This window comes from Symphalangus syndactylus, chromosome 3 (genome assembly GCF_028878055.3).
Source record: "Symphalangus syndactylus isolate Jambi chromosome 3, NHGRI_mSymSyn1-v2.1_pri, whole genome shotgun sequence".
Taxonomy (NCBI): Eukaryota; Metazoa; Chordata; class Mammalia; order Primates; family Hylobatidae; genus Symphalangus; species Symphalangus syndactylus.
The window spans coordinates 23650415-24201739 of NC_072425.2; the positions used below are offsets into that span (position 1 = coordinate 23650415).

Consider the following 551325-nt stretch of genomic DNA (forward strand, 5'->3'; position numbering starts at 1 on the left):
ATGGGGGGGGCAAGCGAGCAATGCTCAACTAGCACCAGCGAAGGCAGATTTCAGCCCTGGAGAGAACGGACTTCAGGAGGCAAAGCCCTCGAAGAGTGACATAGGCTGCACGCAAAGCAGGGGAGATTCCCTCCCACCGAAGGGAATAAGGAGGAAGAGCGATTCCCAGCTCATTCCGAATGAAGTAACGAAAATGCCAAGTGCATCCCTGGTCCTTAAAGTGGACCATTAAGCAGGCGCCTCGGAGTCAGAAGGCCTGGTTTGGAACTCCAGACATCGACTAGTCCTGTAACTTTGGGCAAGCGAGCTCACATATCTAAGTCTCCGTTTCCTCGTTTGTCAAATGGGCATCCTGAATTGCTCTTCATGGGGCGGTTGAGAAGACTCAGTGAGAAAGACTCTCAGCACAATGACAGAGACTGTGGCTTCTGCATAAACGGAAGGGACGTTCTTATTAGTGTCATGGCAGATATTGTTTTAGGAGATTGAGGAAATCCACATTGGGTAGAAAGATGAGTGCAAGGTCACTTTTAAACAAATGTAATACTTTGTTGATCTCAACAGCATCTCATATGCATTAGACACAATAGCCGTTTATAATGCAGCAAGGCATAAGACGGCTTCCCAACAGTCCTGGTGCACACATGAGTTCCCAGGGATTTTGGAGTTGCCGCGTGACTCCAATTTGGAAGGATTCACACACTCCACAGGAGACTGCACCACATGACAGAGATGTCCATTCCCAGCCTGGGTGCTGGCAGCAGCCCCATGTTCAGCCAGGGTAAAGCTCCCTCTTAACACAAGGTAAAATGTACTAGAGTCGGTAATTGCCGGGTGCTGGGGATCAGAGCAGAAAAGGCTGTTGCTTAAGGAGCACAGAATCCAAGAGCACAGCGCTCACTCCCTGGTTTTTCCATTGAATAGCAGCCAGGGAAGCTACAGGACCGGGGAAATCTCGCCCTGGCTCTTCCTCCTGCCACTCTCTCTTTGCTCAACACCAGTAAATACAAGAACCATTTCTTGAATGCCTCATGCCATGCTCTGGGCTTGCCACGTATTACCAACTTTCATTCTCACCTCCCTACCTGGCCTCCCTCCCACAGGAGGCATTACCATGTGTATTTTTCAGATGAGCAGGCCAAGCCCACAGAAAGGGTTAAGTACTCTCTGGAGGTCACACTACTGACGCTGTGCAGTCTGCTCTTCTATGCCTGAGTCCTTAGCCCTCGCTTCTTTGCTCAATGTCTTATGTCGAACTCTGCTACCTTTCCTGGCTTGGGAAATTCTGCCCGGTTCCACTTTCTCTGAGAATAGAAGCAAGGTATCCACCCCGCAGGGAGGCTCACACTGTCTCTGCTACTCTCTGCTTTCTCCAGAGGCTGCCTGGGGCCCAATGCAAGGCTGCTGGGGAGAAAAGCAAAAACACAGGCTTATTTGGCTCTGGACTCTTTGATTACAAGCCCCGGTATATACATGCCTTGGAATTATCTAACATATCATTTCCAGCCCCAGCAACTGCTCTCAGACAGAGGGAGGTGGAACTCTGAATCTGTGTCCCCATAGAACTGGAGAATACCACATCACAATGGAGGAAACATTAGAGAACATCTGGTCCAACTTCTCCCTTTAGAGATGGGGAAACTGAGGCCAGGAGAGCAAAACGGTTCACATTCTAAGCTAGCTCTAAGGTTCCACATTCTAAGCTGGATCAGATGCCTACCCATAACCCTGTAATTGCTCCATTTGGTGGCTGGAGAGGAACATGGGAACAGGGTATCACCAGGAATCATTAAAAATGATAATGAAGATAATAATGATGCTGATTGATTGATGATGATAACCAATACTTACATGGGAGTGCTCCTCTAGAAACACTTCTAGAAATCTCCTGGTGCTTTGCTTTATGGCTCAACATGTGTATTTTATAGCTGGCAGGATATATCAAGTCTGCCTTTCATGGATGCCTAGAAGTCTTCTTGGTATCCTGTCTTCATTCCTTTCTAGATACCTCTTTGTACTTCTCCCCCCATTGGATCTAGGCACCGGTAAGGCCTGTTTGTGCTGGATCCTCACCTCAGAGTGAATGTCTTGCTGATAAGGATCTCCTCTGATGGAAGAACTTTGATATCTTCTTTTGCCAGAAGACCACCTCCTTCCCAGAGTGAGGCTGGGGAGAAATGAAGGACACACACAGGCCAAGCACTAGACAATTTGGGGGTACCTGCTCTCTCCTCTGAGAATGCCTCTTCCCACCCAACGGGATGGCCCTCAGTTGTACCCAGGTTTGTACTGTAACCTTCCCCCAAAACACAGTTGACAGCATGAGGAGTGGACGGCAGAACAAAGCTGGACTATTAGAATTTGGAGCTGGAAATTGAGACATGACAATCATGGTTAATTAACTGGGCCTGTGAGGACTGATGATCTCTGAAGGCCAAGGCCGCCATTTTGAGGTGGCCATCTTCCATCGTATTCACAGAGAAAGCCAGTGAGACTCGTTAAATGATTAGAAGGGTGTGGAGAAACTCACAGAGGAGATGCCTGGGCTGGCCAGCCCAGGAGGCTTCACGGTTCAGGGGCTCTTCTGATTACAGACCTCTCCTGGAGCTGGCTTCAGAAAGAGAAGTTATCAGCCCAAGTATTTGTTGAGCATCGAATGCCTTGTAGTAGGTCCCTAGAAGCAGAGGATGAGACAGGGATTTTGTACAAGGGATTACTTGAGAGAGCACTCTCAGGAGATCCTGAAATATCCCATGGAACACTAGGGCAGGGGTGCAGCTGGGCCTCAGGATCAGACCACAAGCAGGACCTGAGTACTAAAGGGAACCCATAAAGTACTCTCTCCCCCATCTTTCACCTCTGCCTCTCTGCTCACATCACACAAGCATTTCTGCTTTCCATAAAATGGCTTTTACCAGCAGCAAGCTGGAATCTTTGTTTGTGGTCCACATTCTAAGTTGGATCAGATGCCTACCTTTTATCTAATTAACTCTGGCCTGAGTGACAGGGTCCCACAGCACAAACCTGGCTGCTCCCACTGTAACCTGTGGGTGGAGGGGGTGCACTTCCCAGAGAAAAGGGGAGGGGAAGCCTAGCAAAGACAATGGCTTGGATTCAGTCAGCCTTGAAAGGATGGAAAGAATAAGAGTGGAGGTGAGGAAGGGAACAGCATCTTCTGCTAAGAGCACAGAATAAGCAAAGGTGTGGAGGTCAGAGAAAGACAGAGCTGGAAGAAGGAAAGGAGACTGTTACTTTCTTCAGCCTCGGTCCCCTTTAGTGTTATGCTAGTGTTGTGTTCTTAAGAACTGATTTAGTGTGTTTAGTGTTGTTTTCTTACGAACTGATTGCTCTATTTCCATGAATTTTTGTGGATTTTTTTGAGACAAGATTTCACGGTCACCCAGGCTGAGTCAGTGGCACAAACATGGCTTCCTGCAGCCTTGACCTCTGGGCTCAAGCAATCCTCCTGCCTCAGCCTCCCAAGTAGGTGGGACCACAGGTACATCCCACCAGGCCTGGATAATTTTTATATTATTTGTAGAGATGAAGTCTCTCTATGTTACCAGGCTGGTCTTAAACTTTTGGGCTCAAGAGATCCTCCCACCTCAGCCTTCGAAAGTGCTGGGATTATAGGAGTAAGCCATCACACCTGGCCAAATTTCCATGAATTCTTACAGCCAGCTGTATTAAGGCTGTATTAAGCACAGCCTTCAATAACAATCTACATAAACTTATAATTAAGTAAATCATAAATTGATATGGTCTAGCTCTGTGTCCCCACCCAAATCTCATCTCGAATTGTAATCCCCATAATCCCCATGTGTCAAGGAAGGGACCTGGTGGAAGGGAGGTGATTGGATCATGGGGGCAGTTTCCCCCATGCCGTTTTCATGATGGTGAGTTCTCACGAGACCTGATTTTTTTTTTTTTTTTTTTTGAAATGGAGTTTCCCTCTTGTTCCTAGGCTGAAGTGCAATGGTACAATGTCGGTTCACTGCAACCTCCACCTCCCAGGTTCAAGCGATTCTCCTGCTTCAGCCTCCCGATTAGCTGGGATTACAGGCACCCGCAACAACGCCCAGCTAATTTTGTATTTTTAGTAGAGATAGGGTTTCTCTATGTTGGTCAGGCTGGTCTCAAACTCCCGACCTCAGGTGATCCACCGGCCTCGGCCTCCCAAAGTGCTGGGATTACAGGCGTGAGCCACCTTGCCTAGCCGAGACCTGATTCTTTTGGGAGTGTGTGACAGTTCCTCCTTCACACACTCTCTCTCCTGCCACCACGTAAGGCTTGCCTGCTTCCCTTTCTACCATGATTTTAAGTTTCCTGAGGCCTCCCAGCCATGCAGGACTGTGAATCAATTAAACCTCTTTCCTTTATAAATTACCCAGTCTCAGGTATGTCTTTATAGCAGTGTGAAAATGACTAATACATAAATAGAGGTAATAAATTCTCAAAACTTAGTACTTCATAATTATTTTACTATATTTCACTATTATCTGTGTTCTTAAAGTTATTTTCACCATTTATCTATATGGTAGAAATACTGTATAATTGTGCAATTGCATTTCTATTCTCAACTCCACACTCAGTGACATCATGCTGGTAGCCCAGTCCCTATGGTGGGAATATTTACACCATGGAGATCAGGAAAGGCTATAAATCAGGGTTTTTCTCCTCCCTCCCACCAAGAGCCTGTTGTTTAACATTTACCAGCATACCACTGCTCAAAACCCTGGGCTTCCCCCATTCGACTCACTGCATTCAGATTGTCCATTTATGTGTATATTTCATTAGACTGGCAGCTCAGTGGAAGGAGAAAATGTGTTTGCTGGGTTTTCCGACATCATCCCAGTGTCAAATAGTGCTTGGCACAGAGCAGACGTTTAGCATGTTTTTATTGGATTAATGAACTGGTGAATGAGGAAAGTGACCACAGATGAGTTTGGTCAGATAGAGTGATTGGGGAAACTACGGCAGGACTCAAGAGAGGGCTGCTCTCTGAATTTCAAGAGCCATTAATCTAGACATGTTCTGAATGCCCCAGGCAGGAATATGTTTGTCCCACTATTTTAATGAGAACTTAAAACTGTGTGTTCCATATAAGCACTGCCAGCTCAGCCCTAAGACTTGGAATCCTAGCAGCTATGATTCTGTAATTATGCCCAATAAATGCCAGTAAGATGCTAAACAGCATAAGCATCAGTGACTTCACTGTTACACAGCAGAGGATTTCCCAGCTAGCCAGCCTCCCAGGTTAGATTTTTCAGGAAAGAGCAAAACTGCCTGGAGGTTCTTCCTCCACAGCTTAACAGAGCTGGCCCTATGACAGTGGCATGCATAATAATAACTAAAAGCATAATTATAACTGCCACATTCTGAGTGCTTACTCTATGCTGGTCACTTTATTATTTCAATTAAGCTTGACAATTACCCTCTAAGTTAGGTATTCTTATCTCCAATTTTACAAATAAAATAAATAGGCTCAAAAAGGATAAGTAATCTGCTTAAGCTTCCACAGCTAGGTGAGTGGTAGAGCTGGGATTTGAATCCAGGTCTGTCTCCAAAGCCCAGATTCTTTCTACAGCCAGAGTGAAAGGTGGCCAAGGGAAAAGTAAGGTCTTTTCCATGCTCCCTACTCAGGATCAAGAATTATTTAATTTCATCTCGACAATGTTAGGGTCTGATGTTAGGCCCCTCTCTGTACACTTCATATAATGGTTGACTACAACTCGTTGTTTCTTTGTATGGAAGGTATTTGGAGCTGTTCAAGAAATGTGGAACTACTTTCAGAAAGATTGTGAACTGCTGTGATTTAGAAACAAAAAGTAATTCATAAAATCTCTTAAACACACCCACACCAAAAAAATCTTGGCGATGGTGCTATTTTTGTACTCAGAGGCCTTGAAGGACAGGACACCCTGAGTTACTCAACCTCTCTGAGCCTTGGTTTCTTCCTCTGGTAATAATATCCACTCAAAGAATTACGGGGAAATTAAATCAATTCTCTATGTCAAGGCCTGAGGCATAGAAAGGGCTCTGTCAACAGTGGCTGGTGTCATCATGGGAACCCCCTCGGTACGGGTGTGGAGGTGTTTAAGGTGAATGAGCTTGAGCCAGTGTGTCAGGGATACAGGGTACATCCACTGAGTTATGGGAGACCAAGCCAGATGGCAAGATGGATGGGTCTTATAAAAAACGGGAGGAAACCGTATCCATGGGTGCCTGCTCTGGGCATTATCTCCTCCAAAGCTGACAACAAATTTCTCAGATTGGAACTACTCTCACTCCCAGTTCATAGATCGAGAAACTGAGGCACAGCATGGTGAAATCTCTTATTTACATTTCACAACTAGGGAATGGCAGAGCTGGGACTGGAACCCAGGTTTTTCTCCAAAGCCACTGCCTTTCATGTGGGGCTGGGAGCATGCCGGGCTGAATGAAGGCACTGGGCAGGAGGAAGCTGTCGCAGGCTCACACAGGAGACTGACACTATTGGAGCAAAATCAAGACGTTTCCTGTGGAGGGGCACAGGGGCCCACAGCCCTAACAGCCCATGCCTGCCAGGGATTTAGCAGGAAGAGCTGGCTTTTGTTCTAGATGAATCAGCCCAGCTGTTTCTGAAAGCCCAGCCCCACTCTTCTGGGCTCAGCGGACCAGAAGGCATTCAGCTGTCCCTGCAGGTCACCAGTGGGATGGGAGGGGGCAGTACTTTGTACAGTGGACTGCACCATTTACAGAGAGTTATATTATCACAACACCAAACAATGGGCTTTTCAAATGTTGTGCTGTTTCTTGGAGTTGAAACACAATCGGGCCAGCAATGCATTACCTTCTTAGGAATTTAGAGAAACTTAAAACAAACAAACAAAAAAAAAACTGATGATTGGATTAAAGTTTTAGTCCAAAGTTGATCTCCCTCCTTTCTCCTCCTCCCCTTCCACTTTCTCCTTCCTAAATTCCCTTCTCCCTGTTCTTTTGTGCTTCTGTTTCTTTTTCCTGGTTTTTCTCCTCTCTCATCACTGTTGTCAGCAGTAGTAGACTTTGCTGTGAAGTTCTAATAGCTTTGCCCAGGGAAGTAGAACATCTGAGTTCCACCCCGTGTCTCCTCTACCTTGCAAATGACCCTGGGCAAGTCATCCACTCCTCTGAGTCTCCCTTGTGTCATCGACAAACTGGGACAATAGAACAAAGTACCTCCAAGAGAGATTATACCTGGCTTATAAAACCAGGAGATTTTCCAGCCCCTGGTTGTGCTGCACTAGCCCCAGCACAGGTTTCCTGTCCCAGGGAGAACCAGACAGCATTTGTCTCATAAGATCCATTCAACTGCCTTTCAAAACGTTAGCTCTTAGATCAAGTCACTCTAGGTTGTCTTACTTTACATCTGCAATTTATAAGAATGTCTTCAAAAATGCACAGTGCAAATGCAATCACTTCATTTCATTTTTTCTCAAACCAAAACCTCCAACTTGAGCAACCAATACCTAATGAGCAAGAAGCACATTTCCCCGATGGAGATTTCCTCTCCTCCTGAATGCTCCCCAAATTCTGAGACTGAGGCAGTCCCAGCGCGAAGGGGTTCAGCCCGTCACACCAAGCAGGCAGTCTAGAGTTTTGCTTTCTCCCTGGAGCAGTCTTGCTGCTTTGACTTTGACCTTAGCCAGATGACCCTGCAGATCCAGGTCCCTAGGTGAGCCCCCCGGGTCTCAGGGAGCTGTCCAGCTTCCTCTGTGCTTAGTCCAGACTCATGCTCAGCTTCTCACACAGCCATTCTCCAAAGTCTTAGCTGGCTAGAAATCTTATATCAAATTTGTTTGTATACCTGTCCCTCTTTCTTGTCTCCAGATGCCCTACATGTCCCCCTGTAGGGATGGGGGAGGAGCCTTTAAACAGTTTAAGGTGAAGTACCCCAGAAAGACTTTCAAGCCTGTTTTTCCCTAGAGCTGAAAAAGAAAAGCAGTTAAATCTTCAGCAGCAAGCTGTGATCTCTCTTTTAAAGTATACTACTTGATCATGGCATAAAATATTAATACGGCAGATGCAGTCTGGCTTTATGAGACCCATGAAAGGCTCTGGGAATCCCCAGTGCCAACAGTCATGGGCTGGTAAGCTCTACGTTTTATCACTAATCCAGACAAGCTCTGAGCTGCTTTAGCCTGGCATCGGTGGCCACACATGATCTGGCCTTGCATTATCCCTCCAGCCTCATCTCATCCCCTTCCCACCTGAACCCCATGCCCCTATGCCACAGAATCCTGCTGGTTCCTGGCAGCTCATGCTTTGTATCACCCCAAAACCTTCAAACCTTGGCAACCCAGCTCTCTTTCTTGGGACTGCCTGTCCTGACACTTTCCCCCTGTTTAACTCCCCTTTATTTTTTCAGGCTCAGTTTTAGAGGACCCTCCTTGCAAAGCCTTCCCTGTCTCCTCTAGGGTGTATTACATTAGCAGCCCCTCCATGGTTCCATAGTTCCTTGCACATGCCTCCATCATAGTACTTCCTGGACCATTGTGCTGAAATAGCCTCCCCCGTCTTGTTATTCTCCACTCCAGAACTCTGCTTAATTCCCTTGTAAGTGATGGTTATTTGTAATATTTCATTACTGGGTTGTTTACTGTCTCCCACACTAGACTTCAAGCTCCCCGAGGGCAGGGCCAGATATCTCAATCTCTGCTTCCTGTGAAAATTCCCAGCACAGCACCCTGGACAGATCAGACCCTCAATACACACTGAATTGAATGAATTGCAATGACACTTATCACACTGTGTTATACTTACCTGTTTATGTTTCTAGCTCTATCAGTGAATCCCTCATGGGCAGGGACCAAGTCTTGTTCACCATTATGCTCCCAGTGCCCAACACAGAAGTTGGTATACATTAAGAAACTAGTAAATGTTGAATGAATGAATGGATGAATGAAATGAATAAAGAGATGAATTAACATGAAGGCAGGATGAACAGATGATCAAATAAAGACATTCCAAGTAATCTTTCTGAAGAAACTAATTGATATTTTTTATTTTTACTATTTGAAATAAATATCAGTCTCTTCTCTTGATTCTGCTCACTTATGCTGCTGGGAAAAAAAAAAAGAATTGGTCAAGGCTAACCTTTAAAAAACAATCACCACAGAAATCCAATAACTGGAGTAGCCTTTTAATGAGTAGGCAAGGTGTTGATAACAATTTATAACACTAATTAGTAACGTTAATTAGTAAGGCTAAGATACCTTCTCAAAATGTCTGCTTCTGCAATCTTCTAGATTTGTATCAGATACCACCCCTTAGTCTTTCCAAGTTTCATATTTAAAAAAAATCAGTAACTACTTAAATATCTCCAATATAGTCTTTTTTTTTTTTTTTTTTTTGATAAGGAGTCTTACTCTGTAGCCCAGGCTGGAGTGCAGTAGTGCAATCCCAGCTCACTGCAACCTCCTCCTCCTGGGTTCAAGCAATTCTCATGCCTCAGCCTCCCGAGTAGCTGGGGTTACAGGCACACGCCACCATGCCCAGCTAATATTTGTATTTTTAGTAGAGACAGGGTTTCACCATGTTGGCCAGGATGGCCTCGGCCTTGAACTCCTGGCCTCAAGTAATCCGCCTGCCTCAGCCTCTCATTCAAGATGGTCTTTATCTTTAAGTAAAGTAGCCATATTTCCCCAAGTTCCCTGAAATCAGAGCATAGCACCAGATATAGGATTGACAACAGTCTGACACTGTAAACTGAGGACTGCCCTAGAATACTCCGGATGGGTAGTCAGCACACCCACAGATGTTTCTATTTTTACATAGTTGTGATCATCACATTTAAGCAATTATAGACAATCATTTTTTCCTCCTTACATGATCAAGCAAACATTTTTCCATGTTGCAATATGTTCTTTATACTTTTTCTGAACAAGTCATTTAACCTCCTGAGCCTCTGGGTTTTTGTTTAGTTTCATTTTTTTGTTTTGTTTTAAGACAGGGTCTCACTCTGTTACCCAGGCTAGAGTGCAGTGATGCAATCCTGGCTCACTGTAACTTCTACCTCCCAGGTTCAAGTGATTCTCCTGCCTCAGCCTCCTGAGTAGCTGAGATTACAGGTGCACACCAACATCCCCACCTAATTTTTCTATCTTTAGTAGACATGGGGTTTCGCCATGTTGGCTAGGCTGGCCTCGAACTCCTGACCTCAAGTGATCTGCCTGCCTTGGCTTCTCAAAGTGCTGGGATTACAGACGGGAGCCACCACATCTGGCTGAGCCTCAGTTTTCTCACCTGCAATCACTTCATCTCCAGGGAACCTCCCCAAGAATTCTTGAGAGTTCAATGAGCTAATGGAAGGGGTTATTCTAGCAAGTGAGAGTACAGGCTTTCAGGTGTCACATACCTTTTTGGAAGCTTGGCTCTGAAAATTCCTTGTTAGGTTAACTTTGGGAAGTTATCATCTTTGATTCCCGATTTTCTCATTTGCAAACTGGAAATTATAGTGCCTTATGCAGTGAATTGGTATGTGGATTAAATGGGCTTTTTAAAATGTATGTGTAATATTTAACCTAATGCCTGACACATAGTAGCTCTTAATAAATTATAGCTACTATTATTATAGTTACTATTAATTATCATACTTTTCTTTTCCATAGAGTATATATATAATGATTACTTGACCTTTATCAAATGATTTCCTGTTTCTTACTCTTTTTTTTAATTGAGAAATAATAGTTGTACATATTTTGGGGTACATATGATATTTTGACACGTGCGTATACAACGTGTAATGATTGAATCAGGGTAATTTGGATCTCTATTGCCTCAAACATTTATCTTTTTTGTGTTGGGAACATTACAAATCTTCTGTTCTAGCTATTTTGAAATATGCAATAAATTATTGTTAATTATAATTTACTGTACTATCAAATTCTAGAACTTATTCCTTTTTTTTTTCTTTTTTTGAGATGGAGTCTTGTTCTGTTTTGCCCAGGCTGGAGTGCAGTGGCACGATCTCGGCTCACTGCAGCCTCTACCTTCTGGGTTCAAGCAATTCTCCTGCCTCAGCCTCCTGAGTAGCTGGGACTACAGACATCCGCCACCACGGCCAGCTAATTTTTTTGTTGTTGTTGTATTTTTAGTAGAGATGGGGTTTCACCATGTTGGCCAGGCTGGTCTCGAACTCCTGACCTCAGGTGATCCACCTGCCTCAGCCTCCCAAAGTGCTGGGATTACAGGCATGAGCCACCGAGCCCAGCCTAGAACTTATTTCTTTTATCTGACTGCATTTTTGGAGACTTCAGCCAACTTCTCTTCATCCTCTCTTCCTCCTTACCCTGCCCAGCCACAATTCTACTTTCTACATCCTCGAGACCCATGGTTTTCACTCTCACAGATGAGTGGGAACATGTAATATTTGTCTTTCTGTGCCTGGCTTATTTCACTTAACATGACTTTCAGTTCCACCCATGTTGCTGCAAATGACAAAATTTCATTCTTTTTAATGGCTAAATAATATTCAAGTGCATATATACATCACGTTTTCTTTTGGCTCCTTACTCCTATAGGTAATTTCTGCAAGGTATATCCTCAGGCACACAATGTTTTTCTTCTCAAAAAAAGAAAATCTCTTCAGATTAAACAGATTAAACTCCCAAGAAGAGCCAGCACAGGCACATAGCCTTCCCCTCCCGCTTTTGCTTAGTGAGTTCTTGATTTCTTAAGACCTAATTCAAAATATCTTCCTCTAAAAAGGCTCCTTTGACCCCTGAAGAGAGTAGATCTCCCCCAGCCCCACTTTACCGAGAACTCACCATCTCTCTCATAGGTATCTCTAAGTTCCTCCCCCTCCAAACAATTCCCTCATGACCCCAGAAGGATTTTTCTAGAAATCATGTAAAGCACTGTGTGGGAAAACAGAATTTCTTGATATCTAGTTAGAGTGTAAATTGATGCAAGATGAAAAAGACAATTGGAACAGCTATTCTGTATGATCCAGCAGTTCCACCCCCAGGAATTTTTCCTACAGATGTACTCAAATGGGCTAAATGGCATATTTACAAGTTATTAAGCATTGCTTGCAATAGCAAAATAACAGAAATCACCTAAAGGTTCACCAAAAGAGGATTATTTAAATAAATAAATGTATTTAAATAAATCATAATACATGCATACAGTAGAATGCTATTCCATTATAAACAAAGAATGGGGAAGTCCTTATATAGTAAAATGGGGGCATTCTCAAGCTATATCTATATTTTTGTGCGTATGGAATATCAGCATATGTGTTAAAAATAAAGGGAAAGAATAGATACATGAGATAGCATGGTGTCTTATGCCCGTAATCTCAGCACTTTGGGAGACTGAGGCGGGAGGACCACTTGAGGCCAGGAGTTTGAGACCAGCCTGGGAAACACAGTGATATCCCGTCTCTATAAAAATTACAAAAATTAGCCAGGCATGGTGGCACACGCCTACTCCCAGATACCCAGGGACTAGGTGGAAGGATCACTCGAGCCCAGGAAGTTGAGGATGCAGTGACTGTTGTGCCACTGCACTCTAGACTGGGTGACATAGCGAGACCCTGTCTCAAAAACAAATAAATGGCCGGGCATGGTGACTCACGCCTGTAATCCCAGCACTTTGGGAGGCTGAGGCAGGCAGATCACAAAGTCCGGAGATGGAGACCATCCTGGCTAATACGGTGAAACCCTGTCTCTACTAAAAATACAAAAAATTAGCCGGGCATGGTGGCGGGTGCCTGAGTCCCAGCTACTCAGGAAGCTGAGGCAGGAGAATGGTGTGAACCCAGGAGGCGGAGCTTGCAGTGAGCCGAGATCAGGCCACTGCACTCCAGCCTGGGCGACAGAGAGACTCTATCTCAAAATAAATAAATAAACAAACAAACAAACAAATAAATAAATAAAGATATATGTATTTGCTTGTACTTACATAAAATACTTTTGTAAAGGTATATAAGAAACTGGTAACACTGGTCACCCCTGGGGAGAATACTAGGTAGCTGGTAGGCGGGGCAAAAGGAGATTTTTCTGTGTATATCCTTTTGTTGCTTTTGAATTTTAAACTAGATATATGTATTAGCTATTCAAAATAATAATAATAATATTAGAAATAAAACAGTGGTGGAGACACAAATATATTGCTATGTGTGCTCATTGCTAAAAGGGCTAGCAGAAGAATTCATCTTTGGGAGAAAATTGCTCTTTTAGGGGAGAGAAAAATCTTTCTAAAGGTCTTTTGTTTGTACAAAGCCAAAGACCAGAGCCTGGTCTGGAGAAGAAAGGTTAAAATCATCCTAAAGAGAAGTATGACCTCTTTAGATAAAGAGGCTCTGCTTTTAAATAATTCCTCCTGTGTGGTAGACCCCGGAGACAGGAGTTTGAGGGAGCAGGAACTTGGGAGAGAGAAAAGGGAAGAGAAAGAACTTACATCTAAATAAGAATGAAACCCAGGACCGGGAGACTCTGTAAATGGTATAAAGCCGAAGGAATTTAGAGCAGGTGATCTTGTTTCACCGGAAGCCAAGTCTTGCTATTACGCACGTAGCAGGCTGTGGAGGCTAAAACTCTTAGGATCAAAGCTGAGCTGTTTTGTAGTTGCTTCCCTTTCTTTGCCTACCTGCCACAATTTTTGCCCCAACTGTATTATGCAGTTTGAAGGCTGAGCACTCCTGACCACTTAAGGAAAAGGAAATTATCTTTTTTCTTTTTTGGCTTGTTTTAATTGCTGATGATCCAGACTCTAGATTTAATAGGTCATCAAGTCTTCTGCTAAAGAACAAGAGAACAGAGGAACTGGTAGAGAGAAAGAAGGAAGTACTATTGAGGAAGCCAAAAAAGGAGAAAGAAGGATTTTCTCAAAACAGTAGGAGACCAGAGGAAAGGAGAAGAAGAAGAAAGTGAAGGGAGGGTCACCCCAAGAGCCCTGCCAGCCTGGGAGCTGATGTAGGGTAGTTTACCAAAAAGGAAGAGGACTTGAAGCTCAGTGGAGACAGGTGAATGGAAGCAGCAAAGAAGGGCTTCAAGGGACATTGTTTGAGCAACAAGGAGCAGGATGAGACTTGAGTCATTGTCACAGATCTCTTAGCCATAACCAGAGAGAGAACCGCCAGTTCCTGCACCAAATAGAGAGAGAACTGCCTGTTCCTGCACCAAATTCATCTACGCACTTTGTTCCACTGTGGGCAGCTGGTAAATATGTCACTCCATTAGCAGTGAACACACTGATGCCTGCCAAGCTGGAGAGATGCCCACTCATACCATGTAACTTCAAGATGAACCTGTCCCACGACTCCAGGTTGCTGATACCTACATAATACTGCAGGACAAAACCTATAAGCTCATAGCAGGGGAATGGGGCTCTGGGCCCAGAGCAGTGGTGACAACAAAGCTCTGGGCCTCTGAACTTGGTAAGGGAAAGATAACAAGAAATATGGGAGCTGAACTGAACAAGCTCAAACCTTCCTGAAAGGAGACAATGGCTAATGTCACCACTGTTACAAATGGATAGGGACAATCTGGATGGCAGTTGTCTGGCAAATCTGACAACGTTACTCACCTGCTTAAAACCTGTCAAGGGTTATGCAATGGACTGGAAGCTTGTGACCACCAAAATTTGTAGGCTGACATTCTAACCCCAATGTGATGCTATTTGGAAGTGGGGCCCTTGGGAGGTAATTCAGTTATGAGAGTGGAGCCCTCATGAATGGGATTAGTGCCCTTATAAGAAGAGGCTAAAGACCCAGCTAGCTCTCTTCCCACTGCGTGAGGCACAATGAGAAGCTGGTAGTCTGCAACCCAGAAGAGGGCTCTCACCAGAGCCCAACTATGCTGGCACCCTGATCTTAGACTTCCAGCCTCTAGAACTGTGAGAAATAAATGTATTTTGTTTATAAGCCATTCAATTCATGGTATTTTCCTATAGCCCCCCAAACTGACTAAGACAAGCTACTCTCCACCTCCAGGGTAAATTCTGAATTTCTTACCCTGGTGTATCAGTCAGGAAAAGTTAGGTTATATTATAGTAACAAATTGGCCCCCCAACATCCTAGTGTCTTAATACAGCAAAAGTTTATTTCTTGCTCATGACACATATCCAATGCATGTGCTCCACATAATCACTCATGGACCCCAGACTGATGCAGGGGCCACCATATTGAAGTTGCACTTGGAAGACGTGGCTGCCGTGTTCATTACAGCAAGGCAGGAAAGCTAAGGGAGAGCTCACACTCACTCTTTTATGCTTTAGCCCAGAACTAACGTGTGGCTTTTGCCAATAGCCCACTGGTGAAACTAGTCATGTGGTTCCTCCAACTGCAAAAAGACTAGGAAATGTGGAAAGTAGGTAGATAGATACTTAGCGAACAGTAAATGTCTCCATCATATGTGGCATTCAAGTTCTTTTGAAATCTGCCTCCTGGAGCCCCTCCAGCTTCATTTCCTGCCACTGTCCACCTTCCCAAACTCATAATCCACCACTGGCCACAGGAGTCTTCTCCCAGCTCCCCAAGCGTGTCCTTGAACCATCACTCCCCTATACCTTAGCTCACGCTGGTTTCTGAACATATAATGCCCTTTTTCTACCTACTCCAACTGTCAAAATTCTACTTCTCCTTTTAAGCCCAGCTCAAATGCTACCTTCCCCATTTCTTATCCCTGGGGTAAAATGAATTGACCCTTCCTGGTTTGGCCACATCTCTTTTTATATACCCCCATCAACACTTTAGTTCCATGGGACTGACTTCCTGGCATTTTCTTTTACAGTGCCTGGTACATAGTGGGCTCTGAATAAGCATTTGTTGAATAAATGCTTCTAATTTTTCAAATTATACTTGAATTATTTGTATGTCTTTTGTTTGTTTGTTTGTTTTGGAGACAGAGTTTTGCTCTTGTTGCCCAGGCTGGAGTGCAATGGCATGATCTCGGCTCACTGCAACCTCTGCCTCCCGGATTCAAGTGGTTCTCCTGCCTCAGCCTCCTGAGTAGCTGGGATTACAGGTGTCTGCCACCATGACCGGCTAATTTTTTTGTATTTTTAATAAAGACAGGGTTTCACCACTTTGGCCAGGCTGGTCTGGAACTCCTGACCTCAGATGATCTTCCTGCCTCGGCCTCCCAAAATGCTGGGATTACAGGTGTGAGACATCGCACCCGGCCATTTGTATGTCTTTCTCCACACCCATTCACCTACCCTCAACACCTCCATTTGTCCATTACCTACCAGCATCAGCACATTTTTCAGTCAATGTTTAGAGGCGATATAACAATATTATTTCTTATATTTAATTTAGAATGATGATTTTAAAAATAATTGCAAATGAGTTGTTTAAAAATAAACATCAGGCTGGGCACAGTAGCTCACACCTATAATCCTAGCATTTTGGGAGGCCGAGTTGGGTGGATCACTTGAGGCCAGGAGTTCGAAACCAGCCTGGCCAACACGGTGAAACTCTGTCTCACCTAAAAATAAAAAATATTAAAAATTAAAAATTAGCCAAGTGTGGTGGCAGGTGCCTATAATCTCAGCTAATTGGGAGGCTAAGGCAGGAGAACCACTTGAACCCAGGAGACAGAGGTTGCAGTGAACTGAGATTGTGCCACTGCACTTCAGCCTGGGTGAAGAGTGAGAATCCATCTCAAAAAAAAAAAAAAAAAAAGAACATCAGCTGTATGTATGTTATACTTCAATTACAAAATTTACTTAAAAAAACAAACAGGGCCGGGTGCAGTGGCTCATGCCTGTAATCTCAGCATGCTGGGATGCTGAGGCAGCAGGATAGCTAGAGCTCAGGAGTTTAAGACCAGTCTGGACAACGTGGCGAAACCCCAACTCTACAAAAAAAATACAAAAAATTAGTCAGGCATGGTGGCAAGTGCCTGTAGTCCCAGCTACTTGAGAGGCTAAGGTAGGAGTCAGACCTGTCTCAAAGCACACACACAGACCCCAAACAGGCATGATAAGCAAAAAGGGGAAGGATCGGAGGAGCATGGTGGCTCACACCTGTACCCCAGCATTTTGGGAGGCCGAGGCAGGTGAATCATGAGGTCAGGAGTTCGAGACCAGCCTGGCCAACATGGTGAAACCCTGTCTCTACTAAAAATACAAAAAATTAGCCAGGCGTGGTGGCACATGTCTGTAGTCTCAGCTACTTGGGAGGCTAAGGTAGGAGGATGGCTTGAGCCTGGGAAGCAGAGGTTGCAGTGAGCCAAGATCGCACAGCTGCACTATAGCTTGGGTGACAGAGCCAGACCGTATCTCAAAGCGCACACACACACACACACACACACACACACACACACCAAACAGGCATGATAAGCCAAAGAGGGAAGGATCGGCTGGGCGCCGTGGCTCACGCCTGTAATCTCAGCATTTTGAGAGGCCGAGGCGGGCAAATCACGAGGTCAGGAGTTCGAAACCAGCCTGGCCAACATGGTGAAACCCCGCCTCTACTAAAAATACAAAAAATTAGCTGGGCGTAGTGGTGGGCGCCTGTAATCCCAGCTACTCAGGAGGCTGAGGCAGGAGATTCACTTGAACCCAGGAGGTGGAGGTTGCAGTGAGCCAAGATTGCGCCACTGCACTCCGGCCTGGGCGACAGAGTGAGACTCCATCTCAAAAAAAAAAAAAAAAAAAAAGGGAAGGATCTAGAGAGTAAACTGCACAAATGCAAAGGTACTTCCAGAAGATACAGTCATTGGTGTGTGAGTTTTGTAACAGCATCTGTAGACAAATGTATGAAAGTACAACCAGAGCTAGCTCAAGCAACAGGGAGCCAAAGGCTAGACTTACATCCTGGCTTCAGGATAAGGTAGCATCATCTCCAAGTTCTATGGGAACCACACAGCCCTCTTTCCTCTCTCATCTGTTTCTCCCTGAGCATAGACGTCATTATTCTCACTTACTAAAAACCAGCTTTTTTACTTCTCAGGAAACAGCCACTTGAATCATCAGCCAAAGCCACCTAGTTTCCATTTCTTTCAAGAAAGCAGCAGCCATTTTCTTTCCCTAATTTCAAGAACACAGAGAAGGACTCTGATTGGCCCAGCTTGCTCAGGTGCCCACCTGGTCCAATCACTGGTGACCAGGGCAGAAAGTCCCCAGGTATACACGTGGCTATTTCTCACCATGACCTTGTTTATTGAGGAATCAGACACCAGAAAACAGGAAGTGGAAAAAAATATTGCTGCCCAAACCAGAAAGAAGGAGAACAAGTCTTGAGAAAGTCATGTCAGAGAGAAAGAATAGATAAATAGAAATATATCCTCTGAAAAGAAGGGATAAGAACATGTTATTTGGGAAGGAATTAAATGGCATGAACCATTTCATGGTTACTTTCTTGCATCTTATTTTTTTATTTTTTATTTTTGAGACAGGGTCTCAGGCTGTCACCCAGGCTGGAATGCAGTGGCATGATCATGGCTCACTACAGCCTCCACTTCCCAGGCTCAGATGATCCTCCTGCTTCAGCCTCCCAAGTAGCTTGGACCACAGGCAAATGCCACCATGCCTGGCTAAATTTTTGTATTTAAAAAAAAATTTTTTTTTTATAGACAGGGTTTCACCACGTTGCTCAGGCTGGTCTCAAACTCCTGGAGTCAGGTGATCCACTCGCCTCAGCCTCCCAGACTGCTGGAATTACAGGTGTGAGCCACCACGCCCGGTCTCTTGCATCTCCTTAGACATCATCCTGCCTGCACCTCTGTTGCCAAGTCCTATCAAGTCTATCTCCTCAATCTTTTGAAATAAGCCCCTCCTCACCATCTCCCATTGCCTCAGCTCCTATGTTATCATCTTACATCTAGATTGTCACAAGAGTCTCCTAATTGGCCTCAGTGCCCCCAATCTCATCTCGTGCTAATCATCCACTACATCATGGCCTCTAAATGATCTTTCTTGAAAACATAACCCTGTCATTTCCCTGCCTAAAAATCTTCAACAGCCCCCATCACCTTCCAAACCCTTAGCACAGCCTCCAAGGCCTTCCTTGATCTAGCACCAGCCTCACCTACTCGCCTTCTTTCCCAGACACCAGGGTTTCTCTCCTGCCCACCCCACCAACAATCTATGCTTGTGTCTTCTAAGGCATTTGCTCTCTCTGTTCCCTCTGCCTAGGATGCCTTTCCCATTTCCCTTATCTCTACCTGGTCGTGTTACTTATCCTTCATTGCCCAGTTCAATGTCCTCCTTGCCTCTGAATGCCTCCATATTGTATCCATTTTTAGCTTTGGATACACCTGTTCCCCTGCTGTGTTCTTTCAGAGCAGTAACCAGATCTCATGTATTTTCAAACCTCCAGTTTCAAGCTTAGGTCTTGACCCATAGTAAGACTCAATAAATTTACGGAAAGAAGGAGGGACGAGATGGGGAAGGGAGAGGGGGAGAGAAAAAGGAAAGAAGGAAGGCAAGAGAAGGGAAGTGAAGGAAGGGAAGGGAAGAAGGGAGAAGGAGGGAGACGAAAGAGAGGGAGGGAAGATTAAGGAAAGAGACAAGGGCTTGGGTGTGGTGGTGCACACCTGTAATCCCAGCTACTCAGGAGGCTGAGGCAGGAGAATCGCTTCAACCTGGGAGGTGGAAGTTGCAGTGAGTAGAGATCACGTCACTGCACTCCAGCCTGGGCAACAGAGTGAGACACTGTCCCCTCCCCGCCCCCCGCCAAAAAAAAAAAAGTCAAGCGCTAGAAGTTATAACAATTGTTTTCTTTATCACTGGCTAACAAGGATACTTTACAGCATTTCTCTGAGACTCAGTCTCCTCCTTTATAACATCTGTCCTATCTAACTCCCTTTGTTGGGATCAAATAAAGGGGAGAATGTGGAAGCACCTTATTCTTTTCTATGCAAATACATAGCATAGCATATACATATTCTCCTAATGAACTGAAGACTGCCCCTCTTCATGGATGGCCTTCATTGGTCAGACTCCTTTGCAGTGGCGGGGTGTGGTGGGCACTGGGGGTGGTCGGGGGGGTGAGGTTGCTTTACCTGGGCTTTATCAGTGACCCATTACCAGAATCTTGTGAGTCAGGTAGGGCTAACATTGGGGTTCATTAGGATCCCAGTGTAACAACTAAGTCAATTTGATTATTTGATTTGGTGATTTGATTATTCTATTTTGGCTGCTTTTTGCACTTATTTTAAATCTTAGATGCTCTTTTCCTCCTGATTCAAATGAATACTACAGAATACCCACAGCTATGCCTAGATTAGTGATTTCAACTCAAATAAAACATTTTCTACTCACTCCTCTCGCAAGCTTCTGGATCAGTTTAATTGAAAAGTAGCTTAAAAGCCTGACTGACGTTGCAATGGAAGATGAAGAAAAATGATTTCAGTTTGCAACTACTTATGGGTGTGAGTCAGGATGTTCTCAATATTATGTCACTAGAATGGAAGGTGGAAGTCAGAGGCTGCACAGTTGGAAGGCTACAGTTGTTGCGTTGTATTTTCAAGCCTGATGGTGTTGTAAGAAGTGGAACAATGTGGGACAAATGCCAGACAGCAGTGTGGCGTGGGCTCCCTTGCATGGGAGTAGATGGGCCCTTGAGCACTGATATAGCCTTTCTTTCCCTGAGCACCAAGGCCTGAGCACCTCTGGTCTGGCTGGTTCCTGACTACCCATGGGCTGCAATGACCATTGAACTTGAGCAGAGCAAGCCCCTGTGAGCACCCTGGGGGCAGCCAGGAGCTGAGTCTTCTCCCTTGTACCCTTGGCCTTCTGGCTAGCTTTCCCCAGTCAACCAAAACTCAGCCTGCCCAAGGCATCATTCTCAGCAATTTTTGCACCCATTCATGATCGCATGATCTGGCCTGACTCAACCATATAGATACCTATTTCTCCGTCTGCCTCACCACTTCCCACCTACATGTCTCTGGGAATTGCTCTTCTCCCTAAAGGAACACCACAGGAACCACAGGTGCAGCCATGTCACACACGCCTTAAACTCTGGCCATGACTCACTTAGGAGTGGGCCCTCCCCACTGGACAGGACAATCTCAGCTTCCAGACCAATCAAGCTCTTCTTCCAGAAGTTTTGGAACTGAGTCTGGAGAAAAAAATCTGTCTCTATCTGAATGGCTGAACTTGGACTTGTGCAAGTTTTCCATGATGTGGGCTGGAAAATGAAGGAAGCTGGTCTACATGAGAGGGTGGTGATAGACAGTCATGGTAATGCTGAAGAGCGGCGATGAGAGCTGGAGAAAGGATATGGAGGGACCTGACATTGTGAACTATGTTCTTCATGAGTCTTGGTGGCACTTCTGTCCTAGAATTCTGAATCTCCATAATAAATCTCCAAATTTTGCATAAACTATGCTAAGGTTTCTATTAGTTGCAACCAAAAAAGTCTCATGAATATACATGGATAAAGCCTAGTTTCAATATTTGTGTCCATCATAATTGCCTCATTTTCGCATTAACTAGCTTTATAATTAAGTTAAATTTGAATTTATAGAAATGGAATATCTATCAAATTGGATGCTTTAGGCCTCAAGCTTGCCCTTTCATTCTCACAAACTGACTGCAGCAGCTCTGAGCATAGCATCCTCAGACAACTATCTTCACATCTCCTTTCTTCACATCTCCTTTTTCTAAAAAAAAAAAAAATTCTTTTTTATTATGGAAAGTTTTAAAACCACTGAAATGTAGAAAGAGTAGTATAATGATCCTAATGTGCCCACCACTCAGCTTTTACAGTTGCCACTACATACTCATCCTGAATCATCTACGTGTTCACATACCTTTCCTCTCCCTGCTCTCAGATAATTTTTTTTTTTTTTTTTTTGAGACGGAGTCTTGTTCTGTCACCCAGGCTGGACTGCAGTGGCGCTATCTTGGCTGACTGCAAGCTCCACTTCCTGGGTTCATGCCATTCTCCTGCCTCAGCCTCCTGACCTCAGATAATTTTTAGGCAAATTTTAGAAATCATAGCATTTCTTCTATAAATATTTCAGAACATATCTCTAAAAGGTACAAGTTCTTTTTAAAAAATACAATATCATTATCACAGTTTAACATATTGACAATCATTTCTGAGTTTCACTAAATATACTACAACATTTATATTTCTCTGGTTGTCTTTAAAATGTGTTTTTCGAGCTGGGCATAGTGGCACACATCTGTAGTCCTAGCTACTCAAGAGGCTGAGGCAAGGGGGTCACTTGAGCCCAAGAGTTCAAGGCTATAGACAGCCATGACTGCACCTGTGAATAGCCACTGCACTCCAGCCTGGGCAACATAGCAAGACCTTGTCTCTTTTTTAAAAAGTGTTTTTCTTTTCACAGTTTACTTGAATTTCAATTATTTTTAGTGGGCATAACTAGGAGATGTATATTGTTTTCTAAAGATAAAAGGGACCAAGCTCAAGCTCAGTGGTTCATGCCTATAATCCCAACTCTTTTTTTTTTTTTTTTTTTGAGACAGAGTCTCGCTGTCGCCCAGGCTGGAGTGCAGTGGCGTGATCTCGGCTCACTGCAGGCTCCGCCCCCAGGGGTTCATGCCATTCTCCTGCCTCAGCCTCCCGAGTAGCTGGGACTACAGGCGCCCGCCATGTCGCCCGGCTAATTTTTTGTATCTTTAGTAGAGACGGGGTTTCACTGTGTTAGCCAGGATGGTCTCGATCTCCTGCCCTCGTGATCCGCCCGCCTCGGCCTCCCAAAGTGCTGGGATTACAGGCGTGAGCCACTGCGCCCGGCCAGTAATCCCAACTCTTTGGGAGGCTGAGGCAGGAGCATCGCTTGAGCTCAGGAGTTCGAGACCAGCCTGGGCAACAAAGTGAGACCTTGTCTCTAATAATATGTTTTTAAAAACTTAACTGGGCATGGTGTTGCACACCTGTAGTTCCAGCTACTAGAGGGACTGAGGCATGAGGATTGCTTGAGCCCAGGAGGTCAAGGCTGCAGTGAGTTCTGATCATGCCACTGCACTCCTGCATGGGTGACAGAGCGAGACCCTGACTCAAAAAAAAAAAGAAAAGGTATAATGCATCCATACTGATACTTCCAGTTGAAGTGGAGGACTATAGAATTTTTACTCAATCTTATCAATCTTAGATTTATATGTCCTATCAACTATGCCAAATATCTTAATTTTCAAGGACATCAACATAATTATTCTTTTAATCCCATAATACACAGCTCTTTTTGCCAGATATAGTCTTCTAGGAGTATAGAATCGAATGACAGTGATTTAAGGTCACTAAAGTCTTCTTTGTGTGGTTATGTCATCAACTGGACACACAGGGTCATTTTAATTTAACATTATTTTTACTTTCTAGGAATTTGATTTTTTCTTAATTTTGTGTGTAATTATATAAAATGTTTACATTGTTCCAAAGTTAAATCTACAACGCAAGCTATATTTTTAGAAGCCTAGCTTCCATCCCTGTAGCTTCCTTTCTATTCCTTCCCTTTTGCTATGGTAATATTTTATTAAATTTTTATAGTTTTTCTCTCATTTGTAGATAAATGATTGCATACTATACATATTTTTCTCTTTTTACTTAAAAACATATCCTGGAGATCACACATAGTAGTGGAATAATTTCTTGTTCCTTGTAGTAGCTGCATAATACTTCATTTGGGGGATGTACCGTCATTTATTCAATTCATTTTCCATTGATTAAAATTTGGGTTTCCATTTTCTTGCTATTACAAATAGAGCTGCAGTGGCTAGCCTTGTACATGCACCTTTTTATATTTTTGCTACTGCATATCTGTGATAGCTGTCTAGAAGTCAGATTACTATACCACTGCCTACCTCTCAGAATGGCTAAAATTAAGAGAAAGAAAACTGACAATGCTAAATGCTGATGAGGATGTGGAGCAACTGGAACTCTTATACATTACTAGTGGGAATGCAAAATGGTACAGCCACTTTGGAAAACATTTTGCCAGTCCCTTATAAAATGTAACATGCAATATATTTATAATATGGTCAACAATCCTTTTCCTACATATTTACTCAAGAGACATGAAAACATATTTTCACATTTGTCTGTACCTGAACATTTATAGAAGCTTTATTCATAATCACCAAAAACTAGAAGCAATTCAAGTTTCTTTCATCTGATGAATATATTGTGATACATCTATTTAATCTAACTGCTACCCAGTGATTAAAAGGAACAAACTTCTGACCCACTACAACATGGATGAATTTCAAATGCACTGTGCTAAGGGAAAGAAGCCAGATTTAAAAAGCTACATATGCTATGATTCCATTTATATGACATTCTCAAAAAGGCAATATTACAGGGACAAAGAACAGACCAGTGGTTGCCAGGGGCTAAGACAAGGGGGTGGTTTGACTACTAAGGGGCAACATAAATTAATTTCTTGGGGTGATGAAACTGGTCTACATTTTGATTGTGATATAATTACACAACAATATGTGCTGGTCAAAACTCATACAGTTGTGCACTAAAAATATGGCTAGGTGCAGTGGCTCACACCTGTAATCCCCGCACTTTGGGAGGCCAAGATGGGTGGATCACCTGAGGTCAGGAGTTCGAGACCAGCCTGGCCAACCTGGTGAAACCCTGCTTCTACTAAAAATACAACAATTAGCTGGGCGTGGTGGTGTGCACCTGTAATCCCAGCTACTCGGGAGGCCGAGGCAGGAGAATCTCTTGAACCCAGGAGGCAGAGGTTGCAGTGAGCCAAGATCACGCCATTGCACTCCAGCCTGGGCAACAAGAGCAAAACGCTGCTCCCACTCCCCTCAGAAAATGAATTTTACTATATGTAAATTATACCTCAATAACCCCAACCTTGAAAAAAATAAATGTACAAGTAATTTTGCTAGTTAGTACCAAAATCCCCTCTGTGGTAGGCTAATTAATGGCCCCCACAGATAACCAGATCCTAATTCCTGGAACCTTGGGATGTTAGCTTATATGGCAAAAGGGACTTTGCAGATGTGATTAAGAATCTTAAGATGGGGAGAGTGTCCTGAATTATCGAAGTGATCTCTAAATGTTAATCGTAAGTTTCCTTATAAAGGAGGGGCAGAAGGAGATTTTACCATGGAGGAGAAGGCAGTATGAAGACAGAACAGAGATCTGAAGATGCTATGTGGCTGGCCTTGAAGATGAAGGAAGGAGCCATGTGCCAAGGAATGCAAGGAACAAAACTCTAGAAGCCAGAAAAGGCAGGGAAGTGGATTCTCCCCGGAGCCTTCAGAGGGAGCACAGCCCTGCCAACACCTTCATTCTAGCCCAGGGAGACTGCTAAACTCCAGAACTTTAAGAGAATAAATTGTGTTGTGTTAAGTCACCAAGTTTGTGGTAATTTGTTACAGCAGTGATAGGAAACTAATGTACCCTCCGTAGGGGTTGTGCTGTTTTATGTTCCTGCCAGAGATGTAGGTACGTCACCCTTTCCTTAAGGATGAGGAAAATTTACGCAGAAGCCCAGGAGCAGGCAGGTTTCTAGGAAAATTTTCCTCTTTCTTAAGGAAAAGATGACATGCGTTACATCCCCTGATATCTCACAGGCCAGAATTGCATCACATGCCCATTTCTAAACCAATCACTGGCCAAAGTAATCAGGCTTCCTCCTGCCCCTTGTCCTGTGGCTGCACCATTCTCTCCTGAGCCACTCAGCTGTCTGATCCTGAATAATTATCAGAGTTGCGCTGTCGAGGAATGAGAAGGGCATAGCTTTGGTTTGGCAACCAACAGTGCCTACCTCAAAACTTATTTGCAGAAAAAGAAATTCCTCGGTTTAACATATATTTTATAAAAGTTAAAAACCTTGGACTAGACTCTCTAAGGAACCATTCACTGTGGTCCCCAGGCCATGGCTTTCCCCTGTCTAGCCCCCTTTGGTTCCTTACTCCTCTATCCCCCTTTTTCTAGAGGACAGCAGGCCCAGCCGAACTCTGTGAGTCACCAAGGTTAAATGAGGCCTTATGATGAATACACAAGCCATCTTCCAGAAAAATCTCTCCCTTGCAAGTACTGATTCGAGCCCTATTAAGGGAATCTTTTCTGTTTCCTCCCTGTTTTAGCTTTTTTTCTGACATATTATCCTAGATTTTAAAGCTGCAAAGGTCCTTAGAGTAATAATAATGATGGTAATTATGACAGTTAATTATTTATAATGCTCATTTATTGAGCTTTTACTAGGTTCCAGGCACTTAGTATTTATTATCCCATTTAACTCTCAAGTCTTCTTGGAGATTGATGAGGTAAATATTATCATCTCTTTGAGAAATCTAATAGATATAATAATAGAGATTATTATCATGCCTGTCTGATGGATTTTGAAACCCAAGAAAAGAAATAATAAGTTGTCCAAAGTAATTGCTGGCACTACATTTTGAACCAAGATCTGTAGAGACTCCAAAGTTCATGCTGTCAAACACCCTGAAGTCCAAAACCTTTCACCCTACAGATGACAACACAGGGGTTTGGGGTTGGAGACAGCGGGGAGGCCATAAGCATTTTGCTCAGTTCCATAACCAGAGAGTGAGCCCTCATTTACTGAGCAGCAAACAGCTTGCATTAGCTTTTTTCTCTCCTTCACAGGAATCAAATATTTACAAATCATCATGTATCCGAGTTTAATAAGAGGTGTTTATCTTCTTGCAGAGCAATGGACACCTTTTGCATTGTGATTTTTTCCTATTTATCTGGCATCATGGAAGAATAAAAATAGCAAATATAGCATGAAAGGTGCTTTACGGTTTATGACACACTTCCAAATACTTTCTCTCACATGATCATTGCTACAGCTCTGTGAAGCAGAAAGATAGGATTATCCCTCTTCACAGGAGAAAAAACTAAGGCCCAAAGAGGTTACATTACCTGCCCCAAGGTCTCACAGATCATTAAATGACAGAACCAAAAATCAAAACCTGGGGGGAAGCTTTTTGGCTATGAGGATCTGACATGCACAGACAGGGACTCTTCCTATGAGTTTTAGACTCATATTTTCAAGTTAAAAAACCTAATTAGGATTTTGATTGGCTCAGATTTGATTTTGTTTGTTTGCTCACCTGAAATCTTTCAGTGAATTAATCCATTTATCTAGGGAGAAAAGACATCTTTATTATCCCAACTCTTTCTACCCTTTGTCTTTTACGCCTCCAAAGAGAATCTGATGTTTTCTCTTAATAGAGGCCCTTTGCACTTCTTTCCGAGTTTATTCTTTTACAAGCTGCCTTTGTAGCTAAGTTGAATAACATCTTTGGTTCTTTTATGCTTTCTTTCTAATTGATCTGTATGGCATAATTTTTATTTCCAGTTAGTAACTTGATACTTGGTTGAATTTCTTGTTTCCAAGAGCTTTTCAGTTGATTCCCTTCAGTTTTCAGGATAGAATTATACCATCTGCAAATATTTAAAAAAGCCAAACAAAACCTGCTCTCCTGATTTCACCAAGAGTGCTCTTTTTACCACATGACACTGCATTTCCCCACAACTCTGCGTTTTCCAGATGACTAAATGGCTCCTTTAAGTGTCATAATGTTTAGAAACACAGCTGCCTGAGCTGGAAGTCTTTCTTAAACAAAGTACAATGTGTAGCAAACACCTGCGGTTTTACCTGCACAACACATGCCTCCCCCATCTTTAGTAGCCGCCCCTGACTTTCTTTTGGAGAACTGCCCCTCCTCTACCCCATGAGGCCCTAGCAAGACTGTCCGTCACTTGATCCCACTCACATGCCCCAAAGAGGTCCTGGTTCCACCACAGGCTAACCCAGCTGACTCTTCCAAGAATTTGTATCTTGAGAAAAAGAGTATTTGGCCAGAAGGATATTGACATAGAATCATCTGGAAGGCAGGCCCTAAGGAGATGTACAGGAATTTTTGCCTCTCCCAAGGCCTGATTGTTGAAGTTTTCTTTTGATTCCAGGAGCCACCCAATATACTTCCAGTACATTCTATTTCTTTGCTTAGGTTTGCTTCTGTTACAGAGCATACAGATATCAGCACCCAAGAGCTGATTGCAGACAACAGACTTTGTTATGAGTTGAATTGTTATGAGTTGAATCCCCAACCCCCACACAAAACAGTGTTGAAGTCCTGACCTCTAGGATGTCTGAATGCAACCTTAATTGGAAATAGGGTCTTTACAGAAATAATCAAGTTAAAATGAGGTAATCAGGCTGGACCCTAATAGTAATATAATGTGACTGATGTCATTTAAAAGGGGGAATTTGGACAGAGAAACAGACAAATACAGAGGGAAGACAATGTGGAGACACACAGAGAAAATGCTATGTCAAGATGATGGCGCTGCAGGCGGTGTGTGGGGTTATGAATGGGCCACACCCAAACTACCCAAGCCCGCTGGTGGTGGGAACTCAGGAGCAGGTGCTGACACTTAGTCGGAACTACCTCTCCCAGCCTTGCCTTACATACATCACAGTATCAATACTCCATGGTCCACTAGTGATCTTAGATCATGTTGTTTCCCATAGATGCTGAGATTGTCCACTGGACATTACTAGATGGCACAAAGAGACATGGGCAAGTTCTAGAAGTTGGTGGCTCCAAGGCAGTGGTTCAGGTATTTCAAGGGACTGGGGATATTTTCCAAACATCAGTGTCTGAGGATATGCTTGGTTGGGTATTCACTGAATCGGGAAAACCCACTGACAAAGGTCCTCTTGTACTGGCTGAAGATTTCTTTGATATCATGGGATGGCCAACCAATCCTCAATGTCAAATCTACCCACAGGAGATGATTCGGACCAGCATTTCAGCCATAGTTGGTATGAACAGTATTGCCGGGGCAGAAAATTTTTATCTTCTCTGCTGCTGGGTTATTACACAAAGATTGCAGCTCAAATCTGCCACCAGACTGGTTTGCTAAATAAATCCAAAGATGTAGACTACACTGAGGAAAATTTTTCAATTGTATTTGCTGCTAGGGATGTAAACAAGGAAACTGCCTGGTTCTTCAAATCTGGTGTTGAAGAAAATGGCTCAATGGACAACATCTGCCTGTTTTTGAACTTGGCTAATGACCCAACTATTGGGTGGATTATCATCCCTCACCCGGTTCTAACCACAGCCGAATTTCTGGCATACCAATGTGAGAAACATGTATTGGTTATCCTAACAGACATGAGTTCATCTACTGAAGCACTTCAAGAGGTTTCTACAGCCAGAGAAGAGGTTCCTGGCTGATGAGGCTTCCCAGGTTACACTTATACAGACTTAGCCACTATATATGAACATACAGGTCGAGGAGAAGGTAGAAATGGCTCGATTACTCAAATTCCTACTCTTACCATGCCTACCAACGATATCATTCACCCATCTCTGACCTGACTGGGACAGATCTATGTGGACAGACAGAGAGACGCAAGAGAGAGATTTATCCACCTATCAATGTGCTGCCTGAACTATCACTGTTCATGAAGTCTGCTATTGGAGAAGGGATGACCAGGAAGAATCATGCAGATATATGTAACTAGCTGTATGCAAGCTATTGGGAAGGATGTACAAGCCATGATTGCTGTAGTTGGAGAAGAAGCCCTTAGCTCAGATGATCTTCTTGACTTGGAATTTCTGCAGAAGTTTGAGAGGAACTTTATTTTTCAGGGTCCTCATGAAAATCACACTGTCTATGAGACTTTGGATACTGGTTGGCAACTGTTCCTAATCTTCCCCAAAGATATGCTGAAGAGAACCCCTCGGAGCACCTGTATTGGTCAGGGTTCTCCAGAGGGACAGAATTAATAGGATAGATATCTACATAAAGGGGAATTTATTAAGGAGTATTGATTCACACGCTCACAAGGTATAGTCCCACAATAAGCCATCTGCAAGCTGAGGAGCAAGGGAGCCAGTCCAAGTCCCAAAACCTCAAAAGTAAGGAAGCTGACAGTGCAGCCTTTCATCTGTGGTCGAAGGACCAGGAGTCTCAAAGCTGAAGAACTTGGAGTCTGATGTTGAAGGCCAGGAAGCATCCAGAATGAGAGAAAAATGCAGGCTGGAAGACTAAGCCAGTCTAGTCCTTCTACGTTCCTCTGCCTGCTTTTATCCCAGCCATGTTGGCAGCTGATTAGATGGTGCCCACCCAGATTAAGGGTGGGTCTCCCCTCCCAGTCCAACTCAAATGTTAATATCCTTTGGCAACAACCTCACACACACACCCAGGAACAACACCTTGCATCCTTCAATCCAATCAAGTTGACACTAAGTATTAACCATCACAGCACCTAAGCAAATTTTACCCTTGAGACTCTGCAAAGCATTGGCTGCTGTTTCATCACTGCTTAATGTAGTTGTGAAATGCTGGTTCTGTTTTCTTTATTCCTTTAGCACTCCCCTAGCCTCACCTTTGTGTTGGAGTTTACTGTGTTAACCTATAATTAAAAACAAAGAATAGGTAACATATTGTTCCAGTGTTGAATGCTTTAAACTGCTAACAGACTTCAAACTATTCCCTATTCAGAAAACCTGGGTCTTCAGTGCTTTGCTTAAAGTAGCTGCAGGGATGGAGTGATGTTTTCTTATTGATGTTTGCATTGTACACAGTGGCATAGTTAGTTACCTAATAATGTCCTCATTATCTGGGTCTCTTGGACCTTACCTCTCAACCTCCTCAAGAGTATCAGCCTCTGAGTTATAATGCTTTGGTCTCTAAATTAGGGGCAAGATCAGGTCTAAAAGATGACTCTTTTCAAAATAGCCAAGATGCTCTTTCTTGAGCATTTTCTTTTGGGTTGTTGATGTCCCTGTGGGTCTGTGCTGCTGCTCTAAGCAAATAGTTTCTTTGGTTGGTTGGTTGGTTTTGTTTGTTTGTTTGTTTGTTTGTTTTTGAGACAGAGTCTTGCTCTGTCGCCCAGGCTGGAGTGCAGTGGTGTGAGCACAGCTCACTGCAGCCTCAAACTCTCAGGCTCAAGCAATCCTCCTACCTCAGTCTCCCAAGTAGCTGGGACTACAGGCATGTGCTACCATATGCAGCTAATTTTTTAATTCTTTTTGTAGAGACAGGGTCTCACTATGTTGCCTAAGCTGGTCTTGAACCCCTGGGCTCAAGTGATCCTCCCTCCTTGGCCTCCCAAAGTGTTGGGATTACAGGCATGAGCCATCACCCCCAGCCTAGCAGATGATTTTGACTGCCTACTTGCTCTTTCTTATACAATAAATCGATGAGTAAAATAAATTTCCTTTTCCTGTTTATTACATATGCATTGAGATTCCTGTGTTTTACAGCTCTCCCTCTCTGAGCAACACACAGAATCCTGCAACTTTTGCACAGCCAATATTTATCTGATAGCAGTGAAAAGCCTTGTCTTTGGTGAACTTTGCTGAGTTTCCATGCAGAAGTATCACATGACTAAAATCATTAATAGAGTGGTTGCCTGGGGTACAACAAAAGAAGAAAGAAAAACCTATAGCCATTCTACATTCTGACATGTCAACAGTGGTTTAAGTTTCTAAAGTATTTACCAGATGCTGAAGGCAAGGTGAGAAGCAAAGTCGCTTACGTTTGTGGATATTTTAAACTCTGTTAGGAAGCAGCCTTTGGAAAATCCCTGATTTGGTTCTGCTTTCTGACCTACCTCTTCCTTTTGAGGGTAATCTTGTGGCACAGGTGGTGGCATTTAGAAGTTTTGGAGTTTTATTCCTGCTCTTTCCTGATGCAAGCCCTGAGCTCTCTCCTATGCAGTTGTGCCTTATTGACTGTTTGGTCTCTCTGTTCTTTGTTACTTGGGTGCAATAGCAACTTCCCTACTCCATGCATTCTACCTTTCAAATTGTGTAAATTTCTTCTCTTATTTTCTCTGAGGGTGTAGGGTACGGGGGAAGTCAGTATAATTATATTTTAATGTAGAAAATGTGATAATTTGGATATAAAATGAAAATACATGTTGGCCAGGCATGGTGGCTCATGCCTGTAATCCAGGCACTTTGGGAGGCTGAGGTGGGCAGATCATGAGGTCAGGAGATCGAGACCAGCCTGGCCAACATGGTGAAACCCTGTCTCTATTAAAAATACAAAAATTTGCCGGCCGTGGTAGCGTGTGCCTGTAGTCTCAGCTACTTGGGAGGCTGAGGCAGGAGAATTGCTTGAACCGGGGAGGTGAAGGCTGCAGTAAGCTGAGATCGCACCACTGCACTCCAGCCTGGGCAACAGAGCAAGACTCTGTCTTGGGGGGGAAAAACAACTTGTTAAATAATGGAAAAAGAAAAAAAGAGAGAATTAGAGTGAGGCAGCCACAAACCAAGAAACAACTGTGGCTTCCAGGAGCTAGGAGTGAGGTCTGGAGAACAGTTCCTTCTATTGCCTCTTCAGAGGGCAATGTGGACACCTTGATTTCAGATTTCAGGCATCCAGAGTGTGAGACAATATATTTCTGTTGTTTTAAGCCACCCAGTTCATGATACTTTGTTATGGCAGTCCTAGAAAACTCATTCAGACCCTCAAGGAAATAAGAGCTATTTGGAATGTGTGGCCAAGACTGGTAGGTGTTCACCAAAAGGCTCTCCATTCTACTTTTTTGCCTAAGTAGAATGGGAGCCACGCACATGGCTGTCTCCCTAGACTGTCTTTGCCAGCCTTGCTTGTGTTTAGGGTGGCCAGGTGCCTGAATTCTCACCGGGGAATGAAGTGGGAGTGACGTGTCATTTCTGGGCCTGGGTTCTAAGATAACCAGCAAGACTCCTCCACTGTTTTCTCCTTTCCCACCAGCTAGAACCCAGCTGCACCGATGCAGAAGAGAACACTGCCCTGGGGAAGAATGAGTGACAAAGAACCAAAGCTGCCCTGCTGCCCTGGGCCACTCATCTCAAGGGAAAATAGGCTACTCTAGTTTGCCTTTTTATTACTGGAGGTTAGCTTTTCCTCCAACTGATCCATGATTCTTGAGCTGGACAGGGAGCGAGGCACTGAGAATCCTAATTGTCTTCCAGAATAGGAACGACCAGCCCTTGGAAGACAGTGGCTAAGCACATAATCTCTTTGGGTCATTTGGGACTTTGGACAAGCTGAAGCTAAAATTCTCAGCCACCTAAAAGGGAGATAAAAGATGTGGAAACCAGTAGGGTGGCTGCTTCTGAAAGCATCAGGTATCGTAATTTAGGATAAAGACAAGCTCACGTCTTGAGATGTTTGCCACAAGGCACAAAGTGAAACTCATGACTTTTCTCTGGCCAGATGGAAACTGTTCACTGGGGCCATGGGTGTGAAATTGCTAAAGCCAAACTCAGATTCGGGGAGTTGCTGAATTTCAGTGACAGCCAACGGCATCACTTTGCCAGGTTTCCTTTAGGAAAGGATGGTGATATCTGGGGCTTGCAAGAGGACATGGAGAATCCCTACCCACTAACCATCTTGGTCTGCAGCCTTTCCTCTGGGCCTCCCTTTCATGGAGAAGGAAGGAAGCTAACACTCTTCCTTCTGCCCCACACCTCCCTGTTTCTCAGCTGGGAAAGCTGGGAACTAACTCCATCTGGAGCAGGCAAATTGTTCTCATGGCAATGTCCTACATTTATTTATTTAACTATTTAATTTATTTTTTAGAGACGGGGTCTCACACTGTTGCCCAGGCTGGTGTATGGTGGTGCAATCATAGCTCACTGCAGCCTTTAACTCCTGGACTTAAGCGATCTTCCAGCCTTGGCCTCCCAAAGTGCTCAGATTACAGATGTGAGGCACCATGCCCAACTCTACATTTATTTTTTATCTGGATTTGCTTTTCCTGCCCTTCATGCCTCCACCAGCACCACAGCCTGAGGGCTTATAGAAGCTTTTACCCAGTCATCATATGTCACACAATGCTCTCTCTTATCAAGGAATTCACTTCATGGCAAAAGTGGCAGTGGCTTAAGGCCTGTGGGATTCACTCTTCACCTAACAGACCCCACGCATGACCCAGGAGCAGCTGGCTCCTATAGCACAGTAGAACGGGCTTGTGGAGGCTCACAGTGCCCACAGGGAGATAACTGCTTGCTCCCCTCCGGAAGGGATCGGTGCTGTGAGTCAGCATTCCATATGTGATGCCATTTCCTGTGTCTCTCTATTACTTTTCAAGATGTAGCAGTGAGGCAGGCACTGCTAAGTGTCTCCCAATAGCCTTTCTTATGAGCAGTAGTAGAATTTAGAGCTGGATGCATGGCCACCCAAAATCAAGATACCATTTTCCAGTCTCCTTTGCAGCTAGGCACGGCCATGAGATACATACTAACCAATGGAATACAAGAAGAAGCGACATGTGGTGGCTTTAAATAACCTTCTACAGGAGAAAGCACCCTTTGTGTTTGCATCCCTTCCTCTGTCCTGCTGCCTGAAGTGTCATCTTGACCCAGGAGGCTCAGGTCATGCATTGCATAAAAAAAAAGATAAAGAACCAGGGTCCCTGATATCTTAGAGCACTATTCCAGTCTGGATCACTTACCCAGACTGTTGTGAGAAAGAAACTTTTGATTTGTTCAAGGCATTATTGTCTGGGGTTTTCTGTTGCTCAGTGAAGGCAAACTGAATCCCAATCAAAACAATTGCTTCAGGAACGAACGGGCGGAATTGCTCAAGGTGACACCTAATATCTGCTCTCCAAATGTTAGACTTCCTGTCCTGAGACTGTAGGCCTTGCTAGCTATAGGTTTTAGGGTCTCTTTTGGTTATCTGTTGCTGTACAACAAACCACTCCAAAACTCTGTGGCTTTAAATAGTAAAATATTGTTATCTCTCATGGTTCTGTGGGTTGGCCGGGCTCAGCTCAGTGGTTCTTGCTTGGAGTCTCTTATGAGGTTGCAGCCAGTTGCTAGGTGGGGTTGGAACCATCTGAAAGTTTAACTGGACTGGACATCAAAGATAGCATCTTTATTTGACCTCCCGTGCCTCAGTGGTCTTATTCTGTGTACCTGGCAGAATAGCCTGGATTTTTATTTATTTATTTATTTATTTATTTATTTATTTAGATGGAGTCTCACTCTGTCATCCAGGCTAGAGTGCAGTGGCACGATCTCAGCTCACTGCAACCTCCGCCTCCCGGGTTCAAGAGATTCTCCTGCCTCAGCCTCCTGAGTAGCTGGGATTACAGGTGCATGCCACCATGCCCGACTGTATTTTTAGTAGAGACGGGGTTTCACCATGTTAATCAGGCTGGTCTCGAACTCCTGACCTTGTGATCCACCTGCCTCAGTCTCCCAAGGTATTGGGATTACAGGCATGAGCTACCGCGCCTGGCTAGCCTGGACTTCTTATGTGGCAGCTCAGGGCTCCAAGAGGGAGGAAGAGGAGGTTGTTAGTCTTATTAAAGGCCTACCTCAGAGCTGACAGAGAGCATCACTTCTACCACATATTGTTGGTTAAGCAGTCTCAGGCCAACCCAGATTCAAGGGCTGAGGAAACACATTTCACCTCTCAACAGAGAAGTGATAGGGAATTTGTAGCCATCTATAATCCACCACAAAGCCCAAGAGAGGAAAGCTTCTATCAGGTGACTCAACAATGGTTCCTCCGAACTGTAAGCTGAGAGTGCCATCCAGCCACTTTGGCTCCTCAGCCACAAAGCAAACATCAAGGAAAGCGGAGGTTCTTGAAAGGAAGTGCCCATGAGTCTCTACTTCTATGATCCATGGAGTTTTGGTTTCTGGCCTGCCTGAGACCTAACTGTTGCCTTTCCTTAGGCAGAGTTCTTCCAATCAATTTCACAAACACAAATACTTTTTATTTTCTTGGCTCAAGATAACAAGATTGAATAAGCTCCATAGATCTGCTGTACAATATTACATCTATAGTCGATGATACCATATTGTATACTTGAAAATTTGTTAAATGGGTAGTTCTCATGTTACATGTTCTAACCACAATAAAATATATTTTTTAAAAAGTTTGCAAGATTGGAGTCTGCCTCTTGACTGATATATTCATCCCTATCATGCATACACACATGGCTTTTTACTTATGTAGCTCTGCCAAGAGTGCCTGAGGCTGTGAAAAAGGGATAACTGACTAATCAGCCCCACCAGACAAATCAGAAGCCTGGCTTTAATCTATATAGACTAATAATTTTTGCAATCATAGTGAGGGCCCTAAGGTGTCAAGAAGATTTTCAATCACATTCCCTAGATTTCCTCATTACATAAATGTTTCCTAAGATCCCACCAGATGCCACACCCTGTGCTCAGCACTGGACAGTCATGAAGCAGGTCCAGTCCCTGACCTCAAGGAAAGCCAGTCTACATTGTACCACACTATAACAAGTTAGGTTTGGGATTATCAAATCTTCTGGTCTCTCCCATCACCTCCTCCCATATTAATCTGGAATAGCTGCAAATGCTTTTATATACATATATATATTTGAGACAGAGTCTTGCTCTGTCGCCCAGGCTGGGGTGCAGTGGCATAATCTCAGCTCACTTCAACCTCCGCCTCCTGGGTTCAAGCGATTCTCCTGCTTCAGGTTCCCAAGTAGCTGGATTTACAGGCACCTGCCACCACGCCTGGCTAATTTTTATACTTTTAGTAGACACGGGGTTTCACCATGTAGGCCAGGTTGGTCTCAAACTCCTGACCTCAGGTGATCTGCCCGCTTCGGCCTCCCAAAGTGCTGGGATTACAGGCGTGAGCTACTGCACCTGGCCTGCTTTTATATTTTTAAGATTAAAATTTTTTCCCATCTTTCCCTTTTCTCTCTCTCTCTCTTTTTCGTAATTCCCCATCTTTAAAACAATAGAGGCCTGCCTGCTACATCACCACGAGAGCTCATACTGTAGGACTCTGTGGTCACTCTGTTGAAAACTTGCAGCACTTTCTCTTCCCTCTTCCCAGCTCTTAGTTGAATTGGCTGGAGTTCTGATACCCACAGACGTTACTGCTTTTTGTTTTTTGTTTTTTCTTCTTCTTCCTCAAAATCATGTCTGAAGTGAATTACAGTTTCAAAGGGCTATTCTGATCAGTTTCTTCAGTTGAGGCAGTTGGGTCTGGGCTGGCTCGATCTCCGCTACCTTCACCCAGTTCTTGTTTGAAGTGTAGGAGTCCTTGGTAGATAATATTAACCTAAGGCTTTCACGAGTTATCAAAAGATAGAGAAGAAGGAAATCCTTTACAAGGATAGAAAAGAAGAAAAAAGAAATCCAAAGTCACCTGCTTTCCTCCCAGTGACATTTTCCACAGAAGGAATGCCGTTTGCTGATGATAGTACTCTTTCACCTTCTCAGGGCTCTGCAGCTTTGCGAAGCGTTTTTCACAGCGAGCTCTTTTTTCTCCTTCTAAACAGTGTGACCTATGGAAAAGGACAAACATGGAGGTCAGAGACAGCCTGATGGAATCCCAGCTTTGCTTCTCGTTGGCCCCGGACTGCTAATTGATCATGTATTAAAGGAGGAGTATGGCGATGCTTACCCTTTGGTTTTAGTGTTAGGAATGTGATTACCCTGCACGTAGTAGGTGCTCATGAAATCTGTTGAGTGATGCTGTGAAGTTTGCAGGGAAGAGATTATGAACCCTGATTTACGTGTGAATAAAATGGAGTTCACAAGAGTGTGAACAGGACTTATCCTAGGTCACAGAGGGTGGACGAGGGTCTTTAAGAATCTAAATCTATTGCTTTTTCTATCACATTAACCCACTGAATAACAGGATTTTCTCAGATTTTAATAATAATAATAGCAACGGCACTGATGGTAAAGGTAGCTTTTGTCTATTGAGCATCAGCATGTGCCAGACATTACACTAGGCACTTTCTATGAATGAATCCATTTAACTATGAGGTGGGTATGATTACCCCATTTTACAGATGGAAAAAGTCTGGGATTCAACAAGATAAAGTAACTTACCCAGAGACACACAAGGGCTGAATCTGTTTGAGTCTTAAAGGAAACCTTGGTTCTTCCTTACTCCAAAACCCAGGCTTTTATCCCCCACATTACAACTTCCTCAATAAATAAAATATCTTTGAAATGTGTTACTAATTGTCTAAGTTCAACGTTACCATCCAGGTATCTCCATCTTATTAGGCAAGCTCTGTGTGCAGACAGCTAACGATTTAGCTACATCTCTTCATGAGGTCCTTTCTGCACTACAGGATTGTCTGACCTTCCGGTTTAGCTACTTTCCTAAAAATTTGGAATTGATCGTCCTGAGCTTGAGCAGGATCTCCCAAACTGTGAGAAAGCAAGCTGTTTTCTTTCTCTGAGCCTCCTTTTCCTCCTCCATAAAATAAGGGTAAAATTTGAGCCTGGAATATCTTGTAGCAGAAAACAAAGAAGGTTCAAAGCTATTGGAGCCAAATCAAAGCACACAGCAGCCAGCTCAAACAAGCAGCTCACACTGGTCAAATATGAGACAATTTGAACATCAAAATGAAAAATGATCACAAAGGATTTCTACACATTGAATTAAAAAAAAATCCCTCTACACAAAGGATTTCTACACATTGAATCAAAAAGGATTTCTACACACTGAATTTATACAGTCCATGAGTGTATAAAAAAAACCCATGAGTATATAGTGATATTCTAACCAAAAAGAAAAAGTGTAGACGAAATTAGAAAAACACTATGTTGCAACCATGATAGAAATAATTGATTCAGGTAAAATTATCAGTGAATGCTAAAACACTGGGTGAGAAGTTGTTGGATCCACATAGTCTCAAAGTGTCTCCCCAGAAATTACTTATTAATTACAAAGATAAATGGGTAACTTTACAATGAAGATTTCTGATAACCACCACTTTAACCAACTGATCAAACTTAGCATCCTCAGTAATGAGACAAGCTGACAATATGTGTGACACACTGGAAAGACATAGAATCACCTGAATAGCATTTTGGCCCAAAAATGTGTAACTTAATCTAATAATGAGGAAACACTAGACAAACCTAAATTGTGGAACATTTATAAAACAACGGACTTGGATTTCTCAAAATTTCATTATGAGGCCGGGCGTGGTGGCTCACATCTGTAATCCTAGCACTTTGGGAGGCAGAGGCGGGTGGATCACCTGAGGTCAGAAGTTTGAGACCAGCCTGGCCAACATGGCAAAACCCCAACTCTACTAAAAATACAAAATTAGCCAGGTGTGGTGGCACACACCTGCAGTCCCAGCTGCTCAGGAGGCTGAGGCAGGAGAATCACTTGAACCCAGGAGGCGGAGGTTGCAGTGAGCTGAGATTGCGCCACTGCACTCCAGCCTGGGCGACAGCGCAAGACTGTCTCAAAATAATAATAATAATAAAAATTTTAATTTCATTATGAAAGACCGAAGAAAAAGTAGGGGGAAGGAACTGTTCCAGGTTAACGGACACTTGAGACTTATGACAATTATGTGCTCTCTATACTACTGGACGAAAATTAAAAAGCTATAAAGGATATATCAGGACAACAGGAAAATGGAAACATGGGCTGTTCTTAGATACTACTTTTGTGTCTTATGTTTATTGATTGTGACGATGGCATCATGATTATGTAGAAAGTGGCCTTCTTCTTAGGAGGTATTTGCTAAAGATATTAGGAGCGAAGAGTCTTAATATCAGCAACTTTCAAATGGTTCAGGAAGAGAGACAGAAAGAGAGCAAGCATGTTTGTGTGTGTGTGTGTGTCTGTGTGTACATACATGCACACAGAGATTTAAAAACTGTGGCAAAATTACTGAATCTAGATGAAGGATGTGTGGGTGTTTACTGTACTGTTCTTTCAACCTGTCTGTTTATCTGGATTTCTTTAAAATAAAGGGCTAAGGGCCGGGCACAGTGGCTCTCGCCTATAATCCCAGCACTTTGGGAGACTGAGGCAGGCAGATTGCTTGAGTCCAGGAGTTTGAGACCAGCCTGGGCAAAATGGTGAAACCCCATCTCTACAAAAATTAGCCGGGTATGGTGGCACACACCTGTAGTCCCAGCTACCTGGGAGGCTGAGGTGGGAGGATCACTTGAGCTTGGGAAGCAGAGGTTGCAGTGAGCCAAGATCACACCACTGCACTCCAGTCTGGGTAACAAAGCAAGACCCTATCTCAAAAAAAAAAAATATATATATATATATAAATATATATATTATTAAAAAATATTATTAAAAATATATATATTTTAAAATTATATTATAATAATTAAAAGTTATATAATATATTTTAAATTATAAAATTATAATATATATTATATGTTTTATATTTATATATAAATATAATATAAAATATGTTTATTTTATATTAAAAATAAAAATAAATTATAAAATTATATATTTTAAAAATAATATATTAAAAATATTATTAAAATATATATATTTATATATAAATATATATATATAAATCAATGAGGTGCCATGTGTAATGTGTCTAGCACACAGTAGATGCTCAACAAAACATAGAACTGGGGGGTAACAGTTATCTAAGATCAAATAAGTAAATATTTGCAAAGTATTGCTTATGATTCATTTGACAAATGTGCTCTCTGCAGCACCTCGGGTGTGCAGGGTCTGTGCTAGCAGCTGGGGACAGAAGGAGGAGGAAGGCATACTTCCTTCTCCTTAACTTCCTAAGATAATGGAGGTAGACATTTGAGTAGGTAATTACAACACAGGATAAATATCAGAGATGGGAAAGTGAGCCTCGGCAAAGGAGAGTGAGTGACTGCATCACCGTTAAGATCAAGAACTTGCAGCTGGGTGTCCACTTCCTGGTTGCAGTGGTGCAGCAGCCAGAAGGCTGCACTTGAAATTCTGGGTGCACTAACTAGCCCCTATATGGACCAGGTCACCCCAGAAGTAGTGCATTCCTGGCCCCGGGATGTCCAGGCTGAAGCTGGGATGAATCCATGTGGGGTGCTGGAGCCAGAATTCCTAAGCTGGGAATGCTGAGCCTGAGTGGCAACTGCCCTGCGCAGGCTCCAGCCACACTGGCCTTTGCTTGGTATCCCCAGGTATTAAATATAGAAAAAAAACCCGAAGTGTGTATCTATTCTCACGTACCACTCAACTCAACACTGACACCAACGTGGGGGTGTATTTCCCCTCACACCAAGCAATTTTCCAGGGGACATCTGCTGGGTGTCCTCTTACTGAATTCAATTCTAACACTATCTACCTAAAGATTGTGTTGGATTCCACAGGTGAAGGGCTCAGTCCCACAAGACTGTTCCCCACTTTAGATACACATTGCAAGTAGTAGGTTATCATCTACACTTCTGACCAATGAGCTATAAATCGAGGCTCCCACTACCACCTACTTGGGTCCAATTAATTTGCTAGTGAGGCTCACAGAACTCAGGGAAACACATTTACCAGTGTTTTTTTTTTTTTTTTTTGAGATGGAGTCTCGCTCTGTTGCCCAGGCTGGAGGGCAGTGGCGCCACTTCAGCTCACGGCAACCTCCGCCTCCTGGGTTCAAGCAATCTTCCTGTCTCAGCCTCCTTAGTAGCTGGGATTACAGGCACGCACCACCACGCCTGGCTAATTTTTGTATTTTTAGTAGAGTCAGGGTTTCACCATGTTGGCCAGGCTGGTCTCAAACTCCTGACCTCAGATGATCTGCCCACCTCAGCCTCCCAAAGTGCTAGGATTACAAGTGTGAGCCACCATGCCAAGGCTTCAGTGTCTTAATAAAAGTTAAAATAATGGATACAGATGAACAGCCAGATGAAAAGACACATGGGGCAATGTCTGGAGAGGTGCTGATTGCAGGAGCTTCTGTCCCCAGAGAGTTGGGGTGCACCACCTCCTGGCACTCAGATGTTGGCCAACCCAGAAGCTCACTGAACCTCATACTTCAGGGATATTTATAGAGCCTTCATCACGTAGGCATGATCGATTATTAACTGCATTTCAGCCCTTCTCTCTCTTTGGAGAATGGAGGTGGGGCCTGAAAGCTCCAAGCTTCTAATAGTGGCTTGGCCTTTCTGGTGACCAGCCCCCATCCAGGAGCCCAGTAAGAGTTGCCTTATTGAAACAAAGATACTCCTATCACTTAGGAAATTCCAAGGAATTAGGGGCTCTGTGTCAGGAGCTGGGGTCAAAGACCAAATATTAGAATAAAAGATGCTCCTAGCTCACCTATGTCTCAGGAAATTGTAAGAATTTTAGGAGTTCTGTGTCAGGGACTGGGGCAGAGACCAATATTTATATTTCTTATTATTTCACCCCAGGTAACCCTGTGCCATCTTGTTCAGACCTTACCAGGTCTTCTCTCAGCCTGGACGGCTCCAACAAACACAAATTCCACCATCCATCAGGTCTCTTTCTCTGAGGACCTTTCTGCCCTGCCACCTCATCCCCTATGACTCAGTCAAAAGGTTCCTGATACAATCTGAGTGGCTTTTCCTCATAGCTTTCCTTCAATTCTAAATAATTTGTTTTTGTAAAATTATCTGTCCTGTGTCTGATGTCCTAGTGAGACTGTAAGCTCCAGGAAGGCAGAAAGTGCCTCTCCCATGCTAATGCTGGTCTCTGCAGCACCTGCACAGTACCCAGCATGCATAGTTGCCCAACCAATATTGATGGAGGAATGACTTGAAGAGTCTGGGTGAGCTCCCAGAGAAGGCAATGGGAGGGGAGCACACATTTTTTGATTGTCTAGTAAGTGCCAGCCTCCGCCAGGAGCAGTGGCTCATGCCTGTAATCCCAGCACTTTGGGAGGCCGAGGCAGGTGGATCACCTGAGGTCAGGAGTTCGAGACCAGCCTGGCCAATACGGTGAAACCCCGTTTCTACTAAAAATACAAAAATTAGCCAGGCATGGTGGAGGGTGCTGGTACTCCCAGCTACTCGGGAGGCTGAGGCAGGAGAATCACTTGAACCTGGGAGTTCGAGGTTGCAGTGAGCCGAGATTGTGCCACCACACTCCAGCCTGGGCAGCAGAGTAAGACTCCGTCTCCAAAAAAATAAAAAAATAAATAAAAATAAGTGTGAGGCTGTGTGCTGGGCAGTCTACACTAATCATCTTATTCGTTCCTCAAAAACATTCGGAGATGAAGGTCTCAATAGACCCATTTTACAAGCAAGGAGATAAGGGTTCGAGATGGTGTACATCTCGTCAAAGGAAAGGCAAATGCTGCAGAGCCCGGTTTCAAATCTGGGTGTGGCTAGTTTGAAAACCTGACTTCTTTTCCACTTTGGAGGAAAAGTGATTAATGGACACCTCCCCCTTCACACCTGTATCCATGTCCGATGCTTTTTCCAAACGGATTTTGGCTGCAGAGCTGGAAATCACAAAGATCATAATGACAGCTCTAACAGCCATGCCTAGGCTGATGAAAAATGCCTTTGAACAGCCCGGGCTCACAGGCATTATCTTTGCTAATCCTATAATTGGCCCGACAAGTGGTGAATGCATAAATGATTTCGGATGTGTGCTTTTGTGTTTAAAAGACTGGGATCTGGGGTGAATTCTCCTTTTGTCTTTCAAGTCCATTTGTAGTTACTTTTTACAAAAAAAATTTGTTTTTGTTTTGTCATGTAGACATTTTAAAGCATTTTGTAGTCCAATTTGTTAAAACTTTCATTTATGATTTGTTTTATAAATTATAGAAGAAACTATAGAACTAACTCATTTTCCTTGTAGTCTATTTATTTATTTTATATTTGGCTGGGCATGGCTCAAATTACATAGCTCATGCCTGTAATCCCAGCACTTTGGGAGGCCGAGGTGGGAGGATCACTTGAACCCAGGAGTTCGAGACTAGCCTAGGCAACATAGGGAGATCCCATCTCAACAAATAATTTCAAAAATTATCCAGCGTAATGGCATGCATCTGTGGTCCCAGCTACTCTGGAGGCTGAGACAGGAGGATCACCTGAGCCCAGGAGAATAAGGCTGCAGTGAGCCATGATTGTGCCGCTGCACTCCAGCTTAAGTGACAGAGCGAGACTCTGTCTCAATAAATTTATTTATTTATTTATTTATTTATTTATTTATTTATTTATTATTTTAAGTGTTTGGCCCATTAGTGATACACACAAATTCAGTTTTCTTTTGTTTCTTTTTTTTTTTTTCTTTTCAGGTAGCCTAGCTAATCACATCTCCACTGATTGACCAACTGAAGGATGAGTTTACTACTGATGGGTCCCCAGTCATTCCCACTGGTATTCAGACTAAAAGCAACACTGGTAGCAGGAAAGCCCACAGGAAAGGCTCTATTTCAGGAAGAAGCCAGAAACCCTGGGGAGAATCCTAGTTCTGCCCCTAACCTGCAGGATGGCCTTACATGGATCTCTTTTTGTACCTTACTTTGAGTTTGTAGCTCTACCACTAGGGAGAGAGGAAGAGAAACAAAGTAATCTCTGGCACTGATAATTGTCTTTGCAAAACAGTTCTGAAGAATTCCTGTGATAAAAATAAATGTATAGGCTGGGCGCAGTGGCTCACGCCTGTAATCCCAGCACTTTGGGAGGCCGAGGCGGGTGGATCACGAGGTCAAGAGATCGAGACCATCCTGGCTAACACAGTGAAACCCTGTCTCTACTAAAAATAAAAATAAAAAAATTAGCCGGGCGTGGTGGCAGGCACCTGTAGTCCCAGCTACTCGGGAGGCTGAGGCAGGAGAACGGCATGAACCCAGGAGGCGGAGGTTGCAGTGAGCCAAGATCACGCCACTGCACTCCGGCCTGGGCGACAAAGTGAGACTCCGTCTCAAAATAAATAAATAAACAAATAAATGTATATTCAAATAACACCGAGATACCTTTTTTTAACCTATCAGACTGGCAAATACTGAAAAGATTGATATTACTTATTATTGGCAAAGATGTAGGGAAATTCTCTTAAAAAACAAAAACAAAAAAACTCTCAGGCTGGGCATGGTTGGTCATGCTTGTAATTCCAGCACTTTGGGAGGCCGAGGTGGGTGGATTACTTGAGCCCAAGAGTTTAAGACCAGCCTCGGCAACATGGCAAAACTCTGTCTCTACTAAAAATAAAAAATTTAGCGGGCGTGGTGGCACACGCCTGTAATCCCAGCTACTCGGGAGACTGAGGCACGAGAATCGCTTGAACCCAGAAGGCAGGGTTTGCAGTGAGCTGAGATTGTGCCACTGCACTCCAGCCTAGGCAACAGAGCGAGACTGTCTCAAAATAATAATAATATACTTATAAAGTACTTTATAAGTAAAATAGTACTTACAAAGAGTGAGATAATACTTATATAAAGTATTTACAACAGTGCCTGACACTCCCTGAGTAAGCATTCCCCAAATACTAGCTATTGTAACCATGATATATATTTCGGTGACCAATTGTGAACGTTTATCAGGTGTCCTTTTAATGGCATGCTGTGTGTTGTCTAGATTCTTTGGGGGTTACCTGATTCTATAGGAGTCTTTCCCTGTCTCTGACTAGGCTATTTCACAACTCTATGAGTTCTAGAAAAATAATAGTAATGTTACAGTAGGTAGGTAGTCAGACATGAGCAGGGCAGGAGAAGGACCCCTCTCACTCGGAATGTTAGGTGATCATCAGGTGGTTATTACACTACCTCTCTAAAAGGAGAATTGGTCAAAGCCAGTGCTAGGGAAAGGCAGTTTCCCAACAGAACACACCTGAAACCGGTGATCAGCAGCTTCCTGATAAGATCCCAGGAATTGGGCAAGTGGGCTCAACCATACTCCCTCAGAGGCAAAATGGCGGAGTTTAACTGCTATATGTCCTTCCTGTAGGAACGCCGGACTGGTAAGGGAAAAAAAATGCCTCAACTGAGCATGTGCACAACTTCAGTAAACACACTGCACATGCGCCCCTCTCAAGTGCTGGCAGACCACTGTGCATGCAGACAGCCCACCCCAAGGGAAGAGTCAGGGGAACAGTAACGCAACCCTGGCAGCATGCCATTGTGTAAGACCCCAAGTCCAAGGTCAAACTGCACACTGGACTCTCTCACGTTACCCACTTGGCTCTCTTCCAAGTGTACCTTTTTACTTCCTTTTGTACCTGCTCTAAAAATTTTTAATAAACTTTTACTCCTGCTCTAAAATTTACCTCAGTCTCTTACTCTGGCTTAAACACCTCAGAAAAATTCTTTCTCCTGAGGAGGCAGGAATTGAGGTTGATGCAGATCCACATGGATTCACCACTGCTAACATACTTTGGTGCCGTGGGACTCAGATACGCCCCCTAGAGGTAATTGTAATGCAAATTATCCTTGCCCATAGAAATGCAAATTTTGTCCCATAAATGTACAATAAATGTACAGAGACAATTCCAAACATCGCATTTTATTGCCCTAAAAATAATAACCAATTTTTCACCTATCAAATTTATTTCTGCATTCTTGATTGCCTATATATAGTTGTCTGTTAATCAGATTCTCCTTTGAACTGGCTTTAATATATTATTTCATTAATAACCGAGTAAAATAAAATCTTTGACAAGCACTCATTTTATATTTCTTTAAGAGTCATGATTTTACCTTTTAAAAATTATAATTGGCCGGGCGCAGTGGCTCACGCTTGTAATCCCAGCACTTTGGGAGGCCGAGGCAGGCGGATCACGAGGTCAGGAGATCGAGACCACGGTGAAACCCCGTCTCTACTAAAAAATACAAAAAAATTAGCCGGGCGTGGTGGCGGGCGCCTGTAGTCCCAGCTACTCGGAGAGGCTGAGGCAGGAGAATGGCGTGAACCCGGGAGGCGGAGCTTGCAGTGAGCCGAGATTGTGCCACTGCACTCCAGCCTGGGCGACAGAGCGAGACTCCGTCTCAAAAAAAAAAAAAAAAATAAATAAATAAATAAATAAATAAATAAATATTATAACTATTTCTAGTATGATCCTATTTTCATTAAAAAGATGTTTGTCTTTCTATTTCTTAGAGAAAACTTGAAAGAATGAACACAAAAATGTTTACAAAGGATATCGTGGCAGAGGCAGGTGGAAAATATTTCAGTTGCCTGTTACTCTCTTCTTTATACATTTCATATGATCCAAACATTTGCATATTGGGCATCTGTTTTATAGCAACTTAAAAAAAAACCCACCTATTCTCCCCTTTAAAAGACAGAACAGGAGACTTTCCTGATGGAACCAGTCCTTTGGAATGGGAGGAGAGAGTGTTGAGGGGTCAGATGTGAGCAGCTTCCTCACTCTGTAGGGCTTGGTTATTTATCTCAGGAGACCCCTTAAGAAGCAGGGCAGGCCAGCTTAATTCCCAGCAGACCTGTTTTTTCTGACATAACGCACTTAGGCATAGAATCAATTGAAAGTGGCAGAGCATCAAAGTCGTCTTAGTGGCCAGGTTGAGGTGGTCAAGCCTGAGAGTTGGGCCTCAGCTCTGGCTAGCTCAGCCTCTTTGACTATGTGCTGGTCAACTAGCTCAGACTCTCGCTGTGGCCCAGAGAATGTCAGCCCTGGAAGAGACCTACCTAATCCCATCTCTTCTTTCTATGAATGGGAAAACAGGCCTGAAGAGGGGAGGGAACCGGCAGAGGGCACACAGCAAATTGGGGTCACTCTAGCACTAGAACCCTGATGTCCAGAGTTCTGGCCTAATGCTCTTTTACCTCTCCGTATTGGGCTGATTGTGAAGGGCCTTGAATGCCAAGCTAAGGAGAGAAACATGTCCCAGAGAAACATGGCATGCTGGAACAGGAGAGGGTACCATCAAAGCTACGCTGTAGAAAGTCTTCACTTAGAGCAGGGAGGAGTTTACCTCTCTCCTTCTGGGGGCTGGGCTGGGAATTGGGGCTGCTCTTAAGACCTAATGAAGACCAGGCCTTCAATAAACTGCCCTTGCAAAGCAGTCTGCAATTTAATTGCGTCTGAAGGAAAAACTGGCTGCTCTTTTTTTTATTTTGGGAAGAACACGGTCAGGGGACTTTTGTTATGTAAAGAGAGATGGAAATCCCCTTGAAATGGAGAAGTTTCGGACAATAAAGTGGCATCATGGAAAGTTTGAGTTTGTGATGTTAACTGGCTTTTCTTGGACTGGGCCGAGGCGCCCCTCCTCGGGGTCTCTGCCAGAATGAGGGAGAGAGGCGGCACCTCGGCGCTGAAGAGGGCAGGAGATGGAGTCTGCCATCCAGGCTTAAGTTCCTCTTTATTACGTACACTGTTCCCAAGCCTGAGGCCCCAGATCTCACAATTTTTGACATTTCAACAAACGAATCACACTATTGTTTACTTAATAATTTTCTGTACATCTATTCACTTTTAACAACTGATATTTTTAAAGAATATTTCTATTGCTACATCAATAGAAAATCAACTTCATTTCCATAAAAATACATACAAGGAAAACAAAACAACGTGATTAAGTTCTGGCTAGATACGGTTGCCTGTTCTGTCTTTGTTAGAAAGGGGGATTGGAATTGCATTAGAGAACTTTTACTGGCATGTTAGAAACAACCGGAAACTTTCCTTGATTTAATCAAATGGAAGGGAAAACTATCTCACTAGGTGGTTTAGTTACCTAATGTCTTTGTGTGAAACAGCTGAAGTTAGCTGTGGTTCCACCACTGATTCTAGCCAAACCTTGGAAAATGCTTTGGACGGGACCTTGCTCTCCCACCCATTGGCTGAGTGACATTGGGAAAGTTCCTCAACCTGTCTGAGCCTCTGATTCTTCACCCACAAAATGGATGTGTTAACAGAACCTACCCCTTTGGCTTCTGGGGTATGCAGTGACAGAAAGTATGAGAAGTGCTTCACCTACTGTGATCTCTGAGAGGTGAGAATAGTAAGAATACTAATGATGCTGATACCAGTGGGCTAGAAGATGTCCCCAAATGCTTCACCTACTGTGTTCTCTCAGAGGTGAGAATGGTAAGACTACTAATGATGTAGATACCAGTGGGCTAGGGGAGGTCTCCAAATACCCGTAGGACCTCGGCCCCGGCTGGTGTCCAGGCTTTTGACGCCATTGCAGGAAGGAATTCAGTGACAAATCAGAAAATAGTAAAAGTTTGGAGAGTTATTGCAAGACAAAAAGCACACACTCAAGAAAAGGCAGTGTGGGCCGGGTGCGGTGCCTCACGCCTGTAATCCCAGCACTTTGGGAGGCCGAGGTGGGTGGATCACTCCGAGGTTGGGAGTTCGAGACCAGCCTGACCAACATGGAGAAACCCCATCTGTACTAAAAATACTAAAAATTAGCCAGGTGCGGTGGCACATGCCTGTAATCCCAGCTACTGGGGAAGCTGAGGCAGGAGAATCACTTGAACCTGGGAGGCAGAGGTTGCAGTGAGCCGAGATCGTGCCATTGCACTCCGGCCTGGGCAACAAAAGCAAAACTTCGTCTCAAAAAAAAAAAAAAAAGAAAGGGGAGTGTGGGTATACTCAAGAGAGACAGAGTCATGCAACCGGGTTTGCAGTTTCCATCTACGTGGGTTTCTTTAACCAAGAGGTGGAATATTCATGAAGATTCCTGGAAAAATGTGAAGATTTCTCAGAATTCTGGTGCCACTCATTTTTACACCAAATATGGGTGTTCTAGGATCTGTCCTGGCACTGGTGGGTGTGTGATTGAGTATGTTAATGAGCATATAATGAGGTCCTAGGTGAGATCTAAGTCAAATCCAGCGCCATGTTGGGTCTAGTTGGTCTTAGCCAGCTTGACCCACACCCTGGTTTTTCAGGGTCTTCTCAGCCCCTAGCTTCTGCAGCTATTTTAACAGTTCCCTTTTACTAGTCATATAAAACTGGTGCCTAGAATTTGCTGTTCTCCTGTGTCAACCCAATATCATTCCTGTCTCAATGCTATCAGGAAAGCTTTGGTAAAATCCCTTAACTTGGTGGAGTGCTGTGGCTCCCCACTGTAATCCCACACCTTGGGAAGCCAAGGCAGGAGGATCACTTGAGCCTAGGAGTTCAAGACCAGCCTGGGCAACACAGTGAGACTCGTCTCTATTAAAAAAAAAAAAAATCCCCTAACTTGAACCTTCTGGTATTTGGCGTGTTTTGGGGAACACACCAGAGAGAGGAGAAGAGAAGAGAAGAGAAGAGAAAGAAGAGAAGAGAAGAGAAGAGAAGAGAAGAGAAGAGAAGAGAAGAGAAGAGAAGAGAGGAGAAGAGAAGAGAAGCAGCAAGCGCAGCAGCAGCAGACACAAAGCCCCCAGCAGAACTGCCCGGCTAGAGGAGTGGCCCCCACCAGGTGGATCTGTGCATCAAAGAAGCATCCCCAGGACTCTGAGAAACATCAAGGAAATGAAACTGAATAAAGATATTGGACTTCGGGTGTCATGCAGGATGGATGCTTAGACAAAACTGGTAGGGTAACCTCCAAATGCCAGATCATTTGAGGACCCTGGGAGATGAATATTATTGTCCTCCATTTTACATACAAGAAAAATGAAACTTGTGAAAGTTGCCAGTACCAAAATGGAGTCACTTAGGCTAAACTCTCACAAAATGGAGCTGGGAGGCCATGAAGAAACTGTATGCCTATAACAGAAACTATCCAAGGAATTCCACATAAGCCACCTGGCTTGCACAGGGACATTTGCCCAACAGCAGCTGTCTCCACCAATAAGCTAATGCCAACTCCTGCAACAAGCTCCTGTAACCAATGGTCTTTTTTTCAAATTAGCTTACATGTACATTTCCTCCTTTCTTTATTTTTTTTGAGACAGAGACTCACTCTGTTACCTAGACTGGAGTGTAGTGGTACGATATCGGCTCACTGCAACCTCTGCCTCCCGAGTTCAAGTGATTCTCGTGCCTCAGCCTCCTGAGTAGCTGCAATTATAGGTGCATGCCACGATGCCCGGCTCATTTTCGTATTTTTAGTAGTTACAGGGTTTTGCCATATTGGCCAGGCTGGTCTCGAACCCCTGACCTCTGGTGATCCACCTGCCTCAGCCTCCCAAAGCACCGGGATTACAGGCATGAGCCACCAAGCCTGGCCTCTCCTCCTTTCTCTTAAAAGCTTCCTCTTGCCCCATCCCCTTTGGTGCACCTATGGTCCACCAAAATCGCACCCAAAATCGCAATTCCCTGTTATTCCCAAATAAACTCTTTGTTTTGGAGAACTGGTTTCTCTGCTGTTTATTTCAGGTTAACAGACCTAAAATATAATACAATATTAAACAACTGCCAGACCATTCATAGCAGACCTATACTCCATGACCACTCTTCTTAAGAGCTCAATAAATGTTCTGAACATGCTTAGTCATAGCTAAACTGTGATTCAGGGCATGAGGTAGACTGGACACATACATAAAAAGAATGAATAAGATCAGGATATGCAAAACAATATGGACAATTTGATCGTACTTATGTAAAAGAGAAAACACACACCAAAGTTACATCTTTATGAATGTACCCTTATATGGGCAAAAGCTTGAAACAGACCTGGTAGCAGTATTAACAGTTGGGTAGAGAAGAGCAGGGAAATGAAGGCTTGTTTTGTTTGAGGTTATAATAATAATAATAACAATAATAATACATTTCTATATTATTTGAAATATTTAAAAATTTAATTAAATTTTAAAAATTTAAAGAAATGGCTTTCGTGGGCTAAATTGTGCCACTCAGCCACATCCCAATTGAATTGAAGTCCTAACCCCCAGTACCTCAGGATGTGACTGTATTTAGAGACAGGGTCTTTAATGAGGTAATTAAATTAAAATGAGGTCACTGGCGTGGGCCCTAATCCAATATGAATGGTATCTTTATAAGAAGAGGAGATTAGGGGCCTATTGGAGGGTGTAGGTTGGGAGGAGGGAGTGGCTCAGGAAAAAGAACTAATGGGTACTAGGTTTAATACCTGGGTGACAAAATAATCTGTACAACAAACCCCCAGGACAGAAGTTTACCTCTGTAACAAACCTGCACAGGTACTCCTGAACTTAAAATAAAAGTTAAAAAAAATTTTTTTTTGAGATGGAGTCTTGCCCTATTGCCCAGGCTGGAGTGCAATGGCGCGATCTTGGCTCACTGCAATCTCCGCCTCACGGGTTCAAATGATTCTCCTGCCTCAGCCTCCTGAGTAGCTGGGATTACAGATGTCCACCACCACACCCAGCTAATTTTTTTTTTTTTTTTGGTATTTTTAGTAGAGACAGGGTTTCACCATGTTGGCCAGGCTGGTCTCGAACTCCTGACCTCGTGATCCACCCGCCTCAGCCTCCCAAAGTGCTGGGACTATAGGCGTGAGCCACCATGCCTGGCCAAAGTTGAATTTTAAAAAAGAAATCTCCTTAAGTTAGAAAAATACTTAAAAAATCTAAATAAAGTGGGAGACAAAACCCAGAACTAAAAAAAGAAGAGGAAATTAGGATGCAGACACAAACAGAGGGAAGACCATGTGAAGACACAGGAAGAAGACAGCCATCCACAAACCAAGGAAGAAACCAACCCTCAGAAGAATGCAACGCTTGGACATCTTGATCTTGGACTTCTAGCCTCCAGAATAAAATAATTTTCTGTTGTTTAAGCCACTGAGCCTATACTATTTGTTACAGCAGTCCTAGCAAACTAATACAATGACCAAGGTAAAATTCCTGTCTTCCAGGAACTCCTGGCCTAGTGGGAGAAGTGGGTAATAGAATAATCTCACTATAATACCAAGAAAACGGGGAAGTCCTGCAAAATACAGAAGCAAGGTACTATGGAACCTGGGGATAGGAGGATATTACAAGGCCTGGCAGGTATCACAGAGGAAGTGGCTTTTGAGCTGGGCCATGAAGGATAAGAAACAGAGAAAAGCAGGCAGGTGGGAGAGTAAGGGACTGTTTCTGGGGGAAATATAACAAGCAAAGTCTTGGCCAGTGAATGTTTGTCCTGTGTCAGATTAAAGCAGCAATGTTTTCCCCGAGTACAGGCTTCAGGAAGTGGTGGAGATGTAGCTGGAGGTGTTTGCTGGCAGTTTCATTTGTCAGCTGTTTCTGATAGCTGTTGGCCATCATAGAGGGTTACTAAGCATGGGAGTGACATAGTTGGATTTGCTTTGTAGAATGATCACTCTGACGGTCCATGAGGCAGAAGTTGAAAAGCGATGGGCCGGGTGCAGTGGCTGACGTCTATAATGTCAGAACTTTGGGAGGCTGAGGCGGGTGGATCACCTGAGGTCAGGAGTTTGAGACCAGTCTGGCTAACATGGCAAAAACCCGTCTCTACTAAAAATACAAAAATTAGCCAGGCCTGCTGGCAAGCCCACCTACTTGGGAGGCTGAAGCAGGAGAATCGTTAGAACCGGGGAGGCAGAGGCTACAGTGAGCTGAAAAAAAAAATAAATAAATAAATAAATAAGAAAAGTGATGGCCTAAGAGCCTTTCAGTCCACAGAAATGTTTTGTTTCACTTACCCAGCTATTTTTTCAAAATTAATTAACTATTCTAACAGTTAATAAATTACAAACAATTATAGGTATAATTATAATTTACATGATACTTGAAATATATGGCTTGTAATATAATTTCTAATCATAAACATTATAATTAATTTTCCAATAAATTAACATAACCATGTTAATTCTATTGGCTGATTTACATGTACATGTACCTGATAAATATTAGTAAATTGGAGAGCTCTTAAAATCTTCAGGTTTTTTTTTTTTTTGAAATAGAGTCTTACTCTGTCACCCAGGCTGCAGTGCAGTGGCGTGATCTTGGCTCACTGCAACCTCCGCCTCCTGAGTTCAAGCAAGTCTTCTGCCTCAGCCTCTCAAGTAGCTGGGATTATAGGCACTTGCCACCACACCTGGCTAATTTTAGTATTTTTAGTAGAGATGGGGTTTCACCATGTTGGCCAGGCTGGTCTCGAACTCCTGACCTCAGGTGATCCACCCACCTCGGCCTCCCAAAGTGCTGGGATTATAAGTGTGAGCCACCAACCCGGCCAATTTTCAGGTGTTTTAGAGATCATTTAACCAATGTTATGGGTTGAATTGTGTTCCCCCACAAAAAGAAAAAAAAAAAAGATATTGAAGTTCCAACCCCTGGTACCTTTGAATCTGATCTTTTCTGGAAATGACATCTTTGCAAATGCAATTTAGATGGAAATTAAGATGGGTCATATATGAGTGGGGGGGTGGTCCTTAATTCAATATGACTGGTGCCCTTAAGAGGAGAAGAGATACAAACACAGGGAGAAGATAGCCATGTGACAATGACAAGTAGAGCCTGGAGTGATGCAGCCAGAATCCAAGAACAACAAGGATTGCTGGCTACCACCAGAAGTTGGGCAAGGGCAAGAAAGGATTTACTCAGTCTCAGAGGGAGCATAGCTCTGCTGACACCTTGATTTTGGACTTCCAGCCTCCAGAACTGTGAGAGAATACATTTTTGTTATTGCAAGCCACCCAGTTCATGGTACTTTTATTATAGCAGCCCAGGAAGCTCATACAACAAGGAGCCTATATTCCGTCCTAACAAGTGGCTGCAGCCCAGTAAGGTACTCCCAGGAGGTACACCTCCAGCCAGATGGCATCGCTCATCCATCTAAGGCATAGATGCTACAACAGAGGTCCAGAAGAGAAAAGATAAGGACTTAACTAATGCAGTAGCTCCTGGGGTCTCAAACTGGGTTAGCTTGTGAGACCTTGGGCAAGAACTCCGTAGGAATATGACATAGGACAACTCAGGAGAAATGATGTGTTCCTGGGGATGCTATCTGCTAAGTCTTTGGAATTGGTAGGAATGCAGGCTTATCCCTCTTTGTTCTTAGAAACAGTCATTCCTTACTTCATGAAAGAGGATAAACTAGTATTTATTATTAATATATTTTGTACACTACCATGAACCAGGCCCTGTTTTGTGGGTTTTATTATATATGTTGTGCCATGTAATCCTCCCACAATGCTTTGAAAATTCTCCACTTTATAGACAAGAACACTGAGACTCAGAAAGATTATGGAACCTAGATTTTAAAATGTAGGACTAACATCTACCCTTTGGTTTCTGGCTTATGGAAGGAGAAGAAGAAAGAAGAAGAAGAAGAAGAAGAAAAAGAAGAAGAAGAAGAAGGCCGGGCGCAGTGGCTCACGCTTGTAATCCCAGCACTTTGGGAGGCCGAGGCGGGCGGATCACAAGGTCAGGAGATCGAGACCACAGTGAAACCCCGTCTCCATTAAAAATACAAAAAAATTAGCCGGGCGTGGTGGCGGGCGTCTGTAGTCCCAGCTACTCGGAGAGGCTGAGGCAGGAGAATGGCGTGAACCCGGGAGGCGGAGCTTGCAGTGAGCCGAGATTGCGCCACTGCACTCCAGCCTGGGCGACAGAGCGAGACTCCGTCTCAAAAAAAAAAAAAAAAAAGAAGAAGAAGAAGGAGGAGGAGGAGGAGGAGGAGGAAAGAAAGGGGAAGAGAGGGAAGGAAGGAGAAGGAAGGAAGAAAGAAGGGGTGGAAGGAAGGAAGGAAGGAAGGAAAGGAGGAGGAGGAGAGAAGGGAGAAAAAAAGAACTAGCATTTTCTCAATGCCTTCTAGGTGCCTGAGCTGGCATTTTAGGCATGCACTCGTTGAATCTTCACGAAACCCTGTGAGGTAGGTGCTTTTATGATCCCCATAGTATGCCCTGCACCATTCAGATAAGGAAACTGAGACTGAACAGGTCAAGTAATTGCTGAAGCTGGATGAGGGATACAGCAGTCTGTGCTTTTGTCTGGATCTAAAGTCCTTGCTCTAAAAGAAGGTATGAGCTCGTCGGTTGAAAGGGCTTTTAATCTTTTCATTCATTCATTCATTCATTGATGAATGCTCTTTATCGTTTTATGGATTTTGGAAAGAAGGTAGCTGGGTGTAGCTGAGAGAACACCAGCCCAGGGCTGAGAGACTTGGGCTGTGGTCTAGCCTGAGCCTCAGTGTCCCCATCCACGACATGTGGGGGCTCTAAGGGCTGATCTCAAAGGCCCCTTCTTGTGCCAACAGTCTATAATTTTGCGATTCCCCAGCCTTGGGAAGAAGTCACCAACTAATATTAATACAATAGCTCAGAATGCTAATTTGCCAAGATCTCAGCTGATGGCAGAGTCAGGATTTTAATCCAAGCCCACCTGACTGCAAACTTCTTCACTTTCTTCCAGGTTGGGAAAACAGAGGAACTAACAAAGAGACTGAGGAAACAATGCTGCCAAACCGGGTGTGCGTGACCAACACAAATGGGAGCAGTAGCCACAGGCTGGGAGTTCTGGCAGTCGAGAGGGCCTGGCATGGGCCTGCTGCGCCCTCTGGTGGAGCACGCCTGAATCGGCTCTGGATTTCTCGTTTTGATACCAGAATAGACGAAGGGATACAGGAAGCAGGAAGTGGTTTTCCCAATAGTTTTTGGAAGCCAGTGACCCCAGCTATTGTCCTAAAATGTACACTGCTTGAAGCCATTTTCACTTCTCCGTGAAGCCCAGCTGCCCTGGGTTCATTTATTGATGAGACTAATTATATTTTGTTTTTGATTTTATAACTTGTAGATACTTAGGCCACGTATCAAGCAGTGAACCCACCAGAAATGGTACCTTTCCCACTCAGCTCAGGGTGAGGAAGGGCAGACATTAAACCTGTAAAATTCAAAATAAATACATGGGCAGGAAGAAATTCTCCTTCCTTCACGCTGCCTTTTCTCCTTAGCTTTCTCTCCAATCTCTGGACGGGAAAAAAATCTTTGTCAAGAGCAAGAGCCAGGTGCAGTGGCTCACGCCTGTGATCCCAGCACTTTGGGAGGCCGAGGCAGGTGGATCACTTGAGGACAGAAGTTCGAGACCAGCCTGGCCAACATGGCGAAACCCCTACTCTACTAAAAAAAAATACAAAAATTAGCCAGGTGTGGTGGTGCGCACCTGTAGTCCCAGCTACTCAGGAGTCTGAGGCAGTACAATTGCTTGAATCAGGGAGTAGGCGGTTACAGTGAGTAGAGATCACACCACAGCACTCCATCCTGGGCAACAGAGCCTCAGAAAAAAAAAGAAAAAAAAAAAAACCAAGGAGTGAGACCAAAAGACTTTTAAACATAAAAAATGCTTTAAAATTATGTCTAGCTTCATTTGTCACAGATACCATGCTCTGAGGATTCTAAAATAACTTCTAATCTGTATTGAAGCAATGCCCAGAATCAACCTTGAAGGCTGTATTGTAAGCCTCCTCCAGGAGGGCGCTGACTCCCTGGCAGGGAGAGAAGAGGGTGAGAAATGACAGAGGGCTATGGTGGAGGGGGATTTTACACACATTGATAACCTTCACGACAATTCAATAAACTAGGGACCACCATACCTATTTCACGATGAGGAAACTGAGGCCCAGAGAGATTAAGATGCTTGCCCAAGTCTCAGAGCTAATAAACTGCAGAGCTGGAATTTAAATCTTGGAGAAACAACTGATATGGATTTGAGAGTCTGATTTCCAGTCTCAGCTCTGAAAATGCTTGCTTGTGTAGCTGCTGGGATATCTGTTTTGTTATGTTTTTTTATCTGCATTATGAGGGCTCAGTTAAAAGGTATCCATAGTCTCTTCTCCATCAGCCAATATAAGGGCCTCTACAGAAAAACAGCAAGGTGGTCACTGAAGGGCTTCAGTGGACAGGAGGAGACAGGAGCCCAGGTTTGAGCCCAATCGTTAGTCATTGATGAATGAATGCATGGTTAACCCAGCGGCCTCTCCTTAATCTCACAGCTTCACCAGCCAGCAAATACAGAATATCAGAGCCCTCAGAGATTCCCTTACCCAGCTGTTTTTAAAGTTTTTAAACAGAAGTCCAATTCATAAAGCCCTTCAAAAAATATATTTTTTTGCTATGGGTTTTTTCTTTTGGTGGGGAGGTGGTTATTGGGAGAGAACGGAAGAGGGGATAGAGCCCCATCTACTTGAACTGCCCTGCAAGACTGTGGTCCTTTGGTCTAAAAAATAAAATCGAACTGAAAAGATCAACTAACCTGTCTACATTCCAGATAGGAAAATTGAGGCCCAGAGAGGGGAAGCTACCCAGCCAAGGTCACACAGCTGGTTTCAGCTAAGTCCTAACCTCAAGCTTTCATTCCCAGTTCAGTGCTTTATCCACCTTACCCGTATCCCAGCCAGATACCCAATTAATTATTAATAGCAACTTTTACACCTGGAAGTATTTATAAGCAATATCAGGCTACTAAAATGCCATCACCTACTTACATAGTGGCTAAAGGATCTGTCGTGTGAGCCAAATTGCTCAAAGTTTCAAGGCATTTTAAGACTTGTGAGTTTTTTCGGTTTTGTTTGTTTTTGCTGTCATATGCTTTTTTATGTGGTAAAATATAGATAATATAAAATTTACCATTTTAGCCACTTTTACGTGTACTATTTAATAGCATTAAGTACATTCACATTGTTGTATAACCGCCACCACTATCCATCTTCAGAACTTTTTCATCATCCCAAACTGAAACTGTACTCATTAAATAATGCCTCCCCATTCCTTTATCCACCAGGGGAACCACCTTCCAATTTTCTGTGTCTCTGTATTTGACTTTTCCATGTACTTCATATAAGTGGAATCCTATACTATTTGTCTCTTTGTGACTGGCTAAATTCATTTAGCATAATGGTTCATCCTTGTTGTCGCATGTGTCAGAATTTCCTTCCTTTTTCAGGCTGAATAACATCCCATTATTATCAACAATATCCCCAAATGTGGCATGTATCACATTTTGTCATCCATTCATTCCTTAATGGACACTCAGTTGTTTCCACATTAGTGAGTGGAGTTAATAACATTACTTACTTTGTGGTATAATTGCAAAGACTGAATGAAGTAAAGTGGTTTACACAGTGCCTGGTTATGGGCTAAAAAGCTCGGCAAGTCATTCTTGTGGGCAGAGAGGTGGCGAAATATTTTATAATGTCTTCTTATCCTTTCCAATGCACTCATACTGGTATTGAAACCCTCTCACGCAAGTGTGGTACTTTACAGTTTCCAAACCACATGCATGTCGGTGATCCCATGTGTGTTCCTAGCCCTTCTCTGTAAGGTTCACAGTACGGGTGCTGGTATCTCCATTCCACAGAGCATAAAACTGAGGCAAAGAGAAGGCCCCAGATCAGCCAGATATTAGCAGATCTCAGTGGCTGTCTCTCTGTCTCTTGGGGAGTTCACTGTGGTAGACTGGGTTACATTCAGCTATATTCACCTCCCCAAAGGAGAATTATGCACTCCAACTCTATCAATATGAGGCTATAAGACTTGCTCTGGCTAAGAAAATGTGAGCCTAAGTGACGTATGCTACTTTGGAGCAAAAGCTTGAAGACAGCACATCACTCACCAGGTCTCTTTTCTCTCCGCCGTGACATCTGACAACGTTCCAGAGAGAGAAAGGGAGAGACACAGAGAGGCAGCATGCTCCGTCAGCCTGAGTCCTAAAGTGAAGATGGTGTGGAACAGGGAAGTAGTTGACACATTATGGACATAGAGAGTGAGCAAGAAGCACACCTTTGTGATAAGGTTTAAATCCACTGAGATTTTGGAGTCATTTCTTACACAGTAAAACCTAGCCTCTCCTAACTAATATACCTATAAAAGCAATATCCTCTCCTGAGAGTAGGGATTTATTATATCAACTCTAGATGAATCTTGACTGGTCTATAGTGCATGTATGCATGTGTGTGTGTGTGTTCATGACACAGAGAATATGAGAAAGTGAAGGCCTAGCCCAAATTCTTCCAGATGCTATGTAGAGAGGCCTGTTTCTCATTCTTCATCTCTTCTCCGCAATTATTTGTATTACTCTAAAGAAAACTTTCTGACCTCTGTTGAATTCCATGATGGCAGATAAAGGTTTTCTTCTTTCCTAACTTACTTGGGGAAACTACTTTCAGGAGCTATGTATTGGCTCTTAGAAATAATTCTAGCAGCTTCTGTTTCCTGAGTGTTTATTCCCTACCAGGCACTATGCTAAGAGCTTCTCATGCTCTGCCTCATTTTCTCTTAATAATTCACATGGGTATTAAATGCTGCTATTTCCTGATTTTTTGAGACAAGGAAATGAAGAATTAGAGACCTTAAGGAACTTTCCAAAGCCACACAGCTACTAAGAAGCAAGGCTGGGACTGAAATCCAATTACAGTGTTGGATGATTTCTGACTTGTCAGTTTTGGGTCCCTCATGTATTTGTAGGCACTATTATGCTTGCTTCCACTGGTATTTCTTCCCGCCTCCCCATCCCCCGCTGCTAATTCTAAGCCCCACTCTTTGCTCACCATAGATGGTAGAGGGGAATCTCCTTTCCCTAGTCCTGGTTTCAGTGAGGAAGGATTTTTTTCTGAGCACATTCCTGGTTCCTCTCCATGCTTTATCCATTCCTGGAAAGATGAAGGATTGTACATTTGAGAATACCTGGACATGCCCAACTCAGCGCTTCTTCTGATAGGGAGGGAGCTGCTCCTCAGCCCTGCTCCCTTCAGCAGGAGGCCTGCCCTAGTCTTTGCAGCCCACTTCTGGGGTTCACTATTAGTGGCACCCTTCAGCTACCAACCCTAAAAGTTTCTTCTCCAACCTGGCAATATCACTAATAAAGAAAATATTCTGGCCTTCCTCTGCATCTTTTTGTAGATTTCTCAACTTGTTCAGAAGTCAGACAAGGCAAAGGAATGCCCTTTATTCAGAGTCCTGCATAGAGCCCCAAATGGGCATCCTAAGGGAACTGCACTGGTGGGAGAGATTTCATGGTCCACTGATGGTCCCTGTCCCTCACCTTGGTGGCCTCAGGGTTTAACGTCAGCCTCCCTGGACCTTCAAGGTGCTCTAACACCTGCCCCCCTTTTAGGCAATGAAGGATGGTATGGCAAAAATAGCTGGTTGTTGCTCAGTATCCATTCTTTACTTCCCTCATTAGTAATAATCCTCCCCAGAACAAAGACTAAATTTCTCTGCATCCCTTGCAGCTAGGTGTGACCATGTGACCCACCAATGGGATGTCAGCAAAAGCAATAGGTACAACTTCTGGGTCATACACTTAACAGGAAGGCACATGCTATCTACTTCTTTTTCTCCCCTCTCCTGGTGTTAGCTGGAGTAAGTATTTTGAGCCATGATATAGAAGCATGATTTGGGGGTGGCAGTGCCATAACCAAGGAGGAACTTACGTCTTGCTGCCTTCAAGCTGCTATATCACCTCTGTACTACTTACCCACACTTCCATGTGAGGGAAGAATACATTTCTATCTTGTGAAAGCCACGGTCATTTTTTAGTCTCTTGTTTGCAGCATCTGAACCCATGTATTCTAAGCAGGTACTCAAGAAGTGCTTTCTAACTGGGGAAGGGGTTCAGGGCTCTGGCAGGAACCTAAGTGTGTGCCTGATTCACATAGATGAGGGAATCAGTTAATAAAGGTAGGAGAGAAGGACCAGGCATTTGCTGAATGCGTGGAATATTCTAGATATTGTACCACATACTTTCAGTTACACTTTCCCAGTTAATCTAAACAACAATTCCATGTGTGTATGGGCGAGGGGAAAATCTATTATCTCATTTTATAGTTGAGGCTCAGAGAAGTTAAGTGATTTGGGCCAGGCGCAGTGGCTTATGCCTGTAATCCCAGCACTTTGCAAGGCCGAGGTGGGTGGATCCCTTGAGCTCAAGAGTTCAAGACCAATCTGGGCAACATCAAGAAAATCTGTCTCTACAAAAAATACGCATACACACACACACAGACACACACACATATTAGCCAGATGTGGTGGTATGTACCTGTAGTCTCAGCTACTTGGGGGGCTGAGGTGGGAGGATTGCTTGAGCCCAGGAGGTGGAGGCTGCAGTGAGCTGATATCGTGCCATTGCACTCTAGCCTGTGTGACAAAGTGAGACGGGAAGAAAAAAATAAAAGAGAGAAGTTAAGTGATTTGTCTAAGGTCACAGGAAATGAAACTGAAGTCAGTTTGACTCTCAAAACCATATACTTTCCTCCACAGCATACCATTTACTCATTAACTCCCTCTACCAAATACAGTACTATATTCTACAACACAAAAAATCCTGCCCCTGTTGGGAGATGACCTTCCATGGGTCTCATGTTTCTGTACATTTTGTGAGCATAGGCACTGACTGCCCTTTGTCCTAGACTGTGTTTTCAAGGATGTTTGTAGGGCAGGCTTGGAGGATAGAGACAGTGTTTCCCTCTACAGCAAAAATAGATATAATTACTTCCCATTATAAAAGATGTGATTTCCCTAAGCTCAGGGTTCTTCTGTAATACAATTCACTGTGTGTGCTGGTACCCCTTCATATCACTGCCCATGGGTCTTTGGCACAAAGAGAACTGATGCACATATGCTGAGGCTCATGCTGCTTGCTGTGCTGTGAATAATACAGCCCTCTGTCTTTGACTCAGAAGTCTCACATCTTCTGCCTGTATCCATGAAACTGGCAGGCTGGCTTGTTAGCTTGCAAGTAGAGTAAGATCTCAGTTCTCAACAGCACCTTCATCATCACTTTAATTCAGTTGTGTTACATCACACATGCTTTTAACTCTCATTATTTCAACTAAATGTACAAAGTCAGAAAAAGCAATAAAGAAATAATTTAAATATCAATCTCCCTTCCCTTTTTCTGAATAAGTGCATGCCTTGGAGTGAGCATGCAATGAAAGAGTTAAATCTGTTTTCTCAGTAGGTCTCAGTTTCCCTGTGGATCTCATGGTGTGGTCATTACGCCCCACTGAGTGTGAATCTAAAGTTGAAAGATGTTTACCAAGCATGGTGGCACATGCCTGTGGTCCCAGGCTGAGGTGGGAGGGTGGCCTGAGCCTGGGAGGTGGAGGTTGCAGTGAGCCAAGATCACTGCACTCCAGCCTGGGTGACACAGACAGACTCAGTCTCAAAACAAACAAACAAACAAAGTTCAAAGATGCATATTTTTTTTCATGTAACATGGCCTCTTAAATCGAAAACCCCCACTTCTGGTCGTCAGCCAAAGGAATGCTTCAATGACAATAAATGAGTCTCCAGTGGGGTGCTTTCCTGGGAAAATTTCAAGCATGCTTTTTACCTTATGAATGTCATGCCCTCATAAGCTATGACATGAGAGGATATTTTTTGGGAGGGGGTGGTATAAGGTATATGGGGAGATGAAAAGGCATTATTTCAATGGACACACAATTTCTTTTACAATTGAATATAGAATGTACTTATCATTACATTTATGCATCACCTTTTTTAGTGTGATAAGTTGAATCTAATCCTTTTTCATACCCAGAGATGAATGAGTCTCATTCCCTTGATTTTGATTTCTTTGTCAACCTACTAAATTTTTGAAGTATATTAATTGCCGTTTCTTTTTTGGTTAATGTCAACGGCCATACCACCATGACAGCACCTTATCTCAACTTTTTTTGGTTAAACTAGCTTTTTTGACCATTTTTTTAAATTAAATTATGTATCACTGGAAGTTAATCAACTACATTAAAATATATTAGTTTTTTAAATTAGGTAGAACACACATGTGGTAATAAAATTTAGAGTACAAATTGTATTAGTTCTTCAATACTGTTTCAGGAATTGGGACACCAGTATTTTAAAGTCTGAGTGTGGCTTGGTGGCAACTCCAAAACCACTACACAAAAAAGGTGTAAGCATAGGGGTAGGAGGGAATTTCCAATTCAAGATAAGCCTCTGAACCAAAATTCACAAGCATAAGAGGAAAATGAACAAATAAAATTAAGCCTATAATAAGGAGATGAATTAATTTTGTTTAAATAAACGCAATAGAGAGATCTGAAAATGACTTTAATTGTTTAGGCTCTGGGAAGAGATGAAGGATAAAATAACATCTACTTTTTACAAAACAATTTATAAAAATACAAGCAGAAGTGAAGCCAGAGCAGGTGACAAACAACCTGCACACCTGGAGGATTCCAGGCATCTTCCCAGGAATAGATGACCCCTCACACATTTGCTATATCTTCCAGCAGATGGTTAGCTTGTGTCATTATGCCACACTCCTCTCTGATGGACACTTCTTTGCCGTACTCCAATCTGGGACTAGAAAGTCAAGGTGGGAGGAAGGGATAAGGAGAAGCAACTTCAGCCCCTCTTCATCTAAGGCTCTCCCCACACCATCCAAAGCCGCTCCAGTGCTGTCTCTCTCCATCTGTGTTCTCCTTTGTGCAGGAAGCAATGGGGCAGAGCAGATCAGTGCTGCCCAAACAGATAGATATCCAGGGAGTTGTCAGTCCCATCTTCCTGCAGGCACACCCAATCCTCACTAGTGATTCTTTTGGAGCCCCTCTCCCTTGGTTCCCGATGAGGACACAGTCTCCATGGGGGGACAGAAAGAAGGGGTCTCTTTCCATGACATTACAATTTCCCTAAAGACTGACTCTCCTCCCATGTCTCCAATCTTTCTTTCAACAGATTACTGGTGATGGTGTGTCTGTGGGGATGGGGTTGGAAATGGGGAATAGGTGAGGGAGTAGTGGAGTGGAGGTAGAAGTTGGTGGAAGAGCTGGCTTCTTCAACAACTGCTCTTCAAATGCCCTGCTAGAAGGTAGCAGGCGCCAGCCACTGACAGTTCTTTCAGTGTAGAATGTGAGCTCCTTGTGGACTTTTTGTTTTCAAGTTTGGGCTTCAGCAACGGATCCAGGACAATAGGAAGAGATGTATACATGGAATAAACCCCTCTCAATATCTAGTTACATAAACATACATGTCTTCTTTGCCCTCCTCTTATAGTCTAACAAATGTTGGCATACTATTTAGTTTTCTGCACCTTGCTTTTTTCCCTGCAAGTATTTCCTAGACATTGTTCCATATCAGGACATATACACGGGCCTCATTCTTTTTGATGGCTGCATAGTATTTCACAATATAGATGTACTATAATTTACTATTACAGCTTTCTAGTGATAGACATTTCGTTTGTCTCTAGTTTTTTGTTATTACGAACAGTGCTGCAGTGAATATTCCATGTATACATCTCTTCTTATAGAAAGCAACTTTTTAAAAAAGTTAAGTAGAAACCCCAATGGATGTTTGGCACCCAATGGACAGTCCCTCTTAATTATGCTTCAACTGGTCACATACACTCTCCAAACTTTGAAAATTCTGGGACTTATTACAAGAATTGACCATTCCTACTGTTTTTTAACTGTATTCCTTAGCATGTGATAGGCACTCTGCATCCACAAGAGTGTTTCTGTTCAAAGCTGCATCAAAGTGTAATGTCTTTCACATAGGAAAGCAGCAGTTAGGTACCTGCATTTAAGCTGGTTATTGTGAAACACATGCAAATAAGGGAGGAAATGGAATAGGGCTTAGTACAGCCCTGAGGTCACATGTGGCCAGATTCAAGTCCCACCTAATTTTCACCTAAATGACTTTAGATCTGTATGACACTCAGTTTTTTCATTCATAAAACGGGGTATAGTACTGACTTCATGGGGATGTGCTAAGGATTAAATGAGAAAATATGCATGATTCTTAGGACAGTTCCTGGTACATAGTAAGTGTTGAATAAACATCAGCTATACATAAAGATCTCCCTTCAGGTGACAATTGGCTATAAGGAAACTTACTAGCCAGGTCTAAGTTCATACCTGGGCAATTAATGATCATTGGTTCACAGTTTTCTCCTTTACTTGGCACAGGCAAATTTCTTAATTTCAAAATGTTAAAGTGTGACAACAAACTATACTTATTAAAGAATATGGAAATAGAAGCCTAGACCTCTAGGGTTGCAAAAGGACTTCAATATCACCTTAGATTAGATTATCATGTAATAATCATTTCCATTTCTTATTATATACCAGATATTTTGTATATACTATCCCATTTAATTTTCACAAAGACCCATGTGAGAGAGATATTACTACTTTCATATTGCAGAAAAGACTGACAATCTGAGAAATCAAGTGACATGCACAACTGCATACCATTATAGAGCAGGAATTCGAACCCAGGTCTCTCTGAAAATATGAGATATACAAACTGTCACACACTTTTGCAGTGAAATCTCACTTGTTCATGGCAGAACCAGTTCATAAAAGGTCCTGAATGCTGAGAGAAAGACTGATTTAATTTGGGGGTGGGGGACTAAGGCAGGGCCACCTTATCCATTAGGCACAGCACAGTATGCACAGTGCTTAGGGCCTCCAATACTTTTAGGGGCCAACAAAAATGCATATTTATTTATTTTAGAGACAGGGTCTCCCCATGTTGCCCAGGCTGGAGTGCAGTGGCTGTTCACAGGTATGATCCCATTACTGATCAGCCCGGGAGTTTTGACCTGCTCCGTCTCCGACCTGGACTGGTTCATCCCTCCTTAGGCAACCTGGGGGGGTCCCTCCCTCCTGAACTTAAGTGCAGACACTCTATCTAGTGACGCAGTGCACTACAGCCCAGAACTCCTGGGCTCAAGCAATCCTCTCTCCTCAGCCTCCCGAGTAGCTAGGATTACAGGCGCAGACTACCAGCCCTCCTGGCTTACGTTCCTTTTTTTTTTTTTGAGGCAGAGTCTCGCTCTGTCGCCCAGGCTGGAGTGTAGTGACGCAGTCTCGGCTCACTGCAAGCTCCGCCTCCCGGGTTCACGCCGTTCTCTTGCCTCAGCCTCTCGAGTAGCTGGGACTACAGGCGCTCGCCACCACACCCGGCTAATTTTTTTGTATTTTTAGTAGAGACGGGGTTTCACCGTGTTAGCCAAGATGGTCTCGATCTCCTGACCTCGTGATCCGCCCGTCGTGGCTTCCCAAAGTGCTAGGATTACAGGCGTGAGCCACCGCGCCCGGCCGGCTTACGTTCATCTGAAGTCAGAAGAAAAAAGTGAACTTTTAGGTCAGAGAAAATATTTTGTTATATAATATTGATACGTCATCTTTATATCAATGCAGTTGTAAAATATAAGTTAAATACTTATACATATATTTAACTTATATGTGTGTAATGTACAAGCCACACACAAGGCAACACTGCCCAGGGCCCAAGAAAGTCAAAACGTGTCCCTGCACCCGAAAAGCACGAAACCTTCTGGGGCAGTGATAATGGCAGAGCAAGTTGGAAGATGGCAGGTGGTAGACAAATTGTGAAAAATATCACATTTCTCTCTGTCAAAGGCACCCCCAAAGTGAAGTCAAAATAGAGATGACATGCAGGGTCACTTCCTAGCTGCGTGATCTTGGACAAGCGAGTTGACCAACCTGAGCCTCAGTTTCGCCATGGATACAATGGGGATGCGTGCCTTCGAGGTTTGTTGGACAGGGCCGGTATACACGAAGCATATAGCGGTATATACAGTAAATGCGCCTATAAATACACGTTGAATGAATGCAGTAAATGCATGCTTAGCACGGTGGCCAGTATACGGTAAGCGTCCAATAAGTGGTAAATGTTGGCTTTAAAAATAGTTCAAAAGTCTCCATGAGCGACAACCCTAGTTCTCCAAAACGCAGGCGCACCCCACCAGGTTCCACGCAGACCTGCGCAGTAGCTCCCCAAAGAGGCGAGGACACGCGACTGCGCTTGCGCATACGCGCTTTCCACCTTTCCCTCCGGGCGTGAGCGCCCGTGGGGCGGGCCTCAGCGGCGGCGCGACAAGTCCAGAGGTGAGGGCTGAGGAAGGGGCGTGGCTAGCGGGCTGGCCTCGGCCACCCTCTTCCGGGCTCCGCCAGCTGCGCGCGCATCTTCTCCCCCTTCTTTTGTGGTCCGGCCCATTGCGAGGGTGACAGGAAACCCTGTGCAGGGAGTGCCGCCATCTTGGACCAGCCCGAGGAAGATCCTGAGGGAGCCACAGGAGCAGTCACCGCTGCCACCGCTACTGCCGCTACTGCTGCCGGCGCGTCTGCACCTCTCGGCCTGCCAGTGTACCTGCCGGGGCCTCGGCCGACCGCCCCCGCCCCCTCTCCCGCTGCGTCTGCACTCCTGTTCCTGGTCCTGACGCCCCCCTCCCGCCCGGAAAGCTGCCCAGCCACCAGCAACCCCCCAGGTAAACCGGGCCTTCCGCAGTGTCCGGCCGGCTGATACCTCATCGCGCCGGGTTCTTCAGAGGGGCATGTGTGGCGACGGCGGAGACCGGGCCGCAGGCGGGCGGCGCCCCGGGGCCAGGCCCTGTCAGGCCGTGGCTAGCCCGTGGGTCGGCGGTGAGCGCCGCGGCGCCGGCCTGACAGGACTCCCGGGCGGGGGAGGAGGTGTCCCCTGCCCGGCTCCGGCCTGAGCCTCCTGCCCTCCCCAACTGGCGGGGAGCTCCGAGGCGTGCAGGGAAGGGTGTGTTCCGGCCTCGCCTTCCCCGTCTTCTCGGCGCGGCTGGGCAGTACCGCATTTCCCGCGGGCCCCCCTCTCCTCGCCGCTGTTCCCCGCGGCCGCAGCCCGCCCCCGCAGGGTGTACCCACGCGTGCCGCGCCGCCCTGCAGCCCGCAAGCCCCAGACCTGGCGGTCCCGTCCCGTAGGCCGCGTCTGGCTCTGAGTACAAAGGCAGTTCTTCGCGGCCCTCTCTGCATCTCGGGGCAGCTCCGGTGTCCTTGTCGATGTGGGGAGCCCGGCCCTGCAGCCGGGCCGGGGCCAGGGCCGGAGTCTGTGTCTGTGCGCCTGTGCTTGCGATGTCCTGGTTTTGGTGCGTTCCTATGAGGCCCGTGGACAGCCTCTACGGCCCTGAACCTACAGAGCATCTAGAAATAATGAAGAGAAAGTTGTGGCATTTCTAGAATCTAAGAGAAGACGACAGAGCTGGAGTGTTTTAAGCGTTTTAATTGTGGGCCAGGTACATATTTAGGTGTCTTTGTACGTATTTATCTTGCCTCGCGTAGCCCTCGGAGATAAGTTGTCTCCACTTTATAAGTGAGGAAACTGAGGCCTAAAGTTGTGATGTGTCTGGCTGATGATGGTACGTTACAAACTGACTTCGACTCACACTGTGGCTGGTGGTTTTTGTATTACACTCAAAGATTAGGCTAGGGTTACAGACATGACCATTTATAATGTAGTTACAACTTAATTCCTTTTTTACTGTGTTCGCATTGGATGACAGCTGATTACCTTTTTATGACCTAAAGTCCATAAAGTCAACCACTACACCGGCAAATCCTCATGTTTACAAACCCCAAAGGAGAGATGCCAGGATTTCAATTTCATATATGAAGAAGAAACGGGTTCCAAGAGGACAGGTCCCTTCCTGGTGACCCCACAGCAAGTGTCAGAGCCCAGATTTTGAACTCTTGCGAAGTTTACTGCTCATTTCGTTACTATCCCAACTGCCTTTAAAAAATTCTTTTATTTTTCTAAGGTAAATATTGTAGAGGAACAACTGCCTTTTATTTAGATTTGATTGTTGAGGACAGACTTGACCTTGCAGTAATCCAGCTCCTACCCCTTTATTCCCCCAAGCGTTTCCGAAGTTTTTCTTCCAAGTTCTGTTTAGGCAGTTTTACTTGATCATGCCTATAGGTATGTCGTGGTTAAGAGTTTTGGAGTCATACTATCAAGGGTTCCCCCTCCAGTACTGCCACTTCCTAGTTAAGTGATCTTAAGCAAGTTACTTAACCTTTCGGACTCAGTGTCCTTATCTATACAGGGGATAATTGGACCTGCATCTTAGAGTTGTTGCTAGGATTAAATGGAGTTTAAAGAAAGCCCTTAGCACGTTGCTTGGCATATAGTAAATCAGTGCCTGTAACAGTGCCAGGCACATAGTGGGTGTTTAATATCTTTTGAATGAATGAGAGAGGAGCATAGCTTCGGAGAGCTACATGTAGAGTTAAACCTGGGCCTTAATTCTAGCTCTGCATTTAGTGGTAGTATGACCACGGGTAGATCACTTTGGTTTCCTTATTTGTAAAATGAGTTTTTAGGATTAGAAACTGTTTATAAAGTAGCTGGCATGTGTTAGGCCCTCAATAAATGGCAGTTATTGTAAAGACGTAAAACCTTAGATTATAATAGCTATTAAAAAATTCCTTGAAATTAAAGCTACATCTTAAAAAGTTGTTGCTTTTTTTGTATTACAGTTAAACTTTATCATTGTTGCATACTTCAACTTTGCAACAGAATTTGGAGTGCTCATTTTTATCAATATCAAATATCTTTGCATAGTCAGTAAGATTGTGCTAGTGGAGGAAACTTAAGGTAAATAAAATGTGAAAACTTGGGCTATTGAGAGATGTTTCATGTTTTTTAAAAAAGGCTTGAAACATTTTTATGTGGTAAAAAATGCCAGGCATGGCTGAAGACAACAGTTTAAAATAGAAGTATTAGAGGTACTGTACTTGACTTTTAAAAAGCTTCTTATTCTAGACAATTTTAAATATATACAAAATAAAGTAGCATACTGAGCATTCATATACCTATCAGCCAGTGTCAACAGTGATCAGTCTTGCTTCATCAATATACACTTGCCTCCTCCCTGCCAAATTATTTTGAAGCAAATCTCAGACACGATATCATTAGTAAAATTTTCACTATTAATCCTTTTAACTTTAGCAGTAAGTGCAGGGTTTTTTTTGGCTTTTTGGTTGTTAAGTGCTTTCTTTCTGTGAACAGAGGTCCAGTATTAGAATACTTTATTTCCTGTATATAGAAGACCATCAAAGTTACTTTTCTTGCCACATTAAGCAATCCAGCTTTTAAAAATCATTGACATTGTTTATATAAAAGTAACATTAAGTATATTGTCAAAAGTTAGGTTTAAGTGGGTGGGCTATTTGTACTAGTGTTGAGGAAATTGACCACTCATTTTTATTAGTTGAGATTATTAGATTAACTACAGAAGTTTTATCCATCTGACTGACAAATCAGGTAGTAGTGGTCCATTTTAGTGGGCCTCTAAAGCAAGTCAGCATGCTTCCGTTCTTGAGTTCCACGAAGGCAGAGACAGTATTGTCTTTTTTGATCATTGCTATCTTGCCAAAGCCTGGCACAATGCTTTGTGCTTAGTAGATACTTAACAGGTATGTTTATGTTGGAACCACAGAAGCAGTCCATCTCAGCTCTGGTATTTTTAACAAAACGTCATGCATGTTAAAAAACAAACAGAAAAAACTTATCAATGGAAATAACAAGGATAAGAATTAAATTACCTGGAATATTTAGTGGGTTGCTTTTCCCTTGTTATGTCTTGAATGAGCTATGTAAAAATTATACAGTAACATCATAGGTTCTAAGGAGTAGAATAGCTGTATAACAGTTTTTAAAATCAGAGCAAACAGTAAGTAGTTAAGCTATTAAAAAACCCCAAAAGTATGCCGTCTACTGTTGAGTGTTGGTTTTTTTATTTTGAGGCCAATCGTATTATTGGCTTCATAAGATATTCCCCTTATTATCAGTAAATGCGGAAATAATGTTGGGAATGTTATGAATGGGAGATTTGTTTGTTTTTGTTTGGGTATTCTTTAACCTGTATTAAAATTACATAGAAAAGTGCTTTTGAAATATTTATTAGTAGAGAAAATTTTATTTTTAATTCATTATAATAAGTCAGTGCGGGGATATATAAAGAAAAGTTAATAATTTCTCTCTTCCCTTTTTCTCCTGTCCATGTATTTTTCACAATTTGGTGTGTATTCCATATTATATGAATATAGGGTTGAATGTGTGTGTGTGTGTGTGTGTGTTTGAAAGTGGGGTATGCTATTGCATAAAACTCTGCAACATGTGTTTTTTCACTTAACAAAATCATGGATGTATTTCCAGGTTAATGCATATCGATCAAAATGGTTTCTAAACTAGATGGATATTATTTTGTAGTATAGATGTACTTTATTCAGTCATTTCCCTGCTGATAGATTATTTCCAGTTTTTTGCTGTAAAAATGGTGCATTAAATGCACTAATACCTGTAGCCTTATGGACTGAAGCTTTTGTATATGTAGGATACTTTCTGGGCCAAAGGGTGATTTGGATTATTGTTAAGATTTTTAAATATACTGATTACTTTCCAAAATGTTGGCACATTTCCACAAGCAGTATGTATGGAAGTGTATACCTTCAAATCTGTACCTACACGTTTGAAAACTAGTCGTTTATATGTCTGTGTAATCTTAGAAAGGTGTCTGATTCAGTAAATAGAAACCATGCATTCTATTTTTGTCACAACAATAATTAGTGTTTAATATGTGTTCAGTAACCGTTTAGATCTAAATGTAGTGACATGAAAATGTGTCTATGATTTTGTTGAGTGAAAGAAATATGCAGAATTTTACAAGATGGCATACCCCATTTTAAAATACATTTTTCACCTTAACAGTGGTGAAAATGGTGGTGAAAAATGGTATGTTTTCACAGTGGTGAAATGGTATGTTTCCACAGTGGTGAAAACTGGTACGTTTCATGTTCAGGAGATGAGGTTGAGAAATCCTTTATTAAAGCAATATTAAGCATATTAATATTTTTAAGGAGTCAGTTGAATACATGGCACAATTGTTAGTGTTTACTATGCATTTAGTAAATATTTCTCTTGGCAGCAAGGGTAGTTTATAGCTAAATTTTGCATGCACTAACATCCTTCCTCTTTCTCTGATTTTTATCTTATCAGTCTACCTGTACATGCCTGAAATAAGCTAATAATACCTTAGAGAAAATCATGGTCTTTGGAATCAGGCCTGGGTTCAAGTTCTAGGTCTACCATTTACAAACTTTATAACACTGGCCAAATGAGTGAATTTCTCCAACCCTCAGTTTCTTTAATTTTTTGCGTGGACATAATGATAATGACTCTACAGAGCTGTGAGAATTAAGTAAGAATTATATAAGGCAATATAGGAAAAAGTAGTATAGATCATTACATGGTTTACTGTCAAGTGTTCTCAAGAAACTCTTTCTAAGTAGATGAATTATAGTATTATAAATTAGTATTACCAGTCATTTATATCTATAAATTCTGACTGCAGTGCATCCTCTGAATGTAATTCGTGTATCTTATTCAGAATATTAAATTATAATTAAGCAAGTGAATACTGCAGAGCTACATGGTACATCTCATAACCATGTGGAGGAGGCATGACGGTGGAGAGGGCAGGATGGTGTGGTGGTTAAGAGGGGATCTCTGCAGTCGAAACAGTCCTAGGTTCAGTACAGACTTGGCTGTGTGACCTGGGCATGTTACCTGTTGAGTCTGTGTCCTCATCTGTAAAATGAGGATAATAATTAACTGTGTTATAGGATAGTAGTAAGGATTAAATGAAATTGTATGTAAAATATTTAGCACATTGCCCGGCATATGTCAAGTACCCAATAAATAGTAACTAACAATTGTATTTCTTATTAGTTTGCAAATTGTTGATTATGTGTTAAATGCCTGTTGTCTAAATATGTAGTACTTTTTTTCCTTTAAAGGCAATAAAGATCTTTTACTTACATATGAACTTGATTCGAATACTTTTTGTCAAATGTGGAATAAAGTGAATTTTAATTGTCCCGGTAGTTGTATACGAGTTATAGAATATTAACAAGATTTTTTTTTTTAATTTATGGGGATTGTAATGTTAAGTGGGCTCATATTTTCAGAGTTTGAACTAGACCAGCATTTCTTGTCCTTTTTTTTAGACTCAAGAGTTCTCTAAGTAAAGCAAAAGTACTGTTAAATAATAGGGGAAGAATATTTTCCCTTCCAAAGTTAGGTAAAAATATATTCCTCACCTTAACAATGGTATGTTTCGTGTTCACGAAATGAGACTGAGAAATCTTTTGTTAAAGCAACATTAAGCATATTTAGTATTTGAATATAATTCTACTGCAAATACTTTTGACTGAAATGTATTAATATCAGTCAACTACAGGAATATATTTAAATCTAGACAGTATCTTCTTAGAATAAGAAAGGGAAGACCTGTTGTGAGTGTTGGTGGCTACAGTGGTAGATGTTTTCTGCCTTTGTTTACTGAAATTAGTAAGTTTGAGTAGTTTTCCTTTAATTCTGCTTTTATGGTTTTTATTTGTAATTTTTAAAGAAACGAGCAAGAAAAATGTGTGGTGTGGTGAGACAGAGCCCTGGTATTCAATCTGAAATAGTGATCATTTCTTTTATTTGGAAATAGTTTCTACTATATGAATGTTTGTAATTTTAAGATACATTTTCAAAATTAGTTATCTCACATATTTAATGAATGTATGATAATTAGCAAGTACACAAATTAGTACAACTAAAATTGGGTCATAATTTTATGATAGTCTTTAAAGCATTTGAAGTAGAAATTTGAGATTGTTAGAAGTCATAGCTTTAACATAAAATAAAAGGAGCAAAGTATGTACAGCTACAACCTTTAGTTAGAAGAGGGAAAGAAATTAGGAAAATCAAGGGAGAAGAGCACAGAAGAGACAGTAATTTTTTTTTTTTTTTTTTTTTTTGAGACGGAGTCTCGCTCTGTCGCCTGGGCTGGAGTGCAGTAGCACAATCTTGGCTCACTGCAAGCTCCGCCTCCCTGGTTCACGCCATTCTCCTGCCTCAGCCTCTCCCAGTAGCTGGGACTACAGGCGCCCGCCACCACGCCCGGCTAATTTTTTTGTATTTTTAGTAGAGACGGGGTTTCACCATGGTCTCGATCTCCTGACCTCGTGATCCGCCTGCCTCGGCCTCCCAAAGTGCTGGGATTACAAGTGTGAGCCACCGTGCCCGGCCAGTAATTTTTTATTTTATTATTATTATACTTTAAGTTTTAGGGTACATGTGCACAATGTGCAGGTTTGTTACATATGTATCCATGTGCCATGTTGGTTTGAAGGTGACTAAGTGATTACTTTTACCCAGGTTTGAATGGGGAAAGAATGTAGAAGAATTAAAAATTGATTAGAAGAGTCTGGGGAGAATTCAGGTTAAGAAGTTAATACTCTTTAAATATTTTTAATGTAAGAGATTGTTTTTTCCCCTTGTGTTTGGCATCTGGTTCAGAGATCAGGTAAATAATCCAGACCAATTTTAGTCTCAGGACCAAGTTCATTCTTAAAAGTTTCGAGTCCCTAGTGCCTGGAAAAGGGAATAAAGTTGTTGTGATGTTCAGAATCAGTTAATCTAACTAGAAAAACTCCCTTTCCTGAAAGAACTGGTTAAGGGAGTTTTCTGTGATGCAGGAGACTGATTATAAATGTGTTAGAACATGCCAAACTGGAATGGGTAACAAGGCTTCTACTTTCACTAAATGTAATACAGATAGCTAAGTGAGAAGACTGTAATGTGTGGAAGTGATTAATACTTTACTGTAATTAACAACTTCCTCTTCTCTTATAATAATACACTTGTTTTAAATACATATTCTTTCTGCGGGTTAAATGTAATTAATTATATAGAACTTTTGCTTGAAATATGGTATATAGTAAGGTGATAATTTCAGTAAATAAATTTCTCCAGTCATATTAAATGTCTGGCTTGTGTAATGTGACATTGACAGAAACACTAAAAGCCAGGCTTAAAAATACTGTAAGTCAGATTTTTTTAAATGGGGAAATCTTCATATGTATAAATAATTTTTGTCTTAAGCTGAAAGCTGGTTTGAGAATAAACTTTATTGAAAGTTATTACCAGTTTTACAGTTCACCCCCTTGTTTCTCTCTAGGACCTAGCACAGTGTCTTACACGTTCAGATCATTCATTTGAATAAATTGGAAAGTTTTTTGTTTTCTTTTTAAGTAGGAGAGAAATTAGAAATTCTTTAGGTTAAGTCTATTTGAGGGTAAGAAATGGGCTGTGATCTTTTGAAATATCTTCTAATACACAAGCTGTCAAATTTTGCAATCATAAGTACAATTTTATGACATTATTTCTTTCAGTCCCTAGAATAGTATATGGGAAGCACTTACTATGTTGTTAATCTGGCCGGGCGCGGTGGCTCATGCCTGTAATCCTAGTACTTTGGGAGACTGAGATGGGAGGAATGCCTAAGGCCAGGAGTTCAAGACCCAAGTCCAGCCTGGTCTTCAAAAAATGTGTGTGTGTGTGTGTGTGTGTGTGTGTGTGTGTGTGTGTGTGTGTGATAATCTGCAAGTCCTGTATTAGGTTGAGCTGTATGAAAATGCCAATAAAAATTGACTTGAAAAATCTATAGGAAGAACAGTTTCATGTGATTTAGTCTAGTTCCAACATTGATTTGGAAATCATACTATTGCTCTTTGCTCTGCTAACTGTTGATTTAAAGTAGAGTAAAAATGTTGTTTTGTGTGTATAAATTAAGTGGTTCCTTTATATACCATTCTGTTTAAAATCAGAGTTCTGAACAAGTAGATCATTAGTAACTTACTTGATCATTTAACAGGCAAGGGGACTTTAAGGGGAGAAGAGACTATTTATAGTGATGTTTAACTTAAATTTATAAAGATTTTTTTGTTTGACAATTTTCAGATTAATACTTATTGGATATTTTTGTTTTTTTAATTATACTTTTAAGTTCTAGTGGATATTAAGTGAAATATTGGAGTTTTGGTATAAATGGTTTCTTATATTTCTGTGGATAGCACATGAGAATGTGTAAGCATCATTCATCCAAGAGAATTTGTGTATTTGATCAATTTGTGAAATGCAGTTTTATTCTGACTTACTGTAACCAACATTTGTTTGTATTCAGTGTCCTTTTCTACCTTTAAAGGATAGCAGTGATGTGTTTGAATTACTTGTATATGCTTTCCTTCTGAAGTAACAGAGATTTCTTTGTTTTTAGTGCCACCATGGCAACTGCACCATACAACTACTCTTACATCTTTAAATATATTATTATTGGTAAGTTTATTTAACTTACACTCTTGTTCCCAAAGAAGGTTAACATACAAAATATTTATATGTTAATACTTAAACAGTACCACTTCAGGAGTGAGTGATTTTCTTACTGTAAAACTAAAACTCCTTTTATAAGATTTATTTTTGCATTAGCAATGCAGCTTTTGCATTGTGGCCATGGATATTTCTGTGGTACAGTGTTGGTGGGGTACTTTGTGAAGTGATGTTCATTGTTCTTGAGGGCTGCTTGAAAGCTTGTTGATGCTAGGAAGTATCAGTGTTTCAAGGAGTGCAGAAACTTTCCTAAAATACTGTGAAAGCTCTCAGATTCTCCTGGGTTTCCGTTATAAGGAAAAATTGATAGAGAATATTGTTTGATTCCAAATCAATTGTGTTATATATATAAAATATAATATTTTTCTTAATTGGTGTTTTTTTCTTAAGTTTCAAGGTTTTGCTTAAATTAAGTCTTAATGCTATTTATCTAAACATAAAACTACATTTGAAAGTACGCGTTTTTCAATGAATTGTTCACATTAGAACAATTTGCTTTCATGTTGACCTTAATGTGTCCTTTCTAATGTTTCCTTCATCAAGGGTTAACATTGCTATAGTACAGTCAGAGATGACATCTTTTCTCCTGGGGTTTTCATATAATGCAAATTCTTTTCTTTCATAGAATAATACAAGAAGTATAAGACAGGGACCTAGTGAATCAAGCTTCCAGAACTCAGTTTGTTATTTCTGCTTGTTACATGCTACCCCATTTGTCACTTTTTGAAATTTTTTGCTTCTATGCATGAGTTAAAGGAAAAAACAAAACAAAATAAAACAAAAACATAAAATTTTGAAACAGCTCAAAGTAAAAAAATTCCATTAAAAAATAAGCACTTCCCAGCTGGTGGCTATTTATTAACAGTAATAATTTACAGCCAAATTCTGTCACTGCTAAAGATTGGGAATAATATTCCATTTGTGTCTCACAGACAGTGAAAACTTTTGAATCATTATAAAGTAGGAAAATAAAAATCTGTTAAGTGTCCCAGAAACTTGTGATATGTTATATGGTAAGAAATATAACAATCATTGCATAAAATTGAGAAATGTAATTGCCACCTGAAACTTCTTTTTTTTTAAACAGGGGACATGGGAGTAGGAAAATCTTGCTTGCTTCATCAATTTACAGAAAAAAAATGTAAGTTCAATACATGAGGTAAACATTAACAGTTTTCTCTATCACCATGTTTCTACTTTTTAGAAAGTGTCATTTTCAGTGTACTTCATGCATTTAAATATAACCTTTCCCTATATTTGTACTTTTTTTTAAATGGGTACAGATAAAATGAAATATGCCAGCATATTTTAGTGTTGATTTTTATACACATTATATAATCTGATTCACTTGTTTTGATTTCTTGATGTTAAAATAATTTTTAAAAATACATAAAATAATGTCAAACTTAATCTTTTTATTCTCTGACTTTCTGTTATAGGAATTGATTATCTTATTAGGAGAAATTTGCTGCATGTATCATTTGTTAAATAATAGCTTTGAAATACTTAAAATGGAATTCTTTCTACTCTTTCTTGGGTGATAGAAGGGACCAATGTGTTGTAACTGATATGCTAAATATAGTTGAAAGTGTTTCTGTATAGTTGAAATTATTTCTTTGACATTTTTGTGCTGCTTACACAGAGGTTTGATGTAACATTTTATGAAGTGCCCAGCAGTCTGTGTCCTTGTACTGGAGAATGGTGGGTTTAGGTTTTAAGTGGCCTCATTATAAAGAAAGGACTAATAAATTTGTTCATTGGCTTAGACGTATATAACTTGTCATTGTATAATCAGAAGTATATATTAGCCAGGTGTGGTGGCTCATGCCTGTAATTCCAGTAGTGCTTTGGGAGACTTACGTGGGAGGCTTGCTTGAGCCCAGAAGTTCGAGGTTACAGTGAGCTATGCTTGTGCTACTGCACTCCAACATGGGTGACAGAGCAAGACCTTGTCTCTAAAATATATGCATATATATATAAAACATGCTGATTTTCTTTGAGACACTGATATTTTCTGGGATAAGATCTGTTTGACTAACAACTCCTAGGGTACCAAGACCATTGATTGATCTGTTATAGATAATGATTGTAAGAAGGCTAAATGGTATAATGTTGATATTGTGAAGAATTAATTAAAATCCTTATTTTTACTTAGCAGATTATTTTAGTCGAGGGGTCAGCGAACGGTGGCCAATGGGGCAAATCCAGTCACTGCCTGTTTTTGTGAATAAAATTTATTGGAATACAACCATGCCTGTTTTACATATTGTCTCTGGCTGCTTTTATGCCTCAGTGGCAGAGTTGAGTAGTTTGTGACAAAGACCTTTTGACCTGCAAAACTTAAAATATTTTCTGCTTGGTCCTTTCTAGAAGTTTGCTGACCCCGATTCTAGTATAGTCACATTTCCTTGACTTCTTACTTCTGGGTGTTTGTTAATTTTTTTTTTTCAGTGGTAGCTTTAGTCTATTTATAGCCTGTAAGTATTAGTAAGCCATTTGCTTGTTTAGTGGATTTTCCCCCTCTAGGCTTAATTTGAAGTTTTCTGAAAATTGGGCTATTACTTTTTTTCCTCCCTAACAGTTATGGCTGATTGTCCTCACACAATTGGTGTTGAATTTGGTACAAGAATAATCGAAGTTAGTGGCCAAAAAATAAAACTGCAGATTTGGGATACGGCAGGACAGGAACGATTTAGGGCTGTTACACGGAGCTACTACAGAGGAGCTGCGGGAGCTCTTATGGTGTATGATATCACTAGGTAAGAGATAATTTTTCAACCTTCATATGGGGAAAATAAATCTACTTTGGGCATTTTTTAAAAAATAGACTTAGGCATTTTTTTTAGTTTGTAATTGTATGACTGAATGAACTTACTTGTTTTTTATGGTTTCTTAAGTTGCCATGTAAAACTTGATACAACACATTGATATTTTCTGAAAGTTTTTATGACTGAAGAAAAATTTAGGGAGATATCGGGTGAAGCTAATAGAAGAATACAGTTCTGAAGAGCAACTTCTGTTGAAGGATCTGAGGAGAAATAATATTTTATATAAAATGTTCTTTTAAGTAGAAAACAAGCAACTCACTCTTGGGACTTACTCTGTTTAGTCTCTATTGTTAAAGTTTACACCTCTCAAAAGAAGGCCAAGCAAAGAGTTTTGCTAATCCAGCATGGTAGATTATAAAAAATTTTATGCTTGCATCTGAAGGTCTTTGAGTATTTATTTATTTTTTTTTTCTCTTAAAATGGATAGAAATGACTTCAAATACTACATGCAGTAGGTTTAAATTTATTTCAACATGACTGTTTCTGGAATTCCAAAGCACTTGATGTAAAGTAATAAAACTACTGTACATAAAGGTTTGACTTTGGAGAACATGGAAAACTGTGCCACTTGATTAGACCCTGCACTGTTTGTCTACTGTAAGCTAGAAAATGAACTGGATCACCTTTCATGTTGACATAAAGTGCTGGTCAAAAGCAATGTGACTCTCTTTCTTGGGGGTAAAGATGGGTGAGTGGGACCAAGTGATAATTAGAGTTTAAAGCATATTTCCTTTCGGAAAATTCCTTATAAGGTTTCCTCTTGATGTGTCATAATGCGCATTAGCATATTAAGACTCCAGGAAGTTCTGCAGTAAGAAATTCTTTGCTGTATGACTTTATTTAATTTGGTGTTTCCTAAGCTTATTTTATTGAGGAACACACTTTGGGAAATGCTGCCTTAGAATAAAGATATTGACTAATTATGATTATAGTGCCTAAAGTTTCAGTAAATTCTAGAATTGGGTGGCCTCAGAGCAAAACAGAGGGAAACAAGCCTTAATGCCCTTCATTATAGCCAGGCAATCAGTGATATGATCATGAGTATTATGGGAAGACTGTTAATAAACCTGGCCGCCTACACAGAACTGTCTAGTTTTGTGAGGAATGCATTTCTGAAGACTTCACATAATTAAAAACTCAATAAAATTTAAGTATGGTGATGTGTGCTAAGAATATTGTTTTTGCTTTTAAGCATATCTTTTAAGCATAGTTACTACTTTTGGTAAAATCTGTGTCTATTCAAGTCGTCAAAAAAAGGTATTTCAGCTGGGAACAACCAGAACGTGCATCAACTGAGAACCTGCATCAACTGATGAATGGATAAACACTATGTGATATATCCATACAATGAAATGTTACTCAGCTATAAGGAAGAAGGAAATACTGATACATGCCACAACATAGATGAAACTTGAAAGCATTATGCTAAGTGGAAGAAACCAGACACTAAGAGACACATATTGTATGATTTCATTTATGAAACATCCAGGATTTATATTCTGGTAAAAGAGAAAGAAAGTGGATTGCCAGAGGATGGGGAGTGAGTGACTTCTAAGTGAGTTCAGAGTTTCTCTTTGGGGTGATGAAAATGTTCTAGAATTAGATAGTGGTGATCAGTGCTCAAGTTTGTAACTATCCTTAAAACAACTGAATTACGTACTTTAAAAGGATAAGCTTTATGATACGTTCATTATATTGTAATAAAAACTGTTACTGGAAAAGAGTGCCCCAGGCTTTAGTCAGGTGCTAAAGTGATACTTCCTAGTGACTTTGATGTTGCAGTCATGACACCAATTTTTTTCTATTATTCTTTGACAGTTTACAAACGTAAAAGTCTCTTTTTATTTTTGTCATTAACTCTCGTTGTTACAGGGTGCTTTTCTAAATTGACAGCGTAGTCTGTCGTGACAGTTGTTTTGCCGTAACATTTTGACATATCTAGTATTTTAGCGCTTTTTTTTAGTACTAGTACCACCAATTAATGTTTGAATAATATTTATATATAGATTTAAAATTACAATGATAGTGAATTTAAAATTAATAACAATTACCAGAATCATTTGCAGAAGTTATGGTACATGTAAGTAATATGGTTTATATGATCTTGGTACTAGGCTTTTCTGTGTACTTCACTCTCTGTGCCAGCTTTGAAATTTTAAAATTCATCAAAGTCAGTAGAAATGTTCGGACTTGTTTAAGGTTTATGCATGAAGTAGTAAAACATACCTGTTGTGTAAAGTCAAGGTATGCCAATAATACAAATATCAAACACAGATAAGGCTTGTGCTTTTTAAAAATGATATTTTATCATTGTTTACTTAGAAAATTCTAAAACATTGGGGGGAAGGGGCTATTTTGATATATATGACTTTTTTGACATCTAAGTGGTGATTTATGAATAATATAATGTAACACAATAAAAGTCTGACTAAGGAGTTCTTTTCAGTTCTCATTGGGAAAGAACTATATACTTTGAATAACAAATTTTCTATGAGAACTGGCAGCTAGAGATCATGGAATATATTCACAGGACTAAACTAGAAACACTTAAAGGACATGTGGTATTTGTAAAAGAGTTCTAGGCCTGGTTTTGACACCAGTTAAGTCTTTACGGGCTTCTGTTCCCTCACATGTTAAATGAGTAAGATAGACTAACATTCTGAGTCTATAAATCAGAAACATTTTTAACCTCAAAAGTTTTATTATTTTTGACCCCTTTGGTAGATTCTACTGTGTATAGTATTACAAATATTTGGGTTTGTTTACTATCTTAGAGCTTACTTGGCTAGTGAAAATGAGCCTATGAGTTTTTAAACTCTTGCTTGGAGAAAGTAGAAAAATAGGACAGTTAGAATTCCAGAATGATTTAGCTGTCTGATAGATAAGAGTACAAAGTTAGGACGAACTTTTTCACTGATATCTGGGGACTTGAATTCTTGTCAAATGTCTTCAAAGTCAATTTTATGCTGTTATGGTTAGCTTGCTCTTTAAATTATTAAGGAAAGGTGAATTGTGTACCAGCTTATAATAGTGTGACTTGGTTTTTAATGAAATTAAAATTTAAAGACAAGCAAAAATGTCTTCCATTAAATGTGTCATGATTAGGCATTTTGATACAACTTTCAAAGTGCCTTTTTGAAATTACTTTCAAAGTAATTTGAGTTTTGACTCCACATTGGCGTTTCCCTCAATTTACTGTGTTGTTCCTTGCTTGCTTGTTGGTCTGTTTACGGTATGCTTTTAGGAGTAAACAATTTACTCCTGACCTGTAATTATCAAAGTTGTTGGATATTGAGTTGTTCATTTAAAAACAATAGGTTTGGCTAGATTTTTGAAAAGTATGCAGTCGTATTTCACAACTATTGTTCTGAGTAACTGGTCAAAGCAAAAGTATTTTAGGATATGTTGATTAAATATGTATTTTAAATATTGAAGTTTTTTTTCTATAATTATATGGCAGTCACAAATTTAAACTTTTATTTTTGCAGAAGAAGTACATATAACCACTTAAGCAGCTGGTTGACAGATGCAAGGAATCTCACCAATCCAAATACTGTAAGTTAAATGGCATCTTATTACGCAGAAAATGTAAGAACTAAGCTAACCCAAAAAGGGAAGCCATTTACTGGTGAGATTTTTGTCTTCAGGTACTAAGAATGAGAGAATTTTGATTGTATTCTTCAATTAGTTGAAGAAAACCTAACAGTTATTTTTCAGTTCTTATTAAACCAGGTTTTGCATTTTATTATACCTAGGTTTTTTGTTCATGTTTGTTATTACAATTATGAATGTAGTGGTGATCTCGTGAAGTGAAGACTATGAAATCTGAAATTATGATTTTAAAAGAGATCTGCATTAATTTCATAAAACTTTAGCATTGGAGGATACTGGGCAAAACGTAGAAGAGATCTTTCTGTACTGTTTCTTACAACTGCATGTGAATCTGCATTACCTCAATAAAAATTTCAACTAGAGGAGGAGAATTAAGGATAAAAATTTCAGTCAAAAATAAAAAGGATTCTATATGTGTTAAAACATTAGCTTCTTAACCAGACTGAGATGATATTTATTGAGATTTTAAAGGCCAGCCACCATGCTAGACTCTGCAGTATACAAAGATAAACATGGATCCTTGGTCCCAAAGAACTTATAGTCTAGCAGAGAGAGAACCAGCAGGTATGCAGATAACTGTGCTGCAAAGTAGATTGAAGCATGAATTAGAAATAGAGGGACTGGCACAGTGCTGGAGAGCCTAGGATGATCAGTGCCGTCTGGAGAGAAAGCAGCTTTACAGAGGAGTGATGTTTGAGCTGGTCCTTGAGGAGGGAGTGAAGTTTCAGTAGATATTGTTGAGGGTATGCCAGGAACAGTGTGAGGAAAGACGCACTGAGCTGCGACTTGAGTTTCTCAGGAACAGGGCTTGTATCTCACTTGGCTTTATACCCCCAACACTTGGTAGAGGCCTCCTTCAAGAACTATGTAATCAGTGGTAAGATTAGCTTTTGTCAGGAAACGGTGGTTTAATCACATTGAGAGTCAGTTAACATTGTTTGCCTATCATGCTAGGGACTGTGCCTGAAACTTTCATTTCCATTACTGCATTAAACCCAAGGTTTACATACACGCCTATAGATGGGTGTTCATAGCAGCTTTATTTGCAGTAGCCTAAAACTGGAAACCTAGGTGTTTCCCAACCTGGCCATTGACAGGTGAATGGTTAAACAGTTCGGAACATCTCAATAGTGGAGTACTACTAAGCCGTACGTAGGAATGAATTCTTTATATATGCAGCAGTTGAGCTGGGTCTCAAGGGCATCATGCCCAGTAAAAAAGCCAATCTCAAAAGTTTATATACTGTATGATTTCATTTAGAAAACATTCTCAAAATGACAAAACTGTAGAGATGGGGAATAGATTAGTGATTGCCAGGGGTTAGCAAAGGGGGTGGAGGGTGGTAGTGGTGTGTGATGACATAGAGGGCAGCACAGAAGCAGTTTCTTTGTAGTGATGGAACAGTTCTGTATCCTGATAGTGATGATGGAGATCTGCACCTGAGATAAAATTACATAGAACCACCCATGCACGAACGCACATGTGCCTGAGAATGTGTAAAAACTGAAATCTGAATAAGAGCTGGGGATTGTACCAATGTCAGTTTCCTGGTTTTAAGAGTGTATTATAGTTACATAACATCCTACCATTAGGGAAGTTTGGTGAAGGATACACAGGACCTCACTGTTATTTTTTGTAAGCCTCTGTGAGTCTATAGCTATTTCAAGTAAAATATTAAAAACAAAACTCATTATAGAGGGCCCGTGGAGGAGTATAATAAAATTAACCTTCCCGCCCTGTGTCTTTCCTGCCTCATTTATGTGCTTTGAAATAGAACCAGATCAGGAGAAAAAAAATTTCTTGAGTTTTTCTTAAGTGCTTCATTTTCTATAAAATTGCCCTTGATTTCTGTGTAGAAGTTGTGTTCTTTACCATTTTGTTGTGGGCATGTTTTGTATCTCTGTAATTAGCATGCCACTTTATGTCTTCCCTTTCAGGGAGATAAGAAGCCTTATTTGGAGATTCATAGGGAATCAGGAGCGGGGCAGTATTTCTTGTTTTGAGTACCTATCTTATAATGGCCCTATGCTAGTCATTGTGGCTTTACCAGACTTGATTTTTTATAAATTGATTTCCTTTTTAAGTATCATTATTTTATTCTTTTAAAAGACGAATGGATAGTGTGTGAAAGTTTCTTCCCCTTCACAGTGGGCACTTTGTCCACACTGTTTAAAGAATGCTCACTTTTGTTGTACTACTTAACTGTCCTTGCATGAGGTTTACATTCAGATCAAAATGATTATTTGGTTTATGGACACACATTTTTGAAAGTGGAAGAGCCAGGAGCTGTAATTTCACATGAAAAAAAAAAGTTAATGGCTGAAGTGCCTTTTAGTTGAAACCATCCATTCCTGAAGTGTTCATATCTAGATTACCATATCTGTTTGGAAGGGGGAAGAAGGGAAGGATTTTACAGATTGGTGTCAAATAAGCTCATAAATGTACAAAGTTTATCCATAACCCCCCTCCCCACCCCAGGTAAAGGCCAAAGCCCTTTGCTGTTTCCCAAGGGTACATATTTTTTTCGTACAACTTTGCAGAGCTGCCTTTAACTTTGGCCTAACTTCACTTGTATGCATGGTTCCAAGGTAGATATAGGTGGGTGGGTGATATTTTGCCTTGGATTTGAACTTACTGCATACGTGCCCCCAAACCCCTACTCCCAGCTGCCCCTTGTGTATACACATAGACGTCTCTTATCAGTTACCGTTAACTATAAACTCAGTCCTGTCTAGGGATAGTGCGGGGTAGGATAGTATTTGTCTGAAGATCACAGTTTGGGTTTCTACTGGAGATCTAATGTCCTCCTACCACTGACTCACTGAGTGACCTTCAGCAAGTCCTTTTGCCTTATTTGAGCTTTAATTTCATTACTGGTAGCCTAAAGGAGTTGAACCTAGTGGCTTTCAAACTTTTTGAGGATCTCAGAACTGTTTGAAAATCTGATGGAAGCCATGAACCTTCTCCTCTAGGGAATGCCCACAATTACAGTATTTACAGTATTTCAAGGTATTTACAGATCCCCTGGAGCTTGTCCATGAACCCTTAGTAATCTTACTAAGCTATATCGTAATCTTTGGATTAGACCAGGTGTCACCAAAGTATGTCTGGCCTATGGGCCACATTCAGCCCACAGCCTGTTTTTGACTGGCTTGTGAACTAAGGATGATTTTTAGATTTTTAGAGGGTTGTTAAAAACAACAACAAAAAAAAACCCAGCAAAGAACATGTAACAGACCATATGAGGCCCACAAACCTGAAGAATATACTATTTATTCTTTACAGAAAGTTTGTCAACCCCTGGCCTAGACCATTGCTAAGGTCCTTTGTAGTAATGACTTCATGAATCTGTAGCCCTGTCTAGTGGATAATTGCTAGTACTTGGTTTTCTTTTTAGGCCCAGTTATTTTTTCTATCAAGATTTTTGGATTTCAGAAATTTGCATGGTTGGTTTAAATTACTGCTTTTGTTATAAGGTGTCTTTCTTTTGATCACAAATTAGGTAATAATTCTCATAGGAAATAAAGCAGATTTGGAGGCACAGAGAGATGTTACATATGAAGAAGCCAAACAGTTTGCTGAAGAAAACGGTGGGTTTCTTTAAGACTTAATGGTCACAATTGGGAGAATTATTAAGGAAAGGTGGGATTGACAGTTTTGTTGGGTTTTTTTTGCATTTTTTTTTAATGCAGACACCTCAGAAATCTCAAGAATGAGGAAGTAACAAAATGTTTTTCTATTTCTGTGTGATTTATGTTGGAGCAGTACAGTTACTTAGTGACAAATATAAAGATGCTCTCCACCTCAAACTTACATACTTTTTCAGAAAATACTATGGGAGGCGTACTAAAAACTGATGGGAAACTTTTTCAGATGTTACTAAAGAAGTGCACTTGTGAGTTAGTTTGAAGTGTCCTAATTATAGTCTGAATTTTATTTTTAGGCTTATTGTTCCTCGAAGCGAGTGCAAAAACGTAAGTGTGACCAAAACATAGATATTTCAATTATATTCAAGTTTCAAAGTAGAACTGTATATATGAAAAGTATATAATGTCTATACACATATAAAGTACTATCTATAAACGTGTAATGCTTACTGCAGGAAGAACAGCAAACATCTCTTTGCTTCCTTTTTTACATTTCAGAATAATAGGAATTTTTGTTACTTAAAAGATTGTACCTTGATTATGCCTGTTGGTAACCCAGGTTAATAAATGAAACTGTTTACATTTCGAAAGTGTTTGACTTTTCACAAATGACAGTGTTTGACTTTTCACAAGTGAGGTTGAGTTTGGCATCTCAGACATAAGCTTGGTCAATCTGTTCTTCCTATAATACTTTTGATCACATTAAAAAGCATGATTTAAGGGAATAGCGTCTACTCAGAAGCATAGTGAACATTTTCTAATTGTTCTTCCATGTGTGCTATTGAACTGTGGTACACCCATCATTGTTCTTCATTTATTAGGCCAAAAATTTCTTGTGGTGAGGAGAGGCTAACCTGTTTTCGTTTAGTCTCAGCTGTGCTATTAGTCCAAAGAAAACTGAATGGAGGTGTTAACGTGGCTAAGCATGATTATGTCACCATCACCCGATTAAAAACAGCTCAGTTCATGCTTGGCTGAGCAGACCATATTATTCTTGGAATTCTTTTCAGCGTGTTTGGAGAGATTTCATTTCTGTTTGGAGTATCCTCTCTGTTATCACAGAAATGACCTATCTCAATTGTCATGGTGTGTATTAACATACAGTATTTTAATGATTGCATATAACACATGTAGTTGTCCAAATAGGGTTTGTAGAAAGGGCTTTCAGTACATGTATGTATGTATGCTTTCCATAGAAAATAGTTTTCCGGCCGGGCGTGGTGGCTCACACCTGTAATCCCAGCACTTTGGGAAGCCAAGGCAGGCAGATCACGAGGTCAGGAGATCGAGACCATCCTGGCCAACATGGTGAAACCTGTCTCTACTAAAAATACAAAAATTAGCTGGGCGTGGTGGTGTGCACCTGTAGTCCCAGCTACTCGGGAGGCTGAAGCAGGAGAATCGCTTGAACCTGGGAGGTGGAGGTTGCAGTGAGCTGAGATGGGGCCACTGCACTCCAGCCTGGTGACAGAGTGAGACTCTATCTCAAAAAAAAAAAGAAAATAGTTTTCCATGTTCTCTTAGCTCAGTGTTCTGGTAATCTCTTATTAGATGACAGTGGTTAAGTTGAAGACATCATGGCAGTTAACTAAAGATTAGCAAAAGGTCAGTGTCTTGTCTTTTGTAGAAAACTGGCTCTCCAATAAAGTTATCAATTGCCTCTTAGGGGAGAGAATGTAGAAGATGCCTTCCTTGAGGCTGCCAAGAAAATCTATCAGAACATTCAGGATGGAAGCTTGGATCTGAATGCTGCTGAGTCTGGTGTACAACACAAACCTTCAGCCCCGCAGGGAGGCCGGCTAACCAGTGAACCCCAACCCCAGAGAGAAGGCTGTGGCTGCTAGTGACCTCTTTGCCGTGGCCCCTCATTTGACCTTTCACCTCTGTCTGTTGGAAGCAGTACTTTTTACTGCCTCATTGTCTTCTGTACATCTTACTGGGTTTAATTAAAAAAAAAGAAAAAACTCTGTTGTAAAAACAGTTTAACACAATACTAAACTGCTAAACAACTAGATGTAATCAGGTTATCAAAGGCAAGTAGAGTAATAAATCTCTCCTGCATGGTAAATCTAGACTTTTTTTCCCCCTTGTCCTCGTGATAAGTATGTCACCAATATATGATTTAAACTGAGCACTGATGCTGGACTTCATGATTTTTACCCTCCCTTTGGCAAGGCTTTGTCTCACTGTACGGTTTAATTTGGTGATATCTTAAGCCTTTCTTCCCATCCTTAACTGTTCAAGTATGTCTGTTGTAACCAATAAGTTTATTGCTGTGAAATGACTTCTGATGGTAGAGAAGGGGTTCTATAACTGCTTTTGTTTTGTTTTGGATAAATTTCCTGTTGTGTGGGTGGCATTTTTCTTGACGAGGTTTGTTTCTGTCTTAGCCTCGCACAGGGAAAATATCCATTTATCTTCTCTCTCGTGCTTAATTAATAGCTTTATCTTTTTTTATACCATTTTATCCTTTTCTCTTTAACAGAAAGTAAATATGTATAAAATTTGAAGGAATCGAACTAACAATACATTCTGTGTATATTATTTTAATGAAGAAAATAAATTGATTACTGGCATTGGAACAGTATAAAATACCAGTTTGTACAGTATGACCTATATGTGACCATGTTACTCCCTTCCATTTCACACAAAGAAATAGACACAACTGCAGTTCACAGGTAGTACTGGCTCCACCCCTTGGTGCTGGCAGTGTTTGGGGACATTATGCTGGAAAGAGCTCCTAGCATCAGAGGATTAACACTAGCAGATTCTGTTCCATCTTTGCACTGTTGCTTACCTGCTGATTTTCTTAACTGTTCTTGTGCAATCGACAATGTGCTAACCTGCTTTTCTCTTTTTGTAAACGTTTTTGCATTACAGGCTGCATTTTTGCCTTACTGTATAGAAAAAGAAAAAAGGCTGGGTTTATTATTGCACATTTTAAGCTTTTATACCTTTATCTTCTTGGAATGGTCAGATTCTGAACTGGACAGTCAGAACCACAGGTCTGCTGTTAAGGGATTTTAAATTGTGCATTTTTAACCCTACAGTGAAATAACTTAAGATACCCCTGTGTTCATAGTATGAGAGGCTGTTTTATGTCATGTTGGCATAAGTTGTTTCGTAAAAGGGAAAGTGTTTCTAAAGGTGTTTCAGTGCTTGTGCGGATACAAAGTTATTACTTTGCACCAGGTGGTTTGGCCACTGAATTAATACTGTATAGCAAGAGAAACAATCTTATTTCTTTGGACAACAAACATGTTTTATTAAGTTCTTCATTTCTGTTGATTTTTTAATTGTGTTTATGATTCAGTGGCTGGGAATTGAGAATTTATTTGAAGTAGAATAGGTAACACCTCAGCGTATTATAGAAAATGCACTCAGCTCAACTGCTGTGTTTAAAATACACATTTTAAATCCCTCTTTACAGACACTAACATAAAAGTACATCTTTCTGGGTTGTAAACATGTGGTAGTACCAGAGTATTGTATAGTCAATGTTAAATAAAAGCCAAAACTGGAATGTGCAGAAAATAGGCTTTGGTTAATTTGTGGATTCATTTTTATTTTTGTCTTTAACTTTTTAAAAAATAAGATTTCTGGAGTAGATCGGTATATTCTGTTAAAGACTTACAGTGATCCATTTTGCTTACACTGTTGCATCACAAGGGACTCACCCAGGGACCATGACCTGCTGGGGTGTGTGTGTATTTACAAAAACAAAACAAACAAACCACCCATTGGGATATAAGGTAGCAGTCACAAACTAAAGACTGCGGCTTGTTGAGGTGCAATATCCTGACTCCCAAAGTTAGTTACAGTGGGTTTTATTGTTTTTGTGACCGAAGGATTTATTCAGACTGCTGTACTCTTCATTTGGTGTAACAAAATGCTATTAATCTAAATATTTGTAAATAAAGTACCTGTATCTAGATTAAATTAAAATTGGTTGCATTATTTTCTGAACTATAATAGGGTTTTTCTTCAGGTGAGCAACTTGACGTGTCATCAGTTTTTATTGCAGCACTGTCCATATTCATTTTATAAAGAGAGGTCTACATATGTAGCATATAAAACCACATCACTAAGTTAATAGAGCCACAGTTTTATTCTTGTGTTTACATTACCCTTGAAATGTTTTCAGTCAACGTTTTTCAGTGTAAGATCAGCACATTTGGTGGCTTGATGCTGTTCTCCTTTGACTGTACCGGGAGCGAGATTCTATCATATGCATGTGTAATCCCCTGTAATAAACTCAGGTGCTCACAAATAGAGCAAATTGTCATATTGTAACGTGTGTGTGCCAGACACTGGGCAGTACACTTTGGAAAGAATGTGAAATCCTTTTAATTTTTAATCCATAGCTTACTGCTTGTGCAGTCACCTGCTTCTCGAGGTTACTCATTGCCCTTGGACCTGTGAGGAGGCCCTCAGATTAGTAATTGGTGCTTAGTACTATTTATGCTTAAATAGATCTTCCAGTACAACGTTGAAGTCTTTTTTATGGATAATAAAGTGATGGAGTAACTTTTTTTTTTTTTTTTGGTTGGTGGTTTACATGTAATAGAGGTAAGTATAATTTCTTTGGAAAGATGTCTTTTGAAGCCAGCTGTTAAGCTTCATACATTACCTCCCTTCTCAAATTCCGTAAGACAGTAGTTTTGGGGAACTTTTTTGCCCATGTGTCCACTGTTTTAAGTGTGATTTTAAAAAAATGAGTGGTTCAGTTCATTCCCTTAAACAGAAGAAAAGACCAAATAATTACCTTCCATTCCTCTTCATGTGGGAGTATAGAAAGGGTTCATGTGGCATTTTAGAGAAAAGATAATTTATCCTCATTCAACACAGGCCCAGAAAATGGTGTCCCAGAAGGAATTCAATAATTGTGACTAGGCCAGGCCTTTTAGCATTTTGCTAAGACGTGAAACAAAAAAATGTAAATACAAAAGAAATCAAGTTTTGTTTTGAAAGTAGATGCCTTCTAGAACTTACTGTGTATTAATAAATTGTCACTTTCATTGTCTTTATTGTAACTCCATTGATCCCGTATCTTAACGGTCCACTTCTAGCCAAATAACTGTTTTGGAATAAAAACCTTGGTGGTGAGGGATTACTGCACTGTGCTGTTCTGTACTATAGTAACAGGGTAACATGCCTTTTGTGACTCAAAAGCTGTCTAGTAGTGATCTAGAAAAGAGTTCCCGAGAATATTTTAAAACTTACTACATATTTCCCCCTTGGGAATAATTATGCCACATTGTGAGAGCAGTTGCTGTTCTAGTTTTTAAAGAAATGTATACATCAATCATGGAGTTGTGCTGTTAATTATAGTAGTTCAAAATTTTAAAAGGCAACACAATTTGAATTTATCACTGGGTCAGATTCTCCAAGGTACAAAGTTTTCCTGATTTTCCACCGAAGAATATGTTGTCTGAGGAAAGGCATCTGAAGCATAATAGTTTTATAATTGATGTATTTCCAAATGATGAAACCTTCATTGATAAGTATAATGTACTTCAGCCTCCAGGTAAAAGAAAACCACCTGAAAGATTACTTACTTGGAATTAAGGTAAAAATTTGATGGCTTTTCCATAGAATGGCCTGTGAAGTGTAAAGTCAAGAGGACAGACCCAAGTTGATTGTTATCTTTTATTTTCATAAGAAAAATAGATTTTAAGCAAAATTCAAAAATGACACTATAAAGAGGGCCTTAAGTACATTCTTTTTAAAATTATTTACCAGTTTGTAGGTTCAAATATGCAGTTAAAATCACTGGTTTTTTAAAAAAAAACATGTTACAAAGATATAAAAAAAAAAAAAGCTCAGCCACACGTTGGTTTAAATTCCCATATGCAACTGTTCCCATATGTACTGTGTACAAGTGATTTATAAAAACATTGGCATTAATGGTACAGGCAAAGTAAACTACAGTGGAGTTTCAGAATCTCAGTTCACTGCATCTTGATTAAAAAAACCATGTGACATTCCAGTTATGAAGTCAGTGAGGTAGTGGAGGTGTTTTCCTTGAATATATTTACACAAGACAGTATTTCTCATCTGGCTGAGGCATTCTTTTCCTACAGTAAGACAAAAGGATAAATCAAATTCTTGAAACAGTAAAAACAGTCTCAACTAAGTGATGGCATGATGGCTTATAGGTAAATTACATATTTGAGTACCTCTTTGGAAAAATGTTTTAAGATGAACCAGTGTACAAAATTCTGAGAAAAAATTAAACGGTTATTCTTAAAACTGCTAAAATTCAAGATCCTCCAATTAAAAGTTCTAGTTTAAAAAAAAAATCTCTGTAACATCTATCCTGTGAGCAGGGATGGCATCAGTGTCAGTAACTGTCTAGTGGTTCTGATGGACCTTGTAGAACTTGTTGGAAGGAGCTCTCAGCCTTTTGGCTAAGATCAAGTGTAGTATCTGTTCTTACCAGAAAAAAGGGGAAACAAAATGTTACGCTCAGAAGCTAGCCCCCTAACTTTTAATTAGTTCAGGCTTTTATCCCACATAGGCCTGGATTACAACCCCAGACTTCTAAATAATTTTACCAATCTCGCCCCTACCCATTGTGCATTGGTTGCCTTTAAAGCAGCTAAATAACTCTGGCTGCCACCTTGAGCTGGTAATTGAACCTGGCTCTTAAGCCCTTGTGCACTCTTCTCTCACTACTCTGGGTTGTCTTATCCCCAAAGCTTCCCTATTCAATGCCCAGTGCCTCTCACACTCCTCCTCGAACCCTGCCCTGAGGCCCACGATGATTTTGGTCTTTACCTGACTGGGTCCCACCACAGATGGTGTTAAGATAATCATATTCAGATGGCCTTGCTGCTACTAATTAGCTGTGTGACCTAGGTAAGTCACTTGCCCACCTTGGGCATATTAAAGAGGCAATTGTCCTTGAAAGCTCCTTGTGGCTCCACCATTAAAATATACTGCTCTGTGGTAAAGACAGATTAGCCCGTAAGTCCTGCTGTTGTCCTTTGCTATGTCCTTGACCAAATCATTTATCATTTTGTACAGATTCCTTATCTATATAAAGGTTACCTCCAAGAATGTAAAAATTAAATGAGATGATATATATAAAGTTTTGTATGTGCACACAATAGGCAATTGAAAATGGAAGCTGTTACCTATCTCTGACAGTTGTGTGTGCTACTACTTACCAGTTCCATGAGTCTATTTCATGTTCCTCTTAAATGCTTATTAACCTTATCTAAGCTCACACAGAAAACCTTTGTGAAATTCAGGGTTTTTATAGACCCTAGGTTAAGAGGTCTGAATTCCAACTTTGTAAATGTAAATTACAAAATGCAGGGAGACATACTAAACTAGGACTCATATTGGCCTCACAGGTCTAAGCTCTTTATATTGACAGAGTAGGAAATAAAGAAATCCAGAAGTGGAGGACATAAATAGTAGAATTAACTATATCCCTGCCAGGTCATCCAATCTGCAGTTGTAGTCTGTTTCCTAAGCCATCAGCTTATCTACCTCTACCAAGTCTTTGTTAAGACAAGTTTTTCAGAGAGTTGAAGGTGGCATAATTTATATCTTTCCGAATCTCCTCTAGATTATACACCCCATGACTTTTAAGTACTTTCCATGTAATATATTAAATCCTTTCTTACGAGTTTCCTCTTGGCGCAGCATGGTGGCTCACGCCTGTAATCCCAGCATTTTGGGAGGCCGAGGCAGGAGGATCGCTTGAGCCCAGGAGTTTGAGACCCGCCCTGGCAACACAGCAAGACGCCCATCTCTACAAAAAATTTTAAAAAGTAGCCAAGCCAAGTGGTGTGTGCCTGTAGTCCCAGCTACATGGGAGGCTGAGGTGGGAGGATAGCTTAAGCCTGGGAGGTCAAGGCTGCAGTGAGCTGTGATGGTACCAGTACACTCCAGCCTGGGCGGTACGGCAAGACCTTGTCTCAAAAAAAGACAACAAACAACCTCAGGCTATTGTTTTGTTTTTAAAAAGAGCTGCTGCTTACCTGATTTTGTCCAAGTTGAGAGTCCCCTGTGAGGGAAGACTCCAGCTGAGACAGACTGGGTGATGACGCTGAATCTGCAGAGGTGCTGGTGACCAATTCCCCTAAAGCATCTACTTGGCTCCTCAAACTGTGTAAAGTGCCCTCTGTCTGCCGCTTTCCTTTAATTAATACTTCTGCTTGCTTGGACATACAGTGTCGGAGTTGGGCCTGAAAAGTGTTGTTAAGACTTAGGGTTTTACACAGAAGAAATGTACCAGAACTACCGCTCAGCTTCCTCACATACATTTGATAGGCAAATCTGGCTAACAGTAGGAATGGCTGTCGAAAATGCTCATCTTTGAAACGAAGTGTAGGAGGTGCCAGGTGGATACTTAGTGTGCATAAACCTTTACTTTTCTGTGTTGTCATTAACTGGGACTTTTACTTTGCCCGTTTTTTCCATGCTAGCAGTGCTTAGGATTTCTGTATCCCTTGCTTCTCCATTAAATTATTGCCTCATCTCTTTTTTCCTTTTCTGTTATGACTGAGAAGATCAGTTTATACTTGACAACTGGAGTGTCTCCTGATTATGTATTTTTTTCCTAAGTCTCAGTTTCTTGTCTATAACTGACTAGGTATTAAATCCTCGACTTCATACTACTTTTTGGCTTTTGCCCCTGCTATAATCAAATTATTCTCTCAAAGTCTATAGCAGCGCTGTCCAACAGAACTTTCTGCAATGATGGGAATGTTCTACCTCTGGCTATCAATATAGAAGCCACTAGACACATGTGGCTATAAAGCACTTGAAATGTGGCAAATGAATAACTGAATTTTTAACTTAATTATAATTTATTAAAATTTAAATAACCACACATGGCTGGAGACTATTGTTGGACATCACAGGACTCCACTCAATACTATAGCACTGCACTCTCATCCCATGCTGTCTACATAGCCATTCCACCCACATAAATGTAACCTCCCACCTATACTCTTAACTCTCAAATCTTTAGGTCAACACTGATCAGTAATCCTAGACTCCTATTTTTGGCTGCCTACAGACAGATATCCTTCCCTGGATATCTCACAAGGCCTTCAAAGTCAACATGTTCTGAGTCAAACAATTCCTTATCTGACATTCAGCCTACTTTTCCAGTATCCCAAATCTTTCCTGCCACCACTGGCCTGTGATAACCTTATAGTTCATCACTGTGTTTCTACTTCCTGTCCCAAATACTTAGATTCTATCAGTTCTAGCTGAGGTAAAGCAGCATTACATAGGTTAAAGAACATTGGAGTCAACACAAGAAGTCATGGTTTTGAACACTGACTGCCATTTACTGTGTGACACCAACTCCTCGGAGCTTCAGACATGCCATCCCTGACACTGCCGGCAGTGCTGCAACAGCATGGATGTGAAAGCATCAGGTAAATGTAACTTTCCCCTCCCCTCCCCAATGTGCCCAGTATCTCATACTGATTTTTTGTTTGTTTTAAAGGGCAACCTTGAGTCGGTCTTCCCGGTGACGCAGTTTCTCCCGGAGTGCTTCTCCACGCCAGTGCTCATCCTTTCTCAGAGGGAAAATGGAGATACCATGAATCATCTGCTGCTACAAGTGGAAGCCAACCAGCCTTTCCCTCCCCTACCCCAGCACCCCCACATCTGTGTTTTAGCTTAGCTGGGGGAGGCAGTCAATCCTACGAACCCAGAGAATAGCAGGATAAACTCTTACCATTATGTGAACTTGAGAAAAGTTCAGTTTTTCTTCAAAAGGTCCCTCATTCATGGTAAATGGAAGGTTCTCTTTCAAGCTTTCCAATTCTCCTTCTAGGTTTTTGTTTCTTTCCAAAATAGCTTCTAGATCTGCTGGTAGTTCTGGAAGAAACTGATTAAGATTCTTCAAGCTGGTTCTGATTTCATCCTTCACCTCAGATTTAAGTGTCCTCATTGCGTCACTGATTTCCATTTGTCTTCTCTCCAAATCTTTTTGGTTTGCCATCTAAACAGTGAGTTGGTGTCAAATATCATTGTGTAAAATTTCAGACTTACTTGGAATTGAGCTGTATGATGTGCCATGTATTTAAAGATCTATAAATATCAACTACTATGATTACTAGAACTGTAAAAACTTGTGATTTTTCAGATACTCCATTACTAGAACTGTAAAAACTTGTGATTTTTCAGATATTCAAGAATCTATAAGCTACTGAATAAATTATTTTATTGGCATTTTCACTGGAACAACTTTCATTTAGAAAAGGCATGTGCATAAAGTTCCTTGAAGGTGAATTACTCTATAGAAGACAATCTCTTTGGAGTCAAAGCTAGTTACCAATCTCATTTCCAGTATTACCAGTATGACAGGGTGGGTAAGTTGGCTAACATCTGATCCTCCATTACCTCATTTATACATGGAGATAAATACCTTCTGCTCAGAAATGTGAAAACTAAGTGAGAATTTACATGAAGCACCTCAGTGGCACCCAACTGGCAACTAGAGTAAATAAGCCACAAATGAGAAAAGGGCCATTTACTGAAATAAGTCATAAGTGATCTGGATTATAAATGCTAATGCTGGAATTTTTTAAGTGAAGAATCTGGTGGCTTGGCAATATACATTTTTTTTTTTTTAAAGACAGGGTCTTGCTCTGTAACCCAGGCTGGAGTGCAGTGGCACAATCTTGGCTCACTGCAGTCTCAACCTCCCAGGCTCAAGCAATCCTCCCACCTCAGCCTCCCGAATATCTGGGACTACAGGTGTATGCCACCACACCTAGCTACTTTTTGTATTTTTAGTAGAGACGGGGTCTTGGCATGTTTCCCAGGCTGGTCTTGAACTCCTGAGCTCAAGCGATCCACCTACCTTGGCCTCCTAAAGTGTTGGGATTACAGGAATGCAGCACCGCACCCAGCCTAGAGGTTTCTTAAAGTGTTACCAACTGCATTTGATGCCTGAGACTACTCTATGTGGCTCTACCCCATATAGAGCTTAGTGAAATATGAAATTTATACCTACTGCTAATTGCCTTACCAAATTTGCAAAGGCAAACTCACTAAGGGCTTGTGGTCTTTAATTTTTTTTAGTTATTTTTTCTTGAACTAAATGGTGGGTATATGTGGGGCATCAGGGGATTGGAAGCACAGATGAAACTAGAATGGCCACATGGGGTCATCCAAAGGACTAAGTATAGCAGGGCCAAATGAGTGGCCACAGCAGCCCGACTAGAGTTCAGGGATGGCCCAGATGCTCTAAAGGACACCAGAGAGATCAAGGATTAGAGACTCTACCAGTCCAGGCATGAACTGGTTTAATACTCTCTGCCTGTCTACATTATGTGATATCAAAGGTTTCCCCCTGGACCATCTTTTCTTCCTCAAGGGGTAGGGGAGGTTTTGGCTCCTATAGACTTGTTTATGGCATAAAATCTAACATTTCAACATAATTCTTTGGGACATGAAATATGATGCTCAAGAATTACCTTTTTTCCTTGAAAAACTAACATTTTAAGAGCTTGTCAAATTTAAGAGAATTTTGTAAGTATATTTTTAATAGTCGAGGTGCATTTCTAAATTTTAAGGCTAAAAAACCAGATTTGACTTAAAGAACATTCTTATAATCAGCTTCTCTATACTGCTATAGAAAGGATATTAAAAACAATACAATCTGCCTGAGCCCAATGAGTCCTCTCTCCCCAGGCTGGTCAGCTGGGTTTCCTGGGCACACACCTGTTTCTTGAGCTCCGTGTACTCATACTGCATCTGGTTGAGCTCCTTCATCAGGCGCCTGGCCCGCTCATGGTTGTCCTGGGCTACCAGTTCAATTGTTGCCATTTCCTTTTGCATGCAGCTGTTCTCCTGTTTTTGCTCCTAGCACAGGAGGAAGAAAATAACTGTGCGATCTAACACGTGGAGGTGTGGTTTGCTGGCTTACACACTCACTAGCTCTATAACTTCATTCCCCTTCTGGGCCTCAGCTTCTCTAGCTGTCAAATGGGGATAATTCTATCTGCCTTTCATGGGCAGATCAAATACAGCTGGGAGTATACACGTCAGAGTCTGTTAGCATTACCTTTGATAATAAGCTACTATCCCTTTCTGAGTCTTCATTAATTGTCTGTAAAATGAGAATAATAATACCCATCATCACAGGGTTACTGGTAGGATTAAATTTTAGACATCTATATTCCATCTTTATGATGATCTGCCTATCACTAGTTATAAGTGTATCCCCTTTGAGAGACACACATGGTTTAAAAGTTCCTTTCATACAACAGGGCTCCACTAACCCCTCCAGAGGGTAGTGGAAAAATCCACCCCCTTGACAGTTCCATTGCTGCTCACCTGCCCCCATCCACCATAAATTATTCTGACCTATCTGAGTGTCACTTCTCAATTTATTTCAAGGATGAAAGCATGGTAGATTGAGCTTCCTGGTTTTAGGATAATGATTAAAGCTAATGTTGGCCAAAAAGGGCAGGATGAGAAAAATTTGTAGGCACTGACTACAGTAGTGTAATAAAACTGGCCGGGCGCGGTGGCTCACGCCTATAATCCCAGCACTTTGGGAGGCCGAGGCGTGCGGATCACAAGGTCAGGAGTGCGAGACCAGCCTGGCCAACATGGTGAACCCCGTCTCTACTAAAAATGCAAAAATTAGCCAGGCATGGTGGCACACGCCTGTAATTCCAGATACTCAGGAGGCTGAGACAGGAGAATTGCGTGAACCTGGGAGGTGGAGGTTGCAGTGAACTGAGATCATGCCACTGCACTCCAGACTGGGCGACAGAGCAAGACTCTGTCTTGAAAATAAAAATAAAAATAAACTGTCTGTGAGCCGGGCACGGTAGCTCATGCCTGTAATCCCAGCACCTTGGGAGGCTGAGGCAGGTGGATCACCTGAGGTCAGGAGTTAAGGGCCAGCCTGGTCAACCTGGTGAAACCCCACCTCTACTAAAAATACAAAAATTAGTCGGGCGTGGTGGCACACACCTGTAGTCCCAGCTACTCAGGAGGCTGAGGCATGAGAATTGCTTGAACCCGGGAAGCAGAGGCTGCAGTGAACTGAGATCGCGCCACTCAATCTAGCCTGGGAGACAAAGCAAGATGCCATCTTAAAAAAAAACCGTCTAGAGAAGGCTTCTTCAACACCCCCTCCTCCCTGCCAGTGGAGGTGTAAACTGAGGCTTGCTGGCAGAACATGCTCTCTACTTCGTGCTGATAATGGCTGTTCACACGACAGTCTCCCCAGCCAGCCAGAGCTCCATTGAGGCTGCCACCCATCCCAGGTAAAATTTACCATCAGCTTCAAGGACAAATGAGCATAAATACACCAATAACAGTTGGGTTCAGGACTGGGTTGATGGGTAATTTATTTTCTCTATGTTGAAGTGGTGTTGCAGTTTAAAATTTTAAATTTATCATTTCCTCACAAACTGCCAAGGCAGCAGGTACTCACAAGAAGGTTTTTCTCCAGCTGGCTCCGCTGGATCTTAAGTGCTTCCTTCAGGCTGGCCACCTGCCTCTCAGCTTTCTTTCTTTCTGTCAAGAACTGGTTCCGCAGGAGGCTGAAGTCTGCCCTCATAGAATCTGCCTCTTTCTGGAGGGCCAACAGCTCACCTGACTTCTCCACCAATTGCTGCTCCCTTTCTGAAAGCTGCCGTTCTGAAATGAGCGTTTTCAGTAGGTTTAGCCAAAGACCCCGAGCCAGCTGTGGGCAGAGCTCCCCTTCCCTTGTGGCAGATGCATAATGGTGATATGCTACCCATGCAGGTGCTTTCCTCCATTACAAAGTCTTACAAGCCTACCCTTACCCACACCAAAGGCCCAGAAAAAGACCCAGATAAGGGTGCCTTTTGAAGTAATTGGTTCCTGGAGGGCCTGATCCCAGAGTGACAGATAGCTACTATCTTCTCTTTCAAGTCTTTGAGACCAGTGAGGGGAAACCCAGCGCCAATCCTGAAGTGTGTGGAACAGCTGAAATATTTTTTATAAACATTGATTTTCATAAAGGGAGATACACCAGTACTACTACTTTCCACAGGAGGCAGTGCAGTGGAAAGTGCGCAGGATTTGGAGCTGGCTCCTACACTGGCATGAGCCACATTTTATAGATGAGGAATACATTTCCTGATGTTCAATTGGAATCATGTATGCAAATGCCTGGTACATAGTGAGTACTCGACAGAGAATGCTTACGAAATAAAAGTGACATTTAAAAGATATTTTTCTCATCACCCTATTTACAGGAGCGCCCTGCCCAGATTTCACTTTTCAACAACTCTGGCATGATCAGAACGCAACATATTCTTTTAAGTTTCATTTTCATAATGAAATGATTGGGTCTGGGTATATCAACAGTTCCCAGGGAAAAAGGAATAATAACCCTTTCAGATCCCCAAGCCCACAACATTTTCCGAGCACTGTTAAACCCTGGAGCCTAAGAAAGAGAAAAATCATTTACTGATGTGAGAACAATCATTTACCCTGGATTCCCATGTCAACTTCATTTATATATGGTTCAAGAGAGAACAAACTGACCTAAAAGCAAACACCTGTATTCTGGTACCATTCACTATGCCAAATCTGGACAGAAGAACTGTTAATATGATTTTTTTGACACTTGAGATGAAGTAGATCTTACTCGCAAAGCTCATAGGTAATATACTTTAAGAGTATCTTTTGGCAATTATTCACGTGAATGTTCCACTTTCCTGAGATGGCATTCTCAAAGGAGACAATACGAGCAAGGAAGGACTTGCTGGTCAGTCTCAGGATTAAATCTCTTCTCTGAACCTGCTTCCTCATCTTTCACAGGGCTATCGTACCTCCTGCTTTACTTCTCCTGCCTCCTCTCCTGGGCTCTGGCTGGACTCTGGATCTCTTTAAATACTTTTGCAAGACAACCAGCAGAGCCAACCCATACCCCATCTCCCAGTGAGAAGTTCCAGAATACATACTAGTTTGGGAGAGCATCTTCTCCAGGCTCTCACCCCACCTCTCCTCTTCCTGCAGAGTCCTAACACGCTCTTCAGCTGCCAGCACCTTTGAGAGCACTTGATCCAGTTTGCCTTTCTGGTCTGTTAATTCCTTTTCCAGCTGGTACTGCTGCTCCTTCAGTGTCACTTTACTGATTTCTAATTTGCTTTCTTCACTTTCTCTCTCTTTCTGGAGTCTCTGAAACATCTTAATAAAGAATAATCTTGATTAGTCATAAAACAACAAATAGTGTCCCAGAGAACCTGCATGGACATGAGACAGATTCTAGTTCAAAAGAAAGTGGAAGACAGCCCACAGGGACAATTCCATTACAGAGGTGATCAAGAGGGCTTGGGAAGCTATCTGGCCAGCATGTGAGGAGGGGATTCAAGCAGCAAATGGCATGTGGCTGTTAAGTATCTTTACAGGACCGATGTTCTATGATCGTTAAAGGTCTGTAAGAGAGTCACATAGTTGGTATAAACACTACCCATGGCTACACAGGGCAGTTAAGTGACACATAGTCCCATGGGGGATATTTCTCAGCAGCTTTCTGCCAGGGGAAAAATAGGCTCACATGAGCCACAAAATACTTTCTTTATGTAAAATCATAAATGTGTAGTACCATTTCTTGTTGGACTAGTTTGAGCTTGTTTTCTTCAATCTCATTCTGAAGCACTTGAAGTTGTTGTTGTTTTGTCTCCTCTTCTTTCTGACAGTCTTCAAACCTATTTGCCCATTCACTGATGTCCTTCTGGAGTCGAGTCTGCTCACTGAGCAATACATCCTGATGCTTGGTGGTGTGAAGCAGGTCCTTTAGGTGAAAGAACAAGTGGAAACTACTAATAAAGCCATCTTTATTAGAGGTGGCCAGTGCCAATCCAGTATCTATTAAGTCTGACAGAACGAGAGGCATAGAAGTTTATTTCCTTTATTATCTCAATAAACTTACAGGTACAATAGAATTTAGATGTCTAATCCAACTTTTTTTTTTTTTTTTTGACAGTCTTGCTCTGTTGCCAAGGCTGGAGTGCAGTGGCATGATCTCGGCTCACTGCAACCTCTGCCTCCCAGGTTCAAGCAATCCTCCCATCTCAGCCTCTCCAGTAGCTGGGACTACAGGCACATGCCCCATACCCAGCTAATTTTTTGTCTTGTTCGTAGAGATGGGGTTTCACCATGTTGGCCAGGCTGATCTCGAACTCCTGACCTCAAGTGATCCACCTGCCGTGGCCTCCCAAAGTGCTGGGATTACAGGCGTAAGCCACCATACCCAGCCTGTGTCTAATGTTAACTTTTTTTTTTTTTTTTTTTTTTTGAGACAGAGCTTTGCTCTTGTTGCCCAGGCTGGAGTACAATGGTGCAATCTCAGCTCACGGCAACCTCTGCCTCTCGGGTTCAAGCGATTCTCCTGCCTCAGCCTCTCGAGTAGCTGGGATTACAGGCATGTGCCACCACGCCTGGCTAATTTTGTATTTTTAGTAGAGATGGGGTTTCTCCATGTGGGTCAGGCTGGTCTTGAACTGCCGACTTCAGGTGATCTGCCCGCCTTGGCCTCCCAAAATGCTGGGATTACAGGTGTGAGCCACTGCACCTGGCATAACTCTTAATTTACACAATAGAAACTGAGGTCTAGAACTTGCTTGAAGTGCTTTGAATTACAGCACTACTCTCACAGGACAACACTGAATTACCTTTAAGAAAATCATTAGAAGTACGAGGGTCAAAAATCTGCTATATTCAATATCTGACAAGATAGAGGCCTAGATTTGGCGGGTACTCTATGGCTCAAGGAGTAATCAAATCTAAGCCCAGCCTTTAGAAGCCTCATCTGTCATGGATTAGAGATGGCCCGTCTGGTCCCTGAAGCCCCAAGAAGGGCTGCTGAGAGACTGCTGCTGGGCTGTGGTCTAGCCACCACCCTACTTACTAGCTTTGAGTAAAACTTTGTTTGTATCAAGAGTTCTAAGGCTAAAATAAATTAGCAAACCACTGCTCTCCACCAAAACTTTTATTTATGTGATGGTTATGTTATATAAATTGACCTATGGTATCTGCTGTTGTGAAGAGGAACCAGCCTACTTGATTTCTTTGTTATTTAAACCAATGGTCTGCATACCCTCAGTATACTACTAGAATATTACATTTGTTAACCTTACCTGTTTTGCTAGGTTCAAATGATCTTGGACATTAGCTAGTTCCTCCTGCAGTGAGTTTACTGCTTCTCGTTTTTCTACAGAAATGACATTCTCATGAAATAAGAAATACATACGTATTTACTGTACAGATTCCCATTAGCATTCCCAAAAAGTAGAGAAGTTGTTTTAAGCTTACTTCTGTTACATGTATGACTATGCCACACTATCTCATTAAAGGCCAAAAGAGAGTTACATGCACAATCCAGATTTGGGCTTGGAGCTCAGGTTTTTAAAGATTTTCATGTTCAAAATCTCACAATGAAAAAATTACAGATAATACTTAATGTTAGGTGTTTAAAAACAGCTACCTTCTGCATTGCTGGTAGAAATAGAAACTTAACCTTTCAGGAAGGCAATTTGGGAATAAATTTTTTATCTATACTGGCTTTGTCAATTACTAGCTGTGTGACATCTAGCAAGTCACTTCTCATTTAAGCAGTCACAAGAAACTAAGCTTCAGTTTCCTTATTTACAAATGAGTAAAATAATTTTTATCTCATAAAAATGTTATGAGGATTGAGAAAATGAAATACCAAGGACATAAAAAATGTTCAACAAGTATATTATTAGCTAGAATTACTCAGCAATTTCTTCTAAATAAATTATCATATTTATAAACATTTGGTAATTTTAAAATCTTCATTATTTACATCTTTGTTTTTGTTTTTCAAACTAGACACACACCCCTAGGAAAAATCTGGAAGGATATTCACCAAACTGTTACTAGGAATCTATGAGGAGTGAGGTCAACAGCAATTTTTATTTCTTTTTGCTATGTTTTCAAATTGTTCTCTAAGGAACATGAATTAGGTTTTTTTTTTTAAACTGACTTTATTGAGATAAAATTCACATATCATGTCCTATTTAAAGTGTACAATTCAAAAGCTTTTAGTATATTCCGAGTTGTGCAACCATTACCACAATCTAATTTTAGAAAGAAACTCCATGCTCATTAGCAGGAATTACTTCTGTCATAAGAAAAATCAAAGAAAGAATCTAACAAAGGGCAAGGAAATCACACACTTTCACTGTTTTGCTGCCTTATACCTTGGAGCTGCTGTTGCATTGCTGAAATGTCGTTATGCAGTGACAACTTGTCTCTGTTTAGTTGGTCTAGTTCCTGCTGCAGTTTTCTGACATTCAATTCCAACTTTTCTAAGTTTGATTGCTCCATTTTGCTATTTTCTTCTTCTGCTGCTAAAACCCTACCACAGAGAATAAGTCAGACTGTCAAATATACAAGCACACATAGGAGATGACTGAGGAACAGTGTTATCCTTTCACAACATACAGTTATGGAAAGTATAAATGATTATAAATCTTCACAAAATTTAAGACAACTCATTTTCAGAATCTTATCAGCTTTCTAAGTGGAGACTTTTTTCAAAAACTGACTCACTAAATTGAAGTTTTATAAAAATCATGGATTAAAAACATGGATAACATTCAGAATTCCAAAAATCTGATAAAAATGGAGCTGTGACAATTGAAAGAGTAGAAAACAATTATATGTACAGTAGGATCTGTCCATATAACAGACATGCATGAGCATGTATTGTAGTACATAAAGGGAGTCATACAGTGTGGACTTGCTTTTGGTCTGGCTTCTTTCACTCAACGTAGTTACTTTGAGATTCATCCATGTTTTGTATATCAATACTTCATTCCCTTCTTATTGCTGAGTAGTATTCTACAGTGTGGATATACCACAATTTGTTTATCTATTTACCAGGTGATAGACAATTTGGGTCATTTCTAGTTTTTGGGTATTACAAATAAGGCTGTCATGAACATTAGCATATACACTGTGTAGAAATATGCTTTCATTTCTCTTGAATAAATACAATACCTAGGAGTGGAATGGCTAGATCTTCCGGTTGGTGTATGTTTGATTTTTAAGTAACTGTTAAACTGTCTTCCAAAGTTTGACAGTTACTTAATACCATTTTACATGCCCCTCAATCATATATGAAAGTTCTGGCCGGATGTGGTGGCTTATGCCTGTAATCCCAGCACTTTGGGAGGCCAAGGCAGGTGGATCACGAGGTCAGGAGATCGAAACCATCCTGGCTAACACGGTGAAACCCTATCTCTACTAAAAATACAAAAAATTAGCCAGGCGTGGTGATGGTGCCTGTAGTCCCAGCTACTCAAGAGGCTGAGGCAGGAGAATGGCATGAACCCGGGAGGCGGAGCTTGCAGTGAGCCAAGATAGCGCCACTGCACTCCAGCCTGGGCAACAGAGCGAGAATCCATCTCAAAAAAAAAAAAAAAAAAAAAAAGTTCCTGGTTAACATTAACATTTGGTATGGTTGTTGTTCTAATAGGTGTGTAGTGATATCTCACTGTGGTTTTAATTTGCATTTCCCTAATGATTAATTATCCTGCGTATCTTTTCATGTGCTTATTTGCCATCCATTTATCTTCTGTAATGAAATGTCTGTTCAAATCTTTTGCCCATTTAAATAATTGGGTTGTCTTCTTACTGAGTTTTGAAAGTTCTTTATATATGTATTCTGAATACAAGTCCTTTATCAGATACATGGGTTGCAAATATTTTTTTCCCAACCTGTGACATATCTTTTCATTACCTTAACAGTGTCTTTTGAGGAGCAGATGTTTTAAATTTTGAAGTCTAATTTTATCAATTTATTATTTTATGGATCATGCTTTTGGTGTCATACCAAGAATTTTTGCCCACTCCAAGGTCACAAAAGTTTTCTATGTTTTATGTTTTCTTCTAGAAGTTTTATATTTAGGTTTTACATATATGTTTATGGTCCTATATATAAATATAAAAATAAATATGTATATATATATTTTTTTGAGACAGGGTCTCATTCTCACCCTGGCTGGAGTGCAGTGGTATCATCATGGCTCACTGCAGCCTCGATCTCCCTGGCTCAAACAATTCTCCAACCTCAGCTTCCCAACCTGGCTATTTTTAATTTTTTTTTTTTTTTGGCAGAGACAGGGTCTTTCTATGTTGCCTAGGCTGGTCTCAAACTCCTGGGCTCAAGTGATCCTCCTGCCTCAGCCTCCCAAAATGCTGGGATTACTGGCATAAGCCACCGTGCCTGGCCTTATTTTAAATTAATATTTATATATTATACATAGTGAGGTATGAATTGAAGTTCTTTTTTTGGTTTTGTATATCCAATTGTTTCAGCCAATATTTTTCTAAAAGACCATCTTTTCTCTACTGAAAAAGATGCCTTTGTATCTTTATCAAAATCAGTTGTTCACATATATGTCAGTTTATTTCTAGACTTTCTACTCTGTTCCATTGATCTATGTGTTTACACTAATACCACAGTGTTTTGATTACTACAGGTTTATAAAAGTGTTACAATCAGGTAGTGTTAGTCCTAAATTTTTGTTCTACTTTCTAAAAGTTGTTTTAGTGTCATACCTAAAAAATTGTATAAATTCTATTCTAGGTCTTAGAATAATTCGATTCTAGGTTCATATAATTTTAGAACCAGCTTGTCAATTTCCACAAGGAAAGGCTATTGAGATTTTAATTGTAACTGTTTTGAATCTAGAGATCAATTTGAAGAGAACTAAATCTTTAACAATGTTGTCTTCTGGTCCAGGAATAAGATATATATCTCCATTTATCTCCAGCATGTATTATTTTACTTAAAAATACCAAAATAGATTTAAAAAAAATGCTTTTGAGGAAAAAAAAAAAGCCAGAAGGAAACTCACCAAAAAATGCAACTGGCAAAATGTATTATGATACCAAGTTTGTGGTGTATTTTATCCTTTTCTCTATTTTCCAAATTTTTTATAGCGTGTTTAAAATGCTTTGGCTTGAAGAAGTGATCCTGCAAGCTTATTTGTTCTTGCTCTCACCTTTTGGTTTGTGCCAACTTTTTTCCCCAAATGTCACATTTCTCTTGGAGATCTTCCTTTTCTTTGCTCAAACACTCAACACACGATTGTAAAGCTCGGGACTCAGCAGTCATTCGTTCTATTTCTCGTTTATCCCTCTCGAGGAGCTGCTTCTGCCACTCTATTTCCCCTTTCTGCTGCTGGGCTATCTGCTGCAAATTCTCTAACTCCAGTTTCTCCTAAATCAGGTAAAAAACGACTCAAACATCTTAAATGAAAAAGACTTCAGTTTCTTAAGGGTACATTGGCTTTGTTCATTACCTCTAGCACTGCCACCTGAGTCTTCTCTAATTCAGATACCCTTTGGTCATGTTGTAGCTTCAAACCTTGTAGCTCATTGTTTTCAAGTTGCAACATGTCCAGAATATTCTTTAGTTCTAAGGGATAGAAACAAAGCATGGTCCGTGATATTAAATGAACTTGGAAAACATTTACAAAATGAAACAGAAAACAATGCTATTACTAAAACAAGATAATTTTAAAAATTTTGTTGAGCTGAATTAATGGTGCTAATTTTATTTTTAATAAAAAATTCTCTAAAAGTATCATTAAATACTATTTAATTTGTTAAAAACATTTTTAACAAGCCAGGTGCAGCAGCACGCACCTGTAATCCCAGCCATTTGGCAGGCTGAGGTGTAAGGATTGCTTGAGCCCAGGAGTTTGAGACTAGCCTGGTTGACAGAGCAAGATCCCATCTCTATATAAATAAATAAACAGACAAACATTTTAACAAAAACATTTAATTAACAAAGATCTGGTTCCAGAGCATTTGCTTCTACATAAAAGAATCAACAAAAAGTATTTTATATAAAATTGATCAAAATAAATTAAAAATACTTTGAAATACAGACTGAGATTTACATAACAATTTTTGGCCTTTGAAATACAGATATTTAAATATTAACTTTTTCTCTGATTATAGAGATACTTGCTTACTGTAGAAAAGCTGGAAAATACAAAAAAAAACATAAGAGAAAAAAATTAAAACCCATCATTATTTCACCACCCCAAATCACTGTTACAATAGCATTTTGATGTATTTTCTTCTAAGAATGCATGTGCGTGCACGCGTGCATGCGTGCATGCACACACACACACACACTCTCTCACAGATTTTAAAATAAACTGGGACTATACTCCATATTCATTTTTTACCTACTTTTTTTCATTCTTCTCATTGGCATGTTTGCATGTCATTAAATGTTAAAAATACGGCTTTTAAATTGGTTATCTGTTTCCAATTTTTTAGGGGGTGCGGTGGAACAGGGTCTTCCTCTGTTTCCCAGGCTGAAGCATAGTGGCATAGTCATAGCTCACTGCAGCCTTGACCTCCTGAGCTCAAGGGATCCTCCCTGCTTGGCCTTCTGAATAGCTGGGACTATAGGTGCACATCAATGTGCATCACTAATTTTTGAATATTTTTGTAGAGATGGGGTCTCACTACATTGCCCAGGTAGTTTTGAACTCCTGGGCTCAAGCAATCCTCTTGCCTCAGCCTCCCAAAGAGCTGGGATTATAGGCATGAACCACCACACCCAGCCTGTTTCCAAATTTTGTCATTATAAATATTGCTGCGATGTACATACTTGCCCTTTCTGGAGGAGTAGAAATGGGCTGACTGGTTCAACAGGTGTGAATTTTAAGAGCCTTGAAACACTGGGAGATTGTTGCAGTTTATACCTCAATTGATAGACTATGAATACTCTTCTTTCAGCACACCCTGATCAGCAATGAGCATGATTATTTTGCTTTTAAATAAAGTTTATCAATTAAAATGGCAGAAAATAACATCATATTCCTTTTATAACCTGCTTGCTTTGCTTATTAGTAGTAAGGTTAAACTTTAAAGTTTTTTTGGCCATTTGTTATTTTTTCTGTGACTTGTAATACAGACATTTCCAACCTCAAACTTTGTATGATTGTTTTCCTTTAAACTTACCGGTTTTATGTTTAGACATCTGCCTTAAAACAACCTGAAGATTTTCTTCCTCTTTTTCAATTTCCTGCTTTATAAGTGTAAGTTGAGTTTTTCTTTCACTAATCTGAACGTTTAGTTCTCCTTTCTGAAAACTCAGTTCTTCCAGAAGAGATTTTACTTCCTGTGTTTGAAAAAAAAAAAGTTATTCCCTCCTGTGACTGTAAATGAAAATTACTTCAAAATAAGTTGTTATTGTTTTATTTCATAAATTCTAATTTGGAAACAAGCTCATTTTTGCCTTTTATGTCAAGAACAGCATTATATTTTGCAGAAATCTATTTCTATATAATAGAAGAAAGTAACATATTCTCTTCATCTAAATATATTTGCAATATTACTATAAGCAAGGCAATGTGCTATAGAGAGAAAAGCCTGACTGAGACATGGCTCCTGCTCTGGAGGGGCTTAGTACCTTGTTGAGTGGTAAGGCAGGGAACATAAACATGATCACAAAAGGCTAGGCCTTCATGCCCTAGGAAACATGCAGACAGAGTGTTTCTAAACTCAAAAGAAGGAAACTCCTTCTTCCAGGAGAAATAAAAAGGTCAGAGAAGTTTTCTTTTTTTTTTTCTTATGTTTTTTAAACTGCATAATAGAAATGCTTTATTATTTTAATTTTTTTATTATTATACTTTTAGGGTACATGTGCACAATGTGTAGGTTTGTTTGTTACATATGTATACATGTGCCATGGAAATTGAGTCTCACTTTGTCACCAGCCAGGGTGCAGTGGCTCGATCTTGGCTCACTGCAATCTCCGCCTCCCGGGTTCAAGAGTGCCATGGTGCAATCTCGGCTCACTGCAACCACCACTTCCCGAGTTCAAGCAATTCTCCTATCTCAGTCTCCCGAGTAGCTACGATTACAGGCGCATGCCACCATGCCTGGCTAATTTTTGTATTTTTAGTAGAAATGGGGTTTCACCATGTTGGCCAGGATGGTCCATCTCTTAACCTCGTGATCCACCCGCCTTGGCCTCCCAAAGTGCTGGGATTACAGATGTGAGCCACTGTACCTGGCCAGAAGTTTTCTAAGAGGAGGTGGCATGAAGCTGCGCCATGAGGAATAGGTGGGATCTGGCTAGTGATAGGGGAGAAAGGGAATTCCTGGAGAAGAAATGGTATGAGAAAGGTACAGGGGCAGGAGAACTTTGAGCATACACAGAAAACAACAGAGGGGGAACTGCACATGACAGCCGCTGCATGGATACCTAACAACACCAAACTGATTTTACAGAGGCAAGATTTCAGGAATTTATATTTTCATTTGGGGAGAAGCAATGAAAATACATCAAAGTAAACCTATAGCACTGTCCTAGGACTCTTCAGAAAACCCAAATAAAAAACACACCCTAATGTGATTGCACTTCTCAGTTACTTCAGTCTCTCCCAGTCTCAGAGCTTCCTGGAGGTCAGCTTTTGCCTGGACCATGCTTCCTTGGAGTAGATGCAGCTCCTCCTTTTTATGCCCTAACTGCCTGTCCAAGACAGCCATCTCCTGCTGCTGACTTGTCACCTGTATTAAAGAAAAGGGAAGAGTAAATTTGACAAAGGCCATACAGCCCTCAGTGCTAACCTGGAGATAATTTAGTTGTGAGGTAAAATCAGGAGCTAATATCCTAGCCCCCAAGAGTCAGAAAAGCCAGGCAAGGAGTGCAAGGGTGAAATGCCTAATGAAAACCTTGAGCTCACATACTTAAAACCACTCAAATCACAGTAAGAACAACAATATGATAATCATAATTATCCCTCAGGTTATAGTTTTCCAAGAACTTTTATCTTTATACCCTAATTCCATTTTGACATCCTTGGTGATGGAAGTTAGTCAGAGATTTTTAAAATGTATTCATTTTTAAAATTAAAAAGTCGTTACAATTTTAAAGACAATACATATTTGTTTACAAAAAAAAGAAGACCATGCAGATATGCAAAAGGAAGAAAACAGAAAATACTCAAAATCCCCCCTTATCAGATGACCACTTTTGTACTTTAGTATTGACTAAAAATACAACCATAAGTGTTCATAAAGGCATTTAACAGAAATAATCTCAGAGAGTATGCCATGTTTTGAGACTCACTTTTTTTATTCAAAAATATTGTATTGAGTTGGGATTCAAATTTAGTTCAGACTTTATGCTTAACAACTATAATACATAGCCTCATTTATTCTTTTCTACAATTAAACATGTATTACTTTTATAATCATAAAGTGCTGTGTCAGTTGTTTTTTCAAGGCGTCTATTGCCATACCTGGCTTTTCAGCTTTTCCAGCTCGGCTCTTTTTGCCTGAAGGAGCACCTCAGATTCTTTAAGGACCTGCAGGTGGTGATCCTCATTGCATTCTGCCATCTCGATGTCTTTTTGCAGTTTCTGAAGCCTACAAAGCACCAGCAACACTAGAGTAGATCCTACGGGACTCGGAACCCCAGAGCTGTCTTCCAGCACAAACCCCTTGTAGCCCTACAGAGGCCTTACTTACTCTTCTGTCAGTTTTTCCTTCTTCTTGCTTAAACATTGGAAGTCTGAGTCTTTTGCTGCTACAATTTTGTTTATGTCTTTCAAGATTTCTTCTTGCTTGATTTTGTGCTGCTCCAAATCCTTTGCATCAGCCTGGAGCAATCTAAAGCACATTGCTTTATTCCCCCCAGGTCCTGTAGACTTACCATGCATTATTTATCATAAACCAATTATTATCCCCTTAGAAGCAAACTTCTCATTCATCTCAATGTATACATCAACGGCTTAGGGAATCCACCTACCTTAGCTGCTGATCAGCTTTGACAAGGTTAACAGCAGTTTCCTGAGCTCTCCTTTCTAATTCCTCAGCATCTGACTCAGTTTGCAATAAACTTCTCTTGGCATCAGTGAACTTTTCAACAGCATTTTTTGTCTAGAAAAGAAACTGTCATTAAAAGCCATTCAATTACAATACTCACAGCTATTGGCCACGTAAACCGGTACAACAGCTCTTTGGGAAAACAAGATGATACAGAAAGACATAAAAATGTCCATTCACTGTAACTAATTCTCAGTAAATAATTCAGAAGCAAAGAACTACTACATAAAAATGCTCAATGTATAATAATATAAGACCTGACAAATAATAATAGGCTAAGTGATAATGCATTAACAAAGTGGAATACTGTGTAGCCTTTAAAGTGATCAGATGACAATGTAGCAACAAGGAAGAATGTTAATGATATTATGTTGGCTGAGAAAAATAAATTTAAAATGGTATAAGCACTGTGAGAGCAACTATGTAAAACTACATGTGTCAACAAAGACAGAAAGACTATATAAAAATAAATACAGTCATTTGAAAGTAGTGGAACTAAAGATGCTTTTTATTTCAAAATAATCTGTAATACTATTATATCATTTTAAATATTAAAACTATCTACTCAACTAAGTGGGAATGAAGTGATTTTACCAAGATTCCCTCCACACAGAAATTCTTGCTGCACTCTATAGTTATTATCAAGCGAATTAAAAGTGCATTGATCTGGTGATAATGTAATTATGGCTGACAAACACAAACATTAAATACTTTGCAAATGTTTAAAATCTTCCTATATAAGATATGGTAAAAAACACAATTTTTTTTTAATCAATTTGGTTTCTTTTTCTGCCTAACATAAGATGCTTAAAACAATGACATCAAAAGTTCCAAAAATAGAGTGTGGTTTGCACTTGGTTGAGCAGTGACTCACCTTCAGCCAAAAAAAAAAAAAAAAACTGAAGTCTGCCATTGTACTAAAGCCAGAGGAGTCCGTAAGTTAAATTTGTCTATTAAATATCTGTGTGGATGCAAAAGGGTTGGCAAGCTCCCAGAGAGCTACATATTTTACCATATGTCTTTCCATTTCAGATAGCTTGTTTCTGTCAGCTTCACCAGCAAAGCACTGGACAAAACTCGCTATGCATTCCAGAAAAGCCACCAAATAGTTTTTTGTCTCCTTCTATGTCAGGTTTTAACATGTCCGGCACACTCCTTCCAAAACGCCACTACTTTCTCTCTCCTCCTCCTTCTTACCAAGCTGCCTCCCTGAGTCATTTTGGGAGGAAGAAGGTGAAAGAACTTACCAGCCTTGGTTCACTTACTACCTCTGCCTACTACCACTGCCATCAATTTTCTTTTGATGATTTTATATATCTATACCTATATATATTAATATATAACCAAAATATACCAAAATATGTAATCAAAATATACCAGTGATATTCTGATGATATATCATCAAAATAATATATATTATTATATATTATTATACCAGTGATTTTTTTTCTTCTAGTTCTGCTCACATCTATTTTCTCTCATAGTAATCCAACATACGACAACAGAAGGAATAGCTCATCTGAAAAGAGGACTTTTTCCATTCCTAATTACTCACAGAATTTCTTTAATAAATAATTTGGTTCCTAGGTAATAGACTGCTTTTAATTTAAATAGATTCATGTTGAAATAGCAAAATACAAATAATAGTTCCTGAGGTGTTTCATGTGGGTAAGGAACTCTTTTCATCCTGGAATTCTCATCTAACTGAAAGAGCCCTTGGCCATGTGACTCTGGGCCAGTAATGAGTCTCTCTGAGCTACATCAGTAAACCAAGCTAACATCATCTTACAGGGTTGCCAGGAAGGTTAAATGAAACATTTACAAAATGGCCATGTGTAGCCATAGCAGTGGCTCAATAAAAGGTAACTCCTTTTTCTCCCCAACTTCCCTCTGTGTTGTGGTCTAAAGAATATTATCGGGCCAGGCGCAGTGGCTCACGCCTGTAATCCCAGAACTTTGGGAAGCTGAGGCAGGATCACAAGGTTAGGAGTTCAAAACCAGCCTGGCCAACATGGTGAAACCCCATCTCTACTCAGGAGGCTGAGGCAGGAGAATCGCTTGAACCCGGGAGGCGGAGGTTGCAGTGAGCCAAGATCGCGCCACTCCACTCCAACCTAGGTGACAGAGCGAGACACCATCTCAAAAAAAAAAAGAAAATTATCTCTGACCAAAAAATATTTTGTATCATTATCAACCTGAAGACCAAAGTAATACTTGTGAGGTCCATTGTAGCTTAATAAGAATATAAAGATTGACCTATTTAAAAAAACACAGGTAGCAGAACCCAAATAAATAAATATAAAAGATACACACAGGATAAGGAGGTGGGGTGTGCTAGGAACTAAGTAACTTCAGTAATTTTAAATATGCTGTTTTATTTAATCCATGCCGAAAAGCCTATGTATTCTTAGCCTGAATTTGTAGATAAGAAAAGCAAAGCCAGGGGACTTATATGACTTGCACAAATTCTCGCATCTCCTTAACTAGCAGAGTCCAGCCTGGAACCTGGCTGTCTGACTTTGACAACTGTCCTCTTATCACACACATTCTCTTTCTAATCCTTCAGGCTGACAGTAAGCTGACTCACCCACACTGAGCTCACACTCCAAACCACAAGAAGACATACCTTTTCTTTAGTGCATGAAAGTTCACTCTCAGCCTCTGCCAGGAGTCGGTCAGCTTCCCTGAGCTCTGAGCGACGTTTCAGAAGAGTCTTCTCAATGCACTCAATTTCATCTACAATATCTTCATGATGTTTGAGTGATTTTTCTATTTCTAGTTCAGTCATAAGACTCTCGACATTTCCATCAATGAAGTCCCTAAAAAATAATATATACACCCATTAAAAAATTTTAAATGTAGACAATATAGATACTTGTAGCCTAACTACTAAAAAGATCTACAATGATTTTCTAATTTTATATGAGAATAGATAAGAAAGACTGCTACATTCGATTCTGTTCAAGGTCTAGGTTTACCATCTTATTAAACATGGAATTCTTATTAGCAATAAATGCATAATATGTAAAATGCATGACATGGAATTTTCTGCCCTTTTAAATATAACAACAAAGATTATTGTGTTGTCAGCACTTGACCAAGAAAATGTTGATACTTCTATTCTTTTGAAGTATAAAAATAAAGCAAACCACTACCACAATATTCATCCATTCCCTCAAAACTATCCTTCAAGGGCAGTTCATAGGCTGCCCTTGAAGACTACCTGATTTTGTGATTTATTCCATTTGGCTAAAGTAAAACTCTGGTGACATTTGACACATCAAAAACCGTGACACACAATTCAATATCTTAAGGTTAACATGACAAAATTATTTGAAAATTAGATTATCTATGTATGACTGCATGACAGAAAAATATGAAAATAAATTCAACATTTAACAGTTTCTTTCTCTTTAAATGAAGGCATACATATGATTTTTACTTTCTTCTTGGAACATTTTTGTGTTATCCAAACTTCCTAGAATAGTATTTATTACACTTTTATAACTGAAAAGAAGTGGCGATCCTACCACCCTATCATCTCCCTCCAAAATACCTCAAAGTAAAAAAATTCCATTCCCCCATGTGTATACCCACAAAAATAACAGATATAACCATCTGCCTAACCTTCAAACATCTAGCCCCTATCTTTTAGGTGTGGCCCTTGCTTTCACTTGCCAGGACTATTAGTCACATGTCTGCTGCTAGATGGCAGTGACCATGTCTTACTTACTTGTGTCCTCTGCAGGCCTCCCTACCACCCTGGGGTCTGGGCCAGTCTGGGTTAAATGACAAAAACTGGGGAACTGTCATAATTCATGGACTACTGCAAAAGATAGGCTTTTGCATAATTAACCCAATCAACAGATGCTGCATTCACTAAGTGACCCTATGACAGGTGCTGGGACATAGAGATGGAGGTCCAGCTACTGCCTTCAAGGAGCTCCTGGGCTCCCCAGAACATTGTGTGAACAGTGCTATGACCAAGGTTGTTAACCTTGAATTGTGGGTACCTGAGAAGAAATAGGCTTTTAATGAGAAAAAAAAAGGGGATCTCTGACCTTTATTTTGAAGACAAGTTGGAGTTACGCAGGGGGGTCAGCAGGGAGAAGACAGTACATGCAAAGGTGTAGAGGCAGGAGAAAACGTGGTGTTTGGGAAACCACAGGAAAGTAGTGAGCCAGACCAGATACTGTGATAAAAGAAAAAGACGGGTGGGTTTCAGATGGAGAAGGGTCGTGTATATTCTGATGGGACTGAGAATCACATGGGAAAGTGGAACAGTCAGATTTGCAGTGTGTCAAGATACAGCGTAGACCAAGAGAGAAGACATGGAAGGCCAGTGTGGAAACTATTACAATCGCTAGGATGAGACTAAATAAAAGCTAGAGAAGGGGAGATGACAGAAAGGGACCAGTTTGAGAGCTCTCTGAATGCAGAGTCAGCAGGATTTAGAGACCAACTGGAAGCATAGGAGAGTAACAGAAGAGAAAGAGTTGAGAACCCCTGTCATATTTTTAGCTAGGGTAACTGGAGACGGGAAATGGTTATACCACTCTCCAAGAGGGACTACAAGAAGAGCTGATTTGTATTATCGGCCAAAAGAACTCAGACCTGTATTGCTCAATATGGTACTCAATATGTGGCTATTAAATTAATTGAAATTAAATTCTGTTCCTCAGCTCCATCGGCCACATTTCAAGTGTTCAACAGCCACACTGAGCTAGTGGTTACTGTTTTGGACAGAAGATCAAGAACATTCCAAGATTATAGAAAGTTCTGTTCGACAGCATTAATGAACTGATGTCGTGTTTGTCTGAATTATAAAAAATATATTAATTACTTTTGTTGTTGACGTTTCTGGACAGTTCTACGTAATTCTTCTACTTCATGCTCTAAGCTTTTCTTCTCTTGCAAAAGATCATCAATATTATGATGCAGTTCTTCCATTTCTTTCTCAGACTGCCACTTGGATGCTCTCATCCACCGTTCTTCCCGCTTCTTTGATTTTAAATGCTGCATTATGTCTTCCAATCTAGAAACTTCATTCTCCTGAATGAAGACGGGGGAAAAAATGCAGTGCTGAAACATCACAGGATGTTTCCTCTCTTTCCTGCCAAAAGCTGAAATTAACTGTGGTGAAAGTTGTATCAATGGCCCAAAAAATGATGGTAGATTTTAAGACTTTGGTATAAAAACTTAAATGTCACAGATGAAACTGACGGACAAATAGAAACTTTAATTTTTCAAACAGTCTGACTACGACTGAGAAACATTTGCCAAGCCTCTTGTGGATAACCTCTGCCTCCAAAGAGTTCGGGGTCTAGCAGAAGAGATAGACAGAAGTCTCTCCCTCCTCTGGACACATGGGAGACAAGTTCTGAGAAGGCTGCCCAGAGGAAGAGGTGTTTTGCCTGGGTTTTGAAGAATGAATGGAAGGGGAAAGACCTAGGCTGAAGAAGTAACATATGCAAACGAAGGGAAGTATAAAAGTGCACCTGAGAAACTATATAAACAGCCGGGTAAGTTTGGAGAGTAAAAGAACCCATTTAAGAGATTATTGATAAATGCTGAATAGAAAGAAATTATTACAAATTACAATGTGCAAGAAAAACTGCAAGAGAATGTGAATGACTACTACAGTTAAACTTGTAAATGCACACAGACCCTCTAAAACTAGTCGACCTATTACAATGGGACTGGTGACTTGATATGTGTCCTAGTTTATCTTCCACTCAATCTGCCAAGAGAGGAAGGAAAAAACAAAGGCTCCAGGTGTTCTGAGTCTGAAGGAGGAGCTTAGATTGCATTTTATTTCTTTAGAACCAAAAAGTCAGAAAGTAATCTAATGAGGCTGGGCGCAGTGACTCATGCCTGTAATCCCAGCACTTTGGGAGGTCGAGGCAGGCGATCACTCAAGGTCAGGAGTTCGAGACCAGCCTGGCCAACATGGTGAAACCCCGTCTCTACTAAAAATATAAAAATTAGCCGGGCGTGGTGGCGCATGCCTCTAATCCCAGCTACTTGGGAGGCTGAGGCAGGAGAATCGCCTGAACCCGGGAGGCAGAGGTTGCAGTGAGCCAAGATCACGCCACTGCACTCCTGCCTGGGAGACAGAGAAAGAGTCCATCTCAAAAAAAAAAAAAAAAGAAAAGAAGAAAAAAGAAAAAGGAACTAATCTAGTGATTAGGAAATAATTATTTCTTAGAATCTAGCCTAAGAGATATAGTAAGAATTTACAGTCAGCTACAGTACCTACAAATATAGAAATGTCATAGTCATTAAAATATTGTTTAAAGACATTTGTAAAACCATGGACAAATGCTTATAACATTAAGTAGGAAAAACAGAATACAAAATATTGTGTACAAGAAAGTATAAACTATGAAAATAATAAGTCCCACCACCTAGAGATAATCCCCACCAAAACCTTATCCCCACCGAAATATAAACTATGAAAATAAATAATAAATAAATCCTACCACCTAGAGATAATCCCCACCAAAACCTTACCATATGCTGTCCATACCTGTGTGCATACACATGCACATACATGTATGTGTATACACTCATATTATACATATATGTATGTGTACAAGCACAGGCACTAGTAAGTGAATATATATATACACATTAATATAACACTTGTCAATAGAAAAATATATAAGCTTGGTAAAAATGGTAAATTTCTGGACTGAAAACATTTGTTATTAAATGGCTAACCCAGGTTTGTAGACTGGCCTGAGACCCTAACTCCTGTACATGGTATTTTTGTTTTTTGGGTTTTTGTTTTTTGCTGTTACTGGGGCTGGCCTTGAATTCCTGGGCTGAAGCAATCCTCTTGTCTCAGTCTCCTGAGTAGCTCGGACTATAGGCACATGCCACTACTTTTATAAGAGAATTTTAATAAGAGAATGCTTGCACAGTTCTAAACATCAGCCTTACAAACACACTTTTGCCATATAATCCAGTCATAAATAGGTCAACTCATTAAGTATATAACCTTATCAGTCACCCATGGAAGCAGTGTGGAAAGAGAGTTGTATGTCTTTCCACTTACTAAGTTATGGTGTTCAGGGACGTTGCAATGCAGCACACCCACAGGGATGAAGGGGATGGAGAAGTTGGGGGGTGGAGGCCCATACACCATGGGGGCCCCAGCAGGAGGTGGGCCATAAACAACAGTGCCAGGGGTGAGAGGTCGGCTATTGTTTGGCAAGGGAGGAGGTGGTGCATACAGGGCCATGCCCTGGGGTACAGGAGAACCATCAGGAAGCACAGTATACATCATGTATCCAGGAGGAGGCACAAATGGGGGTTCTTCTTGGTCATCCAGCTCACTCTCTTCCTGACTATCTCCTCCACTGTCTGCATCTTCAAAGAAATAAACAGAAGAGTTTATTAAACAAAAGAGCGTTTTACCCCCATGGTTTACCAGGTAAACAAATTTAGTAGAGAACAGCAGCATTTAAGCCAACATACTGGAGAAGTGAGAATAAAATTCTGAAAAAAAGGTCAAAACTATTTTTGAAAAGCAGCTCAAAACATGGATTCAAAGTATTTTCTGTGGCTGATACTTGAGTTTTTCTTATGTTTATCTGTTGGTTTGTTTCTGCATTTGTTAATTTATTCATTAATTTATTAAGTGACCATCTGGGTATCTAATTCATGCTACATACAAGATCTCACAGCACTCAGTGTTTACCACTGTCATGACATATAACACTCTCCAACGTGATACCTTACTAACTTATCTGCCCTAAAACCAGGAAACATGTTTGCTGATGACTGACAACAGAGAACCTAGCACACAGCAGGCAGTCAATAAGCACTTCCTGGCCACATATGGTGGCTCACGCCTGTAATCCTAGCACTTTCGGAGGCCGAGGCAGGTGGATCACTTGAGGTCAGGAGTTTGAGACCAGCCTGTCTAATATGGTGAAACCCCCAACTCTACTAAAAATACAAAAATTAGCCAGGCATGGTGGTGCACACCTGTAATCCCAGCTACTCGGGAGGCTGAAACAGGACAGAGAATCGCTTGAATCCAGGAGGCGGAGGTTGCAGTGAGCCAAGATTGTGCCACTGCACTCTAGCCTGGGTGACAGAGCGAGACTCCATCTCAAAAAAAAAAAAAAAAAAAAGTTTCTAAATGAACAAATTATCAGAAGATAGTATTCACATTTTACAGATTAACAGTTTCACAGCAGCTAAATAATTAGCCTAAGACCACACAGCTAATAAAAAGATTTACTCAGGTCTGACTCTTCCTCTGGAGCTTTGGAAGACAGACCCGTAACACTTCATTTTAGGAGGGTGAGATTAATGCCGTGACGCAAGGACACAAGACACTGTGCTCCAGTACAGTCAAAGAGGCTGCTTAGTCAGCCTGGGTGAAGCAGGGTGGAAGAAGGCTCCATTTAGGAGCATTGTTTGAGGGCCTAGGTCTCACTGAAGGATGAGTAGGCATCAGCATGGGAGGGGAAGGAGGAAGGACATTCCAGACAGGGTTTAAAACAACGACAAGAGGTCACCGGCCAAGACCAGATCACAGAAGACCTCATGGAGCTAGCTAAGGAGTCTGGACTGTGTCTTAGGGATTTCAGAGAATCAATAAAAGGTTATTAACGGGCAAGAGAAATGCAACTTTCCTATGTGATTTGACTTACCTCTATTTGGAAACAGTTTATGTAACCCACTCCTGATGGGAGAATAAACCCAGTATCCTGAGGCAGGGGGAGGTCGACTGCCTTCCTTCCCATCCTGCTGCCCAGGGCGTGGTTTTCTAACAGGAGTTGAGGCTGTGTACTTAAGGCCAACACCAGAGTCCTTGGTGGCCTGGGAACTATGGCTGGAAACCTAAAACAAATGACAGCAGAGCACACTATCTATTATAAATGGAAAGGCTGATTTTAAGAAATGTCAAAGTCTAGAGCAAAGTTGAGATGTAGCAAGGTTGAGAAAGAACTTGATTTCTTTTCATTATCCTTATTTTTCACAGAAGTGAGGTGATTACATGGTCACATAAACTGCAGTTCCATACACAATTCAGCTTATTAACATCCCTCTGGACTTGATTGACATGGCAGTGTCAGGGAAGCCAAGCGGAAAGGAGGGCTATGTGGGTAATGGCTGGGGTCACATCAGACTGGTCTGTGAAAATGAAGGGCTCAAAGTGTGGTGAAAGCAAACAAATTAATGTCTATTTATCCTTTCAAAAGCCATTTTAAAACATCCATCTCCTATCCTCTCTTTTGGTACAATTTTCTAGAAATCACAAGTCCTTGGCCATACCAAAATGGAAAAAGCATGTTATCTGGCTGTTTGACTGGGTTAACTTTATGCAGCAACTCCCCAAGAGAGAGAAATGAAAATAAGTTCTCCATAGTGATCAGACTTCCGGGTGTCAGCTTCTGTTCTCTCTGTAGTCATTTCTCCTAGTGGTTTTTTGTTTTGTTTTTAACCTCATTCTTGATGGCCCAGCGACTGAGGGAAAGGAAACCAGTGAACTTCGAAGAAATCTGGGGTCACCAGTCTTCTGTGGTCCTGGGAGCTTGGCATGGCTTTAAAGCTCTACTCTGCTACCCTTCTTCTCCTTCTCAGACTGTAGGTACATCCTCTAAACCCTTACCCAGCTCAGGCTTATATGTTTTGCTCTAATTTATACTGCTTCCACCTCCAGCTCTGGTTGTACCAAGGAGTTGGCTTCCTTTAGGATTGCTGGGAGAATCTATGATTCTGCTCTTCAGGGGTCTGGTTAAGTCTACACAGCCCTGGGATCCTAGTGTGTCTGAGCTGCTTCTCCCTGACTATTGCTCATTGGCTGATTCTAGCAGGATGGCACCAGGCCCCTCTGCTTTGGATGAATACAGCCTATAGTCTTCTCCTCACTTTCAACATTCAGGTCCCAGTCTTCTCCTCACTTCCCACATTCAGGCCCCAGGCCCCGACCATTTCTCTTTAACATCCTATAATCTCATCTCCTCTTTCCCAGCTCCACTGATCTAGCTCTGGCTTCTACTCTTTACCTGAATCAGTTCAAAGAGCCCCACGGAAAGCACACCCTACCACAAGTATAGTCTCTCTACTAGCCAGAATATTATTCCTAAATTACAGCTCTGATCATTTTAGTATACAACCCATTTCTCATGGCCTACATAATTAAGTGTAAGAGATTCTAAGACCCTTTAAAAAAAGCATGACCCCAGACCAGGCACGGTGATGGCTCACGCCTATTATCCCAGAACTTTGGGAGGCCGAGGTGGGCAGATCACCTGAGGTCAGGAGTTTGAGACCAGCCTGGCCAACATGGCAAAACCCCATCTCTACTAAAAATCTAAAAATTAGCCAGGCGTGGTGGCGCCTGCCTATAATCCCAGCTACTCAGAAGGCGGAAACAGGAGAATCGCTTGAACCCAGGAGGCAGTGGTTGCAAGGAGCCAAGATTGCGCCACTGCACTCCAGCCTGGGGACACAGCAAGGCTCCATCTCCAAAAAAAAAAAAAAAAGGCATGACCTCAATCTACTTTTCAGCTTCATCTGACACTGTTCCTATAAACCCTCTAGCCCCACAAAGCTACTTGTCTTTGCCAAGCCAATAACCCTCCTCTTCCATACGAGCTGTTTCCTCCCTCCTAAAAGCTCATCGCTCACTGCTTGCTAAGTGCTGACTTCACAACCCTGCTTGTGAAGCATTCCTCCCTGAACTTCCCATCAGATGAATCCTTAACACCTCTCTGCAACTAGACAATACAGGTCAGGTCTGTTGTCATAGGTATGTCACCATTTTGCAATTATGCTGGCATGGCCAATGAGCTCTTTGAGAGCAGGGGCTTTACCATTCATCGTGATGCCCCACCACTGCCTAGCACTTGGCCTAGGCTTCAGTAAGCACTGAAAGAATGAATGTTAAAAGGACATGAAACCCAGATGCCTTTTTTTCTGTCGGAGGCTCTGCACAATTCTATGCCCATTTCAGCAGGCTCTCTGGGCTCAAATCACCTTTTCTCCTTACAGCATCTGCATTCAAGGACCCTAACACATACCACCTGAGTATGAACAGTCAACTGTCACCTTCCCCAAGAAGGCCCTATTTTCATCTCAAATATTAAAAACACTATAGAACCTCAATGCACGGCTTAGCATAGAAATGTTGTTTTTGGTACCTGTTCATAAATTTGGGGAAGGGGACAATGTCACACTTTCTTCAAGAAAATTCAGTATACATTCCCAACACCACAAAATTCCTACTTTTGATGATGGTGGTGGAGGCATAAAGTACCAATAGCCTCGTCTTTTGAAAGGATCTGCCATGCTGCTGATGTAATCATTCTGACAAGAAACTTCACGTCGAAGTTCAGCAATTTCTTCTAAAACATTTTCAAAGCCTCCTTTGTTGTCTGTAAAGAAAAGTCATTCTATGAAATTGATATGAAATCATTTACTTCCTTTCTTTCTCAAAATATAAAAGAGATTCTACGAGAGCCAATTAATTTTATCAGTTCCTCAAAGCTGACTTTCAGTCTGCCCTTTGGTAAGTCAAAAAAAAGCAAACTGATTTGTAAACATTATTTATTTTGAAATTACAAATACAAAACTCTTTTTTTCTTTTTTTGAGACAGTCTCACTCTGTTATCCAGTCTGGAGTGCAGTGGCCCAATCTCGGCTCACTGCAACCTCTGCCTCCCAGGTTCAAGTGATTCTCCTGCCTCAGCATCCCGAGTAGCTGGGTTTACAGGTGCCCACCTCCACACCCAGCTAATTTTTGTATTTTTTAGTAGAGACAGGGTGTCACCATGTTGGCCAGGCTGGTCTCAAACTCCTGACCTCAAGCGATCCACCCACCTCAGCCTCCCAAAGTGCTAGGATCACAGGCGCGAGCCACTGCGCCCGCCCACAAATATGAAACTCTTATCTTGGCAACCAAGTCCCCCAGTAACACACTTACAGAAAATACTTTTAAAATTATCTGATTTATTTGATTTTACTTATTAAGCTAACTACCACAGCTCTCTAAATCAAGCATGGACTTGATTTGTAACAGTTAAAGGTAAAAAACAAAGGAGATGATTTAATTTTATGACTACAAAACCACTGCCAAAAATCAAAGCCCAATACTTTACCAGTTCCGGTGAGGTCTAGTACATTCTGCAGCCTTGCAATCTCTGTCCTTTGTCGTTCCATTGTCTCATTCAGTTTCTCAATTTCTAGGACCTGTGAGTTTGCTCCAGTACCTACACCTGTTTTCTCCATCGCAAGTCGAAACTATTTAAAAAATCACACATACAAAGTTGCCAATGAATTCATTCTTTCCCAAACACATTTATCCTTTCAACTTGATTATGATTCTGTATTTATTTACACTTTCCCAGTGAGGAAACTGCATTACTTGGAAACTGCACCAAGCCTGGCACACAGTAGAGGATAAAGTACTGATTAACTACTGATTGCACTTCAGAATTCTTTGAGACATCACCTACAGTAATTTTGTCTTTTAGGAACTGATAAGAATCTGATAAAGAGGAGATCTCTGGGTACCAACACTGACCTGCTCCTCCTTCTGCCTGAGGAGATTCTGCAGGAGTTCGATCTCAGCTTCTGCTCGGGTCAGATCTCTGGCTGCTTGTGCTGCCTTTCTGCTGAACCTCTCTGCTTCCTGCAACTCCTACTGGGACAGAAGTATGAGAAAGGTACCACTGCTATCACAGGTTGTCTTCTTCATTTCTTCCTCTTGGATTGATTCTTCTGCTTTCATCACATTGCCTACCAGGCTGTCCATGAAAAGGGACACCCAAGCCCCACCTTCTCCTGTGTTGTTCCCATTGTTGGGCAGCCTGCCTAGCCCCCAACCCCAAGGTGTGGCATCAGAAAGAACAAAGGCTAATTTTTTTACTTTTTTACTTTTACTACAGTCTTCCATGATTATGTCTCTCTGGGCTCTCATCATTAGATTTTTGTCTCCTGTGATCTGCTATCTTAATCTCATTAGCATTTGCATCCTGTAAAGCACGGTAACAGACATTAGCTCAGTAAGGAGTCATACTATGAAGTAACATTTTCACATGACTGCACGAGATGAAAAATTTGAGATTCAGAGGGATTATATGACAATCCTTCAAGAACCCTTGTCCAGGTAGATATTGACAGCTACCTCCCTAAGCAGATCCTTACACTTAAAGGTAGGGATAGCATGTTTATTTGATGATTCCTTTCAGGGCTCAGTAGAACGCAGTATCCATGGCAGCACAAAATATATTATTAGGGGTTGTGATGGGGGGAATATAATCTTTAGGTCTTAAGAAAAACAGACAACTTTACAGTGGTTTATAAAATAACCAATGTCTATAGTAAGATCAATAATACAAGCTGCCATGTTTTTTGACAGCAGCATCATTGATGGAAACCTGTTCTGTACATGTGAACTCACCTCTGCTCGCTCCTGGTTAATTTTCATAACAGTTCCATGAAGAGACTTCAGCTGGTCTTTGGCAATGGTGAGCTCAGCTGTGGCTAGCTTATCAGAGGTGGCCACGGCTTTCTTTAGTTTCTTCAGTTCTTTATCTAAACCAAAAACTTGCTCCTGAGATTTGGCATCTTCAAGTTTCTTCTAAAATAAAAGAAACGTTAATTAAACAGATGAATCATTTGGCAGGAATGAATTCAGATGTAAGCTCCAGGAGGGTAGGGACTCTGTTCACTGCTGCCTAGAACAATACTTGATACACAGGAGGTACTCCACATATATCCACTGAATAAATAATAGATCTCAAAACTGTGAGAAATTTGGACTACGTCTTCTTAGTCAAGAATCTTAGTGTTCATAACTTCATCCATTCATTGGAAAAACATTTCCTAGCACCACCACCAAGGCATGGATGAACCTACCTTTGAAATCATTGAATCAGGCCCTGGGCATACGATGGTGGCGAAAGAATTTGGCATTTTTGAGAAAGTGAAAGGAGGAGCACAGTGAGAAAAGGAGAGATCTAAACAGAGGCAAATCATGTAGGCCTCGTAGGCTTAAGAATTTTGGTCTTACTCCTAAGAACAATGGAAGCTACAGGAGGGGAGACTGATTACAGCCACTTGACATTTCAGAAAGAGCATCTTGGCTGCTCTGGAGAGCAGGGTCATGAGTAGAAGTGACAGATCAATCAGACAGCCACAGTAGTCATCCAGAAGAGAGATGATGACAGCACAAGGGTCTAGCATCAGAGAAGGAAAAAGGACATATATTCCAGATATATTTTAGAGGTAGATTCAACAGGACTTGGAAACTGATGAGTTCTCAGTGAAGGATGAAGCAAGGCATTCACTGAGGCTGGGAGAAAGCAGACAGCAGGTGTGAGGAATGAGAAGGTGTGAAACAGTGAGGCATGGGAGAGGAAGCTCACCACAGAAAAGGGTCATATTGTCTATTTGAGATTGGTAACTATAAGTTTATAATGACACCACAATACCGGATGGTGACTTTTTTCTCCAGGAACACCCAGTGTAAGTGCAGGCCCAAAGAAAGCAGAGAGCTTCAGTTTTGTCAGGGACATAAAACAGTAGAAAAGGGCAAGGAACTTGAGGATATTTGTTAAAAAAAAAGTTATAGTTGGTAGACCACAAAATTTAAGTTGGACAAGTAAGAAAGTAAAGACAAGGGCTTAACATATAGCAAAGGTGGGGGTGAGGCTAATGAATTGGAAGCTCAATAAGGCTGAGAAATTTTTAGTGTGTGGATACCAGCAGGATAAGCGGTTATGATTACAGCAAGACACTTCAGTTTGTGATTTCAGAGGTGGGTGCAATTTTTAAACTTGACAAAGTCCAGAATGTGACAATGGGAGTAGATGGTTGAGGTGGAATGGAGAAAAGCCATCAAAGAGAGGCAGGGTTATTAGAAAGGATGATGAGGAGTTTAAAAGTAATTTCCCATGGATGTGTCCAACTGGACAAGAGGTTTCAAATGAGTCAAACTCCTCCCAATATCATTTGTTAAGTACCACCTAGTTAACTCGAAAGTCACTCCTTACATTCTCAATTCTCTTGTTTCCATCTACCACGACACATGGTCTTAGCTTCTTGACTCAATGACATGCATCCAGGTCCCACCTAGGTCAGGTTCAGCACTGTGCCAGCAATGCAGTCAGAGGTGACTACAGATCGCACCCATCTCGGCTGACCTAGTTGCCAGTGGGCAGGACACTGGCAGCAGGTACTTATGTGTCTCATTTTCTAAGCCTCCCCTACCTTTTTCTCTAACTCTCGGAGTTGGGCCAGAATTCTCTCCTTCTCTTCATCAGCTTCCTGAAGTTGGAGATCTGTAAGGCCTTGGATTTCCTCCATACTTTTTAGATTTTCTTGCAAATAGTGAATTTCATTCTCCAATTGCTGGATTCTTGCTTCATGTTGCCTCTTATCAAAATTAATCTGTGAAGAAATAAAATTTCAAGAATGATTTTTAGGCAAAATATGTTTTAAGCAAAATAAAAACTTTTTATAGAATTATCACCCATTTTACAACAGGCTGTAACTTAATTTTTTACTAATGAGTTGTCAGGAATGGTTTTATCTTGAATGATCTCTAGGAGTCATTTGAATGTTTGCCTCTTCATTAAAATCATCGCATCAAAAAATACCAGATTCTGGCAACACACCATACTCTAGGAATGTGGCATTATTTACCTGCCTGTTATAAAATAACTTGCCTTTGCTTCCAAATCAAGGAAAACACAATGTCACAAACAAGCCTGACTTTGACATTATAACCACATTCAGGGTTGAGTTTTAGTCACACCCAGCTTGACTTGTTATAAGAGAAAATAACAACAATTATGTTGTATTTACTTAACAAAGGAAGCATTTTAATTTGCTGAAAAACATTAATATTTGCCAAACACGTCCCTCCAGGTGCCTCTTGCCCTTGTCTTACTCTTGCTTCCAGGGCTCTCTCACAGGCCTGCCTGAACTCTTCTTGTCCAGTTGCCAGTTTCTCTTGCTGCAGAGCCATTTCTTCTTGGAGTTTTCTCTCTCTAACTTGTGCTTCATCTCTTTCCCACTGGGAGCGTGCAAGAATTTCACTGAATTGTTTCTGTAAATCAGCAAGACTTTTCCCTAAGACATCTGAAGGACTATGGATGCTAGTAAGGAGGGGGAAAAATGGTATAAATGTGACATTTAATTTTTGATGCTGGATGCAAACATGCTATTAACTTTAGCTCCAGAGTAAAAAGCTGTGTGGAGGGACTGGTGTCAATCTATAGCATTTTACTGACCATCTCCTAAGCGCAAATTATTGTTTTATAAAATGACTGCTGCCACTCTGAAAACATAGGCTCATATCAGGCTAACAATATTTGCTCCAAGAATAAATGTCCATTTCATATATTTGAAATAATTATGTTTTCTTTTGATGCTTCTTCTCTATTTAAAATGTATAATGTGGCTCTACTTCCTGACCATATGTAATTAACTTTCAAGAAACAATAACTCTTAAATACCAAAAATTACTCTTAAATACCAAAAAAAGATCCAAAATGTAAAAACAATCAGTGGCAGACAATTAAAATTAAACAATCTTTTGTCTCAGTCATGAAAACATCATAAGGAGACCCTTACAAAAGAAATCTGCCATTAACAGAACTTAGAAAGATGAGTTTATCACTGAACCTCACACTCACAACTCTCAAGTTGTGAGGCCCACTCTAGACTTGGAGGTCTTGCTTTTTCCTTACTTCATTTCCCCAGCTCCTAATTTCAGTTTTCTTCTTAGTTCATCCACACGAGCTGCCACTTCTTCTGGACGAACCAAACCATCAACCATATGGTTAAGGTGATTCTGGAAATCTTTAAGTTGCTGTTTTAACAGATTATTGTCATCCTATGGAGGGGGATGAAATAGGGATTATCTATTACATGCCAGCATATTTTCAGTACTAACGAACTAACAAACATATCTAGACCACAGAACTAAATTCAGACAATGCCTCTTTCAAGTAAAAAGAAATTCCTAAAATTTCCGTATGATTAATCTACTTCAAACTCAGTGTAACAATGTTAACTGAAATGAAGAATTTAGAATGCAATTAACATGTTTTCAAGTGCTTGTTCCATCTGGAGTCCTCTTTATCTGTAAACTGTCCATGCCCATTGCCCCAAGGCAGCCCTTTCTGTAGTACTATCTAATCCTGGCCATAGATCATCTGACTTGAGGCCAGTCAACACATCAACTAGCCAGAGAACAGGTTCTCATTCTCTCCATAATTTGAAGCAAGATTCAGTACAGCAAGCCTATATAAATGCTGGACCTGAAAATATGTTAACTCAGGGTTGGGATCTATGCTGGGCCACATACAATGCTCGGAGAGATGGAAAAAGAGAAATGAGAGAAATGAGAGAGCCCCTATATCAACATGAAAGGCAGAGCAGCTCTGGTTCCTAGCAAGCTGTCTCCTTTCTTGAGCTAGTGTGAGTAGGTTTTGGTTCATGGCAACTAAATGATTTCTGACAAAGAAATGTAGAGTGGGTTTAACTTGTACTCAGGAGGTTCATTGGCCAAGTAATCAAAGAATCTAGTTCTAAGGTAGTCCCACAACACGTGTCAGCATTCTAGAAAGTTGACTTCACTTTCTTCTTTGGAGAAGGCCCCTGAAGAATATTATATTAGTCCTTTTCTCCAAAAGATGTACACTTAAGTATTTGCAGGTGAAAGAAAGATGTATGAAATTTTTCTTTAAAATATTCCAGCAACAAAAGAGGTGGAACAAAATGAAACAATGAATGTTGACAACTGTTTAGGTTGGGCAATGGGTAAATAAGGGTCATAAGCTATTCTGTTTTTGTGTTATATGAAATTTCTATACTAAAAATGGAAAATGATAACTCAAGGAAGACCCAACATACACACACACCTCACATAGTCATGGAAAACATATATATCTTTTATGGCATTTGCTTCAGAAGTGGAGCTGAGCACAGTAAAAATTAAATTCTAGGTTATTAGATTTCTTTAAACTTCGAGGAGCAAATATTTGGAGTGTTAGAAGAAGAGAACATTTGAGTGAGTTTAGTCTTATTTCTCTCAAATCCCCCTACGTAGTTTTTTTGGAACCCTTCCTCCAAGCCACATAAACTCTGCCCTTTTATTTCTGGTGATAACAGCTACCATCTCAGCTAGCCAAGAGGCCCCAACCTCACAGATTTGGAGACCTGAGTGATGATTCCGGTACTTGTTTGTTCAGATATCTGTCTTCTTTGAGAGTTTAATTATCTGAAAAATCCTATCCACCTGTTTTTCCTGCAGTTTGTTCAGTAGATTACCGTGAGAACAGCTATAAAAATATTGACATACATTTCCACTAATAAAAAAAGATTATTTTTTTTTTTTTTTTTGAGACGGAGTCTTGCTCTGTCACCCAGGCTGGAGTGCAGTGGCGTGATCTCGGCTCACTGCAAGCTCCGCCTCCTGGGTTCACGCCATTCTCCTGCCTCAGCCTCTCCGAGTAGCTGGGACTACAGGCGCCCGCCACCACGCCCGGCTAATTTTTTGTATTTTTAGTAGAGACGGGGTTTACACCGTGGTCTCGATCTCCTGACCTCGTGATCCGCCCGCCTCGGCCTCCCAGAGTGCTGGGATTACAAGCGTGAGCCACCGCGCCCGGCCACATTTTTAATAGCATCCTTTCTGAGAAGAGGATAGTTAGAACTATTTACAGATAAGAAATCCCACTGCAGCTGACTCTAGTTAAATTCCTGGATAATTACAAAGAAATTTCAGTGGACGAGGATGCACCAATCTGATCACTTTAGTTTGGTCTGGTGACAAATCTGCTTTTAGAAGAAAAGCAAGATACTGCTTTTGCCCATGAGTTTACACAGTATATTGTTTACTACTGACACTGCCTCTATCTCTTTGCACCATCATAAAAACAAAAGGAGAATCACAAATAATAATCTTAAAGCAATGGTCACAAGAGAACAGGGGCTATGGTGCTGCTCCACCCAGAATTCCCTTTTTTCTAGTAATTCAAGTTGCTTACTACATGTTAGAGCAGGTTGCTAAGTGCCTGACTAAAGATATCATCATCTTTGGGTGTTCTGTGTAAGAATGTATTCTAAAACAACAAATCTCTACCTGCAAGCATCTAAGTTTTACATGGAGCTCACTGTTCTCTTGCTCCTTTTCTTCTGAGAACTGGGCTTTTCCAAGGGCATTCTTGAGGGCTTGCCTTTCCTTCTCAAGTTCTGCTTGAAGGGCTGATTGTTCTAACTGTCACCACAGGAAGCAATGACATGAAAGTGTAAAACAGCAATAATTTATGATTTTAAAAGGCACAAATAAATTTACATATACACACAATCCCTTACTAGCTATAGTTTTACAACTCAATTTTATGTTTATAGTCCCAAATTTAAAAACCAAAGAAAATTTTTTCACACAATCCTTAAACTATTATTAACACTTAAGAAGGAGTAAGCATCAGAATCAGCTCAGCCCAAATACACCAAATTAGAATCTTCAGGGGTGGGCCGAGGCACCTACCTTTAAAAGTTCTGCAAGTGATCCAACAGTTATTGCTCTCCTTTCCCTTAGACTAGTATTTCTCAACCTGTGGTCCTCAAAAAAACTGTATCAACACTAGGTATGTCTGTTAAAAATGCAGACACCTAAACTCTATCTCAGAAGAGATCCTGGATCAGAATCTCTAGGGTGGGGGGGGGCCAAGGAATCTGTATTTATCAAGCATCACAAGTGAGTTCATGCAACTAAAGTTTACCAATCAGAGATCTGTAGATCTTCAGATCAGAGACAGGAGATCTGTTATGCTTCATATTCTCAATGTGTGATTTGAAGACCAACCCTGGCAGTCTTGCTGCTGAGGGAGGGGGAATGTCCCTTTCAATACCAAGTGAATCGGTGAAAAGGCTAGGCTCTTAAAATAATTTTGTCAAGACTTATGAGAAGAAAATAAAAGCCAATCAAAGTACAAGGGACAATGTATTTCAAGCTAGTACAGTCTGGCTTGAAAAGAGGAGAATTTATTAAGGAAAATGCCATCTAGAAATTTTATTTATTATTATTTTAAAATATTTACTGTTATTTTAATTGTTTTCCTAAAACCTCCTGATCTCTGAGACTCTGATCTTGTCAACTATACTTCTACAAAACTCGGTACTCTTGAGAAATACAATCCTGACAACTGTCAAGTGATGATCTGATATCTCATAAGTAAAGGAATATACATAATTACTATAATAAACCAGATATATTTCTAGTTCCTTTTCTAATCATATGAATTATTTTTACATGCATTCCTGAGAGTCAAAATATCTTATTTATTTCATTTTCATCAAATAAGCACATGACGCTTCTCATATGCTAGGCACTGATGCTTCTCATATGCCAGGCACTGAAAAAGCAGAAACAAACAGATACAATCTGGGCATTCACTGAGCTCTGAGTCTAGCTGGGGTAAAACAAACAGATCATCTAGGAGCATCTAAACAGATGATCATCATATGCATGATAAATACCCTTACTGTGCACAGGTTATAGGAAAACCAAAGTAGAGTCCTGAACCCAGATTTTCAGCAGGCAGAAAGGAAAGGTTGAGGTGGGCTTCCTGAAAGAAGATGCAACTCATCTGGCTAATAAATTGTATTTTTAATCTGATAAAGAATATATTACAACTGGCCTCTGCCTGCCTCTCCACCTTTACCTCTCATTCTCTTTCCTCACTCCTCTCCCTGCTCCTGGCATCCTGGAGGCATACTTTCAGCACTTCAAATGTACTATATGTTCTCTCTCCTCACCTCTCTGCCTAGAATACAAATACCTTACCTTTACCCCTTTCACCCTGTCCCCTCTGCATGGCCAAATCCTACTCATCCATCAGCCATCAGCTGAAACATCATTTCTGTGGGGTGGTCTTCCCTGACTACTTCCTCGTTGGCCAAAGAATCCTGTCCCTTTCTTTCTTCCATACCTGTTTCACCTGCTGGACTAAAGTTTACCAATCAGAGATCTGTCAGCTCCACAGGATGGTGACCATGTCTGTGCGTTCCTTAGAGAATCCACAGTACCTGGCCCTCAATGGCCAATCAATAAATATTTATTGGATATGTTTTCTATAACTTGCAAGTATGATTTAAACTAGTGGATATTTCAACCAACCCTAAAAGGAGACAGCAAACTACAACTTATCATCAACCTAAAAGAGGTCTCGGCCGGGCACAGTGCCCCATGCCTGTAATCCCAGCACTTTGGGAGGCTGAGGCAGGCGGATCACCTGAAGTCGGGGGTTTGTAGACCAGCCTGACCAACATGGTGAAATCCCATCTCTATTAACACACAAAAAATTAGCCAGGCATGGTGGCGCGCACCTGTAGTCCCAGCTACTCAGGAGGCTGAGGCAGGAGAATTGCTTGAACCTAGGAGGCGGAGGTTGCAGTGAGCCGACATCATGCCACTGTACTCCAGCCTAGCAACAGAGCAAGACTCTGTCTCAAAAAAAAAAAAGTCCTTAAACCTGTTCTAAGAAGGAAAAACTAGCATTTATTGAGTATCAACTGTCAGGTGCTTTCATGTCCATTATCTCATTTATCTTCCCCATAAGCCATTTTACAGAGGAGGAAAAGGCTGGGAGGCTCAGAGCTATGAACTGATTTCCCCATGTTCACACAGGGGTAGTTACTAGCACTTACAATGTCTGACTCCAAAATTCTGCCTTTCTCATCACTCCATATATACTGTATGAAAAAACGCTTAATTTTAAATTAAGACATAAATTAAAAAAAGATGATATCTTAAGGCATAGGGTACTTAGTTTCTAGTTGGCTTCATGCTCCTACTTACCTGGGTAAGTCTTGTTACTTTTTCCAACTCTTCCTTGAGCTGGTTGGCTTCAGCATCCCTTAGGTTTAGCCGAGCCTCTAGTTCAGCTTCATAGGCACTGAGATCTCCCTGGGTCTGCTGCAAAGATGCATTCACCTCATGCTGCTTTTGGAGGGCACTTTCTAGCTCTGCAAGCTCCTAGAAAGATTCAGTGGGTTTAACTATGGAACCCTCACTGTGCTGCTTAAGCATCTGCAAGGCATTATAAGTAACTTGAGCACTGTAAACCAAATGCTGGCCAGCTACTGCTGCCTGCCACAAAGTTTTCAGTAGCAATATGACGAAGCCTCAGGCTGTGCATATCCTGGTTGGAGAACAAAACCCTGGCTAAACGTAATCAAGAAAGTCAGTAAGCTCCCAACATACTGTTTTTCAAAGGGACCAGTTCCGTGACACTTATGAGTCTAAAAACATAAGGAGGGAGAAAGGAAGGAAAAAAAGAGTAGGATAAGATTTAATGCTTATTTTTCATCTGATGTTGGACAAAATGTTTTCATATTCATTATTTCATTGTATCTTCACAATAACTGTATAAGGCAACCTGCAGTTTTACAGATGAGGAACTGTAGAATGAATATCTAAATAAACTACACAGGGCTATGTAGCTAGAAAAAGGATAGTCAGCATGCAAATGTAGATCTCTGACTCCAAAGCCCACACTCTCTCTATTAAACCATAGCATGTTCATTTATCAGAAGAACAAAATGGGACCGGCACTCTCTAATATTAAGGATGATAAGAGTACCTTAAATGAGTGCTAACAAGAATATAAGTATATATTTATTAGCATACCATGGTTCTGATTCATTTTAGTCCATTTGTGTTTTGTGATTAAACATTATCTCTTTCATCTATTTACTTGCAATCAAACTATTACAGATTAAAGAGAAGGATTCTACGATGAGAACTTCTACAAAAGAGCTGTCCAAAAACCAGTTGGCAACTCAATCATTTGGGCTGCTTGTTTAAAATATAGATACTACATATAACCAACCAAAGATTATTATCCAGAATATGTAAAGAATTCCTACAAATCTTTAAGAAAAGGCAGAGACAATTCAACAAAAAATAGGCAAAGACTATGAATAGGGGATTCACTCAAGAGGAAACGTGAACAGCAAATGAAAGGTGATCAGCTTCTCCAGTAACCAGGGGAAAACGCAGTTAACTTAAGATACTATTTTACATAGAACACAGAGATACAAGTTAAACACACCATGAGGAAACAATCAGTCAAACCCAGAATGTGGTTCAATCTATGGAATACCAGCCTGGATTTTACACATGCACGTGCACACACACACACATTCTAGGGGCAATCAAGAAAATCTGAATATGGTTCAGATATTAGAGGACCTTAGGGCCAGGCACGGTGGCTCATGCCTGTAATCTCAGCACTTTGGGAGGCCAAGGCGGGTGGATCATGAAGTCAGGAGATTGAGACCATCCTGGCCAACATGGTGAAATCTATCTCTACTAAAACACACACACAAAAAATTAACCAGGCGTGGTGGCACACCCCTGTAGTCCCAGCTACTTGGGAGGCTGAGGCAGGGGAATCACTTGAACCTGAGAGGCGGAGGTTGCAGTGAGCCAAGATCACGCCACTGCACTCCCAGCCTGGTGACAGAGCAAGACTCCATCTCAAAAAAAAAAAAAAAAAAAAAAAAGATATTAGAGGACATTAGGGAATTACCGTCAATTTTCTTAGGTGTAATAATGATATGGTAGTGATACAGGAAAATGCTCTTAAAAAGATGTGTGTTGACGGGATGATGTTATGATATCTGCAACTTTCTAATGAGCAAAGGAAAAAAGTATGTGTCTATGAGAAAGAGAAAATAAATAAATCAAAATATTTATTGAATCCAAGAGGGTTCACAGATGTTCACCAAACTATTCTTTCAACTTTCTTGTAACTGTAAACATCTTCACAATAGAAAGATGGAAAGGCCTTTAAAGCTCAGCAGACGAGCAAACATGAAGTCTGATAAAATACTGAATTTCCTAAATTTGATAATTATTCTGTGTTTATGTTAGAAAATGTCTTTGTTCATAGGAAATATATAATGAAATATTTAGGAGCAAAGGAGCATGATGTCTACAACTGATTTCCAAATGGTTCAGGAAAAAAAATCTGTATAAAAATGTATATAAAATTGAATCCCGTTCCAAGATGTCCGAATAGGAACAGCTTGGTCTGCAGCTCCCAGCATGATCGACGCAGACGACGGGTGATTTCTGCATTTCCAGCTGAGGTACCTGGTTCATCTCATTGGCACTGATTGGACAGTGGGTGCAGCCCACGGAGGGCGACCCGAAGCAGGGTGGGGCATCGCCTCACCCAGGAAATGCAAGGGATAGGGGGATTTCCCTTTCCTAGCCAAGGGAAGCCGTACCTTCGCAGAAGACGGTACCTGGAGAAACAGGACGCTCTCGCCCAAATACTGTGCTTTTCCAACAGTCTTAGCAAACGGCACACCAGGAGATCATATCCCACACCTGGCTCAGCGGGTCCCATGCTCACGGAGCCTTGCTCACTGCTAGTGCAGCAGTCTGAGATCCACCTACAAGGCAGCAGCCTGGCAGGGGGAGGGGCGTCCACCATTGCTGAGGCTTGAGTAGGTAAATACAGCAGCCAGGAAGCTTGAAATGGGCGGAGCCCACCGCAGCTCAGCAAGACCTCTGCCTCTACACGTAGACTCCACCTTTAGGGGCAGGGCATAGCTGAACAAAAGGCAGCAGAGACTTCTGCAAACGTCCCTGTAGGACACCTCTGAAGAGAGCAGTGGTTCTCCCAGCACAGTGTTTGAGCTCAGAGAACGGACAGACTGCCTCCTTAAGTGGGTCCCTGACCCCTGTGTAGCCTAACTGGGAGACACCTCCCAGTAGGGGCCAACTGACACCTCATACAGGCAGGTGCCCCTCTGGGAAGAAGCTTCCAGAGGAAGGATTAGGCAGCAATATTTGCTGTTCTGCAATATTTGCTGTTCTGCAGCCTCTACTTGTGATACCGGGGCAAACAGGGTCTGGAGTGGACCTCTAGCAAACTCCAACAGACCTGCAGCTGAGGGACCTGACTGTTGGAAGGAAAACTAACAAACAGAAAGGAATAGTCTCAACATCAACAAAAAGGACATCCACACCAAAACCCCATCTGGAGGTCACCAACATCAAAGACCAAAGTTAGATAAAACCACCAAGATGGGGAGAAACCAGAGCAGAAAAGCTGAAAATTCTAAAAACCAGAGCGCCTTTTCTGCTCCAAAGGATGGCAGCTCCTCACCAGCAACGGAACAAAGCTGGATGGAGAATGAGTTTGATGAGCTGACAGAAGTAGGCTTCAGAAGGTCGGTAATAACAAATCTCTTTAAGCTAAAGGAGGATGTTTGAACCCATCACAAGGAAGCCAAAAACCTTGAAAAAAGATTAGACGAATGGCAAATTAGAATAAACAGTGTAGAGAAGACCTTAAAGGACCTGATGGAGCTGAAAACCATGGCATGAGAACTACGTGACACACGCACAAGCTTCAATAGCCAATTTGATCAAGTGGAAGAAAGGGTATCAGTGACTGAAGATCAAATGAATGAAATAAAGCAAGAAGAGAAGTTTAGAGAAAAAAGAGTAAAAAGAAATGAACAAAGCCTCCAAGAAATATAGGACTATGTGAAAAGACCAAATCTACGTTTGAATGGTGTACCTGAAAGTGACGGGGAGAATGGAACCAAGTTGGGAAACACTCTTCAGGATATTATCCAGGAGAACTTCCCTAACCTAGCAAGGCAGGCCAACATTCAAATTCAGGAAATACAGAGAATGCCACAAAGATACTCCTCGAGAAGAGCGACTCCAAGACACATAATTGTCAGATTCTCCAAGGTTGACATGAAGCAAAAAATGTTAAGGGAAGGCAGAGAGAAAGGTTGGGTTACCCACAAAGGGAAGCCCATCAGACTAACGGCAGATCTCTCAGAAACTCTACAAGCCAGAAGAGAGTAGGGGGCAATATGCAACATTCTTAAAAGAAAATAATTTTCAACCCAGAATTTCATATCCATCCAAACTAAGCTTCATAAGTGAAGGAAAAATAAAATCCTTTACAGACAAGCAAATGCTGAGAAATCTTGTCACCACCAGGCCTGCCCTAAAAGAGCTCCTGAAGGAAGCACTAAACATGGAAAAGAACAACCGGTACCAGCCACTGCAAAAACATGCCAAACTGTAAAGACCATCAATGCTAGGAAGAAACTGCATCAACTAACCAACAAAATAACCAGCTAGCATCATAACGACAGGATCAAATCCACACATAACAGTATTAACCTTAAATGTAAATGGGCTAAATGCCCCCAGTGAAAAGACACAGACTGGCAAACTGGATAAAGAGTCAGGACCCATCCGTGTGCTGTATTCAGGAGCCCCATCTCATGTGCGGAGACACATATAGGCTCAGAATAAACGGATGGAGGAAGATCTACCAAGCAAATGGAAAGCAAAAAAAAGCAGGGCCTGCAATCCTAGTCTCTGATAAAACAGACTTTAAACTAACAAAGATCAAAAGAGACAAAGAAGGCCATTACATAATGGTGAAGGGATCAATTCAACAAGAAGGGTTGACTATCCTAAACATACATGCACCCAATACAGGAGAACCCAGATTCATAAAGCAAGTCCTTAGAGACCTACACAGAGACTTACACTCCCACAAAATAATAATGGGAGACTTTAACACCCCACTGTCAATATTAGACAGATCAACAAGACAGAAGGTTAACAAGGATATCCAGGAATTGAACTCAGCTCTGCACCAAGCAGACCTAACAGACATCTACAGAATTCTCTACCCCAAATCAGCAGAACACACATTCTTCTCAGCACCACATCGCACTTATTCCAAAACTGACCACACAGTTGGAAGTAAAGCACTCCTCAGCAAATGTAAAAGAACAGAAATCACAACAAACTGTCTCTCAGACCACAGTGCAATCAAACTAGAACTCAGGATTAAGAAACTCACTCAAAACCACTCAACTACATGGAAACTGAACAACCTGCTCCTGAATGACTACTGGGTACATAATGAAATGAAGGGAGAAATAAAGATGTTCTTTGAAACAAATGAGAACAAAGACACAACATACCAGAATCTCTGGGATACATTTAAAGTAGTGTATAAGGGGAAATGTATAGCACTAAATGCCCACAAGAGAAAGCAGGAAAGATCTAAAATCAATACCCTAACAACACAATTAAAAGAACTAGAGAAGCAAGAGCAAACACATTCAAAAGCTAGCAGAAGGCAAGGAACAACTAAGATCAGGGCCAAACTAAAAGAGCTAGAGACACAAAAAGCCCTTCAAAAAAATCAATGAATCCAGGAGCTTTTTTGAAAGGATCAACAAAATAGACAGACCGCTAGCAAGACTAATAAAGAAGAAAAGAGGGAAGAATCAAATAGATGCAATAAAAAATGATGAAGAGGATATCACCACCAATCCCACAGAGATACAAACTACCATCAGAGAATACTATAAACACCTCTACGCAAATAAACTAGAAAATCTAGAAGAAATGGATAAATTCCTGGACACATACACCCTCCCAAGACTAAACCAGGAAGAAGTTGAATCCCTGAATAGACCAATAACAGGCTCTGAAATGGAGGCAATAATTAATAGCTTATCAACCAAAAAAACTCCAGGACCAGACGGATTCACAGCTGAATTCTACCAGAGGTACAAAGAGGAGCTGGTACCATTCCTTCTGAAACTCTTCTAATGAATAGAAAAAGAGGGAATCTTCCCTAACTCATTTTATGGGGCCAGCATCATCCTGATACCAAAGCCTGGCAGAGACACAACAAAAAAAGACAATTTTAGACCAATATCCCTGATGAACATCAATGTGAAAATCCTCAATAAAATACTGGCAAACCGAATCCAGCAGCACATCAAAAAGCTTATCCACCATGATCAAGTGGGCTTCATCCCTGGGATGCAAGGCTGGTTCAACCTACACAAATCAATAAACATAATCCGTCACATAAACAGAACCAATGACAAAAACCACATGATTATCTCAATAGATGCAGAAAAGGCCTTTGACAAAATTCAACAGCCCTTCATGCTAAAAACTCTCAATAAATTAGATATTGATGGGACGTATCTCAAAATAATAAGAGCTATTTATGACAAACCCACAGCCAATATCATACTGAATGGGCAAAAACTGGACGCATTCCCTTTGAAAACTGGCACAAGACAGGGATGCCCTCTCTCACCACTCCTATTCAACATAGTGGTGCAAGTTCTGGCCAGGGAAATCAGACAAGAGAAAGAAATAAAGGGTATTCAATTAGGAAAAGAGGAAGTCAAATTGTCCCTGTTTGCATATGACATGATTGTATATTTAGAAAACCCCATCGTCTCAGCCAAAATCTCCTTAAGCTGATATACAACTTCAGCAAACTCTCAGGATACAAAATCAATGTGCAAAAATCACAAGCATTCCTATACACCAATAATAGACAAACAGAGAGCCAAATCATGAGTAACTCCCATTTACAATTGCTACAAAGAGAGTAAAATACCTAGGAATCCAACTTACAAGGGATGTGAAGGACATCTTCAAGAACTACAAACCACAGCTCAACAAAATAAAAGAGGACACAAACAAATGGAAGAACATTCCATGCTCATGGATAGGAAGAATCAATATCGTGAAAATGGCCATACTGCCCAAGGTAATTTACAGATTCAATGCCATTCCCATCAAGCTACCAATGACTTTCTTCACAGAATTGGAAGAAACTACTTTAAAGTTCATATGGAACCAAAAAAGAGCCCGCATTGCCAAGACAATGCTAAGCCAAAAGAACAAAGCTGGAGGCATCACGCTACCTGACTTCAAACTATACTACAAGGCTACAGTAAACAAAACAGCATGGTACTGGTACCAAAACAGATACATAGACCAATGGAACAGAACAGAGACCACAGAAATAAATAACACCACACATCTACAACCATCTGATCTTTGACAAACCTGACAAAAACAAGAAACGGGGAAAGGATTCGCTATTTAATAAATGGTGATGGGAAAACTGGCTAGCCATACGTAGAAAGCTGAAACTGGATCTCTTCCTTATACCTTAAACAAAAATTAATTCAAGATGGATTAAAGACTTAAATGTTATACCTAAAACCATAAAAACCCTAGAAGAAAACCTAGGCAATACCATTCAGGACATAGGCATGGGCAAGGATTTCATGTCTAAAACACCAAAAGCAATGGCAACAAAAGCCAAAGTAGACAAATGGGATCTAATTAAACTAAAGAGCTTCTGCACAGCAAAAGAAACTACCATCAGAGTGAACAGGCAACCTATAGAATGGGAGAAAGTTTTTGCACTCTACCCATCTGACAAAGGGCTAATATCCAGAGTCTACAAAGAACTTAAACAAATTTACAAGAAAAGAACAACCCCATCAAAAAGTGGGCAAAGGATATGAATAGACATTTCTCAAAAGAAGACATTTATGCAGCCCAAAGACACATGAAAAAATGCTCATCATCACTGGCCATCAGAGAAATGCAAATCAAAACCACAATGAGATACCATCTCACACCAGTTAGAATGGCCATCATTAAAAAGTCAGGAAACAACAGGTGCTGAGAGGATGTGGAGAAATAGGAACATTTTTACACTGTTGGTGGGACTGTAAACTAGTTCAACCATTGTGGAAGACAGTGTGTGATTCCTCAAGGATCTAGAACTAGAAATACCATTTGATCCAGCCATCCCATTACTGGGTATATACCCAAAGGATTATAAATCATGCTACTATAAAGACACATGTGCACGTATGTTTGTTGTGGCACTATTCACAATAGCAAAAACTTGGAACCAACCCAAATGTCCATCAACGATAGACTGGATTAAGAAAATGTGGCACATATACACCATAGAATACTATGCAGCCATAAAAAAGGATGAGTTCATGTCCTTTGCAGGGACATGGATGTAGCTGGAAACCATCATTATTTGCAAACTATCACAAGGACAGAAAACCAAACACCGCATGTTCTCACTCATAGGTGGGAACTGAACAATGAGAACACTTGGACACAGGGCGGGGAACATCACACACTGGGGCCTGTCATGGGTGGGGGGCTGGGGGAGGGATAGCATTAGGAGAAGTACCTAATGTAAATGATGAGTTAATGGGTGCAGCAAACCAACGTGAAACATGTATACCTATGTAACAAATCTGCACGTATCCTAGAACTTAAAGTATAATAAGAATTAAAAAGTATATAAAATCATGTAAAAATTACATATGAGGAGATAAAGCAAATGTGTTAAAATAGTAATTGATGACTCTGGGTGAAAGGCAAATGTGAGTTATTTGTATTCCTCTTGCAACTTTCTCGCAAGTTTGAAGTTATTTCAAAATAAAAGCTTTAAAAAAAAGTTGGACAACACTACAGTGTTGGCAAGGATGTGGCAGAATGGTAGCCCCCACATTGCTGGTGGGAGTAGAAGCTGATAAACTCACTATGAAAAGTAATTTGACAATATCTACTGAACTTAATAAAGGATGGACATACTCTCTGACCCATAGTTCTGCTTCTCAGCATAGTCCCCATGTGTTCAAGATGTGTGCAAGAATGTTATGCTCAGCATTGTTTGCAATAGCATAACACTGGAAATCACCTAAATGCCCCCCAAAAAGAGAACGAATAAATAATACATTTGTGGTATGTCCATAAAGCAGGATGGTACATATGTCTGTAAAAATGAACAAAGTAGAACTACATCTAACAGTGTGCATAATTCTCGAAAACATATGCCAGGCGCCATGGCTCACACCTGTAATCCGAGCATTTTGGGAGGCCAAGGCGGGCCGATCACCTGAGGTTGGGAGTTCGAGACCAGCCTGACCAACATGGAGAAACCCCATCTTTACTAAAAATACAAAATTAGCCGGCAGGTGGTGAATGCCTGTAATCCCAGCTACTCGGGAGGCTGAGGCAGGAGAATCGCTTCAACCCGGGAGGCGGAGGTTGCAGTGAGCCGAGATCGTGCCATTGCACTCCAGCCTGGGCAACAAGAGCAAAACTTCGTCTCAAAAAAAAAAAAAAACCAAAGCAAACAAACAAAAACATAAACATGAAGGAAGAAAGAAAGTGGCCATATATGTACACTATGATACATTTTGTATAAGTCTTAAAATCATGGAAAATACTATATATTGCTTATGGGTGTTTACATATATAATAAAAGAATAGAGGTGCAGGGAAATAATAACCATATTCAGAACTTTGTTACTTCTGGAAAGGAGTAGAGAGGATTTCAAATGTATCTATAATGTTTTATTTCTTAAGCTGGGTTGTGAGTACATGATATTAAATATTATTTGTGATTTTTTAAATATGCCTGAGATATTTCATAATATTAAAATAATTAATTCAATTTCTGGAGCCAGCTCTACTGAGCAAGAAGTTTGGAAATCTCTAGTTCTCATGTATGATAACATTTTCCAAACAACTAAAATAGAGCAAGGGAAATCTCCAAACGAATGTGTAACAAATCAGGTCCATAAGGATATAATTTAAAACAATGTCTGTCTTGTTAGCTATAAAATAATGTTAAAATTATCCAGTAACAACAAGAAAAACCATTCTGTGCTCAATTTTTCAGCACAAATAAAATATTAACATTTAATACAGTATTTGTAATAGCTACCATTTCATATTTTTTAGAGTTATTTGGCAACACTATCTTTCAGAGATAGATATGCAGCTTAAATAATCTTCCTTTTCTGAGCAAAGAAAAATAATTATTCCAAATGTATCACAGCTAAAGAAGAAAAAAAAAAGCCCAACTGTTAAAATAAAAAAATCACCATATAGCCACTAATACTTTTTCCCACTAAAAAATGTACTGTTACCTCCTCCAACTAACTTAATTTGGACATTATCTACTTATGAAGCTAAGGAAAATAGACAGGAAAAAAATCATACCTTCCTCATATTTTCTGCGTCCATGGCAACTATTTCCAGTTGGTCTCTCTCCTGCTCGACTTCTGTCAATCTCTGCAACAATGTCTCTTTCTCATCGTGCAGCTTCCTGCACTCATTCTGGGCCTGAGTTGCCTGGCCTTTAATGGTCCCCAGGTATTCTTGCAACCCACTGATGACACCTTCTAAATCCTTCTTCAGGGCTTCATTTGCTGCTATCTGGCCTAAGCAAGATGCAAAAAGGATAATAATATATCTTTTTTTTTTTTTTTTTTTGAGACGGAGTCTCGCTCTGTCACCCAGGCTGGAGTGCAGTGGCACAATCTCGGCTCACTGCAAGCTCCGCCTCCCGGGTTGACGCCATTCTCCCGCCTCAGCCTCTCCGAGTAGCTGGGACTACAGGCGCCCGCCACCATGCCCGGCTAATTTTTTGTATTTTTAGTAGAGACGGGGTTTCACCGTGGTCTCGATCTCCTGACCTCGTGATCCGCCCGCCTCGGCCTCCCAAAGTGCTGGGATTACAAGCGTGAGCCACCGCGCCCGGCCTAATAATATATCCTTTTGAAGTACTGCATTGTCTCCTCAGCATTTTGTTATTAGCCAAGAGTGAAATTCTAAGCTTTCAATTCTTTCCTATCATTTTTCTTTTTCAAAACATAATGTTAAATTTTCTTCCTATTATAGATAGTAAAGGAGTATTAAGCAGGTATAAAATAAAAAATAGTACATTTAGGGGGCAATGCTTATAAAATGCCTGATTCATGCTGTAAAAAGTTTAATTTTGGCCGGGTGTGGTGGTTCAAGCCTGTAATCCCAGCACTTTGGGAGGCCAAGACAGGCGGATCATGAGGTCAGGAGATCGAGACCATCCTGGCTAACACAGTGAAACCCCGTCTCTATTAAAAATACAAAAAATTAGCCGGGCATGGTGGCACGTGCCTGTAGTCCCTGCTACTCGCGAGGCTGAGGCAGGAGGATCACTTGAACCCAGGAGGCAGAGGTTGCAGTGAGCTGAGATCACACCACTGCACTCCAGCCTGGGTGACAGAGCGAGGCTCCGTCTCAAAAAAAAAAGAAAAAGTTTAATTTTCAAATAAAATAAAAAATACGTAGCAAAACTGTGAGTTCTTGCTGCTAAATACATAGAACAAAACCACTCAGTATGTAAGATGAATCCAAGACTGGCAACATAACGTGTAACCTAAACACTTAAAACACACACACAGTACTGGATACGCACCATGTGCCAGGAACTTTATGAACACTATCTCCCTCTCTTCTTTTTTCTTTTTTTCAGACCAAGTTTCACTCTGTCACCCAGGCTGGAGTGCAGTGGCACAATCACGGCTCACTGTAGCCTCAACCTCCCTGAGCTCAGGTGATCCTCCACCCTCAGCCTCCCAAGCAGATGGTGCCACAGGCACACGTACCACTATGCCTGGCTAATTTTTTTTTTTTTTGTAGAGACGGGGTTTCGCCATATTGCCCATGCTGATCTCGAACTCCTGGGCTCAAGTGATATGCCCGCCTCAGCCTCCCAAAGTGCTGGGATTACAGGCGTGAGCCACCACTTCTGGCCTATGAATACTAGCTCATTTAATTATCCCAGCAACTAATGATTGAGATAAAAACAACTTGTCCAAGGTGACACAGCTGACAGTAGCAAAACAGAGAGTAGGATCTTTTTACACTGAGCCCTATGTGTAAAAACCACTATGGCCTATTGTCTTCCTTTTCCACTATTATGGATATGTCGCAGTTTAAATCTGCATTGCAAAAGTAGATCCTAAAACTCTTTCTTCTTATAACCAGACACTGAGTTCCCTGATGCCAGTGGGTGCTTTGCTCCTGAATGGATTTTATGCCATAGACAATCACATGCCAGAGCTTATCATGATCATGTATTGACTTCTGGCCTATTGACTGGAATGACCTGACTCACTAGGCATCAATGCCACAAAACACAAACTCTTAAAATTGCATTAAATACTTTTGGGTATCCTGTAAATATTTCCCTATCAAATACTAGTACTAATAGGTGAACTGTATTTAGCTACTATCTGGATTAACGCTTGTCTTTATAATGTTTCTTTTACCAGTAATAACAATGATTTACCTTAAATCATACTGAAAGTCTTACCTTCAGTAAGTTGTTCTTCAAGGTCCTTAATCTCTTCCGTTTCCTCGGCAATTCTAGAAAGTATCTCATCCAAACGACTTTCAAGTTGTTTGTACTGCTTGTTCATAATGTCAAGCTGTTGTTCTTTACCCCTCTTTTGAGCCTTCATATGGGACTGAATTAAAAAAAAAATCAACAAAACTCCAAGTTCCTTAAACTCCTTTAAAAATAATAATCCTTAACAACATTTTTAAAGGAAGAATAGGAAATAAATATAATAATTTGCATCTATTTGTGTCAGGCCCTATATTGTTTACACATGGGTAGTTTTCATTTAAATTTCAGGATAACTTGATATGGAAATCATTTCCACTTTACAGGTGAGAAAACTGAGGATCAAAGAGGTTAAGTGGTTTTTCCAAGGGCACAGCTAGGTAGGTCAGTGTTATTTGCGTTGCATTAAATTGTGTCTCTCTCTCTTTTTTTTTTTTTTTTTTTTGAGATAGAGTCTGACTCCATCACCCAGGCTGGAGTGCAGAGGCACGATCTCAGCTCACTGCAACCTCTGCCTCCTGGGTTCAAGCAATTCTCCTGCCTCAGCCTCCCAAGTAGCTGGCACTACAGGTGCGGGCCACCACACCCGGGTTTTTGTTTGTTTGTTTTTGTTTTTTTGTTTTTTTTTTTAGTAGAGACGGGAGTTTCACCATGTTGGCCAGGCTGATCTCAAACTCCTGACCTCAAGTGATCCGCCGGCCTTGGCCTCCCAAATTGCTGGGATTACAGGCATGAGCCACCGTGCCCAGCCTAAAATGTGTCTTTTAAAAAAGGTTTCCAAAGTTAGTTGGTTATGGCATATATCTATAGAAAAAGACTTAAAAACTATATCCCAAAATGTTAACAAGAATTATACCTGGGTGGAAGGATTACATGGGGATTTTTTCCTTTTGTAATGAGTATTTTTATATTTAAAAAAACTTTTATAGTAGATAAGTAATGCCTTTTTAATAAAAAAAATTAAATGTACTTTTTAAAAAAGGTTTCTTAGAAGAAAATAGACGTATGAAATAGATAAAATACTTGAAATTCAAATTTACTTTCAATCTCCTATACAAACAAACATTTGGCTTTTCAATAAACTGAGAGCTGACAGGGACCTCAAAGACCACTTAGCCCGGTGAGTCTCAAAATGGAGGGCCCTAAGGAGGTATACCCCTCTACCACTACACTTACCCATGGTGGAAAACAGAGCTTTCACACACCCACACACCCTCCCACACCCTGAAGTCATGGCATTAGGGCACTACTGTTAACTGAAAAGAGTGGATTGTATTTCTCAGGTGTGCTAGGGAAAGCAAATCAAGAGCCAATGATCTAGTCTAACCTTTCCTTTTAAACATGAGAAAACTGAATTTCAGATCCATCAAATGACTTGCATGTCTCCTGAGGCAACTGTTCATATGGAGACAAAATAATCCCCCAGAGAACCTTTGCCCTCCCACTCACACCTTCATGACTCTTAAGTTGGTACCCACAGGATCAGAGGAATACAACAATAAATGAAGAGAAAGTTATCGAAAGAGGGAACTGTATCAGTCAGAAAAATGAACACCAATGATCTCAAGTCTAAGACCCATGTGATTATAAAAGAATATTACTCAATTTTATGTATTTGCTTACCCCAATACAAGAAAGAAACGTCTCTTCATTTCTGATGAACAAAAGAGTGGCAGCTTAATTGGAAGGTTTTTAATTTACTACTGGTAAAACTTTGTGGCATTTTGAAAACTCTTTTCCCTACACTCCCAAAATACCCATTTGAAATCTTTCTGAAAAGTTAACTACATATAACAGCTTACATTCTAAGTATATTTCGGATTTTTATGGCTCAAGAAATAATTTCTTAAAAGACTGCACTCATATCAATAAATCTTTAAAATTCACCATTAAAAATTCCACCAAAACCTTTATACACAGGATAAAAATCTGGTTCAATATGCCAATGGTGTACATTAAATACATGGGAACAAAAGTAGATTCTGCGATTTACACCACCGTGGAGCTCACAAAAGAGTTATTGTAAAAACAGGAACTTACATCTCTGACTCCTCCTCCTTTTAAGTCCTTTGTACAGAGAGAGAAAAAATGATCATACCTTAACTTAAAATTTATCCTGTTAAAACTGAGCCGTTGAGAACAGAGAAACTGTGGGCGGAACGCTTTCTAATGCTGTCTTCAAATTCATGTGCACTTCCCTCTCTGACAGCCACACTTTTGCAAGCGCCTCCGAGCCTCTGTAACTTTGCAGAGCCTCAAACCACATTCTTGGCCAAGAGTGAGCGGCGGCCCCGCCCATCCAATCACCAGCAGCCTCTGCGGGCAGGCCCCACCCTCCGCGAGTTAAATCATAACACAGGAAGCTCTCGCGGGCCAATCACGCCCAAACTTTGCAACAGATCACTACAGCTCGTTCCCTCTAGCGAACAGTTACCTTTTGCTTCCAATAGGGCATTTCCCAAAAGAGAAAAGCAATACAAATCTTCATTATGTTTGCTCCAGTGATAATTTGTGCTTCTATGAATAATTTTATAACTAAAATAGTCTGTGAATTTGAAACCTAGCTAAATGCTTATATTTGCTGAAAACCTGCCTAGGCTTAGTTCTGAGCTAATTTTAAAATAATCTCTTTAGACCTTTAATTGCTTTGTGAGGAGAGGGTCATTGTGGTAGCATAAACAGGGGCTCCACCTCTTTCTAAAACAATGACTTGGGGGCAATTCACTTAATATTTCTATATCACATTTTCATCCTCTGCAAATTGAAAGGAAAATGGATCGATGTTAATAAAGTTCCTCACCAGAACATGGAAAATGCAGCACAATGTACGACACATTGTGGGCACTTAATATGTTGTTTTCTATAATATCTCATCAAAGTGAAGCTTTTACTTTTAAATTCTATTGGCTATTCAGAAAGATACTTCATCTGATTACATAAAAATTAAATAAAAGTCCACCTATATCTATAGAAAAATATGCAGGCATCTCACTCTTGATTATTTCTCTTCTGCTTAAAGGCTCACATTTTGTATCCTAAAATGGGATGCCAAACACTAGCCAATATGAAACTTTGTGAATCAGAAAAAGATGTTCCCTCTGGATAAACTTCAAAGAGATGTCCTCCGATCCTGGGACTAAGGCTGCAAACTTAAGAACTATTAGTAGTTTTAATAAAATTAAAAAGGAAATTCAAATCTGGTTTGTATGTTTCATCCCCATTGCACAGGTTGATTTTAGCTAACTTCAAAACTTGGATGCCATTCCCATGCCTCATTTACCTCCTTTCTATATATAATTCTCTACAGAAATCCAGTGGGAATTGAACTCTCTGTCCACCAGAAATATAACAGTCACTTGTTGAAAGCAAACACATAATCTAGCTACTAATTAGACTCATAGATCACAGAACTGGAAGGGGAAGCAAAGGAGTTTTGGGTAGGATCTATAAGCTGCTTCCTTCCTCCCTTCCATGACACAAGAATTCATAAACACAGGGCTGGTTGGTCCCTGGGGATACAGATACCAGTAGGATAGAGTTCATGTCTTCAGGGGCCTTACATGGGTGGGAGCTTGAACAAACATATGCAATAAAGTAAGATATTATTGACCACATTATACATTACTTAAAATACCCCATTTTTCCTCAAAATTATTTAAAGTAATCAAGACTACTTTTGGATTCAATGTTAATACTTTGGTTTCAATTTTTAGGCTTTTGTTAGAAAAGACCTTATATCTGTCATAAGGTTATCCTTTATCGAAATTAGCTGGCCCACAAAAAAATATATATGATATGTACTAAAATGCTTAAAGGAATAAACGACTTGTCAAGTACTTAAAGCAATTACAATATCCTTACTATGTTAAATTCTATGATTTCTATTAATCCAGAGATCTTAAAGTTCTTTAAAAAAAAAAAAACTCCTATTATTTAAGGTATACCAGGAAAATATGTAGAAGATATTTTTCCTTGTATTTTAGGAATGTTAGCTAAAATATAAGTAATTAGTACAACTTCTTAGAGTAGAGACAGAGACAAGAGCCTGGCCATATCCAGCCACCTGACCATATCTAGCCATATCTCAGGAAGAAACATTCCAGAGAAATGTTTCCTTTTTTAAGGACAAAACAAAACAATATGAAAAAACAAATACCTTCAGTGGAAAATTTGCATAAAGGATTAAATAGAAGAGGTAGAAAAAGGACTCGGAACCCCCTTCAGCTTTTTCTGCTCTTAAGAAAGATGAAGAGCTGGGCATGGTGGCTCACGCCTGTAATCCCAGCACTTTGGGAGGCCAAGGCAGGCAGATCAGGAGGTCAGGAGTTTGAGACCAGCCTGACTGACATGGAGAAACCCCATCTCTACTAAAAATACAAAAATTAGCTAGGTGTGGTGGCACACGCCTGTAATCCCAGCTACTCAGGAGGCTGAGGCAGGAGAATCGCTTCGGCCGGGCATGGTGGCTCACACCTGTAATCCCAGCACTTTGGGAGGTTGAGGTGGGTGGATCACGAGGTCAGGAGATCAAGACCATCCTCACCACCATGGTGAAACCTCGTTTCTACTAAAAATACAAAAATTAGCCAGGTGTGGTGGTGGGTGCCTGTAGTCTCAGCTACTCCGGAGGCTGAGGCAGGAGAATCGCTTGAACCTGGGAGGTGGAGGTCGCAGTGAGCCGAGATTGTCCCACTGCACTCCAGCCTGGCGACAGAGGAAAAAAAAAAAAAAAAAGAGAGAAAGAAAGATGAAAAAAGGCAAGGAGAGAGAAAGGTAAGGAGCAAATCTCTCTTCCTCTGCAATACAATGAAATTTAACCACTTAAAAAAAGAAAAATACACCATGCGGCCATCATTTACTGAAAGCTACCTTCTTCAAGCCCTAGGTTGTTTTGTTTTAGACATACACATCCCACGTGTGTGTGTGTGTGTGTGTGTATACACACACATATATTTATATATAATACACATACATCTACACATACATACATTATATATACACACATATATGTACAGTTTTCCTTCAGTATGCATGGGCAATTCATCCCACGATTCCCTGCAGATACCAAGATCCACGGATGCTCAAGTCCCTTCTATAAAATGGCATAATATTTGTATTTAACCTATGGACATCCTCTTATATATTAAAATCACCTCTAGATTACTTATAATACCTAATACAGTATAAATGCTATGTGAATAGCTGTTATACTGTCTTGTTTAGGGAATAACGACAAAGGAAAAAAGTGTGTACATGTTCAGTACAGACACAACCATCCTTTTTTTCCCTAATATATGTGATCTGCAGTTGGTTAAATCCACAGATGCAGAACCCATGGATATGGAGGGCTGACTGTATGTATATATCACTTAAATTTGTACATCAAACTAAAACAGACTTTCAGAAAGGACTCTAGACTCTGATGCTAACAATGATGAGACATGTAATATGTAGACAGAACAAGTCAAAATTTCTTAATTTACTCACATGTTTTGGGTCTTTGGAATCCAGGCTATCTATGGCTATTTGCAGGTCCTTAATCTCCTTCTGCTTTTCGGCAATTTCCTGCTTTTGCTTTTCCATCTGCAGTTCTAGATCCAGAGCTTCCTGGCGTAATTTATTTACAAGTTGTAGTCTACCACTCAACTGCTTGTAAAGAAGGTCTTTCCCTGCTTCTGAAATCTAATCTCCCCAAACCCCAATATATAATTAGCAGAGAACAACAACACTGATTTATTAAGACAATGTCTATAATTTTAATAAGTATTCTATGTTCTATCAGTTTTTTAAAAATAAAAGTGAAATGTGGGAGTTATCTAAGCACTCCATGCATATTTTATACTTTTATGCTTATTATATGTAGAAAATCACACTTTATAAAAATTTATGAAAACTAATAATAGCAAGCACAAATAAGCTGTCATTCTATAATAGTATAGGCAACTTGTAAATTATTAATAATAAACATAGTATTAATAATAGCTGACTTTATATAGCGCTTACTATGGGCCATGCACTGTTCTAAACTCTTTACTTTTTTTTTTTTTTTTTTGAGATGTAGTCTTGCTCTGTCGCCCAGGCTGTAGTGCAGTTACGCAATCTCGGCTCACTGCAAGCTCTGCATCCCGGGTTCATGCCATTCTCCTGCCTCAGCCTCTTGAATAGCTGGGACTATAGGCACCCACCACCATGCCCGGCTACTTTTTTGTATTTTTAGTAGAGACGGGGTTTCACCATGTTAGCCAGGATGGTCTCAATCTCCTGACCTCGTGATCCACCCGTCTCAGCCTCCCAAAGTGCCAGGATTACAGGCATGAGCCACCATGCCCAGCCTCTTTATATCCTTTAACCTAATCCTCAAAGCATATAAATTAAAAAGTATAATTATCCCAATTTTACAGATAAGGAAACTGAATCATGGAAAATTTAAATATCTCACCCAAGGTCATACTAGGAGTTTGTGGAAGCAAGACTTTGTGTGACTCTAGACAATTTCACTGACTACTACACTATAGTTTCCTAGTTTTAATATGAAGATAGTCAACCAATAAATTGAGTACTGACATAGAAGTAATAACTTAATACTCTATCTCATTTCTAACAGTTTTTAGCATATTTAAACAAATGTAAAAATTTCTCAAGAGCCTTAATAGAAGTGTAAAAAAGATGAAGATAAAAGACTGAAAAGAAATAAAATATGGATGATTATTATGTAATTCCCCATAACTGCAATACCTTTATAATCAGGAAAAAATTTTAGAATTCCGTGTTCACTGGACAATCATCTCACACTAAATAATTTCAAAATACAGCAAACTCTTATTAAATTGAGATTTTTATTTCACTGAATCAGAACCCAGCTGAAGCTTACCTTTGTTAGCGTGTCAAGTAAGTGAACAGTATCAACAAAAATTTAGGCTATTAACTTTATTATTAACTATTAACTATTATTAACTATTAATATTAACTCATTTAAATAACTATTTTCCAAGCATATTTTGGAAGTATCTATTTCTTTTAAAATTAAGTACATTATTTTCATCTATCAATCTATGTAAAGCTTTGGCCAGTGCTATTATAAAAAATTCTTTTTAAATTAGTAAAACCATCTTGATAGCTCCCTCTACCTCATCTCCTACTTTCAACCCATCATTAAGTCCTGTCAGTTCTACTGTCCAGTGTTTCCTGCAATCAGCTGGCTTTCTCTCCACATCCATCAGCACCTTCCTGGTTGGTGCTGGTATCATCTCTTGCCTGTACTGAACAGCCTCCTGAGAGATACAGATGCACACATCCCTTCCATCTCATTCAGTCCATTTCACTCTTCATGAAGTTAAGGCAAAGTGACAAATAGGATCAGCCACTCAACTATCTAAAGCCCTTCAAAGGTTTCCCATTGCATGCAAAAATAAAATTCAAACTTTTTAAGATGGCTTATGAACAATTTGGGAGGCCAAGACAGGCAGATCGCTTGAGCCTAAGAGTTCAAGACCAGCCTGGGCAACATGGTGAGACCCCATCTCTACAAAAAAATATAAAAAATTAGCCGGGAGTGATGGCACATGCCTGTGGTCCCAGCTATTCTGGAAGCTAAGGTGGGAGAATCACCTGAGCCCAGGAAGTCAAGGCCCTGTCTCAAAAATAAAAAAATGCCTATGAAGCCTGGCATGATCTTTAACCTCATGACTCTTTAACTTCATCTTCCTCTACACTCTCCCTTATTCTGCAGAGAAATCTCTAGTCTGAAGGCCTTTGTACACTGTCACCTCTGCATGGAATACTTTCTGCCAGCTCTGCCTCACTGGCTCCTTCTCATGCTTTGTATCTTAGCCTGTCACCTCTTCAGAGAGGCCTTTGTGAATCCCCACAATCTAAAGTATATCTCTTTTAACATCTACCCTAGTTTTCTATTTTTTTCTTACAACACTGATGCTTTTTAACTTTTTTCCTTTTTTTTAAATAAACATTTTTTCCTTTTTGTTTGTTTGTTTATTGGCTTATTTCCCCTACAAGTCTGTCCATGAGAGGAACATGTCTATTTTGTTCATTAATCAGCGCCCAGCCCAGTGACTGACATATAGTAAGGTTCCAATAAACTTGAGTCCATTTCTAGTTAGTATAAAATCTGAAAGTAACAATGAAGTGTATCTTTTAAAAGAATCTACAATTTGGACTGCACACTGTTGTTCTATCTACTGTGGTATGAATGTAGTTACCACCATAATTTTTAAATACTGATTTTTAAAAGTTATAAATAATTAAAACCTTTTTACCCACTCAAAAACTAAAATGTCAGGCAAATTCCTTTTTTTGAATTTTTGCCCCTATGCAATTACATCATGGATTTGAGCTGCTTACTCGCTTACTTTACAACACACTTTGGTAATTTTTGAGAATATGTTACTTCAATCTTTTTGTATGCCACATATCTCTTTTTTTTTTTTTTTTTTTTTTGGCTTGTGTTTGATGACAATGTTCATGCTATAGCAGAGATATCTCCTGGTTCTTAATCTAAGTCCCAGGATCTTAAAGGTGGAGAGTGCTTAATTAAAATAGAAGAGATATATCAGGAAGCAACTTCTCAAGACTACACCTTTTTACATAAAATTAAGTAATTTATTTCTGTACATGTTATAAAATGCTAACTGGATGTCATCATAAATGGAAGAAAATTACAATTGGCAAATTCTAGAACCATATTTGACTCTGAAATTTATTATTCCATAATTAAGTAGGCAGCTAACTGCTTTTTAAATGGTTTTATATGGTTATGAAGGGAAAAACACATTTCATTTTTCATTTCCTCTTAGCATTGCTGCTTTGCGTTTACATACCTTTTTTAGTTGTATAGCTTCTTCCAGTTGTTTCAATTCTTCAGTAGCTCTCAAAATTTGTTGTTCTGCCTTTTCTATTTCATCATGCAGTTCTGATAGTCGAGTTTGTGCTGCAAATTTAAAAACCATGCTCACATAATATGAAACAAGAAAAATCTTGAACTCTGAAATTTCGACCAGATATTCTTTCTTTGTAATAACCTTCTCCCCGCTCTATTAAACTGTCATTATACATCACAAAAAATTTTTGAAGTAATTACTTATGATTGCTTTTGTCTATTTATTAATCTCTAGAATAAACTGTCTCATTATATGGTATAGAACTATAATTGATCCTTTTATTTGTAAAATTCTTAACACGAAAGGGGCTATTCCCAATACTAGTAAACCCTTTTGAGAGAATAAGACTTTTATTGGGAAATATGCACTTTACATGTTACTAAGTTATTATTAGGTTCAGGATATTTAAAATAACCCATAAAACCTTGTATTAGAGGCAAATGCTTTACAATGGGATTCAATATCAAGAAATTCACTACTGCACTCTCTCTCCCAGCTGTTGATGATCTCAAATCAATTATTTTCCACCTCAAATTTAAGATTTCTCTCTCCCTCTCTCCTATAAAACTATGAGCCAGCCCCTTTAAAGCTAGTCTGCACAAAAATCTGATTTATTTTTGCTTTCCCCCAGAGCCTTGCATATAGTATACACAGACATAAATAACTCAGTTTCTTCTCTTCCTTCACCAAGTCAACCTCTATTTGCCTTCCATGTCTTCCACTTAGCTACCAGTCAAGGAAAGATAAGCCGCTGGTCTGTCTGAGAGCACCACAGTGGGCCATAACGCTGGGGGGATGCTCAAACCCAGGTCAGAGTTCTCTTTCTTCCATATCCATACAGCTGAGTGGGTAAGTAGATCCAAAGTCTGTCATTGGCAGGGTCTCTAAAGTGCCCCGCCTGCCTTGACTTATTCCTTTATGTGACTTGCCAGAAGGTATTAAGATCCCTTGAATTAGATTGTGGGTCATGGGGCATGTCAGGAAAAGTCAGAGGCTAGCCTTAGGCCCAGGCCTGAGGAGAATCCTCTGTTCCAGCTTATACAAAGCATTGCTTTAGGTTTTTGCTACATGCATAGTAATCAATCAAGTGGTTCTTTACTTGCTTCAGTTATTACTAATTGTGACTTCAAATATATAGTTCCAGTGCTTATTTGAAGGAGGGGATTTACTCATTCTTGAATCCCCTGGACATGCTGCTATCAAATTACTGCCAAAAACTCCATTCTTAACCATAACAGGAATCATTACAAAATAAATGCTCGATAAATCTGCTTGATAATCACTACTTTTGTTTTAGACTTTTCATGGAAACAACAATACCATCAACATGTTCAATTAAAAGAGTTATAAAACAAAATTGGCCTACATATTCAATGTTTTTATATATTTTTTAAAGAATTTAAAATAACTTTTTTTAACCTGCACTTATTTTTTTTTCTTTGTCTTCCAGTTGCGTGTCCAGTGGTGTGTGGCCTCTCAAGTTCACGTGATCATTTCTAAGTTGTTCATCTGGCTCCATCTTCTTGATCTGTACTGCCTGAGCATTGTCAATAATATAACTCTCTGTGGCAAACATATTTCTCTTGTATCTGGATTTGCCAATGTAAGGGCTTTCATCTGCGGCTTTATCAATTTCAGCATACTAAAAGCAAAATAATAGATTTATGGTTTAATAAGTGACCTCCAAGCAGTCAAATGACATTATTCATTTTATTAGTGGCAAACATATCACAGAATTGCTCAAGTTTATATAAATTCTACATGCCTAGGAGCTGATATATATTATTCTTTTATCTTCTTCTTAATATACCAAAAAGGAAATTAGAACTAAAAATGGTCTCCAAAGAATTCTTCCTCCTACCACTGAAGAGAGCAAGTTTGGACTGATTGATTAAAGAACTGCCTACAGTTATGTGATTTTTAGCACTGCTTGATCTCTCACATTAGAAATATGGGTGTTTTATTTTGGTTTCTTGGCTCATATAAGTAAAATCTCAGTCTAACATTTTTTCAGATACATGGTGTGTAGCCATCAGTATAATACATTTTAATAAATGAATTTTTAAAAATGAAATATCGTATGATATTGGTTGGAATCACTGGGTCTTAGAAGTTTGGCATTTCCTCACTTGCAGCGACATTTACAGCATTTGTACCAATCATGATTGACTAATACTGAACCCAGTAATTACTGAACAAACCATGTAAGGAGATGACTATTCCATGGTACTGAAGCACTTTTCCCAGAAGTCTGGATTTAAGGGAGCTGATCAACCCATACACCTGGGAAAGATAGCTGCGAGTTAGATGACTGCTTTTGGTAATGGATATGGCTATGGGCAAAGATTCTTTTGAAGTTTTTTACCTCTTTAGGATTCTGTTCTAACTCCCTGAGCCAAATAAGTCATAGATTGAACCAAAATACAGTTTAATCCTCTCATAACAAGAAAGTGGAGTGATGTCTGATGAAATCCCTTCCATGTCCTCACCACCTGCCCTCCCCCAATTCCATCCCATGTGGGCTTTAACTTTGGATTACTAAAAAAATTAAAATAACTCACCTCTGATGGATAATAATTTAGTGGCTCAAATTTAGCATCAATTTTATAAAAGGCCAATTCCTGTTCCAGCTCATATTGCTTCTGACATGCTCGTGTTAGTTCTATGGTCTTCTGTTTTAGCTATTGGCCCAATTTGATATGAGACAACATACAGGATCAGTAAGTCAGTATAAAGGTGTGATGATATGGTAAGTTCTCATCATAAGTAATAATTATATATGTTTAAAAACTCCACAGTAAGCTGCACAACACTCAGAACATTTTATCTTACTTCTAAATTATAAAAAATGAAATACAAAATTATTTCATCAGAGATCATGTAAAAGACCTTTGAAGTTTATACGCTGCTTCAGGATATAATGAATAATGATTTTAAAAATCACTTAAATTTGTTAAACATGAAAATATTTTTGTATCAATTATTTTTGTGTAACTGGCCTAATAAATACCTGCTTCCTGATTTTCCAATAATTAGCACTAATTTCTTAAACTGACTTTCCGACTTTAAGAATAGTTTCAAATGATAAGGGAAAATGATAACTGACATTAACTGCAGAGAAATAAAGAGGAATGAGAAGGATGAAAATAAGAGCTTGGTTTTAAGTGTCATACTGTTGTTGCTGTAGTATTAAGTGTTCAGAATATTATTCTTTGTAATAAAGAATAAGGGATGTGAATAAGCTCAACCAGATCCAAATATGTAATATTCAATTTTAATAAAGTAATTCTACTATAACTTTTTATTCTTAGAAGTTTTTGGAGCTTGGAGAAGACAAATGATCCAATCTAATTCTCTGAATTTATAAATACAGAAATTAAGTCTCAGATTGGTGAACTGACTTGTCAAAAGTTACATATTAGATCAGTGTCAGAAACTAAATATTTTATTAACTAACTACTAGTACTAGCTCCTTTCTACTAAACCAAACTTTGAGTTTATTTCAAAGATCCACTAAGTGATTTTTGTCTTTTGGCCAACATCTGATGGTAGATATCAAAGAAAAAACATGCAGAAAATGTTCATTGATATAAAAATGCAAGCAGAAGAGAATAAAACGTAAACAAACACAAACATTTTACAAGGCCCAGGAAATCAAAGTCGTGCATGATTTAGCTCACAGTCACCTCCTGATTATCCATCAAAATGGAAGTAATAGCCTAGATAATGGGTAACATTGAGCCAAATACTCAATGTGTGCCAGACAGTGTGCTAAGCATTTTACATAGGTTATTGCACTAAATCTTCACAACCACCCAATAAGATGACAAAAGCTGCACAGAGAAGTTAAATAACTTGCCCAATTTCACAGCTGATAGTGGAAGAGACAGAATTCAATTCCAAGTCTCCTGATTTCAAATCCAGCACTGCCTATTCTTCCATGCTGCCTTTGATGTACTGCTGCAGGGTGTCCAGCACATTACCCACGTTGATATTTTCACTGAATGCTCATAAGTCTCCGAGTCTCAAGAAAGAAACTCACAATCAACACTGTCAACTAATCTTGGGTTCTCTCCTCAAAACTCATTGGCAATAGTGGCAAACAACAGGCAAATGTGACTGGAATCACAGAGAATACATGAACTGGTCTCTGCAGGCAAATAATAATAAATAGGCTGTGCATTTTCAAAGTACTTTTCTGCCTTTTATAAGCCCCAGGCTTAGCATATTGTAAGCACTCAGTAAATGTCTGTTGAAGAAATGCATGAATAAAAGCAAAATAGAAGTCAAATGAACTGGAAAGTAGGCTAGCCACAGTATTAGCTTTGGATAATCAAGACTTGACTGCAGGTAACATATTTACCAATCAGAAAAATAATTATTTCCCCCACATTCAAATTTTCTGTCCTATATAAACATCCATTAAAAAAAAAATACACACGCAAACAACCACATTTCCCAAGAAGACAAGCCAGTTTCAAAACTTAAAATGTAAGCAAGCATATTAATGCAAGTTATCATGCAAACCCTGAAAAACACAGTGTACAGTTCAGGCCTGGAAGAACTACCTTTAAGGAAGAATAAAGAATCAGCAGAAAAGGGCCTGCAAGAAATCAAGACAAGGGCTAAAAGAAGAAGCAAACAGATACCGTCACCTGGAGAGTTAAACTGTAATAATACAAGTTGCTCTTTACTGACAACTTACCATAGGAAGACATGGCTTTTAGTATTGGCATTACTCTTTCTTACATGGACATATTTTATTGTCATTCTGAGTTATAGATTTACTACCTTCCATTACTTAGCTTGATTCATTTCAAATTATTTTCATTATTACCTCATTAAATCCTCACAATTCTGTGAGGCTAGCAGGACAGGTAAATAATACTCATTTTAAATATAACTAAACTGAAGCACAGGAATTAAATAATTTGCAAAAGGACAAAGAGTAAATTTGGTTAATATTTGTTGGTGGCAGGACAGGATACTACGGTTTAAATGGCCACCAGAAGACTTACTTCAGTGCTACTTTTCTTTTATACATTAATTGGCCTAATGCACAAGCAATTACTTTTTTAAACTGGAAAACTTCACATAATCACAGATGATATTATCATTAGATATTCTGCAAAAGATAATAAAAATGTTTTTCAAATATAAGCTCTTAGAATAAGACCCAGAATTATTTTAGGCATCTAATAGTCCTTGGGACTAACAGAATAGGCAAAACCAATATGAACTGGCAATTTAAAGAAGAAATGCAAAATAGCCAATAAATATATATGCAATACACAACTGTCCAACAACTATAAAAATTCAAAATTAAAACAAGATTCCATTTTTTTCTACCATATGTACAAATTCGAAATAATAGTACCCAGTTGGAAATTGGGTATTTTCTTCCCTTCTGAAATGTAAATTGGTTAGAAGCTTTTTGAAGTGTGCATTAACATTTATCAAAATTTTAAATGCAAATTACATGGTATGGTTTATGCTAAAGAAATACTAGTATGGGCCGGGCGCGGTGGCTCACGCTTGTAATCCCAGCACTTTGGGAGGCCGAGGCGGGCGGATCACGAGATCAGGAGATCGAGACCACGGTGAAATCCCGTCTCTACTAAAACTACAAAAAAATTAGCCGGGCGTGGTGGCGGGCGCCTGTAGTCCCAGCTACTCGGAGAGGCTGAGGCAGGAGAATGGCGTGAACCCGGGAGGCGGAGCTTGCAGTGAGCCGAGATTGAGCCACTGCACTCCAGCCTGGGCGACAGCGGGACTCCGTCTCAAAAAAAAAAAAAAAGAAATACTAGTATGAATGCATAAGGTATATATAGACACACACACACACAGATTTTCTCTGTAGTACCGTCTCCAATAGCAAAAAATGTGAAAGCAACCTTAATATCCATCAACAGGAATAGGATAACTAAATTATGAAGAATACGTTTAATGGAACACAACATAGACTTTAAAAAGAGTAAGAAGGCTTTATACATGCATGTACATATATTTTTTAACTTGGAGAGTTGTCCATGTATGCTGTTTTGTGAAAGTTAAGATGCTGAATAATAATATACAGTTGACTCTCCATATCTGTGAGTTCTGCATCTGTGGATTCAACCAACCACAGATTAAAAATATTTTTTTAAAAGGATGGTTGCATGTGTATTGAACATGTACAGATATTTTTTCTTAATTATTATTCCCTAAACAATATTTATTAGCATTGACAATGTCTTAGGTATTATAAGTAATCTAGCAATGATTTTAAAGTATACTAGAGGATGTACGAAGGTCACTTGCAAATACTACACCATTTTACATAAAGGACTTGAGCATCCATGGATTTTGGTATCCATGGGGGTGTCCTGGAACCAATTCCCCACAGATACAGAGGAATGACTGTATACAGTAACATTCCTTTTTTTATTACAAAAATATTCAAAGGTATAACATGCTTAATTATATATACATTATGTAATTACATGTATACTGTATAAGAAGCATGGAAAACAAAACATTAATATCTGGAGAATGGGGTAGGGAAGAGTGGACTTTCATTCCTGCTAAATACAGCTGTGTTGTCTAAATTTGTTACAATGAACATACATTAATTTTGTATATAAATGTGTTTTTATTTTATTTTTATTTTTGTAGAGACAGGGTCTCATTATGTTGCCCAGGCTGATGCTGAATTCCTGACCTCAAGTGATCCTTCCACCTCAGCATCCCAAAGTGTTGGGATTAAAGGCATGAGCGATGGCACCTGGCATAAACATGTTTTCAAATGGTTAATGATAAAAATAACAATGACACAGAGAAGAGCACAGTCTGACTTCTAACAAAAACAGGTATAGAAAAAAAAGCAAAAACTTCTGACAGTTTACAAAACATTTATTCACAGCACAAACATATCAATAACATTATAAATAAGCAAAAGAGAAAACTAGGCAACTACAGTTCATAGTTTTGGGATAGTGGAAAGTCTTAAGGACTGACATTTTGCCAAGGTTTTCAATGGGCTGACTAATGTGCACCAGGGAATCAGCATAAAGATATTATAAAGTTATTTTATCTTAGTAATAAAAGATGTCCAAAAAGACCTATAACTCACAAAACTTTGGATAATTTTGCCAGATCGCCTTCTAAATGTTTTTGCCAATGAACAGCGTCACCTACAATGTTGTTTTTAAAAAATACAAATGTCTAGGAGTACATAATGCAGCCCAAGATGGCATTAGTCTTTTGGGAAGCCATATCATCTAGTACACAGTCAACTACAATTCATAAGCCTTTCCACATATTTCTGTTAAACCACATCTTCCCCATTATATGGTCAGGAAGCTGTAATTTTAGACCCAAGGGCAAAGAATTATCTGTCTTAAGAGAATACAGCCAAAGCAATGTAAAATATGAACTTACCAATTCATTTTTTGTGTTTAAGTCACTCTTGAGTTCCTCACAGCTCTGTTTCTGTAACATGGCCTCCTCTTTTAATGATTTATTCAATTTATCTTGATTTTTAATTTCCTCAAGGAACCTTGTTTGTTTGCTCTTAAGCTCTTCAGTTTCTATCATCTTTTTTTCTAGGTCTCTTTCCAGTCTTTCTACCTCTTCTGCCAATGAAAATTTAATAGTTTATTTATCATTATATTTCTTATTTTTAAAAAGGTAAGAATATTTCTCAAACAATAGTGAAAAAAGTCTAAAAATATTGTAAATACAATTCTACTTTTAAAATTAGCCACCATGGTTTTGGAAAAAAGACTATCCTGATCTTGAAACTGAGGCAAGAAGGCATCATTTCAATGACATTTTTAAAAGATAATACTTCACTTCCAAGTATTTAATCCAATTAGTGTGCTGATAAATGAGTTTTTTTCTAGGTGACCTTTGAAAAACATGCAATATTTTATCAGACATTAGTAATTACATTTAAAAGGATGCGGCAAACATGTTTGCAAAATTCTGTATTATCTTAAAATCCTTCAATGGCTTCCTGTTACTCTTAGGATAAGATCCAAAAGGCCTGCGAAAAGCTGATAAAGCTCTTCATAATTTGGACTCAACCTTCCTCTTCTGCCTCATCTTCAAGCATACTCTATTGCACCTTTCTTAAAGTGATCCCATTTCTTCAGATTTGTGATGCCTCTTCTCACCTATAGGCTTTTATTCACACACTTTCCCTAGAACTGTCTTCCTCTACCTCCTACTGGGCTATTTTGCATCCTCCAGGTCTTAAGTTTTAAAAAAAATTTTGGGAAGCCTGCCCAGGCCCTATCCTGTCACCAGGTTAGATGATTCTGAGGTATACTCCCATGCTACCCTGAAATTCTGCTTGGCCCTTGTCACACAGGGAGTAGTAAAATGTGATCAAATAGCTTTGCTGTCTGCGTTCCCCTACTAAAGCATCACAAAAGCAGAAACTACATCTATCTGGCTCACCTAGACTAGATCCTAAGAGCCTAGCACATTAAAGTCTCCTAATTAATATCTGAAGGCATGAAGGAACCATAAGTAGTCTAACCATTTTGCCCAAAAGTTATCTAGATGACTTTCCTTTGCATTATTAATATTTTTAATGATTCCAAAACATAACTTCAGAATAACAAATGTTGAGTTAGGGAGATTCCAAACTAATAAAAACTTGCCACGTTTCTCAATTATTGGATCAAACCATATGAAATTGCCATTTTTGGAGGTCAAAACAGACTAAAACTAATTTCAAATGAACAGACAGGCTCATTTCCCAACACTCTAAATTGGCTATTTCATACCTTCCTCTTTCTTCTCAAACTTCCCATACACCTTCTTCTATTTTCTCTCTCACCTGATTATCTCATCTTTAATTAAGAAAACGACCCCATCAATAAGAACTCCCTATTTTCCCACCACCACAGCAACAAAACTACCCACACCTGCACGTATCTTTGCTCCTTTCTGAAGGAGAAAGTGTCACTCTTACCAAGGGATGATTTTTCCTTTTTTTCTCTAATCTCATTCTCATGTCTTCTCAAGAACCAAAAGAATTGAGCCATGTCTTGTTTCTCCACTCTGCTTTTAGGTTTTTTTTTTTTTGGACGGAGTCTCGCTGTGTCACCCAGGCTGAAGTGGAGTGGGATGACCTCAGCTCACTGCAGCCTCTGTCTACCAGGTTCAAGTGATTCTCTTCTCTCAGCCTCCCAAGTAGCTGAGATTACAGGCGCCCCCAAACCACACCCAGCTAATTTTTGTATTTTTAGTAGAGATGGGGTTTTGCCACGTTAGCCAGGCTGGTCTCAAACTCCTGACCTCAAGTGATCCACCTGCCTCGGCCTCCCAAAGTGCTGGGATTACAGGTGTGAATCACTATACCCGGCCTCCACTCCACTTTTGAATATTCTGTTCATTTTTTTTTCATTTTCTGGCTTTGAGGTTTACTGCATTTGTTGTTTCTGCCCATTTCCTGGTCTGGAAGCCACTGGTGAATTTTTCAGTTTTAATTTTTGATCTTTTTAAAAAAATTATTTATTAAGTACTAGAAGAGACATTGTGGGAGAAAATTTCAAATCTCCAGCCAAATATCTCTCTCCTATTCACTCTCCAAGCCATTATAACCTAGCATCTGTCCCCACTATTCCTTAACTACTCCTGTCAAGATCTTATCACCTCTTGCCAATCTAAAGCACTTCTCTTCTTCTCACTTCATATCTCAGCAACATTCAACAGAGTTGACCACTTCCTCTCTTGAAAACTTCTCTGGGCTATTTCCCACTATTTCCTGGTTTTCTCCTGCCTTGCTGGCCTCTCTTTCTCAGCTTCCTTAGCAGACTGCTTCTCTTCCTTCTCCCAACCACTGCCTGAGTGAGCTGATTTCCATGCAATTTAATGTCATTTTTATGCTGATGTGACTCAGCATAAAATGTATATGGCTAGTCCAGATCTCTTTAAACTCCAGACTCACATTTCTGACTCTATGACACCTCCACTTAGTTGTCTCACAGACATTTCAAACTGAATATGTCCTAAACAAAACTCTGAATTCTTCATTTTTATAAATCGTATCTCCATCTAGCCACTTATTTACTTGAGCCAGAAGCCTGGGAATTATCCAATCCATTAGAAAATGCTGCTGCTTCTACCTTCAAAACTGATCCATGTCTTTCATTTCCACATCCAGCATGTTAACTACAGGCCATCAACATTTCCAACCTGGATCACTCCTATCCAAGTGTTAACCAGGGCTGACTCTGCTTAGATTTCAAGATCTTGTGAATGTATTCAGATGGTATGGCATAGACTCCAGCCTAGATTGCTACACTAGCCTCCTAACAGGTATCTTCATCTCCACTTTCCCTGCTCCAAATCATTCTCTACTATGTATCAAAAATGATGTCCTATCGCTGCTTTTTAAAAAATTGTCAATGGCAGCCAGGCACGGTGGCTCACGCCTGTAATCCCAGAACTTCGGGAGGCCGAGGCAGGTGGATCCCCTGAGGTGGGGAGTTCGAGACCAGCCTGACCCCGTCAGAGAAATCAGAGAAACCCCATCTCTACTAAAAATATAAAATTAGCCTGATGTGGTGGTGCACACCTGTAATCCCAGCTACTTGGGAGGCTGAGGCAGGAGAATCGCTTGAACCTGGGAGGCGGAGGTTGCGGTGAGCTGAGATCGCACCATTGCACTCCAGCCTGGGCAACAAGAGCGAAACGCTGTCTCAAAAAAAAAAAAAAAAAAAAAATTGTCAATAACTTTCCAATGCACCTGAAATAAAATCAAAATTCCAAGGCCCTGTGCCATCTCATACCTACCTATGTCTACACACTTTTAATTGAGCTGTCCTCCAGTCTATCTGATTTTCTTTTTCTTTTTTTCTTTGGATAGTTTTATTTTTATTTATTTTTACTTTATTTTATTATACTTTAAGTTCTAGGGTACGTGTGCACAATGTGCAGGTTTGTTACATATGTATACATGTGCCATGTTGCTGTGCTGCACCCATTACATTAGGTCTTTCTCCTAATGCTATCCCTCCCCCCTAGCCCCACCCCATGACAGGCCCCGGTGTGTGGTGTTCCCCACCCCGTGTCCAAGTGTTCTCATTGTTCAGTTCCCACCTATGAGTGAGAACATGCGGTGTTTGGTTTTCTGTCCTTGTGATAGTTTGCTCAGAATGATGGTTTCCAGCTTCACCCATGTCCCTACAAAGGACACGAACTCATCATTTTTTATGGCTGCATAGTATTCCATGGTGTATATGTGCCACATTTTCTTAATCCAGTCTATCGTTGATGGACATTTGGGTTGGTTCCAAGTCTTTGCTATTGTGAATAGTGCTGCAATAAACATAACGTGTGCATGTGTCTTTATAGCAGCATGATTTATAATCCTTTGGGTATATACCCAGTAATGGGGTGGCTGGATCAAATGGTATTTCTAGTTCTAGATCCTTGAGGAATCACACACTGTCTTCCACAATGGTTGAACTAGTTTACAGTCCCCCCAACAGTGTAAAAGCGTTCCTATTTCTCCACATCCTCTCAGCACCTGTTGTTTCCTGACTTTTTAATGATGGCCATTCTAACTGGTGTGAGATGGTATCTCATTGTGGTTTTGATTTGCATTTCTCTGATGGCCAGTGATGATGAGCATTCTTTCACGTGTCTGTGGGCTGCATAAATGTCTTCTTTTGAGAAATGTCTATTCATATCCTTTGCCCACTTTTTGATGGGGGTGTTCTTTTCTTGTAAATTTGTTTAAGTTCTTTGTAGATTCTGGATATTAGCCCTTTGTCAGATGGGTAGAGTGCAAAAACTTTCTCCCATTCTGTAGGTTGCCTGTTCACTCTGATGGTAGTTTCTTTTGCTGTGCAGAAGCTCTTTAGTTTAATTAGATCCCATTTGTCAATTTTGGCTTTTGTTGCCATTGCTTTTGGTGTTTCAGACATGAAGTCCTTGCCCATGCCTATGTCCTGAATGGTATTGCCTAGGTTTTCTTCTAGGGTTTTTATGGTTTTAGGTCTGACATTTAAGTCTTTAATCTATCCTGAATTAATTTTTGTATAAGGTGTAAGGAAGAGATCCAGTTTCAGCTTTCTACATATGGCTAGCCAGTTTTCCCATCACCATTTATTAAATAGGGAATCCCTTCCCCGTTTCTTGTTTTTGTCAGGTTTGTCAAAGATCAGATGGTTATAGATGTGTAGTATTATTTCTGAGGGCTCTGTTTTGTTCCATTGATCTATATCTCTGTTTTGGTACCAGTACCATGCTGTTTTGGTTACTGTAGCCTTGTAGTATAGTTTGAAGTCAGGTAGTGTGATGCCTCCAGCTTTGTTCTTTTTGCTTAAGATTGTCTTGGCAATGCAGGCTCTTTTTTGGTTCCATATGAACTTTAAAGTAGTTTTATCCAATTCCGTGAAGAAAGACACTGGTAGCTTGATGGGGATGGCATTGAATCTATAAATTACCTTGGGCAGTATGGCCATTTTCATGATATTGATTCTTCCTATCCATGAGCATGGAATGTTCTTCCATTTGTTTGTGTCCTCTTTTATTTCATTGAGCAGTGGTTTGTAATTCTCCTTGAAGAGGTCCTTCACATCCCTTTTAAGCTGGATTCCTAGGTATTTTATTCTCTTTGAAGCAATTGTGAATGGGAGTTCACTCATGATTTGGCTGTTTGTCTATTATTGGTGTATAGGAATGCTTGTGATTTTTGCATGTTGATTTTGTATCCTGAGAGTTTGCTGAAGTTGCATATCAGCTTAAGGAGATTTTGGACTGAGACAATGGGGTTTTCTAAATATACATGTCATCTGCAAACAGGGACAATTTGACTTCCTCTTTTCCTAATTGAATACCCTTTATTACTTACTCCTGCCTGATTGCCCTGGCCAGAATTTCCAACACTACGTTGAACAGGTGTGGTGAGAGAGGGCATCCCTGTCTTGTGCCAGTTTTCAAAGGGAATGCTTCCAGTTTTTGCCCATTCAGTATGATATTGGCTGTGGGTTTGTCATAAATAGCTCTTATTATTTTGAGATACATCCCATCAATATCTAATTTATTGAGAGTTTTTAGCATGAAGGGCTGTTGAATTTTGTCAAAGGCCTTTTCTGCACCTATTGAGATAATCATATGGTTTTTGTCTTTGGTTCTGTTTATATGATGGATTACATTTATTGATTTGTGTATGTTGAACCAGCCTTGCATCCCAGGGATGAAGCCCACTTGATCATGGTGGATAAGCTTTTTAATGTGCTGCTGGATTCGGCTTGCCAGTATTTTATTGAGGATTTTTGCATCGATATTCATCAGGGATATTGGTCTAAAGTTCTCTTTTTTTGTGTCTCTGCCAGGCTTTGGTGTCAGGATGATGCTGGCCTCATAAAATGAGTTACAGAGGATTCCCTCTTTTTCTATTCATTGGAAGAGTTTCAGAAGGAATGGTACTAGCTCCTCTTTGTACCTCTGGTAGAATTTGGCTGTGAATCCATCTGGTCCTGGACTGTTTTTGGTTGGCAGGCTCTTAATTATTGCATCAATTTCAGAGCCTGTTATTGGTCTACTCAGCGATTCAACTTCTTCCTGGTTTATTCTTGGGAGGGTGTATGTGTCCAGGAATTTATCCATTTCTTCCAGATTTTCTAGTTTATTTGCGTAGAGGTGTTTACAGTATTGTCTGATGGTAGTTTGTATCTCTGTGGGATTGGTGGTGATATCCCCTTTATCATTTTTTATTGTGTCTATTTGATTCTTCTCTCTTTTCTTCTTTATTAGTCTTGCTAGTGGTCTATCTATTTTGTTGATCTTTTCAAAAAAACCAGCTCCTGGATTCATTGATTTTTTTGAAGGGTTTTTTGTGTCTCTATCTCCTTCAGTTTTGCTCTGATTTTAGTTGTTTCTTGCCTTCTGCTAGCTTTTGAATGTGTTTGCTCTTGCTTCTCTAGTTCTTTTAATTGTGATGTTAGGGTGTCAATTTTAGATCTTTCCTGCTTTCTCTTGTGGGCATTTAGTGCTATACATTTCCCTCTACACACTGCTTTAAATGTGTCCTAGAGATTCTGGTACGTTGTGTCTTTGTTCTCATTGGTTTCAAAGAACATCTTTATTTCTGCCTTCATTTCGTTAAGTACCCAGTAGTCATTCAGGAGCAGGTTGTTCAGTTTCCATGTAGTTGAGCGGTTTTGAGTGAGTTTCCTAATCCTGAATTCTAGTTTGATTGCACTGTGGTCTGCGAGACAGTTTGTTATAATTTCTGTTCTTTTACATTTGCTGAGGAGTGCTTTACTTCCAACTATGTGGTCAGTTTTGGAATAAGTGTGATGTGGTTCTGAGAAGAATGTATGTTCTTTTGATTTGGGGTGGAGAGTTCTGTATCAGGTCTGCTTGGTGCAGAGCTGAGTTCAATTCCTGGATATCCTTGCTAACTTTCTCTCTCGTGGATCTAACATTGACAGTGGGGTGTTAAAGTCTCCCATTATTATTTTGTGGGAGTGTAAGTCTCTGTGTAGGTCTCTAAGGACTTGCTTTATGAATCTGGGTTCTCCTGTATTGGGTGCATATATATTTAGGATAGTTAGCTCTTCTTGTTGAATTGATCCCTTTACCATTATGTAATGGCCTTCTTTGTCTCTTCTGATCTTTGTTGGTTTAAAGTCTGTTTTACCAGAGACTAGGAATGCAACCCCTGCCTTTTTTTGCTTTCCATTTGCTTGATAGATCTTCCTCCATCCCTTTATTTTGAGCCTATGTGTGTCTCTGCACGTGAGATGGGTCTCCTGAATACAGCACATGGATGGGTCTTGACTCTTTATCCAATTTGCCAGTCTGTGTCTTTTCATTGGGGGCATTTAGCCCATTTACATTTAAGGTTAATATTGTTATGTGTGAATTTGGTCCTGTCATTATGATGTTAGCTGGTTATTTTGCTCGTTACTTGATGCAGTTTCTTCCTTGCATCAATGGTCTTTACAATTTGGCATGTTTTTGCAGTGGCTGGTACCGGTTGTTCCTTTCCATGTTTAGTGCTTCCTTCAGGAGCTCTTGTACGGCAGGCCTGGTGGTGACAAAATCTCTCAGCATTTGCTTGTCTGTAAAGGATTTTATTTCTCCTTCACTTATGAAGCTTAGTTTGGCTGGATATGAAATTCTGGGTTGAAAATTATTTTATTTAAGAATGTTGAATATTGGCCCCTACTCTTTTCTGGCTTGTAGAGTTTCTGAGAGATCTGCTGTTAGTCTGCTGGGCTTCCCTTGTGGATAACCCAACCTTTCTCTCTGCCTGCCCTTAACATTTTTTCCTTCATTTCAACTTTGGTGAATCTGACAATTATGTGTCTTGGAGTTGCTCTTCTTGAGGAGTGTCTTTGTGGCGTTCTCTGTATTTCCTGAATTTGAATGTTGGCCTGCCTTGCTCGGTTGGGGAAGTTCTCCTGGATAATATCCTGAAGAGTGTTTTCCAACTTGGTTCCATTCTCCCTGTCACTTTCAGGTACACCATTCCATCGTAGATTTGGTCTTTTCACATAGTCCCGTATTTCTCAGAGGCTTTGTTCATTTATTTTTACTCTTTTTTTCTCTAAACTTCTCTTCTGGCTTCATTTCATTCACTTGATCTTCAGTCACTGATACTCTTTCTTCCAGTTGATCGAATTGGCTACTGAGGCTTGTGCATGCGTCACATAGTTCTCACGCCATGGTTTTCAGCTCCATCGGGTCATTTAAGGTTTTCTCTATGCTGTTTATTCTAGTTAGACATTCGTGCAATCTTTTTTCAAGGTTTTTACCTTTTTTGCGATGGGTTCAAACATCCTCCTTTAGCTCAGAGAAGTTTGTTGTTACCAATCTTCGGAAGCCTTCTTCTTTCAACTCGTCAAAGTCATTCTCCATCCAGCTTTGTTCCGTTGCTGGCGAGGAGCTGCGTTCCTTTGAAGGAGAAGAGGCGCTCCGATTTTTAGAATTTTCAGCTTTTCTGCTCTGATTTCTCTCCATCTTTGTGGTTTTATCTACCTTTGGTCTTTGATGATGGTGACGTACAGATGGGGTTTTGGTGTGGATATCCTTTCTGTTTGTTAGTTTTCCTTCTAACAGTCAGGACCCTGAGCTGCAGGTCTGTTGAAGTTTGCTGGAGGTCCACTCCAGACACTGTTTGCCTGGGTATCACCAGCGGAGGCTGCAGAACCGCAAATATTGCAGAATGGCAAATGTTGCTGCCTGATTGTTCCTCTGGAACCTTCGTCTCAGAGGGGCACCCAGCTGTATGAGGTATTAGCCAGCCCCTACTGGGAGATGCCTCCCAGTTAGGCTACTTGGGGGTCAGGGACCCACTTGAGGAGGCAGTCTGTCCATTCTCAGATCTCAAACTCCATGCTGGGAGAACCACTACTCTCTTCAAAGCTGTCAGTCAGGGACGTTTAACTCTGATTTTCTTTCACTTCCTTAAACTCACAGGGTCTTTTGAGCCTCGAAGAAGAAGCTGCTCCCTCCCCTTAATGCCATTCTTCACATGGCTAACCCTCTTCTCTTTGCTTTCGAGTTAAATGTCACTCCCTCAGAGAGCCATTCCTCTATGCCACAAAGAGGGTCCCCCTGTTACTTGATCTGTTGTTTTTTTTTTTTTTTTTTGTCTCTCTTCTCTGCCAAAACATAAGCTGCATGGACGCCAGCACCATATGTCTTCCTTCCCATTGTATCCTTAGTGCCAAATCCAGTTGCCTGGTGCACAGTACCCACTCAGTAAATATTTGTCGAATTGATTTATGCTGCCATTTCCCATGTACATTTTAATAGCATTATAAAGTTCATAATACATATTTCTAGATAACTTCTGAAAATAAATTTCTCCCTCACCCAAATGTATTTTTTTAAATTTGATCTTACCTAAACTGAATCTCTCAAAAGCCTCCTGTCTATCCTGAGTGGTTACTGGCTGACCTTCCAAACTTTCCAGTGAACGGAGGTGGAAAATGGTAAACTGGAGGTAATGAGGAAGGGTCACAACTGGATTTTCAACTACGATCAGAGAAATCAAATCTTGAAGCGGTTTCAACTTGCTTATATCTTGGAGCTGAAATGATATAACAATAGTATTGGTATAATTTAATTTAAAAATCATAACATACTTAAAGGAAGTTACAAGTCAAGGAAATTTAACATGGCAAGGAATCTATTCATGAAACTAATTACCCAAAAGTAGTGGTGTCAGGAAAGGGAGTGTATGAGTATTTAAAGTGTATTTGGGCAATATTAGGCATTTTCCATACACTATTTCATTTGTGACTCCTCACAACAACTTATCATGTAAGTATCAACTTAATTTTACAGATGAAGAAACTCAGCATCAAAGAAGTTAGGTGACTTGCCCAAAGTTCAAAGCCTTGTAAGTGAATGAAACAGGATTTGAATTCAAGTTTGTGTAACTCTCAACTTTGTCTTTTCGTTATACTGATTCAACAAATCAAAAAAAGAATGGTTATAAAAAATATTTTGGTAAATCTTCAGATAACTGTGCTATAATTGATAGTTTATTCAGATAGTTTATTCTCAACCTAAAAAGGCTGAGAAACAGTACTCCAAATAGCTAGTACAAATAAATCTTCTCTCCCAAGTGAATGTGCAGCACTCTTCATAATGCCAATGTCAAATATCAACGGGGTGAGGACATCATACAAAATTAGAAATAAATATTTATTGATTTTCCTATTGCACAGCTAACACTAAGTTGACACTATCTAAGGATCAACTACTTCAGGAATATTTATGGCAAATTTTAGATCTATGGCTACCTCTTCCCATCATCCCATAGTGTCAACAGCCCCAAAGTGATGCTGTACGACATGGGGTTGGGCTTGGGCTCTGAGGCTCTTGGACTGTTACAGGATGAAATTAGAAAGCATAGGTATGTTTAACAACACAGCATTAAATGAATATTGCTTATTATTATTGGCCTCCACTGGTGAAGGCTTAAAGAATATAGCTTTAGACTTATTCAGTGTTTTAAAGTTTTTTTAAAGCATTTTCACATCTATCATTTCATCTGAGCCCCCATAATACCCCTGTAAAGGAGGCAGTATAGGGATTATTTTCCCCAAACAGTGATTTTAGGGGGATTAAAGAATTCTCCAAGGTCATGGAAGGCAATTCTATAGAGGCCCATCTTTGAAGTCACATCTTTCATTTTCTATTCTACAACTGATGTTCATTAAATTATAGCACAATTTTCCCAATTTTAATACAAATTTAAATAAATTAACATATTTACTAAGCAAATGCTTAGTAAATACCTAGCTGTGAATAAATACCATAAGAAATTCATAAACTATATTCCAGAGAAAAATATACAACATCATCCAAATATGTAAATCATGATAACAAAGTTGCTCTATTATAAAAAGCTAGTGATCAACCTCCTATAACACCTAACATCATAATCAAAATAAACTGGTAAATTTGAAATTACAAGTTAATACTGTCAAAAAAAAAAAAAACTCAGAACTTTCTTCTAGGCATTCAGTGATCTGGATTCTGGCACAAAATATGATTCTGGATAAGGGACTTAACCTGTCCTATACCTCACTTGTTACTACCTAACTCATAGTGTTATAAAAATAATCCTTGTACTACCTTCTTAACAAGAATGTTATGAGGCTTACATGAAATGATAAATGTAAAAATGCTAAGAGGTCAACTCTCGGTTACTATGGAACCCATGCAACATGAGGACTGCTTGTATTTAATTAATCTAGAAAATCATGGGCTATGTCTGAATCTAGTGTTTAGTCCAAGGAACAAAATCTTTAAAAGAAGAAATCCCATTTTTAAAAAACTTAGATATTTTTAATCTTTTATTTTTTAACAAGTATAAAAATTCCTGCTATTTTGAATAACTTACCGATGATATCTTGTTGCCTTTCAAATTGAGGACTCGCAAAGATTTTAACTTCTTCCCTAACCATACTGGAATATGCTCAATTTCATTTCCTGCAAGGTTAAGCTTTTGCAGATTACACATATTTTCTATGCCTTCAATTTTGCTGGAAAGCAAAGGATAAAATAAAATTTAGTAAGTACAATTACAGAGTCTCTCCATTGTATTTTTAGAATAAACAGCCTTAGCTCCACGTTAGATTACTTTTCATAATGATAATTTATCCCACTCTTTTCATAAATGAGAACAAAGAAAAGTGGCTAAAGCCAAATTTACCAGAACAGCTAAACTGCCAACCTTTTATTACTATGCCCAGGAATCCTATCAATCTTATTATTAGACTTTGCAACTCCATAACATAGAAAAGAAAAATGTGTCCATGACATTCTCACCGACTACTGTGAACAGTACTAGCAAACAGCCAGTGGAGACCTGGGAAACTCAATAGCACCCTGTGCTATCTGCTACATCCCTGTCTGGGAAACTCAATAGCACCCTGTGCTATCTGCTACATTCCTGTCCAAAAGATGTTCTTAATTACTGTCTTATCATAAAAAGATTAGCTATGCCAGCAGGATATGGGAGCCCATAGATGATACTGTATTTAGGAATATAAGTAATTTAATCAGAACTTTTAAATAAAGCATTTATCACACATATTGATGAATTCTGACTGATGAAGGTTTTTCCCAAGTCACTTCTAATTTATTTGTCAATTTAATTCTCTGGTCAATTTTCTATACTGCACAAATACTTCAAAGCCTCTATCTACACTGGGTAAATACTTCTAAGCTTCTCTACTTTCACTTTTATTTTGCTGAAAATATTTTCATCAGAATCAACTTTTTATGCAAATTTTATAATAATGGTTTGGTTCATTAATTATTTTTTTTTCATTTCAGTTTTGTCATATCAGAACTTCTGTCACTGCTAGTCATTTTCTTGGCCATCATATTTACCAAGTCTAATTTGGGGAAAAAGCATGCAGATATTAAGAATTTCAAGATTTGATTCTTGTATCATTTTGTCTATAACAAGTTTTCTATATGAAGTTTTAGCCACTGTCAGTTTTAGTATGTTTATTTCTCACAGTAATATTTATTATGAATTGGAAACAGGATTGAGAGCATATTTCTTGTAGCAATGAGCAAAGAACATCAGAATCAAAACAGATTAGAACATCTTGGGGGTCAAAATGGCAGGGTTAAAACATTCTGCTTCATGTCAACATTCTTAATGTAATAAGGTAATAAATCATAGACAATATCTGGGAAAACTTCCTATCAGAAATGAAATTAAGATATAATTTGGTGCTCAAAAATATATCTCTTTGATAACACTAGATGTTATTCTGTACTTCAGTAATGCCAAAACATAAAGACAGTTACCTACCATATGTGAAGAGATAGACATTCATTTGATCAATGAATAAAGATAAAAATATCTTCTGTTTCTGTGTCAAAGGATTCTTTCAGTAATGTGGGTAACATAAAAATACCTCTCTAACAAAGCTACCTGCAATGCTACCTAAAGAATTTGTTATATAACTCACCTGATTTTGTTATATGATAAGTTGAGTTCACGTAATTTTAACAGCTTGTCCAACTTTTCAATCTTCCCTATTAGATTATAGCTGAGATTCAGTACTTCAAGTTTAACACATTTTTCCAAATTCTCGATATACTAATTGGAAACAAATGAATAAATACTTTACACAACAGATGACTTGACATAAAGTACAATATTTACTTATGTGGATCAGGGGCTGTTTGATCAGTCATCAGAAAATAATATACCCTTACTGCTCTCCTGGACAATCCCTTGATGCAGCTCTCCTTGACTAGGAGTAATAACTCTACTCAAGCTACCAAACTCTCCTTGCCCTTCAGTGGACAACAACATTGTCTATATACTAAGAAGCTCAAGACTATCCAACAAGATTTCCCTCACTATCGTTCCCTCTACCTCAGTTTTGCTGCACCTCTCCCTCTCGTTCCCCTCCTTTCTTCCAAAAGATAGTGCTATGGTTTTAGTGTCCCCTCCAAAGCTCATGTTGAATTTAACTGCCATTGTGATAGTTCTGAGAGGCGAGACCTTTATGTGGTGATTAGTTCATGAGGGTTCTGCCCTCAGGAATGAATGAATGCCATTATCTTGGGAGTGGATTAATTATCACAGGAGTTCAGCCTCCTTTTTCTCTCTGTGTCTCACACGCTTTTGCTCTCTTGCTCTGCCTCACCATGGGATGCCTTCTACCATGTCATGACACAGCAAGAAGGCCCTCCATAGATGCAGCACCTCAATCTTGAACTTCCCAGCCTCCAGAACGGTGAGCCAAAGAAACCTTTATTCTTTATAAATTACCCAGTCTGTGGTAGTCTGTTACAGCAGGAGAAAATGGACTAAGAGACTAAGAGAGATAGCTTTCTTCTTTTTCTTTTTTTTTTCTGGGGGGCGGGGGGGTATCAAGTCTCGCTGTTGGCCAGGCTGGAGTGCAGCGGCGCAATCTTGGCTCCCTGCAACCTCTGCCTCTCAGGTTCAAGCAATTTCCTGCCTCAGCCTCCCGAGTAGCTGGGACCACAGGCACGTCCCACCTAGCCCAGTTAATTTTTTGTATTTTTAGTAGAGACGGGGTTTCACCACATTAGCCAGGATGTCTTCTTTTTCAAGTTAAATCAAGTACTTATGCTCTTGCATGATTTCACTCACCTCCTCCCCCAATGCCCTTGCAAATTCAACCTCTTTCTCCCTCCTGGATCTTCCCCTCAAGTTTAAAAGCAGTCATTTTCCAACATATATTCATTACACACTTACTACATATGAGGCATTGCACCAGGTAATGGGAATATGGCCTGAACTAGACAATTTTTCCCTGCTGCCCACAGCTTATATTCAATATGTTCAGATTTCTTCTATATAAATCACCTAGGACTAAACTTGTTTTACTATGAAGCTATCATCTTATCTTCCTTATCTACCACCAATGTTCTCACATGAATTGTCCACATTTGTTCATTCTGTCTTCCATTCATTCCTATTCTACAGGTTGACTATACCTTATCCAAAATGCTTGGGACCTAGAGTTTCAGATTTCAGATTTGTTTTGAAATATTTGCATTATACTTACTGGTTAAGCAACACAAATCAAAAAATCCAAAATCCAAAATGCTCGGGACCTAGAGTTTCAGATTTCAGATTTGTTTTGAAATATTTGCATTATACTTACTGGTTAAGCAACGCAAATCAAAAAATCCAAAACCCAAAATGCTCAAATGAGCATTTTCCTTGAGCATCAGGTCAGTGCTCAACAAGTTTTGGATTTTGGAGCATTGCAGACTTTTGTATTTGGGATGCTCAACCTGTATTGGTAAGGCAATATATCTTCTACCACATCAAATGGTTCTCTCCAAGATTATAATTCATTCACCCATTCCACAAATATTTATCGAACATGGATTATGGGCCAGGAGCTGTTCTAGGTACTGGAAACAAAGTAGTGAATAAAGAAAACAAAGTTCTTGTTCTCAGTCACAGAAACAGTCAATAAACAAATAAATATATGCCGGGCACGGTGGCTCACCTCTGTAATCCCAACACTTTGGGAAAGCCGAGGAGGGCGGATCACAAGGTCAGGAGATCGAGACCATCCTGGCCAACATGGTGAAACCCTGTCTCTACTAAAAAAAATTAGCTGGGCGTGGTAGCACGTGCCTGTAATCCCAGCTACTCAGGAGGCTAAGGCAGGAAAATCCTTTGAACCAGGGAGTAGGAGGTTGCAGTGAGCCGAGATCACGCCATTGCACTCCAGCCTGGCAAGAGAGTGAGACCCTGTCTCCAAAAAAAAATATATATATATATACATATATACTTATATATATATAAATATATATAAATATATATATAAATATATAAATATATATAAATATATATATAAATATATATATAAATATATAAATATATATATAAATATATATATAAATATATATAAATATATATATATATATAAATATATATAAATATATATATAAATATATATATAAATATATATAAATATATAAATATATAAAAATATATATAAATATATATATATAAATATATATAAATATATATAAATATATATATAAATATATATATATAAATATATATAATATATATAAATATATAAATATATATAAATATATATAAATATATATATAAATATATAAATATATATAAATATATATAAATATATATAAATATATATATAAATATATAAATATATATAAATATATATATAAATATATATAAATATATATAAATATATAAATATATAAATATATATAAATATATAAATATATAAATATATATAAATATATATAAATATATAAATATATAAATATATAAATATATATAAATATATAAATATATAAATATATAAATATATAAATATATATAAATATATATAAATATATATATAAATATATAAATATATATAAATATATATATAAATATATATATAAATATATATAAATATATATAATATATAAATATATATAAATATATATATAAATATATATAAATATATATAAATATATATATAAATATATATATAAATATATATAAATATATATAAATATATATATAAATATATATATAAATATATATATAAATATATATAAATATATATAAATATATATATATAAATATATATAAATATATATATAAATATATATATATAAATATATATAAATATATATATAAATATATATAAATATATATAAATATATATATATAAATATATAAATATATATATAAATATATATATAAATATATATAAATATATATATATATCAGTTGCATGCTCATTCTTTTAGTCAGCAAGTATTTATTTAGCACCAGGCAGTAATGCTAGAGTAGTGAACACAATGGGCAAAATCTGCCCTGTTGGTGCCTTGCATTCTGTCACAAGATGTCTTTATTTCCTTGTTAGCACTGTTTATTTTCTGAAGATCTTGTTTGCTATAAAATCTATAAAATATGTATATATATAAGCAATATGTTTGCTATAAAATCTATAAAATATGTATGTATATATTTATATTTATATATAAATATATATATTTTGCCCATTGTGTTCACTACTCTAGCGTTACTGCCTGGTGCTAAATAAATACTTGTTGACTAAAAGAATGAGAGTGTGACTGAGGAGAGGGTGACTAATTGTGATTGGGTGGTAAGAGAGGGCATCAGCCTAGATGACAGAGTGAGAGACCCTGTCTCCAAAAAAAAAAAAAAAAAAAAAAGGAGAAGACCTCACTAAGTTGAGACCTTAACAACAAGAAGCCAGCTGTATGAACATCTAGGTTGCCCAGGCTGGAGTACAATAGTGCGATCTCGGCTCACTGCAACCTCCGCCTCCCGGGTTCAAGCAATTCTCCTATCTCAGCCTTCTGAGTAGCTGGGATTACAGGCGCCCGCCACTACTGGCTAATTTTTGGTATTTTTAGTAGAGATGGGGTTTCACCATGTTGCCCAGGCTGGTCTCAAACTCCCGACCTCAGGTGATCTGCCCACCTCGGCCTACCAAAGTGCTGGGATTACAGGCGTGAGCCACTGCGCCCGGCTGCTGCTTTTAACTTATTAAAATACATCTTTCATTAAGCACAATGTTTAAGTCTTTATGCATGCTAAATCTGTCAATATTTTTCCTCTGTGGTACTAGGGTTAGTATTTGCTTAGGGGGACCTTCATCACTCTAAGATTTTAAAAATATTCTCATATACTCTAATACCTTTATAGCATTTCTGTTAGTTGGTTTTTTCATTTTGCTTTGTTTTCATTTAGTTCTTCACCCTTCTGTAATTACTCTTTGTGAATAATATGTGGTAGAAATCTAAGGTTTTTTCTTCCAATTAAAGGAATTAGGTTGTCTATTATAATGTGTTCATGTTGTATAGTTTATGAATAAAGCTGTAAACACTCTAGAGCAGGAATTAGCAAACGCTTTCTGTAAAAGGCTGATATGGTTTGGCTGTGTCCCCACCCAAATCTCATCTTGAATTCCCATGTGTTGTGGGAGGGACCCAGTGGGAGGTAACTGAATCATGGGGGCAGGTCCTTCCCCTACTGTTCTCGTGACAGTAAGTCTCACGAGATCTGATGGTTATTGTAAGGGGGAGTTTTCCTTCACAAGCTCTCTTTAGGCCTGCTGCCATCCATGTAAGATGTGACTTGCTCCTCTTTGCCTTCCACCACGATTGTGAGGCTTCCCCAGCCATGTGAAACTGTAAGTCCAATTAAACCTCTTTCTTTTGTAAATTACCTAGTCTTGGGTATGTCTTTATCAGCAGCATGAAAATGAACTAATACAACAGCCAAATAGTAAATGTTTTTGGCTTTGCAGGCCATATAGTCTGTGGCAACTACTAAGCTCTGCTACTGTAGTGCAAAAACAACCACAGACAATATGTAAAAAAGTAAGTGTGACTGTGTTCCAATAAAACTTTACTTACAGAAATAGATAGCTGGCCTGATCTGGCCTGTAAGCTGTACTTTGCCAACCCCTTCTCTACAGAGCCAATGTTGTAGAGAATATTGAGTAATAGAAATTTATTAATTTGGAGATGTCATATACTTCTGATTTAGAACATTCACTGGAAACAATAAAAGGTCTGCCACAAATTAGGTGACATTAGGATAATTTTTTTGCGCAGTATTAAAGCACAGAAGAGTTAAAAATAGTATCTATGCTCAGAAATTGTTGGTAACCTACCTTAAATTTCTTCCCACCGTCTTTAGAAAGTGAAAGGTTCAGAGATTTTATCAAGGCCAAATTATCCTGTTTAGTAAGTTTTTTAATGAGGGCCTCTGTAATATATCTAACTCCTGCATGTGAATCAGCTCCTGAAATTATAGAAACAGATCATCATCAGTAGAGGAAAGACATGAATATCACAAAGAACAAGTCGTTCTGATGTTATATAACAAAAACAAAAATTAAGCCATGGATATACCAAAAAAAGCTGTATTTCTAATCATAATGTTTTAATAATATTTTACTTCATAGCATTTCATAATTATAATGAAATAATGATGTAATGATTGTAATACTATAATGTATTATAATGTAATAACTATAATGTATTGTAATACTATAATGTATTGTAATGTAATAACTATAATGATGATAATGGTTATACACACTATAAATATTTGCTGTGTGCCAAGCTTTGGGCTAAGTGGTTTACATTTTTAAAATTTAACTTATACAACAAACCTTTGAGATAGAAATTATTAACATCATCACTTATTAAAAAAAATCATTTGCTCAAGATCCTACAGCTAATTAAGGCACAAATCCAGAACTTGAATCCAGTCAGAGGAATATAAAACTTGCACTTTTAACTATATGAAGTTTTTAGCAACATTTTCGTGTTAGTTTTTAAAAATAAACTGGTAATACTTAGTTGTTTTTTTTTTTTTTTTAGAAAATTCCAATCTAAAGTTCAGAAACACTGAAATTCTTAAAAATCCTGTTTTCCTTTTTTTTTATGGTAAGAAACTCTAAATTTGTTGCTCTTTTAAATAGAGAAAATCACAACATATTTTATAGAGCTAGAGCAGTCACTTGATGGATGGCAAATCTGGTCTTATAACTTTTCTGGATATTGTTGTCAAAGACTGTTAATGCCACATTACATTTTACAAAAGTAGCCCTAAAAAGAAAATCATCTCTTGGTTCTTGCCTTACGAGTCAGAAAAAATTAATCCTGGGTTGAGATGCAGGCTGTGAGCCAAAGATTCTCTAAGATTATTTACAAGTTAGTATTAAATTTATTTTGGTTCAAAACAAAATGATTTTTAAATTTAACTTGGCTTGTTCTAGAAAAGAAAATTGATTAATATTTGATTAATATTCTAAATTTGATAACATTCTAAAATATTAATCAAATTAGAAATAACAATATGCCAACTAGCAGTAAAGATATAGTATAAATTCAATGTTGTTAATGCTTACTAATAAAACCTGATTAGAGTTTAATGGCTATTATTTCATGACTTACCAAAGAATAACTTATTTTGAAGTTAAATGCTCTACCACTAAGCTATACCCCCAATAATGCACTTTTGAGAACAGATTCCTAGACTAACAGACACTTTTAAGAAAAAACTAAAACACTAGTAGAACATACATACATGTCCCATATGTGGAAATCAGTCCATTCACAGATAAGCAGTTTGCTAATAAGAAGACTGGCATAGGCCAAGTATGGATAACATTTTTTTACTCAATTAAGGCGCTCCACTCTGAAGTGAACATCTTCCCTCCCCTTAACCAAAGAGGATGGCAAGTTTTGGGATGAGTTTTAAGACACTCTCCTACCACAGGAAACAAAGCTTCCTCTTTCTGAAAACTCCCTCTTTGAATCCACTGACATATTTACCCTCACCCAGAAACCTCAATCCTCCGCCTGTCCGTACACAATTTCTGTTAATAAAAACAACAGATCAAATTAGTACCAGAATGTTACAGTTGGACCACAAATGCAAGCTGAAAATTTTCCATCTCTACTGAAAGTATGTGGTCAGACCAATTCTTAGATTAAAAAGTGATACCTTTATGGTCTTGATAGTCCAAAAGCATATTGTTTTCATCTGCAATCTCAACTTGCTCACACCACTGTCCTCCAGAATGAAAAGGTAGAGTCTCTGATCCAATCAAAGGTGAAAGAGACCTAGATCTCATATTGGACATAGATGATGGGATAGGAGAGTGAGATGACGATGGTATCTTTGCTTTGGAGAATATTTTTTGTTGAGAACCTTTCTTCATTGCAAGAATAAAGCCAGGTGTTCATCAAAACCTGTAAGAGTTTTCAGTATATTCAACAAGATTAATTTTTAAGAGTTATCAAAACTATTATTTCTAGAAACTTCAGGTCTATAAAGTTAGAAACTCAGAGGCTATAAATGCTAGGACCCATACTACTCCAAGCTGATGGAGCAGACACTGTATCAAACGTCACTGATGACCTTGCCAGAGAGAAAAGGGATCTCCAGAGGGGCTAGAATTGACACATGCTCCAGGTGGAAGTGTTGTCATTCCTGTTCTGTTTATTGAACCAAACTAGTCCCAAGGCCCCTTTTACCCACATAAGGGGGTCCTAGAATGCAGGAAGCTGGAATATTTGGCAACCAGCAGTATTTAATACTGATGAGCACTCTCTCCGTCCTCAAAGTTTCTTCCTTTGGTTTCTGGGACACCGCATTCTCCTGGTATCCTCCTGCCTCCCTGGCCACTACATGGACTCCTTTGCTGGCTTTTGTTCCTCCTTGCAGTGTAATTTAAACATCAGAACTCCTCAGTAGTCCCTTCTAGTTTCTCTCTAATCTTATCTTGGACAAACTGATGCACACTCATGGTTCCCAATGCCATGTGTTTACTCTTTAATTTTTTATTTTTTTTGGGACGGAATCTCGCTCTTGTCGCCCAGGCTGGAGTGCAATGGTGCGATCTCAGCTCACTGCAACCTCTGCCTCCCAGGTTCAAGCCTCAACCTCCTGAGTAGCTTCTGCCTCAACCTTCTGCCTCAACCTCCTGAGTAGCTGGGATTCCTGGCGCCTGCCACCATGCCCGGCTAATTTTTGTACTTTTAGTAGAGACAGGGTTTCGCCATGTTGGCCAGACTGATCTCGAACTCCTGACCTCAGGTGATCCACCTGCCTTGGCCTCCCAAAGTGCTGGGATTACATATGGGCGTGAGCTACCACGCCCAGCCGATATTTATATCCTCAATCCAATCTTTCTCTGAGCTCCAGACTCCTATTTCCAATTGCCTACGTGATATCTCATTGGCATCCTACACTCAGTCCAGATTGAATTTATTATTTACCCCATTCCTCCTCTCACTCTCCTGTTCCTCTTCCAGTGCTCCCTAAATACTGAATATTGCTCGCTGGATAAGCCAAAAACCTGGGAGTCATTCCTGACACCTCCCTCTTCCCTTGTCCCATACTCAGTCAATCGCTAAATCCTGTTAATTCTTACTCCCAAATACCTCTCAAATTAAGTCTGCTTCTTTCCATTTTCACTCTCACGCACTCTAATCCAGGCCCTCATCAAACTACTATAACAGCTTCTAACTGATCTGTCTACAAGCTGTCTTGCCTTACTCTTCCATCATTACATTGCAGTCAGATAGCCAGTGATCTATTTAAAAAGTAAATCCAGTCCAGGAGTGGTGGCTCATGCCTATAATCCCCGCACTTTGGGAGGCCGAGGCAGGTGGATCATCTGAGGTCAGGAGTTTGAGACCAGCCTGGCCAACATGGCAAAACCCCGTCTCTACTAGAAATACAAAAATTAGCTAGGTGTGGTGGCATGTACCTGTCATCCCAGCTACTTGGGGTCGAGGGGAGGAGGCTGAGGCAACAGAATCTCTTGAACCCAGGAGGCAGAAGCTGCAGTGAGCCGAGATCGCGCCACTGCACTCCAGCCTGGGAAATAGAGCGAGACTCCATCTCAGGAAAAAAAAAAAAAGAAAAAAAAGTAAATCCAGCAGCCTGTAATGAAGAAAATCTTTACCATGACCTACAAGGTGGTCCCCCATGATCTGTCCCTATCGCTCTAGATTCACCTCTGTCATTCGTTCCAATTGTGGGCTCCAGTCACAGTGGCCTCCTCACAGTAATAATAATGCTTGATCTCATTCCTTTTACCATGTTAATTCGTAGTCTTCCTTCAGAGATCAGCTCAACTGTTGCTTCTTCAGGAAAGCCTCCAGTGTAGGGCAGATGAAGTGAAGTCCCCAGTTCTTTATTCTTAATGAATTTGTATTTTTTCCTCACATAACCAGTTTGAAATTACACATTTATGTCATTTTGCTTAACATTTGTCTCCATTCTGAACTGTATGCTCCACAAGAGCCTGTCTGTTTTGTTTACAGTGTCTCCCAAGTCTAGCATAGTGCCTGGTACTTAGCAGGAACTCAATACATATTTGTTGAATAAATGAATGAATAGAGTTATCTTCCAGTCATCCCTCTCCATCATCCACCAATATTTATTCTATCTCCAAAATATTTTGAAATTCGTCTCTATCCATCGTCACAGCTACTGCCCTAGATCCAACTTTTATCCTCTCTTGCTTAGACTATTAAGATACTCTCAGAACCACCTTCCTTCCAATTCTCCTTTGCTTTATCCTCAATCCGTCCTCTACCTTTGACTCACTTATAGAATAAAAACAAAAGAAATGTAATGGTTCCCAATGCCTATGAGTCTAAACATTTTGGCACCATGCACTACAAATAGGACTCATCACAGTCTGGCCCAAACTTTCTGGCCTCCCCACCACATACATTGCTCTAGTCATCTTTTTGTCATTACCTGAACACATCATGAGTTTTTGCTCATGAAATTCCCTTTCCTTAAAGGGAATTCGTTAAAGGGAATTAAACATCCTCTTCTTTCTCTCAACCAATTAAAATGTTACTTTTCTTGTGAAGATGTCCCAGAAATCTACTTTCTTCAGACAGAATGAATCTTCCCTGTTTATTACACTGAATATGCCTACTATATATCTTTTGCTTGCTCAGAATGTAACAACCACAAGTGGAGGAGTAATCTCTGAATTCCCAGCAGCTCCATGGTGTCTAGGTCATGAATACATCTAACATCTTATAACTAGAATTCACCGTTTAAAAACCATACTTTCAACAGTGTGCTCTTTCATGCATGTGCTCTCTCTCTCTGTATGCATATTTTTTATTGCAATGTATCATATGTAAAGTACATAAATCATAAGTGTATATAGCTTCATGAATTTCTATACAGTGAACACAAGCTATATAATCAGCATCCAGGTAAAGAAACAGAATATTTCCAGAAACTCAGAAGTCCTCTCATTCCCCCTTCCAGTCACTAACTCCCACACATGGGTAATCACCATCCTGACTTCCAACACCAGAGATTTTTGAACTATTTTTGAACTTTAGAGAAATGAAACCATAAAATATCTTTTAAATCTGCCTTTTTTGTTAAATATTGTTTCTGAAATTCATTCATATTTGTCTCATGCTATATGAAAAGCATCCGATCACTTCAAACTTCAGTGTCTACTATTCTTATCTACAAAATCAATTTTATTGAAGTATAGATCTTCCAGAAGGAACTAAAGCATTTGTTAATGAAAGAGACCTTGGTCAAATTCCTTTAAATGTTTTCATATAAAAATATTTCTTTTCCTCTATGAAAGAAAGGTAAAGTTCATGACCATTAAGGCTCAGAATGGTTTAGCACTGTGACTTGATTAGTCCTTAAAAATGACATCCTCAGCCAGGCGCAGTGGCTCATGCCTGTAATCCCAGCACTTTCAGAGGCTGAGGCGGGTGGATCACGAGGTCAGGAGATCGAGACCATCCTGGCTAACATGGTGAAACCCCGTCTCTACTAAAAATACGAAACATTAGCCAGGCGTGGTGGCAGGCGCCTGCAGTCCCAGCTACTCGGGAGGCTGAGGCAGGAGAATGGCGTGAACCCGGGAGGTGGAGCTTGCAGTGAGCCAAGATCGCGCCACTGCACTCCAGCCTGGGTGACAAAGCGAGACTCCATCTCACAAAAAAAAAAAAAAAAAAAAAAAAAAAAAAAAAGACATCCTCTTCTGTTCTAGGCATACAGTGTGCTGTGCCTACAGTGTGCGTACAGCATACAGCACCCTGTAGGCCTAGAATAGAGCCTAGCAAATGGTAAATAATTAACATTTATTGAATGAGTTAATCATAAAGAACATAAAATGTAAAATGTACTATTTAGTATCTCAACAAAAAATGTCTGCATGAGCAATACTAGTCCTCAACACCAAGAGTTCTACGTTTGCAAGGTTAGGTGTATGCAAAAATGATTTTCATGATACACAGTTGTTCTTATAAGTAGATTTAGTCTAAAAACAGTACAAAAATTATAAACTTGACAAACTTTTGGACAAAAAATCTTATAAGATGTATAGCTATCGAGCAAGGCTACATTAATAACGATGCTATCTTTGCTTAGTACCTTAATTTCCCCTATAGTCACTGCTGAAAATGTGAAAATAGAAATTATTTTTTAGAAAAAAAAATTAATGAAATAAGATATTAGGTTAAAGTAGTTTTTAATCCAAGGATTTAGAGTAGCTCAAGTCTTAATGCTATATAAATTGATATTAGAAAGGGATAGTGGAATGACAAACATCTTCATATATGTGATATTGTGAAATACATACAGTCACGCATCACATAACAATGTTTTGGTCAACAGTGGACCACATACATGACAGTGGTCCCATAAGATTATAATAAAGCTGAAAAATTCCTTTAACTTAGTAACATCATATATGTCATAATGTCATAGTGCTACACATTACTCACGTTTGTAGTGATGTTGGTGTAAACAAACCTACTGTGCTACAAGGTGTACACAAGCCTGGCACATACAATTATGTAGAGTACATAGTACTTGGTAATAAATGTCCGTGTTACTGGCTTATGTATTTACTATACCATACTTTTTATTATTAGAGTGTACTCCTTCTACTTATTTAAAAAAAAAAAGTTAACTATAAAACAGACTCAGGCAGGTAGGTCCTTCAAGACATATTCCAGAACATAACATTGTTATCACAAGAAATGACAGCTCTATGCATGTTATTGCCCCTGAAGACCTTCCAGTGGAACAAGATATGAAAGGCAGTCATACTGATGATCCTGACCCTTACAGGCCTAGGCTAATGTGTGTGTTTGTGTTGCAGTTTTTAACAAAACATTCAAAAAGTAAAAAAGTTTTTAAAATAGAAAAAAGCTTATAGAATAAGGTTACAAAGAAATTAATTTTGTACAACTGCACAATGTGTTCGTTTTAAGCTAAGTTTTATTACAACAGTCAAAAAGTTTTTAAAAAGTTTAAAGTTTATAAAGTGAAAACATTACAGCAAGCTAAGGCTAATTTACTATTGAAGAGAGAAAAAATGTTTAATAAATTTAGTGTAGCCTAAGTGTACAGTGTTTATAAAGTCTACAATAGTGTACCGTAATGTTCTACACCTTCACATTCACTCACCGACTAACTGGGAAAGAAACTTCCAGTCCTGCAAGCTCCATTCATGTGGTAAGTGCTTTATACAGGTATACTTTTTTTACATTTTATACCATATTTTTATTGTACCTTTTCTATTTTTTTTTTTTTTTTTTTTTTGAGAGGGAGTCTCCCTCTGTCGCCCAGGCTGGTGTGCAGTGGCACGATCTCGGCTCACTGAAACCTCCACCTCCCAGGTTCAAGCGATTCTCCTGCCTCAGCCTCCTGAGTAGCTGGGACTACAGGCACGTGCCACTACGCCTGGCTAATTTTGTTATTTTTAGTAGAGACGGGGTTTCACCACATTGGCCAGGCTGGTCTCGAACTCCTGACCTTGTGATCCACATGCCTTGGCCTCCCGAAGTGCTGGGATTACAAGCGTGAGCCACTGCACCTGGCCCCTTTTCTATGTTTAGATGCACAAATATTTACCATTGTGCTACAACTGCCTAAAGTATTCAGTACAGTAACATGCTGTACAGGTTTGTAGCCTAGGAGCAACAGGCTAGCCTATACCATCTAGGTTTGTGTAAGTACATTCTATGATGTTTGCACAATGATGAAATTGTCTAACAACGCATTTTACAGAGCAAATTCTGTCAATAAGGGACACGTGACTGTATGTTAAATTAAACTAAATTTTGCCTGAAAGTGCCTCTGTACTTTAAGTCTCTATACAATGAACCGCAACCTAACTTAGAAGGTAAACTAACTGAAAGCCTAACTTAGAAGTATGTTTTTGTAATAGCTGAGTATCAGCCAATCACAGCAGCTGAGCTTCAGTCAATCACAGGCAGTCAAGTGATCATACCATGTTCAAATAAGGTAAACACAGAGCTATAACCAATCAAGCTATTTCTGTACCTCACTTCCCTTTTCTATCCATAAATGCTGCCTGCCTACATTGCAGAATGGATCTCTCTGAATCTCTTCTGGTTCTGAGGGCTGCCCAATTTGTCAACTATTCTTTGTTTAATTAAACTGTTAAATTTAATTTGTTGATAATTTCTCTTTTAACCTATATATTTGATGTTCCTCCTGTTTCCTATCACATAGCTCCTAAAACCTTTGGGTTCTCCACAGTGATGAATGTCTTTCGTATACTAATAAGATGACTGGTGACACCTAGACAGCTTTGGGATAGGGGCCTGTCACCAGAAAGACTAAGGCATGTTTAGAGGGTTGGGACTTTGAGCCCAACCCTACAACCTTTAAGGAGGGGAGAGCAGCTAAAATTGATTTGATAACCAGTAGCCAATGATGTGAGCAATCATGCCTACATAAGTAAGCCTCCATAAAACCCCAAAACGACAGGGTCCAGAGAACTTCCAGATAGCTGAACATGTGGAGGTGTCTGAAGGATGGCATGCTGGCGAGAGCATGAAAACTTCATACCCCTTTCCACATACCTTGCCCTATGCAACTCTTCCTCTGGTTGTTTATTTTGTAATATCCTTTATAATAAATGGGAAAATGTAAGTAGTATTTCTCTGAGTTCTGTGAGCCACTCAAGCAAATTAATTGAACCCAAGGAGGGGGCAATGGGAGTCCCAATATAGCTTGGTAGTCAGAAGTATAGGTGGCAATCTACTACTTGTAATGGGCATCTGAAGTTGGTGGCACTCTTGTGGGACCGAGTCCTTCACCTGTGGGATCTGATGCTATCTTCAGGCAGACAGTGTCAGAATTGAACTGAATAAGAGGACACGCAGCTGGTGTCCACTGAAGAAGTATCTGGTGGATGGGGCAACAACCCTTGTATGTCTGATGTCACAAGTATTGGACTGTGTGGTATGGCAGTAGGAAAAACATTTTGAGTTTTTCATATCTCTATTAAAAGATAATATACCTTCACAAGCATATGGGTATATATAAGCTGTGATTATACAGAAACTTCCTGCAAACTCCCGGCTTTCTGTCTAACAGCTGGCCATAAAGAAATTAAGACTCTCATTCCATAGGGGTCCTACCCGATACCCAGGAGGAAGGAATGCTGCACAGACAGGCCAAGAGAAATCTGGAGACGTAGGTCTTGCTGGGTTTCCTCAGTCTATTAGCGTTAGATCATACCCATTTTGTCCAATCCTATTTCTATACAGCTGTCCATACTTCATTGATCCTAAGCATAAAAATGGATAATTTTTTCTGCATTTTTGGGTCTTCATTCTGAAGGCTCCCATGACACATAAAGCTTTGATCAAATAAATTTGCTATGCTTTTCTCTTGTCAACGGGTCTTTGTTACAGGGGTGTTGGCCATGACCTTTATGATGGGACAGAAAGGAATTACTCCCTTTCCTCCCCTACAGAATTTATACAGTATATAAAGGAGAGATTACACTAATATAATCTATTGATATATTCAATTTTTGGAATTCCTCTTTGGATTCTGCTTTCAAACTAATTCTTAAGTCTCACAAGAAAATCAGGTCCATCGCTTCAGGTACACTTTGTTTTTAATTTCCCAGTTTGATCACTAACCTTACGCAGTAAACTTGACTCCATATGAATTTTGTCTACTTCCAAAAATTTAATGAAAAGATGATGATTGAAGTTAATTCTAAAGAATATCATACTAGGGCTAACATTTACTGAAGGCTTACCATGCACCAAATATTGTGATATTTCATCAGGCACAGTGTGTATACTTGCAGTCCCAGTTACTCCAGAGGATGAGGCAGGAGGACCGCTTGATCCCAGGAGCTCCAGGCTACAATGTGCTATGATCAACCTTGTGACTGGCCACTGCACTGCAGCCTGGGCAACACAGGGAGCCCCTGTCTCTAAAAAACAGACAGACAAATATATGTTGTGATAAGCTCTTTATGTGTATCATCATATTGAAAGAATTGAATACAACAACTTTATGAGATAAGTGTTATTTCCCATTTTACAGATGAAGATCTTAAATAATTTGTCCAAAATTCCTTAACTAATTGGTTTAGCTAAAACTTGAAACTTGATTTAATTCAAAACCCATGTTTTTAATGACCATGTCATATAGCTCTCTGAGTTTCCTGGAGTCTAGACTACGTTTCCTTTGTTCTCTATGGCCTAGCATGATGCCATAGGTGGCAGGTGCCTGCAATCCCAGCTACTTGGGAGGCTGAGGCACAAAAATCACTTGAACTGGGGAGGTGGAGGTTGCGGTGAGCCAAGATTGTGCCCCTGCGCTCCACCCTGGGCAACAGAGTGAGACTCCATCTCAAAAAAACAAAACAAAAAAAATCCTAAAGGAAACCCAGAAAATTTTATACAAAGAAAGGATCTCTGATATCATGATCTGGCCTCTCAAGGTGAGTAGTTTGACAGGAATAAAAACCTGTCATTTTTTTGTTTTTAAAAAGTTGATTATTATTTCACATACATTACAATACAGCCAAATGCACCATTCCAATAGCCTCATTCACTACAGGTTACACACTCCAAATCTGAAAATCTGAAATATTTAAATATAAATATAAAAAATATAAACAAGTATAAAGCAAATATTCCAAAATCTGAAAAAATCCAAAATCCAAGACATTTTTGACAGCAAGCATTTTGGATAAGAGATAATCAACCTGTACTTTATTTTTATTTTTTTGGAGACAGCGTTTCACTATGTTGTCCAGCCTGATCTCAAACTCCTTAGCTCAAGCAATCCTCCCACCTCTACCTCCCAAAATGTTAGGATTACAGGCATGACCTACCACACCTGGCCTTCAACCTGTACTTTAAACTGTGAACTTAAATGTATCTGTACTTTTTCCTTCATTTTCTCATATTAAACTATACATATGGATCAGAAAAACTCCCCCAAGTCACATAACTGCTATTTATGCTATTTCCACAAGGCTTTCGGTCTAAATTTCAAGCGTGGTAAACAATTTTTGTGCCTTATAACACAATTTTGCAATGGAAAAAAATCTTTTAGTAATTTTAATATTATGAAATACATACTTAGTCTCAGTCCCTTTTGCTGTCATAAGTGTCTTTTTGTATACTAATGAGTTGACTGATGGCTAGCCACCCCTAGGCAGCTTCAGGATCGTGGCTGGTCACTAGAAAGAAGGAGCGCAGAGGGGCTAAAGGTTGAGTTGATCACCAATGGCCAATGATGTAATCAATCAGGCCTACATAATGAAGCCTCCATAAACATTTAAAAGACTGGGTTTCGGGAGCATCCAGAAAGCTGGACACAGGGAGGGTCCTGGAGGGGAATCCACTCAGAGAGGGTGTGGAAGCTCTACGCCCCTTCCCACCTGCCTTATGCTATGCATCTTTTCATCTATATCGTTTGTAATATCTTTTATAATAAACCAGTAAATGTAAGTAAGTGCTCCCTGAGTTCTGTGAGCTGCTCTAGCAAATTAATCAAACCCGAGGAGGGAGTTGTGGGAACTCTGATCTATAGCTGGTCAGTCAGAAGCACAGGTAAAACTAAGGCTTGCAGTTGGCATCAGAACTTGGAGGCAGTCTTGTGAGCCAGCCTTCAACCTGTGAGATGTGACGCTGTCTCCAGGTAGACAGTGTCAGAATTGAACTGAACTAGAGGACAGTCCTGTGGTGCCCACCACTGCAGAACTGACTGCTTGCTTAATGTGTGGGGGAAAATCCTACAGAATCATGTTGTAAGCGTATAGTGGGAGAAATTGAGTTTAATCTGTAGTCTCAGTAATACTATTTTTTTCTTTTTTTGAGACAGAGTCTCGCTCTGTCGCCCAGGCTGGAGTGCGGTGGTGTGATCTCGGCTCACTGTAACCTCCGCCTCCCAGGTTCAAGTGATTCTCCCACCCCAATCTACCGAGTAACTGGGATTGCAGGCACACATCACCACGCCCGGCTAATTTTTTTTATTTTTAGAAGAGATGAGGTTTCGCCATGCTGGCCAGGCTGGTCTCAAACTCCTGACCTCAGGTGATCCACCCACCTCAGCCTCCCAAAGTACTGGGATTACAGCCACCACGCCCAGCCCTCAGTAATACTATTGATGCTGCTAAGCTGCACTGGCATTCTCCTTCTAAATAAGGATAATACTCTAAAATTTGAGAAAATCTAAGAGGCATGTGCTTAGGTAAAATCTTATTCCTAATTAAATGGATTAATAGATGACATTTATTATAGTATGTATAGTATGTAGTTGGGGGTTTTTTTTTCCCCCCTGAGGCAAGGTCTTTCTCTGTCACCCAGGCTGGAGTGTAGTGGCATGCTCATGGCTCACAGCAACCTTGCCTTCCTGGGCTCAAGTGATCCTCTTACCTCAGCCTCCTGAGTGGCTGGGACTACAGGCGCATATAACCATGCTCGGCTAATTTTCTATTTTTTGTAGAGATGGGAGTCTCACTATAGTTCCCAGGTTGGTCTTGAACTCCTGGGCTCAAGTGATCCTCCTGCCTCAGCCTCCCAAAGTGCTGGGATTACAGGTGTGAGCCACTGTGCCCAGCCTGTAGTTTTTACATCCTAATGACCAAGACCCTTTAGACCTCACCAGACTATCATGAGGTCCTTTATTACCTCTCCTGATTAGTAAAAGTCAGGCTTACTCATTCATAGACTTAAACCTTGCTTGCCACAGCTTCTGTAAAGCTTGGACACTGAAACAAGATATATGTAATCAGTCTCAGAGAATAGCTAACTCAGTGAAGTGGGCTTAAGGGTTTACAGTGTTTGCGAATGGCTGGCATCATTTCTTAGGCTACTGCCTGGAGGTAGTAAATGCTGAATTATAATTTTAAGGGCGAGATGAGGATGTAGTTTGATCTAGGATGTTGTTTGCAATCACATGAACAAAGACCAAGCAAGCAATGGAGAAATGAAGACAACTGAGAGGTAGGCTAGGGCGAGTAAACGAGCAGGATAAAGAGAAAAAAAAAGCAAATAAAGTTCAGAACTACAGTTGTATTTTAAAGGTTGTCTGCAGAGCAAGAGAAAGCCATTTGAATGACATGATAATCAGAATCCTATGTCCAGGCAACAAAACACTACCCATCCTGCCACCTATAAACCCAGATACTTGCTCTGATCTAACAATTCAGTCCATCACAGCTTAGTACAGACTGCAAACTCCACCTCCATCCAGCCTTTCCTAATCTTCCTAACTTCCCATCTTCTCTGATCTCCAAATAAGGCAGACCTCCTTCTGTCTCTCTACAGACTCCCTAATATGCAAATACCTATCCCCATTTCTTAACCCCCATATCCCTCTCCTTAGCCCTTTAATTGGATTTCAGCACTTTCCAAGTCTACTTCATCCCATACCCTCTGACCTACTGAAATGCTTTTACTCCTTAACCTTCTCCTCCTTTCAAATATCCTGATTCCGATTCCTCTGCAAAGTCTCCAGCCATTTTTCTTTCCAAAGCCAATTCCCCCATTCTGTGCTGCCCACCTCTGCCTCCCATTCTTCTTTATCCCATTCTGATTGCCAATTTTCCCACAAATTCTATCCCAGTTCCCTAACACAGTAATAGTCTCCCCCATTTCTCTATGGTTCTTTCCTGTGCCCAGACTCAACATTTCTCTATCCATCGAGACTTCCCAAGCTGCTCATCTCTCTTCATCCCAGAAAATACCCTGACATCCTAATGCGTTCCAATACTCTGACCTCCAATTACTCCCCTTCTTGAACAAAATACTCAAACCTCCACTCATTCCTCCTCATTCCAACCCAACTGCCTGCCTATTTGCCTTTCCGTCCTAATACTCTAGCCCCTGTGTCCTTCTCCAACCTATTAAAAGCCTGAATCCCCCTCTCCCATCTCTCTTCTTCTGCTCAGATACCCTAAAACTCAAGCTTCCCATCTCTTCCCATTAATTACTCAATTTTATTGAACCACTTTTATGTAGGAAGAACCATGCTAGAATCTAAGCTCAAGATGCAGAAGATTTTATCTCCCTATTACCCATGATCTCTGCACCAAGCAGTCTCCTTCATAGCATTTTATAACCATTATTTGTGAAACTACTTGGTTGTTGCCTGTTTCTCCTTCTAGACTACAAGCTACAAGAGAGCAGAGGTTTTGTCTGTTGTTCTATAGACAATAAATATTTGTTGACTGAAGGACTGTACTAAACACTTAGACAATACCAAATTTAAATCCTCAAAGATATAGCTGTATAGGATCAGAATTATTAACCTCATTTATAAGTGGCAATGTATCTGAACAATTAAAAGCTTGGATTCCGGAACGAAACAGCCTGAGTTCAAATTCTGATTTTCCACTTACTGTGTGATCTTAGGCAAATTACTTAACCTCTCTGGTCCTCAGTGCTATCACTTTTTAAATGGGGATGATAACCTCATACAAGTTATTTTAAATTCTAAATGAGGTTAATACGTGCAAAGTGCTTAAAACTGGATCTGACAAATAGTGAACACTCAAAAGTGATTCGCAATTATTTGGACAAATGAGGAAACATGATCAGGAAGGCTCAGAACACATGTCCAGGGTCACAGACCCGGTTAAGTCACACAAGGTGGCAGAATTGAGGCTTGAACCCAAGTTTGTCTGGCTTCAAAACTCCCTAGTCCCTTAACGAATATAACGAAAGTGTTTGCTCTTCCCCTCCTTTTAGCATTTCGTCCCCATATCCTGTCATCTTTCTCCACGCACTGTACTCCGTCCGATACCGTGACAACCCGTCAGGACGCCCAAACTGTCCTTTCTCCCGCTAACTCCCCACAGACAGCTGGCACATCCCAGCTCTCCCCTCAGCTCAGGTGGCAGGACCCACAACCTTCTGGGCGCCGCACCCTAACTTCCACACCTCCCCACGCTCTGGTTCTTCATCCCCAATCGCCCCCGCCGCCCCCACGTCTTCCCATCCAAACCTCCCACCTTCATCCACCGCCCCACGCCCGTTCCGGGCCCTCCCCTCCTTCCCGTCCAATCCCAATTCCCAGACACGCGCCCCCGCCCCGAATCCATCCCAAGCCGGCCCGGCCCACCCCACGCCCGGTCCGGGCCTTCCCGCCTTTGCCGCCGGGCCCCACCGCTCGGGCCGGACGCCGGGGAACGGGCTCGGCCAGGTCTGACGCTCACCGCCTAGGAGCCGAGCCGAGCAGTCCCGCAGGCTGAGGTGGAGCGCGAGAAGTTCAGGTTCTTTCCTCAGGCGCCCAGCGGCGCGGCAGCCATTTTGTTGTGTTGTGCCGGTTGCCGAGGGGCGGTGCGCGCGTAGGCGGGGCCTGTCTCAGCCACGCCCCTCTCTCCGGTACTGTTGGAAGGGACGCGGAGGCGTTTCCCGCCGCTTTTGCAGCCAGCACCCTAGGATGCCGGGGAGTCTTGGGCGCGAGGCTTCCGGACGCGCGGGACCGACGGGATGCGGTGCCTTCGCCTTCGGATTGCGTTGCAGGTGAAGTTACTGGTGCAGAGTCAGGGGGAGCCGAGGTTTCATGCGGCAGCCGACCGCAGTGCTGTGGCCTTCGCTGAGACAAAGCTGCCGCCGCCACCCTCTGAAACACGGACACGCTCCTCAGGGCCTGGGTCCAAGGACGGCCTGAGGCACGGGCGCAGGGCCTCCCCCACTTCTGATGCCTGCGGGCCATGAGCGCGTGTTCTTCGCAGCACACTTCTCTCTGAGAGTCGTATCTAAAGCGAATTCCCTCCAGGGACCGAACTGCCCAGGCTCGGATGAACCTCAAAGCGGACGCAGCCTGGGCTCCAGCTGTCACGTGAGGTTCAGGGAGCCTGGGAATTCTGGGCGGAGGATGTTCCCCTGATTGCTACAAGGGAGTTAAAGCAAGAAGCATTTGCACAGGCTTCATCTGGGGCTTGCCCATGAGCACGGCGTTCACGACATGCATTCAACAGATATTTTAAAGAATTTAGCAGATACTGGGCTGGATGCTAGGGAAACACTGAAGTTTTTTTTTTTAAGTGTTATCACCATTGACGCCTTTCACTCCAGTAGCCTCCCGTTTTGAAGGTATACCCTGGACCATGTTACCATCAGAGGCTGCACCCGCTCCAGAAATCCCCAGTGCAATCGCTCCCCTCCTTGACTATAATCCTATCATCTAAGAAGCGTGCCTGCTCAAAAGACCCCTATGCCAGCATAATTCTAAACTTCCTTGCGTCTTCCAGTCTCTTGTTCTTACCATTTTCTCGCAATCATTCTATCCTGTCTTCATTTCCTTTCTTCACTACAGAGTTTATAGGCCACCTGTATAACACTATTTTAGAAACTCCCTCTCTGTGTGTCTTGGTTTCCTTACCTACGAAATGAGGTCCTTTTACCTATTAACACTTCCTACAGTGTTCCTGATAATTATAAAAGTGAATGCAGGCCGGGCGCTGTGGCCCATGCCTGTAATCCCAGCATTTTGGGAGACGAAGGTGGGAGGATCACTTGAGGTCAGGAAATCAAGATCAGCCTGGCCAACAAGGTGAAACCCCGTCTGTACTAAAAATACAAAAATTACCCGGGCGTGGTGGCGCACGCTTGTCATCCCAGCTACTTGAGAGGCTGCAGGAGGATCGCTTGAACCCGGGAGGCGGAGGTTGCAGTGAACCGAGATCGCGCCACTGCACTCCAGCCTGGGCGACACAGCGAGACTCCATCTAAAAAAAAAAAAAAGTCCAGTTTTCCTGATAATTATAAAAGTGAATCTCTGTGAAAGAACTCAGAATAGTGAGGGACCCATAGTAAGTTCTCAATATGTCTTAGGTATTTCATTATTAGACAAAGGTTACCCGGAAGCGATATTTCTTTCTACTCCCGAAAGAAGAGTTTAGGCAAGGAGTAGGGAGGTGGGGAAGAATTTGCTTGGCAAAGGGAACAACTTGTACAAACCCCAGAAGCGGGGGAAAAGAGCTTGGCAATGTGCTGGATGTTAAGTAATTCAGTGTGGCTGGAACAAAACGTGAATATGGAAACATGAAGTAGTTCAGTATGGCTCGTGCAAAAATCTGGGGTGGAGAAGCTAAATCTGGAAAAGGGACCTTACTATAAGCAGTATTAGGCACTTCATTTTTCCTTAAGGCAGAGATGGCTTCACCTCTGTAGGAAATTCAGGGGACGTCCAACAGGGAATAAACTGCAATAAACATGGGGATGCAGATGTGTCTTTGATTTACTGATTTCCTTTTCCTTTTACTTAAATGTGATTCCCATTGACATTTAAGTGAATGGTGCTGTCTTCTCCCCAGCTATTTATACAACACAGAAGGAAGCCCTTGGAATTGAAACCCAGAATTTTTGAAAAGCTCTATTTAAAATTAAAAGGAGATTACATTCTTTTTTTTTTTTTTTCTTTTTAGAAACAGAATCTGGCTCTGTCACCCAGGCTGGAGTGCAGTGGCAGGATCTCAGCTCAATGCAACCTCCGCCTCCCGGGTTCAAGCGATTCTCCTGCCTCAGCCTCCTGAGTTGTTGGGATTACAGGCACACACCATCACGGCCAGCTAATTTTTATATTTTAGTAGAGACAGGGTTTCACCATGTTGGTCAGGCTGGTCTCGATCTCCTAACCTCACGTGATCCGCCCGCCTCGGCCTCCCAAAGTGCTGGGATTGCAGGCGTGAGCCACCGCGCCCTGCCGAGATTACATTCATTTTTAATCGAAGTTCAGGTGATATTTATTAGTTTGGAATGTGTACATTGCTGAGTTTCAGTTCTATTTGCATATGTTTTGACACCCATCGTTTCGGTTTCTTGTACCCAGAGACTTAGATTTATTGCGTAACCTCATTGCTGTGTCCCTCAAAGTCTGTAATGGTATTCACGTGGGATCCCTTATCAAGCCGTGGTGTGCTGGTGTAGTTCATTATCAATCATATTGGTATCAATTAGTAGCCATCAAATATACACAAAAAGCCCAGAGGGTGGCGCAAAACACTTTTCTCTTGGGTAATCTCTCAGTCCATACCCAGTTAGCCGCGGGTGGGCTCTCTCCTGTCCCATGTTGCCCCATTTTCCTCCTCATACAGACCTCTGCTGATGTCTAGCATCGTCTCTAAAGAAGCTAGAGACTTCAAAGGAGAGACCTGTCTCCAGTTAATTTGAATATTAACTGTCTCTCTTAGCATGCTAAAAGAACTTCCTTCTGCAAAGCAGAAGTGAGAATACAAAAGTAGCGCAGACAACTCTTGCATTCCACACTATTTTTCTTTATCTGATAATATGAAGAATGTACTCTGAGTTGCATTTACAATACAAATATTAGCCACGTCAGGGTGACCGAGCTTTTACTCAGTTCTTTTTTTCCAAAAGATAGCAAAGCTATTCTGTTTAAACTTCCCTCAGCTTTTTGCAACCCAGTTTAATCATTTTGCGAATTTGTTTTAGAGAAGAATCAGACTAGTTTGTCAGGCAGGGATGGCAGCTTTCATTATTGCCATTTCTTTCTGTGACTGGCCAGTGTGATTTTGTTGTTTTTTAAGACAAGGTCTCACTCTGTCACCCAGGTTTCAGTGCAGTGACACAATCATAACTCACTGCAGTCTTAACCTCTCGGGCTGAAGCGATCCTCCTCCCTCAGCCTCCCGAATAGCTCAGTCTATAGGTGTGCACCACCACACCTAGCTAATTTTTAAACTTTTTGTAAAGATGGGGTCTTGCTGTGTTGCCCAGGCTGGTCTTAAACTCCTGGGCTCAAGCGATCCTCCCACCTCAACCTCCCAAAGTGCTGGGATTACAGGCATGAGCCAGCATGCCCAGCCTGATTTTTTTTTTAATTTTTATTTATTTATTTTTGTTTTGTTTTTGTTGGTGTTGTTTTTGTTTTTGTTTTTGTTTTTGTTTTTTTGAGACAGAGTCTCACTCTGTTGCCCAGGCTGGAGTGCAGTGGCACGATCATGGCTCACTGCAAACTCCACCTCCAGGGTTCAAACAATTTTTGTGCCTTAGCCTCCTCAGTAGCTGTGATTACAGGTGTGTAACACCACGCCCAGCTATTTTTGTGTGTGTGTGTGTATTTTTAGTAGAGACAGGGTTTCACCATGTTGATCAGGCTGGTCTTCAAGTCCTGGCCTCAAGTATCCACTTGCCTTGGTCCCCCAAAGTGCTAGGATTATAGGTCTGAGTTACCATACCCAACCTTAATTTTTATTTTTAAATGACATATGGTAACTGTACATATTTATGGGATACATAGTGATGTTTTAATACATATAAATGTATAGTGGTTGGAGTAATTAGCATATCCATCATCCCAAACATTTACCATATGTTTATGTTAGGAAGATTTCATACCCTCCTTCTAGCTATTTGAAACTGTATAATATATTATTGTTAACTATCCTCATCCTATAGAAAGTATAGAACACTAGAACTTGTTGCTCCTATCTAGCTATAATTTTGTATCCTTTAAGATATCTTTCTCTCCTTCCCTTCCCCCTGCTACCCTTCCCAACCTTTAGTATCCTCTGTTCTACTGTTTACTTCTATGAGATCAACATTTTTCAGTTTCGACATATGACTGAGAATATGTAGCATTTAACTTACTGTTCCTGGCTTATTCACATAATATACTGTCCTCCATTTCCATCCATGTTGCTGTGAATTACAGTATTTCATTCTTTTTATGGCTGAATAGTATTCCATTGTGCGTATGTATGTATGTATATATGAATACGCACACACACACATATATACACACATACAGAATATACACATATATATATCACATTTCCTTCCTTCCTTCCCTCCCTCCCTCCCTCCCTCCCTCCCTCCCTCCCTCCCTCCCTTCCTTCCTTCCTTCCTTTCTTCTTTCTTTCTGATGGAATTTCACTCTTATTGCCCAGGCTGGAGTGCAATGGCATGATCGCAGCTCACCGCAATCTCTGCCTCCTGGGTTCAAGCGATTCTCCTGCCTCAGCCTCCCGAGTAGCTGGGATTAGAGGCGCCTGCCAACATGCCCAGCTAATTTTGTATTTTTAGTAGAGATGGGGTTTCTCCCAGGCTGGTGTCAAACTCCTAACCTCAGGTGATCCGCCTGCCTCTGCCTCCCAAAGTGCTGGGATTACAGGCATGAGCCACTACGTCTGGCCCAAATTTTCTTTATCCATTCATCTGTTGGACACCTAGGTTGATTCCATGTCTTGGCTATTATGAATAGTGCTGCAATAAACATGGGGATGCAGATGTGTCTTTGATATACTGATTTCTTTTCCTTTGGATAAATGCCCAGTAGTAGGATTGCTGGATCATATGGTAGTTCTATTTGTAGTTTTTTGAGGAACTTCCATACTGTTCTCCGTAGTGGATATATTAGTTTACATTCCACCAACAGTGTAAGTCCGTTTTTCTGGCCGGGCAAGGTGACTCACACCTGTAATCCCAGCACTTTGGGAGGCTGAGGTGGGAGGATGTCTTCAGCATAGGAGTTCAATACCAGCCTGGCGAAGATAGTGAGACCTCATCTCTACTAAAAATCAAAACCATTAGCTGGGTGTGATGGCACTTGTCTAGTCCCAGCTACTTGGGAGGCTGAGTGGGGGGATTGCTTGAGCCTGGGAGATTGAGGCTGCAGTGAGCTATCATCATGCCACTGCACTACCGCCTGGGCAACAGAGACAAAAAAAAGAAAAAGGGTTTCTTTTTCTCTATATCCTCCCCAGCATTTGTTATTTGCTGTCTTGATAATAGCCATCCTAACTGGGGTGAGATTATACCTCATAGTGGTTTTGATTTGCAGATTTGCATTTCCCTGATGATTCATGATGGTGAGCATTTTTTCATATGTTTGTTGGTCATTTGTATGTCTTCTTTTTGAGAAGTGTCTATTCAGATTATTTGTCCATTTTTATACAGTTTTGTTGTTGTTGAGATGTTTGAGTTCCTTGTGTATTCCAGATATTAATTCCCTGTCATATGAATAGTTTGCAAATATTTTCTCCCATTCTCTGGGTTGTTTCTTCACTCTGTTGATTGCTTCCTTTGTTGTGCAGAAGCCTTTTAGTTTGATATAATCCCATTTGTTTATTTTTGCTTTTGTTGCCTGCGTTTTTGAGGTCTTATTCATAAAATCTTTCCTAGACCAGTGTCCGGAACCATTTCCCCTATGTTTTCTTCTAGTAGTTTTATAGTTTCTGTCTTACATTTAGGTCTTTGATCCATTTTGATTTTATATATAAATTCACATATAAGGTTTTTGTATAGGGGGAGATGTAGGGATCTAGTTTCATTCTTCTGTATATGGATATCCAGTTTTCCCAGGACCATTTATTGAAGATACTATTCTTTCCCCAGTGAGTGTTCTTGACATCTTTGTCAAAAAACCAGTTGGCTGTAGATCCATGGATTAATTTCTGAGTCCTCTATGCTGTTTCATTTGTCTATGTATCTGTTTTTATGACAATATCATGCGATTTTGGTTACTACAGCTTTGTAGTATATTTTGAAGACTGTTAGTGTGATGCCTCTAGCTTTGTTCATTTTGTTCAGGATTGCTTTGGCCATTTGGGTTCTTTTGTGGTTCTATAAAAATTTTGAAATTTTTTTTCCTATTTCTGTGAAGAAAATCATTGGCATTTTGATACAGATTGCATTGAATCTGTAGATTGTTTTGGGTAGTATCGTCATTTTAATAACATTGATTCTTCTGATCCATGAAAAGTGAGATGTCTTTCCATTTGTTTGTATCCCCTTCAAATTCTTTCATCAATGTTTTATAGTTTTCCTTGTAGCAGTCTTTTACATCCATGCTTAAAGTTATTCCTAGGTGTTTTTTTAATAGCTATTGTAAATGAGATTGACTTCTTGATTTCTTTTTTAGCTCATTTGTTGTTTGTGTATAGAAAAACTACTGATTTTTGTATGTTGGTTTTGTACTCTGCAACTTTACTGAATTCATTTACTAGTTTCTAATATATTTTTGTGGAATCTTTGGGGTTTTCTACATATAGAATTATGTCATCTGCAAATAGAAATAATTTTACCTCTTCCTTTCTGATTTTTGATGTCTTTTACTTCTTTTTCTTATCTAATTGCACTTGCTAGTTCTTCCAATCTATGTTGATTAGAAGTGGTAAGTTTGGGATCCTTGCATTGTACCAGATCTTAGCAGACAAGTTTTTAGGTTTTTTTCCATTGATGATAATGTGAGCTGCAGGTTTCTCATAAATGGCCTTTATTATGTTGTATTAGTCCATTTTTACCCTGCTATAAGAACTGAGTAATTTATAAAGTAATTACTGAGGCTGAGTAATTTATAAAGAAGAGAGGTTTAATTGACTCACAGTTTCACATGGCTGGGGAGCCCTCAGGAAACTTAAAATTATGGTGGAAGGCAAAGGGGAAGCAAGGCACATCTTTTGAAGCAGCAGGAGGAGAGGGGAAGTGCCACACTATTAAACCATCAGCTTTCATGAGAACTTACTCACTATGGTAAGAATGGCATGGGGGAAACTGCCCCCATGCTCCAACCACCTCCCACTAGGTACCTTCCCTGACACGTGGGGATTACAGTTTGACATGAGATTTGGGTAGGGACACAGTGCCAAACCATGTCATATGTTTCATATGTTGAGGAATTTTCCTCTGCTTTTTTTTTTTTTTTTTTATGCGGAGCCTCACTCTGTCACCAAGCTGGAATGCAGTGGAGCGATCTCGGCTCACTGCAACCTCTGCCTCCCGGGTTCAAGTGATTCTCCTGCCTCAGCCTCCCGAGTAGTTGGGACTATGGGCACGCACCATCATGCCTAGTTAATTTTTTTTGTATTTTTAGTAGAGACAGGATTTCACCATGTTCGTCAGGATGGTCTCAATCTCTTGACCTCGTGATCCACCCACCTTGGCCTCCCAAAGTGCTAGGATTACAGGTGTGAGCCACCGTGCCCTGCTCATTTTTTATTTTTTTTAAGATGGGGTTTTACTCTATCACCCAGACTGAAGTGCATTGGTGCAATCATGGCTCACTGCAGCCCTGACCTCCTGGGCTCAAGTGATTCTCCTGCCTCAACCTCCTGAGTAACTGGGACTACAGGTATGTGCTACCATGCCTGGCTAATTTAAAAATAATTTTTGTCGAGATGGGGTCTTGCAGCATTGCCCAGGCTGGTCTCAAACTTCTGGCCTTGAGTGATCCTCCCACCTCAGCCTCCCAAAGTATTGAGATTGCAGGCATGAGCCATCATGCCCAGCCAGGAATTTTCATTTTATACCCAAACTGTTGAGACTGTTTATTAAAAAGGGGTGTTAAACTTTGTCAAATGCTTCTTCTGTGTCAACTGAGATGATCATGTGGTTTTGGGTTTTTTTTTTTTTTTTTTTTCTTTTTTTGAGACAGAGTCTTGTTCTGTTGCCCAAGGCTGGAGTGCAGTGGCACAATCTGGGATCACTGTAACCTCCGCCTCCCAGGTTTAAGTGATTCTCCTGCTTCAGCCTCCTGAGTAGCTGGGATTACAGGCATGCACCACCATGCCTGGCTAATTTTTTTTTTGTATTTTTAGTAGAGATGGGGTTTCACCATGTTGGCCAGGCTGGTCTCGAACTCCTGACCTCAGGTGATCTGCCCAACTCAGCCTCCCAAAGTGCTGGGATTACAGGTGTGAGCCACTGCAACTGGCCCAAAGCTATGTTCTTAAGTGCTTAAGGCTATGACTGTTCCAACTTTTTAGTAAATTATAATTATTCTGCACATTAAATATTTCTCTTTGCCCACTTAAAGTTGTGAGTTGTTTACCTAAAGTTATTAGTTCTCTACTAGCTTAAATTTTGTCAGTACTTGCCTGGCATATGGTTTTCTTTTTTTTTTTTTTTTAAATTTTCAGTCTTTCTATATCATTTGGTGGTGGTGTATACCTTTTTTTTTTTTTTTTTTTTTTTGAGATGGAGTCTCGCTTTGTCGCCCAGGCTGGAGTGCAGTGGCACCATCTTAGCTCACTGCAAGGTCCGCCTCCTGGGTTCACGCCATTCTCCTGCCTCAGCCTCCCAAGTAGCTGGGACTACAGGCGCCTGCCACCATGCCTGGCTAATTTTTTTAGTAGAGACGGGGTTTCACCGTGTTAGTCAGGATGGTCTTGATCTCCTGACCTTGTGATCTGCCACCCTCGGCCTCCCAAAGTGCTGGGATTACAGGCGTGAGCCACCGCGTGCGGCCTTTTTTTTTTTTTTTTTTAAGATGGAGTCTCACTCTGTTGCCCAGGCTGGAGTGCAGCAGCATGATCTTGGCTCACTGCAACTTCCGCCTCCCAGATTCAAGTGATTCTTCTGCCTCAGCCTCCCGAGTAGCTGGGCCTACAGGCGCCCGCCACCACGCCCGACTAATTTTTGTATTTTAGTAGAGATGGGGTTTCACCATATTGGCCAGGCTGGTCTCGAACTCCTGACCTTGTGATCCGCCTGCCTTGGCCTCCCAAAGTGCTGGGATTACAGGCGTGAGACACTGCACCCAACCTGTTGCTGCATTTTTTTGGTTCTTTGGCTGTTTCAAAAATGTCTAACTTTTAATAGAATATTTTAAGCCCATTCAGGTTTGTTGCATTTGTACTTATTCCTGTTCTCTTACATTTTCTACTGAATATATTTTCTTACAGTTTCTTTACCTCCTTTTCAGCTTTTTGCTGATTATCTTGGGTATATCCTTCTTTACCTTTTTGTTAAAAATTATACTAGTTTTTATTATAATAGTAATGCTGTGCTGGGCGCAGTGGCTCACACCTGTAATCTCAGCACTTTGGAAGACCAAGGCAGGTGGATCCCTTGAGCTCAGGAGGTCCAGACTAGCTGGGAAAACATGGCGAAATCCTATATTTACAAAATAAAAATAAAAATTAGCTGGGTGTGGTGGCATGTGCCTGTGGTCCCTGTTACTCCAGAGGCTGAGTTGGGAGAATCGCTTGAGCGATTCGAGGCTGCAGTGAGCTGTGATCGCACTGCTGCATTCCAGCCTGGGTGATAGAGAAAGACGCTGTCTCAAAACAAAACAAAACAAAAAAAGAATGCTCTATAGAGGAATGTGAAGTATAAGGTAAAAAGCCCTTGGCCCTGCTACCTAACTGCTTTCCAAGATATTGTCATTGTTTATTATTTTTATATCCTTCCAGCAATTTTCTCTGCCTATAAAAATATTTACATCAACATCTGTACCTATATCTATAAATATGTTGTTTTACACTTATAAGATATTATCATTCTGTACCTTGCTTTTTATACTGAATATGTTTTAGGTAGCTGAAATGGAGGATTTTATTTTTCTATTTTGATATCACGAAAATTAACTGTTTGACTGAATTCCTTAAAATTTTTATTTGGAAGTTAATCATCATGCTTTAACATAGAGGGCTTCATTATATGTTATGTTTACCCTGTTTTTATCTTTCCAGTTATAGATTTGTTCACCATACCCATACAACTTGCAAGCAGCAATGTCTTAGGAAACTGTTTATGGAAACTATATCATGTTCCTGAAAGGTATTGTAAGACTTTTATTTTCCTCAGGAAATTTTGAAAAGATTCAAATATGATAATAAATGGTCTGTCATTCTTCCAAGAGTTTCTTTGATAATTAAGGATTGCACTGCCATTTGATCAAGGTTACTATTGGATTGATTTTTCCCTCATTAACTGGATTAACTCCAGATTTAAATTATCTTCACAGAGGACATACAGGACATATTCACAGAGGAATACAATTTCACTTATCTCGAGTTTTTACTGAGCATGTAGTTTGGGGTGATATCTGGGCTTTGCACTTTCAAATAATGATTTCAGTCTTTCCATACAACTTTGTAACAAATTATCTAACAATGTACAGGTTAAGTATCCCTTACCTGAAATGCTTGGGACCAGAAGTGTTTTGGATTTTGAATTGTTTTGGATTTTGGAATATTTGCATATATATAAGAAGATATCTTGGGAATGGGACCCAAGTCTAAACACGAAATTTATGTTTCATATACACCTTATACCCATAGACTGAAGGTAATTTTATGCCATATTTTTAATAATTTTGTTCATAAAACAAAATTTGTGTTAAGTATTTATGTATGAAAATTTCTACTTTCAGTGTCATATTGGCACTCAAACAGTTTCAGATTTTGGAGCATTTTGGATTTTAAATTTTTGGATCAAGGATGTTCAACCTGTATATTGTCTATTTAGGCATGTATTTCCAATGTTGTTTTTCTATATGACAAATAAAAGGAGGGAATATTTTCCTCATATAATAAACATACACTGTAAATCACTCACTAGCCATAAGGCTTGGGAAATGATCAGTTTTTGTTCACTTACTGCAACTTGCTTGATGTCCAATGACTTCCTTTTACTCCCTGATTCCAGCCTTGTCCACTTCTGTACTCTAACTCATTCTCCAAACACAGCCACCCAAGTGATTAAAATTCAAGTCTGGGCCAGGCACGGTGGGTCACACCTGTAATCCCAGCACTTTGGGAGGGAGAGGCAGCCAGATCACCTGAGGTCAGGAGGTCGAGACCAGCCTGGCCAACATGGCGAAACCCCATCTCTACTAAAAATACAAAAATTAGTGGGGCGTGGTGGTGCATGCCTATAATCCCAGCTACTCAGGAGGCTGAGGCAGGAGAATCACTTGAACCAGGAGGCAGAGGTTGCAGTGAGCTGAGATCACACCACTGCACTCCAGCCTGGGCAACAGAGCAAGACTCCATCTCAAAAATAATAAATAAATAAAATACAATAAAAATTCAAGTCTGATCATGCCACTGCTCCACCTAAAGCCACCTCTCCATGTCCTACCCAGCAAAATCTATGCAGATTAGGAGGCCCTCATCTGCCAGCTCACTGCAACCTCCACCTCCCAGGTTCAAGTGATTATTGTACCTCATCTCAGCCTCCCAAGTAGCTGGGATTACAGGCCCCCGCCACCATGCCCCACTAATTTTTGTATTTTTAGTAGAGATGGGTTTTCACCATGTTGGTCAGACTAGTCTCGAACTCCTGACCTCAAGTGGTCCACCGACCTCGGCCTCCCAAAGTGCTGGGATTACAGGCATGAGCCACCGCACCCAGCCTGGCAATCCCCTTTCTTAGCACCCCCACTCCTGACAAAATCCCATTTCACATTTAACAACCCAGCTCAGATATTGGGTTCCCTAAAAAGCAGCCCCAAGGAATTAAATACTTCTCTGCATTCATATTATAGCTTGTATATGCTTCTGTTGAAGCACCTACTACCTTCTATGATTACTTATGTGTTTATATACTTCTCTCTTCTTCTAGAATAAATTCCTTGAGAGCAAACCCTTTGTTATTTATCCCTATATTTAGTCTCAAGAACGTGCTTTATACATAATAGACGAAGGTCCATGGGATAGATAAATTAACTAATGGACTTGTTATTTCTAAAAATTTCTTTTGTTTTTTGTTTGTTTGTTTGTTTTTGAGACGGAGTCTCGCTCTGTCACCCAGGCTGGAGTGCAGTGGCGTGATCTCGGCTCACTGCAAGCTCCGCCTCCCGGGTTCACGCCATTCTCCTGCCTCAGCCTCCCGAGTAGCTGGGACTACAGGCGCCCACCAACACGCCCGGCTAATTTTTTGTATTTTTAGTACAGACGGGGTTTCACCATGTTAGCCAGGATGGTCTCAATCTCCTGACCTCGTGATCCGCCCGCCTCGGCCTCCCAAAGTGCTGGGATTACAGGCTTGAGCCACCGCGCCCGGCCGTGTTTTAACAATTTTTTATTCTCTGCTTTTCTTAGTAGAGTTCATTGAATATAATTTAATTCATGTTTGATAACTTATAATTATACAAATAATAAATAATTTGTATTTGATAATTTGATAATTTATGTATATAACAGTGAACACAGGTCTTTCAAATCTCCATTCTGAAAGTAGGGCAATGAAAACAGAACATGGGAGTATATATTAGGTTGAGTCATATTTATTAGTTAGTATTCAAACATTTTTGACATACATAAACAGCAATTTCATATAGTTCAACTTAGTGTAATATATAAGCAATTGTTCTGAATATGTAAGAGACTCTATTATCCTCTGATGTTTTGATCTTTCCTTAACCTCATTCCCACTCACAGTCACTGATTTAAGTTGGTTTCCTTGTTATTTGCCTGAAGAGCCCTTTAAGAAAAAGCACAAGAGGAGAGGAGGGTATAGAGGATGTAAAATTGGCCATGAGTTGGTAATCACTGAGGCTGGGTAATGTGCACATGAAGGTTTATTATACCATTCTCTCTACTTTTTTATAGGTTTGAAATTTTCTATAATAAAAAGGTTTCTTTTTAAGTTTACAAATAATCATTATGAAAACCAGATGGTAAAATCATCACAGACAATTCACTTAACTTTAATGCACAAGGCATCTAGTGGGAGCAGGTGTGGGAGAGGGACAGAGAAGAGGTGAAAGACTCCTTCAAATTATAATGCATCATGAGGAAAGCTGACTGAAGTTTTAAGTGACAATAAGGTCACATTCTGGGGAGGAATGATGGGAGGTGAGAGAAGGTTTCCCTAGGTAAATTCATAGAAACAGACGGCAGATTGGTGGTTGCTAGGTGTCGGGCAAAGGGGGAATGGAGAGTATCTACTGTTGGGGCTCAGAAAGAGATACCTTAAAGTGGTGCTTTGACATGCTGAACTGAAAAAGAAGCCTCAAGATGTCTCTGACCTTCTCCCCTGGCTCACCCCCACTGTCTCTCAATCCTGTCTCCCAAAGCACAGGATGAAGTTCTCTGAAGTTCCCTTATCTGCCTAAAGTCATGACCCACCAAAGAGGAAAACAATTACCTCTGATCCCTTCCTTGAATTTTCGTTAACCGAACTCATATCATATGAAGAAACACTGAAATATGTCAGCACACCTGGTTGGATTTGTCACAAACCATTGTCTGCTCTGAGGACTCAACAGACTTTGTCCCGGGCCACTGCATGTTCTTCAAGCCCACTGAATTCCCCTAAAAATCATTTACTACTCTCCTAAAATCATCCTCACTTTTCTATCTTCCTTTACCCTAAGAAGAAGGGTAGATAACCATCTGTACCCCATTGCATGGTGGGGTAGTTACTTTGTGACTCTCCACACTGGATATTAATAAATTTGTGTGCCTTCTCTTCTATTAATCTGCCTTTTGTCTGTTGATTTTCAGCAAACCTTCAAAGGACAAAGGGAAGTTCTCTTTTGGCCACTATATTGCTTAATGGGATAAAAAGTGACTGCTGAAGCAACAAAAGCTGCTGAATAATTCCCAAACATAGGCATAACCCCCTAACAATGTTATCAATGTATAAACTTCCTTTTTGCTGCAACTAATATTCATTTTGTAATAGCAAGGTTTATTTAACCAAACTTGGCCTGACACCTAGACCTCCATCAGCTGGCCTCTGGTACTTGCCCTTCCATTAACTATTGGCCTGGTGTAAATCTTTTTGGTTGAGTACATACTGGCAGAAAAATTGACTGTTTGAAATAAGATCAAGGTCTTAAAATATTTTAGTATATTTCTTTATGAATTATTCCTTATATTAAAAGAGAATACCCTGTATTGCTCCCCCCCCCAGGCTTTAATAGTTTTGCTAGAGTTCAGTGTTATGTTTCTAAGTATTTGATCCTCATTATTTGTGGATGGCAAATGCAAAAGAGAAAAACTCTGTCAGAGACTCCTTACTAATCCACCATTCATTCTTTTTTTCCTCCTTATTATCAAAAACCTGATTTTTTGCTGGCCAGCTTACTGCCCAGTTTCTCTTGAATTTGGATACAGCAAAGTCCAAAGTCCCCCATGGAAATATAAACTGCATGGGACTTCGAAGAAGCCTCCTCAAAGATTCAACAGAGAAGTGTTCCTTCTTTGTCCTTTTTTTTTTTTTTTCAGCCTTTGACTCAGATACAAGGGTAACCATCTTGGACCATGAAATAGCACTGAAGATAGAAACTAGGTGCTGGTGCTAGGATGCTAGGTGCTAGGTGCTAGGATAGTGGAATAAAAAGGTAATAGCCCTGCTTCTCATGACATGTGGAGCCGCCATTCCAGCCCTTGACTGCCCACCACTGGATTTCTTTTACATGAGAGAAATAAACGTTTATCTTAGTTAAGCAACAGTTATTTTAATTGTCTGTTACATAGAGTAGAATGTAATTTTAATTTATATAAACTCATTTTTAAGACTATTAGCTCTAGCAAGTAAAATATGGGAGCAGGAGTTTACCAGATGCATTTAATTTGCTACTCTCAATTGTAGCTGCATCTCGTCTTTCCAACTCTTCTGTCCTGCTTTCTTCACTGACCTGTCTTAAATATTGTCTTGTATCATATCCATTTTCTGAAATTACGCAAGCAGTAAACAACCTAGACTTCTACAAAAATATTTAGCCAATGCTTCTATATGGAGATTATACATCTTTTCTTCCCCATCATCATGCTTGCCTCTATCCATGGAAGCAGGCCAATCTGCAGAATGCCAGATTACTGAAGAGCTTATTTACCCAGGGATCAACTGCTGAATGTCTTCCTCCCTGACTATCCAAAATTTATAAACTGAAAGGAGGACCAGCTTTATCAAGAATCTTTTTGTCCTCTTTGATGGAATGTTCCTATGGGGATTTTTCGGTTTATACTAATTTATACTGGAATAATTTCAGCTAATTCTGATTTCTTTAGAATTTTTAAAATTTAAACCTAAATTTATACTTTCATATATATATATATATATATATATATTTTTTTTTTTTTTTTAGATGGAGTCTCGCTCTGTCAACCAGGCTAGAGTACAGTGGCATAACCTTGGCTTACTGCAACCTCTGCCTCCTGGATTCAAGCGATTCTCCTGCCTCAGCCTCCCAAGTAGCTGGGATATTTATTACAGGCACTGCCACCATGCCTGGCTAATTTTTGTATTTTTATTAGAGACGGGGTTTCACCATGTTAGCCAGGCTGGTCTCGAACTCCTGACCTCAGCTGATCCGCCTGCCTCAGCCTCCCAAATCCTCAGCTGGGATTACAGGCATGAGCCACTGTGCTCAGACTATTGTATATTTTTGATTCCAAATTTGTAGTTTGAATTGTTTAACTCTGTATGTTTAAAATTTAATTTAATTGACATTCAGCTTTAGAAGTTAAACTTAGAAGTTCTGATATTTTACCAATGCTTTTGAATTTAAATTTTAAAAATTTAACTGATAGAAATACAAAATTAAAGTTGATAAATTATTTGAGGAATTTATGAGAGAATACAAAAATTGCTAACGTTTGAAAAAGTATAAAATGACATTCAAAATATCAGATTCTATCACATATGAAAATCTGCAGCAATAATTCTATCACAGATGAAATACTGAAATACTGAAATCTTGGGGTCTAATAAGAACAATCAGGAAATGTATTTTTGTTAACAGTTTCAATATGAAAGTTAAAAAAACACTCAAAGAAATAAACTAGGAAGCAACAGAAGCTAGTTTATAGTTTTCTGGAGCTATAACAAGTATTGTTTAAAACTTAAAACAACCCTGTTAGGTGGACAGAGTAGACAGTATCTCCTATTCTACAAATGAAAAAAGTGAAGTTCACTTAAGATTGAAAAACATAAAATCTCAAATACATATAATCATACTCAATTATATATTATAGAGAAAAGAAATGGAAATGAGAAATAGAGTAGGAAAAGGAAAAAAGTACAATAATTTAAAAAAACAAAAAATAAAGAAAAAGAAAGAACAACAAGAACAAAGTGAATAAATAAAATTTAAAAGAACTGAAAAGGAAGAGATGGAGGCCATAGGTCAATGCTGGTGAGATTCATGAGAAGCAGTGATATAATTCTTCTTACAAAGAAATAGCTCAAGATTCATTAATGGGATAATATTCCCCATTTTCCCCAGAATAACCACTAGTTTTAAAAGTTAACTAGATTTTGGAAGGCATTTTTGCATCCTTATCTTTTTATAATTTTCACTAGAATAAATCACTAACTTTTTATCCTGTTAAATGGGGACCATCATATCTTATTTCATAGGGTTAAAGGGTTACCTTCATGGAAAAGCATGCCAGTCCTATGGCCTTTCTGGATATTGCTGCAAACAATTTTTCAAAAACATTTTGCACATTGCGACTAGAGCATAAAAATAGAAGCGTTTCTAAATTAAGTTTCAAATCTAACCTACAGTTCAAATTTTCCAGGTTGCTCTATTCTATTATTTAATTTTAAATTTTTTAAATTTCGGTTTTAACAAAAAATTACAAGACAAGCAAAGATGCAGGGAAGTGTAGCCCATACAAGGAAAAGATATAATAAAAACCACCTGAGTAAGTCTTTATCTCCTAGAGAAGGACTTTACATAAGATATTTTCAGTATGATCAAATAACTAAAAGAAACCACATCTAAAGAACTAAAGAGAAGTATAAGAGCTATGTCTTATCATATAAAGAATAAGACAAAAATTATAAATAAGAACCAAATGGAAATTCTGTATTTGAAAACTACAATAACTGAAATTAAAAATTCAATAGGGACACTCAACAGCAGATTTGAGCAGGGAGAAAAAAAGAATCAATGAACTTGGATATAGATCAATTGAGATTATCCGGTCTGAGGAGCAGGAAGAAAAAAGGATTAAGAAAAATGAACAGACCTGTAGACCATCTGGTACGCCATAGAAAACACAAACATATACTTAAAGAGAGACCTCTGGTATACCATCGAGCATACCAACATATGCATAAAGAGAGTTCCAGAAGGAGAGGAGAGAGAGAGAAAAGGAAAGAAAAAAATATTTGAAGAACTAATAGTCAAAACTTTCAAATGTGATGAGACACATTAATCCACACATTCAAGAAAACTCAATGAACTCCAAGTATGATAAACTCAAAGAGAGCCACACCTGACTACATCATAATAAAACTGTCAAGTGTCAAAGAATGAAGAGATAATCTTGAAAATAACAAGAGAAAAGCAACACATGATAGTACAAAGGATCCTCAGTAAAATTAACAGCTGATTTCTCATCAGAAAACACAGAGGCTACTAAGTAGAAAGATGATATATTCAAAGTGCTGAAAGAAAAAGACTGTCAACCAAAAATTCTATAAACACCATCACTTTGGTGATTAAGATTCAACATAAGAATTTTGAGAGGACACAAACATTCAGACCGTAGCACTAATGATCACAGAACCCAAGGGAAGCAGCTTGATGTTATCTAGTTGTCTTAAAATTTTCTCATCTTCTTGACATTCTTTGATTTCTCTGCCAATGCCTTCCTTGCCTTGTGTTATTAGAGGAGATTCCATGTGAAGTGTTAAGACATTTGTCTTTGAAGTCAGATATGAGTTTACTCCTGACTTAGCTACTCCAAAGCTGGCTTCATGAGCATGCAACCTATGCAGTCACCCCAAACCCCACACGCAGAAGGGCCCCACACTTGGTTTAATGCTCTGTTGTTGTTGTCCTGCATTTATTAATAATTTTATCTTTGAGCTTGTTTTTTTTAAATGAAGTCTGACAGCACGATATTTATGTCCACAATTCCTTGCCGCCTCATTCACACAGAGCATTCACAATACCCTGTGAACGCAGAATTCCAGTGGGCTCACAAGGTGCAGAAGTTTAGTGGGAATCAAAGTGAGTACAAAGTATTAAGAAAAGTATGTCTGTGGCTGAACAAGCCAGGGCGCTGACAGCCTGAAGAGACCACATTCTCCATTGGAACAAGAACTTGTTTTGAGTGCAGAAAGATGGTGAAGGCATGCTAAAAAAAAAAAAAAAAAAAGAAGAAAGAAAACAACAACAAAAAAACAAGGAGCCTTATCATATCCTTTCTTACTTGTGGTATTTCCTTGTATTAGGGAACTATTATGTTTACCTTGAATATGATAACATAGAAAGAAAGGGAAAGATAGGATAATTTATAGTTCCTTTTTCTTTCAGGCTTTCCTTGTCCTCAGAAAGCAAAGGTGGAGAGTGTGCATAGAACATACACATATCAAAAAGTAAAATAAAAACAGTTGAGCTAGTTTTGTGCATAATTTCCACTGTTCTGGGAAGAATGGAATATATATACATGTATGAGCTACGACATACAAATTGTGTAATTTTGGCAATTCCACATGCAAGTGAAATGCTCTTATATTTGCAACTTAAACTGGTGCACAATATGAAGATGAATGATAAAAGTCATGCCAATAATTAAAATTATTAATTTCCCTTTATTTACAATGATGATAAATAGCAAATCTTAAAAAGCACCATGACAAATTGAGGGAGAGACTACAGATGAAAGGAAAAGGCTTTCTTTTGAGACAGTCTTGCTCTATAGCCCAGGCTGGAGTGCAGTGGTATGATCTTGGCTCACTGCAGTCTCGACCTCCTAGGTTCAAGCTATTCTCGTGCCTCAGTGCCCCGAGTAGTGGGGTTACAGGCACATGCCACCATGCCCGGCTAATTTTTGTATTTTTTGTGGAGATGGGGTTTTGCCATGTTGGCCAAGCTAAAGGAAAAGGCTTTATGTTTATATTTTAATACCTTAACAGCATTTTTCCTGGTTTTTTGAATAAGAGACACCACATTTTTATCTTGCACAAGGTCATTCAAATTATGTAAATGGCCAGAGCTACTTTTTTGTGTGTGTGATTCTGGGCTTTTATTATTTTTATTTATTTATTTTTTTTTTTTTTTGAGACAGAGTCTCACAGTGTCACCCAGGCTGGAGTGCAGTGGCAAGATCTCCGCTCACTGCAACCTCCATGTCCTGGGCTCAAGTGATTCTCCTGCCTCAGCCTCCTGAGTAGCTGGGATTACAGGCACCTGCCACCACACCCAGCTAACTTCTGTATTTTTAGTAGAGACGGGGTTTTACCGTGTTGGCCAGGCTGGTCTCGAACTCCTGACCTCAGGTGATCTGCCTGCCTTGGCCTCCCAAAGTGCTGGGATTACAGGTGTGAACCGCTGCGCCCGGCCCAATTCTAGGATTTTTAAATGAAGCAATACAGACCTTATGATTATCAGATTCTTTGTCTGTAAAATGAGTATAATGCTGAATCATTCCAAACAACATCAAGTGACTTCTGCTGCTGGGCAATTATTTTATTAATTTATTAATTTCATATTTTCTATATAACTTTTATGAAGATATCCAGAAAGCATTCTAGGGGTCTCAGGATAAATAGAGGGAAATAAAATTACTTAGAGTCAGTTTGGTGGGGCGGGGAGGGATAGACTAAGTGTTTGTGAGGTTTGGCAGTTATTTTGGAAGGAAAAAAAATTAAAAGATTTTGTGATATCTGGCTTTTTTCTTGTAAAAAACAGAGACTTTAGCATGTCTTCTTTTAAAAATAATTGAAGCAGAAAGAAAAGAGTTGGAAAAGCAAGAAAGAGTAATCCTAGAAAGAGTAATCATAAGAACTCCATAAATGTTTATGTGATTTTCAGTGCTAAGAAAATCGCATTTCAGCATTCTTAAGAAGAAGGCAAATCAGCTGTTATCTCAAGGAAGCGAAGAAGCTGGTTCTCAGAAGAGATATTAATATAAGATAAGAAGCCAGAGTTTACCATGAAAAGCTGTCGCACCTAAGCACTGACTTAATCAGCACTAATTATTCCAGCTTTCTTTGGGAAGCTATTAAGTTAATACCAGCAGGTGGCGCTTTCAAAGTTGGCTCCTGAAGCTGCTGCTCTTCAGGAACTTAAAGTACACTTGGAAATTCTAAGTATTGATGACCGAGGAGCAAGGGCCTATTGGTGGTGGTAGTGAATGTAAGGAGCTTTCATGAAAGTTATATTTTTATAAAAACAGCTAATCTAGTGTAAAATTAACTATTGCTATGTAATAAATTCCCCCAAAACTTAATGACTTAAGATAACAACACATCTTAATTATCTGCCCAGTTCCTATGGGCAGGAATTCAGGAACGGCTTAGCTAGGTAATTCTGGGTTAGGTTCTCTTATGAGGTTGCAGTCAAGATGACAGCTGGGCTGCAGCCACCTAAAGTCATGACTAGGGCTGGAGGATTCACTTCACACGGCTCTGGGCAGGAGGTTGCAGTTCCTTTCCACATGGGCCTCTCCATAGGCTTCCTGAGTGTGCACACTACATGGGGGCTTCCCCTAGAACAGGCAGTTCAAGAGAGAAAAAGGCAGAAACAGCAATGTCTTGTATGACCTAACCTCAGAAGTCACACATCTTCACTTTTGCTGTATTCTATTGGTCAGATGAATCAGTGTGATACAGTGTGGGAAGGGACCACACAGAGGCATGAATACCAGGGAGGTAAGGACCACTGGGAGCCATCTTGGAGTCTGGCTACCACATCTAGCCACTGGATGAGTACCAGGTATTAGAATTAGATGAAGGAACTTATGATGAACAGAAAGCAACATTGTCTGAAAAAGCGTGGGTCAGTGGAACCAAAGAAGGTGGTTAATGAGCTGAGCTTGATTCATTAGAAGGTCTAGGGTATAGAAAGAACAGATTCAGGTGAAGTTATAAAACTGTGAGAGATAAAGGGAGAGTGAGCATCTCCTCCTTGTATGTTGTTTCCTTTTGATTCCTCTAAGGAAAATATGCTTAACTGAAATCCATTATTAACACTGGATTTTCTTTTAGCCTTATTATTTTCCACTTCCTCCCTACTTCCTTATCTGAAATCCTATCCTATTCCATCATTATTTAGGATGTGAAGTGGCCTTTTGGTACATGCTATTCCAACCCACTGCTTTGGTGACTTTCAAGCATAGTTTAAGCAATGGCTAGCGATGGCTTTCTTCTCTATTTTTCCCAGTTACCATTCAATCTTCAAATACAAATTTATCCACGGTAGATTTGAACCACTGTATTTCCCAGAATGTGGCTTATCCAGTTATTATCTCTTTCCACCCCTGACCTTTCCAGTTTGTCTTCCCAATTTGCCATCTGCCTGGTGGTCATTTCAGCCAGTCTTGCTCCAGCTCTATTGAGGAAGGGAGAACCAGACATAAGCCAGACTAGGTATTCAATTATGTAACATTTATTCCCACCTTGTGCATTTGAACCTTTGCCTAGAATACACAATAGTATATAATAAGAATCAAAATGTGTGGACTGGGATATAAATTATTTAAGAGTTTATAAAATACAGAATTAGTTACAGACAAAAAAGGCCGGGCACAGTGGTTCACGCCTGTAATCCCAGCATTTTGGGAGGCCGAGGTGGGTAGATCACTTGAGGTCCAGAGTTGGAGGCCAGCCTGGCCAATATGGTGAAACCCCATCTCTACTAAAAATACAAAAATTAGCCAGGCATGGTGGCTCACCCCTGTAGTCCCAGCTACTTGGGAGGCTGAGGCATGAGAATCACTTGAACCCAGGAGGCAGAAGTTGCAGTGAACTGAGATTGCACCACTGCACTCCAGCCTGGGTGACAGAGTGAGAATCCATCTAAAAAAAAATTTATATATATATATATATATATATATCTGGAGAAGGTGTCAAAGAGAAGGTAAGACTTCAGCATAGGCTGGGCACGGTGGCTCACGCTTGTAATCCCAGCACTTTGGAAGGCCGAGGCGGGTGGATCACGAGGTCAGGAGATCGAGACCACAGTGAAACCCCATCTCTACTAAAAATACAAAAAAAAAAAATTAGCCGGGCGTGGTGGCGGGTGCCTGTAGTCCCAGCTACTCGGGAGGCTGAGGCAGGAGAATGGCGTGAACCCGGGAGGCGGAGCTTGTAGTGAGCCAAGATTGTGCCACTGCACTCCAGCCTGGGTGACAGAGTGAGACTCCGTCTCAAAAAAAAAAAAAAAAAAAAAAAAAGACTTCAGCATGGTTTGGTATCTTTCCTGGCTTTTTTCTACGGATCCCAAACAATCAAATAGAAATTTCTGCAACTTACTAGATGTGTTCCCTGAAGCACTACATTTTTCTGAGCCTTAGTTTACTCATTGGTAACCAGAGGGTAATAACACCCTTCTGCGTGGTTGTCAAGATGAGAGATAATTTAGCAAGTTAATTATCACAATAACTGATAAATGTTGGAAACTAATAATGGGTAGCTATTGTGTTGTCGCCATTTGGATAAGCTCCTTAAAGGCTGAGAATACGTCCTGTATGTCTGAGTCTCATAAAATCTCATTTAAATGCAGTGGAGTTTACAGGTCTTATTGAGATGTGATTAATATTTATGGCATTTCTTCTTAATTGCTAGACTGATTACTGAGAAGTGAGAAGAATGCTTCAAACAACATCAGGTTTAAAGTCTGAGTGAGAAGGATATTTTGGAGCAAAGACCTTTTACAGCTTATGAGATAAAGAAGTAGGTTACACAGAATCTACTAAAGGGAATCAATGCCATAACAAGAGACAAAACTGTTTACAGTGCCTTCTAAAAAGGATTCTAATCCATTTACACTCATTTACTTCTTATTATTAATCAGTAAGGACTTAGTACTGACATTTTGTTATTCATTTTCTGCTTGTTTTGTTGGTCCTCTCTTCCTTTCTTCCTTCCTATCTTCCTTTGTGTAAAAGTGATTTTCTCTAGTAGTATGTTTTAATTCCTTGTTTTTTATTTTTTGTGTAGCAATTATAGCTTTTTGGTTTGTAGTTATCATGAGGCTTGCAAGTAACATCTTATAAACAATTATTTTAGACTTATAACAACTTAACTATTATCACAAAGAAAAGTTTTTAAAAGCAAGCAGAGAAAGCCAAACAAACCTCTACACTTTATCTTTCCTGCATTTTGCCTTTTTGTTGTATCTATTTATATCTTTTTACATGGTCTGTCTCTTAAAAATAATTGTAGTTACTATTTTTGATAGGTTTATCATTTAGTCATTCTATTAAGTATATGAGTGGTTTACGTACTGCAATTACAGTGTTACATTATTCTATATTTCTCTGTGTAATTACTTTTACCAGCGATTTTTATACTTTCAGATTATTTCTTCTTGCTCATTAATAGCCTTTTCTTTCAGATTGAAAAAACTTCCTTTAGCATTTCCTATAAGATAGGTCTAATGTTGATAATATTCCTCAGCTTTTGTTTGTCTAAGTGTTTCTCCATGTCTGAAAAATAATTGTGCTGGGTATAATATTCTAGGTCGGATGTTTCTTTTTCTCAGTACTTTGACTATGTCATCCCACAAGCCTGTAAAGTTTCTGCTAAGAAATCTGTTGCCAGATGTATTAGAGCTCCTTTATGTTGTTTGTTTCTTTTCTCTTGCTTCTTTTAAGATCCTTTCTTTATCCTTGATTGTTGAGAGTTTTATTATTATATGTCTTGAAGTAGTCTTATTTGGGTTGAATCTGCTCGGCATTCTTTGATTTTCTTGTACCTAGATATTCATATCTTTCTCTAGGTTTGGAAAGTTGTCTGTTACAATTTCCTTGAATAAACATTCTATCCCAATTTCTCTCTCTCTCTCTCTCTACATCCCCTTTAAGGCTAGTAACTCTTAAATTTGCTCTTTTGAGGCTATTTTCTAGATCTTGTAGGCATGCTTCGTTCTTTTTTCTTTTTAGTTTTTTCCTTTTTCTCCTCGGTGTATTTTCATATAGCCTGTCTTCAAGCTCACAAATTCTTTCTTTGCTTGATCAAGTCTGCTATTGAGAGACTCCAATGCATTTTTCAGTTTATCAATTGAATTTTCTATCTCCAAGATTTTTTAAAAGAAATTTTCATATTTTATTGATAAAATAATATGTAGTCACAAATATTGGGGGAATAAATGTAGCCATACACTTCTTTGTCTTAGTAATCTATATTTTAGCCAGCTCCAGAATTTCCATTTGATTTAAAAAATTTCAATCTCTTTGTTAAATTTCTCTGATAGAATTCTGAATTTCTTCACTGTTATCTTGAAGTTCATTGAAGTTCATCAAGGCAGCTATTTTGAATTCCCTGTCTGATTAGTCATGTATCTTCATCACTCCAGGATCGGTCAGTGGTGCCTTATTCAGTCCATTCAGTGAGGCCATGTTTTCCTGGATGTTCTTGGTAATTGTGGATATTCGTCCATGTCTGGGCCTTGAAGAGTTAGGTATTTATTCCCATCTTTATAGTCCAGGCTTGTTTGTCCCTGTCCTTGAGAAGGTTTTCCAAGAATTCAAAGGGGATTGAGTTTTGTGGCCTAAGCCTGTGGTTATTGCAGCCATCTCAGCACTTGGGGGTGCCCTAAGCCCAGGAACACTGAAACTCTTACAGACTCTTAGATACACAGTCTTGGTGTATCTAAGACTTGGGAAGATTGGGGAGAATTCCCTGGGTTACCAGGCAAAGTCTCTTGCTCTCTTCCCTCTCTTTCCCAAATCAGAAGGCATCTCTCTCCAGTCTTGGCTAACTGGAGCTGGGGGAGGAGTGATGCAGACACTCTACTGGCCACAGCTGGCATCACACTGGGTCATACCTGAAGCCCACAGCCTTCCAGACCAGCTCAGTACTGGGGCTCACCAAGGCCTGCAGCCACTACTGCCTGGTTATGCCTGCTGCTAATGTTTATTCAAGGCCCAAGGCCACATTAGTCAGCAGATGGTGAATCCTGCCAGGACCAAGTCCATACCAACCGAGCAGTGGATTCCCTTCTGACCCAGGGTGGGCCTAGAAACACTATCCAGGAACAATGCCTGGAATCGGGGGCTTTGGGAATCTGTTTGGTGTTTTACCGTATTGTGGCTAAGCTGATACCCAAGTTGCAAGACAAAGTCCTCTGTGCTCTTCTCTCTTCTTTCCCCAAGCAGAAGGAATCTCTCCCCAAGCATCAGTACCTGAAGTTTGGGAAGGAGTGACATACATACTCCTGTGGCTGCCACAGCTAATGTCAAACTGTGTTGCACCCTAAGTCCACTGCCTCCAAGACCAGGACAGCACTAGACCTTGCCCAAGGACTTGCTAACAGAGGAAAAAAAATCTGTAAAATATTTCAGAGTGGAATATTTTGAGCCAATATGAGTGATCATGGTCTTGGGAACAAGTCTTAAGAGGTTCTGAGGAAGTGTGCCCGAAGCAGGTAGGTTATAGTTTGATTTTATACATTTCCAGGAGACAAGAGTTACAGGCGAAGACATAAATCGATACATGGGAAGTATATATTGATTCAGCCCAAAAAAGCAGGACATCTCCAAGCAGGGACTTAGTAGTTATAGGTGGGTCTTAAGGATTCTTCAGTTGACAATTGGTTGAGAGGGTTAAGCTATTGTCTAAAGGCTTAAAGTCAATAGTAAGTAATGCTTGAGTTAAAGGAGGTTGTGGGGTCCAAGGTTCTTGTTATGTAGATGAACCCTCATAGATAGCAGCCCTCAGAGAGAATCAATGGCAAATGTCTGTCTCTTTGCAGACCTTTGAGATGTCAGACTCTCAGTTCAACTCTGCTAGATCTGGGAAAAGCCTAGAAAGGGAAGGCCTGGTTGCGTTAATGGAGATTATCTACAGATGCAAATCTCTCCCACAAAAGATAGCTTTGCAGGGCCATTTCAAAATATGTCAAATATATTTTGAGGTAAAATATTTTTATTCCCTACAGGGTCTGCTATCTGTCATGTGATGCTATATCAGAGTCAGGTTGAAAAGTAAGCCATATTACAGCAGGTTTATTTTTATTTATTTATTTATTTTGAGGCAGAGTTTTGCTCTTGTTGCCCAGGCTGGAGTGCAATGGCACGATCTTGGCTCACTGCAACCTCTGCCTCCCAGGTTCAAGCAATTCTGCTGCCTCAGCCTCCTGAGTAGCTGGGATTACAGGCACCTGCCACCACACCCAGCTAATTTTTGTATTTTTAGTAGAGACGAGGTTTCACCATATTGGCCAGTCTGGTCTTGAACTCCTGACCTCAGGTGATCTGCCTGCCTCAGCCTCCCAAAGTGCTGGGATTACAGGAGTGAGCCACCACGCCCAGACTATACCAGGTTAACTTTTAAAACTCATTTAATGATATTTTATGGTTTGTAGCGTGTGATTCCTTGCGTGAATGGCCTGAGGTCTTGTTTGTAATTTGGTATCTTATTGCCACAGAGTCTGTTTTGTCCATCTTATGATCTTTTAACTTGAATGCTGGTCAGTTGTGCCTAAACTCCAAAGGGAGGGGGTATAACAAGGCATGTCTAACCTCCCTTCCCATCACGGCCAGGAATTCAATTTTTAAGATGTTTCTGGGGTCTCTTTGGCCAAGTGGGAGTTCATTCAGTCAATAAGGGGCAAATTGGGGGTGCTTAGCATTTTATGTTTAGTCTACACACTTTAGTCCTTGTGTCCTGACTGCCACTCAAATAGACTCAGGACCTCAGACCACTTTAGTTAGCCAGTGGTGAAGCTAGCCATGACCTGGGTTTCTCCCTCTGGAGCAGAGAATTTTCCTCTGTCCCAAGGCCTGCCTAAACGTGCTGTCAGAATTCTGGGCGCCTGCAGAGTTCTGTCCTGTGTTATGTTCCACCGTGACAGGGCAGCACTGACTTCCAGTGCAAAGTCCCGTACTCACTTTGCTCTCTCTCCTCCAAGCACACAGATTCTGTTTCCCGCTGTGCAGCCTGTGGTTGGAGGAGGGGTGGTGTAGGCAATGCAGGGAGACCTTCCCCCCTACCCCCACTCCATCTTCAATGCCTCTTTCCTTATCATTACGGTAAAACCAGGCACTGTGATCACTCACCTGATTTTATGGCTTTTATGAAGGTGCTGTCTTGCGTGGATAGTTGTCCTATTTGGTGTTCCTGTGTGGAGAACTATCTCTGGGGGGGTTCTGTTCAGCCACCTTGCTCCACCTCCGCCCTCTCTCCAGTCAGTCTTTAAACTGCTGGCACCGAAGCCTCCAGTGCCTTTCTCCTCTATATCCCATGGAGAGTTACTGAAGTAGTTCTTTTTGGATTTCAGTTGGCCTTTTATTAGAGCCTTTCTCCTAAAGGATTAAAACATGAGACTGCGGGCTTGAGCCAAAAAGCAGTCAGAGGGACAAATACTGGGTTTTACTTAGAATAACTCACCTGCCTAGTGCCAGCCTACCACTCTTGAACAAAACTTGTATGATTCCCATGTCTCCGTTTAGAATAATTTAATTCTGAGGAGATGCCTCTGTTTCTCCACTGGCCTCTGGACATGGAACAGGCACATGAAAATTATCTGGGGCAGTTATGGGTCACATCACCTCTCTTACTCTAGCCAGCCAGCAGGCACTTGAAGTTTGCAATCTGATGGGCTGAATTTCTGAAAACAATAACAAACAAAATGTAGCTTATTTTTTCTCTAAATTTACAACCCATTAATATACCTCCCTATAAGCTGTCTGATTTTGAAAATTATACATGATAAAATCCTTTATTATACATAAAGAAGAGTTCTGTAGTTTGTATTAATAGAAAATTGGTGTCCAGACATATTTTACCAAGTAAGTATAAAATAACTAAAGAATATCCATTTGAAAGATACAAAATTATTATCCTGCTAGGAGCACCTTGGTGTCAAGGTGACTTCAGGGAACAATCAGGTAATTCAGCTCCTTGGCTGGAGTGAAGAATGGAATGTTGAGGCTGGAGAACTAAGCAGGGCTCAAGAGGGGCCTTGTGTACTAGGCTAGGTCATTTGGGCTCAATCATGAAGGGACAATTGAGGCAGCATTAGCAGGAAGGTCAGGTGACCATGAAACTTGCTGCCAGATCTGAGATTCTTCTCTTTTAGAAATGCAGTATTTATATAAAAATGAAAGGCTCACCAAAGGTCACATTTTAAATTATAAAGAAAAAAATCGTCTTTTTTTTTTTTTGAGATGGAGTCTGGATCTGTTGCTCAGGCTGGAGTGCAGTGGCGTGATCTGTGCTCAACCTCCACCTCCCAGGTTCAAGTGAATCTCCTGCCTCAGCCTCCCAAGTAGCTGGGATTACAGGCACCTGCCACCACACCTGGCTAATTTTCGTATTCTTAGTAGAGACGGGGTTTCACCGTGTTGGCCAGGCTGGTCTTAAACTCCTGACCTCAGGTGATCCACCCACCTCGGCCTCCCAAAGAGCTGGGATTACAGGTGTGAGCCAGTGTGCCGGGCCTCAAAAGTTCACCTGTGAGCCACATTTAGAAGGTAGATAAAAAATTTTGACTAAACACAGCTGAGAATCTATAAATTGTTAAACTTCAGTTCTGTTGAGAATCTTTGAGATCCATCATTTTCTAAATGTTTTCTACCAGAGAAACAGGACAATGGCTTGCAAATATTCGTTATCAGTATTTACTCTATAGCTCAAGCAAACAAACTTATTTGCACTTAAAATACAAATATTACCTACCTTGATTTGAGTGTTCTTGTTCTCTCTTAAATTTCATTTCCCAAAAATGATGGCAAAAGTACTGTTTGTTTTAACTTGACCCATCTTTTGCAACCCAGCTTAATCATTTCACAGATTCCCTTTTGAAATAAATGGGCTAGATGATCAGACAATAGTGGCAAATGTTTGTCATTTCAACGACATATGCAAGAGATACCTTTAGTGAAATTTGTATACCAAATTTCCCTTTGTGCTCCTGTTTTTCCCTAGTGAATTCAGCATTAAAGTGTTTGTAAATATTTTTGGTTTATTCTTTATTAATTCAAAGCAAAGAATGCCAATGTGACCATAAATATCTCATTTATATATCATAAATATCTCATTATAGAAATATGTTTAGAGACATCTGTTTTATTATTTTAAAGAAGAGTACATATTATATATTAAGGTAAAAATAGTACTAAAGAAGAGAAGGTAGTAAATAAAAAAATTCTAATGAACATAAAACATCATAAAAATTAACTTAATTAAAAATCAGCCAGGCACGGTGGCTCATGCCTGTAATCCCAGCACTTTGGGATGCCAAGGTGGGTGGATCACCTGAGGTCAGGAGTTCGAGACCAGCCTGGCCAACATGGTGAAACCCTGCCTCTATTAAAAATACAAAAAATTAGCTGGATGAGGTGGGACATGCCTGTAGTCCCAGCTACTTGGGAGGCTGAGGCAGGAGAATCCCTTGAACCTGGGAGGCGGAGGCTGCCCTGAGCTGAGATAGTGCCACTAGACTACAGCCTGGGTGACAGAAAGAGACTCTGTCTCAAATATATATATATATATATATATATATACATAAAATTTTAGTATATTGTGAATTAATTACTAGATTCAATTGTTATAGGAAGCTTTGTTTTTCTGGAGCTCTTATATTAAAATTATTAAAATCCTCACTGAAAAGTATAACGTGTTTTCTTTAAAAGAAAGATATTCTATATCTGAATAAAGACAAACTTTGAACGAGTGGTATATGACTTAATAAATATTGAAGAATATCTATTCTCCAATGCTTAGAGAATGATGACAGCATCCTCCACATGGTGTTTTCATTGCCAGTCACAACTTTCCTCCACCTAATATTCTCTAGACTGAGACAGACCAAGGAACAATTCCCTCGACCTCCTTTGCAGAGCTAGGTTATGCTCAGACCATTTGCAGCACCAACGACACTGCCATTCAGGTCTCCAAAAAAGATCATCTTGTGAGTCCTGTCTAAACCAGGCCCCTTCTAAAATCATTTCAATTTGAAACAGAGTCCAGGTGGGTCTTCATCAGTATTATAGTGGACCTGCCAGATGTGTGCTTGCAGGTGATGCAACATCAAAGCAAATGCCCTGGGCAAGAGAAGAAAGGCCAAAGCAATGGGCTTACTGGTTTCTAGCTTTGAGCCACTCTTCATAGTGCCAGATTCCCATTTTAGAGTCCCTTTATTTGTATTAATAAAAATAAATTCCCTGGGTGTAAGTTCCTGTAAAGTACTCCCTATCTGTATTCCTGGGCATGAAAGGGTGTTTTAGTTCCAATTCTAGTTTTCCCACTTAGAGGTTCACCTTTCTGACATTAATAATTAACCAGATTATCTGAATTCTTCAAGTTCAGTTTATTTAAAAGGAGACTATCCTCAAAAGGGTTATATCCGTGGTTTCCTGCTACCTCCAACCATGGGCCTTTTGGGAATACTTTGTTTTTTAATATTCCTGGGGAAAACTTGGGGACAGGAGCAAACGTAAGTAAAACAAGCTATCTTCATTTTTCAATGCATCTTAGTTATGACGAATGAAGAGTTAAATTTAACAGATTCTGTTAATTTGAAAATAACTTGCTACTTCTGAGAACACCAAGTGAATAGTATCATCTCTGAATGAGAAAGTCATGGAAGCATTTTGATTTGATGAGTAGCTAACAACATGACAGCTTTTACAGAATTGTTATTTATTAAAATTTACGTAAGTGATTATTCAAATTCCTCTTCAAAAAAGCACAAAAGAAACTCCAGATAATGAACTTTCTTGACATTTTTTGCTTTTTTTTAACTTGGTGTTTAGTTTTCTTTGTGTTTTTCATAGACTATACACAGTTAAACCAGGGTTATTTAGGAGTCAATCTAATACTGTGATCTGAAAATCTGTTGTTGTAATGACTTCTATCATACATTTATGGGCTGATTTTTTACAGTTTTTAGTGTCATTATTGAGATAATATGCATTTTAAGTAATGTTTTAAAAATATTGATCTTATATCTAGAAATATTTTAATACTGAAAACTAACTGTAGATCATCTAATCAAACCTATTCATTTTATATATGAGGATAAGTCCAGATAAGGGAAGTGACTGACCAGAGGTCACAGTTCTAGAGAGACAGAAACAGGATTTTTATTAAGGTCTCCTGTTCATCACTTCAATTTTTTTCATTTTGTCATAAATGTATACGTATAAATATATTACATATAAACACATACTTAGGATGTCATTCTTTTTTAGCACCCTCGTATTTCTGATCTGTGATCTTATTACATGGCCACAAACACTCAACTACCTTAGCATCTTGCCTTTATTATTTCTTTTTGAAAGATGAGCAGCTAAGGCTTAGAGAGACTGAAATTAAGTGACTTCAAATTGGTGGCAGAACTAGGGCTAGGACCTGGGTTCCATGATTCTTGTCCAGACTTATTCTGAATTATTTCTACTAGCCCTTAATAAAAATTATTTCCTCACTTTCTCTGAAAAAGTCAGAGTGTACCATTTACAACATGGCAATCAATCACTTTAATTAACTGGTTGATTGATTGACTCAACAAATATTTATTGAGCACCTAACCATATGATAGGCACTGCAGATATAGCAAATGGTAAGACAATTCCTAGAGCTTGCATTCTAGTGGGAGAAGCAAGTAATGAATGAATGAACCACTGAAAGAATGTGTAAGGTCAGGTAGGTAGTATTATGAAGAAAAAAATAAAGCAGAGTATGAGAATTAAAAAAAAAAATTATGGGGCACTATTTTAAAATGTGGCCAGGAAAGGTTCTCTTAAGGAGGCTGCACTCAAACAGAGCCTGAAGGAAGTGAGGAAGCAAACCATGCACATATCTGAGGAAAGAGCATTCCGGATAGAGGCCAAAATAACATTCTTGCCTCTCTGCAAGCTCAGTAACCTGATCCTCTGCAGCAGTTGAAAGACAAAGAAAACTATGAAATTATTTAAATGGATAGATTATGCTACTGATAAGTCAATAAGAACCAAAATCTTTTTAAAGGGTGGTTCCAGAATATTCTTTTAGGGGCTTCTAAACACTATGTATTTTATGCTTGACTGCTACCGTCACATAGACCAGCAGTCCTCAACCATTTTGGCACTAGAGACAGGTTTTGTGGAAGACAATGTTTCCATGGACCAGGATTGGGGTGGGGATGGTTTCAGAATGAAACTGTTCCACTTCAGATCATCAGGCATTATATTCTCATAAGGAGCTTGCAATCTAGATCCCTCGCATGTGCAGTTCACAATAGGGTTCACGCTCCTAGGAGAATCTAATGCCACCACTGATCTGACAGGAGGCAGAGCTCAGGTGGTAATGCTCCTTTGCCCCACTGCTCACCTCCTGCTGTGTGGCCTGGTTCCTAACAAGCCATGGACTGGTATTGGTCCATGGCCCAGGGATTGGGGACCCCTACCATACACAATTCAAAATTAAAGCAATACTAAACTGAAAAACATAAAGCTTCTATAAATACTGAAATTAAAGTAGCTTTATATCTCTAAATTTTTCTAATTACAAAACTCTTTATAAATTCCATTTAGTACAACAGTTGAAAATGTTAATTCTGGAAATGGGCTTCTCAGGTTCGACTTCTAATTCTATAATTTGTGAATTATAGAATTCATAAATCCTATATGTGTGGCCTTGGGAAAATTAATTAGCAGTTTCTTCACCTTAAAATTGGAGTAATAGTTCCTCACAGAGTGGTTGTAATGACACAGTGAGTTTATACAAATAAAGTATTCAGAATAGTGCCTTATCACAGGGTAAAATTTCAGTAAATATATCTTATTATCATAAAAGCTGAGCTCCCCTCATTTTCTGCTATCTCCTACTAGGCATGTGGGGAAGGGGAATTCAGATGATGGTTGGAAATCTGGAAATTCTTTCCTCTCTTTTGTAATTTGCCTATAAGTGGATCCAAATTAATTGTAAAGTAGGAGAACTGCCAGATGCTTTAAAGGATTTAATTGCTGATAAATTAATTCCATTGTTACTAAAAACTTCCTGCTTTTACCAGACTCTTAAAATGTCATAATGTTGGCAGAAGCCTGGAATAATTCTGCCAGGTGGGGTGGTGGGTGCACTCCAAGCTTGTTGGGCCACTTGAATTAGTCGATCACTATGCCCTTTTGGGTTAAAACACTTTTTTTCTTATGTAATAGCATATGTAGTTCTCGCTATTCAAATTAGATGCTTTTGTGATATACAGTTAGTAATCCAGTTTATATTTGCAAGTTTTTAAATACAATAATTTTTTTAAATCACATACTTTAAAATTTGCATTTCAAGAACATGTATAGATTCACTTCCATTATTGTATAAATCACGTGAAAGTAAAAATAAGAGTCTATGGTTGTGAATAACATACAAACTTGACCTCAACTGTACACATGACAACTGAGAGAGAACTGATATAAAGTCCTCCCCCTTTTACTTACAAACTATATAACCTTAGCTAAGTTAGCCTCTTACCACTTGCAAAATATGAATGATGATAGTACCAGCATCATTGGCTTATTGTAAAAATTAACAAGAGCTGTATGTAAAGTGCTGATACAGCCTCTGATATATGGCAAGTACTTAATTACCATTATTGTTTGAAGATGATGATTTGCTCTTAAAGGACCATCATCATTATTTCCATTTCCAAATGCACTTCCCAGCTCACTCACAGTCCATCCTTTCCGTTATCCATTTACTAGTATAACATAGTATTTCTAAGATCACTCCCTTTAAACTAATTTAGTGAGATTAATAAATCTTAACATGTATTGAGTACTAAGAGTGCTAGACCTTTTCATATATATGTTCTCATTTAATCTTTACCAGAGCCTGGTAAAGAAGGTGATTATTTTCACAGTAAGTTATTTTAGCCTCAGAAAGAGTTAGTGACTTTACCACGGTCACTCAGCCAGCAGATGCCACAGCTGGAATTCAATCACTGCTTTTTTCTTCATTGAGCAAAAAATATTGACCCCATTTACATGTTCTGGTCAACATGATTAAAAGTCTTCCTTGGCTGCAGTAGCTAAGAGAAGGTGCTATTATCACCTTACCTTTCTAAATGTAAACTAATCCTCCAGCTTCATTTCTCAGGTCTTAATTCCAAACTACTTAGAAATTATGCCGAAGTTACAGTGGGTCACAAGTACATTTTGACTTACTAATATCATTTTTAAGTGAGGAAATATATGTATTTTAAAAGGAATCTCTCAAGTGAGAGAAAAAAATCAAAAGTATAAGAAAATATGTCATATAAAGACACTGAGCCTTATCTTTTCCTTTTTCAACAGATATGTCATTTCAGCTCCAAAAATATTCCGTGTTGGAGCATCTGAAAATATTGTGATTCAAGTTTATGGATACACTGAAGCATTTGATGCAACAATCTCTATTAAAAGTTATCCTGATAAAAAATTTAGTTACTCCTCAGGCCATGTTCATTTATCCTCAGAGAATAAATTCCAAAACTCTGCAGTCTTAACAGTATGTATTTATCCTTTATTTTCTTTATATATACAGAATATTCTCAATAAAAATGTGTACAAAGTTTGAATCTTGATAACATATAGATTTAATCATTTACATCCACTATGGGATTATTAGATGATGTCAGTCACTAATGATAATGTAAGTGAAAATTCTAACAGAAACAGAAAATTCTAAACAGAAGAGTTATGTCTGCTTTTTGAGCAATGCATGTCAATTTTCACATTCTTATTGGAAAATAAAATTGTACTAATGTGAAAATATTTGGAGATAATTGAAAATACTTGTTTGCTGTGAAAATTACTATTAGAAAGAAATTGAGAAATATGAATATGATTTTATCTGTAGTACATTGCCCACAAAAATCCATGGATATTATTGAACATTCGATTGAACTCTAATATTCTACAATTATAGTTTCAAAAACTAAAAATTTTTGATTACTAAAGTGAATAGCTCTCATTGACAACCTGCAGTTAATAGAAAGAACAACCTTGATCAAATAACTCTTTCTCCTATTAAGATATTGTAGTATAGATTGCTTAGAGACATACTTGCAACTTATTTCTTACTAAAAATTCTGATACTTAATAAAGAAAATCAAAGAATATCAGATGTAAAATGGGCTCTGAAGTTCATTTAGAACAGAGTTTCTCTAAATGTGAGTTCTTTATAAAGAAATTAAAAATGGAAATTTAATAAAGAGCTTTAAATTAGAATTATATTGATTTTGTAACATTTTGAATTTATTTTATAAATTTGCTTTGAGTTTTTAATTATACAAAAATCATAAGCATAAGATTATACCATTTTAAGTTTGTATATATTTAAGTCTCTTTGTAACAAAAATTATTTTGATTATGTTATAAATAATAAAAAGCCGATGCTGAGGGTCCTCCATGACTTTTGTCCTTTAAAAGGGCTATGCATATTACTCAAGTTTAAGAAACACTAATCTAAAAAATTTCTAATCAAACATAGGAATTCTTTAATGTTCTTAGCAGTAAATGCTCATATCTCTTAACAAATTCTTCCACTTATTAGGTTTGTTAACAATTAAAATTCATTTATTAAAAGTGTTACTTTTATGGCATATGCCTGTAATCCCAGCTACTTGGGAGGCTGAGGCAGGAGAATAGCTTGAACCCAGGAGGCAGAGGTTGCAGTGAGCCAACATCGTGCCACTGCACTCCAGCCTAGGCAACAGAGTGAGACTCCATCTCAAAAAAAAAAAAAAAAAAAGAAAGTGTTACTTTCAAAAGACACTCTTTTATCTGATACAATGTATTTGTGGCTGTTAGTTTTAAATTTAAATCAATCAAATTTAACTGAAATTTAAAATGCAGTATCTCAGTTGCACTAGCAACATTTCAAGTGTTCGAATAGCCGCGGGTAGCTAGTGGCTACCATAGTGAACAGCATAGATATAGAATATTTCTGTCATCACAAAAAGTTATTTGAACAGTGCTGACCTATATGGTTAACTGAAAAACTAGATTAAGGTGGGGGAATCATAGTTGGTACATATTTTAACCATTTAATTTTTTCGTAGCAATATCATGTATCTTTATTTGCCAATTGTTTAATGTTGTACCAAGGTCCTTTAAGTGTGGGTCTATGGATTGCAGTGTCAAATCTCATTTATTACGTGTTACAACTTTAATGGATCATCTTTGTTCTATAGTTTCTTTTTCTTTTTTTTTTTTCTGAGACAGGGTCTCGCTCTGTCACCCAGGCTGGAAGACAGTGGTACGATCTCGGCTCACTGTAGCCTTCACCTCCCAGGTTCAAGCAATTCTCCCACCTCAGCCTCCCAAGTAGCTGGGATTACAGGTGTGCGCCACCACACCTGGCTAATTTTTGCATTTTTAGTAGAGAAGGTGTTTCACCATGTTGGCCAGGCTGGTCTCGAACTCCTGACCTCAGGTGATCTGCCTGCCTCAGCCTCCCAAACTTCTGGGATTACAGGCATAGGTCACTGTGCCCAGCCTGTTCTATAGTTTCTGTTTCTTAAAAGGGGAGAAATAACTTAAAGGCACTTACAAAGCAATCTGGGTGCAGAATATTTATAGATTTTTCTTGTTTTCCAAACTTTTACAATAATTTTGCATAGCTAATTCTACAGCAGTTGGTTTTTGTAATTAACTTTCATCCCATGTTTCCAAAGCCTAAATTTTCATAGCTACACTTTTCTTTTTTATCACTTTTCATGTATTAAATTTACATATCATTGAATGTAAAGGGGATAATTACAAACATAAATTGGAAAATAAGCATCTCAACTCAGAGGAGCAGAAGTATGTGAGGTAATATTAAGGGTCCAGAGACACTGGGCACATGGGCACGGTGACTGATGCCTGTAATCCCAGGACTTTGGGAAGCCGAGGCAGGCGGATCACTTGAGGCCAGGAGTTCAAGACCAGCCTGGCCAACATGGTGAAACCCCGTCTCCATTAAAAATACAAAAAAAAAAAAGTTAGCTGGGCATGGTGGCACACACCTGTAATCTCAGCTACTTGGGAGGCTGAGGCAGGAGAATCACTTGAACCTGGGAGGCAGAGGTTGTCGTGAGCTGAGATGGCGCCACTGCTCTCCAGCCTAGGCAACAAAGTGAGACTCCGTCTCAAAAAAAAAAAAAAAAAAGCTAAGGGTCCAGAGAATCGGTCAGGAGGTTTCACAAAGGGAATGGGGAGCATGGGGTAACCCAGAAAACTGATTGAGTGAAGGTTTCTTAAAGGCTTTTATAGTAGTAGTTTCACTAAATGTATATAAAATTTAGGAAACATGGAACCAAAGAGACTTTCAATTGCTTAAAGCTAAATTTTTATTATGTAATTAGACACTAAAGGGCTTCGGGCAAAATTTATTTACTCTTCTTGCTCCTGTATCACTTTTTAAATGATTACATATACATACTCATTGTTCTAATGAGATTATAATTGTATTTAGAAAGTTAATGTGTTTAATAACTTTAAAATTATTATACTTTTTCCATCAACAATTTCTTTTCCAGATACAACCAAAACAATTGCCTGGAGGACAAAACCCAGTTTCTTATGTGTATTTGGAAGTTGTATCAAAGCATTTTTCAAAATCAAAAAAAATGCCAATAACCTATGACAATGGATTTCTCTTCATTCATACGGACAAACCTGTTTATACTCCAGACCAGTCAGGTAGATTATAAGATATTTCTTTCTCTGGGTGGGGGATTTGACAGTATTGACACTGTACTGTAGAGCTTTTTAATACCTGAAATTGAGTGGAGATCGGTTTCTTTCTAATTTGCTCAAAGGACTCTCAATTCCCAATGACATCTATACTTTCAAATATTTAATAGCATTTTAATTTTAAATTTATGGAGAAAGTGCTAAATAAATTACAAAACCAGCAATTACATTACCTGCCCCATCATTTATTTCCAAGTAGAAAATGCTTTTTCAAAATTGTAAAATGTTATGTTAGATCTTATTTATTAAACAAATATAAGACTTAACTGCAAATATAATTTGGCAATGGGAAAATATGATTTATTATAGAACCATGTTCATTAAAAATTCCACTGAGTCTGGAGCTAATCCCCAAACTGGAAAAATAAATCTAAACCTAGGGGATCAGATGTTTCAGCAGAGAATAAACTAGATCACAGAAATATATGGATATTAATTTTCAAAGGGGATCTACCTAAGTAAGTTACTGTTAGAACATTGTTTAACATTCATGGTTCTTGTGTTAGAGGCAAAAGGGCAGAATAGCCAATCAAAATCATGTGAATAGGAATGACTGGACCTATTCCCAATGAACCAAAAGTAAAACACAGAAAAGTGTGAATGCTTCCCAATATATTCATGTGTTTGCAAAGCCTTCCATCCCCCCGTTTCTTCCTCTCATCATCACTGACTTTTAAGCACATCAAAATAGAATATTAGAGATGTATATGTGGGAGGGAGAGGCTATGGAATTTCATTAATGATATTCTTGGAGCAGGACAGAGAAAGGAAATGGGGACCATCTGACTTTGTTGAAAAACTTTGTACACAGTAGATATTTGCTAAATGTTGGTTGATGTTGATGATGAGAATAGTGGGGTGGAACTGGACTGAACCATTACCATTTCAGCAGGAGCATTTGTTATGATCAGCTCAGAAAGGAAAAGCCTAAAGGGGGTGGAGATATTGCTATCTACTTGGTCAGAATATGATCGCCAGAATAATAGCATCTCTTTTCTCCAAGAGACAACTTGGTATACAAGGAAATAGTCTCTGCCCACAAAGGTTGGGTCCTTTTAAACATAATCATACCCAGAAATAAGTATATCATCTCTCTTGTCCTCCCTCCTACATTGAAGGATTCTTTATTGCTTGGATCCTGTTGACACATCCCACAACTTGGGGTCATCAGTCTTTGTCCAATAAGCAGTGTAATATCCAGAGGCTGGGACCTTCCTTGGTTATCAAGGCTTTCCTTAAGAATGGCTTCATGTCTCATGCCTGTAATCCCAGCACTTTGGGAGTCTGAGGTGGGTGGATCACAAGGTCAGGGGTTCAAGACCAGCCTAGCCAAGATGGTGAAACCCTGTCTCTACTAAAACTATAAAAATTAGCCAGGCGCTGTGGCAGGTGCCTGTAATCCCAGCTACTCTGGACGCTGAGGCAGGAGAATCACTTGAACCCGGGTGGCAAAGGTTGCAGTGAGCTGAGATCAACCCACTGCACTCTGGCCTGGGTGAAAGAGTGAGACTTTGTCTCAGAAAAAAAAAAAAAAAAGGCTTCATGTATTATTTCTCTATCAGGACTTTACTGTAAGATGATGTAATATCCGGCCAGGCACAGTGGCTCGTGCCTGTAATCCCAGTACTTTGGGAAGCCCAGGCAGATGAATCACTTGAGGTCAGAAGTTTGAGACCAGCCTGACCAACATGGTGAAACCCCATTTCCACTAAAAATACAAAAACTAGCTGGGTGTGGTGGTGCACACCTGTGATTCCAGCTACTTGGGAGGCTGAGGCATGAGAATTGCTTGAACGTGGGAGGCAGAGGTTGCAGTGAGATCGTGCCACAGCACTCCAGCCTGGGCAACAGAGCGAGACTGTCTCAAAAAATAAAAAAAGAAAAAAAAAGAAGACGATGAAATATCCTCATCCATTCTAATCCTAGAGGAAAATGAGAGAAGTTTCCTACAAATATTGGCCCATTTCTGCGAGATAGTGAAGTAAATTGGTTAAAAGCAGACTCTGGAGTCAGATTGTCTGGGTTCAAGTCACAGCTTGAGCTGCTGTGAGCTGAATGACCCTGTGTCAATCACTCAGCCTCTCAGACCCCCACTTTCCTCACTTGTAAAATAGAGATAATAATACAATTTACCTCATAGAGTTGTGAGAATTAACTGATTCATTTAAGATAAAGCCAAGAACACAGTAAGCACTAGGAAAGTGTTTTCCATTATTATCTATGGAATAGCACAAAGCCATATTTACAGAAAAGAAAAAGAATTACTTTAAAGTATTTTTTAATCGTCTTGTTATTTATAGCTATAATGTCCCGATCAACACATTTAATCTGAGGATTCTTGAGGGATTTTTAGTGTAAGCATCTTTAGGATAAAGGCTTAAATCTTCAAGGCTTTACTGGATAAATGACTTTAGAATATTGCCCAAAATCCTTCAATTTCATAAAGCCTGTGTCCTGCCTTCTTCCCCAGCTTCATCACCTACTACTGCCCCACCCTCTATAGACACAAGCCAAACTGACCTCCTTTCAGATGCTTTCTCACACTGTTTCCCCATCCATATTAAGGCCTGTGTAACATGCCGTTGCCTCTGCATGGTACATTCTTGCCCCTCCTTTGCCTTGTTAACTCCTACTTCACCCTCACATGTCATCACAGACCCTTCTAAAGGCAACTTTCCCTGATTTCCCTGACCTCTTCAAATCTCCCTCTTCTACATGCTCATAAGGCTGGGCAAGTATCCTTTGTGGCACTTCACACCCTAGAATTTTACATATAATTGTGTTTGCCTCTTTCCTCCACTCCATTAAAAGATGTCCATGTCTGATTTGTTTCACTACTGTGTCTCAGTACCTAGCATAACAACTGGCACATTAGAAGGCATTCAAGGCCGGGCCCAGTGGCTCATGCCTGTAATCCCAGCACTTTGGGAGGCCAAGGCAGGCGAATCACAAGGTCAGGAGATCGAGACCATCCTGGCTCACATGGTGAAACCCCATCTCTACTAAAAATACAAAAAATTAGCTGGGCGTGGTGGTGGGCACCTGTAGTCCCAGCTATTTGGGAGGCTGAGGCAGGAGAATGGCGTGAACCCAGGAGGTGGAGTTTGCAGTGAGCCGAGATTGCGCCACTGCACTCCAGCCTGGCATTCAAACTTTTTAAAAATTAATAAACCACATCTTTTATTTTTATTTTTATTTATTTAGTCAGTGTCTCGCTCTGTCACCCAGGCTGGAGGGCAGTGGTGCAATCTTGTCTCATTGCAATCTCCGCCTCCCAGGTTCAAGCGATTCTCCAGCCTCAGCATCCCAAGTAAGTGGGATTCAGGCGCGTGCCACCACGCCTGGCTAATTTTGTATATTTAGTAGAGATGGGATTTCACCACGTTGGCCAGGCTGGCTTGAACTCTTGGCCTCAAGTGATCCACTCACCTCGGCCTCCCAAAGTGCTGGGATTCCAGGCGTGAGCCGCTGTACCCGGCCAATAAGCCATATCTTTTATACAAAAAATTGTATAGATCTTGCCTCCAATGTACCATCGCTGTGAAAACAAGATTAATTTTCTAACCTAAACACAAAACTGGGTTAAAAACTAGCCAAATAGTAGTAACAGAAATAATAATAAAATAAACATTTATTGATTACTTAGTATGTGTCAGGCTATGCAAATCTTCGCATTATTTAATTCTCACGAGGACACTATGAGCACACACTAGTATTCCTGTTTTACAAGTGAGTTAACTAAGGTTTAGAGGGATTAAGTATTCTGCTCAGGGTCATACTAGAAAGTGGCAGAGGCAGGAGTGAAACCAAAGTGTTTAATTCCAGGGCCTGTGCTCTTAACTTTTGTGACTTTCTGACTTGGGCAGCTTCCCAGTGATACTCAGGCCTAGACTGGGTGTGTCCAAAAAGCAGGAGATAGGATTTGTGGTGGGAGACAGGTGTGAGGGGAAGGAGAGAGCAGAGAGGTGGGGCATTTACTGAGCACATTTTTTATATTGTGAACTTAGTAAAACCAGTGTTAATGTGGCTTATTATATAGAGCTTTGCATAATACTGATCTTTTAAAAGATACTGGGTTTAAGGTGCCAGTTCTATTTTATTTTGTGGGTAAAGTTTTGGCCATGAAATGATTTGAGCATCAGCAACACCCTAGAGAAATTACAGTATGTCATTGGAAGGAATTAGATCACTGTGTCTCAAACAGCTGTGAGTTAAAAGCGAAACAGATGCTTTTGTTTAAAAAGTAGTGATCTATTAACTGACAGAAAGAAATGGAAGAGAACTAACAGTTATTGAGCACCTGCCATTGCTCTTTTAACAATGAGAGAACAAGTGTAGGATCTGGCTCAATAAATAGAACAAAACCGTAGAATCCAAAGCTGCCTTTTGCAATAAGAGCTAATTTGGAGCCTTGTTGGTTTTCATAAGTGGAAGAGTGTATGTCTGAATCAAGCTCCCAATTTTCCATTAAGATCTTCAACTCTATTATGAGACAATATATTATGCTCCTCTATAACCATATTGTGACGTCACTATTTTGCTACTATGAAATTCTTAATAAATAATGGCCTAATTACAGATGTAATTAATTTCATACTGTGGATGTGTTCTCAAAACATTGTGGGTAAATGTATTTTAAGAAAGTGAACTGTACTTTAAATCCACTAAGAGAAATAGTTCTTTAAAGGAATCCCTGAGGATTCTCTTAAATAAGAGAATCTTTAGTAATGTATATGTCTGCAAACTAATTTTTCTTTTTTTCAAATATGGACTTTTGTGTATTGAGTTTTTTAAAGTAAGATTCATCTCTTTTAAGGATGGCTGTTTTAAAAAATCAAAATATCCTTGTTTTTAGCAGAGTTTTTGATGATATCAATTATTCTTACAGTAAAAGTTAGAGTTTATTCGTTGAATGATGACTTGAAGCCGGCCAAAAGAGAAACTGTCTTAACTTTCATAGTAAGTATTTTATTTATTTAAATAATACTTCAATTCATTTTTTCAGGACAAGAATCTCATTTCATAACCCTGTCCTCACACTACACTAAATCATTCAATGTTCCATAAATGGTTATTGAACATCTGCAATGAGTATAGAATCACAGATCTATACCTCTGTAATACACATATGTGAAAGGCTCATACAAATTAAATTTCAACAACTTGAAGGATTTTGAGCTAAACCATTTAAGTACAATCTTGCCAATTTATTTTTTAAAGAACACCCACTGGCTGGGCGTGGTGGCTCACACCTGTAATCCCAGCACTTTGGGAGGCCGAGGCAGGCGGATCACGAGGTCAGGAGATCGAGACTAACATGGCCAACATAATCAAACCTCGTCTCTACTAAAATACAAAAAATTAGCTGGGTGCAGTGGTGGGTGCCTGTAGTCCCAGCTACTCAGGAGGCTGAGGTGGGGGAATTGCTTGAACCTGGGAGGCAGAGCTTGCAGTGAGCCGAGATTGTGCCACTGCACTCCAGCCTGGTGACAATGAGAGACTCCATCTCAAAAAAAAAAAAAAAAAATCTAAAAACAAAAACAAACAAACAAAAAAAAAACCACCCAACAATCACTAAGAATTGACTGAATACCCATTTAACTATAAGATATACATAATGGATATATCTATTATGTATTTATTATGTGCAAAAGAACTATATTTAATGGTACTTACTCTTAAGGAACTTAGAGTTTAATAACTAACATACTAACACAAAAAATCTTGCTAAATCATAAGTTAAAGATTGGCAGTAATTCACCATTTATCAGACATGACATATGTAACAGACACTGTGCATTGAACTCCACGATCTCATCTAATTTGTGTCACATACCTCAAACACTTTTGTGAGGAAATAAAATAATACAACTAGTTATAACTGCTCAGTTATTAACAGTAGGTATACTACTAATGGTCCTTCAATATAGGCTGCAGCACTTTTTCTGCTACTCAAAAAAAAAAACCAAAAAATAAAAATAAAGACTTATCAGAATGCAGGTGCAAAAGAGTAGATACTACAGAACAAAACCATGCTAAAATATAAACCAAATAAATTATACAGTAGGACAAATACCATGAGATCAGAGGGAAGACCAATGAGAGGTGAGAGTGGGGGTGATACACATCCTTCTCTGGAACAGAGTAGATAAAGGGAACCCTGAGTTGGGTGTTAATGAAAGGAATTGACATAAATTATTTAAAAATAGTGAAGACCATCCATGTAAGAAACAGTGTGAGTTAAGCTATGGGGGCAAGAAGAAATAAAAAAAATGAAGCTAGTAAATAAACTGACTGACTGATAGAATGTCTGAAAGAGAACTAAGGAGAGCAATGTCGGCTCAAATGCCCTTTTTCTATCAGGGAATGATAGGGATGTGGACGTATGCTCTTTATCCAGCGTCTTCATGGTTGAACTTAAGTGATGCAGAATCATGGCATAAACCTGCAGAAAAATGAATGTCAGTCATCCCTTGTAAGAGCTGCCCCAGGAAGAAAAGATTGAGGAAGCTGATCCCACAGCCTTAAGGAGTTAATATAGAGGAAGTATCCCCAAAATAGTACCTGAGAAAGATGATCTTAGAAGAATTGTGTGTGGGGTAGGGGGAGGGGGGAGGGACAGCATTAGGAGATACACCTAATGCTAAATGACGAGTTAATGGGTACAGGAAATCAACATGGCACATGGATACATATGTAACAAACCTGCACATTGTGCACATGTACCCTAAAACCCTAAAGTATAATAAAAAATAAAAAAAAATAAAAAAGTAAAAAAAAATAAAAAAATAAAAAAAGAAGAATTGTGCACAATGGATAGTGCGATGAAGAAGAGCCATAAAAATACTCAGCTGCAAGTATAATTCTTGTTCAAAATAGGCTTATGTAAGTTTTACAATTAATTAAGAAATAAAACCTCTAAAATCCAACTGTGAATTTCAGTCATTGTAAATGGTGCTGAGATTTTTTGCTTTGGGTTTTTTGTTTGTTTGTTTGCTTGTTTGTTTTTGACAGGGTCTTGCTCTGTCACTGAGGCTGGAGTGCAGTGGTGTGATCATAGCTCACTGTAGCCTCAAACTCCTGGGCTCAAGCCATCCTCCCACCTCAGCTTCCTGAGTAGCTAGGACTACAGGCACCCATCACCACAACCTGCTAACTCTTTAAACATTTTTCTGTAGGCTGGTCACAGTGACTCATGCCTGTAATCCCAGCACTTTGGGAGGCTAAAATGGGAGGATTGCTTGAGCTCAGGAGATCGAGACCAGCCTGGGCAACATAGAGAGATCTCGTCTCTACTAAAAATTAAAAAAAAAAAAAATAGCTGGGCATGGTAGCGTGTGCCTGTGGTCCCGGCTACTTGGGAGGCTGAGGTGGGAGGATTGCTTGAGCCTGTGAGTTCGAAGCTGCAGTGAGCTATGATCACATCACTGCACTCCAGCCTGGATCACAGAGCAAGATCCCTGTCTCAAAAAAGTTTTTTGTACAGATAGGGGCCTCACTTATGTTGCCTGCTATGTTTATGTGTTGAGTTAAGGCTGAATTGGACCCCCATGTGTAGTCCAAAGAAAGTCAAAACCTCATTTCAATTATTTGCTAACCCAAACACAAAATTAAGTTTATGGGGAAGCTTTACGAGAACTATCAAGTTTGTTTAACCATTTGAGAGTTTTACCAAGCTGAAAAATGCCCATACTATACATTTATAAAACATCTGGCTAAAAAATATAGTTTATAGAATATTTGCTTTTGAAAGCTTTAAATGAACATATATAAAAATCAGATTCTGGTATTTATAAAGCCAGCCAAATTCACATTTAGTTTATCAAAAACATCATTGTTTGTTTGTTCGTTTGTTTGTTGTTGTTTTTACATGTTGTTACACTTCATCTTTTAGATGTACAACAGAGAGTTGAGTCTCTTCAAGATAATGAGGAGAGATGGGGAAGATTGGAAAAAGAAGAAGGGAAGTGGCTGAAATAAACCATATTTCCCTTCTATAACATTTAAACTTCATCCTTCATATTTAATTTGAAGACATGGGTATTTGTCTTCAAATATTTGATCTACAAATATTTTGTACATCAAAGATCATATAATCAGTTAGATTTTTTAAAATGTAGTTTCTGGCCTTTGAGGGTGTTTGTTTTTATTCACAGGATCCTGAAGGATCAGAAGTTGACATGGTAGAAGAAATTGATCATATTGGAATTATCTCTTTTCCTGACTTCAAGATTCCGTCTAATCCTAGGTCTGTTAAAAGAATTGTTAATAAAATTTTCTCTAAAACCACATATAGAACTTTTGGTGAAGAAGCAGATAACCAGTTAAAGGGGGCCACCTAGTGTTAACGAGGGATGTCACATAGGTGGATATGCAAAATCTTCTGAAGTCTAGTGAGAACTTAAGCTCTGTTCTTGGCAAAAAAATTCCAATACTTCTCACCCATTCTTTTTACATATAGAAATAAAAATTGGGAAGAGGAAAAAATAGTACCCAGGTTTTTTTGTCATAAAAACTATCAACTTCTGCCCCTCAAGGTATCTAATAGATTGTCAGTTTAAAAGGCTGGTGTGGTCTTGTTCCTTGTTCTGGTTGCTATAAAATATGGTCATCTGTAGTTTTTGCCTGGATAAACTACCAGAAGGCAAAGTCCAAGAGGGAAGGAGTTCTCAGAGCTATATCTATTATTTGGCCTCACATGAAAGGATTTAAGAAAAAGTTTAAACAGGATTCAATGTAATAAATATTCAATGAACACATTCTTGGTATGTGCAAATCACAATAGGAGGGAGAGATACAAAATAAAGAATCCACAGCCCCTGCTTTCAACAAATTTGTAATAGGCCAGGTGCGGTGGCTCATGCCTGTAATCCCAGCACTTCGGGAGGCCAATGTGGGTGGATCACCTGAGGTCAGGAATTTGAGACCAGCCTGGCCAACATGATGAAACCCCATCTCTACCAAAAATACAAAAAAAGCCAGGCATGGTGGCAGGCACCTGTAATCCTAGCTACTCCGGAGGCTGAGGCAGGAGAATTGCTTAAACCTGGGAGGCGGAGGTTACAGTGAGCCAAGATCATGCCACTGCACTCCATCTCGGGCAACAAGAGCAAAACTCCAACTAAGATAGAAAGAAGAAAGAAAAGAAAGAGAGAGAGAGAGAGAGGAAGGAAGGAAGGATGGAAGGAAGTAAGAAAAGAAAGAAATTTATAATAGAGCAGAATGAATAAGACAAGTGCACCTATACATAGCTGCACTATAATTTTAGAGCAACATCTTTTTATGGTCATTTTTCCTCTGCCCTCTAGAGAGGAGTTCACAGTTAATTCACTGACTGAAATTTTTCTAAAAATTTAAATTGAATTTGGGGGTTTTAAATAACTTAGATAATTTTAAAATTGTGTACATTCTTGAAAATACTACATGTTCCATAGTGCAGAATTAAACCTATTATTTTATTACTGCTATCATTTCTCCAGCTTCATCTTGTGCCACTTGCCCCATGGCAAATTATGTACCAGCCATGAAGGTCTGGCATGTCCAGTGCTTTCCTACCTCCTCGTGCCTTTGCACAGGTCATCCCCTCTACTTGGAATGGGCTTCACCTGGCTCTTCATAAGCCTGGCTTCTTTTTATTGTTATGACCCAGATTAGAAGCTGCTTTTACAAAAAGGCTATTCCTGGATGCATGATCTAATGTAATCTCTTGCTTTGTTTTACTCCCTATCTCAGCATCTTGTTTATTTTCTTCATGACACTTATCTCAATGTCATAATCATTTCTTTACTTGCTTGCTGGCATTTTTATTCCCCATTAGCTTATAAACTCTTTAAGGCGGGCCTTGTCTGTATTGCACACCAGCAGTTCAACATAATAGGCCCTTGATAAATATTCATTGAATTGATGATAATGGTAATAATCATTATTATAATACTATTAACATTTGTGGGCTGCATAGCCAATCTGCAAGGTAGGCTCACTATATATATATATATACACACACATACACACACATATATATATACATACATACACACACACACACTTTTTTTTTGAAACAGAGTCTCACTCTGTCACCCAGGCTGGAGTGCAGTGGTGTGATCTCAGCTCACCACAGCCTTGATCTCCCGGGTTCAAACGATTCTCCCACCTCAGCCTCCTAAGTAGCTGGGACTACAAGCACGTACCACCACACCAGACTAATTTTTGTATTTTTTTGTAGAGATGGGGTTTCGTCACATTGCCCGGGCTGGTCTGGAACTCCTGGGCTCAACCGATCCTCCTGCCTTGGCCTCCCAAAGTGCTGGGATTACAGGCATGAGCCACTGTGCCTGGCCTAGTATATATTTTTGAATAAAGGTTATTAATTAAAACCAGGTCATTTTCATCTTTTAAAAATCATGCTTTGTTTCCAACCATAAATTCATTTTTGTGAGGTGTAAATTTTATCATCTGTATAAGCTTGTCTTGTATTATATGTTTCTAGAGACATTATTATGGATTTTGTACTACATTTTGGATTTTAGTATTATGTTAGCATAATTAGGCTCCAAGATTAAATAAATTCTCAGAAATAATAAGTTCTTCAAATCAAAACTAATGACTGTATTCAGATAAAATACCAGGAAAAATAACACAATATATGAAAAACTAGTTACTAAACAATATCTATTATCTGTTATCCTAAAAATGCTCAATTATTTATTGCTTAAAAATCAGTCACAAATAAAATATATTACTTAGGTTTTATATATCTTTGTGTATTCTTCCCTCTTTAAAACAGGAATTTATTAGATCTCCTCTGAGTGAATTAAAAACATTTGATGACATCTATAATTTTAAATATTTTGCTTCCACAGATATGGTATGTGGACGATCAAGGCTAAATATAAAGAGGACTTTTCAACAACTGGAACCGCATATTTTGAAGTTAAAGAATATGGTAATTTCTGACAATTAAAAGTTTTTCTTTCTTTGTTTTTTGTTTTTTGTTTTTGAGGTGGAGTCTCGCTCTGTTGCCCAGGCTGGAGTGCAGTGGCATGATCTCAGCTCACTGCAACCTCCGCCTGCTGGGTTCAAGCAATTCTCTGCCTCAGCATCCCAAGTAGCTGGGATTACAGGCACCAACCACCATACCCGGCTAATTTTTGTATTTTTAGTAGAGACAGGGTGTCACCATCTTGGCCAGGCTGGTCTTGAACTCCTGACCTCATGATCCACCCACCTCGACCTCCCAAAGTGCTGGGATTACAGGCATGAGCCACTGCACCCAGCCAATTAAAAGTTTTTCTATAAAAAGTTAGTGTTTTGCAATAATTCTTTTTAATAATGTAGTTAATGCAAAATTATTCCCAGATGAAGATGAGGCAGCCTGCTCATATGGCTAGAAGTACTGGCTAGAGGTTGGAGGGAGGAGTGGTAGTTGAATGCCTAGGTTCTAGTTCCAGCATGCCTTTAACCCTGATCAAGAAGAACAACCTCTGTGGACTTGTGTTCCCCATCGAGAGCTGGAAGAGATCTAGTCCCCTGAAGAGCTTGACTAGTAAAGATCCTTTCTAGAATTGTGATTATTATTAGGAGAAACTTAAATAGTCATAGACGAGGTGAGTGGAACCCAGTAAAACCAATAAATGATTTACTTGAGTCTTAAAACCAATTAGTGACAAAACAAAAACAACAATTAGGTTTCCTTACCCCTAGTCCAACACTATTTCCTGGCTCCTAAATTCCTAATATATTAATTTGAATATTTAAGATATTCTTATTTTGAAATAAATTATATTAATAGACTAACAAGTAATGTAAACAGTTTAATCTTTCATGTCTTATAGTAGTTTACTAGCATTTCTGTGTGCTCTGCTATCAAATTTAACTTTCTTCTGCTTGAAGCCATTTTTATTCCCTGAAGAGATTCATAATGACATGGAGAAGAATAAATACTGACACAAATTTTAACAATTAACAAGAAAAACAGTGACAAAACAAATTCGTTATGATGAAACTCAACCTTAAAGATTACAGGCTCTCTGTAACATATAATCCTAACCCATCTCCCTTCTTCTAAGTGTTTTTGCTATTTTCTCTGTATATCTAGAATCCACCCACCTCTTACTATCTGTAGCCACTCTCATCAATTCATCAGCACTCTCCCTCCTGGACTACAGCAAAAGCCTCCTAACTGATGTCTCTGCTTCCAAGCTATCTTGCTTGGTATTAGCCAAAATAATCTTGAAATGCAAATTTCAGTATGTTATGTCACTATTGAAAAGTTTTTTTGTTTTCAAGGAACCTATACTCTAATGGAAGAAATAACCTATTGCCTATAATAAATGCTGTAATCAAAATATAGGCAAAGTGCTTCTGGATTGACCTCTGATTGGTGGAGTGGGAAGGTTCTGCAGAGATTGTTGTTGATGATGTTGATGATGACGATGATGATTATGATGATAAGGTGGATGTTGTGTTGATGTTACAGCTTGTCCAACTATACCAGAAAGTCTAGCTGTTTGCTAGGCTTTAAAGTCTGCTCTAATCAAAATGGTAATATTACCTGTTTGTTTTTATTTTCAGTCTTGCCACATTTTTCTGTCTCAATCGAACCAGAATGTAATTTCATTAGTTATAAGAACTTTAAGAATTTTGAAATTTCTATAAAAGCAAGGTAAGAACATTTGTTTTTTTGTTGTTGTTTTTATTTTTATTTTTCAAATTAACTCAACTCTGGTTGATGATAGTTGCCCAAAGTGAGAGCTGTGATTTATTATCAAAGTCTGCCATGATTTGGGGACTAATTGATAAAGGAGACATCATGCTGATAGTTTATTTGCTTATTCTGATTTTAGCTGATTCTGAGTTTAGCTTTGTTGGCTATTCAGCAGCAAAAACAAAGAAAAGTGCCAAAGATCTAAGTTTGGTGTGTGTGCTTAGAAACTAGGGTGACTTAGAATATTGGGACTGAGATATGAAGGATTCACTTCCTACCTTTTTTTAATGATTTAATCAGCCAGCTAATGCTGCATAACTACTTCAAAACCCAGTGCCTTAAAACTCCCACCATTTATGAGTCAGCTGGGAAGTTCTGCTGATCTGGGCCAGGCTGGTGTCACCTGGGCTCTCCCATGTACCTGCAGCCAGTTGGTAGGTCAGCTGGGAGCTGGCTGGTCTAGGAAGGTCCTGTCCATATGTCTGGCAGTTGGATGGGGCTAAAAATGTGTGTGCCTCTCATCATCCAGCAGGCTAGCTTGTAGCAGCAGCAACACTCAAAGAGAGGGAATGGAAGCATAAAAGTCCCCCTGAGCCTAGGCTTGGTGCTGGCACACCATCACTTCCACACATTCTTTTGTCCAAAGCAAGTTACAAGGTCAGCCCAGAGGAAATAGACTCCTCCCACACTTTGTGGACACAAGGAACTGTGCAAAGGTCGTGGATACATGGGGAGGTAGAGAATTGGGGGTTAGTTTTGCAAGCAACCTACCACGAAAGCTTAGGTCATTTTAAAATTAAAATATAATGTAGTTATACCAATCTATATAACTATATGTGTGGGGTACTCTTCTAAGCACTCAACATATATTAGCACATTTAATCTTTACAACAACTCTATGCGTTGATATTATTACTATTCCCATGTTACAAGTGAAAAAACTGAGGTACATAAATGTTTAATAATTTGCTCAAAATCACACAGCTAGTAAGTTGCACAGCCTGTCTGGTTCCAGAGTCCATGCCTCAAACATTACCCTATGCTAAACACTCTTATTAGCATTTATTTGGAAAATAGAGTGTTTATTCCTTGGTCTAAACCAGCATAAAAGGCTCACTTGAGAGAAAATTATAGAAACTGACCTCCTATAATGGGGACCATTTATTCAAACCATAAATAAGGAAAGTTAGCTCTTGCTATAGTATTATTTGCTGGGTAGAAAGTTTACTTTATTCTTACTTTAATTCTAAACTAAAAAGGGAAACATGCAGTTTGAATTTTTTGTGAAGAATAGATCTCATGTAACAGTGAGATTGGACATGTACCTTTTAAAGACGTAAAAGAAAACAGAGAGTAGCTGATATCAAAATTATCAAGGAAGTAATTTGGCATATAGGAGAGGGCCCTAATTCTAAGTCTTGTGATCTCCCCAAGATCAATTTTTTTCATCTAGCACATAGCTTTATTAATGTGGCTTTATGAGGATGAAATGTAATAGTGCATGAAGGATACTTTATTTATTATTATTATACTTTAAGTTCTAGGGTACGTGTACACAACGTGCAGGTTTGTTACATAGGTCTACATGTGCCAAGTTGGTTTGCTGCACCATTAACTCGTCATACATTAGGTATTTCTCCTAATGCTATCCCTCCCCCTGTCCCCCACCCCATGACAGGCCCCAGGGTGTGATGTTCCCCGCCCTGTGTCCAAGTGTTTTCATTGTTCAATTCCCACCTGTGAATGAGAACATGCGGCGTTTGGTTTTCTGTCCTTGTGGTAGTTAGCTCAGAATGGTGGTTTCCAGCTTCATCCATGTCCCTGCAAAGGACATGAACTCATCCTTTTTTATGCCTGCATAGTATTCCATGGTGTATATGTGCCACATTTTCTTAATCCAGTCTATCATTGATGGACATTTAGGTGGGTTCCAAGTCTTTGCTATTGTGAATAATGCCAAAATAAACATATGTGTGCATGTGTCTTTATAGTAGCATGATGTATAATCCTTTGGGTATATACCCAGTAATGGGGTCCCTGGGTCAAATTGTATTTCTAGTTCTAGATCCTTGAGGAATTGCCACACTGTCTTCCACAATGGTTGAACTAGTTTGCACTCCCACCAACAGTGTAAAAGCGTTCCTATTTCTCCACATCCTCTCCAGCACCGGTTGTTTCCTGACTTTTTAATGATGGCCATTCTAACTGGTGTGAGATGGTATCTCATTGTAGTTTTGATTTGCATTTCTTTGATGACCAGTGATCATGAGCCTTTTTTCATGTGTCTGTTGGCTGCATAAATGTCTTCTTTTCAGAAGTATCTGTTCATATCCTTTGCCCACTTTTTGATGGGGTTGTTTGTTTTTTTCTTGTAAATTTGTTTAAGTTCTTTGTAGATTCTGGATATTAGCCCTTTGTCAGATGAGTAGATTGCAAAAATTTTCTCCCATTCTGTAGGTTGCCTGTTCACTCTGATGGTAGTTTCTTTTACTGTACAGAAGCCCTTTAGTTTAACTAGATCCCATTTGTCAATTTTGGATTTTGTTGCCATTGCTTTTGGTGTTTTAGTCATGAAGTCCTTGCCCATGCCTATGTCCTGAATGGTATTGCCTAGGTTTTCTTCTAGCATTTTTATGGTTTTAGGTCTAACATTTAAGTCTTTAATCCATCTTGAATTAATTTTTGTTAAGGTGTAAGGAAGGGATCCAGTTTCAGCTTTCTATATATGGCTAGCCAGTTTTCCCAGCACCATTTATTAAATAGGAAATCCTTTCCCCATTTCTTGTTTTTGTCAGATTTGTCAAAGATCAGATGGTTGTAGATGTGTGGTGTTATTTCTGAGGCCTCTTTTCTGTTCCATTGGTCTATATATCTGTTTTGGTGCCAGTACCATGCTGTTTTGGTTACTGTAGCCATGTAGTATAGTTTGAAATCAGGTAGCATGATGCCTCCAGCTTTATTCTTTTTGCTTAGGAAGAAAGACACTTTAAAGTGCCTCAAGTGCTTTACGTAATTTCAAATTGTTACATTTTATCTGAATCCTGTTATTGTAACCATGTTAGTAAAACAGTTTTATGCTATTGTCTGACAGATATTTTTATAATAAAGTAGTCACTGAGGCTGATGTTTATATCACATTTGGAATAAGAGAAGACTTAAAAGATGATCAAAAAGAAATGATGCAAACAGCAATGCAAACCACAATGGTAAGATGTTAAGACACAGTCACCCACACCTACAGATGTATCCAGAGGTGAGAGATGAGAAGTTACTTCAAAACCATCTAGTGCAATCCCCCATTTTAGATAGGTTGAAACTTAAAATCCTCCTTTGGCTTCCCTTTGCATTTAGGGTAAAGTTCATTTTCCTTGGCATCAGCCTCCCTTGCCAGCTGATCTCATGCCCTTTCCTCCCTCTCTCCTCTTTGTATTGATCATTCCAATTTCTCTAACTGACCAAAGTCTCTCTTGCCTCCAGGTCTTTACAATATCGTTTATTCTGCTTGAAAATGCTCTTTCCCATTGTTCCCTCCTGCCCCTTCTTTGCCTGGCTAATTGCTTCTCATTCTTTAAGTTTGAACATTGACAGCCTTTCTCTGGGAAGCCTCCCCTGACTCTTCTACACTAGGTTAGCTGCCCCGGCTCTATAGCCTCTTTTCTTAACACATTCTTCACATTTCATTGCAGTGGTTTTCAACTAGGGATGATTTTTTATCCCCAAGGGGAGATTTGGCAATGTCCAGAGACATTTGTGGTTGCTACTGGTATTTACTAGGGAGAGGCCAGGGATGCTGCTAAATTCCTACCATGCACAGAGCAGGCCCCTACAACAAAGAATTATCCTGTTCAAAATGTCAATAATGCTGAGGGGTTGCGAAACCCTTCTTTATTGGAATGGCTTGTTTACTTATCTATCATTTTCATTATTAAACTATTTGTGAGTCTGAATCATTTCCCTTATATGCCCAGAGACAGCATAGTTTCTTGCAAGGAAATATTCGTGAAGTTATTTGTCCATAGTTTAGGGCTAATGATTGCTGGAACTGAGATTAGGGCACTGGTTCCCTTTCCCTTATTCAGCGTTCTTTACATTATACCACAGATGATATGAGTTCATGTCATTTTTGCTCACTTTTGCATATTCATTTGGTTTGCATCATCAATCATTTATCCTCTACAATCTTATTAATTCAAGATGTAAATTAAACACATTTTTAAAATGCAAAATTCTATGCCAGACACTGGGATTTAAAGCTAAATAAGACAAAAATGTCTGCCCTCAAGTCCCTCAATTTTATAAGAAAAAATAAGGCAAAGTTTATTTTACTGTTGTGTTAATAATTAAATAATATAATATGACTTAACCCCACATCCCTTTACTCATTGTGTGTTTTAAAATTAGTATTTAAATTTGTAAGCAGTGAAGTACAAATTAAATATTATAAAAACCAACAAACTCTCAGTTAAGGGCGGAAGTATGCTGAAAGGCCTAGAAGATGAATGATGACGCAGGAATTGGAAAAAGGCATGTTTGTCAGCTATTACCAAAAAGACCTGTTGGACCATGTGATGTTCAAGACTCTTCTACTTCTATAATTCTATACAAATAATTAGAAAATAACATCCTGGGCTTAATTGTGGACTCAGTTATCTACTTTACTTTTGATGCTAAACCATTCTTCTGACATTTACCTTCAATTTAGAGACTAGTAAAAGCAGATTTTATTAATTTTTCCTTATAAGTTCTTCTCCGAAATAACTTCTCCTTTTTCTCCTTTTAAAAAGTTGATAAATGGAATTGCTCAAGTCACATTTGATTCTGAAACAGCAGTCAAAGAACTGTCATACTACAGTTTAGAAGATTTAAACAACAAGTACCTTTATATTGCTGTAACAGTCATAGAGTCTACAGGTAAGAGTGTGTGTATGTGTGTGTATACTTTCTTTTGAAAAATATTTAGACAGAATATTTAAGTTATAAATAATTTCTAATTTCTATAATTATTTCACATTGTATTTTCTTTCATAGTTAAATATAATTATAAGAAGTAGACTTGTACATAGTTATAAAAAGGCAGTAGAGCTCTGCTTCTTTGTAGTCATTGGGCAAGCCATTGGGTCCCTATTACCTCCACTTCTACTGCAAAAATGGGAAAACAGTACCTAATTCATATCCAAAGTAGTTCTGCAGGCTCTCTGCCTTGACCATTTGGCACCCTAGTGTTCTCACCTGGTGAAAATAAAAACCAAAATAAGATTATGTATGTAAAACTATTTGATAAAGCACTATACAAATAAAAGGTATTACTATTATCATTATTATACTCTACATAATGATGGAGTCAAACTGAATGTTTCCTAAAGCCTAAAGTTTTCAACATTATTTTAATGTTTCTTCTTTTTATTTTTTCCTCAATTTATTTTAAATAAGTTCAGTTTAAGCAGTATCTATGAGATATTTAAAGTATTGCCAAACACGCAGGCTTGCAAACATTAATGATGTATGATGCCAGCACTAAAGTGGCTTACAAATTAGCATCAGGTATAAGACAGGTGAAGAAAGAACTGTTGCAAGAAAGAATTCCATATGAGCTCTAAGCAAAATATTAATGCAATAGGATTCAGAGGAAGGAGAGCTTCTAGATGATTGTTGAGCAACCAAGAACAGTGTTGTGAAGATGATCAGTCTTGAAAAATAATTAGGGTTTTGAGGCAGAGTTGGTAAACAGGGTGAAACAGAAACCCTCCATAGAGAGGGCAGATGAAGAAGAGTAGATGAAGCTTAATCTTTGAGGATAGCAGATCATCCAGTTTGGCTAAAACATAGGATATGTATAGAGAGTATTAGAGATGTAATATTGGAAAGGAGTTTGGGGATATTAAAGCTTCAAATGTTATTCTTAATAGTGTAACTTAATCTTTACCTGGAGGGTAACATTATTGGGCTCTTGCCAGTAGACCTTCAAGTGTTCTTTCCCTTCCCTTCCCTTCCCTTCTTTCCTTCCCTTCCCTTCTTCCCTTCCCTTCCCTTCCCTTCCCTTCTTTCCTTCCCTTCCCTTCCCTTCCCTTCTTTCCTTCCCTTTCCTTCCCTTCCCTTCCCTTCCCTTCCCTTCCCTTCCCTTCCCTTCCCTTCCCTTCCCTTCCCTTCCCTTCCCTTCCCTTCCCTTCTTTCCTTCCCTTCCCTTCCCTTCCCTTCCCTTCCCTTCTTTTCTTTTTGAGATGGAGTCTTGCTCTGTCACCCAGGCTGGAGTGCAGTGGCACAGTCTCGGCTCACTGCAACCTCTACCTCCTGGGTTCAAGCGATTCTCCTGCCTCAGCCTCCCAAGTAGCTGATTACAGGCATACACCACCATGCCTGGCACTTTTTTTGTTTTTGTTTTTGTTTTTTCGTTTTAGTAGGGACGAGATTTCACCATGTTGGCCTGGCTGGTCTCGAACTCCCTTTCAGGGTTCTTTCTACATCAAGCTCCCTTTTTCTGATTTCTGTCTATGTATCTATGCTCTGTGAGCACCAACCCCCATCCCCCACCCCCACCTCTGTAAGGCTCAGTTTCTGGCCCGACCCTTCCCTCTCTCCTCAATCCCTTGAATACAGTCAACTGAAACTCAGGCCACTGATGAAAAGTGGTGTCCCTTCCTAGCATCCTTCCTTAGTCCAGTCCTATAGCTGTACTTCTCCAAGGGCTTCTCTACATATGAGCTTGTGCATAAGGCCTTGGAAACTCCTGAGGTTTAAACTTTTCTCTGCTGTGCCCCTCTGAAGCAAGACCTATGTCCTACTTACTACTGGTAAATGAATGAATGCAAGAACAGAGTGAGTAAATGAATAAGTCTGTGGAGACATATAGAGACAAAATGGATATCCATACAGATCATGATACTCTTAAAAACTGTCAACATGATGCTTGCCATTTCCTTAGGTGGATTTTCTGAAGAGGCAGAAATACCTGGCATCAAATATGTCCTCTCTCCCTACAAACTGAATTTGGTTGCTACTCCTCTTTTCCTGAAGCCTGGGATTCCGTATTCCATCAAGGTAGATGGGGTGGGGGGTAGACCTTGCTACATATGATCATCTTGTTCTGTTCATGGAAAACATGTGGGTGGCAAACAGGGTAAGAATGTTGCCGTGGTAAATCACAGAGGGAGCTTATTCTGTGAAACCTGCCCCTTCTGGTGGACACAGACAGGGATGGGAAATTGCAGGTCAGCTGCAGCCTTGGCAATGACTTCAAAAGTGAGGGCAAGATAGCCTTGTATTAGGCATCCCTAAATAAGCATTGCATTATATTATATGTAAATAAAATCCCACAAGACTCTAGTTCAAAAAATACAAACATTTAAAATTATTTGGTGGCAAATTCTTAAAAAGCCTTAAGATGGAGATATCATTCCTTGAAAATAGACTCCTTTCTCTCACTATGTTTTTGCCTCCAGTGTGTCTCATTTGTTTCCCTCTGTCTCTGTGTTGTCTTTGTGCATAACTCTGTTCCATCTCTTGTCTGTGTATTGCTCTCTGTTCTTTTCATTTGTACTTCTTTCTGTCCCTGAATCTCTTTTTTTCTGTCTTTTTTGCTTTCTCCTCTGCATTCATTTTTCTCTCCTTTACCTTCTTTTCCTCTTCTAAACGCTGACAGTATAGAATTGAAACATTCATGTGGTTTTTATATTTTATCTATCATTATATATTTATTATAAATAATATATTTTATTATGTTTATTAAATGGAAAGTTTATCCCCTGCCCTTAATTTAGAAAGCCAGAGCAAAATTTTTTTTTGTTCTTTGAAAATGTGTTATTTTTTAAGATCAACTTAAGTACAATCAAAATGTGTTATTTATTATTTACTGTTGGTCATGGGCTTTTAAGAAAAAAAAGGATTTACCAAGCCCAAAGCAAGGTTTGGACATGCTTGTAGGTTCTTACATATATATACTATATATAGAAAATAATATATAACAAAATATCATATGCATCTATAGTAATGTATAATATATATACTAAAATATATAAATATAACAATATTATATAGAATATAAGCTTAAAATATATTTTGTATAAAAGTAAAATAATAAACTATGTGTGGAATTGTGTGTGTGTGTGTATATATATATATATATATATATATGTATATATATGGCAGTGAGAGGTAGATGTTAAAGGAAAAAAGGTGTATCTATTTTTGTTTCTCATATTCAAGGGACTTATTCCCAGAAGTGATTGCCTCATTTTCTCCTTTATCCAGTCCTAAACCAATCAAAGAAATACAGAAGTTAGATAGCAGAAGACCTTATCACACCTACTCCTTGACTGACTTAATAGAATGATATTTATGTTTTGCATTTGCTTGATTTATGGGAGAATCTATTCAAGAATGATTTAACTAAATAGAATTAAATCTTTCTATAAGCTGAGAATACACTTCTCTTTACTAAATTAAACATAAGTAAACCAGGTGTGGTGGTGCATGCCTAAATAGTTCCAGCTACTTGGAGGCTGAGGTGGGAGGATGGCTTGAGGCCAATAGTTCAAGGTTGCAGTGCGCTATGATTGTGCCTGTGAATAGCCACTGCACTCCAACCTGGGCAACATAGTAAGTCTCTGTCTCAGAAAAAAAACTTTTAAGAAAAAAATACATAAATAATTTATACTTTGGTGGGGAGGAAGGAAAATTATTTCAGAATTGTTGTGCTTTAAAATAAGTGATGAGCTGTTGAAATAGATTTGGATTGTTTTGACAAACAGGTGCAGGTTAAAGATTCGCTTGACCAGTTGGTAGGAGGGGTCCCAGTAACACTGAACGCACAAACAATTGATGTAAACCAAGAGCCATCTGACTTGGATCCAAGCAAAAGTGTAACACGTGTTGATGATGGAGTAGCTTCGTTTGTGCTTAATCTCCCATCTGGAGTGACGGTGCTGGAGTTTAATGTGAGCTGAATTCTCCTGTTGTATTTTCTAGGACAATGTGTACTCTTGACCATGTGTTTTGGCTAGTGTGCAGAACAGATGCGGCAGATTTTACACGAGTCCAGTGAACAGTTCCATAATTTTGCATCCAAGACAAATGAGTCCCAGAGATAATCTGCTAATCCATTGAATGGTCCTTGAGGAAGATAAATGTATCAATTTTTTATTTGGGAGTTAATTGTTTTCTCTTACACCATTAAGACCATATCAGACTCTAGAAGCTTCAGAATAGGTATAGCAGTGCACATGAGTGTTAGGAATATCCTCTTTTCCCCCCTCACTTTTAATCCCCTGAAGGGCCACAAAAGGATCAAAAATATGGAAGCCTCCCTTTTTTCTAACTGTAGAAACCATTCTACTTTAGAGCCCACTTAATAGTCTTCTCTTGCAGCAAACATTAAGTTCCCAATCTCAAATAAAATATGAGCAAGTTAATAACATAGGCCAATGACTGCAGCATGCATATACTCACTGTCATCTATTGAGCACTTACTAAGTGCTAGGCATCATGCTAAGAGCTTTATGAAGAATACATGAAACACCATTTAATTAGCAAGATGAGTTGGAATATTATCTTTGCCATTGTGTGGCTCAGGAAATGGAGGCTTCTAACCTCTCTTTTGATTAACTAATTTTATCCAGAGTTAATAAGTGGTGGTACTGGTATGCAAACCAGTGTGTACCTGACTCCAGAGCATGAGCTAATAACACTTCTGCCGTCTGAGGGTAGATATTGCTGCCATGATATCATTTCTTCTCCACCTCACATTTATAAGCACCCATCTGTGCGTCTACTTCACAATGAAACTGGGCCAGATAGTCTCTGAGATGTTCATTCATAGCTCCTGTCCCCAAGTCCTCAAGAGTTAGTGCTACCTCCCCACCACTTCCCTTCTCCTATCCCCATTTCCTAAATGCTTAGGCATCTCCCTGTAATCATCCCATGGGAAGAGAAGTCCCCAACTTACCATGACATTTCAGGAAGACCACCAATATTTATTCCTGGAGCATCTTTCTCTCTTCATTTCAGACTTTTCCACCATAGCCCATAATCCCATCATTCTTGTCTGTAGTCTTTGTAAAGTTGCTTGATACCACAGCTGTATAAACACTGGAGTAATGGAGGTTTTTTTCCCCTTTATCATTTGGTATTGTGAAATTGAGAAATTTATAAAGCAAGGAAAATAATTTGAAAGGTATGTTTTACAGAAAGCATTACATCATAGTATACATGTCTTTTTGAAATTTCCCTTTTCAGGTCAAAACTGATGCTCCAGATCTTCCAGAAGAAAATCAGGCCAGGGAAGGTTACCGAGCAATAGCATACTCATCTCTCAGCCAAAGTTACCTTTATATTGATTGGACCGATAACCATAAGGCTTTGCTAGTGGGAGAACATCTGAATATTATTGTTACCCCCAAAAGCCCATATATTGACAAAATAACTCACTATAATTACTTGGTAAGTACATAATGATGGATTTACATCTTATTCCCCCACCTGGAACATTCTCCTTTGCCTCTAGAGAGGCATTAGAATTATCCTTTATACTTGTATTCACAAAGCACTTTCAAGAACATCATCTGACTTGAACATCAGTTTCTCATAAAACCTTTGAAATAGGGCATGATTTTCATGACCATTTCACAGATGAGGAAACTGAGGGACAGAGAAGTTAAAAGACTTATGATGGTTACTTAGCTGGGAAGAGGAAGATTTTGATTTGAGCTGAGGACTCTGACTCCTGTTCTAATAACACTTTTTACCAAAGAGAGCCTAGTTATTCCAAAGCGAGAACCTGATTAAATAATGTTGCCTCTGCTCTCTTTCATGGCCAAAGATTGTATGCCTAGACCCAGTTTGGATAAGTGCATTTTATTGTCAAAAAACGGGGAAGCAAAATCCTCTCCTGAGAGTAGAATCCTATCTTGCCTCTTCCAATTCCATAGCTCAGCAACATCCCTATTGCATCATTTATATTAAACAGAGGTGGATCGATGAAGCTTGTTGGTGAAACCAAGAAAAAAACTTACAAAAAATATTAAGAGCTTCCTGACAATCACCAAAGAAATGGAATGAATTATTTCGATGGCCAGGCCAAATTCATGCTGTTGGCTTTTCAACATTTTTGAGGAAGAAATTTGAAAAAACAGTAATGAGGACCATGGAAAAATATTGACTGATGAAGGGAAATTGTTTATGGACTGGATACCAAACCCATGTATGCAGTTCTGGTCTCTAAGGACAATTTAAGGGATCTTTGAGGGCATTTTGGCTTCACGTGATTTTTTTTTTTTAATCTTAAACCTTCAATTTAGAATCTAAACCCTGGCTTTAAATCCCCAAATAAGATGCACTCCACTTATTCATCTATTTTTTTTTTTAATCAGTGAAACAAAAGGGGTTTTAGTGACAGTGTGATGACTTTGAACAGTTTTGGGTTCAAATTTTAGCTCTCTAATTTACTAGTTGTGTGATTTTGAATTAAAATCAGTATGACTTTTAGTTAGTTCCTGAGCCTCAGTTTCTTAAATGAGAATAATATTCCTCGTATTGATGTATTGTGAGAATGAAAGGAGTTAAACAAATGTTAAAGTTCCTGGCACATAGTAGGCCCATAAATGTTAACTCTTTCTTTCTTTCCTTCTTTTCTTTCTTTCTTTCTCTTTCTTTCTTTCTTTCTTTCTTTCTTTCTTTCTTTCTTTCTTTCTTTCTCTTTCTTCTTTCTTTTTCTTTCTCTTTCTTTCTTTCTCTTTCTCTTTCTTTCTTTCTTTCCCTCCCTCCCTCCCTCCCTCCCTCCCTTCCTTCCTTCCTTCCTTCCTTCCTTCCTTTTTGGTGGAGTCTCGCTCTGTCCCCCAAGCTGGAGTGCAGTGGCACGATTTCGGCTCACTGCAACCTCTGCCTCCCAAGTTCAAGCAATTCTCCTGCCTCACCCTCCCGAGTAGCTGGGATTACAGGTGCCCACCACCGTGCCAGGCTAATTTTTCTATTTTTAGTAGAGCCAGGGTTTCACCATGTTGGCCAGGTTGGTCTCAAACTCCTGACCTCAGGTGATCCGCCCGCCTTGGCCTCCCAAACTTCTGGGATTACAGGTGTGAGCCACCGTGCCCAGCCAAAATTGTTATGTCTTTTTTTGTTGTTTTTTTTGACACAGAGTCTTGCTCTGTTGCACAGGCTGGAGTGTAGTGGCATGATCTCAGCTCACTGCAACCTTCAGCTCTTGGGCTCCAGCAATTCTCATGCCTCAGCCTCTCAGGTAGCTGGGATTACAGGCATGCACCACCATGCCTGGCTAACTTTTGTATTTTTAGTAGAGATGGTGTTTCACTATGTTGGCCAGGCTGGTCTTGAACTCCTGGCCTCAAGTGATCGGCCCACCTCGGCCTCTCAAAGTGCTAGGATTACAGGCGTGAGCCACTGCACCCGGCCTAACTTTATTTTTCTTAAAATAATTTCTGCTCCAGCTCCAGGCTGCATCCTAAAGCACAGGTTTTGTTTTTGTTTGTTTATTTTTTGCTTATTGTTGCTGCTGCTGTTTATTTTTAGGTTTTATCCAAGGGCAAAATAATCCACTTTGGCACGAGGGAGAAATTTTCAGATGCGTCTTATCAAAGTATAAACATTCCAGTAACACAGAACATGGTTCCTTCATCCCGACTCCTGGTCTATTACATCGTCACAGGAGAGCAGACAGCAGAATTAGTGTCTGATTCAGTCTGGTTAAATATTGAAGAAAAATGTGGCAACCAGCTCCAGGTAAGCCACAAATTATAAGTCACAGTTGAATTTTCTTTTCAATGAAGGAGGCTGCCAAAGTCTTAGCTGCTTCTGAAAAGTCTTGTCTCACACAAATGATCTTTTCTTTTCTTTTACAAATGAACTTTTAGGTTCATCTGTCTCCTGATGCAGATGCGTATTCTCCAGGCCAAACTGTGTCTCTTAATATGGCAAGTGGGATGGATTCCTGGGTGGCATTAGCAGCAGTGGACAGTGCTGTGTATGGAGTCCAAAGAAGAGCCAAAAAGCCCTTGGAAAGAGTTAAGTAATGCATGTCTCACTGCAGTGTTGCATGAAGTGTGGCCACCAGGCTAGGATATGGGGGAATAACTAAGGGAAGACTAGGCCTGCTTTTCTATAATCTACTCAACCTACTCATTTTTAGGAAGGTAAACCATCCTCATGTTAGCTCCCAAAGCACAGGTCAATCCTGTTTTGTTTTTCAAATGTAAATGTAAGCACTTTAAGAATATATGATCATGGTAGCAATCACATTCATGGAGGAAAAATTACTATCAGAATACTTTGGAGGTTTAGGGTAGGGTGTTGATGGCAGTCATAGTAACTGGTAGCAGCATAGGAAAGATCTGTATAGGTAACATTTGGATTTTTTTTTTTAACTCTCATTGAAATCCATGGCACAGAAGAATCTCAAAGTCATTCAATTCTCATAAGTTCCTATTTATCTTATTTTGTTCAGCTATTATTTTCTAGGCTTGAATTTCTTTGAACAAGGAAGGAAGGACTGAGAAACTGTAAAATTAAAAAATATTCGGAGAGAAAAGAACATTTGGGGTCAAAATTAAAACAAATAAGCCTGTCCAAACAAGTATTCACCTATTTAGAACCTAGGGACCTCCGCACCAAAATGCACAAAGTTGTGCTTTTAAAGCAACTTAAAATTAATTTCTATGTTAATTCAGTCCTTCATGCATTCATACCTATTTATTTATTTATTTGGAACATTATATTGATTGCAGCATTCATTCTATGTACAAAACAACACAAATACATCAGTTTCTAAGAAACTCATCAAAGCTATTTAAGACTTAGTTCTTGATTTAACTTTGAATAGTTATGTATTTATAAATACAAAAGGACAAACTTAGAAACAAAGTTGGGAAATTTTGTCTTTGATCATTTGAAAAATATCATCTGTGTATTTCACAGGTTTGTGATAACCATGTAACAATTAGTACCTTTTAGTTCTTTAGAGGAATGATTTATACATCTCAATAGGCTCAACATTTTGCCTTTCTGGACAGGTATTTCAATTCTTAGAGAAGAGTGATTTGGGCTGTGGGGCAGGTGGTGGCCTCAACAATGCCAATGTGTTCTACCTAGCTGGACTTACCTTCCTCACTAATGCAAATGCAGATGACTCCCAAGAAAATGGTAAAATGCTCAGCATGTTTATTACTGAAAATCCCATTGATCATTTGCCCCCCAGATCTCATTTTTATCCTTCTTCCCAAATATTCTGTACCCTGATCGTAGAATGCCAAGACTATATAACTCACCTGTATAAAATGTTTCACTGGCCTTCAAGATAAAGTACAAATTCTTTAGTGTAGTACTCAAAACCTTCCATGATCTTCTCCCTGGCTCTCTCCAACTAGCTCTTACCCTGCTGCGCCTTACGTTATGTTTAAGCTCTACAGAACCAAGTGGAGTTCTTGAGTGGCATTATGCTATTTTGTACCTTTGGGCCTTTATTTATTGTGATTGGTTTCCCCTTCATTAGCCTGGAGAAGCAATGTAAGAATCATTGCCTCTACGGGACCTCTTCCCCACATAGAATTTATAATTCCCTCCTCCTTTAATAGGGAGGCTATTGCAGGGACTAGATCTATTTACAAGTAATAGAACAGCATTGTGTCGTTGCGCATTCTTACATGTAGTTGTAAGTCCTGTCTCATCTACTGCATCGGGAGCTCTTTAAGGATAGTAACCATATCTTAATCATTTTCTTTCTATGGTTTTAAAATTGTTCATAATTATACTTCATACTATGGTATTCATAGTTATATTTGCAATAGTATAGCACAAAGAGCAAATAATAAAAATAGCATACCCAACAAAAGCATCACTCACTCTAAATGCTTAGGTATTTCTCTGGAATCAGTGGATCAGAGAGGCTGCAGGATTCAAAACCAATTCAGATAAAATAAGTCAAAAGATATGACACTAGATCATGAACTCCACTAAGATAAAACAAGTCATATCAAGAAGTATGGTGCACAGTTCCTAATCCAAAGCAGCACCTCAATATTTGTTAATGAATGACTTGTGAAGGCTCTAAATACTTAGTTTCATGGAATTTTTTTTTGAGATTTTATCTCCTCTTTAATCCTTCTTCTTTATCTTTTTTTAAAAAAACCAGATGAACCTTGTAAAGAAATTCTCAGGCCAAGAAGAATGCTGCAAAAGAAGATAGAAGAAATAGGTACCCTAAGATTCATGTGATTGTAAAAAGGTTATGGTCATATCATTCAAAAACTGGACAAAATTAAATGTTGTATAAATTCCCCTAATTGAAATAGAATGAATGAAAAGAAAGATATGTATGGAGGTCTAGCTTATCTCTCTCAGAAAGATTAATCCAAATAAAGTCTAGTAGTTCATTTGCCATAGCCTTAATCTAAGGGAACAGGTCTTTATTACTTCAAGCTCTAAAATCCAAAATATTAGCTTTTATTTGTCATAAATATTTTCTCTCTGATAACTTCATCTAGCAATTAAAATCATATCCTTCCATTTTATTCTGACAAAATCCATGATTTGACTCTTTTGGGGACATACCTAGAAGTCTATTACTTCTATTTCATATATTTAATTGTTAGTAGCATTATTCTTTGGAAAATACATCTTGTGAGAATTATTTTAAAATATTTATTTAAATGGTTATGATAATTGGCCATGTTACTGTAGAAAGAATATCAAACTGGGAGTCAGCAAATTGAGTTCAACTAATATCATGCCTATGGTAATATAATAGTTTCTTCCATTTGTATATGAGTTATTTTAATTCTAACCTTTATTCTAAGTTCAATGATATGAAAAGAGAGACATTGACTAATCTGAGCACTTACAATGAAGGATAATGCTACTAGGTGAAGTCCACAAACCATGTTATATAAGAAGTTTTTGAAAAATAGGATATTCAGCTTGAAGAAGGAAATATTTGTATAGTGATGATAGCCATCTTCAAATATTTGAAGGCTTCTTGGATATTTAACTTATTTTCTTAAAAAAACATTTTCTATTCTTTTTCTATATTTTTCTGCTTATTTTCAGCAGAACCCAAAGTTCCAGTTTCAAGAGTTAGTATTTAGCTTAATTGCAGGAAACCCTTTAACCATTTAGTATGAGCTGGAATGGACCATTTGGTAAGGTCACATTCTTCCCATTCTTAGAATAGTTCCAAGGGGAGTCTGGACAGTCAACTAGCCATGACTATTGTGGGTAGGGGGGTCATATAGCAATAGAAACCAGGTATCCCTTGAGATTTCTTCTAAGCCTGAGATGTTATGACTCTACATGATCAAGAGCACTGGCATTATTACCATTTCAGCTGCTAAATATAAACATTCAGTAGTGAAGAAATGTTGTTACGATGGAGCCAGCGTTAATAATGATGAAACCTGTGAGCAGCGAGCTGCCCGGATTACTGTAGGGCCAAGATGCGTCAAAGCTTTCACCGAATGTTGTGTCGTCGCAAGCCAGCTCCGTGCTAATATCTCTTATAAAGACATACAATTGGGAAGGCTACGTAAGTATGACGTTTTCTATCAGAATTCTGCTTAATATGGGGAATTTTGTGTAATTTTATGCTGCTAAGAAAGGCAGTTTTCATGATCTATTTAGAATTGAAAGTAGAAAAGATAACTTGTAAATGTCCATAAGAAAAAAAAAATCCTTCATTTTTGGGCATCAGAAGAGGTATAGTACAGAGCAGAGTACACTAGGCCAGAGTTAAGACCTGGCATAACCTTAAAGCCAAGTCATCCCGTAAACTTGAATGATTATTATCCTCTCTGAGCCTCATGCAAGGAGCTTGGAACAGATCGTCTCCAATATGCCTGTGAGTTCTACAAGTCTAGGTTTTTGTGATATTACAACCATTAAAAATTCTGTCTACGTCTACATTGACGAAATAGAGGAGAAGATTTCTAAATCTAGCCTAAGGTTAAGTGTACTTATACAAAAGCAGATGTCTTATTTCAGTTTCAACCACAATACATGTTTCCAGAGTTTATAGAACTCTCATTAACATGTTTTCAGAACTTTTAGGACTTTATATATAGTCTTTTTTTTTTTTTTTGGAGTAGGGATCTGGCTCTGTCACCCAGGCTGGAGTGCAGTGGTGCAATCTAGGCTCACTGCAACCTCTGCCTCCGGGTTCAAGCGATTCTCCTGCCTCAGCCTCCTGAGTAGCTGGGATTAAAGGCACCTGCCACCACACCTGGTTAATTTTTGTATTTTTAGTAGGGACAGGGTTTTGCCATATTGGCCAGACTGGTCTCGAACTCCTGACCTCAGGTGATCCGTCCACCTCGGCCTTCCAAAGTGCTGAGATTACAGGCGTGAGCCACTGTGCCTGGCCTATGTATAGTCTTTAACAAAACAAAAGCAAAATGACAGCTTCTGTTTTATACTTATGTGTGCTGCATAATGACATTTTCATCACTGATGGACCACATATGCAATGGTGATCCTATAGGATTATAATACCGTACTTTTTCTGTACCTTGCCTGTGTTTAGATATGCTTAGATACACAAATACTTATTGCATTACAGTTGTCTGCAGTATTCTGTTCAGTAACATGCTGTACAGGTTTGTAGCCTAGGAGCAATAGGCTATACTATATAGTCTAGATGTGTAGTAAGTTATACCATCTAGATTAGTGTAAGTACACTCCATGATGGTCACACAACAAAATCATCTAACAACATATTTCTCAGAACATAGCTCTATTGTTAAGCAATATCTAATAACCATAATTTGGTAAATGGCCACAAAATTTATGTTTGTCGAATATATTCATTGAGATGTACAGTGTCTAAGATTCAGATTGTTTTCCAATATTTGTTTTGCTTTGTTTGTTTGTTTGAGAGACAGAGTTTTGTTTTTGTTGCCCAGGCTGGAGTGCAATGGCGCACTGCAACATCCGCCTCCTGGGTTCAAGCAATTCTCCTGCCTCAGCCTCCCAAGTAGCTGGGATTACATTCACCTGCCATCACACCTGGCTAATAATATTTGCTTATTATAAGCAGAATTTTAATAAGCAATCTAGTCCATGTGCTGTTTTTATTTTTGGAGGGAAGATTTGGCTTTTTTTTCCTCTTAATTTTTTTTAATTTTTAAATTTATGTGGGTAAATAGTATTTACAGGGTACATGAGATACTTTGATACAGGAATGCAATAAGTAATAATCACATCATGGAAAATGGGGTATCTATCCCCTGAGGTATTTCTCCTTTGTTTTATAAACAATCCAATTATACTCTTTTAGTTATTTTTAAATGTACAATTAAATTATTATTGACTTAGTCACCCTGTTGTGCTGTCAAGTACTAAGTCTTATTCATTCTTTCTATTTTTTGTACCCATAAACCATCCCCACATGCCCCTCATCCTCCTACTACCCTTCCTAGCCTTCTACTCTCTATCTCCATGAGTTAAATTGTTTTGATTTTTAGCACCCACAAATAAGTGAGAACATGTGAATTTTGTCTTTCTGTGCCTGACTTATTTCACTTAACATAATGACCTCCAGTTCCATCCATACTGTTGCAAATGACAGGATCTCATTCTTTTCATGGCTGAGTAGTACTCCATTGTGTATATGCACCACATTTTCTTTATCCATTCATCTGTTGATGGACATTTAGGTTGGTTCCAAATCCTGACTATTTTTAACAGTGCTGCAACAAACATGGGAGTGCAGCTATCTCTTCGATGTACTGATTTTCTTTCTTTTGGGTATATACCTAGCAGTGGGATTGCCAGATCGTGTGGTAGCTCTATTCTTTGTTTTTTAAGGAACCTCCAAACTGTTCTCCATAGTGGTTATAGTAATTTACATCCCCACTAACAGTGTTCAAGGGTTCCCTTTTCTCCACATCCCCTCCGGCATTTGTTATTGCCTGTCTTTTGAATAAAAGCCATTTTAACTGAGATAAGATGGTATTTCATTGTAGCTTTGATTGCATTTCTCTGGTAATTGCTGATGTTGAGCAGCTTTTCACATGCCTTTTTGCCATTTGTATGTCTTCTTTAGAGAAATGTCTATTCAAATCTTTTGCCCATTTTTAAGTGGGATTATTACATTTTTTCCTGTAGAGTTGTTTGAACTCCTTATATATTCTTGTTATTAATCTCTTGTCAGATGGGTAGCTGCAAGTATTTTCTCCCATTCTGTGGGTTGTCTTCTTACTTTATTGATTCCTTTGCTGTACAGAAGCTCTTTAACTTGATGTGATCCCATTTGTCCATTTTGGCTTTGGTTGTCTGTGTAATGGGGTATTACTCAAGAAACATTCGCCCAGACCAGTGTCCTAGAGAGTTTTCCCAGTGTTTTCCTGTAGCAGTTTTATAGTTTGAGGTCTTAGAGTTAAATCTTTAATCTGTTTTTATTTGAGTTTTGTATATGGCAAGAGATAAGGGTCACGTTTCATTCTTCTGCAATATGGATAACCAGTTTTCCCAGCACCGTTAATTGAAGAGACTGTCCTTTCTCCAATGTATGTTCTTGGCACCTTTGTCAAAAATGAGTTCACTATAGGTATGTGGATTTGTCTGGGTTTTCTATTCTGTTCCATAGGTCTATATGTCTGCTTTTATGCCAGTACCATGCTGTTTTGGTTCCTATAGCTCTATAGTATAATTTGAAGTCAGGTAATGTGATTCCTCCAGTTTTTTTCTTTTTGCTCAGGATTGCTTTGGCTATTCTGGTCTTTTGTAGTTCCATATGAATTTTAGGATTTTTTTTCTATTTCTGTGAAGAATGTTATTGGTATTTTCGTAGAGATTGCATTGAATCAGTAGATTGCTTTGGGTAGTATGGACATTTTAACAATATTGATTCTTCCAATCCATGAATATGGAATAACTTTCCATTTTTTTGTGTGTCCTCTAGAATTTCTTTCATTGGTGTTTTATAGTTTTCATTGTAGAAATCTTTTACTTCTTTGGTTAAGTTAATTCCTAGGTATTTAATTTTATTTGTGGCTATTGTAAATGGTATTACTTTTTAAATTTCTTTTTCACATTGTTCATTATTGACATATAGAAATGCTACTGATTTTTGTATGTTGATTTTATATCCTGCAACTTTACTGAATTCATTTAGCAGTTCTAATAGTTTTTTTGGTGGAGTCCTCAGGTTTTTCCAAATATATGATCATATCATTTGCATACAAGGATAACTTGACTTCTTGCTTTCTAGTTTGGATGACCTTTATTTCCTTCTCTTGTCTAATTGTTCTGGCTAGGACTTCCAGTGCACTAGGACTTGCCTAGAAATTGCAGTCCTTGTGGCCTAGACTGCCCCTCAAGTTAACCTAGGGCCCTAGAGCACTCCAGCCCATGGTGGGGAGGCTTGCTGGAACTCAAGCTCCAACCACTGGGATGGGCGATTTCCGTCTGGCTAGGGCCAGTCCAAATGCTCCCTCCATGAGCAGACACCAGCTGAGTACAGCCTGGTTCTGCTTTCCACTGTGACAGTGCAGCAGTGAGTTCAATGCAAAGCCACAGAATGACTGCACTCTCCCTCTCCCAACACATAGCTTCTCCATGCTGCACAGTCACTGCTAGGGGATGTGGGAAAAGTGGCATCGGTGCTTCAAGACTATCTTTCCTGCCCTCTTCAATGTCTTTTCAGTGATGTAAAGTCAAAACCAGGTACCGTGATTGCTCACCTGATTTTCAGTTCTTGTGATGGTGCTTTTTGTGTGTAGTTAGTTGTTAAAATTTAGTGTACCAACAGGAAAGACAAATGGTGTAGGCTTTGATTCAGCCATCTTGCTCTCCCCTCTCATATATTTTTTCATTTTTCAATTTTTCAACTATAATCATCTGGTTTGGCTTCAGCTGGATAGAATTCTCTCTCTGCAGCCCCCTCCGTCCTGGAACTCTCCCTCATTCCAGACAACTTGGCCTTGCAAAACTCCCATCAGTGTTGCCACAAGTCTTCAAAATCATCAGACTCTGGTTGTATTCCTCTCCCTGCCCTAGTCTGTAAACTGCCTCTAGGCAGTAAGCTGGGGCAGTTTTAGGTTTCACCTAATTGTTTCCTTTCTCTCAGAGATCACAGTCCTGCTTATGCTCTAATGTCTGAAAACTGTTATTTTGCATGTCATGTTTGGTTTTCTATTAATGCATCTTAGATGAAAACAGAAGTTCTGTCCATTTTTATTAAAGTAAATATAAACAAATTACCAAGTCAAAGAAGGCAGAGAATCATATAAAGCCTCCTTTTTTTCTAATATAAACACAATTATTACAATTATATAAGTGCAAATAACTTTATAGACGGATCAATATCTTCTATAATCTCAGGAATACTAAACATTTAGCAATTTAAGAAAAAAATCATTAAAGATATTTAATGCTTTGTTTTGCCAATGCTATTAGTGGAAAAATCCTAAGGCCTTTATAGTTTGTTTGTTTGTTTGTTTGTTTGAGACAGAGTCTCGCTCTGTCACCCAGGCTGGAGTGTAGTTGTGCAATCTAGGCTCACTGCAACCTCTACCTCCCAGGTTCAAGTGATTCTTGTGCCTCAGCCTCCTGAGTAGCTGGGACTACAGACACCTGCCACCATGCCTAGCTAATTTTTGTGCTTTTAGTAGAGACGGAGTTTCAACATGTTGGCCAGGCCGGTCTCGAATTCCTGACCTCATGTGATTTGCCTACCTCGGCCTCCCAAAGTGCTGGGATTACAGGCATGAGCCAGTGCACCCTGCCTATAGTTCTATTTTGGAAGCATTAAACAAAATGTTTCATTTACCTTTCAGAAAATGTTTAAGTTATAGATTAATGGCCATATTTTAAAATTCACCTATAAGTAGAATTTATATTGTTTTTCCAAAATGAATATGATTTTTTTGTCCAGACATGAAGACCCTGTTACCAGTAAGCAAGCCAGAAATTCGGAGTTATTTTCCAGAAAGCTGGTTGTGGGAAGTTCATCTTGTTCCCAGAAGGTATTATACTTCTTTCATGTTTCCTTGAAAGAAATGTGGATAATGCAAGTATTATGGCCAAAAATCTGGAAACTACCCATTTCCCAATAGCTTGCGTAAGAGTTAAGATGATCCTGCAATTTGATCAAATTTTGTTTTGTTTTGCTTTGCTTTTTTAAATTTTTATTTTTTTAATGTACATTGCACTGGTGATTGGCTCCAGGTCAGAATGAAGAAGGGTGCTATTCCATTTAATTTTATTTGACTTCAGTATGCATTTACTACACACAACTATGTGCTATACACTATATTAAGCCACTATTTTTATCCTAAAATATCTGTACGATAAAACAAACATTAATAAACAGGAAGAAAGGTTTTCTTTTTAAAGTTTTTTAATTCAACACATTTTAAGGAAACACTTCCTCTATACCACTGAAAACAGTGATGGGCTGAGTCCTTGAGCCACACTCTTCTTAGATGGGCTTAAAGCACTGGTTTTCCAAAGAGAAGGCAAGGAATGAGTTCAAAGCCCTGCAGTTGTCTCCTCGTGCATCTCCTTGTTTCTACCCTTGTCTTCTCTAATCCTTCTTCCACACAATTGTTGTCCATTTCATCTGACATTACCCATTAGCTAGCATGTCCTCTGGTAAACCTTCTGGCCACTGCTCCCCACCCTACCAGTGATTAGATTAATTACACCCTCAATTAACCCTGTGTATCATATTGTATTATAATGACTTGTTTACTTTTCTGTTTTCCACATTAAAATGTAAATACCTCAAGGGCGTGAACTAAATTCAGATTACTGTTTTATATCCAGGACTTGGCCTAGGATACTGAAAATAAATGTGTTGAACGAATGCACACTGCCTCTGAACTCCTATATTGCCTTATTGGTACAATTATTACAGTGCAGTGTAATTTATTTACTTAACTATTTCTTCCACTAGATTGTAAACTGCCTGAGAGCAGGACTATATCTTATCAGTGCTGTTTACTCAGTACTCAGCACTATACCTGATACAAAGTTGGTAGACAATAGCTGTAAATAAATATACAAGCTTAATCATAATCAACAGTTTTTAGTTATGTCAACTTTGTTTTGAGCAGTGCTAACATGCATCACTTTGCTTCCCTATTTTAGAATATACTCACAACAAATATATCTTTTTCTTTGTTTTGTGTGCTTGGATTTTGCAATGTTTCAAAGGCATCCTTCTGAACTTGAATTCTCATCATAGAGGTGCAATGTCTAAAAACATGCAATATATAGGAGAGTTACTGAATATATTTTTCTTGATGAGGTTTTCCTTAATGATGTGATTTCATCTCGTGAATTTTTTTCTTTAAAGTAGTTTGAAGCAAAAATTCTGTTAATAGATGTCTCTGTTGAGTTAATCAATATTCCGCTGTATTTGAATATCAACATTTTAACTTCCAGAAAACAGTTGCAGTTTGCCCTACCTGATTCTCTAACTACCTGGGAAATTCAAGGTGTTGGCATTTCAAACAGTGGTAAGCAGGCTTAAGTGATACGTGCATTTAAATAGTGATTTGATTAGCAAGATGTAATTCTTTGTTAATATCTATTTAGTTTACCCAGGACTTAAATGGTAGCAATTTTTTAAAAATATTATTTTTCTATGTATTACCAAAAGACTTGGATATACCCACATCTTTGAACATATTGATTTATCCTTTTGCTCCTCTCTTTTTTTTCTTTTTCCTTTTTTTGTAAATGAAGAAGGGTCTCGCTATGTTGTCCAAACTGTTCTCAAACGCCTGGTTTCAAGCAACCTTCCCACCTCCACCTTCCAAAATGCTGGGATTACAGCTTGAGCCACTGCACCCAGCCTCAAGTCTTTATTTTCCTTCACTTTTCTCACTGACTGGGAGCTTGTGTAGAGTTAGAAACAAATAAATGACCTCTCTTGGGCTGATCTTTGTGATGATTAAGTGCAGATGCTTTCCAAATAGCTTCAGGAATGGTTTTGTTTGTTTGTTGCTTTTGTTTTAAAATCTTGGTTTCCACAATCAAAATTTCATACTCATTAAAAATGGAGCCAATAATGAATATCTAAAAAGATTTGGTGCGTTAGTTGATAAATATTCTCATGCCTTAAATAGAATTAACTATTTGTTGAATAAATGAAGTTTTCTGTTAATACTAATTATTATTGAAATTAAGATCAATGAATAGAAAATTCAAGGACATGAGGTGAGAGTTCAGAGAAAAACATGATCTAATATTCTTTTTTCCTTGAAGTAAAGCAAATGTGAGAAATTTTAATACCAATAAAGCATTATAGGAATTTCCTAATATGATTCTACTTTGCTTCCACTTTGGGCTGAAGGTATATGTGTTGCTGATACTGTCAAGGCAAATGTGTTCAAAGATGTCTTCCTGGAAATGAATATACCATATTCTGTTGTACGAGGAGAACAGGTCCAATTGAAAGGAACTGTTTACAACTATAGGACTTCTGGGATGCAGGTAAGTAGGTATTAATATTTATGGGATAAAGGAAACATTCTCTGGTTTTCTGAGAATTCTATTAGTGGAATTACCATACACAAAAAAGTAAAAGTTCAACTCAGTTCAGCAATAGAAACCAAACACTTAAAATGAACATTGTACTATATGTGTAGGGATGTGAATTAAAGGGATGAAGAAAGGAGAAAGGACAAGTAGGTATTCATGTAACTTCAATTGAAAGAATAAATTGCATAAGATAATCCATGTGCTGTGGAAGTCCAGAGAAGGATGAATTCATCTTTAATTCCTTTATTTGCCTATACTCAGAGTTCCTTGATCTCCTTGATTCTAACAACCCTTTCCTCCATTTTAGCCATTCATACTCATCTTCACTTCATAGATCTTATCATCCTCTCTGAAATCTTGATTTCAGACATCTCACATCTCACCATCCAGTGACAACCTCCTTCCTGTCCTCCTAACTCATTAACCAGATTACTTCTGTAGCTCTGGGTCAGTAGTATCACTGAAACCTTCAGTCCATTGACTCAATCCCTTTTATTGTCCATTACTTCCCTGCTCTTTTTACTTTACTCCTTGTTCAGATTAGAATTCACCAGCCATCATTAAAACCACACTGACTAAAATTATGCCAACTCCCTGGATCCTATCTCACTCCAGGACACAATTCCAACCATGATTGGACCCACCATTTATCTTCTCTTTGCCAGCACACCCGTAAAGAGAATTATATAATAGGCTGACAGATTTGACTTGAAAATCACAGTCACAAAACTTTGCATGAGAATTCAATGTGTTCCAAAATTCTAGCTATATTTTTTAAAAACACTAACTTTATTCTTAGAGATTAGAATTTTAGTGGTTTCCTAAAATTCTGCTTACATACCCTCTTGTTTTGGAAAAACTATGTACCCCTCTGACACTTTTTTTTTTAAGACAGAGTCTTGCCCTGCCCTCTGACACATTTTAAAATTGGCATCTAAAATTTTTATCATACATTTTTTAAAAGATGGCAATCTATTACTTTTAAAATATTTAAATATTGATATCTTAAAATACAACCATTTTATCAAACTTATGTATAGCAAACTCCAAATACCATAGCAATCAATTTTTTAAATGCTCAAATAAACTTTTTTTTTCGAGATGGAGTCTTGCTCTGTCGCCCAGGCTGGAATGCAGTGGCACGATCTCGGCTCACTGCAAACTCCTCCTCCCCTGTTCAAGCGATTCTCATGACTCAGCCTCCTGAGTAGCTAGGATTACAGGTACACGCCACCATGCTTGACTAATTTTTGTATTTTTAGTAGAGACAGTTTTCGCCATGTTGGCCAGGCTGGTCTCGACCTCCTGACCTCAAGTGACCCACCTGCCTCAGCCTCCCAAAGTGCCGGGATTACAAGCGTGAGCCACTGCTCCTGGGCTCGAATAAGCTCTTAGCAACAGATTACATATCATTCCTTTTCCTCAATGAATTCATATTTCCATTTTACTCCCCTAATGTTATATATTTTATGCTTGAATTTTTTCTGTTGATCACCTTATTATACTTAATGAACAAAAATATGCACATACATTGAAAATGAAATATCTTAAAATTTCATAATTGTAAAATTCCAAGTATCAAATGATATGTGGATTTAGATATCATTACAAATATTATTAGTAGTATACTACTGATAAAATAACATATATTTCTAAAGTTATTAAATATAAAAATAAAATTTTATTTAAAAATTATTTTCTTGGCCAGGAGCGGTGGCTCAGGCCTGTAATCTCAGCACTTTGGGAGGCCGAGGCAGGCGGATCACGAGGTCAGGCGATCGACACCATCCTGGCAAACACGGTGAAACCCCATCTCTACTAAAAATACAAAAAACTTAGCCAGGCTTGGTGGCGGGCACCTGTAGTCGCAGCTACTCAGGAGACTGAGGTAGGAGAATGGCGTGAACCCGGGAGGTGGAGCTTGCAGTGAGCTGAGATCGCACCACTGCACTCCAGCCTGGGCGACAGAGCGACGCTCCGTCTCAAAAAAAAAAAAAATTATCTTCTCATTAGATAAATGAAATTTTTCTGTCAATTGGCTTAATAGTTATGGATAAATGTTATCTATTGTTAGAAATGAGAGAGGGTGGCCGGGCGCGGTGGCTCACGCTTGTAGTCCCAGCACTTTGGGAGGCCGAGGTGGGCGGATCACGAGGTCAGGAGATCGAGACCATGGTGAAACCCCGTCTCTACTAAAAATACAAAAAAATTAGCCGGGCGTGGTGGCGGGCGCCTGTAGTCCCAGCTACTCAGAGAGGCTGAGGCAGGAGAATGGCGTGAACCCGGGAGGCGGAGCTTGCAGTGAGCCGAGATTGCGCCACTGCACCCCAGCCTGGGCAACAGAGCGAGACTCCGTCTCAAAAAAAAAAAAAAAAAAAAAAGAGAGAGGGTTTGGCATAAATTCTATTCTTATTTTTCATTTTTATAGAGGTAGGCATTGCTGTTTAACCCAATATTATCAGGAAGATTGATAAAATAAAAATATTGTCAATTTTATTACCCCTTTATCAATATATTTTAATCTTATATCTTGGAGCTTCACATTTAGCTTATTCAATTTATGTAATATGTCTGTCACAGAATCTAACTGGAAAAATCAGTCCTCATTGATAAAATAATCAGCGAAAATCAAACTTACTCTTTGTCATAGAAATGCCAATTTCATTTTTCAATCCAAATCATGTTAAGAAATGTCACTCTTTTTTTTCACAATTTTAATTTTCAGTAAAAATGAACTTTTCCATGTAAACTTGTTTCATCAGGTAACGCTAAATATCAGAGAATGCACACACAAATTTTACTTGGCCACAGGATGTAAATGGGGAATAAACTTAAATAATCAGAATTTACCATACTGATGGTATTATCTTTTTTTTTTTTTCTTTTTTTGAGACAGAGTCTTGCTCTTGTCACCCAGGCTGGAGTGCAATGGCACGATCTTGGTTCACTGCAGCTCTGCTTCCCGTGTTCAAGTGATTCTCCTGCCTCAGCCTCCTGAGTAGCTGGGATTACAGGCATGTGCCACCTCGCCTGGCTAATTTTTGCATTTTTAGTAGAGACAGCGTTTCACCATGTGGTCCAGGTTGGTCTCGAACTCCTGACATTGTGATCTGCCCACCTTGGCCTCTCAAAGTGCTGAAATTACAGGCATGAGCCACTGTTCCCGGCCAGTATTATCTTATTTTTACAGAAACAAAATCAAAATGTTACTTATTTCTCTTCCTTAGAATTTACCCACAGGGTTTGCATAAATCCTATGAATCATGCCACCATCTTCAGCCCTGTGGAATTGCCCTCCCTCGTTTGGCTCCACCCCCACCACCCTAAATACAACGTGAAGAGTTGGAGAAGGACCTCGATTAAGAAGCTGTAAAGTTGCCTTTACATTATTTCTTTCAAATCCACTAGCTTTTCTGCAGATAGAATACTTCATGAATTTAAGATAATCATAATTCAGATAGAGATACCAAAGGCCATTTCTCCATCAGGTTCCTGTAGTGGTTTTCATGTCTCAAAATCCTGATTCAAGATGGGCTTGAGGCTTGGAAACTGAGATACTCAGACAGTCAGACCATCTCATCAAAACAGACTGAGCATAATTTTATAACTCACACTGATCTTGGCTACCAAAGGATTTTGGTAGATGATTAAGGAGGTATCACTCTTAAACCATGTAAATTGTAATTTAAGATAGACACATAAATAGGTGGGCATAACAGATGGGTAAGGCACAGAGGCCACAGCCAAACTGCTCAACTGTAGGATTGAGATCAGCAGGGGCTCCTCTGCTCACCTAGTCTTAGACATGTAAAATAGGTTTGTGTATGTTATGTATATATATATATATATATATATATATATATATATATATATATATATATACACACACTGCCTCAGCAATTTGTGTTTCCACCAATAATATTATCAGACATCTTTTCATATCAGTATATACAGATTTACTTCATTACTTTAATGGCTGCACAGTAATTCACATGGTGGGTATACTATAATTTGTTGAACCGTGTTTCTATTAAAGACATTTGGGATTTTGCAGGTTTTCACTATTATAACTGATTTTGCAAAGTCTCCATTTATGCATACATAGCTTCCTACATGTATATTTCTGTAGGATAGATGTTTTGTCTTGGAGTGAACTAACTGGGCTAAAGGGCATGGACATTTTACCTTCTGATAATAAATATTGCCATAATTATCTTCCAAAAGGACTATATCAGTTCACATTCTTACCAAGTGTATGCAGGTTGCCTTGATCCCTCACATTCTTATAATTTGGGGGAATAAACATTTTTTATTTTATTCATACAATGAACACTTATACAGAAATTGAAATGAATGAACTAGATAACTATATGCATCATTTTGATTAAAGCTCAAAAATGTAACATTGCTGAAAAAAGCAAATTGCAGAATAATATATATACACAATGAATACAACTACGTAATATTTAAAAACATGAAAGACCGTGCTATATATTGTTTGTTAATACACATAAAATTTTTGCCAAGTTGACAGGCACAAGTGATGTCACTGATGTTTCTATTTCACTACCCTGATTACTAGCAATGTTGAACCTCATTTCATTTGTCTGTTGGCCATTTGTATTTCTTCTTTCATGTATTCTATGATATCCTATATACTACTTTAATATCCTTTCTTTTGCTTTCCATTGAGTTGCTTTTTTCTGGGGTAAGTTACCTAGCTTCTTCCTGCTTAGTTTCCTCATCTGAAAAATGGGATGATAATAGTATCTATTTCGTAGTTGAAGATTAAATGAGCTAGTTCATGTAAATATAGTACTTGGCCCATAGTGAGTACTCAACAAATGTACTTATTATTGTTTACAGGAGCACTTTGTATGTTAGAGCTATAAATTCTTTATTGATTATAAATGTTGCTGGTATTCAATCTGCTACTTGTCTTTAACTTTGTTATTCATGTTTTTAATTTGTACGTTATAAAATCTGTAGATCTTTTCCTTTATGTCATTTGAGTTTTGTGTTTTTGGAAATCTTCTCTCACTGCAAGTTTTAAAAACGTTTTTCTACAAAATACCACATGTTCTCACTTATAAGTGGGAGCTAAACACAAAGAAGGGAACAACAGACACTAGGGCCTACTTGAGGGTGGAGGGTGAGAGAAGGGTAAAGATCAAAAAATGACCTATTAGGTACTATGCTTATTACCTGAATGATGAAAGAATCTGCATACCAAACCCGGGTGACACACAATTTACCTATACAACAGACTGCACATGTGCCCCTGAACCTAAAATAAAATGTTTTTCTAAAAAACTGTTTTTTCTATATTTTCTATAGTACTTTTATAGATTTTTGTGAGCATTTAGATTTTTTTATCTGAAGTAAGGATCTAATCCCAAATAGCCAGATGATCCAGCAGTATTTGTTAAGGAATTCATGCTTTTCCAACTGATTTAAAATATCATCTTGCCCCCATATGTATTGAATTTCCATATATGTGGATCTATTTATAGATTCTCTCCTCTGTTTTGTTTACATCAGTATCACACTGATTTAAAGCACCATAGATTTGTGGTTATATTGTATATCTATTAGGCAAGTACTCTCTGGTATTCTTATTTTTCAAAAGTTTTTGAGGTTATTCTTACACATTTACTCTGTCAGATAAACTTTGGAATTAGTTTGTTGAATTCTCCTTTTAAAATTATAATAGGGTTTTCATAGCTATTGTCCTGAATTTATAAATTAATATAAGGGAAATTGACTTGCCATATTGAATCTTTTACATCTCTTTGTCCTTTTGCTTTATGAACTAAATCAAGGGTCACCAATTTATGGACCATGGGCCAAATCTAGCCTGCCATCTCTTTTTATGTCCTTTGCAATGACACAATTATATATAACTTGACAGCATTTTTTTTTTTTTTGAGACAGAGTCTCGCCCTGTCGCCCAGGCTGGAGTGCAATGGCAAAATCTTGGCTCACTGCAAGCTCCACCTGCTGGGTTAAAGCGATTCTCCTGCCTCAGCCTCCCAAGTAGCTGGGATTACAGGCGCACACCACCATGCCCAGCCAACTTGACAGCATTTTAAAATGTCATGCATATCACTATGCTGCCATATTTTATTTAATCTTTAAGTTATCAGTGCATTTCCATCATATCAAAATAAGAAACAAGTGCATCTGTGATATTTTAGGCTTAGTTCCTGTTAATTACCTTTCCTCCTGAGTGTGGGTTACACTTTCTTATTTCTGTTTATCTAGTAATTTTGGATTGAACCTTGGACTTTATTAATAAAAATATTATAAAGACTCTGGATTCTATTACATTCCTCTGAAGATTTGTGTGTGTGTGTGTGTGTGTGTGTGTTAGCAGGCAGTTGGCTGGATTCAGTTCCAAACTCTGAAATCTCAGTTCAGTATTTTTAGCCTTAGCTGGATGCTAGAAATCTGTGCTGTGCATAGGTCAAGGGTCAGCCAGGTTTGAGCAAGGATTATGCACAGAACGTGGAGTTCCTTCACTATTCAGCTGTGGTAACTATTCACTACTTTGTCCTCTAGTTGCTAACCAGTATGATGTCAGGATCTACTGGGGTTTTAGCCACTCCAAGGCACCAATGGGACCTGCCCTCAGGGTAAAGCTATAAAAAGCAGGACACTTATTCAGTGTCATTCCCTTCTCCCAAGTGTCACTTTCCCTCCCACTCTCTAGTATCTGCACGTAGTTTGTTTGTTTTAATATATATCTTGTCTAGAGTTTGTGGTTATTTTTACAGAAAGTTTGCCCAATATAAGCTATTTTGCTATTACTGAAACCAGAACCACTGTTTTTTTATCTTTTCTATCAGTTTCAAAAGTTCCTTTTAGTCTCAATTTACTAAGAGTTTTTGTAATGCAATTATGCTGAATTGTATTAAATGACTCTTCTATATCTATCCTTCCCCACCCTCCCCTACTGTTCTAAGGAAATTATTGGCCGCAGGTGACTCCCACCCTGGTGGTTGTCTCCCAAGAAGATAGTTAAGAGGGAAAAGGAACTTTCTATTTTCAAGAAATTCCTCAAAATTAGTGGTTGAATAGCTGGTGCTCTCTTTTGTTTACCTGCTTGATTTATTCTGGATTTTATGGATTTATTATTTTGGGTATAGTTCTCAATTCTATCAGTTCACCAGAATTTGGAGGGAAGATGAAAAATGTTCACTATTTGAGCCAGAAGTCAGTGGGCACTATTATTATTCCCATTACAAAGATGAGAAAATGGAGGATTAGAGAGTTCATGCAACCAGTTTCCATCACCAGTTAATAAGAGGAATGCCAAAAATGGAATCCAGGTCTTTCTGGAGCCAGAGTTTAGTTGTAAAATGAGGTACAAATGAGAAGTTGATAAAATTAGAAAAGTAAGCCGGGGACATAATGGGCAGGGCCTTGAATGCCAATATAGGGAATTTTCAGTCTTTGATGAAACCCATCATTTATTGAATACCAGAGGCTTAGCTAAAAGATACAAAAATGAATAAGATGAAAATGAAAAAGTACCTGAGCCTAAGGCTCCCACTATCTGAAACACAAACATGTAAAGAGACAGGGTAATAAGTGCTATCACAACAGCATGAGCTCTGTACCTAATTTAGTACGTAACAGTCTAAGAAAGGTAAGATGTTTCTGAGACAGTGTTGACTTTTCTTCTTCTTTTTTTTATTTTTTTTTTTGAGACGGAGTCTCGCTGTCGCCCAGGCTGGAGTGCAGTGGCGTGATCTCCGCTCGACAGTGTTGACTTTTCTAGACATCTCTTTGCATTGCTAAACTCTACAGCAACTTGTGTGTCTATGTTAAGAAATCTGAAATGAATTTTCTTCTGTGCCTTAGAATCTAAGGGATTATTTTAACATTGTTAAAGTGGAGAGTTTGTGTCCAGACAAGCATAATCAAGGTCAACTTTTTTAGAGATAAAATATTTCGAGTCTGGGCATGGATTACAGCATCATGCCTGTAATTCCAGCACTTTGGGAGGCTGAGGTGGGTGGATCACCTGAGATCAGGAGTTCGAGATTAGCCTGGCCAACATGGAGAAACCGTGCCTCTACTAAAAATACAAAAATTAGCTGGGTGTGGTGGCACGTGCCTGTAATCCCAGCTACTTGGGAGGCTGAGGCAGGAGAATTGCTTGAATCCGGGAGGTGAAGGTTGCAGTGAGCTGAGATCATGCTGCTGCACTCCAGCCTGGGCAACAGAGCAAGACTCTGTCTCAAAAAAAAAAAAAGTGTATTTTGATATAATTCTTCACTTGTATTTCAGTTCTGTGTTAAGATGTCTGCTGTGGAGGGAATCTGCACTTCGGAAAGCCCAGCCATTGATCATCAGGGCACAAAGTCCTCCAAATGTGTGCGCCAGAAAGTAGAGGGCTCCTCCAGTCACTTGGTGACATTCACTGTGCTTCCTCTGGAAATTGGCCTTCACAACATCAATTTTTCACTGGAGACTTCGTTTGGAAAAGAAATCTTAGTAAAAACATTTCGAGTGGTGGTAAGAAAAACATGCTTCAATAACTTATGCTTAAATTATTGCAAAAGAGAGACACAGAAAGAGGGGGAGAGGGAAACAGTAGTGTAAATTTAACAAAACATTAAGCATTAAGGAATCTGGATGGAGGTTATTCTAGATATTTTTTGTACTATTCTTGCAATTTTTCTATAAGTCTGAAATTGTGCTTTAAAATTTTTAATAAAACAATAACATTTGTTTTGTAGAAAATATAAAATACTGAAAAACGACAGATAAATAAAAATCATCAATAATTCCCATACCCAGAGATATCTAATTTTAACAATTGGTACACGTCTTTTTTTGGTATACAGGTACAATCGGTACACAGGCTTTTTTTCCCCCTTAATACATTCAGAAAACGTGTCTTGAAATCTACGTGACAGACATTATGCAAGGAACTGGAGATAAAACAATAAATAAGACATGGCCCTTGAATTTAAAGAACTTACAGTCTAGAAAACTTTCCATTGTATAAACAAATAAACAGGCCCAATAAAGAAGAAAAGTATCATTTGTTAAGTACAATTTACCCACAGTCTGTTAATTGCATTCATGTTATTAACATTAATATTTTTATATAAGTATGATTTACCAATTAAAAATAATAGTACTTTTTAAAGGACTAAAATTCTTGCTAAGGGTCATATGGCCAGTTAATGACAGACTGGATTTCCTGGCTCTTCACTCTCTGAGTTCTGTTTTCAGCTATGAAATTCACTTCAGTAAACATGTACTGACTTATTTTGTGCAAAGCACATTCCCATGCATCCTTGCATTGTGGTTCCATGCAGTCTCTGGAGCGAGGCTGCCTGGCCTTAAATCTTGGCTCCATCACCTCCTAGCAGTGTGACAGTGTTACTTGATTTCCATGTGTGTCAGTCTCCTCATCTGTCGAATGGGAGTAATAACAACACCAACCTCATAGAGGTTTTTAGAGGTTAAATGAGTTAATACATATAAAGCACTTAGAACAATTATCTGGCTTATAAATAACTTCTTTTTAAGCGTTTGCTCTGGTCAATATGCAAATAGCCATAAAATCTTATTGCTGCTTATATCCATGTAAGTATTTATACATAGTTTGCCTTTTCCAAGAAAAATAATTTTTTAGTTTGAAAAGTGGTCCAGAAAAGTTGATCCAGGGAATTCAGGTTATATAAACTTATGTTTTTAACTGAATGTTTTCTGCCTTTATTTTAGCCAGAAGGTGTCAAAAGGGAAAGCTATTCTGGTGTTACTTTGGATCCTAGGGGTATTTATGGTAGGCAAAATGATTTTTTATTTTATATGTTATCTTTTGCTTTAGAAGTTGAAGTGTGTATGTAACTTAAAACACTATTTTTCAGAATGTGAATGGTCTAGAATCAGAAGTATCCACTTCTGGCCAGGCACAGTGGCTCACGCCTGTAATCCTAGCACTTTGGGAGGCCGAGGTGGGTGGATCATTTGAGGTCAGGAGTTCGAGACCAGCCTGGCCAACATAGTGAAACCCTACATCTACTAAAAATACAAAAATTAGCTGGGCATAGTAGTGGGCACCCGTAGTCCCGGCTTTTTGGGGAGCTGAGGCAGGAGAATTGCTTGAACCTGGGAGGTGGAGGTTACAGTGAGCTGAGATCGTGCCACTGCATTCCAGCCTGGGCGACAGAGCAAGACTGTGTCAAAAAAAAAATAAGTATCCACTTCTTAGATCACTATCTTTCTTGATAGCATTATAGTACAACTACTATAATCTGAATGACTGAGACACAACAATAATAATTCTATTAATTTTGAATGCAAGGCCTTGAAATAGTAACAATTGCATGACTTCCCTTATATATTATTCATTGTCTATCCATCACGATAATAATTTATAATATATTATTATTGAGCCAACAGTCCAAAGAACACCTAAGAAAAAGTCATTTACATGATTAACATGCATTATTTGAAAACATAATAATGCTGATTAATCACTTAACAAACCCATTCCTCGTTGCTCCTGCTTCCCTACTTTTCCTTCAATTGAGATATTCCAAATCTTCTCAAAGCGAGAATTTTGCAAACATTTGAGCACTTAATCAAGGCCTAAATACATATACATATATTTATGAAATCTAGGATGTGGCCAGTTAACCATTCTCTTTTCAACTAAAGAAGACAGATTACTGTAGTTCTTATTAAATGCTTACAATTTATCTTAATGTTGTATCAATAATTTTTGTTTTATTTCAGTGATATAACAATGGGGAAAAATTTACTTACAGATCATGATCACTATCATCAGTGTCATTTCCTCTGAGAAAGCAAAGAATTAATATCCTTTACACTCTAATTCAGCTGAATATCATGAACTGAGGAGTGTTATTTCAGTAGAGTAATAAAAAGTAAAATCCATCTGTGTACATGTGTCCACATGCTTACTTGTTTCTCCAGTTTTTTCTTCACACAGACCTCCTCCTTGCCTGCTCATTATGAATGATCTATAGGTAGAGATATTACAAGTTTTGAGAGTTTTAGCCTCATGCAATTATATCAAGCCTCAAAAGCCTCTGTGTCCTTGGCTTCTCTTTTTTTTTTTTTTCACCACAGATGCTTCCTCTGCTGACATTATTGCAAACAATTTTCCAGAGCAGTCTTGTATTACTCATCCTAGGTGTGAATATTAAGGCCACAGGATAGGAACAATCTTTTATCTGGGAATAAATCTCTTTAGAGAAAATCTGGGTTAAAACAAAAATCTATGCCTCTTTCCAATCTTCTCATATGACTTTTTTCCCTTAACATTTTAGGCAACCTGGATTTAGGCAGCTTTCCTGATTTCTAGAGAGCTAAAGAGGGAAAAGATAAAAATTCTGTTCAGCTTATTTCAGATATTTTATTAAATGCTTCTAATATTTATTTATTTTTCTGAGTCGGGGGGACAGGGTCTTGCTCTGTTGCCCAGGCTGGAGTGCAGTGGTGCCATGTCAGCTCACTGCAACCTCCACCTCCTGATTTCAAGTGATTCTTCTGCCTCAGCTTCTGGAGTAGCTGGGATTACAAGCGCTCACCACCATGCCTGGCTAATTTTTATATTTTTAGTAGAGACAGGGTTTCACCATGTTGGCAAGGCTGGTCTGGAACTCCTTACCTCAAGTGATCCACCAGCCTTGGACTCCCAAAATGCTGGGACTACAGGCATGAGCCACTGTGCCTGGCCTACTTCTAATATTTATATATTGAAATCACTATACAACTGTGATACTTTACAGGATTCAGTTAAAAAAATGCTAAAAAGTATTTGGACAAATAAATGGACAATAATGTTAAAGGAAATCTGAAAAAATATATCAATGAGGGAGAACAAACGGTATATAGTAATTAAAATTGTGTGACACCAGCTTAAAAAAAGACTAAACACAGAGACTCAATGCCTAAGACTAGCTCTAGTCTTTAGTTTCTGCTTTCTGTCCCTGATAAGCCCTTTTCTCCCAACTCGTCTCATATCTCAAATGCAGAGAGTTAAGTTTCTCACTCCCTCATTTCCTGACACACCATCCTCATTGGTTTAGGCAGGCCCCTCTCGTTTTATTTTTTCCTTCATCCCCGACCCCATTCCCATTCCCCTTCTTCCAAATGTACCCACTCAAATGTGTTTGCTATATACTTTTGAATAGAAAGGTAATGTTGTTTTGTATGTATGTACCTTTTTAATCTATGTATATGTAACATTGTGCTATAGATCCTATTCTATGTCTTAAGTTGTTACACTCAAGGCTTAGTTTTAAAGAAACAGCTCGGCCGGGCGTGGTGGCTCACGCCTGTAATCCCAGCACTTTGGGAGGCCGAGGCGGGCGGATCATGAGGTCAGGAAATCGAGACCATCCTGGCTAAAACAGTGAAACCCCGTCTCTACTAAAAATACAAAAAATTGGTGGGCGTGGTGGCAGGTGCCTGTAGTCCCAGCTACTTGGGAGGCTGAGGCAGGAGAATGGCGTGAACCCAGGAGGCGGAGCTTGCAGTGAGCCGAGATCACGCCACTGCACTCCAGCCTGGGCGACAGAGCGAGACTCCGTCTCAAAAAAAATAAAATAAAATAAAAAAATAACTCTATTGTTATAGGTATACTTAATTCATTTTTCTTACACAGAATTTCAGAGCATGTTCCCTCACCATTTTATCCATCACTGTATATACAATATATTTCCCTTGAAAAATCCGTGTTAGCATTTACCTGGACTGTATATCCAGGAGCTGGGTCAAAGGGTATATACATATTTAATGCCATTTAGTCCTGTCATATTGCCCTTCGGAATGGTTATACTTCCATTAGCAGTGCACGAGGGTTCTCACCTCACCACGACCTCACTTGCCTCTCTAAAATGTGGCATTTTTAATGGGTATAAAGCACTATCTCATTATTGTTTTAATTTGGATTCTTCTGGTTACTAATGATCTTAAGCATTTCTTCATATACTTGTCCATTTGGGTTTCCCATCTGTCAATTGCCTATTCATATCTTTTGCACATTTTTAAATTTTCTATTTGGGTTATCTTTTTAAAATTTCTTCTTGATTTTGCCTCTGATGTACCTCTTTGAGCAACAACAAGCCTTCATGGGTTTTGAAAAGGAATTATTTATTCTGATGTAGTCAAATCCATCATAATTTCGTTTTATGGTTATATATTTTTGAGGTAATCTTTAAGAGGTCTTTCTCTACTCTTAGTTCACAAAGATATTGCTGGATATTTTATTCTGTTAATTTTATAGATTTGACTTTAAAATGTTTTAATCTGTCTGGAACCTGCCTTTTTATGTGATGCCTTGATGAGTCTTTTACCGTGATCACTGACGAGGAGTAAAATTAACTTCTCTTAGTTTTAACTTTCTCTTTACCTTTTCCACCTGGTAGTAGAGTTGCCAATGGAATTGAAATAGTCAAGAGCAGGTTTCAATGGAGAAAATGGTGAAGGAGCAAATCTAGATAATCTCAAGGCTATCTGTAATAAGTATCATTGAGCATGAATTGAGCATGAATTGTATGCCAGGCTCTTTGTCTATATTGTTTTTATCCCACAAAAATCCTTTGAGGAAAATATTGTTATCTCCATTTAACTGATGAACAAATTGAGGCTAAGAAAGGTTGTATCTTGCCCATTGTCACATACATAGTAAGCTCTTTTTGAACTTCATGCTCTTTCATTCAAACTGCAAACCTCTTAAATGTCTTCACTGAGTTTTATTTTGATATATCCTCTGCAGTTATCAAGGGTTAATGAAGAAAGAAGTTTTATGAGGAATGTTCCTGCATTTTTAGGAAGGCCACGTGGCTTGTCCATTAAATTGCAAAATGTGACTCATTTTTCTTTAGCATCTTCCATATGCCAGGGTCTGTGCTAAGTGCCGGGACTACAGCTGGAATGAGAAATGATTCCTGCCCCCCAGAGCACTTTCTTAGCAGGACAATGGGAGGTGGATTCTCTTTGTGGTGACTAGCGTGGGCTCTGCAGCAAAACTTCTGGAGTTGGGATTGCAGCTCCACTTGTACTAGTTCTGGGACCTTGAACGCATTACTTTCTAAGCCTCAATTTCCTCATCTATAAAATTAAAATAACGAAAATAGACCTAACATAGAGGATTCTTGTGAGAATCCAATGCAATAATTCATTTAAAGAGCTTAGTAGCATGCTGGGTACTCTATCAGTAGAATGATCAATGTTACCTTTTGTTGGACATAAACCAGTGATCACAGTAGAAAAATTATCTGACACCAGTATGCTAAAACTCTGTTGTTTTGCTCATAGATTAAAAAGTATCAAAACTAGATTGGGAAGGGAAGGTGGAAAGAATTTCAGATCATACTTCCCTGTGGAGCTAATGTTCAATATATAGTTGATTAAGAAATTACATGTTAGTTATTCTTAGCTTTCAGTTCCAGGAACAATTTTCTCTCTTTGGGCAAGCTGGCATGCTATATTTTGCTGGTGGATAAGATTTATATAACCTATTTATTTCACATCTTATAATGACCAGGAAGCTTACAGCCAAATTTAATGCTTTCTTTAATAAGATTATACAAGCCTAAGGTTTGATTAAAATCCTTGATGATTTTTAACTTTCTTTTAAAATTTTAATAGTCTAATTATAAGTCTTTTATTTTGAAATATTCTTTGAAAGTAGATACATTATAAATAATCTGCAAATAGTCTTCCCCTGGAAACTCTGTATAAATCCAAATTTTCTAAATTACAGGTACCATTAGCAGACGAAAGGAGTTCCCATACAGGATACCATTAGATTTGGTCCCCAAAACAGAAATCAAAAGGATTTTGAGTGTAAAAGGTAAATTAACAAATGCCATTTTTATTTCTCATTTCACTTGGAGCTTCAAACAAAAATCAAACATCCTCATGATTATTCTGTTTCTCCACTTCCGTGTTCAGTAGTACACACAAATCTACCTTTAGGAGTGCTCTACCCCTACCCATCCCCACTTTCAAACCTTTGATCACTTTTCCCACTATCTTCTTCCAACTGCCTGATTTACATGGAGATTCATTCTCCTCTAATGGAGGGTAGGGACTGTCATTGGCTCAAAGATGTCTCTAAAATGGGGGTCCAGTTGCTTCTAGACTTAAAGAACTTTCCATGGTCTTAGTGGCCAGTCCTGCTCAAGAGAAGGCCTATGGCCTGCACATGGCCTAGAGAGAACAGCACTGCTCTGCTGAAGTACTGGTCCCAGAGGGGTTGTCTTAGTCCATTTATGCTGCCATAACAAAATAACAAAATTTATAAATAATCCAAATTTATTTCTCACAGTTCTGGAGGCTGGGAAGTCCAAGATCAAGGCACCAAGAGATTGGGTGTTTGGCAAGGGCTGCTGTCTGTTTCCATGAGGACATATGTTGCTGTATCCTCCTGTGGCAGAAAGTGGAAAGGCAAAAGGGCAAAAAGGGGTGAACAACTTCCTCACACTTCATCTATAAGATTATTAATCCCACTCATTACAGTGGAGCCATCATAACCTAATCACCTCTCAAAAAGCCCCACCTTCTAATACTATCACCTTGGTGATTAGGCTTCAGTGTATGAATTTTGGAGAGACATATACATTCAAACCATAGCAGGGGTTCTCCTCCCCTGGGATACATTTGCAGCAGTCATATTTGCACAAATGACTAGGTTTTCCCTAGTCTCCAGGCTTTACAATTCAATAACATATTACCGAATGATAGAATGTCCTGACTACATTTTATGTCAGATAAAACCCTAGAATCACAAAATGTTAGTACTGGAAAGGATCTTTTTGATCATGTGCAACCCTGTTGTTGGATATAAAAGAAAGTGGCATGTCCAAGGTTGCACAGTGAGTTATAGACAGAGTCATGTCAGCACTCCCTGTTCAGGCTCTTTGCTTTGCTTCCTGGGAGGGATTGGTAAATATGGTTTATAATGTCTAAAGCTATCAGGTTGAATGACAACTAATTTGCCATGTTCTCTTGCAGCAATCAGTCCACTGTATTACATTACCTACCACCATATTTTAGTGATTTTTAAAGTCTTTTTTTTTGTTTCTTTCAAATTCGTGTTCCTAACCAGATCTTTTTTTCTCACCCCATTTCTGAGAAGTAAGTCAACTGCCTAGATGAAAAGGGAAGAACCATCTCTAGATGGTTGTTCTTCTCTCTTGAGAACATACTGTTAGAAGTTAATAAAAAGCAATGTGTCTACTTTGATCTTTTTTGTTTCAGGACTGCTTGTAGGTGAGATCTTGTCTGCAGTTCTAAGTCAGGAAGGCATCAATATCCTAACCCACCTCCCCAAAGGGAGTGCAGAGGCGGAGCTGATGAGTGTTGTCCCAGTATTCTATGTTTTTCACTACCTGGAAACAGGAAATCATTGGAACATTTTTCATTCTGACCCATTAATTGAAAAGCAGAAACTGAAGAAAAAATTAAAAGAAGGTAAAAAAATGTTTTTCGCATAAAAATTGGGTGATTTTAAACTAATATTTTTATTAAACTAATATTTAAGTTGTGAATTATAGAAAACTTTATAAGAGAATTTTAGCAAAAAAATCATGAGATGGACTCCACTATATAAATAAATATTATTTCTGTAGCATTTTGGCTCAACTTACCAAAATGCCTGGATGAGAGCCAAGGCACCTGCATTCCAAACTACAGAACACTTCCTTCCTTTTTGAATGAGATCAGAATGTTGTACTTGGTGATTCCCAATTCGAGCAATTCATATACTTCCTTTGAGAAGTTCAATGCTGGCCACAGAGCATATGCTTGCTGCCCAGCACCAAAGGAAGCTTACCATTCTCAGGGGCTGATAAAGCATTCTTTGAGTAGAAACGGAGGTCTGTGAAGCACCGTGTTCTTTTTCTTGTGCCTCTTAGGGATGTTGAGCATTATGTCCTACAGAAATGCTGACTACTCTTACAGCGTGTGGAAGGGTGGAAGTGCTAGCACTTGGTAAGTAGAAGATTTTGAGTTGCATTTTCATATAGTGGTTAATTAACTAAAGAATAATAACCATAATGGAAACTCCATTCCTCCAGTTGCTCAGGCTAAAAGCCTCGTCATCCTTCACTCCTCTCTTTCTCTTACAATTCACATCTGATCCAGCAGATATGGATTCAGAATATATCCTGAATTTGACTACCTCTCACCGCCTCCACCACACTATCCTGTTCCAAGACACCTTCCTCTCCCACCTGGATTCTTGCACTAGTCTCTCTTAGTCTTCTGGGTTCAGCCGTTGATCCTCTTCAGTATATACTCAACACAGCAACTGAAGTGACCCTGTTAAAACATATGTTAGATCATGCCACTCAAAACCATTTAGGAGCTTCCCATCTTACCCAGAGTAAAAACCAAAATTTTTATTGTGATTTACAAAGCTCTATATGATCTGGCTCCACCTCATGTCTCCTACTTTATCTCCTATACTCTCTTTCCCTCCAATTCAGCTCCACTAACCTTCCTCAAACACACCAGGCATGCTTCCACCTCAGGGCCTTTGCACTGTTTTCTCAGTCTGGAATACTCCTCCTTAGGTATCAGCATGACTGGCTGTCATATTTCCCTCAGGTCTTTACCAAATGTCACCTCAGGGAGGCCTCTGCTATATCATAATGTCTAAAATTGCAATCCACTCCCCTCCCAACACCTCATATCATTTCTTTTCTCCTCAGCGTGATTACTAATGTTCTTGCTTATTCCACTATTTTGTATCTCCCCCACTGGAATGTAATCTCCATGTGGGAAGTCCTAAGTATCCCTAGTGCCTGGTACCTACCTGGCACTGGTAGATGCTCACTCAATAAGTATTTATTCAATGAAACATAACTTCCAAAATTCTGATGATTTGAGGGAAAGATAGTCTGAATTAATTAAGAGTTCATATGGCAGTCTATTTTCAAAAAATACTGGCTAGGTGTGGTGGCTCACGCCTCTAATCCCAGCACTTTGGGAGGCCAAGGTGGGCGGATCATGAGGTCAAGACATCGAGACCATCCTGGCCAACATGGTGAAACCCCGTCTCTACTAAAAATACAAAAATTAGCTGGGTGTAGTGGCACATGTCTGTAGTCCCAGCTACTCAGAAGGCTGAGGCAGGAGAATCACTTAAACCCAGGAGGCGAGGGTTACAGTGAGCCGAGATCACACTACTGCACTCCAGCCCGGGTGACAGAGTGAGACTGTCTCAAAAAACAAAACAAAACAAAACAAAAATCGTGCTATGACAAAATATTTAATAAAAACAGTGTGCCAGCTGCTTTGTAGGTTCTATATGAAACATATTTAAGGAGTTTACAACCTAGAATACTTTTAGATTTTTTTCTATTTTCTTTTTTCTTTTTTTTTTTTGAGACGGAGTCTTGCTCTGTCCCCAGGCTGGAGTGCAATGGCACGATCTCGGCTCACTGCAACCTCGGCCTCCCAGGTTCAAGCAATTCTCCTGTCTCAGCCTCCTGAGTGCTGGGATTACAGGCGCGCACCACCACACCTGCTAATTTTTGTATTTTTAGTAGAGGTGGGGTTTCACCGTGTTGGCCAGGATGGTCTCCATCTCCTGATCTCGTGATCCACCCACCTCGGCCTCCCAAAGTGCTGGGATTACAGGCATGAGCCACCATGCCTTGCCAATTTTTTTCTTTAGCTATTGAGATCTCCCAGAATTTTATCTTTGGCCCTCTTATTTTCTGTAATCTCTCCTGGTACGATCTCATTTTTGCCCATGACTTCCATAACATCTAGGCCAATGGCCCCCTAATCAATGTCTCAAGGCCTAACTTCTTTCCTAAGAAGTTAGGAAATGTCCTAGATCCACATTTCTAGGTTTCTGGGAGCCAAAGGTCCTTCAAGCACAATATGTGCCAAATTCATTATTTTCTTCCTCAGGTACACTTCTCTGTTCCTTTACTCAGTGCACAACAATACCCTGCCCTTTGTCCCCCATTGATCAAGTCAGAATCATCAGTTGGTTTTTGATTCCTTCCTTTCCTTTTGGCTTTATCTCTGATCAGCTACCAAGTTCCATAGATTATACCTTAGAATTAGGTCTGACCATGTGTAGGTGACACACTTTAAAAGACACACAGGGCCAGGTGCAGTGGCTCACACCTATAATCCTATCATTTTGGGAGGCTGAAGCAGGAGGATGACTTGAGCACAGGAGTTCAAGACCAGCCTGGGTAACATAGGGAGACCCTGTCTTTAATAAAACAATAAAAATATAAAAAAATAAATAAAAGGCTCATAGACCCCTGCAGAACACCAACCAGAGGATAACCCAGGATGCAGGAGTGGGAGTGAGTGTCAATGAAGACTGGAAACTGACACAGCGGGACCTGGGAAATAGATGCCTGGAGAGCAGAAAGCCCCACAGGAAGGTGCAACAGCCTCTCAATAAACACTCAGAGCCCTTCAAGAGTTTGGGGCAAGACTGAAACAGACCCAACTCCATGAGTTCCTAGAAAGAAAGAATAGACATAGAAGAAAATGTCCAGTACCTAAATACCCTCAAACTTTTCTTGAGAAATACAAAGCAGATTTTTTAAAGTGCAAATATCATTCATATTAGCAAAACCCAAAATTGATGACGATGAACATTTTTTGTATTTGTCTTTTTTTTTTTTTTTCTTGAAAAAGAACATTGTGGATATTGAAGTTTCTCTTTAACTACAAGCCTCCATCTTATTTCTGTTTCTTTCCCCCAAGGGCATTCACTATCATGAGTTTATGCATCTTTCCAGAACATTTTTAATATTTTATATAATATATATATACATGAAATCATATAGATGTAACTTAACTCCAGTTTGGCTGCTCACTGCTCAAATGCCAAACTCAAGAGGCTAGGGTTGGTGGGAGGAAAAGCAGGTTAATTCAGGAGCCAGCAACCCAAGGAGATGGCAGACTACAGTCATGAAACTATCCCAAATGCCCTAGGCGGGCCAGAGGGATTTTAAAGAGGAAGGGGCTTGGAAAACTATGTGCAAGAGTTAGCTACGTAGGCCGGGCGCGGTGGCTCACGCTTGTAATCCCAGCACTTTGGGAGGCCGAGGCGGGTGGATCACGAGGTCAGGAGATCGAGACCACAGTGAAACCCCGTCTCTACTAAAAATACAAAAAAATTAGCCGGGCATAGTGGCGGGTGCCTGTAGTCCGAGCTACTCGGAGAGGCTGAGGCAGGAGAATGGCGTGAACCCGGGAGGCGGAGCTTGCAGTGAGCCGAGATCGCACCACTGCACTCCGGCCTGGGCGACAGAGCGAGACTCTGTCTCAAAAAAAAAAAAAAAAAAGAGTTAGCTACGTACAGGTCAGCATGTCTTGTTCTGATTATTATCTTGAGTAATGGGCCATCTAGTGGTCAGCTAGACTGGAACAGGTTTGTAGATTAACTGCTCAGTATTTTTCTTCTCCAGGGGACATTTCGCAACCTTGATTTTTATCTCATGGCTAGTTCCTGGAATTCTTAAGCAAGGACTGTTTAAGAAAGTTAAGCATTGTAAAAGAAAGAATGGTTATTTGCTTCCAAAATGAAGTGATGGGTTTACAGTCCCTTTTTGTATTTCTAAATGATTATAATTAGTATCATACTGTACCTATCATTCTGTAACTTACCTTTTTCTTTTAATACTTTTTAGTTATTTTAGATCTAGTAGTATAGGTAAATATAGCTCACTCCTTTTCATTGCCATGCAGTATTTTATTTTACAAATATATCACATAGTATATATTCTTTATCTATTCCTATCTTGATGGACAACCATTTCCAAATTTTAATATTACAAACAATGTGATAATGAACATCTTCACATGTCTCTTTGTGCACATGTGTGAGAGTTTCTCTAGGGTATATCCCAGGAGATAGAATTGCTGGAACATAAGGAATGCATATTTACAGTTTCATCAGATTTTGCCAGATTTCTCTTCAAGGTGACTAAAAAAATTCTTTTCTACTCTAAATTTTTAGTCCCAGACCCTACTGTAAAACATGAGGAACTAAACTAGACCATATTAAGCACTTGTAGAGGTAGCCTAGGGTCTGGAACAAAAGCAAATCAAGTAGCCTACTTCTTTTTTTCCTCCAAGTCACACTTAAAATTTGAATTTCAGGGCAGTCTCCAAGGGACAGGTCAGTGGGAAGAGTAGAATGCAAAAAGCTGGAGCGAGTTGTATTTGCTTTACCTTTAGGGAAGTGCTGTCTAGACTGTCACTCCTTAATGACACCAGGGATGAGACACCCAAGAGTACCAAAGAGAAAGAGAGATAGGAGTAAGAGCTTATAAAAACCAGGTGCAGTGGCTCACACCTGTAATCCCAGCACTTTGGGAGGCTGAGGCGGGTGGATCACCTGAGGTCAGGAGTTTGAGACCAGCCTGGCCAACATGGTGAAACCCTGTCTCTACTAAAAATACAAAAATTAGCTTGGCGTGGTGGCACGTACCTGTAGTCCCACCTACTCAGGAGGCTGAAGCAGGAGAATCACTTGAACCTGGGAGGCGGAAGCTGTAGTGAGCCAAGATTGTGCCATTGCACTCCAGCCTGGGCAACAAAGCGAAAGTCCGTCTGAAAAAAAAAAAAAAAAAAAAAAGGAAGTAAGAGCTTATACCTATTGAATACTTTCTATAATCTAGAACTATTTTAACTATGTTCATATATTTAATCTTTATAATTGATCCCAAAGGATGAGTCCATTGTTTCTATTTATTGCCATTGCCTTTTTTCAAAGATGTAACTAAAGCACGGGGAGGGTACATCATGGGCCAAATAGATAAGTGGAGAGGCAGCCTGGCCTTATAGGTAAGTGGAGAAGCAGCCTGGCTGTATAGATAAGTGGAGAGGCAGCCTGGCCGTATAACTGCACTCATATGCCTTTCTAGCCTGCTAAAAGAAGAGAGACTTCCAAAAGCCAAAATCCAAAGAGAGACCCAGTATAAAATGTGGGCCAATCTTTGAAAACGTGAGTGTCCTTGAACCTGAGCAATCCATAGAAGTATTTCTCCTCCTTGAGAGCAGTGTGGGAGGATTAAAAAGAGAGGAGCTCTCAATTCTTACCCCTAAAAGTCAATAGAATAGAAAATAAATTTCTGATATTTCTAGAGAAAGAATTAGGAAAAGGCACCTAGTTCTGGAGGGGCAAATTCCAATTAATATAAAAAAATTTTTTTTTAAGTAAATCAATTAGAGCAAAGACTGAGAACAACCTAAATGTCTACAGAAAGGAAAATGGCTTAAATAGCTTTGGTGCATCTGTACCAAAATACTATAATTTAATGTATAAAATCACTTGTAAAAGAACAAAGAAACATTATGTATTAATATAGATCTATAAGGCATATTACTAAATGGAAAAAAAGCCAAGTACAGGATAATGTAAACATTCTCCCACTATTTTGGTGTGGTTGGGATGGAAAGGTAGATGGGAAGGCTATATCTTGTATCTACTATTTGGAAGAATGCACAAGAAACAATGGTCATCTTCTGTTGGGAGGTGGAGGGGGACAGGGACTGCTAGAAGGAGACTTTTCATTATATATCCCTTTGTGCTTATGGATTTTTTTTTTTTAAAGTTCTGTCAGTCAGGCTGGATGCAGTGGCAGGATCTCAGCTTACTGCAGCCTCTACCTCCTGGGCTCAAGCAATTCTCCCACCTCAGCCTCCCAAGTAGCTGAGTCTATAGGTGCATGCCACCACGTCTGGCTAATGTTTGCATATTTTGTAGAGACCATGTCTCACTATGACGCCCAGGCTTCACTTTTGGATTTTTGAATCATGTAAGGGTTTTACCTCTTTAAAAAAGATGCTTAAAATACATTTTAAAAATGAAAATGAAAAGGAAACACAAATTTTTTAAGTGGGGGAAGTGGGAGAGCAAGTCAAGTGGTCTGAGTCTCAGATATTTGAGGACCTGGGGAGTGGGGTCTCCTGGGCGACTGAGAGAGTGAAGAAATGTTATGGGGGGCTGAACCCAATCCTCTCTGATACTCTTTGATGGGTATTAGTAGAGACTTGAAATTGCTTTTTGACTAAGTAATAATGATCATTAAAATTTCCTGTGGGGTAGTAAGTTCTGTGTCAATGGCAGCACTCGAGGACAAGTGCGATAAACACTCCAGGGACATTGGGAAAGGGGACTTGGGGCCTCAGATAGGAATTTAGATTCCATGGCATGCACAAATTTTACCATCTAGAATTTTATGATTTACTCTTTCATGTCTCATGTTCATAGGTCAATGCCTTGACTCAAAACTATTTATTTTATCTCTGTTATCTTCAACTTTAGAATGTAACTCTTATCATCAGGAATCAATTTTTAGCTTGTGTGCTAGCTAACAATGTTGTAATCACAGAAGATGTGCTGTTCACATTTGCTTACCAAATATTTTGGAGGTATTCCAAAAATCTTCCCTTCCTTTGTAAAATGGTGACTTACTTTGGAATTGTATGTTTTAAAATGTTATTTTCTTTTAAAAAATAAAGTTGTATAAACTAATTGAAAGCCAAAAGGGATTCAGCATTCTAAATATTTATTTATTTGATTTTGTCTTAAAGGTTAACAGCTTTTGCTTTAAGAGTACTTGGACAAGTAAATAAATATGTAGAGCAGAACCAAAATTCAATTTGTAATTCTTTATTGTGGCTGGTTGAGAATTATCAATTAGATAATGGATCTTTCCAGGAAAATTCACAGTATCAACCAATAAAATTACAGGTAAGGAAACCAAATGCACAAATTAGCAATAGTTTTATTTACAGTTTGAGTTTTATTCTCATCCGATTATGGGAGGATGAAGAAGAAGAAGGAAAAAAATGTAATTCTGCAAGAAATTCCTTTTGTGAACAAGCAAAAAATACAAAGGTCTTTCCCATAATATCTGAAGTGAAGCGATCTTCAGACCGTTCACTAGAGATCAGAGAAGTGATATCTTAGACCTCTCGTTTAACGGGGTGGAGGGAGATGGGCAAGTGAAAGCACTCAAGCGAGATAGACCCAGAGCTTATTGAGAAATGGGAAGCAGGAAGGGAAAGAGTGGGAGATAAGGCTTAAAACACAGAGTAGAGGCCAGGTGCAGTGGCTCACGCCTGTAATTCCAGCACTTTGGGAGGCCAAGGTGGGCGGATCATGAGGTCAGGAGTTCAAAACCAGCCTGATCAATATGGTGAAACCCCGTCTCTACTAAAAATACAAAAATTAGCCGTGCGTGGTGGTGCGCGCCTGTAGTACCAGCTACTCAGAAGGCTGAGGCCGGAGGATGGCTTGAACCTGGGAGGCAGAGGTTGCAGTGAGCCAAGATCACGCCATTGCACTCCAGCTTGGGTGACAGAGTGAGACTCCAGCTCCAAAAAAAAAAGCAGAGTAGAATCAGGTCATTTCACTTTAAAGACACAATTTCACTCCCCTTTTAAAACATTGCTTCTTTTTAGGGTACCTTGCCTGTTGAAGCCCGGGAGAACAGCTTATATCTTACAGCCTTTACTGTGATCGGAATTAGAAAGGCTTTCGATATATGCCCTCTGGTGGTAAGTAAGAGTTTTCTTTCTCTCACACCCATCATCTATTTCTGTACTATATACTGGAGGGGCCACCAATCAGAAGACCTTTTGTTTCAAAGGCTTCTTTTCCTTCTTTCCAATAACTTGAAAATAACTTAAACTCCAGAATTGAAAGATTTCAGAACAATGATAGATATTAGAGACCACCTAGGCCAACCTACTCATCGACAGTTGAGAAAGCTGAGGACTGTAAGTAAGGTGAATTCAATTGCCCAGTGTCACAGGTTAATAAATCGTAGAGCTGGGTCTAAAACTGATAGCTGGAACTGTGATGGGAGAATGATCCAGTGCCCCCAGCTTCTCTGTCTTATCTTTGCTAAATCCTGCTTTATATGTTACTGTTACCCTATAGTGAAAGCATTCTGTATCATGCAAGTACTGAGGATACGCAACAGCAAATGTGTATCCTCCAAATCCTTCCAAACAACATTTGCTTGGAAACAGGGGAGAAAAGTGATGAGCCACCTAAGTAAATCAACATAGAAGATTTCCAAGGTTGAGATGGAAAATCTCAAGTGGATTTACAAAACTGGAAGCACAAAACAAAACCATTTGTTTTCAGTTTGTTTCAAAAGCTTAACAAGACAAAATAATCAATGAAGACTAGTTCCCAGGCACCTAGTGGCCACATGGGTGAGAGATGCATGTGGAGGTGGGAGAGAAGGAGACAGGCAGGATGTTAGCAGCATTGCAGCAGGCTTTCTCCGGGCCTACTTGTCCAACACAACCATTTTGGTGGTGTCAGGACTAGTGATCGGGACTATTTACCCAGGCATTCTTAGGATCTAAAAGTACTTTGGCAGTTAGGGTTTCTTTCTGCTACTTATTGTTTTATTTATTTATTTTTTTAAGTGTAACTCCTTTTGAACCTGTGTGCCTGTTACAACTACGCTGAGAGGGAACAATAGAAGTTGTGTCTATGGGCCGGGTGCGGTGGCTCACGCCTGTAATCCCAGCACTTGGGAGGCCAAGGCGGGCGGATCACAAGGTCAGGAGATTGAGACCATCCTGGCGAACACGGTGAAACCCCGTCTCTACCAAAAATACAAAAAAAAAATTAGCCGGGCGTGGTGGCGGGGCGCCTGTATTCCCAGCTACTCCGGAGGCTGAGGCAGGAGAATGGCGTGAACCTGGGAGGCGGAGCTTGCAGTGAGCCGAGACCACACCACTGCACTCCAGCCTGGGCGACAGAGGGAGACTCCGTCTCAAAAAAAAAAAAAAAAAGTTGTGTCTATGCTCGGTGCCTTTTCTTCCTGGAGGCTAGGTCTGATGGTGTAATCAGAAACTAAAGGCACAAAACCTCTAAAAGGAAAGTGAGAATTCAGAGGCAAAAAGCTTAACCTGATTTGGACAACCTCATTGTCCCTTCCAAGATTATGCTCTGCTCCCTCTCTCGGAGGGATTTGCTTCACAGAGAAGCCATCCATTTCCATTAGGTCAGTCCTCTTTTCATCACCATATTGCTTGCTCCAGGATAGTGGGATCTGAGGGTAGTTCGTATCAATTGATAGGTGGTTGCTTGACGTAGAAACTGAAGTATCTTCTCTTGTTTCCAGAAAATCGACACAGCTCTAATTAAAGCTGACAACTTTCTGCTTGAAAATACACTGCCAGCCCAGAGCACCTTTACATTGGCCATTTCTGCCTATGCTCTTTCCCTGGGAGATAAAACTCACCCACAGTTTCGTTCAATTGTTTCAGCTTTGAAGAGAGAAGCTTTGGTTAAAGGTATAACTTGTTCCGTACATTTATTCATCGAGTGTTCACTAAGACATAAAGTCTGCTAAATCTGGGAAGTGGATGGTGACATGCAAATTTGAGTAAGATGCAATTCCTGTCCTCAAGGAACAAACCATCACAATACGATGTAATGTGTGCTGTTATTCATTCATTTATTCATGCATTCATTCAGCAAATATTTATTCTTTTTTTTTTTAAGACAGGTTCTCGCTCTGTCACCCAGGCTGGAGTGCAGTGGCATGATCATGGCTCACTGCAGCCTCTATCTCCTGGGCTCAAGTGATCCTCCCACCTCAGCCTCCCAAGTAGCTGGGACTACAGGTGCCCACCACTGAACCCAGTTAGTTTTTTTTATATTTTGCAGATACGAGGCTCACTGTGTTTCACCGGATGATCTCAAATGCCTGGGCTCAAGCACTCCTACTGCCTCAGCCTTCCAAAGTGCTAGGATCACAGGCATGAGCCACCACACCTGTCCTCTATTTATTCCTTTATTCAATAAATATACATTGAGTATCCTATGGACACCCTGGACACCCCCTGTATACCTGGCACTATTCCAGTCTCTGGGAATAAAGGAATAAACAAAACAGGCTCCCCAATTTCCAGGCCTTCATGAAACTTAAATTCTAACTGGGGAGACACAAACATGATAAATAAGTAAAGCTTTATGAATAGGTGGTGATGGCTGATATGAAGAAAAATAAAGCAGGGAAAGAAAATAAGGTGAGAGGATGCGTTGTAATTTTAGGCAAGCTGACTGGGCTTAAGTTTCACTGAGAAGATGGTGTTTGAGTCAAGAGCTGAAAGGAGGTGAAGAAGCAAGTCCTGTGGCTATCTGGAAGGATATACCTGGTGGAGAATAGCACGTGCAAATGCCGTGAGGCATGGGCATGCCTGGTGCTCCAAGAATGGCAAGGAGGCCAGTGTGACTGCAGAGGAATGAGAAGAGGAGTAGGAAGTGAGATCAGGGAAGGAAAAGGTGAGGGAGCAAGGGAAGATCATTTAAGGCATTAGAGAGACTCTTCAGGGCTTCTGTAAACGGTTGTGCAGTAGACAAAGTACCTAAGCAATCAAGTGAATCGAGGCTGAAATCTAGCCTGTGCTCCACTCCCCCGGCCCCGTACCCTAGTTTAGGGCTGCTTCCACCTAGAGCAAGGAGTGCCCATGTCTTATCCACAGCAATGTGCTGTGGGGACCAGAAGGAGCCGTAGAACTTTAATTTCAGCTTTGAGAGTGAAAAGGGGAGCCACTGGGGGATTTTGAGCAAAGGAGTACGTGACCTGGCTTATATTTTACCATTTTACCAGGTTTGCTATAAAAGTATGTGTTTGGTTTTGAAGAATAAAGATACTGCTTCCTATAGGTCAAGAGACAAAAAATAGAGAGTAGCAGTGATTATTAGAACAATTGGGCACTTTGGAGTCCTCTTCTAGTTAAGGCTTTATAAGTCTTACTGAGGTTTATGACCATCTACAAAATATGATTTGTGCCATCATTTTAAAATTACTATATTTTAACATATGCCTCAAAACCACTTGTATGATACTTCAAAAATAACACGAAAGAAATGTCTTGGGTATTGTGAGATATGGATCATAAAATCATAGAATTTAAGATCTAGAAGGGAACTTAATAATCCAAGAGTTGTTCCAGTTGGGTTTCTTTAAAATCCTAAACTCAACTCTTCATTTTAAATACAGCAAATCTGAGACTCTGAGAGGAAGGGTCAATATCATTTTCAAGGTCATGCAAATAATGTAGTTATGAATTATAAACATATACATCAAAATTTTTACTAACCTTCAAATGTGATTGCCAAATATACATTACTTCTTAAAAAAAATAGTTTGTTCCAAAAAGGATTTGAGGTTTACAGGTTTAAATAACAAATATAATTTACAGCCTAATTTATGAAAAGTGCTGCATGTACGAAATTGTCTTGAGTGCTTTAAATTGGAAAGAAATGAAAGACTGAACTAAGGCTTTAGGGTTAATCTCATAATTTCCAGGATGTAAATTTTCCTATCAGGGAAAAAGGTTCTCCAGTTTATTTTTTAGTGTCAGTAATAATAATAATAATCCCTTATATATGCATGGTGCTTTCTAGTTTACAAAATCTTTTACTTTAGTATTTCATTTGAGCTTCATTGCATAGAAGAAAGTATTATCTATACTATAGGTATTAGGAAATTGAGTCACACAGAACTAAAGGAATTTGCCCAAAGTGACATGGTAAGTTAGCAACAAAAGAAAGACTAGAAGCTGGGTCTACTAATTCCCAGTTTATTGCACTTTCCACTCTACTAAACTGCCCCTTCCTAGTACATGTGTACTATGTCGATTTTAAAATACAGATTGAGGCCGGGTGCAGTGGCTTATGCCTGTAATCCCAGTACTTTGGGAGGCCAAGGTAGGAGGATTGCTTGAGCCCAGTAGTTTGAGACCAGGCTGGATAACATAACCGGGCATGGTGGCACACCCCTATAGTCCCAGCCACTCAGGAAGCTGAAGTGAGAGAATTACTGAGCCCAAGAGATTGAGGCTGCAGTGAGCTACAATCACACCACTGCACTCCAGCCTGGATGCCAGCAAGATCCTGTCTCAAAACACACACACACACAAAAACAAAAAATAGGTTGAGTGTTCCTTATCTGAACTGCTTGGGACCAGAAGTATTTCAGATTTCAGATTTTTTTCAGATTTTGGAATATTTACATATACATAATGACATTTATTGGGGATGGGACTCAAGTCTAAACATGGAATTCATTTATGTTTCATATATACTTTACACACAGCTTGAAAGTAATTTTACACAGTATTTTCAATAATTTTGTGCATAAAACAAAGTTTTGACCGCATTTTGATTATGACCCATCACATGAGGTCAGGGGTGAAATTACCCACCTGTGGCATCATGTCAGAGCTCAAAAACTTTCAGATTTTGGGGGCATTTCATATTTCAGATTTTCAGATTAGGGATGCTCAATGTGTAAAGACAAGTAGCACCATATTAAGGGATCTCGTTTTGCATTGGTCATCTTCAGGAAGTTCCTCTAACAAGAAAAATAAGTAGCTTCTAGAAACTGGAAGGCCATAATACACCTAGTAGAATTATTATGTCAAATTCACATTTTTAATCATATTAATGAATGTAATTTGTTGATGTTCAGGTAATCCACCCATTTATCGTTTTTGGAAAGACAATCTTCAACATAAAGATAGCTCTGTACCTAACACTGGTACGGCACGTATGGTAGAAACAACTGCCTATGCTTTACTCACCAGTCTGAACTTGAAAGACATAAATTATGTTAACCCAATCATCAAATGGCTATCCGAAGAGCAGAGGTATGGAGGTGGCTTTTATTCAACCCAGGTAACATTTCTTTGTCTTGTTTCATCTTCCTGTAGACATTTTTATTTTCTCCCACACCACACTCATCTGGCCTCCATGACTTTGTCCACCAAATGAGCATGCAATAGATATGAATAATGTCTAGAATTGAAGGACCCCTAGAGGTTATCTGTGTCAACACTCTTATTGTACAGAAGAGGGAATTAGCCCAGGGAGTTTTACTCAGGGAATTCGTGGCAGAGCCAGAATCAGAACTTCTGTCTCCTGACTTTAAGCCCAGTACTTCCTTCATGATTTTAAATCACCATGAAAGGCTAGTAAGGTTATTATATCATATCCTATCAATTATATCATATCCTGTGTAATAAATAGTGGTTGCCATGTAGACAAAATACTGATGCTCCTTCTCCACAATGAAATAAATAAAAAGTGATAGAAATACTGATTATTATATGTTAATCTATCTAGCTATTTAATGTAAACTCATTTGAGTATGTATTTTTATTATAGCTAATTATTATGTAGTTGTATAATATATGTTTATATTCAAAGTTTAGATTGAATGTTAATATCTTCCCTGTTGCCTGGATGTTTAGATAATGATGGAGTGTGTACATTTATATATATACATATATAATTTAGATGTAGAGAGGGCCCTCAGTATTAATTTACTGACTGTGTAATGTGTTTTATCTTGGGTACAATTATAGGGTTAGCAGAAAAGAGTGCCCTATTGATTAGCATTTGCTGCCATAGATATAGGCAGAGGGAATGACCACATTGTTTAACATCTCTGATCTAGTCATGTTTCTCAGTTTTATAGATGAGAAAGATGAGGTCCATAAAGATAAAGTTTATTCATTTATTCCTTCAGCAAATATTTATGTACCTACTAAATGCAATGGACATTGCCTTAGTCCATTGTGTGTTGCTGTAACAGAAAAAATGACACACTGGATAATTTATAATGGACAGAAATTTATTAGCTCATGGTTCTGGGTCCTAGGAAGTCCAAGATCAGGGGGCTGCACCTGGTGAAGGCATTCTTGTTGCATTATTCCATGGTGGAAAGGCAAAGAGAAGGAGGAGTGGAGGGTTGGTGGGAGTGGGGTATAAACTTGTCCTTTTATAACAAATTCACTTCTGTAATAAGCAGCATTAATCCATTTATGAAAGTGGTACCCCCATGACTCAAACACCTCCCATTAGGCCTCACCTCCTAACACTGCCACATTGGGGACCAAGCTTTCCAACACATGAACTTTGGGGGACACATTCAAACCACAGCAGGTACCAAGAAAAATATATTACCTACTTGCCTCACGAATCTTACATTGCACTGGGGTAGGCCAACAATAAACTACAAATAAAAGCATTACAAATTGAGAAGAATGCTAGAAAGGGCAAAAAGGGAACATTAAAACAGAGAATAATGGGAAAGGGGAGTCTATGGCTTTGTTGTGGGGATACTTAAGCTCAGACTAAAGGATGAGGAAGAGATAATCGTGCAAAGACTCACACGAATTCTGCAAATGGTGACTTGCCTGAGGTTACATTTGCAGAATATATAGAGGACCCAGATCTGAGGCCACACTTCCTTCCTGTCCCTGCTAACAGCATTATCTTTATTGAGGAGGGAGAGACATTTCTTCCACCTCCACAATGGGGCTCTTAACCAGTCTTACTGAGTCAGCTGGAGTTTCATCTCCAGACAATGCTGCCCTACCCTCTCATAAAAAGGGCATTTGTAAATAGGGAGTATATAAATAAACTAAACATATTTTTGTGCCTTGCTGATTGTTGACAGGACACAATCAATGCCATCGAGGGCCTGACGGAATATTCACTCCTGGTTAAACAACTCCACTTGAATATGGACATCGATGTTGCTTACAAGCATAAAGGTGCCTTACATAATTATAAAATGACAGACAAGAATTTCCTTGGGAGGCCAATAGAGGTAAATGAAGAACTTTGTGTAGTATTTTACAATTGGCTGAAACGATTGAAATCATCTGTTCCACTCTTTATTTTATAAATCTATCTCTTCACTACTTAAACATATATTGAGTGTCTGCTATGTCCTAAGCAGGGATGCCTGCTATATCCTGGGCACTGAGGATTCAAAAATAAAACACAAACAATCAGTGTAGTGCAGGGAGATTATCATTTAAGCAGATAATGAAAAATAAGAGTCTTGATAGGTACATGGAAGTACAGAGGGGCCCTCCTGATCCTGGCTGAAAGATGGAAGGAGTTTGTCAGATATGTCCAGATGTGTGGGTTAAATCTGAAAAAATCAGAATGAGTTAGCCAAGTGAGGAAAAAGGAAGAACATTCCAGACATAGATAACAGCACACAGAGCAGTACAGTGAGCGTAGGAGGGAAGGCATGTCTGGGAGTCTGCTGGTGGTTCCTTCTGGCCCTGGTCATACATGCAGACTGTGGCCAGGTTGGAGTTGGCCTTTAGGGTCCCCAGCTCCTTGCCCCATGTCCTTTGCTACTGCTGGATTTCTAAAGGTGGTAACTTTGATGGCTTATGAAAATTTCACAAAGAACAAGACATGTTGGAAAAACTGGATACTATATTAATATTAGCTGCTCACATATAACTGCTGACACATATTTTTCTAATTACTGTTTGCATTATTTTAAAGTATATTTAAATATGCAGTAATTGGAAATAGTCCTCATTGTTGATGTCCTTCACAAATTGGTGTTTGTTAAAAGTAAACAAGCATGAGAAATAATTTTTTTTTTTTTTTGAGATGGAGTTTCGCTCTTGCTGCCCAGGCTGGAGTGCAATGGCGCAACCTCAGCTCAATGCAACCTCCGCCTCCTGGGTTCAAGCAATTCTCCTGCCTCAGCCTCCCAAATAGGCAGGATTATAGGTGCCTGCCACCACACCCGGCTCATTTTTTGTATTTTTGGTAGATACAGGGTTTCACCATTTGGCCAGGCTGGTCTCAAACTCCTGACCTCTGGCGATCCACCCGCCTTGGCCTCCCAAAGTGCTGGGATTACAGGCGTGAGCCACCACGCCCAGTGGGGAAATAAAATTTAATGCAAAAATTGCAAACTGGTGGCCCATACTAAAAAAAAGGATATGGATATAAACATAGACATAGATATATGCCAACATTTAAGGATCCAGATATTTCAAATAAAAACCTGATTCCCAACTTCCCTTGATAAACCAAAAGACCTGGCAGTAAGGCACCAGGCATTGGCATAGCTTCTACAATTTACTGCAGTCCCCACCAGTCACAGGACGTATGCATGTGCATTTATGTTCATACCTGCTTTGTGCCCGGGTCTCTGCAGGCATCTGTGCTTATGGTCCCTAGTTTGGGAATATGTCTCCTTTCCCTGGGGTCATTTAGAGTTCACCGGAGATTCATGTTCTGAGTCTAAGCTCTAAAAAGGATCTCTTGACCTTCCAGCTACCTGAGGTAGCTGGAATTATTCTTCTCTATAGGGATAATGCTGCAAGAGGCCTCTTGTCGTCCTAACAAAATTTAAACCTCAGCCCAGGATGCTGCTTCCACGTAAAACCTGGGCTGTTATTATCCAGTGTGGAATTTTCTACTCCAACATTTCCTGAAATGTGTTCCATGAAAGAGTGTTAGGTGGTTGAGTGTGCATGAGAAACTCTAGCTTAAATGATGTTAAACAAGTTCTTTAATCCAGAATTCCCCTGTTCTGTAACATGTATGTGATTAAGTGTGGTGACTCTGGGCATGAAAAGGGACAGAGGCAGGGCACAGTGCACAGCATTTCCCAAACTTATTTGTCATGCATGCTTTTTACATACGGTATCTCAAGACACTTGTTTTCCAGCAAATGCTGCTATATTCTCTCGGGCAGAACAAGAATGTTGACCTACTTTCCTACATTTACTAAAATTTGAAGGAAGGATTGAGAAACTTTAACATATGCCCAATCCCTCTTGCATTATTGTGCTAAGCAAAGGAAAGGGGAGGCTTGGAGTAAAGGAAGTGCCAACTCCTCAGGCTCAAAATTATCTCTCCCATACTTTCCACAAATTAGGGAGCATTTGGATGCCAGAGTTTCTCTGGAGAGGAGAATGACTTAACTCCGTTTATGTCTTCAGTTTCCTCCTAGCGGAGTGGGAAGAAGAGCAGCAGCAACTAAGGATTTGGCAGGCTTGAGTGGGGTGCTAGTGGTTGGGGGTGGGGTACCAGGGGTTTCCACAAACAAAGGCGGTGACAAGTGGAAAAGATAAATCATCAAGAGATGGAAAGGGGGTGCAAAGAAAGAGCTCAGAGAGGACCAAAGATAGATGCACCCACTTTCAAGTTATGTGGAGGTTTCCTGCTCTGGGTTCTAATGAAAACGATCTCCATTGGCACACAGGATGCTGATTCCTGAGCTAGGCACAGAAAGGAATTTATTCAGTTGGCAAAAGGAGATGAAGATCCAGATTTACTATGGCCATATGTAAATGAAAATGTAACCAGAAGTGACCTCTGACATGTGGCTTTTGTTGGTTCACTCAGGAGATCTCAGACATCTTATTTACATGTAGAAGGGAAAGGGGAAATACCAGCCTTGTTTAGCACCTGCCATAGGCATAGGATTTTCAGTGTCTCATGCAGTTACTCTCAGAAGAGCTCTGAGAGAGGAGGCTGGTAGGTGTCAGCCCACTTTTCATAGCTCTATCCTCCCTCCCTATCAAATGATGAAAGAAAGCATGGTTTCTCTATTATCTTTCCAGGTGCTTCTCAATGATGACCTCATTGTCAGTACAGGATTTGGCAGTGGCTTGGCTACAGTACATGTAAGTTTTTAATTGATATCCAATAACAAGTTATGTGTCTATTTGTACTAGGTAACATAAAAGTTAGGGGCTTTGCCACAAAGTCACAGAAATCTAGGCTCAGGTAACCATGACTAAAGTGGGATTCACTTATGTAAATCTTTCTAGCAATCTTTGTAACTATCCTCACAATTTTTTTGAAAATTACAATGTTGGCCAGGCCCGGTGGCTCACGCCTGTAATCCCAGCACTTTGGGAGGCCTAGGTGGGTGGACCATGAGGTCAGGAGATTGAGACCATCCTGGCTAACACAGTGAAACCCCGTCTCTACTAAAAATACAAAAAATTAGCCGGGCATGGTGGCGTGCACCTGTAGTCCCAGCTACTCGGAGGCTGAGGCTGAGCTACTTGAACCCGGGAAGCAGAGGTTGCGGTGAGCCGAGGTGGCACAACTGCACTTCAGCCTGATGACAGAGCAAGACTCCATCTCACACACACACAAAAATTTAATCCTTATACGTATACATTCTGTATACTTATAGAAATTATATATATTTATAGAGATATATAATTTTATGATTATATATGTATATACACATATGGCATATGACATATGTGTATGTACATATATATGTATACATATGTGCATTGTATATATATGTTTTCTATCCCATCTCATTTATCCAGCATTTTGGGGGATTTATGTGTTATTCATAAAGACTTATTTCTTCATTTTAGCCACTTGGCAGTTGTAATTTTTTTTTCTTTTTTTTTTTTTTTTTTGAGATGGAGTCTTGCTCTGCCGCCCAGGCTAGAGTGCAGTGGTGTGATCTTGGCTCACTGCAACCTCCACCTCCCAGGTTCAAGCAATTCTCCTGCCTCAGCCTCCCAAGTAGGTGGGATTACAAGCACATGCCACTCCGCCCGGCTAATTTTTGTATTTTTAGTGGAGACGGAGTTTCACCATGTTGACTAGGCTAGTCTCAAACTCCTGACCTCAAGTGATCCGTCCGCCTTGACCTCCCAATGTGCTGGGATTATGGGCGCGAGCCACCACGCCCGGCTGGCAGGTGCAAATTTTTCTAGGCTCTTTAAGTATGTTCATGCATTCTTAAATTGCATGTTCTGAGCATAAATTAACATCCTATTAATAATTTTAATCACACTCTTGTCTTTAGTACATTCATTCCTTCAAGGACTGTTGTAAGTTTACATGGGGGAGGAGAGATTGTCCACTTTTCTGCCACTTCTGGTTGGTGTCAATATATCTACTTCTGGCAGCACCTCTGCCCATTCATACACATCTATAATTCATTGTTTGCTATGATGGTGTGTGGCTGGAAGAAACCCACACTTCTTAGCCTTGTGGTGTTGTGTGTAAAATTAAAGTGGAAAGGTTCAAAACAAGAACCTTGGGAACTCTCCTGTAGAGTAAAGTGCCCAGATTTGACTGCGTGGAATTTAGACCAAGATTCTGACTGGCCCGAAGTCATTTTTTGCTTACTTTGGGCCTCTCAGGTTTAGATTATGGAGTTTGCTTAAAGTCCAGCTGCTGGAAAAATGAGTCACTAATACACACCATTTGTGCTGGATTATGAAAATGATCCTTCGAGCATCCCATCTGCAGCAGCAGTGTTGCCATAATACCTTTTTCACTTTCCCACTTTAAATAGAATCTTCTTGCTTACTTGTCCCCAATGTAGGTAACAACTGTAGTTCACAAAACCAGTACCTCTGAGGAAGTTTGCAGCTTTTATTTGAAAATTGATACTCAGGATATTGAAGGTAAAAACAGCAGGATTTATGCTGTAATTTTGGCTAAAAATAAATCATGTTTATAAATAGAGAGCTTGTCTGATTAGGAAAAATGTGCTTACTCAAAAAGCAAAATTTCTTAATCAAATACTTTAGCAGGTTGACATCCAAGTAAATATTACTTCCATTTTTTACAATAGATAACTCTTTAATATAGTCGGAAGCTAATATTAAATAACAATAACTAAGCTAAATGTATTTGCTATTGATCAATAAATTGTTTTGACTATGTTACTTTTAAAGAGTGTAACTAGTTGTAAAGCCACATTAAGGTCTAATTCCAGAACCAGGAATTTCTGTTACTTTTGTGTTAGCCTTCCAATCTGGAACCTTGAATTCTCTTATCACCCTGTTAGTTTTCCATCCCTTATCATTTCTGTATTCCAAGGGGTCCAGAAAATGAACATTTCTCTGCCTCCATCTTTAACTTAGTCTCTCCTGTACTTACCATCCTTTCTTTAAATGTACCCCGACCCTTTTATTTAACCCAAGGCCCTCACATCCCTCTGCTGGTTGGTTCTCCCTTCCTGGTCCAAAAGCAAGTCCACTTGCACACTCCAGTCCTCCTCCTCTCCCCATTGCCTCCAGGGTCAGAATGAATGCTGCTGCCTCTGCCCTGATATTTTCCATCTGTGCTCAGAAGCCTGTTCCTACAGGAAACTTCCCAACTACCAGCAAATCAAGGCATCTGTTCTTCCTCCCTCCAACATCCCCCAAACATATTACCAATACATATTTATCTTTAATAATTTCTTCCTTAAATTATGTTATTTGAGAGCAATGAACTGTTAATTATTTAAAGACTTTAATTATTTAAATTAATTATTTAAAGACTCCCTGGTATTGTCAATAGCCATGAATTTCCATTAGAACCACTGAAAGTATCTAAACTTCCAAATCACAAATCATTTTATAGTGTGTTCAGAGATTTGCTTATTAATGATTCTGTTCTGACAGGTTCCAAAGCAGCTGAAAACAGTTTACTCTTATATTTGTCTGTTTGCTTTCTTGTTTTATGTGCCAGCATCCCACTACAGAGGCTACGGAAACTCTGATTACAAACGCATAGTAGCATGTGCCAGGTGAGCCTGTTTCCACAAAGGGGAGTATAGACTCCAAGTTCTCATTTTTGTTAATGTATTGTTTCTTTACATATTTTCAAATTTTGGTATTGTCCAGATACAAAATTGTTCAATTGTTTAAAAATGCAGAACATATATACTTTTAAATAGCTACTTACCATAAAAAACAGCCTTGGTTTTGCTCATAATAGTTTTCTCTCTCTGTTTTGTCTTCTGATTCAAACAGTGTAATATTAATTTTTTTCTGTCTTTCAGAGGGATAGAGATGTGATAAAAAAAAAAATAAGGAAAAAATATAAAACATTCTCTCAAAAACAGCCCCTACTCTCTTACTTAGAAAAATCACATTTACCTTACAAAATCCATTATCAGTTAGATTCTCAACTCAAGCTGCACATTGAAGTCAGCTGGAGAGCTCTTAGAGCTGTCCAAATGTCCCGTGCTCCAGAGGTCATTCTAATGGTAGCCAGGGTTGAGAACCATTGATGTTAAACCCTCTCCCGAGTAAACACAGAGGCCTCAATTGGCCACTGTATTAGTTTCCTGTTATTGCTAGGTAACAATTTATTGCAAATATAATGGTTTAAACCAACATAGTTTTACTATCTTGCAATTCTAGAGGTAAGAAGTCCTAAAATCAAGGAGTTGGGTAGGGCTGTATTCCTTCTGGAAGCTCTAGAATTTCTTTGCCTATTCCAGATTCTAGAGGCTACCTGTGTTCTTTGGCTTGTGGCCCCTCTCTGTCTTCAATACCCGTGTCACAGCATCTTCCAATCTCTCTCTGGCTGTGACCCCTGCTTCCATCATCACACCTCCTTCTCTGACTCTCCTGCTTCCTTTCCTCATAAAGATTCTTGTCTTTACATTAGGCCTACACAAATAATCCCCTATCTCAAATCCTTAATTTAATCATATCTGTAAAGTTCTCTTTGCCACATAAGGTAACATATTCACAGGTTCAGGGAATTAGGACATGGACACCCTTGGGGGCCATTATTCTGCTTACCACAGCCACCATCCTAAAACGTTTATGAAAGTGTAGGTTTTTCCCCAGGTACAGTGGCTCATACTGTAATCCCAACACTTTGGGAGGCCAAGGAGAGAGGATTGCTTGAGCCCAGGAGTTCAAGAACAGCCTGGGCACCATAGCCAGACCCCATCTTTACAGCAAATTTTAAAAATTAGCCAGACATGGTGGCACGCACCTGTTGTCCCAGCTACTCGGGAGGCTGAGGCAGGAGGATTGCTTGAGCCCAGGAGGTTGAGGCTACAGTGAGCTGTGACCACGCCACTGGACTCCAACCTGGATGAAAAATTGAGACCCTGTCTCCAAATAAAGAAAAAGAAAAGAATATGTAGGTATTTGAAAATATGTATATACTTTTGGCTTTGGTGATCACACTGTGTGATCAGAGTGGTAGAGCCAAGACTGAAACACAGACTTCTTCCCTGTTCTTTCCATCGTCCCTCAGTCCTTTCTATTGTGTTCTATTTTCTTAACTCTTGTATTGTCAACAACAGTGATATCTATGGATGGCATTTTGCTGATTTTACTTATAGTCATGCACCCAGTGTGGATAACTTGGAAATTCAATAGTGTTGTGCAAAAGATGAGAGCTGAGAACGACCTTAGGGATGATATCATAATCCTCTTGTTTTGGAAATGAAGAAACTAAGACCCAAAGAGATAAAGTCACCTGCCAAATGCTCACAGAGTTATAGGCAGAGCCAGGGGCTCAAATCGCCAACCTCTAATGTTCAATCCAGTATCTAAACCACATCTTTTTTTTTTTTTTTTTTTTTTTTTTGAGATGCAGTTTCACTCTGTCTCCCAGGCTGGAGTGCAGTGGCGTGATCTCGGCTCACTACAACCTCCGCCTCCCAGGTTCAGGAGATTCTCCTTCCTCAGCCTCCCGAGTAGCTGGGATTACAGGCACATGCCACCATGCCTGGCTAATTTTTTTATTTTTAGTAGAGATGGGGTTTCAGCATGTTGGCCAGGCTGGTCTTGAACTCCTGACCTCAGGTGATCCACCCACCTCAGCCACCCAAAGTGCTGGGATTACAAGCCTGAGCCACCACGCTCAGCCTAAACCACCTCTTTCAATCAGTGTAATCTAAGACCACTAATCCCAAGGAACAGCACATAGTTTCTCCCTGCCTCCCTCCCAGCTGTTTCCCAGTCTTCTCTATGTCCCAAGCCCAATCGCTTCTTAGGATTCCTTCACTATTCAGCCGTATTTCCTTCCTCATCAGCATTTCTTCCTTCCAGCATTTCCTACTTCCTTCTGTGGCCAGTCCCTGCTCTCTGTTCCCACTCAAACATCTTTCCTCATTCCCTAATGTCTTTCCAGTAAGGTCGCCCTTTCCCAGGCAGCTTCTTTCCTCCTAAATGCCATTCCTACCCTTGGGCACCTACCAGCTGGGGAGGAGCATGATCATAGTTACCTTTAAATTTGTAACAGTTGTCAAAGGGAAGTGTAAGCAAACTTCTGGGCAGAACTCGAATCAGTGCCTGGGACCCTACAGGGAGGCATCTATACTTGCCATAAAGAAGAGCTCTCTGATAGGGTGAGACACCTGTGGGATAGCCTCTGCCAGTAAGAACTCCAGTGACCTTCAGGAAATCAGTTTACTTCTCTGATCCTCTTCTATAAAGCAAAGATATTGCACTACCTTATCTCAAGTTTTCTGCCAGTTCTAATTGTCCACAATTCTGCCGTACAGAAAAAGGCTGTTACCAAAAACTCGTTCATTTTGACTTCATTGTCAGGAGGCCTAATTCCAGATTATCAATATACAAAAGAAAGCAAGGAGAAATGCAATCTTGAATAGTCTATCCATTGGTTTTTACAAATTGGGGACAAAATGTTCCAGAAAGGCGGGTGGAATATGCTTTTGGCTCTGTTGACACTGAAGTTAGGTTGGGTAAATTCCAAAAGGAACTGTGTAGTACTTATTCATGTAAGAACTTCTTTGCCTTCAAATATTCTGTCTCCTGATTAAAAAATGCCAGCATGAAGTTTCTGTGTTCAGAGGGTCTCTTTCGTGTATTTACCTTTTTACAACCTCTCTGTTGTATTCCTAAGAAAAGAAAAAAAGGATTTCATTTCCCTCACAACAAAATGCCTTTGGGGAAGATTGCTGGTTTTGGCAGCAGGAAAAGGGCTTCTTGAGAGGAGGATTTCTGTTCCACCATTGAAACAGTCTCCATGGCAACCAGTCATCAAGGCTCCAGCAACCTTTTCATAGACACTCTCCACTCGGGGGGCCCTTTTCCATGCTGCTGACAAAGCGTTTGCATCTGTGAGCAAGAGTTCTCTGCTTCTACCCATCCAATTAGGGAGATGTTCAGATGTCACATTAGAGTTCCAAGTGTTTTATATTCTGTGCTAAATTGTTAATTTGGTGAAGAATAGGGTTAAATTTTTATGAGTCAGAGATTTTAGAATACTTTTCATTATTGTGGCAAATATTACATCTATAACTTCTAATGGGGACTGCTTTTATTTATTTATTATTTATTTATTTATTTTTGAGGCAGAGTCTTGCTCTGTTGCCCAGACTAGAGTGCAGTGGTACGATCTCAGCTCACTGCAACCTCTGCCTTCCAGCCTCAAGCAATTCTCGTGCCTCAGCCTCTTACGTAGCTGGGATTACAGGTGTGAGCTACCACACCCAGCTAATTTTTGTATTTTTAGTAGAGAGGGGGTTTCACCATGCTGGCCAGGCTGGTCTCGAACTCCTGGCTTCAACTGACCTGCCTCAGTCTCTCAAAGTGCTGGGATGACAGGTGTGAGCCACTGCACCCAGCTGGGACTGCATTATATGTGCTCTATGAGGTGTCATTGAGGAAAAGATATGCCCTGACCCCTCACTAACTTGCTTAGTATCTCCTCTTCCACCAACATTCCTACTTGTAGGTGAGATCAATTCATTTTCCCCCTTATGAAGCTGTCTTTTAATTTCTTCCTTTAATCCTGACTACTCTCCCAAGCTTCACTCTCAAACATCCAGCTGCCTTTCAAGCATCTTGAGGTGAGGCTGGAACCTGAAATCAACTTTTACAGAATCACACTCCCTCTGTCCCTGCCCCAGCCTCAGCCCCGCCAATCTGTCTCTTTTATGTCTTCTAACATCTCTTAATGGTAGCTCTAAGCCTCTGTCACCCAAAACCAAAGCCTGGGAATTACAAAGATAAATTTAAAACACAAACTTATACTTCTTCACAGTTAATTTTACAAATAAGAAAATGAGCTTAGAAAGGGGAAATTATTTGTGGGAATCTCAGAACTGGAATAAAACCCAAGTTTCCTGATTCTCCATTTCAGTATTCTTTTCTCTCTTACAAAACAAAAACAAAAACAAAACCCTCCCATTGTGCCCTTTTTGCATTTCCCCTTAAATTCCTACTAGCAGAATTCCTACTGAAAGGATAGTCCTTGAAACATTTTCTATATAAAGTAGCTATTATGGGAAATTTAGAAAATAGAGAAAAGCATGAAAAAGAAAACAGATAATTGCTTATAATCTCACCATCCAAAGTAGCTACTAATATTTAGTGGGTTTGTTTGTTTGTTTTTAAAGAGGGAGTCTCACTCTGTCATCCAGGCTGAAGTGCAGTATTGCGATCTCGGCTCACTGCAACCTCCGCCTCCCAGGTTCAAGCAATTCTCCTGTAGCTAGGATTACAGGCGTGTCCCACCACGCCCGGCTAATTTTTTTTTGTATTTTTAGTAAAGATGGAGTTTCACCGTGTTAGCCAGGCTAGTCTTGAACTCCTGACCTCAAGTGATCCGCCTGCCTTGGCCTCCCAAAGTGCTGGGATTACAGGCATGAGCCACCGTGCCTGGCCTTAGTGTATTTTCTTCCAGCTATTCCTGGACGTGTTTATTGAATCTCTTTTCAATATACAACTGATTTTTTCCTTGGAATATACTTCATTAGAAAATGAACTAACGTGAGAATCCAAAGACCTGGATTCTTCTGCAGCTCTGCATGAATTAGCCGTGTAACCTTGAACCAGTGCCTTACCCTCATCCTGAGTTTCCCCAGCTAGTTAGCTTGGCGTGGATGACTTCTGTATTCCAGTAGAGTGGTCTATTGAGATTATTGATCAAGTGAGGAAAGAGAATAGATGACTCAAAGATCTCTTGCAACTCTGAAGTCAGAGATTTTAACCCATACATTGTAGAAAAGCAAATAAATGGAGACCCAAATTTAAAAATTAAGGTCTACTAAGGAACAGTGTCCTTTCTTAAAGAATCTTATTCACTTATTACATTTTCTAACCTCTTTTTTATTTTAGCTACAAGCCCAGCAGGGAAGAATCATCATCTGGATCCTCTCATGCGGTGATGGACATCTCCTTGCCTACTGGAATCAGTGCAAATGAAGAAGACTTAAAAGCCGTATGTGTTTTCTTTTAAATCGTGTTGTGAATGCGTCGTTTTCTTTTCTGAATTATTTTATAGACAATTTTACTTTCTTTCATTTTAATATACCACTTTTATAGAATCACCCAGAATATTCTTTGGTTTTTTTTTTTTTTTTTGGGGGGTGGATTTTCACTCTTGTCGCCCAGGCTGGCGTGTGATGCGATCTTTGCTCACTGCAACCCCACCCCTCAGGTTCAAGCGAGTCTCCTGCCTCAGCCTCCCGAGTAGCTGGGATTACAGGCATGCACCACCACGCCTGGCTAATTTTTTTATATTTTTAGTAGAGACGAGGTTTCTCCATGTCAGTCAGGCTGGTCTCGAACTCCTGACGTCAAGGTGATCCACTGGCTTTGGCCTCCCAAACTGCTGGGATTACAGCTGTGAGCCACCAGGCCTGGCCAGAATATTCTTTTCAAAACATAATTAACCTAAGTTTTGATTTATCAAAATGAAGCAGAAGCATACACTAGCATGCTCTGAAAAATATGAGTTTATATGCTAATGTGTTCAGACTTTTTCAAGAAGAGGAACTGCTCTTCAGTTTCTTTGAATTACAGATCACATCCCTGCATTGTGACATCTCATCAACAGGTGAATGCATTTAAACAAAAAGATAATGAAATGAAATTCAAGCTTCTCTCTTTTCCCCCTTAGCTTGTGGAAGGGGTGGATCAACTATTCACTGATTACCAAATCAAAGATGGACATGTTATTCTGCAACTGAATTCGGTAAGCTCCACCTGCAACCATTTTTCCTTTACTATTACTATTCAAAATATACAGGCTAAAAGATTATAAATATCATCTCTCCATAATTTCCTTAAATCCTTGAATTTGTTAAACAGATTCCCTCCAGTGATTTCCTTTGTGTACGATTCCGGATATTTGAACTCTTTGAAGTTGGGTTTCTTAGTCCTGCCACTTTCACAGTGTATGAATACCATAGACCAGGTAATCAACTCCATGCTAACATTTCTTCAGAAGAATACTTTGTATTCTTTCCAGAACATTTAGAAATCCACTAGAGTCCTGTAAATTTTATGTATTGCCTCTCTTAGAGACCACTCTTCATAAAAGTCCCAATTTGAACATTCAAACTACTGCATACAAAATATTGTACATAAACTACTTCTTGACATTGAGCAGATATTTCACCTCAGTCCTCAGTTTCTTCATTTTAAAAATAACTGGATTATAGTGCCTCCAACTTCAATATTCTTTGCCTCAGGTTTATCTATGGTGTTCACAGATAAATCATATCTCTCCTTTTGAGAGAAATCAACTCAATCCCCCCAGAACAACTTCTAGCCCATCTATATTCTTGTTACACTTTGCAGATAGCTCTATTATAGCAGCTGTCACATTGCATTCAATTATTTGTATGTCTTTCTCATCAACCCCAGTGTGTTTTCATTCTCGTGTCCCTAGTATCTAACGCAATGTCAGGTATAGAACGTGAACTCAATAAATATTTATGAACGGGTGATCCCACATTTGACTATTCAGCCACTTCTGAGAATGTTATGTGGTTGGAGAGTTTATTGGTTCACAAGACAGATGACTCCACCTTGGGCAGTTCTACTTGTTAGAAAATTCTTAAAGTGAACCAAAACTCTGACACCCATTCATTCTAGTTTTATATTCTGAAATCACATAGAACATACATAGTCCCTTTTCCCCTTGACATAGATTATGCTTTTCTTCCCTTGTCCACCCTAAACAATTCCGACTCTTTCAAAAGATCCTCATGCAACATAATTTATTTTCCTCTTACTTATAGAAGCATCAAATGTTTTATTTCTGAGAAACGAGTGTTTCAAGCATAGAACTCAGCTAAAAAGGGGAGATCTTTCTGAGGGTAGCGGAACCTTTCCCAGGACAGCCAATTCAAAATTTCACCTCCCTGGGCCTTAGCTATAAAAAGAAGGGTTTAAAATAAGCAATCTCTGAGGCTCCATATAAGAGACTTGCCAATTAGTAAATGTGTTGTTCTTCAATCAAACCACTTCTCTTAACCACACTTTTGTTGCCACAGATAAACAGTGTACCATGTTTTATAGCACTTCCAATATCAAAATTCAGAAAGTCTGTGAAGGAGCCGCGTGCAAGTGTGTAGAAGGTAAACTTTATTTAACATATTTAGGCTGCATGCTTATTTAAAGCAGTCATTCATAACCTGAGGTTAATCTGGGGGACACTGGTAAACTGTTCTTTCTCAGAAGGAGAAATGCTATCTCAGCTAATTGAAAGCTAATGATTCCTTGAGCATTGTAAAACTACATTTTCACAGTTCCTGAACAACCTGATAGTTCATGCTGTACAGAGGCAGGGAAACACCATCGAGAGGGTTGTTGGATACTATAGGGGCAACATGATGTGAAATTTTACTTTCACCTAGTCTTTTTAACATATAGGACCAGAGGCTCTGCACTGAACCATTAGCTTCTGTTTCTTTTCTCTTATACTTCCCAGTTAATGGAATTCTGATTATTGTCCAGTTCCATTTAGTCTTTCCTAAATTGAAGAAAGCCTTCTTGGCCAAGGAAAAGATCCAGAACTCACCAATAATCAACAGCTGGCTCCATGAGGGTCTCAGTTAGTTTTGGTTTTTTCAAAATCCTCAATATCTACACATTTTCTAGGTACTTATTGTGCCATTTTATAGCTATAAATCAGTCACATTATCATTTTGGGTCCTTCAAAGGACTTCTGATTATACTCAAAATGGAAAAATTTCCCCCTTTCATCAAGGGAACCACATACATTTCTAAAGACCTGAATGTGGAGTAGCCAGCCAGTCTAACAGTAAGTCTTATGCCAGGGGTGTCCAATCTTTTGGCTTCAGTGGGCCACATTGGAAGAATTGTCTTGGGCCATACATAAAATACACTAACACTAACAATAGCTAATGAGCTAAAACAAAAATCACAAGAAAAATCTCGTAATATTTTAAGAAGGTTTACGAATTTGTGTTGTGCCACATTCAAAGCTGTCCTGGGCTGTGTGCAGCCCACGGGCCATGGGTTAGACAAGCTTGTGACATGCTCAAGATTTTGTTTTTTGTTTTTGTTTGTTTGTTTGTTTTTTTGCTTTATGTAATGTTTCACTTTATGAAAGAAAAGAAAATGGGCAGGTCTTAGAAATCTGACATTTGTAAGGTTATATTGGGTTGTTTCTGGGCTCATGAGAAACTGTGTTTACTCCTAGAAAGAGTGTCTACTTCTTTCCATTAGCCTTATTTTTACCAATTTTCACAAAATCCAGCTGATTGTGGGCAAATGCAGAAAGAATTGGATCTGACAATCTCTGCAGAGACAAGAAAACAAACAGCATGTAAACCAGAGATTGCATATGGTGAGTTCAAAAGTTCAATATAGCTCCTTTAAACATGAAATTTTATGAATACGTGTTCAGTTAGAAAGATCAAAAACTTTATATAGTGATTATATGGATACAACATTCCGTGTGATCCCCTGAAGGAAAATGCCATCGATTTTTAGCACTAACATGCAAAGTTTTTTATTCCTCAGCAAAGAAATGTGATTTTCATTATAAATAATAGAAGTGACATGTATACCCAGCCAGGATACTTTCCCGTAATAGAGCTTTTTCAATTACAGGCACTAAAACATAGTCAAAGGGAACTTTTGAGAAGCCACAGAGGTATAAGATTTCAGTTCTGTACTCTTCCAATTGATAGACCACAGGCAGAGGCAAAGGTGGTTTAGGGGGTTTGGTTTTTTAAAAAATCTCTTCAGGGTAAAAATATAAATACCAAATAATTTTTAATATATTCAAGATTGCAATCCATGTTTGAGACACTCTCCATTTGAAAAAGCAAATCTCAGTCCTTCTAGTTGTCCAAAGCTTAGAGCTAAATTAGTGTTCAAGTACAGTTGTAGCCTTGTCTCAGTTCCTGATAAAATTAGCTCCTTTGTTTTCTATTCAGTTTTTGATGTTTATTGCTGGCATTTTTTGAGAGAGAGAGCATATTGTACACTATCTCAAATCATTTTTTCATTTTGAAATTGGAAGGGTGGAGCCGGGCGCAGTGGCTCATGCCTGTAATACCAGCACTTTGGGAAGCCGAGGTGGGTGGATCACCTGAGGTCAGGAGTTCGAGACCAGCCTGGGGCAAACATGGCAAAACCCTGTCTCTACTAAAAATACAAAAATTAGCCAAGCATAGTGGTGCATGCCTGTAATTCCAGCTACTCAGGAGGGTGAGGTGGGAGAATCACTTGAACCCAGGAGGAGGAGGTTGCAGTGAGCCAGGATCATGCCACTGCGCTCCGCTCCAGCCTGGGCAACACAGCAAGACTCTGTCTAAAAAAAAAAAAAAAAAAAAAAAGAAAGAAAGAAATTTGAAGGGTGTTATTTATAAATTAAAAAAATAAGTACAGCCAATTTGGTACTTTGTGTTTAGCAACATCTTCCATAGACAGTTTCTCATTGCAATGGAAAGGGTTCTCATTCTTACGGAAAGGGTCTCGAAAGAACTTCATGAGGGCTGGGTGCGGTGGCTCATGCCTGTAGTCCCAGCAATTTGGGAGGCTGAGGCGGGTGGATCACTTTGATCTCACGGGTTCTAGACCAGCCTGGGCAACATGGCAAAACCCTGTCTCTACAAAAAATACAAAAATTAGCTGTGCATTGATGGCTCATGTCTGTAGTCCTAGCTACTTGGGAGGCTGAGGTAGGAGGATCACTTGAGCCTGGGAGGTGGAGATTGCAATAAGCCATTGCACTCTAGCCTGAGTGACAGAGTGAGACCCTGTCAAAAAAAAAAAAAATGTAACAGAGGATTGTCACTATTTACCAGTGAAGAAACTGAGGCTCAGGGAGATTAAATAATTTGCTCAAGGTCATGCAGAAAGCAAGTAATAGAATTAAGATGCATCCTGATCTCCAGTATTTTTTCCATCGAAGTCTACTGAATTCTCTTAATAGTAATTCAGGCAACAGAATAAGTTTTGTATGGTTAATAACATTTCTTTCCTTTGAATTTATCTTGATTTTGGAAAAAAAAAAAAAAAGCTAAAAAGCTGCCTGACTCAGCCTAGGCCCACTGCAGTTTGTTAAATACATGAAGACTTGAGAATACTATATTGTTTTAACAAACAAAAATTCCACTAAATTATTTCTTCCCTCCATTTTAGAATTATTTTAAATCTAAAATATCAGAAATTTATTTTAACACAGAGAATAAATGCAATTTGGGTTTATTGTGTTGTTTCAAGAAAAGACTTAGCTGGCTTTTTCTGGACTATAAGCTATAACTGGAATAACAGAATAGAAACAAAATTAAGTAGTTCTCTCTCTCTACCCAGGCCCATATAGTAAGTACATTGCCCATGTCCATTATAAAGACTTATGAATCTGAAAGTCAGAACACTTTTCATGCATTTTAAGCCACTAATTTACATAGCCCCTGGTTCTGCCATGATGAGTTCACCTATCTATCTCTCAATCTATATCTGGGATAGACTTAAAGACTTGAGGGATATCTAGAATGAACAAATCTTTTAGGTCACTCATTTCAAAACAAAAAATAGAAAGATCAAAAGCAAAAATAAAATAAATCTCTCCTGAGGCCACATAGAAAGAATGGGTCCCTTCAAGCTGGTCTTTCCAGACCTGAGGTCAAGCACATTATGCATCAAACATTGATGTCTGAATGAAGAGAAAACAGGATTGTGGGCAGCTCATGTTAGGTAGTTGCCAAGCATGGGTGAGTGAGAAAACAGAATCATCCTAAAAACCAAAGATTAAAGCCAGTGGAACTATATGAGGAAGCAAAGCAAGGAACCAAGAAAGCTCACATGGTAGACCTGAATGAGAGATAAGGCCTCCTCTGTGGCCATGGAGAAGAGAATGAAGGGGCTTTTCAAAAGATGCCCATGGGCATGACTCCACTCATCTTAAAGGATCAGCCTCTGAACTTAACATCTAACAACAAAGGTTTATCTTGTTTGTTTTATGTGCTTCTGTTATTTTATTAAATATGTCTCTTATTCTAATCAGCCTGTTCTATAACATTGGCCAAGGCTAATGATTCTAATAGATTGAGAGATTGAATCAGACTGAGGGGATTGGGGAAGGCTTCTTGGAGGAAATAAGAACTATAATAGTTTGCCATGCTTCATTTCTCGTGTTTGACAAATTCTGGCTTCTACTGGACATAGCATTAATGGTATTAAGACCGAACTGTTTCATTTTTGTTTGTTTTTTACCAGCTTATAAAGTTAGCATCACATCCATCACTGTAGAAAATGTTTTTGTCAAGTACAAGGCAACCCTTCTGGATATCTACAAAACTGGTGAGAATTCATTCATTCATTCATTCTTTCGTTCAACAACTATTTAGACTGACTATGTGCCAGGCATTATATTAGACACAGAAGATACAACTCAAATAAGACAGAGCTCCTGCCTTTTTAAAGCTTATATTCTACCTGGGGAGAAACATTTTTTAAAGATGTTCGTATAAATATTTCTTGTTGAATTCATTTTTCTCAAACTTCAGCAAAATTTTTTTTAGTTGTGTAATTGTCCAATTTCTTTTTCTTTCCAAATTTTATTTTAGGTTCAGGGGATACATGTGCAAGTATGTTACATGGGTAAATTGCATGTTGTGGAGGTTTGGTATATAGATCATTTTGTCACCCAGGTAATAAGCATAGTACCCAACAGGTAATTTTTCAATCCTCACCCTCTTCCCACCCTCTACCCTCAAGTAGGCTCTGCTGTCTAGTGTTCCCTTCTTTGTGTCCATGTGTACTCAGTGTTTAGTTCCCACTTACAAGTGAAAATATGTGATATTTGGTTTTCTGTTACTATGTTAATTCACTCAGGATAGTGGCTTTATTTCTGGGTTCTGTAACCTGTTCCATTGGTCTACGTGTCTTTTTTTGTATCAGTAACATGCTGCTTTGGTTACTGTAGTCTTGTAATATAGTTTGAAGTCAGGTAGTAGGAGGCCTCCAGCTTTGTTCTTTTTGCTTAGAATTCCCTTGGCTATTCAAGTTCTTTCTTTGTTCCATATGAATATTAAAATGTTTTTTTCTAATTTTATGAAAAATGACATTGGTATTTTGATAGGAATAGCATTAAATCTGTAAATTGCTTTGGGCAGTATGGCCATTTTAACAATATTAATTCTTCCTATCCATGAGCGTGGAATGTTTTTCCATTTGTTTGTGTCATCTCTGATTTCTTTGAGCAGTGTTTTGTAATTCTCATTGTAGAGATCATTCACCTCCCTAGTTAGCTGTATTCCTAGGCATTTTTGTGTGTGTGTGGCTATTGTGAATGGGATTACATTTTTTTTTTTTCGAGATGAAGTTTCACTTTGTCACCTAGGCTGGAGTGCAGTGGCACGATCTTGGCTCACTGCAAACTCTGCTTCCCAGGTTCAAGTGATTCTCCTGCCTCAGCCTCCTGAGTAGCTGGGATTACAGACATGCACCACCACGCCTGACTTATTTTTGTATCTTAGTGGAGATGGGGTCTTACATGTTGACCAGGCTGGTCTTGAACTCCTGGGCTCAAGTGATCCACTTGCCTCAGCCTCCTGAAATGGTGGGATTACATGTGTGAGCCATCACGCCTGGCCTCATTTTGATTGATATAAATTTTGCAATAAGTAGGACCGTAAAGCTAAATTGCAATAGTATGTTTATACTAAATTTTTTTCTCTTTTGAAATTCTATCAAATATTTCAAGTCCTAAAATGCTTGATTTTTTTTCTTTTGAGATGGGGTCTCACTATGTTGTTCAGGCTGGTCTCAAACTCCTAGGCTCAAGGGATCCTCTCTCCTCAGCCTCCCAGCTTGATTATTACTAACCATACCCTAGAGTTTAAAATTCTAGTAATATTTTTCGATTTTGTATTTGCTTTATCAACACTTTGATAATTTTTTTTTGATTTTTGTTATTTTGAAAGTTTCATTGTATGAAACTTATTTGTGGTGTTATTTTGTTTTTTCTTCATTGATGGTCACAATTTTTTAATTTGCAGGCTAGTTGCCGTTCTAATGAAATAAGTGTCTAGAACTTTGATCTTTCTACAGTCTAACTTTTGAGCACCATTTTCATCCAATATTCATATTACAAGCAGTAATAAGCCATTCTCTTTTTACTGAAATAACAAAGTGCTTTTCATTCCAGAAATACAAATTATTTGTTTTATTTGATACTGATTCTTGCATAGTATCAAAAGACATTTTAGACTGTTCTGAATTTTTCATAGCATCGGATGATTCCCAAGCTGCAATTTTTTTTATTAGTATCATTTCTTTTTCGTTCTCCCGTAGATCCAAAGATGCATTTTATGATATTTAAAAGGAAATGTTAAGAAACATTGGCATACTTCATCTCATTCTGGGTTCATTTTTAACACTTATAAATTTTGAATTTTTATAAATATAAAAATACCACACACTACTTACAGAAGAATTGTGGCACAGTGACCATAAACCATTTAGAATCAAGGACAAACTGTAGTTTGAGGATAATGATAAATTGGTATTTCTCCAAAGTACAGAGTGCTTAAAATAGGTAAGGATACAGAAGAATAAAAGTTTAGTTATTGTTGAATCCCAGGGTAGTTGCCTGTTCTCTCTTCTGAATATACTTTAAATTTTCCATGATGAGAAGTTTAAAAAATAATAAGGCCCCACACAGCCACACTGCTTACTATGACAGGGGCTGAAATGGCAGATAATACTGGTAATGTTGCTCAGATTTTGACGTAATAGGAATCTACACCATCAGGGCAGCCTAAGAAATCAGCTTGAACTAATGAGTGTACACTGAAATTTATATTACTAATGAAAGCTTACCATTTACACAATTTCTATTATACGCTATTTGCCAATTGGTTCAGAAGTTTTTCAGGACTTAACAATCAAGATGACTCTTCCAGAGCTTAATAGTTAAATATCAGTCCTGTATATATAGTGATAAATCGGACACAGTCCATGCCTTAAGAAGTTTCTAGTCTAGCTAGAAGGACAGATGTGGGACAAAACATTGTGATAGAAATTCAAGTGTAAAAGAGGTAAGGAGGAGACCGAAAGATATTTAAAACAAAGAGCATCCAGGAATATTTTACTGGATACTGTGAGAATTGAAGGAGACTTTTAAGATAAATGAAATTCAAGAGGCCAACAGGGGGAGGAATGCATTCCAGGTAGGGGAACTGGCTACTTGTGAGTTCTTTGGGAATCCCAAAATTATTATCTTTGAAATTGTCCAAGTCTTTCACATTTTATACTTTTCTACAAAGTTGACAGTTGCCAACTACCAAATAATTTTATATTTTACTATATAATGTGGAGATTAATATTGTTCAACTATAGAGAGGTTCTTTTAATTCTGGTTCTATAAGAGTAATAATAAGTACTTACATAGTTCCTACTATGTTCCAGGCACTTTTTACATATTAACCCATTTAATCTCACGATGGTTCTACAAGGTAGGTTTTATTATCATGCCCAGTCTTAAGATGAGGATCTAAGGCCTTATACAGATAACATAAATCATTTCCCCAGAGTCACATAGCCAGGAAGCAGCATGCTTAGAGTTTAACCCAGACAGTCTGGCTCCAGAGACTGAAGCCTTAACCACATGGATATCACTGCTGTCCACTAGCCATGAACCTCTCGGTAGCCACGAGGAACCAGAAAACTTGAGAGTTTATAATTGTGACATTAAAACATGAATGTTATAACCTTACTTGACTTGCATGTCTCTCAGGGGAAGCTGTTGCTGAGAAAGACTCTGAGATCACCTTCATTAAAAAGGTAACCTGTACTAATGCTGAGCTGGTAAAAGGAAGACAGTACTTAATTATGGGTAAAGAAGCCCTCCAGATAAAATACAATTTCAGTTTCAGGTAAGTCACCAGTAGTTTTCAGTCGCTGATCTTCCCTCCAAAACTGAGTATAATTTATTCTTAAATACGCTACGTGTTTCTTATGGCCCTGCTCTTAACCAACAAGCCATTTTGAACATAAATGAAATAATATGAGTGTCAAACAGAGCATGATTTAAAACCATCATGGCAGCTGAAGACTTAGCTGCCTGATTAACCATCTGAGTGTCTAGACCTGATGATGAATCTGAAAATACTCACCGGACCTCCCCTAACCACCACACCAGCTCCCTTGATAGTTCTCAGACTGTTGTTTGTAAAGAGGAAAATGTGTAAATATGCATTGTATTATCTGCTTTTAGAAACTAGTCATTGAAATAGATGTCATTTCTGCCTTTAATATGGGAGCCCCAGGCAGCTTCACGATTCCTTAAGGGTTTGTGAACCCTCCCCAGGAGAGGCCGGTACAGAAGAGTTTGGCGGACAGCCTGACCCCTGGGGACCTGACCACAGCTGGGCTCTTATAAAAGAAATCAGGCCGGGCGCGGTGGCTCACGCCTGTAATCCCAGCACTATGGGAGGCCAAGACAGGCATATCACTAGGTCAGGAGATTGAGACCACCCTGGCTAACACAGTGAAACCCCGTCTCTATTAAAAATACAAAAAAAAAGCCGGGTGTGGTGGCGGGCACCTGTAGTCCCAGCTACTTGGAAGGCTGAGGCAGGAGAATGGCGTGAACCCAGGAGGCGGAGCTTGCAGTGAGCCGAGATCACACCACTGCACTCCATGCACTCCAGCCTGGGCGACTGAGCGAGACTCCGTCTCAAAAAAAAAAAAAGAAATCAAATTCAGCTTTTCTGTATTGTGGCCACCTCACAAACACTTTGTTTCTTGGTAGGTACATCTACCCTTTAGATTCCTTGACCTGGATTGAATACTGGCCTAGAGACACAACATGTTCATCGTGTCAAGCATTTTTAGCTAATTTAGATGAATTTGCTGAAGATATCTTTTTAAATGGATGCTAAAATTCCTGAAGTTCAGCTGCATACAGTTTGCACTTATAGACTCCTGTTGTTGAAGTTCGTTTTTTGTTTTTTTTCTTCTTCTTTTTAAACATTCACAGCTGGTCTTATTTGTAAAGCTCACTTTACTTAGAATTAGTGGCACTTGCTTTTATTAGAGAATGATTTTAAACGCTGTAACTTTCTGAAATAACATGGCCTTGGAGGGCATGAAGACAGATACTCCTCCAAGGTTATTGGACACCGGAAACAATAAATTGGAACACCTCCTCAAACCTACCACTCAGGAATGTTTGCTGGGGCCAAAAGAACAGTCCATTGAAAGGGAGTATTACAAAAACATGGCCTTTGCTTGAAAGAAAATACCAAGGAACAGGAAACTGATCATTAAAGCCTGAGTTTGCTTTCAAACTGTGCTAAAAAGCCTGTTATTTTATGCTAGATCAGCTTCAACCACACAAAGACAGGCAAATGGAGAGATGGAGAAAGTCAGCAGTAGAGAACCTTAACCTTGAGCAGGCTTAGCCTCAGAGCCCTCAGCACACTAAGAAGGTAGGTGAGTTTTTCTCTGCCCCCTCCCTGTCCATTGCCCTCTCCATACCCCTGAATGGAGACCCTCTACTCTCTTTCCCTCCCTCCTGGCACATGTTCATTTCCCCCAGGAACTTGCTCTCGCTAACAATTGCTTTACTAAAAGACAGGCCCCAGTGCAGCAACCTGGTGAAAAGAAACTGAGTGGCAGATCAGGAGACCTTTTTCCAGCCCTAACAAGGTCTCTCTCTGAGCCTCAGTTTGAGCTTTATAAAAGAGGATTCATAACAGAAGTTAATTTTTAAGTGACATTTTGCAGCACTTCAGATCATATTAAAAAGCTCTCGCATATATTCTCATTTAATGTCTCAAGACTCTCCCAAGATTCAGAAATTATTATTATTATCATTATCATCCCCATCTTACAGATAAGAAAATTGAGATTTAGGCCTGGCGTGGTGGCTCAAGCCTATAATCCCAGTACTTTGGGAGGCCGAGGTGGGCAGATCACTTGAGGTCAGGAGTTCGAGACCAGCCTGGCCAACATAGTGAAACCCTATCTCTACTAAAAATATAAAAATTAGCCAGGCTAATTTAGCAAGACTGTAATCCCAGGTACTCAATAGGCTGAGGCAGGAGGATCACTTGAACCCAGGAGCTGGACGTTGCAGTAAGCCGAGATCATGCCACTGCATTCCAGCCTGGGTGACAGAGTGAGACTCCGTCTCAAAAAATAAAAAAGAAAAACAAAAAGAAAATTGAGGTTCAGAGAAGTAAAGCAGTTTTCCCATCCTAGTAAGGAAAAGAATTGGAAATCAAACCCCAAGACTCTATCTCAGTCTAAATACATCTCTGTTCCACATCACTACATATTGCTTGTTGGGTTGAATTTTCTAACAGTAAGGCAGGATATCGTAGAAGTTTCTTAGACACAGGTTAACCAGCCCCACTGAACTATCACAGGAAACATGAAGATGACCTCCGGATGTAACGGTAATTAACAGAGACTGGAATGCATCTCCTTTTGAAGAGTCTGATTTTTACTAGTTAGGTGAAACTACACAAGGCCTTGTAGTGTGCCTTTGTAAATAACACTAAGATTTTCCACTTCCAGGGACTAAGGACTTATTTTTCTCTAATGTCAAAGCTCACACTGTAGGCACTCCCTTGGCAAAAACAACCAATGTGTCATGTTCAAGATGCCCACACTCCCTGTCAGCAAGGGGTGAGGAGACCTTCTCCAGAGCAGGCCTCTCGGTGTCTCCTGTCACTTCCTTGCTGGGAGGAGGGAACCACTGGTGCTGCTTCGAAGGCGCAGGAGTCTGACTGCCTTTTCCCTGAGCACTTTGGCAAATAGGGCAGGCCACAGTGGCCTAATTAACCCACAATGCAGCTGTCAAATATCAAAGAAGCTTTTGTGAATTAGCCTGGCACCATTTAAAATATCTGCCAGCTCCTCTTCAGCTACCTCCTATGCATTTGAACATGCTTTCTCAGTGAGGCTTTTGTGACCCTCCAAACCAGGCTGGTCCCATTACCCAACCCTGCACTTCTCCTCCAAGGCACTTGTGCTCTTGCAATGATTTACTTAATCAGATTGAATTATTAGTTTAGCGTGACCACACTGAAAGCTCCACATAGGTAAGGTCTGAGCCTGTTCTATTCGCCAGTATCTCCTGTAGTTGGCACAATGTCGGGCACATCATAAGGACTCAATAAGTGTTTGTGGATTCCCCTACAGTGTAGAGAATCAGAAGACCCAAGTTCTAGTCTTGGCTTTGGCCCTAATTGGCAGTGATTTGGGAGAAGCCTCTTAATCTCTTTGATAGCCTATAAAATAAGGGAATTGGACACTCTAATGTCTCTTTTATCTATAGCTAAGAAGATGTTCTATAATCTTATGATATGAAACAGAAAAAGCCAAATGGCATATAAGCATCCAAATATTGGGCTTATGTATTTCATTCTTTCTTTCTCTTTTTTTTTTGGGGGGGACAGAGTTTTGCTCTTGTTGCCCAGGCTGGAGTGCAATAGCGCCATCTCGGCTCACTGCAACCTCTGCCTCCCGAGTTCAAGCGATTCTCCTGCCTCAGCCTTCCAAGTAGCTGGGATTACAGACATGTGCCACCACACCTGGCTAATTTTTTGTATTTAGTACAGATGGGTTTTCGCCATGTTGGTCAGGCTGGTCTCAAACGCCTGACCTCAGGTGATCTACCTCTCTTGGCCTCCCAAAGTGCTGGGATTACAGGCGTGAGTCACTATGCCCAGCCTGGGCTTACATATCTTGTCTGTAAGTATGGAGAGAGTGCAGAGAAGTAAGCTGGAAGAGCTGCCAAGGCTTCCTGGAGAAGGACAGTGGGATTTGGGTAGGTGGGAGGTGCAGGAGGGCCTTTCTGGTTAAGGGGGAACACTTAAGGTAGGTTTCCCCAAGGGTAAGCAAGATGTTCTTAGGTGATACGATGCACATTGTTCACTTTAGTGGCTATATGTTTATTTTAACATGTATTTTTAAAAAGTAATTAGCGCATGAAAGCCATGATATAATATTTTCTTCCAAAATAAATTTATTTCCCAAGAAGTAAGTCTATTTAAGAAAAAGTATTGAGTAAATAAAGTAAGATTATTCTTAGGGCAAAAATCACGCAGTTGGCATGCAAATGATAGACGTTTAAGATACTCTTTTATTATTATTATTATTATTATACTCTAAGTTTTAGGGTACATGTGCACAACGTGCAGGTTTGTTACATATGTATACATGTGCCATGTTGGTGTGCTGTACCCATTAACTCATTTAGCATTAGGTATATCTCCTAATGCTATCCCTCCCGCCTCCCCCCACCCCACAACAGTCCCCAGAGTGTGATGTTCCCCTTCCTGTGTCCATGTGTTCTCATTGTTCAATTCCCACCTATGAGTGAGAACATGTGGTGTTTGGTTTTTTGTCCTTGTGATAGTTTACTGAGAATAATGATTTCCAGTTTCATCCATGTCCCTACAAAGGACATGAACTCATCATTTTTTATGGCTGCATAGTATTCCATGGTGTATATGTGCCACATTTTCTTAATCCTGTCTATCGTTGTTGGACATCTGGGTTGGTTCCAAGTCTTTGCTATTGTGAATAGTGCCGCAACAAACATACGTGTGCATGTGTCTTTATAGCAGCATGATTTATAGTCCTTTGGGTATATACCCAGTAATGGGATGGCTGGGTCAAATGGTATTTCTAGTTCTAGATCCCTGAGGAATCGCCACACTGACTTCCACAATGGTTGAAGTAGTTTACAGTCCCACCAACAGTGTAAAAGTGTTCCTATTTCTCCACATCCTCTCCAACACCTGTTGTTTCCTGACTTTTGAATGATGGCCATTCTAACTGGTGTGAGATGGTATCTCATTGTGGTTTTGATTTGCATTTCTCTGATGGCCAGTGATGATGAGCATTTCTTCATGTGTTTTTTGGCTGCATAAATGTCTTCTTTTGAGAAGTGTCTGTTCATGTCCTTTGCCCACTTTTTGATGGGGTTGTTTGTTTTTTTCTTGTAAATTTGTTTGAGTTCTTTGTAGATTCTGGATATTAGCCCTTTGTCAGATGAGTAGGTGTGAAAATTTTCTCCCATTTTGTAGGTTTCCTGTTCACTCTGATGGTAGTTTCTTTTGCTGTGCAGAAGCTCTTAATTTAATTAGATCCCATTTGTCAATTTTGGCTTTTGTTGCCATTGCTTTTGGTGTTTTAGACATGAAGTCCTTGCCCATGCCTATGTCCTGAATGGTATTGCCTAGGTTTTCTTCTAGGGTTTTTATGGTTTTAGATCTAACATGTAAGTCTTTAATCCATCTTGAATTAATTTTTGTATAAGGTGTAAAGAAGGGATCCAGTTTCAGCTTTCTACATATGCGGTACTGGTACCAAAACAGAGATATAGATCAATGGAACAGAACAGAGCCCTCAGAAATAACACGGCATATCTACAACTATCTGATCTTTGACAAACCTGACAAAAACAAGCAATGGGGAAAGGATTCCGTATTTAATAAATGGTGCTGGGAAAGATACTCTGTCTTAAGAAAATACGTGGAGGTCTGTGAGCCAAGGTTGAGGCAAGTAGCCTCGCTCCATATTTCTTAGTGAGAAATTCTGAACCAAAGTCATATTCAGTCTGTCTTTCCAGACCCTATGATGCTAATATATTCAGCAACACCCAACAAACGTGTATTGATTGGTGACTGTAGGGTAGGCCCAATTCTAGGTGCTTGGTACCAAGATCCCTGCCATTGTGGAACATAGATTCCAACTGGGAGAGATATGTAATAAAAAATAAAGAGAATAATTAAGCAATTAGTCTTGGATCTCAGAAAGTGATAACAGCAATGGGAAAAAGAAAAAGCAGACTAAAGGAGACTAGTAATGGTCAGGGGAGGGGTTGCAGTTCTAAATAGGGTGGTCAGGTCAGGTTGGGCTTCAATGAGAAGGTGAAATTTGAGCAAAGACTTGAAGGATGTGAAAGAGTGAACCACATAGCTAGCCAAGGGGAGAGTGTTCCTGGCACTCTTGGTACATGGTGTCCGGCCTAAGGCAGGAGCATGCTGGTGTGTCACAGGAAAAGCAAGGAAGCAGGGGTGGCAGGTGCAGATTGTGAAGCCAATGGAAGAGGCTTTGGCTTTACTTGGAAGGAAACAGGAGCCATTGCAAGGCTTTGAAAAGAAGAGTGACATGGTCTGTCTTGCCTTTTTAAAGGACTACTGTAACCGCTGTGTTGAAAATAAGGCAAGGGTAAAGAGAACGGATAGGAGGCTACTGTAATAAACTAGGTGAGGGATGATGGTGCCTCAGACCAGAGTGGTAGCAGTGGAGGTATTGAAAAGTGGTTGAATTCTGGATATACTTTAAAACTAAATCTACAGTCTGGATATTTGTCCCCCAAAATCTCATGTTGAAATGTGATCCCCAATGTTGGAAGTGAGGCGGGGTGGAAGATGTTTGGGCCATGGGAGTGGATCCCTTGTGAATGGCTTGGTGCCCTCCCCATGGTAATGAGAGTTCTTACTCTGTTAGTTACCATAAGATCTGATTGTTATAAAGAGACTGGCACCTCCTTCTAGCTGGTTGCTTCCTCTCTCACCAAGTGCCACTTAGGCTCTTTTTTCCCTTCCACCATGATCGTAAGCTTCCTGAGGCCTCACCAGAAGCAGATGCTGGCACCATGCTTCTCGTACAGCCTGCAGAACTGTGCACCAAATAAATCTATTTTCTTTATAAATTACGCAGCCTCAGGTATTCCTTTATAGCAATACAAAAGGGACTAATACAGTAGGCTTAATTGAAGGGACTAATATTTTAGGTTTAACTGAATTCCCTGATAGAGTGGAAATAAGTGTGAGAGAAAGAGAGGAGTCAAGGATGATGCCAAGATTTTTGGCCTGAGCAACTGGAAAGACGGAGTTGCCTAAGATTAGGAAGGCTGCAGATGGAGCAGCTTGTGGGGAGTTAGGAATCTGTTCAGTTTTGGATGTGTTGAGTTTTAGAAGAAATCTATTAAACATCCAAGTGAAGGAGTCTGGAAGGCAATTGGTCATATAGTTCTGGAGTTCAGGAGAGAGCTCTGGGCTGAAAAATATAAATCTGAGAATCATCAGCATACTAAAACCATTAGACTAGTTAAGATCACTAAGGATGTGAATACAGACAGAGGAGGGGAAAAAAGAAGACCAAGGATAGACCTTTTGAGCATTCCAAGATGAAGTTACTAGAGAAAAGAGATAGAGGATCCATTGAATTAGGAGAAAAAACAAGAGATGAGGTCCCTTCAAGCCAAACAAAAGAAAGAGGTTCTGGGAGGAAGAGTGTTGAACCGTATCAAATGCTTCAGAGAGAAGTAAGATAAAGACTTGGCTATTGGGTTTAGCATTGGTGACTTTGACAGGGCAGGTTGGGTGGAGTAGTGGGAAGAATAGCCTGAATAGAGTGAGTTTAAGAGTAGATGGTGGAGAGGATTTGGAGACAGGGAGTAAGGACAACTCATTCAAGGAGCAAAGAAATGGATTGAGGGGAGTAGAGTGAAGGAAAGTTTAAGATGGAAGAAATAACACATTTGTGTTCTAAAGGGAATGACTCAGTAAAGAGTAGATAATTGACAATGCAGGAGAGAGAAAGGAGAATTACTAGAGTAATGTCCTTGAAGAGGTAAGAGTGGATAGGATCTGGAGCACAAGTGGAGGACTTGGCTTTAAATAAGAACATGACTAGCTCACCTATGCCAGGGGTCAGCAAACTTCTGTAAAGAGCCATGCATTAAAATATCTGTAAATATTTTAGGCTTTGTGGGCCATTATTCTCATAAGTCTCTATTGCAACTGTTCAACTCTCTCATTGTAGCACAAATGCAGCCATAGATAATGCAGAAAAGAATGGGTATGGACTAGGCAGGCTGGATTTAGCCCTTGGGCAGCAGCATACCGATCCCTGATCCATGACCCATGGTTGTAGGCAGAGAAGCTGAGCACATGCAGCAGATGCTGGCAAGGGGTAGATGTGGTGAGAGTCTGGAAGTCCCTTTCTCAGAGAAGTAGGATGCAAGATCATCACCTGAGATGGAGGATAGGGAGGAGCAATTGGAGGTGTGACGGGAGGAAAGAAGGGTGAGATAGTTACCTAAAAGAGAGGGAGGCTGAACCAACTAAGGACTTGTAATATATTTGCTTCTTCATATTAAGGGTCCACTTGAAGTTTCTAGTCATGAATTTAAAGTGGAACTGATCAGCATGGGTTGTGGGATTTTCTCCAGCCACATTCACATCCTTTTCAGAATGTAATGAAAGCTATAGACTTATCAATTCTCTCCAATCAAGACAACCAGGAATACCTGGAACTGAACAAGGTTCAGTTTATTGAGTCTTTTCAACAAGGGAGAACACACACCATGGGGACCATAAGGCTTCTCGGTGAGAGTGCATTAGAAAAGCCTTATTATAGGATTTGTACTTGTGATAGAGTATTTGGGAGAAGCCTCAAAGAAGTGGAACTTTACTCTGGATTGGATGCTTTCAGGAAGCAGGGGCAATCCTGTGACCCAGTGTCTTATTTCTTTTCTAGCTGGGAGGAAAAGTAGCAGCACTTACTCACTTTAGCCAGGGAAAGAGTGTGTGTGGTCATTTTTGTGGTTTGGACAATGTTCTTGTTTTTATATCCTGCTCAAACATGATTATAGAGTAGTCGTTTTTAGTATTGATCCATTTTGTCTGATGTTGATGTGCTATGACATCAGATACAGAGAACATCCCAGCCTGGCTCTGAGCACCAGACTGGCTCCCAGGGACACGAAGGCCTCACATCAGTTGTCCAGGGCCACTCTTCTCTTTCACAGACCCCTGTCCCAGAAACATGCACATACACACACCATGCTCACAGCTGCATACCTGATAGAGGCCCCCGCCACCAAAAGTCCACTCCTTCTCAGTTTCCATCATTATAGTCAGATATGTGTATGTTACATGCACAGTCATGAATTATACAAATCTAAAATGCCCACACCAGAAAGGACCTAGAGCTCATCTCATCCAATTCCTTCATTTTTGCCTGTGAACATGGAGGTCCAGAGGAGCAGCTTGTCTAGGATTATGGTGCTGATAAATGGAAGGGCTGGGACAGAAGCCCAAGTGAGGCCTCTGAACACTGCATTCTTCCCACCACTGAGATGAGCAGGAGTTACAGAGACACCAGTTTTGGCTCCCTGTGAAGAAGCATTTTCTTATAGCCATAGCCATTCAAAAGTAGAGTCAGGTCCAAGTTCCTTATTGCTGGGGCCATCTGAGCAGAGTCTAGCTTCCACCTTCCAGGGATATTTCTGGGCAATTCAAGGTAGGGGGCTCAATGTCCCTTCAGCGCTGAGAGACTTTTAATAGTCAAGAAAACATCTACTTGACTGCTTTAATAAAAAGGTGAAGTTTTCACGTCTGAAAAACAGAAGTACTAATAATACCCAAGTCAGAGATTTCTGCAAGGCTCAAATGAGATAATACAGATAATGCACATAAAATGATTAGCACAGTGCCTGGCACAATACAAGTAACTTGTGGCTGGGTAATAATACCTCTCTGGCACACTAGAGGTGGTAAATTCAATAATTTTTTACCTGTGGACATCCTATTTAGATTCATAAAATATTGACGTTTAAAGATCCTCTAGAGATCATCTCATCAATGCCTCCCTATTTCACAGACCAGGAAGCAGGCCCAGGGAGGAGCCAGGACTCACCAAGAGGGTTCCACAACAGAGCTGGGGCTAGAACCCACAGCACCAGGCTCCTCTGCCTTCCTATGTGCAGCCTGGTGTCTCCTCAGGGCCTAATAGAAACATTGCCTGCAGGGGCGAGCAGAGACCTGAGCCTGGCGGTGAGGGCCAGGGCTAACGTGTCTAACAGATGAGTTGGGAGCAATCAGAGGGTTTTGTTGTTGTTGTTGTTGTTAGGCTGGAGGGGTGTGTGTGTATGTGTGTGTGTTGGTGCTGGGAGGGTGATCGGTGGGAGGGGGGTTGAAACTGAATGAGACAAGAGAGATTGGAGTTAAGGAAAGGATTGTTTGGCTTAATAATATATTTTCCAAATAAAGAACCTTTAGGAAATTAGAGCCAGGACTAGACTGTAATTCTCTGAGGGCAGAGGAAGAGGAAGGGAAAGGAGATATGCTTAGAGTTGGAGGAGAAGGCAGAAAGGTTTCCTGAGTCTGTTGGGGCCTTGGGGCAAGGCTGGTCGTCATTCATCCTCTTCTTGCCTCCTCCTTTCACCTCTAAAGGCAAAAGGCCAAACTGTGGTCTGTTCATTAAATAAATGCTGGGTGTCGAAATTAAAATGGCTCATTGGTTTGGCTATGCTGTGTGTGGGTGACTGACAGAGAGAGAAAGGAAGAGTTACTCTGGGGAAGTGATACAGTGAAGAAGTAAGACATTGAACCATGAAACAGAGGAGCTGCCCTGACTTGTGGCCTTGGGAGAGTTCCTGAACCTCATCAAGTCTCAATTTGCCCATCTAGAAAGCAGAAGTAACATTATCAGCCCTAACGGGTTATAATGATTAGGAAAAACACCTTAGTGCCAACTCAGGAGCCCACAATCTATGGCAGTCAGCTGGAGTGTGATTTCCAGCTGTCTTAACTCTTTAGGCCTCAGTTCTATCTTTTAAAAATAATGAAAGAATTTCCCCCAACCCATTTTACAGATTTGTTGCAAGGATGAAATAAGATCAAACAAATGAGAGAAATTTTAAAATGTAGAATCTTGCACAAATATAAACATAGCATTAAAAACCAAGAGCATCTTTGTGCTAAGATACCATAGAGACTGCCTGGTGTGCTTTTTTAAAAATTGGGAAAAGTCCACTATCTTAAAAAACAACCTCCTCCAGTGCCTCGAATTTTCCCATTTGCCTTCCTCTTTTGGTCCTCAGGACTGTCAGCCTTAGAGCAATGCCATGCAAAGTGTGGTCCCTGGCTGCCTGGGAGTTTGTTAGAAATGCGAATTCCCAGACCCCACCCCAGACCTACTGAAACAGAAAATCTTGGGAGCAGAGCTCGGAGATCTACATTTTAGTAAGATATCCAGGCCCGGCACGGTGGCTCACGCCTGTAATCCCAGCACTTTGGGAGGCCGAGGCAGGTGGATCACGAGGTCAGGAGATCGAGTCCATCCTGGCTAACTCGGTGAAACCCCGTCTCTACTAAAAATACAAAAAAATAGCCAGGCGTGGTGGCGGACGCCTATAGTCCCAGCTACTCGGGAGGCTGAGGCAGGAGAATGGCATGAACCCGGGAGGCGAAGCTTGCAGTGAGCCGAGATTGCGCCTCTGCACTCCAGCCTGGGTGACAGAGTGAGACTCCATCTCAAAAAAAAAAAGAAACATATCCAGGAAAATTATAGGCATGTTAAAGTTTCAGAAGTGTTGTTTAAGAGCTTGTGAAAGTGCAGGTTCTTATTGTATAGGTCTGGGATGGGTCATCCTGTTTACTTTTGTACGGTTTTAATAATTTTTCTTTTTTTTCTTCTAATTACCATCATTTTATAATTACGGGTTGAGCATCCCAAATCTGAAAATCCAAAATCTGAAATGCTTCAAAATTTGAAACTTTTTGAGTACCAACGTGACACCACAAATGGAAAATTCCACACATAAGTACTTAACACAAACTTTGTTTCATGTAAAACATTGTTTAAAATGTTGTATAAAATTACCTTTCAGGGATGTGTATAAGGTATATATTAAACATAAATGAATTTTGTATTTAGATATGGCCCCCATCCCCAAGATATCTTATTATATGTATATGCAAATATTCCAAAATCTGAAAAAAATCTGAAATCTGAAACACTTCTGGTTCCAAGCATTTTGGATAAGGGTTCCTCAACTGGTACCTTAGTCTGATTAATTTATTCTCAGCTTCTATGTATTTGTTCTTAGGGATTCTTTTTTTTAACTTCACCTTTTTTGTAATGTTCCTGGCAAATGTTATTCATATTATTTCACTTTTTAAAAATTATGCCATTGCTCTAGTGGCCGAGCAGGAAGCAAAGGAATACAGGGCCAGCGTGCTGCTGAATGGGCCTGGCAGCAGCAGAACTATGTGAAGAGGCCTCTGTGTTCCTGGAGGTTTATGGACAGAGGTCCTTGTGTAACTTAATGTTCCAGATCCCATGTCCTAAGCAGAGTAGCTGCAACCCAGAAATAGCCTCTGCAAAGGAGCCTTCAGTACCAGATCCAAGCCTCACTTTGTGTCCTCACTCCCACTTGCTCATTGGCCCCCGACCCAGCCTTCAGGATTTCAACAGCAAGCTGAAGAGCAGGTGCACCTGTCAGCTTTTCTGCTCACTCTGGCTCCTGTGGCCAGACCCAAGTTTATACAACAGATCTTTCCTGCCCTGCATGGGCCTTTGAGATGCTGTGGAGGGTGGGCCTGCTTGGTTTATTACTGCTGCTGCTGCTTCTAGTTCCATTGACCCACCAGGGACAGCAGCTCTGATTCGGCCTATGCCTACCCTCCCCCACCTCCCTCCTTCCTTTCTCCCTTCCCTTCCCCCCTCTCCCACATACCAGAAATCACTGTCTTGGCACTTGGGATTTGAAAGGTTGCCCAACAAATGAAAACTGATCTTACCTGTCTGCAAAGCAATTCGACAGTGCATTTCAGGAGCCAAAATATGTTTCTATTTCTTGATCCAGTAATCCTTCTCCTGTTGAATGATTTATATAAATTCCCAAAAGGAAAAAAAAATAGTTGGTACACAAAGATCTGTGGAAGATTAATTATTCATTTAATAAATATTTATTGAGTGCCTCCTGCATGCCAGGCACAGTTCTAGATGGTGTAATCAAGATAAACAAAGTCCCTGCTCTCCTGGAGATTATGTTATAATTGAGGAAAAAGACAATAAATACCTACTTAAAGAGGGAAAATAGTATATTTACTAAATGCTCTGCAGAGGAATTTTTTTTTTTTTTTTTTTTTTTTGAGATAGAGTCTCACTCTGTTGCCCAGGCTGGAGTGCAGTGGTGTGATCTTGTCTTACTGCAATGTCCACCTCCCAGGTTCAAGTAATTCTCCTGCCTCGGCCACCTGAGTAGCTGGGACTGCAGGTGTGCACCACCATGCCCAGCTAATTTTTCTTCTTTTAGTAGAGACGGGGTTTCACCATGTTGCCCAGGCTGGTCTCAAACTCTCAACCTCAAGTGATCCGCCCGCCTTGGCTTCCCAAAGTGATGGGATTACAGGTGTGAGCCATCGCGCCTGGCCTCTGCAGATAATTTTTTAAAAGTTCTATGATATAGAATGACTCAGTGGCTGCTCTAGATTGGATGGTTAGGGAAGATCTATCAAATATCACTAAATAAGGTGAGATTTAAGCTGAGATTTTCTTGACAAGAAGGAACAACCACATGAAGGTCCAGGCTGGTGCATGTAAAGACCTAGGGGTCCAGGGAACAGCAAGAAGGCTGACGTGGCTGGATCGAAGAAAGCAAGTGATGGACAATGAGGTCAGAGAAGTGAGAGGGGACAGATCACTGGGATTTTGTAAGAACTGGTGAGATGTTTGGATTCTATGCAGTTGAGAGTATTAAGCAAAAGGGCATGAGACCAGGTTGTAGATGAGAACAGAGTCAGGGGAGACCAGTGAGGAGCTGGTGCCATTGTCATGTGACAGGTAACAGTAGCTTCAACTAGAAAGGAAGAAATGGAGATGAAGAGACAGGGATGAATTCAGGATAGTTTTGGAAGTGGTGCTGAGAGGATTTGCTGAAGGAATCAGGGTGGGGTGATGAATGCAGAGGAGTCAAGGATTACTCACGGATTCCTGGCTTGCATTGCTGCAGATGCCATTTACACAGCTGGGGAAGACAGGAGAAGGTACACATTTAGGAAAACAAGGAAAGAAGATGTTATGGGTTGAACACTGTGTCACTCAAAAAGATATGTTGAAATTCAAATCTACAGTACCTCAGAGTAGGACCTGATTTGGAAATAAGTTTGTTGCATGTGTAATTAGCTAAGGTAAGATGAAGTCACACTGGAATAGGGTGGCTCTTAATCTAAAATGACAGGTGTCCTTATGAGAAGAGGGAAATGTAGACACAGAGATATGCAAAGAAAACCTCACATGAAGATGCAGACGCTGGGAGAGGACAGTCACATGCAGACAGAGGTAGAAATTGGAGTGATGCATGTACAAACCAAGGAAGGCAAAGAACCACTGCTGTCACCTGAAGCCAGGAGAGAGGCACGGGACGGGTCCGCCCTCAGAGCCGGCCAGAAGGAACTAATCCTGCTGAAACTTTGCTTTCAGACTTCTAACCTCCAGCCCCGTGTGAGAATACATCTCTGTTGTTTCAAGCCACCCAGTTTGTGGCACTTTGTTACTCAGCGCTCACAAGCTAATACAGAAGAGAAGAAGGATTTCTCTCAGGGCTTTGTTATGTTTAAGAAGCCTTTTAGACATCCTTGTGGAGATATCAAGTAGGAATTAGCCTAGAATTACTATGAATCTAGAATTATGGTATATAAAGCAATACACTGTAATTTATTGAAGTACTTTGTGTGATATAAAAAACCTGACATATAAACTAATAGTTCAAAAGGGGGAAATTGTAATTATTACTCATAATTACATGTAAATGACAGAATGCATATTCCATGAGATATTATGCAGCCTCTAAAAAGAATCATTTTACAGACTAGGTAGGAACCTGAAAAATGCTTATGATCATCACAAAGGCAGTGATTGCCGCTTTGTAATAACTGCCTATGAATGGGAAGCAGATGCCAAACTTTATAGGCTCAAATCATAGCTTCAGCTCTTCTGAGTGCCCTGAGATACACAGCATGTCAGTATCCTGCGCATTATGTGTGTTCCCTATATTTGCAGCATCAGGGTAAATGAACACAAGGCTGAATTGCAAAGTGCCGAGATGATAGAGTAAAGAAGCAATCGGTGTAGACATAGAATTAAGCAAGGATAACTTCCTGGAAGCACATGGCCTGGGGCAGGAAGCTTATCATGGGCCAGACATAGTGCCAGCATCAAGGGTACACTCAGGACAAGCTCCTGTCAGTCCTTCTCTGGAAACACACCTGTGCTGGAGCTCCTGCCACCCACAGCCTTCTCACTGATTTCTTATCATGGCCTTCTATTCCACTGTGAGCTCCTGACAGACAGGGGCTGTATCTTGTTCCTCTCTGTATCCTAAGCACAAGACCTGACACTTGGTAGGTATAAATTAAAGTCTATGACAATTAATAGAACATCAGAACCATAATTTTACTGTCATACAAGAACTTGCAACAAAGGCACATTGATACTGAGTCCCTCAACCTGTGAACATGAGAATACCGAGCAGTTAAGGGTTTAAAGCCTGAAGCACAGCTGATCTTTCAGGTAATGGTTAAGTGCCTTTATCTGTGGTGAGCCCAGGCTTTTAGTTGCTTTGGAAGATGTGATAGAGGCAAACAACACCGATTAGAAAAATATAATGGAAGAAGAGATCCCATTTTACAAAAGCAAATATAATTGCTAAATTAAGTAAATAAGATTCACTGTGCATACTCATAAGTCAACTTTATTTTGCCTTCCAGCTTCCTATAAAGATTTATTCAAAGGGAAGGGAGAGATGTCCTTTCTCTGTCCTTTAAGGAAAACTCAAGCATCTTATGACTGTTGTGATCACTCTTAGGAACTAAAAAGTCCTATGATGACTTCAGTCACCAAACAACTCTATTCATAAATTAGATGTTCAGTCCCATACAAAAGCAAAATTCCCAACTTGATTTAAAATACAATCTTCTCTCCCAACCAGGGCTTGCTGCAGGTGGGACCCCTATAGCTGGGAATAGTGTCACAGGCAGCTGCTTCTTTCCCTGGACTTTCCTTCTTAGCTTACTAAGGCTGCTTAGTGTGGCTGCTTCTTTCTTTAAGATTGTAACAAATTAAAAATGCATAACATAAAATTTACCATCTTAACTACTCCCAAATGTACAGTTCAGTAGTGTTGAGTATATTCACATTGCTGTGCAAGCTGTGACTTCCGACCTCTTCAGCGCAAGAGGGATTGGTAGGGATGAAAGGTAGAAGAAAGGGGAGCAGAAGAGCTTACTTGACCAGTACTACCATAAGATGGCTTTCAAGGGCTTTAAAGAGGACTCGGACTCTTTCATGGGCATGTCCGTGGGCTTTTTAGACACTCCCCCAAATCTCTCTCTCTTTTTTTTTTTTTGAGATGAAGTCTTGCTCTGTCACCCAGGCTAGAGTGCAATGGCGCGATCTCAGCTCACTGCAACCTTCACCTCCTGGGTTCAAGCGATTCTTATGCCTCAGCCTCCTGAGTAGCTGGGATTACAGGCGTGCACCACCATGCCAGGATAATTTTTGTATTTTTTTTTTTTTTTTTTTTTTTTTTTTTTTTTTTTTTTGTATTTTGGGGTTTCACCATGTTGGCCAGGCTGGTCTTGAACTCCTGACCTCAGGTGATCCACCCGTCTTGGCCTCCCAAAGTGCTAGGATTACAGGCGTGAGCCACTGTGCTCGGCCACTCCCCCAGTCTCTAAAGACCTTTCACCATTCCACGTTCATTGCACCGTCCTGTATCCCATCGTTCACTCCTTCTGCCGCCCTAGGAATCCAGCAATGCATTCAGTTTGTCAACCTCCCCCACTGAACAAAACTAAGAGGCCTTTCACATCAGCTTTCTTGTGCATGGCCTGCTTCTAGTCCATGGGAACAGCATTCTTTGCCCACACCAACTTTAGGAATTGAGGCTGATCTGAGGAGAGCCACCTCTCCTTTGTCTTGTTTGTCTAAAATGGTGCCCATATCTCATTGTTAAGATTTCTTGGGTGGCTGGTATATGCTATCATGAGACAAAGTTCACCATGTTTCCCCTTCTCAAACTACCATTGACATTACTATGTGCGTGCATACACACACACACACACACACACACACACACTCATACCCATATAGGAGAATCAAAGATGAATCCAACGCTGTTTCTTAAGGGATTCAGTCTATTAGGGGAACTACAACATGTGCCCATAAGACAAGTACAAGGCAGGATCATTTATGCTGCATGCAGTGGAGAAGGCTCCATGGAGAAGATGGCCTCTGAGCTGGATCTGGAAGAATGAGTAAGGTTTGGATACACTGAAATGAAGTTATTTCTGAGAGGAGAAGTAATGTGAGCAAACACCCAGCAGTGGGACTCAAGGGAGGCGCAGACAGAGACCCTTAAGCAGTTTGCTTGTATGAGACAAGTGGAAGATAAGGCCAAGCCAGACCAAAAACGAACAAGATAAAGGGTTTGGATTTTTTCCCTGCAGGAACTGAGACATTTTGAAAGTTTCTGGACAGCGCTGCAGGATGGAGGATGGATTAGGGAGGGTAGTGACTAACTCTTGGTGAAATGTAGGGTCCCATTAAAAAGAAAAACAAAACAAAAACCTTTCAGGACCTGCTTTCTTTCCCAGAAAAAAACCCTGCCCTTTGGAGCCTCTCATGTGTTTGGTTGATAAAGGCATTTGATCCTGTTTTTTACTGTTAGTTAAGGGGCCTTGGCACAGCTGCCAGTCCCAGGAGCCTATTCCCAGCTCTGAGTCCTGGTGGGGCTGCTTGACCCATTCCCCTGTGTCCCCCAAAGACTGTGTCCCCCAAAGATTGCTCTCTGGTAGCGTACAAGGACAAAGGCTTGCCTTTCTGGGCAGCAGGGCCAAGGAACCCTGGCCTCTGATGAGTCTAGCCATAAAGGCTCCACCCTGGGCCCCACTGAACTCAGACCTGCAGCCAAATGGAAAAAATCCAGGAGGCTATGAAGCCAAGAAAAAGAAGATTTGGATTCAAATCCTAGCTCTTCCCCTTCCCTTTCTGACCTTGAGAGACCTCACTGAGCCTCTATGTTTTAATCTGTAAAATGGAAACAAAATCAACTACCCTACAGGTTTACTTGCCAAGATGAAATGATAGAGATTTGTAAGTATACCTTGCACATAGCAGCCATTCAATAAATATTCCTCGCACCTCTTCCCCCAAAATCTCTGTGTCTCCATTCCCTCACTTATTAAATGTGATGGAGACCCAAGAATAAAGTTGAATGAGGTGATTTTCCCAAACCTCTGTTATCTGCCCCACACAGAGGCCCTTGGGAGAGCAGAGGGCCTTCATCTGAGCTCTCGAAGCTATTTATTCTTTTATTTTCAAAAATGTAAAAAAAACCACAAAAGACCCCTTACTAGTAATAACACTGGCACACACTTGCAGTGGGCCAGTATCCTCTAACCTCTCCCCACTACCACCATCTGACTTAGGTTCCCATCTGTAAAGCAGCCTGGGGCAGGTCCCATCTGCAACTGCCCACAAGGTTGGGAGGACAGTGCCCGGCAGAGGGCGCTCCGAGTGTAACCTCCTAGCCAAGGCCCTGGGGAAAGGCAACAGGCCAAGGAAAATTCTAGTGGAAAAAATGAAGAAAGGATTCCAGGTTTATGAGTCCCAGACTTTGAAAAACAAAACTGCTGAGTTGTCTCCTGAGTTAGGAAAAAGAACACCACAGCCGCCTTGAGATTTCCAGGAAACTATTTCTGAAGGCTTTGGGCAAGGCTGGCAGGGGGCTGGCAGGGGAAACTTGGGCTGCCCCAGCTTAGGGTCCAATGTCCTGGCGGGTGGGAGATGGAGGTGGGCAGTGTGCATGTGGGAACGTCGGTGTGCACGTGTTCTTCAGCATGGTGGGGCTATGTGGGTTTACATGTGCCCTGTCTGTACATGTTTGTATGAGCCTGTGGGTACAATCCCACCAGTACGTATTGAGCACCTTCTGTGCTCCGCTGGGCATAGTGCCAGGTGATGGGATGCACCAGCAAATGAAACACAGTCTCTAAATTCATAAAGCTTAGTTTAGAGAAGGATGCAGAGTAACAGGCAATTTTAATTCAGAGTGCAAGCATCTGGGTGGTGGTTTGTGTAGCGGTTCAGAACACTGGCTTTGTGGTCAGGCAGCCTAGATTTTGACATGATCTTAGAGATCTTTCTGACATTCAGTCTCCTTAGCTGGAAAGTGCAAATATTAAAACCACATCCCAGGAGATACTATGTATGTGTCAATGTCCAATTAAGGGCTCTATTATGTGTGTGCAGGGTCCACATCTGGATGAACAATGTGAACAGCCCGGGTGAGTTACATGTGGGCACGTTCACACATCCGCTTTTGTTGTGTTTATGGAGTGCCAGGCTCTACCAGAGGTCACAAATAGTGGCCCACAGACACAATTCATAGGGATGCTCATTTGGTTTGGGTTTATTTTTTGGCTTATAGGGTGTTCTAAAAATCAAGTCGTTTCACATAAAAATCCAGATTTCCAACTTCTTTTGAAATCTTGGATAAGCCAGCCATCCTGCGAGCATGTGCATGTGTGTGCCTGCCTGCTACAGTCTCTGCTTCCTGATAGATACGTCCTTCCCAGGGGCACCCTTCCCCTTGGCCAGTGTCCAGGGCTGTCCTTGGAGGGGTTCCAAGACTGCTAAGGAGAGCTGGTGTGTAGACATGTTCCTTGTGAAAGGAGAAGCAGGACTGAGCAGGAGCTGGTGCCAGGGCCCCAGGGCTCCCCAAGCAGTTCCAGTTTCAGCAATCACAGCTGTGGGCCCTACCCACAGCTCTCTGGCTGTGCAGCTGGGCACTGGTTATAGAAGATAGTAACCAAGGATGGCAGTTAGACAGAATGGCTTTTCTTATCTATTTGATTTTGCATTTTAAAATGTTATAAGTACAGATCTGAAATGATTAAGACAATGATCTTCAGAAAGTGTTGCTATATATATATGTTAGAATTCTTTTTAAAATTTACAAAAAGATTATAGGCTCATGCCTATAATCCCAGCACTTTGCGAGGCCGAAGCAGGAGGATCGCTAAAACCCAGGAGTTTGAGACCAGCCTGGGTAACATAGTGAGATCCTGTTTCTTAAAAAAAAAAAAAAAAAAAAAAAAAATTTTTTAAATTAACCAGGCGTGGTGGTGCATGCCTGTAGTCCCAGTTGCTTGGGAGAGTGTGGTGGGAGGATCACTTGAGCCCAGGAGGTGGAGGCTACAGTGAGCCATGATCACAACACTGCACTCCAGCCTGGACAAAGGAGTGAGACTCTATCTCAAAAAAAAAATTGCAAAAGGGCTAATGGTAGAAGCTAAAGACATGTTTGTTAAATACATCTGGGTAACCCACAGGTGTGAAAGGTAGGGTTAATATTTCCTAGTATCCCTGAATCCTCTTATGATGGCAAAGAAGTCCCTCTTAATATATCATTACTGGGCCCCCACTGTGTACAAGATGCAGGCTAGGCACAAAGGAGCCTACAGAGATGTCTGTGCCCTGCTTCTTGGCCCTCAGGAAACTCAGTCTTGTGGAGACATATCCAAGGAGAAACGAATGCAGGAATAAAAGGACAGAGTTATTACTAAGATGTCTTAAGACAACAGGGCACCAGAACACAGAGGAAGAGGCTTCTGGGCCTTGGACTGACTGTGCAAGTTCATTTCTCTCTCTGGGCCCCTATTTCCCCTTTTGTAAGACAAGGAGGTTAGAAGAGATGAGCAAACATCAACTCCACTTTCACAACCCTCCCGACCCCCAGCTTGTGCATTCTTTGAGAGAGTGAGGGCTGCACCCTAGTTCTTAGCCTCTTGCTCCTCTACATATTCTTGCTCCCAAGCCTTGGCTTGTGCTGGGAATTCTCCTGGCTTGAGCTCTGAAAGAAATCCATCAGAGGAGGTTTTTCACATAGCTTCCCTTAAAAAAAAAAACACACAAAAAAAATGTTTGGAGTCCAAAAAGACCATGCCTCTAGTGGAAGCTTCCAGCATCAATTATAGGGGTTCTTGGTGCCACCCCAAGTACAGGTGGGGAGAACAGCCCCTCGACAGGTGGGAGAATGTGCCCCTTCCCCAGGACCAGGGCTTGAATGATTAAAGTTTAAAGAATTAAATGGGTCATGCTGAAGGATTCGCCTGAAGTCATTCTCCCACTTTGCAGGTAAGAAAAATAAGGTTCAAGGATGGGAGGAACTTTCCCCCACAGTCCTCCAACATCAGAGCAAATCTTCTGATTTCTGAGTAACAGCTTTCCTCACTCCTTGATTTTTCTCTCTCTGGCTGAGTCCTCAAGATAGAGTGAGATGGGAACCTCCACACTGTACCCTTCCTCAGCCAGATGTTAACAGCTGTTGAGTTCGAACACCGCGTTATTGTGCTGTACTAGCCAGTGGCCAGGGAACCCAAGCCTCCCAAAGGCGAGTGTGAAGAAAGAGCAATAATTCCGTAGCCCAGAAAAAGGCCCTGGGGCAGCATGTCCACCTTTGGGAGTGTCTTTGTTTCCAGAGTCCATGAAAGAAGGAATTGTCACACAGCAAAACCAGTCTCTTAGAACAGGACGCATAGGTAGCCAGAGATGGCAAAGAAAGGCAGTAGGCTGGCTAGTATCAATGTCTTCCTTATCATTGGCATCTTAGAGCACGTCCCTATCAAAGGGTCCATCTGCCAAGCTCTTCCCCTGATCCACATTACCTGACCATGAGTGTCATTGGCACTTCCATCAGAAACTGAAATCCCCATTGCGCCTTCAAAGTGCATAACCAATTAGTAAAACCCCAGGGACTGCTTGGTGCCTACAATTCAAATAACTTCAGAGGTTCTTTGTTTCTTTTCTTAAAATTTGGAAATCTCTTGGGATAGAGAAAATCACTGGACATAGAAACTCCCTTCAACAAACAACCCCAGATTTCTTTCCAAATTTTTGCTAGAATGCTATTTCTAACTTCACAACACACAGGAAAAGGCCAGGTTGAAGATACTTAATAAATGTTTCCTGATGGTGGGGAAATCATCATTAACTATTGTTACCATAAGTAAAAATTTGTATTAATAGCATCTTGCATATTAGTCATTTATTGAATAACTATTTAGTGATGTCTCCTATGTACCTAGCATCATGCTAAGCCAGGGGAAACAAGAATGAAATCAGATACAGCTTTACTTTCATGGTTTTAATTCATCTGATTTCATGTATTCCTATACACATTTTCATATATTCCTACAATTTCATGTATTCATAATTCTGTGGTAGAAAGAAAAAAAACCTGTAAACAGGCACGTTTTAAAAAAGGCTAGTTATTACAAGTGTGATAAGAACCAAGATGGAGATTAACAGAAGGAAATTTGGGACATTTTTAATCGTCAGATCATAGCAAAAAGTACTCATGTTATGCTATCATTTTTATAAGATCATGTTTTATTTCTTTGTTTTGTTGTTGATATCAGTTCTGCGTAATGTACCAAAGGGCGATACTGAATTTGGATTGAAGAACCCAGTACCATTTGGTCTTCTAATCTGATAGGTTGCTGACAGCTTGTAATCATCTGTTTAATTAAATTTCCTGGTTCAGGAATCAGAAGTTATCAGAGCAGATTAAAATGATGCTAACAGAAAAGCTGTTCACTAATTGTTTTTACTGAACACAAGCTGTATGACAGAGACAAAGCGTGCTGCTGGCAATGAGAAGAAGGCACCGAAGGGCTGACTGGGGTTGAGGGAGTGATAACCATTCTGGGCTCCACATTTTAAGGGCTGTTGACAAACAGGAGCCTGCCCAAATGGCTGCCTTTAGCTGGCTGGATTCACTTACGTGTTCCATTCATTCTGCTTAGAATGGATTATAAATCTCTACTCTGGGAAACAGTGCAGGCCAGGAGGTGGTTGGATGCTTAGAGGCAAATTCTAGGGTGCACATCCCTTGTGCCCCATCATCTCATCATCTCCAACGCAGAATGGCTTGCAAATCTGTGACTATCTAGAATCCCCCTGGCTGCAGGAGCCACAAAGGCTACTAGGTTAGGCAGACAGCTTCAATGTCAAGGGTCGGATTGCTAAGGGATTGGGGCAAAACTGGAGACTGAAAGCCTTTCCATGCCTCTTAGAACAAGCCAAACATATTAATACATGGACAAGAAGGTAGAGGGCGGAGGCTCAAACGCTGCCCACTTCCCTGTGTTCATTTTCTTGTTCCTCAGTCATGGCTCCATGGTCAGACCACCAGATATGAGGCTTTGGCCAGATGAACTATTTCTCTTTTTAAAGTTATTTTTAGAAAAAAAAAAAATTCAACTGGGTAGACATGAGTGGCCTCCAAAAGATTTTGTTTCCTTTCTGAGTCAGGTTCAGCCTCACTGGGCTCGGCTTTCAATTTCTGTTGCCTTGCTGCTCCCTGGGCGTTCAGAGGTCCTCCGGTGATGTCCCTCCATTTCAAGAGCCCCCCAAATGAAGCTGAATGACTACAGATAAGTTTTTGGTACTTTCCAAAATTAAACTATTTCCCTTGGTAAATTTCCAGCAAATGAGCTCATTAATCTGAAAACAGGATGTGGCACATGAAGAGAGTGAGGTCAGACTGCCTGCTCTTTTCACTTACACTGGCTTAGGGCAGAGAGGAAGGGGTGGGTGGGACAGAGGAGAATGGCTTTTATAGGCCCCAAATCCTTGAGAAACTTTTCTTCAAAAGGCCCTTGTGCAGTGTGCCCACCTTTGGAAGAGTCTTTGTTTCCAGAGTCCATGAAAGAAAGAATTGCCACACAGAAAAACCAGTCTCTTAGAACAGGACACATGGGTAGCTACCGATGACAAAGAGAGGCAGTGAGCTGGCTAGTATCAATGTCTTCCTCATCATTGGCATCTTAGAGCATGTCCCTGATCCATCTGCCAAGCTCTTCCCCTGAACCACATCACCTGACCATGAGTGTCACTGGCACTTCCATCAGAAATTGAAATCCCCATTGCGCCTTCAAAGTGGCCAGTCCCATAAACAACTAGAAAAACCCCAGGGATTGTTTGGTGCCTAGAATTCAAATAACTTCAGAGGTGCTTTGTTTCTTTTCTTAAAATCCGGAAATCTATTGAGTTAGGGAAAATCACTAGACTTAGAAACTCCCTTCAACAAATAACCCTAGATTTCTTCCCAAGTTTTTGCTGGAATGTTATTTCTAACTTCACAACACCCAGGAAAAGGCAAGGTCAAAGATAAATAAATGTTTTCTGATGATGGGAAAACTATCAGACTAATTGACTCAGAGTTCATCAATTTTTATTTATTTATTTATTATTTTATTATTATTATTTTTTTTTGAGATGAAGTCTCGCACTCTCTCCCAGGCTGGAGTGCAGTGGCGCAATCTCGGCTCACTGCAAGCTCTGCCTCCCGGGTTCACGCCCTTCTCCTGCCTCAGCCTCCCGAGTAGCTGGGACTACAGGCTCCCGCCACCATGCCCGGCTAATTTTTTGTATTTTTAGTAGAGATGGGGTTTCACCCTGTTAGCCAGGATGGTCTCGATTTTCTGACCTTGTGATCCGCCCGCCTCGGCTTCCCAAAGTGCTGGGATTACAGGCGTGAGCCACCGCGCCCGGCCGAGTCCATCAATTTTTAATTCAGACACTTAACTCTTTGAATCCTTTTTCCCTAGAATTGAAAGGCCCCACAGAGGCCACATCCGGGCAACCTCCCATAGATTGCAGAAATTCTCTCTTAGAGGCCCCTGCCCATAGATTGCAGAAATTCTCTTAGAGGCCCCTGAGATCCTCTGCTTGTCCAGAAGCAGCATCCTCCTCCCAGGTGGGCCTCTGAGGTCCCCCTTTCACTAGAGTACCCTGTGTCCCACAGCTTCCGCCTGTCTAGCAGAAGTTGGAGGACAGCAGCTCTGCCTCCAATAAGTGAGAGACTCATAGGCATGCCAGGTTAAAAAACAAGTAAAATATCGTTCCCTGCTCTTACAATCCAATTGAGAGTCAGGACATAAAAAGGGACCCTAGGCCGGGCGCGGTGGCTCATGCCTGTAATCCCAGCACTTTGGGAGGCCGAGGTTGGCGGATCACCTGAAGTCAGGAGTTTGAGACCAGCCTAGCCAACGTGGTGAGACCCCCGTCTCTACTAAAAATACAAAAATTAGCCGGGCGTGGTGGTGGGCGCCTGTAATCCCAGCTACTCAGGAGGCTGAAACAGGAGAATCATTTGAACCCGGAGGCAGAGGTTGCAGTGAGCCGAGATTGGGCCATTGCACTCCAGCCTGAGTGACAAGAGCCAAACTCCATCTCAAAAAAAAAAAAAAAAAGGACCCTAACACATAAAGAGATTTTGCGGTGTTAAAACCAAACCAACAAGGTGGGCAGCCTCATCCTTCCCTCCACCATCAGTCCTACAAGGTTAAGACATCTGACAGAGAAGGAGCCCTTGTCAAATTGGTAGTTCGCAAAAATAAAGTTGTGTAGCTTTTAATCTAAAATTCTACCCCAACACTAAGTTCCATAACTATTTTGATTAATATATTCTTAAGGATTTAGCGATTGTGTGTGTGTGTTTAGACGAAAACAGAAACGGTTCCTTAAAATACCCAGTTTGTAAAAACACAGTGCCTGGAACCACTTAGTACTATCATTTTGATCAAGTACTATCAAGTGCTATCACTTGATTGCTCCAACCCAATAAGCTTGGGCGAGACTGGCACTGTGCTAGGATCTTCTGGAGAAATACAAGAAGGGTAAGACTGCGGTTTTACTCCTCTTCACCTTCTCACTACTCGGATTTCGGGCAGGCAGGGGGCCAGGGTGGGGGCTCCAATTCCCGGTTTGTGTTTGTTTTTTCAGGGGCCATGTTACTGAGCACTAAATACGCACAGGTGCTGCACCAGGTGCCAGGAGCCCCGCACGCGGAGGAGCTGCCTGCACGCGTGTCAGTTAACTGGGCGTACAGTGCCCGTGGCGCCGCAGAACCGGCCCTAAGACTCAGTTTCCCTGCATGGGGATCGCTCGCCCCGCCCCGCGGCGGTCTGGGGAGTAGCAGCCCCCGGCCCCGGCCCTGCCTTCCCGGTTTCCGCCCGCGCGGCTGCGTCCTTCACACTCCACCGGAAGCTCTCGGCCGGGCCGCCGGTAGGCGGTGGCGGAGGCGGCGCCGAGGTTGGCTGCCCTGCACCCCTGCCCCAGGATCGCAGGGCGGCTCCCCGGCCCCCTTCCTCGCCCCGAACTTCCCGCTCCAGCTCCCGCTCGCTGAGGCGGGGACTCCCCGGGTACAGCGGGGGAACTAGCACCTCGGCTGCAGAGCCCGCCCCTGGACTCACTGCCCCCAGCCCAGCCGCGGGCGCCCCCGCCCCCCAGAGGCTCATTCCTCTTTCCGCGGGCACCGGCGCTGCCTGGCTCCCAGCGCTGCGCTCGCAACTGAATATGTGGAGGTGGCGACGCGACACTCCCCCGCCCTCGGGCGGGCTCACGGACCGGGCTGGGGGCTCAGCCTGCAGAGCCGGGCGGCGGGGGTTGTGCTGGCGCCGGCAGGCGCGAGGAATCACAGAGCGGGGCGCCCAGCCTCATCATGGGGCGGCCCACGGAGACTTCCCGTGGGAGTGGGGTCTGGTGCAGGGGCGCCCCGAAGGACGAGTGGGAGATGGGGACACGCGGCGCAGAGAGACTCCTCGTGGATGGAGCCGATGGAGGCCCAGTGTGGAAGAGAAAGAGGTCAAGGAGACGGATAAGGAGCCACCAGAGACGCGGGGGGAATTCCCCGCAGAGGATGCGGGAAGCCGGGGAAAGGAAGGGGTTCTGGAAGGAAGGGCTGAGAGCCGAGTCAGGTGCTGGCAGGAGGACTGGTTGGGTAGAAACTGGGGCGGGCCCAGGGCATTTGGCGTCCCCGACATTCATATACACTTGGAGAGATGATTCCCTGGAGATCCAAGTGCCTGTATAGACAATCTTTTCTAGAAGTTCTACCGTTAAGTGAGGAGAGAGTAGATGTAGAAATTGGAGACGAGAATAAAGAGTGTTTTAAAAGCGTGCGTGGTTACAGGATTGGCTCTGGGTTCAGGAGTCCCCACTCACTAGCTGTGAGACCTTGAGCAAGTCGCTTAGCCTCTCTGTGCCTCAGTTTTCTCATCTGTAAGGTAGGGATGATGATGGCAATACCTGCTTCACAGAGTGAAAATTAGATGAGATGATGTCTGTAAAATTACGTAAGACAGTACCCAAAAGTAGTACTATTTTTCCCTTTTCTTATTAGAGCAGCTTGGGCACATTTTGATGTCCGTGGGAATGAGCAGGTAGAGAGGGTGGTATTGAGGCCGGAGGGGAGAGAAGGGACCCACAGATGGGGAGAGAAGTCTTGGGTGCCTGTTTTATCCCAAACCAGGGGAAGGAGGGAACAGGTAGGGCTGCAGGAAAGTTTGCAGGTATGGGGTACACAGTTAAAAGGGAGTGTCTTCTGATAGTCTTGATGCAGGCCTGGAGGTCGTTTGTTATGGGGGTGGAGGTCCTGATGTACACTGTGGCCGTAAGATGCCATGCCCTCTTTGCCACCAGCCTGTGGCGGCCCTGGTGTTACACCAGCGCAGGTGGGCAGTTTAATGTATCTCGGGTCAGATGACCTGACCTGCCCACCTGTGAGGCTCTAGTATAATACACCACTTTAATCCTTTTCTCTGAGGAGCTGGAAGGCCTGTAGTCACCATCTGAGCCAAATGTCATTCAAGTACTTCACTTGGGTTACACACCACACTTTGACCCACAATCTCATTTAGTCATCACAACAATTGGGTGAAATAGGTATTATTGTCCCATTTTACAGATGCAGAATCTGAGTTTCAGAGAAGTTAAGGACTTTGTCCCAGGGCCCACAGTTAGTAAGCAGTGGACCCAGGATTTCAACTGAGCTCTGTCTGACCTCAAAACCCATGATCTGAAACCCCTGTGAAAGTTTGCAAAACCCCTGTAGCAGCCGAACAGGATGGAAAGACGTGTAGGGATTGTCTTCTCCATTTGATAGATGAGACAAGAGCTGGGTTCTCTGATCTGCATCCCAAGCACACAGAGCTTGGGGCCCCACAGCTCTGGTGTGAATCCCACCCCACTACCAGAGGCTGTGTGCCATTGGACCAGGCATCTTGCTTCTCTGACCCTATATTCAGCTGCAGAAGAATTCATTGCAGGTTGTTGTAAGGATTTGGAGGGAAACTGTTGCCCAGCACACAGTACATATGCCAGGAGCTATCATTTCCATGGTGCACTTTTCCTGTGAATGTGGATCTACATCCCACTTGGATGCTGAGACCAGCTGCCGTGATCTTGTATTTGTTTAGCACTTTGTTCTCCTTGAGGCAGCAAAGTGGTGGCACCTGACCGAAGCACGTAGCCACCTATGACTTCCTGAGTGGGGTGGTGTGGGGAGGGCCCTGAGGAGTCTGTGGTCCTAGGCCTTGGATTTCATCAGGGCTTTCCTCCTCCTTCTGGTTGCCTCAGTCCCAGGCAAGATAGGGTCCCAGAATCTTACAGACCAGAGGCCACCTGTTGCAACTTCTTTTTTACAGATGGAGTCATCAGAACCCACTGTGAGGAAGTGACTTCTCCTTGAGGTCACCCAGACACTCCAAACAGAGCAGAGCAAAAGCGCCTGGAACTTGAAATTTTGGACCTGCCTCCAACACCCTGGGGATTTCCACCAGGAAGGTGAGCACCCCCACTGAGAATTCCAGGCTGCTCAGAGGTGCCAGGGAACACAGACCAGGGGCCAGCTGTGGCCCTCTCCTCCGATGTGCCCAGGGACGTGGGGGAAGTCAGCAGCAGCCTGCGATTCTCAGCCAGGGGAACTCTCACTGTGCTTTCTGAGTGTCTGTGACACGGGTCATTTTCTCTGACTTGCTGTCTCGCTTTTTCTCACTCTAAAAAAAAAAAAAAAAAAAAAAAAGACTGGACACTCCTAAAGCCTTCAGTCACCATCCAGGGGATTTTTATCGCCACAAAGGGTAATTCCTGCTCCATCCCTGCTGTGACTCAGCTGTGACGTTGAACCACACAAGCCAGAGAGAAGAAGATAAAGTCATCAGAGCTCCCACTCACCATAGAGTGAGGCCCAGGCCAGGACTCCACAAGGCTGGTCCCCTGCCCTGGACCAACTTACACAGGCCCTCTGGCCAGCCTGGAACCCTGAGATGGCCTCCAGCTCAGGCAGCAGCCCTCGCCCGGCCCCTGATGAGAATGAGTTTCCCTTTGGGTGCCCTCTCACCGTCTGCCAGGACCCAAAGGAGCCCAGGGCTCTCTGCTGTGCAGGCTGTCTCTCTGAGAACCCGAGGTGAGGTGATGGAGGAGCGGAGGGTGGGCAGAAAGTGGGTGCCAGGGAGGGACCCCTGATGGGAGGTGAGGGGCAGAGGAGCCTGTGACTTCAGGCAGGTGACTTTTCCTGTCTGGGCCTCATTTTCCACACCCTTTTCTCACACTCCCTGACACTGCCCCTCTGGCTGTGGTGGAAGGAGAGGAAGCCACAGAAAGGCATCAGCTCCCTCAGGGGAAAGCCATCCACACCGAGGAGAGCCTCGAGGCTGTGAGGCCACTGTCTCACTGTGTGGTCTGGTGCTCTGCTAATGTCCCTAAGCCGCAGCTTCCTTGTCTGTAAAGCTGTTTTCTGTGTCGTAGAATTGTTAATGAAGCCCAATGAATAATAATCACAAAAGTTCTTATAATAACAAATATAAACCTCTTGGTGAATGACAAACTGTTAGACGAATATCTCTCCTTCCACAGCATTGCTCATCACCTCAGACTGTTTGCTGGGAACCCTTTTGGAGGGGACAAAGAGATCGATATATATTTATGTATTTAATGACATTTAAAATATTAATAACCCAGAAAGGCATGACATCAGTACTATTGTGGACATCCCTCTTTAAGCAATTATGCACCTACTGTGTGCCAAATGTTCTGCCCTCGGGTCCTCAGCACAGCTTAGAGGGGTGGATACTATTATGATCCTATTTTACAAATGAGAACACTGAGGCCTAATAGATTAGGTCAGCTTTGGTCAGTTTCCTGGCAAATATGCCCTTAAACTGCCTCATGTGATGACCTTTTGTTTGCGGTTTTACAGCTTAAGAAGGTGGGAAAGCTGAATCAGGCAAGTGAGAAGTTCAAACATGATGATAAAGGGGGAGGCTGTGAGAATAGCGAGGAGAGGCTATAGCCGTGGAAAGGCCAGCCCGGGGGTGGAGGAGCAGAGGTTCACTGGTTTTACCATCAAGCGGATTGTCAGGGTTCAGCTCAGGCTCTGGTGGTGGGTCTCCTGGTTTCCCCTCTCCCTCCTTCCAAAACCTGGCAGAGGAGGGAGCTGATTGGAAGTTGGAGGGCTGAGGCCTGAGGCCTAAGTCCTGAAGAGCTTCTACTCAGCTCTGCTCCTGACTCACTCTACTTTGACCAATCCACATGCCCTCTGGGGCCTCATTCCCTCACTTGTAAAAGAGGCTATCTGGATAGCGGGTCAGAGACACCAGGAGCTTTGTAAAAACACAGGTGCTGGCCAGGCGCAGTGGCTCATGCCTATAAGCTCAGCACTTTGGCAGGCCGAGGCAGGAGGATCACTTGAGGTCGGGAGTTTGAGACCAGCCTGGCCAACAAGGTGAAACCTCATCTCTACTAAAAATACAAAAATTAGCTGGGTGTGGTGTAATCCCACCTGTAATCCCAGCTACTTGGGAGGCTAAGGCATGAGAATCACTTGAACCTGGGAGGCAGAGGAGGCAGAGGTTGCAGTGAGCCAAGATTGCGCCACTGCACTCCAGCCTGGGCGACAGAGTAAGACCCTGTCTCAAAAAAAAGAAAGAAAAACCCCCAAAAAACAAACAAACAAAAAACCACAGGTACCCAGGTGTTACCCATTAGAATCTGACACCCACTCCTGATTAAGAATCTCCAGGCCAGATGTTCTCTGAGGACCCTTCTTGTTCTAATAGGCCATGATCCTCTGTAATTACTAAACTTATAAGACCAAAACCAAATGGAGGACCAAATGAGAAGAGCAAGTATAGTCACATGTCAGCAATCTCTTGCCTAAACCCCTGAGATCAGATGTGTTTTGTAATTCCGAATTTTTTTAGAAAAGCAAATCAGGGCATCATGTAATTGTGGCAAGGAATGGGGCAGCACCCTGTAATCAAGCACATTAATGTTTCTGCAATGAAACATATATATATTCACACTAAGTGGGGCAAGTAAGGGCTATAATAGCTTCCGGTCAGTGCAGTCAGGGCAGGTTTGGCAGCCCAGGAAGCTCACTGCAAACTACCAAAAAATGTGGGATGCTCAGCACTTTTGCGATTTAGGAACTGTGGCTCCAGGATTGTGGACGTACATGATCACCACCCTGCTGATACTTGAGGCTTCTGGAGCTGTCAGGAGAGTGGATGGTGCAGGAAGCTGTAGTGCCTCTCTCCAAGGCTTTGTCCATGTTTCCCCAGGAGCGGCGAGGATCAGATCTGCCCCAAATGCAGAGGGGAAGACCTCCAGTCTGTGAGCCCAGGAAGCCGTCTTCGAACTCAGGAGAAGGTACGTTGGCACATCATGGAAAGGCATTTGTCCGTTATCTTGATTTTTCCAGGTTGAGGCCAAGTAGACAGCTGCCCACTCCGCCCCTGGCAGGCACATCCCAACTAGTCCCGAGTCCAGACTGAATTTGCTTTATAAGGACTGAGGAGACTGATCTTCACAGTGGTGAAGTGTCTTGCCTAAAGCCACCTGGCAATAGACTTAGGGTGAGAACAGTCCAGACCAGGGGTCCACAAACTACAGTTCATGGGCCACATCTGGCTCACCACCTGAGCAACGAGCTAAGAGTGGTTTTTATGTTTTCAAATGGTTGAAAAAATCAGAAGAATGATAGGCCATGTGTAATGACCTGTAATTCTCAAGGCTGTGAGGCCACTCTCTCACTGTGTGACCTGCTGCAATGCTAATGTTCTCAAGCCACAGCTTGCTTGTCTGTAAAAATGTTTTCTGCATCACAGAATTGTTATGAGCCCCAATCAATAATAATCAAGAAAATTCTTATAATAACAAATATAAACCCCTTGGTAAATGACAAACATGCCCATAATTCTGAAGTGTTAGAATTCGAATTACATAGAATTACATGCCTGTAATTCTAACACTTTGGGAGGCCGAGGTGGGCGGAGAGCTTGAGCCCAGGAGTTTGATACTAGCCTGGGCAACATGATGAAACCGCATGTTTTCAAAAAATATAAAAACTAGCCCGGCATGGTGGCACGTGCCGGTAGTCCCGGTTAGTCTGGAGGCTGACGTAGGAGAATCACCTGAGCCTGGGGAGGTCAAGGCTGCAGTGAACCATGATCGTGCCACTACACTCCAGCCTGGGTAGCAGAATGAGACCCTGTCTCAAAAAAACAAAAAAAGATATTTCGGGACACATGAAATTATATAAAATTGAGTACTTGCAACAAAGACTTCATAGCCCAAAATATTTACTATCCAGCCCTTTACAAAATAAGGTTAGCAAACTCCTCATCTAGATGGTTCTGTCTGCCTCCGTTTGCCTTTAGGCGGGGAGAGACCATTATCAACTCACCTCTTGAGCTCTGTCAAACTGTGCTTCTAGGAATAAGAGACACATTTGGAAGTGTGATAGGCCAGAGAGACATTTTCAGGAGCTACAATTTAGAACCCTGGCCCTCCCAAGCTGGAAGGACCCTCATAGATTACATGTCCTGCTCAGAGGTTCCACGTGCTATCCAGAACTGATCCATTCCCACCAACTCATGACAAAATGATAAAAATAAGACAATTCTATAAATCAGTTTATGTAAACTAAATTCTTTCCATTTATAAAACCAACCTTTACTCTGAGATTGTGTCTGTCCTATGCATGTCTTTATATAAATGAAAGGATGTAATCGTAGATGATAGTTTTTGGCAAAGCCTTTACTAAGTAAAATTAAAAAGATGGCAATCTCTTTGTTAATCTCTCAATTTTAAAAAAACACACTCGTATTGGTCCACGAATCCAAACAGGCAGGAGTCACTGCTCAAAATCAAATCCTCTTGTTAACACACGGGGCCCTGAGACCTGCAGAGGAGTCTCATTGCTCAGCCACCCTCTCTACCTCCACTGTGAGGTGCCTGGCTCCTTTCAGCCAAACCGCTCTTCTTGCAGCAAACTGTGGTCCAGGGATCAGGAGCCTGATGTCCAGGGGTAGTTCTGCATAATTCTCTGCTTGGCTAGCAGCAATTCCCAGGCCCTGTTTCTGTATCTGTAAAATGAGGATATTAAGTTGGCTCTGCAAGGCCTTTCCAGGATCTGTGATGTCCAGACCGTGATAGCAGTGTTGGCAGGGCAGCTATCACCCTATCGTTGGACCAGAGGCAGGCGAGTGTCCACACCTCCCTCTCCTTTCTCTGAGCTGGTCCCTCTCATTCAGAGAGTTCAGGGGAATTTCTTGTCCCAGCCAGAGCTGGTTTTGAGCACTCTCCCATCTGCTTCTCAGCAGCCTCTCCATCGGCAGGCCCTCAGGGAGTAAGAGTAAGGATCAAATGCATGTTCTTGGAACTTTACACTCTGCAACGTGGTAAGAGTTAATACGATACGCTGCTCTGTGGAGTAACTCCCTGAGCCTCCCTGTTTGGCTCTTGGTGGATCGGCTGTGAGACACAAGCAGACCCTCAACTCTGTGAGCCACTGTGCCTCACTTGCAAAAGGCCCTTACCGGCTTGAATGCCCTAGGACTGTTGTTTTTAGCTTGTTTTATTCTTTCCTCTTAACAAAATTAATATACATTTATTGTGTAAATCTTAGATCACATAGATATTTTAATGTCTCCTAATCCAATAGCTTTTTTTCATCTTTTTCAATCAGATGAAAGTAGAAGCATTCTGATGGAGGGGGAGCCTGGAGCCCCAACCTGTTAATTGCCCCATTTCTTTCTCCTATCCCAGCCCCTAAGAGGTTCTGGGGGGACTCCTAGGGCCCTGCAGAGCACAGTTTGAAACTTGCTGCCTTAAGCCAAGTGAAGGGACTATAATTCATGGTGGAATTATAGGCACCCTAACAAGCTATAGGATGGGAGGGGAAGCTGCCTGTATTTGGGAGCAAAGAAGGCTTCTTTAACGCAGGCAGACCTCTGAGAGGAATCAGTCCCCTCCCCTCCCTGCTGGCTTCCCCACCTCATGCAGTCATGGACTCCTGATGAAAAGCTGGGGTGGGGAGGGGCAGTAAGTCATGGTCTGATCACCTACACAAAGCCACATAGGGGAAGGACCAGGGACTCTTCTGACTTTTGCCCCAGTGGGAACTTTGGGGGACTTTTGACCAAAGGAAAGTGGCTGATGATAAGTCAACACTTTGCATGTGTGGTAATTCCTAAGTTTGCCTGCACATCTGGGGCAACCTGGGAAATGGAGGCAGGGTAGAGGGCTGAGGGCCAGCCCTCCTTGCAGACACTTCCCATGCCATCTGTTTATCAGTTTGTCCTCAGACTCTGACTTCATTAGATGATTATCTTCCAAAGAAGTGCCCAGAGCCATGGACTGATTACCTAATGTAAGAAGCAGATATTAAAGGATTAATGTTGACCTATTTAGAGACTTGATACTTGCCTGGTGTGATCTTCCTGTAGAAGTGACAGTGAAGGAGGGGACGGCCAGGGGGGCTGGAAGATAATCTTCAGTCCTGTCTGCTGAGGATCAGCAAATGGGATTGTTTCTCCCACTCTCTTCCCCCTGAGGCCCATTCAAGAAGGTCAAAGGCAAGCTGACAACTGATGCCAGTAGCTCACAGTAAAGCCTTAATTTTTCTAGAGTCAGAAAGTGACAAGGGTTTAAGTTGTCTAGTCCAATTTCTGTTCTGTACTGGATTCATGCTACGTGACTCCATATCCTTCCAATGGCAGAGAGGTCATTACTCCATGAAACAACCACACCTACCCTGGGGGGCTCTGACTGATGCAACATTCTCCTCTTTCTTTGTACTGAGCTGAAGTCTGTCTGTCTCCCTTGAGGTCACAAAAGGTAATTTAGCCTCCTATCCCTGGAGTCAGTCCTGCCTCCGTGGAAAGACACTGAGGAGTCTTTCCCCAGTCTCTGTGCATTTGGGGTAAATGTTTTTCTGTTTATCTGTGTTCCTTGAAGTGTGATACCTGGGAATAAACCCCCAAACCTTACACTTCTGAGCTTGACAGTGTTCATCTGTAATCGCCCCAATCCTGTGACAACCTGAGTGGTGGGTGGTGGTGATAGCCCTATTTTACCAATAGGTAATATTTTGAGGCTCCATGAGGAGGTGTGCCTGGACCAAAGTCACACAGCAAGTGGGAGGCAAAGCCAGGCTCTAACCCATGGCTCCTGAGCTGGTGGCATCTTCTCTGTGCTGCCTCTACACAAGGAATCCTCCCCTAAATGTTTCATACCTGCTTAAATAACACCGTCAGGCTTTAGTGCAGGAGTCCACCAAGTGCTACGGGAAAAACAGGAATGGGCAAGACTACGTTCAACCAGGAGAATCAGGCAGGGCTTCCTGGAGGAGGCGGCAGTTGAGCTGAGCAGAGGCTGACAGAGAGTAAACTGGCCCAGTTACAGAGGAGGGCAGGAACGGGCAGACAGTGGCAGACTGACCAAGCTCCCCATGTGACTGTAGAGCACCCCCTCAGCGCCAGCCGAGACCTGAGCCACAGCAGCCCCTCCGGGCATCCCTGACCTCAGCCCAGTGTGGGGGTAGGCAGTGCCTGGCCTGCTCAGATCCTCTTTGTTCTGTGCTGGGGCTGCAGAGGTGGCACTCATGCTCCTGGCACCCTCTTAACAGTCACAGTACTGAAGGCCCCAGGTCTCAGAATGGGGACCCCCGCTAGGGCCCACTGTGACCCCACCACAAAGGGCCTGGGTAGCCAGGGTGACCGGAAACACCACACAGGCAGAGACTCCTCAGACCCAGACAGAAGAACGAGTGTTCCCTTAGGGCTGGGAATCTGTTTTCTCTGTTTCTGTCTCCTCCTCGGAGGAAATTCCACTGCACACTTTATTTTTAGCAATTTGCAAGCAGTGAGGCCACTCACACAGGGGCCACTTGTGACACCAGACAGGGTTGGCCTGGGACAGATCCTCTGTTCTTCTCCTGCAATGCAGTCTGATTCTTGATTCCCTCTCCTGTCCCCTCGGTCCTGGCCTTCGAGTGAGGCCACCCCAGGCAAGGACACTATGGTGGGGAGGTTGGAGCCTGCACACGGACTCCAGGCTCCCGGGCTCCCCTCGCCTGCCCCGTGGCCTCCTGCAAGTCACTGATCGCCCCTGGGCTTCGGCTTCTCCACCTACCCGAGGGAAGCAGAACCTCAAAGCCCCAACCTCCCCCTCATGGCTGTGAGGATCTGATGGGACAGTGTCTACATGAGTGCCAGGAGAGCAGCAAGCCCGTGTAGGGGCTCACAACTATGAGAGAGAACACACAGGCGTGCCCAGCTCCTCCGCTCACAAGCTCCGCATGACCTTAAGCCATTCCCTCTGTTTCTGCCTGTGTTAAGGTGACACTAATACAGCCCCATCTGCCTCAGAGGATTGTCACAGGGATCCTATGGGACAACCTTCAAACACGTTTTGGTCCTGTTCATTTGGGAATGTTCCTTACCACCTTGAGGAAATCCGGTAGGAAAATGGAGTTTTAGAGAATTCGTTGTTAAGAGTTTGTGATGTGAGGATTAAATGAGATACATGTATATGACAGCCACTGGGGGATTGGGACTGGGAGATGTCCCGGGGCAGTGCTTAATCCACAGGATTAAGAATACTAATTAGTAGTAATACTAGTAGTATTACTACTATTAGTATTATTAGTGTTATTAGCAGTAGTAGTATTCAACAAGTATTCAGTAGTAGTGAATAATTTCAATAAATATGAGCCATTATTACTAATAATTTAGTAATAATGGCTCATATTTATTGAACACTGTGTTAGGCAGAATAATGTCCTCCAAAGATGTCCACATGTGAATCCCCAGGACCTATGAATATGTGACCTCACATGGCTCTATGCATTTGCCAGGGCTGCCATAACAAAGTGCACAGACTGGGTGGTGTAAACAACAGAAATGTATTTCCTCGCAGTTCTGGAGGCCAGAAGTTCAAGGCATAGTATTGGCGAGTTGGTTTCCTCCAAGACCTCTCTCTTTGCCTTGACATGGCTGTCCCCTCCCTATGTCTTCATGTGGTCCTTCTTCAAATTTCCCCTTCCTAAAAGGATACCAGTCACATTGCATTAGGGCCCACCCCCAGTGACCTCATTTTAATTTAATTAGCTCTTTAAAGGCCCTATCTCCGTATTCTGAGATACTGGCGGTTAGGACTTCAAAATCTAATTTGGGTGGGCATTGCTGAGCCCATAACAATGGCAAAACAGACTCTGCAGACACGATTAAATGAAGGATTCTGAGATGGGGAGGTGACCCTGGATTATCCAGGAGGCCCAAGGGTCCTCAGAAGAGGGAGACGAGAGTCAGAGAGAAGGGGAGATGCTCCACTGCTGGCTTTGAAGATGGAGGAAGGGACCACAAGCCGAGGAGTGCAGGCAGCCCTGAGAAGCTGGGGAAGGGAGGAAGCCATCCTCCCCTTGGGCCTCCAGGAGCAACACAGTCCTGCTGATGTTTCCATGTTAGGACCCCTGGCCTCCAGAACTGTACGATAATAAAGCTGTGTTGTTTTAAGCCATTAAGTTTGTGGTATTTTGTTACAGCAGCAATGGGTAACTAATACCAGTGCTTACATGTATTATCTCATTTAATCCTCACAATAACCCTATAAGGGGGATATTATTATTATTCCCATTTTGCAGATGAGGAAATTGCAGAACAGAGGAGTTAGTAACTATCCCAGGGCCACAAAGCTAGTATGTGAAGTGACAGAAACAAGCTCTGAACCCCAAAAGGCTGGCGCCAGAGGCCACATCCTGAACTCCCGTGCACTCTAAGGAATGAATAATGATGATGGAGAAGCCTCCGAAAGCCTCTCAAGTCACCCCTGCCCCTTTCTCCAGCAACTGTTCAAGGCTCATCACAGTCCACATCTGTACACGCATCACAGAAGGATGTCCCTACATCTGAATAGCATTTCACTCCCTGAAACAGACATTTGCTGTTCACACAACACCAGGACAGCTCCACTGCTGAAAGACAATCCCCTCCACCTGCTGGGTGATGTCTGGAATTTCACTCTTAGCTTGATCATTTTCACGTTCTTATCCCTTTTATGACTCTCCCACCAAGCTTTGACCCTTAGAACCGCAGAGGATTGGAATCATGGACCTGTGGGGAGGGGTGGGACCTGAAAGACTCCCCCAGGTGTATTCACCCAGGAGCCAGGTCTACACATAGCATCTTCCCTCCACTGTTCTCACATGTCAAAAGCTACATGTTCGGGGAGGTTTCATCACCACAGTCTTCCCGAAGCCAGCACAGTCTCCCTGCCAACGCCGCCCTCTGCCTGCCTTCCATAGAACATCTGTTTTCTATTATTTATTGGGAACAACTTGTCCCTGAAGCCCTGGGCAGTTGGTGCGTGGGGGCGGGGGCAGGGTGGCCTTTGCTGGGCTGTGTTCTGTGTCTCAACCCAACCGTACTCATGAAGCCCACAGCTCTCTGCTTATGTTACTTTTAAAGAATAATAACTAGTGTGGCTTTTTGTATTTGCTCAGTCCGAAAGACCTCTGTCCTCTCCTGCTTTCATCCAAATCCCCTTTCACGTGGTTCCATGAGATTATTCTCTCAAAAAAAATAAATAAATAACAAAGCGCTTATAGAATCAAGATATTATTTATATGCAATAAAACTCACTCATTTTAAGTATACAGTTTGAGGAATATAAATAATCACGTGAACACGACTACAGTCAAGTGGCAAACATTTCTGCGCAGGATAAAGCTGCTTTGTGTCCCTGCATAATCAATCCCCTCCCCACCCACGGCTCCAGGCAGCCACTGATCTACTTCCTGTCACTCTAGTTTTGCCTTTGCTAGAAGCTCGTAAGAATGGAAACAGGTAGTATGTAGTCTTTGGTGTTTGACTTCTTTCACTTAGCATAATGTTTTTGAGGTTCATCCGTGTTATTGTTTATGCTGGTATTTAATTCCATTTGGTTGTTCTATAGTATATATAGACCAATTTGTTTATCCACTCACCAGTTGATGACACATTTGGGTTGTTTTGAACAAAGCCGCCATGAAGATTCACATACACACCTTTGTGCAGACATAAGTTTTACTTTCTCTTAGGTAAATTCCTAGGAGTGAAATGTGTGGATTGTATGGTAACTTTATAAGTATGGTTTATAAGTAAATTATTTTGTAAGTATGATTTAACTTTATAAGATACTTTCATAGATTGTATCTGTTCATCATTTATTTATTTTTTTTAAGAGAGACAAGGTCTTTCTCTGCTACCCAGGCTGGAGTACAGTAATGTGATCATAGCTCAGTGCAGCCTTGAACTCCTGGGCTCAAGCGATCCTCCCACCTCAGCCTCCCAAGTAGCTGGGACTATAGGTGTATGCCACCAAGACTGGCTAATTTAAAAATTTTTTTAAATAGAGATGAGGTCTTATTATGTTGCCCAGGCTGTCTTGAACTCCTGGTCTCAAGCAGTCCTCTTGCCTCAGCCTCCCAAAGTGTTGAGCTTACAGGTGTTGAGCCACTAAGCCTAGCTGTGCCCATTTTTTATTAGGTCATTTGTCTCTTATTACTAGATTATAAGAGTTCTCTATATATTCTGGATGCAAGCCTTTATGAAGATACAGTCATGTGCCATATAGCAGTCAACACTGGACCACATATACAACGATGGTCCCAGAAGAGTATAGTACTGCATTCTTACTGTACCTTTTCTGTTTAGATATATTTAGATATACACATATTTACAGTGTTAACAATTGCCTACAGTATTCAGTATGGTCACGTGCTGTACAGGTTTGTAGCCTAGGGGCAATACGCTGTCACAGAGTTTCAGTGTGTAGCAGGGTATACCATCCAGGTTTGTGTAAATACATCCTATGATGTTCACACAATGATGACACATTTCTCAGAACATATTCCTGTTGCATAACTGTATATGTTTTGGAAAAACTTTTCTACCATCTCTCCTGGGCTGACTCCTGTTAAGAGGTAGTGATGTGCGTGGGAGGGGTCCTGTGGCTGTGCTGCCTCCCACCTCGGCCTCCTTGGGCAAATCCCTTCCCCTCTGTGAGCCTCAGTTTTTTCATCAGTAAAATAGGAATAAAAACCCACCCTATCTTCCCCACCATGCTGTAAGGAGCCCTAGGAAGAATTGTGGCTGTGAAAGCATTTGGTAAATGCTTCAGACCTAAATAGGTTAACAGTGGGGTCAAATTGCTATTATAATAGCACTGAGACCCTCCTGTATCCCTTGCCTCGGGCTGGACGTTATCTGGAAGGGAAAGTTGTGCGGAATGGACACACCTCAGTCAAGGATAGATGGCCAAGGAGGGATGCAGATGGGAATTGTGAGCCCAAGATTCCCCATGAACTTCAGGAGGAGGGAGGCATTTACTCATGCAGTCAGTGTGTTCTGAGTGTCTCAGCTGTGCCAGGCACTGCCCTCAGCACTGGGAACACAGCCATGACCCTCACAGATCCCCCCCGACCAGTCGGGGCAACCAGAGAGTGAGTGATGATTACGGAGCTGTGTGGACTGTGCCCTGACAGGATAAATAGCAATGCTGCCCAGGATCACAGTAAGGGCCCAGGTCCTGTTTTGAAGGAAGGTCACGGAAGGGCGGAAGCTTGAAGGGTGGAAAGGAGATAGCCAAAGGGGACAGCATGTACAAAGTCGTGTGTCCCAAGCCATCTTCTGCCCTGGTGGATCCTGGTGCATTGAAGAGAGCCCCCCAGGTAGCCACAGGGATCGCTATAACATTCAGTAATGTGATTATTTCCAGGCTCACCCTGAGGTGGCCGAAGCTGGAGTTGGGTGCCCCTTTGCAGGTGTCGGCTGCTCCTTCAAGGTAAGCATCTGCGTGTGAGAAAGGCGATCTGTCCACTTCTGTCCACTATGGTTCCAGACCTCCAGGTCTCCCCACTGCAGCCCCTCCATGATTTTCCCGTAACATCAGTCCACTCATCTGGATGTCCTTTGTACTAATGACTTTCCCAAGCATCAGAGCCTACTATTAAGTCATCATAGTACTCAGGGAAGTTCTTCTTAATGTCTCACCTGAGCATTGGCAGAACATCACTAAAATGACCCCCCACCCCCGCCGCCCCTCTCCATGGTCCTGAATCATCCTTGCACTCCAAGGCAGGGCAGAATTAGAAGCTGCGATGCATGTGGCTCATCGTGGGCATGTCTGATGCCAGGGTCTTCCTCTGAATCCCTCCCACTGTACAGAAAGCCACTCCTCTTTGCTGGGTGAATGAATCTGACTTCCCTTGGTGACCTTTGATAGCAGGGCACTCCACTGCTCCCCTGTCCTCACTCCACCTCTGTTTTCACTGATCAGCCGCACTCTCTTGTCAGGGAAGCCCACAGTCTGTGCAAGAGCATGAGGTCGCCTCCCAGACCTCCCACCTAAACCTGCTGTTGGGGTTCATGAAACAGTGGAAGGCCCGGCTGGGCTGTGGCCTGGAGTCTGGGCCTATGGCCCTGGAGCAGAACCTGTCAGACCTGCAGCTGCAGGCAGCTGTGGAAGTGGCGGGGGACCTGGAGGTCGATTGCTACCGGGCACCCTGCTCTGAGAGCCAGGAAGAGCTGGCCCTGCAGCACTTCATGAAGGAGAAGCTTCTGGCTGAGCTGGAGGGGAAGCTGCGTGTGTTTGAGAACATTGTTGCTGTCCTCAACAAGGAGGTGGAGGCCTCCCACCTGGCCCTGGCCACCTCCATCCACCAGAGCCAGCTGGACCGTGAGCGCATCCTGAGCTTGGAGCAGAGGGTGAGTGTGGGAGGCAAGTTTGCCTTCAAGCCCGGCTGAGCCCCATCCTGTCTCCAGAGCAGCAGACAGGCTTGCTCCTAATCATTCATCCTGCTTAGAGCAGTCACTCCATCAAAACGTACCTCCCCTTTATCCCACACCCTTCCAGGAAGAGCACTGAGTTAGAAGCTGTAGTCAAGGTCACGGCCTCCCATCCAGTGCTTCGGTTCCTTTGCTTGAACTTTTGTGATAAGACACCACCTCCCTGAGCAGCTCATTCCAGTGCAGGACATATTCCACTCTTAGCAAGTTCTTCCTTATACTAAGCTAAAATCAGCCTGTCTCTTCCCTGCGTTGTTCCTGGACCTGCCCCTCAGAGCCCACAAGACAAATCCACCTTCTAGTCCCCATGACAGCCCTTCAGGGATGGAGAGTCGGATTCTGTCCTACCTGAGTGTTTCCCTTTTCAGGCTAAAAGCCCCAGCGCCTTCACCTCTTCCTCAGAGCATGCTGCTTCACATTGCCATGCTACGCTCTGGCTCAGTCTCCAAAGAATTCTGTATGCTTGGAGTGTGGTCCCAGGCTGACTCCAGATAATCCACTTAGCCACAGTTCTTGGTCCAACAGGGCTGTCTCCTCCCTTATTCTAGAGCTTATACTTTTCTTTTCTTTCTTTCTTTCTTTCTTTCTTTTTTTTTTTCCTTTGAGACAGAGTATTGCTCTGTTGCCCAGGCTGGAGTGCAGTGGTGTGATCTTGGCTCACTGCAATCTCCACTCCCAGGTTCCAGCGATTCTCCTGCCTCAGCTTCCTGAGTAGCTGGGATTACAGGTGCGTGCCACCACACCCGGCTAAATTTTTTGTATTTTTAGTAGATATAGGGTTTCACCATGTTGGTCAGGCTGGTCTCGAACTCCTGACCTCGTGATCCACCTGCCTCGGCCTCCCAAAGTGCTGGGATTGCAGGCATGAGCCACCGCGCCTGGCCTATACTTTTCTTAATGTAGCCAATCACCATTCTAATGTTGCTTCTTTTGCAGTAACATTACATCATTGTCTCATATTGAGTTAGGCCTGGATTTTAGTTCCTGCTTCACCATTACCATTATCTGCCTCACCATTCGCAATTACCATTACAGCAGGTGCTCAGAGCCACCTGCCGTGTGGCTCTCAGGACCTTCCCCATCAGTAAAATTAACGATTAAATTTTCTTTAAGGATGCTCACTTCCATTCATGGCTTCCCTACCTGAGCACACCCAAGAATAAATTTGTATTCTCTCCATTTTATTGGGGAAGGCTATTAGAAGGGCCAGGCGCTGAGTTGGAGTGGCTGAGGCTTTAGCCTTTATTTATGTAACTCTCACTCCAGTTAAAAAGCAGCCTCCCTGAAAGCCACAATTATATCTTCATTTCACCCACAAACTTCCCAGCTCTACTTTTACATACCAGGCACTATGCAAGGCATGGACACAAAGACAAAATGAGCATGGGCCCAGCTTTCGGTGGAGGAGACCATCTGGTAGGGAAGGCAAAAAAATATGTCTCGTAAAATCATCGTAAGGGCTCTGTAAGAACATACTGAAAGAGAGCAGCTGAGCTAGGACAGTGGTTGAAGGCTTCCCAGATGAGGGGCCATATGAGCTGGATTCCTGGTGGATAAGGAAAAGGAAGGCCAGGCAGAGGGCAGCACATTCAGATGCAGATGCACGCCTGAGTGAGGCGTGTTCAGGAAAGCACATCTGGGGCAGATCAATCTCCACATCCTGCCATTCCCATCCCATCCCCAAGCTGGGTTCTGGTGTTCCTGGCTGAACAGTTTTCCCTACAGGTGGTGGAGCTGCAGCAGACCCTGGCCCAGAAAGACCAGGCCCTGGGCAAGCTGGAACAGTGCTTGCGCCTCATGGAGGAGGCCTCCTTCGATGGCACCTTCCTGTGGAAGATCACCAACGTCACCAGGCGGTGCCATGAGTCGGCCTGTGGCAGGACCGTCAGCCTCTTCTCCCCAGGTAACACCTCCCAGGGGCACAGAGACCTGCTTGGGGAAACAGGCCCCACAGGACCCAGGAAGCAAGCAGTGAAAACAGCCAGCTCTGTGACAGACAGGCTGTGTCCACTTTAGGCCAGTGCCCATTCAGGCCACTCACCATGGCCAGGAACCATGCTGGGATCTTGAGGTTGGTGGGTGAACCGTGCTCTGCCCTGTGGCTCTCAGCCACACACAGCAGTGGCCCAGGCTGACTGACATTCAGGCCCTTTCTCCTCTCTGAATGTCAGTCCCATTCTGCAAATAGGAATCAAAACTGTTACCCACTTCATGGGTTTGGGATGTGAAGGAAAGTGTGCTGTGGGCCACAGTGTGTGCAGGTGAGATGGTTGTGGATGATGATTTTCACGAGTGAACACCGTGGCCTCAGAGAGCCGACAGTCTGAAATAAGATTAGAGAACTGAGTAAGACACATGCACTTGTGTACGATTGCAGGTAGCATGTGAATGAGTGTCTTACTTAGTTCTTACTCATTTCTGGAGCCCCTGGGCTTGGCACAATGTCTTGCATAAAGTAATTACTTGGCAAGTGTTTCTCTTAACTAAATGATATCTGTTAATATAACAATGCATATATTTGTGCAAAAAATAAGGCAGCAGACTGCGTTCAGTGGCTCATGTCTATAATCCTAACACTTTGGGAGGCTGAGGCAAGAGGATCATTTGAGGCCAGGAGTTCAAGACCAGCCTGGGCAACATAACAAGATCCCATCTCCACAAAATTTTTTTTTTAATTAGCCAGGCATGGTGGCCTGCACCTGTGGTCCTAGCTACTTGAGAGGCTGAGATGGGAGGATGGCTTAAGGAGTTTGAGTCTGCAGTGAGCTACGGTGGTGCCACTGCATGCACTCCAGTCTGGGCAACAAAGCAAGACCCTCTCAAAAAAAGTTTTTTTTAAACGAGGCAGCGGAGTGCGTCACAATCCCAGAGCAGGGCTGGGACCCCTTTCCTGCAGGAGCAGCACTCATGCCGCTGTGTTGGGACAGCTCTCTTCATGGGGTGGCCTCGAGCCCTACTTGTAGACCTTTTTCCCTCAATTCTTTTCAAAGAGGGAAAAAGCAAGCAGTACCTCATGCTTCCTGTTCTACCAAAACGTAATGGGCAGAGATGAGTCAGACTGCCAGCCTGTCCCTCCTCCACCCCCTTCCTGCCTGCCCCCGATTCATGTCCCCAGTTAGCCTCTCCCAGAAGGGCACTCTGCCAGAGGACATGCTCTCATGGGATGGCCCTTTAGCTGCCCAGGGGGTTTCTATGCATCTTCACCAGGGATGATTCAGCCCTCAAAGGGTTTTGCCACCTGAGAATGGCTGGCAGAACTGCGAGTCACCCCATGTACCCCCAGCCTCCAGGGGACCCCAGCCAGTTGGCATAGGGCAGAACTGTGAGTCACCCCATGTACCTCAGCCTCCAGGGGACCCCAGCCAGTTGGCATAGGGCAGCAGAAAGAAACCGGTGCTGGGAGGCAGGAAGCCTGGCCCCTCATTCTTGCTGGGTCCCCAACATACTGTGAGATGGTGACCAGCCACTTTATTTTCTCAGCTTGGTTTCCAGACTGTAAAACATAGGTTGGTTAGATCAGTGGTTCTCAGAGTGTGGTCCTAGGACCAGCGGCATTGGCAACCCCTGCAAACTTGCTGGAAGTGCCAACTCTCAGTTCTCACCCCAGGGTTACTGAGTGAGAAACTCTGAGGGTGGGGCCTGGCAGTGTATGACTTGGATGGCCAGCTGACAAATACTGAGCTAGATGACCCCCAAGAGCCCATTCCTGTCTGACACCCTATTCGAGAAGAATGCTGGGCTCTAACCCCATCTTTCATGGTTTTGAGCCGCTGACCTTGGGCATGCCTGACCGCTGGATCCCAGTCCCACATCTGCAAAGTCCAGCACTTCCCAACTGCCTCTGGCTTCTGCATTTCAGCCTTCTACACTGCCAAGTATGGCTACAAGTTGTGCCTGCGGCTGTACCTGAATGGAGATGGCACTGGAAAGAGGACCCACCTGTCGCTCTTCATCGTGATCATGAGAGGGGAGTATGATGCGCTGCTGCCGTGGCCTTTCCGGAACAAGGTATGGGTGTGGAGGTGATGGGGGTAAGGTGGGGAGCATGGAAGCCTGAGTCCTAGTCCTGGTTTGGCAATGAATTGGCCATGTGACCTGGCAAGTCCCCCACCCTCTCTGTGTTATCAGTTTCCCTTTTTATAAAACAATCAGATCTAGTAACTAGGGCTCCCTCCAGCTCCATGAGTCCAGAAGCTAAAATGTCTGGAATCTTCCTGAAGGTTATATAGAAATAAAATTCATGGCCAGGTGCAGTGCCCCACACCTGTAATCCCGGCACTTTGGGAGACTGAGGTGGGAGGATTGCTTGAGCTCAGGAGTTTGAGACAGCCTGGGCAACATGACGAGACTTCATCTCTGCTAAAAATAAAAACCATCTGGCCGGGCATGGTGGCTCAAGCCTGTAATCCCAGCACTTTGGGAGGCTGAGGCGGGTGGATCACTTGAGACCAGGAGTTCGAGACCAGCCTGGCCAACATGGTGAGACCCCATCTCTACTAAAAATAAAAAAATTAGCTGGGTGTGGTGGCGTGCACCTGTAATCCCAGCTACTGGGGAGGCTGAGGCAGGAGAATTGCTAGAACCTGGGAGGCAGAGGTTGCAATGAGCCAAGATAGTGCCACTGCACTCCAGCCTGGGTGACAGAGCAAGACTCCACCTCAAAAAAAAAAAAAGAATGTGGGAACTCAAATTTTCATTTTTAATGTAATTCCCAAGATTTTCTCCAAGAAATTGTTGTTTTGTATTTTGTAACTTAAAAGCAGCTATTAGTAAATTTCTGAGATATAGCAGGAGACCAAAACATGTTTGGAAAGAGAATAAATATATGAAGAGAGACTGATTGTTTTATTTTCAATGTATTGAATATATTAGACTACTATTTATTTTCTGAGTGGATGTGATTAAATATTCGGATGTTTACTGTATGATTAAGAGTGAGATAGAGATTTCTTTGGAGTTATTAAATCCATCCTATCTTTTACATAATGGACAAATCAAGTTAAAAAATTTTTAGATAGCTTAGCTTGTTTTCTGGTGCTGTTGACCTGCAAGAGAATATACTTTCGCATATACAGATGAAAGTTTTGCAATTTATGTATACAAGAAATTGTAGGCATTAAAAATATTTTATTGATAAAAATAATAATAATAAAAAAATAAAAAAAATAAAAACCATTAGCTGGGCGTGGTGGCACATGCCTGTAGTCCCAGCTACTTGGGAGGCTTAGGTGGGAGGATTGCTTGAGCCTGGGAGTTTGAGGCTGCAGTGTGTCATAACCTTGCCACTGCACTCTAGCTTGGGTGACAGAGCGAGACCTTGCCTCAAAGAAAGAGGAAAGAGAGGCCAGGCACGGTGGCTCACGCCTGTAATCCCAGCACTTTGGGAGGCCGAGGCGGGCGGATCAAGAGGTCAGGAGATCGAGACCATCCTGGCTAACACGGTGAAACCCCATCTCTACTAAAAATACAAACAAAATAGTCGGGCGTCGTGGTGGGCGCCTGTAGTCCCAGCTACTCGGGAGGCTGAGGCAGGAGAATGGCATGAACCTGGGAGGCAGAGCTTGCAGTGAGCCAAGATCCCGCCACTGCACTCCAGCCTGGGCGACAGAGCGAGACTCCGTCTCAAAAAAAAAAAAAAGAAAAAAGAAAGAGGAGAGAGAGAGAAAGAAAGAAATGGAGGAAGGGAAGGAAGAAAGGAAGGGAAGGAAAGAGGGAGGGAGGGATGGAATGAATGGCCAGTGGCTGCCCACTCTTCTTCCTCCTTCACATCGTGGGGTAAATAAGGAAAACTTCTGGGAGGAGGTGCCGTGAGGCTAGCCTGAACTAGCAGAATTTTCAGGAAAAAGGAAGGAGGCAGGTACCACTACATATTAATACATACTAGAATGGCCAAAATCTGGAACATTGACAGTACCAAATGCTGACGAGGATGTGGAGCAACAGGAACTCTCATTCATGTCTGGTGGGAATGCAAAATGGTACAGCCACTTTGAAAGACAGTTTGGCAGTATCTTACAAAACCAAACACACTCTTACCAAATGATATAGCCAGTTGCTCTCCTTGGACTCAAAGGAGTTTACTTAGAGGAGTTGAAAACTTATGTTACATAAAAACCTGCACAAGGATGTTTATAGCAGCCTTAGTCATAATTGCCAAAACTTGGAAGCAACCAAGATGTCCTTCATTAGGTGGATGGATAAATAAACTGTGGTGCATCCAGACAGTGGAATATTATTCGGTGCTAAAAAGAAATGAGCTATCAAGCCATGAAAATACAGTGAGGAAACTTAAACACATATTACTAAGTAAAAGAAGTCAATTTGAAAAGACTGCGTTCTGAATGCTTCCAACTATATGACATTCTGGAAAAGGCAAAGCTATGAGGACAGGCCAGGCATGGTGGCTCTCACCTGTAATATCAGCAATTTGGGAGGCCGAGGCAGGTGCAGCGCTTGAGCCCAGGAGTTCGAGACCTGGGCAACATAACGAAACCCTGTCTCTACAAAAAATACAAAAAATTAGCTGGGCATTGTGATGTGTGCCTGTAACCCCATGTACTCTGGAGGCTGAGGCACGAGAATCACTTGAACTCAGGAGGTGGAGGTTGCAGTGAGCTGAGATCGTGCCACTGTACTCCAGCCTGGGGGACGGAGTGAGACTCAGTCTCAAAACAAAAACAAAATCAAAAACAAAAGCTATGGAGACAGTAAGATCAGTGATTGTCCAAGAGTAGAGGCCGAGAGAGATGAATAGAGCACAGGGGATTTGGGGAGCAGTGAAACTATTCTCTTTGATACTGTTATGGTGGATACATGTCCTTATGCATTTGTCAAAACCCATAGAAGGTGAAATGCCAAGAGTAAGCGCCAATGTCAACTGTGGACTCTGGGTGATAATTATGTGTCAGTGCAGCTTCATCAGTTGTTACAAAACTACCACTCTGGTGGGGATGTTGATAGTGGGGGAGGTTGTGCATTGGGTGGGGGCAGGAGTTATATGGGAACTCTGTATTTTCTAATCAATTTTGCTGTGAACCTAAAACTGCTCTAAAAAATACAATCTATTAAAAATTCTTCGCCGGGTGTGGTGGCACATGCCTGTAATCCTGGCACTTTGGAAGGCCGAGGTGGGTGGATCACCTGAGGTCAGGAGTTCAAGATCAGCCTGACCAACATGGTGAAACCCTGTCTCTACTAAATACAAAAAATTAGCTGGGCATGGTGGTACATGCCTGTAATCCCAATTACTTGGGAGGCTGAGGCAGGAGAATCGCTTGAACCCAGGAGGCAGAGGTTGCACTTAGCCAAGATTGTGCCATTGCACTCCAGCCTGGACAACAAGAGGGAAACTGTCTCAAAAAAACAAAAACAAAAACAAAAAAACACCATAATTCTTATAGAGGGGTTTGGGGGATAGGCATTTCCTGTGGGTGAACAGCAGCATTGCATGAGTGGAGGGTGTCAAGAATAGAGACCTCAGGTCTGGGGAAACAGGTGGGGCAGGGCGGGTGTGCCGCTTTGGTCTGGATGTGAGTCAGTAGGTTCTCCTACCCCCGGCAGTTCCTAAAGGTGCTGGGGAGATTTTTAAAACACCAGTGACAGAATCTCACCCCCATAAGTGACAAGGCCTGAGCATCAGGATGAAGTCTCCGCAGGGGGTTCTAATGTGCAGGGTGAGGATGCTTCAGTTGGCAACGGGAAGCCATTCAGCTTCCTGATGGGCATTTCAGGGGCACGTGCCAGGGAAGAGGGTTTGTGTCACTTTTAGACAATCAGCTTCTCAGGGGAACCTCTGTCTGCGCTGTGTATACCAGAAGCTCCACAAATGTCTCAGGACATCGATGACAGCCCCTCAGTAGAAGACTTCCCTGTTCTGGCCCTTCTGCCTTGCCCCAGGAGGTTCCAGCTGTAGTTGATGAAGCAAAACTTTCCAAGCCAGAGGAGGTGTTACAGGTCATTGCCTCCACCCACCTTGTCAGTGCTTCAGTCACACCCTTCGCCCCCAACAGCCAATCAGACTTGACTGGGGCATCAGAACCTTCCCCTGCTTCCTGCTGGTTGGAAGGAACATCTGATCCTCATCATGGAACAGCCCCTGAAGTGCACTCAGAATACCAGGTGCTGCCGGCTCCCTGGGTCTGGCCATACGCCAGGTGCGCTCCTTACTTGGTTTCTCTGACTCCTAATCCAAATGAGCCGAGGGTCCGAGGGGCTGCACAGGCAGTAGGTGTGGAGCACAGCTCTGAGCCCAAGCCTGGGCCTCCAAGCTGCACTGCTGCTGTAGGGCCTGATCTCCCACCTATCCCTTCCCTGCAGGTCACCTTCATGCTGCTGGACCAGAACAACCGTGAGCACGCCATTGACGCCTTCCGGCCTGACCTAAGCTCAGCGTCCTTCCAGAGACCCCAGAGTGAAACCAACGTGGCCAGTGGCTGCCCACTCTTCTTCCCCCTCAGCAAACTGCAGTCACCCAAACACGCCTATGTGAAGGACGACACGATGTTCCTCAAGTGCATTGTGGAGACCAGCACTTAGGGTGGGCAGGCTCCTGAGGGAGCTCCAACTCAGACGGGAGCTAGCCAGAGGACTGTGATGCCCTGCCCTTGGCACCCAAGACCTCAGGGCACAAAGATGGGCGAAGGCTGGCACGATCCAAGCAAGACTGAGGGGTCGACTTCGGGCTGGCCATCCGGTTAGGATGGCAGGACGTGGGCTGGGCCCACAAAGGCAAAGGGTCCAGAAGGAGACAGGCAGAGCTGCTCCCCTCTGCACGGACCATGCGGCACCAGGAGGCCAGTGAGCCACTCCGGCCCCGAATGTTGAGGTGGACTCTCACCAAATGGGAAGAAAATGGAACCAGGCCTGGAACCGTAGGACCCAAGCAGAGAAACTCTCGGACTAGAAAGATCTCTGCAGGGCCGCCAGGGAGACCTGGACACAGGCCTGCCCTCTTTTTGTCCAGGGTCAGAAACAGGACCGGGTGGAAGGGATGGGATGCCAGTGTGAATGCAGTCTGTCCAGGCCCGTCACTGGAGGTGAACAAGCAAACCCAGAGGGCTCCACTGGGACTTCAAATTGGGGGTTGGATTTGAAGACTTTTAAGGTTCCTTCCAGCCCAGAAAGTCTCTAATTCTAGGCCTCCTGGCCCAGGTGAGTCCTAGAGCTACGGGGGTTCTGGAAACATTCAGGAGCTTCCTGTCCTCCCAGCTCCTCACTCACCTTCAGTAACCTCCACTGGACTGACCTGGTCCACAGGGCACATGCCACCCTGGGCCTGGCAGCTCAGCTTCCCCAACACGCAGGAGCACACCCAGCCCCCGCATCAGCACACCCAGCCCCCACATCCTGTGCCTCCATCAGCTAAATGCCACGTCACTTCATGCAGGTGAAACCCAGTCACTGTGAGCTCCCAGGTGCAGCCGGAGGCACCTCAAGAAGAAGAGGGGCATAAACTTTCCTCTTCCTGCCTGGAGACCCCACCTTTGGTGCTTTCCAGAATCCCGTAACACCTGATTAACTGAGGCATCCACTTCTCTCAGCAGACTGATCAGGACCTCCAAGCCACTGAGCAATGTATAACCCCAAAGCAATAATTTTTAGAATCTCTTTTGAAGTTTTCCTAAAGTATATGGTTTGGGAGTTGTTTGTACTGAGCCAGGTTTGAAAAGGCCATTGCTGAGTTTGAGGTGGTGCCACCAGTTTTGCAGGTGGCATCAGAGGCTGGCATGCTGGCAGGAACATCCCCTCTTAGCCCCAGTCTTCTCTTTTCTATAATGAGACTCACCCCAGCTTGCCTCCCTCCCTGGTTTCTCTGACCCTCAAAGGAGATGCCGCACAGGACAGACTGGAGAGAGAAGCCTGGGCAATACTGCTCACTTGTCATGGCCTGGTGGTGGCCCACACCTATCTTCTCACCTTGGAGGCCACACCCAACTTTCTAGAGACCCTGAGACAAGTCAGGACCCTACGACTCTCCTCTGCTGCTTTCCTGACAGCTTACTCTTCCTCCACCTGCTGAGCCTGTGCTAGACTCCACTCCTCAAACCGTTAGGGTTGCTTCTGTAAAAATGGGTCAGTAGCCCTTCCTGTTCTCTCCAGCCCAGCATACAGGAGGATCAAAGGAGGTGAGGGAGCATCGTAGCACAGCAGACTCAATGGGTCAGAAACCCAGGCCAGCTGGGCTCTAAGCCTGGCATCCTGTCATGCTTAGCCCTTCAGCTGAAGATCAGGGGAAACCTCTCCCCTTGCCCTGTCCAGCTCTAGGGGTTTTCAGGAGGCCCAACCGCAATAATGGAGCACTGTGCTTTTATGTGCAATGGTGTCGTCCGTGCACGATGGCAGCAAACATTCTGGGGCTGCTTTTTCTTGTTCCCGCGTCTGACTGTGGCAGCGGAGACTGTGGAGGCAGTGGAGACTGACTTCTTCCCACTGACAGCTGGATGTCACACATGAAGGTCTGGCCTAGCGAGTGATGGGTCTAGGCCCTGCAACTGATGTCCTAGCGATAACCTCTTGATCCCTACTCACCGAGTGTTGAGCCCAAGGGGGGTTTGTAGAACAAGCCCCCCATGAGAAACAGCTGTTACTGTACACTTTTGATTGCCTATTTCTGATGGCAAGAGATACATACTCTCTTCAAAGAGCATGAGATGCAGCCATTCTTTCAGCAAAGCTTCATTGACACCTGCACCTGTTAACTGTGTTCAACATTGAAGGGAGAAAGGCAAGATGTGCACTCTGGCCTCAAGAAACTCTTAGTTCAGTGGAGGAAATGAGCAGATAAGTAGATCATTATGACTGAGAGTAGGAGAAGCTTAGAGAAAGCACAGAATCCCAGATCCAGTGGGTGAAGGAGGGAAGGCTTCAGGGAAGAAGTGTCATTTAAAGTCAGCCTGAGAATATTGTGAAATGCAGAGGATGGGGAAAAGGGAAGAGTACCGACTTGAAAATGGGAAGCTGTCTTGGCTGAGGGCAGGGTCTGTGTGGCAGGATGGGGGAGGGAGGCAGAAGGGTCAGATGAACTGGAGTGTAGACAGCATCAGATGCAGCAGTGCCTCCCCTCCTCCCCCCAGAGCACCTGGGCCTATTGAAAGCAGGATGAGACGATAATTTAAGACACTGAATGATTTCTCTTCCAACAAAGCTCTATGTTAAGCTCATCAAAGACATAACATCGCATCTTTTACAGGTGATTCAAGGGTGGGGGAGGCAAGATGCAGGCAAAGCCACAATTTCACTGGGCAGATTCAGTAGGTCCCCCACCCCCAGCAGTTCCCAGAGGTGCTGGGAGATTTTTAAAACATCAGCGACAGAATCTCACCCCTGTAAGTGACAAGGCCTGAGCATCAGGATGAAGTCTCTGCAGGGGGTTCTAATGTGCAGGGTGAGGATGCTTCAGTTGGCAACAGGAAGCCGTTCAGGTTTCTGATGGGCGTTTCGGGGGCACGTGCCAGGGAAGAGGGTTTGTGTCACTTTTAGACAATCAGCTTCTCGGGAAACTGTCTGCGCTGTGTATACCAGAAACTCCACAAATGTCTCAGGACATCGATGACAGCCCCTCAGTAAGAGACTTCCCTGTTCTGGCCCTTCTGCCTTGCCCCAGAAGGTTCCAGCTGTAGTTGATGAAGCAAAACTTTCCAAGCCAGAGGAGGTGTTACAGGTCATTGCCTCCACCCACCTTGTCAGTGCTTCAGTCACACCCTTCGCCCCCAACAGCCAATCAGACTTGACTGGGGCATCAGAACCTTCCCCTGCTTCCTGCTGGATGGAAGGAACATCTGATCCTCATCATGGAACAGCCCCTGAAGTGCACTCAGAATACCAGGTGCTGCCGGCTCCCTGGGTCTGGCCATACGCCAGGTGCGCTCCTTACTTGGTTTCTCTGACTCCTAATCCAAATGAGCCGAGGGTCCAAGGGACTACATGCAACCCCTTCCCTCAACGGTGTGGCAAGCACCCTTTAATCCTCTTTTACAGATTAGGAAACTAAGGCCAGAAAAGCCAAGTGTTTGGCCCAAGGAGGCAAGGATGGGACTGGCATTAGAAATCGGGTATTTGCGGCCGGGCATGGTGGCTCATGCCTGTAATCCCAGCACTTTGGGAGGCTGAGGCGGGTGGATCATCTGAGGTCAGGAATTTGAGACCAGCCTGACCAACATAGTGAAACCCCGTTTCTACTAAAAATACAAAAAAATTAGCTGGGCATGGTGGCACATACCTGTAGTCCCAGCTACTCGGGAGGCTGAGGCAGGAGAATTGCTTGAACCCAGAAGGCAAAGGTTGCAGTGAGCTGAGGTTGCACCACTGCACTCCAGCCTAGGAGACAGAGCGAGACACAGTCTCAAACAAACAAAAAAAAGAAATCAGGTATTTGCTTCCAGTTTCTTTCCTTCCTCTCCCTTCTGGGTGAAATCTTCAGCTTCGATGAGATCATATCTTCATGGAGGCACTAGGTCCCTCTGCCCCCAGCCAAAGGGCAAGCCCTGTGGGACCTACTGATGCCAGCCTGGCAGCACCCCAGGAGGGCAGGGCAAGCACAGTCAGTGCCACACAAGCTTGCTCACAGAGGCCACCTCACGGGTGTCCACAGGCAATCCTCAGGCAACCCTGGGCAGTAAGGGCAACTATTATTTATGACTTCAATTACTAATTCCTGATTGTAAGAGACACATACTCATTATAGGAAAACTAGGCCAAGCACAATGGCTCACGCCTCTAATCCCAGCACTTGGGAAGCCAAGGCGGGAGGATTGCTTGAGGCCAAGAATTTGAGACCAGCCTGGGCAACATAGCAAGATCCCGTCTCTATAAAAAAAACTTAAAATTAGCTGGGCATGGTGGCATATGCCTGTACTCCCAGCTACTCAAGAGGCTGAGATAGGAGGATCCCTTGAGCCCAGGAGTTGGAGGCTGCAGTGAGCTGTGATCAAATCATTGCACTTCAGCCTGGGTGACAGCGCAAGACCCTGTCCAAAAAAGGAAAATAAAAGAAAAACTAGGAAAGTACAAAAGTCGTATAGAGAAGAAAGCAAAAATCACCTGTGAGCCCAGTGTCCAGAGAGTACTGCTGGGAACATTTTGATTTTCTTTGTATTTTTGAGAAAGTAGATACAAACACATACATGTAGATTAACTTTTAAAAATGTAATTAGAATCATGTTGATTATTGTTTGGGGCTCTCCCTTTTCACTTAACATCCTGTTATCACATTCTACCATTAGCCCCTTCTTCCAGGCAAAGACACAGAAACTAAGAAAATGAAGTCAAGGCCGGGTGCGGTGGCTCACGCCTGTAATCCCAGCACTTTGGGAGGCTGAGGCGGGCAGATAACCTGAGGTCAGGAGTTCAAGACCAGCCTGGCCAACATGGCGAAACCCTGTCTCTACCAAAAATACAAAACTTAACTGGGCATGGTGGCCAATGCCTGTAATCCCAGCTACTCGGGGGGGCTGAGGCAGGAGAATCGCTTGAACCCAGGAGGTGGAGGTTGCAGAGGGCCGAGCTCGTGCCACTGTACTTCAGCCTGGGTGACAGAGCAAGACTCTGTCTCAAAAAAAAAAAAAAAAAAAAAAAGGAAAGTCAGTTGCTCAAGGCCATTCCAACTCAACATTCACACTCAAGTCTTTTGATACCAACGCCAGGGCTGAAATTATCACAACTGTTTTTAGATGGAGAAATTGAGACATGGAAGGGCAGTGTCCTGTACCAGTGTCATGCTGGGGCTCACCCTGGGGGAACTGAGGAGGGGATTTGCCTTGTGGGACTGGAGGAGCTGTTGGATTTAGAAGCTTGTGGGCAGGACACCGTGCTTACAGCCTGGGCTGGGGAGAGTAACACAGCCTCTGCATTCAAAAAAGCTTAGCCCCAGTGAGACAAACAGCATCCACTTTCCTCTACTGAGCTCGAAAGCAGAGGCTCACTAAGCCTTAGCTTCTACTTCTGCCATGAGAGTGAAAATTCTAACCTCACCGTGTTGTTGTAAGGATGCCAATTGCAGAAGCCACTTGCTTTGTCCACTGTGGGGATGCCAGTGTAAGAATAATAGAATCTTTTTATCTTTTTTTTTTTTTTTTGAGACGGAATCTTGCTCTGTTGCCCAGGCTGGAGTGCAGTGGCGTGATCTCGGCTCACTGCAAGCTCTGCTTCCCGGGTTCGCGCCATTCTCCTGCTTCAGCCTCCCGAGTAGCTGGGACTACAGGCGCCCGCCACCACGCCCTAATTTTCTGTATGTTTTAGTAAAGACGGGGTTTCACCATGTTAGCCAGGATGGTCTCGATCTCCTGACCTTATGATCCACTTGCCTCAGCTTCCCAAAGTGCTGGGATTACAGGCGTGAGCCACTGCACCTGGCCTTTTTTTTTTTTTTTTTTGAGACTGAGTCTCGTGTCGCCCAGGCTGGAGTGCAGAAGTGCAATCTCGGCTCACTGCAACCTCTGCCTCCTGGGTTCAAGAGATTCTCCTGCCTCAGACTCCCAAGTATCTGGGATTACAGGCGCCCGCCACCACACCTGGCTAATTTTTTTTGTATTTTTAGTAGAGATGGGGTTTCACCATGTTGGCCAGGCTGGTCTCAAACTCCTGACCTCAGTTAACCACCTGCCTTGGCCTCCCAAAGTGCTGGGATTACAGGCATGAGCCACCGAGCCTGGCCAGAATAAGAGAATCTTAAACAATCATGGAGTGCTTAGCTAGTGCCAGACACGGCACTGCAGGCTCTACCTACATTGCTCCATGAAACTTTCATAAAAAACCCATCAGGAAGGTGTGATTATTATCATCTCTGTTTTATAGCAGAGAACACCCAGGCTTCAAAGGGTAAAAAATCACTCACCCAAGGTCACACAAGCACCAGGAGCCAGGACTTGAACCAAGATCAGTTTATGCCAGGTTCAAACCCTTAAATCCAGTGATTTGATTCATGACTAGAAGCAGCATAATGTTGTGGGAAAAGTACACAAACAGCTATCAGCTGTGAGATCCGGTTTTCGTTCTGAACAGACTGCATAGTAATTTGTTTAAATAGCCATGATAAAATGATGATAGCACTCATTTGTTGAGCATATGCTTTTCTTGCAAGTATCACACTTAATACTGATAACAGACCTCAGAGGAAAGTATCATTTTCCTGACTTTATAGATGAAAAAACAATCTCAGGGCCGGAGGCAGTGGCTCACGCCTGTAATCCCAGCACTTTGGGAGGCCAAGGCGGGAGGATCACCTGAGGTCAGGAGTTCGAGACCAGCCTAGCCAACATGGCAAAACCCCATCTCTACTAAAAATACAAAAATTAGTTGAGTGTAGTGGCAGGTGCCTGCAGTCCCAGCTACTTGGGAGGCTAAGGCAGGAGAATCGCTTGAACCCAGGAGGCGGAGATTGCAGTGAACTGAGATCGTGCCATTGCACTCCAGCCTGGGAGACAGAGCAAGACTTCATCTCAAAACAAACAATCTCCGAGAGATTGTTTGAAACTCACACAACACGTGAAATGTGGCTGATCCAAACTGAGATGCTGTGTCTGAAATATACACCAGATTTCAAAGACTTAGTAAGTATCAGAAAGAGAATTTAATATTTCTTTTTTTTTTTTTTTTTTTTTTTTGAGACGGAGTCTCATTCTGTCGCCCAGGCTGGAGTGCAGTGGTGCGACCTCAGCTCACTGCAACCTCTGCCTTCCAGGCTCAAGTGAGTCTCCTGCCTCAGCCTCCCAAGTAGCTGGGACTACAGGGGCCTGCCACCATGCCCGGCTCATTTTTTGTATTTTCGCAGAGACGGGGTTTCACCACGTTGGCCAGGCTGGTCTTGAAATCCTGACCTCAAGTGATCCGCCCGCCTTGGCCTCTCAAGCTGCTGGGATTACAGGCAGGAGCCACTGTGCCTGGCTGAGAATTTAATATTTCATTTATATTTTTATATTGATGACATGTTGAAATGATAACAAAAAAATTTTGATAGATTATATTAAAATTCATTTCATCTGCTTCTTATTTTCTTCTAATATGGCTCCTAGAAAATTTAGAATTACATATGCAGGTCATGTAATATTTCCACTGGACAGCACTAGAGGATTTTTTCATTGCCTTGGCTACAGGGAACAGGTCCCGCCCACTCCACGTGACCTGAAACCAAGCTCCTTTGTAGTTAGGGGCCTTGCACTGGGTAAAGGAATCATCCCCCATACACACCCACATATCTGCACACTGCAGGTGGAGAGTCCTGGTGGTGCATCCCCACCGCTTCCTCCCCGACTCCCATCTGCCTCTGGGCCAGCCTATGTCCCTGCAAGACGTGACTGTTATTTTTAGCACTTGCCGCCTCAGCACAGCTGGCTGGGGAGCTTGCTGGGCGTGGGCCAGCCCCAGGAGTGCCATCTCCCTGCCAATGGGGGTCTCAGGAGAACTCGATTGTGAGGCTCTGGGGCCTCTGAGAGCCTGTGAGCAAGCTCCCAACATCCCTGGCAAGTACATATGATCGTAATCCGCATATTTGCAGATGACGAGACCAAGGCGAGGAGGTCTCTACAAGCTAGGAAGTGGCAGCGCTGGGGCTTGGAAGCAAGTCGTCTAGCCTGGGCCTTCTTCCCAAAGGCCTAACACTTCACAGGGGTGGGCTGTGGGCCCTGCCCACTACACTCTGGGCAGATGCCAGGTCTCGTGCAGCCTTTCAGTGGGGGCGTTTTATACCTTATAAAGTATTCTACACAAGAGAAAGGGAAACAGTCGATTTGGAAGGAGGTGGATAGGCAGATGAAACTTCATTTCAGGGTGTGCAGTGCAACATCTCCAAATGAAGTGGGTTACAGTAATTTAAAAGAGGCATACAAACATAAAAACAAAACTACACAAAAACCAAGACTGTCTCATGGTTTAGAACCCAAGCTTCAGCGTTCTAATCCGTGCCTCATCTGTCTAAGCTTCGGTCTCCTCCACTACACAATTGGCATGAAAGTGGTTAGAGGATTAAATGAGATCATGGACCTAAGAGCTTAGCGGAGTGCCAGGTACGAGTGAGCCCTCGGTGAACACTAGCTAGTGTTATTATTTATCAAGGGTTTATTGTATATCAAGTACCATGCTAACTGGTTACATAATTCCTCCCCTTAAAACCTCACAACAACCTCCTGGGGCAGCTACTTTTATCCTGCCCATTTTACAGATAAAGAAACTGAGGCTCAGAGAAGTGAGAGGTGAAGTCACTCTTCAAGGTCACATGGCTAGTGAGGAGCAGCAAAGCTTGGAGTTTTTTGGTAACAGCTTTTTAAAGATACAATTCACACACCATACAATTTACCCACTTAAAGTGTATAATTCAGCCAGGCGCAGTGGCTCACATCTGTAATCCCAGCACTTTGGGAGGATGAGGCAGGCAGATCACTTGAGGTCAGGAATTCAAGACCAGCCTGGCCAACATGGTGAAACCCCATCTCTACTAAAAATACAAAAATTAGCTGGTCACGATGGTGCATGCCTGTAGTCCCAGCTACTCCAGAGGCTGAGGCAGGAAAATCACTTGAGCCCAGGAGGTCGAGGCTGCAGTGAGCCAAGATAGCATCACTGCACTCCAGCCTTGGTGACAGAGTGAGACCTTGACTCAAAAAAAAAAAAAAGTGCCATTATAGCTAATTAGATAAACGCAACATGAAAGTCACAGACTTCTCTTTAAGGCAATCACTCATCCTTAAATTTGAAGCTCAAAACCCTGGGAGAGGGGAGCAGGGTAGAGCTTACTGGGTGGGGGGTTCTATGCTTTGTTTTGGGGTTTTTTTTTTTTTTCTTATTTTATCTTACTTTTTTCTTTTGAGACAGAGTTTCTCTTTGTCACCCTGGCATATTTTTTATTTTTTTGAGACAGGATCTTGCTATGTTGTGCAGGCTGGTCTCAAACTCAGGCTCAATCCATCCTCCCACCTCTCCATCCCTAAGTGCTAGGATTACTGGCATTAGCCACCGTGCCCGGGATTAAGGGGACAGTTGTGTCCTTTATAAATCTTGTAACTCTGGGATTCCAATGAGAAAAGCCTCCAGGGAGGCCAGGGTAGATAAAGGTGTCAGCAGGGTCCCCTCCCTCTGGAGTTTGGATAGAAAGAGCACTGGACATAGAGTCCTTTAACCCGGATTCAAATCCCGACTTGCTCCTTGCTACCTGTGTGACTTTGGGCAAGTCACATCACCAGCTCTGAGCCCAACTGTCATCTTGGGCAAAGCTGGAGAACAAACAAGGACCTGGGACTGGGATTACACAAATAGAAGAGAAGGTCCTCGCCCATGGCAGGCTCCCATCGATGTTTGGTGGAGCCGAGGCTGGGGGACTGTGTGTTGGGTTATTTAAGGAGCCGACTCTCTGACGCCTTCTATCAGTAAGTCATGTATTTAGCATTCATTCATCAAAGCCTCCGGATGCCTCCTACGTACCCTGCACTATGCTAGTCTTGGTAATCCGTGGTCCCCATCCGAGCGCCCAGGCGGGTCCGGGAGACCGACAAGAACCCGCGGGGAGGGCGCGGGGCTGGGGAGCCGCGGGCGGCCGGGTGGGCCCGCGCCGCCGCCATATGGAAAGCATTGAGCGGCGCTCGCATTCCAAACGCGCGGGGCTGCCCTGGCTCGCAGGCGCCGGCTCCTGGCCCGCGCCCGGCCTGCTCTTGGCAGCCGGGGCCTGCGCGCCCCATCAGGGGCCTCCCACCGCGGCCTTCGCGGGAGCGCGGCCAAAGCAGACGAGGCGGGTGGGGGGCGTAGTGGAAGAAGCGCTTGACCCGCAATGGACCCGGGAGGTGCCCCCGGGATGGCCGGAATCCCAAGGATTCCGTTGCTTTGTTGTATTACAGAAAAGTAATGGAAACATGTGAGTCTCCGCCGCAGACAGAGGCAAAGAGAGGTCGTAAGGTTGGCATTCAGGGCCGCAGCCTAAGTTTCAGATCAGCTTTCCCTGACCTTCATCCTGTTTCTCCTTTCTGCTGGAGCCCTTATCTTGGGTTCCATGACTGACAGAGAACAGCGCCAGGCGGTAGCTGACCCTCCAAAGGTAGTGGGTGATCAGTCGCAGGGGACGATGGCTCAGCACCAACCACGTGCCAGGCAGGCTTCCCGCGTTCATCTCGTGGCCCTTCCAGAAGCCACTGCCATGATTAGGGTCATTGCTGTTGACAAATGAGGTGACGGGTTCCAAATGAATCCACCACTCCAGTGGTCCAAAACCCGGCCCTGCATGGGATCACCCCTGGGCTTGTGAAAACTGGGAGCGCTGGGTGGGCCCCACATGGTTTGAGTCAGTAGTTCTGGAGTGAGGCTGAAGATTTTGCATTTATAAGAACTACCAGTCTAGGCTGATGCTCCAGGTCTGGAGCTACACTTTGAGAACCACTGCCCTATGCAACAGTGCCTCTTATGAATAAGTTTTAGGCCCTTAGGGAAACCTACAACTCACCATAGACCACCTTCCATCGCAGGGATCTATATGATGTATTTTCTTCCCCGTAACAACATTAGAGAGTTGCTTTCCTGACTGTCTGCCTGATGTCCAACCCTCAGAGGGAGTGAGCCCCAGACACTACATTCAGTCATCTCTGAGTGCACCTCATGTGTACCGTGTGACCTCCGCTTTCTAAAGCATGCATGCATCTGTCAAGCAAAAGGTCAAGGAACCGTTCAAAGATGAATTTGCTCACTTAAGTGATGACCAGGAGAGGGATCAGTCAGGGCTGGGGAAGGGACTGGGAAGCTTGCAGAAAACTGCCAGAGGCTTCCAGAAAGGGAATGTGCAGGGCTGGGGCTAGAGAGTTGGATGATGGGGGCAGGCAGGACAGGGTCTTTAGCACATGAGCATACTGAGAGGGGAGTGACGGGGCAGTCACACTCAGACAGGGAGCTACCTGCCATCACTGCTATAATCGGAGGGGCCTTGGTGTGGAGGGGAGCAGAGACCTGGCACAAGGAGCTGAGGGAATCGAGAGCTTCTGGAAGGCCTCCCCATTTTATTGACCCAGTGAGTCCATGTGGTTTCTCTGTCACACTCTAGCTGGCTTGAGCAAAGGGAGAGCATCCTCACTCATGTTGCACATATTACTGCATTTACTAAGTCATTTAACAATGACATTCATAGATGAGGGTATTTCTGGTGTTCAAATAATCACAGCTGCCACTTATTAAGTGCCTGTTACATGCCAAGCACTTTACATCATCTTAATCCTCCCAGCAACTCCGATAAGGTGGCACTGAGATTGTCCCCATTGTACAGATGAGGAAACTGAGGCTAAGAGAGATTAAACAGCTTGGCTAAAGTCCCAGTCGCTAGGAAATGGCAGGGCTATTGTCTTTCCATCTCAAAACTGCTGCTTTCCACTCTACCATCCTCCCCTCATTTCCTGAACACCTGCTCTGTGCAAGGCCCTGTGTGCAACCACAAAATGAATCATTCAAGTAGTCATGTATTCAATAACCCTTTTTTGAGCACTTACTATTTTTATGGGCTTATTTATTTATAGCATGCCTTATTTCAGAAAGCACTTAACTTCTTTATTTGATATACAAGAATAAAATTTTACAGGAGTGGTCATGTGACAAGCATCAAATGAAAAACAGAAGTTGGAAAGGTCAGAAGAACCCAGGAATGACAGGTATACAAGTGCGGACCTTGAGGTCCTATGTGCCATGGGGACAGGCCACAAATTGCCCTCTGACCTTTCTCGCAGCTGAAACTTGATCCCACGCAATTCAGTGTCCATAAGACACTGGCACAACATTGCTGAGGCAAATCAAAACTCTATTAGGCCCTGAGACCCGAGAGGTATTTTTTTAGAGAGTTGGCATGAAGAGAACACTGTTAAACGTAAGGAATAATGTCCCCAAACAGCCTCCCAATTGCACGTACGGCACAAGTCTCTGGGGCCGTTTCCTGTACCGCCGCCCCCCCTCCTCCCCCCGACTCCTACTCTGTGCTGGCCCAAGTTCCATAGCAGGAAAACAGCTCAGAAAAGAGAGAGCCGAGACAAGGCCAGGCAAGCACACCGCCCTCTAGCTTCATCCACGTGTGGGGTTTGCAGCAAACATTGGTAATAAATGCTCAGTTCAGGTCCCAGGTAAGTTTTGTTTGGTCTGAGCTGTGTACTTAAATGGCTTGAATTAGCTGTCAACTTTAAACAAGTTTCACCTTTTTAAAAATTCTGAGTCCAATTTAGCTCCACTAGGATTGCACAGCGATGGTGGCCATGGGAGGTGGGTGCTAGTTTTATCCTTCTCAAAATGGGGAGCTCCTCCAAAAAGGAACCAGAATTTTAAGGTGGGGGTGGATGCTGGACAGATCTGAGGCCCAAATTCTGGGGAGAGGAGTGAAGGTTGTTTGTCACACCTGGGTCAAAGGGTGGGGGTGGAGAGTAGGAGAAGAGGCTACACAGGTGAAAAGGTGTCAGATCACAAAGGGCCTTGTATGCCAAACTAAGGAGATTGAACTTGACCGTGAAGCTAGGCAGACCCTCTGGAGAGTTTTAAAGCAAGGAGTCGTGTGGATGAACAAACCTGTGATGGGCTGGGTTACCAAGGAGGGCTTCCTGGAGGAGGTCAGACTTGAGCTGAGGGAGGGATAGGATTTGGAGAGCTGACACTCTGATGAGCTGCTTCAGTTAAAGCTCACAAAAACCCTTCCCTCCCCCATGCCCTTTGAAATCATTTGAATCAAAGATTGCATGTGTTAAAGATGTGTTTGTTATCTGAAAGCTGTGGTTTCTCTTTAACAGATTCGGGGCCTCATCCTTTGACTCGGAACCAGGAAGGAATTAGGAGCGAGTCCTCCTGCCCAGAGAGCTAATTACTGAAATTCAGTGGCCTCACCAGGGCGAGCGGGGTCACCGGTCTCCATCCCCCAACAGCTCCTAATTTCTAACTGGTCAAAGTTAGACATTTTAGTACATTTTTATGGGCTGCCCAAAGCCAGCTGGAAGCTTTTTTTCCATAAACTCTCCCTGAGACAAGTAGCCAGGTTTCACATATTAAAATGAAAACGTCAAAAGCGTTAACAGGGAAAAAAAAAAAAAAAAAAGCAGGCTCATTTGTGAGGCCTCAGCTCACAAAACCTGAATCAGGGTCCAACAGCATCTGCCTGTTTTTCTTCTGCAAAGCTGATGATCAAGTTAAAAGGATGATGATAATCACTTGTTTATCTATTCACTCAGCAAACACTTACGGGACATTTACTGGGTGCCAGGTCTTGAGCTGGGCACTGAGATGAGAAGCTGCCTGAGGCATGATGGTCCCATCCCCACTGCCCTCCAGGGCTCAAAATACTTCATAGTTTACAAAGTGTTTTCACACGCAATTTTGTGAGCTGTCGGTGCCATTATTATCCACATTGCTTAATACATGGCAGAACCTGACCTTAGGTTATCCAAGTCCAGATTCTAAGTCCAGTCCAGATCCTAAAGCCTGTCCACTCTTCCCTTTCTTCCTCTTTCTTTCTTCTTCCTTCCTTTCTTTTTCTTTCTTTCTTTCTTTCTTTCTTTTTCTTTCTTTTTCTTTCTTTCTTTCTCTTTCTTTCTTTTCTTTCTTTCTTTCTCTTTCTTTTCTTTCTTTCTCTTTCTTTTCTTTCTTTCTCTCTTTTTTTCAAGACAGGGTCTTGCTCTGTCACCCAGGCCAGAGTGCAGTGGCACAATCATGGCTCACTGAAGGCAGTCTCAACCTCCCAGGCTCAATTGATCCTCCCAGCTCAGCCTCCTGAGTAGCTGGGACTACAGGCGCCTGCCACCACACCAGGCTACTTTTTAAATTTTTCATAGAGACAGGGTTTCGCCATGTAGCCCAGGCTGGCCTTGAACTCCCAGGCTCAAAGGATCTTCCTACCTTGGCCTCCCAATTCCTGTGCTGGAATTACAGGCATGAGTCACTGTGCCCAGGCTACCCTTGGTCCTTTTTTTTTTTTTTTTTTTGAGATGGTGTCTCGCTCTGTCGCCCAGGCCAGAGTACAATGGCACGATCTTGGCTCACTGCAACCTCCACCTCCCAGGTTCAAGTGATTATTCTGCCTCAGCTTCCCAAGTAGCTGGGACTACAGGCACCCACCACCACGCCCAGCTAATTTTTGTATTTTTAATGGAGTCGGGGTTTCACCATATTGGCAAGGCTGGTCTCAAACTCCTGACCTCGTGATCCATCCGCCTCAGCCTCCTAAAGTGCTAGGATTACAGGTGTGTGCCACCGTGCCTGGCCTCATCTGTTACTGGCCTAAGTTGGGCAATAGCTCCAAGAGGTTTAGCTGTCACTTATGATCTGTCCAGCATCCACCCCCACCTTAAAATTCTGGTTCCTTTTTGGAGGAGCTCCCCATTTTGAGAAGGATAAAACTAGCACCCACCTCCCATGGCCACCATCGCTGTGCAATCCTAGTGGAGCTAAATCCTTCCACGGCATCTCATCCTGTCTGGCTAGTGGACAGGCACATGGAAAATGCAACACTAGCCAATCAGATCATCATTCTTGGGGCTGACTCTTGAGTGAGTGGTGAGGGGACCCTTGGAGATCACTCACCCACAGTAGAGAACCCTGGATCAGACTGTGCCTGCAGCCTTCCCTTGGCCAGAATTCCTCTCTTGGTCCTGCCCTTTGTCCAAGCCTGTTCTCCAGCCTTTTGTTTGTTCTGTGTACCTTCACTACCCTCCAGGAAGTCCCCCTTTTGCTTTGGATGGACAGAGTTGGTCCTGGTTGCTCATAATCAAGAATTCCAACTGATACAAGGCCCTTGGTCTCCATCCTGTTTACAGAGATGGCAGGAAATAGCCACCTCCCCTGGTGCTGTGGACACTGACAAAGGAGTTTCTTCCCAAGAAAACCATTTTTGGGTGCCATGAAAATATTGGCATAGCCTCTCTTGCCAAGGCCTAAGAATTATCACAGCAGATAGACCCAGTTATCCAGGCTGCTGCCTGCATCCTGAAAGGCAGACATGAGCTCACAGCTCACTGCTGGGTTTCACACCTGTCAGCTCTTTGAGCTGCCACCAAGCTTGTTCTCCCTGCAATTCCATCCCATCTGGGAGCTTCTAGCCTTTTAAGGGTCATGAATGTGAAGAAGGAGGCTGGGCAGGGCGCGGTGGCTCACGCCTATAATCCTAGCACTTTGGGAGGCCGAGGTGGGTAGATCAGTTGAGGTCAGGAGTTCGAGACCAGCCTGACCAACATGGTGAAGCCCCCTCTCTACTAAAAAAATACAAAAATTAGCCAGGAATGGTGGTGCATGCCTGTAGTCCCAGCTGCTTGGGAGGCTGAGGCAGGAGAATCTCTTGAACTTGGGAGGTGGAGGTTGCAGTGAGCTGAGATCGCACGACTGCACTCCAGTCTGGGCGACAGACATGTGGGGACTTGCAAGAGGACAAGGAGTTGAGACCTGCACGTGTGTCATTAGATGCTCAGGGGACGAGCTCTGTTCTCAAGGACTGTGAAGGAAGGTGGGTCGGTCAGTCTCTGGAGAAGCAGAACCAATGGGAGATACACTGACTATGTATACAGATGCTTGTCCACTTACAATGGGGCTTCTCCAATACCGTAAGTGGAAGATGCATTTAATATACCTAACTTACCAAATATCACAGTATGATTTCTACTGAATGCACATAGCTTTTGCACCATCATAAAGCCAAAAAATCATAAGGCATACCATCATCATTCAGGGACCATCTCTGTGTGTGTGTGTATATATATGTTTGTTCATAAACAGATGTATTTAAGAAATTAATTTGCATGATTATGGGAGCTGGCAAGTCCAAAATCTATAGGGCAGGCCAGCAGGCTGGAATTAATGCTTAAGTCTCCAGACAGAATTTTTTCTCCAGGAAACGTCAGTTTTTGTTTTTGTTTTTGTTTTTGAGACGGAGTTTCACTCTGTTGCCCAGGCTGGAGTGCAATGGCATGATCTCAGCTTACTACAACGTCCGCCTCCCAGGTTCAAGCAATTCTCCTCCCTCAGCCTTGCAAGTAGCTGGGATTACAGGCACGTGCCACCACGACTGGCTAATTTTGCATTTTTAGTAGAGACAGGATTTCACCATGTTGGCCAGGCTGGTCTTGAACTCCTGACCTCAGGTGATCCGCTCGCCTCGGCCTCCCAAAGTGCTGGGATTATAGGTGTGAGCCACCGCATCCAGCCAGAAACCTCAGTTTTTACTCTTAAGGCCTTCCACTGATTGGCTGTGGCCTACTCACTCTATCAAGGGTAATTTTCTTTTTCTTTTTTTTTTTTTTTTTTAGACAGAGTCTCACTCTGTCGCCAGGCTGGAGTGCAGTGGGGCGATCTCGCCTCATTGCAACCTCCGTCTCCCAGGTTCAAGCAATTCTCCTGCCTCAGCCTCCCGGGTAGCTGTATAGGTGTGTGCAACCACACCCGGCTAATTTTTTTGCATTTTTAGTAGAGACGGGGTTTCACCATGTTGGCCAGGCTAGTCTCGAGGGTATTTTTCTTAAAGTCAACTGATGATAAATGTTAACCACATCTCTAAGATGCCTTGACAGTGACACCTAGGTTGATGTTAGATTAAATAACTAGGTATGATAGCTTAGTCATGTGGACATATAAAATTGACCATCACAGAGGGGTCAGCCCAGAGTGGTGCCTCTGCCAGAGGGCGGTGACTACAGGCTGGATGAACCAGCCGTTGGAGTGGGAAACACTCCAGCTGACATTGGGTCATCTGGCTGTGGGAGGGATCTACATAGTCACACCACGAGTGCATGGCTAAATGCTGTGGTTAGCCGTGAAGGATGAGGGAATAAATGACTTGTGGTTTGAGCCTATATTCTTCTTTGCTTTCCCTGTGACCTGCACAGACCAAGCTCCTTGCTGCAGAGGTCTGTTCCTTGGAATGCTTCCCCCCACCCACTTTCTGTCTAGCTGCCTTCGCATCTCTCTATTTTAGTTCGATGTCCATACAAACTCTGCTTGCCACCACACCAGCCACATATAACTCCCCAGAGCCTCTTTCCTGCAGGCTGAGTGTTCAGATTCCCTGCACACACATGCCTGGGGCCTGTCGAAGCCTCATGGGTGAGACCCAGACCCCGATGGTTAGAACCACATCTGCAATGAAGAGCTTTCAGCTTACAGGCTCCTACCCCGAGGGATGTCCCACGCAGCTGGGCTCCCTCCCTGCAGCTCCAGCCCAGATGTTTCCTCTCCTCTGCAGGGAGAGGCATCTGGGACTTTGAATTGTAATCTTGGAAGAAGCAGCTATAAGACACAAATCTGAATGGTCCCAGCTAAACCGCTTGGAACTATTGCCCCAGCTTAAGTCCGAAGATCAGGGAGCAGAACAGACAACAGAGAAAGGCCAGACATGAGAGTTCCTTCTGAGAGCTATAAAAGAGTGAAGATTAGCTTTAAAGAGCCATGGAATTCTGGCAACAGAATTTCCACTTCTCCAAGCTGAAAGAGGTCCTGAAGGTCACTTTGGCATTCCTCCACCCAGGCAGGGATTACCTCTGAAACTCATAAGAAGGTCACATGTCACGGAACACTCAAACAGAAGGATTTTAAAATAAATTTTGGCAATATAAAAACTCAAGAGGACTGCTGGGGGCCTGACAAAAGTGGCATGGCATACATCTCTGGTCAGGGGAGGGGCAGAGGCCTGGACCCACTTATGGCTCATATGCTGATTTACTACTTCACCTTGAATGAGTCTTTCCTGCATGACTTTGGCCAGACCTCTCCTGCTTTCTTTTTTTTCTTTTCTTTTTTTTTTTTTTTTTGAGACGGAGTCTTGCTGTGTCACCCAGGCTGGAGTTCAGTGGCATGATATCGCCTCCTGGGTTCAAGCCATTCTCCTGCCTCAGCCTTCCCAGTAGCTGAGATTACAGGCACACACCACCATGCCCAGCTCATTTTTGTACTTTTAGTAGAGACGAGGTTTCACCATGTTGGCCAGGCTGGTCTCAAACTTTTGACCTCATGATCCGCCCGCCTTGGCCTCCCAAAGTGCTGGGATTACAGGCGTGAACCACTGCGCCGGACCTCTCCTGCTTTCTAGATATCTGTTTCCCCATCTGAAAATGAGAAGTTGGACAACTTGACTTGGAAGGTCCCCTCCATTAAGACACAGGGTCTCACTCTGTTGCTCAGACTGGAGTGCAGTGATGTAATCATAGCTCACTGCCTGCTTGAACTTCTGGGCTCAAGCAATCCTCCTACTTCAGCCTCCCGAGTAGCCGGCACTGCAGGTGCATATCACCACCTTGCTATGGTCTTGCTATGTTGCCCAGGCTGGTCTTGAACTCCTGGCCTCAAATGATCCTCCCACCTCAACCTCCCAAGTAGTTGGGATTTACAGGAGTGGCTGGTATTGGCTTTTTTTTAATTTTAATTTTTATTTTTTTAGACAGAGTCTCGCTCCTAGGCCAGAGTGCAGTGGCGCTATCTGAACTCACTGCAACTTCTGCCCCCAGGGTTGAAGTGATTCTCATGCCTCAGCCTCTGGAATAGCTGGGATCATAGGCGTGTACTACCATATCCAGCTAATTTTTTTTTTTTTTTTTTTTTTTTGGTAGAGATGTGGTTTCACCATGTTGGCCAGGCTGGTCTCAAACTCCTGGCCTCTAGTGATCCACCTACCTCTGCCTCCCAAAGTGCTGGGATTACAGGTGTGAGCCACCGTGCCCGGCCTGGCATTAGCTTTTGAATACACCATATCACCTGGGTTCAAACCTCAGTTCCACCAATACTATTTGAATCATACAAATAACCCTGTTGTATCCACTCTCTTCTTATTTGCTCTCCTCTGGCTATATCTTGGGCAGTTGGTTGTACCTTGTCTCCTTCATGAAATGCCCAGCAAGAGCCTTGGCTCCTGGGCAACAGCTCTCATACATTTCCTCTTTCTCCTACACACCCGTCTTGGGGCCAGGAGCTCACCCACCTCACGCGGATCGACTTATGGATTGCTTGACCCCAGAAAGGATGCCTTGTAAATACTGGAGTTCATTGATAAAATGACGCCTCTGTATTTTAATGTGGGGAAAACTTTAAAGGTATCTTTAATTAACTATCTCTATCTATCTAAGTCAGTCTTTTATGATCACACTGTTTTAATCATATCAATCAAAATCTCTAATTGAATGTAGTATGTAGACCTAATTGATAAAAACAAGAAGACAAAATATCTCTCAAATAGTCAATGCAGCTTTTGGTGGGTCAAATCTTTATATAACATCCTTTATGAAGAATGACTGGGAGCAACTCATTTGTTCTAGACTTCATACATTGATCAGTGAGTCAATCTGAAGCCCTGATTAGAGAAGTGACCTATCCGAGGTTACCGAGTGAGGGAGAAACAAAGCTTAGACTGAGTTCATAGAATCAAATAATTTGGCCGTCAGAGGCAACTTAGAGGTCATTGTGGTTTGCACAGAGCTGATCACTCCTTGTCTCGACACCCTCCCACAATTATCTATCAATCTGTCTGTCCCCCTAGCCCCACCCCCTAGCTCTGGACCAGGAGCTGCTGCTTCTTTTTTTTTTTTTTTTTTTTTTTTTTGAGACAGGGTCTTGTTCTGTCACCCAGGCTGCTGGAGTGCATGGTGCGATCTCAGCTCACTGCAATCTCTGCCTCCAGGCTCAAGTGATCCTCCCACCTCAGGGTCCCAAGTAGCTAGGACCACAGGTGCATGCCACCATGCCCAGCTAATTTTTTGTATTTTTGGTAGAGATGGGATTTCACCAAGCTGCCCAGGCTGGTCTCGAACTCCGGAGCTCAGGCAGTTCACCCACCTCAGCCTCCCAAAGTGCTGGGATTTCAGGCGTGAGCCACCGTGCCTGGCTGGACCGGGAGCTTCCTGAGGTCAAAGGCTGCATCTTATTCATCTTCATGCCACACTTGTCATTCCTAGCATGGTGCCTGCCTACAGCATGGTTCCCTACACATGTGCACTATGTTGAAAGGGTGAACAAACCACCACTTTAACAGATGGGGAGACTAAAATTTAGACAAGGGAAGGGATCCTTGGTTCCACAGCAAGCTGGCAAGGCAGGGAAACAGGATTTCCAGTGTCTGGTGAAGGCTCCATTTTTTCTACACCCCCTGGGTTCACAGAGAAGGCAGGCAGACTTCTCTCATTTCCCCACAAAAGCCACAGGTAAAGGTGTTTATAGCTTGGCAGCTAACCAAGGCCACAGGTATGCCAACAGGTCACAGTCTGACCCTGGCAATCATTTTTTAAAACTGGTGTTAATAACTGTGCTTCTACTATAATCTGAAAACTGTCTACACCTCCATGCTGAGGACATGATAAACCAACCCCGAAATTCAGGCCATAAAACATGGGCTCTTCTAACTGGTCACCTGCATAATAATTACTTCCAAAAATCATGTAATAATAATTATTCATATTTGTGAAAAGCCTCTTCTGTGTAGAGCACTTTTTTTTTTAAGATGGAGTTTCGCTCTTGTCACCCAGGCTGTAGTGCAATGGCACAATCTTGGCTCACTGCAACCTATGCCTCCTGGGCTCAAGAGATTCTCCTGCCTCAGCCTCCCAAGTAGCTGGGATTACAGGTGGCCGCCACTATGCATGGCTAATTTTTGTATTTTTAGTAAAGATGGGGTTTCATCATGTTGGCCAGGCTGGTCTTGAACTCCAGACCTCAGGTGATCCGCCCACCTCAGCCTCTCAAAGTGCTGGGATTACAGGAATGAGCCACTGTGCTGGGCTGTAGAGCACTTTCATATAGGCTAACTTGTTTGGTATTCAAATAAGTATTTCTGAAAGAAAATGATGTTCTCTCAAAATAATGACTGCATATTTTAAATAAGTCAGTTTGTCATATGTGAAGTATATTTCCATAAATCTGATTTTAAAAGTAACAGTGAAGATCACAAGTTACTTTTATTTTCTTCCTCGTGCTTTTTGACATTTTCCAAATTGTCCTTAATTGAAAGAAAACATAGAATAGCATAGCAGAAGGAAGAGGATGGATTACTGGGAGGCAGGGGACCTTCTCTCAGGGCTCTCTGGCCCTTTGGTGGTCTCCCCGGACAGACAGGTGCTGAGACACTGCTGAGCAGAGGGGACAAGCCCTGACTCTCCATTGTGAGTGACACTGAGTATGTCACTACACCTTTCCAAACCTCCATTTCATCCCCTGCAAAATGGACCCGATGCCTGCCACACCTGGCTCACCAAGCTGTGACAAGCCTTAAAAGAGAAGGGTGGGCCAGGCGCAGTGGTGCGCACCTGTAATCCCAACACTTTGGAAGGCCAAGGCGAGTGGATCATGAAGTCAGGAGTTCAAGACCAGCCTGACCAACATGGTGAAACCCCGTCTATACTAAAAATACAAAAATTAGCCAGGCATGATAGTGTGCACCTGGAATCCCGGCTACCCAGGAGGCTGAGGAAAGAGAATTGCTTGAACCTGGGAGGCAGAGTTTGCAGTGAGCCGAGATCGTGCCACTGCACCCTGGCCTGGGTGACAGAACAAGACTTCATCTCAAATAAACAAACAAACAAACAAACAAACAAATAAGAAGGCTGATCAGTCCCATGCATGAGGGGACACTGTGCACTGTAACCACCCTGCACACCTAACAAGCAATGCTATCATCAAAACCTCCTCTGCTGCAATCTCCTCATAGCTTCCTGCCCCTCCCATCTTTAAAATCACCAAATATCTCAAACATGGAAAAGTTTTAGACTTGAGAAGGAGAAGGATCAGAGAGAACAACTATAGATCAACCACCTAGCTCTGCTACATCTTGACACTCGGTCATACTTGCCTCAGATTTTAATTTTTTTTCTAAGAAATAAAACATACAGATAGAATTAAACCCCCTGTGGGCCGGGTGTGGTGACTCACGCCTGTAATCCCAGCACTTTGGGAGGCTGAAGCGGGCGGATCACGAGGTCAGGAGATCGAGACCATCTTGGCTAACACAGTGAAACCCCGTCTCTACTAAAAATACAAAAAATTAGCCGGGTGTGGGGGTAGGTGCCTGTAGTCCCAGCTACTTGGGAGGCTGAGACAGGAGAATGGCATGAACCCGGGAGGCGGAGCTTGCAGTGAGCAGAGATCGCACCACTGCACTCCAGCCTGGGCAACAGAGAGAGACTCTGTCTCAAAAAAAATAATAATAATAATTAAACCCCGTGTGTGCTTCCTTCTGATCTCATTCCTGTCCCTCCCTTCCCAAAGTCTACCCTATTCTAAATCTAGGGTCTTTGATTTCCCATGCATGTTTCAATAGTTTTACTACCTGGCTGTAGCCCCAAAATATCTACATAGCTTATTTTGTATTTCTTTGGGTTTTCTGTTGTTGTTTGTTTGTTTTTGAGAAAGTCTCTGTCTGTCATCCAGGCTGGAGTGCACAATCATGGCTTACCGCAGCCTCAAACTCCTGGGCTCAATCAATCTTCCCACCTCAGCCTCCCAAGTAGCTGGGACTACAGGTGCATGCCATCATGCCCAGCTAATTTTTGTATTTTTAGTAGAGATGGGGTTTCATGTTGCCCAGGCTGGTCTTGAACTCCTGAGCTCAAGCGATCTTCCCACCATAGCCTCCCAAAGCGCTGGCCCAGCTGAATGCGTTAAGAAATATTTTTTATCATTTGTGTCACACTGTACTTATGCTACATCTTGATGTTAGTTTTTTTCCTAGGGTGTAACTATGTTGAGGCTACAGACTTAGTTTATTTTTACTCCCAGTATATTATTCCATTGTATGACTAGATCACAGTTAATCTATCTGGTCTGCTGTTTGTTTGTTTGTTTGTTGAGACGGAGTCTTGCTCAGTCACCCAGGCTGGAGTGCAGTGGCACTGTCTCGCCCACTGCAACCTCCACCTCCCAGGTTCAAACAATTCTCCTGTCTCAGCCTCCCAAGTAGCTGGGACTACAGGCACACACCACCACGCCCGGCTAATTTTTTGTAATTTTAGTAGAGACGGGGTTTCGCCATATTGGTCAGGCTGGTCTCAAACTCCTGACCTCAAGTGATCCACCTGCCTTGGCCTCCCAAAGTGCTGGGATTACAGGCATCTAATCCTATCTGGACTGCTGTTCATGGATAATTCATTAATTTCTAAATTTTCACAATTATGTGCTGAATGACTGGAGTGGAGTCATTGAATTGTAGCTATGAGTATCTTCCACTTTCTTACATGTTGCCAAACTGTTCTCCAAAATCGTTTTACCAGTTCATATCTCCATAGGCATTTGAGGGTTCCAACTGTGCAACATCCTCACCCCCCACTCCCCATACTGACAAACTTGACTCTGTGCCCATCTGGTGGATGTGTAATTGTGCATCACAGTTCTCTTCATTTGCATCTCTCACGTGGCCAACAAGGTTGAACATCTTTTCACATTTTAGGCTATTTTAGCCATTTAAGTTTCCTCTTTTGTGAGTTGCCTGTTGATATCCTTAACCCATATTTTAAAAATTGGATTGTTAGTCAACCCATTAAACTCCCTCCACCTGGCACACCCACCGCCCTATTTCCACAACCTAACTGATTGCTACTTTTTCCGGGAAACTTGTTCTCTTTCCTCAATTCAAATTTAGAGTTGCCTCTAAATAATCACTGGTGACACTGTACCTTTCTTGTGGCATTTATAATTTCCTGTTCTGTAGTGTTTTAACTTCTTATTTTGCATATCAAACTTTTTAGTTTACAAAAGCACCTGCTCCTTCATTGTCTTATTTGAACATTTATGCAATAGCCCCACGAGACAGGTAGTATTATTATCCTCTTTTCAACAGATAAAGAAACATGGTGCAGGAGGGTCTAGCTAACCCAAGACCCCGCCCTGGCTCAGAGGCAGAGCTGGACTTGAAGCCAGGACAATTCAATTCCATGTGCAGCTCACAGCACAATCCCCTCTTATTTATCTATGCATCAACACCGCCTCCTCCAAGAGATTGCCAGTTCCTTGTCTCCCATCTACCTGTGTGTCTCCCATCCACCTGTGTGTCTCACATCCCCCCGCTCTAGTCCCACACAGTGGGGCAATCAAGATTGTGAATACAGAATTTCTTAACAAAGTATTAATACAATGATCACTTACTGCACACCTACTGGGCACCAGGGGCTTTGCATACATTAATTCTAACCTTCCCAAGAACTCTATTTAGGTGAGGACACGGAGGCTTAAGACTTAAAGTCTGGGGAGCAAGAATTGTTCAAAAAAAAAAAAAAAGAGAAATCTGTGACACACTCAGGCTCCCATGGCCAGTAATGGGTGGAGCTGGCCTGTAGCCTCGGAGGTGAGCACTTCCCTCTATCATCTCTGTCCCTCAGCATCCTGAAGGCAGACCCAGGCAGCTTAGAAGCTAGTGGGAGTGTTCTGCTCCCATCATCAGCCCTACCCGTGTTGGACACACGTTATCTTGGCAGAACATGGTTAAGTAGCACAATCCCAGGGCCACTTTGGGACTTGAAAATGTGCTTTCCAGGACTGGGAGATTTTGTGCCATGGGGCTGCTCCCAGGCTTTCCTTCCAGGTTCAGGTAGGTACTCAGCAGTGCTAGGTTCTGCTGAGGCGCCAGGATCCAGAATGGGGCAGTGAGGCAGGTGAGAGCAGGAGGATCAAGGGGCGGAAGGAAGTGAGGAAGGAGGTGAGAGAACTCCTGGATCTCTGCTGAGAAGGTGAGGTGGGGGGCTGCACAGATCATGCTCCAAGGCCAGGAGGCAGAGGGCCCAGAGTGAGCAACTGACAGTGAACAGGGAAGGCTCTGGGGGAAGGTGCTGTCCACTGGCCACACCCATGAAAGCACATAGCCCTGTCTGGTGGGGGTGTCTGCAGAGTGGGATGGTAGCCACGGAGGTGGGCGCTGCGGACTGAGGGCAAGGATGGGGGTGGGGTTTTTGGTAAGTGTTCTTCCCCCCTTCCCCCAAGAGTGAGTCTGGGTGGGGCCATGTCTGCCTTTTCCCCCCAGAGCAGGGACCCTATGATTGGAGCTCTGCCCACTGCCTCCATCTGCCATTCCTATGACTCTGTGCATGTTGTCTTTCATTGTCTGCCCTTTATTTACATGACGTGTTATGCGTGTGGTATATATTTGCGATTGTACCATGTATTTCTGTGCACTGTGTCTCTACGCAATTTGTTGTTTGGGGCTATTTCGGCCATGTAGGTTTCCTCTTTTGTGAATTGCCTTTTGATATCCTTAACCTGTATTTTAAAAATTGCATTGTTAGCCCACTGAATTCCCTCCACCTGGCACACCCACCAACCTATTTCCACAACCTATCTGAATGTCACCTTTTCAGGAAAACTTGTGTCTCTTGCCCGTCAGTGTTGTTACTGTGTTGTGGCTTTATGTGTTACGTCCGTCTGCCTTACATGCATGTTCTGTTGTGTGTCTCTGTTGTGTACAGTGTGTTCCTCCTTGTGTATGCCTACGGCTGTTGTGTACAGTACTTCTCTTTGTGGTGTGTTTGTGTCCTGTACATGCTGTAGTGTGTTCTGACCTGTGTGCGTTGTGCACTGTGTGTTGTGTATCTACATTATACTTGTGCTGTGTCTCTGTGCCGAACGCCTGTGCTGTTAGTGCAAGGTGTTGTGTGGCCCGTTTGGGCGTCCTCGGTCTGTGTCTGCGTGTGTCTGCGCCAAGGGTCCGCGCCGCCCTGCTGTGTGTCTGTGCCAGGGTCCGCCGCTGCCTGCGCGCAGAGCTGTGTTTCCTCAACAAGTGTGCGAGCGGCCGTGTGCGCCATGCACGCTGCCTGGCGTCTCCGTGTGCGCCGCGGTGTGGCCGCTCCTCGGCGGGGGGCCCGGGTCCGGGCTAGTGGCCGCGGAGGATGCGCGCCCGCGGGGCGGGCGGGGGCGGGCGGGGCTGGCGGCGCTGCGGAGCCCGGCGGCCGCAGGCTCCAATGGCGAGGCCGGCGCGGCCTCCGCTAATTACATAAGCGGGACGTCAATAATTCGCGGGAAAACGCGAAAAAGATGGCGCCCCGCGCCCGGGGGGCCCCTTCCTGAGCGCCCCGGCCCCTCCCTCCGCCGCCTCCCCCTCCTCCCCGCGGCGCCCCCGCCCCGCCCCGCCCCCGCCGAGACCCCGACCCCGGCCCCACGGGCGGACACTCGGCCGGGCAGCCGCGGGCCGAGCGCAGCCGCCTCCGCCACCGATGCGCCTGGTGGCCAGACTCCAAGTGGGACCGGCGGACACGCAGCCTCGCGGTGAGTTCTGCGCTGTTGGGCGGACTCCCCGCCACGCTCTCCCCTCTCGGCCTTCATCCCTCTCTTTTCGAAATCTCCCTGAAGTTTGGCGGCCCGAACGCCTCCGGGGGGTGAGACTCCTGCGGAGCGGGGCGCTCGGGAGTGGGGACGGGGGGGTGCAGGGTACCTACGGGGCAGAGGGGCCCACCCGGGTTCCCGAGCCCCGGGGGGCGTGGGTGACAGGTCGTTCTTTCTCGCCCCCGATCTTTAATTTTCCTGTCGGGGTGGGGGAAGGACAGACGGGCGTTTGGCATTTCGCTCACGTCCTAAGTCAGGCTGTGGCAGGGTTGGGATGGGGGAGGCTTGGCGTCCGAGCGACTGAGGAGAGGAGCGCTGAACCCGAAGTGGGTGCTTCTGCAAGCTTTTTACCCCCTCCTGAACACCCTTTTTAAAAAGCCAACGGCCGCCCTGGGAGAGGCCCCGGCGCATGAATCATCCTCGCTTCCTGCCCCCGCCCGGCCCCGCGCTCCCGGTGCCGCGGATTTGAACTGGACGCAGACGGGAACCCGCAAACAGGCATTTCTTTGCAAATGGGTTTGAATCAGCCAATCACAGCCCGCGGGGGCCCGCTCCGGGAGGACGAAGGCGGGGGCTGGGGGGGCGCCACCCGGGGGCCCCCGCCTGGCCAGGGTGGAGGCGGGTGCGGCGACCCGGCCGGCTCCCAGAGGCGCAGCGGGGGAGGAAGTGTCAGTTTGTGAACCTGCAGCGGCCCCGGCCTGGCCCCTGGCCGGGCGGGCGGGCGGGGACCTCGCAGCGCCGGGCGAGCCAGGTGGCAGGGAGAGGACAGGGGTTCAGACCTCATCCCCTGCCCGGGAGCCTGTGCGCTCTGCGCTGGAGAAAAAGGAGATGGGAGTGGGGTTGGAGAGGGTCGATGGAGGCCACGCCACCATCTGGGGAGCCGAGACCCCTGCAGTGCCCGGCTCTCCCCAGGGCCCCGCACATACTTAGCTTCACACACTCCCTGGCACAATGCCGTAGACATCATCCTGCCCAGTCTCACAGGAGTACACACACGCACCACACAGAAACAGGCACTGGACTCTCTCCCTGTGAACAGATAATCATAACACCAGGTGCCCAGCGCTATGGCCACAAGGAGGAGACCCGAGTAGGCGCGCGGGGGAAAGAGCGAGGCTGTGTGTGGCTGTAGTGGAGAGTGTGTGGAGGGACATGGAGCCAGGTGAGCCCAGCAGGGAAGGAGGGGGCGTTAGGAACGGCATTGAGCACCAGTGAGGGCAGTGGGGAGCCCCAGAAGGTTTTTGGAAGGAAATTGGTGGCCCTGCGGAAGAGTCTGGTGGAGAGGCAGGAATGCAGGGGCGGCCTGTTTAGCACTGGGTGCTGGTAGTACCGTTCCCCACCCTAGGTGCCTACTGGAGGTGAGCACAAGGCCCAGGAAACTGTTATTGGGTGAATGAATGAATGAATGAATGGCCCAAGCAAAAGATGAGGCCTGAACTCAAACCAGGGCAGGAGGATGGAAGCTAGAGCTGGAAAGCCAGAAATCATGGCTCTTAAAATGGGCCAGCTGTGGCAACTCGTTGCTTGGAGGAGTTTGAGATGCATGAAGGCAGTGCCACTGGCAGGGAGAGAGAAATCGATGGGTGAACTGCACGTTGAATAGGATGGTGAGAGACAGGCGTGGAGAGGCTGGCATGGGGATGGATGACTTCACTGCTTGGAGCAAATGTGTTATCTGGGTGAAAGCATAAGTGGGTTTAAATGTCCCAGAATTGGTTTCCATTAAATCATCTCATAATTGAGAACAGAAGGGGGGATTACAAAAGACAGATGACCCAGTCTACACTAGCTACAAGCCACCCAGTTTTCCTTTCTAGGTGAGTTTTCTCTGGACAGATCTCAGGGTAGGGATGGTTGCAGGGGTTGGGGGTAAAAATAAAACCCAGCTGCTTGCCTGGAGAAGATCCTCCATCCAGAGCACGTGGAGTGTGTTTGCTTAAGGAATAAAACCCCAGCCTCCTGAGACAGGGAGTGATTCAGGCCCATTGGGTAGGGGACTTTGTTCTGTGTGGGTTGAGAGATCCATTCTCTTTAAAAGGTAGTGTGGTATGGGCCATGGCTCTGCCTTTGGCCCATCAGCCTCTTCTCCTTGCCACAGCTGTTTCCCTATCTGTAAGATGTGAATAATAATAATGTCTCCCTCATAGGATGGTCACGAGGAATCAGTGAGATAATAACCAAGTCTGGCTTATAGCACAGGGTACAGAAATGGTGGTTCCCTTCCTTCCCCGATGGGCTTTCTGAAGCAGGGAAGCAAGAAGCAAAAACCCTGTTCTTTCTCTCCCAGTGTCAGGGGAAGCTGATGGAGAATCGAGCTCTGGATCCAGGGACTCGGGACTCCTATGGTGCCACCAGCCACCTCCCCAACAAGGGGGCCCTGGCAAAGGTCAAGAACAACTTCAAAGACTTGATGTCCAAACTGACGGAGGGCCAGTATGTGCTGTGCCGGTGGACAGATGGCCTGTACTACCTCGGGAAGATCAAGAGGGTAAACCCATCCTTTCTGGCCCCTGTTCTCAGACTCAGAATCTCTCTGCTCATGTTCCAGCCTGGCTGTCAGACCAGGGGGCAGGGGGATTGCTGGAGAATTCCCTTCTTGTCCCTCATGCCCAAAGCTCATGGTGGGAGGGGCCAGAGCCTGGTCTTGCAGGCACCATCCTTAGGGTCAACATCATCCAACCAGTTCTTTAGAAAAGTGCTCTGAGAGCCTACAAAACAGAAAAGTCAAGATTTGAGAGGATCACAGAGGAGCATCTGACTTGTGCTTCTGTCCTCGACATTCTGACCAAGTTGCCATCCGTTGGTCCCTGGCTGTATGACTCCAGTGACTAGGAGTACACCCTGTCCAGGAACTGCCATTCTCCTTCCCCTTCTAGCTCTGCTTTCTGGAGCATACGGAGACAAAAATGGGGGAGGAAGACTATGTTCCAGGTTGGCTTTTCCCCAGCCCTTTCTCACTTGCTCCTTCCTATCCATGTCCCAGGTCAGCAGCTCTAAGCAAAGCTGCCTCGTGACTTTCGAAGATAATTCCAAATACTGGGTCCTATGGAAGGACATACAGCATGGTGAGTTTTCCTAACATTTCGGGTAGCCCCCAACCTCCCCAGGTCTTCTCTCCTCTGCTGCCTTCATTTCTTCCTTCTCTCCTTCCATCTCTTACTCCTGGCATCTGCCCTTGTCCATGAACCCCAAGCCCACCTGTGATGATGATCAAATCTGGTTGTATATTGACTTGGGAAGGTACTTAGGACATCAGTCATCCCCGTGAGAATTCATACCCCAGGAGGGAGGATGGGCAGGTGGGGAAGGTAGCTTAGGGAGGTGCTGGGAGGGCCAGGACTGGGCCTCAGGCCTGTGTTTGCTTCCTGGCTGCACTACAGCTCCAGCCGCTCGAAGCTCTGGGTCAGTCTGGGCTAGAAAAGGGGGCATGCCCAGGTAATCAGAATTGTCAGCTCTAGATGCAAGCACAGTGTCCCTGATTTAACACATGAATAAAACTAGTGGAAGCAGCCCTCTCCATGGGGCAAGGAGTTGGGACGAATGGGAGAAAAACCAATAAAGCAGAGATGAGCCAGGCAGGGTGAAGATGGACATGGCTGGATGGAGCTAGACTAGATTTCAGGGCTGAAAGGAATCTGGGGTGGGTACCATCCCTGCCTTCAGAAAGCTGACATCTCTCCCTTACAAAGATGGCAAGTCAGGGCCATCTTTGCCACCATTCTCCCTTCCCATACACACAACAGACATCAGTAGCCATTGACAACACATGTACTTTCAACTTGGAGCCCCAAGCAGCTACTACCTGTCAATCAGAGTTGGCATGAGAGGAGAAACCTGTTTGCCATTTATACTCTAACAGGAGAAGAGACATGGCCCCTAGCAGGGTAAGAAGCAGGTTTTAGGGTCAGGTGGACCTTGGACCAAGTTCCAGCTTTGCCACTTACTAGCTGCATTTGCAGGAGCAAGTAATATGACCTCTCTGAGTTTTAGTTTCTTCACGTGAGAGGTGATAGTGAAAGTACTGGCTTCATAGGGTGGTTGGGAGGCTTAGGTGAGCTAATCCATGTAAAATGCTTAGCTCAGTACTATTGGTTTTAGGGAAGCTGTTACTCAAGAATTTTGTTACCAGCCAGGCACAGTGGCTCATGCCTGTAATCCCAGCACCTTGGGAGGCCAAGGTGGGTGAATCCCCTGAGGTCAGGAGTTTGAGACCAGCCTGACCAACACAGGAAAACCCTGTCTCTACTAAAAATACAGCTACCTGGGAGGCTGAGGCAGGAGAATTGCTTGAACCCGGGAGGCGGAGGTTGCAGTGAGCTGAGATCGCACCACTGCACTCCAACCTGGGCAACAGAGCGAGACTCTGTCTCAGAAAAAAAAGAATTTGTTACAGTAAGAGATGATTCCAAGAAGCCTGCCAAGAAGAGGCCGCAGAACCCAGCCAGTTAGTAAAGCTTTCAGATTGCCCCCTTCTCCAAGAAATTGTTGTGGCCAGTGCAGACCGATTCCTCTCCAACCCCTGAAATGTATTATATAAATATCCAAAGCAATGAGGATCTCCTTTCCTGGTTTACCCCCTTATTGAAAGCATAAGGAGCCAGACGGAGAAGACCATGCACCTTAGCTGACCTCCTGTGGAGGCCCACCACATACCAGGCTCCTTGGAGGTACCCACAGTGATCACCTGAAGAATGGCTTGTCTCCTAGCCAGAACTGCCCCTTCCGGGCAGAATGGTGACCCTCTGGCATCTCCTGAGATGAGAGCATAAGGCTGAGCACCACTGTAGTTATTGATCCATTGCTTCATTAAGCCAGTGAGGACTTACTGAGATGCACTGTGGGCACCACCTTCCTGGGAGCATGTTCAAGAATAAGAGGCAACGTTCCTGCCTGGCCATATATTCAACAAACATGTCTTGGAACACACCTGTTACATGCCACACTCTATGAGGTCTTGGAGATACAGAGATGAAGAGGTACCATTTCTTTTTTTTTTTTTTTTTTTTGAGACAGAGTCTCGCTCTGTCACCCAGGCTGGAGTGTGGTGGTGCAATCTCGGCTTACTGTAACCTCCGCCTCCCAGGTTCAAGCAATTCTTCCGCCTCAGTCTCCCGAGTAGCTGCAACTACAGCCACGTGCCAGCACGCCTGGCTAATTTTTGTATTTTTAGTAGAGATGGGGTGTCACCGTATTGGGCAGGCTGGTCTCGAACTCGTGGCCTTGTGATCCGCCCGCCTTGGCCTCCCAAAGTGCTGGGATTACAGGCGTGAGCCACTGCGCCCGGCCGAAGAGATACCATTTCTACCCTTACAAAATTTTCAGCATGCCGGGGAAATAAGACAAACACATATCAAAATGTATACATACAAACCTTTTACACATAAAAACATATTTATTCTTCAACCAAAATAAAATGCAAAGAAAAAAAGAGATGGAGGGGGGACCTGTAGATTAAAAGCAATTTTAAAAACATCAGTCAGTCACCATGTATGGACTTTACTTGGGGACTTTGATTCAAAAGAACAGACTTAAAATTGTTAAGGCATTTGTACTTAAGAAACAATTGGAAATGAGAACATTAACTGAATTTGTTAATGATATTAAGCAATTATGTTAACTTTTAGGTGCAGTAGAGGTGTTTTAATTATGTTTTTTAAAAAGAGAGTCTTGATCTTTCACAAATACATACTGAAATATTTATGGAAAAACTATTGGGTATCTGGGACTCAATTTAAAATAATTACAGGAAGGAGAAGTAGGTGGGAATATAGTAGAAACGAGATTGGCCATGAGTTCATAAGTGATGAGAAGATGGAGTTTCATTATAACTTCTAGGCCGGGCGCAGTGGCTCACGTGTGTAACCCCAGAACTTTGAGAGGCCAAGGCAGGTGGATCACTTGAGGTCAGGAGTTTGAGACCATCCTGGCCAACATGGCAAAACCCTGTCTCTACCAAAAATGTAAAAAGTAGCTGGGCGTGGTGGCATGCACCTGCAATCTCAGCTACTCAGGAGGCTGAGGCAGGAGAACTGCTTGAACCAGGGAGGTGGAGGTTGCAGTGAGACAAGATCATGCCACTGCACTCCAGCCTGGGTAACAGAGCGAGACTCCATCTCAATAAAACAAACAAATTATATTATCCCGTAATAAAGTTTTAAAAAAATAACCATTTAACAAAACAAGTTAAATAAGGCAGGAGAGGCAGCATGATGTGGTCAAAAGAACAAAGGGTTTGATGTCAAACAGCCATGGGTTTAATCCCTCCCTCTCCTACTTACCAGCTAAGCAAGGGACTTAACCTGTCAGAGCCTCAATTTCCCCATCTTTAGAATGGTAATGATGACAGGCATCTCAGAGTGGTTGGGGAGATTCAGTGAGGTGGCCTGTGGGGCCCAGCACTAGGCCTAGCAGACAGTAGAGGCTGGGCATCTGGAGTGTGATTATAAAACTTCCATTCCTGTGAGCTGGACCTGACCCTCGAGGGCCTCTCTTTCAGCTGGCGTTCCAGGAGAGGAGCCCAAGTGCAACATCTGCCTAGGGAAGACATCAGGGCCGCTGAATGAGATCCTCATCTGCGGGAAGTGTGGCCTGGGTGAGTGGAGTGAGCAGGGCCCTGAGAAGGCCCCAACCTGTAGGTCCCCATGCACTGGCCCCTGACGGGTACTGCTGCAGCCTGTTGGAGCCTCAGCTGGCTTCCTGTTTCTCTTGGCACTGCAGGGTGAAAGGGGGCCAGTTGCTGTAAGCGAGGGCTTGGGAAGAGATCCTGGGGAAAGCTGGGAGGGTATGATGGTGCATGTAATTTGGGGCCCAGCTAGATGGAGAGGATGGGTGGGAAAGATGGGGCTCAGGCACTGAAGTCAGACCTTCCTGTGCCCCCCCGCCCCACAGCTGGCCAATGCTGTCATTTAGTTCCCAGCCTGGACACTAACTTGGCCACCTTGGTGGGCATCAGCAGCCAGGCTCCCGGCAGCTGGCAGGCAGAGCTCCTAGGACTTCCCTCAGCCCTCCCAGCCCTGCCTCCTTTGGGCCAACTGGCCTTGGGCCACGGTGTCCTTGTGGGCGCTCACCGCCCCCTCCTCTGCCGTAGGTTACCACCAGCAGTGCCACATCCCCATAGCGGGCAGTGCTGACCAGCCCCTGCTTACACCTTGGTTCTGCCGACGCTGCATCTTCGCACTGGCTGTGCGGGTGAGCCTTCCATCCTCCCCAGTCCCTGCCTCTCCTGCCTCCTCCAGTGGGGCAGACCAGAGACTCCCATCACAGAGCCTGAGCTCCAAGTAGAAGGGCCACACCTGGGCTTTGGAGACAGCTAGCACCTCTGCCACTGCCCTTGGCCAGGATTTGTAGACTCCCTGAACCTCAGTTTCCTCAACTAAAGTAAAGTGGAGATGGGTTTGGTGTCGGGAATAACAGGATCAATAAATGATGCTTTACTATTAAAAGAGAAAATCCATGTAAATACATGTTGGTACTTGTTGCCTTTGTTGCGCTTATTACTCTTAATTCTGTTATCAACGGAGTTCCTTCTGGGATAGAGGGGATGGGTTTGGAATTAATGAGAAAAAGCTCCTTGCTTTTCTGACTATATTGGAATATCTGCGGGTCCCCCAAGCCCTGGCAGCACTTCCCTCAATAGACAGCCGTGTGCTGACTCGCGTGGTCCACCCGGACCTGGTGGTTGACTGGGGCCCTCGTCTCCCCCCAGAAAGGCGGCGCGCTGAAGAAGGGCGCCATCGCCAGGACGCTGCAGGCCGTGAAGATGGTGCTGTCCTACCAGCCCGAGGAGCTCGAGTGGGACTCGCCCCACCGCACCAACCAGCAGCAATGCTACTGCTACTGCGGCGGGCCCGGAGAGTAAGGCAGGGGGTCGGGGTCCCCCGGGCGGCAGGGCAGGTCTCCAAGAATCGCCAGCGGGGACCGCCCATAGGGCGCGAGCCTGGAGTGTCAGCCAAGGCGCGGACCTTGAGGGCGGGCCCAGCGTGTTGTGTTGTGGGGGCGGGGCCTCGAGGGGCGGGCCTGGAGTGTCAGCCGCGGGGGTGGGGCCTCGGGGCGGGACTGAGGGGGGGGTGTCAGCCGCTGCGGGGGCGGGGCCTCGAGGGGTGGGCCCGGAAGATTGGACCTGAGGGCGGGACCTCGGGAAGTGAACTCTGCAGGTTAGACCTGAGGGCGGGGCCTCGGGGGGCGGGCCCGGAAGGTTAGACCTTGGGGCGAAGCGTCGAGAGGCGGGCCTGGCGGGTTACGACCGCCCAAGCAGGGCCTCAGGGAGGTGGGGCAGGTTGAGAAGCACCCTGTGGAGGGGCGGGGTGGGGAGGAAGGAATAGTAAGGCCTCGGGGACAGGACCTGAGGAGGCGAGGCCTCAAGGGGCGGTCCCCGAAGGGAAGGCCTCGGGATGGGGCCCGAGGGGGCGGGACCTCAAGGGGAGAACCGAAGGCCGGCTCCGCGTGGCATCTAGCACTGTGGAGCAGGGCTAGAGGGCAGAGGTGTTTCCTTGGAGCTCTGTAGGAAACGAGGAAGTATTGAAGAGTGGTTAAGAGCCTGGGCCGGACACAGTGCGAATCCTCCCAGGACGTCCACGTCCTGGCTCTGCTTCTTACCAGCTGTGCAACCGCTTAGCCTCAGCCCTCTGAATAGTTTCCCCATCATGTGATTATGAGCAGAGCGTGAATTACATAATTCACATAGAGGTTCACATAGTGCCTGGCACTTGGTAAACACTTAAAAAAATGTGAGCTGTTACTGGTGGTAGTGGTGGTACTAATGCATGAAAGTCAAGATAACCTTTTCACCGTCAGAGTCAGTGGAACTGGCTGCTGGTGAGATATTAAGATCCTTTTCCCGCCTGGTGCGGTGGCACACGCCTGTAGTCCCAGCTTCTTAGGAGGCTGAGGTGGGAGGATCACTTGAGCCTGAGAGATGGAGGCTGCAGTGAGCCATGATCATGCCACTGTACTCCAGCCTGGGCGACAAAGCAGGACGACACTGTCTCCAAAAATAGAAAAGATTCTTTTCCCTGGAGATGTGCAATCAGGCAGGGGTAGAGGGCCGGGGGTCGGGGCATGCTATGTTGGGGCCACTGTGGAGGGAATTCTTCTCCTGGCTCTGCGGCAAGAGTCTTTGATTCTTCCTTGCCGACCTGGGCCTCTATGTAGCTATGGCAGTTGAGCTTGCTCCCTTGGGCTGAATGCACGTGGCATTGTGGAAGGAACCACAGATGTAAGAGGTAGGGTCTCTGCCCTCAGAAAGTTCAGCCGTCAGGACCCCATGAAGTCCTGAATCTCAGCCCCAAGCTCCAGCTGGGTAACTACTTTATCTCTCAAATGGGCTTAACCTTAACTTCAGGCCCATGAGCTTCCCCAAGTATTGTCAGATGGAGAAATGCTTATGGAAACCTTTCCTGCATTAATGCAGTGGTTCTCAACACCTATGGGCAGAGTTGCACAGGATGCTTGTTAAAAATGCATCCCAGAGGCTTCCCCAAAGATTGAATAGGACTGCAGTGGACCAAGGAATCTGCATTTTAACCTGGAGCTCACCTGACAAGGTGTCAATGAAGCATTGAGCATTTTGCTCTTCATATTCCATGAATAGTTGTTGGATGACCATGATAGGGCAGATACAGTTGCAGGTGAGAAAAGCCAGAGGTAGTCTTGCCCTCGTGCAGCTTACAGAAACCATTATTCTCCCATGAAGTCTCCAAGGCAAACATTGCCCTGTCAGCAGTGTTTGGGAAGCAGCAAGTCCAGAAATGGTGGCTTCATTGTGTCATGGCAAGGAGAGCACAGCCTCTGAAGTTAGGGAAACCAGAATTCGAATCACCATCCTCCACTTGCCTGTGAGCTAGAGCAAGCCATTTCACCTGTGACTCATCTGTAATATGGGGACAGTGTCCCATCTTTTACCAGGTGGTGAGGTGAAATGAGAGTATATGTCCGACTCCCAGGTCCTCCCTTGGCACAGCCTAAGTGCTCAGTAACTGAATTCTCTTCCTTTTCTGCCAGTGGAGGGCAAATTTAAGTTGGGAAAGGTTGCCGAAGCTCATACCTGACTGGGGGTGTGGTCCTGGCTGACCTTGGCTCCTCTGTCTCTCCAGATGGTACCTGCGGATGCTGCAATGTTACCGGTGCAGACAGTGGTTCCACGAGGCCTGCACCCAGTGCCTCAATGAGCCCATGATGTTTGGAGACCGGTAGGTGCTAATTTGGTCCAACTGGGCCTTGGGCGTGGTGGGGAGAGGGCAGGGATGGCAGCAACAACTCCTGCAGGTTGACTGCCAGGCTCCAGACAAGAGGGGGTCTGTGACAATGTATGCCTATCTGTTTACTGGAGGCAGCTCAAGGTAGGGGATCCCCTAGCTATGCAGGGCCAGGAGGCAATAAAGAAGTATGCTGGGCCACATCCCTAGTTGCCATTGATTTGTGGAGTACCTTAGATAAATGCCTGCCTTCCCTACGACCCAGTCTCTTAAGTGTCTGGGGAAGAAGGGGTGACACAGTCTTTTCGCCAGCCCTGCCCAGGGTTGTTGCGGGAGTCACTGGGGAAATGGACGGCTTAATGTGGCTTCTAACCGATGGAGCTAAGCTAATGGAGTCATTGTAGATGTCAAACCTGATGTTATGCATCTTTTGGTTGGTGTCTCATGTTATTTGTGATTGCATGTGTGTCTGTCTCAGAGGGGAAGAGGGTGACCATGGCAGCCCAGCCTAGCTCAGCTCACTCTCTGTGAAGTCGGCCACACTTCAGGGCAAGATTTGGGAAGGGGATTGAGGGCAGGGGTTAGAAGGAATATGGAGTATCTCTTAGTCCTTGTCCTGCTCTGTCCTTGACCCCCAGTGGCCAGCAGCCCTAGGAGTGAGAAGATTATGGGAAGGTAGGTGGGGAGTGAGGAGATCAAGGGGCTCGACTGGGGCGGGGGTGTCAGAGCCCCTCCCACCATAGGCCCCCCTCTCTACCCACCCACAGGTTTTACCTGTTCTTCTGCTCCGTATGTAACCAGGGCCCAGAGTACATCGAGAGGCTGCCTCTGCGATGGTGAGAGGGTGGGGCTTAGTCCAAACCCACTGTTACTCCTCCCAGTTTCTCCCCTCCCTCCTCCCTCCTGGAACAATTCCATTTCCAGCTACTGGGTCCCAGCCCTGCCTCTGTCTGTCAGCCTGGACTCAGAAAGCTGTGACCCTGGCTGAGCAGGCTGCCACCTAACCTGGTCCTACCTCCTTGCCCCCTTGCCCAGGGTGGATGTGGTTCACCTGGCCCTCTATAATCTGGGGGTACAGAGCAAGAAGAAGTACTTTGACTTTGAGGAGATTCTGGCCTTTGTCAACCACCACTGGGAGCTCCTGCAGCTTGGCAAGGTATGCGGGGTTGTGGGATGTCAGTGGCAGGAGGCAGAGAGGTTTGCCCAGGGCCACGCAGTGCAGGACTAGGATGGAGGTCTCTGAACTCTCACGCTTGAGTTGCTGCATCCCTGAGTCCAGGCCTCTGAGCCTGTGTCCTTTAAGGGCCTTCCTAATACCAGATTTTGGCAGTGGGCAGGTTAGGGCCTCCCCAGCTCAGTGGAGGGGAGCTGAGGCCCTAGATTAAGTCTGGCTGGAACACAGCTCTCTGCTGAGTGTTTGATCCACTCCAGATTGCCTGGCTAGGATGCAACATGGAGTGGGTCTGCCCACTGCTGATCCTATGCTGAATAGTGGGTCACCAGGGGCCTGGAAGCCTCAGATCCACGGCGTGAAATTACAAACGGAGACTTTCAGAATGTCAGAGTTGGAGAGTGACTTGCCTGTGGTCAGCAGAGCTTTGAGGCTGAGCCAGAGCTGGAGCCAGGGCCTCCCTAATCACTCCCATGGGGGTGCTGTGTCTTCTTTTCCCTAATGACATCCTTAGAATTCTCTCCACCACATACATAGTGAGGCCTCTTCTCTACGGACTGCCCCAAATCTTTCTTTGATGAAAGGAATTTAAAAAGAATAACCTTTATGCTTTGCAAAATATTTTATGTAATAACATATTCATTCACAGTGTTTGATAATTTTTTTAAAAAAATAGATATTATAAAACCTTAAAAGATATGTAGAGTTGGTTTTCAGTAACTTTTTCTGATTTTTTTTTAATTGTACATATTCCTGGTGGAAAATCTTTGAAGTACCAAAAAGTATAAGGAAGTATACTTTTTAAAAAATCCATATCACACCACCCAGAAATCACTAGAACTAAGGCATAGTTACATTTCCTTTCCGACTGTCTTCTATGAATATCTTTTTCTGTTTCATAGTTTAAATGATACAGTATATACAATTTTAAATAATCTTTTTTTTTAGTATGCATTATACTTTTCCATATTACTAGAATCTTCATAAACTTTTATTTTTTTTTAGATGGAGTCTCGCTCTGTCGCCCAGGCCGGAGTGCAGTGGCGCGGTCTCAGCTCACTGCAACCTCCTCCTCCTGGGTTCAAGCGATTCTCCTGCCTCAGCCTACGGAGTAGCTGGGATTATAGGTGCCTGCCACCACGCCCCGCTAATTTAATGGCTGCATTGGTTTCTACCATAGTTTACTTGTTTCCTTCCTGTTGGGCAGTTTCTTTCCCATTCGTCCACCATTAGAAACAATGCCACCGCTTTTTTTTTTGTATGTAAAGTTTTGTTCCTATTTCATGTTATATCTGCAGATACATAGATTCCATGATAGATTCCATGGGAGTAGCATTACTGCCTCAAGGGTATGGACTTTTTAAAGCTTTCAATACAGTTAGGTCAGGAAGTATTCTCTCCACTTACAGATGGGAAGGAACTTGGAGAGGTGAAAAGGCTTATCTGAGATCCTGGAGTGAGTCAGTGGTCCTCACCTGAAGGACTCAGAAGCATCAGGAGATGGAAGGGAGGGAGTAGGGGCTTGGGCCTCCCCACGCGCCATGTGCCTGGGTCTGATGTCCTGCTGGCCTGTTCTCCCACAGCTCACCAGCACCCCAGTGACAGATCGAGGACCGCATCTCCTCAACGCTCTGAACAGTTACAAAAGCCGGTGCGTGCAGGGAGGGAAGGGAGTGTGGTGGGGCCCTCTACAGGTGAGATTTCTTCTTACCTCATAGCCTTTGCTCAGGCTATGCTCCCTGCCTCTGTGATGCTCCCCTTCTCTCTGAATCATTTCCATTCTCCAAGATCCAGGGGGTACCCCACCTCCTTTGCACAGCCACTCCAACCAGCCCAGCAGCCTGCCACATTTTGGTACTGGGCTCAGCTCTGTAGGGGGGCTGCACCCCTGCTCTCTGAGGGCCCCTCCTGCTCTAGACATCTAGGCCTTGGGGGCCAGGCACTGAGGGATGGGTGCATCATCTCGGGTGGGCTACATCCTCGAGTGGAAGACATCCCTCAGCCCCTGTCTTCCCATCCAGGGTTCTCGGCACACACAGCTGGCCATGTCCCTCACCACACCACAGAGGCATGCCCAGGCTCCTGAACCTGGCACTCAAGGCCTTTTAAGACCAGGCTGTGCCCGCGTCCTCTGCCGCTGTCCCTTTGCTTTCTGTATTCTGGGTGCCAGCCATCCCGAGCCCTTGGTTTCCTACCTGGCACTTTTACTTATGCTCTGCCCTTTGTCTAGGATGTGCCTCAGTCTTTTTTACTCATTTGTTCCATCAACAAGTATTCATTGAGTTGCCGTTGTATGTCGGGCCTGTCTGGGTGCTGAGGTCATGGTGGGGAATAAAACAAGGTCCTCATCCCTGAAACTCTTCCAGACACCTCTAGGTAGAATTACCCACTCTGTCTTCCACATTCTCATGGTTTAGGGCCCAGACAAAGCCCTGCTCTTCAGTACAAGAGGCCCCCTGCCCTCCCAATGGACAGTCCTCCACTGGGAGGGCAGGGGCCCTCTTGTACTAAAGAGGGTAGGGCTGTGTCTGAGTCACTTCTGCAGCCTCAGGGGAGCCCAGCCACTGTTGCTTTCAGTCTCCTGGGGAAACTAGAGAACAGAATGAAGTAGATTCCAGTATCTTGACCATAGGAGTTCCACTGTGAGCTGGAGGAGGGCTTCCTGCAGGAGGTGGCCTTGGGGCTGGTTGAGGCAAACAAAAGGGAGAAGAGCAGCAAGAACCACACTCGTGCAGGAGGAAGCACAGGGAGGAGGCACCAGCCGTGTTCTCAGCTGCTACCTGGAACCCCGCATCCCATGGGCTTTGAGGAAATCAGCATCTGCAGAGGCCATCCGGATTTTAGCTCTGGGTCCAAGGAGGCAGAGAGGCTTGTGTCATGCTTGACCCCACTCCCCAGGAGGATGGACTGACAGACTCCAGAGCTTCCTCCTCCTGCTGCCCACCCCCCAGGTTCCTCTGCGGCAAGGAGATCAAGAAGAAGAAGTGTATCTTCCGCCTGCGCATCCGTGTCCCACCCAACCCGCCAGGGAAGCTGCTGCCTGACAAGGGACTGCTGCCAAATGAGAACAGCGCCTCCTCTGAGCTGCGTAAGAGAGGAAAGAGCAAGCCTGGGTCAGTGCTCGGGGACCCAGGGGCCAGGGCTGCCGCCAAACTCGGTTTCTCTGCTTCCAAGCAAGCAAGGAGGACCTGCACCCAGCCAGTCCCAGCTGTAGGACCCTGAGAGGGCTAGGTAGTGGCTGAGCGGGATCCCAGATCCCAGATCCCCAACTCCTTTCACCACCACAGCCCCCTCATTGCCTCGCAGGGAGGAAAAGCCAGATCTGAGGACCCAGCCTTGCTGGATTAGGACTTGGGCAAGGAGGTGAAGGGGAAGGCAGGGTGTGTGAGGGGTCCCTCGCTCTCCTGGCTCAGCTGAGCCCCCTCATCCTGGCACTGGGGGGCAGGGCATCTGGATGCATGTGCCTGGGGAGGCACCTTTTCTTTTTCTGCCCACTATACCCTCTCCACACCCTCCCACCCCTGCTGCCCCCGAGGACTCTCCCTCCTCCCCAGACCTCCCTGTGAAGGTGCAGCTGTGTTCAGAGCCTATCTCCCCAACTGCTGTGACCCCCGCCCCTGCGGCGCCTCCCTCTGGGCCACCCTAGGGCCCTCAGGCTCTGACGGGGCCACCTTCTCCCTCTTCTGTCTCCACAGTTTGTTGCCTCACGAATTCCAGCAGCAGAAAAGGCGAGTTTATAGAAGAAAAAGATCAAAGTTTTTGCTGGAAGATGCTATTCCCAGTGTTAGTTCCTTATTTTCTTACTCTCCATTTTCATACACAGGGTCAGCACATATTAGGGCTTCCTGTGCCGAAAACTAAGTCCCCCCAGGCCCAGAGGACTCTCTCATGTCCCTTAAAGAAGCCAGTCCCTATTACAGCAAGGCCAGGCACTCTAAGACCCCTGCTTTATCTCCCCCCAAGTTCTCCCAGGAATCCAAAGTTGGGGGGCAAAGGCAGGTAATATTCTTATCCCTACTGTCCAGGTAGGGACACTGAGGAAAGGGTGGGGCAGTGACTTTCCTGAGGCCACACATCAAAGTAGCAGAGCCCAGCCTGGAACCAGGGTTCCAGAGCACTTTCTTTCCTCCTTCAGTAACCCCACCACCTCCCTGAAGCCCTCCCTGTGGGCAGTAATATTAGCAATGCCTCATGTCCTAGCACTTTGCGGTTTAGAAGCATTATTTAATTTTACTGCACTTCCTGACATCTCTAAGAGTGAAGCAAGGCAGGGGTTATTGTCCCCATTTTGCAGTTGAAGTAACTGAGGTCCAGAGAGGCGAAGGTCGTACAGTCAGCTAGAGACAAAGGCAGGTCTAGAACTGGGATGACTTGGCTCCCTGGTCAGGACTTGGAATAAAGGTGATGGTCTTACCCTAGGGAGGGCCCAGCTCTCAGCGGCCCTGGCTGGATAGGAGGCAGCCTGTGTGGGAGGTAGATTTGATACTCGCTGTCTGACCCTTCCTCTCTCCTTCCTGTATCCACAGAGTGACTTCACCTCAGCCTGGAGCACCAACCACCACCTGGCTAGCATATTTGACTTCACGCTGGATGAAATTCAAAGTTTAAAAAGGTATCAGTGAGGGACCTAGCAGAGAGGTCTGCTCTGGAGACAGGAAGGGAACCAAGCAGAAAGCCAAGCCCTCAGTTAAAAGGATCCCTGCTGTGCGGGTCCGTCTGAAGGGGCTTTTTGCAGTAGAGCTTTCAGCATAACATCCCTGTTCCCAGAGCACCACAGCCCTCCCGACTTCTCCAGCCCTCCCCCTTCTCCAGCCCTCCCCACCTCGCCCCATGGTTATCCACACTCACTATGCTGTTTGATGCCTGCTCATTTTTGCTCATATTGCTCCCTCTGCCTGAAATACCCTTTGCCCTGCCCTAGCCCATCTGAAAACTCAGGACCTTGCTTCTTCCAGGAAGGCTTTACTAACCCTCCCCAGGCTGCGCTGGACGCCCTCCTTTGTAGTTCCACAGCACCCCATGCTTAAGTACGTCCAAGGGAGGAACTGCATCTTCCATCATTTTATTTTCCAAATTATTAAAGGTCATTTAGTATTTTCCTGAGGACACAGAGGAGGGCTTTAGAGTCAGACCTGAGCTCCAGACCCTGCTTATCAGTACTAGCTATGTAGTTTTACCTAAATCCCTTAACCTCTCTGAACCTCCTCAGCTATTTTCCTCAAACAAGATAATGCAAATGAAAGCACTTTTGACCTGTGAAGTGTTGCACAGGTGCCTCGAATCATGCTCGAGTTACTGACACCAGTGCTTACGTCACCGCCAGGGGAGGGTGCTTCGGGAGGTTTTTTTGACTTCGTGGACTTTGAAGGGTGGCTGGGTAGGAAACAGACAGATGTGGTGGTGGGAAGCTCAGCTGTGGGAAGACGGGCCTCCACTGGGATGAAGGATGCATGTTAGGGGACCCTGCGGGCCAGGTTGGCAGGACCTTGCTGGGCCGGGCCACCGGCAGGCTCACCGTCTTGCCCCTCTCAGTGCCAGTTCAGGCCAGACCTTCTTCTCAGATGTCGACTCCACCGACGCTGCCAGCACCTCTGGCTCTGCCTCCACCAGCCTCTCCTATGACTCCAGGTGAGCTTCCTGGAGGTCTGGCCTTCACATTTTGCAAGGACCATCATTCCTCTCAGCCCCTCCACCTCCCACTTCTGTAATGTGTGGCTCATTCTATGTGTCTCAGTCTCTGGCGGGGAGTACCTGGCCTTCTGCAATTGTGAGTCTGGCTCTCGGACCCTCTGGTTCTGAGTCACGGGGCTTTAGATGGGACCTAAGTATAGGCATTCAGGCTCCCGTGGTTCCATCCCTTTGGAATGCTTCACCTGCTGCAGAAGGTTGTACACACCTCTCACTGGACGATTCCAGTTCTGGGGTTGTTGGACCAGAGTTTCTTTCACTTTTGGCCTCCGCATGCCATGAGCTTGCGTGTCTCTGCCTCTTGGACTACAGGGTTCCCTGACCTTGATTCTTGGCTGTCTGAATATGGTGCCTGTCTTCCGGGGTCTCTGAGGGAAAGAGCCATTTATTTAGAAGCCTGACGGAAGATGGCATCCTGCAGGGTGGAAGATTTAGGAGTGGGGACAGAAATCCCTGGGGGCCTATCTCCAGTACAGCTGGTCTGGCAACAGCTGGTCCTCAGCAGTACGGGGAGTGGTTGAGCACAGGGCTTTCCTCTGCATTCTAGCTGCACTGTATTTTAAGATACTTGAGGCCCTTGCAAAAGTAGAATTAAAAGTATAATGCCTGGCCAGGCACGGTGGCTCACGCCTGTCATCCTAGCACTTTGGGAGGCCAAGGTGGGCAGATTACCTGAGGTCAGTAGTTCAAGAGCAGCCTGGCCAACATGGTGAAACCCCGCCTCTACTAAAAATACAAAAAAATTTAGCCAGGTGACAGAGTAGGACTCCATCTCAGAAAAAAAAAAAAAAAGTACAACGGTATAATGCCTGTAGAGGTCTGTCTTGGAGTCTGTGTCTCTTGACATCTGTCTAGGTGTCCTCTGCTGTTGCCTCTGTATTTTTCTTTCTTCCTGTTTGTTGGTTGGTTTGAGACAGAGTCTTACTCTGTTGCCCAGACTAGAGTGCAGTGGCATGATCTCAGCTCACTGCAACCTCCGCCTGCCAGGCTCAAGTGATTCTCATGCCTCAGCCTCCGGAGTAGCTGGGACTACAGGCGTGCACCACCATGCCTGGCCTATTTCTTCCTGTTTCTTTGGTTTCACCAGCACTTCAGGTCTTGGTTTCTGTCTCTAAGCATCTGAATCTGCCTTGTCCTGTGTGTCTGTGTGTCCATTTCTCTAAGTGTGTGTGTGTGTGTGTGTGTGTGTGTGTGTGTGTGTGTGTGTGTGATGTCTGTCAGTCTCTCCATCCAGCCTCTAGGGTACAGGGTCCTCCAGTCCCTAACCCCCAGCCCTATGTGACCTATCTGGTTCCACGAGTCTGGTGAGAGGCAAGGCGGGATAAGCAGGGCCTCTGCACTGCATGGCCTCAGGAGGCTCAGAGAATGGTGCTCTTGTGCTTTTGCGGTGCCGGGATCCTAGCTCTAAGAGCATATGCTTTGGAGTTGGACGTTCTTATGTTTGAATCCTGGCTCTGCCACTCCCTACCTGGTTTTCTCCTCTGGACCCTCAGTTTCCCTCCTCGCAGGGCTCTTGTGAGGATCCGGTGAGATAATCTGTGCCCAAGGCATAGATTATCTCAGAGACTACATAACAGGCACCTTTGAGAGAGCATGGGAGAAGATGCGTAAGAGGATGCTGCTCAGCGCTTTTCTCTTCCACTTTCCTGGTACTGAGGGGAGGACTCAGGGAGAGGAATTTACCGTGATTGTTCTATCTCATTCTCATCATCTTCCTCTCCCACTCCTGATACAGATGGACAGTGGGCAGCCGAAAGAGGAAGCTGGCAGCCAAGGCATACATGCCCCTGCGGGCAAAGCGGTGGGCAGCTGAGCTGGATGGACGCTGCCCCTCGGACAGCAGTGCAGAAGGGGCTTCGGTCCCTGAGCGGCCAGACGAAGGCATTGACAGCCACACATTTGAGAGCATCAGTGAAGATGACTCATCCCTGTCCCACCTCAAGTCATCTATCACCAACTACTTTGGTGCAGCTGGGCGGTTGGCCTGTGGGGAGAAGTACCAGGTGTTGGCTCGGAGGGTCACACCTGAGGGCAAGGTTCAGTACCTGGTGGAGTGGGAAGGGACCACCCCTTACTGACTAGCCCCCGGGGGTGCCAGGGGTCCTGAAAACCAAAGGAGGAGCAGCAGAAGCCATAGGCTCCCCAGCTTTCTCCAGGCTGGGGTGGGAGAAGGAAGCAGGACAGAGCTGCAAGTGCCTGGCAGAAGGCCCTGCCTGCCTGCCTGCCAGGCCAAGGCCTGCGTCTCTCTGCTGTATCAGCTCTGTTCCAGGGCCTCCTCAGGCTCGTTACCCCTGTGCCTGTGTCTCTACACACTCCACACCCTCTCAAACTCTGTTTATCTGTTCCTCTGACCTTGTGTCCCCTGCTCTGGGACCGTTCCTCCTGAGGCCCAGGTCTTTGTCCCCAGTTGTGTGCCTTGACCTCTCTCGCCCCTTTTTGGGTGTGTTCACACATTCTGTGTGTGCACAGCTGTCCCTCCACTGGATCCCCTTCACACCTGACCCGTGGGGCAGCCAGTCCTCCCAGGGACTACATAATATGCACCTTTGAGAGAGCATGGGAGAAGGTGGATAAGGGAGAGGATGCTGCTCAGTGCTTTTCTCTTCCACTTTCTTGCCACTCCCCACTGCCCTCGGAGAGAGGTGGTGGGGTGGGAGAAAGCCCCTGTGAAAGCCTGCGAGGATCTGAAGCGTGAAGGGCTGGGTCTGCCTCAGAATGCACCAGCACCAGGGCCCAGGTATTAAGGCTGAGAGTGAAGGCTGCCAGTGTCAGCTTTGGAGGTCCCAGAAGTCTTCTGTTCCCTGGCCACACCCCCTCAGTCGCCATAGTGCTGGGCCTGGCCTTGCTGGAATGGAGGTATCCTTCCAAACCTGGGGGATGGGGGTGCGGGGTGGTAGTGGTGGGAGGAAAACCATGTCGTGCTAAACCTGCCTGTTTCTGGTGCCTCCCACCCCCAGACCCACCAGACACCACACAGCAGACGATACACACCCACTCCCACAAGCTGCCATCCACATGTGTTGTACTTTCAGCTCCAGGCACACAGACAACCCCACGGCCACACCACCACATGCCCGAGTGTGCACACACACACAGCCACACAGTCCCTCTGGGCCTGCTGGCTCCTCCCTTGGCTTTCCCTTGGCCCACTTCCAGGGCCCAGGTGCTGCAACTAAATGTGAAAGCTCAGCGCCTGCTCCTTCTTTCAGCCCATCAACCAGCTTTGGTCCCATAGGGAAGCACAGGGGACTCACCCTCTTTCATATCCCTTGCCTTGCCCTGAAATGGACAATCACTTTTTGGGATAGGATGAAATTTTTAAAGGGCCTGCATCATTCAGTTCCCTCAAAGGGAAGCCCTTGCCAGTGGGGGTGAAAGAGAATTTTTGGAACCAACATTCAAATTCTGCCTCATCTGGAGGGAAACCAAAATTGGGAGGGGGAAGAGGACCCCTCATGTTTTGCTGCTTCCAGAGATATTAGAAACTGACTCACTTGATTGGAAAATGGACAAAAGTGCCTTGACGTGGAGGGTGGGCACCAGATGGGGACCAGCCTTGCCAACTGTTGCTGTGGCCTCCAGCTTGGCTGGTTTTGCGGGCCGCCAGCAGGAAGGCGAAGGTGGTAGTACAGCAAGAGGCACTGGCGGGGCAGCAGGCCTGCAGGAGCTGTTTTTCCATTGCTAGGCCTGACCCCTCTCTACCTGTGAGCGTTCAGGGGGTCCCTGAGATAGTTTAGATGCCCCCCCACCACATCTTAGACCTCAGCTCCCACAGTGCCTTTTAAGGGGGACCTCACCTCCTGTGCACAGCCCACCACTTTCCTCTGCTTCCCTGGCACAGCCTAGGCATAGACGAGCTGGCGTTGGATCCAGTTCTTCTCCCTTCTCAGCCCCACAGCTGCTGCCACAGGGGCCAACTGGGGCCAGGTGGAAGGGGAGCTGAGAATCCAACCCCTAGCCCAGGGTTGCTGTGAGACCTGGGATCCAATTTGTAGCTTCCTGCCTGGCTTCAGAGAGCCCAGCAACCTCCTAGGCCTGCTTTCCAGACTTCTGAGATATAGCCTGGGATGAGCAATTCTGTTACAGTACATCTGGACCTTCCCTACCTGGGCTCTGGGGAGGCTCTGGGCTTGGAGAGGGAAAAGGAGGGAGGGGGTGTCCGCACCACCTGGGAAGACAGCACAAGGCCTAACGAGGTCACCCTGACTCCCCACCCCAGCATTTCATTCATACCAGATAATAGCTGCATTACTGCCAACTGACCTTATAACCCTCTGCACCTTCAAAAAGATTCATGTTTTTTAATTGCTGCTTTTAATAACATTTGTTAAAGTTATAATTAATGTGTCTGATGTATGATTTAAAAGCTCCCTTTGAACAATCACCTGTCTTCCCTGTAGTGAATTAGCTGCTGAGTGGCAGAAGGAATTGGCTCTGGCTTTTGCTCTTGGTTTACTGGAGGCTGAGGAGGAATGGCAGGACCCTGTCCTCTGGCCACCTTGCCACTCCTACCACTACCAGCAACATTCTCAAACTTACTGCCAGAGAGAATATGGAATCTTGTGAGTACCCGACCTGTGGGGGCAAAAAACATTAGTTGAGGGCCACTGAGAGGTAAAAGACGGAAAATGAACTTAGAAATTGACAATATTATAATACTTAGGTCTGGGCATCATAAAACTTTATCAGTACATCATCACACAATTCTAGAAATATGAAATGAGTTCTAGACCTGACTCTGCTAGTTCTAACCTGTGCCACTTTAGTCAGACTCCTTTCCTTCAGTTTTATCACCCTTCAAATGGCAGTGATAATCCCAGCACATCTGCTCCCTGGGTGTTGGGAGAGACTTTCCTGTGTGTGACTGATTATTACTTCAAAATAAACCTCTAAATTTAGGTCAATTTGGAGAGGGAAAAAACAGGAGATGTAAAGGGGTAGGAAAAAGGTCATCTACAGAGAAGTAAAGGCCATGGATTCCACTGAATTCTATGGTTTGAGGGGTAAAGTGTAGCCTGTAATCCCGAATGAAGGGCTTAGTGGTGTTAATATCTGCCCTTAAACGTCTTCATTCACTATGGCTCCCACTTCTTTCTACCACTCCATCAGCTTCAACCTTTTATCTATCTGTCCCCAGAATAAAACCACAATGGGACTTGGGGGGTGGTGGTGGTTATTCTCTGTGCTATAATTAATGGAATGGAATGAAAAGTGGCACCAGGTGTCAGAAGACCTGGGTTCTAGTGCAAGGTCTGCAATAAGCAGCTATATGGACCCTCCTAAGATCAGTGGGCCTCCCAGGCTAGATAGTGCCTGCTTTTCTGTAGTCTAGTATTTCCAAATTCACAACAAACATTTACCTTTGGAATTTAGGGACAAAGAAGTAGAATTCTCAGAAATCCCCCAAATCATAAAAGTTACTCTTAAAATACTTCATTCTAAATACTGTTTTCCTCATTATTATAGATATCTGGAAAAACTTTGTTTGCTAAGTAGACATATTAAGCTTATTTTTACTTACAAAGAATTGTAGCATACAGAGAATATTTAAAGGACAGGAAGATGCCAGGGAACATACATTGGATAGTGTTCAAATAAATATAACATTTGAATAGCCTAGAGCAAGGTAAACAGAATATAGAATCAATCATGTCCAGAGCGTTAACTTATTTTGCTTCCAAAGTTTATTTCTCGGAACACCATAAGATTTGTATAAAGTGTGCTAGGTTGTTTATCAAATCATTTTATTTGCAAGAACTCACCATTAGCAGCTGATATGGCCAGATATACAGACGTAATGGCATCACAACAACCAAAAATAGGGCTAATTAGATGGTGACCGTTTCTCTCTGCTATGCTCCTGTCTCAGTTCTTGTAGCCTTCAACTCGGTATGTTAGTATTTGATGAAGTTGGATTCTTTCAAACTAGTGATGTCTCTATAATGGTAAGTGTTAATATTCACAGAATAATTACTTCTCATTTCCTCAACTGATTTTTCTAGGGATTATGGATTCAAAAAACATACATTTCCTAAGAAATACTGGGAGGGAATTCCCACATGGAAACACTGGTCTGTGTCCTAGCCCTAGCCTCTGCAGCATCATTCTGGGATGACAGTTTGTAATAGTGACCAAAACATGTAAGTTGGAGTTAAGGCAGATCCTAGAGATCAGTGAACTCCTGCAGATCTGTGGTGAGTAGTAAACAATATATATATACATATATATATATTTTTTTTTTAGACAGAGTCTCGCTCTATTGCCAGGCTATAGTGCAGTAGCATGATCTTGGCTCACTGCAACCTCAGCCTCCTGGGTTCAAGCGATTCTCCTGCCTCAGCCTCCCGAGTAGCTGGGACTAGAGGCATGCGCCACCACACCCAGCTAATTTTTGTATTTTTAGTAGAGACGGGGTTTCACCATGTTGGTCAGGATGGTCTCGATCTTTTGACCTAATGATCCGCCTGCCTCGGCCTCCCAAAATGCTGGGATTACAGGTGTGAGCCACCGTGCCCGGGAAACAATACATTTTTAAGTGCCAGACCAACTTACCACATAGATGTTTTAAAAAACTAACAAACAACTTTATTGTCGGCTACAGCAGCTTCTCTGGATCTACGGCCTACAAAGACTGACTGAACCTCTGAATGAAAGAGTAAGAGCATTAGGTTTAGAATCAGAGTTGGGTTCACATCCTAACTCTGCAATGTACTTTATGTGTTACATGTTCTTTGGTCTCAGGTTTCATCTGTAAAATGAGGATAACATTGCATTATAAGGATTAAATAATGTTAAGAACCTAGGACAATGTGTGGCAGAAACGGCCCTCTCCCCTCCCATTTCCTATAACAGTCAACCTTGACACCAGGGAAGAGGAAGGCCACCAAGAGCTTTCTGGTAACAGAAAACCACTCAATGAAGGCCAAAGACAGAACAATCTCCTTTGAGATTAGTCTCACTTTAAGAATATTCAAGGAAAAAAGTTGAATTTTGCCAATTCCATAAATCAAAAGTGAGTATGTACTGTAGAGAGAGCTTTAGTTATTTAAATACTTCTTAAAACATCAATTTGCCAAACAGGTGCAAGAGATTAAATAGATTCAGACATGCCCCTATCCTCAAGTAGCTTACAAGCTAGGAATACAAAGCTGACTGTGATGTACAAAGATGACAGGAATACCACGAAAGAAGAGATTACTGCCAACCACGGAAGCCAGGCCATATAAAGGAGCAACAACATTTCACAGGCATTCATGCAGAAGGGCATTCCAGGCAGAGGGGATGGCATGAACATAGCAATAACATCACACAGTATAGTGGAGCCATCCATTGCCCAGCGTGGGAGAGGAGATGCAGGGGATGATGACGGAAAAGGTGAGCTGAAGCAAGTTTATAAAAGCCAGAGCTAGAAGCAATACAGGCAGTCCATCTTGGGTCCCCAGTACATTTTAGGTAGGGTTTACTTTACACAGATTTGCATATATATCAGAACATGATCTGTTGTAAAAAGCAGGGACATCACCATTATCATTCTCTTTGTTCTTCTGAGGCAGTCCCTCAAAATCTCCATTGGAATCCTCTGGAATTTTCCAAAGGCCCCAGCCTAAAGTCCCTACAGGATCTTTGCAAAAGACTCTCAGAGATCCTCTTCCATTTGGTATTTGGGAGCACAAAGATCCAAGTATTACAGTAGTTATCAGCACTACAGCCTGCACTACCCACTTTCTGGACCTCTGCAGTTCAGTTTCCTGCAGTAATCTATAAAATGAAAACTGGCTCAGAGCGGTGGTTTACAAATCTTTAACAAAGAAAGCTTTTTAAAAATCCCCATGCAGGCAGTCTCCAAGGCACCTATTGTCAACCCCTGGGGCTCTGTGAAGCAAACCTGAAAGACACGGGTCTGTCCGATTCCCAGGGCTGTTTCTCTGCTCAAGTGAAAAGGTTAGTTTGGTGGGCTCAGAATCTACATCTTCACTGACAAAGCACCAGAATGATCTGATGTCTGTCATTCAGGCTAGGGAAGAGCCAAGACTTACTCCCAACCCATGAGGCTGTGCCAAAGTCCTAATATTCCCTGAGTCATACACAGGCTCATGGAGCCCATTCCTAGTCCCACCTCCTCAGAATTCAGGACCAACAAAATCTTCTTTAGCAAGGAGAAATAATCCTGCTGATCCATGAAATGCCACCATTAGCAATTTATCCTTTTGCTAAAGCAATTGCCAGTCCCCATAGGAGGAGGCATTCATCCCACAGTGTTCCAGGTAAACAAGGTCATGAGGGCCACTCCTCCCCATGAGAAGCAGCAGAGCAATTACATCCTAGGCACCTGAGGCAGGCCTACTGACTCAAGAAGATGACAAGTACAAGTCTCATCCTCACTGCTTCTTCCCCTCAGTCTCTACATATAACTATCCTCGTGCCCTTGTGCCCACTTATCCCCCTTAACCATGAAGCACTCAGAGACAAATTACACTGTGTTTTTGCTTGGCCTGACTGGCCCAGCCTTTTCTTCCAGCTTTAGGAGCCTCAGACCTTCAGCCTCTACAGGCCATTTAGCTCCTCTGTGCTGACAGGAACATGAAATCCAGAGATGCTGGGAGGTAGAAAGCAGCCTCCTCTTCCCCAGAGTGCAGCCGATGGAGGCTGGAGGCAGCTGCTAGAAGTAGCCAGCAGCATGCACAAAAAGCTTTCCCCACTCAGTCCTCTTCCATGCCTTCCTGAAGCCACTTTAAATACTGCACATCTCCTTAATCCACAGGGAGACTGAAGACCTCTGGGATTTCAAAAGGATATACAGCCTTTGGAGAGAAAGCAAAGCCCTATGAGTGACTATGGTTAGAATCAACTCATGTGATAAAACCCAAATGGCCAGCCTCAAGGGAGGCCCTCTGCAACCTGCCGCACCCCACCTATCTAGGCCCATGGCCTGTCACTCCCCAGCCTATGTTTCCCATCTGTCAATAAGTGGCCAGTTAGGCCAGATAGCTTTACAGTCTCACAGACATGGGTTCAAATTCTAACTTTGCCCCTACTAGCTGTCTGACTATGGACAAGTCACTTAGTTTTCTTTAAATGCTCCTATTTAAAAAAAAAAGGCCCTACATGACTGGGCTGCTGAGGATTAATTAACACAACATATACAAAGCACTTACCCAGTATACCAGCTGGCACTGTATGGCACTAAATGCTAGCTACTCTTTTTATTATTATCCTATACACATCACTTCCCAAAACAATCCCCCCTCCCCCAATATCTCTGTATTCTTTTGCCCACCTAGATTCCACCTGCTCCTGCTGATCAATAAAAAGTCTATTCTTGCTTAAAAAAAAAAAAAAGCCTCTCTGTCCCTCAAGGTCCAGTTCAACCACTGACCTTTCCCAAGGGATCTTCCCTGACAATCAAGGTCTACAGGAATCTATCCTCCTCTCCTGTTTCTTTCGCCTGTCCCTTGTCACACAGTGCAAGTTCTCTTCATTTTCTAGACTGAAGAAACATAAGGACTTGGGCCTTAGTTTCCCATCTGTCAAATAAGGATTATAATCCTCTGCCTCCTTTCTGCTGAATGAGGTATTTTAAAGTTCCCGTAACATGCTTAATAAATCACAGCATATGTATACATTCACATGTTGCTTCAAATGTATGCTTAAACATTCTGTACGTTGGGTGCCTGAGGATAATGAATTTTGTTAACTTATGTGTTTTTATAAGCAGACATACAGAATTCAAAGACATTTTTAACACATTAGTAATAAGAGCTGAGACTGATAAAGCATTTCATGTACAGATTTCACATATTAATTTCCATATGCATAACAACCCATTAGTATAATCCCCATTATACAGAAGGGGCAACTGAGGCACATGAAATATTCATATTTTCCAAGCACTATGGAACAAGTGGCAGGTGGGCAGCCAGGTTTCAAGGTAGGAGGTCCAACTCTCTTAACCCTGAAGCTATCCCTCACCAGTTAAATTTTAATTTCTCCACAGTACTGGCTCTACCAATGGTTCCTTACTCTCTCACCTCTGCTGAGGTGGTATCACGAGGGCCTCCTCTATAGCTAGTTTGAGGCCCAGAGGTAACTGTGTATTCACAGAATCTTAGTTCCCTAAGAAGTAAAGAAAAGGTTTCATCATCCATATAGGTGGTTTGCATCTGTGGCCCTACGTTAAAGTCAACCTGAGAAGGTTTAGGTGACCACATTAGGGTCATCTAAAAAGAAAGGTGCTTTTTAATACCACTATACTGGATCCCCGCCCTGGCCAAATTAAGTCGAAATCTGTGAGGTGGGGCCTAAATTGGTAGTTTGAAAAATGTGTCCAAGTGATGCTAATACATAGCAGCCAGTGATGAGAAACACTGGTTTAGACCAGTGCTTCTCAAGATTTAATGTGCACAGAAATCACCTGGGGGTCTTGTTAAACTATAATTTGATTCAGTAGGTCTGGGGTGAGAAGCAGATGCTACAGTTCTTGAAAGCTCCCAGGTGATGCCAATTCCAAAAATTCCACTTTGAATGATAAAGGTTTATACTAGAGGTTCTCAAAGTGAAGGTCCGCTGACCCCTGGGGATCTCCAGGACTCTAGGGGGTCCATGAGGTCAAAACTACTTTCATAACGATATTATTTTATTATTTATCCTTTTACTATGTTGACATTTGCACTAATGGTAAAAACAACAACAACAACAACAACAAAAAAACAGGCCGGGTGTGGTGGCTCACGCCTATATCCCAGCACTGTAGGAGGCCGAGGCAGGTGGATCACTTGAGTCCAGGAGTTGAAGACCAGCCTGGCCAACGTAGCAAAACTCTGTCTCTACCAAAAAATAAAGACAAAAAAATAATTAGCCGGGCATGGTGGCGGACACCTGTAATCCCAGCTACTTGGGAGGCTGAAGCAGGAGAATCGCTTTAACCCGGGAGACAGAGGCTGTAGTGAGCTGAGATCATGCCGCTGCATTCCAGCCTGGGCAACAGAGTGAGACTCTGTCTCAAAAAAAAAAAAAAAAAGAAAAGAAAAAAAATAGGTAAAACTGCTGGCATTTTAGCATGAGTTGAGACAGTGACAATAACCTGTACTCGTTGTCATTATATTCTTTACTGCCACACAGTTGGATTTCTAAAAAGTCAGTTTCACTTAGCATCTCTGATAAAGTGGGCAAAATTACTACTTTCATTAAATTTCAATCCTTGTGTTCATGCCTTTTCAATATTCTGTGTGACAAAACACTTCTAGGAAATACACATAGAGCACTTCTACTACATGCCTAATTTCACTGTGTGTCTAATTGTTTTAGTACAAGCTAAACTTTTCTTGTTTTTTGGTGGAACACCAATTTTACTTTCAAGCCTGAGTAACCATAATTTGTCATTTCTACAAATTATAGTTACTTCAGGCTTGAGTATTAGGTAGACACTTCCTCAAATATGAATAAATTAAGCCCACCACTGAAAGACAATTTACATCATTTATGGCCAATGATAAAATTGATGTTTTCAAGCAAAACTCTGAATTTTGAAAGACCTGAATTTATCACCATGAGCTTAAAAGTGTCCCAGAACTTAAAGATGTTTCAGAGGAGATCCAGCTGTCTTATTAAGTCAGAATCTTCTAAAATGTAAAATGTCATTCTTCTAATTTTTTTTGTCTTTAGGAAATATTACTTTCCTTAAAAATGCATTATTTATGTTAATATGTAATGGTTTTTATCATTTTAAATGAAATAAAAATATTTTTTATATTCTGTTATAGTTTCTAAAACAGTAAACTTTTATATAACCCATAAACAAAGCCCTTTTGGGTCTCAATTTTTAAAAGTGTAAAAGGGTTCTGAGACCAACATTTTGAAAGCCATTGGTTTAAACTATCTTATTCTAGACCCCCATTATACAGATGGAGAATCTGAGAGTCAGAGAGGGACAGGGACTTGCCCAGAGTCACACAGAAGGTGGCTGGCTGGGCTCCAGGTCTCCAGCTTTTTTTTCAAGGTCATTCCCTTAGTCACTTGGCTGGTCCTATGGTAAAGGAGTGAGAAGAGATGCCAACCTTACCTGATGTAGATGGACAGCATGAAGTCTTTGTCTTCATGAACTATAGATGAAAACAAACAAAACCCAAAAAATGCTGCTTTAGGACCTGATCCCCAGTGCTGCCACTGCTCATTCATCTGGCCATTTAGGAGACAGCTTTCCTCTGGGGTCACCAGGCCCTGTCACTAGCTTACAAATGAACCAGGGCATCTTATGTGGGGAAACACCTCAATCAGTTATCTCTGCTAACTTTTAATTGGAACCTGGAACAAGGCCATGGTCTCACTCACTCCCCTATCAAGACCTCCTATGGGCCGGGTGCGGTGGCTCACGCCTGTAATCCCAGCACTTTGGGAGGCCGAGGTGGGCAGATCACCTGAGGTCGGGAGTTTGAGACCAGCCTGACCAACATGGAGAAACCCCATTTCTACTAAAAATACAAAATTAGCTGGGTGTGGTGGTGCATGCCTGTAATCCCAGCTACTCAGGAGGCTGAGGCAGGAGAATCACTTGAACCCGGGAGGTGGAGGTTGCAGTGAGCTGAGATCACACCATTGCACTCCAGCCTGGACAACAAGAGTGAAACTCCATCTCAAAAAAAATAAATAAATAAAGACCCCCTATGCTCACATCCTCACTCACTAACAGGATGTCAGTGGCTTCTATTTTTCCCTCCCAAAAGTACCCGGAGAAGGGAACAAAACCAAATTATGATGCTCCTAAGAAGAGCTCAGTGAACTGTCAAACCTGGCCCACCTAAGTGACCTACTGAGGAGAAAACTTTAAAATCTTTCCAAGCCTATATAAACAAGTCTAGAGTTGACCAAGGCCTCACATGTCATCTGGTCCAACGATTCCAATGCATGCATCTTGCATTTGCCTGAACATTTCTGGAGGTGGGAGGTTCATCATCTCTTGATGAAGCCCATCTAACTTAAAGGTTTTCACAAGATGCTTTTTCTTATAGTGTGCCAACATCTGCCACCTAGATTTTTCCCCAACTGGCCTCATCAAGAACCACCCCAGGACAGCCCTGCAGAAACTCCTATGTCTTCTCTGCTTGAGGTCTTCCAATGCTCATCCTACACACTGGTGCTATTTTGATCACTGACTTTCCAAGGCGAGTGCCCATGAATGAATAACTAAAAACACAGAAGACTGCAGTGAAGAAGTAAGCCTTATAGTTATGGAAACTTTTAGGTGCTGAAAACAAAGCAATGATGATCAAAAGACAGTATAAGAACACCATCAAGGGAAAGGAAAGACATTTACCCTGAGAAGATCAACAAGGGCAAATCTAGATGACCAAGGCCACTGGCCCTTCCTGTGTCACAGGACTGTGGCAAAAGAATACATCACGAGAAAGGATGGGCATATAAAGGAAATAATAGGATGAAATTCTATTCAATTTCCCAACACTGGTTCCCAGACTGGCTAAATGTGACTCATCTATACAAGTCTTTAAAAATTCAGAGACCTAGGCCCCATCCTCCGAGCAACTAATTGAATAGATTGAGGCTGGAGTTCAGGGATAGACAGCATGGCCAAATTTGGGAACTATGACTATAGACTGTGTGAGCCACTGAGGAAATGACATCACTGGGGAGAAAAAGGTAGCTTTCATTATATAGCTACATTTATATGACCTTGAGAATGTATATTATGTCTCTCTTTTGAGGGCATAAGGGAGAGAGGGAAGGAGATGAGAAACATGATCATCAGGGAAAGGAAGACGTAAGACAAATCCTGCACAGCTAGTGTCAGGATGCTAAAGTATTGTGATGAGGGAAATGGTGCAGACCAGGCTTCTAAAGTGAAATTGTTAATGAAATGAAAAGCAGACAATACCCAGAAGCAGCCTGTCATATATGCTAAACTCTCTGTTTTCTGGAGAATCCAAAAGCATTGGAAACCGTTTTCTCTGATACCCCTAGTTGGTTTACTCGAGGATAAAATGCCCAGACTTCCTAACAGCAGGCTAATTGATTTAACCAAAGAATGTGCAAACAAGATACACTGTTCCTAAATTATGTAGTTTTTCCTTCCTTCTCTATACAGACTATTTTTGCTCTTGTTGGACGACATCCCACTGATCGATCTCCTCTGAATAAAAATCAACGCTGAAATGGACTGTTGATTATCTAAACGCCTTTGAGTTATTCTGACAATTCCTTTAATTCAGTGTTCTTTACACCAGCCAGGACCTGACCCTAGCACTCCCCACACTCCCCCGACTCCCCCTCCAATGGCGACAGCAAAACTCACAGTGAAGATGCCTTCAGTAGAATGTTCACAGAGGCAGTCAGCTCCTTATCCAGCATGGCCCTGAAGCAAAGGCACAGGGTGACAGTTAACTAGGGCAAGTCCCAGGGTCTCAAGAGAGGGGAAGTGGATGGGGTTCCAGGGAATTACCCAGGAAATCTGACTCAAGTAGACAGGCTTTTAGCATACCCCTCCCCTTACATCCTCCCTGCTCAAACCAGCACATTCCATAACTACCAGGCACCAAACCGCTGAAGATAAGCTGTTGGTAAGTCCTTCTCTGGGTTAGGAGAGAAGCAGGGAAGCACCTATGGGAAGGCAGTTTGAATAACAGGCCCAGTCTGCTTAGAGAGTGGGAGTTAACACTGAACCAAAAATAAGAAGACCTAGGTTCCATTCCCTGTCCTGCAGTAACATGGCTGTGTGATCTTAAGTTCCTTCCTTCATTCCAGTAAGTATTCAAGCACCTACTCTGAGATAGGCATTTTCCCACCTCTCAACTTGAATCTCCTGTTGGTACAAGAGGATTGGTTTAGTTGGTGGTTTCCAACCTTTTTCACCACCAAGAACTTCTTTTATTATGCCACCTTCTGCTGTTAACTGTCAGAGATGCATCTGGTTGATGGGTGCTTTGATTTGTAGATACCCATGTGACCACACAGAGCTGATACAACTCCAAAGCAAAAGCAAAAAAAGAATAATATCCTGTGTTCATTTTGGCAAATACAAGCTCTTTTCACTTGTTATTAAAGGTTTCTACCACAGCCCTAACAGCATAGTCATCTCCTTTACAGACCTCTAAGATTTTTTGTCTGACTCCAGGCTGAAATCCCTTGTCAGATGTTTTTTGTTTGTGTGTGTGTTTGTTTTAGAGACAGAGTCTTGCTCTGTCACCCAGGCTGGAGTGCAGAGGCACAATCATAGCTCACTACAGCCTCGAACTCCTGGGCTCATGCAGTCCTCCCACTTTGGTGTCCCAAGTAGCTAGGACTACAAGCATGCACCACCATGCCTGGCTAACCTAAAACAATTTTTTTTTAGAGATGGGGTCTCATTTTCTGGCCCAGGCTGGTCTCAAACTCTTGGCCTCAAGTGATCCGCCTAACTCAGCCTCCCAAAGTGCTGGGATTATAGGTATGAGCCACTGCGCCTGGCCCAGATCACCTTTAATATTACACTGGATTTCAATCTCAGTCTCTGATTGCTGTGCATAAAATTGGTGAACACAATAAATCGAGTCTGAACTAGTACACGTGTCATAGAAATAGCACCATCAGTGCAAGGAAGAAGTGTTCCCAACCATGCAAACTGCAAGCCCTGAGTCTGGCAGGCCCTGACAAATCTTCCTCAGATCTCTTGACAGCCAAAGGTCTCCATTCCATGAAGTGCTTGGACCCTGCCAAACAAACCTTATCTGAGCCCTGCTCCCTGCTCCCTCCTTCCCTCAGCTGCTGCCAAGAGAACTGACCTACTCTCTCTTCCCTCAGGTTGAACACTGCTGAATTTAAGGGCTCCATATTAATGTGACATTACCACCACCATCATCGTTCCCTTGGAAAGTTCCAAGAGGTAAGTTCCTTACTGTGAGGAGTGACACATGGCATGAATCTGTATATGCAATTGCTGCAAGTCTTACTCAATCACCCACTGAGAAATTACATTTTAGTGGTTCTGGAGGCAGCATGCAAACACAGACAGAGTTACACCTCTAGAAAAAAAAAAATCCCATTGTCTCACAGGCCTTTCCTAATCTCTTTGAGAGTGTAGACTCCTTGGGGACTGATCACAGCAACCCCACCTTTGGTGAAAGATTACAGAACTGTTGAGCACTGGGTTATTCAAAAAGCTCATAGGGCTATAAAAAGAGAGTTGACTGAATGTAATTTTAAATCACAAACACATACACACGCATACACACACACACACACACACACACGACCAGCAGTGAGTCATCCATGGGAAGCCCAGGTTCTAGGAAAGCAGAAGACAGATGTGTAGAGCTACTAGATCTCTATAAACTGCAGCCATCACAGAATACTGGCTCACAGACCAGATGCATAGATCAGCTCTCACAGCATTTTTTAAAATTCTTGATTTTGTTAACAAAAATAAGAGTCAGAAAAAAAAATTTCTTTTTCTGTCCCTCCGTCGACCAGGCTGGATTGTGCAGTGCCACGATCTCGGCTCACTGCGGCCTCAACCTCTGGGGCTCAAGTGACCCTCCCACCTCAGCCTCCCAAGTAGCTGGGTCCACATGTGCACGCACTATGCCTGGCTAAATTTTATTTATTTATCGTAGAGTCGAGGTCTTAATATGTTGCACAGGCTGGTCTCGAACTCATAGGTTTGACTGGTCCTCCCACCTAGGCCTCCCAAAGTGCTGAGATTACTGGCATGAGCTACCACACCCAGCTAACAAAATTTCCCATTAGGATATTTCACAATAAAAAAATACAAAGTATCTAACATCTTGAGGAAAAAAATGAGTCCTACAACATTGGGCCTGCACTCCTATAGGGTCACATTTAGCTAGAGCTTAACAGCAGCTACTCCCTCTAGGCATGAAATTCGCTTCTCTTCAACACAGATCCCATTACTCTTTCTTCCTTCCCAACCTCTAGAAAGCAAAGGGTTGCTATCTACGATTATCCTTCATTGTTACACCCCAGTCCACTTCACTCATTTAAGTTACCTGCCTATAGGCATTTATGTTTGTAACCCTGGCCTAATCCAATTCCCTTATACATCAAACTGGAGCCCAGAGAAAGACTCCTCTCAGGCCAGATACGGAGTTGTCAACAGAGGACAATAGGACCCATGTCTGCTAACTCAACATTCAGGATCTTGACCTAAGCCCCTACAGATTTGTCTAGTTAAGAACACACCTGTCAATAAAGGGATCTAAGAACATTGCCAGGAACCAGAATTGAACTGAACCAGAACGAGAAGTAGCAGACTAAACTTTCAAGAAGACTAATGAAGAAATAACACTACACTAGAGCTGAAAGACCTGGTCCCAGCATTGGCTCTGCTGCTAAAGGTGGGGTTCCTGCCAGCTACCATTTGTTGGGCCCTCCCCACCCGGCACCCACTTACTCTTTTTCCACAAATCCTGGGAACTAAGCTGGTTTGCTTCTCTTCTACCCAAATCATTAATTAAAAATACAAAACAGAACAGGTTGAGGTGAGAGCTCCACAGCCACATCACTAAAGACTCCACTTAAGACTTTCAGTTCAACTTGCTGGATTGAACAAATACGGCAACCTCCCACTTTTACACCAAACACTAGAAATGACAGAAAATGCTTAATACTCAGCCATGCTAGAATACTATAAGAACACTTTGTGTACCAGCAACTATGAAGAAGCACCAAAGAATAAAAGGCAGCCCTGACACATGCGTGGACATGCAGGGGTACGGCCACAGATGACGGCAACATTCCATGTCTGGAGGCAGTGGAAACCAGAGCAGGCAGGAACATGGAAGCAACCATGAAGGTGAAGACTTGAGAGTGCCACAGCAGGAGCAGGTGGAACCCTCAAATCTCCCATGGACCAAGCAGCAGTAATGGGATATCTGTCTCTAGAAAGGAGCAGAGTGTGGAAGCTTTGGCCAGAGAGGCAAAGCAGTGTCCTAGTGGCTGTTGACAGACAGAGAAAAGAGAAAGAATTATGCCCAGAAGACTACCAGTAGCTAAGGTACCCCAGCCAGCAGTATGCCCCCACATCTACCCTCACATTGAAAACAGTGCTGCCCAATGCAAACTCCTTGCAGCTGTTCCTGCATCTCCAAACAACCATAACCAAAAAGATGAAGGGTTGTGATGAAGAATCACAAAGTATTTGAGGGAAGACAAACAACAAACAAGACTCAACAATTTCAGAAGAGGACCAATTAAAAGAACATTGAAAACCAAGATTTTAAAGTAAGTATGGTTAAGATCCACAGAAAGATAAGGCAAGGTTACTACATCCATAATAAAATAAGAGCAGATGATTATGAAACAAGAGCATTGTATTATTTTAAAACTTAGGAAGCTTAAAAATTAAAACTATAATTGCTTAAATAAAAAACTCAATAGACAGGTTCAGTAGCAAAACAGGCACAACTGAAAAACAAGAGATGGGAGATTGGGCACAAAACTTCTCCCAGTATGCAGAATAAAGGAACAGAGATAGAAAAATATAAAAGTTCAGTCATGGAGGACAAATTCAGAAGTTTTAACTATCTATATAATAGGAGTTCCAGGAAAATGACACAGAAATAATAGAGAATATTTAACAAATGAATAGCTGAATATTAAAGATAAAGAGAAAAGCCTAAAAAACTATCACAGAGAAGCAGCATTACCTAACAAAGGAATGAGACCCCCTATTAACAGGCGACTTCTCCTCAGCAACCTTGGCTGCAAGAAGGCAACTGAGACCCTGTCTCCAAACTGACACTGAGCCATTTACCTGAACTGGCCTTTCAACCAGTTAGAAATCAGTCATGTGTTCCTTTCCTTCCAGTATCTAACCTCACAGATATCCAATATCTAACCTCACAGATTACAGGCCTGTAATCCCAGCTGTTCAAGAGGCCGAGGCAGGAGAATTGCTTGAACCCGGGAAGTGGAGGTTGCAATGAGCTGAGATTACTCCATTGCACTCCAGCCTGGGCGACAGAGCGAGACTCTATCTCAAAACAAACAAACAAGCAAACAACAAAAAAAAACTGCTTATAAAATGTAAGACCGTGTCATTCAAGAGCAAGTAGTCTCTTGTCAACTACCAATGTAAACTCGGAAAACCTCCATTTGTTATTGAAGAACTTAGTATCTATAAAAGAAATATGGTTAGGGAAAATGAGGCTGAGTAGTCCTAAGAAAACCTTTATATTTTAAGTCACTAAAATCAAGACCATGATCTTTTATACCTGTTACATTAATAATAATGGAACTGTTAATGACCATTTACCTCAGATCCTGAGATGATTTCCTGAGCTGATGTCCCCAAGTTTAGCTCAGGACCCTGCAGAGTTTAAGCTCAGTCAATGTTTGTTACATGACTAAATGATAGGGATGTGTGGCTGGTGATGAAAAGGATGATGGTAGTTATGAAAGTGATGTTGGGGTATCAAGGGAAGGATGGCCTCTGGAACCTCTTTGTCCTTCAACTCAGGTACCTCTACTCTCTCCAGATTCACTTCGAAGGTTACATTCCAAAGGTTCAATTTCACATTAATGGCTTGGACAGTTTCTTCAGACATAACAAGACTCTGAGTGCCATGCCACAGGATCCAGGCTTTTCTTCTGGCAGCTTATCCTCCATCTTCTCCTGCTCCTTATCGGATCCTGATTCAGATTTCCCCTCAGACTCAGATTCTGTATCCATCACCTTCACCTAAATGACATCCTCTTTTTCATGTCTTCCTTCTCTTTCTTCAAGTCCTTTGCTTTATTTTGAAGGTTCTTTTGCATCTCTTCATAGGTATAAGCAATTTACTGAAACCTTTTAAAAGTCAAGCTTCAATCCAGGAAAGGATCCATATGAATTGTAGCATCAATGAGGTCTGAGGTCTAGCATCAGACAGCATTCAATTTCCTCTGCAAAGACTTCTTCTTATGGACATAGACTCTCAGTTACGACCAAAGACTGAAACTTCAGTAGCTCATTAATTTCACTTTCCCTAATATCAATGAATCTTAAACCCACCTGTTTTGCAGACACAAGATTTTTTTAACTTCTTCATTAGCTCTAGGGAAATATGCATCATTCACACATCCTCTCACAGTTTCCAGCAAGCTTAAGAGTGGCTGATTTTATATCACCCATCACCTCTTTTATCACCACCAAAGCATTGGCAATATTGTATTGTTGCCATGTTTCTTTCAGAGTAAGGCGAGGGTTTTTTTCAATACAGTCAGCAAAGTGGTCAAACATATGCTTGGTGTAATACCTCCCAAATGCTTCAGTTATACCCTGACCCAAGGGCTGAAGAAAGCTAGGGCCTTCCTGAGGGAGAAACACAATGTCAATATTAGAATGAACAAAGAATAATGAATCTGGGTGATTGGGACCTCTGTCCACAGTTAGCAACACTCTGATTTCCAGATTTTTTTTGTTAAATGACTTCAGACTTGATGGATAAAAAAATTATAAAACTAATCCAAAAAGTGGCAGTGGTGATTCTGGGTGTGATCACAAGAAAACAGGAAGGCATTTATCTCTAAAAGACAAGTGGGGGATTAGAGTCTTTGTAAAGCAGCAGTGGTTTTATTATTTTGTCACCTGAGGCACTGCTACAAAAAAATGAGCGAAATCCTGTCCTTAGCTTCCTCTAAGCTTTCTAGATTTTTGTCTTTTGCCCCAAAAGTAGGAAGGCACGCACTGCAAAAGATGGGTCATCTCCTTGGCGTTGAAGACCTGTTGAGGCACACAGCCTCTCTCCAGTTGCTTGGAATACTCCATGCCCACTCAGCATTTAAGGGTCCTTCCTCCCCATCAACTTCGTATGTTGCAAAACAGCAGCGATTTTTAAAGTTCTCAAACCATCCCTTGCTCGCATGATACTTATTCGGGTTGTCCTCCCCAGATGTTTCCCATTGGTTCCCTGTATATGTATTTGGCCTGGTTGCAGATGGCCTTCCGGGTCAGATGTCACCCTCTGTCATCTGGCCTTCCACCTAAAAGGTTAACTGGGTCTCCACCTTCACGATGTTTACATTACAGGGGAATACACAGCAGCTTGGAGCAGATGGGCGACCAACTCTCCACGCTGGTCTTTCTTGGTTTTCTGGGGGGAGTGGGGGACGAGAGAGGAAAGCAGGGTCTTGCTCTGTCGCCCAGGCTGGAGTGCAGTGGCACAATCACTGCTCACTGCAGCCTCGACCTCCCAGGCTTAGGGGAGCCTCCCGCTTCAGCCTCCCGAGTAGCTGGGACTACAGGTGCGTGCCACCACACTGCACTAATTTTTTTCCTTTTTTTTTTTTTTTTCTTTTTGGTAGAGACGGGTTTCTCACTATGTTGCCCAGGCTGGTCTCGAACTCCTGGGCTCAAGCGATCCTCCCGCCGCGGCCTCCCAAAGCGCTGGGAATACAGGTACGGCCACCGCGCCCAGCTGCTTCTCCTTGGTGGACTGATCAACACCAACAAGGCGGCGCACGTCTCTATTACTCACGCCTTCGTCAGGCTCCTGGAGAATATTCATCCAGTCTTCAAGAGGCACGACGCTCCGCCTCCTCTTGACAGGTGGCTGGCCCAGGATCAAGATTCCCCTCCAGGCCTCCGCTCCACCTGGGGAGGCCTCAGCTGCGGCCGTAGCCGCGGTGGCCTCCATAACGGCTGCGGTCGCCGCTTCCTAGAGCCTGGTTTTGGAGCCGCGAGGACGCCGACGAGGCTGTTTAACTTCCCGTGAGTCCCCACCTTCGCCGCTCCGCTGGCCGGGAATTTGGCAAGGCTTTGCCCTACGCGGTAAACACGTAAGCCTACTGGAAAACTGGCCTCCGCAATCCCCTGAGCAGCGCCCTAGATGACGCCAGACTGAGGGAGCCGCAACCACTGGCTACAGTTGACACGGCCCTAAAGGAGGCTTCTCGCGAGGCTTGGCAGCCCCACAGCCATTTCAGGGACAAGGAGGCTGTCATCAGCAGATCTCGCGAGGTTCAGGGAAGCGCCCCGGGAACTGGGCCGCTAGGCCAGCCCCTGCGTCGGGGGGCGCAACATGGCAGCCCAGGCTTTGTCGCTGCTGAGGGAGGTAGCGAGGCTGGAAGCGCCGCTGGAGGAGCTACGCGCGCTTCACTCCGTGCTGCAGGCAGTGCCGCTCAACGAGCTTCGCGAGCAAGCGGGGGAGATGCGCCTCGGCCCGCTCTTCTCCCTTCTTAATGAGAACCATAGGTGAGAGGACCTCGGGGGCTTGAGCCGAGGAAAGGGGCACCTCTAAATATGGACACGAGAGTGGTTGAGGGCAAGAACAACGCTTTTCCCAATCATAGGGGAGGTGGAAAGTAGCCGAAATTTGCAGAGAAGGAAGGATCCTGGTTTCAGAGGCAGGAGACGGGGTTCAGGTTCAGCCTCTGAGAGTGCCCCAGGGTGTTTTCTCCCGTCGCCTGGCCTCGCTGCCTCTGAGCAGTGAGGCACTGCCTTCTCTTTCAAATAGAAGTTAAAGGAGGAAAGCAAAGCTGTCCACTTACAAGGAGCATGCATTCCACATCTCTTTGTACAGGTTCTTGATTTGTTTCCCCTTCTAAAAGGATCCTATCCTGGCAATGTGGCAAGAACCATCAGCATTTTAAATTCACATGCCTTTTCATCCAGTCATTCTTGTTAAAAAAAATTTAATGCGAGTATACGCGCACAAAATGTGCAGTTATTTTGTTCTTTCGAACCCGAGGCTGGAATCGCCCCAAAAGCACCGGCAAGAGAGTTCCCACAAGGGAGTGCTTCAAACCTTCCCGACATGTGGCTGGTTGGGATGACAGAAAAAGAAGCACTGAATGCCAAGGCGATCAGTCCAAAAGCGTTTAGGGGCAAACCGGCAGAGGGCTGCAGAAATTGTCAAGACCGACACCGGGAGAAAGGTGTTCCTGGGTATGTCCGCAGCGAGGGGGTCAGGGTATGGAGTTCAGATGAGAGTTTAAAGGAATTTGGCTCAGGGTTGAGGCCAGTTTCTTCCAGTGTTTTGGGCAACAACCTAGGTACCTTTATCAGGCCTGTGAATGTTCAAGACCCCTGGTTTATTGTCAAGCCTGCTAGGGAAACCTGCCGCTGGCTAGGTCAGAGAGCAATCAAGGCACTCTGATTTTCCATCAGGACACAGAAAGAAAGGGGCAACTGGAGGACCCTGCAACATTATATGCAAGAATATAACATACCGTGTGTGGCACCAGAACACTAGAAAAAATATCCGTTAACAGAGGATTCCAAATAGCGCTATTACTCTGTAACACTATGCAGTTATTTAAGATATTGAGGTAGATGTATATATATATGTATGTGGACATGGAAAGATCTCTGTGTTGTTTTTTTGTTTTGTTTTGTTTGTTTGTTTTGACACGAGTCTCGCTCTGTCGCCCAGGTTGGAGTGCAGTGGCGCGATCTCGGCTCACTGCAACCTCCGCCTCCCTGGTTCACACCATTCTCCTGCCTCAGCCTCCCGAGTACCTGGGACTACAGGCGCCCACCACCACGCCCGGCTAATTTTTTGTATTTTCAGTAGAGACGGGATTTCACCGTGTTAGCCAGGATGGGCTCGATCTACTGACCTCGTGATGCACCCGCCTCGGCCTCCCAAAGTGCTGGGATTACAGGCGTGAGCCACCGCACCCAGCCAATCTCTGTATTGTTGAATGAAAAAGAAAATTGCAGAGTATATGAATCTATAATTTTAGCCTGTAATTTTTAAAAAGGATTACAATGTTCCCAACCCCCACAGGCATGTATAACTTGTATAACATTGCAAATATATGCAAAGTTACACCAGAAACTATTAATAGGGAAGTGGGTCTGAAAATAGTAGGACAACTTTTACTTTTGATTTTTTACACATCCATAGTGTTTGATTAAAAACACTTCGTAGGTCCGGTGCAGTGGCTCACGCCTGTAATCCCAACACTTTGGGAGGCTGAGGCGGGCAGATCACCAGGTCAAGAGATCGAGACCATCCTGGCCAACATGGTGAAACCCCGTCTCTACCAAAAATACAAAAATTAGGCCAGGCACAGTAGCTCACGCCTGTAATCCCAGCACTTTGGGAGGCTGAGGCGGGTGGATTACAAGGTCAAGAGTTCGAGACCAACCTGGCCAACATAGTGAAACCCCATCTCTACTAAAAATACAGAAATTTGCCGGGCATGGTGGCACGTGCCTGTAGTTCCAGCTACTCTGGAGGCTGAAGCAGGAGAATCTCTTGAACCTGGGAGGCAGAGGTTGCGGTGAGCCGAGATCGCTCCACTGCACTCCAGCCTGGGCAACAGAGTGAGATTCCGTCTCAAAACAAAAAAAAACAAAAATTAGCTGGACTCGGTGGCACACACCTGTAGTCCCAGCTAGTTGGGAGGCTGAGGCAGGAGAATCACTTGAACCCAGGAGGCGGAGGTTGCAGTGAGCCAAGATTGCACCACTGCTCTCCAGCCTGGCAACAGAGTGAGACTCCATCTCAAAATAATAATAATATAATAATAATAATAAAAACACTGTAGATCGGGAGCAGTGGCTCACATGTGTAATCCTAACACTTTGGGAGGCTGAGGTGGGTGGATTGCTTGAGCTTTGGAGTTTGAGACCAGCTGAGCAACATGGTGAAACCCCGTCTCTACAAAACAAAACAAAAAATTAACTGGGTGTGCGTGCCTATAGTCCCAGCTACTTTGAGGGCTGAGGGGGAGGATCCCTTGAGCCCAGGAGGCAGAGGTTGCAGTGAGCCAAGATTGCACCACTGCACTCCAGCCTGGGTGACAGAGTGAGGCCCTTTTTTTTTTTTTTGAGATGGAGTCTCGCTCTGTTGCCCAGGCTGGAGTGCAGTGGCAGGATCTAAGCTCACTGTAACCTCTGCCTCCCAGGTTGAAGCGGTTCTCCTGCCTCAGCCTTCTGAGTAGCTGGGACTACAGGCACGTGCCACCACCACAACGCCCAGCTAATTTTTTGTATTTTTAGTAGAGATGCAGTTTCACCATGTTGGCCAGGCTGGTGTCGAACTCCTGACCTCAAGTGATCTGCCTTGCCTGCCTCGGCCTCCCAAAGTGCTGGGGTTACAGACATGAGCCACCGCGCCCAGCCAAGACTGTCTAAAAAAAAAAAAAAATTAAAAAAAATTTTATAATTCTTACCTGGATTCTGGGGAAAAAGGGGGAAAAAAACCAGTTTGTATTTGATTATTTGATCATTTAAAAGAGTTTTGAAATGTTTGTGATCCAAAGACTTTCAAGTGACATTACTACTTGAAAAGATTATGAACCACTGAATCAACACTGGATGATTTCAGAGCGCTTTCTTGGCTCTGACCTTCTAAGATTCCTTCCTTTTCTGTAAGTGTTCTCCATTCATGATGTCTATCAGTTAACATTATTTGGGTCTGCCTATGAAATATCTCTTATTTGTCTCCTCTTTAATTCAAGCCCTCATTTTTTCCCTCTTGCTAGGTCTGTAGTGTTAGTCCGACTTCTCATTACCTCTGAAATTCCTTTTCTAGCAAATTCCTTCCCACCCTGTAACCCCAGTGAGCATACATCTCGAGTCAGTTGGTGCTAATCTTTTCCATGGTTTCCCATTGCCTGTAGTGAGTTTTTAGAATGCCATTTGGGCCCTTTACAGTATATTTCCGTCCTACTTTTCCAGCCTCACCTTTTTCCTCCACTCCACTTCTTTTCATCTGCTCCAGCTACCATGTGGCACCCTTGTTTTTCCTTAAGCCTGACTTGCACTTTCCTAACTTTACTCATACCAGCCCTTCTAACTGAAATACTTTGCTGTCTGTCCATATTCTGTCCATCCTTTTAGGCCCACTAAAGAGCCATCTCCTCCAAAATATTTTTCTTAATTATTCCAGTTGCAAATGACTGCTCCTCAGATCTGCTAAAGGACATTATTGTAATTTCTGTTAATGATAATTGACACTATTACCTATGTTATAGTTCTCTGTATGTCTATTTCTAGTTTGTAAATTCTTTGAAGGCAGTGACCGCATTTTGTTCATGTCTGCATCCCTCTTAGGGCCCAGCACATAATGCAGTATACACCCAATTAAATATGAGACTCACAGAGTTTAGAGTGGCCACCTTGTCCAACCTCTCCTATTAGAGATGAAGAGACTTCCAAAAGTCATACCGCAAGTTGACAGCAGAGATGCAGTAGGAACTGAAGTGAGGGAGAATTTGAGGATTCAGGTCCATGGGGAAGATAGTTTGCTGAATGAAGGAGCAGTGCTTTAGGGAACAATTTTAATGGAAATTTAAAGACAGACTAATTCAGAACTGGATACATAGCAGATACCAACTGCAATTTGTGGGAATAATTCTCTGGGTAGTATCTGGCAGTCTTCAGATACATTGCTGTTATCCTGGCTAAACCACATAGGTTGTTGTGTATTGGTTCACAATCTGATCTTGTAGATGTAAGTTAGAATCTTGACAGTTTTTTTTTTTTAGAGAGTTTAAGTCCCAAGAGTACTGCTTTAGAAAATGAAAATCGGCCGGGCGCGGTGGCTCACACTTGTAATCCCAGCACTTTGGGAGGCCGAGGCGGGCGGATCACGAGGTCAGGAGATCGAGACCACGGTGAAACCCCGTCTCTACTAAAAATACAAAAAATTAGCCGGGCGTGGTGGCGGGCGCCTGTAGTCCCAGCTACTCGGAGAGGCTGAGGCAGGAGAATGGCGTGAACCCGGGAGGCGGAGCTTGCAGTGAGCCGAGATTGCGCCACTGCACTCCAGCCTGGGTGGCAGAGTGAGACTCCGTCTCAAAAAAAAAAAAAGAAAAAAAAAAAAAAAAAAAGAAAATGAAAATCAAACAAGACTAATTTTAAGCATTAACTCTTTGGCTCATTGGCAAAGAAGGGTCACATAGGACCTGAAATTTGTGCACTGTGCAGTTTAACATACCACTTTTTTTTTAAACAGCTTTCAAAGGTGTAATTTGTATACAATGAATTGCACTTAATAAAACGTACAAGTTGGCAAGTTTTGACATATGTATATACCCATGAAACCATCGCCACAAGTAAGATAGCGAATGTATCTTTCACTCCCAGAGGCTCCCTCCCACCACTTGCTAATCTCTCTCCCTGTTTCAACCAGTCAACCACTGATCTGCTTTCTCTCACTGTAGATGAACTTGCCCTTTATTTTGGCCAGACATGGGGGGAAGGGATCATACAAATGGAGTCATACATTATGTATTCTTTTGTTTGGTTTCCCTCACATAGCATATTTATTTTGAGATTTATCTATGTGGCATGAATAAATAGTTCATTCCTTTTTATTGTTGAGTGGTAGTCCATTGTATGAATGTGCTACAGTTTTTTATCCATTCCCCTGTTGGTGAACATTTGAGGTTTGAATTGTTTTCTGTTTGGAGATATTACAAATAACAGTGCCATGAACATTCATGTACAAGTCTTCACATAAAAATATTCTTTCTTTTCTCTTTGAGTAAATAGCTAGGAATGAAATGGCTAGATGGTATGGTAGGTGTATATTTAACTTTTTAAGCAACTGGCAAACTGTTTTCCAAAGTGGTTATAGTATTTTACATTTCTACCAGCAGTGTATGAGAGTAGATCATAGACCTAAATGTAAAACCTAAAACTACAAAACTTCTAGAAGAAAACAGGAAAAAAAAAACGTATGACTTTTAGTTAAACAGACTTCTTTAATATGATACCAAAAGCATGATCTATACAAGAACAAATCGAGCTGGGTGTGGTGGCTCATGCCTGTGGTCCCAGCTATTCAGGAGGCTGAGGTGGAGGCTACCGTGACCTGTGCTTGCTCCACTACACCAGCCTGGGTGACAGAGAGAGCCTGTCTTAAAAAAAAGAACAAAGTGATACAAAGTAGAATTAATCAAAATTAAACATTCGGTTCTTCAGGCTGGGTGGTGGCTCACGCCTGTAATCCCAGCACTTTGGGAGGCTGAGGTGGGCAGATCACGAGGTCAGGAGTTTCAGACCAGGCTGACCAACATGGTGAAACCCTGTCTCTACTGAAAATACAAAAGTTGGCCAGGCGTGGTGGCTAACGCCTGTAATCCCCACACTTTGGGAGGCCAAGGTGGGCAGATCACGAGGTCAGGAGATAGAGACCATCCTGGCTAACACAGTGAAACCCCGTCTCTACTAAAAATACCAAAAATTAGCCAGGCATAATGGCAGGCACCTGTAGTCCCAGCTACTCCGGAGGCTGAGGCAGGAGAATCGCTTGAACCCAGGAGGCAGAGGTTGCAGTGAGCTGAGGTCGCACCACTGCACTCCAGCCTGGGCAACAGAGCGAGACTCAGTCTCAAAAAAAAAATCGGTTCTTCGAAGGTTACATACAGTTAAGAGAATGAAAAGAAAAGTCACAAATGGAGAAAAATCTTTGTGAAGAATGTATCTGATAAAAGACTTCTATTCAGAATATGTAAGGAGCTTTGAAAACTAAATAGCAAGAAAAGAAATAACCCAATTAAAACATGGGCAAAAGATTTGAACAAGAAGTACAGATGGGGCCGGGCACAGTGGCTCACACCCGTAATCCCAGCACTTTGGGAGGCCAAGGCAGGTGGATCACCTGAGGTCAGGAGTTCGAGGCCAGCCTGGCCAACCTGGTGAAACCCCATCTCTACTAAAAATACAAAAATTAGCTGGGCTTGGTGGCAGACACCTGTAATCCCAGCTACTTGGGAGGCTGAGGCAGGAGAATCACTTGAACCCAGGAGGTGGAGGTTGCAGTGAGCCGAGATCACGCCATTGCACTCCAGCCTTGGCGACAGAGTGAGACTCCATCCCAAAAAAATACAAATGATAAATATGCACGTAGAAAGATACTCAACATTAATCAGGGAAATACAAATTAAAATTACAGTGAGATTCTACTGCACACTATTAGATTGGCTAAAATTTTAAAAGGCACAGAAGCAATGCAACCCACGTGTGCACCCAAAGTGTCTGTGAAGGGATGAATGGATAAACAAAATGGGGTATATACATATGATGGGATATTGTACATCTTGCCTTAGAAAGGAAATTCTGACAGATGAACTTTGAAGACGTTGTACTAAATGAAATAAACCAGACACAAAAGGACAAATGTTGTATGTTTTTACTTACATACCTAGAGTAGTTAAATCTAGAGAGACAGAAAGTGGAATGGTGGTTGCCAGGAGCTTGGGGAGGGGAGAATAGGGAGTGTTCAATGGATGCAGAGCTTCTGGTTGGGAAGATGAAAACGTTCTGGAGATGGACGATGGTGATAGCTGGAAAACAAAGTGAATGTTCTTACTCCCACAGAACTGTGCATTTAAGAATGGTTAAAATGGTAAATTTTACCTGTAATCACATTTTTTTTTTAAAGGAAAAGAAAACCATACTTATAAGTATCCTCATTCCTCCTCTTCCCCTTTCCTGCAGCCTCTGGCAACCAGGAATCTACTTTCTTTTTTTTTTTTTTTTTTTTTTTGAGACAGGGTTTCGTTCTTGTCATCTAGGCTGGAGTGCGATGGTGCTATCTCGACTCGCTGCAACTGCCGCCTCCTGGGTTCAAGCGATTCTCCTGCCTCAGCCTCCTGAAGTAGATGGGATTACAGGCGCCCACTACCACACCCACCTATTTTTTTTTGTATTTTTAGTTGAGATGGGGTTTCACCATGTTGGCCAGTCTGGTCTTGAACTCCTGACAGGTGACCCACCTGCTGCGGCCTCCCAAAGTGCTGGGATTATAGGCGTGAGTCACCGAGCCTAGCGGAATCTACTTTCTATATGGATTTGTCTATTCTGGACATTTCATATAAGTAGAATCATTCTGAAAAAGAAGCCTTTTTTGTCTGGCTTATTTCACTTAGCATAATATTTTAAAGGTTTATTAATGTTGTGAAATGTATCATTACTTCATTGCTTTTTATGGCTGAATAATATTCATTATATGCACATAACACATGTTTATCCTTTCATCACTTGGTGGACATTTGGATTGTTTCCACTGCTGTGAACATTTGTGTACAAGTTTTATGAAAATAGCATGTTTTCAATTATCTTGGGTTTAAAAACATTCTTAATACTACCTTAGGTTCAATTATACAAAGTGGAATTCCTGAATTAAAAGAGCATGTTCATTTTTAAGGCTTTTCATTTGTATCACATAGTTACCTACCCAAAAGGTTGTACCAGTTGAATTGTATACTACTACTAACAATATATTAGCCCGTTTATTTGTAGTGTCTATTAAGAGACAAGAAAATTGTTCTGAAAACATCTTCTGTATCTACCACTGGTAGTCATCAGTTTCTCTTACATAGTTCTTCCCTCTTCTCTATCCTCACTGCTGCTCCCCTGGTTTACTCCTTCATCACCTCTCACCATTTACGGCCTTGTCATTGAAAATTCTTCCCCTAACACTGGTGCAGAGTGATTTCTATAAGTCAGATCTCATCATTTTACTTCTTTGTTTAAGACCACTTATGGCCTGCCATTGATTTTCTGGAAAAAGTCTAAATTCCAAGCATGACATAAAATGCCTGTTAGAATCTGGCTTCTGTGCATCTTTTCAGTTTCAGTTCTTGTCCTTCACCTCACCCTTTTACCTTCTCACCACCTCCCATTCTGACCCCGATGATACCAAACTACCTGTTCCTTGAAAGTATAACACTATGTCTTATTCCTCTCTGCCTTTTCATGTGCTGCTACTCCCTCTATCTAGAACACTTTTCTTCTGGATAACTCCTACTTTTTCTTAAAATTTAGTTTAGATGTTACCCTTCTGGGAAGCCTTCCCTGTACCCTCTGTTCTTTTTTAAGCTCCTATAGTTTCTAGTCTTAGCCTATAGCGTTTATTTATCTGGATTACAGTTGCCTTTTTTTTTTTTCTATATCTTTCATTGGATTGAGCTCCTTAAGACTAGAGAATATATTGGGCCAGGCATGGTGTCTCACACCTGTAATCCCAGCACTTTGGGAGGCTAAGGTGGGAGAATCACAAGGTCAGGAGATCGAGACCATCATGGCTAACACAGTGAAACCCCCGTCTCTGCTAAAAATACAAAAAGTTAGCCGGGTGTGGTGGCATGCACCTGTAGTCCCAGCTACTCGGGAGGCTGAGGCAGGAGAATTGTTTGAACCCAGGAGGGGGAGGTTGCAGTAAGCAGAGATCGTGCCACTGTACTCCAGCCTGGGCAACAGAGCGAGACTCTGTCTCAAAAAAAAAAAAAAAAAAAAAAAAAAAGCCAGGTGCGGTGGCTCAAGCCTGTAATCCCAGCATTTTGGGAGGCCAAGGCGGGTGGATCACCTGAGGTCAGGAGTTCGAGACCAGCCTGGCCAACATAGTGAAACCTCGTCTCTAAAAATACAAAAATTATCCCAGCATGGTGACGCACCCCTGTAATCCCAGCTACTGGGGAGGCTGAGGCAGGAGAATTGCTTGAACCTGGGAGGTGGAGGTTGCAGTGAGCCGAGATCGGGCCATTGCACTCCAGCCTGGGCGACAGAGCAAGACTCCACCTCAAAAAAAAAAAAAAAGACTATATATCTTATTCTTCTCTGTAGCCCCAGCACAGGCAATGCGCGTAATAGGTACTTAGCAAATGTTTAATAGGTGAGTGAAAGCTGTTGTTTCAAAAAGAAGTCTGTGTGGAGGAGATGCTGACGCAAGCTTCAGCTATTATTAGGTTGTTACTTCCTACCTGGGCAGGATATGAACTAATAAGATTTATGATGTCTCCTTCAGGGAAAAGACTAATTTGTGTGTATCCATTCTGGAGAGATTGCTCCAAGCTATGGAACCAGTTCACGTGGCCCGGAACCTCAGGGTTGACCTGCAGAGGGGACTAATTCACCCTGATGATTCTGTAAAAATCCTCACTCTTTCACAGGTATGAAATTTTACTAGGAACCAACATTGACCACCTGCTCTGGGCCAGGTTCTGTACTGGGACAGAAAGATGAAGAAAGCACAGTATCTCTCTCCTTCCCTCTTCCTTCTCCCCTCTCCTCTGCTCCCTCTTTCCCCCTGGGAAATGTGTGGTCTATTCCAATGTGCATAGCTAACTGTAACCTGGGAGATACAAGCTAAAGAAAGAAGTTCCAGTAAGTGCCATCTAAATCATTCATTAATCGGATACTGACTGAGTTCCTTTTACATGCCAGGCATTGTGCCATATGCTGTTAGAGTTACCAAGATAAACAAAACCGATTACTTTCCTTCAAGGAGCTCCTAGTGTAAAGAAAAAGATTCCTATGTGTTCAAATAGTCTCTGCCATTTTAGATTCTGTTACATTGGATGAACCAAATGCTGTTGTAAAGGTCACTAAACCAACAATTAAGACAGTAACTCTTATCATCCTGGTAACCAAAGCATCCTGCTATTTGAGTGAAGAGCTGCTGCTAAGGATTATCTTATTGAAATGTTAGGAGCTAAACAGTTACTCAGTAGATACTGAACTACTGTTTTTCCTTTTCTGTGTTTATTCAGCAAAAAAGGGTGCCAGGCACGGTGGCTCACGCCCGTAATCCCAGCACTTTGGGAAGCCAAGGCGGGCGGATCACCTGAGGTCAGGAGTTCAAGACCAGCCTGGCCAACATGGTGAAGTGCTGTCTCTACACAAATACAGAAATTAGCCAGGCATGATGGCAAGTGCCTGTAATCCCAGCTACTCGGGAGGCTGAGGTGGGAGAATAGTTTGAACCCAGGAGGCAGAGGTTGTAGTGAGCCGAGATCACGCCACTGCACTCCAGCCTGGGTGAAAGGGCGAGACTCCATCTCAAAAGAAAAAAAAAAAAGTGGGGGGAAGGGAGGAAGATATCAGTTTATTCACTGGCCATTTATATGCCAGACACTGTAGCAGGTGCTTTGCCTATTCAGTGTCGTTTAATCTTCATAACTATCCTGGAATTAAATATTGTGTTCCCATTTTACGGATAAGAAATGGGGCTAAAATTTGTGCAAGGTCAGTGTAGCTAAACATAGAGCTGGGTTTGTATTGTTTTCACTCACTGAGTTATCTTATTTCTTTACCCACTTTCTTTTTTCTTTGCTTTCAAAGATGTGACCTATACCATATGTGTGTTTGACTGAATGAATTTAGGTCATTTTGATTTTTTAATGACTTGATATATAGCTGTGATCACTAACTCCTAAAATAACTGTGCACTAAGGAAATTGGACCATCGTGTGTTTACCATATGTTGCCCTACTTTAGAAGAGTGTTTCTGATTGTTTTTCTTTCAGATTGGAAGAATTATTGAAAATTCTGATGCTGTTACTGAGATTCTAAATAATGCTGAATTACTAAGACAAATTGTTTATTGCATTGGTGGAGAGAATCTATCTGTAGCAAAAGCGGTGAGTCTACTAGAATCATTGACTTAAATGTGCAGAGACATCGGCGTCCCAAAAGATAAAGAAAGGCCTTCTGAATTGAGAGGTGAAGGTTTAGAATGGATGATTTGTGTAATGGAATTTACAACTTCATATGGATTGTGTAAAATAAATGGTTGTCAAGTAAATACTAGTAAACCCCTTTCACTTTCTAGGATATACATATCTACAGTATTCATCATAATTCTATGGGGGATACCTTGCGTCTTTTCCAATTATAAATAATAGCTAAAACATAGTGAATGCTCATTGGGCAAGGTGCATTCCGTGCACTATTTTCACATCACTCTTATGAAGTAGATAATAATCTGTATTTTGGGGATGTAAGAGATATTTTCTTTCTTTATAAGGCCATCAAATCCCTGTCAAGAATATCACTAACCCAAGCTGGACTGGAGGCTTTATTTGAAAGCAATCTGCTGGATGATTTGAAAAGTGTAATGAAAACAAATGACATTGTTCGATACAGGGTGTATGAGGTAAGATAAAAAGCACACTTTCTCATGCTTACAAAGCAGAATGCAGTTTGGCTTATGCTGAAGAGCAAGATGGCTCATTAAGTATATAATCTGTGTTTGGCCCTACTGTAGGTGCTGGGAATATAAGGATGCATTCCCAGCCTAGTATGTGAGACAGTCATAAAAAATACTTACAGCCCAGCTCTATGGGAGGCAAGGGCAGGAGGACCCCTTGAGGCCAGGAGTTTCAGACCAGCCTGGGCAACATAGCGAGACCCCATCTCTACAAAGATTTTAAAAATTAGCTGTGCATGGTGGTATGTGCATGTCGTCCCAGCTACTCAGGAGGTTGAAGTGGGAGGATCAACTGAGCCCAGAAAGTTGAAGCAGCAGTGAGCTGTGGTTGCACTACTGCACTCCAGCCTGGGCAACAGAGCAAGACCCTTTCTACATATATATATATTTACAGTGCAGTATAATTACTATGATAGAGAAGATATTGAAACCAGACTTGAAAAAATTTGTAGTAGTAATAAGAAGAAATGGCCCTTATTTGTACCAGCTTTGTACTAAGCACTATGCTAAAATACTCACATATATTATCTTCAATTCTTACAGTAAACTTTGTATGTTGTTATCATTAACCTCATATTGATGGAGCAATTGATCCAAGACCACACACTTAATAGGGTGCATATTTGAAATAGAATCCTCTATAGTCTAATTCCCTCTTCAGAACACTTTCTTACTTTGCATGTCATGATACCATACTATGCTGCTCTTCCTTTTGCCTCTCAGTTTCTTCTCAGCCTCCTGGCTCTTTATCCTCCATTGAATCTTTAATTGTTGGAGTTCATGAAAAGAGAGTTCCAAGCCCTGCTTTCACTGTACTCTACTCATTCCTAGGCAGTTTTACTCATCTTATGATTTCACTTCCCATCTGTGATGATGCCTCTCAGATGTAAACTTCCAACTGAGACCTTTCTTCTGAGCTCAAACCTTCATGCTCAACCGCTTACTCACTCTTGGCCCCTTGGGTATATTCTAGGCCACTCAAACTCATGCTGAAATCAAATTCCTGATCTTCCTTATCCACCCTATCCCCCTAATAAAAAACAAGAGCAACAAACTGGCCCTGTCTCACAGTCTGCTTAGTTGGGTATTAGATCTTGGCTCATTCTGAGGCCTGTTTTCCCTGCCACATATCCATTCAGTCATCATATTGTGTTGATTTTATTTAAACCCCTGCATTTCTCTTCATTATTACAGCTTCTACCACCCTAGACTAACTTACTGGTGTCACTCACCTGGGCTACTATATTTGCATCCAAACTGGTCTCCACTCATCCATTTTTATCATCCCTAGTCTATCTTCACATGCAGTCAGAATGGTTTTTTAAAAGTCCAAATCTGATTGTGTCATTTCTCTGCTTAAAACCCTTCAGTGTCTTCCTATATCTGTCAGTAAGACCTCAGAACATAACTTGCTGAATGAGTAAGTGAATGACTGACTGACTGACTGGCAGGATGCCTGAATGAGTGAATGGTTTAATAATCCATTTGTTGTGGTTGATTCAGGCTTTTCTACCCTGATTGATGATTGCTTGGGCGGGAAAGTGCTGATACACCCAGATATAATGGAACATTTCTGTGCCAAGGTGGCTGGGCATGGTGGTTCATGCCTGTAATCTCAACACTTCAGGAGGCCAGGGCAGGCAGATCACTTGAGGCGGGGAGTTCAAGACAAGCCTGGCCAACATGGCAAAACCCCATCGCTACTGAAAATACAAAAAAATTAGCCAGGTGTGGTGGTGCGTGCCTGTAATCCCAGCTACTCAGGAGGCTGAGGCACGAGAATCGCTTAAACCCAAGAGGCGGAGGTTGCAGTGAGCTGAGATCACACCACTGCACTCCAGCCTAGGTGACAGAGTGAGACTCTGTCTCAAAAATAATAATCTGTGCCAAAGTAATTTCTTACATGTTCACTGAAGTTTTTCTACTTAAAGAGACAAATAATGGATTTTTTAAAACTCATTTATAAAAAGTACCTAGTCCTACGTTTAACTTAAAATGAGATCTATCAGGCATAGGGCTGTTTTGACCTTTCTCTTTTTTTCTTTTTTTTTTTTTTTATTTCAGCTAATTGTAGAGATTTCTTCTGTGTCGCCAGAATCTTTAAACTACTGTACCACAAGTGGATTGGTAACCCAGCTCCTGAGAGAGCTGACTGGTGAGGATGTGTTGGTCAGGTGTGTTGACTGAGTTCTTAAAGTGAAATGTCCTCTTTTGAAGGGCTGGGGAACAACCTTGGGACATCTGTGATTTTCTCTATTAGAGACTTTGCCCAGGTTGCAATCTCATGACTGATGTGTGTCCTGAAGGAGGGACCTTTAGAAAATTGCTCAAGGTACATCGTGACAACATACTGGAACTTGGCAAAGTCCCACATGACAATTCAGCTACTTTCAAGTGACTCTGTTCCCTGTCCCTAGGCCTGTGTGCTCTTAAAAAGTTGCAATCACATGATAACTGCCATTTTGAATTACTAATATTTCATCATATGCATTTATTTTGGCATTGTTAAATAGCAACACTGTGGCATAATAGAAGAAACATGCACTAGACCGGGTGCAATGGCTCACGCCTATAATCCCAGCAATTTGGGAGGCCGAGGCGGGCGAATCATGAGGTCAGGAGTTCAAGACTAGCCTGGCCAACATAGTGAAACCCTGTCCCTACTAAAAATGCAAAAATTAGCCGGGCATGGTGGCGTGTGCCTGTAGTCCCAGCTACTTGGGAGGCTGAGGCAGGAGAATTGCTTGAACCTGGGAGGTGGAGGTTGCACCACTCTACTCCAGCCTGGGCAACAGAACAAGACTCTGTCTCAAAAAAAAAAAAAAGAATATGAGCTTTTCAAAATGAGGAAGACTGGGCTTGCATGCCTCTCTACTATTTATTAGCTGTTTGGCCTTGGACAGATTATTATAAGCTTTCTACATCTCAGTTTCCTCATCTCTCAGACAGAACAGTAACTAAAAAAGATATTGTGCCAGGTGCAGTAGCTCACAGCCTGTAATCCCAGCACTTTGGGAGGCCGAGGCGGATGGATTACCTGAGGTCAGGAATTCAGGACCAGCCTGGCCAATGTGGTGAAACCCTGTCTCTACTAAAAAAATACAAAAAATTAGCCGGGCATGGTGGCGGGTGCCCGTAATCCCAGCTACTGGGAAGGCTGAGACAAGAGAATTGCTTAAACCCAGGAGGTAAAGATTGCAGGGAGCCAAGATCGTGCCATTGCACTCCAGCCTGGGCAACAAGAGCAAAACTCCATCTCAAAAAAAATAAAAAGATATTGTTAAGAATTAAGCTAATTGACTATAGAAAGCAGTACAATGGCTGACACAGGTTCTCAAAGAAATGTTAATTCCAGTCTCTTCCACCCACTATTCCCTAAATCCCCTTTAATATCTGCCAAGTGTTCCTTTGTTGATATTCCACAGTTTACTAATACCTCCTCACTGTTGTACAGTTGGTTTGCTTCAAGTATTTTGCTGTTACGATAGCATTATAGTTATCTTTGTGTATATAGGTTTTGATTTTTCTTATCTTAAATGATTTTCTGATTGTCCTGTGTTCTTTAAACATGGCTGAATTTATTAAACCCATATGAGTAAATCAGTCACTAGTTACATTGCTTCAGTGCATTTGAGTGTCTCAACCTAATGAGACAATTTTGTTAATTATTTTTTAGCATTGTATCAAATTTTGTGACATAGAAAAAAAAACCTGTAAATGGTCAGTCAGAACACTTTAGGATCAACTACCAACTAAATAAATTTTTTAGTTATTTTCTTTGATCATGGTTGGATATGAGATGATACCAAAGAATTATTGTTAATTTCTTAATATGTGGCAGTGGCATTATAATTGTGTGAGGAAACGTGTTTTGTAGAGATGCATACTAAAGTATGCAGGGGTAAATGGCAGGGTGACTAGGATTTGCTTTAAAATAGTTCAGCAAAAAGTAGGGAAAAGAGATGAAATAAGTAAAGCAAAATCTTCATAACCATAAAATCAGGTTATGTGTATATGGGGGCTTATTGTATTCTCATTACTTTTGTATATGATATTTGAAAATAAAACACAAATTTAGAAAATATTTTAGGAAGCAGCTAGGTTATAGTGGAAACAATAATGGACTTCAAATCAGAAGGTCAAGATTTAAATCTAAACTCTGCCTGTAATAACAATGTGATTACAGATAAGTCACTGCAACTTTCTAGGCCTTAGGGCTTCATGTGAAAAGAGGAGCCAAGATTATTGACCTTTCAAATGTGATGGGAAGAATTAAATAAGATAACCTATATGAGAGCAATTTATAAACTATGCAAATCCTGTGCAAAATCTCCTTGTTTTTGTCCTTCTGACATTTTAGAGCCACGTGTATAGAAATGGTGACATCACTGGCATATACTCATCATGGACGACAGTATCTTGCTCAAGAAGGAGTAATTGACCAAATTTCTAATATAATTGTTGGGGCAGATTCAGACCCTTTCTCTAGCTTCTATCTGCCAGGTAAGAAACTGATGCCTATGGAAATGATGGTGCATGTTTTATTTCTGAGTTCTCTCTGACAGCAGGGGGTTGGGGTTGGGAGTGGACAGGGATTGTTTTCCTTTAGAGCTGATTTCCTTAACAAGCTGATTTTGTTTAGAAGATATCTAGAGCCACCAAATTCAAATTCAACAGCACATTAGAAGGGTCATCCACCCTGATGAAGTGGGATTTATCCTATGGATGCAGGGAGGGTTCAGGATACACAAATCAATAAATAAGATATACTATGTTAACAGAATAAAGACAGAAACCAAGTAATGCGGGAAAAGCATTTGACAAATTTGAGCTTTTTTATGATAAAAACTCTTAAATTAAGTATAGAAGGAATCTATCTCAACACAATAAAGGCCATGTATGACAAACCCACAGCTAACATACTCAGTGGTGAAAAGTTGAAAGCATTCTTCTAAGATCAGGAACAAGGCCGGGCGCAGTGGCTCATGCCTGTAATCCCAACACTCTGGGAGGCCAAGGCAGGCGGATCACAAGGTCAGGAGATCGAGACCATCCTGGCTAACACAGTGAAACCCTGTCTCTACTAAAAATACAAAAAATTAGCCAGGCATGGTGGTGGGTGCCGGTAGTCCCAGCTACTCAGGAGGCTGAGGCAGGAGAATCCCTTGAACCTGGGAGGTGGAGATTGCAGTGAGCCAAGATTGCGCCACTGCACTCCAGCCTGGGCGACAGAGTGAGACTCAGTCTCAAAAAAGAAAAAAAAAAAAAAAATCAGGACAAGGATGCCCACAATTACCACTGCTATTCAACAAAGTACAAGACGTTATAGCCAGAGCAATTAGGCAAGATAAGTAAATAAAAGGCATCCAAATCTGAAAGAAAGAAGTGAAAATTTCCCTGTTTGCCAATGATGTAATGTTTTATTAATATATAGCATAAAGATTCCACCAAAAAACTGTTAGAATGACTAAATAAAGCTGCAGGATACAAAATCAGTGCATAAAAATCCATAGCATTTCTATACACTAACAGTGAACTCTGAAAAAGTAATCAAAGATACATTCCCATTTACTATAGCATTCAAAAAAATTAAATATGAATAAATTTAAGGAGGTGAAAGATCTGTATACTGAGAACTATAAAAACTGATGAAGGGGGGTGGAGCCAAGATGGCCGAATAGGAACAGCTCCAGTCTCCAGCTCCCAGCCCCAGCGACACAGAAGACGGGTGATTTCTGCATTTCTACTTGAGGTACCGGTTTCATCTCACTAGGGAGTGCCTAACAGTGGGTGCAGGACAGTCGGTGAAGCGCACTGTGCGCGAGCTGAAGCAGGGCGAGGCATTGCCTCACTCGGGAAGCGCAAGGGGTCAGGGAGTTCCCTTTCCTAGTCAAAGAAAGGGGAAACAGACGGCACCTGGAATATCGGGTCAGTCCCATCCTAATACTGCGCTTTTCCAACGGGCCTGGAAAACGGCACACTAGGAGATTGTGTCCCGCACCTGGCTCGGAGGGTCCTATGCCCACGGAGTCTCGCTGATTGCTAGCACAGCAGTCTGAGATCACGCTGCAAGGCGGCAGCGAGGCTGGGGGAGGGGCGCCCGCCATTGCCCAGGCTTGCTTAGGTAAACAAAGCAGCCAGGAAGCTCGAACTGGGTGGAGCCCACCACAGCTCAAGGAGGCCTGCCTGCCTCTGTAGGCTCCACCTCTGGGGGCAGGGCACAGACAAACAAAAACTCAGCAAGAACCTCCACAGACTTAAATGTCTCTGTCTGACTGACAGCTTTGAAGAGAATAGTGGTTCTCCCAGCATGCAGCTGGAGATCTGAGAACGGACAGACTGCCTCCTAAAGTGGGTCCCTCACCCCTGAGCAGCCTAACTGGGAGGCACCCCCCCAGTAGGGACAGACTGACACCTCATTCAGCCGGGTACTCCTCTGAGACAAAACTTTCAGAGGAACTATCAGACAGCTGAATTTGTGGTCTCACGAAAATCCACTGTTCTGCAGCCACCGCTGCTGACACCCAGCCAAACAGGGTCGGGAGTGGACCTCTAGTAAACTCCAACAGACCTGCAGCTGAGGGTCCTGTCTGGTAGAAGGAAAACTAACAAACAGAAGGGACATCCACACCAAAAACCCATCTGTACATCACCATCATCAAAGACAAAAAGTAGATAAAACCACAAAGATGGGGAAAAAACAGACCAAAAAAACTGGAAACTCCAAAAAACAGAGCACCTCTCCTCCTCCAAAGGAACGCAGTTCCTCACCAGCAACGGAACAAAGCTGGATGGAGGATGACTTTGATGAGTTGAGAGAAGAAGGCTTCAGACGATCAAACTACTCTGAGCTACGAGAGGAAATTCAAAACAATAGCAAAGAAGTTAAAAACTTTGAAAAAAAATTAGAAGAATGGATAACTAGAATAACCAATGGAGAGAAGGGCTTAAAGGAGCTGATGGAGCTGAAAGCCAAGTTTCGAGAACTACGCGAAGATTGCAGAAGCCTCAGTAGCAGATGCGATCAACTGGAAGAAAGGGTATCGCTGATGGAAGATGAAATGAATGAAATGAAGAGAGAAGGGAAGTTTAGAGAAAAAAGAATAAAAAGAAATGAACAAAGCCTCCAAGAAATTTGGGACTATGTGAAAAGACCAAACCTACGTCTGATTGGTGTACCTGAAAATGATGGGGAGAATGGAACCAAGTTGGAAAACACTCTGCAAGATATTATCCAGGAGAACTTCCCCAATCTAGCAAGGCAGGCCAGCATTCAGATTCAGGAAATACAGAGAACGCCACAAAGATACTCCTCAAGAAGAACAACTCCAAGACACATAATTGTCAGATTCACCAAAGTTGAAATGAAGGAAAAAATGTTAAGGGCAGCCAGAGAGAAAGGTCAGGCTACCCACAAAGGGAAGCCCATCAGACTAACAGCTGATCTCTCAGCAGAAACTCTACAAGCCAGAAGAGAGTGGGGGCCGATATTCAACATTCTTAAAGAAAAGAATTTTCAACCCAGAATTTCCTATCCCGCCAAACTAAGCTTCATAAGTGAAGGAGAAATAAAATACTTTACAGACAAGCAAACGCTGAGTGATTTTGTCACCACCAGGCCTGCCCTAAAAGAGCTCCTGAAGGAAGTACTAAACATGGAAAGGAACAACCGGTACCAGCCACTGCAAAAACATGCCAAATTGTAAAGACCATCGAGGCTAGGAAGAAACTGTAGCAACTAACGAGCAAAATAACCAACTAACATCATAATGACAGGATCAGATTCACACATAACAATATTAACGTTAAATGTAAATGGGCTAAATGCTCCAATCAAAAGACACAGACTGGCAAACTGGATAAGGAGTCAGGACCCATCAGTGTGCTGTATTCAGGAAACCCATCTCACGTGCAGAGACACACAGAGACTCAAAATAAAGGGATGGAGGAAGATCTATCAAGCAACTGGAAAACAAAAAAAGGCAGGGGTTGCAATCCTAGTCTCTGATAAAATAGACTTTAAACCAACAAAGATCAAAAGAGACAAAGAAGGCCATTACATAATGGTAAAGGGATCAATTCAACAAGAAGAGCTAACTATCCTAAATATATATGCACCCAACACAGGAGCACCCAGATTCATAAAGCAAGTCCTCAGTGACCTACAAAGGGACTTAAACTCCCACACAATAATAATGGGAGATTTTAACACCCCACTGTCAACATTACACAGATCAACAAGACAGAAAGTTAACAAGGATATCCAGGAATTGAACTCAGCTCTACATAAAGTGGACCTAATAGACATCTACAGAACTCTCCACCCCAAGTCAACAGAATATACATTTTTTTCAGCACCACACCACACCTATTCCAAAATTGACCACATAGTTGGAAGTAAAGCTCTCCTCAGCAAATGTAAAAGAACAGAAATTATAACAAACTGTCTCTCAGACCACAGTGCAATCAAAGTAGAACTCAGGATTAAGAAACTCACTCAAAACCGCTCAACTACATGGAAACTGAACAACCTGCTCCTGAATGACTATTGGGTACATAATGAAATGAAGGCAGAAATAAAGATGTTCTTTGAAACCAACGAGAACAAAGACACAACATACCAGAATCTCTGGGACACATTCAAAGCAGTGTGTAGAGGGAAATTTATAGCACTAAATGCCCACAAGAGAAAGCAGGAAAGATCCAAAATTGACACCCTAACATCACAATTAAAAGAACTAGAAAAGCAAGAGCAAACACATTCAAAAGCTAGCAGAAGGCTAGAAATAACTAAAATCAGAGCAGAACTGAAGGAAATAGAGACACAAAAAACCCTTCAAAAAATTAATGAATCCAGGAGCTGGTTTTTTGAAAAGATCAACAAAATTGATGGACCGCTAGCAAGACTAATAAAGAAGAAAAGAGAGAAGAATCAAATAGATGCAATAAAAAACGAAAAAGGGGATATCACCACCGATCCCACAGAAATACAATCTACCATCAGAGAATACTACAAACACCTCTATGCAAATAAACTAGAAAATCTAGAAGAAATGGATAAATTCCTCGACAAATACACCCTCCCAAGACTAAACCAGGAAGAAGTTGAATCTTTGAATAGACCAATAACAGGTTCTGAAATTGTGGCAATAATCAATAGCTTACCAACCAAAAAGAGTCCAGGACCTGATGGATTCACAGCTGAATTCTACCAGAGGTACAAGGAGGAACTGGTACCATTCCTTCTGAAACTATTCCAATCGATAGAAAAAGAGGGAATCCTCCCTAACACATTTTACGAAGCCAGCATCGTCCTGATACCAAAACCTGGCAGAGACATAACCAAAAAAGAGAATTTCAGACCAATATCCTTGATGAACATTGATGCAAAAATCCTCAATAAAATACTGGCAAACCGAATCCAGCAGCACATCAAAAAGCTTATCCACCATGATCAAGTGGGCTTCATCCCTGGGATGCAAGGCTGGTTCAACATATGCAAATCAATAAATGTAATCCAGCATATAAACAGAACCAAAGACAAAAACCACATGATTATCTCAATAGATGCAGAAAAGGCCTTTGACAAAATTCAACAACCCTTCATGCTAAAAACTCAATAAATTAGGTATTGATGGGACGTATCTCAAAATAATAAGAGCTATCTACGACAAACCCACAGCCAATATCATACTGAATGGGCAAAAACTGGAAGCATTCCCTCTGAAAACTGGCACAAGACAGGGATGCCCTCTCTCACCGCTCCTATTCAACATAGTGTTGGAAGTTCTGGCCAGAGCAATCAGGCAGGAGAAGGAAATAAAGGGTATTCAATTAGGAAAAGAGGAAGTCAAATTGTCCCTGTTTGCAGATGACATGATTGTATATCTAGAAAACCCCATTGTCTCAGCCCAAAATCTCCTTAAGCTGATTAGCAACTTCAACAAAGTCTCAGGATACAAAATTAATGTACAAAAATCACAAGCATTCTTGTACACCAATCACAGACAAACAGAGAGCCAAATCATGAGTGAACTCCCATTCACAATTGCTTCAAAGAGAATAAAATACCTAGGAATCCAACTTACAAGGGATGTGAAGGACCTCTTCAAGGAGAACTACAAACCACTGCTCAATGAAATAAAAGAGGATACAAACAAATGGAAGAACATTCCGTGCTCATGGGTTGGAAGAATCAATATCGTGAAAATGGCCATACTGCCCAAGGTAATTTATAGATTCAATGCCATCCCCATCAAGCTACCAATGACTTTCTTCACAGAATTGGAGAAAACTACTTTAAAGTTCATATGGAACCAAAAAAGAGCCCGCATCGCCAAGTCAATCCTAAGCCAAAAGAACAAAGCTGGAGGCATCACGCTACCTGACTTTAAACTATACTACAAGGCTACAGTAACCAAAACAGCATGGTACTGGTACCACAACAGAGACATAGATCAATGGAACAGAACAGAGCCCTCAGAAATGATGCCGCATATCTACAACTATCTGATCTTTGACAAACCTGACAAAAACAAGAAATGGGGAAAGGATTCCCTATTTAATAAATGGTGCTGGGAAAACTGGCTAGCCATATGTAGAAAGCTGCAACTGGATCCCTTCCTTACACCTTATACAAAAATTAATTCAAGATGGATTAAAGACTTATATGTTAGACCTAAAACCATTAAAATCCTACAAGAAAACCTAGGCAATACCATTCAGGACATAGGCGTGGGCAAGGACTTCATGTCTAAAACACCAAAAGCAATGGCAACAAAAGCCAAAATCGACAAATGCGATCTCATTAAACTAAAGAGCTTCTGCACAGCAAAAGAAACTACCATCAGAGTGAACAGGCAACCTACAGAATGGGAGAAAATTTTTGCAACCTACTCATCTGACAAAGGGCTAATATCCAGAATCTACAATGAACTCAAACAAATTTACAAGAAAAAAACAAACAACCCCATCAAAAAGTGGGCAAAGGACATGAACAGACACTTCTCAAAAGAAGACATTTATGCAGCCAAAAAACACATGAAGAAATGCTCATCATCACTGGCCATCAGAGAAATGCAAATCAAAACCACAGTGAGATACCATCTCACACCAGTTAGAATGGCTATCATTAAAAAATCAGGAAACAACAGGTGCTGGAGAGGATGTGGAGAAATAGGAACACTTTTACACTGTTGGTGGGACTGTAAACTAGTTCAACCATTGTGGAAGTCAGTGTGGCAATTCCTCAGGGATCTAGAACTAGAAATACCATTTGACCCAGCCATCCCATTACTGGGTATATACCCAAAGGACTATAAATCATGCTGCTATAAAGACACATGCACACGTATGTTTATTGCGGCACTATTCACAATAGCAAAGAGTTGGAACCAACCCAAATGTCCAACAATGATAGACTGGATTAAGAAAATGTGGCACATATACACCATGGAATACTATGCAGCCATAAAAAATGATGAGTTCGTGTCCTTTGTAGGGACATGGATGAAACTGGAAAACATCATTCTCAGTAAACTATCGCAAGGACAAAAAACCAAACACCACATGTTCTCACTCATAGGTGGGAATTGAACAATGAGAACGCATGGACACAGGAAGGGGAACATCACACTCCGGGGACTGTTGTGGGGTGGGGGGAGGGGGGAGGGACAGCATTAGGAGATACACCTAATGCTAAATGACGAGTTAATGGGTGCAGGAAGTCAACATGGCTCATGGATACATATGTAACAAACCTGCACATTGTGCACATGTACCCTAAAACCCTAAAGTATAATAAAAAAAAAAAAAAACTGATGAAGGAAATTGAAGAAGACACAAATAAATGGAAAGGTATCCTATGTTCACAGATTGGAAGAATTAATATTATTAAAATGTTCGTGCTGCCCAAAGCACTATATAGATTCAGTGCATTCCCTCCAAAATTCTTAAATTTAATGACATTTTTCACGAAAGCAGAAAAAAAAATTTTTAAATATACATATTTCAGAATACATTGTTCACAATAAACGATATGATTTTTTAATTTGTCAGTTAAAAGTTAATTTTTTAAAAAAGATACCTATAGCCTCTTACTGAGATGGAATCTGTTGCCCTTGGAACTATGTACTGTTCACTTTGGTTTTCTGGAAACATCAGTGCTATTTAGAACATTAGGATATTTTTCTTTAGAATATCAACAAAAACATAAATAAAAATACTAGTAATGACATTTACAGTATGTTTCACAGATTAATCATGCCTCTGAGTGGGAATCTTTATCTATTGTAGGATCTACTCTTGGCATTCTATTCTGGGTCTTGGTTGATTAGTCTTTCTTGAACACTTCCAGAAATTGGAGATGGATGCCTGCCTTAGGTAGCCTAGCTTATTTTATTAATGAACATATCCATTTAAAAATTTCTTCCTGGTAATGAGTCCAAACTTGCCTTCCTGTAATTTGTATCCACTGGTCCTTTTTCTTTGTTCTCACTCTTGCATATGCCAGTACTTCAATAGCTAGTCCCAGCTCCATTGACGCCCTCTCTCAGGATCACACATCACAGGTCCTTCAGAATCTCCTAATGGTCTCTCTGATCTCCAGGCAACACACTACTCTTAACCTTTCTACGCTTTCTGGCCTGCAGTTCATTTCTGTTGCTGTGAAGTCATAGGGCCCACAATTCATGCTCTCTTGTTCCTCTATTAAAATATATTTTTGTCAATCTCTTTAGGATTTGTGAAGTTTTTTGGAAACCTGGCTGTCATGGACAGTCCTCAACAGATCTGTGAGCGTTATCCTATCTTTGTGGAAAAAGTCTTTGAAATGATAGAAAGTCAGGACCCCACTATGATTGGTGTAGCTGTAGACACAGTTGGAATCTTGGGATCCAATGTTGAAGGAAAACAGGTTTTACAGAAAACAGGTTGGTATGACTTGGCCCTGTTCAGGGATATCTTAATTTTTGACAGGGATTCAATATGTAAGTTCATTTGCTGGTGGGTTAACTACATTGTAGAAACTATTTTATGGGTGGCAGTCTTGTTAACCATGATCTTGGACTCATGTCTGAAAATCTAATAATTACTACGGAAAACTTTTTTTTTTGACTTTTCACTCTTTAGGTTTCTACCAATCGATTTCAACCAAACATTGTTTCCTGTTTCCCCTCTATGATGTCTTCTTTGACTAGATTTCATGGTACAAAGACCATGGGCTAGAGTCAGAAAGGTCTGGATTCATGTCCTTGGGTTTTCTATTCCTTTTTTGTTGTTGTTGTTGTTGTTTTTTTGTTTTTTTTAAGAGATTGAGAGTGTCTCTCTGTTACCCAGGCTGGCCTCAAACTCCCAGGCCCAAGCAATCCTCCTGCCTCATCCTGTTGATTGGCTGGGTCTACAGGTCCACACCATTGTATCTAGCCCTGACTTCGCTTTTTGAACTTCATTTACTCACTTCGCTTTTCTAGGCCTCATTTTCTTCGTTTATAAAAATGGCATAACAACTACTTCTCAGGGTTGTTGTGAATATTTATGAAATTTTGAGAAAGGAAAATAAAAGTTTGTTATAAGATTTCATGTTAAGAGATACTTTTGGCATGTTAAGAGATACAGTGGCTCATGCCTGTAATGCAGCACTTTGGGAGGCTAAGGTGGGTGGATTGCCTGAGCTCAGGAGTTCAAGACCAGGCTGGGCAACATGGCAAAATCCTACTCAAGAATACAAAAATTAATCAGGCATGGTACTGCGCAACTGTAGTCCCAGCTACTTGAGAGGCTGAGGAAGGAGAATCGCTTGAACCTGGCAGGTGGAGGTTGCAGTGAGCTGAGATTGTGCCACTACACTCCAGCCTGGGTGACAGAGTGAAATTCTATCTCAAAAAAAAAAAAAAAAGAGGCCAGGCTTGGTAGCTCATCCCTGCAATCCCAGCATTTGGGGAGGCCAAAGCAGGTGGATCACTTGAGGTCAGGAGTTCGAGACCAGCCTGGCCAACATGGTGAAACCCTGTCTCTACTAAAAATACAAAAATCAGCCAAGCGTGGTGGCTCATGCCTGTAGTCCCAGCTACTCGGGAGGCTGAGGCAGGAGAATGGCATGAACACAGGAGGTAAAGGTTGCAGTGAGCCGAGATCACACCACCACACTCCAGCCTGGGCGACAGTGTGAGACTCTGTAAAAAAAAAAAAAAAAAAAAAAAAAAAAAAGAAAGATACTTTTATGGAACATCCATGAGGATCAACAGCACAACAAATTATACACACAAAATAATATGCAGCCCAATTATTAAAATTCTTGAGACACATATGTTGAAAGTTATCTCACCTGTAATCCCAGCACTTTAGGAGGCCAAGGTGGGAGGATCTCTTGAGCCCAGGAATTCAAGACCAGCCTCATCAACAACAACAACAACAAAAACAAAAATTAGCCAGGTGTGGTGGTGCATGCCTATAGTCCCAGCCACTCGGGAGGCTGAGGTGGGAGAATCATTTGAGCCCAGGAGGTGAAGGCTATATGTAGTAAGCCTTGATCACTCCATTGCACTGCAGCCTAGGTGACAGAGTGAGACCCCATCTCAAAAAAAAATTTAAAAAGAAGCCAGGCGAGGTGACTCATGCCTGTAATCGCAACACTTTGGGAGGCCAAGGTGGGTGGATTACTTGAGGTCAAGAGTTTGAGACCAGCCTGGCCAACATGGTCTCTACTAAAAATACAAAAATTAGCTGGGTGTGGTGGCAGGCACCTATAATCCCAGCTACTCAGAAGGTTGAGGCAAGAGAATCACTTGAACCTGGGCAGTGAGTCGAGATTGCGCCATTGCACTCCAGCCTGGGTGACACAGCGAGACTCCATCTCAAAAAAATAAAAATTAGAAAATAGAAAAAAAGAAAAATTAATACGCTGTTGTATATCACAGCTAATATTTTTGTTATATGTCGTTTTCTAAGTGCTTTGACCTATGACAATCGTTTTACAATCCTGCAAAGAACATACATTGTCATTTTCATTTTCCAGATAAGGTAGATGAAACTTAGAGGAGTTAAGAAAATTTCTAAGGTCATACAAATTACGGCAGCTGCTACTCAAGTTCAGGTCCTTTGATTCCAGTTTTATAACTTTGCTTTATATATGCTGTGTTGCGTGTAATTGTGTGTTCTAGGCCTGTCACTGGTTCTCTGACTACATGCTTATTTTTGTATTGGTTTAGGTTGGTAGAGGTCATAGTGTATGAGAGCATACTTTAAAAAAAATCTCATTTTTCACTTCATATCCATTAGGATGGCTATTACTTAAAAAAAAAAAAACCCATAAAATAATAAGTGTTAGGATGTGGAGAAATTGTAACCCTTGTACATTTTACATTTCCTTCATCCAGCAGCTCCACTTTCAGGTATATACCAAAAAAAATTGAAAGCAGAGACTCAAATGTTTGTACACTTATGTTCATAGCAGCGTTATTCACAATAACCAAAAAAAGGTGCAAGCAACCCAATGTTCATTGATAGATGAATCAATAAACAAAATGTGATATATACATACAATTGAATATTACTCAGCCTTTAAAAAGAATGAGATTCTGGCACATGCTACAGCATGGAGGAAGCCTGCGCCACTGATAACATTATGCTAAGTGAAGTAAGCCAGACACATAAGGACAGATATTGTATGATTCCACTTAGATGAGATGCCTGAAAGAGTCCAGTTCACAGGAGATAGAATAGTGGTTGGCAGGGGATGAGGGTAGAGAAGAAAGGGAATTATTGTTTGATGGATATAGAGTTTCAGTTTGGGTTGATGAAAAAGTTCTAGAGATGGATGGTTATGATGGTTGCACAATGATGTGAATGTACTTAATAGCACTGAACTATACACTAAAAATGGTTAAAATGGTAAATTTTATGTTGTGTATATTTTACCATAATAAAGAAGAATCTCACTGTTATCCTTCAAAGGAACTCGCTTTGAACGCTTGCTTATGAGAGTAGGACATCAATCAAAGAATGCCCCAGTGGAGCTAAAAATTAGATGTTTGGATGCAATTTCATCTCTTCTGTACTTACCAGTAAGTAGATAGGGAAATTAATGAAGGACAGTGGGATATGTTTGGGAGAATAAATCTGTATGAATCAACATGATAAATGTGATGAAGTAAATACAAGAAGATAACTCTCATTATATGACTAGTGACATTTTTAATTTAAAATGGAATCATAGAGTGTTAGAACTGAAAAGACTCTAGAGACTGCTTAATCAACCACATTCAAAGAAAACTGGGAAAGGTCTGGGCTGGATTTGAGAAAGAGTGCTCCAAACTTAGCCAATTTCACGCAACAAATTAATGACAGAGTGCCATCAGCACTCAGGTGTCTGACTTCTAAATAAGTGCTTTTCCCCAGATCAGTTAACTTTTGATGAGATTTTCCTTTTCTTTCGGGTAGCCTGAGCAGCAGACTGATGACCTTCTGAGGATGACAGAATCCTGGTTTTCTTCTTTATCTCGGGATCCACTGGAGCTCTTCCGTGGCATTAGTAGTCAACCCTTCCCTGAACTACACTGTGCTGCCTTAAAAGTGTTTACGGTAGGTATTCACTTCCATAGGTCCTTCTGGGACCCTGCCAGTTCAACATTTGAGTACTTACAGTGAGCCAGAGCCTGTGCCATCTCTGGGGATGCACAAGTGCATAGTATAGTTTCTACCTTCTGCTACCTTAGAGACTAAGTAAGGAGACAGATGTGTAAGTAAACAGATTGTTTCAGTAAAAGATATTAGGTGCTGTTTGAGGTTTGAACAGGATGCTATGGGATCACACAGTTAATTCCAGACTTTTTATCTGCCATCCTCTATTAATCTAGCCCTGGTCTTCCTAATCCTTATTTCCCCTGCAGAAAATAAGGCTTCTGGCACCTAATGCTCCAGTGGTACCAAACTGTTTGTTTTGTGTCTCTGGACCTTTGCTGGGGTCTCTGTATCTAACACTCTTCCTTAACTTTGCTTCTTAACCTCTTACTCATTCATCAAGGACTAATTCAGGTATGTCTTCAGCACACTTTGCCCAGATTGACAAGGTTGAGTTAAACAATGTTGGTTCTCATATGTTGCATTTATTTGTTCCGCAAATATTTGTTGAGTTTCCGTTTTTGCTCAGTGAACGGCATACAACAGTGAAGAAAATATATAAAGACCTTCCTTTCATGTAGTTTCCTGTCTATTGAAGGAGCCAGGCAGTAAATATAATTGTGCAGTTACTTATATAATTATAGCTGTGGTAAGGATTATACCTTTGTGTTCTATCTGTTATATTAGTTTGCAAATGTTTATTTATTGACCTGTCTCACCTATTAAGTAGAGTTGGCTGAGAGCAGGAAGCATATCTGATTTATCTTTGTAGCCCCAGCATAGCAAGGTAGTAATCGCTTTAGTAATCTTAACAATAATGGGATCTCAGCGTACAAGGCCTAGACTGGGAGGGAATAAGGAAAATGGCAGGGACAAAAGAGGGAAGGCTTCCTGAGGATGCGATACAGGATCTGGGTCTTGAAGGATACAGGTATTCCTATAATCTTTAGAAACTTTTTTTTTTTTTTTTTTTGAGACAGAGTCTCGCTCTGTCGCCCAGGCTGGAGTGCAGTGGCGCGATCTCGGCTCACTGCAAGCACCACCTCCCGGGTTTACGCCATTCTCCTGCCTCAGCCTCCCGAGCAGCTAGACTACAGGTGCCCACCACCAGGCCTGGCTAATTTCTTTTTGTATTTCGAGTAGAGACAGGGTTTCACTGTGTTAGCCAGGATGGTCTCGATCTCCTGACCTCGTGATCCACCCGCCTCGGCCTCCCAAAGTGCTGGGATTACAGGCGTGAGCCACTGCGCCTAGCCAGAAGCATTTCTTTAAGACTGCTTCACCCTTGTAAATGGTCATTGTATGAGATGGCCATTTTGGCTCCTGCTTAGTATTTTCACTATTAATTTATTTTGGTTTTGCTCTTCTACCTTATCCTGTGCTTAGTTGGTTCCATTGTAGAAGTAATTTTCTATTTACTGGTTGGGATAACTATTTTTATTTCTGCCTACCTTCATGCTTGGTTGTGAAGCAGGCCAAAGTTTCTCAAACATTAATCTTAGGAATCTTACTAAAATGTAGATTGTAATTCAGTAGTTGTGGGGCAGAGCCTGGGATCCTGAATGTCTAACAAGCTTGCAGGTGATGCTGATGCTACTTGTCTGTGGAACACATTTTGAGAGGAAAAAACTAGGCCATAAACTTGATTGTTACTTCTTTTTCATTAAAATGTAATAGGTTTTGAAAAACTTAAAATTTGGAGAAGACTTAGAATTTTTTAAAATCACAGACAGTTATACCCTTTTGGTGTATTTCCTTTTAGTTTTTGTATTAGTGTGTGTTTATTTTTGGTGAAATATTTCAAACATAGTTGTATCTTGCTACCTCTGCCCAGTCCTATTCCCCTTCCTCTGTTCTTAGATAAAATCACTATCACAAAGTCAGGGCCCATAAATGATTTCATATTTCTACTACATATTGTGTGTATCCTTAAATAAAACACAGTATTTTAGATATTCATAAACTTTGGAAGTGGTATCATGCTGTTCGTATCATTCCATTAGGTTGGTGCAAAAGTAACTGCAGCTTTTGCTTTTTTTTTTTCTCTTCAATGTTATTTTTTTTTAAATTTGTCTATGTTAAAAGAGGCAATTAGAAAGTTAGTATTTCATTGAATAGCCACAATAGATCCTTCTCCTGTAAATGAAGATTTAGATAGTATCTTACAAATGATACTACAATGAACATTCTTGAAAATATTTGTACACTATAGGAGTATCTTGAGGTTAGTCTTTTCTACTTTAGTTTTTATTTTTCCACTGTTGTAATCATGCATTGTTTATAATTTGAATCTGCTTTTTTTATATAACAGGTTTACCTGTGTCATTTCCTATTCTTTGTAAACATTATTGTTAATGTTTATTTTTTATTGCCATATACCATAAGTTACTTAACCATTCTCCCATTATTAGATATTTATATTGTAACTTTCACACTATTATGAACTTTTTTTATACAAAGATTTTTCGTATTTAAGATTACTTTATTAAGTTAGATTCTCAGGAAGGAATTTACCTAGACAAAAGGTAACATTTTTAAAGTTCATGTTGCCAGATTTCTTTGTAAATATTGTGCCATCCCACTAACAAAACAACTTCCACTCAGGGGAATTGTATTATTTCTGCCTTCCATTTCAGGCCATTGCAAACCAACCCTGGGCTCAGAAACGTATGTTTAACAGTCCAGGTTTTGTAGAATATGTGGTGGACCGGTCTGTGGAGCATGACAAAGCTTCAAAGGATGCCAAATATGAACTAGTGAAAGCACTTGCTAATTCCAAGACAATTGCAGAAATCTTTGGGAACCCAAATTATTTGAGGCTCAGAACTTACCTGAGTGAAGGTCCATACTATGTGAAACCTGTTTCCGCAACAGCAGTAGAAGGAGCTGAATGATTTCTTCTAGAGCTCATGTAGAGGACCACGTTTTGACCAAAACTTCTCCTAAGGCATTTGACTCCATCTATATTTCACAAAAGAGACTTCCTTTCCCCAAGAATTATCATGAAATGTCTGATGTTACTTTGTCACCAACACTGTCATGTGTCTACATTGAAATGCAAAGTGGAACTAGGAGTTTGGAATGCATTAAGAGCAGGCAAGCTTGGTCATAATAGATCCAGTGTTTTTCGGATTCCTTTCACTGCCTTAATCTTTGCAACAAGATGGAAGTATTTTCTTCCCTCAAAATTTTCATGTACTTGCAATCTTATCTAAAAGCCTGCTTCAGGGCCGGGTGCGGTGGCTAACACCTATAATCCCAGCACTTTGGGAGGCCAAGATGGGCAAATCACTTGAGTCTAGGAGTTCAAGACCAGCCTGGCCAATATGGCAAAACCCCGTCTCTACTAAAAATATAAAAATTAGCCAGGCATGGTGGTGCACACCCATAATCTCACCTACTCAGGAGGTTGAGGCACGAGAATCACTTGAGCCTGGGAAGCAGATTGCAGTGAGCTGAGATCTTGCCACTGCACACCAGCCTGGGCAACACAGCAAGACTCTGTCTCAAAAATAAATAAATAAAATAAAAACCTGCCACCAAATTATTTCTGGATTCTCTTCACTATCTTTTTTTTTTCTTTTTGATCCTTTTTCCGTTTCTGATTCCACTTTCAAAGTCGTGGATATATTCTTTGAAAAATGAGTAGTATGGAATATTAAAATTATGTTCCTTATAGTCAGAATACTTTTTATGAGCTCTCTTGTGTTTTTGTTACTATTATTCCTTTGAAAAAAAGACTTAAAATATCTAAAAAATGTTTATAGTGTTCATGTAACTTTTTTTGCTGTTTACCAATGAACTTTGCCTGTTGTGGTTTTGGGAGAGGAAAAGTGATAACATGCTAATCAGAAGGATTCCTAAACTGTCATTTCATTTATTGGTAGGTCATGATTGTTGAGGGTTTTGCTTTGGATTTTTCATACCTATAAAGTCAATCTTGAGTTGATCAGAGAAAAGGAAACTTACTCCTAATAAACAGAACAGAAGGGACATATGCATAAATCAGGATACCATCTCATTAATTTACAAAGGATAATCTTTCTTTTCATTGACAACACCTACACCCACCTGTTTACCGGTGTTCTTCTCTCTAAACAGCAAAGCCAAAGCACTCTGCACACCAAATCACCTGTTCAGAGGTTTATGCATGAGCATATTTTAGGCCATGGTGAAGTTGATAAACCACCCCTGCTTTGTAACAAAATTATTTTAAAGTAACTGGAATTACCTAGTCCCCAGATTGATCATCTCCCCTGGCAACGTGACTCTGTTTTTTGTGTGTGTTTCCATGCTGACCAGTCCCCTACTGTTAATGTCACTACTAATTAGGCTATAGCCAGGTCTTTCCTGGCCTGAGAAATATTCTCTTAAAATGACCTTTGTTTTAATCTCATTCATGATGTTGATTTTTTTCCAATGTGATACAATATATACAATAAAATTTGTCATAACTATTTTAAGTGTACAGTTCAGTATATTAAATATGTTCATAATGTTGCACAACCATCACCACCATCCATCTTCAGAATTATTTTCATCTTATACAACTGAAACTGTATTCATTAAACAATAACTGTCTATTCCCTCTTTTCGCCAGCCTCTGGCAACCACCATTCTGCTTCATGACATTGATTTTATTCACTTAACATCAGAATTTGGGGGGATGCCCTCTCTCCTATGTTTGGTCTACACATTCTGATTTTTTTTTAGATTGAATAAAATTTGTAAATCATTATTTTCATTTCATAAGTAAACACCTGTTGACTGCCTATTTTGTTCTTGGCATTGGGGAAAGTGCTAGACATCGGCCTAAGTGCCAAGTGCATCTCATTTAATTTTTACATCCCTGTTTCACAGATGAGGAAACCAAGACTTGCAGTAGCTTATCTGAAAATCACACAAGAAGAAAGTGTCTTATAGTGGAAGAAAATAGGTCAATAGAAAATTAGAGAGTATAAGAAGTACAATAATAGAGGGAAACAGAAAACACGTCCGCAGACTTTAGGAAATGTTTTCCAGGGAAGGAAACACCTGCATCTTGAAGAACTAGTAGGAGGCAATCGAGTGAAGAATACAGTGGAGTAGCAAAGCAAGATAGCAGGTACACATCAAAACAAGAGAACATGTTTGAGAAACTACAAGTAATTCAATATGACCAACGCCTAGGATTTAAAGGGAAATTTTTGCAAAATTCTTTATCATTATTACTAATAATAGCTACCATTTCTTAGCATTGATTTTATGTTAGGCACTTGGCATGCGTTTTCTTACTTTATCATCATAATAGCCATAAAAGTTAAGTATCATTTCACAGACAAAGGCACTAAGCTGGGAAATTAAGTACTTTCAAGTATTCTGTTTTGTTGGCCATAAACCATCTGAGCAGGCCTGAGATACAGCCACCTGGGCACCATAGTGAAAGTTATGGATAAGCCTGTGCTAGGCATTAGAGCAAACCTAGATAACAGACATCTGGGCTGCATAGCAATGGTCATGTGTAATCCTGAGTTATGAACCTGTCACAATTTGATTAACTGTCTTTGTTCTGCTTCTGTATCCTTGCTTTCACACCACTATAAGCCCGCTTCAAGCTAGCCCACCCTCTTTTTGAAGTGTGTATAAAAGTCAAGTGCTGTCTTTGTTCTAGGCCTAGTTTTTGGATGTTAAGTCTGCTGGGTCTGAGTGCACTCAATAAAGATCCTCCTGTATATACCCCAAGGTCTCTCTGGTCCTCCTGATTCCCGCAACACTAGAGAGGCTGAGGCAAGAAAATCACTTGCACCTGAGCCAAGATCATGCCACTGCACTCCAGCCTGGGCGAAAGAACAAGACTCCGTCTCAAAAATAAATAAAAAGAGAATCTTAAGAGACAACTACGAACAATTATACAACAACAACATGGATAACTTAGAAGAAATGGATACATTCCTGGACACATACAACTTATCAATCCTAAATCATGAGGAAATGGAAAATCTGAACCGACCAGCACAGAGTAAAGAGATTGAATCAGCAATAAAAAATCTCCCACCAACAAAAAGCCCAGGATCTGATGGCTTCACTGCTGAAGCCATCTACCAAACATTTAAAGAAGAATTAATACCAATCCTTCTCAAACTCTCCCCTCAAAACAGAAGAGGGAATACTTTCTGTAGGGAAAAGAGAGAGAGATCAGACTGTCAGTGTGTCTATGTAGAAAGGGAAGGCATAAGAGACTCCATTTTGAAAAAGACCTGTACTTTAAACAATTGCTTTGCTGAGATGTTGTTAATTTGTAGTTTTGTCCCAGCTACTTTGACCCAGCCACTTTGACCCAGCCAAGAGTTCACAAAAACATGTGTTGTATAAAATCAAAGTTTAAAAGATCTAAGGCTGTGCAAGACGTGCCTTCTTAACAAAATGTTTACAGGCAGTATACTTGATAAAGGTCATCACCATTCTCTAGTCTCAATGAACCAGGAGCACAATGCACCGTAGAAAACCACGAAGACCTCTCCCCTTGAAAGCGAAGTATTGTCCAAAGTTTCTCCCCATGTGAGAGTCTGAAATATGGCCTCATAAGATAAGAAAGACCTGACTGTCCCCCAGCCCGACACCCGTAAAAAGTCTGTGCTGAAGTAGATTAGTAAAAGAAGAAAGCCTCTTGCAGTTAAGATAGAAGAAGGCCACTGTCTCCTGCCTGCCCCTAAGAACTAAATGTCTCAGTATAAAACCCGATTGTGCATTTGTTCAATTCTAAGATAAGAGAAAAACCACTCTATAGTAAGAGGCGAGACATGTTTGCAGTAATGCTGCCTTGTTATTCTTTACTCTGCTAAGATGTTTAAGTAGAAAGAAACATAAATCTAGCCCACGTGCACGTCTAAGCATAGTATCTTCCCTTGAACCTAATTATAACAAATTCTTTTGCTCACGTTCTTTGCTGACCTCCTTATTATCACCCTGCTCTCCTTCTACATTCGTTTTTGCTAAAATAATGAAAATAATAATCAATAAAAACTGAAATAACTCAAAGGCCAGTGCCAGTGCAAGTCCTTAGTGTGCTAAGTACAGTCCCCTAGACCCACTGTTGTTTCTCTACACTTTGTGTCTTATTTCTTTTCTCAGTCCCTCGTCCCACCCGACTAGAAATACCCACAGGTGTAGAAAGGCAAGCCACCCCTTCACTTTCAAACTCATTTTGTCAGGTCAGCATTACCCTGATAGCAAAGCCAGACAAAGAGACTACATGAAAAGAAAATTACAAGCCACAAATAAGATCCCAGCCAATATCCCTGATAAACATAGGTACAAAAATCCTCAATAAAATACTAGCAAACTAAATTCAACAGCACATGAAAGGGATTATTCGTCATAATCAAGTGGGATTTCTCCCCAGGGATGCAAGGATAGCTCAACATACACAAATCTATAAAGATGGTACACTACATTAACAGAATGAAGGGGGAAAATTATATGAGCATCTCAGTAGATGCAAAAAACGCATATGGTAAAATTCAACATTTTTTCCTGACAAAAACTTTCAAAAATACAGTAATAAAAGAATGTACCTCAACACAATAAAGCCCACACATGACAAACACATAGCTAACATCATTCTCAATAGAAAAAAAAAAGTTAAAAGCCTCTCCTCTAAAATCAGGAACAAGACAAGGATGCCCACACTCACCACTTCTGTTCAGTATAGTATTGGAAGTCCTAGCCAGAGCAAATAGACAAGAAAAAGAAATAAAATTGGCTGGGTTCGGTGGCTAATGCCTGTAATCCCAGCACTTTGGGAGGCCAAGGCGGGTGGATCACCTGAGGTCAGGAGTTCGAGACCAGCCTGGCCAACATGGTGAAACTTCGTCTCTACTAAAAATGCAAAAATCAGCCGGGAGTAGTGGTGGGTGCCTGTAATCCCAAGTACTCGGAAGGCTGAGGCAGGATAATCCCTTGAACCCAGGAGGTGGATGTTGCAGTGAGCCGAGATCACACCACTGCACTCCAGCCTGGGTGACAGAGTGACTCCATCTCAAAAAAAAAAAAAAAAAGAGAGAAAAGAGAAAATTATCCAAATAGGCCAGGTGTGGTAGTTCACACCTGTAATCCCAACAATTTGGGAGGCCAAGGCAGGAGGATCATTTGAGTCCAGGAGTTTGAGACCAGCCTGGGCAACATGGCAAGATCCCATCTCTTTAAAAAAAACAAAAATTATCTGGGCAAGGTGGTGCACACCTGTATTCTCAGCTAATCGGGAGGCTAAGGCAAGAGGATCTATTGAACTTGGGAGGTCAAGGATGCAGTGAGCTGTGTTCATGCCATTGCACTCCAGCCTGGGCAACAGCGAGATTTGTTTATATATATATTATATATGTATATAAAATATAAAAATTACATATTTCCAAATAGGAAAGGAAGAAATGAAACTGTCACTGTTTACTGACAATATGACCTTATAAGAAAAAACCCTAAAGACTCCATCAAAAACTGTTAGAAGTGCACTGGGCATGGTGGCTCATGCCTGTAATCCTAGCATTTTGAGAGGCTGAGGTTGGCGGATCACCTGAGGTCAGGAGTTTGAGACTAGCTTGATCAATATGGTGAAACCCTGTCTCTACTAAAAATACAAAAATTAGCCGGGCGTGGTGGTGGGCGCCTGTAGTCCCAGCTACTCAGGAGGCTGAGACAGGGGAATTGCTTGAACCTGGGAGGCGGAGGTTGCAGTGAGCCAAGATTGTGTCACTGCACTCCAGCCTGGGCAACAGAGCGAGACTCCATCTCAAAAACAAACAAACAAACAAACAAAAACTGTTAGAACTGACAACCAAGTTCAGTAAAGTTGCAGGGAAAAAAATCAACTTATGAAAATCAGTAGCATTTTCATATACTAACAATGTACTATCTGAAAAAGAAATGAAGAAAACTATCCTTTTAATAATAGCATCAAAAAAAAACCCAAAATACTTAGGAGTAAATTTAAATAAGGAGGTAAAAAAATCTGTGTAATAAAAACTATAAAACGTTGATGAAAGAAATTGAAGATGACACAAATTAGAGAAAAGATATGCCACATTCATGGTTTGGAAGGACTAATGTTAAAATGTCCCTGCTACCTGAAGCCATATACAGATTCAATTCAAACCCTAGTAAAACTCCAATGATATTTTTTCCCAGAAATAGAAAAACAATACTAAGATTCACATGAAAATATAAAAGTCTTTGAACAGCCAAAACAATCTTGAGCAAAAATAACAAAGCCGAAGGCATCATACTACTGGATTTGAACATCTGTTAACAAAGCTACAATAATCTAAACAGCATGTACACTATAAAAATAGACACATAGACCAATGGAAGACAATAGCCCAGAAATAAATTCATTCATTGATAGTCAATTGATTTTTGATAAAGATGCCAAGAACGCTGAATGGGAAAAAGATAGTCTTTACAATGAATGGTGCTGGGAAAACTGGATGTCTACCTGCAGAATAATAAAAGTATACCCTCATCTCACATTATATACAAAAATCAACTCACAATGGATTAAAGACTTAAATGTAAGACCTTAAATGTAAGACCTGTACAACTACTAGAAGAAAACATAGGTGGGGGAAGCTCCATGACATTGGTCTGGGCAAAGATTTTCTTGGCTATGACCCCTTAAGTATAGGCAACAAAAGCTAAAATAGACAAATGAGATGATATCAAACTATAAAGCTTGTGCATATCAAAAGCAGCAATAGTGAAGAGATAACCTATGGAATGGGAGAAAATATTTGCAAGCCATATATCTGTTCTGGGGTTAATATCCAAACAGATAAGGGACTCAAACAACACAATAGCATGAAAGCAAATCACTTGATTTATTTATTTTATTTTATTTTATTTTTTGAGATGGAGTCTCAGACTGTTGCCCAGGCTGGAGTGCAGTGGCATGATCTCAGCTTACTGCAACCTCCACCTCCTGGATTCAAGCAATTTTCCTGTGTCAGCCTCCCGAGTAGCTGGGATTACAGGCACATACCACCAGGTCCAGCTAATTTTTTGTATGTTTAGTAGAGGTGGGGTTTCATCCTGTTGGCCAGGCTGGTCTTGAATTCCTATCTCAGGTGATCCACCTGCCTTGGCCTCCCAAAGTGCTGGGATTACAGCCATGAGCCACCGTGCCCTGCCCAAATAACCTGACTTAGAAATGACCAAAGGCCCTAAATAGACATTTCTCAAAAGAAGAAGTACAAATGGCCAACAGGTATATGAAAAAAAAAATGCTCAATATCACTAATCATCAGGGAAATGCAAAGTAAAACCACAATGACCCATTCTGGTAAACCAATAATACAGCCATTAGGAGGTTCCTCACAAAATTAAAAATAGAACTGCCATACAATCTAGCAATTCCACTACGGGATATATATCCAAAAGGTATTAAATCAGTATGTCAGAGAGATATCTGCCTGCCCCACATTCAATGCAGCATTATTCACAAGATTAGTGGCATCTATCTAAGTGTCCACCAGTGCATAAAGAAAATGTGGTATATATCCACAATAAAATGCTATTCAGCCTTATAAATGAAAGAAATCCTGTCATTTCCAACAACATGGATGAACCTGGAGTGCATTATGTTACGTGAAATAAACCAGGCATGAGCTCACTTATATGTGGAGTGTAAAAAAACTCAAATTCATAGAAACAGAGAGTAAATGGAGGTTACCAGAGGCTGGAGGTTGGGAAAACTTGGCAGATATGGCCAAGAGATCCAACATTTTTGTTAGACATGAGGAGTAAGTTCAAGAGATCTATCATACATCATGGTCATGACAATTAACGGCAATATATGAATATTTGATAATTGCTAGTAGAGTAGATTTTAAGTGTTCTCACTACAAAAAAAGTATGTCAGGTGATGCATATGTTAAATAGCTTGATTTAGCCATTCTACAACATATACATACATCAAAACGTTGTACAACATAAATATACATAATTTTTACTAGTCAGCTTATAAAAAAAACTTAGTTATAATGAATGGTGTATTGGCCAGGTGCGGTTCCTCACATCTATAATCCCAACACTTTGGGAGGCTGAGGTGGGAGGATCACTTGAGCCCAGGAGTTCGAGACCAGCCTGGGCAACATGATGAAACCCCCATCTCTACAAAAAATACAAAAATTAGGCCAGGCGTGGTGGCTCACACCTGTAATCCCAGCACTTTGGGAGGCCCAGGCGGGTAGATCACTTGAGACCAGGAGTTCGAGACCAGCCTGGCCAACACGGTGAAACCCCGCCTCTATTAAAAATACCAAAAATTAGCCAGGTGTAGTGGTGGGCACCTGTAATCCCAGCTACTTGGGAGGCTGAGAAGGGAGAATTGCTTGAACCTGGGAGGCAGAGGTTGCAGTGAGCTGAGATGGTGCCACTGCACTCCAGCCTGGGCGACAGAGCAAGACTCTGTCTCCAAAAAAAAAATTAGCCGGGTATGGTGGCGCATAACTATAGTCTCAGCTACTCAAAAGGCTGAGGTGGGAGGATCCCTTGAGCCCAGGCGGTGGAGGTTGCAGTGAGTCGAGATTGCGCCACTGCACTCCAGCCTGTGTGAGAGCCAGACCCTGTCTCAAAAAAAAAAAAAAAAAAAACCCAAAAACTAAACGAACAATGAAACATAATGTTCTCTCTTCTGAAAGAAATATTTTATTTTGAAAAGACTCATGCTATACCAACTTAAATTTCTTAAAATGTGATCTCAGTAATTGAGTACACCAGAGCACAGAAAACATTTTGTACCTTTGCAAGTAAAATTAAAGATTCAGAGAACCTACATAAAACACGAGGAAGAAGGGATGCTTTCCATAACAGGGTAGAAGGTAACTTTAAAATAATAGACTCCTAAGGAAAATTAAAGAAATCCTAATCAGCAAAATACATGAGATTGTTTTTTATGGTCCCCATGTGAAAACGTTTAAAGCTGTCAAGGTACGTCAGAAGTTTGCAGGAAATGAGCCCATAGTATGTCTCAAATGGTGTACATTCTTTTCCGTCATTAATTTCCTTCCATGCTAGGGGCATTTCAGGATCTGCAATTTCTGAGGATGTAAAAATGAACTTATAGCAACATCTGTTGTATCTAATGTGTCTTTTCCCAGAAAACCTTGAGCTGTGGATGGGTATAAGGCCAATGGACTTAGCACAAATTCCTACAAATGCATCAGCTGGCACCATCATGGGTACTTCTTTGAAAACCACATACATCATCCGAGCCACATCTTGGGACATTATAAAGGCCTCACCACTGCAGTAATCTGGGTAGTATTTTTCTGGGTACTCACTAAGAGGGACAAAGTCTCTGTTCTGAGGATCTCTATTGGGTGTAACCTGATGAATAACCCGTCCTACATAGATATCTTCTAGGTGTTCTTTCAGATTGAGAAGATAGTCTACCAGGCTTGGTAAATTGACAAACATCTCTTCATCCACCTTGAGAATGAACAGGGCATTAGGGCAGAAAGCCACAGCCCACTGTATCATTGCAATGATCTTCAGGGTTTGGTTCTCAGAACTGTCCAAGAAGATTCCTTCAATTATATCATTATTCTTACGGGACTCTTCGTTGATCTCTTTCTGGGTAGTTACTGAAACAGGCATTCCCAAAGCAAACAGTGTGAGAATGGGATGCCCTTGGACACTGGTCACATTGCCCCAAGTTTTCCTAATGAGGTCCCGTCTTGTTCCATTTCCTGGGCTGCTGAAGATAAGAGACAGCAAAAAAATGTTCTTCCCTTTACATATTGCCGACTGGCTCAGGACATAATATTTGGAGAGATTACTTCTTAGGGGTTCGATGTTCAATTTTCTTGCCTTATTCTTAATTTCAAGAACTTTCATATCTATATAAGGCAAAGAATGCAGAAAGTATTCCTCCACAAAGTCAGCCCCAAAAAGCAAGGCGTGAAATAGGATGACATTAAATAGAATGAAACACCACTGGTGAGTCCGAAGTCTGCAGAAAGTCACCTAAAAAGGAAAAGGACACGTGTTCATTCAGGCTTCATCTCTATTCCTGTTTTTGCTCTCACTGAGCCCTATACGGACCTCTCACAGCATTTAGCAGTACACTCTATTTTAAGTGTTTATTGTGATATATTATTATTATCTATTTCTTCCACTAGATTGTGGTCTCCTGGACAGCAGGCATCGTGTCTCTGTCTTCTCCAGTGCTGCTGATTCCAGTATTTGGCACAAAGTGAACACTGTGTAAAGTGTTAGTTGGTTGTTTTCTTGCTTGTTTGGATAAAAGCTTACTTACTATGTACAAGGCACTGTCTTGGACATTGGGATTACCAAGAAGAATTGGACACAGACACATGGATATAACTTAACAAGTGGTATCACAGTGATAAAAACCTGTAGGAAAATACATGATGTTCTTTCTTGAATGGGAGCACCTGGATCCATTTCTTCTCTAATTACAAAAGTCAGGGGCTATTTTTCCATGAAGTGGCTGCTTTTGTTAGCCATGACACCCTGGCTACTATCAAATATTTACATTCTTCTAGTATGACTTTCCAATTTAATCTAATACTGAATCAGAGTTTGTTTTGACAATGTCTCCTAATCTATCTGACATTTCCGTCAATATGGACAGATTACTGCTATCTGCATAGCACCTCTTCAGAGATGTAAGACAGACCTAGGCCAAGCGTACTCTACCTCATCAACACAGATGGAAACTTTCTGTCTGAAAGGGCATGTGCAGAATTGTAGTATAACAGAGCCAGGGAACATTAAATGAATTAAATCCCTTTTCATTGGATCTTCGATCAATAAAGCCTCCCATAATAATTGTTACCTCCTATTATGCACTTGCTTTTGTGCCAGGCATTGTGATAAGCACTTTTATGTGTCTTAACTCATTTAGCCCTGGTAATATCCCTTTCAGATAAGTTATTTTCATAATTAAGCTGAGCATCTGAGTAGCTTAATAGCTTAGCAATTTGCCCAAGGTCACACAGTGGGTAAGAGGTTGGGATAGGGCATGATTTGAACTCAAATCTATCAGATTCCAAAGCTCAGTCTTTTTTTTTTTTTTTTTTTTTTGAGACGGAGTCTCACTCTGTCGCTCAGGCTGGAATGCAGTGGTGTGATCTTAGCTCACTGCAACCTCCGCCTCCGGGGTTCAAGGGATTCTCATGCCTCAGCCTCCTGAGTAGCTGGGATTTCAGGCGTCTGCCACCACGCCCGGCTAATTTTGGTATTTTTGGTAGAGATGGGGTTTTGCAATGTTGGCCAGGCTGGTTTCAAACTCCTGATCTCAGGTGATCCGCCCACCTCGGCCTCCCAAAGTGCTGGGATTACAGGTGACAGCCACCGTGCCCAACCCCAAAGCTCACTCTTAACCATTGGAGAATCACAATTCCTATCTTTACTTATCTCTTTCTCTTTCTTTCTTTTTCTTTTCTTTTCTTTCTTTCTTTCCTTTCTTTCTCTTTCTTTCTCTCTCCCTCTCTCTTTCTTTCCCTCCCTCCCTCCCTTCTTCCTTGCTCTCTCTTTCTTTCTCTTTATTTTTGAGACAGAGTCTCACTCTGCAGCCCAGGCTGGACTGCAGTGGCATGATCTTGGCTCACTGCAACCTCCGTCTCCCAGGTTCAAGCGATTCTCCTGCCTCAGCCTCCCAGGTAGCTGGGATTACAGGCATGCACCACCACTCCCAGCCAATTTTTGTATTTTTAGTAGAGACGGGGTTTCACCATATTGGTTAGGCTGGTCTTGAACTCCTGACCTCAGGTGATCCGCCTGCCTCGGCCTCCCAAAGTGCTGAGATGACAGGCGTGAGCCACCGCGCCTGGCCCCCGTGTCCTTTAAACAGTCAAAAAACACAACAAAACAAAAAAAACCCAGCAATTATAATCTGAACTCCTTTCCATTTTCTCATTTACACATAGAAAAAAATTTCACTTCCTCAAAGCCTATTTTACTAGATATCAAATGCTTTAAAGATTGTAAGACACTTACTTGCATGTTGCCTGTGAGCAATTTCAGGGTCTTAGAAATTATTGAGTCCAGATGCCAGTTATGCCCAAACACATCTCAGGATCACTCCAGTCTAACAGCAATTGCAGTAAAGTACTTTGTGCCTCAACCTTTGAGGATAAGGTTTCTTGCCAATCAACCTGAGCTTTTATCCTAAATACCTGCTGATTGCATAGGAGAGTGGGTGCTGATCATGTTACAGCTAGAGTGAATCCAGAACAAAGAATAGACAAAGCAAACCTCTTCAAATGCTTCCAACCCTGTGTACTTCATGAAACTGACCCCATCTTTATGCTGAGTTCCTGGTAAAGTGTGTGTGGAAGTTCAAAGAACAGTTACCCAGATCACTTCTCCATAGCATCACTGCGCAAGTAGATATATCCTACACTTTTTTTTTGGAGTGCATCTCAAGAAACCAAACAGCTGGAGTAATGCCTGCTCCCTGGTACATACACATGCAAAAACTGTACTAGACATAGAGGAGTATTTTTCATCCCTAGTGGGTGCATTATTTTCTCCCAAAGAAACATCATATGGTGAGGTCTGGTGTATGGCTCATTGGGAAGGATTCAGAATCCCTAGTATGGGCTATGCAAGCACTTTACTAAATCAATTTTAAGTCATCTAAACTACCTCCCCCAGGCAAGTTTAGCTCAAAATGGAAGACAACATACAGTCCATTTTAGCTGGAATTGAAGAAACTAAACATTTGATGTTTTCTCCTTTCCTGGAGTATGTATGTGTAGGAATTATCCCAAACATCATTTCTACCAGCAAGTTTATTTCAAGAAAAGAAACAACATTCAGCATATTTTCATGTTCCTGTCACACAAGCAATTATACTGAGCATTCTTTTTTCATGCCAGGCTATATTTAGTCCTTTCCTTCAACATCCAACATGTTGATCTTCCTATCTGCCATTTACAACAGCTTTTGTAATTATTTGGCTAGGAATAACTTCTTATATTTAAAGTTGGCTGTGTTTTCTCAGCAACCATCACGCAATCTTGAAAATCTTTACAAAGTGGGAAAAATCTAACCTAAAAATTTCAAATGAAAGGGAATTTTTACATATTCTGAATTTAACAATTCAATAGGTCTTGTATTTAATTAAATATTACTTCCATTTTGCAATTTAAAAATTTTTTTATAGTCATGAATTTTGCTCCTGGATCCCCTCTGGGCTTAAATTTGCACAATTTGGTTTCTTTGTTATGAGAGGTCCAAACAATATTATCTCTGGGGCAGCTCCATCTGGACTTTTCAATTTGATTCATCAAACTGTACTGGGGTTGAGAATGTTTGCTCCAAAGAGATATGGGTGCTTGATTTTCTTGATTACCCTGGTACTGCCTTCCTTTTCATAGACAGTATCCAATCTGTATATGTATGTCTTCCTAAATGTCTTATAATGCTGTCATCAGTCACGTTCTGACTTAGAAGTCTAGAGTGACATCCTGTTGCTTAGCAAATCAAATCTGCTCTCTTGAGACCTTACTTTTAGGACACCGTAGTTGACTTCCACCCCACATAATCAATTTTTATTTCCCATGTTTCAAGTACCCTAGATGAAGTCAGGATGCTTGGAACCTTGGCCATGCTCTACCGTCTACTGGATATGTCTCTCTTATTGTCTATGTTATATTATCGGACTGTTCTATCAAGCATGGTAGCCATTAGCCGCATGTGGCTATTAAAATTAAAATTAAATAAAATTAAGAATTTAGTTCATTTACATCAGGTACTTTTCAAATGTTCAGTAGCCACAAGAGACTAGTGATTGCCTTATTGGACAGCACCAACAGAACAACTCCATCACTGGCAAAAGGTTTATTGGACAATGCTGGTATAAGATGTATGTGAACGTGCGTGTATGCGTATATGGTTTAGGAACCCTTACAGAGAAACAAGGATAACTTGTGCGCTGGGCATTGTGGTTCACCCCTGTAATCCCAGCACTTTTTGGGAGGCCCAGGCAGGTGGATCACTTGAGCCTAGGAGTTCAAGACCTTCCTGGGCAACATAGCGAAACCCTGCCTCTACAAAAATACACACACACACACACACACACACACACACACACAAACTAGCTGGGCATGGTGACACACGCCTGTGGTCCCTTCTACTCAGGAGGCTGAGGTGGGAGGATCGCTTGAGCGTGCATTAGTTGAGGCTGCAGTGAGCCAAGATCATGTCACTGTACTCCAGCCTGAGCAACAGTGATATGTTGCCTCAAAAAAAAAAAAAAAAAAAGGTTTAACTTGTGCTCTGAAGTCAGTTTGGGTTGAAATCCTATGACAACCATTTACTATGACCTTAGGAAAGATGCCTAAACCTGTTTTGATTTGTTTCCCCATCTCTAAAAATGGGCCTAATAATAGTTACTAGCTTGTGGGGTTGTTTTGGGAACTGAGTGGGATGGTACACAAAAACTGTTGAGAAAGAGTGCGTGGGATTGTTTTAGCTCAGTTTTAGTCCTTGACGCTAAAAGGTTTGTATGCTTCATTTCCTTCAATACTCAGAGCCTTCGGATGGGGAGCTCACTATAATTGCTATGCAGACGAAGCAAAGTCTGACAGGTTAAGTAACCAGGCCACAGCCATAGTGTCAATGTTGTGATTCATTCAAATCTACATCACTCGACTGTCTTTTTTCATTCAACAACCTCCTTACCGTGCTTTTTCTCCTTTGCACAAGCCTTACTTAATCTGTCTTCCTCCTCCTAATAGATGTAAGGCCCAGGCGGTCAGGGGTTTTTGCGTTTTTTGTTCACTAACCCTATCCCCTAGAACAGTGTTCGGGATAAAGAGGTGCCCAATGGGTTGTATGAATTTGGACACGTCTCTTAACTTCTCTAAGCCACAGCTCCCTTTCCTCCGTAAAATGAGGATACTAAGAAAAACTACTGCAGAGCTGGTGCAAGATCGGATTGGAGGAGGGACATAAGCGCGCTATGCAAACCTAGATGTACGGTACGAAAGGAAGCTCTGTTCTAGGTTGCACCCAGCCTAAGCACCGTGAGGGCCACGCAGCACGCGTTCAGCATCCCAGGACGCTCTCCTCTCCACCCCTACTCCCGGCCTCGTCTCCCACCAGCCACCTCCGGGCGGGGACCGGAAGTGCAGTCGCTTCCGCCGGGCGCCGCGGAGCTGAGGGACGCGCGGAGATGACGCAGGCAGCACCGGAAGCCGCTCCCCTGTGAGGCTGCGGACCGGGAGCAGCGGCCGCAGGTCCAGGTCTGTATGCGAGGCGGGGCCGGTTGGGGAGGGGACTTTTAGGCGTCCGCGGCTCTGCTGACCTGCCGCGCCTTGGCTGTTTTTCTTTCACTGCAGGCGCCATGGCTGCGGAGCGGACCCGGCCGCTGCAAGGCTCTGGTGGCCCGAGCGTGCCTAGTAGCTGTGAACCCGGCGCGAGGTCCCGGGCCCCGGGGCGCTCGCTCAGGTCAGTGCCGCGCGGAACACGATTCCGAGAGCAAGGGACCTGGGAGCAACCAATGAGTTGATGGGATCTGTATTTTAGAGACGGGAAAACAGGGTTTCGGAGTTACTGCCTCCATTTCCTTAGCTGCGGAATGAGTTAACAGTGATGTCCCAGGGCTACCAAACGTTTGAAAGATGATGAAGTGTGATGAGGTGGTTTATGAAGTACAAAGCGCTATACTGCGCCATAATTGTGGGTATGCCATGAAAACAGGTGTGTATGTGGGGTGCTGCTTGAAGTAAAGCAAAGATAGCAATATTAATGCTAAGTAATAATGGTAACTGACATTTACTGTAGGCGTACAGCGTGCCGGGTACTGTGCTAAACGCTTTACGTGCACTATCTTGTTTAACCCTCGTAAAAACCCTTGTAGGTAATGCTCTTCGTGGCTGTATTTTACAAGTGAGGAAACAGGGCGTGAGACAGGTGAAGTGATTTGCCCAAGGTCACCCAGCAACAAGTGGAGTTGCAGAACACATATTTTATAAACATTATTTGTATTCTTTCAAAGCTTTAAAAAATTCACCTTAAAACTAAAGGCTGTTTTTTGATAGTGTATTATACTTACATGGTTTTCAGTTTTAAAAGGTATACGATAAAAAGGGACCCCTCATTCCTATTCTGCAGCTCTCCAGTTCTCTCTGGAGGCAACCAGGGTTATCAGTTTCTTGAATATTCAGAATACATTTTATGCATATATAAGTTTATAGGTGTGTATACGTTGTCAATGCCTCTGTGCTCTTTGATAAGAAAAGAGGGGGAAATGAAGCCTCCTTCCCTCTACCACTAACAATTGTGTTGCTTTCACCCTTGACTAGGCCAGATACTGATAGAGGAGGAGGGGAAAACACATTTACACTGTTTTCCGGAAGGTCCTGTCTCTAATACCTCAGAGTATAGGTTTTGGGAGAGTGGATACTGGGCAAAATATTGAGCCTGCTACTTCCTGTGCCATTCTGGGAAAGCCACTCCACTTCTTGAGCCGTAAATTTCCTCATTATGTTAGCTAAGGGCGGCATTACTGATACCTTCCGTGAGGTTATGAAGATGAAATGAGATAATGTTTACCAGTGGTACTTTTTCTTTAAAACCAATATAAATATGTGAGTTGCCTAGGTAACACAGGGAGTTAATGGCAGAACCTGAGACCAAACCCAGGCTCTCATTTTCCAATTTAGGAGTCTTTTTGTTACATGACCCACTTTGTGATTATTAATACTGAAGGCAAGAGGGCAAGTTGAATTTGTTAACTCTGAGACAGGGACGTAGGGTAAGGGGGCCAAACAGCAGGGAATGTGGATAGAATAAGGCACCTACTGGGAAACTAGAGCCTCCAATAAACAGGTGCTCTTCTTTATAAAATTAAACCCCTAATAAGTTTGAGCCCTTGAGTTTTTCTTCCAGGTGATTTGAAGAGAAACTTAGTGATAAGATGATAGGGTCAAAAGAGATGTTAGTGGTCATGTCCATTCCAGCCTTAGTGTCACAGAAATCTTTCCTGCCAGATATTCATAGTAGTAAAACTAACAAAAAGTACCATTTGAGTTTTTACCCGCTAGACTGTACACTGTGCCAAGCATGTCCCTGCTATATTTCTGAGTTTCACCCTTCAAGTTGGATGATGGCTTCCATTTTACAGATGATAAAACTGAAGCTTAAAAGTTAGTTGGACATGCCCATAATCACACAGGAAGTGGCTGAATCAGTAAAACATTTGACCTACCTCCAAAGTATTTTCATTTATCACATTCTGCCTCTGTGTCCAACTGTCCTTGACTGTTCGTGGTAATGGGAAACTCACTACTCTGGAGGGAGCTATTCCATTGTTGGAAAGCGCTGAGATTTAAAAGCTCCTCAGGTTGAATTGAAATCCCATTTCCTGAGGTTTGTGCAACTAGTGTATAATATTTCTAGAGGCTGCCTAAAAGAGTCCAGTTTAGACCTGTTACCTTAGAAAGCCCCCTCCAAAGTTAGTTGATCCCTTTAGGAAAGTAAAAATTGGTGTTTTTTAAATAGTGCATTCTGCAGTTAGTGAGACTTTTTTAGGGAAAAAAAATGCCTTTTTCAGAATAATCAGAGGTGAACTGCTCAATCCTACAAGGGATTGAGTGGTTTAAAAGGCAATCTAAGAGTCGGGAAGATTTTTTTTATTAGGAGTTAGGAGAATATATAAATCTCAGACATGGCTGAACTTTTTAGAGGTGCTCTCTGAAAAAGCTTCTTCCATAATCTTTAGCGGTGTCATGGGCACATTAATTTGGCATTTTTTTTTTAAATTTAAGTTCTAGGGTACATGTGCACAACGTGCAGGTTTGTTACATAGGTATACATGTGAATTTGGCATGTTATAGTATGTCTCTTAGATATTTATGAATGATGGGAACCTGATAATATTTTAATGAGTATTCTAAATTTGCCTTGTAGCCATTTGAATAACAATTTAACAATTCAGCTCACTTAAATACAAGCATTTCTACAATAGATGTGTGTCAGCATGTGTGTGTATGTGTGTATATATGTATGTGTAGATGTGATGGAGGAAGCTTCTCATACCACACTTTTCACTGTTAAAAATGTTTCCGGAGCAGGTGTGTGGTTTGTTGTTGTTGTTGTTGTTGTTGTTGTTGTTTTGAGACAGAGTCTTGCTCTGTCGCCCCGGCTGGAGTGCAGTGGTGTGATCTCGGCTCACTGCAAGCTCTACCTCCTGGGTTCACGCCATTCTCCTGCCTCAGCCTCCCGAGTAGCTGGGACTACAGGCGCCTGCCACCACACCCAGCTAATTTTTTGTATTTTTAGTAGAGACGGGGTTTCACTGTGTTAACCAGGATGATCTCGATCTCTGGACCTCGTGATCCGCCCGCCTCGGCCTCCCAAAGTGCTGAGATTACAGGCATGAGCCACCGCGCCCAGCCTGGTATGTGTTTTTAATTGACCAGTATTAATTAACTAGCTATTATGACAATATGCAGATGCCCACAGAAGATAATTGCTTTGTCTTGTTGCAAATTATTATTTTTTAAAAGTAGAGATTTTGAAGAAATGTTATATAGATAAGAGGGTTGTTAGGATTTAGAGGAAGGAGGGGGCTTGTTATTGTGTGATAAGTCGATAAAACTTTTAGCCATCTGATTATTTTTTTCAGCTAAGTAAATTTTTAATACAGATGAATAAATCCTCTCTAGCCCAAACTTTGGCTTCAAAAGTATTATCTTGAAGTCTAGTCACAGTTCCAGAAATCAAAACTGTTAGCAGATGATGTGATTGCAAGGTTTGGTTGCTTCTACTAATAAATCAGACTGCTTATTCGTCTAAGAATGTTATTGCCAAATTTGATATTGGACCCTTAATGATTTTACTCACCTTACATAACAAAGTTGGAAGATGAGATCTTGCTTTTTGTGTAGACCTGATCTAGGTGATATGTCTGGAAAGAAATTAACTTTCCTTTTTCACATTAATTTGGACATATGTTTTTAAAATTAATATGACAGTCTTGTGAGAAACTGAGTATTCAGAAGGAAAGTTTTTATTAAATCATGGAAATATTTAAATATATGGAAATAAAGAGAATAATAACCCTATGTACACATCACCCAGCATTAACATCTATTAACACATAGTTTTGAGAAAGATAGTTTTTACTGGTTATATTTTTTGTAATCTTTCATTAGTCTAATCCTCATTAAGAGTGAATTAACACCTGTTGACACTAATACAGGATACTTTAAAAAAATTGTTACAGTTAGCTCAGGAGGAATTTGTCATTCTCCTAAAGTGGAAAATGGTCTAATGGGTAGACACACTACCTCCAGATCTTACCACTTGGTCGTGGTTCTCCTGGTTGTCTCTTATTTTAGACAGAGAGCTTGGTACCCTGATCTTGAGGGCACTGGCATCCAGTCTGTTCTGTGGCTATTTAATAGCCCTGTGAATATAGGCAAATCACATACCTTCTCTAACCTGTGGTTTCCTCATTTGCAAAGTGAAGATGATAATGTCTATTTTCTGGTGTTTTATAAACATCAGGATTATTAATTTGCTTTATCTGTGCAGGCCTCCAGGACCCTCATGGCTCTCGGGGGCACGTGGTTTAGAGTTGTCACTAGCTCATATGAGGCTTATAAAAACAGACTAAAGCCACATAAGTTCTTTTGTAATTCATGTTCTAAACAGGCAGTGCCATAAAGAAGTTGGAAGAACCAGAATTCCTGAGGCAGATAACTTACGACACCTGCTTACTTTTCTTCCCTAAACCTTTTCATCTGAACATCTGTTGCAAAACCAAGTAGTCAGTTCTATGATTTTGGTGACAGGTTGTGCGTGCCATGATAATCAGTGTCTCAAGTTACTGCTCAGGAGACTTGTTTCTGATTGTCACATCTGGTGCTTGCTTTTGTGATTTTAGTACCCAAATAGAATGTATTAAGGAATTCATTAAGGAAATTGTTTTATAATGATTTTGATGGGAGAGGGGTGTATTATAAAATATACTGTTTTATAATGAATTGTTGGTAAGTCTATTACTATGAAGATGCATGTAGCATGTGCTAGACTTCAAAAGGAATAAGTCACACACACCAATCTGTTTCACTGACTTATATTTTGGATTCATGATTTGTTAAAGTATGTTTTCTCAAATGTGTTTTCTTTTGTATGCATGGAAAGTGTTCAGATAAATATGGTGTATTAACTGTAAAGTTGTAATGTAACTATGCATAAAGTTGTAATGGCAGATTTTTTACACTAATTTTTAATACTTCATTTGTTAGCAGTCTTGCTTGAACAGTCTTTTTGAGCAGAACTAATACAATATTTTGATGTGCCACAGGTAAATTTTTCCATAACCTTATGGAGAGAAAGGACTTTGAGACATGGCTTGATAACATTTCTGTTACATTTCTTTCTCTGACGGACTTGCAGAAAAATGAAACTCTGGATCACCTGATTAGTCTGAGTGGGGCAGTCCAGCTCAGGCATCTCTCCAATAACCTAGAGACTCTCCTCAAGCGGGACTTCCTCAAACTCCTTCCCCTGGAGCTCAGTTTTTATTTGTTAAAATGGCTCGATCCTCAGACTTTACTCACATGCTGCCTCGTCTCTAAACAATGGAATAAGGTGATAAGTGCCTGTACAGAGGTGTGGCAGACTGCATGTAAAAATTTGGGCTGGCAGATAGATGATTCTGTTCAGGACGCTTTGCACTGGAAGAAGGTTTATTTGAAGGCTATTTTGAGAATGAAGCAACTGGAGGACCATGAAGCCTTTGAAACCTCATCATTAATTGGACACAGTGCCAGAGTGTATGCACTTTACTACAAAGATGGACTTCTCTGTACAGGTAAGAGATGTTGAAACTGTTTTTTGGGTTTTGTTTTGTATTTCATAGGGTGTAATCTTGAACCAGTCTTCAGCTTTGAGAATGACAAATGTTGATTATATGAGCTATGTACAGTGTCGTTTTTTTCTCTATTCCTGAGTGGATTTTCCCCCCTTATCCTCTTCCTTCTCTCTAGAGAACACAATCATTTTTATAAAATTTTATGAGAAAAACGCTTCAGACTGTCTTTTAAACATTATGTGAATTACAAAGCTATAGATTACTTTTTCTTTGTGTTTCCTCCATGTGTAGTTCTCTATGTTGCTAAATTCTGTTTCTTTTTCTGTTGGCACTGATATTTGAGGAAAAAACTGGAAAAATTGGTATCTAATCCTAGCAAGTAGTTAGATCATTATGGCCAAATTACTTAACCTCTCTGTATCTTTAAAATATGAGAAAGGAGGTCGGGCACAGTGGCTCATGCCTGTAATTCGAGCACTTTGGGAAGCCGAGGCGGGTGGATTGTCTGAGCTCAGGAGTTCGAGACCAGACTGGTCAACATGGTGAAATCTCATCTCTACTAAAATGTGAAAAAGTAGCCGGGCGTGGTGGCATGCGCCTATAATCCCAGCTACTCGGGAGTCTGAAGCAGGAGAATCACTTGAACCCGGGAGGCGGAGGTTCCAGTGAGCTGAGATCGTGCCACTGCACTGCAGCCTGGGTGACATAGTGAGACTCCATCTCAAAATAAATATATATGTATATATGAAAGGAGATATTTCTTCCTTGCTCTGAAATCCTGTGATTCTAAGTAGAAGAAGTAGAAGTTGGAGTTTGGGCCTGGGAACAGAGAGAGCTGGATATTTTTAAACTAGGCAATTAAGTAATTTTATGAAACAATATAATTATTACAAATCTAAAATAAATTATATATTATTTTCCATTTATAATGGGCGTGTGTTTCTGTATATGATTATAACTAATGCCCATGTGTTAGATAATACATTTTGACAGGCAATGTAAATAATTCTTAGGCAGCATTTAGAATAGCTCCAGGCAGTTCTTGCTAATAATCCCAATGCCTGTTTCCTTACATTGTATATAATATATAGAAATACTTGGTGTTCTTTTTTATCCAAGATAACTTCCAATAAACATTTGTATATTACAGTATAAACTGTTCCTTTGTGTAAATATATCAATAGTCATTTAGCCATTTCCATATTAATGCATGTATTAGTCCATTCTCAGACTGCTAAAAAAAACTGCCTAAGACAGGGTAATTTATGAAGAAAAGAGGTTTAATTGACTCATAGTTACACGTGGCTGGGGAGGCCTCAGGAAACTTACAATCATGTCAGAAGGCAACATGATCATGGCGGAAGGTGAAGGGGAAGCAAGCACCTTGTTCACAAGGCAGCAGGAGAGAGAGAGTGTGAGTGAAGCGGGAAGAGGCCCTTATAAAACCATCAGATCTGGAGAGAATTCACTATCACGAGAACAGCATGGGCGGCCACCCCGATGATCCAGTCACCTCCCACCAAGTCTGTCCCTCAATACCTGGGGATTACAGTTCAGGATGAGGCTTGGGTAAGGACACAAAGCTTAACCGTATCAATGCATATTCAGATTGTTTCTGTTTTTATTAGTGTCTTTATATTACCTCTTTTTCCCTTGAATTCATTTGGGACAGAAGCCTAAAAGTAGAATCACCAGATACAGAAGTATGAATGATTTTATAGCTCTTTTTTTTTTTTTTTTTTGAGATGGAGTCTCACTCTGTTGCCCAGGTTGGAGTGCAGTCGTGCAGTCTTGGCTCACTGCAACCTCTGCCTCCAGGGTTCGAGTCTCCTGCCTCAGCCTCCCGAGTAGCTGGGATTACAGGTGTGCACCACCACACCCGGCTAATTTTTTTTTGTATTTTTAGTAGAGGCAGAGTTTCACCTTGTTGCCCAGGCTGGTCTCAAACTCCTGACCTCAGGTGATCCACCCTCCAAAGTGCTGGGATTACAGGTGTGAGCCACCGTGCCCGGCCCAATTTTATAGCTCTTCTTAGTGCCCTTTCCAGATAGATTGAATTGATGCCATACCAATATCGTCTTAAGTAACTTGCTTCTCCCTCAAGAGTCTCACCAGGCTCAATTTAAATATTTTTAATGTTGAGATGTATCATTTCTCAAGACTGTTTTACAATGCATTTCTTTATTCATTAAGGGTATATATTATGTGGTGGTATTTTCTCTGAAATGCTAGACACTCTGCTGGTTTTGGAAAATAAACATTTGATTTAAAGCATTTCGTGGTTTGGTTTGTCATCCTGAAGTTATTTCACACTTTATTTTCCTTGTGATTACTAGAACAGCATCACCAGTTCTTCTACGCTTTGATGTACTTTCTCTGTTGTGGTGATGGCTTTTCCACGTCTCTTTTGCCTCATGAATTTAAAAGATTAAGATGCAGTTGACCAAATGAGGGGGCTCATGCCTGTAGTCCCAACACTTTGGGAGGCCAAGGCAGGCAGATTATGTGAGCCCAGGAGTTTGAGACCAGCCTGGGCAACATAGCAAAATCCCATCTCTACAAAAAATACAAAAAGTGGCTGGGTGTGCTGGCTCACACCTGTGGTCCCAACTACTTGGGAGACTGAGGTGAGAGGATTGCTTGAGCCCAGGAGGTCGAGGTTGCAGTGAGCTAAGATTGTGCCACTGCACTCCAGCCTGGGCAACAGAGCAAAACCCTGTCTCAAAAAAAAAAAAAAAAGAAGAAGATTAAGATGCAGTATCACCTTGGAGCTTGGAGCTCCTACTGGCAGTTGACCATTTTTTCACAACCACCTCTAGCATTTTTTTTTTTTTTTTTTAAACAGGAGCTCCTCTGTCACCTGGGCTAGAGTGCAGTGGCGCAGTCTCGGCTCACTGCAACCTCCTCCTCCTGGGTTCAAGCGATTCTCTCGCCTCAGCTTCTTGAGTAGCTGGCATTACAGGCACGTGCCACCACAGCCCGGCTAATTTTTGTATTTTTAGTAGAGAATGGGTTTCACCATGTCGGTCAGGCTGGTCTCAAACTCCTGATCTCAGATGATCTGCCTGCCACAGCCTCCCAAAGTGCTGAGATTACAGGTGTGAGGCACTGTACCCAGCCACTTTTTTTTTTTTGTTTTTTTTTTTGAAACAACCTCTCACTGGGTAGCTCCACGCTGGAGTGGAATGGTGTGATCTTGGCTTTCTGCAACCTCCACCTCCTGGGCTCAGGTGATCCTCCCACATAGGCCTCCTGAGTTTAGCTGGGACTACAAGCGAGCAACACTATGCCTGGCTCCTTTTTGTATTTTTTGTAGAGACAGGATTTCACCATGTTGCCCAGGCTGGTCTCAAACTCCTGGGCTCAAGCACTTCGCCCGTCTCAGCTTCCCAAAATGCTAGGATTACTGGTGTGAGCCACCATGCCTAGGTCCTCTTGCTTTAAAAAGCTTTTTCTTCTCTCATCAAACCTTATTTTTGAAATGTAGTAAAAACTGCAGTTACTTGGAGTGGAAGTAAATGGGAAGTATTCACTGAATTCTCTACCTGGAAAGTTAATATCTACAATTCTGCATTTTAAGATTATTCTCTCAGTGGGTCTGTATGTTAATGTGATTTTTATTCTGATTAAATTCATCAGGTTTGCATATTTAAAATTATGCTGTGCGGTGGTTGAAAATGATCCAAAGTATTAGTTTAATTTTTCTAACAGCAGCATCCCTGGAACTGTGAGAGAAGTATTTGTTACAGAATTATACATGTGTTTGTGTCATCTTGTTACTTAAGAGATTGAATTTTCACTGTGGTGGAATTAGGAAACCCTGAATTTGGCAATAAACTTACAGTGACTCTCACATTAGTGCCTTGAGTAAGCAATAGACAGTTTTATTGAAGAGATTAATGGCTAATGGCATTGAGGTAGTTATCCTTCTCTTTCGCAATTTGTTTCTGAAATGGTAAGAAAGGAATCTATTATGCTTTGTGCTGTTCAGTAGATATTTACTTATGGGATGCCTGCTGTTTGAAAAACAATGTGAGGGCATACATGGATGAATTAGAGCAGTTCTTTTCTTGTGGAACATACACACTGGGACCAGGAAGATGACCTGACTGAGGTAAAAGTCTCTGTGTGAACTATAGCAAATCAAGAATACTTGCCTTTCTAAAGAGTGCAGCTGCTGCTCCATTGTAATAAATTATTGCCATGTGGGTGGGATTCAGGGTCAGAGTTGTTAGATCTGACTTCAAGAGAAGCCTGAAATCTAGAGTTCTGTGCAATAGTCTGATTTTTTAAAAAGTATTATTAAGATTTTTAAGATACTGAATGGGGAGGGATTTTTTTCTTTCGTGCAGTGTAAGAGTCCACATTTCTTTAGTCCTCTTTCACCTCTATGCTGCATCACTGGTGACCTCTTTGAAAACATGTTGGGTTAGCCAGTGCAGCAAATGGGAGTCCAGAGGGGAGGCTGACATAAAGCCAGAAAGGAGCAGAGAACAGTGATTCCTAAAGGATTCTCAGGAGTAGACTTGCATCACTATAAAATGAAACTCGACTCAACCTGATTATTATTTTTTTTTTTTTAGGGTGTAAAACTGAATGGCACAATGTTTTCCTATAACAACTAGTTTAAATAATTAGTTTGGATAACCTTTTTTTTTGCAAATTGTGCAAAAACATACATAACATAAAATTTACCATTTTAACCATTTTAAAGCATACAGTTGAGTGCCATTAAGTACATTACACTGTTGTGCAGTCATCACCACTATCCATTTCCAGAACTTTACATCTTCCCAAAGTAAAACGGTATCAGTTAAACGCTATACAGTGTTAACTATATAAACAGTATATAATATACTATATAGTTAAACTGTATCCAATTTTTTTGTTTGTTTTTGGGGGGGTTTTCTTTTCAGATGAGGTCTCACTCTGTAGCCCAGGTTGGAGTGGTTGGAGTACAGTGACATGATCTTGGCTTACTGTAACTTCTACCTCCTGGACTCAAGCGATTCTCCCACTTTGGCCTCCCAACTAGCTGGGACTACATGTGTGCGCCACCACGCCCAGCTAATTTTTGTATTTTTTATAGAGATGGGATCTCACCATGTTTCCCAGGATGATCTCGAACTCCTGGGCTCAAGCACTCTTCCTGCCTCAGCTTCCCGAAGTGTTGGGATTACAGGCATGAGCCACCATGCCCAGCCTAAACTCTGTCAGTTAAACATTGCCCATGCCCCTTCCCCCACAGCCTGTGGCAAAACAACCATTCTGCTTGCTTGCTTGCTTGCTTTTTTTTTTTTTTTTTTTTTGAGACAGTCTCGATCTGGTGCCCAAGCTGGAATGCAGTGGCTCAATTTTGGCTCACTGCAACCTCACCTCCCAGGTTCAAGCGATTATCCTGCCTCAGCCTCCTGGGTAGCTGGGATTACAGGCGTGCATCACCGTGTCCGGCTAATTTTTGTATTTTTAGTACAGACGGGGTTTCAACGTGTTGACCAGGCTGGTCTCCAACTCCTGACCTCAGGTGAACCAGCCTCGGCCTCCCAAAGTTCTGGGATTACAGGCATGAGCCACCATGCCTGGCCCACCATTCTACTTTCTATGAATTTGACTACTCTAGGAACCTAATGTAAGTGGAATCATACAGTATTTGTTCTTTTGTGGCTGGCTTAGTTCACTTAGCATGATGTCTTCAAGGTTCTTCCCTATCATAACGTGTCAGAATTTTATTCCTTTTTTTTTTTTTTTTGAGACAGAGTTTTGCACTTGTTGCCCAGGCTGGAGTGCAGTGGCGCAATCTTGGCTCGCCGCAACCTCTGCCTCCCAGGTTCAAGCAATTCTTCTGCCTCAGCCTCCAAAGTAGCTGGGATTACAGGCATGCGCCACCATGCCTGGCTAATTTTTGTATTTTTAGTAGAGACAGGGTTTCTCCATGTTGGTAAGGCAGGTCTCAAACTCCTGACCTCAGGTGATCCTCCCACCTCGGCCTCCCAAAGTGTTGGGATTACAGGTGTGAGCCACTGCACCTGGCCAATTTTATTCCTTTTTAAGGCTGAATAACTCTATTCCATGTATGTATGTTTGTATGTATGTGTACATATATATGTGTGTGTATATGTGTGTATGTATGTATGTGTATGTGTATGTATGTGTATATATAAATATATGTGTGTATGTATGTGTATATATAAGTAAAATATATGTATGTGTATATATAAATAAAATATATTCCATGTATGTGTCACATTTTGTTTGTCCTCTCCCCTGGTTTTTAACTGCCTTCTTGCCTCTAGTTTTCCCCCTTTCAAACCTTTTTCCATGATACAGCCATAGTGATCTTTCTGATATGCAAATAAGGTCATAGTTAAACAACCTCCTAACCCAGTTCTGCAGCCAAACCTTGCCACTATTTCGCAGTCAGACTGAACTGTTTTCATAATCAGTGTTCATGTTTTAGGCAGTGTTTTTTGACAAGCATTGTAAATAACTCCTAGATGGTTTTTTGAATGATTCCAAATAGTTCTTTATGACTTGATCCCAGTTCCTTTTCAATAATTTTTGTGTTGTATATAGAGATATTTAATAGTTGCTTTAATAGGTATATACCAGGGATTGGCAAACTGTGGACTGTGGGCCAAATCCAGCAGAAGAGAGTAACTGCAACTCAATAGGTCAAAGTCTAAAATACTTACTATCAGGCCTTTTACAGAAAAAGTTTTGGTATATACTATTCCTTTGTTTTGTTTTGGCCTGGCTAATTTATTCATCCTTTAGATTTAAATTAGTTAAAACTTAAAGGTTTTTTTTTTTTTTTTGCCATGATATTCTTTCTTGAAACAGTCCTATACCAAAGCCCAGCTTAAAAACAAAAGAGGAGTGTAGTTGAAGAGCCAGTCATGCTAGTTCCTAAGGCACGTCCAATTGCGTGTTAGAGCATGGGCATAAATTCAGTGGAGCCTCGCCTGAGACGTTTTCTCTTCTTGTCTGCTCCTTGTATTTGCTATGGGCTTTTGTAGTGCCTACCAGCTACTATACTGAATTATTATTGCTTGTTTAGCCTTTTTGTCTTCCCAAGTAGACTGAGTGCCATGAGAACAAGAGTCCTGCCTGACACAGAAGTTCTATAAATATATGTTGAATGAATGAATGAGACCCCAGTTGAAAACTGGTAACCAAAACCAGGCTCATAAAGGAACTAAAATGATTTCCTTTCCTACTCTAGCTCCTTAGGAATACAGTCACAACATGCCTAAGCTGAAGGCCTTAAAGACTATCTAGGCTTACACTCTCTGGTTCAGTAGCCACTAGCGCCACGTGGTTTTTGAGTACTTGAGCTCTGGTTAGTCCAAATGGAGGTGTGAGATACTGGATTTCAAAGACTTACAATGTAAAAGAATATAAAATATCTCAATATTTGTATTGATTACATGTTCAAATGACATTTTTGACATACTGAGTTAAATAAAACACATTTAATTATTTTAACACATTTCCTTTTTTTTGAGACAGAGTCTTTGCTCTGTTGCCCAGGCTGGAGTGCAGTGGTGTGATCTTGGCTCACTACAACCTCCTCCCGGGTTCAAGTGATTCTCCTGCCTCAGCCTCCTGAGTAGCTGGGACTACAGGCATACGTCATCATGCCTGGCTAATTTTTGTATTTTTTTTAGTGGAGAGAGGGTTTCACCATGTTGGCTAACATTTCTTTTTTTTTTTTTTTGAGATGGAGTCACTCTGTAGTCCAAGCTGGAATGCAGTGGTGTGATCTCAGCTCACTGCAACCTCTGCCTACCGAGCTCAAGCGATTCTCATGCCTCAGCCTCCTGAGTAGCTGGGAATATAGGCGCGCCATCATGCCCGGCTGATTTTTTGTATTTTAGTAGAGACGGGTTTTCACGATGGTCTTGAACTCCTGAGTTCAGGCAATACGCCTGCCTTGGGCTCCCAAAGTGCTGGGATTACAGGCATGAGCCACTGCGCCTGGCCCAACATTTCTTTTTTAATGTAACTATTAGGACGTTTTAAATTATATCTGCAGTTTGCATTATATTTTCTGTTGGATAGCACCGTTGTAGACCATTGGCTCTCAAAATATTGCTGATGAGTTAGAATCACCTGGCAAACTTTTAAGATTATTGGACCCTGCCCCCAATGTTCCCAGGTTAAACTCTCTGAAAACAGGGACCTGCCTGTGTGTTTTGATAAAGCTTCCCAGATGATTCAGTTGTATCACATGGCCATTGAGAACCAACCAAGTCCTACCCCTCTTTTTGTACAGAAGGAAACAGTCTAAATAGCAAAGTGACAATAAATACAGTCTTTATTTCAGTATGCTGTCATAGTTTTCCCAGGTTAAAATTCATACTCTAGCTCTTTCATAAGTGATAGATATTTTTCCATTGTTTCAAACAGTGGTTCTTGACTAAAGGTAGAATTGTGGCTGGCTTTATTTAGTCATTTCAGCTTTTTAAAGACTGGTCATTTGGTGCTTTCCTAGGATACAGTGCCATTATCATAGAGACTGTATTTAGTGGATTCTCAAAAATGTCTTTTTATTTGTTGAGGCTTATTAAAGGGTCATTGTGAGAATGAATTAATCATTAGGATTTTAAACTTAAAGCAAAGTCCTGAATTTCACCATGATTAGTATAGAATTTTCATCAGAGGCAGAAATAAAGCCAACTTTTCCCTTCAGAATCTTAAGAGGCTTTACAAACTCTTTGTTGAGTTGTGAATGTCTGGGGATAATTTATCCCAGGTTTTCCTTGAGGTTTCTTCATTCACATATTTCAAGATGACTGGAGCAATTAGCAGTTAGCTTTTGCAGAAGTTCTGAGGTTTGTCTTTGACTTGCCTTAGAGTGGAATATATTTCAGCAAACACCTTTAGTATTTAACAATCCTTATTTGTTCAGAACTCTTGGGTAATGGACAAGTATCCAAGTGTAAACATGCAGTCGTGTAATACCTATCTATTTGAAGTCAAATCAGAGAGCTCATGATAGCCAAGGATTTATGAAATTTTTCAAGTGGAAGCACCAAGGGATGCTTTTAGTCTAATGCCCTTCTGTAGCCTGAAAAGTTAAGGGAAAGTGTCTCACCCAAAAAGCTTGGATTCTGTCCTAGTGCTTTTGACTCCGTTTTGGTGACTCTAAGCAAGTTGTGTTACTCTCTCCATGCTTTGATTTCCTCAGTGGTAAAGTAGAGTGCTAGAGGAGGGGACCATTAATGTTCTTGAAGAACACCATGATTTTGGGATTGATTTTCCTTCTTTAGTGTGTTTGTTTTCTTATTAACCTCCCTGTTTTTCTCTTGAAGGGTCAGATGACTTGTCTGCAAAGCTGTGGGATGTGAGCACAGGGCAGTGCGTTTATGGCATCCAGACCCACACTTGTGCAGCGGTGAAGTTTGATGAACAGAAGCTTGTGACAGGCTCCTTTGACAACACTGTGGCTTGCTGGGAATGGAGTTCCGGAGCCAGGACCCAGCACTTTCGGGGGCACACGGGGGCGGGTGGGTTGCCCTTTTTCAAGGGTTTTTACAACTTAGCCTCATCCTTTTAAGCCATGAGCCAAGAATGTGAAATGCTTTTTTTTTTTTTTTTTTTTAAATTTAACCTGCTTTTTTCAACCCTCTTTCTTAGTCACTGCAGTTATTTCCCTTTATTCTAGTTACTCTTATTTCGAATGTTTTACCCAGTTTTGCTTTTTCTTGCTTTCTTCTATGTGTGTACCCTTCTGGTGGGAAGGGTAGTTTTCGTTCTCTTTCTGTTTCTCTCGTTCTCTCTCTCCCCCCTCCTGTTTCATTTATATCCTATTGAACAGACAGTCCCTTGGCTTTTATCAGATTCCATACCTCTAAACTGAGTAAATCCTACTTGTGTAAATTCCACTTTATTTGTAGCGTTAGGGCTGAAAGTTCTTTGGTGTGATGGTGGTTCCTAGATTGTGTGTTCTACACAGATTACATCCAGTTTGAGCTTGGTTGACAGTTGATTAAAACAAGCTACCACCTAGAGATAAGGCAAAAGAAACATACCTGAATGTTTCCTAGTAAATGTATAGCAGCCTTATTTTGCAAAAACTGGTCATTTGAATATAGCCTTGAGATTTGAGCTTCTCTGTTGCTTTTTTTTTGGCGGGGGTTGGGGGTGGGGGCTTTGTGTAGAAATTGAGCTATTTCCCAGCCTCTTGTGTTGAGCAGCTCCCTTCCTTTTCCCCATTTACCCACTGCTTTAGCCTCTGAGAGTCATAGTCTGTAATGTGAAGCATTACGTTTATGAGCAGCCTTCCAAAACTCCCTTAAGAGGTTGGGTCCCTCTTTCCCAGTAACTTGTATTACTGTAGACCACTCATCATACAAATATGATAATCTTGCTTCCCCACCAGACTAAACTCCATAAGGACAGTGATCTTATCTGTCTTGTTCACCCATGTGACTGGAGTTACTTGCACTGTATCTGGTGCTTAGTGATTCTTTGAAGTAAAACTAGCCGTTAGGCTAATAAAAACACATATTTTTTGCTTCATTTTATTTGTCCTCCTATATACTCTTCTTCAGTCTTTGCTGTCTGCTACCACTTGTTCAGAAATTAATATTTGAAGGTGCATGTATGCATGGAAGTGTATGTTAAATTGAGTGTTATGTTCCACAATGTTAAGATGTACCATGACTTCCAGGTGATTTTATTCCCGATCAACTTTGAGAACCCTGCTCTAAAAATTTTTATTACTGTTGCCTAGACATTGCTGAGGTTTTTCTTAACTTCATACTTTTACTATTCCCTCTGCCTGCAGTATTCTTTTTTCTTTCCTTGATAAACTCTGCTCATCCTTTAGGGCCCATCTCCAATATCGCCTCTTCCCTGAAGTCCTCCCTGATACCCCTGGGCAGAGTTAGTCATTCTCCTTGATGTTTCCCTAGCAAGAGGTAAACATTTATTTTTTTTTGGGCTTCCTCCTCCACTCCCTACTTAGACTGAGTTCCTTAAAGGAAGAATCAGTGTCTTCATCTCTGGGTCCCTAATGTTCCTTTAGAACTGGTATACATTTGAAAACAAATATTTGAGTACACACTATACAGCATACACTGTTTTTGGTGCTGGGGATACAGCTGTGAAGAAATTCAGACACTTTTGAGTTAATGGCTTAATCTAACCTTTTAGATCCTTGTTTTTGTTTTGTTTTTTCTGTCTTTACATTGGGTTTTCTTGAGTCTGGGTGCTGTTTTGCAGCTTCTATTCTGTATATTTTGTCTTACTGTTAGTGTGTATCAGAGTAGGACCATGTACGTTTTGTTTTCCTGCATAAATTAGATAAAGTATTGTGTAGTATCAGGCAGGCAGTCCTAAGAAGGAATGCCATTATCTCCAACACTTGTTTTGCCTCTCACTATAGCTACCACAAATAAAAGAGATTGTATTATTCCTAGGACTTTCCACCTTAGAATAATAAGCTATAATAGTAAAAATTTTGAAATAGTTTTAGCAGAAAATTGCTAGTTGAATAGCACCATTCTTACAGTGTCTCTGGTTGGGAAATTATATAATTGGGGAAAATAAACATTATTGAACTCTATTATAAAAGACCCACTGACAGAGACATGTTTTAACTTTGTGTAATTATATGCACTAGTATTTAGTGTGGACTACAATGATGAACTGGATATCTTGGTGAGCGGCTCTGCAGACTTCACTGTGAAAGTATGGGCTTTATCTGCTGGGACATGCCTGAACACACTCACCGGGCACACGGAATGGGTCACCAAGGTAGGAAGACTTAGAAGAAGTCTCCTTCTTATCAGGCTTTTTGAGGGAGGGGGTGGAGGATGGTAGACACTGCCTTATAAGTGTTAGGTGAGTCATAAGATGAAATTGCTGTACCTACAAAGCATAATGGTACACAACAGTGACCAGCAAGTAGAAGGTACTTAATACATGGTTTAACAAATAAATGACTTATGGACATGGAAAGATGCTCACTATATATTAGGTGGATAGAGGGGGCAAGTAAAACAGGTTACATACAAAAAAGTATGTAGAGTGTGATACCGGTTTCTGAATGTGTTCATGCATCAAAATGTTGAAGGTGGGTATTTCTGGTGGGATTGTGGGTGCGTTTTTCCCTTTAGAATAAACATGTTTCTTTTTTAATCAGAAAAGCAATTTTCATTTTGAAAAAATAACAAGAAGTAGGACAAAGAAAACTGTACAGGATCTTTAGTAAAATATTGTAATGTTTTCTTTTTTAAAAAAAACAAGATTGTTGTGAGGATCAAATGCAGTATTAATAATGGATATACCACGCAGAAGCACTTTTCTTGAGTTTACGATCCCATTCTACGAGGGGGCTGAGGAAACAGGAGTAAGCAAAATAGACCTACTCCTCACCATGTGGATGATAGTCTAATAGGAGAAATAGTTTTATTAAACAATTTCATGGGTAAATATATCATTTTAAATTGTGTTAAGTTTTGTGAAGGAACAGTACGGTGTTCTATAAGACAGTCTAGGGCTAGGCACAGAGGCTCACACCTGTAATCCCAGCACTTTGGGAGGCCAAGGTGGGCAGATCACCTGAGCCCAGGAGTTCGAGGCCAGCCTGGCCAACATGGTGAAACCCTGTCGCTACTGGAAGTACAAAAATTAGCCGGGCGTAGTGGTGAGTGCCTGTAATCCCAGCTACTCAGGAGGCTGAGACAGGAGAATTAACTTGAAGCTGGGGAGGCGGAGGTTGCAATGAGCCAAGATCGTGCCACTGCACTCCAGCCTAGGCGACAAAGTGAGACTCTTTCAAAAAAAAAAAAGTATAGGAAAGTAATTAGTTCAGAGAAAACTTTTTGAGAAGGGGGTTAAACATGAAGAATAAATAGGAGATAGCTGTGGAAAGAGTAGCTGAAAGATTGTTTCAGAGGGTGCAGTATATGCACGGCCCCAGCAGGTGGAAAGAACTTGGAATATTTGATGACCTGGACATCAGCCAGTGGAGCCATGCTGTAGTTGGGAAGATGGGCAGAGAGGTGGTAATCCTGTATGATTTATAAGGCCACAGTAAGTATGGTGGATATCATCAGACGTGTACTAGGAAGCAATCCACGAGTTCTGAGCAAGTGTCTGGTGCGATCTATGTTTTAGGAAAATTAACTGCTGAATGAAGAATGGACTAGAGTTGGACACAAGTGGATACAGGGTGACCATTTAGGCTTTGGCAGTAGTCTAAGCAAAAGATTCCCATAACTTAGATTTTCCTGGCAATAATGAAAAGGGCACCCATAAAGGATATGTCTTTAAGGTAAAGCCACCTGGCTTGCAGATTCACTGTGGGAAACGAAGAAGAATCATTTGTTGTTGTTTTAATACAGACAGGATCTCACTCTTGCCCAGGCCGGAGTGCTGTGGCATGATCATAGCTCTCTGCAACTTCGAATCCCCAGGCTTACGTGATCCTCTCACCTCAGCCTCCTGAGTAGCTTGCACTACAGCCATGTGCCACCACACCGAGCTAATTTTGTTTTTTTTGTTTTTTTTTTTTTGTTTTTTTTTGAGATGGAGTTTCGCTCTTGTTGTGCATGCTGGAGTGCAATGGCGTGATCTCGGCTCACTGCAGCATCCACCTGCTGAGTTCAAGTGATTCTCCTGCTTCAGCCTCCAGAGTAGCTGGGATTACAGGCGCCCACCACCATGCCTGGCTAATTTTTTGTGTTTTTAGTAGAGATGGAGTTTTACTGTGTTGGCCAGGCTGGTCTCGAACTCCTGATCTCAGGTGATCCACCCACCTCGGCCTCCCAAAATGCTGAGATAACAGTCGTGAGCCACCGTGTCCAGCTGCTAATTAAAAAAAAAGAAAATCTTTTTTTTCTGTGGAGATGGGGGTCTTGCTGTGTTACCCAGGCTGGTCTTGAACTCCTGGCCTCAAGCAGTCCTCCCTCCTTCGCCTCCCAAAGTGCTGGGATTATAGGCATGAGCCACTGTGCCTAGCCCATGTTAACTTTTTACATAGAAAAGCTATATAGTGTAAGGCAGTTTGGTGTTGTGGAAAATAGTTGATTGGGGCTAGGACACTGTTGGTGATGTCTTGGACAAGTTACTCCTCCTTCAGGACCTGAGCTGTGTCATCTGCTAAATGTTCCTGTGAACATGAAGTGAAATGCTGGGACAGCACCCAGCAAGGTGCCTTATACTTAGTAATAGGTCTGTTTCAGTTGAGTCTGCAGTCCAGACTTCTGAATGAGTGAACCCTGCTTCCCCTCTCACCTTAGGCTGATTGATTACAAAAATAGCTAGAACCCGATGTTTATAGACTTATCTCAAGTGCTAACGGAATGTTAGCTTTTATTTTGTTACTACTGTAATTTACATTGTTACTTTATCTTTACTGTAATTAAATGAGGTAAGATAATAGGTGCTTGTCTCCTGTTTTAAAGATCAGGAAACTGACTGAGTTTAGATGGTCTTGCCCAAGGTTGCAAAGTCAGCATATGGCAGATTCTGGTCCCAAGTCCAGTGCTTTTTCATTTATGATTCACATGGTTATGAAAGCAGATCATTTGCATCTACGTCAGAGTGTCTACGGGCTTTTTTCTTTTCTGTTCCTTCTATTAAGTTACATTTTATAATTTTAAAAAATCAGTCCTAATGTTTGCTTCTAGACGAATGCTAAGATTAAATGCTGCCAATGTTTAGACAGGTTTTTTTTTTTTTTTTAACCGTTGTGGTCTTGCTCTGTTGCCCAGGTTGGAGTGCGGTGGCACAATCATAGCTCACTGCATCCTCCAACTCCTGGGCTCAAGCAGTCCTCCCACCTCAGCCTTCCGAGTCACTGGGATTATAGGTGTGAGCCACCTCATCTGGCTAATGTTAGACACTTTTAGATACTGCTAATAACAGAGAATATTACAGTAAAACTTTTAGTAGAGGTTAATTTGGTAATGGAGTTATGGCTTAGCTATTCTAGCATATGTTAAGCTCATTTTCATATTTTAATTTAAAGAATAAAATCATTATAGGAGCAGCATTGAAAGGATCTTTCCATAACATGGTTTACATTTGCAGGTAGTTTTGCAGAAGTGCAAAGTCAAGTCTCTCTTGCACAGTCCTGGAGACTACATCCTCTTAAGTGCAGACAAATATGAGATTAAGGTGAGTTTTTTTCTCCATTAATTTGCTTCATTAAAGAAAAACTGGAAAACATAAGAAAATGAAAGTGGCATGGCAAAGGGTGAACATTCTAGGAAGAGGAGGGGGAATGTCTTAGTCCAAGCCATTTTAAACCCACCGGAAGAAGAGATGATTTGCTAGCTCTATGTCCTATGTAGCTTCTTAACTTGGATTTGTAAATGAAAAAAATTCACATAAATTTATGTTCAGCTTATTCTTAATTTTGTTGTTGTTGGTTTTTTTTTTTTGAGACAGAGTCTTGCTCTGTTGCCCAGGTTGGAGTGCAGTGGCACAATATTGGCTCACTGCAACCTCTGCCCCCTGGGTTCAAGCGATTCTCCCGCCTCAGCCTCCCGAGTAGCTGGGACTACAGGCGCCCGCTACCACGTCTGGCTAATTTTTGTATTTTTAGTAGAGATGGGATTTCACCATATTGGCCAGGCTGGTCTCGAACTCCTGACCTTGTGATCCACCTGCCTTGGCCTCCCAAAGTGCTGGGATTACAGGCATGAGCCACCACGCCCGGCCCATTCTTAATATTTCTTTACATATCTCCTACCATCCTTAATTCTTAGATCTGAACTATGAAAACATAAATATTTATTGTAATGAATTGCAAAGAGTTCAGAAAGTACTCTCACATTCTTACTGCATCTCTCTTTTTTTTTTTTTTTTTTTTTCTGAGACAGGGTCTCACTGTGTCACCCAGGCTGGAGTGTAGTGGTAGAATCTTTGCTCACTGCACCTCTGCCTCCCAGTTCAAGTGAATCTCTTGCCTCAGCCTCCCAAGTAGCTGGGATTACAGGCGTGTGCCATCACGCCTGGCTAATTTTTGTATTTTTAGTAGAGACAGGGTTTCACCATGTTGGCCAGGCTGGTCTTGAACTCCTGACCTCAAGTGATCCACCCGCCTAGGCCTACCAAAGTGCTGGGATTACAGGCGTGAGCCACCATGCCTGGCCCATTATTGGATCTTTTATACTGTCCCATGTGATAGGCATTATCTTCATTGCAGTAGCTGGAGTTAAGAGAGATTAAATAATTTACCCAAGATTGCACAGGAGAATTAAGATTTGGACCTGTGATTCTTGGCTATAAACCTGGGGTCTTTCCAGTATACTTCACTTGCTATCTGACTTCAGCAAATGGAGACCATTTTAAGGACAAGCTTTTCCGTAGTGATGTGATCTCTCATCTTTCCTCATTTTCTTTTTTCTATAGATTTGGCCAATTGGGAGAGAAATCAACTGCAAGTGCTTAAAGACATTGTCTGTCTCCGAGGATAGAAGTATCTGCCTGCAGCCAAGACTTCATTTTGATGGCAAATACATTGTCTGTAGTTCAGCACTTGGTCTCTACCAGTGGGACTTTGCCAGTTACGATATTCTCAGGTAATGTTTCTTTCGACCTCACGCTTTACCTTTGAAAGCCTGCTGCAGTTCAGTAGTAAAGACAAGACTAAATGTTTGGATGTACCAGTCAGTAGCTGGCTTTTAGGAAATGTTTACTGTATCATTTGTAAACAGGGTTATATATACTGAACATCTCAGACAGGAAAAATATTTTAGAGGAAGTAAGCAAATGAAAAAGAGTTACACATTGGAACGTCCGCTGCCTGACTGTGAGTCATGAGCCACTTCTTTCAGATTTAACATGCTTTTCTGGAAAATGAGGGGTGTGGATGAAAAGATCTTTCAGATCTCCATAAGTTCTAATATTTTAAGTTCTACTTCATATTCAGTTGAAATTCTGCATTGTTTTTACAAACTTGGTAAACTTTAGTGGTATCTAGGGATCAAGTGACCTTCTGTTGACTAGTAGAAAGACAGAGATACTTAGAGAAAAATAAAATTTACAGGGTTTCCCTCCAAATAAATAAATAAGCAGCAGTCCATAGACAAAAAATTTTGTGATTCACTGCATACCATAGGCCCTTCTTGGAGAAGGACAGTATCTGTTAGCATATTTGGGGCTGATGGAAGCCAGTGCCATGTGGTCATTAAGAGAACTTCGGTGATAGACAAACCTTGGCTTAAGATGTGGTACCATCTCTGATGGGCTGTGTGATTTAGTATAAGTTTCTTATACTAAATAGCTCTGTAGCTCAATTTCATCATCTGTAAAGTGACTGTCAAATGAAATGCTTGTGATGAGGACCTAGTATACCACCTGGCAGATCTTTATTAATAGTAAGTCTGAGAGGCTCCATATAAAGAAACCTGTTTGAATTTATTGAACCTACTGTACTGCACACACTTATTAATAACAACTCAAAAAGTTAGCGTCCCATAGCGTGGTTCAGGACTTGGAGGAGTACAGAAAATTGAACGTTCTCTTCATTGTTTTTTTTTTTTTTTGAGACGGAGTCTTGCTCTGTCGCCCAGGCTGGAGTGCAGTGGCACAATCTCTGCTCACTGCAAGCTCCGCCTCCAGGGTTCACACCATTCTTCTGTCTCAGCCTCCCGAGTAACTGGGACTACAGGCGCCCACCACCATGCCCGGCTAATTTTTTGTATTTTTAGTAGAGATGGGGTTTCACTGTGTTAGCCAGGATGCACTCAATCTCCTGACCTCGTGATCCACCCGCCTCGGCTTCCCAAAGTGCTGGGATTACAGGCGTGAGCCACCGCGCCCGGCCTCTTCATTGTTTTTATGCATGACTATTTGAGGTCAGCTTGTGTGGATCTGATCACAGTAGTAACCACAAAACTTTGGTGGGCCACGTCTCTCTGATCACAAAGTTACAACCCCATTTATGTCTTCCTGGAATCAGACCAACATTTCTAACCAGTTAGGTTTCAGAGCTGTCAGAATCAGTTATAGAAATGATTGATATTTATGCTTTGAGAAAAAAGACTGAAACCTTTCCTAGAAAACATCTGTTTAAGCTTTTCCTGTTGTAGGTGGGGAAACTGAAGCTGAGACAGGGTAGGGGCCTTGCCCAGCATTCCACCTCTCACTGTATTCCAACATTCATCCATTCATGCATGGCTGGATTATCCAGTAGGCATATACTTATGGTACTAGAAAGCCAGGGACACCAAAAACGGGAAAATAAAGTTTTGAAAGAATTTGATATTTTGTAAAGCAAAATATTCAAGTAATCACCATGGGAAAATCATGTCTTTTATAGTTTAATATTGTTTTTATTTTGAGTTAAAATTTTAGATGGGAAGGTGCAAAGGCAAGGTGGGCTAGAGATGTCATAGTTGTTTTAATGCTTAGCATCTCCAAAGGGTTTAATTTGGTCCCACATCTGCTTTCTCATGTATGCTTGTGACTCAGAGTGGCATATAGAGACTCTAGAGTCCTAGATGAAAGTTGTTAGTTTTTAGTGTTTGAATAATAGTTTTAAATAATAAACCTGCAAGATCGTTTGTGGGTAGGAATTGCCAGGTTCAGATTTTTTCTCTGAAAAGAGTCTGTCATGTGTCTGCTTTTTTCCTCCCAAACACAAATAAACCAACCTCTGTTGAAACCTACTACAAATCCTCTGGCTTTGGTTGCTAGGACCAGGTAGGGCTACTTAGCTTTGAAGCTAATTGAAAAGAAGCAAAGCACAAATAACAGCATGTAACTCAATAAGTCTGAGATATGATATGATTGCTTGAGTTAGGTTATCTCTATAGCATGTAAGGTTACTTAGGTTCAAGGACCCAGACTCTGCACAGCAGGGATGTCTGGTTCCATTTCTAAAGTGATCAAAGTGAAAGCCACAAACTTGTCAAGACCTGTGCTCTATTCTGCAACATATTTGTGTTTCAGTCTTTGAAATCAGCTCATCTTCACAGATCTTAAGCCCTAACCCGGTAGCCACCTATTTTTTGTGTTTCTGTTATGATGTGGGACCTACCAGACTTTCTAGCTGTTTTTCCTAACCTCCTTTATTTTCGTTTTTGTTTTATTTTTTTTGAGACAGAGTCTCACTCTGTCACCCAGGCTCTGGTGCAGTGGTGTGATCTCTGCTCACTGCAACCTCTGCTTCCCAGGTGCAAGCGATTCTCCTGTCTCAGCCTCCCAAGTAGCTGGAATTACAGGCACCTGCCATGACGCCCAGCTAATTTTGTGTATTTTTAGTAGCTATGAGGTTTCATCCTGTTGGCCAGGCTGGTCTCAAACTCCTGACCTCAAGTGATCCACCCGTCTCGGCCTCCCAAAGTGCTGGGATTATAGGCATGAGCCACTGCACCCGGCTTCCTAGCCTCCTTTAGATCTCTTTTGTAGGAATTTGCACTTGCCTTTGTTTATTTCACCACTGCTTTATTCTTTAGATACTCATTGAGCAGCCACCTTTGTGTCAGGCATTGTGGTATGCATTGGGAAACAGCAGAAGTACTTACCAAACTCAGGGAAATTACTGATCAGCAGGACGGGGAAGACTGATGTTAAACAGCTAATTGCAAACAGGTTGTTTAATGTTTGGGTTAAGAGGAGCCTAGTACAGAGTACTTTGAGGCCCTGCCTAGTTTGTGGAGTGAGGGAAGGCTTCTAAGAGGAAGAGACGTTTGGGCTGAGCTCTAAAGGGTGAGTATAAATGCCTCAACTAAGTACCAGGAGTGGGTGTACAGTGAGGAATTTTAGACTGAGACACTAGTTCGTTCGAAAGCCCTGAGGTTAAAGGAGCCTCAGGTACATTTGAGAAATTGAAGGAAATTCCTTAAATGCATCAGCATGGCTAAAGATAGGGGCACAATAAGGAGCCATCAAAGAGTTTAGAAGTTGCAACAAGGTGATAACATCAGGTTGTATGTGAGGTTAACTGATTCAAAGGGACTAAGTAGATGTGGGGAGATCAGTAGAAAACCGTTGGCAATAGTGCAGGCAAAAGATGGTGTCTTGGACTAGAGCTGTGGTAGTGCATATAGTAGTAAATAAATTAGAGAAAAATTTAGGGCATAAAATCAATAGATCTTGGTGATCGAATGTGTGATTTGAATGAGGAGGAGGAGAATTGGATGGTTCCACGTTTCCTAGCTTGAGCACCTGGGTGAATGAGCAAGTAAAGAAATAGAAAAAACAGGTTTGACTAGGAAATTCAGTATTGGATAGTTTGAGTGTGAGGAACTTTGTCTTATTCACTGCCGAAATCCTGGTACCAACATTGGCTAGCTCACTTTAGGCTCTTAGTAAATATTTGTTGAGTGAATGAATATGCGTTATCTAAGTAGAAAATGAGGGATGAGTTATCAGTTATAACTCATTTGGAACACACATATTGGGACCTCTATTTCCCCTTTACTTGAAGTTAATCTGAACTTACTGCTTTCCCTGGGATCAGACTCCATCTTGTAAACCTGTTTATAAAGGCTCACACCATAGATCATAGGGAGTGTTCAGTGATTGATTTTGGATGTTCTCAAACGTGTCATCTAATCTAAATGTCTACCTTTTTTAGCAGAAGTTTCTTCCATTTTCAGTCTAGGAAGGTGAGCTCACGCTCTGCTTTTCAAGCAGGTGCCAGCACCTGTTAACTGTTTTCTTAGTTTCATAGAAGTGATGTCTTGTTGATATTCTTAGTATCATAGATTTTTTTTCAGATATTAATTATAAGAGAAGCACATGCCCGTGAGAGACAATTTGTAAAATTTAGACAGGCTTTCAGTATTCTCTCAGTCTATATTGCCCAGTTGCATTTCTTCTTCAAGAAAGAGAAAAAATATTCTTCCAGGTCCAGCTGATAAAAGACAGAAAGATTTGCTCATTCCTTGATACTCCTGTTATATCCATTGGAGTGTTTGTGCTGAGCATGTTCTCACATAGTCTGGCAGTTATATGCTATGCCCTCCCCTTCTAAGGGGCAAAGACTATCTTGCTTATCTCTCTTCAGGGGCCCAGCCAGCACTCAGCACCTATGATACGCAGAAAACATTTGCATCATGTTAGCTGTATGACTCATGGCAAGATGTTTTAGTCTTGTTTACTAATATAGTGGAGCGAATACCTCTACTAACTGCATTATGAGGATTGAGATAACACGCTGGGTGCGGTGGCTCCTGCCTGTAATCCCAGCACTTTGGGAGGCTGAGGCAGGTGGATCACAAGGTTGAGATGGAGACCATCTCGCCAACATGGTAAAACCCCATCACTACTAAAAATACAAAAATTAGCTGGGCATGGTGGCGGGCACCTGTAATCCCAGCTACTCGGGAGGCTGATGCACGAGAATTGCTTGAATCCGGGAGGTGGAGGTTGCAGTGAGCCGAGATCGCGCCACTGTACTCCAGCCTGGCGACAGAGCGAGACTCCGTCTCAATAAATAAAATAAAATAAAATAAAATAAAATAAAATAAAATAAAATAAAATGTACTCCAGCCTGGCGACAGAGCGAGACTCCGTCTCAATAAATAAATAAATAAAATAAAATAAAAATAATTTAAAAAGATAACATGTTAATTATGAAGTTTGGTGCCTGGCACATTTAAATGCTTGATAAATATTGAATGTCCCCCATCCTTCCTGATACGAGACTGAAATTGGCTCCTTTGTAACTCTTTGCCTCTGATCCTAGTTCTGTCTTCTAAAGCTTATAATGTCTGGCCTGTCTCTTACACATCTTTCACTATTCAGAAGTGATCCTCATATACAGTTACCCTATTCCTGCCAACTCTTTCCTTTCCCATCTCAGCTGATAGCCTTCAGCTGTTCTTTCCTCGTCCTGGTCTCCAGGTCCTCCCATTCTGGTTGCTCTCTTGGACCTATACTAGTTTGGTGGTGTCCTTAAAACCTAGGCTAAACTCTCCTCCCACAGGAGCCCCACGGAGCAGCATTTGTCTACTGCTTGTCTGGTAGCTCTTAGTTCCTCCAAAGAGGACATCAACTTTTCTTGTTAATCTTTTGCTTCACTAAGGGCGCAGACAACAGAAGATAAGTTGTTTTTTGTTTTCGTTTGTGCTGCTGTTTAGCTAGATGTCTCCTAGCCTTTGTCATTGATGTCTTGGAAACTGCCTCTGAGAAAGTTTAGGGCTGTCCTCCCAACTCCCTAGTTTTCTCTGCTTCCCCTAGTTGTTTCTCCCCTAGTTGTTTTCATAATAACTTTTTACGAATCTATTATTAATAAATGTTTCTAAGTTATTTGGGAAACTTTAAATATTTTCAGCCTTTACCATTTTTAGAGAGAAACGCATTTGTTTGCTGCCTGCCGAGTAGAGTAGCACCTTAGTCACTTGGCTTTCAGATTTCTTCTGGGCTTCAGGGTGTTCCAGTATTCTAGGAGTTGATGAATACATCTTTTTACCTTGCCTTCTAGTTCTCACTGGTAACTGACAAATTGTGAATCCTTAGCCAAAGCATTTACTCTGCCAAAGCATTACTCTTTGGTTTTCACAGCTTAAAAATAGATTGTTTAGTTAAATATTATCTGTAAGATCCTTTCTAGCCTGGATAGATGTTTTGTACTTTTATAAACTTTTATCAGGCCGGGTGCGGTGGCTCACGCCTGTAATCCCAGCACTTTGGGAGGCCGAGGTGGGCAGATCATCTGAGATCAGTAGTTTGAGACCAGCCTGGCCAACATGGCGAAACCCCATCTCTACTAAAAATACAAAAATTAGCGAGGTGCAGTGGTGGCCATTTGTAGTCCCAGCTACTTGTGAGGCTGAAGCAGGAGAATCACTTGAACATGGGAGGTGGAGGATGCAGTGAGCCGAGATCGTGCCCCTGTACTCCAGTGTGGGTAACACAGTGAGACCCTGTCTAAAAAAAAAAAAAAAAAACTTTCATCAAACATCACCTTTCCATTACATGCCAATATTATATTATGACTGAACCCCCCTCTCCCACTCCCGGCTTTTTTATAAGTGGGCTGAGCTTTTTCTCCTTATATTTTACTTTTTATCAAAAACATTTAACTCTAAATTTGCTTGAATTTAATATTGGTTTTAAATATCTCCAGAAAAGATTACAGTAGCATAAACAGAAGCAAAGTTGCCTTTCACAGTCCCTAACTCTCATCCTTGTAGGATCATCAAGACTCCCGAGATAGCAAACTTGGCCTTGCTTGGCTTTGGAGATATCTTTGCCCTGCTGTTTGACAACCGCTACCTGTACATCATGGACTTGCGGACAGAGAGCCTGATTAGTCGCTGGCCTCTGCCAGAGTACAGGAAATCAAAGAGAGGCTCAAGCTTCCTGGCAGGCGAAGCATCCTGGCTGAATGGACTGGATGGGCACAATGACACGGGCTTGGTCTTTGCCACCAGCATGCCTGACCACAGTATTCACCTGGTGTTATGGAAGGAGCACGGCTGACACCATGAGCCACCACCGCTGACTGACTTTGGGTGCCGGGGCTGCGGGTTTTGGGTGCAACCTCTGCGGCAGCCGACTGCATGAACCAAAGTTCTCACCTAATGGTATCATCACGCAGTGCACAATCATTTATCTATGTTTGCCAGGGGCCAGGGCTCGGGGTGGGGGAGGGCTTGTTTTATTGACATACAACGCAGCATGCTAATGGGGTACACCATTGACTTCATTTGTACTTAGTTATGTTGGTCAGTGTAAGAAGATGCATTTTGGGTTCATCTTTCTTGAGTGGAGTATTGGTTTTAAGTAAAGAAAGTTAAATGATCCATTAATCTGCTAATTGGTTGCCTATGAAATCACATTGTCTGTTATTAAAGCTTTTTACCATAGCCTTTTTTTCTTTTGAAGTTGAAGCAAAGGTGCTATGATGTTGTTACAGCAACTTTTCTCACACGGGGTTTAGCTCTTATAAGAGCCAGTGTTAAAACTTCCACCAAATACCAGTTCTAAGTAAAGTCTGTCTTCCAGTACAAATCCAATTCTATAAATTGAATGTTAGCAACTCATTCTAAACCTTAGATCTTGGCAGAGTCAAGGTTGGCCATGTTTAAGGTGTGAGCGAGTTCTGTAGTTTTTGTTTCCATGTTGGGGAAGCTAGTCCCCGGCAGCCTGGATGACTGCACGGCGGTGCCCTGGTATAGCAGAAAAGAGCAGTGAGCTGGAAAGTTAGAGACGGGGCCTGTTACCCTGGAACTCTGCACCCTCTCTGGGTCCCAGCTTCCTTGTCTGTACAGCCAGGTATTAAGCTCAGTGATTTCTAAGATTCTTTCTGGTCCTTCACCTACTGAAATGTGTAAAAGTTGATAGTGTATTTTTGTCCGATCCCTGATTCATGGTTTCTTTTAGGTCGGATAATATTTAAATGAAATGACTGATACAAAGTTTTCTATAAGAACATCAATTATATGAAAAGGATGAATAAAAGGGAAATGGGGAAAATATAGCTGATTCCACTTAAACAGTTTAAGTAATTGGTTGAAGAAATGCTGATGGAAGCCATGGTTTAAATAGGGACACACTATGCTATATTAGAAGGATACCTGAACCCAACTTAACTTCCTCCTTTGCCTCTAACTTAATCTGCAGCCTCAGGCAAGTTAACTTTCTCTTCTAAGACCATCATTTTCTTCATCTTTTAAGTGAGGGAATTGTCCTAGATGAGGGCTAACAAACCCAAATGCCTAAGGGAGCCGTGCAGGTGACATAAATGAGTAAAACGTTCTGGGGAGGATTGTGCTGTCCCCTGGAAAGTTGATCTAATAGGGCAGTTATTCAGCTCTGTTTTATCATTAGGAGAAGCAAGCCCAGGGTTGGCGGGTCTTCACATTGTTTCAGGAGAAGCTAGAAATCCAGATTTTTATTTGAAATCCTGGATTTTTAAAACGTTACAACTGATTAAAGAAAATTTAAAATGAGGTGAGCCAAACAAAACATGTCCCTAGGTTGCCAGGTTGTGTCCTCGTCCCTCTCTGAAGTTAGGTGATTTTGTGGTTCAGCAGTGGAAATGCTTGTTAGCGGTCACAATCAGGGAGAGAGGAGAGGGAGCAAGCAGTAGGAAAATCTCAGCCGCTCTTCAGCTGTCTCCCCTTGTATTACAAGGGTGGTGGGGAGGGATGTATTTCATTCACAGACCAATAGGAAGGTAGTTTGAAGATGAACATAAGAATTGGAACCTCAGTAACAGCTTATGTCTGGGAACATGAGTTATTCCTTCTTGCTGACTCCAGTATAAAGCATATCCATCTTACAGGTGAGAAAAAGGGTTGCTGGCAGAGCTGAGAATGATGTGAACTCTAGAGTGGAGACCTGTCTCTTGCAGAATCTGCATTAGCATAGAGCTAGACTCTGGACCTCTGAGTGCTGTGAAGTTGATAGAAATTAATGGTGAATTTCAAGGACAGGTATCATTAATATCCATGTTGAAACTGTGGGGTTTAAGCAAAAGAATATCTTCCCCCATCCCACAAAAATCTGGGTTTAATGTGTCACACACTGAGTTCTGTGCATGAGCTCTGCTTAGTACTCTAGAAATAGAACCAGAATCGCAACTCAATCTATTTTGCAGAAGCCCCAGGAGACTTTGGGCAATGATGACGGTAAATGACTTTTTACTTTATTATTATTTTTTTTGAGATGGAGTTTCGCTCTTACTGCCCAGGCTGGAGTGCAATGGCACAATCTTGGCTCACTGCCACCTCCGCCTCCCGGGTTCAAGTGATTCTCCTGCCTCAGCCTCCTAAGTAGCTGAGATTACAAGCGTCTGCCACCACACCCAACTGATTTTTATATTTTCAGTAGAGACAGGGTTTCACCATGTTGGCCAGGCTGGTCTTGAACTCCTGACATCAGGTCACCCACCTGCCTTGGCCTCCCAAAGTGCTGGGATTACAGGTGTGAGCCATCACGCCTGGCCAAGTTTTTACTTTTTATCGAGCCTGAACAGATAACTTATTACTGATCTAATGACCATCCCTACCCCACCTCACTTTCAGATCTATCCAGTAGCTTCAAAGGGCAAGTAATTATAATCATTTGTGGGAAAAGTTTTATTAAAGTGACAAACTTGAAGCTGTATATAGTATGTTCTATTTCAGTTTTTAGTGGTGAATACAGAAGTCATCAAGGTGGTACTTGGTGCCGCTGGAATTTTTTTTTTTCCTTGGCAGTCTTGCTCTGTCATACAGGCGGGAGTGCAGTGGCATCATCATGCAGCTGGATTTTGACAGCACAACTTCAGGCAGTAATTGGAGTCCTAATGTCAGTTCTTCCTTATGGAGGCCTTTATTTGGCCTGAGATTTTATTTAACTACTTTATAGATGCTGGGTTTATTCATACTATCACCAGTTATTATAAAAATGGAAAACTAGCTCATCCTTTTTGCAAAAGAAAGCAAAGTGGGGAGTCAGAATGAGAAGTGGGTAGGGGATAACTAAAACTATTCTTTACTCTCCTTTCATTGCCTTCGAGAGCTAGCTCAAGCACACACTGACTTTGGCTTCCTTAGCACATAGGTAAGGGAATTGCCTTCCCCTCTTTTGTGAATATTCTCATTTCTGAAAAATTCTAAGTCATGAGAAGATAAGCCCCATCCTTTCTTACAAGGATTGGATTTCTTGGGTGACACTGTGGTGTGGTGGAAGCAGGCGGCTTCTCTCAGGTTCATAAAGGCCATCATAACAACTTCAGGCTTCATGGTGTGGACAGGGATCCAGGAGAGCTGAGTGGATGTGTGAAGTTTCTGATAGATTCTGTCATCATTCCAAAGGAATGTAGTTTCCTCCAGCTCAATCATTTGAAGTAATACACATTGCCAAATCTGACTCTAACCTGACATTTTAGACCCTGTTGGAGAAATAGGAAGAAAGCCCCTCCAGTGGAAGGACTGGACTTGGAAGAAGTTCTGCAGGAAGGTGCATGCAATTGGATAGCTGTTCATGAGTGAAACGTGGGGAACATTGCTATGTAATTGAAAGGTTTGCGCTTCATTTTTCATAGTTTAAAAATTGTTCTGGCTGTTGAAAACACTTGGTGTGAGGTTTGAATGAGGATCATATAATCATTCTAGTATTCATAGGAAAATGATTACTGCTCTCCATTTGTCAAACAAAAGAAATAACTTTCGGAAACAGTATTTTAGACATGAAGAAATTGTTTGTATTATGTTGGGCATTTTGATATAACAGAATCAGCTAAGGATAGTGGATCCTGGCTTTACACATTTCTTTGACCAAACCCAGCTGGCAACTTGAAGTTGTTACTGTGTGGCTACCAGGTTGCCTAGAGGTGAATCCTACCAACATCACTGTTTTTTGTTTTTTGTTTTGTTTTGTTTTTTGAGACAGAGTCTTTCTCTGTCCCCAGGCTGGAGTGCAGTGGCGTGATCTCGGCTCACTGCAACCTCAGCCTCCTGGGTTCAAGCGATTCTCCTGCCTCAGCCTCCCAAGTAGTTGAGACTACAGGCGCGTGCCACCACACCCAGCTAATTTTTGTATTTTTAGTAGAGACGAGGTTTCACTATGTTGGCCAGGATGGTCTCGATCTCTTGACCTCATGTTCTGCCCGCCTCTGCCTCCCAAAGTGCTGGGATTACAGGTGTGAGCCGCTGTGCCCAGCCCCAGCATCACTTTTATAGCTTTCTGTGCCTCCTCCTCTGGGCCTTGGTGTATGAAGCCACTTGCCTTTCTCTGTAGGGAAGCGAGCAGAATCAGATTGCTACTCATGATGCAGTCTGGGCAGGGCATACTGTCACCTTCGCCTGTGGACACAGTTGTCAGGATAGGGGAGAAGCCCTTTACGCCCGTCTTCTTGACACAGCCCTCCTACCTGGTTACGCTGGTGCTTTCGCTTGGTTTAAGACAACCAAGACACTTGAGAATTATGCTGTCCTCAGAGTGTCTGATGAAAAGAACAGATTCACTTTTCTGACAAAATGCCCATTGGCCATCTTTGGCAGTGTCTCTAATCAAAGGTTCCCCATGCCTGCTCTAGGAAAGTAAACTTTTTTCAGAATAAATCCTCAAATGGATTACTGAGTAGTCTTTGCACCATTCCCATCAGCCTAATCAGACTGAATGGTCATGCTCAGTGCAAAAAGCTGTTTTGCTGTCAGGATGTTTCAGTGTTTCTGGTCTTTCCTGGAACAGTTCAGTTGTTTAAATTTAGCAATTCAATCCTGACCAGTGTAAACCCACTTAATTATTGCAGCCTAAAGAATTCAGCTACTTCTACTCTTCATAAATGTGCCCAAGTAAAGATGTATTTTTAATATTCAACCCTGGAAAATTAGTAATTCAGATGATAAAAGCTCGTAATGTTTTGGTGTCTTTGTACTCAGATTGCGAACAGGCATATTTCACTGACTTAGACTAAAGTATACTTGATGAGAATGCTCAGGTTGAAGAGAGAGTTCTGTCACCAATCCAACATCTATAGCAATGTGGAAAAAGTAATCAACTCATATTTCACTAATTTGATGTATGTTGTGATTTAGAGGGTGTGAGATAAAGTTTATATTTGAACTGTGTGGAGTAGGGGGAAGAAGAGATTGCTTAAGCAAATAGTGGAGTGACAGTGGAACAAGAGGTCTCTAAGATGAGAAGTTATTTTCTTGCATCATAGAAGCACTCTTTTTACCCGTGAGTGATTGTGTTAACTATAAATCATTTATATCTGTACATTAAAGCAGTTTCCCTCAATTAGGCAAATTTGGTTAGCCAAGCCCAAGTTATTGTTTGTACTTGAAAGTAATAAAGCTGCATTTCCTTAAAAATATATTCTGTAGTTAAGACTTTGTCTTGCTTTCCCCCCCAACCACTTCAGACATTTTATCCAACCAATTCAGGGACTTCTCAAAAGTCAGTGTGTTTTTGAAAATGGAACAACCCCTTGAGTAATCTGAGGTGGCTCTGTTTTTTTACTGTTTCTGCATCTTCTAGGAGGTAAACTCAACAATATAACCATTTCTGAAGGTGATCCAAAAGGCAAAACAGTAAAGGTAAAACGCAAGGAAATAATTTTGGTGAATTTCATGAATAGTTGCAAATGAAGGGATGGGGTGGGTAGAAGTCCCATTTTGCTTCCAGACCTTGGAATAGTCTTCCTCTCTTTTGCCCAAGGATGTGTCTATCCAACACATCTTTGCATGAGTTCTTTCTTCTTCACTTAAACTTACAGGGCTTCTTGTCATTTGAGTACCACGGCCCTGCACCTTTGATCCCGACAGCATCATTAAGGGCAGATTGTCGTTCCTGTTTTACAGATGAGAAAGCTGTGGCTTGGTAAAGTATTCATTGCCTAGAGGAGTTGTAGTAGGTGGTGAGGCTGAAGCCCTGATTTTCAGCCCCCACAAACCTGGATTTTTTCCATGTTTTCGCGTTTCTTTGTCTCTTTCCGTATTTTAAGTCTCTTCAAACCCCGACTGCTGCCTTCTCCCTTCACCACTTGTGTGCACTGTTCAACCTGTCTTATGCTTTGCTTCCAGGGAGTCTCCCCAACCACTTCTTTGAGCACTTACTTGCTCTTGTTCAATCTTGGTAACTCTCTGTTACCAACAGGGCACATCTGGATTCCTTAACATAATGGAACCCTAGCTAATTTCTTCGAGCAAACTGTTCTTGCTCTTCTATTTATTCCCACCCTTGCACTTGGGGTGTTAATCTCCCATCCTCACGGAAAGTTCTTGATGTTCCTTTCCACCAGTCCTAGGGCCAGGCTTTAGATCCCATTGATCTCCCACTATCTTTAAAGCCTCTGCTGACCACCATACCCCACTCCAGCCTCACTGAGCATTTTTGTGTAAGGTTAATGGTGCAGTTCATTTAGCAATAAATACTGTTGTACCTTTTGCAGTAGACAACTATTAACTTTCATCCTTGATTCTCAGTTTTTTTTCAAAATACAGGTGAATACCTGGCTTCCCCAGCAACATTGTAAGATTGAGAGCAGGAACTCAGTGAGATTTTAATAAATTCCATGGATTGTCTTAAGAGCTATCTAAACTTGGAAGAAAAATAACTTCCAGAGCATCTAAAATTGAAAATAAAAGATCAGAAGCAAATGAAAGATCAATTCCACACAGCTCTTCCTCTCTTAGACGTCCCTCTTCTGCCATATCCTGTAAACATCCGAAGTGTTCTGAGTACATTTGGACAGAATATTTAATGATCACCCTGTGATTAGACATGAGTAGTCCTTGCCAGTGGGATGTTCCTGTCCTTTGCATTTTGACCACATGTTCTGTGCTCTCTGTGGTAAAGATAATCTAACAGTAATGAGAACTTACAGAGAAAATTACCCAGAGCTCCTTTATCATTACGATTTTTAATACTCTCCTAATCCTTATGCACATGTGTATGGATTTATGTACTGCAAATCATTGTTTTGTAATACATTCTCAAAAATGTGCTTTAGGTTTTTACAACTACCATAATATTTTGTAATTTTCCTTCATTACTGTAATTTGCTAAACCATTTCTGTTTTGGTAGATAATTAGGTAGTTTCCAGTTCTGCTTTTTAGAAAATAGTACAGAGAACTTCTTTGTGCATATTTCCTTAGAACAAGTTCCAGTAGAAGACTTACTCGCAAAAGCAATGGAAATTTTTCCTAATACTTTCTGTTACAGAAGAGTGCATACGACACAAAGTTTTGTCGAATAGTTATGAAGTGAACACTTGTCTAACCACTGCCCAAGTCAAGAAAGAACATTTCTAAACATGTTTGCCAATTTGATAGATATAAAGGAAGTATCTCAAGGTTGCTTTAACCGACATTTCTTTAACACATGACAACATATTTTTATGGGGGAGGGGACTAGAGAGAAAATGACATATTTGTATGTGTGCTTATTTGTATCTCTTGAATTCTGTCTGCATCTTTTACCCATTTATTTTATTACACTTTCAAATACTTGTGAAATCATTGGTCGAGATGAATTATGGCTATAAATAAAATTTCACTAATCTAATCATCACTGATTTAGAAATAATAGTTCAACACAAGACATGCGTTGAAGTGTTCTTTCATTACATAAAAAGGATTTATGTCAAGTAAACCTATACACAATCTCTGTTTACATATTAATGGTTTATATGGTGCGTCACAAATGATGCAGAAAGTAGATCTAGTAAGACCCAGTACCAAAGATTAGGGCTAGTCAACAATACTATTGAAAGAAAAATATGGACAATCGTGAGTCAAAAGGTTCTTTCCCAAAATTAACCAAAGTATGTATTGAGGTTTAAAATGAGGAATTCATTTTGGAAAGCAACCAAGCACAGATTCTAAGAACGTAGTAATCCTGTGTTTTATTTTTACTCAATGCAGACTCGAGGGTGTCAGGTGTGCTTTTATATCTCCAGCCTCTGTAAGTTCAGAGAGGAGATTTTCTATCTGAAACTTGCCGTAGGATAGCAAACACATTCCTGAGTTTCTTAGTTCAGCAGGTTTAGCCATGTGAGGCAGCTCTTGCGCTAGTTGATCTTTCAGGCTTTAAGGGCACAAGGCTTAAACTCTATTTGACAGAACAGAAAAACAACACTTAGGAAGTCTGTATGTTGGAAGAAATGGAGAGGTGGAAGTAAGAGACTAAGAGTTATCTTTTTCATTTTCCTTTTCTCCCTCACCCGACTATGTCTTGAGAACGAACCATGTCTCATTCTTCTCTGTGCTCACATCACCTAGAACTACAAAGTAAACTGGAGGAAGGATGAATGGATGTATGGGTGAATGGGCCTTGGGTTGGTCTACATTGACTTTCTGTAATCCAGTGTTCACAGAATGTACTTTCCTTCCAGCATCACCTGGAAACATCAGCATCACCTGGCAACTTGTTAGGAATGCTAATTATCAGGCCACACCCAGACCTAATGAATCAAACTTTGGGGCTGGAGACCCACAGGTGTTTGTGATGCCCACCAAGGTTGAGAACCCCGGCTATTATCTAGCTTTTTCTGCCACCTAGTGGAAAATTTGGGAGTTGCATCTAGTAATGAGAGCCAGATTCTGTTTCTGTTGAAGACATTTAATTATACCGAGGACTTTCTTGCACTTAAGGTTACTGCGCATTCTGAGACTGAGTTTTGTTCTTGTCGCCCAGGCTGGAGTGCAGTGGCGTGACCTCTGCCTCCCACGTTCAAGCAATTCTGCCTCAGCCTCCTAGGTAGCTGGGATTACAGGCGCACACCACCATGCCCAGCTAATTGTTATTTTTAGTAGAGATGGGGTTTCACCGTGCTGGCCAGGGTGGTCTCAAACTCCTGACCTCAGGTGATCCGCCCACCTCAGCGTCTCAAAGTACTGGGATTACAGGAGTGAGCCACCGCACCCAGTCTGAATGTATTCTAATACTGTACTTGCCTTCTACTTTATTTCCAGTTATCATAGGGCATGTCATGTTAAGACATCAGTAGGCAGCAGAAGGAACTGTCAACAGAATAGACAATCTACAGAATGGGAGAAAATATTTGCAAACTATGTATCTGACAAAGGTCTAATATTCAGCATCTATAAAGATCCTAAGCAAATCTACAAGCAAAAAAGCATTAAAAAGTGGGCAAAGGACATGAACACTTTTCAAAAGAAGATGTGTGTGTCCAAAAAAAGCATATTTAAAAAAGCTCAATAACACTGATCATTACAGAAATGCAAATCAAAACCACAGTGAGATACCATCTCACACCGGTCAGAATAGCTATTAAAAAGTCAAACAATAACATGGCCAGGTGCAGTGACTCAGGCCTGTAATCTCAGGACTTTGGGAGTCTGAGGCTGGTGGATTGTTTGAGCCCAGGAGTTTGAGACCAGCCTGGGTAACAGGGTGAAACCCCATCTCTACAGAAAATACAAAAATTAGCCAGACGTGGTGGCATGCGCCCATAGTCCCAGCCATTTGGGAGGCTAAGGTGGGAGAATTGCTTGAGCCGGGAAGGCATAGGTTGCAGTGAGCCGTGATTATGCTACTGCACTGCAGCCTGGGTGACAGAGCAGGAGTCTGTCTCAAAAAAAAAAAAAAATTTGGCCAGGCCTGGTGGCTCACGCCTGTAATCCCAACACTTTGGGAGACAGAGGCGGGTGGATCACCTGAGGTCAGGAGTTTGACACCAGCCTGGCTAACATGGTGAAACTCCGTCTCTACAAAAAAAATACGAAAAAGAATTAGCTGGGCATGGTAGCAGGTGCCTGTAATCCTTGTTACTTGGGAGGGCTGAGTCAGGAGAATAGCTTGAACCTGGGAGGCGGAGGTTACAGTGAGCCGAGATCACGCCACTGCACTCTTGCCTGGGCAACACAGTGTCGTATCAAAGAAAAAAAAAAGAACGAACTTTGGAGAGGTAGAGAAAAGGGAACACATTTACACTGTTGGTGGGAGTGTAAATTAGTTCAACCATTGTGGAAAGCAGTGTGGTGATTCCTCAAAGAGCTTAAAAATTAACCAGAACTGCCATTCAACCCAGGAATTCCACTACTGGGTATATGCCCAAAGGAATATAAATCGTTCTACCATAAAGATACATGCACGTCTGCTGGGTGTAGTGGCTCATGCCTGTAATCCCAGCATTTTGGGAGGCCGAGGCAGGTGAATCACCTGAGGTCAGGAGTTTAAGACCAGCCTGGCCAACATGGTGAAACCCCATCTCTACTAAAAATACAAAAATTAGCCGGGTGTGGTGGCACGTGCCTGTAGTCCCAGCTACTTGGGAGGCTGAGGCAGGAGAATCGCTTGAACCCAGGAGGCGGAGGTTGCAGTGAGCAGAGATTAAGCCACTGCACTCCAGCCTGGGTGACAGAGTGAGACTCCATCTCAAAAAAAAAAAAAAAAAAAAAAAAGAGATAAATATTTTCTATTTGCTTATTTTTGTATTTCTAAGTTTCCTACAATGAGCATGAGTTTTTTGTTGTTGTGTTTTTTTTTGTTGTTGTTTTTTTTTGTTTTTTTTTTTGGAGACGGAGGCTTGCTCTGTCACCCAGGCTGGAGTGTAGTGGCGCGATCTCAGCTCACTGCAAGCTCCATCTCCTGGGTTCACGCCATTCTCCTGCCTCAGCCTCCCGAGTAGCTGGGACTACGGGCACCCGCCACCGCACCCAGCTAATTTTCTGTATTTTTAATAGAGACAGGGTTTCACCGTGTTAGCTAGGATGGTCTCAATCTCCTGACCTCGTGATCTGCCCACCTCGGCCTCCCAAAGTGCTGGCATTACAGGCTTGAGCCACCATGCCCAGTCGAGCATGAGTTATTTTTAAGAATAATTAATTTTTTTTTTAGTTATATAATACAGCTGCAGGCATCTTTTAGCTCAAACTCCCTCTTTCAGGAAACACGTGTGAGGTTTCTACTCTGTATCAGGCATTGTGCTGGGGCCTGGGGATATGTAGATTAATCGTGTATGGTCACTGTTTCTGGGAGCTCAGGTTCCCTAGGATAGTACACACACAAAACCCAAGAGGTGTCATGAAGGAAGCACCAAGAAGGAAGAAGTTCTACTTAGGGGTGATAACCAAGTTTCCATAGAGGAAGTAACTCTCCAAGAGATTTGTAAGCTAGTAGAAGGATTCTAGATACAGACTTTCTATAAACTGATACTGTTTGTTTGCTGCCTCTAGGTTGCTAACCTAGATGCATGGTTGGTGGAACCATATCACTCTTTGGGTCTTTATTGAATATAGGAACATATAAGACACTGCATATAACACACATATAACACATAGAACTTGAAGGCAAAAATCATTAAACAACGGAAACTCAACACAAAATGAGCAGGTTGGTGGTGATGCTAGCCTGGTTTTTTAATCTCTTCAGATCCACACAAAGAACAGCAACTAGGCCAGGCGTGGTGGCTCATGCCTGTAATCCCAGCACTTTGGGAGTCCGAGGTGGGTGGATCACAAGGTCAGAAGATCGAGACCATCCTGGCTGACACGGTGAAACCCCATCTCTACTAAAAATACAAAAAATTAGCCGGGCGTGGTGGTATGTGCCTGTAGTCCCAGCTACTTGGGAGGCAGAGGCAGAAGAATCGCTTAAACCCAGGAGGCGGAGTTTGGGAGGTTGCAGTGAGCCGAGATCACGCCACTGCTCTCCAGCCTGGGCGTGTCTGTCTCAAACAAACAAACAAAAACCCAGCAAATGAATAGCAAAACCAGGGACCCAGACAGTACTTTCAACAAAGCTAGGTACGAGGTAACCTCATGAGCCCCAGAATACAGTGGTTGAGGCAAAATACCTATTGCCACAAGAACATTTTTGTAGGAGGAAAATGAAGGAAGGAAAAGAGATAGTATATGAGAGGCCTGAGAACAGGAGAATCCAAAATAGGCAACAGGTGATCAATGGAGAGTTGGGCTGCCAATCTGAAAACGTCAGCTGAAGCTGGGAGAGGCTCTGTCCTCTCCAACAGTGGATGAGAACAAGGACCTAAGGCAAGAACGCCTGAAAGGGCTGGAGGGCTGGAGCCCTTATAAACAGTTGAGGCTGATCAGCTCTCTCTTAGGACAAGGCCCCACACCAGGGAAAACTCCTGGGGCTAAAACTCCTGGGAGCAGGACAGGGACAAGAGAGGAAAGTAAGTGATGGCCCAGACTCAAGAAAGGATAAAGACAGAGGCAGGAAATGCCAGAAAGCGAGTTGCAATATGTTTGAACTCCATACATCAACAAGAGAAGGGGGACTGCTCTGAAAAGGCCGAAAAGCTTGCCTGAACATACACTCATTCCAAAAAGTCAGGAAAACACATTTTACATAAAAATAATATAAAAGTATCAAGATCAAATTATATACACAGTTATTAAGAAAAAAATGCGAAGAGGGGGCAGATTAACATCCTTACAGACGAAAACACACCAGGGAGACACCATAAAAGAGATCAAGACTAACTTAAAAACAAATATATCAGCCTGGGCATGGTGGCTCACACCTGTAATCCCAGCACTTTGGGAGGCTGAGGCAGGCTGATCACTTGAGCCCAAGAGTTCAAGACCAGTCTGGGCAACATGGTGAAACCCCATCTCTCCAAAAAAAAAAAAAAAAATTAGCTGGGCAGGGTGGCATGTGCCTATAGTCCCAGCTACTCAGGAAGCTGAGGTGGAAAGGTCACTTGAGCCTGGAAGGTCCAGGCTGCAGTGAGCCATGTTTGAGCACTGACTCCAGGCTGGACAAGAGAGAGCGAGACCCCATCTCAAAAAAAATAATAATAACAGATAAACAGATAATGACTTAAGAGATAAAAGACAGTGAAAAAGAAAGATATGTTTAAATAAAAAGGAAGAGATAAACAAGATTTGAGGGAAACTGACAAATATTGAAAGCAGCAAAGATGAAACATACAGGTAATAGGAGTTCCTAAAGAAGAAAACCAAGCAAGGGAGGAACAGAACAAATGCCAAAAGATATAATTCAAGAAAACATTTCAGAAATTTAAAAAAGGTTGAAACTACAATTGAAAGTATACCAAGAGAATATACACCCTGAGTGACCAACATTAAAACATTCCATTAAACTTATTAGACTTTAAATAAAAAGCAAATATTATTTGGGCATCCAAATAGTAGATGAGGAAAAATTTCTCTTAATAAAAGTATTCCAACTCTAAATGGGAAAAAGATAGAATATAACCAGTTTGTAACTCCTCTGAATAAATAGGCACTGAGCATCACCCACTCCTAAGATCACAGAGAGACAACAAATCATAATGTGTCTCCTATAGTCATGCCAAATACCCTCAGTAGTCTTGCCAAAGGGACCAAACATGAGTTTGAACCATTCTCTGAACCTAGGTACCAATTTGCAGGAAATACCAAGGATAGAGAAATATGTTGAACTGCAACAGGAGTATAAAATCAGCAAAATCCAGACTGCAGGAAACCGCAGTAAATGACCTGGGTTTTTCAACAGATACATTGTAAGGAAATGAAAGGGGTGGAGGAAGAATCTATAAATTGAAAGAGGCAGGGCCAGGCATGATGGCTCATGCCTGTAATTCCAGCACTTTGGGAGGCTGAGGCGGGCAGATCACCTGAGGTCAGGAGTTTGACACCAGCCTGGCCAAAATGGTGAAACCCATCTCTACTAAAAATACAAAAAAATTAGCTGGGCATGGTGGCACATGCCTGTAGTCCCAGCTACTCAGGAGGCTGAGACAGGAGAATCGCTTGAACCTGGGAGGTGGAGGTTGTGGTGAGCCGAGGTCATGCCATTGCACTCCAGCCTGGGCAACAAGAGTGAAACTCTGTCTAAAGAAAAAAGAAGATACATGAATAAGAACTTAAGAAGATGCTTAACATCATTAGTCAACAGGGAAACATCTAAATAGAATGGCTAAAATTTAAAAAACCAACCAAACCAAGTACTAGAGAAGACATGGAGCAACTGGGTATCTCATACACTGCTAACGGGAATGCAAAATGACACAACCACTTCGGAAAAATATGTGGCAGTTTCTTAAAGTTTAACAGACACCTACCATATGACACAGCCATTCCATTCCTAGCTTTTTTTTAATCCAAAAGAAATAGAAACATACATCAACACACAGCCTGGCCAACATGGCACAAACCCGTCTCTACTAAAAATACAAAAATTAGCCAGGAGTGGTGGCATGCACCTGTAATCCCACTTACTCGGGAGACTGAGGCACAAGAGTTGCTTGAACCTAGGAAGCAGAGGTTGCAGTGAGCCGAGATTGCGTCACTGCACTCCATCCTGGGCAAGAGTGAGACCCTGTCTCAAAAACAAAACAAAACAAAACAAAACCCATATATCAACACAAAGATTTGTACCTAGATATTTATAGCAGCTTCATTTGTAATAGCTCCCAAACTGGAAACACCCCCAAATGTGTATTAACAGATAAATGGATGTATAATTGAGACCTATTTGTACAAAGAAATACTACTGAACAATAAAAGGAAAAATTATCAACATATACAATAATATGAGTGAACCTCAAAATTATGATGCTGAGTAAAATAAGCCTGATAAAAAGAATGCACACTATATGCTTCTATTTATACAAAATTATATCTATAAAATCAATCTCCAGTGACAGAAAGCAGATCAGTGGTTATTTGGGATGGAGCTGGAGGAAATGATGACCACAAAGGTGCTATGGTCTGAGTTTGTGTCCCCCCAAAATTCATATATTGAAATCTTAACCTTCAAGGTGATGGTATCAGGAAGTGGGCCTTCAGGAGGTGATTAGATGGTAAGGGCGGGGCCTCCATGAATGGGACTAGTGTCCTCATAAAAGAGACTCAGTAAGTTTGTTTCCCTCTTCTGCCTGGGAGGTTACTGTGAGAAGACAGGTGTCTCTGAAGAAGCTGGCCCTCACCAGACATCTTGATCAAGGTCTTCCAGCCTCCAGAACTGTGAGAGGCCGAGGTAGGCAGATGGCCTGAGGTCAGGAGCTCGAGACCAGCCTGGCCAACGTGGTGAAACCCCATCTCTACTAAAAAAAAAAAGAAAAAGTTAGCTGGGAGTGGTAGTGGGCGCCTGTAATCCCAGCTACTCAGGAGGCTGAGTCACGAGGATTGCTTGAACCCGGGAAGCAGAGGTTGCAGCAAGCCGAGATCGCACCACTGCATTCCAGCCTGAGTGACAGAATGACACTCTGTCTCAAAAAATAAAATAAAATATAAATAAATACATTTCTGTTGTTTATAAACCACCCAGTCTATAATATTCTGTTAATAACAGCCTGAACAGACTAAGACAGAGGGGTACAAGGAAGCTTTAGGGGTGATTGAGATATTCATTATCTTGATTATAGTGATGGTTTGACAGGTGTATACTTATGTCAAAGCTCATCAAATTGAATATTTTAAATATGTGTAGTTTATTGTATGTTAAGTATACTTCATTAAAGTGGTACAGGATGATTTCTTGTTCTTGCTTTATCTTTATTTTCCTAAGTTTATTTACCGTGCATGTTCTTAGCTGGTCTATTCCAATAATTTTGCTTTAGATGGTAGATGTTCTTTGTCCGCTTTTTACTGTGTTTGCACTCCTCAGGTGGCTAATTAGTTTGGTCAATGAGCTCCTGTTCTCCTGGGGTATCAGCCACTCTGCATGGCAATTTCTGGGGGAAGGGCTGAGGACCAGGCTCTAGTCTGTCTCTTCCACTGGGTTTAAGGAGAGAGAAGGAGGTAAGCCCTGGTCACAGAGTGCCCCCTGAATTTTTTTTTTTTTAAGAGCTAGAGTCTCTGTCGCCCAGGCCAGAGTGCAGTGGCGTGATCACAGCACACTGCCACCCTTAACTTCTGGGCTCAAGCAATCTTCCCACTTCAGCCACCCAAGTGGCTAGGACCACAGGTGTGCACCACCACACCAGGCTGATTATTTTATTTTGTAGAGATAGGGTCTCACTGTGTTGCCTAGGCTGGTCTCGAGTCCTAGCCTCAAATGATCCTCCCACCTCAGCCTCCCAAACTGTTGGGATTACAGGCGTAAGCCACCACACCTGTCCAAAATCCTTTTTTTTTTTTTTTTTAAACGGAGTCTCGCCCCGTCACCCAGGCTGGAGTGCAGTGGCACGATCTCGGCTCACTGCAAGCTCCATCTCCGGGGTTCACACCATTCTCCTGCCTCAGCCTCCTGAGAACTGGGACTACAAGTGCCCGCCACCAAGCCTGGCTAATTTTTTTTTTTTTTTTTTTTTGAGACGGAGTCTCACTGTCTTCCAGGCTGGAGTGCAGTGGCGCGATCTCTGCTCACTGCAAGCTCCACCTCCTGGGTTCACGCCATTCTCCTGCCTCAGCCTCCCGCGTAGCTGGGACTACAGGCGCCCACCAACACGCCCGGCTAATTTTTTTGTATTTTTTTAGTAGAGACGGGGTTTCACCATGTTAGCCAGGGTGGTCTCGATCTCCTGACCTCGTGATCCGCCCGCCTCGGCCTCCCAAAGTGCTGGGATTACAGGCGTGAGCCACCGCGCCCAGCCACCTGGCTAATTTTTTTTGTATTTTTAGTAGAGACGGGGTTTCACCATGTTTAGCAGGATGGTCTCAAACTCCTGACCTTGTGATCCACCCGCCTCAGCCTCCCAAAGTGCTGGGATTACAGGCATGAGCCAGCGCGCCCGGCCCCCAAAACCCCTCTTGATCCCTCTGGTCTAATCACATCTTTCTAGGTGAGAGTTATCCTCTGGTGGGGGATTTGCCCTTAAATTTATACTAAACAACCAGCAGTGATAGGAGGCATCTTTGCGGGAAATAATCTCTAATTTCACTTAACTTTTCTCCTTATTAGGGCATGTTGCTTTCCTGGAAGGCTGATCCATGTGGCCTGGCTATGCTGATGGTTTCTAAAGGGAAGAAGCAGGAAGTAGGTAGTGATTGTCCCAAGACAACACCTGGGTGAGCAACAGCTGACCTTCCTGGCCTGTAGTCTCTCTCTGCCGCCTCCATCAGCCCTTCACCCAGGCTGCAGGCACTTCCCTCCTTGCTCCTAAGTATAGAAATCATTGCAGACAGACTTCTTTCACCCCAGAGGCGGCTTCTTTTTTTTTTTTTGAGACAGTCTCGCTCTGTCACCCAGGCTGGAGTGCAGTGGTGCGATCTCGGCTCACTGCGACTTCCGCCTCCTGGGTTTAAGCGATTCTCCTGCCTCAGTCTCCTGAGTAGCTGGGATTACAGGTGCCCGCCACCACACCCAGCTAATTGTATTTTTAGTAGGGACTCGGTTTTACCATGTTGGCCAGGCTGGTCCTGAACTTCTGACTTCAGGTAATCTACCTCCCTCGGTGTGTCCGGAATTCGTGGGTTCTTGGTCTCACTGACTTCAAGAATGAAGCCACGGACCCTCATGGTGAGTGTTACATCTCTTAAGGTGGCGCGTCTAGAGTTTGTTCCTTCTGAGGTTCAGATGTGTTGGGAGTTTCTTCCTTCTGGTGGGTTCCTGGTCTCGCTGGCTTCAGGAGTGAAGCTGCAGGCCTTCGCTGTGAGTGTTACAGCTCATAAAAGCAGTGTGGACCCAAAGAGTGAGCAGCAAGATTTATTGCAAAGATTGAAAGAACAAAGCTTCCACGGTGTAGAAGGGGACCCGAGCGGGTTGCCACTGCTGGCTCGGGCAGCCTGCTTTTATTCTCTCATCTGGCCCCACCCACATCCTGCTGATTGGTAGAGCTGAGTGGTCTGTTTTGACAGGGCGCTGATTGGTGCGTTTACAATCCCTGAGCTAGACACAAAGGTTCTCCACGTCCCCACCAGATTAGCTAGATACAGAGTGTCGACAGAAAGGTTCTCCAAGTCCCCACCAGAGTAGCTAGATACAGAGTGTCCATTGGTGCATTCACAAACCCTGAGCTAGACACAGGGTGCTGATTGGTGTGTTTACGAAGCTTGGGCCAGATACAGAGTGCCGACTGGTGTATTTACAATCCCGTAGCTAGACATAAAGGTTCCCCAAGTCCCCACCAGACTCAGGAGCCCAGCTGGCTTCACCCAGTGGATCGCGCATTGGGGCTGCAGGTGGAGCTGCCTGCCAGTCCTGCGCCGTGTGCCCGCACTCCTCAGCCCTTGGGTGGTCGATGGGACTGGGCGCCGTGGAGCAGGGGGTGGCGCTCGTCGGGGAGGCTTGGGCAGCACAGGAGCTTACGGAGGTAGGGGGAGGCTCAGGCATGGCGGGCTGCAGGTCCCGAGCCCTGCCCCGCGGGAAGGCAGCTAAGGCCCGGCGAGAAATTGAGCACAGCAGCTGCTGACTCAGGTGCTAAGCCCCTCACTGCCCGGGGCCGGTGGGGCCGGCCGGCCGGCCACTCTAAATGCGGGGTCCGCCAAGCCCACGCCCACGCGGAACTTGCGCTGGCCCGTAAGCACCGCGCGCAGCCTCGGTTCCCAGCCGGGCCTCTCCCTCCACACGTCCCCGCAAGCTGATGGAGCTGGCTCCAGCCTTGGTTCCTGACTTCACATAATCTACCTGCCTGGGCATCCCAAAGTGCCGAGATTACAGGCGTGAGCAACCGTGCCCAGCTGATCTTGTTGTTTTTTATGACTGCATAGTATTCTACGGTGTATATGTACCACATTTTCTGTACCCAGTCTGCCATTGATGGGTATTTAGATTGGTTCCATGTATTTGCTATTATGAATAGTGATGTAATGAACATACACATGCATTTATCTTTATGGTAGAACAATTTATATTCCTTTAGATATCTATCCAGCTGTGGGATTGCCAGGTGAAATGGTAGCTGTGGTTTTAGTTCTTTGAGGAATGCCACACTGCTTTCCACAATGGTTGAGCTAATTTGCACTTCCACCAGCAGCGTATAAGTGCTTTCTTTTCTCTGCAACCTGGCCAGTATCTGTTATTTTTTGACTTTTTTTTTAAGACAGAGTTTGGCTCTTCTCACCCAGGCTCGAGTGCAGTGGCGCGATGTCAGCTCACTGCAACCTCTGCCTCCCAGGTTCAAGCAATTCTCCTGCCTCAGCCTCCCGAGTAGCTGGGATTACAGGCAGCCACCACCCCGCCCAGCTGATTTTTGTATTTTTAGTAGAGACAGGGTTTCACCACTTTGGCCAGGCTGGTCTGGAACTCCTGACCTCAGGTAATCCACCCGCCTCGGCCTCCCAAAGTGCTGGGATCACAAGCGTGAGCCACTGCGCCTGGCCTTGACTTTTTAATAATAGCCATTCTGACCTGTGTGACATGGTATCTTGCTGTGGTTTTGATTTGCATTTCTCTAACAATCAGTGATACTGAGCATTTTCTCATATGCCTGTTGGCCGCATGTATGTCTTTTGAAAGTGTCTGTTCATATTCTTTGCCCATTTTTTAATGGGGTTGTTTGTTTTTTGCTTGCACAGTTGTTTAAGTTTTTTGTACATTCTGGATATTAGACCTTTGTCAGATGTATAGTTTGCAAATATTTTCTCCCGTAATATTCTTTGATGAGGTAGTCTAGATCTGAAAATTAGGTTCTGAGCATCATAACACTAAAGGCAATAAGAGCTACAGAAAAGTGTAAAATGGTTTACTGATTCAAAAGTCAGAAAAATAAAGAACTTTTAAACATATTTTGACAAATAGTTTAGAATGATATTCATTTGAGTTAGCATTCAGTGAATGTGAGTGGCTAACATGACCCTGTTCTTAGTGTTAAGAAAATTGAAGTATAGGGAATCCTAAATAAGTTAAAATGGTATCTTACACCAGTTTAACAAGTTAAACTTTTTTTTTTTTTTTTTGCGACGAAGTCTCACTCTGTCACCCAGCCTGGAGTGCAGTGGCACTATCTTGGCTCACTGCAACCTCCACCTCCCAGGTTCAGGCGATTCTCCTGCCTCAGCCTCCTGAGTAGTTGGGACTACAGGTGCACACCACCACACTAGGCTAATTTTTGTATTTCTAGTAGAGACGGGGTTTCACCATGTTGGTCAGGCTGGTCTCCAACTCCTGACCTCGTGATCTGCCCGCCTCAGTCTCCCAAAGTGCTGGGTTAGAGGCATGAGCCATCGTGCCCGGCCTAACAAGTTAAGCTATTAATTCGCATTTGACAGTTGCATTTAACAAATTTGTATTAATTTGCATTTGACATTGCATTTAACAAATCGCACTGGTCTCCAGGCTGTACTTTGAGTATACTAAGATGTTTCCCGCTTTGAAGTTTTTTAGGTATTGTTCCATTTGCCTGAAATGGAAGTGTTTCTTCTGGATCTTCACAGGTTTTGCTCCTTCTCAGTACTCAGAGCTATCCTCAAATTTCACCTTTCTAGAGAAGATTTCCATGACCACTCTGTCTATAAGAACCTGATCTCGACCCTCAATCATTCTTGAACTCCATATTTTTCTTCACAGCACTTATCTCCATATGGGATTATACTGTCCCCGTATATCTATCCATTTACTAATTTATTGTGCGTCTTCGCCCATAAGAGGCTGGGGGCTTCTTCTATCTTGTTCCACAAGGCACAGATCCCCAACACATGGGATAATACAATACTTGGTACAAAGCAGGCACTCAGTTAAAGAATTGCTAAATTAATTTAAAAAAATCCGCTGTGCATTGCCGTGTCTATCAGTTATCTATTGCTGTGTAATAATCTACTCTGAAACTTAGTGGCTTAAAATAATGATTTGTTATTTTTCACAAGTGGGTGGTTTGACTTGGTCTGCTGGGCTCACCAGGCAGCTTACAATCACTGGTGGCTGGTCCGGGAATATGTGGGCTAAGACAGCTTTATCCACGAGGCTGGGGCCTCAGCTGGGACAGCTGGGCTTCTCTGTGTGGTCTTTCAACCTAGGCTTCTGAACTCAGTGCCAGAAGCCTCCCAAGAAAGCAAAAGGAGAAGCAGTGAGACCTTGAGGTCTAGGCTCCGGAACTCTGCAAGTCACTTCTACCACGTTCTCTTGGTCAAAGCAAGTCCAGAATCACGGGGTGAGGAAATAGATTTACTTTTTGATGGGAGAAACCGCAAAACACCGTGGCCCTGCTTTTCAGCATTCCACATTACTCCACAGCAGCCTTCTTTCTTTTTTTTTTTTGAGATGGAGTCTCACTCTGTTGCCCACACTGGAGTGCAGTGGCACAATCTCGGCTCACTAGAAAACAGACATTCACATTGATAGAAACAGGGTATGAGTACTTCATTGATTCATTCATTCAAAAAATATTTGTTGCACATCTACTACATGCTGTTTTCAGCACACTAGATCCTGGTAATTAATGGTAAACAGACATGATTCTCACTCTTCTGGTGTTTACAGTATTTAAATTCTGCTAATGTTTGTTGGACATCTACTACACATTATACATTTTTTAAAAGTTTTTTCAATGTAGAGATGGGGTCTCACTATGTTGGCCAGGCTAATCTCAAACTCCTGACTTCAGGTGACCCGCCTCGGCCTCCCAAAGTGCTGGGATTACAGACATGAGCCACCGCGCCTGGCCCCAAAGCAGCTTTCCAAGTTTGTAAATAGCATTACAGAAATCATCCACCTTTGCTCAGCCCAGTGCCTGGCAGCCAACAAGCCCTCGCTGTTGGTCCAGTGATGAATGAATGTCATCAGTGATGATTCCAGTCTTCCACAATGTGCCACTTTTCTGGACATATTGGCCTATACTGTCCCCTAGTGGAATTTGGGAATTGGTACATCCCACCTGAGACCTGAGGTTACATTCTCTAATGGGAGATTGAATTGTAGGATTCCAGGTTACAGATAAGGGCGGTGGCCCCTGAACTTTAGCACAGATACAAGTTATAGAGTGACCGTATCAAAAATGGCAGATTTGGCCGGGCGCAGTGGCTCACACCTGTAATCCCAGCACTTTGGGAGGCTGAAGCGGGCAGATCACGAGGTCAAGAGATCGAGACCATCCTGGCCAACATGGTGAAACTCCATCTCTACTAAAAATACAAAAATTAGCTGGGTGTGGTGGCGCGCACCTGTAATCCCAGCTACTCAGGAGGCCGAGGCAGGAGAATCGCTTGAACCTGGGAGGCAGAGGTTGCAGTGAGCCGAGATCCGCCACTGCATTCCAGCCTGGCAACACAGCGAGACTCCGTCTCAAATAAATAAATAAATAAATAAATAAATAAATAAATAAATAAATAATAAAAGAAGAGCAGATTCCTGGGCCCTATCCCAATAAGTTCAATAAGTCTGAAATGGTCTAAATTCATTAAGTCCTAGCCCTTTATTTAACCTCTGTAATGAGTGGGTGCTCAAGGTTGAGGCTACAGTTGTGGGAAGAGGACCCTATGTTTAAGGGCAATGAGATGAGCATTAGAAAACAGATCTGTCACTTAGTCTGTGTAATCTTGGGAAATCCACTTAATATCTCTGATTCTAGTTCTCTCATCTGTGAAATAGAGTTAATGATACCTATCTCATAGGGCTGTTGTAAGATTAGAGATAGTGCCTAGTTACAATGCTTAGTAGCTAAATTATAACTCAAGTGGGGGTTAATATTATTGGTATAGTACAATGACAAAGGTTTGTAAGAAATGTATAGTGTTGGACAGGTGTGGTGGCTCATGCCTGTAATCCTAGCACTTTGGGAGACCGAGGCAGGAGGATCACTTGAGCCCAGGAGTTTGAGCCTAGCATGGGCAACATAGTGAGACCCCCATCTCTACACTGAAAAAAAACTTTAAAAATATGTAAAGTGTATAGTAGATGTCCAACAAACATTAGCAGAATTTAAATACTGTAAGCACCAGAAGAGTGAGAATCATGTCTGTTTACCATTGATTACCAGGATCTAGTGTGTTAAAAACAGCATGTAGTAGGTGTGCAACAAATATTTTTTGAATGAATGAATGAATGAGGCACTCATAGCCTGTTTCTATCCGTGTGAATGTTTGTTTTCCCAGTATATATATTTCCTTATAAGCACTGGATGTACCAGAAATTTGGTGTGTGTGTGTGTTTTAAGTTGTTTTGTTTTAAGTTCTCCAAGGACTTGCAGACATTTTGTTTTTTTTGTACCTCAACACTGACTAAGCTGCCAGGAGTCAAGCTGTTTTTAGAAAAGTTCTTTTTATTCAGCAGAACATTGACTACAAAAAGAAAAAGAAAAAAAAGATTTTTTTTTTTTTTTTAGTTACATAGTGATAAGAACATGAGCCTTGAAGACAAACTACCTCAGTTCAAATCCCAGTTCTAACTAGTTGTGTTACTTTAGCAAGTCGCTCACCCTCTCTGGTCCTCAGTTTCCCCATTTGGGACATGAGGGAGTTTGAGGATCATGTCTGCTCTAATGTGTTAGGATTCCGTATGTCTAATTCAGTGTTTTAAATAACCCCTTTATTATAAAACTAATACATGTCTATTACCAAATATTTGAAAAATACCAAAAGAAGTAAATAAGGAAGTAAAAACCATTGTCAATAGCACTCACCCAGAAGAACAACTGTTGACATTTGGGTGAATTTTCTTCTAGTCCTCTTTATAGCTATGGATAATTTTTACCAAAAATTATCAGAACATATATTCCATTTTGTAATGTGCTTTCTCACTTAATATGTTAGCAGAATTTTTACATCATCAGTGTTCTTCAAGAGCATGATTCTAATCTCTGTGGATGGTTGAATCATAATTTATTTAAACAATCCCTGTTGGATGTTTAGGTTAGTTCTATCTTTTAGCATAAGTAAGGCTTTGACAACTAGCCTTTATACAAATCTGTACCCACATCTCTGAATTTTTCCCCTTAGGTTAAATTGTAAATTTTTTTTTTTTTTTTTTTTTTGAGACAGGGTCTCCCTCCGTCGCCCAGGCTGGAGTGCAGTGGTGCGATCGTAGTTCACTGCAGCCTCAAACTCCTGGACTCAAACCATCCTCCCACTTTAGCCTCCCTGTGTAGCTGGGGATACAGGTGGACACCACCAAATCTGGCCAAAACTTTTAAATATATCACCAAATTGCCCTCCAAGCGAAATTACACATATGTACACACTCATTAGCAACATCTGAGTGGCTGTTTCCCCATGATCTCTCCAACACTGGTTATTGTGGTTTTTTAAAAGACCTTGCCAATGTCATGGGTAAAAAAACAGCCTATCATGGTTTGAATCTAATGTTATTTTCATTATACTGTTTTATTTCTGGTAGAATGTAAAATTGCATACATACTATTTTTATAACTTTGTAAAAATACATGGAACATGCATGTTTCAAGTGTGGAAAGAACAATAGAAAAATGTCAGTAGTTGTATGATGAGATTGTAATATAATTCTTTTATGTTGTAAATTTTTTAAATTAAAAAGAATCTCTGTAGCAGATGGCTACTTGTTCCTCCAAATTCTTCCCCTCTTCGTGGGCACAGTTGCCCAGCTGAGGCTATATTTCCTAGCCTCCTGTGCAGTTGGATGTGACCATGTGGTTAAGTGTAGACTAACCAAATATTGAAAGGAAGTGATGTGAACATTTTATGGGTCCTCTCCAGATTTAAGCTCCTTATCTGGAATGTTGGTTCTTCCTCCTTTCCCAGAGTTAGCAACCCAGCCTTGATTAAGCAAATGACACCTTAGGAGATGGAGAGCAACAGGGAAACTGTACCTGGTTTTTTGTTTGTTTGTTTGTTTTTACAGAGTCTTGCTCTGTGGCTCAGTGGCATCATCTTGACTCACTGCAACCTCCGCCTCCTGGGTTCAAGCAATTCTCCCTGCCTCAGCCTCCCGAGTAGCTGGGATTACAGGTGTCCACCACCACGCCCAGCTAATTTTTGTATTTTTAGTAGAGACAGCGTTTCGCCACGTTGGCCAGGCTGGTCTTGAACTCCTGACCTCAGGTGATCCACCTGCCTTGGCCTCCCAAAGTGCTGGGATTACAGGCGTGTACCGCCGCTCCTGGCTGAAACTGTATCTGTTTATAGCAGCATCACTTGACCAATCCAGCCTGGTTATTTTGTTTTGTAAGAGAAAAATTAATTTTGATGTTTTTGCACTCACGATATTTTGGGGCCTCTTTGTTACAGCAGTGTAGCTGTGACCCTAATAATCTCAAATTTCTCCCTAAGATTGAGGGCATTTTGAGGACCATTTCACAGTTTGTGGAGCTGATTGGAAGCTGGTAGCAGAGGACTGGGAAGCTACTATATACTTTCCTGAATACTAGAAAATACTGTTTTTTTAAAATATTCCTTCATATAAACTTTAACAAAATTCTATGTTAGTATATTTTTTCTTTACAAAGTTTAGAAATAAATATAATTTATGGTCGATACAAAATACAAAATCACAATGTAAAAATCACAACTATAAGTATCCAAAAAATAAGCTGCCAACCAACATGCTCCATTGAGGATAAATTTCTCTTATTAATAATACTTTGAAGGCCACAGGTTTTGCTACATTGTGTACTTTTAATGGCAATGATTGTGGTTTACATTATCCTGACAATAAGAAGCATACTTTTATTTTTTTATTTTTATTCTTTTTTTTTTTTTTGAGACGGAGTCTCGCTCCATCGCCCAGGCCGGAGTGCAGTGGCACGATCTCGGCTCACTGCAAGCTCCACCTCCTGTGTTCATGCCATTCTCCTGCCTCAGCCTCCCGAGCAGCTGGGACTACAGGCACCCGCCACCACGGCTGGCTAATTTTTTTTTTCGTATTTTCAGTAGAGACGGGGTTTCACCATGTTAGCCAGGATGGTCTCGATCTCCTGACCTCGTGATCCACCCGCCTTGGCCTCCCAAAGTGCTGGGATTACAGGCATGAGCCACCACGCCTGGCCATTTTTATTCTATTTTTTAAGACAGGGTCTCACTCTGTTGCCTAGGCTGGAGTGCAGTAGTATGATCACGGCTCACTGCAACCTCCGCCTCCCAGGCCCAAGTGATTCTCCTGCCTCAGCCTCCTGAGTAGCTGGGACTACAGGTGCACGCCACTACGCCCAGCTAATTTTGTATTCGTGGAGACAGGGTTTCACCATGTTGGCCAAGCTGGTCTTGAACTCCGGGCCTCATGTGATCCACCCCCTTGGCCTCCCAAAGTACTGGGATTACAGGCAGGAAGCATACTTTTAAAAAACAGTTTCAGACTGGGCGTGGTGGGTTTCATCTTTATCCTAGCACTTTGGGAGGCCGAGGCAGGTGGATCACTTGAGGTCAGGAGTTGGCGACCAGCCTAGCCAACATGATGAAACCCTGTCTCTACTAAAAATACAAAAATTAGCTGAGAGTTATGGCAGGCACCTGTAATCCCAATTACCTGGGAGGCTGAGGCAGGAGAATTGCTCAAAACCCGGGTTTCAATGAGCCAATATGGCACCACTGCACTCCAGCCTGGGCAACAGAGTGAGACTCCATCTTATAAATAAATAAATACATAAATAACAGTTTCACATTATTGGTTCAGTTGAATGGATTCACAATTACTGCTGTTGAATGTATTTGCAATCACTACTCTGGAAAGTACAGTGCCAGGTGGCATTCTGAGAAGTCAGCATTTGTCCCAGATACTGGATGTTGGCAAGAGACTCCAGCACCACACACAGGAAGTTTGGAAGGTACTCATCACAACAGTTCACCCACTATCTTTATGAACAACTGGCTCCACAGCCACCAGAATGACTTGGGTCCACAATTCTCATCACCTTTATACAGCCCAGCTATGACCCAGCCCCTGGGGACCTAGGGATTCAGGACCTTCAAAATCTAGGGAAGGCAACGGTGACTTTAGCTTCCCCTCGTCACGTGGGAGGGGGGCCTTCCTTTCTCCTGAGCGGGCCCTCTCCTAGAACCCACAGTTGTTGTAGGGTGGCAGTGATCCCCAGCCTGCTCCTTAGTGAGGAAGCCTGGCTTCTGTTCCTCCTTGTGACATGGAAGAGACAGGAATTTCAAGGCCAGAGGGCATGGATGTGCTTCCCAGCCCCACTTCTTACTATGGCGAGAACCAGTGTGGGCAAGGGATGCCATTTTGCATTTTGTCATGGTTTTTCCTCGACTTAAGATCACCATTTGCAATTCACTTGTTGCTATATTGCCTTCATAATTATCATTTTAGTAATTGTACATTATTTAATTGAACAATAGAATTTACCTAAAGAGCTCCTTATTGTGGACTCTTTAAGGAGTTCCCAATTTTGTGCTACTACAAAAATTGCTGCAATTAATATATTTTGCAATACAACATTTTGCTTCTGTTGGATAATTCCCTCAGGAAATGGGGTAAGTTTTGACTATCTCTTAGACTAGAAGGATGTTGTGGTAACAATATCCTTTTTTGCTTAGCAAACAATGAAGAAGACCAGAACTATCCTTCAGTAAGAAGTGCTTAACTAAACTATGCTACCTCTAATTAATGAAATACTAGGCAACTATTTAAAGGAATTAGGATTACTTTATAATAGCCAAAAATGGAAGCAATTTAGATGTTCATCAGCTAATAAATAAATAAATAAAATATGGTATTATATCCATACAGTGGAATATTACTCAGCCATAAAAAGGAATGAGGTACATGCTACAACATGGATGAATCTTGAAAGCATTACGCTACATAAAATAAAGTAGACACAGAAGGCCACATATAATATGATTCCATTTGTATGAAATGTCTAGAATAGGCAAATCCATAGAGACAGAAAATAAGATAAGCAGTCCTTGGGGGCAGGGGAAGAGGGCAATGGGGCATGATTACTATTAGATACAGGGTTTCTTTTTGGGATGATGAAATTGTCCTGAATTAGGTAATAGTGATGATTGCAAGAAAGACCTCATGAATATGCTGAAAACCACTGACTTGTATACTTTAAAAGGGTGAGCATTATACTGTAATAATACTGTAAAATTCTCAATTTTTAAAAAAGAGAAGGGTCGGGCACGGTAGCTCGTGCCTGTAATCCCAGCACTTTGGGAGGCCGAGGCGGGCAGATCACCTGAGGTCAGTAGTTCGAGACCAGCCTGGCCAACATGGTGAAACCCCGCCTCTCCTAAAAATACAAAAATTAGCTGGGCGTGGTGGCAGGGGCCAGTAATCCCAGCTACTCTGGAGGCTGAGGCTGAAGAACTGCTTGAACCCCGGAGGCAAAAGTTGCAGTGAGCCGAGATTGTGCCACTGGGCTCCAGCCTGGGTGACAAGAGCAAAACTCCGTCTCAAAAAAAAAAAAAAAAAAAAAAAAACAAGAAAGATCTAAATGTATTCACATGTTGTAATATTCATTGAAAAAAGCAAAGTACAGAATAACGTCTATCCTATGCCATTTTTGTGAAAGTCTTTTTTCGATATTTCATGGTCGAGATTGTGGGGCTTCTTCCAGAATATGTCAGTCTTGCCTTCACTCTGCCATAAGTTCAGGCAAGAAAGCAGCTCCTTTGTCTAAAGACTAGACAGCACCTGCCATGGGCCAGGTACTGTGATAACGTATAACAATTTCTGTGTAATGTATAATTATTCCCATTTTTCAGATGGCAAAACTGAAAGATAAGAGAGATGAGTGACTTGCCAAGTATACACGGCAAGGACAGAAATGAAAACTCAAGCTTGTCTAACTCCAGAGAAGGAAGAGCGTGGGCTCTTGGAATCTAATTCTCAGCTTTGTTTGTTCCTTGTGGATTGTCAGGCCACGGGCCTGGAGGCTGCTCCATTTCAGGAAGCGTAGCTAACAATAATGCTGGTTTATGAATTTACACTGAGAGGTTGCTCATGGTCCTTTATTTGAGAACAGTAGTAAGTGGACGTCAGAGAGTCATCTTGCCCCAGGGGTACGCCCCTATATTTTGATGGGAATATTTCAGTAGCTCCTAACTGGTCCACTCGTGTTACCTGGATGTTCCATGCTCCTTCACAAAGCTGTCCTTGCTAAGTTACTAAATAGAAAACCCTTCCTGCCTACCAGCTAGTCAACAAACTCCTACTTTCCCATCAAAACCCAGCTAATATGTCCCTTCTGTTTTCTTTTTAACGACACCATTTATAGATCCTCCAACTAGAGCCTTTTTAATAACACTAGTAATGTTATCATTTACTGAGCTCCCATTATCTGCTAGGCAATTTTAAGTATGGATATACTTGTTCCTTTTAATGTTCATGGTAATTATGCAATACGAGTATAACTATTTACATTTCTTCCAGATGAGGAAACAACCTCGAGATGTTAGGAAATTTGCCCAAAGTCTCACAACCAGGACATGAAGAAACAGATCTTTCTGACTCCAAAGTTCATACTTTCCCCCTTACACCACATCCCCCTTCCCTTGCACCATTCACTTTGAATTGCAAATACTGCTTGTCACTTGTCACCATCTTCACCATTGCCCCGCAAGCCCTGGCAGGCAGGTGGTGGCTCTGATTTCAGGACTGCCACCCCATTGTCCAGTACAAGGCCTGCTCTCAAGTGGCCAATCCTAAAAGTTGCGTAGCAGTGAATTGTTTCATTTACGGGAACACACCTTGGAAAATAAAAGCAATGTGTTTGTTCTTTCCCTGCAGATGGGATAGGCCCACTCTCTCCCCCGAAGAGGTGATAAGGGGGCAGGTCTTGCCTCCTTGAGGACTTGCAGATGTTTCCTGAGGCCCTGAGAGCATTTCTGCTTCTGAGCTGCCTTGGCTGCCACTGCCAGTTAATGGGAGCTGCTGGGAAAGCCAGCTTCATGGCTCTGCTGCATGTGGATGCCAACCACTGACTCCAGCCAGCTCTCCTGGAAACTGCCCTGAAATATTAAGGCTAGTAGAGGCCCACAAAGGATGGAGCCTGCATCACCAGCTTGCTGGATTCTCACTGAAGCCCAGCAGGATTTTCATTGCAGAAACTAAGCTTGTTAAGACCTCAAGCTTGGCAGTCAGCTCTAGCTTTGAAAATCTCCTCTACCACTTACTAAATCTGTGATCTCTGGGCAAGTTTCTCAACCTTTCTTAGCCTCAGTTCCTTCATCCATAACAGGAAGTAATTGCCTCCTTTTCTGGGTTGTTGATAAAAAGAGATAATGCACATAAATCCCTTCCCATTGAACCCAGCACAGTGCCTGCATACAGCAACCGCACCACAAGTGATGATAATAATGATGATCATTGTTACGCAACTGTCCATGGCAAATTTTTTCTTGTTTGCAGCTAAGAATCCTGATATGGCTAATATTATTAGTTGGGGGAGCAGAATAGTTTCTTTGGAAGGACAAGTCGTTTGGCCTAGATGAGTAGTTTTCCCTAGTCCAGGACCAGTCCTGCCTGAGAAAGTGATCTCCCACCTTTGGGTGTGAACATACGCCGTTCTAGATCCCAATTCCTGGAGTAACCCTGGGAAGGCAGAGGCCTGGTCAAAACAAGACCCACGCTTTCCTGAATGCCAGAAAGCAATTACTTCTGTATCCCAACCACCTAACTCTAGACAGAGCAATTAGCAATTATTAAAATAATTTATTTTTTTTGAAGAAAGTAAATAATAATTTTATAGTGAACAATATTTAAAAGTTAGAAAGTATTTTCTTAGGGATTATGATACTTACATTACTTAAGCACACGAATACCCACAAAAAAGAACATGGACTTTATTTAAATTTTACGTAACTATTTCTCGAACTCTTCCAGTTTCAACAACAGGGCTCCAGGGAGAAACTGATTGACTTGTGCTGTTTGGGTTTCCAATATTTTCCCTGGACATTCTTTCATATATACTTTTCTATATTTTGATGAATTTCATTTTGTCATTTTTAAGCTTATCATAGTATTCTTTCAAATGGGGGCCAAAGTTTGCTCATCCACCTGTAATTTGGGACCTGGGTAGGCCCCACTTTACGTAATCATGCATAATACTAGCAACCTTTATTTAAAAAAAAAAGATTTATTTATTTACTTATTCTTTGAGACAGTCTCACTCTGTTGCCCAGGCTGGAGTGCAATGGCATCATCTTGGCTCACTACAACCTCTGCCTCCTGGGTTCAAGTAATTCTCCTGCCTCACCCTTCCGAGTAGGTGGGATTACAGGTGTCTGCCACCACACGTGGCTAAATTTTGTATTTTTAGTAGAGACAGGGTTTTGCCATGTTGGCCAGGCGGGTCTCAAACTCCTGACCTCAGGTGATCCACCCGCTTCGGCCTCCCAAAGTGCAGAGATTACAGGCGTGAGCTACCGCTCCTGGCCTAAAACAAGATTTAGAAATAATTTTGGAAATACTTCCTTAGGACGAATCACTTAGATGTGGACTCGGGAGCCAAAGGATAGGAATAGATTTTTCTGCTTCTGTTACTAAAGGTTGGATTATCCTGAAGATAGAGAAAACCAGCTCACAGAGATCCTCCATGCACTCACTTCTGGTCTGAAATAGGAAAGAAATACAGAAGCAATGCCAATGAGATGACAAGGCATTCTTTGCAGAGCCAGGCAGCATTTGCTGGAAGGGGCTGGACTTTTCTTTTCCATGGGAACGTTCTCAGCCGATATCCCAGTCCTCTGGCTGTCAGTTTATTCAGGGCTACTGCACCCCCGCCTCAACTGCCTTTGCAGGAATTGCACAGTGGCGGTTGACACAGAGCCGGACGCACTCTAGAATCTCCCATGAATTCCGGAGATTCACACGCCTGCGTTGGGCAGGAATAAATGTTCTACCTGAACAAGGTGGCATGGCCTGGGAGAGGGAGAACCACACCGTCCAGGCAGGGCCCCGCCATCAACCTGCTGATGCAACAAGTACCCACTCCCCGCCTGGATGGCATGTGTTAATTTACACAACTATAGATACATTTATTTGGCTTAGGACTTTGATTCCTTTTTTTTATATATACAGTCTCACTCTGTCACCCAGGCTGGAGTGCAGTGGTGCCGTCTTGGCTCACTGCAACCTCTGCCTCCTGGGTTCAAGCAATTCTAGTGCCTCAGCCTCCCAAGTACCTGGGACTACAGGTGTGCACCACTATGCCCAGCTAATTTTTGTATTTTTAGTAGAGAAAGGGTTTTACCATATTGGCTAGGTTGGTCTTGACCTCCTGACCTCAAGTGATCTACTGGCCTCGACCTCCCAAAGTGTTGAGATTACAGGTGTGAGCCACTGCACCCAGCCAGGACTTTGACTCTTGATAAAATACAGGACTCCTGGGAGAGGGTACAGTGCCATTTATATCCCAGGGTGAACTATTTTACCAAAGCTGACTCTGAGAACAGGCCTGGTTGGGGAAGGAGGTGAAGAGACCCCATGAAGATCCTGAAAGCAAGGCCGGGTGCAGTGGCTCACTCCTGTAATCCCAGCACTTTGGGTGGCCAAGGCAGGCAGATCACTTGAGGTCAGGAGTTCCAGACCAGCCTGGCCAACATGGTGAAACCCCATCTCTACTAAAAATACAAAAATTAGCCAGGTGTGGTGGCACAAGACTGTAGTCCCAGCTACTCAAGAGGCTGAGGCAGGAGGATCACTTGAACCTGGGAGGCGAAGGCTGCAGTGATCCGAGATCACGCCACTGCATACTCCAGCCTGGGACACTGCAAGAGTTTTTATTAAAAAAGGAAAGAAAAGAGAGAGAGAAAGAGAGAGAGAGAGAAAGAGAGAGAGAGAGAGAGAGAGAGAAGGGGAGGGGAGGGGAGGGGAGGGGAGTGGGGGGAAGATCAGTTCCTGAAAGCAAGAAAAGGAGCCCTGTGAAGGAGGCGAAGCTCATGGTCTAGCCTTCTATAGTTCACAAAAACTCTTAGAATGTAGGCTTCCTTCTCTAGTTGCCTCTGCCCCAGGGGGCTCCTTGAGAAGAACAATGTGCTTTGGGGGAGCAGCAGACAAGCCCCCCTGAGGTCGTTTGGCCTAGAAACAAACCTGGGATGGGTGTTTCCTGTTGCATTGGAGAACTGACTGAGCTGCAGTTGCAGTGGAGTTGCCCCGGTGGGCATCTGGCCTTCACAGTTAGCACCATGATGATGTTGTGATTTCGGCTTTGCTGTGGCTCTGGTTCTCTGGAAGCGGAATCATCACCATGATTTAACCTTTAGCCCAGCTCAGTGCACCAGACTGTGGCTCAGACCAAAACTTCCTTTCAGATTTTATCTCTCTCATTTGCTGTATTCTACCCATTCTGGCTTTTTTCTCCTCCTCGAACACATACGAAGCTTGTGTCTGTCTATGAGACTTTGCATTTACCGTTCTCTCTCCCTGGTCTTCCCAAGCCTGCCTCCTCGTTCTCATTCAGGCCTCAGCTCAATGTGTACCTTCTCCCAGAGGGCTTCCTTGACCACGCTTGTGAAAGTGACATGCCACCCCGGAGTCATTTTCTATCCCATTATTAGTCTGTGTTTTCTTCTTAGCACTGTCATTTTCTGAAATTATCTGATTTATTTAGGTACCCATATACTCTCTGGCTCCCTAACCAGAACATAAACTCCATGAGAACAGCAATAGAGCCTTTCTGTTCTCTGCTAAGAGCTGAGAATAGCGCTGGCACTTACAGGGGATCCATCCAAGGATCACAGGCAGAGCCGTCCTTGCTTTTCCTCACGTGGCTTGAGAGTTTTTCTCCTAAGTGGTATACAGATATTGGCTTGGCAGGGAACAGAGCCAGGCAGCCAACCCTGCATGCAGACCAGGGTTCCCACCTAACTTAGCAGCTTCACAAGGAGTGTGGCCTGGGCTCCAGGGATTTGAGCTGGACCCAGTAGACAGAAGTTCACAGAGATGGGCTTTAGTGTAATAGCAAAAGGACTTGAGAACAGAGCTGACAGGAGACAGAATGGGAATGCGGACGCTTAACTGCACCAGCTCCATGCCCATCCATCACCCCGTGGTCCACTCGCCACCCTCTGCTTCTGTGCAGCCTGCCCACCCACCTGCAAGCTCACTGAGTTCATTGGTCACTGGAACTGCTTCCCAGCACAGAGGGTGGGGATTCGGCATCACTGGGGGAACTAAATTGGGTGGTCTCTGTGGGCCATTTCATCTCCCATTTCAGGGGCTTGGCTGAGAGCAGTTTATTTCTAATACTGAGGACTGCAGGGCCTCCAGGGAGGAGAGGGTGACAGACTGGGTTAAGCTGTTAATGGTGCTCTGGGGTTAAAGCTCAATGACCCACAGTGCCAGTGCACTGATTAGTGACCACATTCGCCCACCTGCTGTTTGCTTAGCGGGGAGAGCTGCTCATCTGAATCAGGAATGCAGCACCAAGAAGAAATATGCGTTCCAGGCCTGGTTCTGCTGCCAAGTTATCATGTGAGCTTGAATAAGTCCTTTCCTGCTCTGAGCCTTGGTGTGTCTTTCTGGAAGAAAGTTTGGATTAGACCTAGATGCTTTTGTTTTTTTTTAGATGGAGTTTCACTCTTGTTGCCCAGGCTGGAGTGCAATGGCACGATCTTGGCTCACCGCAACCTCTGCCTCCCGGGTTCAAGTGATTCTCCTGCCTCAGCCTCCCAAGTAGCTAGGATTACAGGCATGCGCCACCACGCCCAGCTAATTTTGTATTTTTAGTAGAGAAGGGGTTTCTCCATGTTGGTCAGGCTGGTCTGGAACTCCCGACGTCAGGTGATCCGCCCACCTTGGCCTCCCAGTGTGCTGGGATTATAGGCGTGAGCCACCGCGCGTGGCCTGACCTAGGTGCTTTTTAAGGCCATCTCTTCTAACTCTAGCATTCTAGGATTCTACTGGTGAACCTCACACATGAAAAAAGTTCCATCCATGGCAAGAGCTCGTGCCCAGGCTCCAATTCTTCAGCAGATCCTCTTTCTTAGCTGACAGCCTGGAATGGAACCAAGACCCCTGACCTCTGTCATCGGCAGCTCAAGTCTTCTCAGAGAGTCTGTGAATATTCACAGCTCTGGCTGGGGAGCTGAAAAAAGTATGTGATCTGTCAGTGGACAGATCCTGAGCTGTCCATCAGGAGGGAGATGAACTAAGTCTAGAAGCCACTTGGGGGCTGTCCCACCAGTGCCCCCAACGGGTCTACTCATCCAAAGGGCAGGAAAGGGACTTTGTGCCTCTGCCTTTGATGGTGTAAAGACTTCTTGGGCAACATTTATGCCAAGACCTCCCTGCATCTGGCAGAATTAGGGAGGCCTCCCTGTATCTGGCAGAATTAGGGAGGCCTCCCTGTGGTCCTAAACCTGGAGCAGGAAGGAAGTGTAATGACAAGAAGCCTTTTCGTGAGGCCCATGACTATTTCATGATGTGATAGTTTCACTGAGCTTTCCTGAAACTCAACTCATCTTTGGCACAGCCATGTAGGAAGATCAGGG

The 551325-nt window shown here is 41.8% G+C and overlaps 8 protein-coding genes, 2 long non-coding RNA genes and 2 pseudogenes across 55 annotated transcripts; 9 read left to right on the forward strand and 3 right to left on the reverse strand.

The window, feature by feature from the left end:
- Nucleotides 1-28224: 28224 nt before the first annotated feature.
- Nucleotides 28225-30230, forward strand: LOC129478463 (V-type proton ATPase subunit B, brain isoform-like; annotated as a pseudogene).
- Nucleotides 30231-67206: 36976 nt separating this feature from the next.
- On the forward strand, nucleotides 67207-90453 carry RAB14 (RAB14, member RAS oncogene family). The gene is made up of 8 exons (XM_055271271.2): nucleotides 67207-67665; nucleotides 76312-76370; nucleotides 77509-77562; nucleotides 79003-79180; nucleotides 82738-82804; nucleotides 86364-86451; nucleotides 86805-86835; nucleotides 88175-90453. Exons 2-8 carry the CDS (start codon nucleotides 76319-76321, stop codon nucleotides 88350-88352), a joined length of 648 nt encoding a protein of 215 aa, XP_055127246.1. The 5' UTR covers nucleotides 67207-67665; nucleotides 76312-76318; the 3' UTR covers nucleotides 88353-90453.
- Nucleotides 90454-92143: 1690 nt separating this feature from the next.
- On the reverse strand, nucleotides 92144-196531 carry CNTRL (centriolin). Of its 21 annotated transcripts, none has more exons than XM_063636040.1 (46): nucleotides 196363-196502; nucleotides 190942-191121; nucleotides 182847-183094; nucleotides 181003-181133; nucleotides 175804-175934; nucleotides 174216-174357; nucleotides 172205-172391; nucleotides 162764-162957; nucleotides 157906-158025; nucleotides 156764-156986; nucleotides 155285-155394; nucleotides 151938-152057; nucleotides 146418-146571; nucleotides 144281-144501; nucleotides 134213-134389; nucleotides 131492-131626; nucleotides 129093-129238; nucleotides 128291-128498; nucleotides 127609-127788; nucleotides 125798-125977; nucleotides 124919-125035; nucleotides 124494-124635; nucleotides 123622-123770; nucleotides 121041-121230; nucleotides 119432-119745; nucleotides 117215-117423; nucleotides 114998-115190; nucleotides 112295-112425; nucleotides 112015-112155; nucleotides 111786-111912; nucleotides 110887-111051; nucleotides 109498-109657; nucleotides 108163-108255; nucleotides 107817-107932; nucleotides 107517-107734; nucleotides 104706-104863; nucleotides 103620-103693; nucleotides 102086-102274; nucleotides 101442-101667; nucleotides 99941-100146; nucleotides 98555-98599; nucleotides 98212-98352; nucleotides 96218-96484; nucleotides 95990-96052; nucleotides 94503-94709; nucleotides 92144-92585 (listed from the first exon to the last, which is right to left on the reverse strand). In XM_063636040.1, exons 3-46 carry the CDS (start codon nucleotides 183061-183063, stop codon nucleotides 92562-92564), a joined length of 7041 nt encoding a protein of 2346 aa, XP_063492110.1. In that variant the 5' UTR covers nucleotides 183064-183094; nucleotides 190942-191121; nucleotides 196363-196502; the 3' UTR covers nucleotides 92144-92561. The 21 variants fall into 21 exon arrangements, with proteins under 21 accessions (XP_063492110.1, XP_063492101.1, XP_063492099.1 ...); XM_063636031.1 differs by having other exon boundaries at nucleotides 125798-125974; nucleotides 151938-152132; XM_063636029.1 differs by having other exon boundaries at nucleotides 151938-152132.
- On the forward strand, nucleotides 92902-93046 carry LOC129480019 (uncharacterized; annotated as a pseudogene).
- Nucleotides 196488-325761, forward strand: C5 (complement C5). Of its 3 annotated transcripts, none has more exons than XM_055271249.2 (41): nucleotides 196488-196672; nucleotides 231025-231217; nucleotides 234234-234396; nucleotides 239339-239409; nucleotides 242607-242698; nucleotides 245310-245392; nucleotides 247021-247111; nucleotides 250245-250359; nucleotides 251938-252064; nucleotides 254073-254188; nucleotides 255898-256083; nucleotides 257381-257584; nucleotides 259670-259879; nucleotides 260011-260160; nucleotides 261166-261295; nucleotides 262284-262346; nucleotides 263475-263672; nucleotides 269019-269109; nucleotides 270533-270606; nucleotides 271446-271585; nucleotides 279929-280156; nucleotides 281378-281438; nucleotides 286395-286484; nucleotides 287894-288106; nucleotides 288550-288625; nucleotides 295217-295376; nucleotides 296090-296185; nucleotides 297775-297946; nucleotides 301135-301340; nucleotides 303127-303279; nucleotides 306059-306121; nucleotides 307804-307885; nucleotides 308940-308997; nucleotides 314306-314408; nucleotides 315090-315164; nucleotides 315281-315386; nucleotides 316471-316554; nucleotides 317700-317789; nucleotides 320672-320755; nucleotides 324195-324333; nucleotides 325212-325761. In XM_055271249.2, the coding sequence occupies exons 1-41, from the start codon at nucleotides 196590-196592 to the stop codon at nucleotides 325339-325341; spliced, it is 5049 nt and encodes a 1682-aa protein (XP_055127224.1). In that variant the 5' UTR covers nucleotides 196488-196589; the 3' UTR covers nucleotides 325342-325761. The 3 variants fall into 3 exon arrangements, with proteins under 3 accessions (XP_055127224.1, XP_055127225.1, XP_055127226.1); XM_055271250.2 differs by lacking the exon at nucleotides 196488-196672 and adding an exon at nucleotides 227099-227192; XM_055271251.1 differs by lacking the exons at nucleotides 196488-196672; nucleotides 279929-280156; nucleotides 281378-281438; ... (17 more) ...; nucleotides 324195-324333; nucleotides 325212-325761 and adding exons at nucleotides 227128-227192; nucleotides 277568-277642.
- Nucleotides 203165-210322, forward strand: LOC129478947 (uncharacterized). Its single transcript, XR_008656511.2, has 3 exons — nucleotides 203165-204245; nucleotides 206587-206674; nucleotides 209919-210322. It is a non-coding gene; the product is annotated as an uncharacterized lncRNA (long non-coding RNA).
- Nucleotides 325762-346699: 20938 nt separating the features above from the next.
- TRAF1 (TNF receptor associated factor 1) lies at nucleotides 346700-376882 on the forward strand. 8 transcript variants are annotated; one of them, XM_063636065.1, is made up of 9 exons: nucleotides 346700-347729; nucleotides 352774-352912; nucleotides 353152-353534; nucleotides 355690-355777; nucleotides 365168-365233; nucleotides 365746-366156; nucleotides 367963-368140; nucleotides 370097-370245; nucleotides 374554-376882. In XM_063636065.1, exons 3-9 carry the CDS (start codon nucleotides 353395-353397, stop codon nucleotides 374770-374772), a joined length of 1251 nt encoding a protein of 416 aa, XP_063492135.1. In that variant the 5' UTR covers nucleotides 346700-347729; nucleotides 352774-352912; nucleotides 353152-353394; the 3' UTR covers nucleotides 374773-376882. The 8 variants fall into 8 exon arrangements, with proteins under 8 accessions (XP_063492135.1, XP_055127252.1, XP_063492132.1 ...); XM_063636062.1 differs by lacking the exon at nucleotides 346700-347729 and adding an exon at nucleotides 350290-350932; XM_063636063.1 differs by lacking the exon at nucleotides 346700-347729 and adding an exon at nucleotides 350293-350380.
- A 7503-nt stretch (nucleotides 376883-384385) lies between these two features.
- On the forward strand, nucleotides 384386-422818 carry PHF19 (PHD finger protein 19). Of its 11 annotated transcripts, XM_055271282.2 has the most exons (16): nucleotides 385409-387305; nucleotides 387960-388057; nucleotides 403715-403915; nucleotides 404411-404492; nucleotides 407924-408019; nucleotides 408515-408615; nucleotides 409133-409281; nucleotides 411519-411614; nucleotides 412388-412456; nucleotides 412656-412776; nucleotides 414375-414442; nucleotides 415743-415904; nucleotides 416487-416574; nucleotides 417318-417403; nucleotides 418324-418419; nucleotides 420215-422818. In XM_055271282.2, exons 3-16 carry the CDS (start codon nucleotides 403730-403732, stop codon nucleotides 420555-420557), a joined length of 1743 nt encoding a protein of 580 aa, XP_055127257.1. In that variant the 5' UTR covers nucleotides 385409-387305; nucleotides 387960-388057; nucleotides 403715-403729; the 3' UTR covers nucleotides 420558-422818. The 11 variants fall into 11 exon arrangements, with proteins under 11 accessions (XP_055127255.1, XP_055127257.1, XP_063492126.1 ...); XM_055271280.2 differs by lacking the exons at nucleotides 385409-387305; nucleotides 387960-388057 and adding an exon at nucleotides 384386-384695; XM_063636056.1 differs by lacking the exon at nucleotides 387960-388057.
- Nucleotides 422819-424145: 1327 nt separating this feature from the next.
- LOC129478953 (uncharacterized) lies at nucleotides 424146-437872 on the reverse strand. 2 transcript variants are annotated; one of them, XR_010119988.1, is made up of 4 exons: nucleotides 437738-437872; nucleotides 432782-432841; nucleotides 430538-430577; nucleotides 424146-427280 (listed from the first exon to the last, which is right to left on the reverse strand). It is a non-coding gene; the product is annotated as an uncharacterized lncRNA (long non-coding RNA). The 2 variants fall into 2 exon arrangements; XR_008656513.2 differs by having other exon boundaries at nucleotides 424146-430577.
- A 2100-nt stretch (nucleotides 437873-439972) lies between these two features.
- Nucleotides 439973-475341, forward strand: PSMD5 (proteasome 26S subunit, non-ATPase 5). Of its 3 annotated transcripts, none has more exons than XM_055271288.2 (10): nucleotides 439973-440656; nucleotides 450171-450315; nucleotides 451672-451785; nucleotides 452172-452300; nucleotides 454419-454528; nucleotides 456715-456857; nucleotides 465092-465283; nucleotides 468306-468415; nucleotides 468792-468932; nucleotides 471608-473428. In XM_055271288.2, the coding sequence occupies exons 1-10, from the start codon at nucleotides 440484-440486 to the stop codon at nucleotides 471863-471865; spliced, it is 1515 nt and encodes a 504-aa protein (XP_055127263.1). In that variant the 5' UTR covers nucleotides 439973-440483; the 3' UTR covers nucleotides 471866-473428. The 3 variants fall into 3 exon arrangements, with proteins under 3 accessions (XP_055127263.1, XP_055127266.1, XP_055127265.1); XM_055271291.2 differs by lacking the exon at nucleotides 471608-473428 and adding an exon at nucleotides 474694-475341 and having other exon boundaries at nucleotides 440420-440656; XM_055271290.2 differs by lacking the exon at nucleotides 452172-452300 and having other exon boundaries at nucleotides 440473-440656.
- A 5149-nt stretch (nucleotides 475342-480490) lies between these two features.
- Nucleotides 480491-487322, reverse strand: B3GALT9 (beta-1,3-galactosyltransferase 9). Its single transcript, XM_055270047.1, has 4 exons — nucleotides 487282-487322; nucleotides 487000-487187; nucleotides 486761-486768; nucleotides 480491-481967 (listed from the first exon to the last, which is right to left on the reverse strand). The coding sequence occupies exons 1-4, from the start codon at nucleotides 487320-487322 to the stop codon at nucleotides 480864-480866; spliced, it is 1341 nt and encodes a 446-aa protein (XP_055126022.1). The 3' UTR covers nucleotides 480491-480863.
- On the forward strand, nucleotides 487123-516584 carry FBXW2 (F-box and WD repeat domain containing 2). Of its 4 annotated transcripts, none has more exons than XM_055271294.2 (8): nucleotides 487123-487219; nucleotides 487316-487424; nucleotides 492384-492801; nucleotides 502116-502310; nucleotides 504431-504564; nucleotides 507847-507933; nucleotides 509173-509342; nucleotides 515910-516584. In XM_055271294.2, exons 3-8 carry the CDS (start codon nucleotides 492699-492701, stop codon nucleotides 516196-516198), a joined length of 978 nt encoding a protein of 325 aa, XP_055127269.1. In that variant the 5' UTR covers nucleotides 487123-487219; nucleotides 487316-487424; nucleotides 492384-492698; the 3' UTR covers nucleotides 516199-516584. The 4 variants fall into 4 exon arrangements, with proteins under 4 accessions (XP_055127269.1, XP_055127267.1, XP_055127268.1 ...); XM_055271292.2 differs by having other exon boundaries at nucleotides 487127-487219; nucleotides 487316-487676; nucleotides 492292-492801; XM_055271293.2 differs by having other exon boundaries at nucleotides 487127-487219; nucleotides 492292-492801.
- Nucleotides 516585-551325: the final 34741 nt, after the last annotated feature.

Bases quoted from the DNA above. Each gene is read 5' to 3' on its own strand.
- TRAF1 (XM_063636065.1), top strand. From the start codon at position 353,395: ATGGCCTCCAGCTCAGGCAGCAGCCCTCGCCCGGCCCCTGATGAGAAT. The intron at 368,141-370,096 runs GTAACACCTCCC...TCTGCATTTCAG, and splicing joins CGTCAGCCTCTTCTCCCCAG to CCTTCTACACTGCCAAGTAT. The intron at 370,246-374,553 runs GTATGGGTGTGG...CCTTCCCTGCAG, and splicing joins CGTGGCCTTTCCGGAACAAG to GTCACCTTCATGCTGCTGGA.
- FBXW2 (XM_055271292.2), top strand. From the start codon at position 487,598: ATGATGAAGTGTGATGAGGTGGTTTATGAAGTACAAAGCGCTATACTG. The intron at 492,802-502,115 runs GTAAGAGATGTT...TTTCTCTTGAAG, and splicing joins AGATGGACTTCTCTGTACAG to GGTCAGATGACTTGTCTGCA. The intron at 504,565-507,846 runs GTAGGAAGACTT...TTACATTTGCAG, and splicing joins ACACGGAATGGGTCACCAAG to GTAGTTTTGCAGAAGTGCAA.
- PSMD5 (XM_055271288.2), top strand. From the start codon at position 440,484: ATGGCAGCCCAGGCTTTGTCGCTGCTGAGGGAGGTAGCGAGGCTGGAA. The intron at 450,316-451,671 runs GTATGAAATTTT...TTTTTCTTTCAG, and splicing joins AAATCCTCACTCTTTCACAG to ATTGGAAGAATTATTGAAAA. The intron at 465,284-468,305 runs GTTGGTATGACT...TATCCTTCAAAG, and splicing joins ACAGGTTTTACAGAAAACAG to GAACTCGCTTTGAACGCTTG.
- RAB14 (XM_055271271.2), top strand. From the start codon at position 76,319: ATGGCAACTGCACCATACAACTACTCTTACATCTTTAAATATATTATT. The intron at 86,452-86,804 runs GTGGGTTTCTTT...TTTTATTTTTAG, and splicing joins ACAGTTTGCTGAAGAAAACG to GCTTATTGTTCCTCGAAGCG. The intron at 86,836-88,174 runs GTAAGTGTGACC...ATTGCCTCTTAG, and splicing joins CTCGAAGCGAGTGCAAAAAC to GGGAGAGAATGTAGAAGATG.
- B3GALT9 (XM_055270047.1), bottom strand. From the start codon at position 487,322: ATGGCGCCTGCAGTGAAAGAAAAACAGCCAAGGCGCGGCAG. The intron at 487,188-487,281 runs GTCAGCAGAGCC...CCCGGTCCGCAG, and splicing joins AAACAGCCAAGGCGCGGCAG to CCTCACAGGGGAGCGGCTTC.
- CNTRL (XM_063636029.1), bottom strand. From the start codon at position 183,063: ATGAAGAAAGGTTCTCAACAAAAAATATTCTCCAAAGCAAAGATACCA. The intron at 131,627-134,212 runs GTAAGTAGGAGC...CTGTGGTGACAG, and splicing joins AAGTAACAAGACTTACCCAG to TTAGAACAATCAGCCCTTCA. The intron at 109,658-110,886 runs GTGTGTTTTTTA...TTTCAAACACAG, and splicing joins AGAAGTGCAATCACATTAGG to GAAGTAAAATCTCTTCTGGA.
- PHF19 (XM_055271280.2), top strand. From the start codon at position 384,654: ATGCTAGTCTTGGTAATCCGTGGTCCCCATCCGAGCGCCCAG. The intron at 404,493-407,923 runs GTGAGTTTTCCT...CCTCTCTTTCAG, and splicing joins ATGGAAGGACATACAGCATG to CTGGCGTTCCAGGAGAGGAG. The intron at 418,420-420,214 runs GTGAGCTTCCTG...CTCCTGATACAG, and splicing joins AGCCTCTCCTATGACTCCAG to ATGGACAGTGGGCAGCCGAA.
- C5 (XM_055271249.2), top strand. From the start codon at position 196,590: ATGCCGGGGAGTCTTGGGCGCGAGGCTTCCGGACGCGCGGGACCGACG. The intron at 259,880-260,010 runs GTAAGCCACAAA...ATGAACTTTTAG, and splicing joins AATGTGGCAACCAGCTCCAG to GTTCATCTGTCTCCTGATGC. The intron at 320,756-324,194 runs GTGAGAATTCAT...CATGTCTCTCAG, and splicing joins TCTGGATATCTACAAAACTG to GGGAAGCTGTTGCTGAGAAA.